This window comes from Sorex fumeus, unplaced genomic scaffold (assembly GCF_029834395.1).
Source record: "Sorex fumeus unplaced genomic scaffold, SorFum_2.1 ptg000036l, whole genome shotgun sequence".
Lineage (NCBI taxonomy): Eukaryota > Metazoa > Chordata > Mammalia > Eulipotyphla > Soricidae > Sorex > Sorex fumeus.
The window spans coordinates 14,469,863-14,968,358 of NW_026606093.1; the positions used below are offsets into that span (position 1 = coordinate 14,469,863).

General features: G+C 40.7%; 3 protein-coding genes and 1 pseudogene across 4 annotated transcripts; 1 reads left to right on the forward strand and 3 right to left on the reverse strand.

Annotated features, from left to right (window-relative positions):
* The first annotated feature begins 16,322 nt into the window (after window positions 1-16,322).
* On the forward strand, window positions 16,323-104,712 carry GLP2R (glucagon like peptide 2 receptor). The gene is made up of 13 exons (XM_056117778.1): window positions 16,323-16,367; window positions 26,223-26,310; window positions 28,173-28,277; window positions 31,931-32,052; window positions 45,410-45,516; window positions 48,824-48,977; window positions 54,081-54,240; window positions 55,050-55,110; window positions 56,528-56,597; window positions 67,863-67,951; window positions 77,284-77,422; window positions 103,092-103,133; window positions 104,413-104,712. Exons 1-13 carry the CDS (start codon window positions 16,323-16,325, stop codon window positions 104,710-104,712), a joined length of 1,482 nt encoding a protein of 493 aa, XP_055973753.1.
* A 3,858-nt stretch (window positions 104,713-108,570) lies between these two features.
* RCVRN (recoverin) lies at window positions 108,571-115,007 on the reverse strand. Its single transcript, XM_056117904.1, has 3 exons — window positions 114,592-115,007; window positions 111,369-111,480; window positions 108,571-108,686 (listed from the first exon to the last, which is right to left on the reverse strand). Exons 1-3 carry the CDS (start codon window positions 114,970-114,972, stop codon window positions 108,571-108,573), a joined length of 609 nt encoding a protein of 202 aa, XP_055973879.1. The 5' UTR covers window positions 114,973-115,007.
* An 11,629-nt stretch (window positions 115,008-126,636) lies between these two features.
* GAS7 (growth arrest specific 7) lies at window positions 126,637-413,872 on the reverse strand. Of its 2 annotated transcripts, XM_056117932.1 has the most exons (15): window positions 413,628-413,871; window positions 365,997-366,144; window positions 238,039-238,156; window positions 191,585-191,665; window positions 178,110-178,195; window positions 167,504-167,557; window positions 156,151-156,240; window positions 147,854-147,969; window positions 145,261-145,335; window positions 141,426-141,504; window positions 134,346-134,474; window positions 132,629-132,752; window positions 129,524-129,603; window positions 127,704-127,802; window positions 126,637-126,828 (listed from the first exon to the last, which is right to left on the reverse strand). In XM_056117932.1, the coding sequence occupies exons 3-15, from the start codon at window positions 238,145-238,147 to the stop codon at window positions 126,715-126,717; spliced, it is 1,236 nt and encodes a 411-aa protein (XP_055973907.1). In that variant the 5' UTR covers window positions 238,148-238,156; window positions 365,997-366,144; window positions 413,628-413,871; the 3' UTR covers window positions 126,637-126,714. The 2 variants fall into 2 exon arrangements, with proteins under 2 accessions (XP_055973907.1, XP_055973906.1); XM_056117931.1 differs by lacking the exon at window positions 365,997-366,144 and having other exon boundaries at window positions 413,628-413,872.
* A 41,476-nt stretch (window positions 413,873-455,348) lies between these two features.
* On the reverse strand, window positions 455,349-455,977 carry LOC130027137 (protein FAM118A-like; annotated as a pseudogene).
* Window positions 455,978-498,496: the final 42,519 nt, after the last annotated feature.

Genomic DNA, 498,496 nt, shown 5'->3' on the forward strand with positions numbered 1-498,496 from the left:
ATGAGTTTTGGAAGATGGTGACCTCCGGGCTTCTCAGGGAATAGGCAGAGGGATGACACGTTTTTCCATCTGAGATGGCCCGGTGAAGGTGGCCTAATGCAAATCTGCCAAGAGCCGCTCAGTTCTGAGATTTGTGTGTCTCTGGGATCATGATGGTTATGTTGCTTAATAAGTAGCTGGAGGCAGTTTGTGGGCAGCATCTCAGGGTCCCTTTGGGATGGGGGAGCAGGAGTGGCTCTTCCCCTATCCCAAGAGGCCTGGCATGATTGTCACTGCTGACCCATATCTGGATTTTCCAATAAATCTTGGAAAATGGCGGCCGCCAGGCTTTCTGGGGAATAGGCATAGAAACGACACCTTTTCCCATCTGGGGTGGCCCAGTGAATGTGGCCTAATGCAAAGTCTGGTGGCATTTCTGCCAAGAAGGACCAGCAAATTTAACAAAGCTATGCTCACAAGTCTAAAGAAGCAGATTCATGGACACACAATATTCGTGGAAGCCCTCAATAGTCCACTTTCACTTTCATCGCTAGATAGATCAAGCAGACAAAATATCAGCAACGATGCAAGAATTAGAACTTTGTGTCATTTCAGGAGATTAGTTCTATTGAGCATGTGTCACTATTCTACACACCTATAGACACACAAGATCTCTCACATATCTGGGATATAAAGGAAACATAGTGGGATCAGAGGGATAGGACAATGGATTGGGTTTTTGCCTTATGTGCAGCCATATCAACATCACTCCTTGCATTCCCGATGGCCACCTGAGCATGGCCAGGAGTGACCCCTGAGCACAGAGACAGAAGTAAACACTGATCAAAGCCAGATGTCCACCCCAAACAACAAAAGACAAAACAAACTTTTTTGTTGTTGTTTTGAGGACACTACTGGCTGTTATCAGGGCTGACTCCTCACGCTGTGCTCAAGGATCACTCCTGGCAGCATCAGGATTGATGCTTATGGGGTGCCAGGGATTGAACTTGTGTCTGTCACATGTAAGGCAAGCTCCCTACTGCTGTACTATCCCTCTAGTTTCAAAATAAGTATAATAGGGGAAAATTGATAAATTTATCAGAACTGTAATCCTGTGTAATCCCTTCAATGGCCAAGACACAGAGACTATAAAACCCAGCTCCCGGAAGAGAACAGTGCAGAGTCTCCTGCCCCCGCGCCTGGCTGTCCTTGCAGGGGCCCCTTGGAGGGAGCAGGTTGAGTTTCCCTCCCCACCCCAACCAGGGGTCCTGCAACCGAAGACCTCCAGAACCAGCCACCACCATGCTGAGACCACTCTCCACACTCATGAAGGTACTGGCAGAGGAACAAAGGCATGAGGGTCCCAGGGCTGAGATCTCCAAGCCTGTTCGGATCGGGGCTGAGCATCCTCCACCCAGATCCTCCATATTCCAGTAGGCAGGGGTCATACCCACCAACTGGCCCCCTGGCGCCATGTAATCCCATCAACGGCCAAGACCCAGAGACTATAAAACCCTTCTCCTGGAAGCGCACGGCCGCAGACTCTGGGCAAACTCCCCGTGGCGTACCCAATATGCCAAATACCAGTAACAATGATGGGTCTCATTCTCCTAACCCTGAATAGGCTTTGATATGGCACTTAAAAAAAAAACTCAGGGCTAGGAAGAAGGAGACGTAACTGGGGCCTGCTTGAGGCAATCGATAAACAACAGGATGGTCGTGATCGTGATCGTGATCAGAACTGAAGATTTTATCTACAGAACTGAGCCTACATGGAAGAAGGGGTTGTAAAAAGTCACTGGGACCCTGATGTAGGGCAATAATCTCTCTTGTGATGGGTGTGGTATTAGAATAATTTATGCTAAAAAGTATAATTAAAAGTATTTTAAACCCTGGTAACTCAATAAAAATGATTTTAAAATAAAATAAAATGTCTGTTATGCTAAGACAGTCTCTGTTAACACAATCAGCCCTGCCCAGAACACTCTATAGGCCTTACAGCTGTACCACTCAGTACAGCTGCTCAATTTGTAAAACTGGCCCAACAATACTCTTCCTGTCATTGGCTTAAAATATTTAATATATATCTCATTCCCTCCATATTATTATCTCAGAACATCTTATTGATAATTTACTCCCTTCATGTAATTGGCTACAAATCTCCAGTTCACTCACTTTGAGGAATTTGTTAATTTATAAATATCCCAGAGAAACATAATACAAAACTCCCCCAAACTGTGTTAATGTCCATCTCCTTCCAGAGGTCTTCATTGTACCAGTCTGGTGTGTGTTCTTTATCACTGTCACTTTCCTCCCGTTGTTCATTGATTTGCTCGAGTGGGCCCAGTAATTGTGCGACTTGTTGTTACTGTGTTTGGAATACCGAATATGCCACAGGGAGCTTGCCAGGCTCTGCTGTGTATGCAAGATACTGTTGGTAGCTTGCCAGGCTCTCCGAGAGGGGTGGAGGAATCAAACTCAGGTGAGCCAGGTTGGCTGTATGCAAGGCAAATGCCTTACCCGCTGAGCTATCACTCTAGCCCCGTGTTCTTTATAAATAAACTTATTTTAAACTATCTTGATGTCTTGGTAATTTATTTTACTAGCCCACTTCTTGGACCCAGAAAGGTCTGGGTAAAGTTCCGCACTATATGTTTTCCACTGAACTACAAAAGAACATTGTGGCATTAACACTATATAATTCATAATCTCTAATGGGTATTCCTTTTCAAGACCCCATTTTGTCTTCACATCAATTGTGATTCACTAGGATACCTGACAAATCCAATCTTGGGTATTGTGAAAGCATTGGTCCCATCTCTATTTATTCATTCATTCCAACACCAATCTCTTCCCCATATTCTCTACCTTCCCCACCCCCCACTGTCTCTGTGGCAAGTTTCTCTCTCTCTCTCTCTCTCTCTCTCTCTCTCTCTCTCTCTCTCTCCTGCTCTTTCTACTGTCCTCTTTCTTTTCTTATGTTCAAGTATTCCAAGATTTGGGATTAACTGTGAGAGGTTATTGGAATCCAGGAATATATCCATTTCTTCGAGGTTCTTGGCATAAAGATTCTTACTTCTTGGCATTAAGATTCTCAAAGTAATCTCTGATGATCCTTTGAATTTCTATAGTTTCTGCTGTGATGTTCCTTTCTGATTTTTGTTTCATTTCTGATTCGATTTAGTAGGGTTCTCTATCTCTTTTCTTTGTGGGTCTTGCTACTTGTTACTTGGTTTATTGTCTTGTTTATTTTTCAATGAACCAGATCCTGCTTTCATTGATCATTTGAATTGTTTTTTTTTTGTTCCAACTCATTAATTTCTGTTTTGTTTTATTACTTTCTTCTTTATGCCTTGGACTCCTTTAGTTGGTCATTTTCTAAGACCTTAAGCTTTGAAGTCAAGTTGGCCCTTTTTTATTTCCATAAAATATGATGTACGCTTGCAAGCTATAGACTTTTCTCCTGGTCTTCATTACTTTTGTCATTTAGTTGTTTTCTCATACAACTTTTATATTCCACAAATAAGTGCAATCATTATATGCCTATACCTCTGTGGCTGACTGATTTAAATCAACATGAGCCTCTGTATAACCATGTATCAAACAAGTTTCATGGCATCCTTTTCCTGGTGGCTGTATAGTATTCCATTCTATACCATAGGTATATTCATTAGGTTCTTTAGCCATTGGGCACTTCAGTGCTTTCCAGATTCTGGCTATTGTGAACAGTGCTTCAATGAACATAAGAATTCAAATGCCATTTCTGCACTGTGTTTTCAGAACCTTAGAGTGTATTGCTGTGTCATATGGAATATTGAGGTATGCCCGTGTTGTTTTTTTCAAAGACTGGACCAGTTGACATTCCAACAAGCAGTAAATGAGGTTTCATTTTTCCCTGCATCCGAATCAGCACTGGTTTTTGCTATTCTTTGTGATGTGTCCATCTCTTTGGTGTGAGGTGTTTCTTCTTTTGATTTGCAGTTCGCTGATGATTTGTATGTAGATAATTTCTCTATATGCATTTTTGAGGCTATACCCAGTGGTGCTCAGAAATTATTCCTGTAGGTTCTTGGGGCCCCATGTGGGGTGCTGGATATCACATGAGTCAGTCATGTGCATAACAAATGCTCTCCTCATGGCACTATTTCTTTCTTTCTTTCTTTCTTTCTTTCTTTCTTTCTTTCTTTCTTTCCTTTTTTTTTTTTTTTTGCTTTTTTTGGGTCACACCTGTCTATGCTCAGGGATTACTCCTGGCGGTGTTCAGGGGACCGTATGGCATGCTGGGAATCAAACCCGGGTTGGCCGTATGCAAGGCAAACACCCTACCCGCTGTGCTATCACTCTAGCCCCCTCATGGCACTGTTACTCTGGCCGCCTCTTTATATGCTTTTTGTTCATTTTAGTTTCTACTTTGAGGAAGAAATTTTTCTTCCACAAGTAGAAATTCCTTTTTTCCCCAAATTCTACCATTTTGGATATCATTTCTGATTCTGTTAATTATCATCAGAAACAGTCTTTCTTTCTTCATGGTTCTTGCTTGTGGGTTTATCAATCTTGTTCATAATTTGAAAGAATAAACAATGATTTTGTTAATCTTTTGATTGATTTTTTTGGATTCCTATTCATTAATTTCTTCCCTAAGTTTTATTATTTCCTTCTTCCTCACTTCTTTGGGTCAATCTTGTTGTTAGTTTTCCAGTTTTTTGAAAACTGTGTCACATTATTTATGTGGAGCATTTTTTTTCCTGAGGAGTGCTTGCACAGTTAAGAACTACCTCTACTTTTCTGTTTTTATTAAATCAAAGAATGTTCCAGCTCTCCTATCATCCTGAATATCATTTTACATCCTTTCAATATCTAGTTCTTGTTCAGACTGATAAATTCCAACTGTCATTGTCAGTGGTTCTCTGTCCTAACTACACTCTCCCTACCCCACTGTTGGCAAGCTCCCAACCATGGACTAGTCCTCCTCATTTCTACTGTCTTTGGGTATTAGTCTCATACTATTTTTTATGTCCTGTAAATGAGTACAGTTATTCTTTATCTCCTTCTGACTCATCTCTTTCTTTTTTTTGTAGGAATATTGCTATTTATTCAGCTATTGATTAGGCTGATTGAATTGGGCATGAATTCCACCTTACTTTTTTTCCCTTTTTATAATTTTAATTATTGAATCACCATGAGAACAGTTACAAAGCTTTCTGGTTTAAGTCTCGGTTATACAATGAAACACCATCCCTTCACCAGTGCCCATTTTCCACCACCAAAAACCCCAGTATACCCTCCATCCCACACCCTCCCCCTACCTGTGGGGCAGATGATTTCCACATTACTCTCTCTACTTTGACTACATTCAATATTTTGACACCAGACCTACCATTATTATTTGGGATTTTACCCCAACACTCAGATCTGCTGAAAGGCAACAGTAGACAATTTGTTTTCTATTGCTGGTTATGAATAACATACAATGTTACACAGCCACAGTAGTGGCCACACGATTTTGGAATTCAGAAATTTATTTTTCTATTTATATTTATTTATTGAATCACTGTGGGAAAAGTTACTAAGCTTTCAGGTTTAAGTCTTGGTCACACAATGATCAAACACCTCTCCCTTCACCAGTACTCATTTTTCACCACCAAGAACCCCAATATACCCCCTCCCACCCCTCCCAATGCCTGTGAGGCAGATGATTTCCACTTAACTCTTCTCTACATTGATTACATTCATTATTTTGACAAAAGATGCACCATTATTGTTTAGAATCCGCTCCCCCCCCCAACAATCAGAGTTGCTGAAAAGGCATTGTGAAATACTTTGTTTTCTATAGCTGGTTATGAGAATCATATAATATTTTTGGATTTCTGCAAAGAGCCAGATAATTACAAGATTGGTTTCTGTAAGTCTGGTGTTATGGCTGTACCAGAGCCATGTTCGTGGGGGCAACTCTTGACCTTGGTAGGGTGTGAAGGACGAGCCAGTACCGTCCCCCTTCCCATGAGACTGCAGTTGCTCCATCACCACTGGCTCATACCTGGCTTTCCTATAAGCTCTGAGGCTGTGGCTACCCTGCTGCGGGGTGGGGGGGAGAAGGCAGAAGGGAGCAACACCCTTTTCCTCCCGGGGAGGGATGGCGCCGTAGTTTAATGCATGGTCCATTCACCGTTCTGCCACAAGCTGCCAGGCTCTGGATTAAGTCCTTTTACCTCTGGAGTCATGGCTGTGCCAGAGAGCTGCTTGTGGAGGGCAATTTGTGACCTCGTTAGGGCGTGAAGGATGGGCCGGTACCACCCCCCTTCCCATGAGACTGCAGTTGCCCCATCACCACCGGCTCATACCTAGCTTTCCAATAAGCTCTGAGGTGGCGGCCATCTTCTATGCGGTCCAGATGCATTTCTGCCAAAAGCCGCTGGGTTTCGAGATTTGTTTCTGAGTCTCTGGGTTCGTGGCCCTTAAGCAGATTGATCAGGAGCCAGAGAGGCCATTTGTAGGCAGCAACTCAGGGTCTCTCTGGGATGGGGAGGAAAGGGCTGGTTCCACCCCCATCTGGTGAGGCCCTGTGTGTCTCGTCACTGCAGGCCCAAACCTGACTGTCCAGTGGCCTCTGGAGGATGGTGGTCACCAGGCCACCAAGGGGAACAGGCCAAGGCATGAAACATATTCCCACCTGGAGTGGCCCAGCCCCAGTAACCTACTGTAGGAACAGGATGCGTTTCTGCCAAAAGCCTTTGGGTTCTGAGATTCCTTTCTGAGTCTCTGGGATCATGGCCGTTAAGCAGTTCAATCAGGATCCAGAGAGGCCATGCCTCCAATTATATAGCTGAGCTGGAGGTGGTTTGTGGGTGTATCTCCCACATACCTAACTTTTGGCCATTTACTTTCTTGGTAAACTTTGCCCCAAGTTTTTGGGGTCTGGCCAAAGGCACAGCAGCAATTTTGGGGTATCTAAAAGTCTGACGGTGCCATAAGGCTGCTGATGCACTTACCTCACAGGTACAGATTGACCTGCTGGTGGCACCATACCCCCAGAATTCCAAAATTTTAGCAATTAAATCTGGATGGATTTCTGCCCAAACCTGCTGGGTTCTGAGATTTGTTCCTGAGTCTCTGGGATCACGGCTGTTAAGCAGCTTGATCAGGAGCCAGAGAGGCCATTTGTGAGCGGCGACTCAGAATCTCGTTGTGGCGGAGAGGAAAGGGCCAGCTCCACCCCCCCTCCCATCCCGCGAGGCCCCATGTGTCTCATCACTGCGGACCCAAATCTGACCATCCAATGGCCTCTGGAAGATGGCGGCCACCGAGCTGCCAAGGGGGAGCAGGCAGAGGGACAACACCCTGTACCCTCCTGGGGTGGCCCGGTGACAGTAACCCATTGCAGGGACCAGACACATTTCTGCCAAAGGCTGCTGGGTTTCGAGATTTGTTTCTGAGTCTCTGGGATCATGGCCATTAAGCAGCTTCATGGGCGGTGACTCAGGGCCTCTTTGGGGTGTGGAGGAATGGGCCGGCTCCACCCCCATCCTATGAGACCCCGCGTGTTTCTTCACTGTGGGCCCAAACCTGACTGTCCAGTGACCTCTGGAGGATGGCGACCACTGAGACACCAGGGGGAATAGGCCAAGGCATGAAACCTACTCCTACCTGGGGTGGCCCAGCACCGGTAACCTACTGCGGGGACCAGACACATCTCTGCCAAAAGCAGCCACTGGGTTCTGAGAATTGTTTCTGAGTCTCTGGGATCATGGTCGTTAAGCAGCTTGATCAGGAGCCCCTCCAACCCATTTCACTCAGAATGATATTCTCCATGTTCATCCATGTTAAGTATATTTTATATCTTCTTTTTTACTGGCACTGCATAGTATTCCATTGCATACTGTAGTTTCTTTATCTAATCATCTTGGGCACTTTGGGATGTTTCCAGATTCTCACTATTGTAAATAGTGCTGCAATGAACAAAGAAATGCTGATGGCTTTTTCTTCATTGTATTTTGAGTTCTCTTGGGTATATTCCCAGGAGTGGTATTGCTTGGTCCTATGGAAACATAATTTCTAGTTTTTTGACGAATACCCACATTGTTTTCCACCAGAAGTGAATGAAAGTCCCTCTGTAAACAACATAAAGAACAAGAACAAACAGTGCTGGTGTTCTTTATGTTGTGTACCAATCTCTGTCGAATGAGATGATATATCAATGTATTTTGATCTGTGTGTTCCAGATGATTAGAACATTTTTTCACGTAGCTTTTGGCCATTTGTATTTCTTTTTTGGGAAAGTTTCTGTTCATCTCTTCTTTCCATTTCTTTGATGAGGTTGAATTTTTTTCTTGTAAAGTTCTCCCAGTGCTTTATAGACCTATGATATTAACCCCTAAATAGATGGGTGTTGGACAAACAGTTTTTCTCATTCCATATCTTTATCTTCTGGTCATCATTTTCTTTGAGGTACAAGACTCCTAGTTTAATGTGATCACATTTGCATATTTTTACTTTTGTTTGCTTGATCAGTGGTGTTTCATCATTGAATGTGCCTTTATCTTCAATGTAATGGAGAGTTCTGCTTACATTTTACTGTATGTGCATTTCAAATTCAAATCTGAATTTAGGTTCTTTAATTTATTTAGATCTGATTTTTGTGCATGGCATTAGAAGGAAGGCTGAGCTCTTTTTTTTACAAGTAGCTGCCCAGTTTTCCTAGCACCATTTGTTGAAGAGGCATTCCTTGCTCCATTTAATATTTCTTGATCATTATTAAAGATTAAAGGGACATATATACATATATATACACATATACATATATATGTGTCAGTGTCTGGATATACAACTCTGTGACATTAATCTGTGGTTTGTCTTTATTCCAATACTTGTCACTGTCACTGTCACTGTCCTCCTGTTGTTCATCAATTTGCTTGAGTGGGCCCAGTAACATTGAGAGACTTGTCGTTACTTTGTTTGGCATATTGAATATGTCACAGGTAGCTTTGCCATGTGGGCAAGATTCTCTCGTTAGCTGTTTTATTTATTTATTTTTGCTTTTTGGGTCACTCTTTCATTTCTTGATGTAGTGTTTTGTAGTTTTATTTATATAGGTCTTTCATCTCCTGCATAAGCTGATTCTGACATACTGGTTATCTGTGGCAGAATCATGAACAGAATTAAAAAATATCTCTTTCTTCTCTTGAATTATTTGCATATAGGAAAGTCATAGACTTTGTTGTATTGATTTTGTCTACCAATTTACAAATTTGTGTCTCTTGCAACTTTTTGATAGAGCCTTTAGAATACTATAAATATAGTTTTATGTCATTTGAATATAGTAAAAGAATATCTTCTTCCTTTCCTATCTGTATGCACTTTTGATATCTTAATTTTTTGGTCTAATTTTTATGGCAAGTACTTAAATATATTGACTAGAAGTGGAAAGAATGGGTAATGTTTTCTTGTGCCTGATCTTACAGGGAAGACATTTAAGTTATCCCCATTAACTACAATGTCTGCTGTGAAATTGTGGTAAATGGCTCTGATGATGTTGTCTTGTCAAATGCTATCTCTGCATCTATTGATATTATCATATGGTTTATCACTTGTATCACTTGTATCACCTGTTATCCCATTGCTCATTGATTTGCTCAAGCGGGTACCAGTAACATCTCCATTCGTACCTGTCACATGCTAGTGTAGCCCAGTGGAGTCTGCTCACTCCAGGAACATGAAGAACTTCAAACTGTTCATTCAGGTTCTTGACAAAGAAGTCTGACCATCTTGTAGGTGGGTGGCCAGGCGTTCTTTTGATGTCCCGTGGAATCCAGTCGGTAACAGCTCTAGTCCAGCAGTCTTATCCAAATTGCATTATGTGTCCAGCCCACCCATCTGATTTTTGATGCCTTGGCAAATGAGACAATGCCCCTGATTCTCCATTGTCAATGGAGGTCAGAACTCCAGATTTCTTCTCTCACTTGAGTGAGATGTGATACTCCAAGCATAGCTCTTTCGATTCCTTTTTGGGAGATCTGAACAGTGTTCTTATCCTCAGGGCCAGGTCTCTGAGGTGTATGTTAGTGCAGGAAGAACGGTGGAGTTGAAAAGATGTGCCCGGAGCCGGTGGTTCTTCGTCCTTTTAACTATTTCTTCAACACTCTTGAAGGATATAGGAATACAGGAATTTATACATTTCTTCAGTTTATCTTATTTCATGGCAAAAAGATTCCAACATTATCAAAAGATAATAGGAAATGAACAAAATCTTCCTCAAAGAGGAAATACAAATGGCAAAAAAGCACATGAAAAAAATGCTCTACATCACTAATTATCAGAAGATGCATATCAAAACAATGAAGTATCATCTCACACCACAGAGAAAGACACTCAACAATGGACAAGAACAACCAACCTGATGGGGATTCAGGGAGAAAAGAACTCTTTTTCATGGTGGGAATACTGACTGGTCCAGACTTTGTGGAGAACAATATGGACATTACTCAAAGTAGAAATTGATCTTCCATATAACCCAGAAATGATACTTCTGGGAATATGCCCCAGGAGCCCAAAACCACACTATAGATAAAAAATCTGCACTTCTCTGTTCATTGCAGCTCTATTCACATTAGCCAGTATCTAGAAACAACCTGACTGCCTGTGAACAGATGCATGGATAAAAACCATAGTCTACACAGTGGAATACTCAGCAGCCACCAGTAAAAATGCTTGAGCAGGCCCAGTAACGTCTCCATTACGAGATTTGTTGTTACTGTGTTTGGCATATGGAATACGTCATGGGTAGTTTGCCAGGCTTTGCCGTGCAGGCAAGATACTCTTGGTAGCTTGCCAGGCTCTCCAAGAGGGGTTGAGGAATTGAACCTAGGTCACCCCGGTTGGCCATGTGCAAGGCAAATAAATGCCCTATCCGCTAAGTCATGAAATTCCCTGATAAATGGATGGATATGAAGAATATCTTGCTGAGTGAAATGAGTCAGAAGTAGAGGGAAAGACAGAATTATCGCACTCATTTGTGGCATACGAAGAAACATTGTATGAGACTAATAATTAAGTATAGTAGAAATAGGGTCAAGGATGACTTTTCCACAGTTGGAAGCTTGCCACAAGTCATAGGAGGGTCAGTTAGGATTGACCACTATGAAAATGATAGTTGCAAATGAAAACTCTGGAAAAGAACCGAGTGTTAAATGAACAAAAATGTTAACCTTTCAGTACCTGTATTGCAAACCACAATGCCTGAAAAGAGAGAGCAAAAGACAGAAAGAGAGAGGGAGAGAGAGAGGAGAAGAGAGGAGAGGAGAGAGAGAGAAAGAGAGAGAGAGAGAGAGAGAGAGAGAGAGAGAGAGAGAGAGAGAGAGAGAGGACAAGTGCCTGCTTAGAGGCAGGCTTGGTGGAAGGTGATGGGAGGAAAACTGGGAACAGGGATGGTGGGAAAAGTACAATGGTGAAGGGGACAGTTGTTGGAACATTTTATGACTGAAACCCAGTCATTAAAAACTTTGTAACAGTGTATGACACAGTGATTCAGTTTTTTTAAAAAGGCTGAGGGTAGGTAAGATAGAGAAGAGACTAGTATGACAATAATAGCTGGAAACTATCACCCTGGACAAGATCTGAGTGTTAAAAGTAGGTAAAGGGATATTCTTGATCAATTTTTTATTGCTATCAATAGGAGCGATAGCACAGCGGTAGGGCGTTTGCCTTGCATGCAGCCAGCCTGGCCGAGCCCGGTTCAATTCCTCCCTCTCAGAGAGCCCGGCAAGCTACTGAGAGTATCTCGCCTTCACAGCAAAGCCTGGCAAGCTACCCGTGATATATTCAATATGCCAAACACAGTAACAACAAGTCTCAAAATGGAGACGTTACTGGGGCCACTCGAGCAAATCGATGAACAACGGGAGGACAGTGACAGTAACAGTATCAATATTATAAACCACAATGCCAAAAAAGAGAGATAGAGAGTGACTCAGTAAAAAAGCAAAAGTAAAAAAGATTAAAAATTAATGGGCTCTGCACTCAGTGATTACTCCTGACAAATTCAGGGGACCATATCAGTTGCCATGGACTGAACCCTTCTTGGCTACATGCAAAGCAAGAACTTTATCTGATTTTCTATTTCTCCATTGCCTGGATACAGGTTAAGGGATTGGTGTTGCAAAATATACTCCTGAAAATCAACCATAAATATATTTGTAACTTATTCATGGTGAGTTTTTTAAAAGAATAAATGATCATTGGGGCCAGAGTGATAGTACAGCAGGTTGGACATTTGCCTTGCATGCAGCCAACCCAGGTTCGATCCCTGGCATCCCATATGGTCCCCCAGCACTGCCAGGAGTGATGCCTGAGTGTAGAGCCAGGAGTAACCACTGAGCATCACTGAGTGTGACCTAAAAAGCAACAACAAACAAACAAACAAAAACAGAATAAATGACTGTTGACTTTTTCAGAATGTTATTTTTCTATTATAAAGACAGAAGTCCGGCCATCTTTGAAGCCTTAAGCACAAGAGAAAGAACACATGGAGGGTGCGGGATCCCGGAGGAAAAAAAAAAAGAAAAAACAGGTTCCAAAAAGAGCCGAGTTCACCCGCAAGTTCCAGATGGAGTAGGTGCTGCATCCCGCCTCCCCCAGATGGAACCCCGGTGACCAGAAGCCTCTACAAACACAGCTCGAGTATGCGGGAACGAGGACTTTTTCTCAAATCTGCCGGACTACACCTCCCAGGTAACCTCTGATTCTGGAAGTCATGCCCACAGCCCGCCCCCCAGCGCCATCTTTGAAGCCTTAAGCATAAGAGAAAGAACACATGGAGGGTGCGGGATCCCGGAGGGAAAAAAAAAAAAGAAAAAACAGGTTCCAAAAAGAGCCGAGTTCACCCGCAAGTTCCAGATGGAGTAGGTGCCGCATCCCGCCTCCCCCAGATGGAACCCCGGTGACCAGAAGCCTCTACAAACACAGCTCGAGTATGCGGGAACGAGGACTTTTTCTCAAAACCGCGCGGCCGCGTAAGACATCTCTCTATATACAAAGTGATCAATGAGAAGTAAACCACCCAATCTTTCTCCCTGAAAGTCAGAGTTAAGTTTGGAGCACGGCCACAGCCCCAGAAACACAAGGACTTAATGCAGAACCCAGCAGCTTAGAGCAGAAAAGTGAAAGGACTATGCGTTAATCCAGGCCATCAAGTCTGCCGGAGGGGAAAGGGTGTTGCCCCATTCGCCCTCTCTTCTCTGGAAAGAAGGATGGCGGCCGCATGGGAGCCTTGTGGACAGCAGGTATGAGCCGGGGGTGTGGGGGCGACTAAAACCTCATGGGAAGGGGGGCGTTCCGGTCAGTCCTTCACGCCCTACCGAGGTCACCAGTTGCCCCCCACGAGCGGCTCTCCAGCACAGCCACGGCCCCAGAAGCACAAGGGCTTAATGCAGAACCCAGCAGCTTGGAGCAGAAAAGTGAAAGGACTATGCGTTAATCCAGGCAATCATTTCTGCCCAGAGGGGAAAGGGTGTTGCTCCCTTCCGCCCTCCTCCCTCTGGAAAGAAAGATGGCGGCCACATGGGAGCCTTGTGGACAGCAGGTATGAGCCGGGGGTGTGGGGGCGACTAAAACCTCATGGGAAGGGGGGCGTTCCAGTCCGTCCTTCACGCCCTACCGAGGTCACCAGTCACCCCCCACGAGCGGCTCTCCAGCACAGCCACGGCCCCAGAAGCACAAGGACTTAATGCAGAACCCAGCAGCTTGGAGCAGAAAAGTGAACGGACTATGCATTGACCCAGGCCATCAAGTCTGCCGGAGGGGAAAGGGTGTTGCCCCATTCGCCCTCTCCTCTCTGGAAAGAAAGATGGCGGCCACATGGGAGCCTTGTGGACAGCAGGTATGAGCCGGGGGTGTGGGGGCGACTAAAACTTCATGGGAAGGGGGGCGTTCCGGTCCGTCCTTCACGCCCTACCGAGGTCACCAGTTGCCCCCCACGAGCGGCTCTCCAGCACGGCCACAGCCCCAGAAGCACAAGGGCTTAATGCAGAACCCAGCAGCTTGGAGCAGAAAAGTGAAAGGACTATGCATTAATCCAGACAATCATTTCTGCCCAGAGGGGAAAGGGTGTTGCTCCCTTCCGCCCTCCTCCCTCTGGAAAGAAAGATGGCGGCCACATGGGAGCCTTGTGGACAGCAGGTATGAGCCGGGGGTGTGGGGGCGACTAAAACTTCATGGGAAGGGGGGCGTTCCGGTCCGTCCTTCACGCCCTACCAAGGTCACCAGTTGCCCCCCACGAGCGGCTCTCCAGCACAGCCACGGCCCCAGAAGCACAAGGACTTAATGCAGAACCCAGCAGCTTGGAGCAGAAAAGTGAACGGACTATGCATTGATCCAGGCCATCAAGTCTGCCGGAGGGGAAAGGGTGTTGCCCCATTCGCCCTCTCCTCTCTGGAAAGAAAGATGGCGGCCACATGGGAGCCTTGTGGACAGCAGGTATGAGCCGGGGGAGTGGGGGCGACTAAAACCTCATGGGTCGGGGGGCGTTCCGGTCCGTCCTTCACACCCTACCGAGGTCACCAGTCGCCCCCCGCGAGCGGCTCTCCAGCACGGCCATGGCCCCAGAAGCACAAGGACTTAATGCAGAACCCAGCAGCTTGGAGCAGAAAAGTGAACGGACTATGCGTTGATCCAGCCCATCAAGTCTGCCGGAGGGGAAAGGGTGTTGCCCCATTCGCCCTCTCCTCTCTGGAAAGAAAGATGGCGGCCACATGGGAGCCTTGTGGACAGCAGGTATGAGCCGGGAGTGTGGGGGCGACTAAAACCTCATGGGAAGGGGGGCGTTTCGCTCCGCCCTTCACGCCCTACCGAGGCCACCAGTTGCCCCCCACGAGCGGCTCTCCAGCACGGCCACGACTCCAGAACACAGAAACCAATTTCTTAACTATCTGACTTTCAGTAGAAATACTTCCAGGGTCAATAGGTAAAATAGCAGAAATCCAAAACCAACATTTAATTCTTGAACCCAGCTGTAGAAAGCAAATCACTTCACAATGCTTTTTCAGCATGTCTGATTGGGGGGGGGGGGTAAACTCTAAATAATAGTGGTGAATCTTTTATTGAAACAATCTAATCAAAGCGGATAGAGTGTTAACTAGAATTCATCTGCCTCACAGGGACGGGGAGGGGTGGGGGGTGGGGTTTTATTGGGGTTCTTCATGGGAAAAAATAAGTATTGGTAAAGGGAAATGTGTTTGATATTTGCATGACTGAGACATAAACCTGAAAGCTTTGTAACCTTTCCCACAGTGATTCAATAAAAAAAAAAAAAAAAAAAGACAGAAGTCCATGCAGACTGGTGTTTTGTTAGAGCTGATCTCTCTGGTTTTGAGCAATTGTTGATATCTTAGTCCAGGGATAGTTTATGTCTCATCTCAGTTCAGCCTAGACAATCTCAAAGATTTTAACTCTTATGAAGAAGGCATATTCGATATGCCAAACACAGTAAAAACAAAGTCTCCAATGAAGACGTTGCTGGGTCTGCTCGAGCAAATCGATGAACAACGGGAGGACAGTGATGTTGATGAAGAAGCCCAACTTAGAACTGGTTCTAGGTCAGTCTCTCCTTATGTCTGAATATCAGCAACTCGAACACCTGCCAATGGGATTCTGACCCTATGCATAGAGCAAGGCCTTGGGGTAGAAACTAACAACACTTCTTTGTGAAGAGGGGGTTTGGGCCACACCCCACCTATACTCAGGGTTACTTCTGGCTATGCACTCAGAAGTTACTCCTAGTGGTGCTCAAGGTTCCATATGGGATGCTGAGGATCAACCCTGATTAGTCAGGCAAATGCCCTACCCACTGTACTATCACTCCAGCTTCACTAGCCCTTGATTTTTCTTCCCGGCAGCCTCCGTTGAGGAAGTTCCAAGAAGCACAGATGACTTAAGGAAGGTCTGGGAAATCTCTCCCTGCCTTTCGTGTGTGTTTGTATTTGTTTCATGTGTGTGTGTTAGGGGGAGGGCGGAGGGAGGTTATTAGGATGAAATACCGCGGGTGAAAGTTTTCGAGATTCAGAGCATACTAGACTGGCTCTCAGTGCAGCATGGAGATTTGTGCAAATATTTTTTGGCTATACAAAGAGGAATGCAGTGGGAGCCTGCTTGTGGTACATCTTGGACTGTGAGAGAAATGTGCCCATACTTGTGAAAGAGGAGCAGGGAAGATGAGGCTCGAACTGAGCAGTTCAGGACCTGGGAGAAGAAAAGTGGGACCCCTGTCTGGAATTCCTGTGCAGTCCATGGGCAGCAGGGATGCCTGGTGGGCCAGCCCCATCTGCTTTCCCCCGAGTCTCACCGTCTGTACCCCCATGAGGTCCGTCTTCACCCTGCTGCTTCTGGTTTCTATCAAGCATGTAAGAGCCGTTTTATTATTCTTTCTGTTATTGTTATTGCTAACTATTTTTTATTTTTATGATTGCTGTTATTATAAGGTTCACATATTTTATAGAAAATTTTGCTATGTTTATAAAACATCTGTAAGCTGATTTCCCCTTCACATATTATTATGAGCATTTTCACTTGTCAGTGTGAAATCTGTAAGGGGCATTTATAATTCTGCCCATATCTTTCTGTCTGTTTATATCATTCTCTTAGGTTTGTGTTTTTAGGTTGCATGAAGAGTAGATTTTCTTCCCAACCCCACCCTTCTTTCCATCTTTCTTTCTCTTCTTATAAAAATGTAGAATGCTATTGGTTTTTAAAATAAAAATATATTTCAAAGGATAAATAAAAATTGCTGTAATACCACCCTGAGAGTACCCTTCTTTTAGTTCTAGACATTTGCATTTATTTATGTGCGATTTTTGAAACAGTTCCAAAATACAAACACTATCTTGTAAAATGTGAAAGAGAAACTGAAGAGAAACTAGATTATCATAAATATTTTCATTAGAAAAATACACTTAACATAAGCTTACATTTTTAGTCAAACACTGAGCTCTAGGTCTTGTTTCAGGGAGTCATGTTAATATTAATTCAATCCTTACTAACCCTGCAAAGACTTTCTTCTGCTTTCACGTTTGATGATAGAGAGTAGAAAATTAACACCCAGTTTGGTTGTGTGATTTTTTTTTTATGTCAGTAAAATGTAGATCCTTTGCACAATGTTAAGAAATTTCAGAGATGAGTACAATGTGCAAGTATCCTTGTTAGTTTGTAGTCTTATTGTTATCAAAGACACCCCGCTTCCTTTTGAAAAAAAAAAAGTTCCATTTTTTTTTGCATCAACTTTAAAGCTCTCCAAACTCTCCAAACTTGGTCCGATCATTTGAAAATAGAGATACAAAATGCAAATATTACGCTTGGACATGATGTGAATGAAGTCTAGGTCTGCACATGTAAATTAAGAAAGAAAGTCTTTGAGGAATGACGGATTTATTTCTTGGGTCCATGGTAGACTAATTTCTGTTTTTAGCCTTCAAATTTTAAATCCTTTTGACCCCATATATATATAGAGAGGATCAGGAAAACAGTACTCATCTGGATTTCTTTGATGCCAACCTAAAGTTAACAAGTAGAAACTCCTACCAAATTCTCTGTATTCAATTTCTCTCAGGGACAACATTATTTTACTCTGCTACTTTGGGAACAAATAATTAGCCTGTTAGTGGTGACCCTTCCTCTCAGTCACTAAAATCTTTTTTCAGAACCTCTTTGTTCTGTCTCTTCAAAAGTGTATTTAAAATTCTGATGATGGGCATATTATTCTCTATCTTAAGCCCCGTTCTCTTTATTTGGATGCTTATATTACAAAACAGTACAAACTTTAATGATAAATTTTGCTCATATTTGCTTTCTTTGAATATAATATAAATAAATATTGTGTGTCCTATGACATGAAGTCTTAATAAAAAACAAACTTATAAGTTATTCTCAGGATAGTTTATTTTCTAAATCAAACATAGAAATAGTGCTCTCTCCTCTCCTCATATCAGTTAAGTTAATTAAAAGTTAATTTCGGTGTAAAAAACAATTTTCTACAGTTCTTTGGGAAGTGAGTTTTTGTTTTTATTCATAATTTCTGATAGGACTATATAAAGATATATAACTTTTCAATTTTAATGGCAAGGAAAATTGTTTTGGTAGTACATTTTAAAAATGATTACCCTCTATGATCCAGAAATTCCAATTCAAAGAATTTCTCCAAGTAAAAATATGCTTCAATATTTAGCTATAAATATTTTACCTTAAAGTGTGATTCATACCAGAACACATCTAATAGAACTTTAAAAATTCAAATATAAAATATTATAAAATAATTTACATACATCACAAAAATCTACCAAAAATTATGTAATGGTGTTATAACACTTCTGGAGTTAAATATACATATGTTTCTTTAATTATATTTGGATCTCTCTGTAACTGAACCTGTATTTCTCTCTTGTATTTTTGTGTCTTTAGGACAAGTACCTGGGAAAAAGTTTGTGTTTCTCCAGCTCTCGTAATCTGACAAAAGTCAGCTTTTCTTACACTACTTTTTTCTTAATTTAAAAAAATAATTTTGTTTATTTCTAAGAACCATAGTTTATTATGCTGTTAATTGTAGGTTTCAAGATTGCAATAGTCCAGAATCAAACCCTTCACCAGAGTGTCCATTGGCCACCACGTTATCCAAGTGACCTCCTTCTGCCATACCCATACTACCCACTATCACTGTCCCTCTAGCCATGTTAAGATCACTTTTGTAGACTCAGGTTTTGTCTCCTTTATTTATTTTCTTATATGAATAACATACATAAGAAAGACATTTTGTATTTGTTTCTGTACTTTAAAAATATTTTATTAAAGAATTGTGATTTAAAATTTTATTCATAGTTAAGCTTTATACATATAATGCTCCAGCACCAATTCCATCACCAGTGTCAACCTCCCTCCACAAATGTTCCCAAGTGTGCTCCCATATCTCCCTACCCAAGCCTGCCCTCTTGACAGGCAACTTTTCATGTTCAGTGGTTAAAGTTTGGGTCTCATTATTTCAATGTTGTTGACTATGTGTTTAGATATTTAGCTCTATTGTTTCTTAACACCACCAATATACATGAATCCCCTTGACCCCTGCCATATGTAGGAGCATTCCTTCATTCAAATCATTGTGTTTCCTCCTCAGGTTCTTGTAAATGCCACATATAAGTGAAATTATCCTATGTTTATCCTTCTACCTTTCTTCATTTACTGTATCTTTCAATTCCATTCACATTGCTGCAAATTATGTGATTTCATCCTTCTTTTACACCTGTGTAGTATTTCACTGCATATATGTCACTCTCTCTCTTTCTCTTTCTTTCTTTCTCTCTCTCTCTCACTTGCTGGCGCTCTCTCTCTCTGTGGTATATACACATTGTGTATATATAGTCCACATCTTTATGAGTTAGTTCTCTGTCCTTGAACATCTAGGTGGATTCCAAATCTTAGCAATTGTACTGAATGCTGCAATGAATAGTGGGGTGCACAAATATTTTTGAATGAATGTCTTTCTGTATTGGGGATAGATACCCAAAAAGTGGAATTGAGGGTTCAATGGCAGTTCAATTATGAGTTGATTGAGAAACCACCATATGTTTTTCCCGTAGGGGTTGGATTGTACAACATACTCTAAACAGTGGATGAACAGCACCCAAAAAGAGAGATAGAACAAAAGGGAGTGCCCTGCCACAGAGGCAGGGTGGGATGGGGGATGGGATGGGTGGGAGGGATACTGGGATTGGTGGGGGTGGAGAATGGGCACTGGTGGTGGAATGGGTACTCGATCATTGTATAACTGAAACCCAAGCACAACAACTTGTAAGTCTACAACTGTACCTCATGGTGTTTCACTAATAAAAAAAATAAAATAAAAAATAAACAGTGGATGAGAGTAAGGTAAAGGTAAGGTAAAGGCCCTCCCGTTGTTCATCGATTTGCTCGAGCGGGCCCAGTAACGTCTCCATTGGAGACTTTGTTGTTACTGAGTTTGGCATATTGAATACGTCACAGGGAGCTTGCCAGGCTCTGCCATGCGGGTGAGATCCTCTCGGTAGCTTGCCAGGCTCTCCGAGAGGGGCGGAGTAATCGAACTCGGGTCGGCCATGTTGGCCGCGTGCAAGGCAAACGCCCTACCACTGTGAGAGTAGCTTTCCCTAATAATTTTTATCTACCTATTGGATATCCATTGGTATTTCTCAGATAAATGTTTGTTTCCTCTTCCTATTTACTGTGGTGCTTTTAGATTATTTTTGTGAATATTTGTGCGTGCTATATATGTCCTGGATATTAATCTTTTATCTGATTGTTGAATAAAAATATTTTCTTCCATTCTGATATTTTTTATATTTAGCCCATACTTTTCTTTTTGCTAAACAGAAACTTTTTAGTTTAATGTAGTCACATTTTTTAGGTTCTCTAGCCACTGCCATGGCTAGAGAAACCCCATTCTAAGTGGGGTTTTGACCCACTTACAATTCACTCTTTTGTAAGGTGTGAGCTCTGATTCAACTTTAATATTTTGCACGTGGTTATTCAATTATCCCAATACATTTGTAAAAGAGACTGTTTATGTTTCATTTAGGGCTGGAGCGATAGCACAGCGGGTAGGGCGTTCGCCTTACAAGCGGCCAACATGGCCGACCCGAGTTCGATTCCTCCGCCCCTCTCGGAGAGCCCGGCAAGCTACCGAGAGTATTCGATATGCCAAACACAGTAACAACAAAGTCTCCAATGGAGACGTTACTGGGCCCGCTCGAGCAAATCGACGATCAACGGGAGGGCCTTTACCTTTACCTTTACCTTATATGTTTCATTTAATAATCTCAGATCATTTTTAAAATATTAGCTGAACATATACATGAGGATTTTGGTATATTCTACAGTGACCCATTGGTCAGAGAGTCTTTCTTTGTTCCAGTACCCTGATTTTGTATCACTATGGCTTTATAGAATAGCTTTAAGCTTAGGTACATCAAGTAATGAGATGCATCTAAGTTTTTTATTTTTCATTATGGTTTTGGTTATATGTTTTTATTATTCCACATAAATTTTATAATCGACTATTTAATTGTTTTAAAGTTGTTGTGGTATAGGTCTCTCATCTCTTCTGTTGTTTTGATTCCTCCCTACTAATTGCTTTAGATACTCTTCAAAAATGACATAGACTCTTTGATTTCTTTCTTCTCTGATTCATCATTTGTATATAGGAATACAACCAATTTTTGTGTATTGGTTTTGTAGCCACCAAATTTGTGTATTGGTTTACTGTTTTTAGGAGGACTCTAGGGTATTCAATTTATATCATCATGCCAACTGCAAATAGAGATAATTTTGCTTCCTCCTATCCAATTTGTATTCCTGCATTCCTTTCATTTCTTTTCTTCTCTGATTGATTCTAGGACTTCCACTGAAATGTTAAATGAGAGCAGAGACAGTGGACATCATTGCCTGATGTCTGCAAGAATGCTTTTAATTTTTTACTAATAAAAACTCTACTGTCTATGGGTTGCATAGAAATAGTGTTATTTTATATAGGAAAGTTCCTTATTCTATTAGGATTTTTCCCCATGAGTTGGTGTGTAACTTATCATATGGGTTTTTTCAATCTTTTTTTTTTACTGATTTTCTGTATTATATTAATTGATTTGCATGTGTTGAACCATCTTTAAATTCATAGGATGAGTCCCACTTGGTGGTGTATGTTTTAATTACATTTTGATTTTTGCAATATTTTATTGAGGATTTTGCATCAAGGCGATTGGTCTAAAATTTTGCTTTGTTGCTCTGCAATTGGCTTTTAGTTTATAAGTGACCTTTCAGGAGTTCATTGAGTGCTGGTTTGCTTATCACAAATGCTATTAACTCTTGTTTGTCTGAATGCTTTCATATTGGGTGAATGTTCGTTCAGTTGGAGGCAGAGCTGAGACAATGAACTCAAGAGAAAGTATTTTCTTGGAGGATCACTGGACTCTCTCTGATCCTGTGACAAAAGGCAGACTGTCCTGAAGTCTCCTTTTATTGATCATCATTCCTTTAAAGGGCGCAATACAGTGACATCATCAAAAGAAGTTACCAAAGAACATTGAGGCAGGCGTGGCATGTATTGTTTCCTTGTGAAGCTGGAACCTTTCTTGAGCTAAAAGCATTTGCGTTTGCATCCCAAAGACTAGTCTGGGCCTGACCCGGAATCTACATGTCAAAGATCAGGCTGGGCTTCCATGTGAAAAGGAGAACTGCCCTTTCAATATACTGAAATCTATGAAATTAATACTGAAGGCAGCTTAAAGGAAAAAGATGTTCAGCTTCATCCAAACTGGTCAGGACACACAAAAAATCTTGCCCATTTTCATGGGTCTCTTTTTCCTGCCTGTGCAGTGCAGTCTACATGGGCTCATCCTGACGGCTCAGTCCAGCCCCAACACTTTTATGCCTTCCTCCCATCTGAATGAGAGCTCTGCAGGGCAGTGGACTCTAGGTACAAAGTTTATAAAATTCAATATTCGAGTACGTCATTCCACTCTTTTCTCAACTGTGCCATTTCATATGCAAGATTTGTTGTGATTCTTATGTTATTTTCTTTATTTTCAAGGCTTTCCTCCTCCTATACTGCATTAATGCATAGCAGAGCCTGGCAAGCTCCCCGTGACGTATTCGATATGCCAAACACAGTAACAACAAGTCTCATGATGGAGACGTTACTGGGCCCGCTCGAGCCAATCGATGAACAATGGGAGGACCGTGACCGTTTATGCTGCATTAATATGTTCTTCTATTTTTTCAAAATTTTAATTACTATGTGTCATTGTGTTGTTCTATTTTAGTCTATTTTGTTTGATAATCTTTTGCCCCCTTGAATTTGTGCAATTGTCTCCCTCCAGAGAATGGGGATGTTCTCAGCTTTTACCTTTTCTACCACTTGTTCTTTCCCCTCCCATTTTACTTTACCTTTAAAGCTCCCCATGACGTATTCGATATGCCAGACACAGTAACAACAAAGTCTCCAATGGAGACGTTACTGGGCCCGCTCGAGCAAAACGATGATCAACGGGAGGGCCTTTAAGTAGCACTGTAGCACTGTCCTCCCATTGTTCATTGATTTGCTAGAGTGGGCACCAGTAACGTCTCCATTGTGAAACTTGTTGTTATTATTTTTGGCATATCAAATATGGCATGGGTAGCTTGTCAGGCTCTGTTGTGTAGGTGGGACTCTCGGTAGCTTGCCGGGCTCTCCGAGAGGGACAGAGGAATCAAACCTGGCTAGGCCGCATGCAAGGCAAATGCCCTACCCGCTGTGCTATCACTCCAGCCTTCCTGTATACCTATAATTTGGGGATTCACATTTTTATTTAATCACCATGAGATACACAAAGCTGTTCGTGATTCAGTTTCAGTCATACAATCTCCTGTCACCAATCCCTCCACCTGTATACTATTTCCAGCACCAGTGACCAATATCTCCACTATCCCACCTACCACCCTGCCCCCTTCACCCTTCCAGCCTTTTCCTCACTCTCTCTCTCTCTCTCATTCTCTCTCCATCATATTGGGCATAATGATTTGCAACAGAGTACTGAGATTATCATGTCTGATCCTCAACCTATTTTAAGTAGGAAGTTCTTATTCTGAGTGATCATTTACAACTATCAAAGTCTTATGGGTTCCCTTCCCTACCCCAACTGCCTTCTCTCCCAGCACAGGAGGCAGACTCCCAACTGTGAACCAATCCTACTGGCCCTTGTTTCTAATGTCATTGGGTATTTGTCTCATACTATGTTTTTAATTATATCCTACAAATGAATGCAGTCATTTTGTGTCCCTCTACTTCTGACTCATTTCGCTCATCATGATATTCTACATGTCCATTCATTTACAAGCAAATTTCATGACGTTTTTCCTAAGAGCTGTGTCGCAGTCCACCGTGTAGTTTTTTTAACCAGTCATCTGTTCTCAGGTATTCTGGTTGTTTTCTATTTTGGCTATTGTGAATAGTACTGCAATGAACATAGAAGTCTAGATGACATTTCTGCTGTGTGTCTTTGCGCCTCTGGTGAATATTCCCCAAAGTGGTATTACTGGGTCATATGGAAGCTAGATTTTGAGTTTTTTGAGGACTGCACATCTTGTTTTCCAAAGAGGCTGGGCCAGTTGGCATTTCCACCAACAATGAATGAAAGTACCTTTCTATCTGCATCTCTCCCAGCACTGACTGTTCTTGTTCTTTTAGATGCATGCCATTCTCTGTGGTGTAGCACTGAGGCACTGTCCTTCCATTGTTCATCGATTTGCTCAAGTGGGCCCAGTAACATCTCCATTGTGAGACTTGTTACTGTGTTTGGCATGTCCAATAAGTCACGAGTAGCTTGCCAGGCTTTCCTGTGTGGGCAAGGTATTCTTGGTAGCTTGCCAGGCTCTCCAAGAGAGGTGGAGGAATCGAACCTGGGTCGGCCATGTGCAAGGTAAATGCCCTACTCGCTGTTCAACTGCTCCAGATTTCTTATTGTTGCGATTTGCATTTCACCATGACCTGAGTTCAATTCCTCTTCCACTCTCGGAGAGCCTGGCAAGTTACTGAGAGTGTCTCACCCACACAGCAAAGCCTGGCAAGCTCCCCGTGACGTATTTGATATGCCAAACACAGTAACAACAAGTTTCACAGTGGAGACGTTACTGGGCCCACTCGATCAAATTGATGAACAACGGGAGGACAGAGCTACAGTGCTACAGAGATGTAGAACATTTTTTCATGTGCCTTTTGACCATTTGTATTTTCTTTGAGGATGTTTCTGTTCATTTCTTCTCCCCATTTTTGATGGGGTTGGATTTTTTATATTATAAAGTTCTACCAGAGACTTAGCTTTTTTATATATTAACCCCTTATTTGATGGTATTTTCCCCATACTTTGGGTCATCTCTATAACTTGGTAACTGTTTCTTTTCAGGTTCAGAAGCTTTTTTATTTTAATTTTTTAATTGGATAACAGTGATAAACGCACTTACAAAGTTGTTCATGATTGGATTTATGTAATATAATGTTCCAATGTCCATCCCTTCAATAGTGTACTTCCCCCCTCACTAATGGCCCCAGTTTCAGGTTCAGAAACTTTTTAGTTCAATGTATTCCATTTTTTTTATCATTTCTTCCACCTGCTTGGTTAGTGGTATCACTATAAGATAGTTATAAGGCTGTTCATGATCTAGTTTCAGTCACTAGTGCATATTTCCCACCACCAATGCCCTCTGTTTTCCTCCTACAACACCCCCAGAAACAGGCTGTCCAACGTGATCATTTCCAGCTATTATTGTCGTACTGGTCCCATCTCGATCCTAACTGCCATATGCCCCCACTCACTGTAACCATTGAACAGTCCTCCTGGCCCCTATTTTTCCCTGGCATTTGGATGTTAGCCTCATATTTTTTTTATATTTGACAAATAGTTGCAGTCATTTCAAGTCTACCTCTTTCCTTCTGACTCATTTAACTCAGCATGATACTCTCAATGTCCATCTATTTATAAGCAAATTTCAGGACTTTGCTTTTCCTAAAAGCCATGAAGTGTTCCTCTGTGTAGATGTACCATAGTTTCTTTATCCACTCATTTCTTCATTTGTACTTGGGTTGCTTACAGATCATGGCTATTGTGAATAAAATGCTACGGAATATAGAACTGCAGATGGTATTTCTGCTGTTTTTTTGGCCCTAAGGGTATATTCCCCAAAATAGTATTGCTAGGTCAAATGGGAGCTCAATTTGTAATTTTTTTTTATTATTATTCATACTGTTTTTCAAGAAGGCTGAACCAGTCAGCATTTCCACCAGCAATGAAAGAGAGTCCCTTTCTTGCCGTATCTGTGCTAGCACTAGTTGTTATTGTTCCTTTGGATTTGTGCCAGTCTCTATTTCATTGTTGTTTTAATTTATATATTTCTTATTATTAGCTATGCAGAACAATTTTTCATGTATCATGTTATGAATACAAACTTTTAAAGATAGACACAATGATTAGATGAAAAATCTTGTTTCTTGTTTCAGTTCATATTAGGTATTTGCCTTGCACACAGCCAACCTTGGTTCTACCCCTAGCACAGCCTATGATCCCCTGAACCCCACCAGTAGTGATTCCTGATTACAGATTCTGGAGTAAGTCCTGAGCAAAGCTTGGTGGGGCCCCTGAACAAAAGCAAATAAAACCCATTCCTATGTTTTCAGCAATTTAGGGAATAGACACCATGCTATTTCTGCTTAGGTTACAGGATCTCTTCTTGAGAAGACAACCCAGCGGTGGGCTCAGTATAAAGAAAAGTGTCTAAGAGACTTACGTAAGGAACCTTCTGGTAAGTGCATGTATTAATTATTCATGCATGTGTAACAATTTGCCCCACACTTTCCTGCCTTGAAATAACAAAATGTTATATTTTACCATTTCTGTGAGTAAGAGATTCATACAGGGCCAATCTAAGGTGGCTAGTTTTTTCCTTTACCATATTTGGTTATTTTCACTGCAGACTCAAAAGCTGAGGCTAGAGTCACCTGAAGACTTGTTCACATACACTTGCTTGCTCACACACAATTCCCAGTTGAGAACTGAGCAAGCAATTTTACACATGACCATTTGACATGGTCTGAGTTTTCTTAAAACATGGTTTCTGGGAACTAAGGGGAAGCACAATGAGATCTTCTGTTGTCTTTATGACCTAATCCTAGAAAACATTTTTGTCAATGCTCACTTGGATCAGACATTTATAATGATCTACTCAAGTTTAAGGGGAAAAGTTAATGACTGTTCCCCTTTGTGTATGTGAAATGTGAGAGATTCAGCTATATTTGGCAAGCCAACCTGACATTTAACACTTACCAGTAATTGATCACATGACATAAACAATTGTCATGGATTAACCTGGTACTTAGTGAATAGTTGGGATTTTTAATGCCAAAAGAATTAGCTAAATTTTAGTAATTTCACTTCTCTGTGTTAGACTGAGTTTAGAACCTTCTAGCAAATATATGTATAATTTCAACATTTCATGAGAGGTGCTTAATATATTGCAAATCTCCTATCCAAAATACGACTCTTGGAGGCATCCAAATTTGCTGTTTACTATGTAAATATAAAAAGAAGGATCTGTTATATTGCCCTTAAGTATGGTAGACCCAAGATGAAGCTTTCCTAATTTATTTTAGATCCTTTCTTTCACAGATCTGGACATTTGACAGAACACTATAAAACTTCCATTTTTATGACTCCTAAAACTATACAGTATTCAAGCACTTAACAAAGTAACGTTTATTTTTGGTCAAAGTAGCATAGCTTCTCTTTAGAAATGCACTGTGAGCATTGCTGATTACACGTACATAGACCAGGAAGATGATTATATCTGACAGAATCTACTGTTCAGATACTTCAAGAGAGTTCATAACATAGCAGAGCTACATCTATTATGCCCTAGAATCATTGATTTAATTATTTCCATGGAGTGGCACTAATAGACCTAGACAGTCCATTTAAACATTTGTATATATTTAGTTTACAAAAGCAAGTAAATTGAGTTTAGAAGTTGAGATTCAGCCTGTAACACTTCTCTTTGATTCCAGGAGGTATATAGGTTTACTTAGAGTTTCTTCTTGACAGATTATGGAGCATATATTACTCATGAGCTAGGTACCATTCAGAAAATTCAGAACAATTATTAGATTAGTTTTCATACAGAGACATGATTGTACAATATTTGTGTCATTTACATGTGACCAAGAATCTCAGATCTTCAGATATATTATATTGACTGGTTTAATTTGTGCATCTGATTATGGGTGTTGGAGATAAAATTAGTGATGATTTAACAAATTAATTATAAAATATAAGGAGTAAGTAGAACCTCCAGCGTGTTCCTGATTTTGGGTTTTTGTAAGATTTCAGCTGTTGTGAAATCAAACCAAAAAAAGCAGGACAAACACACTGACAAAATGAACCACTGACAGAGGTCATTTGGTGGACAAAGCTACAACATTTGAGGCTGCATTATGTACATTATGCATAATTTTTCCTCATCTTGAACCATCTAGATATCTGGATGTCTATGCTCTTCTCCTAACAGGTCTCAGTTTCTGCAGCCAGGAAGTCTTGGCTCTTGTTGTATCTCCCTCCGTAAGTGAACAACAGGCTCCAACTTTATTTATTGATACATTCTTCTCTTTGCAGGCATATTTTGCAATGGTACCTTTGATCAGTATGTGTGCTGGCCTCATTCCTTCCCAGGAAACGTCTCTGTTCCCTGCCCATTTTATTTACCTTGGTGGAATGAAGGTAATAAGTTTTACTTTCACCAATTTATAGCAGTTCCTTAAAAAGTAGGTCCTCCAAGGAAGAAACTAGGAAGCAAAGAATTGTACTTTCCTTCTACCTCCACAGGTACCCATCTAAACTGTTACTTAAAAATAAATAAACTGTTACTTAGATATCTCAATTTCTCTACTTCTTCAGTTTATTTCTGAAATACTTCTGTGATTGGTTGTTCCACTAGCACTGTAGTCCTATATTCTTTGAAGATTATAGAATCAAATACTGCTGCACTCTCACAGAATTTTCTGTAATGGCAGAAGTCTTTCCATCGTCATAAAGGAGGATGACATGAGGCAGAAAGATTGGGATAATCACAACCACAAAACTCTTGGTTTGTCAGACAGAAATAAGGCCAAAAATATTCTTGAAATATGTGGTAGTATGGAACTGGTGTCATTAGGCCTGTGAAATTCTGGTATAGAGAATTTCACAAATAAACACTTGGTGTGTTCTGCTGATACTTTAAGGGTATGACTGTTACTCAGGAACCATGGCTATGTCCCAGCTCCAACTTTTCTTGAAATCCAACCTCTTAATTTATTCTGGAAAAGGGAGACAAACAATCACAGACTAGAACTATTTCGACTTTTACTAAAGATAAAGGTTAACTCTAAGGACCTTTAGAAGCTTTTTAAAGAAACATAAGCAGTTATTAAGTTCCAAGCAATACAGTAGATGTTTTGGATATGGGAACTAAGATTGAGGATAAGGTTGACATTACCACCTAGAGCCACCTATTATTTCTCATAACTAAATATCCAGGTATATTACGTGACAGAGAAAAAATAATAATAAAATAATAAAAAAATAATTCAATTTTCATAAAAGTTGAATAGAAGATTTACTACTATTGAAATGGTACCTACCTTCCTGAAGTTTACTAAAGAGAATGCATTTTAAAAATGTGGAAAACTACTCTTTTAAACATTTTGTGTATTAAATATTTGACATTCTATATGATCCTACAGAAAAAAAGAGAATATAAAGACAATGGCATTTGGGGTGGTTTGGGAAAAAAAAGGATGGAGAATTTTTTTGAGATAAAATTATAGGACAAAACAAAATAATATTGCAAGGGAGTGAGTATAATAGTGAATCTAGGCTGGCAAGATTGCTAAAGAAAGCTACATGTTTCCATGGTCCTTTTGAATCTTGAGAAGGATATAGCACAATTTGTGGTCTGAGGAATAACATTCTGAACAACTTATGGTTGTTATGCTGAGATGTAGGGAAACCAAGGAGGCAAATAAGGAATCTATTTCCAGAAATAAAATGAGTGATGAGATTATGTTTCAGAAAGAGGCAATGAACGGGAAAGGGAGTAAAAAACTGTCTTGGTGTTGGATAATACTTCTTAATCATCAGGAGTAATGGGAATCATGAAACAGGAGTAGAAAAATGAAGAAAAAATACTTCACATCCCCCCGACCCACATATCTCTCATCCAGTTTATATGAAGTTACCTAGTGCTTTCTCCCCTCCTCCCTCACTGCTCATATTTGCTGTCTGATGCTTTGTCACCTAATCCCCTGCTTCAACTCTGGACCCTTCTAATCATCATTCACCGAGCTCTCCATCAGATTTTATACTGGTCGATCACCAACAATTCCAAATGGCACTGCATAACTTCCATCATGTGAACCTATCAACCTTTCTGGTATTTTTGCCCACCTCCATCCCAGTGAAAAGAGCAAGCACAGACTCCTTTCTCTGAAAGCTACTGCTTCCCAGTTTCTCTCACAATTCTTACCATAATCCTTTAAAGCTTCTACCCACACTTTTATGTATACTTAATTCTTAATATGATAGGTAAATTTTTAGAATATATTCCAGACTACTACACTCAAGCAAGGGTTCTGTCTCCCAATGTCTTCTCTGTAGCTTTCCCGTCTTCAACGTTTGTATGTCTAATATCATATGGCATTTTTATTTGCATATATTTCCACACTATGCTTGGAGATCAGCCTCCTTCTTCTCTACATCCCCAGATTTATGGCTGCCATAAGAGCACAGATATTAAAAAACATAGTTGCATTTCTAATTTAAAAATGTTAACACTTACTTGTGTAAGTGTGATTTAATAACACCAAGTGTGATTTAGATGCTCAGTATATTTTAGTGACCAAAACAATAAATCCCATTTTGTTATGGGGATCACAATCCAATAGGATAGAAAAATTGTTATTCAAGACACATATAAGAAAAGTTCAAAATACTTTTGAATGTGAAGTATTTTAAACAATATAGGATAGGTGGATTAAGGCATAGGAGAGTTGGAATTGGGGCAATAAAATGGCTATTATAAATTGTCTGGTCAGGGCCAGCTTTGTAACAAAGAGATGTTTTTAAGAAAATTTAAAAGAGATAAGGAATTTATGTCCACTTGTGGAAAAATTTGCAGGAGAGAATGAAATAATGAATGTAAACAACTGTCTAGCAGGTCAAAAGGAAAACAACGTGAGGCAAAGTCTAAGCATTTGGGGACCAAACTTTATAAGTATTTCCGAAGGTCACAAAAAGAATCTAGCTTTTTATTTCAGACAAGAGAACATTTATATAATTTTCAGCACATTTTTGGCATTAAGTAACTTATATTTTAATAATTTTATTAAGACTACCAAGTCTCAGAATAACATGGTCTCCATATCAGAATAATCGAAGTTGAAGATATTTGTGAGTTTCATTAGAGGATGTCAGGGCTGAAAAATGATAGTTAAATATCTCAAATACATGAAAACAAGACAGAATTACCTGATGGAGAAAATAAGGGATAATAAAAGCCTAAATAATGAAAGGAAGGCCTCAATTACAGAAGACTGGAAAGATCAATTTGCTATCCAGTAATATGGAGCAGTTTGAGAAGATAAAGAATTTATCTTTATCTGTTTCTCTAAGAAAACAGTGTTGTATCATGTAGATAAGTTGGTGTAATATGTAGCTATTCACCCATTAATTTAGCAAATAGGAATTGCTGGTCTATACTAAAGGATAGGACTAATAATTCCAAAAGTTCTTACTTTTAATTTACAAGTCTGATTCTCCAGGTTGAAGAACATTTGAGTGAGCAATGGCCCCTGGAGTAGATGTAATAAAGACACAAAAGCCAATATCATTGGTATAATATTCTACCCATCACCGTGCATTTTAATTTAACCCACCATCAAACTTCAATTCCTCAAGAAGAAACAATTAAGCCATAAGTAGAAGGACCTGGCCCAAAGTCTGTAGGGGACAAAGCAGCCATTAAAATTTCTTCATGGAACCCTGTCTTGGACATCAGAAATAACCTGGGAGCCTCCAACTGGCATCTCCCAGCTGGAATGAATTTTGGAGGGCTTCCAGGTGTCAGTATCACCAGGGACTAGCTCCAGGGACTTTGGGTAAACATAGAAGACACTATCAGATCATAATTTGTTAGGAAATGTAGAGACATCTGTGTTTTGCTTTCCATCCCAAATAAACAGTAAGGAAGCTAATGAGCCCCTAAAGGGAAGTTTAAAAAATTCCCTTTCCCTGGGATTTTCCACAGATTTGCTACAAGGGTGAGTCCTTTACCAAGTGTTTGGGGGCTGGGTTGTGTATTTTGACCTTTTCTCTAGAGCTGTGTTTCATTTCAGAGAGATCAGGAATGGCCCACAGATACTGTTTGGCTCAAGGGACTTGGCAGATGCGGGAGAACTCCACAGATATTTGGCAGGATGATTCTGAATGTTCTGAAGAACACAGCTTCAAAAAAAACGTGAGTCTGCTGAGCTCAGAGACAACATTTCTCTGGACACAAACCACTTTCAGTGGGCACCAAGCTAGCTGGTCTGCATTATGAGCCACACAGAGAGCTTTCCTCAGACTGTTGTCCCAGACTCACCTGGGGAATGTCAGGTGTCAAATAAAATAGGAGCCACTGTATTTCTTTTTGGTTTGTTTTTAATTTTTATTAGTGAAACACCTTGAACTCCCGAGATACCTCAATGAGCTTGGTTATTGTGTGGATATGGTCGATGGTACTGAATCCTTTTCGGAATCCAGCTTGTTCACATGGTTGTCCTTCATCTAGTGTTCTGCTAATCCTATTCAGGATGACTCGAGTGAATAGTTTGTAGATGACAGACAATAGGCAGATTGGGCGATAGTTGCCAATGTCCTGGATGTCTCCTTTCTTGTATAGTAGTACAGTCTTGCTGGTTTTCCATTGGGATGGAACCTTGCATTCAGACAGGTAGCGTGTGAAGAGTCGAGCTAATGTATTGATGAGTACTGATGGTAAGTTCTTCAGGTGTTCAGGTCTGATCTTGTCTGGGCCAGGTGCTTTTTGTTTCTTTACCGACGAGATGGCATGTTGGATTTCGGAAGGGAGAACATTGGGAACGACATATCCATCATGTGGTATGTGGTATGTGGGCAAGTGGATGTGGCTATTAAAGAGATCTGAGTAGAATTCATGAATAATCTTCTCCATTGCCCTTCTGGAAGATGTGATAGATCCATCATGATGTCGGAGGGCAGTCATCTTGGTTTTGTAGTTGGTGAAGGACAGGCGGGCATTACGAATGTTTTTCCCAGCTTCTGCTGCATCTACCAGTACTGCTGCTCTCCTGTTTTTGAGGTCATCCTTGATGGCTTTTCTGCACTGTTTTGCCAGTTCGGACGTTTGCTTGTGGTTGCCTGAGGCACGTGCCACGCCACGTTGGCGAATAAGCTCAAGAGTGTTCGAAGAAAGACGGTTTTTTGTGGTTATCTCTCTCTTGGCATTCCTTGCACAATCATGGAGGTGCTGAATCATTCGATCGTATTCCTCATCAATGTTGTCAATGACGGCATCTTCCCAAGTTGCTGCAACAGAGCCAAAGAGTTCCCAGTTGGTGGTTGTTCTGGGAGTCTTCTTCTTCTTGCCTCTCTGTCTAACGTTCATTGATTTAAAGAAGGCCTTTGATTCTGTTGAGACGGAAGCGGTCATGGAAGCCCTAGCCAATCAGGGCGTACAAACTCAATACATCAGGATCCTTCGTGAGCTCTATTGCGGATTCACTACCAAGATCTCACCATTCTACAAAGAAGTAATCATCCATATCAAGAGAGGGGTTCGGCAGGGTGATACCATTTCACCAAAACTCTTCAGTGCCACCCTCGAGAACATCATGCGACAACTAGAATGGGAAAACATGGGAGTGAAGATAGATGGTCGGCAACTACACCACCTCCGCTTTGCTGATGACATAGTTCTAATAACACCAAACATCAGCCAAGCAGCACAAATGCTTGCGGACTTTGACTGTGAGTGTGGAAAGGTTGGACTACAGCTGAATCTTACGAAGACAATGTTTATGAGAAACAGCCTTGTTCCTGACGCTCCATTCGCTCTCAACGGAACCACCATCTCCGAATGCAACAGTTATATATACTTAGGTCGAGAAATCAACATGATGAATGACCTGGCACCTGAGTTACGCAGGAGGAAGAGAGCAGCTTGGAATGCCTTCAAGAGCATTGAAGAAATAACTAAAAGGACAAAGAACCTCCAACTACGAGCACATCTCTTTGATTCCACTATTCTTCCTGCATTAACATATGCCTCAGAGACCTGGACCCTACGAAAACAGGATGAGAACACTATTCGGGTCTCTCAAAGAGGAATCGAAAGAACTATGCTTGGAATATCACGATTCACTCAAATGAGAGATAGAATCCGGAGTTCTGATCTTCGTCAACGCTCAAGAATCAGAGACGCTGTCTCATTTGCCAAGACATCAAAAATCAGATGGGCTGGACATGTAATGAGGTTTACAGACAACCGCTGGACTAGAGCCATTACTGATTGGATTCCACGAGACATCAAAAGATCACGTGGACGCCCACCTATAAGATGGTCAGACTTCTTCGTCAAGACCCTAAATGATCGGTTTGAGGCTCTACATGTTCCTAAAACGAACAGATACCATTGGGCTACGCTAGCACGCAACCGTGAGGAATGGAGACGTTACTGGCACCCGCTCGAATAAATCGATGAATAACGGGGATTAAGTGATTAAGTGATTAAGTGATTAGTGAAACACCATGAGGTACAGTTGTAGATTTACAGATTTTTGTGCTTGGGTTTCAGTTATACAATGATTGAGTACCCATCCCTCCACCAGTGCCCATTCTTCACCACCACTGATCCCAGTACCTCTCCCACCTCCCATCCCCCCATCCCACCCTGCCTCTGTGGCAGGGCATTCCTTTTTTTTTTTTTAAATTTTTATTAGTGAGACACCATGAGGTACAGTTGTAGACTTACAAATTTTTGTGCTTGGGTTTCAAGTATACAATGATCAAATACCAATCCCTCCACCAGTGCCCATTTTCCACCACTATGGATCCCAATATCCCTCCTACCCCCCATCCCTCTCATCCCACCCTGTCTCTGTGACTGGGCATTCCCTCCTGTTTTCTCTCTCTCCTTTTGGGTGCTGTGGTTTGCAAAAGAGGCATTTAGTGGCAATCATGTTCTATAGTCTATAGTCGGTTTATAGTGTACTTTCAGTATGCTTCTCCCATCCTAGTGGGATCCTCCCAACACCCTTTACTTGGTGCTCCCTTCTCTATCTGAGTTGCCTTTTCCCCTAGCATGTCCGGCTGGTCTCCAAGTCATGGAGTAAACCTCCTGATACTTATCTTGGCTATTCTTGGGTGTTAGTCTTCTATTTTGTTACTTTATATTCCCAAGATGAATGCAATCTTTCTATGTCTGTCCTTCTCTTTCTGACTCATTTCACTTAGCATGATACTTTCCATGTAGTATCATTTGTATGTAAATTTCATGACTTCATCTTTTCTAACAACTACATAGTACTCCACTGTGTAGATGTACCAAAGTTTCTTTAATCAGTCATCTGTTCTTGGGCACTCAGGTTTTTTCCAGATTCTAACTATTGTAAAGAGTGCTGCATTGAACAAACAAGTGCAGATGTCACTTCAATTATACTTTTTTTCCTCTCTGGGATATATCCCCAGGAGTGATATTTCTGGGTCAAATGGAAGCTCAATTTCTAATTTTTGGAGAATCGTCCGTACTGTTTTCCAAAAGGGCTGAACCAGTCGGCATTACCACCAGCAGTGGGAGAAGGAGGGTCCCTTTCTCGCCACATCCGCGCCAACACTGTTTGCTTTTGTTCTTTTGGATGTGGGCCAGTCTCTGAGGTGTGAGATGGTATCTCATTGTGGTTTTGGTATGCATCTCCCTGATAATTAATGATGTAGAGCATTTTCTAATGTGCCTTTTAGCCATTTGGATTTATTCTTTGAGAAAGTTTCTGTTCATTTTGTTGCCCCATTTTTTGGTGGGGTTGGATGTTTTCTTCTTGTGGAGTTCAACCAGTACTTTGTTGATATCCTTGATATCAACCCCTGTCAGATGTGTATTGGGCAAATATCCTTTCCCATTCTGTAGACTGTCTTTGTATTTTGGTCACTGTTTTTTTTTTTTTTTGAGTTGCAGAAGCTTCTTAGTTTAAGATGGTCCCATTTGTCTGTCTCTGTTTTCACTTGCTTGGCCAGGGAACCACTATATTTCTTAAACTATGTAATGCAATATAAACCCCAAAGGTAAGTCAGCCCAGTCTGTCTAGGCTTTTTGTTTTTATTTTCTTGATATTTTGGGGTCACACCCGGTGATGCACAGGGGTTACTCCTGGATCTGCACTTAGGAATTACTCCTGGCAGTGCTCATGGGACCACAGGGGATTCTGGGAATCGAACCCAGGTCAGCTGTCTTCAAGGCAAACGCACTGCCTGCCATGCTTATTGCTCCATCCCTGGTCTAGACTTTTCATTTGTTGCTCCCGCTTCTTTCTTCCAGCTTGTTTTTTGTTTCCTCCTTTTCATTATTAGATTTAATTCCAATGTCTTCAAATGGAAGTCCTCAATGGCCATCCTGCATCAACAGTAGCCCAAGTAGTTACTATCACATCTACCATTCTCAGTACCACCCTGACTTAGTACATTTATGACTGCCAGGGTAATTCCTGAGTGGAAAGCCAAAAACAATCTCTAAACATCACAACGTGTAGTTCCCGTATCAAACAAAATAATAGACACAGGTACTATCTTCAGAGAATTTTTTTATTCCCGTGAATTTTGATTCTCACGAATAGCAGGGACAAGTGTAGTAACTAATCTGACAAGAGGACCAGAATATACCCATAAAAACAAAAAACAAGATTACAGATGAACCACTCCAACATTTCTGGTCACTAGAGGAGGACTCAAAGAGCAGAGGGAGGTTAATAGATAATGGTGGATGCATGTGGCATAGTGTTGTGACAACTTTTATTTATTTATTTATTTATTTATTTATTTATTGGTTCGGGGACACACCAAGCAGGGTTTAGGAGCCATTCTTGGTGGTGATAAAGGGGACTATATGCAATATTAATGAAATTTGAACCAATACCATGGCTACCACATGGCAGAGCCTGGCAAGCTCTCCCCAGCATATTCGATATGCCAAAAACTGTAGCAACAAGTCTCACAATTTGTTGTGAAATGTTACTGGTGCCTGCTTGAGCAAATCAATGAAAACAGGAGGACAGTGCTACAGTGCTACCATGGCTACAGCTGCATGCAAGGCGAGCACCTTAACCTTTAAATTATTTCTCCAGGAACAAATTAAGTCACTCTTTGCTTGGGCAGTGAGGGGTGGGGATTTGACCACACCTGGCTCTAGGCTTAATTCTGGTTCTCAGGTATCTCTTTTGGCATCCTTGTGGTTTGGGGGGCATATATAGTATCTGAGATTAAACCTGATTTGACTGCATACACTGCAAATACCTTACTTTTTGTATTATGTCTTCAGCCCCAGGGTGACAGCTTTAAATAAACTCTAAAAAAGTACTTCTGAAATTATGTAAACCAGTTACCTCCATTAAAAATAAGTAAAATGTTAAAAGGAAAAAGTAAGCTAAATCCAGAGTAAGCATAAGAAAAATAGAAAAGAAACATAAATTAATGAAGAGGTCAATAGACAAAAATAGGGAGTGTGGGAGAGAAATCAGTTAAACTCAAGTTCTTTAAAAACAATAAATTTGACAAACTTCGAAATACTGTGGGTTAGGGGAGAGAGACAGAGAGATGATTGGAGCTAGAAAAGTTAATTAGCTACTGATCCTACAGACATAAAAAGATAAGGAATTATTAGAATGCCTCTAAGCCAAGCCTGATAAAATTAACACTTTTCTCTTAAAAATGGAAAACTAACAAATGTGCAAAAGATCTATATTAGACAATCTGAGTAGCCCTATATCTATTAATAAAATTGTGTCATAGTTAAAAACTTTGACACAGAGTTGACTTCAATGATTGATTTTAGAAAATATTTAAGAATAAAATAAGGACTCCACAACACTGAAAACTTGAGATCAAAGCTGTGAGCACTAAACTTTGTAATGTGCCTGTCAAGGTGGCAGGTGCATAGGAAAGCATGGAGTGTGAGAACACTGATGGAGGGAAGCTGACACAGGTGATGAAGATGTTGAATATAGTGTTGAAGCATCATGATCACAATTACGATCATTCTGTTGTTCATTGATTGCCTCAAGCAGGCACCAGTAACGTCTTCTTCTTGAGATTTTAAAGTGCCATATTCAAGGCTCTTTCAGGGTAAGTACAATGAGACCCAACATTGTTACTGGTATTTGGCATATTGGGTACACCATGGGGAGTTTGCCATGAAGCATCATATCCTAAAATGCAACTATCAATAACTTCGTAAAACATGATTGTTTGATTAATATTTTGAATGTAACAACCCCAAGAATTACATAAAAATTGTCCCCCAAATTAAAAGACTTCCAAATTCTATTAGTTTGTTAGTTTACAAATACCCAAATTTAACAAGACCATTACAAGAAAATAAAAATCTAACACAACTAATGAACAAAAAGCAAAAATGACTTTTAAAAATCAAATTAATTGATATTTGTAAGTTTGTAAGTTTCAAGTATAAAATTTCATAGCTACACACAGGTATATATTATGATCACTTTATAATTGACTCCTTTTCCTATTTTGCCCAATTTCTCACCCTTTTCTTCTCTTCTAAAGTTCTAGTTATTCTCTGTATCTATTATTTTGCGTTCTTTTATTTTTCTTATATGTGTAGTGATTGAAATGTTTTCTTTCTCTATCTTACTTCATTTAGCATAATGCCCTTACCCTCTATCTATGTGTCGTAGTGGTTTCATTTGTAGGACAAAAATTCTTAGCAAAACATTTCAAACATCGATTGCAAATATGTGACTAAGCCAAGAACGCAATGTAGGCAAATCATCTAAAAGTGAAAAGTGTATTTCCACACATTAGCAGGCTAAAGAAGTCACAAATGTGATTTTCTCAATCAGAAAATATGAATCATTTGAGAAAAATCAACCTCTAAACCACATGACCCAAACTATAATTAATTTTTTATAAAGGTCAACTTCAATTCATACTTAAAATTCTGAGCTTGTAGAAACAGAAGAAAATTTCTTCAATCTAACAAAGGTAGATTGAGTATGACTCCCTACAGTTTCTATGTACCTATCCCAAAACACATTAAAATGTTTCTTTACATAACAAAAGTAAAGATGCATTTGTTATTGAGTTGAACTCTTGGATGGAGAGAATACCTTGATACATCCAGGAATTCCAGATGTCCTCATTCTTATAAGAAGGATACCAAGTAGTCAGGGTCAGAAAGAGAAGATATAAGAATGGTATTTTAGAAGTTAGAGAGAAAAGAATATTATACACTATTGAAAGAACAGGCCTTGGGCTGGAGCGATAGCACAGCGGATAGGGCATTTGCTTTGCACGTGGCCGACCTGGGTTCGATTCCCAGTATCCCATATGGTCTCCTGAGCACCGCCAGGGGTGATTCCTAGTGCAGAGTCAGGAGTAATCCCTGAGCATCGCCAGGTGTGACACAAAATAAATAAATAAATAAATAAATAAATAAAAATAAAGAACAGGCCTTATGTGAAGACATCAAAGTTTGAAAATATCACAAACACACAAACAAACACTGTCCTTCTGTTGTTCATCAATTTGCTCGAGCAGATCCAGTAACATCTCCATTTTGAAATTTGTTGTTACTGTGTTTGGCATATTGAATACGTCATGGGTAGCTTGCCAGGCTGGCGAGGTACTCTCGGTAGCTTGCCGGGCTCTCCTAGAGGGGTGGAGAAATCGAACCTGGCTCGGCTGCGCTGGCTGTGCACAAGGCAAACGCCTTACCTCTGTGCTATCACTCCAGCTGAAAAGACCACAAAACAATAAAAAACAAATAAAAGCAATAAAAAACAAAAAAAGAGCTGGAGCCTTCATAAGGAATGCTTGCCAGCTGAAACATTTATTTTTTCCAATCTTAACTGATTTTTGACTTTTAATCTCCATGATTGTAAATCATGTTGATGCTGCTTTCAGTCACCAGTTGTAGTTGAGGGCAGTTTGACAGTCAAAGGGATTTATTTCTTTAATTATTTTTTTTATTAAAGTACTGTGATTTACAAAGTTATTCATAATTGAGTTTTATACATGAAATGTTGCAACACTGATCCTATCACCAGTGTCAATTTCCCTCCACCTGTGTTCGCAGGTTCCCTCTTAAATCCCCCTCTTCTTCTAGCTGCTTCCTTGACAGGACCCAGAAGGAAATTTAACAGGAAGAATATATAAAGATCTACAGTTAACACCATTATAATTAGAAAAAAACAACTGTTTTTGCTCTAAAACTTTTAATAAGATAATAAATATACACTCTAGCTCATATCAAAATTTTACTGGCTATGCTAGCCAGAGCAATATTGCAAGAAGAATAACATTTAAAATATTTGAGAAAGAAAATGAAGTTTTTTAGTAAACACAAGTAACTACAAAAAAAATCCAAAGGAATCAACACAAAATACTAATATATCAACTTGTCAAGGTTGCAGTATATAAATATATTTTAAAATGATTTATCTATACTAACAACAAATGTATAATCAAAAGTTAAAATTAAAAACAATGATTTCTAAAATTATTGTATAGAAAATATAACAGCATTAAAAGTATGTAGGAATAAAATGGACAAAATATGACCAGTACCATTATATTGAAAACTACAAAGCCTTGTGGAGATAAACTAAAGATTGTCACTGTCACTGTCACTGTCCTCCCATTGTTCATCAGTTTGTTCGAGTGGGCCCAGTAACGTCTCCATTATGAGACTTGTTACTGTGTTTGGCATGTTGAATATGTCATGGGTAGCTTGCCAGGCTTTTGCTGTGCGGGCGAGATACTCTGGGTAGCTCCGAGAGGAACAGAGGAATCAAACTCAGGTCAGCCAAGTCAGCCGCGTGCAAGGCAAACACCCTACCCGCTGTGCTATCGGGTAGCTCCAACCAATCTAACTAAATGAAGAAATCCTACTATATTCATCAACTATATAAATATATTTATAAACATAGTTTCAGCATAGCACTGTAGCACTGGCCTCCCATAGTTCATTGATTTGCTCGAGTGGGCACCAGTAGTGCCTTCATTGTGAGATTTGTTGTTACTCTTTTTGGCATATCGAATACATCACAGGGAGCTTGCGAGGCTTTGCCGTGATATTTGTAAGTACTTAATATTATTTTTAATTTTTATAAAAATACAACGTCGGTAACCAGGGAAGTAATACAGGGAATAGAGGTGCATTCTTATTGTGTGGTACCCTCAATTTGTTCCCTGGCATAATAGTTTCAGCATAATCCAAATAAAAAGACCAGAATATTTGTGTGGAAATTGGCAAACTGATTCAATAATTCAAAAATTTAATTGATAATGCAAAAGACAAAGGGTCAAAAGAACTTTGAGAAGGAGCAAAAGTTGAGCTGGAGAGAAAGTGCAGTGAGTTGGGCACCTGCTCTGTGCTCAGCTGATCCAGGTTTGATTGCCAGCACTACATAAGTTCCCTGGAACACGTCAAGAGTGACCCCTGTGCGCAAAGGCAGGAATAAGCCATGGGCACCACCTAGTGTGGCCAAAACAAACATAGACAAAAAGAAAGGTGAAAGACACACTCTAAAGCTATTACAATCATTAAGTAGCATTGGCGTAAAATAGGTACACAGAATTATGGAAATCAAGTATTCTTAGAGAACCACACCTGGCATTATTGGGAGTATAAGAGATCCTCTGGTGCCAGTGATTCAACCAGTGTTGACTGCATGCAAGGCAGTCCTGTAACAACTCACCACTCCCAGGGCAATTTACTTTTTTTTTTACTAACATTTTACATTTATTTACTTTTGATTTTTATTTTATTAAAGAGCTGTAACAAAGTTATTGATAGTTGAGTGTTAATGCATATTAAGTTTCAACACCAATCCCAACACCAGTGTCAACTTTCTTCAACTGGTGCTCTCATACTCTGTACTACCACCAACCATCATCACCCTGACTCTGCCTGACACCTTGACTGGCACATTACAATGTTTGGTGCTTGCAGCTTAACTTTCATATTTTCAATGTTGTTGAGTCTGTGCTTTTGATATATGTTTCACTTGATGAAAGCACCAACTAAATGGAAACAAATGTCACTGTCACTGTCACTGTCCTCCTGTTGTTCATCGATTTTCTCGAGCAGGCCCAGTAACGTCTCCATTTTTTTTTTTGAGACTTGTTACTGTGTTTGGCATATCAGATACTCTATGGGTAGCTTGCCAGGCTTTGCCATGCAGGCGAGATTCTCTCGGTAGCTTGCCAGGCTCTCCGAGAGGGGTGGAGGAATCGAACTCAGGCCAGCCATGTTGGCTGTGTATAAGGCAAACACCCTACCCGAAAACAAATAGTGTCAGAAAAACTGGATACCCAACCCTTGCACTTTAACCTTTGTCTCACATAAGGTATGAAACTGAAAAATATAGAGTATAGACATAAATATAAAATCAAAATATATTACACCGGTAGGGCAAAACCTAAGACTTTTGAGCCAGATAAAGATTTTTAAAATAAGACATAAAGTGGGAAACCATCCTGTCCTCTCGTAGGCAGAGGGGGAATGTCTTCTTAGGGCTTTTTCACGTTAAAGAACTGTGATTCACAAATTTATTGATATTTGAGTTTTAGGCATGTAATGTTTCAACACCGATCCCAGAACCAGTATCACCGGTGTTCCCATACTACTTCCCTAAACCAACCGCCACTCTATTTCCACCTATCACTTGACAGGCACATTATAGAGGTCAGTGATTATAGCTTGGATCTCATTTTTCAGTTTTGTTGAGTCTGTGGTTTGGATATGTCGCTATACCACTCACCAATGTCACCAGTATAACTTGGAGCCTGATGCCTGTTCACCCATTTCTTCTCGTTCTTTTGTTCCTTCTTGATTTCTTTCCTTCTCTGTTCTTCTTTCTGAACACTGGGGCTAAGATTAAGTTCCCCAGTTCTAGTCATACTCTTACCTCTTTTCAGAATTCATACTGACAACTCCAAAACCCAGTGAATCATTGCTTGGGCCCCATTAAAGCTAATGTTCACTCCTTATGCAGGCAGGGTCTACAGCCCTTTTTGTCAGCATGAAGACGATCCAGAAGATGAACCTTCACCCACTTTTCTCTTAAAGATTTAAGATGATGAAATCTCTAGGGTGTGATATGAAGCAGGCAAATAGGAACTCCCCTCCCCCTGCCCATCAAGACAATGAATTTTGGGGAAGTCAAAACACCAATTAATCCTAAGACCCACCATGTGGACATCAGAACTAATAAGGCCTTATAAGACCTTCACCTAGTGCCAATACAGACCTAGAGAAGACTGGACATCCCCCTAAAGAAGCTCCAGAAGGAACAAAGACCAGGAAAAGGATACGAAAGAAGGCCATCAGCTAATCCAAACTCTTCACTTTGGCAATCACCTTAGCAATTAATCTTACCTAGGTGGAGAGCTCCATGAAGGGAAAGTTGGGAGAAACCCAATTAAAAACAAACTTGAGCAAAGAAAACATATACATATAATGCCCAAGTGCATGTGCTTTCTCTGTCCAAATGTTGCTGAGCACATATGGTGCCTGAGCACATGTGCCATGTGCAACTCCTTTCTTGTGATGTGTACTTTCATATATATATATATTGTTGGGATGAGTACTGAAGCTCTTTCTCCACTCTAGAGAAACTCTCATTATCTTGTGAGGACATATTTCTATCTTTTCCTACACTCTCTCTCACTCTCCATCCCACTTCCTCAGAACTTCTGAATGAAACCTGTTTTTACTTAAAAAAAGACAAAGCACAAATTATAAAATAAAAAAATTAATAATTTGAATTTCATCAAAGTTAAAACACTTTTGCTTCTCTAAAGACACTGTTGAAAAAACAGAGAACCAAGCCATGACTTACAAAATATGTATAAGATATTTATGCCTGGGATATATAAAAAAACATTTCAAATTTGCAAGTTGTCAAGATTGCTAATTTAAAAGAAGGCCAAAGGTTTAAAAGACAGTTTGCAAAAAACAGATGGCAAGTAAGCTCATTAAACAGCTCTCAACATGAATACTTACCAGAGTGGCCAAAATTCTAAATTTTAAAAACTGATGATATGAAGTGTTAGATCTAGAGCAGCTGGAAATCATGTAATGGTGGGAATGTAAGTGGATTCAAATTACTTGTAAGAAAGTCTTGAAGTTTTTCTAAAAGTTAAAACATGCACTATTTTATCCTCAACATTGTATTTCTAGAAATTTATATGACATAAAAATTCATATCCATAAAATTGTAGAAGGAATTTTCATAGAACGTTCATGTGTGAAAGAAAAAAATCTAAAAAAATACAAATAAGTAAAGGGGAAAAAGTGGCATATTCACAGTGGAAAACTACTCAGCAATAAAAACGAACTACTGGTAGCATATAGTTCATAGAGTGAAATATAAGGTAACATACATGAATCTCAGTATAATTCTTCTGAAGAAAGTAAGACAATACAGAAAGAGAGGGACAGATACAGAAAGATTGCAATCATCTATGGAATATAAAGTAACAGAATAGGAGACTAACTCTCTTGGGTTGGTGTGCCAAATGTAGACTATAGATCAAACACAATGGCCACTCAGTGCCTCTATTGCAAATTACAACACCCAAAAGGAAAGAGAGAACAAAAGGGAATGCCCTTCCATAGAGTAGGTGTGGGGAAAGGGGTGGGGTGGGGCTGTTGGGAGGGCTACTGGGATCATTGGTAGTGGAGAATGGGCATTGGTTGAGGGATGGGTACTCGATCATTGTATAACTGAAATGCAAGCATAAAAGTTTGTAAGTATGTAACTGTACCTCAAGGTGATACACTAATAAAAAAATTTAAACAAAGTAAGACAAAAAGAAAACACATGTCACAGGATTTCATTTATATACAGTTTTAGAAAATGCAAATTTATATGTTATGTCAGAAAGAAATCTGGTGTTTTCGTTTTGGAAAGGAGATAGATCACAGAAGGTTACATGAAAATTTTTGAGAAATTTTGAGGTATTCACTATCTTTAATACAATGAAATAAAAATATTAAATCTATTTAGATATATAATATTGATAGTAACATGCACTATGTATGCTTAATGGGGCAAAACTTCTTTGGATTATCACAATTGATGTAGAATTTCCAAATAGTTACCTTTCTGGGACTCAGATAAAATATTCTTTTTAACTATATTTGTTTAAGTAGTTATGGCTAAAAAGTTATTTTAGGAGGGAGACCACATTTTCCAGACCTAGACCTGTGTATTCTAAGAACAGAACTCCAAGGAGGAAAGAAACTACCCGCATTTTCAAGACACTCTCTTGTCCTACGCACCATTCTTTGATGTCATGAACCTTGGTGCATCAACAATTAACCGTGGGACAAGTCAGAGAGGTGAGATCCTTAGTGGGCTCTTCATTCATTGAGGTCCTTTGGTCTCTGAGATGTGCTAAAAAGTCAACTAAGCTACCCTACTTGGGTATCAACAAGTGAATTGAATCCATGTGGAGACTAATTGTGTTCTGGACATTAGTTGGACATAGAAAGTCCAAGTTGGAGACTGGATCCTCTTAGCTTGGTGATCATATCTAATTTCTTTTGGATTTAGGAGAAGCACCATGACTTGCTATTGAACTTGCAGCTGTTGTACACCGTGGGTTACTCTGTCTCCATTGCTTCCCTCTGCCTGGCTCTCAGTCTTCTCTTATTTCTTCGGTGAGTGAATTATCTCAGTACTTGTTCAGGCACATAATTGAAATTTGTTCATTGACTACCATACAATGCAATAGAAGATCTGAAGGGTTAAAATAGATCTGAGTCTTCATCTATCCATTCCATTATTCAAGTGAAGAAGAAAAGTATAACATGAAACTATTAAGAGTCCCAGTGTCACTCAAAGTCACTAAGTTCACATCTAGAACTGCCTAACTTACTTTGCCTCTTTTGGATTTGGTAACCTCCTCTTTAATCACAAGCATACCATCACTTTCTGTTCTCATTACAGTTCTACATGACAATCTTTTTGTTTCAATTTTATTTTGTAGTTGCACTCAGCAGTGTTTGGAAGCTGTCCTGAGTTTGTACTCAAGAGAAGTTTAATATTGTTACAGAAGATATTAAAAAGCTTTACTAAGGAAAATTAATGAGTAATAGTTTTTAATCCAGGGCCCTTTATTTTCGATTAGTTATCAATCATTTGAGAGTTTTCTAGTGCCAGCCATGGTTAAAAACAAATTCGATGAATAAGTTATTTAAATCTCATCCTAATCTTGGGGGCCAGAGTGATAGTACAGTAGTTAATGCATTTACCTTGCAAATGGCAGACCCACGTTTAATCCCTGATATTCCATATGGTCTGCCACGCCTCATCAGGAGCGACCACTGAGTGCAGAGTCAGGAGTAAGCCCTAAGTTTCACTGGGTATGACCCTAAACACAAACGAAAAAACATCTCTGCGCACTTCCCAGAGCTACTGCCATAGTTTCTGACCCACCAGACTTGCTCGATGCATGATTAAGACCCAAGCCAAGCTGCAAAAATTCATGGGTTCATCAATTTCCGCAGCTGAAAACTCTGGGAGGTTTTCAGCTGCCCACTTCAGGAGGTGGGCAAGACTATGATCTGCCCTGCCAAAGCTGCAGCTGTGCCCATACCTCACTGCTGAAGCAGCTTCAACGGCTCAACTCGACCACTTCACTCGCATTCTCTGCAGAGACACCCAACTGTAAATAATTTCAGGTACCCTGGTGCAAATTCTGAGAACCCTAGGATCTTCTCAGAGTGGGAAAGGAACTCCCCCAAGCCCCATACTTCCTGAAACCTAGGCAGCCATGCCCACCTGCCCACAGTTGCCTCCACGTCAACTCATTGGTTCACACCACAGATATTGAAGTTTCTTTACTGTATAGCTACATAAGCAGCTGCATGACACCCTCTTAAATCTTCAATACTGAAATTCCACTAAGAGCACAGCAAATTACATGGAAACTAGCTAAACTCAACAAACAAAAGCAATAACATCGATGGCTCAATTAGCAACAAAGAGCTTAGTAAATTCTGAAATAAGGATTTAACAATTCTGTGGTAAGATTACCAATTTTCACATAAAATTAATATTTTTATGCTTTAATTAATATTAGACATTTGTTATCTAATCAATTTCAATCTCGAATTGTATCAACAGTAGTGGCTAGGGGGCCAGAGCCATAGTAGGGCATTTGCCTTGCAAACAGCTGACCCGGGTTCGATCCCTGACATTCTATATGGTCACCTGAGCATCTCCAGGAGTAATTCCTGTGTTCAAAGCTAAAACTAATTCCTGGTCATGGCTGTGTGTGATTTATAAAAATATTGTGTCTTTTGTCTACACTAAAATAATTTTTAAAAAAATTAAAAAATATTTCATCTTAATCAAATTTGAGATGAGGTCTAATTCTAAGATACTATTATTATTACCCACATTTTACAGGAAAGTTAACTGAAATAGTAAACTGATAAAGTAATTTACCAAGGTAGCATACCTTGAAAGTGTTGGAATTCAAATTTAAAATCCACCTATTTATAACCTATATATGTTTTGTTCCTTATACTGTGTTTCAAAATCCAAAGCCTGAGTGCATTTTACTGAATTGTGATTTCAGAAATCACCAATTTGTGGATATACTAGGGAGTCCTCCAAGGTCATCTGTAAGTCTTGGCTTCTGAGTACAATAAGCATTCAGTCTGGGGAAAACCATGAGATCTGTATGAGGACACTGGAGACTTGACTGCTAGTGCCAGGTCAACTAACCTCCAAGTCCTCATTTCTACCCCCTCCAACTCCTCAACTGGAGAATGTTCTATGGTTTCTAGACATAGTCAGGACTATTGTCACATTGGAAGGGTGGTTCATCATCTTCTGTTTTGTTTTGTTTAGGGCCTATATCTGGTGGAGCACAGGGATTCCTTATAGGTCCGTGTTCAGGGAATCATTCCTGGAAATGCTTATGTGACCATATGTGGTGCCAGCACAGGCAAGGCAAACATCTTGCCCTCTGAACTAACTTTCTGACCCTGGGATGGTGATTCTTAAGCATTAGCTATACATTTATTGTCTATCCATTGCTATTATCACCTCCATTCACTTATCTAATGTCCCAAAACCAAGCCAGTACCAACTAACTGTCTGGTCCTGTATAAAGTATTTTAAGCTCACCCTGAATTGATAACTATGGTATTTATTTTGCAATAGGTGATGAGAACACCCAGTTCATGCTCTTGAATAGTCCTCAGTATAGTTCAGGAGGATGATATATAAATTAATTAATAACCAGGACTTGTATCAATTCCTTTTTGGATATAAAAAAAACGTTGTAATAATTCTAAGGTCAACCAGGACTGGAGCTGTGAGTGAACAGTGATGAAAAGGACACCTTCAGCTGAAGAGATCAAAGATAAACCACATTATATCAGTTGGTACAAAAAAATAAAATAAAGCTCACAGAAGGCTCTAAGTACAAGAGGGAAAGATAACAAAAACTGACATTTTCTAGGCACATGTGTTTTATGTAGTAGCAGTTTCCTCCCTGATTTAATACTTATAATGCTTTGAAGTAAGCTCTCCTTAAAAAAAAAAAAAGAAACAGACCTTCCTTGAGTTATACTTTGGCTGACCTCAGAGTTCAGGTCTGGATCTCAGGATTACAATTTATAGCTCTGAATTTAAAACATTCATTTCTGCCTCACTTCCATCCTTTATTGAATGAAGACAAAATAGTATCCATTCCTCTAGTGTTCGCAAGGTGTAAGGATACTCATAAATAAAACATGTGTAAATGACATGGGGCTTTTATTAGCAAGTTGAAAATATATACAGATTTTAGTTAATAATTCCATTTTTCAGATTATGAAATTGAGACACAGAAAATGCCCTAGTCATCAATCTCTGGAGCCTACATTGAAAATGTCTGTTATTTGGTGATACACACATTTCTGTTGGTATCGTTATTTCCTGAACAGAGGCTTTTGCTCTCTCCTTGCACAGAAAACTCCACTGCACACGCAATTACATCCACATGAACTTGTTTGCGTCTTTCATTTTGAAAGCCATAGCAGTTCTGGTGAAGGATGTTGTCATCCATAAATCTTACTCGAAGAGGCCCAACAATGAGGAAGAGTGGCTGTCCTACATGTCAGAGGTATGTCTTTATTACCGTTGGCCTTCTACTTAGAGGGCCAATGAAGCCATTAGGACCCAGAATTTTCTTTAAGGTATGGGTTTTAATTATATAATGTAATTATTTTGATATTTTAATATTAATTATCATAATCAGATTTTGTGTTTTTTTTTTTCTGACAGAAATTGTAACATTTTTTCTAGGAATTGTCCACTTTAAATTTATTGCATAAGATTGTCCATAAGTTCTTATATTTTCAGTCAAATGTATTTATAGTTGCATTTCTTTTTTCTTTCTGATTTGATTTGTATGTTCACTCACTTTTTGCCATTTGATCATTATTTCTAGAAGTTTCTCAATTTTATTGCATTGGAAAAAATGCACGCACACTAAGTGGGTCAGAAAGGGGTGAACAACATTCTGCTGCCTGCAAGAAACGCATCTCAATAGTCAAAGCAAACACAGACTCAGAGTCAAAGGCTGGAAAACAATCCTACAGGCAAACAGCTCCCATAAAAAAGCTGGGGTAGCCATCCTTATATCAGACCACATTGATTTCAGAGTGAGGAAGGCCATAAGAGACAGTGAAGGCCATTACTTATTGATCAGAGGATCTGTACAACAGGAAGAACTTACAATAATAAATGTATATGCACCTAATGAGAGACCAGCAAAGTACTTAAAACAACTACTCATAGATTTGGAAAAAGACATCAATAGCAACACAATACTAGTGGGAGACTTCAACACTGCTTTGTCACCTCTTGATAGATCAACCAGACTCAAGCTTAGCAAGGACATACTTCATTTGAGGGAAACAATGGAAGAAAGGGACTTAGTAGATATATACAGGACACTTCATCCACAAAAAGCTGAATACACATTCTTCTCAAGCGTACATGGAACATTCTCCAAGATAGACCACATGCTGAGCCACAAAACATGCCTCCATAAAATTAAGAAGGTACAGATTGTATCAACAATCTTCTCAGACCATAATGCGCTGAAATTAGAAGTAAATCACACACAAAAACAGAAAACTAAATCAAACACCTGGAAATTAAACAGTGCACTATTGAACAACGAGTGGATTAGACAGGAAATCAAAGAGGAAATCAAAAGATTCCTAGAAACGAATGAAAATGAGAACACGAGTTACCAAAACTTATGGGACACAGCAAAGGCTGTGTTAAGAGGAAAGTTTATAGCTCTACAAGCATTCCTCAGGAAGGAGGAGCGAGCACACATAAGTAACCTAACCTCACAGCTTAAGAGCTTGGAGAAGGACCAAAAAAAGGAGCACAACCCGAACAGGAGAAAGGAAATAATAAAACTCAGAGCAGAGATTAACGAGATGGAAACCCAAAAAACAATCCGAAAGATCAATGAAACCAAGAGCTGGTTCTTTGAGAAAATTAACAAGATCGATAAGCCTCTAGCAAAACTCACAAAGAAAGGGAGAGAGAAAACCCTAATAAACCGAATCAGAAATGAAAAGGGGGTCATTACAACAGAAACCACAGAAATTCAGAGGATCCTCAGGGAGTACTTTGAGAAGCTTTATGCCACGGAACATCAAAACCTCGAGGAAATGGATAAATTCCTAGACTCCTACAGACTCCCAAGGCTGAACCAAGAAGACCTGGAATACCTGAACAGACCTATCACCATCAAGGAAATTGAAATGGTAATAAAAAGTCTCCCCAAGCACAAAAGTCCTGGCCCGGATGGATTCACTAGTGAATTCTTCCAAATCTTTAAAGAGGATTTACTCCCAATACTCTTTAAGCTTTTCCACGAAATTGAAATATCAAAAACACTTCCAAACAGTTTCTACGAAGCAAATATCACACTGATACCAAAAGCAGACAGAGATACCACAAAGAAAGAGAATTACAGGCCGATATCCCTGATGAACACAGATGCAAAGATCCTCAACAAACTACTAGCAAATAGAATCCAACTACTCATCAAAAAGATCATACACCATGACCAAGTAGGATTCATCCCAGGGATGCAAGGATGGTTCAACATTCGGAAATCAATCAACATAATCCACCATATCAACAAAAGAAAAGATAAAAAGCATATGATCATATCAATAGATGCAGAGAAAGCATTTGATAAGATCCAGCACCCCTTTATGATGAAAACCCTAGCCAAAATGGGTATAGAGGGGACCTTCCTCAACATAATTAAAGCCATCTACCACAAGCCTACAGCAAGCATCATCCTCAATGGGGAAAAACTGAGAGCCTTCCCTCTAAGATCAGGGACGAGACAGGGATGCCCACTCTCTCCACTGCTGTTCAATATAGTACTGGAAGTACTTGCAATAGCGATTAGGCAGGAAAAAGATATTAAGGGCATTCAGGTAGGAAAGGAAGAAATCAAGCTCTCACTATTCGCAGATGATATGATACTCTACTTAGAGAACCCAATAACTTCCACCAAAAAACTCTTAGAAACAATAGACTCGTATAGTAAAGTTGCAGGTTATAAAATCAATACCCAAAAGTCCATGGCTTTCCTATACGCAAACAGTGAGAGAGAAGAAAGCAACATGAAAAAAACAATCCCATTCACAATTGTGCCCCAGAAAATCAAGTACCTAGGAATCAGCTTAACTAAGGAAGTAAAGGACCTGTACAAAGAAAACTACAAAACGCTACTTCAGGAAATAAAAGAGGACATGAGGAAATGGAAAGATATCCCCTGCTCATGGGTCGGGAGACTTAACATTGTCAAAATGGCAATACTACCGAAAGCATTGTATAAATTCAATGCAATCCCTATAAGGATACCCATGACATTCTTCAAAGAAATGGAGCAAACACTCTTGAAATTTATATGGAACAATAAGCCCCCACGAATAGCTAAAGCAATTCTTGGGAAAAAGAAAATGGGAGGAATCAACCTCCCGAACTTCAAACTGTACTACAAAGCAGTAATAATTAAAACAGCATGGTACTGGAACAAAGGCAGAACTGCAGACCAATGGAACAGGGTTGAATACACTGACATCTCTCCTCAATCATATGCTCATCTAATCTTTGATAAAGGTGCAAGTAATGTGAAGTGGAGTAAGGAAAGCCTCTTTAATAAATTGTGTTGGCATCACTGGATGGCTACATGCAAAAAAATAGGCTCAGAACTCTGCCTAACACCATGTACAAAAGTAAGATCAAAATGGATTAAAGACCTCAACATCAGACCAGAAACCATAAGGTACATTGAAGATAAAGTTGGCAAAACCCTCCATGACATTGAAGCTAATGGTATCTTCAAAGATGCCACGCCACTGGCCGAGCAAGTGAAAACAGAGATAGATAAATGGGACTATCTTAAACTAAGAAGCTTCTGCACCTCCAAAGAAACAGTGACCAAAATACAAAGACAGTCTACAGAATGGGAAAGGATATTCACCGAATACACATCTGACAAGGGGTTGATATCCAGGATATACAAAATACTGGTTAAACTCCACAAGAAGAAAACATCCAACCCCATCCAAAAATGGGGCAATGAAATGAACAGAAACTTTCTCAAAGAAGAAATCCGAATGGCAAAAAAGCACATGAGAAAATGCTCTACATCATTAATCATCAGGGAGATGCAGATCAAAACCACAATGAGATACCATCTCACACCTCAGAGACTGGCCCACATTCAAAAGAACAAAAGCAACCGATGCTGGCGTGGATGTGGCGAGAAAGGGACACTCCTTCACTGTTGGTGGGAATGTCCACTGGTTCAGCCCTTCTGGAAAACAGTATGGACGATTCTCAAAAAATTAGAAATTGAGCTCCCATTTGACCCAGCAATACCACTCCTGGGAATATATCCCAGAGAGGCAAAAATGTATAGTCGAAGTGACATCTGCACTTGTTTGTTCATTGCAGCCCTCTTTACAATAGCCAGAAACTGGAAGAAACCTGAATGCCCAAGAACAGATGACTGGTTAAAGAAACTTTGGTACATCTACACAATGGAGTACTATGTAGCTCTTAGAAAAGATGAAGTCATGAAATTTACATACAAGTGGTACAATATGGAAAGTATCATGCTAAGCGAAATGAGTCAGAAAGAGAGGGATAGACATAGAAAGATTGCATTCATCTGGGGGATATAAAGTAACAAAGTATGAGATTAATACCCAAGAATAGCTGAGATCAGCACCAGGAGGATTACTCCATATCTTAGAGGCCAGCCGGGTATCCTAGAGGAAAGGGCTATTCAGATAGAGAAGGGAGCACCAAATAAAGGATGTTTGGAGGATCCTCCCAGGAGGGGAGATGCATGTCGAAAGTAGACTATGGACTGAACATGTTTGCCACTCAAAGCCTCTTTTGCAGACCACAACACCCAAAAGGAGAGAGAGAACACAGGGGATTGCCCTGCCACAGAGACGGGGGGATGGGGGGATGGGGGTGGGAGGGATATTATCCATGGTGGTGGAAAATGGGCACTGGTGGAGGGATGGGTATCTGATCATTGTATAATTGAAACCAAAGCACAAAAAATTGTAAATCTACAACTTTAAAAAAAATAAAATAAAATAAAGGGGAAAAAAAAAAAAAAAAAAAAAAAAGAAAGGGGTGAAGGCATTGGATAGTCAATTTGAAATACTTTTTCTAACATTTTTTTACACAACACATATGATAATTGTTTTTTAGCCTATTTGTTTCATAATGAATGTGTGTAATTTCTATTTGGACAAAGTATTAGCTTCAATTACTACAGCACAATTCAGTTATTTTTCTTACATTTGGTTTGGAAATCAATTCTTATTTGTTATCTTGTTTGATTTATCTGTTGTTTAGAAATTTTGTTGCTAATTTCCTGAGATATGAAGACATTTTTAGTTATTTCTAGATTACTTGAATTAATATTAGTGTTTCCTGGATGATGATTTGGACATTTTACCTAAAAATGCATACCATGTCAAAGACAATTGGGACTTTATACCTGCACAAAACTTGCCTGTTTTTGATACTATTGATAACCTCTCTGAAATAGGCTGTAGGAGAGAGTGGATAAGAGGGAGAAAGGCTCTTATCAATACTTGGGGGTTCAAATAGTGTGAAAACTTAAACTCACCCACGGGTTTTTTGTATGCGGCAGGTATCCGTCTCCTGCCGTTCAGTCCAGATTCTCCTGCACTACTTTGTGGGCACCAATTACTCATGGCTGCTTGTTGAAGGACTTTACCTCCACTGGCTACTTGAACCCATTGTGCATTTTGAAAAGTGGCTTTGGCCCAGATACTTTCTGGTGGGATGGGGTGAGTGATCTGAATTTTCATTTTCTTCTGAAGCTCTACCAGAATGGAGTTAGAGACTACACACACACACACACACACACACACACACACACACACACACTCACTCACACATACCATACTCTAGATTTGAAGCATATATCTAAATATTGAGAATGTTTATAAGATTATTTTCCTTTTCTCTAAGCACATGTATATTGATCTACTGGGGATGATGACATGTTTGGGAAGTTTAAGACCAGCATGTAGGTCATGGTAGAATTCTGGAAAAGGTCCTCTTCCTGGCTTTCTGACTTGCAGCTTTCTTGCTGCTGCCTTAGTCTGAACTCTTCATCTAAGGATATTAACCTCAAATAATGACTCCCCCCCACCAACATACACACACACACACCACCATTTTCCACATCTAGGTACCTCAAACTTACTAGATATAATAATTACTTTGGAGTCTGAGCCAAGTAAAGACTCAGGATGAGGTTTGAAATCCCTGTTGTAACAAAGTCTTGTGGAAAAACTGAGTCTACAGGATTCACAGGAAATAACCATATTCTTCAATTCAAATTTTTTGTAATATCTTTGGAGCTACTTTAAACAGTTCTGTGAAGTGTGAGATAGCCAATTTTCTTTTTGGTTCCAGTTTTTCTAAGAGTAAAATAATGTATTAAGACATCTCTAGCTTTTACAGTTAACAATTCCATAAGTTAGAGTTTTTCTAAGTTTTAAACATATGATTCTGGCTATTCAAATAGGACTAATGAAGTAGACATGATTGAACAATTATCGTCTAACTACATTTTCCTGGTTTTCCCCAGCTTTCCCAGTGCTTTTTGTTGCACCATGGGGTATTGTCCGTGCAAAATTGGAGAACACAGGGTAGGTAATTCACCTATATTTTACAATTCCACGAATCAGTGATTCCATGTATTCCATAATCTAAAGAAATATTTTATTTTTATCCATCACATTTTGCTCTAATGCCTCCAGTGGTACAGGGCCAAAGTAACATCTTATAGCCAGTCCCAAGCATTTAACCACTAGTCTCACAGAGCTAGGCTGAGTAGCACTAAGAATTACCCCAGATCCTTGAGCAATACTTGAAATATTGACCCCCATCCCCACTGAAAAATAATCAAAGATTTTTTTAAATGATAGCTTGTTAATTAAGTCATATACAATAATATGCATATTGGCATAAAATTAGCACAAGAATTAGTGACATAGACTAGAGCAACCCTAGTGTTATAAAATTATGTTTATTGTGGGGCCAGATATATAGTAAAGTGGCTACAGCATTTGCCTCTCATGGTCTGACCCAAGTTTAATCCATGGTACCTAATATTGTCCCTGAGCCCTCTAGCAATGATCCCTGAGCACAGAGTCAGAAGAAAGCCCTGAGCACTATGTAGCAAAATATCCAAAAAGAAAAGTATATTTATTGTATGCGTAGGGGAGGTTTGGAACTAAATAAAATGTTGAAGTTTCAAAAGATTAAAACTTCAAGTTATCAGATGGCATGAATGTGATACACATGTTAATAAATATGAAATACATAGTTATACTGTTTTATATTAAAAATTCTAAAATACTAAAAGTTCTCATCATGAAAAATTATAAATATTGTTGGTGATTGATGTGAAGTAGACTCATTGTGATCATCATTTCACAACATAAAATTCAATATACATATTGAATCATTATATTGCATATTGAAAATCAATAATGTTACACGTAGCATCTCAAATTAAAAATAAAAAACAGGAAGTTCAATCATGAACAACCTTGTAACTGTGTATCTCATGGTGATTCAATAAAATAAATAAATAAAATAAAAACCCAAGTAAGTTTTAAAAAATGTTGACCACAAAATAACATTGAACAAAGTGTATCTTTTGTGTATTGTGGAATATCATGAAACTACTAAAACTATTTCTATATATTTTGGTCTCTAAGGACAGGATATAATCAGCATGTTATTAGGCATATATAGGTTATGTGAGCTCATATTTTTCCCTTAATAGTAACTACAAAAACTAATTCCCTAATCAGTAGGTTAGGTTTGTATGAAAATGGAGAGAGATGTAGAAGGACACTACCAACCTATTGAAATTAAGAATACTTTAATGGTTAAGAAAAGTCAATTGACTATATGAAAAGAAAGGGATTTTAGTCCTCCTCCTCTCCCCATCCCTCAATATGATGATGGGTGGAATAAAACTAAAGGAAAATTGAGCTTTCACACTCAATCTTGTCTCAATTAAAAGAATCTTCTTTTGCTTTCTCTATATCTTAGATGCTGGGGAAACAACAATAATATGAAAATATGGTGGATCATTCGAGGACCTATGATGTTTTGTGTAGCGGTAAGGACCTCCAAACCACCCTCTATCCTCTCTGAACACAGAACTTATCATGAACCCTGACCCCCTCGAGGATATCCCATGTACACCCTACACCCAAATCTCTAGCTCAGGAGAGCCTAGGTGAGATTTCTTGAAAGGGAGAAGCTGAGCTATATTTAGGATCTGTCAAAGCAAAGAAAAAAAATAAACTTGGAAACACCTTCTCTAGTTAAGAATCAAATTTGGTGTTATTACAAACAATCTTCTGTCTGGGTCTTCAAATTTTATGAATCTCTGAAAGATATTTCATTTTAAAAAGAATTTACTGTGACTAGAGAGATAGTACAGAAGGTAAGGTCCTTGCCCTATGCAAGGTTAACCCAGGTTCAATCCCTGGCATCCTACGTGGTCCTTGGAATACACAGAAGTGATTCCTGAGTGGGAAACTGAGAGTAACCTCTGAGTATTGCCAAACAAATAAAAAAATTTAAAAAATTCAAGACACTAAGGATACAGGAGCCTTTTATTCCTGAATGAAGTTGGGGATCACAGAATTATTGGCTCCTATTTTGACACTATGAAGCAATAAAGGAAGACCTCAAAGAGAGAAGAGCAGCAGTGCTGGCAGATGTGGCAGAAGCAGAGAAAAGCATTCGCAAGGCCCACCAACTACAAGACCAAGATGACTGCCCTCCAAAGTCCTGATGGATCTATCACATCTTCCAGAAGGGCAATGGAGAAGATTATCCATGACTTCTACTCGGATCTCTTTGAAGGCCATGTCCGCTTGCCCACATACCAAATTTTACAGGATGGATATGTCGTTCCCAACGTTCTCCCTTCCAAAATCTAACACACCATTTCATCAGTAAAGAAGCAAGCAGCACCCGGCCCAGGCAAGGTCAGATTCGAACACCCAAAGAACCTGCCATCAGTACTCATCAATACCCTGACTTGGCTCTTCACACGCTACCTGTCTGAATGCAAGGTTCCATCCAAATGGAAAACCAGCATGACTGTACTACTGTACAAGAAGAGAGACATCCAGGACATTGGCATCTATCACCCTATCTGCCTGTTGTCTGTCGTCTACAAGCTGTTCACTCAAGTCATCCTGAATAGGATTGGCAGAACACTAGATGAAGGATAACCATGAGAGCAATCTGGGTTCTGGAAAGAATTCAGCACAATCTACCATATCTACATGATAACAAAGCTCATTGAGGTTTCTCAGGAGTTCAAGATGCTGATCTGTCTAACATTCCTTGATTTAAAGAAGGCCTTTGATTCTGTTGAGATGGAAGTGGTCATTGAAGCCCTAGACAAACAGTGCATTCAAACTCAATACATCAGGATCCTCCGTGAACTGTATCTCACCAATCTACAAGGAAGTGATCATTCATGTCAAGAAAGGGGTTTGGCAGGGTGATACCATTTCACCGAACTCTTCAGTGCCACCCTCAAGAACGTCATACAACGACTGGAATGGGAAGGAATGGGAGTGAAGATAGACGGTCGGCAACTACACCACCTCCGCTTCGCTGATGACATCATTATCATAACACCAAACATTAGCCAAACAGCACAAATGCTGGCTGACTTCAACTGTGAATGTGGAAAGGTCAGACTACAGCTGAATCTCATGAAGACAATGTTTATGAGAAACGGTCTTGTTCCTAACATTCCATTTGCTCTCAATGGAACGAACATCTCCAAATGCAACAGTTATGTGTACCTCAGTCGAGAAGTCAACATGCAAAGACCTGCACCTGACTTGCACAGAAGGAAGAGAGCAGCTTGGAATGCCTTCAAGAGCATCGAAGAAATAACTAACAGGATGAAGAACCTCCAGCTCTGGGCACATCTCTTAGATTCCACTGTTCTTCCTGAATTAACATATGCCTCAGAGACCTGAGCCCTACGAAAACAGGATGAGAATGCTATTCAGGTCTCCCAAAGAGGAATCGAAAGAGCTATGCTTGGAGTATCACGCTTCACTCAAGTGAGAGAAGGAATTCGGAGTTCTGACCTCCATCGAAGATCAAGAATCAGGGATGCTGTCTTGTTTGCCAAGGCATCAAAAATCAGATGGACTGGACACATAATGAGATTTGGAGATGACTGCTGGACTAGAGCCATTACTGACTGGATTCCATGGGATGCCAAAAGATCATGTGGCCGCCCACCTACAAGATGGTCAGACTTCTTCATCAAGACCCTGAATGATCAGTTTGAAGCTGTTCATGTACCTAGAATGAGCAGATGCCATTGGGCTACACTAGCGTGCAACTGGGACGAATGGAGACGTTACTGGCACCTGCTCATGCAAATCAATGAGTAATGGATGTCAAGTGATCAAGTGATCAAGTGATTTTGACACTATTAATTCCAGGGAAGAGAGATGAAGAAAGCTGCCTTTTGTGGAAGAAAACACACAATAACTAATACAAAACTGTGTTGGGAGTTAGAGAGGCAATGAATGGATGCTGCTATAAGACTTTGAGACTTTTTTTTGTTTGTAGCCAAAAATGTAGCCAGTCTTAAAGTTCCTCCAATATAAGAATGAAATTTTCCAAAAAAGTATTTAGAGGTCCATAGTGTTTTAAAACATTTAAAAGGCTAGTGAACACTGCTAAAGGACAAGGAAAGATTTCCTGCCCAAACAAACACAAGATATGTTCTTGGGGTACCCACCCATTAGGCACTGTCTTGTTAGCCATCCTCTTCTTGAAAGGGTTGCTAGAAATTCTGATTTGTGATTCTATGTTTTTACCATTGATCCTGGAACAGCATGGAAGTTAGGGATGTGATCCATCTCTCAGTAAAAACTGTATTTATTTTGATTTGAAGACCATACCTGGCAATGCTTAGGCTTTTTCCCCCCTCTTTTAAAAATTTTTACAAACTGCCTGTTACTGACAAAAACTATTGATCAACATATCCTGCATGTTGTGTATATACCATATTATAGTAATAATAATTTTTAGAGAGTGTCTTGGTTATGAAAACTCCTGGGTTCAACTTCTAGGATGGTGGTATGCTTGCCACCTCACCTTCAAATAAAATAAGAAAGCAAACTATAAGCAAGAGAAAATATATCTATAGTACTGTACAAGAGTTATATAAAAGTTTACACCATCTTCTTATAAAAAACCTGTAAGTGGACCTGTGTATCAAACCCAAGTTATTTAAGGTTTCAATAAAAATCTTACATTTGAGTTTTATGAAATAAAGATTTTTTTCCCTGTCAAATATATCACGTATTTCTTAATGAGGCAGACCTCTGCTTATTACAGGTAGAACTGGAGAAAATGTTCATAGAAATGATGTGAAAAGATGAGTATGAAGAGAACTTGATAATTTCAATGTTTTTTCACACCTAGCCCAAGATGGTTTTGTCCATTTTCTCCACCTCCATCATTTCCTAGCTGAGAGCAAAAGCTTAAAATAATTTCAACTATACAAATTCTAAAGGTGATGTGAGCTCCACATTCCCCCTATATATTTCTTGTTTCTCCATAGTCATTTTTTCAGCCATACTGCTCACTGGGGTTTTAGAACCCATTCTAAGCAAATACCTCTACTGTCTAGTAACATTTAGTGAGCACTTTCTACATGTCAACATCATTTTAACTATCCTGTGTAATGTGTAATGTAACTCACAAAATCTTCCTCCAAACCTATTAGTAGATTCTGCCCTTCAGTTGCTGTTATTGGTGAAGACACCCAAAGATAAGTTAATTGTCTAAAATAAGGCTGTGGTCTCAGCTCAAAGGTTCTGACTGGGTGATAACATACACCTCTGACCACAACCGCATATTCCTGCCATGAAATATTTCTTGCTTTCTGCTCAAGTTCATGAATTACTGATTTTACTCAGTCAGGCATTAGTAACTTGGCTCAGACTCTTTTCGGGTTTGATCTCCTTTTATTCTTCAGCTATACCGGAAACCCACCTCACAGAGTAGAAATGATCACCCCCTTAATTGTGTCTTTCCAAGATCCTCTACAAACTTCTGCTACAGGCACCAGTGATGCTAGTTTTTAAGTATTTGTCTAAAATTTGTCTGCTGCCCATGTTCTTTTTATCCGGGTATTAGGTCCAATATGGAACACACATATGGAAGGACTCCTATGAATCTCTCTTGTGAACACTCGTGATCTACCTCCCAGGACTCGAAAGTTCTCACTAACTAATAAAATAAAGCAAAATACCAACCAGCTGGTCCCCCCTAGGATGAAACTGAACCCCAGTCAACCTGATTTTCTAGAGTTTACGGTGTTGTTTTCTAAAGGTGACATCAATGATACTCAATGATCTTGACTGCTCTTGAAACCATCTGTGTGCCTTTGAAAATTGTTTTTAAAATAAGTCTTGAGGCTGGAGAGATAGCACAGCGGGTAGGGCGTTTGGCTTGCATGCAGCCGACCCAAGTTCGATTCCCAGCATCCCATATGGTCCCCTGAGCACCGCCAGGAGTGATTTATGAGTGCAGAGCCAGAAGTAACCCCTCTGCATCCCTGGGTGTGATCCAGAAAGCAAAAAAAAAAAAATTAATTAATTAATTAAATAAGTCTTATTCCTGAAGATCTGTGATTGGTTGACACAGGTGATCATAGGGATTCTTTTTTTTTTAATTTTATTGAATCACCGTGAGATAATTACAAGCTAGAGATTCTAATGTGCAGTTAGGGTTGAAAATTTTTTGTACTTTCTTCCTGGTCAGAGTATGGTCACCTGAGGACTTGTTATGAGTTGGCATTCTCAGTCTCTGCTCCAGAACTTACAAAATAATCTCTAGAGTTGGGAAAATAGCACAGCATGCATGTAATGCTGTTTTGATCCCTTGGTACCAAAGCACATATCCTATGACTGATCACCTACAAGGCCTCTGAGCATAGACAGAGTAGTCCTGGTTAGGCCCAGTTTTATGAGGATTTCTGAAATTGACCCACAGGCCACTTCTCACTGCATGGAAAGCCTCTAAAACTAAAACTAAAAAAATAGAATATGAATTGCTACAAGATTCCCAACATTGGGTGATCTTTAAAGTTTGTGAAGTTATTTTATCATTTATTTGAATCTGGCTGTACTTTTGCAGGACCACCATAGTGGTTTGTTTACACACCTGAGACTCACTCACATCAGGAATGGTCTGTGTAGTCTTCATTTTAGAACTTCTCAAGTGATTCTAAATTTTCAAGTGCTCTAGACTTTGTTGCATGATCACACACACCTGGCTGACCTTTGTACTAATTTTTCCAAGTGCATTCTAGCTCCTGGAATAAATTCTGTTTTACTTGGACAAGAGAACAGGTTCTATTGTCTCATTTTGGATAAAATGGACTTTTTATGCTTTTGCTTATACAACTTTACCCATGCCTAGTTTTATGTGTCAACAGTCACCTTAGCTCACAAAAGCTTCTTATCATCTTATCCACATTTTAAAATTTCCCGTTTCTTCTGACCAGATAATGATACAATTTTTATATATTTTTTTCTCTTAATGATCTATCTCTCTTAGTTGTTTTCTCATTAGTTCTACCATTATTTGTATTCTTCAGACTCTTGAGTTTCTTGTATATGCTTTGTCAATGCTGCAGATTTGGTTTTCTTTCTTCATTCTTGCTTTTAGCATTCTCTGCATTGCAATCAAGGCTTTCTTGGGGTAGAGGGAGGGGATATCTGGTGATGTGTAGAGGGAATATCGGATATTGGTGATCAAAACCAGGGTCTCATAGTTGAAAAGAAATTCCCTACTACTCAACTACACCCTTTTTCTCGATCTGTCTTTCTGGAGCACAATTTGATCCCCATTCTTTGTGTAACATTTTGACGACTCACTATTGTCATCAGGTTGGGCTCCAAACATTTTAGTGTATAAATACTGTCATTACCAGGCTATCTCTAACCTGAAGCATTACACAGTCCTATGGAGAAACTCATAGTTTCTCAGTTCTATCATGGTGTTTCACTCTTTCCATGTATTTGCACTCTCTGTGTCAAAAATGCTCATCCAATTGACCATGTTTGTCTGGTGCTATCTCCTCCTCCTCCTAGTATACTTGCCCTTACACCCCTGTAGAGAATCCATAAATATTGATGATTCAATGATAATCCTCTCAATGAATATACTATATCAGATGTTTGGGATTGATTATAATATTTAGATATTACAATAGAATTATGGTATAGCTATTTTTAAATTTTTTATTTCAGGTACCAAGATTTATAATATTGATAGTATCAGTGTTTCATGGGGCCAGAGAGATAAAACAGAGAATAAGACACTTGTCATGCATGAAGCTGACCTGAGTTTGATCCACAGCATCCCATATATTTCCCCAAGTGCTGCCAGCAATAATTACTGAGTGCAGAAGTAAACCCTGAGCTTACTCATGTAGTGACTGGAGGATAGAATCTGGACCTGCATGCAAACGTTGTACATAGCTCATTGAGCTATCTTTCTGACCCTAATTACCGATATGTGTCCCAAACACAAAACTTCCAAGATCACATCCTCCACTAGAGAATCAACTTCCCTCCACCATTGTTCCAGTGCCCCCCCATCCTGCTTATACTCCCCCACTCAACCCTGACCTGTGTAAACACACAAAAAACGATGGGTAAAGGGATGGCAGCAGCCTAACTCTCCTGCTGCCCGCGTTTGGTAGTCTCAGGCTGTTTTCCCACTCCAAGGAGGTCGATGACAATGGTTAGGCGAAGAAAGGAAATGAGGGCCAAGCTGGTTGGTCTTAGTAGCAGTTTATTACATGGAAGAAATGTATGTCATGGAGGCCTCAGGAGTTCTCAAGCACGTGCTCTCTTGTTCTCTCAACTTCTGTTCTCAGCCCCATCTTCCCAGGTTCTCTAACGCACATGTCCCCCAGAGAGTACCTGAAATCTCCCTTATATAGATCATGGTAGCTCTAAAGGGCGCAATATAGTGATGTCATCAAAAGGAGTTACAGAAAGAACAATGAGATGGCAGAACATACATTGTTTCTTTACATACACCTAATCTTGGCCTCACCTTTTACAAGCTACAAGCATGTGGATTAGCACCTCAAAGACCAGTCTGCTAGAGCTTGGAATCTACATCTCAAAGATTAGCCTGCCTGGAGTTAGGCATCTACATCCCCCAAGATCAGACCTGATTTAGCACCTGGGATCTGCATATCTAAGACCAGCTAGGTTCCTGTGAGATAAGGGAAACTGCCTCTTACAATATACTGAATTTACTGAAGCAGTTTGAAGGGGAGAAATGTTCAGTCTCATCCAAGCTAGTCAGGACACACGGGAAAGCTGCTTCTGAGACAGATTCTCATTTAGCAGATCAACCCACCCTAGAACAGATTTCCCTGGATGTGTTTCTCCTTTCCTTGTTCAACCAACATATAAGCATACATAATATAAATCATTTTGTATGGACACAGTAAGAAATACTTTAAGTTCATAGAATTGCTCTCCGAGGGCCTTCTTGATCTCGGACTGCAGTGCTCAGGTCAGATATCTTTCCTATTCTTAGCAGCAGGGTCCTGGTTTCGTTGTTACTTTTGGATCATGACAGCATTTGCCTATGATCAAATTCTTAACCTATAGTTAAGAATCGTGGCACTTTGGCCTGGCCCATTGCAGAGATGCCAGGGTAGCACATTACTTACCAGCTTGCCCTGGTTCCATTCAGTCCCACGTCGGGACCCTGCTTTGGGGGTGCTAGGAAGTGAGGGCAACTGAGGCTTAAGTTGAGAAAGCAGATGCCCAGGAGTGAATAATATTCAAGGCCAATTAAATCCTAAGTTATAAAGCATAATATTAATTGTCTTCCTGTATCTATACAAAAAGGACATTGCATTAAAGTAAACTGCTCAAAAGACATAAGGAGAGGAGAAAGGCAATATTAACTTGCAGTACAAGTTCAGTGTCCTAAAAGGATGAGACCTTACAAATTGGTTGGGGAAGAGAGCATAGAAGTGGTTTCAGACAAATAACTTGGGGACACTGTGATGGGTGCAACCTGATAAACCTGAGCTCCTTGTACTCCAACACTGACCCCAGAATGATATCCTTCCTACTAAAGACAAGTTCAAAATGTCTTATGCATTTGTTGTTTCCTTACTATGTTTCTTTATATACCACATCTAGGGGAGATTATCCTGCATCTGTCCTCTCCTCTGATTTCGCTAAGTATGATACTCTCTAGATTCATGTAGCAGCAAATTGCATTGTTGCATTTTTTCTTATAGTCAAATAGTATTCAATTATGTATATGTTCCAAAATTTCTCTGTCTTGGACACTTGAGTTGTTTCCAGATTTTGGCTATTGTGAATGGAGCTTCAAACAGTGCAAAAATCTTCTGAATAAAGTTTTTGGACCCTTGGGGAAAATGTCAGGAAATGGAATTGCTGGATCATATGGGAGCTCAATTTCTAGTTTGTCAGAAGTATGCATATTGATTTCAAAAAAGGCTGGATGAGTTGAGATTCTCATCAGCAGTGGATGAGGGTTCCCTTTTCCAGCATCACTACTAATACTGTTTTTGTTTTTTGTGGTATGTGCCAATCTCACTTATGCAAGACGGTAGTTATTAAATAATTCATTGATGTAAAACTCTTGCATTATCCTCTCATCAAAATCTGCCTTTGCCATATCTTTTGCTTTTCTTGGTGAATTTAAGATGATAGTTATTAAATTAATCTCTAACCTTTTATTCCTTCCAAGCTCTGGAGCATGAGCTCAACTGGGTCAAACAGAGCAGCATAACTGTTTTTTCCACTTATCAAGATGTGATGTTTGCCAGGCTTTGCCATGCAGGCGAGATACACTCGGTAGCTTGCCAGGCTCTCCGAGAGGGGTGAAGGAATCAAAACCGGGTTGGCCATGTGCAAGGCAAACACCCTACCTCCTGTGCTATCGCTCTAGCCCTTTTTAGTTATAATAAACTATATAAAATAAATTATTGTGTTTCTGTTAAGGGAGCAGGCTTGGGGGGATGTTTGGGTAAATGGGGACAAAGGTAGGAGTAGGTCTTTCTTGTGGTGGAATTGATGTTGGGATAACAAAAGCCCATAACAAACATATTATGAACAACTTTGTAAACCATAGTGTTTAAATAAAGTATATTTTTTCCCTTCAAGATAAAAAAGACAGGGCTGGAAAAATATTATATCATAGTTAACTTGCTTTCCTTGCCGAGTTATATCCTTTCCTGAGTTATATCCCCTGAGTACCACCCAGAGTGATCCCTGAGTATAGACAAGAGTAAGCCATGAACACTGCCAGAGGTGTGTCCCCCAAAGAACCCCAGATAACCTATGAATATAATTATGACAAGATTACTTGCTTCCTGAAAAATAATTACCATCTATTGTTTTCATAAAGAATTTTAGACTTCTCAGTGTGGCTATGAGAGATTGGTAGGAAGCGGCCTTCTCTTCAGTCTCTCATCTCACAGAACTTATCCTCATTCCAAATCCTAGATCCCACTTGGTCTGCATTTATTGGATGACCATTATCTCTCAATAAATTTCTGTGGGGAGATGGTTTTCTGTTGATTTCCATTACTGCAATAGGACCTCAGTTTAAACAGTATTAAAACTAGTTTATATATATATATATATATATGACAATATACTCTACCAAAGAAAAAATAAACTTGGATTAAACTACTACCGAACTCATCGTGCACCCAATGGAATTGTATTTATATGTATTACACCTCTATTTTCTTGTCACTTTTAAAAATAAATAATTTCTTTGACCACCATGGTTTATAGCGTTGTTCATAAAGCAGTTGTTATGAACTTTCTTAACTGTCCCCAACTTTCCAAAAATCCCTCCGCAGGTACACAAAAATTCATTTTATATTGCTTGTTACAACTAAATAAAAAGTAAAGGCCCTCCCGTTGATCATCGATTTGCTCGAGCGGGCCCAGTAACGTCTCCATTGAGACTTTGTTGTTACTGTGTTTGGCATATCGAATACGTCACGGGGAGCTTGCCAGGCTCTGCCGTGCGGGCGAGATACTCTCGGAAGCTTGCCGGGCTCTCCGAGAGGGGCGGAGGAATCGAACTCGGGTTGGCAATGTTGGCTGCGTGCAAGGCAAACGCCCTACCATTGTGCTATCGCTCCAGCCCTACAACTAAATGACTTATAAAATTATCAAAAAATAATTCACTAACAGAAAACTTGTGAAAATTGTTCGCCACAGGGTTGTTAATTCCTTGCTGAGGATTTACTAAGTTTTTTTGCTGCTCACTGAACCTCTATGTCATTGTTTTTATTTGTTGAGTTTAGTTGGCTTCTATGTTAGTTTCCCATCTAATTTGGTGTGCTCCAACTTGAATTTCAGTATTGTGGCATTTTGGGGTAGAAAACATACATAGCCATAAATTCCAGAAACTCCAGGCTCTGAGCCAATGAGTTGACATGGTGGTGACTGTGGAAGGAAGGTGTGACTTCCAGGGCTTATGGGTAGTGGGAAGACTGGCCACCCCAACCCTGAGAAGACCCCAGAGTTCTTAGACTGAACACTGGATACCTGGAATTTTCAGTTTGGTGTCTCTGCATAGATTATTAGTGGAGTAGTCGAGTTAGTCTATTGACATGGTGGCAACAGTGGGATATTGGTACAGCTGTGAAGGTTTCATCAGGTGGGAATTCAATCTGCCCACCTCTAAAGACACCCCAGAGTTTTCAGCTATGAGATCAATGTTTCCATGAATTTTTACCTGCCTGGATTGCATCTCCTCAGAGATTTTAGCCATTAATCTGAAGAGCAGGCCTGGTGGGTAACTCAACATGGCAGTGTTTTCAGAAGATTTTGTATCACTTTTATGGCATAAAAGTAGCATACTTTCTTTAGAGTATTGTTGTGGGAATTAAATGAGATAATATGTGAAACTTAGCCAAATTCTAATAATAATTATAATTTAAATGTCCATATGCCAGACACAGTAACAACAAAGTCTCCAATGGAGACGTTACTGGGTCCGCTCGAGCAAATCGATGATCAGTGGGAGGGCCTTTAATCTTAATTTAATCTTAATCCTCATATGACTGGAGTAATGGACCTCTCAGAAGAAATTAAATAGCCTCAAGTTCCTTTCTATAATTTTAATTGATATGACTCTAGGGAGAAAGATGACTGCAAAGGCCACCTGACTGCTGACTGTTTACACGGCCAAGCATGGCCAAGCATCTGATAGTCAGACCCAGGGTCACCTTGACATACAGAGCCATATTGAGCCCATCATTCACTTACCAATATTTCTTTTTTCAAAGGTCAATTTCTTCATCTTCATGAAAATTCTCAAGCTTCTCATTTCTAAGCTGAAAGCTCGTCAAATGTGCTTCAAAGATTATAAATACAGGTGAGTAGCTTTAGGTCAATTTATTTTGCACCCCTGTCTGTAGTGGCATACGCAGAAGTCACTTTAGTATATTATCTCCTAAAAGAAGGAGATAAGAGACAGACTCTCTGAACAAGTTTACAGAGACCATGTAGGCTTTTAGAAAATGATAAAGATTGGGCCGGAGAGACAGTGCAGTAGGTATGGAATTTTCTTTGTACATGGCTGATCCAGATTCAATCCTCAGCATCCCATAAGGTTTCCTGAGTACTGCCAGAAGTAATTCATAAACACAGAGCCAAGAATAACAAACCCAAAACAACACAAACATACAGAAGATAAAACGATGTGCATCTTCTGATGTTATAGAAATTAAGTTGGGAAATAGTCAAAATATATACAACTAAAAGACAACTGATAAAATGCCTGTAAGTACATTGAAGAAAACGTTAAAGAGTCATATCAAGGCAGTTTGGCAATAGCCTTTCCTTGAGAAGAATTTGATTGGGCAGAATTAGTGGCATAGTCAAAACTCAGAAGAGAATACTTGTTATTTTTAAGACATGAAGAAATAAGACAACCAGTTTTACAGTCAACGGAAATAAATTCTTTACACAGTCACCTTTTCTTTGTGACTTGATTTGGCCAAATCCCATTTTTCCCACTATGAGATTGTTGTTATTAATCGAGATATACTTTGGTATAGATAACTTGATCACTTGACAACCCGTTACTCATCGATTTGCTCAAGCAGGCACCAGTAACATCTCCATTCGTCCCTGTCACGTGCTAGTGTAGCCCAATGGCATCTGCTCACTCCAGGAATGCAAAGAGCCTCAAACCTAGTATTCAGGGTCTTAACGAAGAAGTCATCTTGTGGGTGGGTGGCCACATGATCTTTTGACTTCCCATGGAATCCAGTCAGTAATGGCTCTAGTCCAGCGGTCGTCTCTAAATCTCATTACGTGTCCAGCCCATCTGATTTTTGATGACTTGGCAAACGAGACAGCATCCCTGATTCTTGACCATTGATGGAGATCAGAACTCCGGATTCTTTCTCTAATTTGAGTGAAGTGTGATACTCCAAGCATAGCTCTTTCGATTCCTCTTTGGGAGACCCGAATGGCATTCTCATCCTGTTTTTAAAGGGCCCAGGTCTCTGAGGCGTATGTTAATGCAGGAAGAACTGTGGAGTCGAAGAGGTGTGCCCGGAGCCTTAGGTTCTTCTTCCTCTTAGCTATTTCTTTGACACTCTTGAAGGTGTTCCTTGCCACTCTCTTGGTATAGATACAAATAAATAAATGATAAAGGAACTTTCTTTTTCATTATTTTTAAACGTTAATTTAGTTTTTGTTTTATTTTGCTTTTTTGGCCACATTTGGCAGTGCTCAGAGTTTTGTACTCAGGGCTCGCTCCTGGCAGGCTCAGGCAACCATATGGGGTTCCAGGGATTGAACCTGGGTGAACCAAGAGCAAGGCAAATGCTCTACCTGCTATACTATTGATCTGACCCCTAATTTTCATGCGTTATATGCAATTTATCAGTGCTCTGAAGGAGCGGGTGTTTTAATACAAAGGAGAAACTCTTAGAAAAGGGATTTTACTTCGTATGGTCAGGTGGACTTGTGGATTAGAATGATTACTATCCTGTCTCCTACTCTCTGTAAATCTAGAATGGAATCAGATTCAGGACTAATGGTAAGCGAGCACCCAAGTCCTACCCCGTGCCTTTAGCTGACATTTAATGACATCTTACAATGCAACTGACTTTGTGCTTGAAACAAAATGTAAATATGATGTGGATCCCATCACAGGAACATGACTTTTAATACAGAAAAGACTTATTGGAGTGAAATGTTTCTGGCCATAACCCACAAGTTACCAATTGAACTTGGGAAAGTTACTTGGCTTCTCTGGCACTTATTTCTGTGTGTAAAATAAAGATATCACACCAAACTTATCTCCTTGTTTGTGCGGTTTAAGGAGAAATATACATATACATATACATATACATATACATATACATATACATATGTGTGTGTATGTATGTATGTTCTCAATATAATCACATATGCCCATAGTCCAAATTCCAAATATTGTATACTATAACCCTTTACATACATATGTAGTTTTGTGGGCAAACAAAAACTATCGTTGGCTAAATTGTTTTTGAATACTCCTGTACTAGAGCACTAGGACTTGCCTGGCACCTCTAGCTGAGCCTCCAAGTGGCTTCCTGTCTTCCCTGGAGCCTTTAGCTGAGCCTTCAAGAGGATTTCCCCTTTCCCAGCTTCATCTCCTACACCATTCTTTGATATGTGGGCTGAATCTGCTCTGTTTATTCTGTCCTGCGTGAATCCATTATGGAAAACAGTGCACTGAGCAGACAGGGTGTCCCAGAAAGCCAACGGAAATTGGCTTTCTACCCAGAAATGGAGAAAGGGGCTGATATATGATGAGGCACTGCTTTCCACATAAAATGAGAGCTAGTACCTCCTATTGTATGTCTCTAAAATCCTCCATTAAGAGATTTTCCCATACATTTCCTGTGTTTTATCCTCACAGTTGAATGGGTTAATTAACAAATTAACTCATAGTTGAATGTGAGTTAATTAACAAATTGAAGCAGTGGCATCAATGTTTGTGCCTTGCCAACTAAACAAGATGCTCAGAACTAGAGAACTATACAGTCTCAGGCTTCCACTGTTCAAGGGGCATAAACAGTAGCCCATTGTATTTACAATCACTTTGTCACACGTTATTATAATGACATTCTTCTAAGTTAAATATTTTATATTACTGTATTATAAAAATAATCTTTTAAAAAGATAAATTATATTATATTCCCAAAACTACATTGCTAGTAATTAGCATTTCTAGAATTTGAAGATCTCAGGTATTTTGCCTGTGCTCTACTGCCTTTGACACAGAGCAGAGGCTTAATAAATATTTATTAAATAGCTAAATTTGTGCATTAAACTAAGCCAGTTAAATAAACAAATGATAACAGATGACAAATACACATAAACAGTTTGTAAGAGTAAACTGCTACCATTATTTATGTAATTTTGTCTGAACAGGATGACCTATAGTACTTTGTATATGGAGAAATTTGAATAAGATGAGGGGAGGGGAACCCCTTTTGATATCCACCACAGAACTGATTGTTACTAAAATTACCCAAAGCTTAATTAAAACTATTATCATCTTTTAAATAGCATTGCGTGCTAAATATGAGATTTTGGATTGATGCTTGAAGTGTGCAAAGGACAGAAGTAGAAAAACTGGTGAAATCCAAGCAAATTCTGGAACATGTTCATTAGTAATGTGCCAAGGTTAGTTTCTGAATTTTGAAAAACGTACTGTGTTTATGTTAGATTTTAACATATGTTACAATGGACTGAAAGGTGTGTAGAGACTCATCCTATTATTTGTTACTTTTTCAGAGATCAAAATTATTCCAAAGTAAAATCTGCTCATTTTTTGAAAAACACTATACAAGATCCAAGGAGATAGCCCAAAGTACTAGTTAGTGTGCACACTTTGCACAGGTTTGATCTCTCATGATCCAGGAATCTCCAGTGTGCCCTTAACATCATTGCCCTTAACCATTGAGTTCTAAGTCAGAAGTAATTCCTGAGAACCATAATGCATAATCTTAAAAATAAAATAAAATCACGATCACGATCACGACCATCCTGTTGTTCATCAATTGCCTCGAGCAGGCCCCAGTAACGTCTCCTTCATCCTAGCCCTGAGATTTTTTTTTTTAAATGCCATATTCAAGGCTCTTTCAGGGTTAGGAGAATGAGACCCATCATTGTTACTGGTATTTGGCATATTGGGTATACCATGGGAAGTTTGCCAGACTCTGCCGTGTGGGCAGGTTACATTTGGTAGCCTGCCAGTTTGTCCAAAGTAGGAATGAGATGATAAGCTTCCGGGAGCTGAGTGTGATAATCTCTGGATCCTGGCCGTTGTTGGGGTTACACAGCAGTTGGTGGGTGTAACTGTCTAGCTTCTGGCAGGTCCAGTCCCAAACCGTGCAGGCTTGGAGATCTCAGCCCCAGGTCCCACACAGCTGGGTTCCTCTGCCAGTTCTTTTATGCGTGAGGCTCATCCAAGTGTGTGGAGAGTGGTCCCAGCATGGCCTTGGCTGGGGCCCGGAGGTCTCCAGCTGTTGAGCCCTGGTGCAGACAGTCAGGCACAGGGTAGGAGACTCTATAAAATAAGAATAAAAATTCTATTACAAATTTCCAAGATTGAGTTGAAGATAGGAAGTATGTTTACAGGAGGGTATGTATCATTGCAACCCAGATTACCCAGATCAAGGTTTGAAAACTCGAGTGTTAGCTAGATAGGGGCTTAGAGTGCATGTTCCCTAGGAGCTGAGAACAAGAATGGTCAAGGAAAAAATTTATCTATCCAACATTGACAGATCTTCCAAGTTTTTCTTTTCTTTTTCTTTTTTTAATTTTAGTGCCATATGCAGCAGTTCTCAGGGGTTACTCATGACTCTGCACTCAGGGATCACTCCAAGCAGCTTCAAGGGATCACGTAGGGCGCTAGGAATCAAACCTGGGTCAGCCATGTGAAAGACAAATGTCCTACCCCTGTACTATAGCTCTGCCCCCTCTCAATTTTTTGGTAAAGAAACTCTTTCTCTGGCATTTTTGTTCAAAAATTTCTTATTTGAAAGTGACTACAATAAAAAAATCATTACCTGGAATAAATGAAAACTGTTTGCAGGATAAACACAATTTATAGAGAATCATAGGATTAAAAGAGTAACATTTGTCATTTTTCTCTTGACTTATTTTGTTAAATATGATACATGAGAGAAGGTCCATACAAGTTGCACAAAACTGAAGATTTCACCTTTTCTTATTGTTGCATATTGTTTCATTTTGTATACATGCCACAGCTTTGATGCTCATTTGTCATGGGACAAAGGTTTTTTTCCATATTCTACTTACTGTACTGACCACTGAAATGAGTATTAGTGTTCATACAGATTTTTTGATAATTTACTTTGTTCGGATTTGTATTCAAATTTGTTGAATACTTTGTTCTGAGTGTATTCGTGCATCTTTTTGCTATGTTTCGCTTTGTTTGGTGGGTAGATGCCCCAAAAATGACTAGGCCATATAGAAGCTCTCTTTTACTCTGTTGAGAAATCTGTACAGAGAATTAACCACTCAACATTCCCACCACACTACAACTACACTGACACTAGCTGTTTTTTTAGTCTTTTGATATAGTCATTATCTTTGGTGTGAGATATTTCATTGCCACTGAGTTTTATTTTCCTGATAGTAAGTGATGATGAAAACTTTTTCATACTGCCCATTCGTATGCCCTCCTGTGCATACTGGATGATCTTAATTATCTGTAATATACAGGGAAAAAATGTAATAGACAAACACTTGGATTATCATCCAATAGGATTACAAGATGAGATTTCAAAGCAGAAGGGACATTTGGAAGAGACAGACTGGTAAGGTGTAATTAAAAGTACATCAAGCACAGTGGGTAGGGTGTTTGCCTCACATGCGGCTTACCCAGTTTGATTTCTAGCATCCCATATGGTCCCGAGCACTTCCAGGAATAATTCCTGAGTGCATGAGCCAGGAGTAACCCCTGTGCATTTCTGGGTGTAATCCAAAAAGAAAAAAAAGTACATCAAAACAATAAACATTATACCATTGTAAACATGTTATCTAAAGTAAAATAACAAAATTTAAAAAATAGAAATTGTTTTAATTATATGACTCACCAGAATAAAGGAGACAAGGCCTCCTGATATTTGTGTGAAGTAAGTAGGAAACAACAAACAAAAATATTAAGTAAATTACTTTATTCAAAAACAAAATAAGTGTTCTTGGTGGGCCAGTGAGATAGTACAAATGGTTAGAGTGCATGCCTAGCATACAATAATCTTGAATATCCGTAGAAGTGTATGGACCCCTGAGTGCTGCTAAGGTGGCCCTTATGGCCGTTAGCACTGGTGGGTCAGAGAAACATCATCTCATCAGATCTGAACACTGGACCATATACACAACTCACACAGTCATATCTGAGCATCATCAGGAGTGGCCCCCTAGAACTACTTGGAAGACTTCCTAAGACATTTTTTTATGTCATCTGGTTCAGCCTTTATGAAAAGCAATGTGGAGATCTATCTAAAACATAGGAATAGAATTAGCATATGACCCATTGATATAACTTATTGACATCTATCCAAACACAGAATCATTAATTCGAATGGATATATTCATGCCTATGTCTGTCGCTGTACTAAGTGTAATAGCCATGATATGGAAACAAGAAATTGCACGATGAAATATTATGCAGCTATAAGAAAATTATGAAATTTTCAGCTAATGGATATAACTATAGAATATTATGCTAGTGAAGTTCAGTAGAAGAAAAGGGATAGATACAGAAATATTTTTCTCATATGTAGAAATCAAAGATACAAAAACTGATCCACAAAAATTAAGTTGGGTGGCAGTAAGGGAGAGATGTTGGGTTCTTTGTGGAGGGGGGACACCACTTGTGATGGGTGTGGTGTTGGAATTATGTGCATGAGAAACCATTCATAATAACATTGTAAACTAAAGGATATAATACAAAAATTAAATATTTTTAAATGGAATATATAAAAAATTTTTTAAATTCTTGAAATTAAAAAAAAATTCTTAAATATTTTCTCCATGTGATTTTATCACCTAAATTCGGCTTAAGGCAAAGAAGGCAAAGCTCAATCTTCACTTCCTGTCCTTTCCTTTAATAATCAAAGTCTTGGTATCTGCAGTTTATGTGCCAGGTGCAATTCCAGTTTCATGGTAACTTATCTCTCAGTGACTTTAGGTCCTTTTATCTGCAAAAATGAGGTATTTTTCAAAGTTATTAATAATATGGAATTTATATGGTTATCCCAGATACAGACTTCATAGTATGCTTTCTGTTTGGATACAGCTACAACTTCTTGAGAAAGTTGTCAATGAGCTGAGTGTTACATTTTTAACTCCACAAGACATTAGTATTAACTTATTTTAGTCTGGCTATTTAAGAAAGATTACTAAAAAGGCTTATAAGTTAGTTTTGAAAATGATAGTAAACTGTATACTTTGTTGCATAACAGCGTATGTATTTCTATTTGGAGCAAGAGCACAGTTAGTAGAACACTTGCCTTGCATGTGACAAATCTGGGCTCGATTCTTGGTACCACATATAGTCCCCTGAGCCCTGCAAGGAGTGATCCCTGAGCACTGAGCTAGAGAGTATGCCCTGATTATCACTGAATGTGTCCCCACACCTAAAAAAGTATATGTCTTTGTGTCATGAAAGTAAAACTGTCAACTTTGGGGTGTGATTCATCTTCACTAAATTAATTATATTTATTTGTTATTTATTTTGTTTTTGTACCACCCGAAGTTGGTCTACTCCAGGAACAAAGCTCAGGGATCTCTTCTGGTAGTGCTTGGGGATTGATGATGAGCTAGGCATCAAACCTGACTCTGGCAGGCAAAGCATGTATTTTAGCCCTTAAGCCATCTCCCCAGTTGCCCATAGATTTAAATCAAGAAGCAGCTCACAGTAAGGAGAAGTCATTTTCCAAGGTGCCTGTTTATTGGAATTCCATGGATATTTCTTAAAATTTCACAGCTCCAAGAGCCCACTGCCAGAAATTTTCGTTCAGGGGACAGTAAGTACATCCTTCCATAGCTTCAGTAAACTAAAACCTATGTCTTTTAAAGTATACATCACAAATATTTACATGCATGTATGTGTGTTTGAAAGTTCTGTCCAGATATCTTAATCGTCACTATGTTGAGAACCACTGGTATGTAGTGTGGAATGTTTGGGCCTCAGCTATCCACTTTCCACATGGGTGGTAGAAAGGAATGTTTGTCTTTTTAGCAGGAGTATATACAACGTCATTTTTACTGAGAATAACTCCCTCATTTCCAAAGTTCTCACTGCCCTAGGCATGGAGAGACAACAGAGAGGTTTCTAGTGAAGCCTGCATGATGTGTGTACGGCCTCAATAGGAAGTCCAAAGTGTAGTTTCTAGTCTAACCACATCGGTTCTATGTGACAAAATCTGCTTTTCTTTCTCAAGCTCAGCAAAATATTGGCATTCAAAGTTCTGATAAGAAAAAGAGATAGAGGTCTAGGTTGATAGAATAATAATTATGGTGCATATCATAAATGCACTCAGGGTCATGTTTGATCCTCATAACACATGGCCATCTAAGTGGTGATAGGTGTGGTCCTGATGTCCCAAGCACAACTCAGGCTGCCCTGGTGGTTCCCAGTACTTGAGGGCCTGAGCAGCACCATATATTTAGTTCTAGCACTAAACTACCTGCCTGGTTGGCCAAGTACAATCTAGAGTGGCTCCAAGACCCCTAAGAAATGCTTGAGAAGCCCTCAAACTGAGAGGGCTTACTTATTTATGTTAAATAAAAGAAAAATAATCAGGTAACTTATATGTAATAGGAAACTGATCCAGTATTGTAGGGGTGCACTTTGGAATCAAAGTGATAGTCACATTTATGGAAATCTAACAATGAGACAAATGTTGAGATGTGTAGGTACATTCTAATCTTTATAGATGAAGTCATTAATTCATTCATATTTTTTTCTGACCATATATCTAGATTCAGGTGTAAAAAAGCACTGTAGCACTGTCCTCCCGTTGTTCATCGATTTGTTCAAGCAGGCACCAGTAATGTCTCTATTGTGAGACTTGCTACTGTTTTTGGCATATCAAATACCCCACAGGGAGCTTGCCAGCTTCTGGCGTGCAGGCCGGATATTCTCGGTAGCTTGCTGGGCTCTATAGAGAGGTACGGAGGATTAAAACCTGGGTCGGCCTCGTGCAAGGCAAACACCCTAGCCACTGTGCTATCACTCCAGCCCACCTAATGATAGTAGCAACATAAAAAACTAATCCTTCCTTCCATGCCCTATCGGACATGGATAAATACCTAGCTTTTGGCTGTACAGCCAAATCACCTATGGGACATTAATCTGGGCTATCTGGATGCGCTTAGTACAAAATGAAGCTAGGTATGTGTAGTTTGACTTTTGAGCCATCCCCAGTGGGGTTTAGGAGCTATCCCTGTCTCTGTGCTCAAGGGATCACACGTGGTGCTGGAGATTCTACCAGAGAAGCATCAGTGAAAAATACCACACTGGATTTTAAGATATTCAATATGTAGAATACAAAGTGAAATGTAGTAAATCAGTAAAAGAGCCAAAATAAAGTCATAAATAGAAGAATAGGAAATATTGTCTATTCGCAATGTGTCACTTATGGAAATTCTACTCGTTGGTCACAGGTTAGCAAAATCAACGCTGGTCCTCATTCCTTTATTGGGTGTTCATGAGATAATCTTCACTTTCATCACTGATGATCACATTACTGGATTTCCAAGACATCTCCGACTCATCTTTCAGTTGACTCTGAGCTCCTTCCATGTAAGTAAAAACTAGGATGCCTGATTTGAAGAGATAATACAGTAGGTATGGTACTTTGCTTGCATGTGGCTCATTTAAATTCAATCTCTGGCATCCCAAAGATGTGCTGTGTACTTTCGGGGTAAATCCTGAACACAGAGCCAGGAGTAACACTGGAGCGTCGCTGGTGTGGCTAAGAAACAAGGCAAAGACAGGGTTTCTTGACTTTAGTTTTTTTTTTTTAATTTTTATTAGTGAATCACCATGAGGTACAGTTGTGGACTTAAAAGTTTTTGTGATTGGGTTTCAGTTATACAATGATCGAGTACCCATTCCTCCACCAGTGCCCATTTTCATCACCAATGGTCCCAGTATCCCTCCCATCCCTTCAACCCCCCATCCCACCCCACCTCTGTGGCAGGGCATTCCCTTTTGTTCTCTCTCTCCTTTTGGGTGTTGTGGTTTGCAAAAGAGGCATTGAGTGACAATCATGTTTGGTCTATAGTCTACTTTCAGCATGCATCTCCCATCCTGGGAGGATCCTCCAACACCCTTGATTTGGTGCTTCCTTCTCTGAGCTGCCTTTTCCTCTAGTTTGTGCAGCTGGCCTCCAAGTCATGGAGTGAACCTCCTGGTATTTATCTCGGCTATTCTTGGGTATTAATCTCCTATTTTATTACTTTATATTCCTCAGATGAATGCAATCTTTCTATGTCTGTCCCTCTCTTTCTGACTCTTTTCACTTAGCATGATTTATTCCATGTAGTACCACTTGTATGTAAATTTCATGACTTCATCTTTTCTAACAGCCACATAGTACTCCACTGTGTAGATGTACCAAAATTTCTGGAACCAGTCATCTGTTCTCGGGCACTCAGGTTTTTTTCCAGATTCTAGCTATTGTAAAGAGTGTTGCAATGAACAAGCAAGTGCAGATGTCACTTCAACTATACTTTTTTGCCTCTCTTGGATATATTCCCAGGAGTGGTATTGCTGGGTCAAATGGTAGCTCAATTTCTAATTTTTGGAGAATCGTCCATACTGTTTTCCAAAAGGGCTGAACCAGTCAGCATTCCCACCAGCAGTGAAGGAGAGTCCCTATCTTGCCACATCCGCGCCAACACTGGTTGCTTTTGTTCTTTTGGATGCGGGCCAGTCTCTGTGGTGTGAGATGATATCTCATTATTGTTTTGATCTGCATCTCCCTGATGATTAGTGATGTAGAGCATTTTCTCATGTGCCTTTTTACCATTCAGATTTCTTCTTTGAGAAAGTTTCTGTTCATTTCGTTGCCCCATTTTTTGATGGAGTTGGATGCTTTCTTCTTGTGGAGTTCAACTTTGTATATCCTTGATATCAACACCTTGTCGGATGAGTATTGGGCTAATATCCTTTCCCATCTGCAGACTGTCATTGTATTTTGGTCACTGTTTCTTTTGAGGTGCAGAAGCTTCTTAGTTTAAGATAGTCCCATTTGTCTATCTCTGTTTCCACATGGTTGACCAGTGGAGTGCCATCTTTGTAGATACCGTTAGCTTCAATGTCATGGAGGGTTTTGCCAACTTTGTGTTCAATGTACCTACCTTATGGATCCCAGTCTGATGTCAAGGTCTTTAATCTATTTTTTTTAATAATTTATTTATTTATTTATTGAATCACTGTGGGAAAAGTTACAGAGCTTTCAGGCTTAGGTCTCAGTCATGTAGATACCGAACACATTTCCCTTTACCAATACTCATTTTTAACCCCGAACCCCAATAGACCCCCACCTCTCACCCCTCCCAATTCTTGTGAGGCAGATGAGTTCTAGTTAATACTCTATCTACTTTGACTAGATAGATTATTTCGATAGAAGATGCACAATTATTGTTTAGAGTTTACGACCCACCCCCCCCCCCCCCCAATCAGACATGCTGAAACAGCGTTGTGAAATGATTTGCTTTCTACAACTTGGTTTAAGAATAAAATGCTATCACGGCCGCGCGGTTTTGAATTTCTGCTATTTTACTTATTGACCCTGGAAGAATTTCTATTAAAAGTTAGCTAGTTAAGAGATTGGTTTCTGTGCCCTGGAGTCGTGGCCGTGCCGGAGAGCCGCTCGTGGGGGGCAGCTGGCGACCTCGGTGGGGCGTGGGGGACGGCCCACAAAGCCCCCCTTCCCATGAGGTCCCCGCCGCTCCCCCGAGCCCAGCTCAAACCTGCTTTCCACAAGGCTCCCGTGCGGCCGCCATCTTTCTTTCCAGAGAGGAGCGGGCGGGCTGGTCAACGCCCTTCCCCCTCCGGGCAGGCTTGGTGGCACGGATCAACACAAGTCCATTTGCTTTTCTGCTCCAAGCGGCTGGTTCTCTGTGCTAAGTCCTTGTGCCTCCGGGGCCGTGGCCGTGCCGGAGAGCCGCTCGTGGGGGGCAGCTGGCGACCTCGGTGGGGCGTGGGGGACGGCCCACAAAGCCCCCCTTCCCATGAGGTCCCCGCCGCTCCCCCGAGCCCGGCTCAAACCTGCTTTCCACAAGGCTCCCGTGCGGCCGCCATCTTTCTTTCTCTTTAATCTATTTTGATCTTACTTTTGTACGTAGTGTTAGGCAGAGATCTGAGCCCTCTTTTTTTTTGCATGTAGCTGTCCAGTTTTGTCAGCACAATTTGTTACAGAGTCTTTCCTTGCTCCACTTCACATTTCTTGCTCCCTTATCAAAGATTAGATGACAATATGTTTGGGGGGAGATGTCAGTCTATTCAACCCTGTTCCATTGGTCTGCAGCTATGCCTTTGTTCCAGTACCATTCTCTTTTAATTATTACTGCTTTGTAATAGAGTTTGAAGTTAGGGAGGCTGATTCCTTTCATTTTCTTTTCCCCAAGAATTGCTTTAGCTATTTGTGGGTGCATATTGTTCCATATGAATTTCAGGAGTGCTTGCTCCATTTCTTTGAAGAATGTCATGGGTATCGTTATAGGGAACACATTGAATTTGTGCAATGCTTTGGGGAGTATTGCCGTATTAACAATGTTAATTTCCCAATCCATGAGCAGGGGATATCTCCATTTTCTCGTGTACTCTTTATTTTCTGAAGTAGCGTTTTGTACTTTCCTTTCTACAGGTATTTTAATTCCTTTGTTAAGCTCATTCTTAGGTAGTTGATTTTCTGGGGTACAATTGTGAATGGGGTTTTTATTTATGTCACTTTCTTCTCTCTCACTATTTGGGTATAGGAAAGCCATGGACTTTTGGATATTGATTTTATAGCCTGCAACTTTACTATACAAGTCTATTGTTTCTGAAAGTTTTTTGGTAGAGGTTTTAGGGTTATCTAAGTATAGTTTCATGTCATCCATGAATACTGAGAGCTTGATTTCTTCCTTTCCTACCTGAATGCCCTTAATATGTTTTTCTTGCCTAACTGTTATTGCAAGTACTTCCAGCACTATAATTAACAGTAGTGAAGAGAGTGGGCATCCTTGTCTCATCCCTGATCTTAGAGGGAAGGCTCTCAGTTTTACCCCATTGAGGATAATGCTTGCTGTAGGCTTGTGGTACATGGCTTTAACTATATTGAGGAAAGTCTCCTCTATCCCCATTTTGGCGAGTGTTTTCATCATAAATGGGTAATGGATCTTGTCAAATGCTTTCTCTGCATCTATTGATATGATCATATGGTTTTTATCTTTTCTTTTATTGTTATGATGGATTATGTTGATTGACTTCCAAATGTTAAACCATCCTTGCATTCCCGGGATGAATCCCACTTGGTCATGGTGTATGATCTTTTTGATAAGTTGTTGAATACTATTTGCTAGTATTTTGTTGCGAATCTTCATATCTGTGTTCATCAAGGATATCTGTAGTTTTCTTTTCCTGTGGTGTCCTTTTTCCTTTTGGTATTAGAGAGATATGGTCTTCATAGAAACTGTTTGGGAGAGTTTCTAATTCTTCAATTTCCTGGAAAAGCTTGAGAAGAACTGGCAATAGGTCCTTTTTAAATCTTTGGAAAAATTAGCTAGTGAGTCCTCCTGTACCTGGGCTTTTGTTTTGGGGAAGACTTTTGATTACAGTTTCAATTTCCTTACTGTTAATAGGACTATTCAGGTACTCTAGATCTTCTTGATTCAGCCTTGGGAGATTACAGGAATCTAGGAATTTATCCATTTCTCCTAGGTTCTCTTGTTTCACGGCATATAGACTTTCAAAGTAGTCTCTGATGATATTTTGAATTTCTTTGGTTTCTGTTGTGATATCCCCCTTCACATTTCTGCTTTGGTTCAGTAGGGTTCTCTCTCTCTTTCTTTGTGAGTTTTTATCTATCTTGTCTATTTTCTCAAAGAACCAGCTCTTGATTTCATTGATCTTTCAGATTTTTTTTTTTTGGTTTCCATGTCTTTGATTTCTGCTCTAACTTTTATGATCTATTTCCTTCTGCCTGGTTTGGCCTCCTTTTTTGTTCCTTTTTTAAGATCTTAAGTTGTGAAGTCAAGTTGTTTATATGGGCCCTTTCTTCCTTCCTGAGAAATGCTTGCAGAGCTGTAAATTTTCCTCTTAACACAGCTTTAGCTACATCCCATAGGTTCTGGTAGCTCGTGTCTTCATTCTCATTTGTTTCCAGGTATCATTTGATTTTGTCCTTGACTTCCTTCCTGACCCACTCATTGTTCAACATTGAGTTGTTTAATTTCCGGGTGTTTGATTTGGTTTTCTGTGTCTGTGTGTGATTCACTTCTATTCTCAGTGTATCATGGTCTGAAAAGATTGTTGATACTATTTCTATCTTCCTGATTCTTTTGAGGTATGTTTTGTGGCCTAGCACATGGTCTATTTGGAAAATGTTATGTGTAAACTGGAGAAGAATGTGTATTCTTTCTTTTGGGGGTATAAAGCCCTGTATAGGTCTATAAGCCCTCTCTCTTCTATTTTTTCCTTCAAAGCCAATGTTTCCTTGCTGAGTTTTGTTCTTGTTGATCTATCCAGAGGTAATAAGGCAATGTTGAAATCTCTGGCTACTATTGTGTTGCTAGCAATGTTCTCCTTAAAATCTGTTAGCAGTTGTTTTAAATATTTAGCTGTTCCCTCATTAGGTGCATATACATTTAAGAGTGTGATTTCTTCCTGTTGTATGTATCCCTTGATGAATAGAAAATAGCTTTCGCTGTCCCTTCTAATCTTTTTCAACCTGAAATTTATGTTGTTGGATACTAGTATGGCAACGCCAGTTGTTTTTTTTTTTGTGGAATAATTTGTTTTCTACAGCTGGTTACAAGAATCAAATGATGTTGTGCAGCCGCAATAGCAGCTGCGCGATTTTGGATTTCAGGTATTTTACTTATTAGGCCTGAAGTATTTCTACTGAGAGTCAGATAATTATGAGATTGGTTTCTGTGGCTCTGGAGCCATGGCTGTGCAAGAGAGCCACTCATGGGGGGGCAACTCATGACCTCAGTAGGGTGTGAAGGACGAGCCAGGAATGCCTCCCTTCCCATGAGGTTTCAGTCACCCCTTCACGACTGTCTCATACCTGGCTTTCCATAAAGCTCCGAAGCGGCTGCCATCTTTCTTTCCAGAGGGAAAAAGGCAGAAGGGAGCAACACCCTTTCCCCTCTGGGAAAGCATGGTGGCATGGATTAATACATAGTCCATTCACTTTTCTGCCGCAAGCTGCCAGGCTCTTCATTAAGTCCTTGTGCTTCTGGAGCCATGGCCGTGCCCACACCAGCTGTGGCTATTCTACTGTTGAGAGCACAGACTGAGTTATTTATTTCATCTGCGGAATCTTTGATTCGTGACATTTCTGTGTGTAGCTTACCAATTTCTGCTTTCATTTCTTCCTGGATTTCCTCAATTCTCCGATCCATTGTTTCTTTCATGTCCTCCTTTAATTTACTGGATATCTGTCTCACTGTTTCACTGAGTTCATTGAACATCTTCATTACTTCATATCTGAATTCTTTCTAAGAGCGGTCACTTAGGTGAGCAGTATCTAGTAAGGCTTCTGGACTCTTTTCATCATCCTCCCCTCGTGGTGGTGATTTGCATTGTTTCTTCATGAGGGTTTGGAGACAGGCTGTTACAAGAGATTGCTGGGTATGGGCTAACTACCTGCGGCCTAGAGGACACCTGGGGTGCATTTCCAGGGAAAGCCAAATACCGGGTTTGAGTCACTGACCTGGGAGTGGAAAAAGACGGGGCACAGCATTGGGGACAAACAGGAAGAGGCTCAGGGATGAGAGCGTCCCAGGGTCATAGAAGATGCCTGGGGTGCGTTTGCAGGGAAAGTCAAGTTGTTTCTTGATTTTAGAGAATACAAATGTCTGTAATTCAAACCAGCTCAAAATTAAGAGAATCCAGAGCTGAAAATAAACTTTTTCTACCAGCAGACTTTAACAGCTTTGTCATTGAAGAGTGTATAGACAGAAATTTTTTGTTGCCTCTCACCTCCTGCCTGAATGACTCAATAACTAAAATGGGAAAAGTGGTTTGTTCCCTGAGCTGTAAACAGCTGGTGTGACTCATGATCATACTGTGAGTGCTAACATGAAGCCGTTTAGTAAGTCTGATTTTCCGGAGTTTTCAGAATATTTTGTTAAATGTACATTGTCTATGCTTAGGTGGCATACTGAGAACACAACAAAACTTGGCCAGAGTCAGTGAGAAGATCAGGGGACTCTGAAACTCGAAACACATCGAAAGACATTCAGCAATATGTGGGTTAAATTTCTATGGCAGCTTTATTTCTTATTTCAAAATAAAGTCTGGAATGACTTTATTTTAGTTAAATTATTCTTTCATTCCTTCTTTTCCTTTATTTTGGAGGTGGGTGCCACCCCTGGCAGTGTTCAAGGCCTAAACCTAGTTCTGCACTCAGGGATCACTCCTAGTGGACTGGAGCATCATAGGGAGTGCCAGCTATCAAATCTGCGTTGACTGCATGCAAGACAAGATCCCTACCCACTGTGCTATTGCTCTGACTCCATATTCTGGTTAAAGTTCTGTAGCAGCTTAATATCTCATCTCAACCTCACTTTTCAGGTTCTTATTGCTTTTGATCCTTCAAACACTGACTGAGGTAAATCTGGTCTTATCATTGGCCTTGTCTCGTTTTCCTCATCAGAGTCTCAATGAATTCACGAGGTAGTTTAACATGGCAATTTAGGACTCCAGTAACACAACCGAAGTCATTCCCATGACTTTTAAATGCCATAGCCTAAAAATCACACAGTTCTACTGCATTCTAGTATTGAAAACAAGTCTCAAGTGTCTAGGGTAGCTAGAAGCAAAAGCGTCTGCCTTGCAAGCATAGGGTCATGAATTCAATCCATGGTACTACGTACATGTGCTAAGAATGGTCCCAATAGCTCTGCTCTCTGCGACTCTGAGGGCTGCAATAGAATGTATACAATCTCTGGAGCACTAGAACCAGACATATGTAAGCTCTGCAGCCAAAGATACTTGGCACTAGAACCAACAATGTGCCCCCCAAAGTCCCTAAATCCTACAACCAAATGTGTATGATCCTGATTATTCCAACAGTAGCACATAGAAGGAGAGAGGAGAGGAGAAGTGAGGAGAGAAGGGAGGTAAGGGGAGGGGTAGGGAAGAGATAGGAGGGGAGGGGAGGGGAGACAATTCTCAGATTCAGTCTTGGTTAAAGTGGCTGTACAGAGAGAGTCCACTGAATGGGAAAATTATTTACCTGATATCCATCAGATAAGGGGCTACTATTTAGGATATACAAGACATTGGTGGAACTGTAGCACTGTCTGTAGCACTGTCCTCCAGTTGTTCATTGCTCGAGCAGGCACCAGTAACATCTCACAACAAATTGTGAGACTTGTTGTTGCTGTTTTTAGCATATCGAATACGTCACGGGTAGCTTTCCAGGCTTTGCAGTGCATGCAAGATACTCTTGGTAGCTTTCCAGGCTCTTCAAGAGGGGCAGAGGAATCAAACCTGGGTCGGCAGCATGCGAGGCAAACGCCCTCCCCACTGTAATATCACTCCAGAAAAAACCTTCAACCCCATAAAAAATGGGGAGTAGAAATGAACAGAAACTTCCTAAAATAGATACAAATGGCCAAAAGGCACATGAAAGTCTCTACACTACTAATCATCAGGGAGATACAAATCAAAACAACAATGAGATATCATCTTACACTGCAGAGACTAGCACACATTGAAAAGAACAAGAATGCCAGCAATAATGTGGGGAGAAAGGGACTCTCTTTCATTGCTGGTAGGAACGTTGACTGGTTCAGATTTTCTAGAAAACAATATGGGCATTCCTCAAAAACTTAGAAATTGAGTTTCCATATGACCCAACAATACTACTTCTGGGAATATATCTTAGGGTGCAAAAATGACAGTCGAAGTGACATCCGCACCTGTATGTTCATTGCAGCACTGTTTACAATAGGCAGAACCTGGAAACAATCCCAGTGACTGAAAACTAATGACTGGTTAAAGAAACTTTGGTACATCTACACAGTGGAATACTATGAAGCTGTTAGGAAAGATAAAATCATAAAATTTGCTTCTAAGTAGATGGTCATGGAGAGTATCATACTAAGTGAACCAAGTCAGAAAGAGAGAGACAGACACAGAATGACTGCACTCATTTGTGAAATATAAAATAGCATAATATGAGACTGACACCCAAGGATAATAGAGGTAAGAGCCAGGAAGATTGCTCCATGGTTGGAAGCCTGCCTCAGGAGCTGGGGGAGAAGGCAGCTGGGATAGAGAAGGGATCACTAAGTCAATGATGGATGGAGAGATCGCTTGGGATGGGAGATGTGTGTTGAAAGTAGATAAAGGACCAAACATGATGGTCTCTCAGTATCTGTATTGCAAACCATAGTGCCCAAAAGCAGAAAGAGAGAGACTAAGAAGAAAATTGTCTACCATAGAGGCAGGGGTTGGGTGGGTTGGAGGTGGCGGAAGAGATATTAGGGACATTAGGGGTGGGAAATGTGCACTGGTGAATGGATGGGTGTTCAATCATTTTATGACTTAAACTCAATCATGAAAGCTTTGTAACTATCTCACAGTGATTCAGTTAGCAAAATAAAAATAATAAAATGATTGTAAAAAATGAATAAGGATGGTGAGGATGACTTATTACTGAAAGCCAATGATGCTAAAGTTGACTGTAAACAGAGTAAACACAGCAGAGATCCCATACTTTAGAACCAACCATATAAAAGCAGTAGTACAAGGCAGGAATTATGGAATAGAGAAGGGAAGAATATGAAATTCTACCCCCCAAGAGCAACAATAAAAATTGCAAGATGGGACAAAGCTGCCTAAAAACAATAATCTTATCCTGGAAAATAAGAAAAAACATACTATACACTGAGAATTTATTTCACCTGCATAGGAATGGTGTCTGTGATTTCTCTTTCTTCCATTTCCCCATCTATGAGGAAATACTAGTGAAAATCAGCAGCTATGTGAAGGGTTGACTTGATACAGATCAGAGAACAGAAAGAGACCCTGCTTCAGGCTTTATGTCATTTTAAGGATGAAAGACATGAATTTGTTTTTTTCAAAATGACTTTTTTTTTATGTAGGAGTACCGCTATTTATTCAGCCACTGGTTAGCTGATTGAATTGTGCGTGAACTCCACCTAACTTTTTCTTTATTTTTTTTTATAATTTTATTTATTGAATCACCACGAGAGCAGCCACAAAGCTCTTGGGCCTAAGTCCCGGTCACACAATGAAACACCCATACCTTCACCAGTGCCCACTCTCCACCCCCAACAACCCCAGTACACCCCCATCCCACACCCTGCCACCTGTGGGGCAGACAATCTCCACATCACTCTCTCTCCACTTTGATCACACCCAATATTTTGACACCAGACCCACCATTACCATTTGAGATCCTACCCCAACACTCAGATCCGCTGAAAAGGCAACAGTAGACAACCTGCTTTCCATTGCTGGCCATGAATAACACATGATGTCGCATGGCTGCAGTAGTGGCTGCGCGATCTTGAAATTCCAAAACTCCAACACTTAAATCTGGAGGGATCTCTGCCAAAACCTGCTGGTTTCAAAGGTTTGCTCCTGAGTCTCTGGGATCATGGCCATCAAGCAGCTTGATCAGGAGCCAGAAAGGCTGTTCGTGAACGATGACCTGGGGTCTCGTTGGGGTGGGGAGGACAGGACCAGCTCCACCCCATCCCACGAGGCCCAAAATGTCTCGTCACTGTGGGCCCAAACCTGACTGTCCAATGGCCTCTAAACGATGATGGTCACCGAGCCGCCAGGGGGAAGCAGGCAGAGGGACAACACTCCTTCCCCCCTGGGGTGGCCCAGCAACAGTAACCTACTGCGGGGTCCAGATGCATTTCTGCCAAAAGCCGCTGGGTTTCAAGATTTGTTTCTGAGTCTCTGGGATCATGGCCGTTAAGCAGCTAGATCAGGAGCCAGAGAGGCCGTTTGTGGACGATAACTTGGGGTCTCGTTGGGACAGGGAGAACAGGACTGGCTCCACCCCCATCCCATGAGGCCCAACAAGTTTTGTCACTGTGGGCTCAAGCCTGACTGTCCAATGACCTCTGGAGGATGACAGCCACCAAGCCGCCAAGGGGGAGCAGGTGGAGTAACAAAACCCTTTCCCCCCTGGGGTGGCCCGGCAACAGTAACCTTCTGTGGGGTTCGACGCATTTCTGCAAAAAGCCACTGGGTTTCGAGATTTGTTTCTGAGTCTCTGAGATCATGGCCATTAAGCAGCTTGATCAGGAGCCAGAGAGGCCATTCGTGGGCGATGACTTGGGGTCTCGTTGGGGTGGGGAGGACAGGACCAGCTCCACCTCCATCCCGTGAGGCCCTGCGTGTCTTGTCACTACGGGCCCAAACCTGACTGTCCAGTGGCCTCTGGAGGATGGTGGCCACCAGGCCACCAGGGGGAACAGGCCAAGGCACGAAACCTATTCCCACCTGGGTTGGCCCAGCACCGGTAACCTCCTGCAGGGACCGGACGCATTTCTGCCAAAAGCTGCTGGGTTTTGAGATTTGTTTCTGAGTCTTTGGGATCATGGCCATTAAGCTGTTCAATCAGGAACCAGAGAGGCCATGCCTCCAATTATATAGCTGAGCCAGAGGTGGTTTGTGGGTGTGTTTCCCACATACCTAACTTTTGGCCGTTTACTTTCTTGGTAAACTTTGCCCCAAGTTTTTGGGGTCTGGCCAAAGGCACAGCAGCAATTTGGGGGTATCTGGAAGTCTAAAGGTGCCATCAGGCTGCTAATGCACTCACCTTACAGGTATAGATTGACCTGCTGGCGGCACCATACCCCCCACATGAGGTTTTTGAATTAAAGAAAAACTTAAACAGGTTCATACACAGAGATAAGATTTTCTTGCTGAGGTTCAATCTTTGAGTGTGATCTCTATGCACAAGTACCCTGCAAGGTTCAGAACTAGGTGATTCTAGGTTCTCTTCGTCAGAGGAGGGAAGCCACTGGCTTCTGACAGTGTCAGGGACTATGATTCTATGGATAAAGCATAGAAAAAGTGTTCACCTATTGTCCACTCACCAGCAGCCAAGGGTATCAAGTCTGTGGTCTGAGAAATTGGACAGTAGTTTTTTCTCCTCATTGAGTGTGTGATGATGTGCATTGGCGTTTATTTAAGATAGAATTGTCTTTATTTTGAAACCATGATTAATTTATTTCAATTGTTTGAAAGATTTCAAAAACTAACGTTTATTTATTTGTACTGCCTATGTTATTTTGTCCAAACCTTTTTATATAAAACAAAGCTAGAAAAACAAAGCAAAAAGACACAGATGTTTTGTCAGTGTTTGGTAGTAGATGGTGTCTTGTTGACTAAAGTCAGCCTAGAAGGGGAAAAATAGAGAATGATCTCTTTTTAGGAGTGTGACTGATCTTGTGAACACTTAATCAGCTTATCTCCAACACTCAAGATTATCAGTGGAACAAAAACTCATGTGACACTATGTGGGACATATTTCTGCGAAAGAAACCTAGCCTATTATTACACTTATTTCATGGGAACATGATTTAGTCACTTATTGTCATTGTTACAAATTACTGCTATCATTTATTTTATTAATATGATGAATTATGTTGATTAACTTGTGAATGTTAAACTATCCTTGTATCTCCGGGATAAATCCCACTTGGTAATGGTATATGATCTTTTTGATGAGTAGTTGGGCTCTATTTGCTAAAATTTTTGTTGAGGATTTTTGCATGTGTATTAATCAGGAATATCAGCATGTCATTTTCTTTTTTGTAGTGTCTCTGTCTGCTTTTGGTATCAGGTTCATATGTGCTTCATAGAAACCGTTTGGAAGTGTTTCTGTGTCTTTAATTTCCTGGAAAAAATTGAAAAGGACCAGCAATAGGTCCTCTTTAAAGATTTGGAAAAAATCACCACCTGGACCTGGGCTTTTGGTTTTTGGAAGAATTTTGATCTCCAGTTCAATTTCCTGAGAGTGTTAGGTCTATTCAGGCATTCCAAGCCTTCTTGGTTCAGATATGGAAGGTTATAGGAATCCAGGAATTTATCCATTTCTTCTAGGTTCTTTTGTTTTATGGTATACAGACTCTCAAAGTAATCTCTGATGATCTTTTGAATTTCTGTGGTTTCTGTTGTGATGTCCCCCCTTTTGCGACAAAAGAGGCATTGGTGGTGTCAGTGTCCTTGTCAACATGAACTTAGCCATGAGCATTGATTCATGCAAATGTCTAACAACCCGAATTGGATGATTACACTTGAATAGAAGTGGCTCATTGCCAACAGTTTCTATCTTCGTTGTCTATGCACCAACATCCAATTGTGATGAAGGAGAAATTGAAAAGTTCTACATGGAGCTGGAAAAGTTTTATAAAGAAGACCACACCTTCTACAAGATCAGTGATCTACAAGATCAATGATTTTAATACCAAGATTGGACTGAGAAGTTCAACTGAAGAACTCCACATGGGGACCCATGGCCTGTAATGGAACGAGCAGGGTGAGAGACTGTTTGAGTTTATCATGTCGACCAAAACCATCCATGGTAACTCAGTTTCAGAAGGCCGAATCTAAACCTTGGACATGGGAGTCTCCCAGTGGATGGTTCCACAACGAAATTGACCACATCATATTCAATTGACAGTTTTGCCTGACCGATGGCACTGTTGTCCCAAAATTCCAAATGGGATCGGACCACTGCCTCCTTCGTGCAAAATTCTACTTCACAGAGCAGGGAGAAAGGACTGCAAAGTTTAAGAAGAGAATTCCCAGTACGTCCACCAACTGGGAGCTCTTTGGCTCTGTTGCGGCAACATGGGAAGATGCTGTTGTTGAAACATTGACGAGGAATATGATCGAGTGTTTCAGCACCTCCATGATTGTGCGAGGAATGCCAAGAGAGAGATAACCACAAAAAAAGAGATGCCTGTCTTCGAACACTCTTGAGCTTATTTGCCAACATGGCTTGGCGCATGCTTCAGGCAACTGCAAGTGAATGTCTGAGCTCACAAAGCAGTGCAGAGAAGCAATCAAGGAAGACCTCAAAGAGAGAAGAGCAGCAGTGCTGATAGATGCAGCAGAAGCTGGGAAAAGAATTCTCAACGCCCGCCTGTCCTTCACCAACTACAAGACCAAGATGACTGCCCTCTGACGTCCTTATGGATCTATCACATATTCCAGAAGGGCAATGGAGAAAATAATTCATGACTTCTACTCAGATCTCTTTGATAGCCATGTCCACCTGCCCACAAATTCCGCAGGATGGATATGTCGTTCCCAACGTTCTCCCTTCCAAAATCCGACACACCATCTCATCGGTAAAGAAACAAAGAGCACCCGACCCAGACAAGGTCAGACCTGAACACCTGAAGAACCTACCATCAGTACTCATCAATACACTGGCTCGGCTCTTCACACGCTACCTGTCTGAATGCAAGGTTCTGTCCCAATGGAAAACCAGTAGGACTGTACTATTGTACAAAAAGGGAGACATCCACAGCATTGGCAACTATTGCCCGATCTGCCTATTGTCTGTCATCTACAAGCTGTTCACTCAAGTCATCCTGGATAGGATTGGCAGAACACTAGATGAAGGACAACCATGTGAGCAAGCCGGGTTCCACAAAGGATTCAGCACAATTGACCATATCCTCACAATAAACAAGCTCATTGAGGTTTCTCGGGAGTTCAAGATGCTGCTCTGTCTCACATTCATTGATTTAAATAAGGCCTTTGATTCTGTTGAGATGGAAGTGGTCATCGAAGCCCTAGCCAATCAGGGTGTTCAAACTCAATACATCAGGATCCTCTGTGAGCTGTATTACGAATTCAATACCAGGATCTCACCATTCTACAAAGAAGTGATCATCGATGTCAAGAGAGGGGTTTGGCAGGATGATACTATTTCACCAAAACTCTTCAGTGCCACCCTAGAGAACGTCATGTGATGACTGGAATGGGAAGGAAAGGGAGTGAATCGAAAGAGCTATGCTTGGAGTATCACGTTTCACTCAAATGAGAGAAAGAACCTGGAGTTCCAACCTCCATCAATGCTCAAGAATCAGGGATGCTGTCTCGTTTGCCAAGGCATCAAAAATCAGATGGGCTGAACGCGTAATGAGATTTAGAGATGACCACTAGACTAGAGCCATTACTGACTGGATTCCATGGGACGTCAAAAGGTTGCGTGGCCACCCACCTATGAGATGGTCAGACTTCTTCGTCAAGACACTTAACAATTGGTTTGAGGCTCTTTGTGTTCCTAGAATGAGCAGATGCCATTGGGCTACACTAGCACGTGACAGGGATGAATGGAGATGTTACTGGTGCCCGCTCGAGCAAATCGATAAGTAACGGGATATCAAGTGATCAAGTCATCAAGTCCCCCCTTTCATTTCTGATTTGATTTATTAGATTTCTCTGTGTGTGTGTGTGTTTCTCTCTCTCTTTCTTTGTGAGTCTTGCTAGTAGTTTATTGAGCTTGTTTATTTTTTCAAAGAACCAGCTCTTGGTTTCAATGATCTTTTGCATTGTTTTTATGGGAATCTAGCTTGTTGATTTCTGCTCTAAGTTTTATTATTTCTTTCTACCTGCCTGGGTGGTCTCCTTTTGATACTCATTTTCTGAGATCTTAAGCTGTTAAGTCAAGTTATTTATGTGTACCCTTTATTTACAAATGCTTGCAGATCTATAAACTTTCCTCTTAATTCTGCTTTAGCTGTGTCCCACAAGTTCTGGTAGCTCGTATCCTCATTTTCATTTGTTTCCAGAATTTTTTTGATTTTTTCTTTAATTTCCTCTCTATCCCAGTGGTTGTTCTGCAATGAGCTGTTTTATTTCCAGGTGCTTGGCTTGTTTCTACATTTCTGTGTGTGGTTAACTTCTATTTTCAGTGCATCATGGTCTGAAAAGATAATTGATACAATCTTCTTAATTTTACTTAATCTTCTTAATTTTACTAAGGTGTGTTTTCTGGCCCAGCATCTGGTCCACCTTGTAAAATATTCCACGTGCATTGGAGGAGAGTGTGTATTCAGATTTTGGGGAATAAAAAGACCTGTATATATCTACTAGCCCTTTTTCTTCCATTTTTTCCTTCAGAGCCTTGTTGAGTTTTAGTCTCCTTGATCTATCAAATGGAGACAAGAAGGTGTTGAATTTTCCGACTACTATTGTGTTGCTACCAATGTCCTCCTTGAAGTCTATTAGCAGAACACGGAACATGGTCCTCCCATTGTTCATCGATTTGCTCGAGTGGGCTCAGTAACATCTCCATCATGAGACTTGTTGTTACTGTGTTTGGCATATCGAAACATGTCACGAGTAGCTTGCCAGGCTCTGCCATGAGGGCGAGATACTCTTCGGTAGCTTGCTGGGCTCTCCGAGATGGGAGTGGAGGAATCGAATTCGGGTCGGCCATATTGGCTGCATGCAAGGCAAATGCCCTACCGTTGTGCTATATTAGCAGATACTTTAATTATTTTCCTGGCTCCTCATTTTATATATATATACATATATATATATATGTTTAGGAGTTTAATTTCTTCCCGATGTACATATTCTTTGATTATTAATAAATGGTTTCACTGTCCTTTCTAATATTTTCCAGCCTGAAATTTATGTTGACAGATACTAGTATGACCACCACAGCTGTTTCAAAGGAATTGTTCTCTTGAAAAATTGTTTTTCATCCTTTGACTTGAGTGTATTTTCTCCACTGTTCAAATGTGTTTCTTGTAAGCAGCAGAATATTGGATTTGATTTTTAAATCCATTTTGCCACTCTGTGTCTCTTAATTGGTGCATTTAGACCATTGGCATTGAGAGAGATTATTGTCATGGGGTTCTGTGCCATCTTTCTATGGAAGGTTGTTATGCTTGTGGGGTTTTACTTGTCTTAGAGTAACCCCTTCAGTCTTTCTTTTAAAGTTGATTTTGAGTCTATGAAGTTCCTGAACTGTTTTTTATCCATGACTAGTATATTTTCCCTTCAGATCTGAACGGGATTCTAGCTGGATGAAATATTCTTGGTGAGATGTTCATGTCAGTGAATTTTTTTCACTATATCCCACTACTGTCTTTTGGCCCAGAGGGTTTCATTTGTTAAGTCTGCTGTAAATCTAAGGGATGCACCTTTATATGTGATTTTGTTCTTTGATCTTGCTACTTGCAGTATTGTGTCTCTATCTACGGTACTCATCGTTCTGATTATGGTATATTGTGGAGTCTTTATTAGGGTCTCTCTTAGCTGGTATCGTTTGGGCTTCTTGAATCTGTATGTTGGCATTCTCCAGCTCTGGGAACTCTTCAGCAATGATGTCTTTAGCTGTTACTATCTCATTGGATTTGCTTCCCTGTCCCTCTGGGACTCCAGTAAATCTTATGTTGTTCCTTCTGAATTCATCCCACATATCTCTTACCTGCCCTTGAGCTATTTTGAGGTCTTTTTTTCATATTCTGTTGTTGCCTGGATGCTTTCTACAGGCTTATCTTTATGCTCATTGATTCTTTGGCTGTTGTCATTCTACTGTTGAGGGTACCCACTGAGTTGTTTTTCTTTTTACTTCATATACCAAATTTTTTATTAGTGACACTTATGTTTATAGTTTTCTATTTATACTATCATTTCCTCTTGTGTTTTATTGACTCTGCATTACACTGTTACTATCATATATCCTGTATTTTATTGGATATCGGTTCCACTGTTTCTTTGAGCTCACTGAACTTCCTCACCATTTCATCTCTGAATTCTTTATCAGAGAGATTATGTAAGTGGGTATTCTCTGTTGAGACTTCAGGGCTCTTTTCTTCATCCACTCCTCATGGTGGGGATCTACACTGTTTTCTCATGTTGCTGTAGTAGTCGGAGGGTAGATCCTTCCAGTTCACTATTGGTGTTCCCCTCTCTCTGCCAGGGAGAACTCTGGGGGAGCTTGGTAGATGGTGTTCTCCTCTTTCTCCTTCAAAGATATTACCTCCCTCTTTGTTGCTCCTATGTGACAATGTTGGGACTCTGGCATTGATTCAGGGTATCTGTTCTAGATTGGGGTTGTGTAGATTCTTGTGTTCACCTTTATTTTGGTGAGCTTGGAGCTATTTTGATTGGGATGGGCTAGTGGACTATTGGCCTAATGTAGTTGCAGTAGTCAGACTGCCTTTGAATTTGGCGTAGAACACTGAGATAAGTGTTCATGCACTATGAAAGAATAAATTAACTGGTGGCCCCACCAATGATGCCACCTTGGAGGCCTCAACCCCTGCTGCTGGTGTGCCTGCAGGATGAGCAGCCATAACAGAGTGTGGGTTACAGTTAAAGTCTCACTGCTTGCTTCCTTTTAAAGACACAAATCCAGGGCTGGAGAGATAGCATGGCAGGTAGGGCGTTTGCCTTGCACGCGGCCGACCTGGGTTCTATTCCCAGCATCCCATATGGTCCCCTGAGCACCTCCAGGAGTAACTCCTGAGTACAGATCCAGGAGTAACCCCTGTTCATTGCCAGGTGTGACCCAAAAAAGCAAAAAAAAAAAAGATACAAGTCCTTTCTCTCCTAGGTGCTCAGCTGGCATCTGTGACTGTAGAGGGGGGTCCTTTCTGTTCGCTGTAGCCTCTCACCACACCTACCCTGCTGCCGATGTACTAGAAGGAGGAGAAGCCATGTGTTGGCCAGATCCTGAACAAACTACCTCCAAACATAAACTAATAATCAACAATTATCTCATGATTTTATGAGAGTGAAAACTTATAGCAAAAATAGGCACTTAGTTAAAAGCTTCATGTTAACACTCTGCTCTCAGAATTGTGGTCCTCTTTATAGATATAAATTGGGGAAGAGATGATGGAGCAATAGTACTGCAGCAAGTAGGGTGCTTGCCTTGCACGTGGCTAGCCTAGATTTGATTCCCAGCATCCCATATGGTCTCCCAAGCCTGCCAGGAGTGATCCCTGAGTGCAGAACCAGGAGTAAGACCTGAGCACTTCCAGGTGTGGTTCAAAAACCAAAATAAATGTGAGAAATATCTGAAGGCTTGTTGGGACTGGAACACCCAAGATGGGTCATTCATGTGACTGCTGTCCAAATGATTGATGGACAATAGAAAACTTCTCCTCCATATAGCCGGCCTCTATCTCTGTCTTAGATGTCTCACAGAATGGTGGTTGACATCTCAGAGCATTCTAAGAGCAAATGTTCTTAGGAAACACTTACCCTCCTAAAGCAGTGGCTAGGAGATCTCAGAAAGTCTCTTACACTGGATTATGTTGGTAGAAGGGGTTGTAACTTCATCTCAGGTTTAAACAGGGAAACATTAAGGTCAATTTATGTATTTGAGTAGTATAGTAGTACATGCATTAAGGAAGGGAAGGAATCTAGAGAACAGTCTTTTTTGACCTAGTGGGCCATTTGGTTTTGTGGCTGGCTAGAAGTCATCTTAGCACTATATGCTGCTAAGGATATGAAGGCTCAGAGGAGGTTTTGTGCTAGCTCTGAATAAGAGGACATACTTAAAGTGAGCACTTTCTAAATATCCTTGTACAGTTCCCCTCCCTCCCAACAGGCAGAGAAAATATACATTCGAGGATACGTTTATGAGACAGATCATAGTGATTTGATGAAGAAAATGAAAGAGAACAGCTTAGACCCTCACAACTTCTTTTTCTTGCTGTTTTAGAGGGAGCTTCACTCTTACAAGGACTTATTTCCCTTCCTTCCTTCCTTCCTTCCTTCCTTCCTTCCTTCCTTCCTCCCTCCCTTCCTCCCTCCCTCCCTCCCTCCCTCCCTCTTTCTTTCTTTCTTTCTTTCTTTCTTTCTTTCTTTCTTTCTTTCTTTCTTTCTTTCGTTATTTTTTATTATATATTTTTTTTAATAGTGAGGCGCCATGAGGTACAGTTGTAGACTTACACATTTTTGTGCTTGGGTTTCGATTATACAATGATCAAACACCCATCCCTCCACCAATGCGCATTTCCCACCACCACGGATCCCAGCATCCCCTCCCCGCCCCAGCCCCGATCCCACCCTGCCTCTGTGGCAGGGCATTTCCCTCTCTCTCCTTTTGAGTGCCATGGTCTGCAAAAGAGGCATTGAGTGGCAATCATGCTGGTCGACAGTCTACCCTCAGCATGCTCTCCCATCGTGGGCGGATCCTCCCAACACCCTTTATTTGGTGTTCCCTTCTCTTTCTGAGCTCCCCCTTCCCCTAACATGTGTGATTGTCCTCCGGGTCATTGAGTAAAATTCCTGGTACTAATCTCTGCCATACTTGGGTGTTAGTTTCCTATTTTGTTACTTTATGTTCCCCAGATGAATGCAATATTTCTATGTCTATCCCTTCTTTCTGAGTCATTTCGCTTAACATGATACTTTCCATGTAGTACCACTTGTATGTAAACTTCATGACTTCGTCTTTTCTAACAGCTACATAGTACTCCATCGTGTAAATGTGCCAGAGTTTCTTCAACCAGTCATCTGTTCTCGGGCACTCAGGTTTTTTCCAGATTCTGGATATTGTAAAGAGTGCTGCAATAAACAGACAATTGCAGATGTCACTTCGGCTATACTTTTTTGCCTCTCTGGGATATATTCCCAGGAGTGGTATTGCTGGGTCAAATGGTAGCTCAATTTCTAGTTTTTTGAGAATCATCCATACTGTTTTCCAGAAGGGCTGAACCAGTCGGCATTCCCACCAACAGTGAAGGAGTGTCCCTTTCTCACCACATCCGCGCCAGCACCCGTTGCTTTTGTTCTTGTGGATATGGGCCAGTCTCTGTGGTGTGAGGTGATACCTCATTGTGGTTTTGATCTGCATCTCCCTGATGATTAATGATGTGGAACATTTTCTCATGTGTCTTTTAGCCATTCGGATTTCTTCTTTGTCAAAATTTCTATTTATTTCATCTCCCCATTTTTTGATGGGGTTGAATGTTTTCTTTTTGTGGAGTTGAACCAGTATTTTGTATATCCTTGAAATTAACCCCTTATCAGATGTGTAGTTGGCGAATATCCTTTCCCATTCAGTTGACTGTCTTTGTATTTTGGTCACTGTTTCTTTTGAGGTGCAGAAGCTTCTTAGTTTAAGATAGTCCCATTTATCTATCTCTGTTTTCAAAGTCTGTATGCCACGAAACAAAAGAACCTAGAAGAAATGGACAAATTCCTGGACTCCTATAATCTCCCAAAGCTGAATCAAGAAGACCTGGAGTATCTGAATAGACCTATTAATATCAACGAAATAGAAACTGCAATCAAAAGCCTTCCCAAAAACAAAAGCCCGGGCCCAGATGGAATCACTAGCGAATTTTTCCAAACATTTAAAGAGGACCTGCTGCCAGTTCTTCTCAAGCTCTTTCAGGAAATTGAAAAAACTGAAACTCTCCCAAACAGTTTCTATGAAGCCCATATCTCTCTAATACCAAAAGGAAACAAAGATACCATGAGAAAAGAAAACTACAGGCCGTTATCCCTGATGAACACGGATGCGAAGATTCTCAACAAAATACTAGCAAATAGAATTCAACTACTCATCAAAAAGATCATACACCATGACCAAGTAGGATTCATCCTGGGGATGCACGGCTGGTTTAACACTAGGAAATCAATCAACATAATCCACCACATCAACAAAAGAAAAGATAAAAATCATATGATCATATCAATAGATGCAGAGAAAGCATTTGACAAGATCCAGCACCCATTTATGATGAAAACCCTAGCCAAAATGGGGATAAAGGGGACTTTTCTCAATATAGTTAAAGCCATCTACCACAAGCCTACAGCAAGCATCATCCTCAATGACGAAAAACTGAGAGCCTTCCCTCTAAGATCAGGGACGAGACAAGGATGCCCACTCTCTCCACTGCTGTTCAATATAGTATTGGAAGTACTTGCAATAGCGATTAGGCAAGAAAAGGGTATTAGGGGCATCCAGGTAGGAAAGGAAGAAATCAAGCTCTCACTATTCGCAGATGATATGATACTATACTTAGAAAACCCTAAAACCTCTATCAAGAAACTTCTAGAAACAATAGGCTTGTATAGTAAAGTGGCAGGTTATAAAATCAATGCCCAAAAGTCCATGGCTTTCCTATATGCAAATAGTGAAAGAGAAGAAAAAGACATGAAGAAAACAATCCCATTCACAATTGTGCCCCAGAAAATCAAGTACCTAGGAATCACCTTAACTAAGGAAGTAAAGGACCTGTACAAAGAAAACTACAAAACTCTACTTCAGGAAATAAAAGAGGATACGAGGAAATGGAAAAATATCCCCTGTTCATGGATCGGGAGAATTAACATTGTCAAAATGGCAATACTTCCCAAAGCACTGTATAAATTCAACGCAATCCCTATTAGGATACCCATGACATTCTTCAAAGAATTGGAGCAAACACTCCTGAAATTCATATGGAACAATAAGCCCCCACGAATAGCTAAAGCAATTCTTGGGAAAAAGAAAATGGGAGGAATCAACCTCCCTAACTTCAAACTCTACTATAAGGCAGTAATAATTAAAACAGCATGGTACTGGAACAAAGGCAGAGCTGTAGACCAATGGAACAGGGTTGAATATACTGATGTCCCCCCCCCAAGCATACGAGCATCTAATCTTCGATAAGGGGGCAAGAAAAGTGAAGCGGAGCAGGGAAAGCCTCTTTAACAAATTGTGCTGGCAAAACTGGACGGCTATATGCAAAAAAATGGGCTCAGATCTCTGCCTAACTCCATGTACAAAAGTAAGATCTAAGTGGATTAAAGACCTCAACATCAGACCGGAATCTATATGATACATTGAGGAAAATGTTGGCAAAACCCTTCATGACATAGAAGCTAATAGTGTCTTCAAAGATGTCACAGCGCTGGTCTTTCTTTCTTTCTTTCTTTCTTTCTTTCTTTCTTTCTTTCTTTCTTTCTTTCTTTCTTTCTCTTTTGTCACAACTGGTCATGCTCAGGAGGAATTCCTTTTATACACTCAGAAATTACTTCTGGCAATGCTCAGGGGACCATATGGGATGCCAGGGATCAAAGTTGGCTTAGCTGTGTGCAAGGCAAGTGACCTACTTGCTGTACTATTGCTCCAGCCCCACCAAGGACTTATTTCTTAGAGAGTTAACCAACCTCCTGCTATCATACAGTCTTTGGGGAGATTTCCAAGTAGTGGTAAAATAGGAAGTAAAAGCTGTATGTTCTGTAGGACCACTCTTTTCCATGCTTTATTTAGAATAATACAAAACTTCCCCAAATCCCTAAAACAGTAAATCAATAACTTGAAGAAATGAAAGGGGTATTTTTGATGTGGATCCCTGCTTTTATGATCTCATTTGTGAGACTTCTGGCATGCTTAAATCCACTCTCTGCCCTACTGCCCTACCAGAGCAGCTGTGGACCTCCAAATTACATACATAAAAATGAACCTAACTGAAGCTATAAGTCGCACTAGCTAGGTTGGTTGTGGTTTTGTGCTTGGGACACATGTGGTAATGCTCAGGGACTTTTCCTGGATCTGCTTAGGCGTTATTTCCGGCCATGCTTAAAACATGTAGTGTCAGGATTTGAACCAGGATTATGGCATCTATAGCAGCATGAAAAGCAAGTGACTTACCTCCTGTATTTATCTCTCTGGCTCCCGGGGATAACTAGTTTTATAGCTAGTTTTATGTAGAAGGAAAATTCCATACTTGACCAAATCCAGGTATTTATGACCATCAGAATGAAAATCTCCGGTTTCCATAAGGAAGAACATGCAAATATTCCTCCAGAGCATTGTTGTCATTGTTGTTGGAGAAACAACAGCAACCATCAATTTTTTTTTAAACTACAACACCTTTTCCAGCACAAGCATCCTTACCAGTATTAGGGGTAAGATTAATATTATAAGGTAAAAAGAAGAGTCAACCTGTTATGGTGATCATCACCATTTAGTTGAAAGAAGACAATAGAAACAAATATTAACTAAAGTGTCTTTGATTTTAAACTTCTAATATTTAAGCAATGATTCTATAAAAATTTGTCAATAATATTTTCTTTTTGACTTGACATTCTAAAAACTAAAAACAGAATACATAGGAAACTGTCCTGTTATGTTTTAGAAGTGGTCTGGCATTGTACATAGCAAGACTTTCAATTGTAAGACACAAAAAGCCAACTCACTTACTCACTTAATTATTTAACAAATATTATTAAATTCCTATGCCAGCCATTGTTTTCAGATGTGACAGATGTGGTAGTAGAAGGCAGATAATAAGCAAGTTGAAAATAAGAATTTATGGGGCTGGAGCGATAGCATAGTGGGTAGGGTGTTTGCCTTGCACGAGGCCGACCCAGGTTCAATTCCCAGCATCCCATATGGTCCCCCAAGCACCGCCAGGAGTTATTCCTGAGTGTATGAGCCAGTAGTAAGCCCTGAGCATCACCGGGTGTGACCCAAAAAGGAAAAAAAAGAATTTATTCTTTTGCTGTAAAATATATAAAATATAATATTCTGATGGTGACTAAATGGCTGCTAAAAGTTGGGGTGGTTGAACCAAACTCTCTTGGGTGACATTTGAAATAATATCTGAATTTTGAGACGCCAGTTAGGCATATATATGAGGGTAAAATATTTCAGAAAATAGGAAGTGTGAAGGAACTTGGTCATGCAGTCATTATCCATTATGTCCTCAAATAATCTTCATCTTAGACATAACCTTGAGGTACTTCCTCCAATTAAATAGTTTATCTGTCTGGTTAATAAGGTATTGTGGTTATTAAAGTGTGTGACTTGTGAGATGAAGTCATAAGAGATTGCTATCTTAGAAGCCAAACCAAACCTTCAAATTATGTGTAGTTCCAGTTTTGGCCAACATCTTAACCATAAGAGTGACTGTAGTCTAGAACTGATATTCCCAGATTCTTGGCCAGAAAGTTTGTGAGTTGATAAATATTTATTAATTTGATATACTAAGTTACAGAGCAAGAGATAATAAATGAACAAGAATTCTAAACAAAGTCAGATCTTTGTGGTTGGAAACATGGTATAAAATGAAGCAAAAAATAATACATACAGAGCACAGATCACCTTCGTGCCCTCCATGGATGGGAAATTGTATCTCACTCTATGTGTAATAGAAAACCATTGGCATGTTATGATGTATCTTTTCAAAATAAATAAAGGGGTGGTGGGGTATGGGAGATAGTGGGAGGAAATGGGGAACATTGGTAGTGGGAAATGTACACTGATGGAGAGATGGGTGTTGGATCACTGTATGACTGAAACCCAATCATAAACAGATTTGTAATGGTCTATCTCACAGATATTCAATACAAAATTAAAAAAAATAATGTGGAGTTCATGCCTGCTTCAGTCCGCTTAATAAGTGGTTGAATAAATACCTTTCTACATAGAAAGGAAAGAAGAAAGAAGGAATCTTTTTTTTTTTTTGCTTTTTGGGTCACAGCCAGCGATGCTCAGGGGTTACTCCTGGTTCTGAACTCAGGAATTACTCCTTGCGGTACTTGGGGGACTATATGGGATGCTGGGAGTTGAACCTGGTTGGCTGTGTGAAGGCAAATGCCCTACCTGCTATACTATAGCTCTGGCCATAAAAGAAGGAAAATTTGAGGATTAGCCTTAGCTGAATACTCACAGATCATTGAAATATGTCCCTTCATTCTCTTTCTGCTTTTCCCTATGTTGGTTTCTTCTTCAGATGGGCTCCCTCGATCATTATAAAGATGTTCATGGGATTACTTTCAGGTTGATATCAACTATGTGGCTAATCACAGTGAAAAAGAATGCACTCCTCCTTCTCCCCTGAGATGTTGTAAACAACTTAAATCTTTTGACCATTTGTGCTAACTATTGTAGTGATGACCATTCAAGAGCAAGAAGGCCATATTACTGACAGCCTTAACAGAAAGTCAAATGAAAAAATAAAAAAGGGTCTCAGTACTCACTCCAGAGAAGCAGAAATGGGAGAGTGACCTTATTTGTGTGGTCGAACAAATGATGCCACGTCTATGGGATTTTATTATTTATTAGCAGTAAGCAAACAGGGCTGATATGGGTGGTAGTTGTAAAAGTATTGAATTTCCTCATGGAAATACAAGCTAATGTAATCACTATGGCTAATTCTAGTTTATGCAGGTAATATAGTTGCCTGCCTCTTCTGAAGACTCTGCTGACTTGGGCAGGCCTTTGTAATTTTTCAACTTCAGACCATCACGCTATCTCTTCCTTCTGTTTCAGGGATTTCTTGTTGCCTTGCTGTATTGCTTTGCCAATGGAGAGGTATGTTTTCCAGGCTGTCATCCTAGCTTCATATGAAGTTGGATTGGCATCCTACTATCCCTAGCAGTTTCTGTGTAGATGATGGTATGTGGAGAAATGTGCAGTGATGAGCATATACCTGGATAAAGTCATACTGAAATTCTCCAGTGAAGAGAAAGGGGAAGCAGTTTGGACGAAAGGTATTGAGGTATTGGAATGAATATAAATAAGATCCATATTCACCTGTGACCCTGCTGGAGACGTTCTAGGAGTATTAAGGTGAGAATGTAGGGACCAATTTTAAGTTTGGCATCCAAAAATCTGAATTCAAGTTTGGCTCATTCAGTAAGTATTATGTAAATTGTCAGGTCACTATGCCTCTTTGAGTCTCAGCTTCCTCATCTATAAAATGGGAATAATAATCAACTCTGTCATATAGACTTGTCTTGATCACGCTGAGTTCAAAGTAAAAGCCCCAAACTTACTAATGACTAGTAAGTTTTGATGACTAGTTTTATCATTACTATCATTGTGTTTACCCGACTAGCTCTCTGCTCAAAAATCTTTGGCACAACAAAGACCAGAGCTGTCTCCGAATGTGATCTGGAGGTCATCATGGTTTTATACCCCATTTATCCTCTGCACTCCTTTAATTTATTTCTGTCTCCTGCTGAAGTGTAAGTTTCATTAAGAGTGAAATGATCGTCCATCTCGAACACTACTACCTTTCTCTATATTTCCCAGATGCCTCATTCATTACAGAGATCTCAGATATCACTCTGGCATTCCCTCCCTGGAACATGAGATCTGAGGTTTTTGCCTTGTTACCTCATTGTTCTGCTTAATGGCCTCACTGTGTCTTTCCTATCTACTGTGTTGCAAGTACTTATTTGCTTTTCTTTATTCCTTTCCCGGGCTGGGGCGATAGCACAGTGGGTAAGGTGTTTTCCTTATATGCACCCAAGCCGACCTGAGTTCGATTCCTCCGCCCCTCTCGGAGGGCGCAGCAAGCTACCGAGAGTATCTTACCCCCCACGGCAAAGCCTGGCAAGCTCCCCGTGACATATTCGATATGCCAAACATAGTAACAATGAGTCTCACAATGGAGACGTTACTGGGCCCGCTCGAACAAATCGATGAACAATGGGAGGACAGTGACTTACATTCCTTTCCCATCATGGAAATGACTTTATACTTCCTAAGGTGACATAAAGAAGTCATTCAATAAATTCTTGCTGAGTGGACACAATACTGCTCAATGAATCCAAGATAGTAACGTTGCCTTCCTCTCACTTGACAGGTGAAGACTGAGCTGCGGAAGCACTGGGTTCGCTTTCTGCTAGCCCGCGAGTCTGGTTGTAGAGCCTGGATCCTAGAGAAGAACTTCCGATTCCTGGGCAAATGTCCTAAGAAGTTCTCCGAGGGAGACAATTCACTGCAGCCCTCACCTGGCAGGGGTCAGATACTACACCTGACCCTACAGAGTTCTGGGACTCTGGGAGCCCGGGTGCCCCGGGGTAGCAGTCTGTCAGAGAGCAGTGACGGGGACATCACCCTCACTCACACTATGGAGGAGATTCTTGAGGAGAGTGAGATATAGGAGGAAGATCGATGCTCTGGCTTTGTTTCTTGGGGACCCCTGGCAAGGCCGAGTGGAGGGAAGAGAGACTCAATTGTGGCAGTTTGCTGGTGTGCCTAGTATTCTATTGTGTGCACTACATTCACTTGACTTGAACTCTACTTACAGTCCCCCATGTTCTGCATGAAAGTGACCATGTAAATACACTGCCTGTCCTGGTCACCTAAGTTATCCAATTATCCACACATGTTTTATTATTTTTTTTCCTCCAGAATGAACAACAGTCTCTTGAGCTCACCCTAAATTCAAGTGAATGGAATCCTGAGCTGTAGAGAAACGCTTTCTGTAAATTAGAGGTCAGAGAGTATCTCTTACTTTACCTCCTCCTAGTAAAAGGTTTCCATCTGGAGTAATTTGAGGGTGTTTAAGGACCACCTGGGAAATGTTCTACATCCAAAGTCCAACTCATAGTAGAGATTCTAAGAGAGGTTGTGAGATAATGACAAGCAATGTAAAATTAGCAACAAGCACGCCAGGTAATTCTCAAGTAATACTAAGCTGAAAACAATGTGTGGAATGTGCAGCAACTAGAAGGCTCCTGAGCTGACTGGTAGATGAATCCAGTGCTGCTTTGCCTCTAGAAGCTCATCTGTGAAATGCTTTCCCTTATCAATTACTGTAGAACTTCCCATCACCACTCCACCACTCCAGTCCACTCTACCATCACCCTACTCCTCTTTCTTTTCTTTTTTTGTGGAGAGTCAGAGGCTCCTAAGCAGTACTACAGGGGGCTCCAGAACTATACCTGGAAGTGCTGGGGAATAAATTCAAGAGGTTTTTTTTTTGCCACCTATAAGGCATGTGTGGTTGGCCCTGGAATTATTCTTCTGACCTCCTTCTTCCACTTTTCTCTTTTTCTCGGTCTCAATGGTTCATGCAAGTTTTATTGGTAACTTCCACCCTCTCCATGAGAGTTGGTCCCACTTCAGGCACCACTTACAGAACTGCATTGAACCTGATATCCCCTTGGGCCCCACGTGCCTCTCTGGCTTTGTCGTCTACGAGCCTTACCTACTTTACCATCCTCTTGGGGTGAGGTATGTTCTTATCAGTTTGTACCTATGACTGATACACTGGTGGCCATATTTCATACTCCAGGAAGTTTGTCCCTAATTATTAAGAATTCTACTCATACATAAATGGACTCAGAAAGTTGGAAAAGGCATGCATAAAGTGATAGTTCTGTAGATGATGTGGAAATGCAAAGGTGGCACTAAGAGAGATGGATTGGTGGGACTGCACTTCTGATGAGGATACTGAAGGGCAGTCCAGGATCTGAGTGGAGGCACTGTACGATTAGGGTCAGTATCTTGAGTGAGTGTCTAAGGCAAGAGGCTGAGGAAAGTTCAATGGAGGAACTTCTTGTTGGCAACAGGATGTTAGTACCCTATAAAAGTGACATCATTTTTATATAGTGCAAGATGTACTTACTGTGATGGGTTATGTTTTCCTGGGACTATACCCAGTATTATACTAAAGGGCATTTTTAAACTTCCCAGGGAGCACTGCCAGATTTAGCAAGTAAAAATACTAGAAGTTCAATTAAATTGAACACTTTAAAGAGAAACACAGTTCTTTCAAAAGCATATCCCATGCTTTTCTCAGAATGCATCATAAATTCAAACTTAATTGAGCATGTATGTTTTACTCTAATGATGTTTTGCAGTAGGGTCTAGCTGGTGATTTCTTTTGTTGATAGGTCAAGGAAAATGAAGAACTCATTTTAGGTGGAAAATTTAAGACAGTAGTAGAAAGCCTCTACTGTCAATATAAAGCATATTTTAGTATAATATTTTATAAATAAAATCCAATACTCTATAATCTGTGGGTAATTTTTAAAAATATTGTTTGGATGAGGGTGATACAAGTGGTACCACCTGATATAAACAGCTGATATAAAATTAGAATTTTAATTTTATTTAAATTCTAATTTTATTTAAAAGTTGATACACCAAAAAAACTAATTTTGTTAGAACTTTATTTAAATTCTAACTTTATTTAAACATTTGAAATTTTGCCCATCGTGAATGTTTTTTTGTATGCATGCCAGGAATTGCACACACGCAAAATATGTTACTCTACCACTGAGCTACATCTTCAGCTCTAAACTATTTTAATACTTCAATTAATTAATTAATTTTTGCTTTTTGGGTTACACCTGGCGATGCACAAGGATTACTCCTGGCTCTGCACTCAGGAATTACTCCTGGCGGTGCTCAGGGGACCATATGAGATGCTGGGAATCAAACCTGGGTCAGCTGTGTGCAAGGCGAACGTCCTATTCGCTGTACTATCACTCCAGCCCCTTAATACTTTAATTTTAAGCTATTACATTAGAATATTTCCTGATTACTAAATTTTTGCGACTCTTTACATTTTGTATGTCTTTCTTGCCCTCTCCCTAGTCCCTGCTTTGCTTTATCAAAGGGGAAGCTCAAGCAAGGGCATCAGGTGGGTTCATAATAAAGCAGAGGTTAATTTTTTTTGGTGTATCAATTATTCACTGTTCAGTAGTTTGAAACTGCATGCTAATTTTTCATTTCTTCAAATATATCCACCCTTTATCAAAATCTGGGGCACATTATATTCTCAGTCTGAAATCAGAACAACTGTTTAGAGTGGTACCTGGTATACATTCACTGAATAATGTGAGATATACTTATTTCTTGGTGGCATCAGATGCTATCTGGGCCCAATTGTTTGAGGCCTTACCACTAACTAGAAATTGCACCCCACTCTACAAATTGATTAGAATTATACACTACTTGCCTTTGTCCCACTCATGATTAAATTAACAAGCTTATTTCATTGATATGTTTTTAAAAATTCTTTCATTTTCTTTTTTTCTTTAGCACTAAATTAAAAATAGATTTTCCCCTGGAGAGAAAAGGGTAGTGGCATTTAGCCTGGAGACCTGGATGGTCAATTTTCTCAGGAACCAAGAGGAATGTACAGAAGTGTAGGGACAAGACTAGACATTGGCAGTCTAATATAAGAAGGCAAATATTTCCTTTCTCATAGACTGGCCTGAGATTCTTCACTGTCTCTTGCTTTGAAATTCCAACCTAGTGAATCTCAATTCCAGAACTATAATCATGGGGAAACTTATTAGAAGTATTGATTGATGTATGGACCTTACTCAGAGATTCTGACTGATTAGATCTGAATAAACCTGGCATTGATACTTTTAGGAATGGTTCAGTGACATTTTATTGTGGCAAAAAGCATCATTTAAACCATATTCAGTGACATAAATGAGTTATTCTTCTTTAGAAATGAAATTCTAGTCCCACTGAACACTTAACTTACTATCATACCCTTCTTCCACCCATGATAAGCAAGTTCAAGACTAGATAGCTCTGAGTCCAGCAACTCTTGCATTTATTAGAACCTGCTTACCAAGCAGTCTACAAAGGAGCTTACAAGAAGGTCACATTTAGGCTTCTGTGACTTAATCCTGAGATTATCACTAAAGTAGGACTGGCAGAAAGTGGTAGAGGAGGGGGTAAGTTATCACAGGAAGGCTCTAAACACAAAAGAAAGAACCTGTGGCCCAATAAACACATTTCCATGTATCAGGAAACTGGGCTGTGGGTTTGATGTGCTGTGAGTGTGGAGGCACACATTTTAGCCCCTGTGTGTTTAAGTGTGTGTGTGTGTGTGTGTGTGTGTGTGTGTGTGAGAGAGAGAGAGAGAGAGAGAGAGAGAGAGAGAAAGTAGAGTGAGGGAGAGCGAGAGGAGGGAGAAGGCAAGAGGGACAGAGAGAGTTGGTTTGAATATTGTTGTGTGTGTGATGAGGAGGAAAGCTGAGTAGTTGCATCAGGGTTTCTTTTCCTTCACTTTTTCCTTCACTTTTTGAGGCTCAAATTGAATCAGTCGCAGAATTTCCTTATTGGCCATGGTTCCTTCGATGAATTCTTCTTCTGTAAGTTTATCTGTACGTAATACAATAGTGGGGAATAGTCAGAAAGAATGCTGACACGTGGCTAGTACGTCTGAAAAGATATAGCTATTATGAAAACATAGAATACTCAGTGTCCCTGAGGATGCTGCAAACTTGTCCCAAATAACCAAATAGGGGAAATTCTTCAATATAAATGAAAGAGGTCTCAATGAACTTATCTGTGAAACAAGGTGATTATGCCTATTAAGTATTTTGACTACTAGTACTGGTTTCAAGCCTCAGCTTTTAGGGAAATTTATAAGGGACTGCACACAGCAGCATCTCACGTGAGAAGTAAGAAAGGTCGAGTAGAGCACAGAGAGTATAATGCTATACAGACCTGGGGTGTATTATGGTGTCAGAGAAATTCTGACTTGTGGAGAGGTCACTTAGTCCACCCAATATACAGACAGTCCCTTGAATCCCAGGTGACAACTCCACTATTCTCTTTCTTAGACATTTCTGCATCCCTGCTCTGCCTCTACATTTGGGACCCACAGAGAGCTTTGCCTTCAATCTCTATATTATGTTTCCATCTAGTGAGCCATAAGCCAGAGACCCTCTTCTATGCCAGAGTCACCTTGCTTGCTGCTAAGAATATTGCAGGGGTAGGGGTAAGGAATCAATACATGGGAGAGATAAAGAACTTTGTTTTAGGAATCTCTTGGTATTTGGTATTCTACATGAATACAGTTCATGTAGAAATCACAAGCATGACCCAAATGCTCTGCTCATGGTTTTTATCATGGTGCCTGTGTGAAGCAGGTGACAACAAAGCCTGGTCAGATTGAATTGCTTTTCCACTGACTTATATTTCAGACCACTGGAGGATTTTCAATCCCTCCTGAGTTAAGATAAAGTTTTGGTTTTAAAGTTCCAGTTGCCCTAAGAGTCTCCTGCAGAGCATGAAGTCCCCACTGTGAGAGCCCAATTCCAGAGAGAGGAACTACCTCCAAGGAAACTATGTTAAAATACATATGTCACCCTGGTAGGAGTGATAGTTGCACTCTACCCATGGCACTCACATGGATAAGTTTTCAGATCATCAATTAGCCAAAATAGGGGAGTCAGCCCACGGACAGGCTGAAGGGAGTCATGAGGACAAAGGGAGTGTATTTATCTACGGAATCTACGAAAATAACAAGATGAAGGAATTCAAGTGGGGAGGTGCCACTAGCAAGCCAGTGAAGTACTTATCTTGCAAAACTGGAGATACTCATTTGTATAGCTGTGAGAACAGAGGATTAGCACCTCAGAGCTTTTTTTAATTTAAATTTTGTGTCTGGCATCCCTACTTCCCACATCACCTCATGCTGGTCTCAGTCTAGTGCCAATGGTTTTTCTCCTGTCTCCAATTTCTTCCTAAACTATAGATTAGTAGGACTACTGTTATCTCTCATATCTCTTGTTTCCTGGCAAGAAACAACCCCTAGAACCAAAAAAGGGCCAACTACCTCCTCAGCTGTATCTGGGTTCTGCAGTATTTTACCATTCAATACAGTAAAGATTTAAAATAATCTGAATTCTGGCTTCTCTGTTAAAAATTAGACAACATGAAAAGTGACATGACAAAAATCAACTAGAAAGCACAAGACAGATATCCTTTTCCTACTTATCTCTACCACTTAGTAGGGCTGCTATCTATGTCTTTCAATTTTATCAACCTGGTCCCTGTGACTAGTTTATCATCCTGTCTTCAACCATATCCTGGCATTGACCAGGTGCATCACACCCCAACTACACAATTCTAGAATCCACAAGCAATTTCATTGCCAGGGTGTGCTTCCTGCAGGTTGTTTCTAAGGACTGTGCAGGATTGGCAATAGCAACTGAAATTAGGGATTAAAGAATAGTCCTTCAGTCTAAGACTTTTCTCACCCAAACTTTCTTCTTTACCTCTCTGTTGCCAGGAGTACCATCTGCCTTGCATTATGATAGCTTTCCCAGCATCCTTTAGAGTTCCTCTCCTTTTGCCATCATAGGCCGTTCCCCTGGAAATTTTTTTCAATCTAATTATAATCTAATCCTAGCTAGTGTTTCTCAGAGGAACTAAATTAACTTTCCAAAAGTCAATTCATGTAAATTAGACCCTGATTGATAACTTAATCTCAGATAGAACTGAAAATTTCCCCAAACTGCAGAAATCACCTTTTTCTGTTTTTTTTTTTTTTTAAGGAAAAATTGGCAGAGCACATGCTTTGCAGGTGAGTCCTGGTAGCTCTAAGTACTGTTAGGAATAGAAACTAAACGAACCAACAACATAACAAATACAAGTAAATTGTCCACAAATGGGTAACTCTAAAAAAGATTTTAAAAATTATCTAAATTCATACTAGCAAACAAACCACTAATGAGCTATTGCCTTCAGTTTTTAATATTCCTTCCAATGTGGGCTAAGCCTGATAAAATAAAGGTTGACTTTCTTTAAAAGCACCCATCATCTAGAGCTTCCTCTTTCTCAGAGAATCTCAGACTGCATCTGAATGTGCTGCCATTTCCCTAGCGGGGAATCAGTTTCAGAGAGGCAGCAGAATTGGACTCTGCTCATCATTCAGACAACCCTGTAGACATGTGTTCTATCCTGCCTGGATGCTGTGATACAGAGGCTAAATCTTGAGGCCTTCAGCAAAACAGCTCGTAGCTGTTCAAGTGCTATAAAGAAAAAAGAATTCACCATTATCTTTCTTTCCAAAGAATGCCCAGATCTTCTCAGCTCGCTTTTCTGGGGTGTTTTCATCATCAGGAAGGTTCTTCACATCTTCAGGGCTGATCATTTTGAAAATAGCCTGCACCAAATGAAGAGAAAGAGCTCTTCAGATACAACTACAGAGGCTGGTAGACCTGAGCACTGATCTGGGGTATTCATTATAGTTTCCCTCTCCCAGAGTCCAAAATAGTTGAATAACCAGGCATCCTCCAAGGTGGAAATTAAGACGCAGATGCCCAGTCTCCAGTCATCCTTTTTCAATTTCATTTTCTGAGGGTATGTCATGGAATCTTTTTAAAATTAAAGCATCATGATTTATAAAATTATTCATAGCTGACTTTCAGGCATACAACATTTCATCATCAATCCCACCACCAGTATCAACCATGAGAACGTGTTTTTGATCCATGTTATAACTTGGTTGCCTAGGGATAGCTAGTGCAAAAGACCAACATGTGTTGTGCACATAACATGGAGAAATTGTCTAAGCATTTTTTAAACCCATCCCCCAAAACATTATGAGATAGAGATTCACTGGTCCTATTTTTAAAGATGAAGAAAGAGACAACTAACAAAAATTCCAATGCCTGCATTGGAATTTACCACTCATCTCCACAACCCTAACAAGCCTTGGAGATAATTTCAGGGCTGCGGAAAGGAGGTAAGTTTTGCCAACAATAACTTTTGCAAAGGTTTCACCAAAAAACAACACTAAAAAAATCTCTCAGTTATCCTTATGGTTAGGAAAGTATAAAGAAAAAGTTTAGTTTTTAGCTTTAAGATTCTTTCACCCTCTTTGCTCTGGCTAGAAAAAAGTTAGATGGGTTATGTGAGTATAGCCCAAAGCTGGAAGTATGACTTCCAACTCTCTGTTCACCTACGCCAGGGTAAATGGACAAAGGAGACTCAATGCGCCCTTCTCCGGGTTACTGGAAGTCTATAAGGTCCAGAGTAGACAGCCAAGACCATGGCTCTTTGAGCCTATTCTGACATCACCTTTAGTACAGGCAGGTGTGCTGGGTGGGGGCTTGGAGGACACTCTGCAGATGCCTGGGAGCATGGCCAGGCTGGGGAAGCGATTCTGAGATCATCTCCAGGGAAGGTGACCAGTATCATGAAGCTCACTTTCAATATGTCATACTTTCATAAGAAAAGCAAGGAATAAAATCCAGTTTCTTAGGGCAGCAGTCTGAGCTGGCATGTCTCAGAGCACCCAGGTCACCCAGCAATTGGATCCCAATTCTTTTCTTTGTTATGGGTTATGGGATTTATAGATAATTAACCCTTAACTGACTCTCACCAAAGGCAGTTTGTCAGTCTGAGAGAACCCAAGGCAAAAACCATAAAATTTCCAGCTGGGTTCAGGGAGGTTATATGATCTTTGCAAAGCCATGCAGCTAGTTGACAACCAGCTAGCTGAGAGTTGGACTATTATCCGTTGTTTCCAACTTTGTGATCTTGAGACTGGCAGAACCTTGAGTCTGTGTTTCCCTCTACTGCCCAACCCACTCCTTCCTGTTTCCTTTCCCTACTTCCTTTTTCTCTTTTGTCCTCAAGGACCATCAACTTGTGGCTTCTGCTGGACCCAAGATCCTTTAGGTAGTTATGGTAACACAATACCTGTTTTAGACTAACTTTGAATAGGGGGTGGGGGTGGGGTGGGGGAGATTGCACTCAGATGCAAATGAGGTTTCCCCATGTGTGCCCAGCGGAGCTCACTACTCTCATGTTGTATTCATGGCTGCTCTATTTATTTTTTTTCCTAATAAGGTGTGCATATAAAAGCATTATTACAAATGCACCCAAATTTACATAAGATATAAAAACATTTCTCCACTTTAACAGTGATGAGAGGAAATGATGAGAGAAACAAATAGCATGGGATAGAAAACTGAAAAATAATTATATGATTTTATATAGTAGATAATAGACTGGTTTCAAAAATATACCTATGGGTGAATTATTTGATGAAATTTCATTTTTAGCCGCTATTTCAAAAATATATATTGATATGGAAAATACTGATAATGAGATCATTATAAAAAGTATAATAAAGGTTTATATTTTCACGATAAAAATTATATTTGAATATATACTACATTAAACTTACTTACAATTACATAGGCAAAAGATTGGAAAGATATTATTTCTTTCCAACATATATCAATATATTGATATATAGGTTTTTTTTACTATTTAAAAGGCCCTCCCGTTGATCGTCGATTTGCTCGAGCGGGCCCAGTAACGTCTCCATTGGAGACTTTGTTGTTACTGTGTCTGGCATATCGAATACTCTCAGTAGCTTGCCGGGCTCTCCGAGAGGGGTGGAGGAATCGAACTCGGGTCGGCCATGTTGGCCGCTTGTAAGGCGAACGCCCTACCCGCTGTGCTATCGCTCCAGCCTTAAATCAAAGACAATTTTAATTTTCTTTTGCATTATTGAAAGATTACTTGTATGTTAAATAAAATTATTTCAAGATACCTAAGATCTTTACAATCAGTGATCTGATATGGAGCCAACAAGGACAAAGAGGACATCAGTGTGCTGGGAGGGTCTGGGTCTAGACCATGTGACAGACGAGCATGCTGAGAAACCTGGAGAGACAGGTCGAAGGAATCTGCCCCAGGTTGGGAAGACTCAGAGATTTCATGTATCTTTGTCCTTTTTCTATTGCCTATTAAAAACATGTGTCTAAAGTTATGATTAGATTACTTATGTCTAAAATTGTGATTAGACCAAGAATGTGTACTATTTAGAAGGATGGAAGGAGGGAGAAGTGAAAACGGGAGGAAGAGGAGAGAAGCAAAAATGTAAATAGAGGAAAATACCCAGACTAATAATCTTCAGAAGGTCCTTTACAACCCATCCCAAAGTATAGTATTTCTATTTGTTGATTTGGTGGGTTACTTTTGAGTCAAAGAATACTGTCACCATTAATTTACAAATAACTTTTAAACATCCCAAGAAACCACAAGTTAACTGCCAAACCATACCAAATAAAAATGTTCTACCTTGGGGTTGGATCGGGTGAGAGTGCACTGGTATACTCTCAGAGCTCCCGAGATGCAAAACCCAGATCCCAGCTCCGCCCTTACCTCACTTGCTTAGCCCTGTCCCAGACCGGCAGCCAGAGAGTCCCGACCCTGGTGACCCCATTACATACTCTGAAGAGGGAATGGGAAAACTGACCATGACGATCTCCAGCACCTCGCCCTTGCTGATGGCTCCATTGCCGTCCACGTCATAGAGCGAGAAGGCCCACTCGAGCTTCTGGCTGGTCTTGCCTACCGTGGTCATATGCAGGGCCACCACGTACTCCTTGAAGTCCAGGGTGCCATCACTGTTGGCATCAAAGCTACGGAACACATGCTGGGCGTAAGCTTTCGGGTCAGCGTCAGGGAAGAACTTTGCATAGATGCTGGCAAACTCTTGCTGAGTGATTCGGCCAGTGGGGCACTCCTTCAGGAAGGACTGGTACCAGGCACAGAGCTCCTCCTGTGTGAACTTGGTGTTCAGCTGCAGCTCCTCTAGGATTTCCTTGGAGAGGGCTCCGCTTTTGCTGTTTCCCATGAGTGAAGGACTATGGGCCAAATCAGGCAGTTGTGGCTGGGGTATAGTGCAAGCAACGTGGTCTCCTGACTGTCCACACTCAATACCTCTAAGAGCAGTGCTGAAATGCTACTGGATTAGAAGGATTTGTGGCCAGTACTCAGAGGAGGACTGGCCTGGAAGCTGGGAGGTATGGGTGGGGCTAGGTGGGGGGAGGGGAGGAAGAGAAACCCTGCTGAGATTAAAATATAGAGTTGACAGCAGGCAGTCAATCCAACTTGGCCTTCGGAGAGGACAAGACGGGAGGTCAGGGCCTTGTGAGTCAAAGCCGTGTTCCAGAGCCTCCCCTAACTGCCCTCTTTATCCCCCTAACTCCCCTAAGTCTAGCCCTCTCAGGAAAGTGGTGTTTCGCACTGACATTGAAGGTCTTTGGGCTAGGGACATGGCATCTCTCAAGGAATCGTAAATGCAGTATATAGGAACCAGGATTTCTCCAGCTCTCAGTTCAAATCACAGCTTTGCACATTATTAGTTATGTGAATCTGGGAAGATTTCATACACTCTCTGCCTTGAATGCTTTTAATTCTTCACTTCCTTTATGTATTTTCTTAATTTTCAACCTCTCAGCAAGGCCTATCTGATCTTGAGACTTGCAATAGCAATCTGACCCCTGACAACATGGCCCAAACTTTTCCTTCATCCTAAAACATTTTCCTACCTAAGAGAATATCAAGGAGCGAATAGGCCTAATAATAGTGTTGCCCTTCTTGTTATGGTGAAGATGGAATAACTTAATGTGCAGCATACTTAGAATAGAGTTTATCACATAGTAAATAATTTCATTTTTATAATTATTCACCTGTGACAGGGATTATAAAATACCTATAGGGTTCAGCAGGCAGAGTGGGTAAGTGAAATAGGAGAATCAGGCCTAGTTTCATACAGAAGGGGGCTTAATTCTATTTCAATGTGGTCAAATATTATTATGGCCTAGATTTCCTAGAATTTTCAAGTATCCAAGAAAAGAAAATCCATAAACCTGATTTTTAGAATTAAAGATGTCTGAAAATCGTTCCAAATTTTTAAATGCTGGCAGTTAATTAAAAATTTTCAGACATGGGTCTGGAGCAATAGTACAGGGTAGGGCATTTGCCTTGTACGCGGTTGACCCAGGTTCAAGTCCCAGCATCCTATAAGGTCCACGGAGCACCGCCAGGAGTGATTCCTGAGTGCATGAACCAGGAGTAACTCCTGTGCATCACCGGGTGTGACCCCCAAAAAAACAAAAAAAAATTTTTTTTCAGACATGCTGAAGGTCAACTACAATTGAACTCTGACTAGGTTTCATCCTGCAAGTGCTCAGGTATTTAGAAACCTTTATTTTATTTTATTTTATTTTATTTTATTTTTTGAGTAAGCAGTTAGCACATCACTGGAGATGGGGGCGTGACCCCGCTCGGCACCATTACTGAGTTGATAAAACATAAGCAAGAACTCTAGGAACTAGATTTTGAACAATGAATTCTCATTTCCTTCCTCACTAAAAGTGAAGGTTGGAGGTGCAGGGCATAATGATGGAGAGGAATGTGCTGGGAAGAATTTCCAAACTAGAATGGAAGCACGATATCTTTTCTTGGACCAGGGGATGTCACTAGAAAGAATAAACTCCTTAATCTCCAAATAGGTGAGTTGGGTTTTCCCCTATTTCATAACAGAAAAATGGCAGGGGACAGTGTCTCCCCACCGTTGAGAGAAAGCCACCTGCCTGCCCAATCCTGGCCTGAAATATCACTCAGGAAAGACCAAGGAGTTAGATTCACTCTTCCCGACTGGCTACACCTCTTGTAGGTCGAGCTTCTAAAGCAGTTCTCAGAAGCTGTTGGTGTATATGTGTCTATGTGTTTATTTATGTACACTGACTATTTTTCTCAATGATTTGTGAGAGAATATTCTTTTTCATAGGAATCTTTCTCATTTTTCATACTTAAATTTTCCTTTAACAAGGAATTTTTCTCAAGGGCACTTAGACACAGTCACTGAACTAGAAAACAAACAAATTGTGAAAGTGATGCCAGAGGCCTTTGCCCCTTGCCCTGATCCAGGAATGGAAAGTGTTTAGAACAGTTTCCTAGGTGCCAGGTCCAGCCACTCCACGCCTGCAGAGTAAGATGAGGTCAGTCCCACCAGGAAGACATGACGCTCTGAGAGGGCATGTCGACAGCCCGAGGCACATGGCTGCTATAAACGGCAAAGCCAAGGGGAATATTTGGGACTGAGAGGCTCCAATTCTAGATCTCTCACACTAGAGCAGCATCCTTTATCCAGACCTCAATCTGGAGAAAAGAGGGGAAGAAACTTAAGTCAAAATTGAGGTACTTGGACTGCCATATCACTGGCCAGGAGGCAGACTCTGGAAATACAGAGGCAAACCCCCACCTCACATACAGGACTCTGGAAAGAGAGAGGCAAATCCTCAACCTCTCTCAGTCTTTTCTGTCTAATCCAAAGGCAAGAAGGATGGAACCAGAAGCAGGAAGCAGTCTAAAACAGTCTAAAACAGACCTAAAACTCTTTAGGTCACTGTGCTAAAGGGAGGTCAACCGTGGGAGGGGACCACAGGCGGTTGTGTTGATGCTGCTGAGAGGTTGTGGCCTGAAGTTTTGTTTGAAAACCTGAATAAACATCTCTATCAGAGGAAGAGTTTGCATTCCTAAGCCAAACAACTTGTTGGAGATGATGTATGTGAATGGATTTGTTAAGTCTGAACTGGGACTGTAAACTATCCTCTAGCCCCCAAAGACTTCTGAGTGCTGCTTCTGGGGAGAAGACCTCCTCTCAAACTGGAAAATCTTTGTGTCCCACCACCCCGTGGCCCTCTCTCCTAGCCACGCCCTGGCTGAAAGAAGCAGGATTACCCCAAAGGTGGGCCAGTTTACACCTCAAGCCAGGAACTCTAGGCCAGAGCACAGCCCCTGACCTTCAACTAAAGTTCTCTACTATAAGTTAAGGATAAGATGAGCTTTTCCCCTTTGGTGTGAAGCTTGGAAAAATGTCTATAGTGAGAGAAAATGGGTTCTCCCCGAGAGGGACGATGGGAGAGTGAGAATGGGAATGGTACATTTCCTTCCAGTAGTCACTGAACAACCATCCTTTTGTTTGCTCGGACCCAAGTCCTTGAGGTCATCCTTAGCACTTCTGTTTCTGTTAGACTCTATTCCAGTCTGTCAAGAAATCATTTTGGTTCCGCCTTCAAAATGCATCCCAATCCTGACCACTTTTCTAACACTATGACTTCTTCCCTCCCACATTACTGCTTTCATGCCTCCTTGCCTACCTTCTCCCAGTAATACAGTGATCCCCAGATCAACAAAGGAAGGGCATGCATACCTTATTCTGGAGCCCTATAGCTTTGCCTATTTTCCTTTGCGTGAAAGCAAAGGCTTTTGATAGCTACCAGGTCCTGCAGATGCTAACTAATCAAACTAATCTTTGTTCCAGCCACACTGATATGTAAGTCATTTATCTTGACAACCTCTACTACCTAGAATATGTTCCCTCAGTTACATGCAGCACTGCTTTCTCAGTATCTTTGTCTTTGATCAAAGGCCAGCTTCTCCTTGAGGTCACTCTCAGTGACCTCCTTACTTTCTAATGCAATGTGTCTACACTCACTGCTAGGATAATTGATCCCCTTGACCCTTTTATGTTTCTTCTAGATGCTTTCTGTTCTAGACATACATGTCTTATGTCTCTTATTCTTCCCTGTCTATCCTGAAAGAAAGTAAGTGTTGTGAAGCAGACGTAGTTATCTGTTTCTTTCTGTGAGTGTTCCCATTACCTAGTATCTGGCATAAGGTAACTATTCTCAGTAACTCCCGAATGAATGATCAGAATGAATCATGAAAGACACAATACCCAGGATCTCCAAAGCAGAAAAGGGATAGGGCTGGAACCCGAAGGGGAGTCTGGCAGCATGGTATCTGTGATAACACAGAGGATAACACACAGGAACCCGGTGTTCCTCTGCTAACTCATCAAAATAAAATAACCACCATCAATGAGAGCATGGGTAGAATACTGAAACTGTTTTTACAGAGGAGTGTGGCAGCCCTGCAGGAAGTAGGGCCACCCAACGGGATCCAGTTTCTCTGCAGTTTATTTTAAATGAGATGAATCTAAGCATTTCAAGTACACACACAAAGCCAAAAAAATAAAGAGAGAGCATTTCACTTCCTGAAAATGCTTTATAATGCAGAACAATTATTTATAGTAAATGCCTTCAAAATTTAAACTCTTTAAACACTTAATTCTTCATATTAATATACACAAATTCTATTACCATGGGTGGGAATGGGTGGATTACAGCTTCCATAAGGATTAGAATTTCAACAGTGTTACCTATAAATTATAATACATATATTTTATTTTTTTATCTAGGCAGCCAGGGATGAAAGTATATATAATGGTGTGGAGTAAACACATTCTTACCAGGATGAGGAATGCTGGCAGGACACATAGTTTTTGAACATTAAAAATATATAAAGTATTTAGCAAAAGTTACAGAAAACAAACCAATCAAGCAGTTTATTTGTTAGAAAATTCTACTTTCATAGGACCTGGTGATGTAGAGTTTGTGGAAGGGCTACTATAAATTACTTCCTCCAAAAAGGAGGTGGAAGTTTGAACAGAATGGAAAGGAATGAAAATTTGGGGTGTATGTTACCCAGGGTTCTCTCATAAGTGTCTGTCGCTGGCTCACAGCTACTGAGATATGTCTGCTCATGAAATGCTGGAAGGAGGTGTGTCTTCACTGGACAGTTGGTAGAGAGGCTCCAGGAGAGGCTATAATTTATCTTTAGGTCACAGCACAAATGAAACAATGAAACAAAGCCAGTGCAATGCTCTTACCCTGATACCATCTGCGTTTTCTTTCTGTCCCATATCATAATGTCCCCGTTAGAGCACCCATACACACTGAGTCTTTGCAATCTATCTTTGCAATCCCACTGAGAATTTTCCTCAAACATACATGTTACTATCCCCTGAACAGCATACAAAGATGCCAGCACCGTGGCCCTTCTTTCTCAGAGCACCTACCACAAAAGGCTCTAGTGTTGAGGTTTAATGAAAATAGAACACTGGGATTTGTTTCCTGCATTATTCTTACCCAAGCTTGTTACAAGAGTTATAGCCTTCATTTTTAGGAAAGGAATCAAAAAAACCCAATACTTTAGGAAGGAGCTTTGGACAGAAGTCTCTGGCAACAGTTAACTCTAAAGTGTCCCAGCAACATGAATTTTCACTAGCCATCACTGGATCCCATGAACTTAGCCTCTATATCTTAACTTTTACTCATCTTACCTGGATCCAGGGATGCTTTCAGGTTTCTGGAAGAGCTGCCTGTTGCCTTCCAGGCTAAGTTTTCACTGGGAGAATGATTTGACACATAATCTAGAGGAGTAGTTACTTTAGGGGTCACAACCCTAGTCTACTGGCATTCTTTGGGTTTTATTTTATCTCTGTCACCATCTGCAACCACCTTTGTGGTGTAGCTTAGGCCACTCTCACTGCCAGGTGAGCACAGATCCAGAATAATAAAAACATCCATTCTTCTTGGAAGTAGATGTAAATCCCTTGCAAGTGTTTTTTAAATTTTATTATTTTACTTTCTGAGTCACACCTGGCGGTGCACAGAGGTTACTCCTGGCTCTGCACTCAGAAATTACTCCTGGCAATGCTCGGGGGATCATATGGGATGTGGACGATTGAACCTGGGTCGGCCGTGTGCAAGGCAAATACCCTACCTGCTGTACTACTGTTCCAGCCCCATCCCTTGCAAGTTTTTAATGAATTCTAAAAAGATACCTCACTCTTAACAACTCAGAAATTCAATGTTTGGGCAATGCACAAAAACTGTCCTGATGGGACCCAGATTAGGAATGCCCAAAGGCATAGGAACACAAAACTGGAAAAGAGAAGAGGAAATATGTCATAATAACTGGAGGCTTAGAACAAACAGAACAAACATTTTTACTCTGCAGATGAAACAGAGACATAAGAAAGGGTGGTGATGAATCCAAAGTCAGCCCCTGCCTCATCCATGACACATCCATGTGCCTTCCTTACTTCCTAATGTTCACCAAATGCTGAAGACTGTCAGTGTTGAAAAAAGAAAACCCTAGAAGTGAAAGGCAACTAAAAGTCTGTCAGCACCTCTCCCAATCCCTGTCAAAAAACTAAAATCAACTCTAAAGGCAAGTGTGAGGCCCAAGAGCTACTTGTAAACACAGCTGGCATTTGAAGACAGAGCCTTGGGAAATATGAGAAGCTACAGACTGATCCTGGGTTAGGAACTGCCAGTGTAAACCACTCATTTGAAAGCAAGGAAGCAGGGTGCTGTATCTGAACAGAACAGAATGTGGTGATTCAAGGATTAAGCTAATTCTCTGCTGACACACAAAATCCAGATGACTCAAAAGCATTACACATAGTGAAAGAAACCAGATCCAAAAGGCTACTTCAAAGTAACTCCATTTTAGGCATTATAGAAAAGGTCTAAGTATAGGATTGGATTATGATTTTTTAGAAGCTTGTTAAAATCCATTGACACATATACTTCAAATGGAAAGTATTTTTCTATAGGTAAATACACCCCAACACTGTCTATCAAATAGCTTAACAATCTTAGAAGGTAAGGCTGGAAAGATAGCTCACAGGTCAGTAGTGCATGGATTTCATGCCCAAGGACCCAAGTTCTATCCCCAACACATCAAAGCTCCCTGAGCTCCACCCTAGAAGACTTTGATCATGACCAGATGGTCCTGCTAGTCCCCGGAACTTTCGGGGAGCAGTGCCATACTGTTTAGAATTGAACCATATAGCTTGATTAACTTAGTTTCATTGGTCCCTAGATACTTGGGAGATCATCTGCACCCCTCCATCCCCACCAGGAAACAATGCAAAAAGAAGAGGATATTGTAGAAGTTGGAGGATTTGTGAGAAAAAGATGGTTTCCTGGTTAAGTAAGCATGTATCCCACTTAATATTTGTAAAGTGATTTTTCCACCTATAAAATCATGTGCAGACAGCACCCAAAAGGAGATAGAGAACAAAAGGGAATGCCCTGCCACAGGGGTGTGGTGGGATGAGGGGGGTTGGGGGGTGGGAGGGATAAGGGAAGCATTAGAGGTGGAGAATGGGCACTGGTGGAGGGATGGGTACTCAATCATTGTATAACTGAAACCCAAGCACAAAAATTTCTACAACTGTACCTCATGGTGTTTCACTAATAAAAATTAAAAAAAATCATGTGCAGATCTGTTGACTCCTGTTTAAAATGCTTTGTCAAGGTCACTCAGGTTTGGAAGACAAATACAAGATCAAGCCAAAGTCTTTGACACTCTATGGCTTGAATTTTAAGAAGGGGCTTTACTAATAACTGATTTGTCTTCACAAAGGAAGGTTTATCAACACAGAGTTAATAAACGTTTATGCTGTTTCTATTTGTTCCAGTCATTAATCAGCCCAAATAATTGGAGAAGTATCTCCCACTGAAGAATTCTTCCCTGACCAATAGGCAGTGGTGAAGGTAGAGACCCAGGGACTCAACTGGGAGAACTTCAGAACTGTCAACTCAATGGCTCAGGTAGTTATGTTTCATAACACTGACTAAATGCAGTATGAAAAATGGAGAGGAAGAAGTGAGGAGGTTGTCATGGTCACTAACTCATTTATTTGCCTTAGCAATTTATCTTTTAATCAGGTTTTCACAGCCAAAACTAAGTGCTGCAGTGTTTCCCAGGGGAGGACATGCTCAATATGCTCAGTTGTTCTCAGAAATAGAACAATAAATATTCTTAAGAAATCCCACATTCACCTATTCTGAATAAACCTATCCAAATCTCCCTTTTTAATCTTAACATGAGCAAAACAGCATCTAAAAACTAGCTTGCTACTCCGTGGTGCTATATCAGATGACCGTGGCTTCTTACATGGTGGGTAATAATCCCACATAGAGTAAAGTCACCGTCACTGTGCTCCCATTGTTCACTGATTTGCTCGAGTGGGCCGAGTAACGTCTCCATTGAGACTTGCTGTTACTGTGTTTGGCGTATCAAATACATCACGGGTAGCTTTCCAGGCTTTGCCATGTGGATGAGATACTCTTGGTAGCTTGCCAGGCTTTCCAAGAGGGGCGGGGGAATCGAATCCAGGTTAGCTGGTGGGCTGTGTGCAAGGCAAACGCCCTACCCGCTATGCTATTGCTCCAGACCATTGAGCCATGCAACATGTAAAAAATTGTTTTAAACTTTTAAATTATTAAAAGTCAATATGTTATTTGATAAAATATTTTGTCTATTGATTTACTTGGGTCAGGTAAAAAATTCTCAGGCAAAAAAGGTCTGGTAAGTGGGAAAAGTTTAAGAAGACTTGTTCTAGACTTCAACTAAATTTTAGCTGTCCTCAAATGGAGACACCTGCTAAAAAAAGTCGGCGGGGGGGGGGTGGTCTGTGGTCTGGATTCTTAACTCAAGTACTATCTGTGATTCATTGTCAGTTGACGGCACTGAATGTCCTCCCTTGGACTTCATTCTTCCTGAGGTAAAGCAGAGATATTTATTTTAAAAGAACACGAGGCTAGGGAAGTAATAGCTCAAAGGGCTTAAGCACATATTTTGCATGCAGGAAGTCCCAGTTCAATCCCTGGCACCACATGGTCACAAGATCACAGACTCTGAGCATCTAGCCGGGAATAATCGTAGGATATTGTTTGGTGTGGTGCAATCAAATAAAAAGTTCTGAAATACACATTAGGCCCTGAATGTATAGCAAACTAGGTAATTTAATATTTGTTCTTGTCTACCTTCCATTCTGTGGTGCCTTATGTTGGTAGTGTATATTATAATCCTAGATTCCCCATAGGTTCATTAGGGAAGGGGTACAATATTCTCACTCTCCAGAGAGGTCTTCTACTCATATACATGGATAGGATGGGGACAGATGGATTACCTGATGGATTATGTCAACTCTGTCTCTAGTATTCCACAAATTGCCTAGCATGTCCCAGGCATCCACTTAATAAATGAATGAATGAGTTCAGTGGATGAATATATATCAATTGACATAAGATAGGCTTTTTTTTTTTTTGCTTTTTGGGTCACACCCAGAAGTGCACAGAGATTACTCCTAACTCATGCACTCAGGAAATACTCCTGGCGGTGCTCAGGGGACCATATGGGATGACGAGAATTGAACCCAGGTCAGCCACATGCAAGGCAAACTCCCTACCCACTGTGCTATCGCTGCAGTCCTGACAGTACTTCTAAAGTCTGAAGAGAATCTGTTTATGAAAGCTAAGGGAATGATTTCTGTTGGAAAGATAAGTCTACAAAGTAAGAAGTGATGATCTATCCTTATGGCAGGCTCTATCTTGTACCCACGTCCTAGCACACTGCTCTTTCTTAGCTAAGTGCTTGGAAAATTAATAAAGGAGGGAAGGAAAAAATTGTGGTGAGGAAATGAGAGGAAAGAATGACTTTGGCAACAAACTGGCCTATCCTCAGTTACCTGGAGCATCTTAAAAGAAGCAAAAGAGTACCATTTGTCATAATGAGGTACAGGGAACTGAAATTATTGGGTGGAAATTAATAGACAATCTCAATGAGACCTCTCGTATTTCAAATACCTAGGGTCAGGAAGATGGCTCAAAAGCCACATGCTTTGCATGAGAGAGCTCCACATTCAATCGCAGCACCATCTAGTACCTGAAGCACTGCCGGGAAGTCGCTCAAAAGTACTGAGTGAAGAGTATTCCCTGAGCGTTGCCAAGTATGGCCCAGAAAACAATAATAAAAAGACAAATAAAAATTTATGCTATTGACAATACTATTGGCTTTAAATGTTTGACTATCATTCATAAATCAAGTTGCTCATCAGGCTACCAGGTTACATATTTTAAAGAAAGAAATCAAGAAATAATATCCTAAAATTGGTAGACAGTTTTATTACCCAGGAATAGGCCTATCCTGATGGGTTTCATGACAGTGAATCCCTTCACAATCACATTTCTGGGTGGGATATTTCAGTAAGAAGGGGAAAGTGGCACATTTTGACTTGCTTTAGGATATTTGTTATCTTTCTACTATAAATTATGGTAAAGTACTTCTGAGTCAATGAAAGAAGTGCTGTAAAATTCAAGTAACCAGCATGGGAGATTTAGAGAAAGGTCAGTGGGTAGTGCTCTTAGAATACTGTTCTCATGGGAGACCTCAAGGTCCAATGCAATCAGTGAGAAAAATGAAGAAAGATGGATTATGAACTGGACAGAGAGCTCAATGAGATAAGCACATGTATGCATACAGGAGACCACGGTTTTACAGCACCACACGATGTTCTCAGCACTTTCTGGGCCAAGCCCCATGTACAAAACTGGGAGTAGCTACTGATTATTGCCAGTTGTGGTGCAAAATCTCCTATACCACAAAACAAGAATGATGGGCTCTCAGACTGAGAAAATGGACTCTTGGAATCTATTTCTTTTTCCAGTCCCCTCAAACTGATTCTCAATAACAACTTGAAAGAGAGCATGCTTACTGTGATACAGAAAGAGGTGATAAGCTAGGACCCAATAACAGTGCTGAAAACATTCCAGGTCATACGCAGATCAGGCTCTTCCAGTAATTGGGATGCAAAGCAAGAGGAAGGTAATATACCAACACCAAACAGGGCTTGGTGCAGGTCTCTTAAACACACAGAAGTAGCTGAAAGGTCTGACTGCTACAACACTCCCTGGCAGGTGGTACCTGATAGTGACCATGAATCTGTGATGCCTGCACAGTACTTGACAGTAAAAGAAAACCCTACCAAGGAGAGCAGTCCCATAATGTCAGCAGGCAGAGTCATCTGGGAGTTGACTTGTTCCAATTCCCCTCCTGCAGGAGGCTGATCTGGTACTACTGAGAGCCTGGGAGTGGGAGAATGGAGCTTCCCTGAAGAACCAACAAAGTACTGAAATGCACAGAAAGTAGTTATCACAGAAAACACAAGCTCTGATAAGCTGATTCAATACTCGGACTTGGGTAAATTTGCTGAAAAAGATAGTTCTATCCTGACCTCTCTGGGCAGGGTCCCTCTAGGAAGACAGTGAATAAGACTGCTTCCCAAGACCCCAGTGATGGAAAGTGGCAGATAGAGATAAGATGTGGATTACCAGAATGCTTGGGATAAAATGAAGAGAAAGAACTGCAAAGAATCTGGGTGTAAACTGAGTGGCACCTCCTATCCATTATTCTGATACTGAGACTGGACTTGGAGACAGAGCCCTTCCTCCAGTGACCGTCAAAAGCTATGGAGACAAAAGGACCTGCTAGAGGTGGTGTCTTGGGTCTTTTAAGGGCACAGGCCTGTGACACAGCTGGTTCTTGCGTGGGAGGAGACCCCTGCATTTCTTGGCAAAGACTCTAAAGTTTCATTCTCAGTGTTGTTAGAGGGGCAAGGACAGCACAGGAGTTAGGGGGTTTCAGTCTTGGAGATAAGGGCAAAGCTATGGATCCATCTTCTTGGTCTGGGAACACTGGGGACCCCACAGTGGGTCTATGTAGGTGGCAGTTTTAAAATCACCAGTTGGAACCTATGCTTTCCTCTTCTCAGTAGACCAGGAGAGAGGGTAGGAGCGAACTTCACTCAACGGCAGGTCCCAAGTGGAAGCCATTGCCTCTCTGTAGGGACTGCCAAGCCCAGTATCCCTGGGACCACATATGATGTTTAGATCTCCATGTCCACGGGACGGATGTTGCCTGTCTTGTGCTCTCTGACCCACAGCTCCCTGTCTTTGGCGGGGTCCACTTTTCGAAGCAGTTGATCAACAGGCTCAACTGTCTACAAGAGATGGAAAAGAGAGGACACTGTCAAAGATGTTAGTCAAGCCAGAGATACTTCCTTCTGAGCCATGTTGCTAGCTGCTGCACTCTCAGCCTGACTAGAGAATTGTGGGGAACCCAGAAGAGGCCTGTCTGAGGCCTGCGACAGTGTGAAGCTCAGAACTGTCATCCCTCCCCTGATTCTTCTTTGATGCACCTTACTCCACAGAACTCAGTGCTTGGTGAAAGGCAAGGTGTCTCAAAGATTTGAGATTTATGAACTCTTTCTTCATCTGTCCCTACATTTACACCTGAGAATAGATCATGTGGAACTATAAATTTAGATATTTAAATATTTTTACAGATATTTTGTGTTTTTTGTTTTCTTTTTGGGTCATACCTGGTGATTCACAGGAGTTACTTCTGGCTCATGCATTCAGGAATTATTCCTGGCGGTGCTCTGGGGATCATATGGGATGCTGGGAATCGAAACTGGGTCGGCTGCATGCAAGGCAAACACCCTACCCGCTGTGCTATTGCTCCAGACCCTACAGATATTTTGTGAAGGGGTAGAATAGAAATTCTCAAAGGGGCTCAATTATATCTGCAGATGTTTTAACTATAATAAACTTCTTTCTCCTTAGGACACTCCATCATGTATATAATTCATGTACTTGGGATATATTCACGTGGATCTCCAAGACACTATCCATGAGTAAGGACAACTCAATTCTAAAATGTTTCCTCATGGGCTCAAGCTTATGCCCACTGCCCATGTCCAGTATAAAGTTCCTTCAAGAGGCTCTTTATCTGCCATGGTGTCGTGTAGGGGGCTTGCCCATGGTCCTGCTGTTTCCTAGGAGTTTTGCTGGTCCAAGGCAGGAGGCAACTTACACTTTGGTTGAACATGTCTGTCTCGTGCCGTAGTTGTGTATACTGGCAGAGGTGTTGCCGAATCATCTCTACCCGCTCCACCTCCAGTCGTTCCAGTTCCTGCCAAGGAGGAAAGAACAGATGTCCACATGCATGTCCCTTCAATTTGGGACCTTCTCACAATGGATATAATATATAAAGCACAAAGTTTATCTCTGCTTGTGCCCCATCCAATATGATCCCCTGGGGTCTGGAAACAAATTCTTCCTATGTGTAAGGGTGAAGGTAAAGATGGTGATACAACAGCTATTATTTCTTGACCTGTTCTGTCATGCTTACTGGGTGCTAAGAGCTTCATCAACATCACTAAATTGTTCTAATAATTTTAAAGACAGAGGTTCCATCTGTAATCCACATTTTCTAAGCCAGGGAATGAAATGAACATCTACAAGACAATGTGCTTTGTCTAAAATGACAAAGAGTTGGATTTGAACCAGAGCTCATTGTGCCCTTAATTCTGCCCCAATGAAGACAATCTCGAGTTCCCTGACAGGGCAGAGAAATAGGATCCACTTGAGAACTTTGTGCTTTGAACAAACCTCTCCCGAGGTTTTGTTCCTGAGCCATTAGTGAACAGTTTCCTGTCCTCTGTCTACTCCAGGTGCTGTGGGAAATACTAGGTACAGGGAAGGTGAGGGGAGCTAAAGTTGGGTGATCACTATCAAAGGGTGGAGTGGAAAAGTTGTCTTTTGGTTTCTAGAGGGTGCTGCATTTTTGCAATTTAGGGGATCAGGCTGTTATTTTGTACACAACTAGGCCACTGTCTAAGTGATTAAGAGGGGAGGGGGATTAAACCAGGGGGCTTAATTAGGAGATTAGCTAGGAGGAAAACCAGGTCACCCAAGCTACAAGAGGTCTTTAATCTGCTCTGGTACACTGTCACCTGCAGAGACAGAGGAGGGATTTTACATGGGACAAACAGGTAGCTCTGGGCTAGGGAACAATGAGTTAAGCCCCTGACTATGCAGTCTTCTTTCTCATCTGCTCCAACTGCCCAAATGCAAACAACACTTCACTGTCCCACAGTGAACGTACTGAGTGAATAGGAGAAAAGCTTTGGAGAGTAAAAAGAGGGCTTTAAAGCTGTTCACCCTGTACTCTGGTGAGAAGACTCCTCCACACCTCTGCCATTTAGGTATTCCAACAGTATTCAATTATTCACTTGAAAAGATGTCCTATTTAAAACCTGTAACTTGATTTTTTAATAAAACAGTTTATAGTTTACTTTAAGTGTATTATATTTCAAGATCTACTGGGTGAGAGGAAACAGAACTAGAAGGGAGATAGCTATGAGTACACATATCAAATTGAAATTCAGGTGCCCCCAAGACAGAGCATGCACCTTAAAGGAAACAAAAGAATTACACTGTTGGTTGAGATGTGGGTGATCCCCAAGATGGATGGATAATGTGCCAGGGTGTAGGTCTTCTGCAAGTGAAGAGGCTCACTATTCACACAAGTTGCTATTTATTCTAAAGGGGCCACTATCTATTTGGATAGGGACATCCTCAGTGGACACAGAATTGTCAGGAGTTAGGCTAAGAGAAGAGAGCATAACCTGATCCTTGCTCATTTTCATACAGCTAGGATGAATCAGAGTAATGATCTGATTTGCATAGACTCATCTCTCTGAGGTGAGATTTTGAGCCAAACACTCAAGATTTAATGATCTTCCAGAATCAACTCTTCTCTTCTATATGCCTTCCAGTTTCCCCCTAAGCATTAAACTCTGAAAGAGCATCAAATTCTGCATAACACTGTTACACATGCTGATTACTCACCAATGTAGTCGTTACCATCTCCTCAAACCACTTGGACTGGGACTGATTGTAGAGGTCCACACAGCGCATGAGGTCATCTCCTAGAAAAGGCCAATATCACCATTATGTGCCATTCTGTCCTCACTATTGTTGCCCTCTTCCATCTTCACGCAAGAGCTATGCCTCCCTTACTGTGAAGTCATGGAGACAGAGAGTAGTTGTGATGAGGAGAATGGCAGGTGAAGATAGTGTCATAAAAGAAAATCCAGCACCATGAGACCAATTTCAGGTACATATCTAACTTTAACTAAATTTAACTCCAGACATTAATCACTCAGGAAAGACTGTGTATATAGGTATACGTGGGAGAGGTGTATCACAAACCCAGGAGGTAATATCCTTTCTAAAACTGGCAGTTTCATTTCACACTTGGAGGGTCTAGCATGGTTAACATATGTGTCACAAATCAATTTGTACAGATTGGATTTAAAGAGAAGTTTGAAAATTATATGTATGTGTTTATCCACATAGGTAGCAAGACATCATTTTGAAATACAAAATAGTGTATCTAATGGGTCATTCATAAGAAGTAATGGCATGAAAACATATTCTGAACTACCACATACTAATTCCAGGATAGTGATTACATCGAGAAAGAAAGAAAACATGGGTAGTTAATAACATTTATTTAGAGAGTAATCTGAAATAAAATGGTACACCATGGCTAGTGTTCTATTTTTTGTATATTGGTTTGAAAGAGTTTGTAATTAGAAAGAAAACAAACTTTAAAGTAATTTCTAAGTAACAGCACCCAGGACTTTTTTTTTCTTAAAATCTTTATTTGTAGGTAGAAACTATGCATTAAGATAGCACAGCGGGTAGGGCGTTTGCCTTGCACATGGCTGACCCAGGCAAGCTACCGAGAGTATCCCAATCACATGGCAGAGCCTGGTAAGCTCCGCACAGCCTATTCAATATGCCAAACACAGTAACAAGTCTCAAAATGGAGACGTTATTGGTGCCCACTTGAGCAAATTGATGAACAACGGGAGGACAGTGCTACAGTTATATTATACACCAGAGACTCTTGATTCTATGCTCCTGGGTGTGCTCAGGAGTGGTAGGGATCAAAAATGGAGTGGCTGCATGCAGGGCAAGAACTCTAACCCTTATGCTATCTCTGTGGCCCCAGATATACAGAATCTCCACATCAATCTTCTATCTATATGTATACAATATTCCAGTGTTGCTAGTACAGGCAAATACTCTGACACAATCTGAAAGGCCCACAAAAATCAATTAGGGAATTACAAAATTAATTTAAATAGTCATACGCTTGCATGTATTTATCCATTAAAAAAGGTTTCCAGTATCCCTCTCCCCGCCAATCTCCCCCATCCCCCGCCCCATCCCACCCTGTCTCTGTGGCAGGGCATTTCCTTTTGTTCTCTCTCTCTTATTGGGTATTGTGGTTTGAAAAAGAGGCAATGGGTGACAATCATGTTTGGTCTATAGTCTACTTTCAGCATGCTTCTCCCATCCTGGGAGGATCCTCCTCCTGGGAGGATCTTCCCTAAAAAAGTTTTGATGCATATTATGAACGGTCAAATAAATTAAGTGATGAAGTAGAACAATTCCTAGGATAAATTACATATAAGTTTAGAATATCAAGTATAATATGATCTCATGTATATACATATTTAGCACTGTCCTCCCATTGTTCATCGATTTGCTTGAGCGGGCACCAGAAACGTCTCCATTGTGAGACTTGTTGTTACTGTTTTTGGAATATCGAATACGTCATGGTGAGCTTGCCATGCTATGCCGTGCAGGTGGAATACTCTCAGTAGCTTGCTGGGCTCTCTGAGAGGGTATATACATATTAATTTGCCCCGACCCGTGGGACTAGTCAACGTGGATAACCAGGAGAGGGTTTGCGAGTAGGGAAAAAGAGAGAGACAGAAGAATGGGAGCAAGTCAAGACTCTGATCAAGCTCCAAATTTATTTCTCCCAAGCTAGCCTTTTACAATTGATTACATGAGGAAGTGGGCAAAATGGAAAATTAGCAAAGCATGCAGATTTTCAATAAATCATGGTGTGAGCCCTAGCGGTGGGCTCATGGCACTTATCCTGGGCATAGCTCAGAAACTTACACAATGTATTTTAACATTTTTTCAAGAAGAGATTAGTCTTAAATCGCAGGTCAGGCTGTAGTGACATTTTGGCCCCAGGCATTAATTTTTTAAATTAAAAATTTAGATTTAAGTTGTGGTGAATGTATAGGATAAATAAGATATTCTTATGTGCTGATTAATTTTTGTGCCAGGTAGTGGCAATATAATTTTTAATAGTTTAGTAAATTAAGATATTTGAAATGGTCTTGCCTCTGTTCTGCTTTTATTCCCAATTACGATAAGTATATCATACCTTCTATTTCTAGGACCACTTATTTATTACTCTGCATTAGATATTCTAATATTAAATACAATATTTCTATTACATTATTTAGATACTGATTTATTTTTATACTAAAAATCCATATGATTAAATGGCTTATTCTATCAAGAATTAATTATATAAGGTTTACCACATGTGGAAGTGCAAGTACAGAGAGACCTTCTGAGGCAAACCTAAACCAATAGCACAAACTATAATCCCAGGAAACAATATATTCTTTCATGCAGTGAAACCTTGAGTTTTAAGCCAATTTTTACCACTAAGTAGACCAAGAAATGAACTACCAAAAACATCCTTCAGAGAAAATCTGCAATTTTCATTAAGAAAGAGGATTAGGAGAAGTCCATCACTATGGAGCCTTTCAAACATTAGTCCCCAATGCAATGAGGGCTGGTACTTGTGCTCTTACTGGCTTCATCTGGAGCTTGTCCACTCCTAGGACTGAGATCTCGGGTTCGGAAAGAAAGAGTTTACTGAGGTGAACGTGAGGAGCCCAGTGTGCATCAAAGCGTGGCACATTCTAGCCTGCTCTTCACTGTACCATCCACACCCAGTCTCCTCTTGTGGGATGTATACCTCCTGGGGAACCCTGTCTCTCATCCTGTCCTTTCTGATTCTCTGATCAGTGATGACAGAGTGCAGCAAATGAACAATGTGCTTGTACTCACCTGCCTGTGTGGACTTCCTTCGTGCCTTTTTAATATCCTCTTCTGTCTTGTTGCTCAATTTGATTTCCAGCTGCTGGGTTTTCATCTCTAGGTCTTTCTGACGCTCCGTGAGGGCTTTTCGGGCCTGAAGTCCAAAAGAGAAAGATGTTAAAAAACTCAGTCAGGAAGATCCACAGGTCATAGGGCTGGGTACCTCTTATTTAGATTAGAGTATTTTTTCCCCTTGTTTTTATCAGATTTTACCACAAGCAACTTTGAGGATAACTGGCTAGATTAGGATCACCTGGACCAGCAGTGCGCAAGTGGGAAGGCCCATCTCTTCCTGCAATTCTCTAACTTGCCTGTAGGGCACGCACCTTCCTTCTTTCCCTCCTCCCTCCCTCACCCCCTCTCTCCCTCTCCCTCTCCCTCTTCCTCTCTCTCTCTCTCTCCCCCCCCCCCCCGTCGTCCCTCTCTTCCTTCTCTCTCCTCCCTCCCTCCCTCCATTCTCTTCCTTCCTTCCTTCCTTCCTTCCTTCCTTCCTTCCTTCCTTCCTTCCTTCCTTCCTTCCTTCTTTCTTGTAAAAAATAGGTTTTATTTGGAAGTTCTGAGCAATACAGTGGGAGAAGAGAGAAAAAGTACATGCTCAAGAAAGAATACAGGCTTATCCAGAATGGAGAGAGCCTAAGTCCACACCCCAGCATTAGATATGAAAGTACGTATCTCAAGAGAAAAGATGTGGGCAATACATGTGCTTGGGCACCACATGCTCATGGCAGAACACATGGGCACAGGCAGCGTATGAGTTTTTCAGGTCACATTTTCATTGAAATATGACATGAATGGAGGATCCAAACATCCCAAAGCACAGCCCTACTAGGGTATAAGGAGCCAAAAAGAACATTCGTGTCACTTGTAGCAGTGCTAAACAAATACAGAACTTTCTGGAGCAGGCTAAAAGCAGCTTGCTTTCTGCACTGTGGTTCCAATATCGGCAATTCCACAGCCCTTTGGTGGCAGCAACTGGCATGGTTTAAGGTGGCCACAGTTCCGTATGCTCTCCTTATCCTTCGACCTCTCCCAAAGGAGTCAGAGTTATCTTTACTCCAGTACTGGCCACTTGCTTCTTTCCCCACTGTGGACTTCAGGAAGAGTATGACTGGCTTAAGAAGGAACAGAATAGGGGCTGGAGCGATAGCACAGTGGGTAGGGCAATTTGCCTTGCACGCAGCCTACCTGGTTTGATTTCCAGCATCCCATATGGTCCCCTGAGCACTGACAGGAGTAATTCCTGAGTGCAGAGCCAGGAGTAACCCCTGTGCATTGCCAGGTGTGACCCAAAAAGCAAAACAAAAACAAAAACAAAACAAAACAATAAGAAGAAGGAACAGAACAGATGAGTCCCAGACATGGGAAGCTACATGAAGCCCAGCACCATGCCCAGGAACAGCAGCACCACCCAAAGCATAATTTACCCTACCTCACACATGTGGCTGATTCACCATAACCCCGTTAATAAGTTTAGCCTCTCTTGTCCCCCCAGCCACTGCCAGCTTTTGCTGGGTTCAGAAACTTCCGGAGCATCCATATGAGGCTCATATACCTCTGTTATACCCCCAATTCCAATTCCATGTCATAGAGAGCAAAGATCTCTGTTTCGACACTTGGAGTTGTGGCTGGTTCCCATCCCTTTCAGTGGGTTTTCACCCTGACCAAGCCCCATGTCCGGCACCCTCACCTTCTCCACTGATGCATAACGACTAGCAAGCTGCTTGCGAAGGTCAGCAATGTGGTGGTCACACTTTTTCATGTCTTTCTTGAAGTTCTCACGGAAGTTCATTAGGGGTTTTTCTACTTCACTGTGGAGCTGTCAAGGAGAGAAGTGTGTATGGGTGTGGGGGACACTCCAAATGCAGAACATCAGCAAGCAAGCAAAGCAGGAAGCAGCGATCCTCTTACTCCTGTAAGGTGAGAGTGGGTTCTAACACATTTCACTGGCATTTCACTGAATCAATTTAGCTGAATTGATCGGGCTAAGCTAGTTTGTCTCCAAAACTCACATGATGTACAGATGGATGAATAGACTTATGATGGATAAATAGTCATGTTAGCTAACATCTTCCTCCTAAAATCACAGTACTTGCATGGATTTTCGTGGGAGTACATCACCCTTAGGATCCCAACATGGAGCTTTGAGGGGCAGAAACCAAACTGCCATCTTTGTTTCCTCAAGCATGTAGCACAGTGCTTTGTCTCGTACATGCACTAAATTAGACGAATTTCCATCAGTACTTTTACTGACTGCCTACCTGCCAGGTGCTGAAACTACTAAAGTGATGTGAACATTGTCCCAAATTTAGAGAACCCTTGGTGGGAGCACACAGACTGAGCTGTACCTAGTACCTAGAAAGAGTTTTCTCACTGACTGTTCAGCATGGATGTAAGCTATTTTCCACCACCAGAGGAGTTAGCCTAATGTTCTGAATGAGGTGGTTGTTCAGGGAGGTGCTTGTTTTACAAGTTATTTCCTTATTTTATATTCTTTCTCTCTTTCTCTACATTCTTTATTACATATGAATACAAGGTGTATCTGATAAGAATATTGATTAGTGTGAACCTGCTGTGGTCTCAGTCTGATGAGTAGTCTAAGGCCCTGGACTCAGATTTTCAGCGTACTTGGCTATAGATCCAGCTCCTAAGATCCCCTAACTTAGATTTTCAAAATTCTCAACCTAGCTCCTTATGACCCCCTTGACTTTAAAGCCTTCCTATTTAGTATTCCAATTCCTTCCAATTTATCCTATACTTACCTCGACTTCCTACAGCCTGATGATGTGGTGGCGCAGAGTCCCTTAGATACCAGCTATACCAGCTACCCCCCTCTGGGAAGCACAGGTGTCTTTGGACAGGTTAACTCTCAACTCTGGAATTCTGTGATTTCTCTATTTCTCTCTCATTGCTCAACATGGTCTTGGAACATAGCTTTTACTCTGAAGATTAAGTTGTTCCTAGTTCTAAATAACCAATTACATTTGATTATAAATTCCAGAGGGCAGGGATCATGCTGGTTTGGGCACTGTTGTACACATGTAGTGTTTGGCAAAGCTGGTATAGAATGTCACCGCTTAGAAAAGTGACTGAATCTTCAATGCTCAATGGGCTGCTTGTAAAAATAACTTTGGATGTCCTCCAAAGACTAACAGAGAACAGGTCACCAGAATGTTCCTCTCCTCTAAGTTAATTGTAAATGTCTATCTTCTCCTTTTTTCCCTGAGGTACAGGAAATGGCCTTGTATAAGTAAATATCCCCATCTGGTGGTAGTTTGTAACTTGACAGCTAACAAGAACAATTGAACGCTTTTACTATTAACATGAGGCTTGTGCTGAGGAGAATCTGTGTAAGTTAGCTGCTATATGAATCTGCTCTCATCTGGGTGTTAACTCAACCTCATAACTCAGGAACCCTGAGGTCTCTGAGGACCTGAAAAGCCAGTTGATTTATAGTCTTAAAAATGTCTCAGAATGACCCACATTCTGAGCATTTAGGATTTAGGATTCCTGGGACAGAATAATAGCCTCTGACAAAAGATCCACAAACCTCCAACACCTCAAAGTGTCATGCCCATATTCCAAAAGACATTCTGGAAACACAACGTTACCAGTTGTCAAAGTGATTCAATCCCACAAATATTTCCTATTTTAAACATTTTTCAAAGATGCATTTAAAAAAATAAAGTTGCCTAGGTGTCTTTTTATCCCCATTCTTTACTTTTAAGCCTATTCCTTTAAATAAAGGCAGTAATGTTCCCTGGAAGCTGGTCCTCATGCTCTCATGAAGTCTCTCGGGGAAAAGTCTGTTTTTCAGAACTCTTATTTTCTTACTCTTCTTCTCTTCCAACTCATCAGGAGGAATAAGATCCACTTGAAGCTGGAAGGAATATGGGAGGCTATCAGGTCCAACTGGTGGGTTGCTGAGAATTATAAAATTTGTTCAGTGGGTTTGGTAAGCTTTTTGTTTGTTTGTTGCCTATGCTCATCTGTACTCAGAAACTGCTTCCAGCTTGATGCTCCGGGATTGCTCTCTGTAGTGGCTGGAGGACCTCATGGAAAACTGGAGCTGGAACCTGGGCCTAACACATATAAAGGCCAGTGCTTTAACACTGAACCACATCCCTGAACCTGGCCAGCTTTTTAATGAAATAGATCAAAATTAAATAGTAAGTATTTTAGGTAGGATGATAAGCTGGGTATTGATAGTGTGTGTTCTGAGTACTTTGTGAAATCAATTATTTTGTGTAATGGCCAAATATGTTTCAAGTCACTGCTCAAGCGCAAGTTCATTATTTCCAACATGAAAACAATGGAAGTGCAAAAGGTCTAAGTAACTTACCTAATGTCACAAAGGCTGTCAAAATCTATCCTCATAATTCCCACTGCTCCATTATCTTCTGACTTGAGTGTGTGGTCTATACTCAGGATTTGTTTTTCTCCCACCAAGAGGAATGTTTCCATTCTCCCTTCTTAGCTTCAGCCTATATAACTTCTTTTGTATATAGCAATTTTATTTCTTTAATAGCCTGTTGCTATTAATAGTGGGTTGTCTAATAGACTAGAAAAGCCTGAAAGATTGCCATAATAAAATTGCATTTCTTATGTTGCTCTTGCTTCCAACAAAGAACATTAAAAATAGAGTCTCAAGAACCCTTTGCAGAAGATATAAAAATGGATTTCATGCATATGAAGTCATATTAATCATGGCAGACAAGTTTTTGGACACACCCACCCTCCATCAAGTAGTTAACCACTGAGCTGCCTCAAGTATTGACTATAGTCACCAGCACTGACTCACAGACAGCATATGTCAGTGCATGACACTCTTCAGATATTGCTCTTAATGTGATTGGTAGAGTGGGATGTGAGGTAACCTACACTATCCCAGATAGGTGAAATACTCCCCAGAACAACTTTGGGTGTTTTCAATTACCCTGATCTCCTAGGTCTAGGTATTCTTTCCAAGTGCTTAGTTCTCTCCTTTGCTCCCTTTATAGCTCAGCCTACTTGGCTGTGTGACTATGGATTTCAATTTAACCTCTCGGTCCTAACTCATTTATGAAATACAAATGCTATCTAGCAAGTTATTTGATAAATTGAAGAAAATGAAGTGAGACTATAAATAATGATAAGCACAGAACACATAATTATGATACAGTCATACAATCACAAATATATCTTTTTTGTCTTCACTCTTAGGTCCTGGCCAGAATTCCTGAAACTTCCTAAGTGATACAGGTATCAGGAGATCTTTGTATACAGCAATCTTCAGTTCTATTATCTGGTCTTTGACCCTGATTCTTGACACTAAGCTACCGAAATCTTTGGAATTTCCTGAAGGACAGGGTAATATCTTCTTTTAATAAGGCTCCTAAATAGCATGAGGAGTAGTTGTTGGATGCCAGAAGGTTGTTTCATGATTAGAAGTTTGGAACTTCACCCTCATACTTATCCTTTGGGGAGGGAAGAGAACCTAGAGATCTAGTTAATAATAGATTATGACTATATGATGAAACCACTATCAAAAAGCATAAACTATAGTAGTTTGGAGAGTTCCTTGATTGGTGAATCAGGAGGATGGTGGAGTCAAACTCGAGGGAGACAGAAGATACGGTGTTTACAATCCTTCTGGACTTCAAACTATGTACCTCTTTATCTGACTAGTCAGATGCATCCTTTATTATATAATAACTGGTAAGCCTAATGCTTTCCTTAGTTTTGTGAGCCATTCCAGCAAACTATGAAACATGAATAAGGTTGAAAGTTTCCATTTTCAGGAATGTAGGTAATCTGAGGAACCACTATGTACAGTTAGTATTTGAAGTGACTTTCTTATTCTTCATTACTCTCTGAGATTTGATTTCAGGTAGTTAATGTCATAACTGTCTAATCCAATTGGATTAGACACCGAGCTGCATTGGTCAATGCAGGAGAAACCCACGTAGTTGGTAGGAACATGTATTAGTGCCAGGAACAGTAGTAAAAGGAAATAGTAGTAAAATATTCCATTTTTTTCCATCTGAGTATTCCACAAACCATTGAGAAACCACAGGTCCTGCTGATGGGGAGTAAGTGCCACCAGGGTTCCTAGAAATCTAGCAAGAAACCTTTCAGAAGCTCATAGATTTGGCTCTCCCCCAAGCTATTCTTCCATTGATTCCACCAGTCAGTGGTGAATTCTATTTGCATAGACGAGATGTTGGAAGCTGAGATGATAAAAGGAAATTTGAAGGAACCTACCCATGTTAACCAAACTTAAAAATAATGTATTGATTTATACATATGGAAGATAAAGATGTGCAAAGGGGTTTGCTCCCAACCTTGAATGGCAATTTTTTGTGTCCTGCTTTGTGTATAATTATGCCATTATTAGTTCAAGAATTCTCACTGTGATCTGGCAGTCAATCCACTTTTGGAAACACTAACATACTTTAGGAACAGGGAACTGATAACTTTGCTGCTTCTTCCTCCCACCCCAGCTCATTATAAAGAAACTTCCTATGTCTCAGTAATTTGGAGAGGCTCCAGGTTGGTTTTCAGATCTGTTACATGAAGAACCATAATAAGATGAGGTAGAGAGAGGTGGGTACAAAGCCAGATTCCTATTCTTCGACAGTGCACATCTCACTGGAATCATAAAGCCTGGAACTGCTGTGGGGAAAGTGCTAGGTAAGACACAAGGCATGTAACGACTGAGAGAGCCCCAGGAAAAATTGGCTGTCTTTGGAAGATGCGGCCTTTAGGAAGTAGGGGCAGTAAACTTTTCCCAGTTTAAAAAAGGAGGCTCAAAGAGTTTTAGCACTTTATATGAAGGTCCTTTTGGGTTTCTCTGTCTCACTGTGGGAAGACAGAGGAAACAGTGTGAACCCTAGGAGATTACTGAGAATGGTGCCCCTCTAGAGGGCATTCTTTAGTGGCAAGCAGGGATATACAGCCCACCTACTAAAGTGGTTGTGTCACTTTATCATGCACTATGGCACGTAGACACCTGACTTGCCTTCCCCATGAAATGGTTGCTGAGACTCTGAAAAGGACTTTGGGAATATGAGCCAGAGATGAAAGATGAGGGTTGTGTGGAAACATGGATAAATCTTGAATCAAAGTAAACTTCAAGACTAGGAATCTGAGAATTATTCAGGAAATCCCATTCAGGGGCTGGAGAGACAGTAGGATGAACGAGCCAACCCAGCATCCCAAATGGCCACCCAGGCACCACCAGGAGTAATTCCTAAGTGCAGAGCCAGAAATAACCCTCAAAACATTCCTTGGTGTGGCCCCAAAAAACAGAGAAAGAAAGTAAAAACATAAAGTCCCATTCATTCTTCAGAAAAAGATTTATTAAACATATATTTTGTACTGGCTACTACCCTGAGTACTGAAGCAGAGTGAACAGGACAGAAATACCACCCTCAAGCATGTTACGACACTAGAGTCTTTTGAACCAAATGAAAAATTATCATTTACCTATTCCGCAATTTTGCAATAACATGTAACAAAAGAGTTCTCCCTTCAATACAGCTGTGTCTCCTAACATCAAGAAGACTTGGCATATACCAACACATTTTACAGTAGACTCAGCAACCAACTGAGGGGCCACTCTGAGCCCACCCAACCAAATATTGAAAATTGAATGATCAAAACCTTATTAAAATCAATGAATTCAATTAAAATGAAATTCAATTAAAACAAAGGTAATATTGACTTAGCACATATCACTTCCTAACTACACCTTATTCTGATTTTGATGGTTACTTATAGTTATTGATACAACTGTATGTTATTGCTTCAGTATGATGGAAACATTAAAAATGTGCTAATTTATGTTTCCCTTCCCAGCTCTTTTCATTTCTTTCTGGATTTGAGGCTACACTCCAATATACTCAGGGCTTACTCTTGACTGCTCAGGGATCAATCCTGGTGGAATTCAGGGACCATATGCTGTGTCAAGAGATCTAACTGGGGTCTGTCACATGTAAGGAAAGCACTGTAGCACTGTCCTCCTGTTGTTCAATTTCCTCAAGTGGGCCCAGTAACGTCTCCATTGCGAGACTTGTTGTTACTGTGTTTGATATATTGAATATGTTACGGGGAGCTTGCCAGGCTTTGCCGTGGGTGAGATACTCTCGGTAGCTTGTCAGGCTCTCTGAGAGGGGCGGAGGAATCGAACCCAGCTTAGCTGGGCTGGCTGCATGCAAGGCAACCACCTTACCCACTGTGCTATCGCTCCAGCCCAAGGAAAGCACCTTAACCTTATATTATCTTTTTGGCCCTTCTCTTTTCAACTCTTAAAAAGTTACATTCAGGGGTCAGAGAGATAGTATCATAGGGAGGGTGCTTGCTTTGCAGATGGCCAGCCCAGGTTTTGTGCCCAGCCCCCCAGTGGTCCCCCAGTCCCAGCAGGAGTCGTAACTGAGCATAAACCAAAGAGTACTCCCTGAGTACCACCAGGTATGCTGTCTTTCCCAAAAAACATTACATCCAGCGGCTGCAGAAGTGGTATTGAGGCTAAGGCACTTTCCGTGCATGTGGCTGGCTCAATCCCAGCACCACATATTTGAATCCCAGAACCACATGTGGTCCCCTGAATATTATCAGGAGTGATCCCTAAGCACAGAACCAGGACTAAATCCTGAGTGTCACTGGATGTGACCTCAAAACAAACAAAACCCAAACAACAAAAAATTACACCCAGGAAATTGGTAAGTACTTTTAGCTAGAAATAAATATTTAGCAACACAGGACTATGTAAAACCTATAATCCAGTTACCTTGGCAGAGAACTTGAGGTGAACTTCGGCTTCATCTGCAAGGCTCTTCTTCACTTGTGCCCATGCTTCTCCCAAGGAGCTAAAAATGAAGAACAGAATCAGAGTTGCAGTGTTACTAGGACCTCAGTCATAGAGCACAACTCTTCCTGTGGTGGGAAAGAGAGTTCAGATCCATCTTGGAGTAGCCTATAATGTACACGATAAGGCATGAGGGGCAGAGACTAAGCACAAACAGACACAAGCATCACATTCAGTCCAAAACGATAGAGCTACCCAAGGGCATTTTCTGGAGACAGACTGGTTGTAGACAGGAACAGAGAAATACAGCAAAACCCTGACAACTGGAAGAGATGCAAGAAGATGATAAACTACAGCTTCAGTGAGGGCTTCGATACCCAGCCCATACTGTCCCCCATGTCTCTCACCACCCTACATGAGAGATGTAAGTACCGGGTGGTAAATTAAGAGATTAATAGGAGTCCTTTCCCAAAGGGAAGGAACAAACTTTCTGAGTTTCAGGAGAAGAGGAACCTTCTAGGAATGGATAATTCTCTTGACTTGTGAGCCCTACTGCTGCCAGAGTTTAATAGAAAAATCATCTAAGTTAAACCACTTTCCTCCTCTATTTCAAATAGAAGTGATCATCTGAAGTTCCCAAGAGTTTTAACTGTAGTCTCTTTCCCTGCTTTCACTGATACATTTTTCTTTTTAGGAACACTTGAACTCCAAAGACTTTGTGAATGATATTCTGGCTTCTTAGCTACAGAACTCTCCAACATAGTAAATGTTCAGGCAACTGAATGTTCAGCTGACTCTATTTCATCAAAAACTATTTACCCCAGGGAATTCATTAAACTTGAATGGAAAAGTTGATTGTATTTATTTTAAAGAGAAAAATTAGTGGTGCTTAGTATATTTGCCTTGTTGTGAAACTATTACCTGTAGTTTTAAAATGTTTTATATTAACTGTTTATGAACCAGGTGTTCTTCTCCCAATAAATTCATATGTTGAAACCCTGAGGCTCAGTGTAGCTGTTAGTTGGAGAGGGACATTTAACCTAAATTAGGTTAAATGAGGTCTTAGGGTAGGGCTCTGATCTTCTGGTGCCCTCAGAAGAAGAGACACCAGAAAATTCATTCCATCTCCTCTAGGAAAAGGCAGTATCTATCTGCAAAATACAGGGAGAGGTCTCCTTTGCTTTGCTTTTCACTTTACACTTAGAGTGTGTTTAAGTTTTATTCATGTAGTAACACGAATAACATTATTCCCCATTATAACAATATTATAACATTATTCAACAACAATAACAATAACAATAATATTATATTATTATAACATTATAACAATAATATAACATTATTCCCCATTATAACAAAATTCCCCATTCACCTGGTCCCTGGCCAGTCACTCCATTCTTTTTCTGTGACTGAAAATATCACTCCTCTAATAACTATGGACATCCAAGATGAACAATGCACAGTTTCCTTTGATGAACATTCAGGTAATTCCCATGTCTGGAATTGTGCTGCTCTGAATATGTGTGTGCTTAAGATATTGGTTTCCAACATTTGGGATTTAAAACTAAGGTTCCCGAAAGATGGCGGCCGCACGGGAGCCTTGTGGAAAGCAGGTTTGAGCCGGGGCTGGCGGGAGCGGCAGGGACCTCATGGGAAGGGGGGCTTTGTGGGCCGTCCCCCACGCCCCACCGAGGTCCCCAGCTGCCCCCCACGAGCGGCTCTCCGGCATGGCCACGGCCCCGGAGGCACAAGGACTTAGCACAGAGAACCAGCCGCTTGGAGCAGAAAAGCAAATGGACTTGTGTTAAACCGCGCGCCACCAAGCCTGCCCGGAGGGGAAAGGGCGTTGACCGGCCCGCCCGCTCCTCTCTGGAAAGAAAGATGGCGGCCGCACGGGAGCCTTGTGGAAAGCAGGTTTGAGCCGGGGCTGGCGGGAGTGGCAGGGACCTCATGGGAAGGGGGGCTTTGTGGGCCGTCCCCCACGCCCCACCGAGGTCCCCAGCTGCCCCCCACGAGCGGCTCTCCGGCACGGCCACGACTCCAGGGCACACAAACCAATCTCTTAACTAGCTAACTTTTAATAGAAATTCTTCCAGGGTCAATAAGTAAAATAGCAGAAATTCAAAACCGCGCGGCCGCGATAGCATCATTTTATTCTTAAACCAAATTGTAGAAAGCAAATCATTTCACAACGCTGTTTCAGCATGTCTGATTGTGGGGGGTGGGTCGTAAACTCTAAACAATAATTGTGCATCTTCTATCGAAATAATCTATCTAGTCAAAGTAGATAGAGTATTAACTAGAACTCATCTGCCTCACAAGAACTGGGAGGGGTGGGAGGTGGGGGTCTATTGGGGTTCGGGGTTAAAAATGAGTATTGGTAAAGGGAAATATGTTTGGTATCTACATGACTGAGACCTAAACCCAAAAGCTCTGTAACTTTTCCCACAGTGATCCAATAAATAAATAAATTATAAAAAAAAAAAAGATCCTGAAAAAAAAAATAAATAAAACTAAGGTTCCCTAACTTATTTGGCTAAAACCAACTCTTTTCAGAAAAAAAAATTACTCAGTGACACTTCTCCCCCATGATGTCTACCTTCTCCTTAAGGGAACAAACAGAATGTATCCCTTCCCCCTCCTCCTCCTCCCACAATTGCATCCATGCCTAATACTATCCTCTGTATTGGCCCACTAACCCCCCAACTGAGGACCAGTAACTCTCACTTTGGGAAAAACTGAATAAAGGAGTGGAACTCTAAGTTACATGTTAAGTTTAGCTTTTTGAGGAACTACCAAATTGTTTTCTACTACTCTGGCACCATTTTGGAATCATCTGCAAGCTAATACTTTTTGTTTATAGAGCTAAAGAAAGCTGAAGTTTTTCTCTCGATACGCTGGAGCGATAGCATAGCTGCAGGGCGTTTGCCTTGCAATGCAGCCAGGCTGGCTGAGCCGGTTTCAATTCCTCCATACCTATCGGAGAGTCTGGCAAGCTACTGAGAGTATCACGCCTGCACGGCAAAGCCTGGAAAGCTACTCGTGACATATTCAATATGCCAAACATAGTAACAACTGTCACTGTCACTGTCGTCCCATTGTTCATTGATTTTCTCGAGCGGGCCCAGTAACGTCTCCATCGTGAGACTTTGTTGTTACTGTGTTTGGCATATTGAATACATTACGGGTAGCTTGCCAGGCTTTGCCCTGTGGGCGAGATACTCTCGGTAGCTGGTAGCTTGCCGGGCTCTCCGAGAGGGGTGGAGGAATCGAACTCGGGTGGCCATGTTGGCTGCATGCAAGGCAAATGCCCTATGGAGACGTTACTGGGCCCGCTCGAGCAAATCAGTGAACAATGGGAGGACAGTGTTTGTTTTTTATTTTAGGCTTCTTCCCTCTCTCTAGGGGTACAAGTAAAAGTAGAGCTGAGCCTCTTCCAGTCTAGGTCTCTAGGGAAGGTCTGGATAGTGATATAGCAAGGGAGTTGGGCCTTGGGTCTCCATAGAATTTTTTCACACTAGTATAACCTCAGAAAATAGAGCCTGGATAAGCATCTGAATGTTAGTGCCCTAGCAATCAGAGCAGAGAAAGTTCTAAGATACACCAGCATATGCCATAATACCCTCTGCCACTAGAGAGAATAATCTGTTAACACTGAGTGTGGATGTCTACCTGAAACCAAAGTGTCCATCTTGTGCTAAGCTACAAAAAATTCCCCATTCACTTGGTCCCAGGCCAATCATCAGAGAAAGGTGAAAAGATATCCCCTTCCTCAGTGTTCCCTTTCCCTCCCTACTTCACTGGCCTCCTCACTCACCCTTCCTCCTGTGCAGCCAAGGAGTTCTGAGAGAGCTTGGCTAAGTTCTTTGCATATTCTTCTTCAATCTTTATCCTGCAAAGGAAAAAAACCCAATATTTGTTTTCTGGCGTTAGACGATGGGTTTAACTTGTAACTGTCACTTATTAACCATACAAAGGAACAAACTAAACCATAAATTCAAAAAGCAATTAGTACATGTCTACCCGATGCTTAATATTTGTTGAATAAATAAAAGAATGAATGAAAGCAATTTTCCGAGTCTCCATCTCTGTCTCCAAAATGAGATGTTCCTGTCTTCTAGGCGATGGGGATGTAGAGCTGTCACTTATATAACTCCTATTTCACACAGAGTAGGGCCCATCTGCAAGCTGATACTTTTTGTTAACAGAGCTAAAAGGAATGAAAGAATGGGCATGCAGTTCATTAATGATGGACTTCAGGAATGCCGTATTTCCTTCTTCTCCTTGCTGTTTTCTTCCATCAGAACTCCGCATTTAGGCTCTATCAGAACAGTGAAGAGCAGAAATAGAGAAGGAAAGGAGGCAGGAATAGAGTCTCTCCCTACTGTCTCCCAGCCCGGAGTGCTTCTTACTATCAAGGCAGCCTCCTGGTTGCATGTCCATGGAAACCAGGACATGTCCAGAGATTCCACTGATTCCATTTCTGTGGAGAGGGAGTTGTCTTCGATTTCACTTTCAGCAAGCAGGCCCTTGACATACTTTCAAGGCAATTCTCTGGGGACTGCTCTATATTATCTGATATAACTATACTAACTATGTTGTCAAAGGCAATACTCATTGCTTAGAGATTTTTCAGGCTATGTGGGAAATAGAAGAGTTGAGAGTGGGACCATCTGAGTCCCTGGAGGGTCATAGTTCTCCAGACCTCAGAGAGCACTGACTCACACTTGGTAAATACTACAAAGACTCTAGCAGGTGCTACCCAGCCCTGAAAAGTTGATGCTTGAAGTGTGCCCAAACATAGCAAAGGCAACTAATGAAGACATACAGCGTTTTGAGTTATTTCACCATTTGTCACTGAGAGACCCTTCTGATTCCTTCTGACACTTTGCTTTCACCCTTACCACATCCAGAACTAGCTCCATTTGAGACTAACCAATTTATCTCCTACCTCCACGGTTTCCTTTATGCTCATTCTGCCTTTTACTCTAGCCCTTCCTGGGATGCCAACCTGATATCTTGCCTGAGCTATCTTACATTAACTATATCACATTTCTGACCCAAATCTCCAAAGACAACTCAATGCCAACACCTTACACTGGCCAACTTACACTTGTGCTTCTCAAGCCGAGTCTCCCAAGCCTTCAGCTCATTCAGCTTTCCTGTGCCACGGCACTGTACAAACCTGACCTCTGCCACTTGACTCACATGTGTTCACCTGTGCCTCAACTCTGGCCTCTCAAGACTCTAAAGTTCCTCTCCACCATATCACACAAGGAGAGAAAATCTGTACGATTCTACATTTCACGGTCTCAAATAATGGATTTTCCTTATTTACAAACTGGGCACTTTTATGAAAGTACCAACCATAAGAGTATTCAAATTTTAAAGACGTTTCCTGTTTTTATATTACCATCTTCTCACACCTGAGACATGTACCTTCTCAATTTCCTACTAGTTTTACTGGCCATACAGCATAGATTTGGTTATACAAATAAATATAGATTCCCAAGGAAAAGAGATATTTTAAAAAGCCAAAGAACTTGAATATTACTATTATAATTCAACAATAAGTTTTTTAAATGTGCTCTGGATACAATGCATGAGCATGTGTCTGTGTTTGTGAAATGGTGTATATGTGTGTGTGTGTGTGTGTGTGTGTTTGTGTGCACATAAGTCTTGTATTCTTAATAGCCTCACAAAACTTGGAGAGGACAAATAGGAAGGAACAGATTAATAGAATCTGTTAATAGTTCTTAATATTTCTGTGAGGCATGACCAACTGTCTCCATCTACATTCAAATAATTTGTTCAAAACACTACTGTGATGCCTGGACTAATCATCATAACTTTATCTAACTCTCTCTTCCAAATCGAACTCCCTGAATACAGGAATGGGAAAGCAAAAGTTTCTCTATTTCCAGACCTAGTCACAATTTTGGTTCAAAGATTAATAAAAGGTTTCCTTTTTTGTTATGATGAGAATGGTGCTTCGAATGGAGGCAATGTAGGTATGCACAGGAGACCAGCAATGTGGAGATAGAGTAGGGAACAGTGCAGACTGAGGCACACTTAAAAGTACACATTCCCTCTAGATGGACAGCTGTTTCAAGCCCCTCTCACTGTTCAAAGAATGTGGAGACACTGCTGCTAAATTTGCTGTTTTCTCAAGAGATATTAGATACCTAAAAGTGAATGTAAAACCTACCAATTAAAATCAGAAAGTTGGTTCAGATCTTTCCACTGCGCAAGTGGAAGCACATCATCTTTTGGCTATATCTCACCAAAGGCAACAAGCTGTACTTCTCTTACATTCTGTTAGCTCTGCCTAGTGCTTGGCACTTCCCTTTAGCTAAGTGGACACAGTGGGTGCTATCCCCAGTCCCCAGAGTCGGAAGGTCCCAGTTTACCTTTCTCGAATGAATTCTGACATTTCCTTCTGCATCTGTTTGCCTTTGAGTTGCTTCTGAAGCAGCAGTTCAAACCCAGCAACAGTGCCATTACCTTGGGGGTCCTTCTTATCAGCCTAGAATGTAAACAAAGCATGAGAGCTTAGGTTACATTTTAAGTAGACTGATGTCTGGGGCCAGTGAAAATGGGGTGCTGTGTAGGAGAGAGGGACCCCAAAATGGATCCAGATGTCATTTTCTACACCCAACAGCTCAAACACAAATGTCCTCATGATGCTCCCCAACTACCCTACCTCATCTCAGGGTTCCTGGATCCCTCTGCAGGTGTGTAAGGCCCCAACAACTGGCCCCTACCCTCGTCACCAGGTCTTTGAGCTGTAGCACTCTCTATACCAGCCATATCACTTTCAAGCAAAGAGTCTAACAGCTTTGCTCCTCACGGATCACTCAGCCCAACACATCTGTGCTGTAACCACTGTGCATTCCCTTGCTCAACTCTCACAGCAGCTCTGTTCTTCGGTTTTACACTTGATGAGCTGTGTTGGAAATCCATGAAGGCTTGTTTAGTCACTGCGTACCCTCATGAATCCTTTCTATTAAACAAGGGACTGAGTTTTAAGAAGCATGCTGTGCTGAAATATCCTCACAAGTCACTGGGCACGTCCAGAAAGCAATAGGAAGATAAGTAGCAATTTGTTATGTTGACCAGCATGTCTGATCTCCGTGGTTTACATCTGACGTTTCAATATGAAACACTAACAACAATGTAAAAAATCAAATCAGCTTTTAAATCATCATGAGACTGAATTCAGGGGAGTACTCAAGCTCATCAAAAATCTTAGATGCCATTGAGGAAGACCTCAAAACAGTCTTTACTGTAGTAGAACAAATGAAGGAACATCTGGAAGAGAAATTCAATTAACTCAAAGAAAAACTGATGCAAAATCTTACAGAATTAATTAAAAGTTAAGTAGATTAAAAATACAATAGCAAGTAAGTCACAGTAACAGAATGCTGAATCACTGGTCTTTAAGACAAAACGTAAATTAGCACCACAACAGGAGAGATAATAGAAAAGCAACTATATTAGATAAGAGCAAAAGGAATAATCTCCAAATCATGGCAATACTCTAAGAAGAGGAGAATTAGAGTGGAAACATGAGTGGAAGATATAATAGTTGGAAACTTCCCCAATCACTGGAGGGGAGCCTATATTCAGATTAAGAGGTCAAAGGAGTACCTAACAAATTATAACCAAAGAGAAATATATATTGTAATCAAAATGACAAGCACAAAGAGAAAGATGATTTTAAAGAAGCAAGAGAGGGGAAACACTTGAAATATAAAGAAAAAACAAAGAATTCATAACAGATCATGAAATAATAAAACCAAAAAAACAAATGGAGTAGAATATTTTGAAGAAATGAGTGAGAAAAATCTTCAATCTAGGATTCTCTACTCTACAAGATTTGAGGGAAAGATAAAAACTCAGACAAGAGTGTGAGAAATCTGCTCATCTAATTCATCTCTGCAATGAATACTAAATGAACTCCACAAAAATAAAATATCTAAAGGCAAGAAAAACCAAAATATCCATTAAAAAGATGGTAAATCCATTTGTATCAATGGACTAAACTTTCCCACCAAAAGGCACAGTGTGGCTGGATGAACCAGAAAATGTAATCCAACTACCAACTATTTTCTGCTTATAAGAAACACCTGATAAATATATACTCAGAGTGAAAGGACAGAAAACAATCATACAAGCCAATGGTGAAAACCAAATGGAAAAAAGATGATCTGGGGGGAAGCTGGAGAGTGCCTTCTAAGGTAAAATTTGTCTGTATCTTCTTAGGAGCAAGCCCGAGATCATCTGGGCCAGTCCACTGGCCCTGATCCCAGCCTGTGTGCTTACCTATTGTAAAATAACTGTACTCCATCCTCTTCACGTATTCAAAGTGCTCTTGTAAATCTTTGAATTTTTTTAGCCACACAATATTCCAGCACCCATCCCTCCACCAGTGTACATTTCCCAGCATTATTTTTAGACTTAGCAGCACCAAAAATAAAACAAAACAAAAACAAACAAAAATAACCAAGAAAAACAGCAATTGAGCTTACCTATGACCCTGCAATTCCACTCATGGGAATATATCCCAAGGGCCCCAAAGCACCAACCATAAAAGACATCTGCGGGGTATGGTGCCACCAGCAGGTCAATCTGTACCTGTGAGGTGAGTGAATCAGCAGCCTGATGGCACCATCAGACTTTCAGATACCCCAAAATTGCTGCTGTGCCTTTGGCCAGACCCCAAAAACTTGGGGCAAAGTTTGCGAAGAAAGTAAACTGCCAAAAGTTAGGTATGTGGAACACACACCCACAAACCACCTCTGGCTCAGCTATATAATTGGAGGCATGGCCTCTCTGGTTCCTGATCAAACTGCTTAACGGCCATGATCACAGAGACTCAGAAACGAATCTTGGAACCCAAAGGCTTTTGGCAGAAATGCATCCTGTTCCTGCAGTAGGTTACTGGTGCTGGGCCACTCCAGGTGGGAATATGTTTCGTGCCTTGGCCTGTTCCCCTTGGCGGCCCGGTGACTGCCATCGTCCAGAGGGCACTGGACAGTCAGGTTTGGGCCTGCAGTGATGAGACATGTGGGCCTCACCAGATGGGGGTGGAACTGGCCCTTTCCTCCCCATCCCAGCTAGACCCCGAGTTGCTGCCTACAAATGGCCTCTCTAGCTCCTGATCAAGCTAATTAACGGCCATAATCCCAGAGACTCAGAAATAAATCTCAAAACCCAGTGGCTTTTGGCAGAAATGCATCTGGACCACATACAAGGTGGCCGCTGCCTCAGAGCTTATTGGAAAGCCAGGTATGAGCCAGCAGTGATGGGGCAACTGCAGTCCCATGGGAAAGGAGGTGGTACCAGCTTGTCCTTCACGCCCTACCAAGGTCATGAGTTGCCCCCCACAAGTGGCTCTCCACCACGACCATGGCTCCAGAGGCAAAAGGACTTAGTCCAGAGCCCAGCTGCTTGCGGCAGAAAAGTGAATGGACCATGTGTTAAACTACGGCCCCATGCCTCCCCAGGAGGGAAAGGGTGTTGCTCCCTTCTGCCTCCCCCCTCCCTCCCCAGCAGCAAGGTGGCTGCCGCCTCAGAGCTTATAGGAAAGCCAGGTATGAGCCGGTGGTGATGGGGAAACTGCACTCTCATGGGAAGGGGGGCAGTACCGGCTCGTCCTTCACACCCTACTGAGGTCACAAGTTGCCCCCCACAAGCAGCTCTCCAGCACAGCCATGGTTCCAGAGACAAAAGGACTTAATAGAGAATGAGGCAGCTTGCGGCAGAAAAGTGAATGGACCATGCGTTAAACTACGGCGCCATGCCTCCCGGGGAGGGAAAGAGTGTTGCTCCCTTCTGCCTTTCTCCCACCCAGCAGCAAGGTGGCCGCCGCCTCAGAGTTTATTGGAAAGCCAGGTATGAGCCAGCAGTGACGGGGCAACTGCAGTCTCATGGGAAGGGGGGTAGTACTGGCTCATCCTTCACACCCTACTGAGGTCACGAGCTGCTCCCCACCCACCCCCCGAGTAGCTATCTGGCACAGCCATAACACCAGACGCACAGAAACCAATCTCGTAATTATCTGGCTCTTTGAAGAATCCAAAATCGCGAGGCCGCTATTGGGGGCACACGAGATTATATGATTCTCATAACCAGCTATAGAAAACAAAGTATTTCACAATGCCTTTTCAGAAATTCTGATTGTTGGGGGTAAATTCTAAACAATAATGGTACATCTTTTGTCGAAATAATGTAATCAATGTAGAGAAGAGTTAAGTGGAAATCATCTGCCTCACTGGCATTGGGAGGGTTGGGAGGGGGTATATTGGGGTTCTTGGTGATGAATAATGAGTACTGGTGAAGGGAGAGGTGCTTGATCATTGTATGACCGAGACTTAAACCTGAAAGCTTAGTAACTTTTCCCACAGTGATTCAATAAATAAATATAAGAAAAATATAAATAAATAAAATTATGAAAAAAAAGTAAGGTGGAGTTCATGCCCAATTCAATCAGCTAATCAGTGGCTGAATAAATAGCAGTACTCCTACATTAAAAAAAAGACATCTGCACTCCTATGTGCATTGCAACACTATATACAATAGTCAAGATAAAGTTATGGAAAAAGATAAAGTCATGCAATTTGCTGTACATGCATGGAACTGCAGAGAAACATGTTGAGTAAAATTAGTCAAAGGGAGAGGAACAGACTCAGAATGAGCTCTCATATGTGGGATATAAAGAAACTTGGTAGGGGAATATCAAATGTCCAAAGGCAATAGAAACAAAGTGTAGGAGAACTGGTCTTTAGTAAGAAGCTTGCCACTAGGGCAGGGTTGGGGAGATAAGTTAGGAAGGGGAACACTAAGAAAATGGGTCCAGGGAGAGGGGAGAAGTGCCTGCCATGGAGGAGGGTGGGTGGGGCAGAGGAAAATTAGGGACACTGGTGAAGGATTTGGTGTTGAAAGAATGTATGCACAATGGAATACTATGTAGCCAGAAAGAATGATGAAATCAGCAATTTGCTGCAATCTGGATGGAACTAGTAGATAGTAAAACAATCAGAATAAGAAGGTGAATAATGGATGATTTCACTTCTCTGTGGTGTATATGACAAGAATAATTTGACAAGGAATGCAAGTTACTAAAGTCATGCAAACTTTTGTCACTGTATTTTAGAAATGTAAAGGTAAGGAAAGTAGAGAAATGGAGAGGTGGGTGAGGTAAGAAAGCAAGAAATAACAAGGGCTTGGATCAGGGGACTTAGATACATCAGTGGTGTTGGTTTGTAAAAATATGTATATCTAAACCACACAGCCATCCATAATGTAAACTGGGGGTCCAAACTACAACAACTGAACTTTAAAATGTACATTTGAACTTCTATTTACAATAGCCAAAATCTAGAAACAACACGTGTCAAGATCAAATGACTCAAAAAAGAAACAATGTTACATACACAAAATGGAACACCACTCATCTATAAGAAAAGATGAAATCAAGCAATTTGTTGCTACATGGATGGGCCTGGAGAATATGTTATTTAGGAGGAGAGGGACATATATAGTATGATCTCATATGCAAAGAAACATAGTAAGGAAATACGTTTCCAAATGTAACAGAAACTTAAAACTGTTTTAAAGTAGGAAACTTAAAAATCTTTTAAATGCATCTAACAGGAGGCAATCGGAGACTCGGAGGGATCCTGACGTCATTGGTGGAACACTGATACTGGTGATGGGATTGGTGTTAGAACACTGTTTGCCTGAAACTATTAGGGATGTGTTTGTAAAGAATGGCCCCTAAATAAAAACATTTATTTGTAAAAATATAATACGCTGTCATGTTTAACTAAATTTTGATAAAAAAAATCAAACAAACACAGGACCTGTATGCACCAGTATCCCTATCTTCAGCCCAAAAGTGAGAATGAGAAGAGGAGTCTTGGCCACCCCAAGTTTTCTTTTCATTTTTTTTAAGACTAAATAATTAAAAAAAATTCTTTTTATTAGTGAGACATCAGGAGGTACACTTGCAGACTTACAAATTTTTGTGCTTGGGTTTCAATTATACAATGATCAAATACCCATCCCTCCACCAGTGCCCATTTCCCACCACCACGGCCAAGTTTTCTTTATTTCTGGAATGTGGACGGGTGCTAAGCTGCTGCCTTCCCACATTCATTCCCATGTCCCTGAAACTCCCAATCTTGGAAAGAAGAGAAAGAACATGTTTTGGGGGCACAGCTATAATATCTTTCCACATTTACTTCCAACCAGGCAGTTGCTGTGATGACTGACCAGAGAGGAAGCTTGGAATCCAGACTCTTATGCTGAGACAGTATGTGGCTAGGCAGCAGATGCCCCTAACCAGAAACCATCCCATCTCCCATCAAGGGTAAAAAACTTGACAGAAAGGGCTGCCCTTCAGCAAACATTCAGGAAAGCTCATAGTGGCTTCTGTGGAAAAACCCAACTGATAGGAAGTAAAAAACCCAACAAAAGGGAAGGATGCCAGGGTCAATGCTCACTGCAGCATTCAGTAGATATTCATTAGATTATCTTTATTAATAGTACTTTCAAATGAAAGTCAAAATTTAGGGAAGCTGAACATGTTCAACAATGTTCCCACACTACGAAAATAAGTCTAAAGAAATGGACTTTAATTACTGCGACAAAGGAAACAACTTCTACAAAGAAAGAATTTAATGGTCAAGAAAGTCTCAGAATCCCAGAACTTGAATTAAGATGAGAACTCACAACATCTGTCTAAGGTGCTGTTTACCAAGAGGTAGACTTACTAACAAAATAGGAGACTAACACCCAAGAATAACCGAGATAAGTACCAGGCGGATTACTCCATGGCTTTGAGGACAACCACACACACTAGGGGAAAAGGCAGCTCAGACAGAGAAGGGAGCACCAAATAAAGGGTGTTGGGAGGTTCCTCTCAGGATGGGAAATGTGTGATGAGAGTAGACTATAGTCTGAACAAGATTGCCACTCAATATCTTTTTCGCAAACCACAGCATTCAAAAGGAGAGAGATAACAAAAGGGAATGCCCTGCCACAGTGGTAGGGTGGGATGGGGGATGGGGGGAAGGGGGGTGGGAGGGATACTGGGACTGGTGGTGGTGGAGAATGGGCACTGGTGGAGGGATGGGTATTCAATCATTGTATAACTGAAACCCAAGCACAAAAATTTGTAAGTCTACAAATGTACCTCATGGTGTTTCACTAATAAAAATTGAAGGAAAAAAAAGGAAGAAAAAAAAGAGATAGACTTACTATATTTCTCTGGTTTTGCAACATTCCTTTATAGCCGCACATGGCAACCCAGCGCCTTCCCCTGCTCTTACAATGCCCATTTCTGTGTTTTGATTTAGTCTCCCCGAAACACTGCCATTTCATTTGCTTCTTTCTGGGGAGACTATCTCCAACTCCACCTCACTTCATCTCCCATGCTGCCACAGTCTCTCCCTGGCCTCCTAGATAGTCCTTTGAAGTACCATTCCTGAATTTCCATCATTCTTCCACTATCGGCTGCATATATATCAAATTATATCATATTTCTACTTAAAATATTTCAACAGCTTCCTATTGCACAGAAAATCAAGCCTCCAATAGGCTGATGGGGCTATGAGGTAATGCACACATGGATCCTTACTGCCTTTGACTGGGGCTGTCTGACACCAAAGCTAAAACTCTTTGTACTCTCTCAGAGCATATTTAAGCTCTGGAAGAAGCACAGCAAGGGAAATAAGGATTATCCCTGGGTAGGCCTGGGGGGGTTAAGGAATTGATGATTATCCTCTAAAATGCAAGTGATTTGGTAGAAAGGAAAGAACACTTTTGTCTAATGCTGTTAGTAAATCTATATAAATAGTCCATTCTGTAAAGAAGTGAAATAAAGTTTTCAGAGTCTAAAAATTTTCTAAAGCATATAGTCCAATAAATTTTACTATATTCACCGTATTGTACAAACATTGTCACTCTCAGATTGGAGGGTGGGTTGATCTCAATTCAGAAGTCATTTGCTGACTTTAAACGTCCAGGACTATTTTCAGAAATTTTGAGAAGACTCCACATTTGTTAAAAATTAAATTATGAAAATCCATAAGTAATAAAATATCCCCAAGTCAATCATTTTCAAGTTACACTTTAATAGCATTAAGTACATCCATATTATTGTGAAATCATAACCGCTACCATCATCCATCTAATGGGCGAAACTTTACAAGCATCAAACAATATACAAAAGTACTAAAATGACAGAATTATTAATGCTGGAGCTCTCTGAAAATCATTGCAACTCACATGTTAGTGACATTGACGGTAACTTCTTGTGGGGGAGGGGTTCATAGGACATGAGTCCTTGTCCAAGGTTCCCAACATTAAAGACAGCATACACCTGCAGTTGAGCTTCAGTAAAAAAATTGATTTTCATCTTCTGCCTTCACTGTGCAGGCAAGAAAATGATCTCCAGTTTACCTGCAACCTAGCTGGGTCTTTAATATTTCTGTGATTAAAACCCTGTTGGTTGTGAGGTTTATGGAATGATGTGGACTCCAACAGTATCTTCAGTTCCTATCTCAGATGTTGAACTGCCACTTCTTTAGGATTCAACAGGAGAGGCCCCTCTGACTTGAAATCAAGGCCCCTCCTATTCATCTTGGATGTCTACTTGTGACCTTAGCCAGTGTATGGGGGAAACTGAGGTACGACTTACCCAGAAATAGTCACAGTAGCTCCACTCTGTGGGTTTTAGCAGCTGCTGCTCTGGCATTGTGTCTGGGTGAGGGAATGTCACACAGTTTATCTGCAGAACACCGAGCAAGAAAGAAGAAAATTAGTTTTCTGGAAAGTAGGGAGACTCTGACAGGTCTTTGCTCCAAGGACATAGATGTAAAGATAACCTGTTCAGGGACAGGTTTGTTATGTATGAGCTGTTGAAATGCTCTAGAGGCTGGCATTTCACATTAGAGGTAATTAGCATTCATACCCACTTCAGAGGGACTTGGAATCAGAAGAGTCTCAGGCAGACTAAATGACTATCAAATTTACAATTGTTCAGAATCTTCAATTCAGAGTCACACATCTACGCACCATAATTCTACACACAATGTGAGGTACATATGTGTCCAATTTGCACCAAAACACTCTTTGCAGTAGTAAAAGACTGAAATACAAGTCCATGATTAAACAAAATACATTTTCAGAAATCTATGAGAATCTGAGAAGGGAGAAAGAACAGCAAATATCTTACGTTTTGATGTGGAAGACGCAACTATCCCGTATTAAAATAGGGGGAGGGGCATATTTAATCATTTAGTTATTTATGTGTAGAATACTGCTGGGGACTAATGAGCACACTTGGGGACTAATGAGCACACTTGGGGACTAATGAGCACACTGGCGACTAATTACACACACTTGATTCCAGGGAAATGGCTTTTATGTGGTCAAGAGTGAGTGATGAGAAGCTACCATGAGAAATTTATCTTGAGATGCATATTCTAGGAACCAAGAGAGCTTAAAATGGGAATCTAGGAGGATTCCAAGTTGGTCATGGCCCAGAAGATCATCGTGCAGAAATTTGTGAGGCTGTCTCATACTACTCTGCTGGAGCATTTTCTTGGTACCACTGATTTTCCTGGGCAAGTAGCTTTATTATTTTCTCCTACTGATGTTGTTCCAACCCACTCTCAGCTACTCCATTTTATTTCTAGTAGGCATAGAACCTCAGGGAAGCAAGACCTGAGCCTTATTGCTATTAGACTTTGAAAGTAGTCCCAGCATCTCCTGAGTGTGTCAGAAAATGTTGGAGGGACAGTTCAGAAACTCCTTGAACACAAGTCACATATACCAAAGGCAGGCCATCCATGAAAACAAGATGTCCGCATTTCATAGAAATTGTAGATCAGGAGAAGGTGGGTAAATCTGTAAAGATGCTCTCAGTTACTGCCAACTGTGTTCTGTCAATTCATTCATGAAGTCAGAAGGCATTCATTGAAGGGGGTGGAGAGATAGTAGAGTGTGTAGGGATTTTACCCTGCATGCTGCCACCCTGAGTTTGATCCCCAGCACCTCATATGACCCCTCAAGCTTGTTGGGAGTGATCCGCAAGTGCAAAGCCAAGAGCAAACCATGAACACTGCTAGGTGTGCCCCCCAAACAAACAAAAACAAATAGACAAAAAAAAAGAGTTCAATGTTATATAAATGATTTTAGAGGTGAAAATTAGGATCCTCATGTTAATTCTTAAAAATTGGTGATAAAGGTTATTTAGTAATAAATAATGAGGCTAGACAAATGAATCTCAGAAGAGAGCAGCTCACTAAAGAGATGTCTCCCATTCCCACACCAGGCTGATTTCACTGGGCACCTTGGAGGAGGGCAGATGTGTCCCTTCACTTGTCCCAAAAGAACCCTGGAAGCTGCAAACCTCCAGAACCTAATCACCACACTCAGAGCTGACCTTTCAGACTCGCCCTGAGCCCCCTATGGATGAGAGAAAATCGGCTGAAAAATCCAGATATGCAGGACCTGTGACTGAAATCTCCAGGATTCTGGAGTTGCAAACGGGCACTCCTCAACCCATCTCCCTGCTTCTGCTTTCCTGACAGTCATGCCCATGAATTGCCTCTGGGCACATTAAGCACAATAATAGCCAGATCCAGACTCACTAATGAATCTCAGAAGAGAGCAGCATGCTGCAGAGATTCCTCAGGACCCCCAAATCACCATCCAATTAAAATAACTCCTGTTCTAACACCCTATAAAAATTATAGAATTTCGGGAGCACAGGGTTACATTTCATATAATTATGCCACTGATATACCAAGAGCAGCACACCAGATTTGATGGGGTGTAAGGTAGAAGACAATCAATCTTTTTTTTTCTTTTTGGGTCACACCTGGCGATGCACAGGGGTTACTCCTGGCTATGAACTCAGGAATTACTCCTGGAGGTGCTCGGGGGACCATATGGGATGCTGGGAATCTAATCCAGGTCGGCCACATGCAAGGCATATGCCCTACCCGCTGTGTTATCGCTCCAGCCCCAGAAGACAACCAATCTTGATAAAATATAAATATATATACATATATAAACATATATATATGCTTATATATATATATATATATATATATACTAGCACAGAAGACTCAAACTCTAACAACATGTCAATAATCTCTAATTCAGGGTCTTAGTGGCTCCAAGATGAGATGAAACAATTTTCACTCTAAGTAAACCTTTTTGACCATTTTTAGTCAATTATTCATAACAAGCATGTTCACGGTCATGGTTCTCCCGTTGTTCATCGATTTGCTTGAGCGGGCCCAGTAACGTCTCTATCGTGAGACTTATTGTTACTGTGTTTGGCATATCAATTACATCGCGGGTAGCTTGCCAGGCTCTGCCGTGCAGGCGAGATACTCTCGGTAGCTTGCCAGGCTCTCCGAGAGGGGCGGAGGAATCGAACTCGGGTCGGCCATGTTGGCTGCGTGCAAGGCAAACACCCTAAATTATTTAGCATCTGCCTTTGGGTTGGGCTTGGGGGGTGGTAGGAAAATTCAAAACAAAGTTGGTAGCAGGGTGCAATGATGGTGGGACTGGTGCTGAAATATTGAATGTAATAAATTACTGTGAACAACTCTTTGAAAATAAAAAAAATTAAAATTTAAAAAGAAAAAAAGAGGATAATGATGATGATTATAATGATTATGATCAATACAATGAAAACCAAACTAACTCTTCTAACTGTTGTATCAGTTTATGTTGCAAAATCATTCTGAGGGGCCATTGAAACTAAATATAGAATCTCTGTTGCAAAGGTCATAGAACTCACTTGCAGCCCTGAGCGAAAGCCATGACATGTCCTACTTGGACAGGAGCATAATGCAGTAGGAAGGGTCTGAGGCAGGAACAAACCAGAGAACCCTGGAGGTGGGTTCTCTAGACCAAGAAGGAAGTCTAAAGGATCCTCTGAGGTATGTCAGTTTCTCCCAAACTGTGCCCATAGCTACCCAAGGTGTCCCCTGGTCTACAGGAGCCTACTGGGACAGAGCCAACTCCTCAAGGACCAGCACCAGGAGAGTTCTTCCCAAACCCTCTTTGAGCTTACATCACAAGGGGCGTGCAAGAGGGGGCTCTCTTTTAGGAATCTGAAGGATCCACTTCTGTGTGGATCTCACTTGCAGTCAACATTGGAAAAGAATAGCCATTTTCCAGGTTATTTATTTATTTGATTTTTGCTTTTTGGGTCACACCCGGCAATGCTCAAGGGTGTGACTCCTGGCTCTGCACTCAGGAACTATTCCTGGCAGTGCTCAGGGGACCATATGGGATGCTGGGAATCGAACCCAGGTCAGCTGCGAGCAAGGCAAACAGCCTACCCGCTGTGCTACTGCTCCAGCCCCTAGGTTAATATTATTGACAATGTAATACAGTAACTTTATTGACCATGCAATGCAGTACAACTAGATAGCTCTAATACTTTACATGCACGCACGTGTGCATGTGCATGTCCCCCCCCACATATACACACACTGTAATTTTATTCTTCCTATTCAACATGTCTGATCTTTATCAGACTTCTGAACTGTATAAAGAAGACCTGGCATAGCACAGGTCCCTAGTGACACCCAATAAATGCTTCTTGGTGCAATAATTTTAGGTTGGAGTTGGAAGAGACAGTCTCTGCACTGAAAGGTTTTCTAGACCTTGATGAATGAAATAAACAATTATTTTTTTATTATTACTTATTATAGTAAATAAGCAATTAGAATATTGTAGGATAAATTAACTGCTGGGGTAAGAAAAGAGCACTAGATTACTGGAAGGATCAGGGATTCTTTTTTTTTTAATTTTTATTAGTGAGACACCATGAGGTACAGTTGTAGACTTAGAAACTTTTGTGCTTGGGTTTCAACTATACAATGATCAAATACCCATCCCTCCACAAGTGCCCATTTCCCACCACCATGGATCCCAGTATCCCTCCCCCCCCCCTCCTACCCTGCCTCTGTGGCAGGGCATTCCCCTCTGTTCTCTCTCTCCTTTTGGGTGTTGTGGTTTGCAAAAGAGTCATTGAGTGGCAATCATGATGGATCAGGGATTCTTAGAGCAATACTTAGGTAGCAAAAGAAAGACACAGACTGGGGCTGGGAATTTCGAAGAGGAAAGGGCGAGGGTCTGAGGATGCAACACATGGTAGGGAGCATATTTCTCTGCATGGCTCAGAATCAAGGAGCAGATAAAATTGAAGTTAGCTGGGAAGTTGGGACAAGAGCAACTGAGCTATGGAAGGAAGAATCTGGCAAAGGAGTGAGAAGACTGGTTCCTTCGGGGGGGGGGGTAAGCTTTCCCACAGCAGTGTGGCTGTCTTAGGGGAGAATTCCCCTTGACCTGGCTTGTGAAGGTTGTTTAGAGCAGCATAATAAAGCAGGCAAGCGGAAGTACTGGGGTACTTCACTGAGAAATTTTACAGTACTATAAAGCTAACTCAGTGAGTCCACCGAGGGCAATTTCCTGGGAGGATATTTACATAATGCAGGTAGACACATATTTGTTTCTTACAACTAGGTGTGTGCGTGTGTGTGTGTGTGTGTGTGTGTGTGTGTGTGTGTGTGTAGGGTGGGGTGGTAGTGACTGAAGGTAAGGTGCTACTAAGATTGTTAAGAAGGGGCCATGCAGGGAGGGGTAGCTGATCCACATCCTAAAAATGCCTCCACCACAATATCTAACTTGAAATGTCAATAGTGCAGAGGTTGTAGTGCTAAGACTACAGTATCAACACTGAGAACCATAGTGACTGAGTGACTGGGCCAGATGGGCAAGGGTGTTGCATCCACTGGGATGGGAAGTCAGAGTTGGAAGTAGTAGTGATTCTGGAGAAAAGGAAGCAGAGCCCAGACACAGATGAGGTAGATTCTGAAAGGTATAGGGCATGCTAGTAACTGAACCTTGTTAGTTCCAACACACATCCAGATGGAGAAACTGAGGTACGGAGGCACTGAGGCTCTTGCTCACTAAAATACAGCTCAGAAGTGTAGGATGCTGGCCACATGACTGTCCTATGACCCCAAGCCTCAAAGTCAAGATGTATTCCTGGACTTAGAAAGCTAAAACTAAATGCAATCCTGTGCTCCATCTAGCTGGGCTCCAAAGTTCAGTGAGAGAAGAGATGGTAGAAGAAGCCTTTCCTCATGGCAACCTTCACATGTGAATTTCTTTTCCCATCCAAGTAATATTTCCCCAGTAGATAATACCACATCTATTTCTGGGACAGATCCCTGTTCCCACATCTGGGCATAGCAAGCCTCAGTTCTATCCTCTACCCAGCAAACCACAGGGGGAATCCTAAGGAACATTTTCTGCTCTGAAAGTAACTAATATTTCTCAGCCACTGTTCTAAGGACTTTACATGGATTCCTTCGTTTAATGCTCAAAAACAATCCTAAGTAATGTAGTGTTATGGCACAGAGAAATTCAGTAACTCACACAAAACCACTGATTTTATGTATATGTTGAGTCAGAGCCAGAAGCCAGGCAATCTGGCTTTGAAATCTGCTCTTCACCCAAGTCAAGCTAGTTTTCCAACACACCGAGGAATAAACATATTACCCCTCTAAGAAAGGATCTCAGGTAAGAAAAGCTTCTTAGCAGAAACAGGAGAGGAAATGACTCTGTGACACTGCAATTTTATATGTATATATAAATATATATATATACATGTGCATATATATATATATATATATATACATGTACAGTTTGTGATTGTCACATGAAGTGTGAGGGGGATTCTTAGGTTAAGGCTGATGCTCTCAAAAGCAGACGCCTCCAAGGGGGCAACCTGCACATACCATTCACAGCTAATCCCTGAGACTTTCATATGTTGCTGCCCTTCTCTGGACATCCCTAATTTAATATATACTGTTTTTTTCCATTCTGGAGAAGCCTGCTTCTCTCTTGAGCATATACCTTTATCTACCTCTCTCCTTCCCTTCATTCCCCAATATATGTATTTTACTTCAAATAAATAATGAGGAAACCTCAGTTTCTCCTTGATAGCTTCTGCAATCAACTACATTTTAGCTATCTTTGTTACACAAATTTACACATTCCTGTAAATTCCTGGGCTCTTTCTCAGAAGGGAATTAACAATTTCCCAAGATCACAGATTCTGCCCCAGACATTGGGCTCACAGGAAGATAAGAAATAATGGTCAAATAGTCAAATAGACAAGTGAAAAAGCTCTAACCTAGACAGACCACTGTGAAAAATCCTGCAATTTTCTGTAACATTCCTGTCACTTGACAAGTAACACAAAGACCCCATAAAAATGAGCCATACTTAAGCTTAGTCCGATACTAAGTTCCTCCCTGCCTAGGGGATTTCTTTCTCTACTACTTTCCAATAAACTTTTCTACTTTCTAACTCTGAAACTCTGAGTATCTTTACTATTCAATATTTTCATTCTTGAAATATTGGATGAACACAGAGACTTGCCATCATGGTCCTGTATCACTTTTAGAAAAGGCAAGTGTGAGAGTGGCTTCTGGAACTTCTCCAAAATATTACACAATGAGTTTCCACAAGTGACAGGCCCCTGAACTATTTTCTAGAGAGAAGCTGATGTGAGAAAATGGAAAAGAGGAAAACAACAGAGTTCTAAGGAAGCAAAAAAACAACATCAAGGGGCTATAAGCTCTCAGGATTCAAGAATTCCCAAGTTGGCAATGTTAGGAGACACAGACTCTGTAGCATAGAATTTTCCAGAGACCATTCCCCCAGAGACAAAGGTGGGTATGTAGCTTTGTTTCTATGTTTTCTGAAAATTCTATAGATTTTAATACTTTGAGCTGCTAATAGTGCATCATTCCCCATCTAGCAGTCTCTAGACTGCTAGACTGTTTACGCTGCCTAAGAATACAGAATACTGCACCTAGTCAAACCTTGTGCAGGGGACCAGAGCGATACAGTGTGTAGGACACTTACCATGCATGTGGCCCACCCATGTTTGATCCCCAGCATCCCATATGATCCTTTCAGGAGTGATCCCCAAGTGAAGAGGCAGGAGTATCCCCTGGGCACTGCTTGTTGTTTTCTCCCACAAAACAAATTAATTTATTCAGAACCAAGTACAGAAACAGCTTCAGAAACAAGTTTAACCCTACTCTTTCGCCTCAATGAGATCCAGACTCAGACATGAAGGATGTCTCACTCCTTGCTGCCGATGACAGAAATCTGCTTGCCCTGTCCTGACAATCCAGAGAGGGAGGTTTGCCTTCCTTCCTCTATTCTGATTTTTATGTGGTATCTTGAGAAACCAGGGGCAGTGGAGGGTTAGGACCCAAAGAAAAGGGCTGGCATGAGGATTACAAGGCTATTTGAAAAACAGCTCAGAGATCTCTAGCCTAGAGATGTATGAACCAAGACTGGCAGACCCAAGTTCAAGTTCAGGCCCCTACTCCTCACTTCATCTTTAACTAGTTCTACTCCCTGCTTATTTTCTTCCCCCAAGAATCTTCCTTTTTTTCGTTGGTGCATTTTTGGGCCATGCCCAGCTGTAGTCAGGGCTTACTCCTAGTGGGTTTGGGGGTGCAATATATGGTACTTGGGATCAAATTTTGTTGGAAACATGCAAGGCAAGTGCCCTACCAATTGTACTATCTCACCAGTACCCAAGACAAATGTTTTCTTAAAATCTTTGGGGATTGTTAGTTAAAATGAGAACATTCTAGTCTGATCTTAGAGAGGTTAATGGAGAGTTAAGGGTCTCATCAAGGCATCCACATTTAAACAGGTATCCCAGAGATTTCAGATGTCAATTACACTCCATATCAGTATATGAGCAGCACAATGGATCATTAGGAAACAAGAGAAACAGAGGCGATGTGGGTCAGCAGAGGAGGGAGAAAAGTGCTCTCTCCAACCAAGGTCAACAAGATGTAAGGTGGGAGCTACTCAGGCCATACTTAGCCCACTGTGACAAAACCAAAATTCCAGGTGGAGGACAGGGCAGAGCAAGTGACTCATCTCCCAGCCTGATGGATAGCATTGGGTTATCCTCCTCCCGCAAGGAGTTTAAGGTTTATTGAGCCACTCCCACAACAGTGCGACTGAGGCTCACCCAATTCCATCAAGCACAAATAATCCTATATTGCTTTTCTCTTTTCTTTATGTCATTTGCATGATTTATTTAGCAATATTCCTTTTGTATAGACACAGGAAGACAGTTTATGCTATGCTGTGTAACATGGGAGTTAATTGACTCAAAAATAATATTTATTCCTGGGCCTCCATATTTACTTGACTTAAGCCTCAGTTGCCCTTACTTCCTAGCACTCCAAGAGCAGGGTCCTCACAAGGGACTGGATGGACCCAGGACAAGCTCTGAGCTACCCTGGCATCAAAATGGCCAGGCCAAGTGCCATAATACTTAACTATAATTTAAGAGCCCGGGCATGGAAAAACTGTCATGACCCATAAAGAAGTAATTGAATACGGACCCTGCTGGGATTAGGAAAGACTAACCTGCTTGAAAACTGTGGTCTGGAATATATAGCGAGATGCCCCCAGGAAAAGTCAACCTTTAAGCTTAATATATCTCTTACTGTGTTCATACAAAATGGCATTGCTTAGAAATATTATAAGAAGCAAATTTACTATTTAAATAGACTGTTTAAATAGATTAATAGCTGAGGAAAGGAAAAAAAATATACCCTAGACGGAATCCCACCGTAGAGCAGATCTAGTAATCTGGAGTAATCTCCTCAGATGAGATTTTGTCCTTGATTTAATCTCCTGAAGGAGTGGCTTCACATCTCTTTGTTGTTATGACAATGTTCAATCCCACCTTTGTATCCCCACCCTTCATAATTTGTATATAACTATGCTATAAGGGGTAAGAGGGCACAAAACGGGGAGGAGATATTGAAGACGTTGGGGACTAGACACTGGGGACTAAAAAGTTGATGATGAGAAATTGAAGACTGGAGGAGAAGAACTAAGACTTTGGGACTTAGGGAGTAGAAGGAGAACCAGATGACGACAATGACTGGAAGTAGAGGACTTTGAGATCTACTAGGAAACTAGGATGATGGAACTCTGATGACTGGGACTAGGACTATGACTATGACTGTGCCTTAAGGGGAGAGATCGGACTATACCAGGGAGGAGAAACAAACAGACTACCAACCAGCCTGGGGCCTAGTTCCTATTTCTCTATTACCCCAGTCCTTTGCTCATCCATCCAGCCTGGGGAGGTGGCTTTCGGCCACCAAATGCTCTCATCCCTGTTTGGCCCTGCACATCTTTTTCTGTTTGGAAATGTACACCAGCACATCCTCCAGTTTGTGCCTCACCCATCACCACAGGTCCCTCAGGAAACTCTGAGTCTAACATACTCCACCCTTTACTATTAATTTATTTTTTCTCATATTCTTCTACAAGTCTAACATTCCCCACCCCTTTGTGCTTTTTTCTCCTCATGTTTTCCTGTTTTAGGGAAGTTTGGAGAATGAGGTATTTTGTGAAATTTGAAGATAAGAACTATGCCTCTGGGAAGTCTGCCCAGCTCCCTAAGTCCCAGCAAGAAGGAAACTACATACCCCGGCCACCTCGGCAGAGCTGCCCCTTTCTGTTCTTGGCTCTTTCCAACAAGCAGGCTAGCATACTTAGCCCCAGGAAACCGAGACTGGTCTGTAGGAAACTGCTAGCAGAATTGGAACCCACTATTCCCGACTGCTAGCCTCAAATAGGGTGCCCTACTTTTTGGGTTTTTGCCTCATAAAAAGGATAAGGATATCAGTGTGTATTGAACACTTACTATTTGACAAGCTCTGTTTTATTTTTAAAGTTAAAGAACTTTGATTTATGAAGATATTGATAGTTGCGCTTGAGGTTTAACCCACTACATGATAGCATCGGCATCAACAGATCTTAAGAGTTTCTAACAGGTTGTAGCAAATTGCATGCATTCATCATTCCTTTCAGCTGCATAGTATTCCACCGTGCATATATTTCACATCTTCCTAATCAATTCATCTGTGATATGATCTGTTCTAAGTACTTCTGTATATACTCATTTAGTTTTTAATGCCACATCTATGGAACATTTTACAGACATGGACACATACAAGGAGGTCCTGAAACAACTATTCAGTTGCTGCCAGGCTAGAAAATGCTGCAGCTGACACTTCAGGTCAGCGTCACTATGCTACACTCTCCTATTACCTACTTAGCGAAGGGAAATATAAATTACCTGGATACATTTGTGCATAACAAATGCACACAAAAGTGGCAGAAATTATTGTTGCATTGGTTGCCTCACTTATTTTGTCTTCCAAATCAGGATTTTCAGCCTGAATGAGCTAGGGAAATACAGTGACTCTTGATCACAATGTCGTTCTCAAAACTGGCCTGGGGCTGAGCCTGAGACTAGGTCCCCAGCTTTCTTCTACTTGCATCAAAATATTAAACTCAGGATTACAGTTCTCATATGTCTGAATGCTTGACTGTTTGCTCTGAGTACATGTTGGTGGGGTTGCCTCTCCGCAGTCTCCAGGCGGGGGGCATGGCTTTTGGAAAGAACCCTGGGAATTGGCCACTCTAGGCAGAAGCTGTCTGCCTCCCATCAGAACACCAAGGAGCTCTATATTTAGTGTGCTTTCTCTCGCTTTTAACCTTGACATCTTCTAGAAGTTACCCTGTATAAAAGCAACCCTGCTATGGCTATAATTTACACATCATGTCACTTGCATAGAGCACAGTCCACCCCCTTCAACCCACTCCTGCAGAAGTACCTTGTGCCAGTCCTGGCAAAGGAGAGAAAATGGCTCCTGTTTCATTCTGACCACCATCCTTCCATCATTCATTCACCAGAAGAGAAAAGGTAAAATGCCCAATTGAGGAATGAAGGGGAGCGACTGAAGGAAACTTTAGCTAAATCCAAGCTGGGAACTTCCTGGATTCCAGGCTGAGTCTGGCTTTGCTTCTGTCTCCACATTGCCATGGCAACAGCTGCTGAAAGCCTTAGCTACTGGCCACCCAGTGAGAGCTTTGTGGGTGCCACTTACCGTGATGGTGCTTTCCTTGCTCTGCCTTTTGCTTGGTGATGACGTTCCCAGGTTCTGAGAAGAGAAGCAAGAAACATCATCAAAGCTGTTCTCCATATTGGACATATTTTCATTCGGATTCCCTGGAGGTGGGGGGAGTGGTTAGAATCCTGAGGCTGGGAAGTTCAGAGATGCTCAGGCTGCCTTTAACTCTTAAGTTACCATATTGTAAGAGAGGGCAGGCAGGAGTACCCCTAACTTTTGGCTGCTCCCAGGACTGAAGCCTGGACTAAATACTGGCTTGAAAGAAACAGCAGCCATGCCTGTCTCCAACTCTTCCTGCCTGGGATTTGGGAAGTTAACTCCTTAGCTGCTGGTAAAGGGATCTGAATTCTGCTTGCTGCCTGAATTTACACAATCTACCCAGAAACAGAGAGTTACATTTGATTACAGACTGCTCCCTGGAACTGAGAGTTCAGAACATGACATTTTATTCTAAATTCCCAGTGACTAAAATATCAAACCCTAAATGTGTGTGTGCATTCTGTGCTGGGGCACTTGACCACCTCTGTCACTTGCTGAACCATGAAAACTGAAGGGCATCCTCAGTCAGCTGTGTTCCAGCTTTCAAGCAGTTTTAGGAATGCCCCTTTATGTCTTCTTGATTCTGGCAAGAACAGAAAATTAAATTTTCTTACTGAAAATGAACTATTTGTTATTAAGAGCTAGGCAGGGTAGTTTCTTCTAGGTCACTGCAGTCCCACTGTTAGCACTTACAGGGAGATTCAATACCAAAGGCTCATGTAGAATGCACCATGTGACTCTTGTCTTCATCACACATGGCTGTGAAGCAGGCTCATCCTAGGGTGTTGTGGTGGTGATCTGGATATGTCCTGTGCCTATGGATTATTGTTTCCCTAGAGGAATGTAAAAGTGGCTTTGGTGCAGGCCGTGTGAAATCACTGAGAGGTTTCTCTAATGAGGCTCAAGGACATAAACAACTAGAAAAAAGAATGAAATGTCGATATATGCCACAACACGAATGGACCTTGAAACATTACTCAAATGAAGAAATCATACACAAAATACCATAAATATCTTGGTACCATCTAAATGTCAGAACTACAGGTACTGAAACTTAGTAGTTAAAGGAGAGCAACATACCACAGAGATATATCATCCCCCTGCATCAGGCTTTCTCATCACAGTCAGAAGTGGGGGCGGGGGTGAGTCCCTCTGCCTGCCCCAACAGAGCCCTGGAAGCTAGCTGATGTCCACAGGCTAAGAACGAGCCTCATCCATGAGATTGAATCTGCTGAAAAACTCAGGTATGCAGGGCATGTGACCAAAATCTTCAGATTTTCATGGAATCAGGAAGGGGTGACCTCCCCGCATCTCCCTGTTCTTCCAGGAGCCTGGGAGTCATGTCCACAAACTGCCTCTGGTGCCATATAAGCTCACTAACGGCCATGATCTAGAGACTCACAAATAAGTTTTGCGAGGGAAAGAGAGCAACATGGCATAGAGATGCCTCCATACCACAAAGTCACCATCCAGTTAAAATTTTAGGTCTAGGTATATCACCATATTTAAAATTTAGAATTCCTAGAGTGACATCTCATAATCTATCTCACTGGTGTACCAAGAGTAGCATACCACATTTGATGGGGTGTAGTGTAGAAGGCAACCTATTTCAATCAACAACAACAACAAACACACACATATACCTATATATCTCCACATATATGTATGGAGATATATAGACATATAGCTATATATCTCCATATATATATGCATCTATATTAGCACACAAGGGGCAACCTGTAACAACATGCTAATAATCTCTTATACAAGAGATTAATGGCTCCAGGGTGAGATACAACAATCTTCACACACTTTCCTCTAAGGAAACTATGGGATCATTTCTAGTGGATTATTCTTAACAAGCAGTACAAAATAACTTATTTAGTACATGCTTTTAGGGGAGGTTTGGGTGGTGGTGGGAAAATTCGCAATGATGGTGGTGGGATAGTTTAATGGTATTAGGATTGGTGTTGGAATATTGAATGTAATAAACTATTGTGAACAACTTTAAAAATAAAATGTATTCCAGATGGAGCAGGTACGCTCTCCCTGCCTACTCCAGATGGAATCCTGGTAACCAAGAGCTTCCACAAGTGAGGCCCAGGTATGCAGGTTCCAGGACTAAATCTCCAGGTTGCATGGTGGCAGAGGAGCTGGGCTGTCTCTCCCCAGATCCCTACCCGCTCATCAGCCTTGCTGGCATGCCCACAATCTGCCTTGGGGCGCCATCTTAGTGCACCAACAACCCTGGTCCAGAGACACCCGATTGAATTCCAAAATGGATTAGTGCCCCACAGAGATGTCTCTGGAACCCAACCATTTACAATCTAGAGTTCCAGAAGTGTGTGGCCATTTTTGCAGCCATGCGAGCTCTCATGATATTCAAAATGAGTAAAGGAAAATAAATTATCTGGCATCTGTCCCTGGCATGTAGGCTTGAATGATGGTGGGAAAATTCAAGCAAAACATAATACCCCAAAGTAGAGAGAGAGTATTGGGGAAACTGCCTATCATAAAGGCAGGTTGAGGACTGGGATGGGGGTGGAGTACTGAGGACACTGGAGGTGGAAAATGTGCACTGGTGAAGGGATGGGTGTTAGCTCATTGTATGGCTAAATTTCAAACATGAAAGCTCTATAACGCTATTTCACAGTGATTCAATGAAATAAAAAAAACATATTATAAAGAATATAGGTTAAAATTATTTCAGTGACATTTGTAGTAACTATCTGGAAGGAAAAAAAGTATATTCGTTATATATCTTAATTTGAAAAGATGGAGACTTGGAATTTTAATGGTTAGTTTTTCTTCACATTTATGATTAAAGTTCAGTGGTCTTGAATCATCTGTTATGTTATCAAAGAGACAGTGTTGAATTTTCCGAGGGGACAAGAAAAAAAGAGAAAAAAGAAACTTAGTAGTTACCTAAGACTGAGGGAGATTCTTTTTAGGTGATGAAAATGTTATGAAATTAATATCAATGATGATTTCATGACTCGGTGACTATACTAAAAATCAGTACCTTAAGCATTACGAATAGATGAATTATACACTGTGTGAATTGTTTCTTAATAAGGACGTCTAATAAGGATCCCAGAGAAAAACTAAAAATAAAGGTAACAACCAAAGTGTGAAACCTGAATAGATCCTGAACTGGAAATAATGATTTGGATATTGATAATATAATAACAAATATAATAAACTATATTATTTTATTAGCATTTTAGTCTTCTAATAGGATTCTTATTAGATATAGTGTGTGATGTCTTTCCCCCTTGAGATATGTTCCAAAATATTCAGCTAAAACAATGTGTCATGAACTTGTTTTAAAATCATCTAGTGATTAGCACTAAATTATTTACAACATTATTTTTTAAATTTATATACCTGTAAAAAGAATATAACTTTTGAAAAAAGTTTTTTCATGTGCAATTTTACGGAATGCTAGATTAGATCTACTAAAGACAAAAATGCATTCCATCACTAATAATCAGGGATATGCAAAATAAAGCAACAATGAGATATCATCTCATACCACAGGAACTGGCTCACAGGCACATGAGAAAATGCACTACATCATTAATCATCAGGGAGATGCAGATCAAAACAACAATGAGATATCATTTCATACCGTAAGACTGGCCCACATCCAAATGAACAAAAGCAACCAGTGTTGGCACAGATGTGACGAGAAAGGGACTCTCTTTCACTGCTGGTGGGAAGGCCGACTGGTTTAGCCCTTTTGGAAAATAGTGTGGACGATCCTCAAAAAATTAGAAATTGAGCTCCCATTTGACCCAGCAATACCACTCCTGGGAATATATCCCAGAGGGGCAAAAAAGTATAGTCGAAGTGACATCTGCACTTGTTTGTTCATTGCAGCACTCTTTACAATAGCCCCAATCTGGAAAAAACCTGAGTGCCCGAGAACAGATGACTGGTTAAAGAAACTTTGGTACATCTACACAATGGAGTACTACATAGCTGTTAGAAAGGATGAAGTCATGAAATTTACATACAACTGGTACTACATAGAAAGTATCATGCTAAGTGAAATGAGTCAGAAAGAGAGGGACAGACATAGAAAGATTGCATTCATCTGGGGAACATAAAGTAACAAAATTGGAGACTAACACCCAAGAATAGCCGAGATAAGTACCAAGAGGATTACTCCATGGCTTTGAGGACAGTCACACAGGCTAGGGGAAAGGGCAACTCAGATAGAGAAGGGAGCACCAAATAAAGGGTGTTGGGAGGTTCCTCTCAGGATGAGAAATGCATGATGAGAGTAGACTATAGACCAAACAAGATTGCCACTCAATGTCTCTTGCAAACCACAGCACTCAAAAGGAGAGATAACAAAAGGGAATGCCCTGCCACAGAGGTAGGGTGGGATGGGGATGGGGGAAGGGGGGTGGGAGGGATACTGGGACTGGTGGTGGTGGAGAATGGGCACTGGTGGAAGGATGGGTATTCGATCATTGTATAACTGAAACACAAGCACAAAAATTTGTAAGTCTAAAAAAAAAGAATAATAACAAGAACAACCAGTGCTGGTACAGTTGTGGGAAGAAAGGGACTCTCATTCATTTTTGGTGGGAATGCTGACTGGTCCAACCCTTTTGGAAAACAATATGGCCATTCTTCAAAAAACTAAAATTGAATTTCCATATGACCCAGTAATACCACTTCTGGGAATATACCTAGGGGCCTGAAAACACACAGAAGAAACATTATCTGCCCTTCTATGTTCATTGCAGCACGATTCACAATAGCCAGAATCTGGAAACAACATGAGTGCCTGAGAATGAATGATTGGATAAAGAAACTATGGTACATCTATACAATGGAATACCATGCAGTCACCAGTAAAAATGTAGACATAAAATTCTTATTAATGGATGGACATGGAAAGTATCACGCTGAGTAAAATGAGTTAGAAGGAGAGGGACAGACATAAATGACTACACTAATTTGTGGGATATAAAAAAAAAAACAGCACGAGACTAATAACCAATGACAGTAGAAACAAGGGCCAGGGATTGGTCCAAGGTTGGAAACTTGCCTCAAGTAGCAGGGGAAGAAGGCAGCTGGAATATAGAAGGGACTACGATGATAATGATGGTTGGAATTGATCACTCTGGATAAGAACTGCATGCTGAAAATAGGTAAAGGAACTAACATGATAGTCTCTTAGTATATGCATTGCAAACCATATTGTGCAAAAGGAGAGAGAGAGAGAAAGAAAAAAGGAAAATGCCTACCACAGAGGCAGGCTGGAACAGGGGTTGCAGGATGGGGTGTGAGAAAAGGGAAACTGGAAATACTGGTCATTAGAAATGTGCACTGGTGGAGCGATGGATGTTGGAACGTTGTATGACTGAAAACCAATCATGAATAACTTCATAACTCTCATGGTGATCCAATTAATAATTTAGAAAAGGAGAAAGACATCTCTCCCATGTGCGGGACAAAAAGGAAAGAGTAGGGGAACAACAAATTGTCAAATTCATTGGAACTGAAGATTTTGCCTAAAGAAATGAGTTATAAAGGCTGGTTGGGTGGTTGGAGGAGGTCGTTGGACACTGGTGGGGAGAAGTCGGCTCTCTGGTGGGGGTCGCACAGGAATGATGTATGTGTGAAAAGCATGATTAACAGTATTGTAAATCATGGTATCTCAATAAAATTAGTAATTTAAAAAATTTGGTGGAGGGGAAAGGGTGGATATACAAATATAAATTAAACAAGACTGCTGAGTCAATAATTGTTAAATGTAGTAAGTGTCATAATAATGGCACTCTATTTCAGTATCCTTAATGCCTTTAGAAATGTTTGCAATACCCCAAACAGATGTCTTCCATTTGCATTTCCTCTACTTATGATTCAGTACAGTGGGATTCAGTAAGAAGTCCCTCAGTGGCTTCTCTTCACTGTGAGACTAAAAGTACTATGTGAACTCCTCCAGCCTCACCTTCACCCTCTGAGCTGCCAAGTTAGGAAACTAGGTCTTTACAGTTTCTTTAACATCACTTTCTTTCCTCTTCATATCACGTTTGCTGTTCTCTCCACCTATTTGTCATACTAAATCCTTGCTCTCATCATTTTAATATTCACTATTTTTTCTTAAGGAGTTCAACCTGGTATTTCCACCTCTTCTCTCCAGACCCTACACACACACACACACACACACACACACACACACACACACACACACACCTGTGAGGTCATCCTATAAGCACAAATCCTCCAGTCCTCTTTGCTGCTAAAATGAAACATTATCTGATGTTTTAGCAAGCACTACTTATAAACCTTCATTATCAAGGCAGACTGCAACTGTGTCTGAGAAAGAAGTCCATGCTCAATAGAGTATGTGTTACTGAATTAAGTGAAGATGCAGAGAAAAGGAGAAATACTGCTCCACTAACTAAATGACTTCTTAATATCTCATGTCATTTTACACAGCAAACTCAATGGGCCCCTCAAGTTTCCAAGTCCTCAGTCCCACTCCCTTTTACTTTCCTATGTGCAAAGATTGTCTTCCAAAAGAGAAGTTCAAGGGATTCCAGAACAACTAAAAGGCAGATCACACAAATGGTGCTGCTCAGGGCTCACAGCACCCCTACCATCACAGCATGAGCAGGTAGGCAAGCAGAGGACATATCAGGAGAAAAAGTAGTGTGAAAAACATAAAATTTATCAATGATTTCCTGACCTCTCAATCAGGAAAACCTATATCCAGGCAGATCACCTTAGGGCTGCAGACTTGAAAGTGTCCAGTGGGTGGTAGCAGATTGCTACTAGACATCCAGTCTCTGAGGACCCAGAGAGAATAGAGTTGGACAGAGGGCCCAGCACTTCAAGGACTGTTTTTATTTTTTGTTTGTGTGTATGTGAGTGTGTGTGTGTTCTATGTTTTTTTTTTGTTTGCTTGGTTGTTTTTTTGCATAAGGGACCATGCATTCAACCTGGAGCTCCTGGTGTGAGAGAGAGAGTGTGTGTGTGTGTGTGTGTGTGTGTGTGTGTGTGTGTGTGTGTGTGTGTGTTGTATGTTTTTTTTTGTTTGCTTGGTTGCTTTTTGCATAAGGGATCATGCATTCAACTTGGGATTCCTGAATATAAAGCATATGATCCAGTATTTTGAGCCATTAACCTGACTTTCAAATATATACACTTTCTGAAGAAGTAAATTATTATGAAATTTGAAAAGCACTTTAAAGCTTAAAGAAAATAAAATTACATAGTTTTAGATCCAGATCTCTAAACCTCAGCATTACTCACATTTTTTTAACTTGATACTTTTTTGTTATGGACTGACCTGTAAAGTTATCAGGTGGTTAGCAGTAATCCTTCCATTCTATAACTGAAGTGTTTACAATTTCAGAACCATAGCCTTGTCCAAAAACAGAACCACTAACAATGTTCTTACTTGTCTTTCTTCTGGTCTTTTGACTTCACATAGGTACATATTATATTTTCTCAAATGAAACTAAATATATATACACCATCTGCATTCTGTTTTTCAACTGATCAATAATAGATATTTCTCCAAATCATATTTTCTTCAAAAGAATATATTTTAACAAGAGCACTGGTATCACTGGTTCAACAGGTGGTCAGAGGAACACATTATTTACCCATCCCCTATTTTAGAAACATCTAGTCAATGTTGTAGTAAATAATGCTTGCACAAACAATCTCATGAATATTTCAGAACTCTTGAATATAACCCAAGAGAAGACTCGGAGGAAAAGGTTGATGGCACACATGATCAAATCGCATCTGAGAAAGGTGCTTCACTATTTATTTTGTTGTAAATAAGCTGAGCAACAACTTCATAGTACTTGCAAGGTAGAGGCAGAGAGAGTTATCTTCTTTATATTCAGGACGGAAGAAAAATATCTGGAGATCAGGTTTGTTTTATTCTCAATACTCTTCCTAATGACTCCCAGGCAAGCACCAGCTTTTAGACATATGAAATCAGAGCAGAATTTAGGCTATTTTCTTTGGAAAGTCCAGTGGCTAATAAGTTTCATTTCAAATAGAGGCTATTTTTAGTTATCTGTGGGAATACATAGACACACACAATGCCACAGCTGAGATGTGTGCCAGTACAGGGCCTGAAGAGGTAGCATTCATATCCTGACTGGACCTACATCTCTGCTGCTCAAGGTGTTGGTCCCTTAACTCATCTCAAGCTGATTAAAAACAAAAAACTTCAGACCCCTCCTTGGACCTCTTGAATACAAATCACTTATTAACAAGAAGCACAGATGATTCATCCACTGTCCACTGTCCACTGTCCTCCCATTGTTCATCAGTTTGCTCGAGTAGGCCCAGTAATGTCTCCATTCTGAGACTTGTTGTTATTGTTTTTGGCATATAGAATACGTCACGGGTAGCTTGCCAGGCTTTGCCGTGAGGGCGATATACTCTCAGTAGCTTGCTGGGCTCTCTGAGAGGGGTGGAGGAATCAAACCTGGGTCAGCCCAGTCTGCGCAATGCAAGGCAAATGCCTTACCCGCTGTGCTATCGCTCCAGCCCATGGATGACTCATAAATCCATCAAATGTAATAAGTCTGATGCCAACAGAAATCCGAATTATTTTCCAATGTTTGCACTGAATATGAGCACAATGTTAAGGCTAAATACATTTGCAAAAATTACACTCTTGACAGCATGCAAGCTGAGTATTATGGTTTAGCCACTATAGTACAGATCACAAGGTATGTCAGCAACTGGAACCTAGTATCCATTGCTGTTAATAAAAAGCAACAACTGCTATTATCAGCATCAACTAAAGTATCACCCTCAGCATCATCCTGGGACCTAACTTCTAGATTCCTGGAAGAATTTTGGGGCTTCAGGAAGAAAATCTTGATAATTTATTAATAGATTAAATTAGACTGGTCTTCAGTTTTTTACAGTTTAATATGGTTCTTAAAACAACTGGTTGTCACTTGGTAATTGAGTCAATCTGCACAAGTCACTTCACACCACTTCAAGGTTTGTCTGTAACACAGGAATGATACATTTGCATAAGTGTCACCTGAGATGACAAGGCACTTGGGAATGTTAAAACATACCTCAGATAGACATAAAAAGATCGCATTCATCTGGGGGACATAAAGTAACAAAATAGGAGATTAATACCTAAGAATAGCCGAGATCAGTACCAGGAGGATTACTCCATAGCTTAGAGGCCAGCCGGGCATTCTAGGGGAAAGAGCAGCTCAGATAGAGAAGGGAGCACCAAATAAAGGGTGTTTGGAGGATACTCCCAGGATGGGAGATGCATGTTGAAAGTAGACTATGGACAGAACATGATTGGCACTCAATGCCTCTTTTGCAGACCACAACACCCTAAAGGAGAGAGAAAACAAAACGGAATGCCCTGCCACAGAGGCAGGGTGGGATGGGGGGGATGGGGGTGGGAGGGATACTGGGATCCATGGTGGTGGAAAATGAGCACTGGTGGAGGGATGGGTATTTGATCGTTCTATAATCGTAATCCAAGCACAAAAATTTGTAAGTCTACACCTGTACCTCATGGTGTTTCACTAATAAAAATATAAAAATAAAAAATACCTCAATTTCTTTCCATGTCTCTGCTATCTCTACACTTGATTATTAAATTTGGTTTAATATTTTACAAAATTCCATGTAGGATCAAGTCTAGGGATAGGAAATAAGGGAAACATAGGCAAAAAAAAAAGTGTGTCTGTGTGTGTGTGTGCACGCGTGCATGTGCATATGTGTGTGTGTGTGTGTGTGTGTGTGTGTGTGTATTTTCTCTTTATTGGGCTGAGTAAATTTTAAGATATTTTTCAACAGAGAAGTTCTGGGGATGTCTAAGCCACTTCTGATGATGTTTGGGCAACCAAGTTTGGCAGCACAGTGCTACTTTTGTGCTCAGCAGTGCCCAAGAATCAGTCTGGCTATATTTGGCAGTATTTAGGGAATCAATGCAGTGCCAGGCATTTTAAATTGGGGACTGAATATAACCAAGAGACTTTATTACAGTACAGTAGTAAAGTACTCATTCAGGTACTTAGAAGATTTCTTTTTTTAATAATTAAAAATAGTTATCATGTGTTTGAGATTAGATGAAAATGAGAGTCACACCTCTCTTTTTACGTTCATGCTCCACCATTCCTCAGTGAAATGGTAGGTTTCTCTGAAAAGAAAGGCCTCTTTGCCACTCATTTGTGGGAATTTTGTAAACTTATATAATATATTCTTAAAGTAACAGGAAATATGGACTTTATATATCAAGAATCCAAATGGCAAGATCTAACTTTCTGCCCTAACAATGAAAACACCATCACTTTGAACCAACTTGAAATCATCTTAAACTCTTAGTCTTACAACATAGACTATGATCGCCTGTTTCTCAAATTACAATGCATTGAAATAACCCAGATAAACTAGTAACTTTTAATTCAAGTCTACAGGCACCTGGACCCGGGTGTACCCACCTGTCTACGGACACCGCCCTAGCTATGCAAAAATGGCTATCCTTAACTCCCCTGATATGATCCCTTACCTGAGAATCAACGGTGGATTTTCGGACACTCATGTGGGCAGTCTCTGGAGGGTGTGCTGGGTTCCCTGATGCATGGTATCCATTCACTGCAGGGACAAAAACACTGCTCAGATGCTGTGCCAATGCCAGGCACCTGCAACCTCTTGCAATTACAGTTCCTTTTCCCAATTCAACGCCTAGTTCATAATCCTGTATAGTTAGGGCAATTCTATTATTTTGCAGAGCCTGAAATATGTTCAAAGCATTTTTTTAACTCCAAGCACCTAATTGTTGCACTCTTGGGTGTGGGAAGGGGTTGTCTGTGATCTTTTGAGACAGAGAAGAAAGAGATTATATTTAACAGAAGGTAAGGTCATGTTAATCTACCTGCTGCTCCAAAAAGGGTTGTCTAAGTGTCTAATCTTCCTATAGTCAGGTAATACTATCACCACCCTCAAGTACCCCAACTAACATCTCTGAGTAACATCTCCACTCTAACCCTTTTGTGATAAGGACTGAAGATTAGTGATGAGGAATGAGGATTAACTTTATTAGTTTCCATGAAATTTTGTTTTTGAGAAAAAAATGGCCAGGTGATCATATCTCAAGTCATTGTTTTTAAGATTAGAAAAAAACTGAAGATGAAAATTTCTAATCACAACAAGGCTAATGTGCCCAGATGTATTGATTAAACTTTCTCCCCGTGGATTAGTTTGTAATATTTGCCAATTGTTGTAGTATAAATACTCCCACTAGTGCTGATTTGAAAGCCCTATTTCTGTTCCCACTGCTGTGTGTTCCTGGTGTCACAGATACATGCTGGGGCACATTCACCTCCTGCAGGATATGATACTCTCATAGAGAGTTAGACAAGCTTATGAGCAACCTCAGCTTTATGTATCAGAATAATTTGATCCAGTCACAAACCGGTTTTCTAGTTTTTTGTTTTGTTGTGTTTTTTATAGTTTTAGAGGACATGCATAACTGTGATCAAGCCTTACTACTGGTTCTCCACTCAGGGATCACTCCTGGTGGTGCTCAATTGCCCTTATTGGTTATTAGAGATAGAAACCAGAATGGTTATGTGCAAGGCAAGCACCTTACTCAATACACAATCTCTCCAGTCCCCCCAACTTTTTTCTAGGTGTGAAAATCAAATGAGACAATATTTGTAAAAACAAAATTCTAGCTATAAATTACTTCATGAAAATAACAGGAAGGTATGAGAGAAAGTGGGGTATCATGAATTTTGTTGCTAAACTCATCTCCTTGAGCCCCAAAGTCTCAATTTCTGGATACCAGGAAAGAATGTCTCCTTTATGTCTCAGGTTTAGAAAAATTTCTACAACATTCATATTGGTACAGTATCAAACATTCTCATTGTCCTTCCCCTCCTCCAAGCTTCCCACTAAAGACAAGAAACTTTCTCAAAGAAGAAATTCGAATGGACAAAAGGCACATGAAACAATGCTCCTCATTACTAATCATCAGGGAGATGCAGATCAAAACAACAATGAGATGTCATCTCATGCCACAGAGATTGGGCACACATCCAAAAGAAAAAAAGCAACCAGTGTTGGCATGGATGTGAGGAGAAAGGGACTCTCCTTCACTGTTGGTGGGAATGCTGACTAGTCAAGCCTTTTTGGAAAACAATATGGATGTTTCTCAAAACTAGAAACTGAGCTCCCATTTAACACAGTCCACCTCTGGGACTGTTCCCTGGGGCCCTAAAAACACCATCTGCATTCCTATGTTCATTGCAGCACTATTAATCATAGCCAGAATCCGAAAACAACCTGAGTGCCTAAGTACAGATATATGGATAAAGAAACTATGGCACACCAACACAATGGAATACTATGCAGCTGTCAGAAAAAAATGAAGCCATGAAATCTGCCAAAAAATGGACATGGAGAGTACCATGCTGAGCGAAATGAGTCAGAAGGAAAGGGACAGATATAGAATGACTGTGTCCATTTGTGGTATATAAAAACATATATATATCCATATGTATATAAGATATACATCCATGGTCAGAGAAAAGAGGGATTAGGAAGACTGGTCAATGGTTGAAACTACCCACAAGTGTGCGGGAGGCTGAGGGTAGATACGATAGAGAGTGCTATGATAATAATAGCTGGTAATGATAATGCTGAACAAGAGCTGAGGGTTAAAAGTAGGTAAGGGATATTCTGGATAACCTTTCAGTATCAATATTGCAAATCACAGTGCTCAAAAGGGGAGAGAGAGAGAGAGAGAGAGAGAGAGAGAGAGAGAGAGAGAGAGAGAGAGAGAGAGAGAGAAAAGGAAAGCACCTGCCATAGAGACAGGCAGGGAAAGGGTGTGGAGGGTGATGAGAGGGAATCTGGGGACACTGGTGCTGGGAAATGTACCCTGTAGCGGGATGGGTGTTGGAATACTGTATGACTGAAATCCAGTTATGAACAGATTTGTAAAAAAATTTTTAAAAAAGGACCAGTTTTCAGTTTATGTTCACTTTGGACATTTGTAATTTCATTAGCATGATACTTTATACTTCATATATGAGAGAGATCATTCTATATCTGTCCTTCCTCTTCTAAGAACACTTAGCATGATATTCTCCATATTTATCTACGTAGCAGCAAATTGCATGATTTCATAGTTTCTTATAGTCAAGCAGTAGTCCAGTTCATTGTGTAGAGTTTCTTTGAGTCATCTCTTCTTGGACACTTTGGTTGTTTCCAGATTTTGAATATATGAATAGTGCGGCAATAAACATAGAGCAAAAACATCTTTTCTAAACAGAGTCACGGGATCTTTTGGAAAATGTAATCAATAGTCTCCTCACCCTTCTATAAAAAGCAAGGTTCAGATGGGTTTACTAATGAGTTCTTCCATAATTTTAAAGAAGACCTACTCCCACTTCTTTTTTGTGCTATTTCAGAAAGTTGAAGAAACCGAAATTCTCCCAGTTTCTGTGAGGCAATCATTACCTTGATATCAAAGTCAGACCAAGGCATCCCTATAAAATAAAACTATAATCTGTTGCAGGCAGGTAGATGGGGGTCCTGGGAATGCGTGTTGAGGAAAACAGCACCTGAAATATGAGCCAGTCTGAGGGAACAGAGATCTCTGACACAGATGCCTTTGACACTAAGGACCCATTTCAGAAGTCCAGAAAACTACTGATCTACAGAATTCCAGGTCAAATACAAGGATGCTTCCTGAAAGAAGAGGCAGCTAGATGCTCTGGGTCTGGGAACAGAGACTCACTGTTAGAACAAAGCCAAAAAAGAACATCAAAAGAAGACCATCAACTGCCCCAATTCCCCATTGGCAACCACCCTAGTAATTGACTGGAGGGCGGTAGTTTGGGAAAATTGTATATAAACTAATTTGGATACAAGCACATGGGTGTGTCTGGTGCTCAAGCACATGTGTTGCCAGCCTCCGTGCCTCCTTTGTACATGGTACATGCTGCAGCATCTCTCCTCTTGAGATGATACCTTCGTACTTTTAACATGGGATGTGCACTGGTTCTTTCCATTGTGGAGAAACCTGTGTTCTCTCCTGAGCACATATCTTAATTTACCTCTTCTTATCTCCCTTTATTTCCCAATACACATTATATTTCACTGCTCATCTCCTACTGAAATTCTTTTCTGTGAGGGAAAGCCAACAAAGCCAAAAGGTATGGGTAAGATCACGACTGACTTTCCTTTCTTGCAAAAAAATTTCTTTGTTCCTGTCTGAGTTTATGACTCCCTGAGAAATTGGTTGGCAGGGATCAACTCCCATACTATGTAGGACAAGTAGGCAACAGGTGTAGCTTAATGGCTAAACTCTTGGGCTGGCGGGATGTGAACATCCATACTGTGCAGGGATCATAGCAGACCTTCCTCAGTACTAAATATTCTAGTTCATTCCCTGGGTGACAGAGGTGGGAAGAGGAAAAACAGACTTCCTTCTTGAAGCTGTTACCTCCATCTTCCCATTCACATAAGCCCCTTAGGGAACCTCCACCAGCAACTGATACGAACCCCTGACAAATATAGATGCAGATTCTCAACAAACTATTAGCAAACCATATACAACAATATATAAAATAGGTTATGTATCAAAGGAGGATTCATGTCTGGGGTGAATATACACAAGTCAATTAACATGATACATTATATAAGTAGTGGAAAAATAAAGTTCAAATGATCATATTAACAGATAAAGAGAAAGCATTTGACAAGATCAGTCCCCATTTGTTGTAAAAATTCTCAATAAAAGGTATTGAAGTATCTTTCCTAAACATAGTTTAAGACATTTACCATGAATCCATAGCAAATGTCATGCTAAATGATATGGAAACTGAATGTTAGCATTCCAGTATCAGGAACAAGACAAAGTTTCCCACTTTCACCATTACTATCCAATATATTAAACTATACTTCCTACTTGTGCAGTCCTCATATAGAAATTCTGGAATAAAATAAATATTGTAAAGCTGCCAAACACAGTTCCCATAAATTTGGTGATGTTACAGAAGTAATTCTGGGAAAGTTTTCAGTGCAGTGCTGAAACTGAGTGGACAACATACAAAAAGCAGGATCCAATTTGTAAGAGGCACTGCACACATTTCCAAATCTTTTTCCCTTAGCCTGGATCCTTCTAACACCTGACAAACTGACACTACGAAAAAAGAAGCAGTTCTGTGTTTATGTGCTCTTCAAGTACTTATTAAAAGCTCAGAGCTTACAAGTCACAAGTCAGAAGTAAAATTGACTTCTACAGCTTCTCCCACACCCTCACTCTTGCATCCATAAAGTGTATGTGTGTGTGGGGGGGAGGGGGTAGGCGCTCCCTTACTTTGACAAGGCTAAGTTAATTTGTAGTTCCATCAAACTCTGACTAAGTTTTCTACCCTCATATAAATGTTCTCACACGCATCATCACAAACACCACCACTACCATCTTCCCTCCGGCAGTTCCAATCTCTCCAATGTCCACAATGATAGTCAAAATGATAATCAAGGGACTGGAGCAATAGCACAGTGGGTCGGGCATTTGCCCTGCATGTGGCCAACCTGGGTTCGATTCTCAGCACCCTTATGGTCCCCCAAGCACTGCCAGGTGTAATTCTTGAGTGCAGAGCTAGGAGTAATCCTTGAGCATCATCGGGTGTTACCCGAAAAGCAAAAAAAAAAAAAGAGAGATAATCAAGAGATATCCTGATAGTGAAGTTAAGGATATGTATTTCAACATGACATATATCACAAAGACAATACCGACCACTGCATTGTCTTTGCTCTTACCCATCATGTTCAGAATGAAACACCATCCTTTGACAAGGGGAGCCCCAGAGGTCCCATACCTACCACTTCCCTCTCCTTATCTTATGCAACGATCCCTTTTATTTCACCCCCTATGGTCATGCTGGTTTCCTTTCTGATTATTTGTTTCTATTTCTTTCAATTTTTACTGAGACACCATGATTTTCAATACTGTTAGATTGTCATATATGCAGTTTTCTAACTGCACACTGTTACAATAGTGTCAGTTTCCTTCTGTTAGTGACCTATGGACTTCTCTCATCCACCTCCCATTCCCTCATCCCCTTGGCAAACTTGTACCAGTCTTTGGATTCTATTGGTTTTGGCCACTCGGTATTGCCTTATTAAATTTCTTTATATCCCACATATGAGAAAAACAACTTTGTATTGGCCCTTGTTCTACCTGACTTCATTCAGCATAATACCCTCTAGTTCTATCCATGTTGTAGCAAATTTTATGATTTAATTTTTATTTATAGCTTAATCGTATTCTACTGTTGAATGAATATTCATTCAGTATAGGGTTTGGGCATATCTGTTTGAATATACATCACTTTCTTGCAATAATCACTTGTTTTCGGATACTCATACGTTTCTAGAACTTGGATATTGAAAATAGGGTTACAATGAAAATAGGAGCACAACATAATTTTTAATGGTAAAAAAAATCTTACCTCTAATATTAGGTACAAGACAAGGTTGCCCACTCTCAGCATTATTATTCAACATGATACTGGAAGGACTTGCCATTGCAATCAGACGAAAAAGAGATATTAAGGGAATCCAGATAGAAAAAAGTAGTCATCAAACTATCCTTATTTGCAACTGACATTATACTACACTTAGAAAATCCTAAAAACTATATAAAAATGCCTCATAAAATCCACTTGTACAATAAAGTGGCAGACTAGAGAATAAACACACATAAAGGGTATTACTATATGCAAACAATGAAGTAGATGAGGGAGATATGGAAAACAAAATCCATTCAGTATTGTGCTACAAAAACATAAGGTACTTGGGAATCAGCTCCTTTACCAAAAGAGGTAAAAGACTTATACAAATAAAACTCTGCCGTTACTAAAAAAAAATTGTAGAGGACACAAGGAAATAGAAGCAATTCCACTGCTCATGGATTAGAAGAATTAATATTGTTAAAATGACCATCCTATCCAAAGTACTATACAGACTTAATGAAGACTGTATAAAATACCCAAGAAATTTTTCATAAATATAGATAAAATGCTGTTAAAATTTATACAGAGTAATAAAATCAGAATAGCCAAAGCACCCTTAGCCAAAATAATATAAAAGAATTTTCTTTCTTTCTACAACCTTAAATTATATTAAAATGTTACAGTAATCAAGATATTGTGGTACTGGTGTTTAGGAGCGATAGCACAGCGGTAGGGCGTTCGCCTTACAAGCGGCCAACATGGCCGACCCGAGTTCGATTCCTCCACCCCTCTCAGAGAGCCCGGCAAGCTACTGAGAGTATTCGATATGCCAAATACAGTAACAACGAAGTCTCCAATGGAGACGTTACTGGGCCCGCTCGAGCAAATTGACGATCAACGGGAGGGCCTTTACCTTTACCTTTTACCTTTTAATATACAGTATTTATTACAATTATAATAAACAATATTTATTAGTGTTACTATAAATAGCAATTAAGATAGTGTGGCATTGGTATAGATTCTTAGACAAACAGAATACAACTCAGAGTTCAGAGACAGACCCTCAAGTAAATGGACAGAAAATTTTCAATAAAGGATATAGTTAGATGAAGTGGAGCAAGGAAAGATTATTGAGCAAAGTATTCTGGAAATTATAGCCAGTCACATGTAAAAAAATAAAATAATAAATAAAGAACTTATACTCTTATCTCACACCATATAAAAAGTATCAGTTCAAAATGAATTAGAGAACTTGGTATCAACCTAATACCATACATTATATTAAGGTGAACATAGATAGAACCATTCCTGACACTAAATCTAGAAGAATTTTCAATAGTTCAATGCCATTAGCCAAGCAAACAGAAGCAAAAATAAATAGGACTACCTAAAATTAAAAGGCTTCTATATTGCAAAAATAAAAGATGATTAAAATGAAAAGAAATCCTATACAGAAACATTTTTTCACCACACATTTGACAGAGTAAATATCCAAAATGCTAACTTATTTTAACTTACTTTGACCTATAAAACAATAAAAAAGCAAACGTATTAAATAATGGAAGAAATCTGCCCAAAGAAAATTTACAGATGACTGATAGTTGAAAAGTGCTCTTCATGAGTTATTATCAGGGCAAGTCAAATCAAAACAATAATGAGTTTTACTTCATAACAGCGAGACTGTCATACATCAAAAAAGAATAAAATCAACCAGTGCTCGCAGGAATTTGGGGAAAGAAAAACCCTCATCTACTATCTAGTATTGGTGGGAATGCTGACTGGCTCTTGTCCAGTGACCCTTAGGCAGTGCTCAACAGAGATGTTATGAGTTACCCTAGAACAGTGCTTCTTCACTCTGCACTTGGCATTCAGGGCTATTGTAATTTTCATGCTGATATCTTGGGGTTCTGTGCTTTGAAGATGTATAGAAACATCTTTGGCTTCAAGCAATTGAAGGCAATGGTGACAGTAAAAAAAAAGTCTCCAGATACTGTCAATGTCCCCTAGTAGGCAAAAGTTACCCTAGAGCTGAGAATTTGTGTGCACTACTGCCAAAGAAGCTTAATATGTATGAACATGTGTTAGAAATACACGCATAAAAGTGCTTTGGTCTAAGAAGCTTCTGCACCTCAAAAGAATCAGTGACCAAAATGCAAAGAGTCTACAGAATGGGAAAGGATATTCACTGAATACACATCTGACAAGGGGTTGATATCAAGGATACATAAAGTACTGGTTGAACTCCTCAAGAAGAAAACATCCAACCCCACAGAAAAAATGGGGCAATGAAATGAACAGAAACTTTCTCAAAGAAGAAATCTGAATGGCAAAAAAGCACATGAGAAAATGCTCTACGTCATTAATCATCAGGGAGATGCAGATCAAAACCACAATGAGATACCATCTCACACCTCAGAGACTGGCCCACATCCAAAAGAACAAAAGCAACCGATGCTGGCGCAGATGTGGCAAGAAAGGAACACGCCTTCACTGATGGTGGGAATGCCGACTGGTTCAGACCTTTTGGCAAACAGTATGGACGATTCTCAAAAAATTAGAAATTGAGCTCCCATTTGACCCAGCAATACCACTCCTGGGAATATATCCCAGAGAGGCAAAAATGTATAGTTGAAGTGACATCTGCACTTGTTTGTTCATTGCAGCATTCTTTACAATAGCCAGAATCTGGAAAAAACTTGAGTGCCCAAGAACAGATGATTACTTAAAGAAACTTTGGTACATCTACACAATGGAGTTCTATGTAGCTGTTAGAAAAGATGAAGTCATGAAATTTACATACAAGTGGTACTACATGGAAAGTATCATGCTAAGCAAAATGAGTCAGAAAGAGAGGGATAGACATAAAAAGATCACATTCATCTGGGGGACATAAAGTAACAAAATAGGAGATTAATACCCAAGAATAGCCGAGATCAGTACCAGGAGGAGTACTCCATGGCTTAGAGGTCAGCTGGGCATTCTAGGGGAAAGGGCAGCTCAGATAGAGAAGGGAGCACCAAATAAAGGGTGTTTGGAGGATACTCCCAGGATGGGAGATGCATGTTGAAAGTAGACTATGGACAGAACATGATTGGCACTCAATGCCTCTTTTGCAGACCACCACATCCAAAAGGAGAGAGAAAACAAAAGGGAATGCCCTGCCACAGAGGCAGGGTGGGATGGGAGGGTGGATGGGGGTGGGAGGGATACTGGGATCCATGGTGGTGGAAAATGGGCACTGGTGGAGGGATGGGTATTTGATCGTTGTATAATCGAAACCCAAGCACAAAAATTTCTAAGCCTACAACTGTACCTCATGGTGTTTCACTAATAAAAATTAAAAAAATGAAAGTGCTTTGGCTTAGGCCATTTTGGAATGCTTAAGTGCACACTGAGTTTTCATAGAGAAGTAGAGTAGACAGGGTTACTAAATGCAGTTGACTACAGAGCCCTTTTGGCAGAGGACTTGACAGGCCTAAGATCCCTGAGACTTACTTCCCTTTGGGAAGCATCAGGTCCCTCAGAGTAAAAGCTGAAGCAGAAAGCCATTGTCCACACAGTCTGCCCACTTGCCCAACCACCAAATTAATTATCATCACTGATTTAAGCTGGAGCGATAGCACAGCGGTAGGGCGTTCGCCTTACAAGCGGCCAACATGGCCGACCCGAGTTCGATTCCTCCGCCCCTCTCGGAGAGCCCGGCAAGCCACCGAGAGTATTCCATATGCCAAACACAGTAACAACAAAGTCTCCAATGGAGACATTACTGGGCCCGCTCGAGCAAATCGACGATCAACGGGAGGGCCTTTACCTTTACCTTTTACCTTTACCTACCTCCCAGTCTGTTTTGGTCCCCTGGAAATCTGGATCCCCAGTGCTGGGGAGACTGAGGTCTCATTATGATAACTTAAAGAAAGAAAGCAGGTATTTGTCACGCCAAGGCCTCTTGGTCAGAATACTTGAGCCAGCTTCTTCCAGCCCCTCTTCTGGGAGCAAGCCCCACAAAAAAAAAATGTAGAGGGGACAGGATGCTGCTGGGGTTAATGCCCAAAAGAGCAGGATAACTCACTCAAAGGGGAATTCCTGACTAGCTCTGCCATCATAACCAGCTCTGTCACTGTGTTCTCCCCTGCGCCACCCCCTCACTGTGTGTGTGTGTGTGTGTGTGTGTACGTGCGCATGCGTGCATAATTGCATGCTCGAGAATCACTCCTGGTGGGGCGTGGGGGCACATATGTGGTACAGGGGAACAAAGCCAGGTGGCTGCATGCAAGGCAAGTGCCCTAACCACTGTACTATCTCTCCAGCCTGAGTGTCATCTGCCCTTCCATATGTCAAAACCCCAATTTGCCTACCCCATCCTGTTCTGCTCTATAGTCACACGATAGCTGAGTTTTTCTAGTGACTGGCTGGTCTAAAGCCAAACAGACATAAGGAAGAAACCCAGCACTGTTGTTACTATTATTACAAAAACACAACAAAAGAGAGGTAGTATATAAGAATTGTCTATTCTCAAACAACAGCTGAGAAGGCCAAATGGGTCCATTTCTGGCGATCTGGTCCAATAATTGGTATTCATACAACCCCTAGGAAGTCAATCATAAATGTCTACTACTTTCCTTGGGAGGTGGGGTGCTTTTTAAAAATCTTTTGAAAATTTAAGTTAAAAATGTGTATTTGTTTTACATATAATTTCAAAAATTAGAAAATTTGTAAAGATGTCTACCAGGAAGTTTCTACACATTTATAGTTCTCCCACACCTCATTTGATTTACTGTTTTATTTCTCCACCACATCAATTTCAAATTCAATTCGTTAGACAATTTATATAACTGTGAATAATACATTTTGATAGAAGTGTGGAAAGTACAGCTCTGGAACACTCTCACTGTGGTCTCCCTCCCCCAGATCCAGGATGGAAGTGTATTATGTTTTTAATTGTTTTATTAATTGAGGTTCTATGATTTACAATACTGTAATGGTGGTTTCCCATCCACACAATTCCAGCACTATACTCATCACTAGAGTACCAACCTCCCTCCGACAAAGGACCCCAAGATCCCTCCCTTTCAAGCTCCCTCCCCACAAACTCAGTTTTGTGGTTTAATTCTCTGGAGTTGTGATAATTTTTTGGTTTTGGGCCATACCCGGTGGTGCTCAGAGATCACTTCTAGCAGGCTCGGGGATCACATGGAGTGCTGGGGATAGAACCTAGGTCTGCTGCATAAAAGGCAAGTACTGTACTTGCTATACTATCACTCAGCCCCTGTCCTTTTATGTTCATCTGTTGCATCATCATGGCCTATGGTGCTCTCCTTAACCCTCTAGTGCTCCACAAGGGATATGAAGGCTCCCAGCTTCCCACCTGATCAACTGATGAAATCCCTGCTACTGCTGCTCTACTCTCCTGTTCAGTTACAAACATCTGTCACATTTTCAAAGAAATTAAGTTTTAAATCCTGAATTGGAACCACAACTACCACTTCCAGACTTTGACTCTAGGATGATACCTCTTACCAAAAACTAATAAATCAAGTTTAAACACCAATAATTAGGGAAGAGAGGTAGCTCAGCAAACAGGTACTTGTCTTACACACAGACAGTCCAGGTTCGATTCCTAGAGCCACACTTGGTCGCTCAGCTCCAGCTCACACCAGAAGTGATCCTTTAGGGTTGACCCTGGAGTAATCTCGGGAGCACTGCTGGATGTAGTCCCAAAACAAACAAACAAAAACCCTCATAGCATGATTGTGTCTACATTTACAGTTCCCTCACAGGCTTTCCTTGAGACTTGGGGGGATCAATGAAAGGAACAGAAAGATGAAGTTCCCTCCTTCCTTAGGAGCTGAGCATGGAGTGTGGGAAGTGTGCTGAGGGCAATGAAATAGCACAGGGGTTGAATTCAAAGTGACGGGTGAGGCCTCTAAAGTGAGATGTTAGGGAAGGCTTTTTGAAGGGGGTGACGCTGAAAATAGGGTTAAAAAATAAATTTAAAATATAAGATCTATGGGGCTGGAGTGATAGCACAGTGGGTAGGGTGTTTGCCTTGCACGCAGCCAACATGACTGATACAGGTTCCATTCCCAGAACCCCATATGGTCCCCTGAGCACCGCCAGGAGCAATTCCTGAGTGCACGAGCCAGGAGTAACCCCTGAGCATCGCCGGGTGTGACCCAAAGAAAAGCAAAAAAAAGCAAAAAAAAAAAAGGATCTAAACCATGAGAAGCCCAAAGCTATGCCCTCCTTTGCATGTCCTCCGACCTGCCTGGGGGTGGGGGAGTCTTATAATTAGCTGTCTTGTAAAAGGAAAAAATATCCCACCTATTAAAGGAATGCCTCCATTAAATATCTGCTATTCTTTACCTTTGCAGACAGAACTCAACACTTTCAGAAGAAATCACATTTTCTTTCCAGAAATGTTTGAATGTTCAGTTCTGTTTGATTGTCAGCTCATAAATATCTTTCTCCTTTTGACGTCTTCACATATGGGATATAAAGGAACACAGTAGGTGTATAATAAACACCAAAGGCAACAGAAAACTGAGAAATGGTCTTCCATAGGGAGCTACCACAGGAGAAGGATGGGGGAGGGACAGTGAAGGTGAGGGGAGACACTAAGACAGTGGTATAGGGAAGTACACAGTCTGGAAAAGGGTCTGGTGAGGAACTGTGTTACATGTGAGATCTACATGAATAGCATTATAAACCATGGGGCCTGAAGAATTTTTATTTTAGATATGCTCCTCAATGGCTCCCCAGGTACCCCAGGAGTGTGCGCTGGGTTCATAGATGGCCACTCACTGAAGCCAGGGCCTGTTGGCTTTGCTGGCTGTGGACATCCAGAGGGGTGCCCCTGATGACCTGGGCACAAGTGGGACTCATGGAGATGCCAGGAACAGAAATTTCAATCTTGACTAACTATAGACTGAATGATGGTCACTCAATACCTCTATTGCAAACCACAGCACCCATAAGGAGAGAGAGAGCAAAAGGGAATGCCCTGCCACAGAGGTAGGGTTGGGGTGGTAGGAGGGATGCTGGGATCATTGGTGGTAGAGAATGGGTAGTGGTGAAGGGATGGGTACTTGATCATTGTATGACTGAAATGTAAGCACAAAAGTTTGTAAGTCTGTAACTGCACCTCGCAGTGATTCATTAAAAATAAATAAATAATTTTTATAAATTTTAAAAAAAGAATTTTTCTTTTAAATCTTTTTTTCTTTAGTCCTAGACTTTAATGCCTTTGGGAATGCTATGGAACAGTTCTGTCTCAGCTTCAAAACCACCAGCAGCCTTCTCGATGTAAACACTCGATAGGACAGAGGGAAGAAAACCACCAGAGATGCAGCTAACTGCCAGGGAGACGCCATTCTGCAGGAAGGAGCCCTGTCAGCACCCTTGTTCCCAAGACCCCATCCTGGGCTCAGTCTCTGAGCTTTCCATGTGGAATGAAGGTGGGCATGTGCTTACCAACAATCATCCCCTACTGTCTAAAGTAATGGGCACACAATACCTGTTGGAGGCAGAGAGCTCCTGTGAGGACCAGGGCTGGCTGGAATCCCAGAAGAACCGCTGGGACGCTCCCAGGTGGTCTCTGTTTGAAAAAATGACAAAAAGCACATTACTTTGAGAGTTTCCCCAGGAGAAGTCTCCAATGTCACAGGGCTGCAAAAACAAACACTGGGTGTTTTGTGACATGTATTTTTCAAGTACTTCTGAAATGAGAAAACCTTGAAAATTATACACCCTGATAATTTATTTTACAATTCATAAACTTTTACCAGGAGAATCAGATATTCATTTCTGTGTTGAGCCACATCCAGCAGTGCTCAGGGACTACTTTTGGCTTTGTACTCAGGGATCACTACTGGCAGACTTGGGGACCATATGTGATGCCTGAGAAAGAACCAGGGTGGGCTGTAAGCAAGACAAGTGCCCTGCCCACTGCTTTCTTGCTTTGGCCAAGAATAAGATAATTTTATTTATAGCTGGAGCCATAGCACAGCAGTACGGCGTTTGCCTTGCATGCAGCCAACATGGCCGACCCGAGTTCGATTCCTCTGACCCTCTCGGAGAGCCTGGCAAGCTACTGAGAGTATCTCGCCCGCACGGCAGAGCCTGGCAAGCTCCCCGTGACGTATTCGATATGGCAGACACAGTAACAACAAAGTCTCCAATGGAGACGTTACTGGGCCCACTCGAGCAAATCGATGATCAACGGGAGGGTCTTTACTTTACTTACATTATATTTATACTTTTGGAGTACACTGAACGTCTATGGATTTTTCACTTTCTAGCACATAAGCTTATATTTGAGAAGTTAGCAATTTGGTATGACTGGTATTACAAAGCAGGATTATAACAAAATAGGCTATGTTGTATTGAAGTGGTATCAAATTCTAACATCTAATCCCTGTCCCTGTCCTCCCGTTGTTCATCGATTTGCTCAAGCGGGCCCAGTAAAGTCTCCATTGTGACAATTGTTACTGTGTTTGGCATATCGAATACGTCATGGGGAGCTTGTCAGGCTTTGCTGTGCGGGCGAGATACTCTCAGAGGCTTGCCAGGCTCTCCGAGAGGGGTGGAAGAATCTAACTCAGGTCAGCCATGTTTACAGGATAGAAATTCATGTAAATTGATTTTATATATTAAAGTATGTAAATTCTGTATTAAAACATGGAATTTCATATTGAAGCAGGTAGGCCAATATGTAAAGGTAGCCCTTTACATATGGCAATGATAAATAATACATCACTGACCCTAAGGCTGCCAGAACCCACCTTGTGGACACAGGAACTAAGGGCTAATACTTTTACCTTGGGTCAGCACAGACCCAGAGAAGGTTGGCTCCCCCTCCTTGAGAAACTCTAGTAGTCACAAAGGCAAGGAAAGGAAAAGCAAAGAAGACCATTAACTACTGCCAACTCTACCCCTTGGAAACCATCCTAGTAATGGACTCTTACCTAGGTAGAGAGCCCTATAAAAGCCAACTTGAGGGGCTGAAGCAATAGCACAGTGGGTAGGATATTTGCCTTGCATGCGGCTGACCTAGGTTAGATTCCCAGCATCCCATATGGTCCCCTGAGCACCACCAGGGGTAAGACCCTGAGTACTGAGTCAGGATTAATCCCTGAGCATCTCTGGGTGTGACTCAAAAAAAGCAAAAAAAAAAAAAAAAGCCAACTTGAACAAAAGAAGTGTCTGCATATGCTGTCCAAGCCTATGTATGTGTGTGTTGCCTGTATCTACGTGTTGCTGCTGAGTGCATGTGGTACCTGGGCACATGTGTTGTCTGCATCTCCCTTTTTGAGATTAAATACTTTCATATTTAATGCTGGAATGTGTATTTGGGCTCCCTCTCAACTTTGAAGAAGTCCACGTTCTCTCTTGAGTATATTACTCTCTCTCTCTCTCTTTCTCTCTCTCTTCACCCTGAACTGGGGAATTCTGTGTTTTCTCTTGAGCACACTTTCTTTCTTTCTTTCTTTCTTTCTTTCTTTCTTTCTTTCTTTCTTTTTCTTTCTTTTTTCTTTTTCTTCCTTTTCTCTCCCTCCCTCCCTCCCTCCCTCCCTCCCTCCCTCCCTCCTTGCTTCCTACTTCCTTCCTTCCTCTCTGTTTTTCACTCTCTCCTTCCTCAGAACTTCCAAATAAAATGAATTTTATTTCACTGTTCATTTTCTGAAATTCTTTTCTGACAGAAAGGCAAGAACTCAAAAAGGTTTGGGTAAGGTCTAAGACTGACTTTCCTTTCCTGAAAGGAGCAAAGCTCACAGCAAACTAAATCAGTTTTAGATTTCCCCTCCCCAGCTGTTCCCTTACAGAGGTGGATAAAAAGAAAAGAGCAGATTCCCATCCCTTCCAGAATCTGACAAGTCTCTCCTTCCTGATGTATAGACAGGAAGGGCCCCTTTGGCAATGGAATTCCTAGGATGTAATAAAATCAATAGCCCAAGGCTGCAAAGAGCCTACCTTATGAACTCAGGTGAAAACCAGGCACCTGACAACAGACCCAGAGCAGGCTGGACCCCTCACCAGCTCCAAAACAAGCTCCAGCAGGAACAAAGGCCAGGAAAGGAATTTCAAAGAAGACAATGGACCATTCCCAACTCTACCGCCTTGGCAATTACCCTAGCAACAGACTCTTACCTAGCTAAGAGCCCCACATGGGGCACCTTGGGAAAAAACTATAAAAGCCACCTTGAACAAATGATGGGAGAGCATATGCTGCCTAAGCATATGAGCCCATGTGACTGAGCACATGTGTCACCCACATCTCCCCTCTTGAGATGTGTACTGGGGTTTTCTCTACCTCTGGAGGAGCCAGCACTTTCCCTTACGTGTATTACTTTCTCTTTGCTCTTCCTCCTTCCCTTTCCTAAAAGCTTCCAAATAAAATCTGTTTTTATTTAACTGCTTATTTACTCCTGAAATTCCTTTGTAAGAAAGACAAGGACTCAGAAACCTTGGGTAAGGCCTAGGACTGACCTTTCCAGCAAAGAGCATTTTCTCACTATAGTCTGAGTCCGTTGCTCCCTGATATTTTGGGTGGAGGGGGTCAAATCCCATGACAACAAGACCAGGTGGGATGCCAGGTGTGGCTTGAAAAACGGCTGGCAGGACTTGAGATCCAATGCTGTGCAGGGGCTCACTGCAGACTTTATCAGTTCTAGCATTTCCAGCTGGTCACGTGGTGGCAGTGGGGGATGGGAGAAAATTATCATCTCTCTCTGCCCCACCTCACTCACATAAGCCACCAGTGTAGCCACCAACTTCTCCTTTAGCATGTTTTTAATGTTTCATGGAACTGTGTTGGTTTGCATAGAACCAGAAAAAAAGTCTTTCTTCTCTGTAGTAGGAGCAATCCCTCATACAGATAGGAAATCTCAAAGCCAAATACAGTACTCCAGAACCCTTTGGCAGAGTGTTAAGAGTTTGAAGTCGACCACCCCTCAAAGACAGAGAACAGAGCTGATATAATGCAAATCACATAGCAAGGTTTATTGTTCCAACTAGCTGGGGTCCAAGTATCTGCCTGATGCAGCGGGCTTTAACAAAGACCTTGAGCACTAAATTCAACAAGTTCTTATACTTCTCATTTATTCAACAACTTCATTCTAGTGTTAGAGTGCAATACTAAACTATTTTCACTTGTGCATTCCTCAACTATTTTCACTATCTAGGTCCTAATCTTTGATGATCATCTGATCTTCTGCTTAAAAGGGAATGAGATTAAACTAGCAGGTACTGTTATAACTCTACCAACTTTAGGACTGGAAGCTAGTTAGCTGGCTTATGAACGAACTGGAAATTGTCTCTGCTATGGCAAACAAGGAATGACCATAGCATAGCGGTAGGGCATTTGCCTTACAAGCGGCCAACATGGCCGACCCGAGTTCGATTCCTCCGCCCCTCTCGGGGAGCCCGGCAAGCTACCCAGAGTATTCGATATGCCAAACACAGTAACAACAAAGTCTCCAATGGAGACGTTACTGGGCCCGCTTGAGCAAATCAACGATCAATGGGAGGGCCTTTACCTTTACCTTTATAATGACTGACCTCTGGGCCCTGTCCTCAGCATCAAGAAAAAGTCCTGAAAACCAGTATCTTTCCCAGACCTGGATGGATCTCTTTCTGCTAGATCACTCCTACAGGAGGTGAGAATTCTGAGGCCATCTCCAGCTAATCATGCTGAACTCCGAATCTTCTGATCTTTACATTAGGTAACTCAGACATAATGGATAAAATTATTAATGAATTTATTAATATAAGACACTTATAATAAGTCACCCCAAATGGATCTCCAATCTTGCTGTTATTATGCAAAAGGACAAGTCTAGCTTATTAAGTCTCCTGGCAAATTTAAAGTGAAGATGGAGAGAAAACTGTGTTTCTGTAATTTGCCTTTTGTAGAAATTAGATTCCAGTTCTACAGAGGTGAATGAACAAAATATATTCTAGTAGGCTGAATTTAAAAGGTACCTCCTTGGGTAATTCTGATGAAACGTGGTTTCCTTGTAGAAGTAGATTAGTCATGGAGGGACTTAATGAACATTGCACATGCTGTTACTAATCCAACCAGGATAGTAGAAGCTAGAGCTTTACCAGAGAGAACTTCAATTGAAAAGGCAGACATGCTAGTTTTTGAGCTTGCAATAGGCTAAAAGACTTACAAGTAAACATCTATAGCACTGTAGCACTGTCCTCCCGTTGTTCATTGATTTGTTTAAGCAGGCACCAGTAATGTCTCACAACAAACTGTGAGACTTGTTGTTACTGTTTTTGGCATATCGAATACGTCACAGGTAGTTTGCCAGGCTTTGCCACGCGGGCAAGATACTCTCTGTAGCTTGCTGGGCTTTCTGAGAGGGGCGGAGGAATTGAACCTGAGTCGGCTGCGTGCAAGGCAAATGCCCTACCCACTGTGTTATCACTCCATCCCAAACATCTATACTGATTCTAAATATTATTTCTTAGTTCTATATGAAAATGGAGTCATTTGGAAAGAACAAGGATTTTTAACAGCTAAAAATAGTCCAACAAAGCTTGGGAAAGAAATTCTATAACTATTGGGGGCAGTGCAGGCCCTCAAGGAAATAGCTGTTATGCACTGCAGTGGTTGAAAAAGAAAAGAATAGTGAGATAATTAATGGAATCATCAGGCAGATACTGTAGCTAGAAAAACAGTCCATCCTGTTCCATCATGGGATTTATACTCATCCAGAGATGATTATAAGCTTGAATACTTTGCAGAAGAGAAATAATGGGCATGGCAACAAGGTTTTCAAAGGGAAACTAACGGATGGTTTATTAAAGAAGAAAAACTGCTTATTCTTGAGCTGATGCAGTGGAAAATTACTAAAAGATTACATGAGGAAGAGATTCTTTAACAACTTGAGTGAAAACTCTCTTTCATGGGAAGAGGCTGACAGTAAGAGAAGTAACTCAAAGCTCTGCTTTATGTGCCATCTTCAAACACAGTAAGAATCCTGGTCTCCCTCTCCTGGCACCATATGTTGAACATTGAGGAACTTATCCAGGGAGACTGGAAGCTTGACTTTACATATCCTGAATGTGTCTAAACGTTCAGGGTATAACTATCGGTTTTTATGACACTTTCCCTTGGTTGCCAGAAGCCTTTCCAACCTGAATTGAGAAAGTTAGGGAGTACTTAAGGTGTAACTTAAAGAAATAATCTTCAGATTTGGCTTACCCAGGTCATAACAGAGTGACAATGGGACTTCTTTTACTTCTAAAGTCACCTAGGATTTAACCTCTGTCCTAAAGATTAGTTATCAATTCCACAGGGTGTGGCATCATCAATTATCAAGAAACTTGTGAAAATTCAATCATACCCTTAAAAGGATATTAGAGAAGTAATGTCAAGAAACCTATGAGTAGTGACTTTCCCTTTTAGCTATAGCCCTTCTTAGATATAGAATAGTTCCAAAAGCAAAGCTTCAACTGAGTTCCTTTTGAACTGCTAATATGGCAGGCTATTTTTTTAAAAATTTTTATTAGTGAGACATCATGAGGTACAGTTGTAGACTTACAAATTTTTGTGCTTGGGTTTTAATTATACAATGATAAAATACCTATCCCTCCACTAGTGCCCATTTCCCACCATCACGGATCCCAGTATCCCTTCCACCCCCCTCCCCCGCATCCCACCCTGCCTCTGTGGCAGGGCATTTCCTTTTGTTCTCTCTCTCTTATTGGGTGTTGTGGTTTGCAAAAGAGGCGATGGGTGACAATCATGTTTGGTCTATAGTCTACTTTCAGCATGCTTGTTCCATCCTGGGAGGATCCTCCGAACACCATTTATTTGGTGCTCCCTTCTCTGTCTGAGCTCCCTTTTCCCCTAGCATGTGTGGCTGGCCTCCAAGCCATGGAGTGAACCTCATTGTACATATCTCGGCTATTCTTGGGTGTTAGTCTCCCATTTTCTTATTTTAGTTCCCCAGATGAAAGCAATCTTTCTATGTCTGTCCCTCTCTATCTGACTCATTTCACTTAGCATGATACTTTCCATGTAGTACCACTTGTATGTAAATTTCATGACTTCGTCTTTTCTAACAGCTACATAGTACTCCACTGTGTAAATGTACCAAAGTTTCTTTAACCAGTCATCTGTTCTCAGGCACTCAGGTTTTTTCCAGATTCTGGCTATTATAAAGAGTGCATGGCAGGCTATTTTTATCCACAGATTTCTTATTGAATTCAAGGTTTAGAAATATGTTGTTAATCTTGGACAATTGCTACAGGAAATTCAGGAATATGAAAATGCTGTTTTACCTTACCCAAACAAAGAATTACCTCCAAACAAAATTCAGCCTAGCTTTACGAAACTCCCATGTTTCTTAAGACTTGGCAAAGAAAACCATCAACTCCTCCCAACTTACCCCTTGGCCACCACCCTAACAACTGACTCTCACCTAAGTAGACAGCCCCAGGGACAAGTTGGGAAAAGCCTGTAAAAGCCACCTTGGAGTGAAGGAAGTCTGGATCCCCTTCAGATCAACTATCGCCTAAGTGGAAGGGATATTACCAAGTTATCCTGAGCACTCCCAGAGCTGTGAAACTTAGCTGAATTTCTAGTTAGGTTCATATTCCCAGGATAAAATCAGTTACATCTATTCCAAGCAGTGATGTGACTATGACAGATGTCAGCCTACTCCTATGATCCCAATGATGACTGAAAACTTCTTTTTAAAGAAAAACTAGAGAATACTGCTCTGATCTAAAAGCTAAGATGCTACATGATATTCTTTATATTTAAAATTGCTCCTAATAATATTTATCGGCATGCAGCTGATAGAAACAGAGACATATTTCTGTAGTGAACCCACCAGAATGCAAAAGAAATAAATCAAAGTACATGTTGGGTATGTAGGCTTATGACCCTATCTAGTACCTCAGAGTTGCCCTTTTCAAGAAAAAGATTGGCCAGCCTTCTAGAGCTCGTAAGTCTGTAAAATAAACTCTTTCTTTCTTTAAATATCTTTATTACGAGGTCTAATATAGATGAATGGCCTGTGTTTCCATATCCATAAGAGAACCTGAATACATGAGTCCTTGCCTATCAAACAAACTCATGGTTCAGAATTATTTTTCATTCTTATAATCTTATTGATAGATATAATGCTATGCTGCTTGAGATTTTTGTTGTTTTAAGTTCTGTTGTTATCATTCCAGAGACAGTATTTTCTTTTTTTTTTCCCTTTATTTTATTTTATTTTTTTAAAGTTGTAGATTTACAATTTTTTGTGCTTTGGTTTCAATTATACAATGATCAGATACCCATCCCTCCACCAGTGCCCATTTTCCACCACCATGGATAATATCCCTCCCACCCCCATCCCCCCATCCCCCCTGGAGAGACAGTATTTTCTAAAACAGCAAAACACTCACTCAAGGACAGAGAAAAGGCTATCTACTGCTTAAATTCTAATCATGTCCTTTCTTTTCAGGTGTTGAGACTGACAACTCTGAAGTCCAATAAATCACTGCCTGTTCTCCATTAAAATTTAAGTAGCATGATGTTTCACCCCTTACACAGGCGGAGTCTACAGTTCTTTTGTCAGAAGCTCCAGAAGTCTGGACCTTCAACCATTTTCCCCTTAAAGATTTAAGATAGTGAAATCTCAGGAGGGTGGGGGTGGGGAATATGAAGCAGACGGGTGAAAAGGGAAAGAGCCCCTGCCTCTCATAGCAATGAGTTCTTGGGAAGTAATAAAACCAACTTAGCCTAAGGTCCCCAGGACCCACCTTGAGGACACAGGAAGTGAGGCCTGTCACAACTGCAGGCCCAGATAAAGCTAGACCCCCACTTCCAAGGAAACCCCAGTAGGTAGAAACCAAGAAAGAAATGGCAAAGAAATCCATCAACTCCTCCCAACTTACCCCTTGGCCACCACCCTAAAAACTGACTCTCACCTAAGTAGACAGCCCCAGGGACAAGTTGGGAAAAGCCTGTAAAAGCCACCTTGGAGTGAAGGAGGCAGAAGCACATGCTGCTGGCATATACATGGGCCTTCCGACGTTCATATCTAATGCTGGGATGTGTCCTGGGGCTCTCTCTCCACTCTGGAGAAGCCCATGCTTTCTCTTGAGCATGGATCTTACCTTACCCCTCTTTACCTCCCTTTATTTTTCAAATAACTTGTTATCCTTCCTGGTTCTTCTCCTCCTGGAATTCTGTTTTCTTTTTGTTTTTTTTTTTGAGAAACCCCTGGTGATGATCACAAGTTACTCCTGAGTGTTCAGGGGACCGTATGGGATGTTGCAGATCAAATTCAGTTTAGTTATGTGCAAAACTTGCTATCTTTCTGTGCTATCTTTCTGACCCCTCATCTGATGTTTTTTTTTTCCCCCTGAGAGGAAAAGGCAATGGACCTGAAAGGCCTGGGTAATTCCCAGGACTGACTTTTAATTCTTGTAAAGAGCAAGGCTCACAGCAAACTATTATCAGCCCTAGATTTCCCAGTCCCTGAGTGGTGGAGGTGGATATAGAGAAAGTTGCAGATTCCCTTATAGAGAAAGTTGCAGATTCCCTTCTCTTCTGCTGCTTCTCTCCTCCCCACTTCATGTAACTCACTTGGGGACCTCCACCAACATCACTTTCTATTTTCAATGACTTCTTTCAACTAGAATTCAAGAGGACCAGAGAGATTCATTTTTGTCTAAGCTCTGCCTCTAATCTGTTGTATGGCCCTGGACAAGTTACACTGCCTCTCTGGTCTTTAAATTCTCAATCACATAAGAAGTGATTAGGCCAACAGGTCTCCTGGGAGGCTAATCTGTAACTGATCCTCCCTTTCAAAGAAAACCCCTGCCTCTGAAGGATGCCTAAGCAGACAGGCAGAGGACAGAAAGAGCATTTTGATGGCACACTGTTGATTTCCATCTAATGGGTAGTTCCATTCTCTAGGGACAGAGTTCCCTGACAGGAGGAAAGATCCCTGAGGATAACATTCTCTGTGCTGCTCTCTCTTCCCCATTGGCAGCCAATGCTACAATCAAATTCCAAAGAAAACCAGAAGCTCTCCTACCATATTAGTCTGTGGAGTCCTGCCAGTATTACTAATTTTTTTAAATTATTGAATCACAATAAATTATCAAGTTACAAAGTTACCCATGATGGAGTTTCAGGCATACACTGTTCCAACACCAATCCCTTCACTAGTGTCACCTTCCCTCAACCAATGTTCCTAATTTCCCTCCCACCCACCACCCACCCACCCTCCCGTCTGCCTCAATGGAATGCGCTGTTCCCTTTCTCTTCTTTATCCCTTTAAAGCACTGTGGGTTGCAGTGCTGTTACTGAAAGCATATCATGCATACCACTTTATGTCCTTTCAACACTGAGTTCTCATCAAAATTGTCTATCTCCCCCTATCATTGTTATAGTGGTCCCTTCCCTGGCGTAACCCCCTCACCCCTACTATTACAGGCTTCCTAAAAAGGACAAGTTTTCCATCTCTTTGTCTCTGTTGTCATTGGGCATTATTCTCCTGCAATGCATCTTTATGTTCTGCAAAGGAATGAGATCATTGTGTATCTCCATCCCTGTGATTTATTTCACTCATCATGATATTCTATAGGATATTCTACAGATTCGTCATGTTTCACCAAATTTCATGACTTCATCTTTTCTAATGGCTGTCTAGTATTCCATTGTGTATATATAACATAGCTTAAGTCATTGGTTCTTGGGCACTTGGGTTGTTTCCAGATTTGGGCAATTGTAAACACAGCTGCAATGAACACAGGCTGGCAATAAACTGAACAAATACCAAAAGGAGTATGGAGAGAGATAACCTGTGCCCATAAAGTTAGTGACAAGTCTTGAGCCAGATTCAGTTTACAGAATCTGCAATGCTGTACTGCTGGGAGACTGATGGGAGACTGATATGTATTACAAAATAAACAAAGTGTGAATTTATTCAAAAGGAATGAAGGAAGGAAGGAAGGAAGGAAGGAAGGAAGGAAGGAAGGAAGGAAGGAAGGGAGGGAGGGAGGGAGGGAGGGAGGGAGGGAGGGAAGAGAGCATGCCTGTTGCTGTTGTGAGGACTCTGCTGTTTTTATCTCCTGGCAATAAGGAGGTCCTAATTAGTGAACTGAGTTATCCTCCTTACTATGTAACCCAGGCTGGGGCGATAGCACAGAAGGTAGGGCTTTTGCCTTGCACGCGGCCTACCTGGGTTCTATTCCTCCATCCCTCTCTTGAGAGTCTGGCAAGCTACCGAGAGTATCCTGCTGGCACAGCAGAGCCTGGCAAGCTCTGTGTGGTGTATTTGATATGCCAAAAACAATAATGACAAGTCTCACAATGGAGACATTACTGGTGCCTGCTTGAGCAAATCGATGAACAACAGTACAGTACTACAGGGCTACTATGTAACCAGCCAGTCAGCCCTGTGTGCTATAACATGCAAAAAACAGAGCCTAACTTTAAGATACTTTAGTGGAGAAGCTACTATTCCTGGTTCTTCCTCTCCACAGCCTCTCATTTGTAGGGATCTAAGAGCAGGAAAGTCCTCAGGAACAAATGCCTGAATCAAGAACTGGTCCTGTTGCCTATGTGTTTTCACAGTGGAACTCTAATTACCGAACCCAGAGACTGGCATGGCATCATGAGCTGAGGGTGGGCTGGTGGAGGCTCTGACATCACAGGCTACTGAGTCCCAGTAGGGAGGTCTTGCCCTGTATTCAATATCCAGGGTTGTTCTTGGGACAAAATCACCCATAGGAAGGACGTCATTTCAAGGTTTTTTCAATAAATGACTCCCTTAAACAATTTACAGCACATTGGGTTCCTTGACAAAAGCAAACCAAAACTGATAGGTTAGTTTTCCTCATTACCCTAGATTGATGGATGTACTTTACATTTCCTAGGGTTCCACTCCATATTTCAGGACACTAGTTCATTCCAGAGCATTAAAACCCTTCTAGATGAGCTCTGCCATGCAGGCTTCAAAGGTTCTGGGGGTACAAAAGCCGAGGAAGAAATAAAACAAGTTCTCACAAGTTTTAGAGATTGCTGAGTCACCAATTCACAATGAACATTTTTTGTATAAGAGGAAATCTTTCTTTTTTTTTTTCTTTTGTTTCTTGGGAAACACCTGGACTACTACTACCCTCAGGGATTACTCCTGGTTTTACATTTAGGGGTCATTCCTAGTAGTGTCCAGGGCACTAGGGATTGAACCAAGATTAACCAAGCATAAGGCAAATGTCCTACACACCCAAATGTCTCTCAAACCTAGAGTGACTTTAAATTGTTAGAGTCCAGAATGTTAGAGTCTGGAGTCGACCACCCCTCAAGGACAGAGAACAGAGCTGATAATGCAAATAACATAGCAAGGTTTATTGTTCAAGCTAGCTGGGGTCCAAGTATCCACCCGATGCAGTGGGTTTCAACAAGGACCCCGAGCACTAAATTCAGCAGGTTCTTATACTTTCATTTTGACAAGTAAGCATTTCTCAATAATTTTCATTCTAGCAGGTGTGCATTTCTCAGTTACTTTCATTTCAGCATATGTGCGTTACTCAACTATTTTCATGTGTGTATTACCTAACTACTTTCACTATTTATAAGGTCCTGTCCTGTCCTGTCCTCCCATACTTCCTCAATTTGTTTGAGCGGGCACCAGTAACGTCTCACAACAAATTGTGAGATTTGTTGTTACTGTTTTTGGCATATTGAATGCCAGGCTTTGCCATGAAGGTGAGATACTCCCAGTAGCTTGCCAGGCTCTCTGAGAGGTGCAGAGGAATCGAACCCAGGTCGGAGGCATGAAAGGCAAACATCCTACCATACATCACTTGATCACTTGACATCCCGTTACTCATCGATTTTCTTGAGTGGGCGCCAGTAACATCTCCATTCGTCCCTGTCGCATGTAGCCCAGTGGTGTCTGCTCGCTCCAGGAACACAAAGAGCCTCAAACTGATCGTTCAGGGTGTTGACAAAGAAGTCTAACCACCTAGTAGATGGGCGGACAAGCAATCTTTTGATGTCCCGTGGAATTCAGTAGGTAATGACTCTAGTCCAGCGGTCATCTCCAAATCGCATTTCGTGTCCAGCCTATCTGATTTTCGATGCCTTGGCAAATGAGACAGCGTCCCTGATTCTTAATCGTCAATGGAGGTCAGAACTATGGATTCTTTCTCTCATTTGAGTGAAGCGTGATACTCCAAGCATAGCATTTTCAATTCCTCTTTGGGAGACCTAAATAGCGTTCTCATCCTGTTTTCATAGGGCCCAGGTCTCTGAGGCATATGTTAATGCAGGAAGAATAGTGGAATCAAAGAGATGTGCCCAGAGCCGGAGGTTCTTCATCCTCTTAGCTATTTCTTTGATGCTCTTGAAGGCGTTCCAAGCAGCTCTCTTCCTCTTGTGCAACTCAGGTGCCAGGTCATTCGTCATGTTGACTTTTTGACCTAGGTACATATAACTGTTGTATTCGGAGATGGTTGTTCCATTAAGAGTGAATGGAACATCAGGAATGAGACCGTTTCTCATGAACATTGTCTTCATGAGATTCAGCTCATGGTTGAAGTCGGCCATCATTTGTGCCGCTTGGCTAATGTTTGGTGTCATTAGAATGATGTAATCAGCGAAGCAGAGGTGGTGTAGTTGCTGACCATCTATCTTCACTCCCATTCCTTCTCATTCCAGTCATCGCATGATGTTCTCAAGGGTGGCACTGAAGAGTTTTGGTGAAATGGTTATCACCCTGCCAAACCCCTCTCTTGACATGGATGATCACTTCCTTGTAGAGTGGCGAGATCCTGATAGTGAATTTGTAATACAGCTCATGGAGGATCCTGATGTATTGAGTTGGAACACCCTGTTTGGCCAGGGCTTGGATGACTGCTTCAGTCTCAACAGAATCAAAGGCCTTCTTTAAATCAATGAATGTTAGATAGAGTGGCATCTTGAACTCCTGAGAAACCTCAATGAGCTTGGTTATGTGTGGATATGGTCAATTGTGCTGAATCCTTTCCGGAACCCAGCTTGCTCGCGTGGTTGTCCTTCATCTAGTGTTCTGCCAATCTTCTTCAGGATGACCAAGTGAACAGCTTGTAGAGGACAGACAATAGGCAGATCAGGCGATGGTTGCCAATGTTGTGGATGTCTCCCTTCTTGTACTGTAGAACAGTCTTGCTGGCTTTCCATTGGGATGGAACCCTGCATTCAGATGGTAGTGTGTGAAGAGCAGAGCCATACATATGTATTTTTTTCTTTATCTTCTCTTGGCCTGCATCATCTGGCTCACCTCCTGGCAATTACATTCGGAGGTCTAACCTCATTCCAGGGACCTAATCTTTGATGATTATCGCGTTTTGCAACCCCCACCCCTACTTACCAGGAATGAACTAGTTCCTCATTCCTGGAAGAGGCCCAGACTGCTCAAAGGTCACAAAGCCTATCATGGTAGTTCTTTGGCTGAACTGGCCCAACAAAATCAATTCAAAATTCTGCTAAAATCATGGGAGCTACACATAAAAGAAATAATAGTGAATCAAAACGGTCCTAGAGAGTCACTATTCTAGACATCTATACTCAAGCCACATCTTTTAATTTCACTATCAGTGGATGACAGTGGCTCCCTGTGTACAACAAAACAATTTTTGAAAAGGAGTATAGACTGAAGATAAAAAGTGATGTAAATCGAGGTGCAATGTACAGATGTACCCTCTTTAAAATAAAACAGTAATACTAATGCTAATAGCACAAGGTCCGAGATGCTAGTTTTAATGGTCAATTGTGTTCTATAGGATATTAACCCCAAGCGTTTTAGGCTTTATTAGTGAACTGCTCCTTTTCCTCCCCCCAGAGAAGCTTATAGTGCTCTTACAAGCACCCTTAATTTCTGAGTCTATCTTCAACCTTTCCTTTGTGCTTTACCCCTCACCTTTAGCTACTAAATCCCCCAAGTTAGGCTTGATTACTTATAAAGTCAAACCTTCTAGTGACTCTGAACTTTATATCCGTAGGGAATTCGTTGCTTTCCTCTTTTCCCTATAACTTTTTCATGTTTTACTACATAATGATATTCTTCATATAAACACAGAAAGACCATTGCTCCTAATATTTGGGAGTTAGTTGACTGTGAAATATATCTATTCTTGGGCATCTGTTATAATTACCTGACTCAGGCGTCAGTCCCTATAGTTACTATCACCCCCAAAATCTGGGTCCCATTGAGAGATCTCTGGATGGACCTGGAGCAAGCAGCAAAGCTGATGTAGGCAGGCAGGCAGACAGGGAAGGCCCCCTCCCCAGGCGATGGCAGTACATTTCCTAGGAACTAATAGCTCTGAAGTTATAAAAACTAACCTTGCAGGAAAACAGGAACTAAGGCCTGGTGCCATACCCAGAAAAGCTCCTGCAGAAATAAAAGGCCAGGAAAGGAATTTCAAAGAAGACCATCACCATGCCCAAGCCCCCTGGTAACCTCCTCAGCAAATGACTTTGACCTAGGTAGAAGTCCCACAATAGGGGCAAGTTGGAGAACTCCTATAAAGGCCACCTTGAACAAAGAAAGGGCATGCACATGCTGCCCGAGCCCATGTGCTGCTTGCGCCCACGTGGCGCCCAAGCACATGTGGCACCCGAGCACATGTGTCGCCTACATCTCCCCTTTTGAGACGTGTACTTTCAGGCTTTCCTGTTTAATTCTTGGATGTGTGTAGGGGCTCTCTCTGCCCTTGGAAAAGCCCGGGTTCTCTCTTTTTTGTTGTTGTTGTTGCTTTTTGGGTCACACTCAGAGATGCTCTGGGGTTACTCCTGGATTTGCACTCAGGAATTACTCCTGGTGATGCTTGGGGGACCATATGGGATTATGGGATGCCGGGGATCGAACCTGGGTCAGCCACATGCAAGGCAAATGTCCTATCACTCCAGAACACCCCCCCATCCCCGCCACCCCAGGTTCTCTCTTGAGCATGTTACTCTCTACACTTTCTACCACTTTCTCTCCCTCCTCCCCTTCAAATCCTCCAAATAAAAACTGTGTAATTTCACTGCTCGTCTATTCCTGAAATTTCTTTCCATGAGGCAAGACAGGAACCCAGTAACCCTGGATCCCAGGTGGCAGATTGGGAGAAAGTGACCGTCTTTCTCCTCCCTGCTTCACATAAGTAACCCATGGGGCCCACTGACATCAAAGCTACCCTGGCTTTGAAATGGGACAATCTCGAAATCATAAAGCATGCTCTTTACCATGATGACCTAAAAGACAGGTCTCCAAGGGGGTATAAAAAGTTAAACTAGCCTGAGGACTTAAGTTTGGGATTTATGGTAAAAGTCAAGGCAGCATTTACCCCTGGAGACCAAAGAACTGTTTTGGAATCTGTATCTCTTTCTGTGTTTATCCAAATAATTGCAAGTATTAATAAAAAGTAACATTAATTGTTTAATATGTACTAATAGCAAGAGAAAGAGAAAAGCAATATAGATACTTGCCCTCCCTGGGTGAAATTCTCAGTATAGCCTGCTGAGACAGAGTGTCTCCTTGAGTTGATTCTCTCTCTCAAAAGAATTGCCTCTGTCAAAGTACTTTATCTCTGTAAGTGATCAATCACACTTATGTGCAGTCCTATATCTCAACCCCCTCAGATGTTCTATAAGTATGCTAAACAGCTCTGAAATAAACAGGCCATTGTGACCATCAATTCGTTTCCATCTCTTTGTTTCTCTACTGTGGAGGCAGCTCTCTGGCTACCAAAAGTTTGTTTTTGAAAGTTTGACAAGTTAAGGACATGTTTGACAAGTTAAGGTCAATGTCTACAGGATCCAAGGAGGGGACTTGGATCCTCAGAAAATCTGGATTACACTGGAGATTGTTGATTCTATTACTCAGTTTTTGGGAAGTACAGTTGAGAAGGAGGAGAATATTAGGTATGAGATGGGAGATTCCCCCCCCCCCCCCACACACACAGGAATTTAGCAAACAGACATTTAAGAGGATTAAAGATGAGACAAAGAAAGTCCCCTCAGCTGAGAAAGCTACACTCTTGGTTCCCCACCAAAAACTCTAAAGAAGATAAGACTTTTCCAGAGAAATTGCGCTCTCAGGACAGGAATTCTTCTGATGATGTGGATTTAACATTCCCTACTGGCATAAAACCAGAGACACCTCCATCTCCTCCATATGATTAAACTTTCAGTACAACAGATGAAAGTGATGTAGATAATGCACTGGCTTTCACTTCCTCAGACTCAAAGTCTAACAGCGGCATGACAGAATAGACCCCTAACCTACCTCCCCCAAAATCAAGTGGTCTCCAGGACTCCTGGGATGTGTTCCCAATAGAAGTTTACAATTAAGATCTTTATCTTTATCTTTAAGAGCATAAGTGGTCAATTCCACCAGCTGCCTTCGGTTCCCTCCCCTGTCCTCCCCCCTGCCTCCCAAACCCATCCAGCTAGAGGAAAATCAGCCCCCATCTTATGAAAGGTTAAGAATGGACTCTCATTTTGGGGCTCAAGCAATAGCACAGCAGGGAGGCCGTTTGCCCAGGTTCGGCTGACCCGGGTTTGATTCCCAGCATCCCATATGGTCACCCCGAGCGCTGCTAGGAGTAATTCCTGAGTGCAAAGCCAGGAGTGACCCCTGTGCATCACCGGGTATGACTCAAAAAGGAAAAAAAAATGGACTCAGTCATTTTTAATAATACCTTGTAACTACATCTCTCCACTGAAAGTAAATACTTTACAGGCTGGAATGAAGGCATTTATTCAGTGCAAATTAATGCCCCAGGTCATTCTGGGCAGAGATTTTTTAAGAATCAAATTAGCTTATGAAATGTTAGTAGGTAAATGGAAGTAGATAGGTCAGAAGAGCAAGCTCCCTTGCCCCATGCTGGTTTTGCTCATGAATGCAAAGTGGCATGATGGGCTTGGGAGGAGATCAATATAGACACTGAATTTCAATATTTGAATTTGTTTGATTTTGTTTTTGTGCCTGAATCATGCTCAGTTTACTCTGGCTTATGTTATATGGATAATATCTTACTTGCATGTAAATTAATAATAGAGGGCTTCAGAAATTGTATGAAAACTTCAAAGCTCTTAATGATTTTCAATTACTGCTAGGGGTTGGATCCAAGCCTCTCAGCATTTCCAATTCAGGTCTTAGTAACACATGTCTCACCTTTGAGGAAGACTCTGCCCTCAATGGCCCAAGGCAGTTAGGACCTGATGCTCAGAAGGAGTTGGAGTTTTCATTTATTTATTTATTTATTTATTTATTTCGAATACCCATCCCTCCACCAGTGCCTATTTCCCACCACCACGGATCCCAGTATCCCTCCCATCCCCCATCCCCCCCATCCTACCCCGCCTCTGTGGCAGGGCATTCCCTTCTGTTCTCTCTCTCCCCCTGGGTGTCGCGGTTTGCAAAAGAGTTAAGTCTGATTTTCAGGGAGAAACGCTGTATGATTTACTTTCCATTGATCACTTTGTATATAAGGAGATGTTTGGAAAAGATGTCCTGGTGCCTGCCTGCAGGTTCAAAGTCATCAGGGTTCCATCTGGAGAAGGCGGGATGCAGCACCTACCCCATCTGGGACCTCCTGGTGATATTGGCTCTGTTTGGGACCTGGAGTATTCTCCGGGAGCTGTAGGCCCCCCAGCCAGTTTTCTTCTTTGTTGCTGTGTGCTGTAAGATGGCACTGGGGGGTGGGTTGGAGTTTTTTTAGACTGGCTCCAGAAATTCTATCTTTCTCAATTTCCTCCTGAAGAAAAAGTATGGCTTTTACTACAGTTATTGGAAAACAGAAAAGGGGTATGCCCCTGCTTGACTTGTCCTTGAGATTATTTTCTTTAAACTTTTAAAATCTCAAGGAGAGTCTCTTAATGATTTTTCACATTAATTGGGTCCACCCCTCTCTTGGCATTCCCAGCTCAGAGGGGTCTGCCTCAGGGAAAAGCAGTATTGTGGAACCTCCTTAATCATACTTCTGCCCAGCAGATACAACTTGCTACATTGGTTTATTTACCCTCCCAGGTATCAGACTCTTGTAACTTTGTAAAAGAAAAACCAGGTATAATACCCCACTCCCTCAGGAAACAATTTATTGCCCTATTTGGGTTAATATCGAAAAAGATGAGGGACCTCCTTATAAAAGGAAAAAGCTATGCTTGTATTTTAACAGACAGCAGACCTACGAAGAAACTCTGGGTCTTGTTACTTTCATCTGGAGTCTAATATCTGCCCAGCTCCGCCCTCAGATGGCCAGAGATACCATAACCCTCCAAACTCCAGTCCAGCCATTGCTAAACCAATCTCCTCTGGGAATCACAAGGAAATCAAAGAAGCCAGAGATAAAGGACCCCCAGATAAAAGCCTCTAGATCCCTTTAACATCATGAGGTCATACTAAGAACATTCCTTATATCCCTTTTGGGACAATGCCAGGACTCCATGTTTGGACTAACAATTTCTTCCTTTGACCCCATTCTTGGAATTCACAGATGTCTCAGTTTCCTGAATGAGGAAGGGGCACTTTTTAAAAATACTGAATGGGGCCGGAGTGATAGCACAGTGGGGAGGGTGTTTGCCTTTCATGCAGCCAACTGTAGTTCAATCCCCGGCATCCCATATGGTTCCCTGAGCACCGCCAGAAGTAATTCCTGAGTGCAGAGCCAGGAGTAACCCCTGAGCATCGCAGAGTGTGACCCAAAAAGCAAATTAAATAAAATAAAATACTGAATGTGCGATAGACTGTGAGATAGAGTCTTAAAAAGCTGTTCGTGATTGGGTTTCAGTCATACAGTGTTCCAACATCCATCCCTCCCTCGACCAGCACACATTTCCCAGCACCAATGTCCCCAATTCCCCTCCCGCACCCCAAGTCTCCCTCTATGGCAAGCATGTTTTCTCTCTTTTTGTCTCTCTGTCTCTGTCCATCCCTTCCCCTCTCTCCCCTCCACTCCCCGCCTCTTTAGGCATTGTGGTTTGCAGAACAGATGCTGACAGGTTATCATGTATATCCCTTCATTATTCTTCAAAGGTGTACTTAACTGAAACACCTTTTCATTTCTCTCTAGGATACTCCCTCGATCCTGTTCACATTGGAACTTCCCCCCCACCACCCTCTCTGCCCCCATACATAGATTTGTACCATGACTCTGATACTCAAAGCCAAAAGTAGAATAAACTTTGTTCTCCAGTGCACAGAGGACAATCTTTAAGAGACACCACATACTGGAACACAAAACATATCTCTATTAAACCAAAAAGAGAAAGTGAATCAGGCTGACCCAAGTTCAATTCCTCCGCCCTTCTCGGAGAGCCCAGCAAGCTACTGGGAGTATCTCGCCCTCACGGCAAAGCCTGGCAAGCTACCCGTGATTTATTCGATATGCCAAACACAGTAACAAATCTCACAATGTTACTGGGCCCACTCGAGCAAATCAATGAACAACGGGTGGACAGTGACAGTGACAATCCTCTCAGACCATGATACTTTAAAAATAGAAATTAATCACAAACAAATAGGAGAAAATTGAAATGCGTGGAAATCAAACAAAAATAATTTTCTGAGTCAAAAACCCCACATTATGATTATACACATAAAAAAAGAGAAAAAAGAAACACATTAAAGAGCAAGAAATGGCCAAAAGCAACAGGACTGGAGAGTTGGTCAACAAAACTGAGTTTATATCCAAGTAGAGGGAGGGGTGTTTGGGAGGGCTCCACAAACCCTGATGGAAGGAAGCAGGCACTCTTGGTGGTGGGTGTGGTGCTGGGAAGTTATATGCATAAAAATATCATTTATAACAGTGCTATAAATCATGGTGCTGCAATAAAAAATAAGGAAAAGATAAACAAGATGAGTCAGGAAAAACTGAGAAAGTACCAATTACCTTCTAGAGTACAAATTAAAACGCAGAGTACAAACTATAAACCAAGCAAGCAGCCCGGTCTAAAAAGTATGGAAACAGGCCAGGGAGCTGGCTCAACAGGATAAGCACATGCTTTGCATACAGGAAGCCTTCGATCCCAGAACCACATACTCTCCCAATTATTGCCAGAGCAATCTCTGAGCACAAAACTCGGAATAACCCCTAGCACTGTAAGGTGTGATCCCCAAACCAAATTAAATGCACAAAAGAGTGAAAACATATCTGCATGTGCCACAGAAAAACAATGCCCAATAACAAAGAAAATGTTACTGGGGCCTCGAAGATATCTAAAATGGCTGAAATACATGCCATGCGAAGCATGGCCTTTAGCGCTGCATGGTTCCCTAACATCACTGGGTGCACCCCTGGTGACCCCCCAGCACTATCAGGCCAAGCAGAACTGCACTGCAGGCACTGAACCAGAACACTTCAGGCCACTATCACTGGGCTGAGAATAAACAGGAACAGCCCTGGAGCCCCTGAGCAAGCTCCCCTACCACAAAAAGGAAGCAGAAGCAAATATGTTCCTTCTCACTCAAAATTGATAAAATATAAACAAAAGAGAGCAGTTTTCCACCCAGTGGATATATATGTCTATCTTTCATGAATGATAATCCCTAGTTCACAGGAATCTGGAAGAACAGGTTGGGGATGCCTTTCTTTGAAAATCAACCTGGCCTGTTTCCATACTTTTTAGATGATAAATAGCTATCAAAATTCCACAGGAATGTGTTCTAGGACCTAAAGGCAATTGCAGATATGCAATGATATGCTGATGAAGATATGTCTGAGACATTTTCTACTGAAGAACAACAATCCTAAAATGAGATTACTTTTGTGTTGACAAAAATGTCTCTCTCTATGAAGCTGTTCCAGGGAATGAGGTAGTCTCAGATTGCTGACATGCCTCCAAATCACAGGGCTAAAAGACAAGTGGCAGAGAACTCCTATCTTTTTTGGGGGGGCACACCAACCGATGCTCAGGGGTTACTCCTGGCTCTGCTCACAGGAATTATTCCTGGAAGTGTTCAGGGACCATGTGGGATGCCACAGATTGAACTCTGTGCAAGCAAGCACACTACCCACTGCATTATCTTTCCAGTCCCTTGTACTCCTGATTATATTACTATTTATATAACTGACTTGAAAACTTAGGTTCATACAAAATCTCTTTGCAAATGTTTATAGTCGGAGAGCCCGGCAAGCTACCGAGAGTATTCGATATGCCAGACACAGTAACAACAAAGTCTCCAATGGAGACGTTACTGGGCCCGCTCGAGCAAATAGTTGGTATATTTATCATCACCTAAAATAAAAGAGAAACAATGAAGAAGTTCATCAGTAAATGAATGGGTAAATAAAACACAGTATATTCATACAATGGAATATGTCAGTTGTATAAAGGAATACATTATTATTTCATGTAAATTATGGATTTCTATCAAATGCATATTACTAAGCAAAAGAAGCCAGTCTTGAAAATCTATGTTCAGAATGCATGATTCTGTTTAGATGATATTCATGAAAGGCCAAAGCTATAGAGATAGTGAAAAAAATAAGTGGTTGCCAAAAATTGGAGGTAAAGAAGAGAGGGATTAAATAAAGCATTTATTAAATAAAATATTTGTATTGTGAAGACAAGGGGGAGGAGAGGGGCTGATGAGAGAGGGAGAGAGAGAAGGAGGAAGGGAGGAGGAGGAGGAGAGGGAGAGGGAGAAGGAGAGGGAGAGGGAGAAGAGAGGAGAGGAGAGGAGAGGAGAGGAGAGGAGAGGAGAGGAGAGGAGAGGAGAGGAGAGAGTGAGGAAGACAAAATATAAAAGAATCAATTGATGCTGTTTAATTTCGGGAAATAAAACCAAAGTAAGAAGAAAGAAGATTGCATTTTTACAGAATATTCCATTTTAATGTTTTTCCAAGTACATAAGGGTTTCCTATTAAAAAGATAAAACTACTTTTAATGGCGATAGTGCATGAATAAAATATAAAACCAGAAACATTCAAATGGGCGAGGTTGATATATGGAAAAAAGGTGCCTCTTAAGAATGGGAAATAATAGGTAAACAAGCATCAAGGCTTCAGTTATACTAGTGATATGGGTGAGTGGTGTAGCAATATATTCAATACACAAACCCAACAAAACTGTAAACATGAGATCTAAGCTATAACCACTGGAACTCTGTAAATGGCCTGTCAAGTTGGGAGTTGGGGGTGAGGAGGGAATATGGAACACTGGTGGAGGGAATTTGACACTGGTGGTGTGGAAATATTATGTGCCTAAAACTCAACTATCAACAACTTTGTAAATACATTCTTTAAAGGTACCTCTTAAAAATTAATGTTATATAAAAAAATGCTCCACATTACTAGTCATCAGGGAGAAGCAAATCAAAACAACAATGAGATATCATCTCACACCACAGAGACTGGCACACATTCAAAAGAACAAAAGCAACCACGGCTGGTGTGGATGTGGGGGAAAATGGACGCTCTTTCACTGTTGTTGGGAATGCCCACTAATTCAGCCTTTCTGGAAAACAATATGGACAGTCATTCAAAAACTAGAAATTGAGCTTTCATATGACCCCCTGCAATATCACTTCTTGGAATATATTCCAAGGATAAAAAAAAGCACAGTGGAAATGGCATCTGGACCTATATGTTCACTGCAGCTGTGTTCACAATAGCCAAAATCTGGAAACAACCAAGTGCTCTAGAACAGATGACTGATTAAAGAAACTTTGGTATAGCTATACAATGGAATACTATGCAGCTGTTAGGAGAGATGAAGTCATGAAATTTGCTTATAAATGGATAGACATGGAGAGTATCATGCTAAGTGAAATGAGTCAGAAAGAAGAGACAGACACAGAAGGACTGCACTCATTTGTGGAGTATAAAACAACATAACATGAGGCTGACATTTAAGTATAGTAGATACACGGGACAGGAAGATTACTCTATAGCTGGAATCCTGCCTCATAAGCAAAGGGGAGAAGGCAGCTGGAATAGAGAAGGGATCACTAAGAAAATGATGGCTTGAAGAACTGGTTGGGATGGGAGATGTATGCTGAAAATAGATAATGGAACCAAACATGATAACCTCTCAGTATTTGCATTGCAAACCATAATTCCCAAAAGTATAGAGAGTATGGGAAATATTGTCTGCCATGAAGGCAGGGGGAGGGTGGGAAAGGGGGGTATACCAGGGATATTGGTGGTGGGGAATGTGCACTGGTGGAGGGATGGGTGTTTGATCATTGTGTGATTGTAACCCAAACATGAAAGCTTGTAACTATCTCACGGTGATTCGATAAATTAAATAAATTAATTAATACATAAATAAAATAAAATCAAAAGTTCTCAAAGGCCCGAGAACTATAACAAAAAAATTAATGTTATAAAAATGTAAGCACTATGAGTTATAATACTGATAATGATAGAGTCTTATGCATAAAAAACATCCTCCAACATAATGTACACTTGGTCTACCACTGTCTCAGTTATCCCTCATCCTACCTCCTTCCACCATATCAAGATCCTGGCCTGTTCAGCATGGCTGGACTTCTTGGGGAGTAGAGGCTCCACTGCTGGAACAAAGGTTATACCAAGAATATCAAAGGGAGACCATCAACAGCTCAAAGCTCAAACCCTTAGGAACTACACTAGCAATGAGCTTTGGGAGAGAGCAGTTTTGTAGAACTTTTTATAAGCAACAGGACAAAGAAGAGGACCATATTTGCCTGCATCATCCGAGATGTGCACTTTCTTAGTTTAGGGCACATTTCCCATCCCTGCTTGGGATGTTTCCTGTTCTCACCCTGAAGAACCCTGTGTTCTCTCTTAATCATGCAGGTATCTCTTTCTTTCTCTCCCTTTATTGTCATAAAAAACTTGTCTTACTTCATTACTCATCTCCTCTTGATTTTTATTTTTATTTTTATTTTTTTTGGGGGGCACCAGTGTGGGGTTAGGGGCAGTGATGCAAATGCTTACTCCTGGGTCTGCACACAGGATCACTCCTGGTGGGATCACCTACTGTACAATTACTATGATCCTTGAAATTCTTTCTCGCGAGACAAAGGAAAATCGGAGTATAACTGAGGACTGGCTTTCACTTTCTGAAAATGGTAATTCCTTGCTCCATTCTAAATTCCCTGGCTTCCCAAGAGGAAAGTGAGTAACAGAGACAATTTTCAATGATGAAGAGGACAGGTACAATTTGATGAGTGCCTCACTCTGGTGAACAGTAAGATCTGTACAGTGTAGGTGCTCATAGCAGACTCGCATCAGACTTAGCCTTCGGCAGGAAATTTCCTGGGTGAGTGAAGCAGGTACAGACTGAACCAGTAGGCTCCATTTTGGAGGCTACCATCACTTTGACCCCTCTTCTCATAAGCAATGTAGGCAATCCTACTCCCTTATTAGTGGCAGTCATTTCTTCACCAGCAACATTTTTTATAATATTACTTCTGATTCATGAGCAGAGTGTGTGTTTCTGTTTCCTTGTATCCTAGAAAAGAGGTGCTTTTAAGGGTAATGATGAAAGGCAGAATCTTTCAATAATAAGTGTTGTTATAACAAGTAGTGATGAGGAAAAAACTAGCTTGATTTTCTCACATATTTTCTGAATTGAAATTCCATTTGGTCTGAAAACTAAAGGGGATGAAGGGTAACAACCCATAAAAGTGCTGGAAGAAGAGCCAGGAATGTAGCTCAGTGGTAGAGTTCATGCTTGAGGCACTGGCACCTCAAAAAAAGTGCTAGAAAAAATTTACTTCCCTACGAGTATACTATTGGATATTGGACTTAAGTGCTTTAGGATTCATGAGTGGATTGCTCCTTTTCTTCCTCCCAGAGAAACTCAGAGTGCTCTTGCTAGCATTCCTAATTTAGTTTAATTTTAGCTTTAGCTTTCCTTTGCTTTTTTACCGCTCATTGTCATAGTTCCCGAAGTCAGTCTTATAAACCAAAACCTTCTGGTAATTTTGGATTTTGTATTTGGATTGCTTTGTATTTGAAGTGCTGTGTATTTGTATCTGCTTTTCTATTTCCCCTATAAGGTAAGGTAAGGTAAAGGCCCTCCCGTTGATCGTCGATTTGCTCGAGCGGGCCCAGTAACGTCTCCATTGGAGACTTTGTTGTTACTGTGTCTGGCATATCGAATACTCTCGGTAGCTTGCCGGGCTCTCCGAGAGGGGCGGAGGAATCGAACTCGGGTCGGCCATGTTGGCCGCATGTAAGGCGAACGCCCTACCCGCTGTGCTATCGCTCCAGCCCTATAGCCTTTTTATATTTTACTATAATGTTCTTTGCTTAAACACAGAAAGACCATTAATGCTATGCTTCTAATGTTTGGGAGTTGACTGACTCTGAAATATATCTACTCCTGGGCATTTGTCTCAATTACTTGACTTTGGCTGCTTTGGCTATTGTTCATAAGACCCCAAAAGGGAAGTACTGCCATGGGACTGGGATGCATTCGGGGTGAGTGGCGAACTACCCTGGCATTGATATAGGACTCTCTGGAAGGCATAAATGCATGGTCTTTATGCAAGCTGTTATAATTTAAGAGACAGGACCCTCATGGGGAAGGACAACCTGAATTGGCCCGAGGAGACTTAGATTGGGATTTAGGGTAAAATCCTTGCTTGCTCTCAGTGCTGACAGAACTAAGTTTTGGGATCTTTGTCTCTTACTGTGTTTTTTCAGACTTCAAGTATTAATAAGAAGTAAACTTAACTGTATAACTGTATAACATACAACATGTTATACTTAACATGTATAACATATACAACTAAATAGGAGGAAAGGCAAAAGCAATATAGATGTCCCTAGGAGACAGTGTCTCCTTGAGTTAATCTGTCTAAGAGAATTGCTTCTGCCGAATATTTGTAAATCTCTGTAAATGATCAATCACACCTATGTCCTAAACCTCAACCCCCCCTCAGATATTCTATACATATACTAGCAGATTCTGCATTAAAATGGGTCATTTTCACCATCAGGCTGTGGTCCCCTGTCTCTTTATCTCTCTGCTGGGGGACTGGAATTGGCTCCAACCTAACACATGCAAGCGTCGCACTGCAGCACCCAGGTTTTGTAAACTCACAGTAGCACTGTCCACTGTACTGTCTTCCTGTTGTTCATCGATTTGCTCGAGCAGGCTCCATTAACGTCTCCATTGTGAGATTTGTTGTTACTGTGTTTGGCATATCGAATATGCCACAGGGAGCTTGTCAGGCTCTGCCGTGTGGGATACGCTTGGTAGCTTGCTGGGTTCTCCAAGAGGGACAGAGGAATCAAACCTGGGTAGGCCACATGCAAGGCAAATGCCCTATCTGCTGTGCTATTGCTCCACATTTATTTTAATTGTAATAAAAAACAGAGATTACAAAAAGAAAAGACTGTTTAAATTATCTACAGAAAATTGGAGCTTAGGGGCCAGAGCGACAGTACAGCAGGTAGGGCATTTGCCTTGAATGTAGCTGACCAGAGTTCAATCCCATCATCCCATAAAGTACCCTGAGCAACACCAGGAGTAATTCCCGAATGCAGAGCCAGGAGTAACCTGAGCATCAGTAGCTGTGACCCCAAAAGACTCCCTCCCCCAAAAAAACGAAAGAAGGAAGGAAGAAAGAGCCAGAATTATAAAATATTAAAATATTATAACTCTTTGCTACACATGATCAAGATTTTCCTAAAGAAACTAAGGCTGTCCTGGAACCACACACTCTTCCTGGAACCACATAGCTGGACAAATTTACCGAGCTATTGCTCTTTGGACCAATGAATATTATATAGAGCAGATTGGGATGGGTCTCTCTTTCATCATCATGTATTGGTCTCTGCTAACTAGCTGCGCAAAAAAAAGACAAGACAGCAGAAAAAAATATGTATAAAGCAAACCCAAGGAATGAAGTCATCATAAGACATGGCAAGGTCCCACAGATAGGATAAGTTACCTTCATCTGATTTCCCAGTCCTTAAGGAGGAATTACCATGTGACCAACTATATCCTTTGATCAGACATTTTCCCCCTAATTAGTTCCCTAATAAACTAATGTAAGTGTGCTTCTATTCCTACAGCACGGCAGATTCTACCCATGGATAGCCACCAACTTACACAACTTTATAAATGACCAGTGGGGTCCCTGAGATATCAAGATTGTTCTCCTATGATCCTAGAGAACTATGGCTTCTTACTGTACCCTTAGCAGGTAATGAAAACTCATTCTTTTAAATTTATTTTTATTGAATCACCATGAGATAGAGCATTACAAAATTGTTCATGATTGTATTTCAGTCATACGATGTTCCAACCCCCATCCCTCCACCAGTGTAATTTTCCAGCACCAGTATCCCCAGGTTCCCTCCCACCCTTTCAAGCCACCCCCCTACACACACCCCAATCTGCCTCTATGGCAGGCACCTCTATTATATCTCTCTCTTTTTACCATCTCTCATTTTAGGCATTATGGTTTTCGATACAGATGCTGAAAGGTTATCACGTACATCCCTTTACCTGCTTTCAAGACTGGGTTCTTGTCTAGAGTGATTATTTCAAACTAGTATTATCATGATAGGTCCTCCTCTATCTTAAGCACTATTCATCTCCCACACCACTGACTAACCACTGACTAGTCCACCTGGTCCGTTTTCCCTGGCATTGGATATTCATATCATACTGTTATCATGCTGACTGAAATGCATCAGAAGGAGAGGGACAGATATAGAATAACTGCATTTATTTATGGGATATGAAAACTTATTCTTATTGTGGAAGAGCTAAGCTGAGCATTTTTGTAATGTCTTTATTTAGAGATGGGGAACTAAAACTTCAGAATGGTGGGAATGTGGTATTCCCAAAAAATTGTGTTCCTTGATCCTTACTGTTACTGCTTCTCACAGTTTTACCCATGCTCATCTTGATCATTACCCTGTTCTATGGTACCCTTTTACCCATGAAAAGGGGGAAACGATGAAATCATCATTTTTTATATTCTAGCAGTACAAATCAAGTGAAAGTTTTAATTGGCGTAGGGGTGAAAAAAGAGAAAGAAATCTCCTTATGTGGTGACCAGGTCCTATATTCATCCTTCTGTAACAGAAAGCATGCTTGGATGTTTCTGAGATAAATATAAAAGATTATGACTCCTTCAGGATTTTGGGTTGTTCAGTTCAGCTTTGAGACAAACTACAGAAAAAAAAATTACTTTTTAGGATTAGCAGTGCTCAGCAATAACAAGAGAGGATGCAAGCAAAGAAGAATGATGGTAAGTATTAAATAGAAGTGTGAGAACACAGAAAATGAACAGAGATGATAGAACCCTTTATTCCGGGAAATGGCAAACAAATAGACTCGAGCAGAGACCCAGTCCTCTTTCTCATTTCAGATAAATTCTTTTAATCCAACTTGTAAAAGTAATAAAGGTCCAGGGAGAAGACAATAGAATGTAGAGACATATAAATATTGAGGTTGGTTCCTTTTGAGGGCTGTGCAGGAAAATCTGTTCCAGGCATTCTTAGGACCCACTTAGCAAGAGAACTGCCATGACAGATTCTGAGTAACTTAGGCCTCTTCCAGGAACAAGAAAAGCAGAAAAACCAGATGCTTTTGTCAAAGATTACATCCCCAGAATCAGATTAGATCTCCAGTATGTTACTGTTAGGGAGGGGACTGGATGTCGAGGGCCAAAAAAAAGGTATAAGAACCTGCTGAATTTAGTGCTCGGGGTCCTTGTTGAAACCTGCTACAGTGGGCGGATACTTGGACCCCAGCTAGCTAGAACAAGAAATTCCACTATTATCAGCTCTGTTCTCTGTACTTGAGGGGTGGTCGACTCCGTACTCTAACAGCCTCTCTCTCTTTGCCATTCCTGTGCTGAACAATGACATTCTCCCTATATATTCACATCCTCTTCCTTCTACGTGTTTCTGACTCTATGTACAAACTCTTTCTTTAGAAAGGATCCACATACTCAAGTATAACCTCACTTTAACTTGACTCATGGATACTGATACTTCACCATCTTTTGTTGGTGACATAGTTCAACTCCTATCAAGGAAGTAAAAGGTTGGCACCTGGGGCTGGAGTGATAGCACAGAGGGTAGGACATGTGGCTGACCCAGGTTCGATTCCGAGCATCCCATATGGTCCCCCAAGCACCACCAGGAGTAATTCCTGAGTGCAGAGCAAGGACTAACACCCGTGTATAACCAGATGTGATCCAAAAAGAGAAAAAAAAGGTTGGCAATATCAGGAACAGACCAGGATGGTGAGACAGTGGGGATGAATATAGAGCTGATCTTGTGGATGAAGGAAGTCTGAAAAATATCAATGGCAATCAGGAGTTTCAACAACAGAAAGTCTAGATCTAAGGCATGGGCCAGAAAAATAGCAAGGAAACTAAAACCCATGGTCTAGAGAATAACTAATATTTGCTTCCAGGGTAGATTTAAACTGTAATCTGGTCAGAGCACATGCCTATAGTTAAATAGGTCAAAAAGAAAAGTTTCCATTCCTATTGGAAAGTTCCCAATCAGTAATGTTTCCAGTTATGAGGTCCCTACTACAGTTATTAAAGGGTCAGTGCTAGAATTGGAGTGGAAGAAAGACCCTATACTTCAGCATCTTTCTCACAGTACCACCTATACCACAAAGTATCTTCCTTCACATCTTCCCCACTTATTCTTATGCTAAGGGCATCTTTGAGCATATAGGTAATTAGCTACAGCTCTCAGGACAGGAATACCACTAAACAGCCATATCCAGAAGACCTCTTATGATCAAGGTCCAGCTTATGATCTGTCCAAAGATGACAGAATCCTCAGGGTCTTGGTGTTCTTGAGAGCAGTCCAGCATACTGCTCCCTAGGGCGGGCAGGCAGTAAATACATGTGTCTTCTCTGACTAACTTCTCACCATGTTCTCCTCTCCCACACCTCTTGGATGAGCCCTGCCTACTCTGGAATTCAACTCAATTGAAATAACAAAAAACTACAAGATCCTTTTCTAGTCATAAAAGTTGGGTGGATGCAAAATCATGCCAGCTTTACATACAGCAGCGTGTTTCCAGACAACTATGTGTGATGAGCATGATAGTGTTGCAATTCCTAACCTTACAGAATTTTCAAGCTGGAAAAGACCTTCACAGATCTATTCAGGCAGTAAAGAAAACTGACTCCAACCAAGAGGGAAAGGCCTACTTAACAATCTCCTTTTCACTTTAGGAAGCTTTCAGTCTTTGCAAACACAACCATTTGCATTGTGTTCGCCCACTCCACCCCTGCAAGAGTCCATCCAAGTGGATAATTAGAGCCCAGTACAGAGAAGGCATTTAGCAAACACTTGTTGCTTGATAATCAATTCACATGATGCAAGCCCACTCATTTACTATAATATAGCCTGCAGATAATTTCCATTGTTCTCTAGGAGTTTCACTGACTCCACTCTATCTATGCTCCCCAAAGACCCCAAATCCTGTTGCAGCCATATGTTTCCACTACTCCCCACCAGCACACACTAGGCTTACATCAATACTTCCTACTGTACTGGCATGCCAGAATGTTACATCTAATGTACTTGCATATTTGTGGCATAGCTCACTAGGATGCAGAGACCTGGAAGTCACACTACTGAACTCATCACAGGCCAATTCCTTAATCAAGAGAGTTTAAACTCAACCAACTGTCATTCCTTATGTGTAAACAACTCTCAGTATTGACCTATATTCAAACAGAGCTTTATGGTTCTACACTGGGTATTAAAGGGGAGAATGATGACTATAGACACAAAGTAGAGAAGTTGTCTTAGAAATGTGCTTAGAAATCAGAACTATAAAAGATGAGCAGGTGAGAGATAAGGATATAGGGAGAACTAATTGGTTAACAGTTGTGAAGCATCATCTTCAATAATATCTGCAGAGCCCTCCCACCCTACCTATTCCTGGAATGTCTAATTGCATCTGGCACACCAGTGCACTGGGAAGTATTGATGTAAGGTCTGAGCATTTACTGATGTTTATCTTGGACACATCTAATCACTATAAATATTCTGTCATTTGATACTATTAGTCATTTGAAATAATCAGCTTCCACTGGTCCCCAGAGTGAAGTGAGAGGATGATCACTATATAATGGCAAACATTTCCTAACTAAAGTAGGAGCGATGTAAGAAGCCATTATCTAAAAATTTTCTAAAGTTGTTAGATAGATATTACAGGAGGTATGGTACTTGCCTGCAGGTTGCACTTTACAACTCTGAGTTGCACTAAACTCCAACCAGGAATGATACCTGAAGACAAAGTGAGGAGCTGCGCCTGAATACCACACTCAAAGCTTCTCCAGAGAAGAGACATATGGAAGAAATACTTCTCCAAGAACTGAACTGATTGATTCACTAAACTAAATTTCTTGAAGTTAAGAACAGTGTCAATCCATGCTGCAAATACTTATATTAGTATACGCATTAAAATACCATGCCAAATGAGAAAGAAGGTAAAAATAGTATGTGTCCAATTCTATATTTAAGTCTTAATTAGAAACAAACTTAAAACTTGAATACTTGCTTTCTTTAAGAGAAAAATTCTTTAACTAAAAATATTGGGAGGGCGGCAGAGCGATAGCGTTGTAGGCAGGGCATTTGCCTTGCATGTGGCTAACTTGGTTCAGTCCCAGGCATCACATATGATCCCCTGAGCATTACCAGGACACAGGACCATTGAAATGGTTAGCCCTGCCTTTATATTGTTATATGCATAAGCATTAGAAAATATACATAAATCAGTTGCAATAAGAATATAAACATTTGTCAGATGAAGGCTTTCCTTAACAGTTTTAAACTCATTCTACATTTTGCAACTATTAACTGTAGTCTTCAAGTAAATTCCATCAGAGTTCATTTTTATTTCAAGAGTTTATGGGACTATAATGTTTGAAGAAACTGCATTTTCTTGTATTTCTATTTTTAAAATCCGGCTCAAATTTACTGTTCAACATTCTAATACTTGATCTTTGATTAGCTCTGTTGCTATAAAGGCTCCTTGAATTAAAAATATTTTGACAATATTAGGAAATACTTTTGAAAGGGCCTGAAGAGATAGTGTAGTGTGTTAGATGCCTACCTTGCACATGGGCTACCTGGATTAAATCCCCACTAAAACCACATATTGGTCCCTCAAGCCCATCAGGATTTCAGATATGGTTCCAATTTTACTATATTTTGCTGCCAAAGCGCGCACAGGAGTTCAGATATGGAAGTAAAACAAGAACGTGTGCAATCTGACCCAGTAATTCCCCTCCTGAATACATACCCAAGAAAAGTGAAAACACATGCACCTAAAACCCAAAGATTCACAGCAGCATGATTTACTGTGGAGCACAGCAACAGGCACCATAGCAGGTAAGACCTGTCCCTGTATAAGCAGGTAAGACCTGTCCCAGTAGGGAGTGTCTGGGCGTATTTTACAAACACCAGGTATCTGGCCTTGAGTCTCATCCAACCCTTCCAGATTTGTCACCTACGCATAGCAAGTCATTCCTAACTGCAGCATCTAGCCCTAATCGGGATGGGGCCAAGGCAAAGCAGAGTTGAAAAGGTGGATAGGTCAGTAATGATAAACTTTGTGTGATTGGACCATCGTCTTAAGCTGAGACCCTCTATAAAATATGTGTGTATTTGGAGATAAAGTGAATGGCCATCAGCTGTCTCCCGGAGTGGGATTGGAGAGATCATCCTTTGCCCCACATCTGCCCGGAGGCGGTGTGTAACATGTCTGGGCATGTGGGGAAAAACTGTTCCTCTACAATTTATACTGGCCAGAAACAATTTAAGTATGAATTAATGATAAAGGTTGTACAAAATGTGGTATAACATGCAATGAAATACGAATTGTTCATCCATTAAAAATGATTGCATGATACAATATGAATGAACCTTAAAAATGTCATGCTATGAAATTCAGACACAGAAAGACTATAATGTTTGTGATTCTATTTATATGAACTATATAGGAAAAAAAAAGAAAACCCATAGACAAAGAAAGTAAATTAGTGATTTCCTGGAATTTGGGAAAGATTGGAGGATGAATGAGAATTATTTCTTACAGGTGAAATTAAATTTTATGATATTGGAAATAGTGGCAAAGATGATAGTTGCATAGGTCTGTAAATATCCTGAAAACTGGCCATAGTCATACACTTTTAGAATGAATTGTATTGGCATTAAATAGTTATTAGAAATGGGCCTATCAGAAACACTGGACAGGTGATTTTCTCGGTGTCCTTCAGAAACAATTCTTAGATGCCTCAGTTGGGAATTTCTTTTTTGTAATTCTCAGGCTTAGGTGGGCATTAGAAACACCAGGAAACTTGTTTTAAAATACCAATATATGGGACCCATTACAGACCTACTGAATCACAATCTTCTCTTTGAAAAATGTAAAATTTCTGTTTTATATTTTTGGGGAGCCACACCCAGGGGGAAAATGTACCTGGGGTTCGAATCCAGTGTTCTCAAATTCAAAGCATACACTCCAGCCTTTTAGTTCTCTCCCTATTTTTTTCATTCAGATTTTAAAGTGTTTTTCTTTTTATTTGGAGGGGTGGTAGTTGGGCCACACTTGGCTATCCTCAGGGCTTTCTCTTGGCTCTGTGCTGAGGGATTACTCCTGGCAGGGTTTATGGGATTAGACCCAAATCTGCTGCATACAAGACAAGCATATTACCAGCTATGCTGCGGACCCTACAAATTCTTTTTCATGATAACTTATCTTCCTAGAAGATAGTAAACAAAAAACCCTTTGTCTCAGTTGTCTTTTGAAATTTAAGGTCTTCAACTTACTGGCAGTGTGAATGACTCTCAAACCTACTTGACATAATGACAAAATTCAAAGAGACTATTGGTCTTACAAACAAGTGAGAATTGAGAATGTGTTGGGCACTTGAAAGAAAGAATTCAAAATCCATACAGATACCTTCTACTAAGAATTCATTAAATAAAAGTAATAAAATGAAAGCATGCTTGCGTACACACACTCAACACACACACACACACACAAACACACACACACACTCAAATTCAACTTAATGTGTCAAATAAAAACATCTCTCTCCAAAACATATGGACACAAGAAAACGAATAGATGCTTTTGGTATAGAAGTTTAAAAGAGAAACTTTTATTAACATGAAACTCATAGGACTGTTCCAGCTGTGAAGCTAGAAAAGTATTCATTTCTCTGATATAAAGAAGGCTCAAATGCTTCTTGAAGATTTCTAGTAAACTTACCCAGAAACTCACAGTAGCTCCTTGCATAAGAAAAAACAAATGGAAATCCATTCATTTAAAGAAAATATTCAAACAAATAAACCACAGACTATTTGGAAAATGGAAACAAACGCTGAATCCTAAACAGCTGCCACCATGCCTCGGGCTGGACTCTAGCACCACACAAATGAGCTTCACAGAGACGCCAAACTACCATAAATTTCATAACCAGATTTTTTGTTTTGGCTGAGAAAAATTTTCATATAATTTAAATTATTTCTGAGCCTTCTCAGAGTTTCCCTTATGGGGGTGACCTCCCTTCACCCTGTACTTCTGGAAACCCCTGTAGCCACACCTACATTCCACCACTGCCACCAGGTAAGCTCACTGCCCAGTTAAATATTCTGTATTTTCTGGAGTGATATCTCCAAAGTCTACAATACTAACATCCCAGTGAAAGTGTACCAGATTTGCCAGATTAGATGGGAATGTAACATAGCAGCCAACCTAAACTCAATTAACAAAAACATCAATTAGAAAAACAACTAAGTAAACCCTTCAGACTAGGTTAATACCCCTATCCCCATGGTGAGATACAATTTTCACAAATTTTGCTTTCTGAAATATTTTTTAAAATTTCATTAGCCACTTGATCATTTGATCACTTGACTTCCCGTTAATCGTCGATTTGCTTGAGCGGGCACCAGTAACGTCTCCATTTGTCCCTGTCACGTGCTAGTGTAGCCCAATGGGTCTGTTCACTCTAGGAACACGAAGAGCCTCAAACCGATCGTTCATGATCTTGATGAAGAAGTCTGACCATCGGGTAGGTGGGCGGCCACGTGGTCTTTTGACATCTCGTGGAATCCAGTCGGTAACAGCTCTAGTCCAGTGGTCGTCTCTAAATCTCATTACGTGACCAGCCCATCTGATTTTTGACACCTTGGCAAACAAGACAGCGTCCCTGATTCTTGATCGTGGACGGATGTCGGAACTCCGGATTCTTTCTCTCATTTGAGTGAAACATGATATTCCAAGCATAGCTCTCACCCACCCCCCCACGCCCCTTAGCCACTTAGTGGTAACAATATAAAATATTTTTGGGCCTGTTTTGGGGACAGGTTTGAGGGGTGGTTGGAACAAAGGGGACATTGTTGAAGCGAAGGTCACAGTGGTAGTGGGAATGGAGTTGGAATATTAAATCCCTGTAACAAATGCATCATGAACAACTTTGTAAACCATGGTGTTAAGTGGGAAGAATTTGTTTTTAAGTTGAAGCCTGGCTTAATTATCCGCATTTCACTTATAAACACAATAAAGCATTTATAAATATATATATTATTTTATATATCTACAAAAGATCTTAAAAACAATTCCCAGATGTCCCAGGTTTTCAGCTGACATTCTAAACAAGATTCAGTAAAATAAAATAAGAATAAAAATAAAATAAAAATATTTTAAAAATAAAAATTAAATTAAGAAAATTGTAAACTCTCCCAGTAGACATCTTTATCTTGTTGTTGACCACAGAAGCAACACTTTAAGCTTAGGCATTTCTGTATTGAATGTGATGTTATGTTGTGTTAAGAAATATTTTGCAAATATTTACCAAGGATTATTATTAATGACTTAAAAGTTTGGAATACTAATGTTGTATTGTCCTGAACTTTTTTGGGAGACTTTGTTTACTGAGTGAATCTTCTTATTCAGTCTGTTTGCATTTTCTATTTTTTGTGACTTTGTCTCTTTTATATAGATTTCTAGGAATTCATCAGTATCTTCTAGATTCCCCAATTTGCTAATGGTCACAATAGTTTTTTGTTATCTTTTGCATTGTGCATTATGATTTGAAAGATCTCCTCTTTCACCTGGTTTTACTTGAGATTTATCTCTTATTTCCCTAGTGAATCTAGCTAAATATTTTTCAACTTTGTTCATCGTTCTAAATAAAATCAACTTTTAGTTGTATTGATTTCTTAAATTATATTTCAGTCTTTGTTCAATTTATTTAAACAATAATTTATTTATTTGTTTATTTCAGCTCTGATCTTTGTTATTTCTTCCCTTCTTTTAATATTGACTTCTTCTTTTTCCATTTTCTGAATGGAAAGAATTACGATTATTTGTTTCCTGAAGTGTCACTTACTGGTATGATTACCATCAGAATTTTTTAAGCTACAAACCATGAGTTTTGGTGTATTTCCAATATAAATTGTCTAAAAAAATTTTCTAACTTCTCTTTTAATCTGTTAACATATTGGTTATTAGTAACAAAGTCCAAGTCTGTGAAATTTTCAATTTAATTCTTTCTAAATATAATTGTCAGAAAAGATGTTTTGTAGAAATTCTTAAATTTATGAAAACATATTTTGTGACCTAACATATGATTTTTTTATGGTGAATGCTTCATATATGCTTGAGATTTATTATGGTGAATGCTTCATATATACTTCATATATGTATGTTATTGCTTTATAATTAATTGTTCTGTTCAAGCACATCTCAGATATATAGCAGGTTGAGTTCCAGATCACCACAATAAAGTGAATATTACGATAAAAAATAAATAAAAGTTGAATCCTAGTTTAGTTCTTCATATTTCACTTATAAACATAATAAGACATTTATATATATATATGTTTTATGCATTTGCCAAAAGAGCTTAAAAACAATTCCAAGCTCTCCTAAGTTTCAGCTAATATTCTAACATTATTTTTTGTTATTATGACATTATTTCTTAATGTGACATTTTATTCATTAAAAATAATGTTAATGTGTTCCATAACAGCTTTGTAAAGGTCTATCTCACAATAATTTAATAAAAAAATCTTGGGGACAAAAAAGAAAACATAAAGAAAGGAAAAAGAATGCTAACGTTATCTTTTTCTACTAATAGATGAACTCAGTTGTCCTTACTGCAAATCGAGTCAGCAGAACTCCTGACCATTTATTTTTCTGGTTACTCAGGTAAAAAAAGAAGATTAAAAGATCCTGATATAGCCTGGCATATAAATAAAAAAAAGTAATTTTGAGCAAACCTCTATGCCACTTGGAGGAATTCTGTGTTCTCATGTATAAGATAACTATTGAATCTTCTCTTTAAGGAGCCAGAGAGCAAATAGTTTTGGTGTTGAGTTCAAATGACCTCTACCCAATTTTGCCATTGTTACACAAAATCAGCATTAGATAATATGTGAATAAAAGAGCACAGATAGATTCCTACAAAACTTTACCAAAGTATAAGCTGAATTTGACCCATAGGCTGTGATTTCACAACCCATGCTATAACATTTGGGAGTCCCTAATTGCCCCTGCCTACGATATGTGAAAGACATTCACCAAAGGAGCCCTAGGATCTCAATCTAGTTATCAAAGGTTGAGAATGGACAGAAGTAACCACTACCAGTTCACAGGAGTCTTTCGTATTGGAAGATAGGTATTGAACTCTTCCTCACTTTCTCATAAAATAACTACTCCTGCTTGGGCTGACATCTCATTCATGCTACGACCATCAACATTGGTCTTGGGTGCAACATTATACAAGCTTTCTGAAAAGACACTGAAGGGGTCAAATGACACAACTCAATAATGTGGGGAAACTTGACCAATTTGAAATAGAAGATAAGATAAAGATGAGCGAATAAAAAAAATTTCTCCTATGGTTCCTCTTTGCAACCATCCAACAACATACCGGCTGAGTGATCTAAGCACGGTCCTCCCGTTGTTCATCGATTTGTTCGAGCGGGCCCAGTAACGTCTCCATTGTGAGACTTCTTGTTACTGTGTTTGGCATATCGAATACGTCATGGGGAGCTTGCCAGGCTTTGCTGTGCGGGCGAGATACTCTCAGTAGCTTGCCAGCCTCTCTGAGAGGGGCGGAGGAATGGAACTCGGGTCGGCCATGTTGGCTGCGTGCAAGGCAAACGCCCTACTGCAGTGCTATCGCTCCAGCCCCTGCTGAGTGATCTAAAAGACCAGTATATGTAGTAACTTCCTTAGTCTCCCCTCTTTCTCTCATCCACTCTCATTGCTCAGGGTCTGTAACTATAAATAAGTCATTGACATTTAATCCTTGCCTTAAGTTATGTTTTCTAGAGAACCAGGGTTATGCCTCATCAAAAAGATGGTTTTCTTTCTTTAGAAATAAGTGACAAATAAATTTAATGAAATTAGCATTTAAAGTGATTCAAAGACATGGCAGGTAGAATCTAACATATTGATTAGAAAAAACTAACCCTGGCCTTCATTGTTGTTTGAAATATGCTGGTAATATTCAAATGGTAAACACATATCATTAACAATATTAAAAAGTCAGCATTTTTCCTAAAGGGGACCTGAATCCCTGTATCACTGCTAAACAATTAAATCCAGCCTTATAATTATAAATATAACCAACAATATTGTATTCTATCTTTTGAAATACAACTCTTATGCAAATAAGAGGCCCTTGCTAACAGGCCAGGTCCCTGAACATGACAGAATATTGGTTAACAGTTCAACATTAAGCAGGACCAGAAAGAGAGTACTGAGGGTAGGGCGCTTGCCTTGCATGTGGTCAACCTGGCTTTAATCCACAACACACAATAAGGTCCCCTGAGCCCACCAGGAGTAGGCCCTGAGCACTGCTGGGTGTAGCCCCAAAACAACAATTTTTCTTAATTTAAAAATTTTTAAAAATCACACAAAACAATAAAAATTTTCCCTTCTGCTACCAAGGAATCATGCTATAATATTTCTAATCATATCTTTCCATTTCTCTTAATTCTTCCATAATTTCCAATATCCAGAAGGCAAGGTCCCCGTTTCTCAAAGTACTTCATGGAATCTGCTGTGGGTCAAATTCCTTTTCCATTCTTATCTTCCTGTTCCTTATCCATGCTCAGTACATCAGTGACTATGTTTCTTCTTTTCATGCACTCACATCATTTGGAGATATCTAAGTTCAGGCTTTCCTATTTAGAGATTTGTTTTATATTCTGATAATGTTTGACTGACTCAGATTGCAATGTTAATACCCAGCACTTAATATTTTTTGTTTCTCTGGTTCAATAAAATCTGCAGCATTTTAATGGGCAATTGAGAGCAGTGCCATGTCCAGTAATGCTTAGAGGACCATGCCTGTGCCTAAGATCAAATTTGAGGGCCCTTGAACACCAAACATGTGCTCCATTATTTTGAGCTATCTCCTAGGCTCTAGACTGCAGCTTCTGAGGAGGTAACTTGCTTGGTTGTCGATCCCCACAACCCAGCTTAGTCTAGCCCAGCATCTAGCACTGTGATAATTAACCCCCATCTATAAAAAACTAAATGGATTTGAAAACAAGCAGATTAGCCACAGCAAGGTAATGAAAGTGTAAATTGGGCTTTAAACTATATTTCTATGTGTTATAAAAATGGGGACAGCATGCCTATTGTGCAGTCTCTGTGAAAGATTATGGACAAGTTTTTGGGACTAGGGTAGCCACACAAAGAAAGAAAGAAACAACCAATGGTGGCAAGAAGCAGGGACACTTGCTTTCCTGGTAGTGATACGTGGCTCTGGTAGAAATCGTAAGACATAAAGAGACCCAAGAGTTGGTATTAAACTGCAGTGAGACATAGTTCTCCTAGGATTCGGGTCAGATAAAAGGACAGAAGTGCGAAGAATGAGCAGCATTCTGTGAGAAACTTTCCTGGAGAAAGGGCAACCAACTTTAAAATCTTTTTTTAAACATCTCAACTAAACAAAACTGATCTAAGAAAGAATTCCAAAGAAGAATTAATAGGTGCAGGGCTACCAACTCCCTTTGACAACAGTGTGACAGCCTCAACATGAGTTCAGGATCAGCACAATTCCTCCTAACATCACTAAGTCTCTATTATGAAATTTTCCACCTCCCATTATTCACTAATCTTCCCATCTCAGTTGAAGAGTAGCTTCTCTTCCAGGAAGGTTCTCCTCTTCTCTCATGATCTCTAGTGCTTTTTTCAGGGTCTCAAAGGACTCCAAATTTCCCCTTCACAGTCATATTTAAGATCTGCTTCTTATAATATCATAGATTTGAGGGCAGGAGTTCTTTTTAATCATTCTATCTCTAGCATACAACACTCTGCAGAGAATATTTTTGAGGTTTATTAAATTTTTATTGAATGAATGAGTGAATTAAACATGAAAATAATGCTTTATATATTTCTTATTCTTCATGGAAGCATGCATTAGCAATAGACGATCACATAACTGTTAAAGTGGGTCAGAATAAACTGTATAGATGCCCTCTATATACTGTCAAAATATTTTTCATAACAATATAAATACAATTTTTCAATTTATTAAAGTAATATGCATTAAAGGATTTGTATGCTAATAGCTCTAGGGGATGGAACTAAGGATATTTTCTTCCTCCCACACCCTTCCCTTCAGCTTCTGTGGTTGTGGCATTAAGGACTGTAAGCACTTTATTTTAATATGCCCTGGCTTTTGCATCTGTAGCAATGGCTATCATACCAGGAGTGCTGGGAATCAAATTCTCAGTCTCACATCTGAAAGGCAGGTGCTTTACTAACTGAGCCACATTCTCAAGCCTCAAATTTTTAATTTTTAAATGATTTTTCACACACTGATTTTATTAAAGGCTGGCGTGACAGCATAGTAGTAGGGCGTTTGCCATGCATGTGGCCAACTTGGCCAACCTGAGTTCGAATCCTCCGTCCCTCTAGGAGAGCTCAGCAAGCTACCGAGAGTATCTCGCCCACATGGCAAAGCCTGGCAAGCTACCCATGACGTATTCCATATGCCAAACACAGTAACAAGTCTCACAATAGAGACATCACTGGGCCCACTGAGCAAATCGATGAACAACAGGAGGACAGTGCTACAGTGCTACAGATTTTGTTAAGAATATGGTATTCTCAGGGCTGGCGCAATAGCACAGTGGGTAGGGTGTTTGCCTTGCATGCGGCTGACCTGGGTTCAATCCCCAGCATCCCATATGGTCTCCCGAGCATCACCAGGAGTGATTCCTAAGTGCATGACCCAGGAGTAACCTCGTGCATTGCCAGTTGTGACCAAAAAGAAAAAAAAGAATATAGTATTATTTAATTATATATACATACATACATATATGATGATCTTAATTTTATATATTCATTTTTATTCCATGCCTCTTTGTAAGAAAGTTAATTCAGGACAAGAAGCAGATCCAAATACTTGATGACTTCAGAATGATAGGGTTCAATTTCTGCATTTTATAGATAGTAGCTACACAGAAACACACTTTCCTCTAAAACTTCAAAATCTGATAAGTTCAAAGCTATTCATGAGTTTGTTTTGAAGAACCCTATGACTAAATGGTTAGAAGCAGTACAACTTCCCTTTTCTGAAGAATCATGGTTACCTCTTTAACTATAACATCCCTAGAAATATCTAGAAACCCTTCCCCAGAGTAGGATAATGTTGGTTGACCCTTCCTCCCTGGCAGCTGGGAACTTGTATTTGTTGATTGACCCCCAACCTGTCAATTACCTTTGTCCCCCTGATTTGACTCTGACTTGTAAATATTGTCTTTCTCTTCTCCTTAATGTCCTTTGCATGGTTATTATTTCAGAGCAGTTGTTTTTTGTATGGACACAGGAAGACAATTAAAAAGACAAGCCTGTGGCTTGGGAGTTGATTGACTCTAGATAATATATCTCCTGGACATCTGCTCTCTTGACTTACTACCTAGATCCCCAAAAGCAGGGTCTTGATGAGGGACTGATGGACTCAGGACAAACAGTGAGCTATGAGCTACCCTGGCATAGAAATGGGCCTGGTTAAAGGGCCCTGATGCTTAACTATAAGTTAAGAGCTTGGTCATGGACAAATTATGACATGATGCAAAAGTAATAACTAGATTTGGACCCTGCTGGAATTAGGAATGATTGATCTAGTCTGAGCACTGTAGTCTGAGTCTGTGGTGAGATGTCCCCAGGAGAGTTACCCTACACGCCTAAAAGTGTCTATTACTGTGTCCATACAAAATGATAAATTTTAGGAAGGAGAATTAAAGATACTAATTAAGTTTGCAGTTCTAAGAAGAAGAGAAACACATCTTAAGGGCTATTTTGCCCTTGTAGGCTGCAGGTGGTCGGGAAGACTGGAAAAACATTTTTGATCACGTTTCCCATGGGAAGGCATGGTTAGGGAGGTGTGGTGAGAGAATAAAAAAAAGAGCGGCTGCAGGGAGAAGAGGGGGGAATTGTTGGTTGTTGGATTGTTGGATGGATTGTTTGAAGGAGAAGGGATTGAAGTAGAGATAGTTACGGAGATAGCAGAGAGACAGGAAAGAGAGAGATAGAGGAGACATATACAGAGGGAAGAAAGAATTGCATGGTGAGACAGAGACACAGGGCGGGTGGAGGGAGCTGGGAGAGATGAGAAACCGAATAAATGACAACTAATCAGCAACCATCTTGACCCTCATTCTTCCCTTGTCTGTTCAAGGCAACAGCCATGAACATCTTTTCACATGTAATCCCTGCGGGCTTACACAGACTGAGAGGAGGTTTACATAGCTCCCCGTGAGAGCATAAATACACAACCCAGCAAACAGACTGAAACCCACAATGATCACCTTGTCACAACATCTAACATAGTCCCTTCTATGAATCTTCCCGAGTTTTCCTGCTCTTGGGATTCTAGAGTTGCTGTGAAGGCCCAAGAAGTCCATAATAATTTGGAACATGGAGGCGAGTTCCCGTATAACTCCAAAATGCACATGGAATCTATGTTATCTGTTAGAAAAATAATCCATAAATAATCCCAGAATTTAGAATCAAAGAATTTTCCAAGAAATATCAGTATGAAGGGAGAGAAGAATGTAGTGATGAAATTGGGCAGACGACTTGTTTGTTCATTGCAGCACTCTTTACAATAGCCAGAATCTGGAAAAAACCTGAGTGCCCAAGAACAGATGACTGGTTAAAGAAACTTTGGTACATTTACACAATGGAGTACTATGAAGGTGTTAGAAAAGATTAAGTCATGAAATTTACATACAAGTGGTACTACATGAAAAGTATCATGCTAAGCAAAATGAGTCAGAAAGAAAGGGATAGACATAGAAAGATTGCATTCATCTGGGGAACATAAAGTAACAAAATAGGAGACTAACACCCAAGAATGGCCGAAATTAGTAGCAGGAATTTTGCTCCATGGCTTGGAGGCCAGCCACACATGCTAGGGGAAAAGGGAGCTCAGATAGAGAAGGGAGCACCAAATAAAGGGTGTTGGGAGGATCCTCCTAGGATGGGAGAAGCATGTTGAAAGTAGACTATAGACCAAAAATGATTGCCACTCAATGCCTCTTTTGCAGACCACAACATCCAAAAGGAGTGAAAGAACAAAAGGGTATGCCCTGCCACAGAGGCAGGGTGGGATAAGGGGGATAGGAGGTGGGAGGAATACTGGGATCCGTGGTGGTGGAAAATGGGCATTGGTGGAGGGGTGGGTATTTGATCATTGTATAATTGAAACCCAAGCACAAAAATTTGTAAGTCTACAACTGTACCTCATGGCGTCACTAATAAAAAATAAATAAATAAATAAATAAATAAAAGAAATTGGGCAGACGGTCACGCTTGCACCCAGCTGTGCCTTCCAAATCCAAGAAATCATGCATATTAAAGCCAGTTGCTACTTCCCAAAGCACTATACAAATTCAATGCAATCCCTATAAGGATACCCATGACATTCTTCAAAGAAATGGAGCAAACACTCCTGAAATTTATATGGAACAATAAGCCCCCACGAATAGCTAAAGCAATTCTTGGGAAAAAGAAAATGGGAGGAATCAACCTCCCTAACTTCAAACTCTACTACAAGGCAGTAATAATTAAAACAGCATGGTACTGGAACAAAAGCAGAGCTGCAGACCAATGGAACAGAGTTGAATATACTGACATTTCCTCCCAAACATATAATCATCTAATTTTTGATAAGGGGGCAAGAAAAGTGAAATGGAGCAGGGAAAGCCTCTTCAACAAACTGTGCTGGCAAAATTGGACGGCTACATGCAAAAAAGTGGGCTCAGATCTCTGCCTAACACCATGCACAAAAGTAAGATCAAAATGGATTTATGACCTCAACATCAGACCAGAATCCATAATGTTTATTGAAGACAAAGTCGGCAAAACTCTCCATGATATTGAAGCTAATGGTATCTTCAAAGATGTCACGCCACTGGCTGAGCAAGTGAAAACAGAGATAGACAAATGGGACTATCTTAAACTAAGAAGCTTCTGCACCTCCAAAGAAACAGTGACCAAAATACAAAGACAGCCTACAGAATGGGAAAGGATATTCACCAAGTATACATCCGACAAGGGGTTGATATCAAGGATATACAAGGTACTGGTTAAACTCCACAAGAAGAAATCACCCAACCCCATCAAAAAATGGGGTGAGGAAATGAACAGAAACTTTCGCAAAGAAGAAATTCGAATGGCAAAAAGGCACATGAGAAAATGCTCTACATCACTAATCATCAGAGAGATGCAGATCAAAACCACAATGAGATATCATTTCACACCACAGAGACTGGCCCACATCCACAAGAACAAAAGCAACCGGTGCTGGCGCGGATGTGGCGAGAAAGGGACCCTCCTTCACTGCTGGTGGGAATGCCGGCTGGTCCAACCCTTTTGGAAAACAGTATGGACGACTCTCAAAAAATTAGAATTTGATCTGCCATTTGACCCAGCTATAGCACTCCTGGGAATATATCCCAGAGAGGCAAAAAGGTATAGTCAAAGTGACATCTGCAATTGTTTGTTCATTGCAGCACTCTTTACAATAGCCAGAATCTGGAAAAAACCTGAGTGCCCAAGAACAGATGACTGGTTAAAGAAACTTTGGTACATTTACACAATGGAGTACTATGTAGCTGTTAGAAAAGATGAAGTTATGAAATTTACATACAAGTGGTACTACATGGAAAGTATCATGTTAAGCGAAATGAGTCAGAAAGAGCGGGATAGACACAGAAAGATTGCATTCATCTGGGGAACATAAAGCAACAAAAAGGGAGAGTGACACACAGGAATGGCTGAGATTAGTACCAGGAATTTTGCTCCATGAATGGAAGGCCAGCCACAGGCTCTAGGTGAAAAGGAAGCTCAGATAGAGAAGAGAGTACCAAATGAAGGGTGTTGTGAGGGCCCTCCCAGGGTGGGAGAAGCATGCTAAAAGTAGTCGATAGACCAAACATGATTGCCACTCAAAGCCTCTCTTGCAAAACACAGTACCCAAAAGAAGAGAGAGAGAACAAGGGGGAATACCCTGCCACAGAGGCAGGATGGGACGGGGGGGGGCGATGAGGGGGGGGGATGCTGGGACCCATGGGGATGGATGACGGGCACTGGTGGAGGTATGGGGACTTGATCATTGTATAACTGAAACCCAAGCACAAAATTTGTAAGCCTATAACTGTACCTCATGGTTTTTCACTAATAAAAAAAAAAGAAAAAAATAAATAAAAAGTAAAAAAAAAAAAAAAAAGCCAGTTGCTGATGATAATCCCCAGACCATGAAGTTAGTTTCAACAACAACAACAAAAATTCTGGTTTTGAGGTCCATGTAACATTCTCAACCTTGAAGAGCAAACTGCCCACCCCAGGGTCAGAACCCTCCAATCCAGAACTGTGGAGAAATCAAGATGTCATTGAAGTCTCTAGGAGAAATTTCTAAAAGGAAATTCTACAAACTGAGACGGAGGAATCTTATACAGAACCAGAAACAGCTGCAGGACACTCTGCAGAGTAGAACTCACCATTGGTGGTTGTGTTGACATAATAACGCCGACCCTGAGGAGACAAGTAGCTTTGCCAGCCAGGTGGAAGAATAACCTGGCTTTCCTCTCCAGGCGGAGGGGGAACCATCCCAGGCTTCTGTAAAGGAGAAAAAAGAAAAGGTCATACACCTTAAGCATCACTGTAATTGTTGTTCAACCAGAAAGTTGGAAGCACTTAAAGTGACCTGGGATAACTGAACTGGAGAGTGCATGGCTCCCAGACCTCCTTTAGGGAGGACCCAGGGCACACAAACTTAGTTTCAGAGATATGACCTCTGAGAAGTGCTTTTTCTGGGCTACCACAGAAGGGACCTTTCCCATAGAAGACAGAGGGAAATTCCAGTTACTTAACAGAGCTGAGCTTTCTCCTTACCAGTTACAAAGGAAATTTCAAACAATGAAATAACCCTCTTGCATGACAGCTGAGAGAAACAACAAATGTGATAGTTCTGATTTACCAAATGTTGATAATACCATGCCTGGAATAACCACTTAATTTTAAACATTCATTCTTTGGACATTCCTCAAAAAGCTAGAAATTGAGATCCCATTTTACACAGCAATACCACTACTGGGAATACACCCTGGGGGTCCAAAAACACACAGCAGAAACCCATCTGCATTTCTATGTTCATTGTATCACTACTCACAATGGCCAGAATCTGGAAACAACCTGAGTGCTGAGAACAGATGAACTGATAAAGAAACTATGGTAAATCTACACTATGGAATACTAGAAAGCTGTCGGAAAAATGAGGCATGAAATTTGCCTATAAATGGAGAGACTTGGCAAGTACCATGCTAAGTGAAATGAGTCAGAAGGAAAGGGACAGATCTAGAATGACTGCATTTATTTGTGGGATATAAAATAAAAGTATGGACCTAATATCCAAGGCCAGGAAAATGGGCCAGGAGGACTGGTCAATGGTTGGTAATTGTATGGGAGATGGAGGGTAGTTAAGATAGAGGAGGACCCATTATGACAACACTAGTTGGAAATGATTCTGGACAAGAACTGAGTGTTGAAAGCAGATAAAGAGATACCTATGATAACCATTCAGCATCTATATCCTAAATCATAATGCCTAAAATGAGAGGGATAGAGAGAGAGAGAGAGAGAGAGAGAGAGAGAGAGAGAGAGAGAGAGAGAGAGAGAGAAAAGAGAGGTGTCTACCATAGAGGCAGGTTGTGGTGGGCTTTGGCTTGAAAAAGTGGGAGGGAAACTTGGGACACTGGTGCTGGAAAATTACACTGGTAGAGGGATGAGCATTGGAACACTGTATGACTGAAATGCAATCATGAACAAACCTGATATCTCTTGGAACCCCAAGTACAGAAAATGATAATGTTCATGGCTTGCAGTGCAAATCTACCCGAAATAATTAGTACAAGTCTTAAATGAGTGAGATATAATAAATCAAATCAGAAATGAAAAGGGGGCCATCACAAAAGAAACCAAAGAAATTCAAAAAATCATCAGAGATTACTTTGAAAATCTGTATGCCACGAAACAAGAGAACCAAAAGAAATGGATAAATTCCTGGATTCCTATAACCTCCCAAGGCTGAAGCAAGAAGATTTGGAATACCTGAATAGATCTATTACTATTAAAGAAATTGAAACTGTAATCAAAAGTCTTCCCCAAAACAAAAGCCCAGGTCCATATGGATTCACTAGAAAATTCTTCCAAACATTTAAAGAGGACCTATTGCCAGTTCTTTTCAAGCTTTTCCAGGAAATTGAGAAAACAGAAAAACTTCCAAACAGTATATATGAGGCACATATCTCCCAAACAGTATCTATAAGGCACATATGAGGCACATAAAAGCAAACTGAGACATCACAAAAAAAAAAGAAAATTACAGGCCGATAACCCTGATGAACACAGATGCAAAGATGGTCAATAAAATATTCACAAATAGAATCCAACAACTCATCAAAAAGATCATACACTATGACCAAGTGGGATGCATCCCAGGGATGCAAGGATGGTTTACAAGTGGAAGTCAATCAACATAATTCATCATATCAATAAAAGAAAAGTTAAAAACCATGTGATCACATCAGTAGATGCAGAGAAAGCATTTGACAAGATCCAGCACCCCTTTATGTTGAAAACTCTCATCAAAATAGATATTGAAGGAACTTTCCTCAATATAGTCAAAGTCATCTACCACAAATCTATGGCAAGCATTACCCTCAATGGGGAAAAATTATGAGGCTTCCCTCTAAGATAAGGGACAAGACAAGTATGCCCACTCTCACCACTCCTATTCAATATAGTACTGGAAGTACCTGCAGTAGTGTTTAGGCAAGAAAAAGATAATAAGGGCATCCCCAGATAGGAAAGGAAGCAATCAAGATCTCACTATTTGCAGATGATATGATACTATATTTAGAGAACCCTAAAGCCTTTACCAAGGAGCTCCTAGAAACAATAGACTTGGATAGTAAAGTCACAGGCTATAAAATCAATACCCCCAAATAGACTTTACTATACACAAATAATGAGAGAGAAAAAAACTATATGAAAAAAGCAATCCTGTTCACAATCATGCCTCAGAAAATCAAATACCTCAGATTCAGCCTAACTAGGAGGTAAAGAACCTGTACAAAGAAAACTACAAAATGTTACTTCAAGAAATAAAAGAGGACAAGAGGAAATGGAAAAAATCTCCTGCTCATGGATTGGGAGGATTAATATTGTCAAAATGGCAATACTCCCCAATGTGATCCCTATGAGAATACCCATGAAATTCTTCAAAAAAATTGATCAAACACTCCTGAAATTTATCTGGAACAACAAACCCTCATGAATAGCTAAAGCGATTCTTGGGGGAAAAAAGATGGAAGGCATCACCTTCCCCAACCTCAAACTACTACAAAGTGGTAATAATTAAAATAGCATGGTATTGGAACAAAGGCAAAGTCGCAAACCAATGGAACAGGGTTGAATATATTTAAACACACCCTCAAATTTATGATCATCTAATCTTTGATAAGGGAGCAAGAAATGTGAAGTGGAGTAAGGAAAGCCTCTTTAATAAATTGTGCAGGCAAAACTGGACAGTTACATGCAAAAAAATGGGCTCAGACCTCTACCTAACACCATGCACAAAAGTCAGATCAAAGTGGATTAAAAACCTCAGACCAGAATCCACAAGGTACACTGAAGAAAAGGTGGGGAAAACCCTCTACAACATTGAAGCTAAAGATATCTTCAAAGATAACACTCCACTGACCAAGTAAGTGGAGACAGAGATAAAGAAGTGGAAGTATCTTAAACTAAGAAGCTTCTGCATCTCAAAAGAAACAGTGACTGGAATACAAAGACAGTCTACAGAATGGGAAAGGATATTCACCCAATAGCCAGTGATAAGGAGTTGATATCAAGGATATACAAGGCACTGATTGAACTTCTAATAGAAGAAAACATCCAATCCCATCAGAAAATGGGGTGATGAAATGAACAGAAACTTTCTCAAAGAAGAGAAATTCATGCCAAAAGGTGCATGAAAAAATGCTCTTCATCACTAATCATCAGGGAGATGCAGATCAAAAGAACAATGAAATATCATCTCACACCATAGAGACTGGCACACATCCAAAAGAACAAAAGCAACTGGTGTTGGCGTAAATGTGGAGAGAAGAAGACTGGCCTTCACTGCTGGTGGGAATGCCGACTGTTTCAGCCCTTTTGGAAAATAATATGGATCTTTCTTAAAAAATTAGAAATTGAGCTCCCATTTGACAAAGCAATAAACTTCTGGGAATATATCCCGAGAGGACAAAAATTGCAATAGAAAGGATATCTGCACTTGTATGTTTATTGCAGCACTATTTACAATTAGCCAGAACCTGTTAAAAACCTGGGTGTTCAATAACAGACTGGTTAAAGAAACTTGGGTACATCTATACAATGGAATACTATGCAGCAATACTAGAAAAGATGAAGTCATAAAATTTGCATATAAGTGGATCAACTTGGAGAGTATCATGCTAAGTGAAATGAGTAAGAGAGAGAGGCACAGACATAGAATTACTTCCCTCATTTGTGGGACATATAATATTATAATGGGAGACTAACACTCAAGGATAATAGAGATAAGGGCCAGGAGGATTGCTCCATGGCTTAAAATCCGGCCTCACATGCTGAGGGAAAAGGCAGCTGAGCTAGAGAAGGGACCACCAAGTAAAGAATGCTTGGAGGGCTCGCTCAGGATGGGAGATGTGTGCTGGAAGTATGGACCAAACATTGTGGTCACTTAATACCAGTATTGAAAACTATAACACACAAAAGGACAGAGAGAAAAAGGGAATGTGCATGCCACAGAATCAGGGGCGGATGAGAGGGGTGATGGGAGGGATACTGGGAACACTGGTGGTGGCGAATGAGCACTGGTGGAGGGATGGGTACTCGATAATTATATGACTGAAACGTAATCACGAAAGTTTGTAAGTCTGTAACTGTATCTCATGGTGATTCATTAAAAAAATTTAAAAAATAAAATAGGATAAAATTAAATTTTTTTTTAAAGTGAGGTAAAAAGTATTCTAAAGTAACTATAAATTAATGAGCTACTAGGGCTTTTCTCAAATGTTCAAATCAATCTGGCAAAGAACCTTGGAATCTTAGTACCAATGGAGACTTATTTTTTTGTGTCTATGCATATTAACGAGCTGTTAATTCCTTTAGCAAGGCACAGTAATACTTTCTTTAAAATAGAATTCAGAGAAAAATATATGCAACATACAGAAACCAAGTACAGACACAAATGTTAAAATAGGTAATTTCTAGATATGAAAATATGGTCAATTTTATATTATTTTGACTTATTTATTTCATCTAAATCAAATATTTCCAAGCTTCTTTTGCTTATCTCCTCCCTCTTCAGAAAAAAAATTATTCTGTGCCCCCCTGGGAGTCTACTGTATTTAAGTATAACCATAAAGTGCTGTCAAAGTACTCAAAACTACTAGCTTTGCTTCCAGCGGTACTTTATGGTTCATTTTAGGAAAGAATGAGTCTTCTTCAATAAACACACAAAAGTAATTAGCTAAATAATACTTATAATAAGAAAATAGCATCCAAATTAGCTCATATAACTGATGTGCCTTATAAAAGAAGTAAACTAACTAAAATAAGAATTCTAAATACACAATGAATGGGGGCATAACTTTCTTGGTTAAGCTAAATTTACTCAGAAATGTTAAAACCAGTCAGAGACTAAGGATGTCACACACATTCCTTGCATGCGGAAGCCCTGGTTTTGATCACTGTTTCTGTCTGGACCCCTGAACACTATCAGGAGAAAGCACTTGATCCCCTGAACATCACAGGTGTAAGGTTCCCCAACACCCAGCACAACAATCTCCACCATAATATCCATCTTAACCTATAAAACCCAATGTCCTCCATGTCCATCTCTCCTTTTAAATTCTTTCTGAGGGAGTGCTGATGGGTTGAGTCAGACCCAGCAGTCCCCAAAAGTGAGTACTGACTTAGTGCTCAGGAATGACCCTTGTGCTCCAGGGACCATATGTGCTGCTATGGATTGAACTGAGGTCAGATTAGTGGAATTAGTACAAGTCACGTGTAATGAACATGGGGTTTGGTCACTGAGGCTCACTGCTTAGGAAAATGAGAAAATAGACTGAAAACAAACCACAGAGACATACAACTTTCAGACTTCTCTAGACTTCATATGCTCCTGTGTCTGCAAAGCCCTGCATGCCCTCAGCAATAATCAGGTCAATCCTAGCTGATCCTGGGACATCAAGTAAACATGGATTCCCCTTGACTCTCTGTGTAGCTCTACCGTGCCATTATGAATTTTCCCCAATTTACAACAAAGCCTCCCCCAATACCCTAAATACTTCTCTCTCTTTCTCTCTCCCTTTCAGTAAGTCGACCTCAGGACTGTCAAGTACTAGTGAGCTGGACGGCGGGTTGGCAGCTTTCCAAAGCACACCGAGTTTCAGGACACCCGGGAGATGTCTATCTGGCCTCAAGACACTTGCTTTGGACCGTGTAATGACAAGTGGTCAAAACATGTGCAAGATAAATAGTTCTATGATCCTTATGATAAGTGTGTGTGTGTGTAGGCATGTATGTCTATGTACAATTTGACATTTTGACTCAGATGGCTTAAGAAAAAAATTGGAGTAAGGAAGGAAGGCTTAAAAATGTTTATGGAAAAAAAACTATTCTAGAAGCAGAAGGATATGGTGTTAAGATGCTAATTTATCAACTGTGGTGTCATGTTTGATTGCTATTATGGATACTGAAGAACAAGGAGGTACAGTGATTGCTTTGAAGTCGTTCACATCTCAGAGAAGCAGAGCACCAGCTTGATTATCATGAAAGAAGCTTAATGGACGTACTCCCATCCTAAACCTCATAGAGATGGAAGAGGCTAGCAGTGGAGACCAATCAGGCCTATTGCCTAATTTACCCAATGAGTAAAAGGTCTCCATATCCCTCTCCTGGGTAGGGGCGATAGACTCTGTGTCTGCTTGACTGTTCTGCTCGACATCTAGGCAGCCAGTCTCCTTGCTTTTCCTCTCTTGCAGGAAGACAGGTCTCCAATGGACTGGTTTGAAATAGGTCAAGAATGAAAAGATGTGCAGACAACTGGGCACATATCTACCAGATGTGAAACACTGTAAGCATTGGGGATGGAGAAATAGAACAGTAAGTGGGATGCCTGCCTTGCATGTAGCTAACCATGGTTCGATTCTTTGTCCCTTGAGCCCACTGCAAATGATATCTGACTGCAGACACAGATGTAATCCCTGAGCACCACCAATTGTGTCTCCCAAGCCAATAACTAAGTAAATAAGTAAATAAAACAAAAAAGGAAACACCATACACACATGTTCACAACAGCATAATCCACAATAGCAGAAAACAATGGAAACAACTCGAGTCCTTCAACTGATGAAAATATAAGTAAATGTACACATACAAAGAAATATTCACTCACCACAAAGAATGAAGTACTGATTATCGCTACAACATGGATGAATTTTGACATCATCCTGAAATAGCTGGGCATAAAAGGCCTCATATTGTATTACTTCATTCATATGAAATTCCTCAAACAGTAATAACCATAGAGACAGAAAGTAGATTCATGGTTACCAGGGGCTGGGGGGTGGGGTGGAGAAAATGAAAGTAGGGCTTCCTTTTAAGTATGATAAAAATGTTTTAAAATTAGAGTGCTGATTGTTGCACAAAACTGTGAATGTATAAATGCCACTGATAATGTTTCTAACCAAAAACTTGTTTTTAAATGTAGAGAAGGCAAAAATTAAGACCTCCTACCTCCAAACCCTCATATGAGAAAGAAGTCCAAATCACCAACATTAGAAAGAGGCAGAACCCCTGGGAGAGCTCTCCCAGGGACGCCAGTGGGGACAGTGATAACTACCTCCTTAAAAATATTTTATAGAGTTATTTTCCTAATGAGTTTCCTTCCAAGTTAAATCCTTCTCTCCCCTAGTCCCGTGGCTTCTCTTCACTCTGTCATTTATTTCCTGTGGGAACAGATCAGTGAGGTGATGGAGCCCGAAGCTTGGGGCCATGCCCATGAGGAATAAGGTCAGAGATAGTGGGAGCAGTGGGAAATCAAGTTTCTAAACTTAATGCGCAGATGGCCTTGTGGGAATTATGAAACACTATTTCTTCCCCCAGATGAGCCATGTCCCAGAGTGGCAGAATCTCAGCCTTCCATTGCCCCTTTTGTACAAGTCCCTTCATTCAGCACTTAAAAAACAAACAGGCAAAACCCTCAACTGTATATGAAGGTTCCTTCTCTGAGAACCAGAGGAAAACTATGAACTTTCAATCACTCAAAACAAAGGCAAGTGTGGTCCATTGGCACTCCAAACTTTAAGACACCAGCTTTGCTATAGAGACAACTAACCAATCATTTGACTCGGTACTACTTTCAGTCTTCCTTTCTCAAATTACCTATTATCAGCTCTCTTTCTTTACCTGAATCATCTGACATTCTAAATCTCACCCAAGGAGGAAGACAACTCAAGATGATTCTCACAGACTCCAAAGGAGCATATGCCTTCCAAGGAGATGTGCAGAAATATCACCACCCACATCCAAGCAGTCAGTCACGTTCTCTGCTGTTGTATGACTTCCTCCTCTCTTTAAAACAACACAATCAAAGAAATTTTCCTCTTAACAATCATTAATGACTCCCCACCCCTCTACCCATCTCCCCATGACTGGGAGGAGGGTGATGTAGATCAGGCAAACAAAGAGAAGTTACCTAGAGAATGAAAAATCTCCCAACCAGCAGTGGTTTTCAAAGTGTTGACCCTGGAACACCACCATCTCCAACACGACAACCCAGTCAACTGAGGTGTAGGTTAAAAGGCAGGTTCAGATGTTCTTCTCCAAGCACCAAATCAAGCCACATTTAAACACAAAGCCAACCTACAGCTTACACTTTTGAACTCAGAGAGACAGGTTTATAGTTTTAGAGAGAATTGAGAGAAAATATATTTTCTGAAATTAAAACCGAGAATACATATTTTTAAGAAGCATAGTTAAGAAAAATACAAGTGTTTAGCATTATAGTTACTTATAAAAGAAAAGGCTATTTCCCCCCTAGATCAAACCTTTCCAATGATTAAAAGAGATTTTATCCAGCCTCTGCAGTCTTCAGGCACTTCAACCCCACGCTTAGCTGCCCACAGCATCCGCCTCTGTTCAGTTTCAACCAGGGATTCCACTTTATACCACCCAGAAACTCAGATGCCCCTCAGAAGGCACCTGATTCTTACCTTCTGTGGGTGTGAGCAAATGCACCTTGCTGTTACCAGGTGGTCTTTCAGAAGCTTGATTTCGCAGCCAGATCTGACAGTTTTAAGATTTTCCCATTCCTATCTCTGCACAATTCAAACTCAGAAGCAATAGGAGCTCTAAAGAAAAGCATATCCACAGGGCTCCACCCCACACCCCACTTCCCCCACACCCAGATCTATATATAACATCTCTGAAGTTGTCAGCCTAACTAGCTACTTTCTGGCAGCCTGTTTCCATGGCAATGACTGCATAATGAGCCCACTGCAGTGACTGGCAGTAGTGAAGGCTCCTCCAAAACCAAAACAAAACAAAAACCTCTCCAGTAAGTTCTCCCTTCCCCAGCTACATAGTCAGTTAGGACACCAACAGGCCCAAAGTCTCCCAGATCCATCAACCAGAAATGCTCCCCACCCCACCTTCATCAGCTCTGTACTCAGGATGGAGAAACCAATTAGTGATAGGAGCTACAAGAATGCCACCAAGAACAGCAATCCTGAGCTATGTTGGAGACTGGAGAAACACTTCTACACCACACCGGTCTCCAGGACTCATGGTGAGGGTAGAGAAACTCCTACATAAAGCTGGGAACAAACAGCTTCCCAACAGTAGTTTATCTACTTGGACCACACATCAAACATGAATTGTGAAGCAGGGTCCCCGCCCCTGCCCATCCCACTCCACTTTCCAGACTTATAGTTGCCAACCTCAGAATCTGTATCTACAAGAATAATAGGCACCTTTCTTCTATACTACCAATGCAAGCATTGTTCTCTCCAGCTCTGGCTGTCCTTTAATCTATCCAGATAACTACTCTGAAAATAGCTAAGCAGGATGCAAGGGATTCTTGTAAAGTTTGGTGCATTATGGGAAGTGTAGTTGTCATGAGTAGTATTGTAGGCTAGATAATAAGGGATCCTGACAGCCACTTTATGCTTTTATTAGAGTGAGAGATTTGTTCTGTTTTGTTTTTAGGTTGCAGGGTGTGTGTGTGTAAGGGGGAGGGCAACCTGGCTTGCCTTGAGATTACTCCTGGCTCTGCACAGAACTCCCTGCTGGCAGAGCTTGGGGATCATCTGAGACACCAGGGATGGTACTCAGGTTGGTCATATGCAAGGCAACCACTGTACCTGCTGCACTGTAATTCTGACTCCTAGAGTGAGAGATTTTGAGACATGTCTAACGGTGGACATGACCTTAAAATTCAGGAAGGCAGTGGCCTTTGGGGTAGCATACCAACTGGTAAAAGCAAACAGAAAGGCCCCCCTATGGCCACAGGTGCCCAATCCCAAATGAGCATTAGTCTAGAGGGGATGCATACATTTTCAGAAGTGCATTGGAAGTGGGACTCAAACAGTAACCCAAGATCTGTACCAACCCACGGCCCCTCCCTCAATAGGTACACTGGAGGCGGTGGAAGTAGGGAGCATGGCCTTTGGGACAGCTCGTACTGAATTAGACCCATATTTCAGCCTCGGATACAGAACTCTTACAAGGCTGCCTGGTTATCCCAACCACAAGGGCCAATAGTTTACTAGCCACTCCCAATCACAACACCCCCAAAACTCACCATAATAATGAACACAAGAATTTGTACAACCCCAATCTAAAAGAAAACATCCCCTGAAGTTGTGCTAGAGTAGAAATAAGAAAATGACAAACAGAGGTGTCATAATAAAAAATTGGTAGATGAAATTCAAAACTCAGTGGGTGCCCTCAACAGTCAAATGAAAACAGCCAAAGACAGAATCAATGAGCATGAAGATGAGCTGCAGAAAGCACCTAGGCAACAACAGAAGATGGAAAAAAACTCAAAATAGTTCAGGGGCAGGTAAGAGACATATGGGATGAATTTGAAAGGAACAACAGAAGAATCATTAGAATACCAGAGGGACAGGGAGGCAACCCCAATGAGGTAGTAACAATTAAATACATCATTGCTGAAAAGTTCCCAGAGCTGGAGAATGCAGGCATCCAGATCCAAGAAGTCCAATGGGAACCAGCAAAAAGATATCTTAATAAAAAGACTCCAAGAAATATCATAATCAGAACGATGAATAACATATGTATAGAGACACAATACTGCAAACAACATGGTCAAAGAAGGAAATCACATACAAAGGGGCATTCATTAGATTTACAGCAGACATAAAAGATAAAACCCTACATACCCAAAGACAGTGGTAGGATATAGTTTTAAAAAAATCAATGAATTGAAAACCTCACCAAAAATACTTTAACCAACTAGACTCTCATTCAGATGTGTAGGAATGATATACTTCTTCATAGATAAACAAAAGATAAAGAACTTCATAGACTCAAAACTAACTTTAAAAGAGGGACTGAAAGGGCTACTGTAAGACAAGAAAAACCCCACAAACACAACAGACTTCTAAAGAAAATATGGCACAAAACCCCATGACAATAATCTCTTAACATTAATGGTCTGTCACTGTCATTGTCACTGTCACTGCCACTGTCACTGTCCTCCGTTCATCGATTTGTTTGAGTGGGCCCAGTAATGACTCCATAGTGAGACTTGTTGTTACTGTGTTTGGCATATTGAATACGTCACGGGTAGCTTGCCAGGCTTTGCCATGCAGGCGAGATACTCTTGGTAGCTTGCTGGGCTCTCCAAGGGGGTGGAAGAATCAAACCTGGGCCGATCAATGATCTAAACACACATAATTAAGAGGCACAGAGTAGCAAAATGAATTAAAAAATGGAATCCAACATTCTGCTGCCTTCAAGAAACACACTTGAACAGTCAGAGCAAACACAGATTCTAAGTTAAAGGCTGGAAAACAATTCTTCAAGCAAACAACTCTAAAAAAGCCATGGTGGCCATACTCGTATCCAATCTAGATTTCAGGCTGAAAAAGATTAGACGGGACATGTCCCTTGATTTCTAATAATTAAAGGACATGTACACCAGTAAGATGACACTCTTAAAACATACATGAACCCAAAGAGATGCCAACAAAATAATTTTTAAAAACTGCTAATAAACTTCAAGGAAGACATTGGTAGTGATACAATATTATTTGGAGACTTCAACACCACCTTGTCTAGATCATTTTGTCTAGAACACCTCTTGAAATATCAAAAAGATTAAGATTCAACAAGGAAATACTGGCTCTGAAGGAAGACGTACCAGAAAGGAAAGGGTAAAGGTAAGGTAAAGGCCCTCCCGTTGATCGTCGATTTGCTCGAGCGGGCCCAGTAACGTCTCCATTGGAGACTTTGTTGTTACTGTGTCTGGCATATCCAATACTCTCGGTAGCTTGCCAGGCTCTCCGAGAGGGGCGGAGGAATCGAACTCGGGTCGGCCATGTTGGCCGCTTGTAAGGCAAACGCCATACCCGCTGTGCTATTGCTCAAATAAAAAATCAGAATATTCCTGGAAATGAGAATGAGGACACGATCTATCTTGTGGTATGCAGCTAAAGTAGTGTTAAGAGGAAAGTTTATAGCTCAGCAAGGTATCATCAGGAAAGATTTCCAAACAGTTTCAATGAGGCACATATTACCCAGATACTCAAAGCAGAGACAACACAAAAAATGAAAATTACAGGCTGATATCCCTGATGAACACAGATGCAAAAATCTTCAAAGAAATTGATTAATATTCCTGAAATTCATATGGAACAATAATCCCTCATAAATAGCTAAAACTACTCTTAGAAAAAAGAGGATGGGAGACAACATTTTCCCGAACTTCAAACTGTATTACAAATGACAGTAATAAAATAGCATGGTACTGGAATAAAGACAGACTCACAAACAAATGGAAAAGAGTTGACTACCCTGCCACATAACCTTAAATATATGATAATTTAATCATTAATAAGGGAGTAAGAAATATGAAGTGTAGCCAGGAAAGCCTCTTTAACAAGTGGTGTTCATAATACTGGGCAGCTACAAGCAAAATAATAATAATAATAATTTGTCACTGTCACTGTCCTCCCATTGTTCATCAATTTGCTCGAGCGGGCCCAGTATATAAAAACAATCATTAAAAAATGAGTTAATATTTTAACATGTAGATTACTTAGAAAATAACACTTACAACACCAATAACTGAAAATTTCCTACAGCCTACTTTTGTTTGAAAGTCAACTGCTAATTATGACTGTATCTGAAAATCAGAGTAGAATAGAAAATATAAGCATTCTTTTGAATAATAATAATAGTAATAATAATAACAACAATAATAATAATAATGGACTCAGACCTCTATCGAACGCCAAAAAGTCAGATGAAAATGGAACCTCAACATCAGACCTGATTCCATAAGGTACATGGAAGAAATTATAGGCAAAACCCTCCACAATGGGGGTATGGTGCCACCAGCAGGTCAACCTGTGTCTGTGGGGCGAGGGCATCAGCAACCTGATGGTGCCTTCAGGATTCCTGATACCCCCAAATTGCCACTGTGCCGTTGGCCAGACCCAACAACTTGGGGCCAAGTTTTCCAAGAAATTAAGTGTCCAAAAGTTGGGTATGTGGGAACCATGCCCACAAACCACTTCTGGCTCAGTTATACAAGCTCATTTATTGGCCTTATTTCAGAGACCTACAAATTTTTAAAGAGATCAAAAGCAGCAGTAAATCTTGGACCCACACATGGCTGAAAAGACCAGGGTAAATCGGAGTGGGGAGAGTCAGCCTGGAGCCTGCCACAGCAGAGCCCCTGGCAGCCGCCTGCTTCCACAGTTCAAAATTGCTGTTATACCTCCGGCCTGACTCCAATGTCTCAGGGTGGGCCTTACCAAGATATGATTTGCTGAAAACTCAGGTATACAAATTTTGTGACTGAAATCTTCAGGCTTTCTTGGAAATGGGATGGACTACCCCCACCCGCTTCCCAATATTCCTGGAAGCACTGGCAGTCACCCCCACGAACAACTCTAGTGCCACCACGTAAACTCTAGTACTGCTTTGCTTCAGAGATTCATAAATAAATCTCAAAAGAGATAAAAAACTGAAGTTAATCTCGGACTCGTGCATGGCTGAACAGACTAGGGTAAACTGGAGGGCGGAGGGTTGGCCAGGGGCCTGCCTAAGCAGAATCCCCAGCAGCCACTTGCTTCCACATTCCAAAATCACCGCCATACCCCAAGTCTGACTCCACCATCTCATCAAGATATAATCTGCTGAAAATTCGAGCATGCGGGCTCTATGACTGAAATATCCAGGTTTTCTTGAGATCGGGATGGGCTATTTCCCCCTACCACCCTGTATTTCCAGAAGCTTGGTAGTCACATCCACATCCAAAGCAGCCACACAATTGATAGCTACTCCAGTCTACTTTACTGTTCCGATAAAAATACTGAATGCCCTGAACAAATGCCATGACCTCTTAGCACCTGTTTTGCAAACCATAATGCACAAAAGTAAAAGGAGAGAGAGAGAGAACAAGAAGGAAAGTGCCTCCCATAGATGGAGGCTGGGTGTGGGGGGTTGGGGTATTGGGGGATGCTGGTAGGGAAACAGGGGACATTGGCGTTTGGAAATTTTCACTGGTGGAAGAATGGGTACTGGTCACTGTATGACTGAAACACAATTATAAACAGCTTTGTTATGGTCTTCTCATGGATATTCAATTAAAAGTTTTTTTAAATGTAATGTGGAGTTCATGCCCAATTCAATCAGCTTAATCAACAGCTGAATAAGTAGCGGTACTCCTAAATTAAAAAATAAACTCCACAATATTGAAGCTAAAAGGTATCTTCAAAGATGAAACACCACTGACCAAGCAAGTGGAAGCAAAGATAAGCGAATGGGACTACTTTAAACTAAGAAGCTTCTGCACCTCAAAAGAAACAGTGACCAAGATACAAAGACAGCCTATGGAATGGGAAAGGCTATTCACCCAATACACTTCTGATAAGGGGTAAATATAAAATATATACAAGGCACTGGTAAAAGTTTACAACAACAACAAAAATCCAAACCCATTAAAAAATGGGGAAAAGAAATGAACAGAAACTTTCTCCAAGAGGAAATTTGAATGGCCAAAAGGCAAATGAAAAAATATTTTTCATCACTAATTTTCAGAGAGATGCAGATCAAAACAACGAGATTGTTTTACACCATAGAGACTGGCACACACCCAAATAAACAAGAACCACCAGTGCTGGCACAGACGCAAGGAGAAAGGGACTCTCCTTCACTGTTGGTGGGAATGCTGACTAGTCCATCCTTTTTGGAAAACAATGTCGACATTCCTCAAAAAGCTAGAAATTGAGCTCCCGTTTGACACAGCAATACCACTTCTGAGTATATACCCGGGAGACCCAAAAACACATAGCAGAAACAACATCTGCTCCTATGTTCACTGCAGCAATACTCACAATAGCTGGAATATGGAAACAACCTGAATGCCTAAGAACAGACAAATGGATAAAGAAAGTATGGTACATCAATACAATGGAATAGTACACATTGGCTAGGAAAAATAAAGTCATGAAATTTACTTATAAATGAATGGGCATGGAAAGTATCATGCTGAGTGAAATGAGTCAGAAGGAAAGAAACAGACATGGAATGACTGTACTCATTTGTGGGATTTTTTTTTTAAACAAACATAGTATGAGACTAATCCCCAAGAACAGGAGAAGTAAGGGCCAGGAGGACTGGTCCATGGCTGAATGCTTCCTCCAAGTGCTGGTAGGGGAGGGCATTTGGGATAGAGAAGGAACCACTATAACAAAGATAGCAGGAAATGATCACTCTGGATAAGAACTGCGTGCTGAAAATGGGTAAAGGAACAAACATGATAGGTTCTCAGTATCTGTGTTGCAAACCATAATGCTCAAAAGTAGGGGGGTGGAGGAGACGGAGAGAGAGATAGGGAGGGAGAGGGACAGAGAGAGATAGAGAAAAAGATAGAGATAGAGAGAGAGGAAGAGAGGAAGAAAAAGAGAGAGAGAGAGAAATGTCTGTCATAGAGATAGGCAGGAGGTGGGTGGGAGGTAAATTGAGAATATGGGTGGTGGGGAATATATACTGGTGGAGGGATGAGTGTTGGAACATTTTATGACTGAAACCCAACCATTAACAGCCCTATAACTGTATCTAACAGTGATTCACTTTTTTTCAAAAGAGTTTTAAATTTAGAAAAAGAAAAAAAGAAACTTTCCAAACCAGGTTTTAATTGCATAACTATAAATATCCGCAGGACTCTACCAAACCTCGTATAATTAAAATTTTATTTCATAGGGTAAATGCACAATTGCATTACATTCATAGTAATCTATATCTTGAATTTCCCTCTCCCTCACCACTTATTCATGCTTAGACCCCTGAGACACCTTCACATGTAGGAATCAAATGCCCAATGTTATCTCATCCCCCTGAAAGTATCTTGCCAAGCCATTCCTTGCCTGCATCAGCCTCTGTCCCCAGACATATCCCTACATCCACCCACTCCCTCCGGGCGACACACATTCAGTTCTCAGTACCACATATGGTCCGCAGAGCACAAAAACAGGAGTAAGTCAGGGCACTGCTGAGTATGACATCTCAAAACAAATAAAATAATAAATAAAATCTGTCACTGTCCTTTCATTGTTCATCGATTTGCTCAAGCGGGCCCAGTAAGTCTCCATTGTGACACTTGTTACTGGTTTGGCATATCAAATATGTCACGGGTAGCTTGTCAGGCTTTGCCGGGCGAGCGAGATATTCTCTATAGCTTGCTGGGCTCTCTGAGAGAAGCAGAGGAATCAAACCTGGGTTGGCCAGGTCTGCTGCATAAAAGGCAAACACCCTACCCACTATATATTATTTATTATCACTATTTGGTTGGTGCTGGAGCGATAGCACAGCGGGTAGGGCGTTTGCCTTGCACTCAGCCAACATGGCCGACCCGAGTTCGATTCCTCCGCCCCTCACGGAGAGCCCGGCAAGCTACCGAGAGTATTCGATATGCCAGACACAGTAACAACAAGTCTCCAATGGAGACGTTACTGGGCCCGCTCAAGCAAATCGATGATCAACGGGAGGGCCTTTACCTTTACCTTTTACTATTTGGTTGCACCAGGTTTAGTGCAAGGAGAATAAAGAGAAGAAGAAGGAGGAGAACCAGCAATTCCTTCTGAGTACCATGTGAAAATGTGAAAGACTGAAAACCACAACAAATTATTCTGGAAACATTTCCCTTCATAGAGGAGAAAATCATGGTCCAAGGTCATGGTAAGTGAAGAGGAGGAAAAAAAATATCTAGCTGTCTGTTGAAGAACATAAGTTTTAACTGTAGAGTTTCACTTACATCCGACCATCTTATTTTCTATTTGTAGGTTCTATATTAGGGGTTGGGCTGGAGTGATAGCACAGCGCGTAGGGCTGTGCTATTATTTGCCTTGAACACAGCCAACATGGCCAACCCGAGTTCGATTCTTCTGCCTCTCTCGGAGAGCCCGGCAACCTACCGAGAGTATCTCACCTGCACGGCAAAGCCTGGCAAGCTCCTCGTTATGTATTCGATATGCCAAACACAGTAACAACAAAGTCTGATGATGGAGACGTTACTGGGCCCACTTGAGCAAATCGATAAGCAACGGGAGGACAGTGACAGTGATATTAGTGGTCACTACATTTGTGAGACCAGTACCTGCATATATGGAGGGAAAACTGTAAGTTCCATGCAGATTTTTTACTTTATGGACCAGTTCAGCACCCCTTAATACCTGAGCTGTCCGACAAGGGTAAATTGTGCCAGTGAAACACCTTCCTCACTCTTCCTTCAGTATACAAAGCTTCTGTATGTTTTATACCACCATTAATGATACTTTAGAGACTGCTGCACCTCTGGTGGGGTGGGAGGAACATAATTAATTTACCAAGTATTCTGTCATTATAATCAGATTTAGGTTCAGAAGTGGGTCAGAAAGATGATTCAAAGAACTAGATAGAATCCAAATGATTTGAAAGACTCAGAGATGCATTGGCTTCCAGTGAACCATAAGAACTGGAGGGAGATCAAAGCTAAAGGGTTATACAAATTTTCCATGAGATTCTTTTGCTGTTTGCTTTTTTGGCTTTTTTGGGTCATTATCCTTCAATACTCAGGAGTTACTCCTGACTGTGCATTCAGGAATTACTGTTGGTGGTGCTCAGGGGACCATATGGGATGCCAGAGATTGAAACCAGGTCAGCTGTGTGCAAGGCAAATGCTCTACCCTCTGTACTGTTGCTCTGGCCCCTGCACAAGATTCTTGGGAGCTTCCTACAGTTCCCTACTCTACAAACTGAGCTATAGATTCCGGAAGCACATCCATGATATACTATCCAATTCAGCTGTCATTTTGAGTCTCTGCTACTGGTGCATATAAAATTAGACAAAGGGTGATAGCTGAAGTCATTGTTGCTGAAGTCTGAGAGCTACTATGGTTAAAAGCATTTAGGAGATCTGATTGCCAGGCCATAACTGCAGCTGTCTTGTGAGATCTTGAGCAACCCACTGCATCACTGTTGGTCAGCCACAGTTTCCTCATCTTGAAATCAAGGAAGTTGGACCAGATGTTCTACAAGGGTTGTCTGTTTTGTTTCTGTTAGCAGATAGTTTTTGTCCACAACTCACAACTCATCCTTAATATACCAATCACATCCACTTCAGCTTAGGCACACACTATGGACTGCCACTTGCCACATATATCAGTCTCATATATCAGCCTAAGTCATACTTTCAAGAGCTTTCCATGGAAAAGCTCTTGGAGGAGCTAGAAAGAAAGCTCTTTCCTTTCCTAGTCCCCAGAATACCCATTAGTGTTACTGTCTCCCAGGGAATCTCCTCACTATAAACTACAGTCTCAACCTCAGCTTTCTATAGTTGGGTCCTAAGTAACCGAACTTCAGAGCTGACAGGTCTAGGTTCTATACAGCAACTGCTCTCCACTTGACCTGAACCAGGTCATTAGAAATGCAGAGACCTGGGTGTGGCCTTGCAGCCAGGCTCTAAATTTTAAAGAGCCCTTAAGCAATTTAGGTACAACTTGGAGAAGCCTTGTTGTAAATTTCCTAGGCAATCAACTGGATTAGTAGAGGGTAGCACTGCACTATCCTCCCTCCTGTTCATTGATTTGCTCAAGCGAGCACCAGTAATGTCTCCATTGTGAGACTTGTTGTTATTGTTTTTGGCATATCCAATACACCACAGGGAGCTTGCCAGACTCTGCCATGCAGGCGGGATACTCTCGGTAGCTTGTCAAGCTCTCCGAGAGGGACAGAGGAATCAAACCCAGGTTGGCCACGTGCAAGGCAAACGTCCTACCTGCTGTGCTATCACTCCAGCCCTAGATAATAAGCACCAGCTCTTTCCCCAGCTCACCAGACCCACACTGGAAACCACGCCAAACCTGAGAAGCTAACCAAAACTGTGGGAGAGAGAATGTATTGAATGTCACATGCAAAGATACCAAACCTCTCTCTGCTATACAAACTCTGAAGATGATGAGCATTAACAACTGGAGTAATGAGATATGAGTCTTCCTCAGATCAAAAACACAGAAGTTGTTTTATGCTGAGAGTAATACTGTACTTGGCCTTTCCAAAAGAATAAAAGGGATTTAATTTTCAGAGGTTGAGAAGTGGGTAACACAGAAGTGTTCTTCCCCTAACTCTCAGGAGACTATCTCCATGATCTTTATAGCTGCCCTACCAAAGTGGACAAAATCATCCTGTCCAGTCCAAGAGAACCACTGTGCGGACATGGAATCCCTGTGTAGACATTTAACATCTTCTGGGAATCTGTGTCCCTAATGAGCTTGCCTTTTTCAGTACTGAGCTAGAACTGGACCATGCGGTAGAAGAAGTGGCAGCAGAGCTTAAAAAATGGGAGAGAGATTCCAGATTTGGACTTACCTTCCCATTTAAGAAATCCATGTCCCTACTGTTTTTTTTTTTTTTACTCCAAATATTCCCCCTGGTAACTAGGGGAGGGAGCCAAGACAATTTCCTTCCACAGTCATTTCTTTTTAAAGTTTTCTCTCTCCTCTTTGGATTTCTTGCACAAAGACCAATATCATCTTTCCTTTTTTGTTTATGCCTTGGGTCATTCGTTCTCCCAAGCATGCAAGATTCCCACACCTAAGCCGGCAGTTTAAGCCCAGATCACAAAGGGGTCTCAGAAATACCACTTTAAATTGTCTAAATCATTTTAGAAACATGCAGAGAAAAGCAAATTTATCACCCACCTGCAGGTGAGTGGAATTCTTACCATCAGAGATCTGTGGGGCTGCAGACGCACAGAGGGAGAGCCTTGGGTTCTCTCTGAAGTCCCCAAACTCAAGGCAAGTCCCCTGCCCACTTCCTTTCCATGACAGCTTCTGTGAGAAATGAAGCTGAGGCAAGCAGCTCCCAGGTCAGGGCCCCAGGCACCCCAGAGAATGTCACCCCAGAGGATGTTCCTGTGACTCTACTCATTGCCATTCTTTCACAAAGAAACCACTACATTGCACAGTTCCTCCAAATCTGCTCTCACCCCGTGGGGTAATCAACAATGCATTCTGGACTTTCCAGATGCAAAGTTTCTGAAGGCTTTCATTTTTCCCTCCCAACTTTCTTTTTATTCCCCTTTCTCAGCTAAAAAAAATGCTGGCTGGGTCACAACATACAATAGCCAGGCCTGTGTCACTGACCAGATGCATCCCACCCCCAGGCCTGTGGACAAGAGTTCCTTTGTCCACTGTACTTTAGGCGGAACTCCTTGGGCTTGCCGGAGGACTGCTTGGGAATGTTCTGCCAATCGCTTCCCAACCCCAAGTCACAGCATTGGCCTCTCCCCGAGTCCCAGCTGGGTGAACCCAAGGCCAGAGAAATAGCAACATAAAGCGAAAGGAGAATGCGCCCCCAAAGAATCATTGTGTTCAGACTGATCCCAGTGAAGAGAGGAGGGTCATCTGTCTGCACCTCCACCAATCTTGGACCAACAGTAGGTGAAAGAAAGGGGAGTGTTGGGCATCTTCAGCAGAGAAAGTTATGAGGATCATAAAGCTCCTAGTTATGAACTGTTTACTTAGAAGAGGTTTCAATGCCAGGTATTTTGGAGGCTAGGGAATCAGTACTATCATGAGGGACAGAGGCAGACATTGTTTCAAATGGTCTTCCTTGTTTCAGCATTCACTACTGTGATGCTGACTTGCAAGGCACAAAACTTCACTTTCTTTAAGTATAAATTAAGGATGATCACAATATCTATTTCAAAAGGATGCTGTGAAATCTAAAAGGAGAAAATTTCCAATATATAGCATATTGTTTAGGTAATATAAGTGCTCAATAAAAGTCAACTTTTGCTGATAATGACATGAGATGAAAGAGAAGGATAATGACACAAAAGGTTTTGGATAGCACAGCGGTAGGGCGTTTGCCTTGCATGCAGCCAACATGGCCGACCCGAGTTCAATTCCTCTGCCCCTCTCGGAGAGCCCGGCAAGCTACCGAGAGTATCTTGCCCGCACGGCAGAGCCTGGCAAGCTCCCCGTGATGTATTCGATATGCCAAACACAGTAACAATAAAGTCTCCAATGGAGACGTCACTGGGCCCGCTCGAGCAAACAACAAAAATAATCTAATAAAAATACAGGAGGCATTATTTCTCAAAAAATAATGTACAAGTGGCTAACAGACAAACATAAAGAAAGATATTCCATATTATTAATTATAATTATTAGGAAAATGCAAACCCAGGTCAGCCAGGTGCAAGAGAAATGCCCTACCCGCTGTGCCATTGCTCCAGCCCAGGGAAATGCAAATCAAAACTACAAAGAGATACCATAACCTAATACCACTGGGACTGTTACTTAAAAAACAAAACCAAACCAATGTTGGGTTCTAGTGTGGAAAAATTAGAAATAATGGGAATGGCTTGTGAAACTGTAAAACAGTGTAGCCAGTAAGCATAAAATTAGCATGATTGGGGAAAAAGAAATAGTACAGAAGGTAGGACACTTGCTTTGCATGAGGCTGACCCAGTTCAATCCTTGGTCCCTGAGCACCACTAGGAGTGGTCCCAGAGCACAGAGGCAGAAGCCCTGGAGCACCACCATGTGTAACAAAAAAAACCAAAACATAAAAAAGATGAAAAAATTTGAATACTAAGTGAAATGAAAAATAATTTTAAAGACATTAAAGCAGAGTTCAAACAAATATTTGTACAACTAAGAGCAACATTTATTCATAATAGCCAAAATATAAATAATGTGCCAAATGACACAGATAACAAAGAGATAAACAAAATGCAGTATACACATGTAATAAGAAAAAGGTAGTGAGAGTTTTTTTCCACTTATATTTATAATTTTAGTTAGAAGTTTATATTCTGGGGGGAAATTGTGATTACCACCATCAAAGTGCCAATTATCTTTTACCAGTTGTTAAGATTGTTCCCTTCCACTATCTTGACTTGGCCTCAGTATCTAAGAGTTTGTTTCCATTGGACAATATATATCTCCTTACTTTATTTTTTAATATACGACCTACGAATGAGATTATCTGATACCTGTCTTTCTCTTTCTGACTTGACTTTGCTTAGCATGATAAACATGAGCTCCATTAAAATGTTAGCAAAAGACAGTATTTCCTCTTTTCTTATACCTGAGAAGTGTTACACTGCGTATATGTCACAAGTTCTTTATCCACTTACCTTGGGCATTTGATGTTTCTTTACTCTTATAAATAGTGATTTAATGCACATATAAAATATGTCATTAAATTAGTGTTCTTGTGATATATACCTAGGAACAGAATTGCCAGCTCATAGGGTAGTTTTATTTTTATATATTTGAGAAATCTCTACACTGAGATTTCTACACTCATTCATTTCTCTACACGTATTCAAAGGTGAATGAATATACTATTTTCTCCACATCCCCATCAGGACTTGTTATTGGTCTTTCTGATACATATTTTTGGGAAACTGAAGACAACTAGCATCCTTAATGTCAATCATCAATTTCCTTATTTAGGAAGGAGTATCGAATGTAGCCTGCCCACAGGGCAGAGTCTGGCAAACTCCCCGTGGCCTACCAAATATGCCAAATACCAGTAACAATGATGGGTCTCATTCTCCTAAAGAGCCGTGAATATAATCTCAGGGCTAGGATGAAAGAGACTTTACTGGGGCCTGCTCGAGGCAATCGACGATTAACAGGATGATGAAATGAAAATGAAATGAAATGATAGCAATATGCCTCTCCCTTAACACATGATTAACTCCCTACTTTCTACATCTACATTTCACCTTTCTAGTCTTTTCCATTCCACCACACAGAGCCATGGCTTGTCGCTTACTTTTCAAAGTCAATGGTACGTCTGACTTTAGGACTCTATTTCCCTTCTTTGGGCTCTGATCAGCTGCAGAAACTAGAAACAATCATGTTCTCTTACTGAGTTCTTGCTCTGAGCTAGGCACTACTGTGAATACTTCACATTTTATCTCGTATACATCTTGTTAGATTAACAAACACATATAGATATGTGCCAGAAGGAAAAAGAAACTATTGGGATATAGATCAGAAATAAAGGACAGGAGAGGCCAGCCAAGTGTCCAGTTTTATGGTCAGCACATACAAAGACCCAGATGGGAGTGTGGCAATGTGGGAGATGGAAGTGTGAGAGAGTCTGAAGAGAGATGAGTTGACTGTTTCCATCAGCAGAGTTGTGGAACATACAATCCATAGGTCATTTAAGACCTGTTTCCAGGGTCATGAAGTCTGACCATGGTACAGGATGGGACAGACACAGGCTGCCAGCAGCCTGTCTGTCTATATTGTATGGAGCGCAAATGAGGTTATAAATACTAAAAAGGCCCTTGGCATACCAAAGAAACCCCATCCCTGCTTAAAACTTAGAATGTGGAAGAATGAGTTGCTAGGAATAGATGTTGAGGGTCATGAGCACACCAAGACTAAAAATCTGGTCTTTGTGTTATAAAGAGAAACCAATGAAAGGATTTGAGCAAAGGAGAAAACACAACCAGTATCGTGATTTGGAGAAATGATTGGAACATTAAGGTGTAAAAAGATCAACTAAGATCAGAAATTAGAGCAAAAGTTAAGGCATAAGCTTTGCATATTGCCTACCCTGGTTTAATCCTCAGCATTGCATACTGAATGCTCTGAGTACCACAGAATGACCCAGGTCATCTGTACCACATCGTAAGGCCCTCACATTACACCACAGCCCATTGTTGAGAACCACAGGGAGGGGTGCCCTGGCCTCCTGAGTACTCCTTGGGAGCCTCTCCCTCAGAAGATCAAATGTAACCTTAGAAGTAAAATCTAGGTCATAGGATCCACCTACATTTCCCCATCTTAAAAATAAAAAAAATGCAATGCTTGCATATGTGTTATTAAATAATCCCAACCTAACCATTCCTTTTTATTTATTCTTTCGTATTTTGAGCCACACCCAGCCATACTCAGGGTTTACTCCTAGCTTCTGCTCTCAGGGATCACTCCCAGTGGGCTCAGGGGACCATAATGGGGTACTAGGAATCAAACCCAGAACAGTTGCATGCAATGCAAGCTCCCTACCCACTGTACTATTGGTTGATCCCTAAAGTCACTCTTTTTGAAAATAAAAAAGTGAGTTTCCTAAGCAGATGTGAGTAGTCCTTCTCTCATTTGGGAAATTAAGTTGGATGGCACTGAATCCATACTCCTGTCTTTGAAGTCAGATGGTTCACTGATAAATATTTGACATTCACAATAAATACATTTCCAGAAATTTCTCTATGTGATCCAACTCATAAGTAGACAAAAGTAAAATTTCCTATGAATATTAAAGATTTTCAGCTTCAGGTTTAGTGGGATTAAAATGGCCATGAAAAGCTTTCATGATTTGCAACAGTAAATAGGAACTATGATAAAGACATTTAGCTTTGACACCAACAAAGCATTGCATGACACCAACAATGAACAACATGATAAACAAATATAATCACAGGCATTGCTACATTGCATTACAACATAAGTTACACCAACATTTCATTACAATATGATCAATAAATATGCATCGCTACAAGAAATGCTAAGAAATCATCTCAGTTTCCAGTATGGCCTCCAGGTCAAGGAACCTTTCTGAGCCATTGGAAACCTAGAAGCTAACCTGAACTAGGCAGAATGAACCAGTACTGCAGATATTTTAGTCTTAGTATTCACCAAAATTAACTTATCAGTATTCAAGTCCTGTGAATATAGGCCAAAAGACTTATTGTTTGTGGTTATCCAAGCCCCAAGGTCCAGAAGTCATTCTAGTTTTGCTTGATTAGTAGTCTTCTATAATTAGAGCCTGTGAAAGTTACAAGTTCTTTTCCCCATTTTGGTCTCTGCTAATAGTTAAAGGCTCTAAGAGATAGTAGGAAATTCCATGGCACAAAAGCAAGAACAGCAGAAAATTATTTCCAGCAAGCTGTATTTTTCCAAGTTGAATAGAGTCAGGCAACCAACCCTCTTATTATTATTCTTTGGTTTTGGTTGGGTCTTAATTAGTCAATTAAATAGTTCATAGTCACTGTAGGTCCTTATCCTCTAAAGGACAAACTGTGTTGTCCAATACTGATAATAAGAGAGAACAACCGGGTACTATATCTCAATTTTCCTAAGTACTTCACAATCATGAAGAGAAAATTCATCACCAGGATAAAGGGTCTCAAAGATACTCCCATCTATAAAATATACAGCCCTTAGCTATGTGTTCAATTAAGCAACTAATAGTTTCACTTTCCTGAATGTTGAGGAAAATTCAAGCAAGTATAACACATGAACTATATCTTAAAATTTGGAAGATTAGGTGCAAACACTAATAAAAATAAGAATCACCACTGAAAGATTATTTTCTTTGGTACAATAATTATCAAAGAAAAATCAGCAAATAGACATTTCAAAACCAGACGTGGACAAGATCCCTTGCAGATATGGGAGGTTTCTCATAAGACCAGGATTTATTTGTCAAAAATAAAGGGCTTGACTAGAAAAGAAAAGCATTAGGGGAAAAAAACAGTGGGCTAAACCTGATTGTGTTAATTAATTGATAAGATGTGAGAAAAGGTAGAGAAAAAAAGCTGACTCCAAAGAGCAAAATTAGAACCAGAGAGAAGATGGCCAGCAGAACAAAGTAGAGTTTATGAATTAGATATAGAATTTTAACATGATTTATAACTGGGGGATATAGAACCTTTTGTACTTAGAACTATCATATCTGCTTAGAGATAAAAATGAATCCTACAGATGAACTCAAGAGTTCAGGGTGCAGCATGTAGAGCAAGAAGCGACAATGAACTGGAAGATCCCACTTCGACAAAGGTGCTCACATGAGCACTAGGGGAGAGTGGACAACTGTGGTTTTATAAGAGCACCGGATGACTTTGTTTATAAGTGGATGGACATGGAGAGTATCATGCTAAGGGAAATGAGTCAGAAAGAGAGATAAAGACATAGAAGGACTGCACTAATTTGTGGAATATAAAATAATATAGTATGAGACTCACACCCAAGGACGGTAGAGACACGGGCCCAAAGGATTGCTCCATGTTTGGAAGCCTACCTCATGAGCTGGGGGAAAAGGCAGGTGTGATAGAGAAGGGACCACTAAGTCAATGATGGCTGTGGGGATCCCTCGGGATGGGAGATGTGTGCTGAAAGGAGACAAAGAACCAAACATGATGGCCGCTTAGTATATGTACTGCAAAGTATAATTCCCAGAAGTGGAGACAGAGTAAGAAGGAAATTATCTACCACAGAGGCAGGGGATGGGGTGGGGTTGGGGTGGTAGGAAGGATACTGGTAACATTGGTGATAGAAAATGTAAACTGGAGGTGGGATGGGCATTCGATCATTATATGACTGAAAACTCAATCATAAAAGCTTTGAAACTGTATCTCACGGTAATTCAATTAAAAAAAATGCACCAGAAGTAGAAGTGTAACCCAGGACAGACATATATGCAGAGCCCCTTCCCCACAGCTATATCTCCACAGCTGTATCTCAACAGCTGTATCTAAAGCTGCTCTGGTTGGGGGACATGGCCTCTGGGGCAGCAGCAACACTGAGCGGCCACAGTTAAAGTCCCATTTCATGGTGCACTGGAATCTTATCTTATCTCAGCCTCCATTACCTAACTCTTACAAGGGTAGCCTGACTATCCCAAACCATACTAGACCAATAGTCCACTAGCTTACTCCCAAAACTCACCAAAATAATGATGAAAACAATAATCCTGACAAATATCATATAAAAGAATATGTCCCCTGAAGCTGCGCTAGAGGCCCCACATAAGTTACACAGGAGCAACAAACAGAAATGTAATATCATCGAAGGGGAAAGAGGAGACCACCATACACCTCCAGCGTCTCTGGCAGTGAGAGGGGGACACTGATAATGAACTGGAGGGATCCACCTCCATACTACTACAGCAATATGAGAAAACAGTGTAAATCCCCACCATGACGAGTGTATGAAGAAAAGAGCCCCTGAAGCCTCAACAGGGAATACTCAATTACATAAGCTCTCTGATAAAGAATTCAGAGATGAAATGGTGAGGCAGTACAATGAGCTCAAAGAATCAGTGGAACACATATCCAGTACAATACAGAAGAATATGAAAGAAACAGTGGAAGAGAAGCCAATAAAATACAAAATGAAATGAGAGCAGAAACAATAAAGCTACAAACAGAAGTATCACTAATAAAAAGTTCAGTAGATTAAATTCAAAACTCAATGGGTCGGGGGTATGGTGCCATCAGCAGGTCAATCTGTACCTGTGAGGCAAGTGCATCAGCAGCCTGATGGCGCCTTCAGACTTCCAGATACCCCCAAATTGCTGCTGTGCCTTTGGCCAGACCCCAAAAACTTTAAAGTTTACCAAGAAAGTAAACTGCCAAAAGTTAGGTATGTGGGAGACACACCCATATGTGGGAGACACACCCACAAACCACCTCCAACTCAGCTATATAATTGGAGGCATAGCCTCACTGGTTCCTGATTAAACTGCTTGACAGCCATGATTCCAGAAACTCAGAAACAAATCTCGAAACCCAATGGTTTTTGGCAGAAATGTGTCTGGTCCCTGCAGTAGATTACTGGTGCCGGGCCACCCCAGGTGGGAATAGGTTTCGTGACTTGGCCTGTTCCTCCTGGCAGTTGGGTGGCCACCATCCTCCAGAGGCTACTGGACAGTCAGGTTTGGGTCCGCAGTGACAAGACACATGGGGCCTCATGGGATAGGGGTGGAGCTGGCCATTTCCTTCCCACCCTAACGAGACCCCAAGTCACCACCAATGAACATCCTCTCTGGCTCCTGATCAAGCTGCTTAACCGCCATGATTCAAGAGACTCAGGAACAAATCTCGGAACCCAACAGGTTTTGGCAGAAATCCCTCCAGATTTAATTGTTAAAACTTCAGAATTTCAAAATCGTGTAGCCACTACTGCAGATGTGTGACATCATATGTTATTCATAACCAGCAATAGAAAACAAAATGTCTACTGTTGCCTTTTGGCAGATCTGAGTGTTGGGGTAAAATCCCAAATAATAATGGTGGGTCTGGTGTCAAAATATTGAATGTAATCAAAGTAGAGAGAGAGTAATGTAGAAATCATCTGCCCTGCAGGCAGTAGGAAGGTGTGGGATGGGGGTATACTGGGGTGTTTGGTGGTGGACAATGGGCACTGGTGAAGGTACAGGTGTTTCATTGTATGTCCGATACTTAAACCTGAAAGCTTTGTAACTGCTCTCACGATGATTCGATAAATAAAATTATAAAAAATGAAAAAAAAACCCTCAGTAGGTACCTCAACAGTAGAATGACAACAGCCAAAAACAGTATCAATGTGTTTAAAGATGAGCTGTAGAAAGCATACACTCTACAACAGAATATGAAAAAAGACCTCAAAATAGCTCAAGATGAACAAGAGATGTATGAGATGAACTCAAGAGGAACAATATAAGAATCATCAGAGTAACAGAAGGACAGGGAAGTAAACCCAATGAAGTAGTAGCAATTAAAGACATTATTGCTAATGAGTTCCCAGAGCTAGAGAATGTAGCCATTTAGATCCACAAAGCCTGAAGGGTTCTAGCTTAAAAGAGGGATGGGTATTTGATCATTGTATAATTGAAACCCAAGCACAAAAATTTGTAAGTCTACAACTGTATCTCATGGAGTCTCACTAATAAAAAATTTTAAAAAAAGCAAGATGAAAAAAAATTTTTAAAAAAGACTCCAAGACATATCTTAATCAGAATGACAAAGACCATAGACAGAGACATAATACTGCAAGCAGAAAGGTCAAAGACGGAAGTCACATACATAGGAGCATTCTTAGATTCATAGCATATTTATCAGATGAAACCATCTGAGCCCAAAGACAGTGGTGGGATACAATGAAAAAACTCAATGAAATGAACTCTTCACCAAGAATACTTAATCCAGCTAGACTCTCACTCAGACTCAAAATAATGATACACTACTTTGGGGATAAACAATAGCTAAGGATTTAAAAGGTCTGAAGGGGCTACAGTAAGACAAGAAAACCCCTACAAGCACAAAAACTTTCTACAGAAAGACTGCACCAAATCCCAGGACAATAATCTCTCTCAATGTCAATGGTCTAAATGCACCAATTAAGAGACACAGAGTGGCAAAATGGATTAAAAAGCTAAATCCAACATTCTGCTGCCTACAATAAACAAATCTGAAAAGTCACAGCAAACACAGACTCAAAGGCTGGAAAACAATCATTCAAGCAAACAACTCCTTCTTAAAAGCCAGGGTGGCTATTCTAGTCTCTGACAATATAAATTTCAGGCTGAAAAAGACTAGCAGGGAAAGCAAAGCCCATTTATCAATAATCAAGGGATATGTACATCAGGAAGATATTACATTCCTAAACATAAATGCACCCAATGATGAATCAGCAAAATAAAGGTAAAGCCCCTCCCGTTGTTCATCAATTTGCTCGAGCGGGCCCAGTAACGTCTCCATTGGAGACTTTGTTGTTATTGTGTCTGGCATATCGAATACGTCACGGGGAGCTTGCCAGGCTCTGCCATGCAGGTGAGATACTCTCGGTAGCTTGCCGGGCTCTCCAAGAGGGGCGGAGGAATCAAACTCAGGTCGACCATGTTGGCTGCATGCAAGGCAAACGCCCTACCGCTGTGCTATCGCTCCAATTGCTAATAGACTACATGGAGGACATTGGTAGCAACATAATAGTAGTTGGAGATGTCAGCACTGCCTTATCACCTCTTGATAAATCAACGAGACTAAAACTCACCAAGGAAGAACTGACTCTGAAAGAAGAAAGGGAAGAGAGAGCTAATTGATGTATTTTATCCCCCCAAAGCTGAATACACATTCTTTTCCAGTGCACATGGAAAATTTTACAAGACAGATTATATACTGGGCCACAAAACAGATCTCAATACTATCAAGAAGATAGAAATTATATCAACTATGTTTTCAGAGCAGGACGCACTGAAAATAGAAATTTATCACACACTTTAGAAAGAATAAAACCAAACACCTGGAAATTAAATAGCTCAATTCTAAGCAACCAGTGGATTAAAGAGGAAATCAAGAAAGAAATCCGAAGATTCCTGGAAACAACTGAGGCTGAGGACAAGATCTACCAGAATTTATGGGATACAGCTAAAGCAGTGTTAAGAAGGAAGTTTATAGATCTGCAAGCATTCATCTGGAAGGAAGAAAGGGACCACATCAATAACTTGACTTTACAGCTTAAGATTTTAGAAAATGACCAACAAAAGGAGACCAAACCATGCAGGTAGAAAGAAATACTAAAAATTATAGCAGAAATCAATAAGTTGAATTCCACAAAAAATCAATCCAAAAGATCAATGAAACCAAGAGATGGTTCTTAGGAAAAAAACAAACAAACAAGGAAAACTACCAGCAAAACTAACAGAAAGAGAGAGAGATAGAGATAGAGATAGAGAGAGAGAGAGAGAGAGAGAGAGAGAGAGAGAGAGAGAGAGAACCCTAATAAACCAAATCAGAAATGAAAAGAATTTCTGTTTGTAACAGAAACCTCAGAAATTCAAAAGATCATCAGAGATTACTTTGAGAGTCTGTATGCCACACAGCAAAAGAACCTAAAAAAATGCATAAATTCGTGGAATCCTATAACCTCTCAAGGCTGAAGCAAAAAGACCTGGAATACCTGAATAGACCCGTAACTATCAAGGAATTGAAACAGAAATCAAAAGTTTTCCTAAAAACAAAAGCCCAGGTCCAGATGGATTCACTAGTGAATTCTTCTAAACATTTAAAAAGGAACTATTGCCAGTCCTTTTCAAGTATTTCCAGGAAACGGAAGAAACAGAAAGACTCCTAAAATGTTTCTATGATGCACATATCACCCTGATACTAAAAGCAGGCAGAGACATCATAAAATATGAGAATTATAGACCAATATCCCTAATGAACATAGATGTGAAGATTCTCAACAAAATATTAGCAAATAGAATCAAACGACTCATCAAAAAGATCATACACCATGACCAAGAGAGATTCATTCCATGGGTGCAAGGATGGTTTAACATTCTTAAGTCAATCAACATAATTCATCATATCAATAAAAGAAAAGATAAAACCACATGACCATATCCATATCAATAGTTGCAACCACTGGAACTTTGTATTGTGTCTGTCATGTTGATAGGCAAGGATGGGTCAGTGGTCGGGGGTCAGAAGGGAATATGAATATGGGAACACTGGTGGAGGTAGGCGGGAATGGTGTTAAAATATTATATGCCTAAAACTCAGCTATCAATAACTTTGTAAAGTACAGTTCTTTAATTTTTTTTAAATAAGGGAATCAGAAAGCGATTTAGAAGAAAATGTAAGGAAACTGCTAAAATGCAAAGAGTCGAGAATACTTGGAAATAGGAATAGAAAATCTCAATAGAGGAATTACCAACAAAAATAGAATAATAACATGGAGACAAAAAGATTAGGTAGGGATTATATGAAAATTTCTCATTTTAACTCACACTAGAAGTTATGGACAAATATAAAAGCAAAATTAATAAAGTACAAAGGGCAAAACCTAAAGTGGCTGTTCTAAAAAGCCAAAGTGAAATAAAAAAAAAGGGAACAAAACAATCAATAAGAAATTTCTGTAAGAAAAAAAAGCAACAAAACAAATAGATTAAAATTAATAATCAACTTCAAAAATAAGCAAAGATAATTTTAAGGATCAAGAATGCAGGCATGAGAAACAGAGAAATTACCTAGGAAATAAATTTTTCCTCAAACTATTCATGTTCTCAGGATTCCTTGTAAAGTACATTCTTAGGAGACAGGGATCTTTTTCGCTCCTGCTTATTGCTTTCAAACAGTGCCTACATCTGGGCTTGGCCCTGCCCCCAGACTGTGCTAGAGGACAAATGCCACTATCAGAGTTTGACTCATTGTCTTTGTTTTGCTTGAACTGTGGTGAATCAAACTGAAATATGAATCTGAATTTCTGTTTTACTATTATTAATAATTTTTATCATTATTATTTTGCACTTTGGGGCACATCCAGCATGCTCAGGGATCACTCCTGTATCTTTGTGCTCAGGGATCACACATGGAGTGCCAGCAACTGAAGCCATGTCAGCCGCATTAAAGGCAAATGCCCCACTGACTGTGCCATCGTTTCAGTTCCTGAGTTTCTAATCTAAAAGTATGTGTTCAAAGAATATCTACCTAAATCTTACATAATATTAATACATATTTCAATAATTTAAAGGAATTGGGGTCAGTGATGTAGATTAATAGTAGAACACTTTCCTGGCATGTGTGAGGCCCCAAATTCCAACCAGGCACCTCATTAAAAAAAGAAAGAAGTGGGGTGGGGGGAGAGAGAGACAGACAGACAGAGGAGAGAGAGAGATAGAGAGACAGAGAGAGAGAGAGAGAGAGAGAGAGAGAGTTAGAGTTTGATTCTTTCTGGCAGACAAATCAAGATTCCACTCACAAATACCCCAAACAAGAGGAGATACATCAAAATCAGAAAGATGGCAACTGGTCGTGGAAGGCTAAAGTCGCCCTATGAATGCATCTGAGAGCCATTTGTTATTCTGTGCATCCGCCCCTCACTCCAAGTTTCAGATCCACTGTGTGGATTAGTGTGATGGATTTTCTAGCTTGGGGGTAAATCTAGTGGTTTAGGATTTCCCTCGGTGCTTCTCTCTACTTCTCTTCCATTTCGGAACCAGGGCACATCTTTTCTCAGTCACACTGTTACAGGCTGGTACAAGCACTTGAAGCTTCTAGTCATGTCTAGTGAGCATTTGGAACAGACTCTGTCTTTTCTCTCCAAGCACAGGCTGACAATGGGGGAACTATTCGAGCTCTGGAACGCTGTGCTGGGAGGCTATCAAACAAGAAGTCTCCATTTCCTCCCTCCGCCCAAGAATTTTATGTTGTACAAAACATCAGTGTCCACTTTCTTTACCAAGGGGCTAGAGTAATGACTTTCTACATATTTAAAGCCCGTACTGAATGAAATAAGTCATACTCTGCCCCTTAAATCAAGGACTAATTAACTACCCAGTAGACAATGGATTCTAGCATCAAAACTTCCTTGATATCATCTTCTCCTTAAGAGTTGTCCCTTAACTTTTAAATATTAACTCAAATCACAGTCTGAGGCAAGTTCTCACTATGGGAAATAACACTAAGGAAAAACATACAAAAATTCTAATAAGGATGGTATCTGTATTCTGAGTTTCCTCTGGTAGTCTTATTGCTATCTGCCATATTTTTCTTTTTTGTAATTATAAAAATAAACATTTTAATTCATCCTTATTTTTAATTTTTAATTTTGCTTATAAAATTATGTTTTCAATAAAAAATATTACCTTCCCCTAATCAGCATATAAAATATGACCCAAATTATGTAAAAAAAATAAACACAGAAAAAATGAGGAAAAGGGTGTAAAATATGTATTGTTCTATATATTTTTTCAAGTTTTTATAATAAACATATTAATTTTAACATAGATTTAAAAGTTAATCTCTTGTGAGTTAATGCAAGAACATAGTCTTATATAAAATATTTAGAAGATATTTGCTATTACACTTCCCTTAACATATTCCATGTTATCAGGCCCCCAAATGAACAATACCAGATTAGGGTTCTCTGTATTATCTTTTAAATGATGGGGAGTCCAAAATAGTAAAGAACCTTCTGAGCTCATGCAAGACTGAAACAGAACTATATATGTAGGGGGCTTTAGTGCACACTTAATTCCATGTAGCAAATACAATCTCTGATTTTATATCCTTTGGATGCTCTAAACCTAATGTGATGTTGCCATCATGCCTGGAGAATTAGGTAAAGGTAAAAGGTAAAGGCCCTCCCGTTGATCGTCGATTTGCTCGAGCGGGCCCAGTAACATCTCCATTGGAGACTTTGTTGTTACTGTGTCTGGCATATCGAATACTCTCGGTAGCTTGCCGGGCTCTCCAAGAGGGGCGGAGGAATTGAACTCGGGTCGGCCATGTTGGCCGCGTGTAAGGCGAACGCCCTACCCGCTGTGCTATCGCTCCAGCCCTTGCTACGCCTGGAGAATTAGTTTTCGTTAATTGGAATGGCAGAAGCCCATACCCTATCTAGGATTCTTCCCGGCTTAACCCTAATGATGTTTCTTTTATCACAGCTTTCTCTATAAAGTTAGTTCTCTGTTCAAATACTCCTTATCTGTTTGGTTGGTTTGTGCTCCAACCATCTGGTGGTGCTTAGAGCTAACACCTGGCTCTATGCTCAGGGATCACTCCTGGATGGCTCAAGGTGCGAGAGATAGAACTCAGGTCAGCCATGTGTAAGGCAAGTGCCCTATCCTCTGTACTACGTCTCTGGGCCATTGTTTGTAGCATGTGAACCCCCATGAATGGAGGGTGCTCATGGAAGAAACATCTGTGTATAAACAGTAATGAAGCCATAAATGAACTGAATTTTCCCTTTTTGAAAATGTTCTTTTACCACTAAGAATCTGGAAGATTCCAGAGTCTTCTAAAAATCACGAAGGATTCCCAAAGCAAGGTGTGCTGAGATATACTGAGGGCTGGGTGAGTTAACAGCAGAAGATACAATCTCTACATAATATTTTGTTGCATGTAGATATCCAAACCCCCCAGCCTGTCTCTAAATCTAAATTTTACCTTAAAAAGATTAGCGAAAGCTTAAGGACAGACTGGTTCAATCTTAGTAGCCACATAGCTGTGGACAGGTCACTTTAACACTGGAGCTCCTCTTTTCACTGTTCCACAGGTGAAAATGGAATTACTAGATCTTAGTCCACAGAATTCTTCTAGAGATTACAAGGGCTAAAATGATGGTAGATAGTCTGTAAAACATTTCCTTGACACATACCTACCCAGTGCTAAAATGTAAAGCAAATTTTTTAAGGAAATTTATCAAAATCTCATGTAGTAATATTTGCTTTACCATTGAAATGCACTGATTTTTCCCCATCCTATATTTTAGGCTGGTTAAGATAGATTATATACATATAATTTATAATTTATATATACACACATACACACACACACACACACACACATATATATATATATATATATATATACATATATATATATATAGTCATGGCTTGTGATTTACAGCTCACAAAATACTACTTTATTTGGTTCCAACTTCCTTTCTTAGAATTCCTTCCTTTCCCTTCAGAGGAAATGAAAAATTACTAACAAAGTTCCCTTTACCCCTCTTTTCCTGACACACTCAGACAAAGATGTATGCTCCCAAGTCTAACTCTCCCAGCATCCAAAGATTAGAATCCACTTAAAGTGATTCTGATTACAATCTTAAAAGATTTTCTTTTTTCACAATAAATACTCAAAATTTAAGATTAAGTGCACTAAAAATATTTGACAAAAGTACCTTAAAAGTTTTTGTTAAACCTTCTGCTATAAAGACTTTTGATTGAATAAAATTACACTGTATTTCTGAATGTGCCAGAAACCCATTCTTCAGAGAACTCTGTTGCTGGGGACATCCTCTCCCTGAATGGGCGATGGCTTATGCTTTCCGAATCACTCTGCTCTCAGATCCATCATGACCTCACTGGGGGCAGAATGCTGTCCATACAGATTCACACTGTCAGTTACCTTACTTTTCACAATGTTGGGGGGAAAAATCAGTATATCCATCAGTGGGAGAGAGGAGAGGAATCATGTCTATGAAAATGCAAATGCCATACAGAAAGTGACTAAAATTACACAAACCCAACTTTTCTCAACTCTGACTTCTGTGTTCTTTCTAGAAATCTGACTTCCAATACCATTACACAATTTAGTTTTCATTTAGTTTTCACACAACTCGAGAAATGAAAACCCCTAGGGTAGCCACCCTTCATTCACTTGCCAGTCCAATGCAGGGGCTCATGAGCATCCTCAACCCCATGACAATGTGCCACAAGTGTGTACCACAAGTGGGAGAGTCAGGCTCCAGATCTCCTCTCTGCATGAAGAGCGTTGTGGCATCAGGCAGGGTGGCACTGCCCTGGTCTTCCCCATCATCTCGGGAGGGGAAACTCTGACTCCAAAAGTCCCTTCCAAGCTTCTCCTGAGAACTCTAATTCTAATATGATTTAGATTCACATAGGGCCCACCATTGAAAACTACAAAAACAACAAGAAGACAGGAGAGATTAGATCTAGGACAAGGTATCAGAATAAAAGGAACTCAGACAATATCTCTTCCCACAAAGCTCATTTCACATACCACATCTGCCTGAGGGGCTTGCTCTTCTGGTAGCGTTGGATTCTCTAAACCCAGAATCACTAAAGTTATAAGATAGAGCAACGTTTGTGTACTGGGGGGAGGATAGAAAAAAAAATCATCTAAATTCCTTTCAAAGCAAAATCAAGCCTCAAGCAACAAGTCTATCCAAGATGTCTCGCCCTCACCTGTCCCAGCAAGTATCTAGCACTTGTACTGTGAAGGACTAGTGGTGACCCTGAATTCCAACTCATCTCAGTCCTATAGTCCATCTTCTGAGAAATCTGCCATATTGGTCATTTTCTGCGAGTAATTCCACATTCCTTGCTTCCCCACAGCATTTACTAATTCACTGTGTAAAGCGGCATTTATATACATAGAAAGTTGCAGCCACGCAGGTTAGCCTTAAAATAGATTTGGTGTTGCTGTAGCAACGAAACAAATGATATTCAAAATGATATAGAAAGTATTATGCAATTGAGAAAACATGTCCATCGCCTTCCAGGGCAGCTGTGCTACTCCCCTGGGGAGTGGGCGGTCTAGCTTCCAGAGAAGGCCTGATCCTCTGTGACCCTCCTCCTCCCAATTAGCTCACCAGCTCCAGCTTCAGCTGTGGCTATGACCCTTGGCACAGGCAACTTCTCCTGCTGGAGCAGATCTGAGTCCAAGACTCTGAGAGAATATTAGGTTATTAACTGGTCTGTCAATTTGCAAAGTGTTCTACTCATCTATCAGTGCAAGAGGAAACAACCCATAGTTCTGGTGCTAAAGATATATCTGGAGGAAAAGGTGAATTCTGTCCCTGCTCATGACAGTGAAAGATTTCAGAGGCATAGGTGTGCCCTCTGAGACTCAGCCCAAAAACAAGGTGAATTAAGGATGCTGGAAAACATTTTCTCCATTTGTTACCTCTTTTTTTTTTTTTTTTTTTTTTTACTTTTCTCATTTTCCTATCCCTGGGCCTTAGTCCTGCCAAGCACGTCCTGGATCTTGCTGCCATATTTGAGAACAGAGGATTCTAGAACCTTAAATGAAATTTAAGAACCTTAAAATGAAAGGAAGGAACCTTCTCTATTCACTCTTGTTTTATCAATCTTGTTCAATAGAGCTACCAGCATATTCACAACCTAAAGGCAGCAATTCTAATATGCAAGGAACCTCCAAAATACTGGAATTTTCTGAACCACTAAGTCTTTCAAATATTCATTTACACATTTCAAAATCAGGCACAATCCAGAATGAATAAAATGAGAAATACAGACAATGCCAAGTACCAACAAGGGCACAAAACAATTAGAAGTCTCTGGGAATGCAAAATAACAGCTTTGAAGAACAGTTTGGGAGTTAAAGTGATATAGTCGTGTGTCATGGTCAACAATGGACAACCTATGGTGCAGCACAATAGATAATTAGGCTGTACCATACACCCCAGATGTATACTATACCATCAAGATTTATGTAATTATAATCTATAATTCTTTCACAATAAAATTGGCCAGTGATATATTTCTCAGGACACAGCCTTATTAAGAGAAAAGTGACTCTCCAGACCCCAAAGTCACCATCCAGTTAAAATGTAACTCCAGCTTTATCACCCTGTTTAAAATTTTAGAATTTCTAGAACATCTCATTCTCTATGACACTGATGTACCAAGAGTAGCACACCACAGTTGATAGGATGTAAAGCAGAACGCAACCAATCTTGATAAATACGTGTGTGTGTGTATGTGTGTATATGTGTGTATACATATTAGCACACAAGGCTCAACATATTAGTAATCTCTTATACAAGGGCTTAATAGCTCCAAGGTAAGATACAACAATTTTCACACACTTTGCTCTAAGAAAACCTTTTCTGGGTCATTTTTAGCTGACTATTCATAACAAGCAATACAAAAAAAGTATTTCGTACCTGGTTTTGGGGCAAGCTTGGTTGGTGGGGGGAAAATTCAAAATAATTGTGGTGGAAAGGTATAATGATGGTGGAATTGGTGTTGGAATATTGAATGTAATAAATCATTATGAACAACTTCATAAAAATAAAATTAAAAAAACTTAAGAGAAAGAGAAAATTCACTATATACCTTGGAGATTTCCCAGAAATCCTACTCCTAAGTATTGAGAAATGAAAATATATGTCTATATTGACATAGCAGCTTTATTCATAAAACCCTCAAGCTATAAAGAACCCCCAAATTCTCAATGGATTTACCACGGTAAATAGTATTTACCAATGAAAAAATGTGCAATAATCTGGATCTATATCATAAGTAATAGTTGGGAAGCCAGTCACAAAAGGTTATATGCCATATGTTTCTTTTTATACAGCTTTCTCAAAAAGAAAACTAGTGGGTAGACAACACTATTTGAGGTTTAATTTGGGAGGCTAGAAGGCAGAGAGAGAATATGAGGGAGGTTGTTAGAAGCAATGGAACTGTCCTCTATCCAGCTTAGCACTGTAGCACTGTCCTCCCATTGTTCATGGATTGGCTCAAGTGGGCACCAGTAACGTCTCCATTGTGAGACTTGTTTGTTACTGTTTTTGGCATATTGAATACGCCATGGGGAGCTTGGCAGGCTCTGCCGTGCGGGAGGGATACTCTCAGTAGCTTGCCAGGCTCTCGGAGTGGTTGTGGAGGAATCGAACCCGGGTTGGCTGCATGCAAGGCAAAAGCCCTACCAGCTGTGCTATCGCTCCAGCCTAAATTACAAATACTGGGGTGGCTCCTTAAGACAATTTCAGTAGTCCTTTGGTTGAGAGTCAAACACATACTAACATTTGGTAACAAATGGCCTCCATGTACCAGTGGAGATCAGAAGGACCTCACCTCATTTTTCAAATCAAGAATTCATGGATATATAAGGTAAAGGTAAGGTAAAGGTCCTCCCGTTGATCATCGATTTGCTCGAGCGGGCCCAGCAACGTCTCCATTGGAGACTTTGTTGTTACTGTGTCTGGCATATCGAATACGTCATGGGGAGCTTGCCCAGGCTCTGCCGTGCAGGCGAAATACTCTCGGTAGCTTGCCAGGCTCTCCGAGAGGGGTGGAGGAATCGAACTCGGGTCGGCCATGTTGGCTGCATGCATGGCAAACGCCCTACCACTGTGCTATCGCTCCAGCCCATGGATATATGCATTATCTTTTTGCATATCCCAGTTATTTACTAATTTTTCTTTTTCTTCTTTTATCCACCTACCTCTGCCTTTAGTCTGACCCCAGCATGGCCATTTCTCGGCAGAAAGAAGCACCAAAGTTCAATAATGACTACCCTAAGGCAGCAGGTAACATGAAACTGATTACTGTTGGGATGCCTAGAAGGAAAGTCACTTTGACCTAAAGCAAAGACTCAAAGGAGTCTTCTCTTATGCATACCCACCTCCAACTCTGTTGACCAAGCCAAGCTCTGAGGCCAGCACCAGAAATCTTAATTCACAGAACATTTCTCAAAGGAACTGCATGGTTCTCTTAATTCACAGAACATTTCTTAAAGGAACTGATGAAAAAAAACACAACTTCCTACTTAATCCTGAACAACAACTTCAAAGCTATTTTGCATGTTTCTTGGCTCCACAGTCACGCGGAGATGATAGATCAGAAAGAAGAAATCAAAACCACATGAATTTCACATTCAGCAAAACAAAGAGAATGACCACATTAGAGTTGGATCCAGAAAATCTGCGACCTATTTTTTTTTCTTTTTTTTGGCTCAGAACCCACGTTTGGTGGCCCCCAGAATAGCCTCTCCTCCCTGCCCATAAACAGTGCTAGGGATTTTCAGCATGCTCCTTGGCAAGACTTCTGTTAACAAGTAATGATACTTATGCTCACATCTCAGTGTTTTATCAATTTTTTAAAAATATTAATTTTTATAGTCAAGTTGAAGATAGTTAGGTTTCTTTTCTAGTTTTATGTACAAGCACGAGCAGGACTACAGTGCATAACAGCTCCAGGGGACTCTACCTATTGCTGCTGTAACCAATGATTGCAAACTTAGATACACAAGACTATGCGAATTTATTGTCTTAGTTCTGCAGTTCATTGAGGGTAAAATCAAGGTGTTGATAGTTCTGTGTTTCTCCTACTAGGAAAGTATCCACTTCCTTGTCCTTTTCAACATCTACAAGATCTCTGAATTCATTTCTTGGTCCATGCCCTTTCCTCCCTCTTCAAAACAAGCAATGGTGGGTTGACGCTTGACACATCTATCTTGCTGAATCTCTCTTATGTGCCTCTTTTCCACTAATAAATTTATTTCTTAATGATTATATTGGACCTACTTGGATAACCTCCAAATCCCAAAGTCTTAATAATTTGTAACTAAACTTTAACTGCAACTTTAATCCTCCTTTAGTCTTATAATCTAACATACTCATACTCCAGTGATGAGGACATGGGCATCATTAGGAAGGATATATTTATATACCTTGGGGTATACTGGTATTTAATCAGTAGGAAAGGGATGCTGTTTAATATTGCATATGCAAGGATCACCCATTTACAGCAAGGGATTATCTGGCCCCAAATGTCAATAGTGCCATAGCTGAGGAACTCAGCTACAGTCTAATACCTATAAGAATTTAGTTATTTCTTAGTGTCTCTAGCAAGTCTATTTCTACAGAGGTCAAATGTAGAACTTTTAGAGATTACAAACAGATTCTGACCTACAATTAAGAAGGACTGTCTTGCCATTGCCTTAAATAAATCACCCTATTGATTCTCATTTAATTTGCAAAAAATATATACATGTTTAAAAATATTGTAAATGAATCTTGTCTATTGAAGGCATATGAATACAGCGAAAATCAGATCATTTTTTATGGTGACTTCAAATAACTTAGCTGATTTTGATTCACTACTACATTGCTGTTTTGTCCCAGAAATCCCTTATTTAGCACACCCAAAGCTGCTAATTCCCACACCATTTCTTCCCTCCTCTGAAAGAACTTAGCTATCATTAGTTGCTAATAATTACTAACAGCCCTGTAGATCTCAGTCCCCACACAAATTGTCTTCTTGGTCCCCTCTCCGCCTGTCCCCACATTCCTGTAGGTATTCAAAGAAGTCATGCTCTCTGTGGATAAGGCTTGCAGTATCTAGGGCAGCCAGGAAAGGAAAGGGTTACACAGAAGACCCTGCTCAGCTCATATAAAGAATAAAAGCTACCCCATCCCCTGTAAAGGATGATTCCCACTAAAAGCAACTCCCTCCCTACCCAAGGTCCTATTTTCTTATATCGTAGTGGCTCTAATCATTTTGTGGGTATTCCTCTGCGGAGATAAGCAGGCAAGGCCTGTTTATATCACTTCTTTCATGCCGACAAAAGGAATCTCTGTTCCCTCCCTTCTCTACCTAAATGATGAACAGAAGCACTGTATTACCTGGTGCATGTAAGTTTGCACCAGACATCCATGTGTCACTATGAGTTACACTCTTGTCAAATGCTTGTTATTCTTTACTCAATGCTTATGTAATATCTCTGGGCAATTGCCCAGCATATTCATTCAAATATACCATCTCTGCCCCAAAACACTGAAAGAATGTCTCTAGTGAAGCCCTGACACAATGTCTGAGATATTTTGCATCAGAAACAAGATTACCTGGGTCAATGCTGTCCACAGATCACACTATGCTTTTTCACTTTGTGCACCTACAATAGCACTGCACTGTCCTCCCACTGTTCATGGATTTGCCCAAGTGGGCACCAGTAAGGTCTCCATTGTGTGACTTGTTGTTACTATTTTCGGCACATCCAATACGCCACGAGGAGCCTTCCAGGCTTTGCCATGTAGGCGGGATACTCTCAGTAGCTTGCCGGGCTCTCTGAGAGGGACGGAGGAATCAAACCCAGGTTTGCTGCATGCAATGCAAAAGCCCTACCCACTGTGCTATCACTCCAGCCTGTGCATCTACAGTAGGCTAGATAATTCTTTTAGATCCTTAAACCATAGTGCCAAGCAAGACAGAAAGCTTGCGCACAGAGAGCTCAAATCCAATGAGTCCCTCATGGTCATATTATCTCATTCAGTAATCATACCAATTCATTTTCAGATAATTCACAGCAATAAACACATGATATTTATAATTTGTTTGACTCTTCAACTAAGCTCAACCAAGTCTCTCATTAATATTTTAGCACACGCCTATAAAGTAGGTTCTGTAATAATAAAGTAGGTCCACACAGAGGAAGCAAAGAGAGTATGTGTGTCTACATTTACATCGTTAGCAGCAGCATTAGGACTGGACCCTTTGGACTCCACAAACTGTGTCAGGATGACATACCCAAGTCTATGCTATTAACTGAAGGAAAGCTTATCTCATATATTCAACATGACAGCTTCCTGACCACCAACGAGCACTGCTCAAGAACTGGTGTCTGGGGCTGGAGCAATAGCACAGCGGATAGGGTGTTTGCCTTGCATGTGGCCAACCTGGGTTCGATTCCCAGCATCCCATATGGTCCCCTGAGCACCGCCAGAGGTAATTCCTGAGTGCAGAGCTAGGAGTGACCCCTGTGCATCGCCGGGTGTGACCCAAAAAGCCAAAAAAAAAAAAAACTGGTGTCTAAGGTCAAATGCTTCCTGAAAAAAAGTAAGCCCAGATCTCTCACTTAAGGGGGTGGAAAGGGGGCAGAAGTAACCACTTCCACCAGTCACAACAGGTCCTCTAGTGAGTCAACTCCCTAGTGATGTGTCCTATAGAGTGGGAATGCTTACCCTCACTTCCCTTTTACATTTCCCAAACTCAGCTTTCCCCATATTCAACATGAGTAATCATGAGTTCAAAGATGCTTTGATGATGATATTTTGAAATAAAGATGACCCTTGAACAACATGAGTTTGAACCGCTGAGTCCACTTATAAGTGAGTTCTTTCCATTAGTGGGTTCCTGAACTAGCTGCAGATGTCAATTAGTTAAATCTTCAGATACAAGAGGACCACTTATAAGGTATTTGAGCATCTATGGGTTTTTGTACCTTTAGTGTTCCTGACCAATTCCCTTGCAGATGTGAAGAGACAATTACAGTTAAGTTTTGGGGGAATCACCAATTATACTCAGATTTTCAAATGCAGAGAGGTCCCCAGAGAGTTGGTGTTACAAACTTCACCCCTTCTTTCATTGTCAAGTGTCAATTGTACAATGGCTACTGCTACCACAACAATAGCTTTACAGCTCTGTTAACTCCCTTAACTCATTGTGTACTTCCTTCAACCACTCAAATGTAGGGCTGGTGAGTCTAATTTTCACACTCAGACTTTGTTTTAATTAACGAATCACCATGATGTACAGTTACAGACTTACAAACTTTAGTGCTTACGTTTTAGTCATACAATGATTCAGCACCTATCCCCCCACCAGTGCTCATTTACCACCAATATTCCCAGTATCTCTCCAACCACCCCCACCTAATCCTCCCCCTACCTCCAGCCTTTGTGGCAGATACATTGCTTTTCTCTCTCTCTCTCTCTCTCTCTCTCTCTCTCTCTCTCTCTCTCTCTCCTTTTGGGTGTTGTGGATTGCAATACAGGTATTAAATGGCCATTATGTTTGGTCTATAGTTTATTTTCAGCACACATCTCCCATCCAAGCATCCTTTACTTGTTGGTCCCTTCTCTATCTCAGATGCCTTTACTGCCCCTGCATGTGAAGCAGACTTCCAAGCCGTGGAGCAATCCATCTTATCTCTACTATCCTTGGGTGTTAGTCTCCCATTCTGTTACTTTATATTCTACAAATGAGTGCAGTCCTTCTATGTCTGTCCCTCCCTTTCTGACTCATTTCACTTAGCATGATACTCTCCATGTTGATCCATTTATATGCATATTTCATGACTTCATCTTTTCTAACAGCTGCGTAGTATCCATTGTGCAGATGTAACAAAGTTTCTTTAACCAGTTATCTGTTCACGAACACTGTTCACATTGGTTTTTTTCCAGATTCTGGCTATTTGTAAACAGTGCTGCAATGAACATACAAGTGCAGATGTCATTTCTACTGTACTTTTTGGCATCTCCAAGATATATTTCCAGAAGTGGTATTGCTGGGTCAAATGGGAGATCAATTTCTAATTTTTTGAGAAATGCCCATACTGTTTTCTGAAAGCGCTAAACCAGTCATCATTCCCACCAGCAGTGAAGGAGATTCCCCTTCTCCCCACATCCATGCCAACACGGGTTGCTTTTGTTCTTTTGGATGTATGACAGTTTCTGTGGTGTGAGATGATACCTCATTGTTGTTTTGATCTGCATCTCCCTGATGATGAGTGATGAAGAGCATTTTTTTCACAAGCCTTTTGGCATTTGTATTTATTCTTTGAGAAAGTTTCGGTTCATTTCATCACCCCAATTTCTGATGGGATTGGATGTTCTCTTCTAGTAGAGTTCAGTCAGTGCCTTGTATATCCTTGATATCAACCCTTATCAGATGGGCATTGGGTGAATAACCTTTCCCATTCTGTAGACTGTCTTTGCATTCTGGTCACTCTTTCTTTTGAGGTGCAGAAGCTTCTTAGTTTAAGATACTCCCATTTGTTTATCTCTGTCTCCACTTGCTTGGTCAGTGGTGTGTCATCTTTGAAGATATCTTTAGCTTTAATGTCGTGGAGGGTTTTGCTGACTTTTCTTCAATGTACCTTATGGATTCTGGTCTGATGTTGAGGTCTTTAATCCATTTTGATCTGACTTTTGTGCATGGTGTTAGGTGAGGTCTGAGCCCATTTTTTTCATGTAACTGTTCAGTTTTGCCAGCACCATTTGTGAAAAAGGCTTTCCTTGCTCCACTTCACATTTCTTGCTCCCTTATCAAAGATTAAATGATCATATATTTAAGGCTCACTCAGATTTTTAAAAATTATTTGGCCACTGTGAATTTACAAAATTAATCATGACAGGGTTTTAGGTACTGAGTTTGAGACAGGGAGAAATGACAAACTAATGTTATTCTACAACCAATGTCTTCTTCCCCAACCAATGCCCACAACCCCATCCTCATTTGCCTCCCACCCACTACTCTGCTTCTAAGAGAGTTGTTTTTAATAATAATAATAATAATAATAATGAAATTTTTGCACTGTAGCTTATAGAACTGTTGCTCTGTTGCTAACAGGGATTCATAAATAACACTTTATCACCTTTTAACACTACCTCCTACTCTCAGTAGAACACTTCCCTCCACCATAGACATTAATTTCCTCCCTGTCCTATTCCCCATGCCCCCTGAAGTGGCATATTTCCACCTGAACACTCGTTCTCATGTTCTGTGTGCCCACTGTCTTTGTGTATTCATTATTCTACCATTATGTTTCTTTATATCCCATACATGTAAAGAGCTCATTCTGTGTCAGCCTCTTTCCCTCTAACTTCACTTAACCTGATATTCTACACTTCCCTCCATGTAGCAGCAAAGTTCATCTTTTCTTATTACTGTATCATTGTCACTGTCATCCAGTTGTTTATCAATTTACTTGAGCGGGCGCCAGTAATGTCTCCATTCGTACTAGCCCTGAGATTTTAGCAGCCTCTCCTTACTCGTCTTTCCCAATGCTCTTTGGAGGCTCTTTCAGGGTCTGGGGAATGAGACCCATTATTGTTACTGTTTTTGGTATATCTGATACACCACAGGTAGCTTGCCAGGCTCTGCTGTGCAAGCAGGATGCTCTCAGTAGCTTGCTGGGCTCTCCGATATATATATATATATATATATATATATATACATATATATGTATATATATATATTTCCTCACTGTTATGATGAGTAATAGTCCATTATGTATATATGCCACAGTTTCTAATACACTTGGGTTGTTTCCAGGTTTAGCTATTGTGGATAGTGAGATAAAGAACATAGGGGTGCAAATATCTCTTCTCCATTTTGTTTTGGGGCCCTTGGGCATATTGGGCCAATGAGTATATTCCAAGAAGTTGAGTTGCTGGGTCAAATGGAATTGTAATTCCTAGATGATTTGGGAACGCTCACATTGTTTTCCAGAAAGGCAGACCAGTGGACAATCCCACCAGCACACTTGAGATTCTTAAGACAGATGGAAAGCCTTGATATTTTGAAGCATGCTATGGGTAAGATACTGGCCTGAAAGTCATCATAGTCTCTAAAGGCAGCAAACCAGGCTCAGGAATTGTCCAACTTGAAGCCATTTATAGCTACTGTCTGCTATATGTGTTCATCTCACAAACTTACACACTCACACTCCTATTCTGGTGATAGCACCCCTTCTTCTCCACTCTCGACCATTATGGATTGTGGAGGCAGGTACCTGCACCTTCCCATTGAGCATATTCAGGCCACCTGATCCACCATAGTTATTAGTTATGTGTGCAAGGATATATTGCCTGCATCAGTCATCTAAGACCCAATGTCTGGATATTCACTGGTATTATTAGGAAAAGAAAGAAGTATTATGCTAGGATATAAGCATGAAGCTGCAGATGGTCACCTTAAAAATCTCCCTGAGAATAGAAGCAATGTAGAGAATGAGTTGGTGAGGAAGAGTTGGAGGTGTGGGGGAAGATCAGGGGAGAAATAAGACTATGCTGACTTTGTGGCGTTTCTTCATAGAAACATGGGTGAAGCTTAAATCCCAAACCTGGGGAATGTTTTATGATAGCAACCTTCAATTCTTTTGTTTTACATCAATATAAGTGAAATTTCTGGAACACACAATATAAGTATTTCTTTGTAATATTCCCTTTGTAAAGACAAGGGTTATGACACTGATAACAATATTAGAGTTTTAGAGATTATAAAGGATAAAGTATTAGAGACTCAGCCTATTTCTTCCACCTGCATTTGCCAGTGAGTTCCTCTTCCAAAGATGTTTTGTGTTTCCAGATACCCTATAAGTTGCTTCTAAATATCTGCTATATTACTGCAAAACCAAAACAAAACAAAACAAAAGTAGAGCTACCAAGCATAAACAAAAATATTCTCTCACAACTTTAGTGTCCAGAGTTCAAAATCTTTATTAGTTAACCTAAATAAAGGTGTTAGCAAGGCCATATTTTCTCTGGGGACCTGAGGGGAGAATGTGTTCTTTCACCTACTAGACGCTGCTGGAATTCTTTGGTTTGTGGCCAGATTACTCCAATATCTGCTCTCCAGCTCCATGCCATCTTCCTTGTGCAGTAAACTCTCCCTTTTCCTCACAGTGGAAACAATTCTAACTGCATTTAAATCCATCTGGATAATACGGGATTCTCTCACCTCAAAATTCTTAACATATATCTGGAAAGGCATATTTTTTAAAGATATCATTCCCAGGTTCTAGAGATCAGAATGTAAATATAGCCTTTGGTACCATTATCATTTGTCTTCCCATTGCTTCCAAATCTAGCCAAGACAGACTATTGAAGAGACAAGTTTCTGTTTATTTCTTTAATGCATCACAATGCTAGAACATAAGAGAGCCCTGCTGAACAACTGTCAAAGTTATATAAAACTAGGAGAAAAAAATTAAAATAATCAGAGCATCAGGAAAAAACGGGTTCAGAGTAGAAGTCTGCTAGATTTCAGAATCCAAGCATACCTGATCTAGGCTAGCTGTCCTACAGGAAAGTTCAGGAACTCTATGGAGGCTATAGCAAGGTATCTTTATAATAAGGCAAAGGCTGGAGTGATAGCACAGTGGGTTGGGCATTTGCCTTGCACGTGGCCAACCTGGGTTCTATTCCTTCATCCCTTTCAGGGAGCCCAGTAAGCTACTGAGAGTATCCCACCTGCATGGCAGTGCCTGGAAAGCTTCATGTGACGTATTCAATATGCCAAAAACAGTAACAAGTCTCACAATGGAGACGTTACTGGTGCCCACTGAAGCAAATTGATGAACAATGAGAGGACAGTGCTACTATAGTAAGGTATCAAATACCAGTTTGACCTCTGAATAAAAGTAGGATAATTAGAACAAATCCCAGTCCTCATTTCCTAACTGACCAAGAAGGACTGAAAGGATAGGCGTGGCATAGGAATAGTGTAACATTTCCCAAAGTAGCATATAAAGAGAGCTCTAGGTGGTCAATGGAAAATGCTTTTATTATCACTGAATTATAAAAAGGGAAGTACTTTTTGCAATTAGCTCTCCTCTCAATGCTTCCTGTTCTACTGAGAGAAGTTTGGATGGTACTGGGTGAGACAGACCTCATCAGACAGCAGTGCCAATTGAATTGAATAGTGTCACTTGCATTTTCATTGCAGTTATTTTTGTGATTTCTGTCACATTTCTAAGGTAAAGGTAAAGGCCCTCCCATTGATCATCGATTTGCTCAAGCGGACCCAGTAACGTCTCCATTGGAGACTTTGCTGTTACTGTGTTTGGCATATTGAATACGTCACGGGGAGCTTGCCAGGCTCTGCCGTTCGGGCGAGATACTCTCGGTAGCTTGCTGGGCTCTCCGAGAGGGGCGGAGGAATCGAACTCGGGTCGGCCATGTTGGCTGCATGCAAGGCAAACGCCCTACCGCTGTGCTATCGCTCCAGCCACATTTCTAACAAATATTATAATAAATTTTTCAGATACATTTCTTTAAAAGTAAAAATTAAATAAATTAAAGGTCTTAAATAAGCAAAATTAAAAAGTAGTATATTAAGTTTACAGCGGTACCTAGTATTGTGAAAGACAGGGTTCCAAGAGAAGCTGGATGCAGGGATTCTAAGTCCTTGACTGCTGGGTTATATAAACCAGAGGTCACACCCTTTAAAATAGGACATTCAGTTTGTGCCTATAAACTCCATTCCTATGCCAGGTGCTGGCTCCATATTACATCACTCTAACTTCTAACCTAGGTGTGTGCTCTGTGTATCCAGAATTGTACCCTTCCCAGACTGAAACCCCGCATACTCACACAAACTAAAGCTCTTGTACCCTATACTGTGGTCTTGGTCAGTCCCTACACCAGGCCCTGGCCCCACATAACATCATTCTAACCTCTAAACTCCAAACCATTCAGATACTAGCTGTGTAAAAAAAATTACTTCTTATGAACATTATATTGGGGGTATGTGGGGTGGGGCATTCCTATTTCACAAAATCTACACTGACTTACATGTCAGTTAACACAAGCCAAAAACTTTTGGGGAGAATACTCAAAACAATATTGTACCATAAAGGAAAATAAACTGAATAGTAGATGTAGTATTGGTAGTCGTTTGGTATTAACAACCTAACATATCTGTTTCCAAGTAACTGGGCATCTGAACCACCATGATTAATACCCACAAAACTAGAAGAACTATAAGGAAACTAAGGAACTCAATTGTAGTTGCAGATAGTGGTAGGAATCCAGACAAGTCCCCAAGAATAACAAAACACCTGAGCACGGTGGATGAAAACTTAAAATCAACACTTACTGCACCGACAACAGAGATTAAGCAGGCAAAGGCAATTGCCTGTGAAATTAAGCACTCATTAGATGAGAAATCGAACAAACTTTTTCAGAAGACGAGGGATTCCATACAAACAGAAATGAAGGATCTAAAGAGCATAATAGCTATACAGGTTCTGAGGGGTTACGTTATTTGGTTACCTACATTCAGCACATAGTTATTATTCAGAATAATGATCACTTCCGAGTCCATTGTCATAATTGCCCCTTCTCTATTTCAACTACCTTCTTTCTCAGCATGGGAGTCAGGCTTCCAACCATGGCTCAATCCTGCTGGCCCTTGTTTCTACTGTCCTTGAGTATTAGTCTCATAATATGTTTTTTTATATCACACAAATGAGTGCAGACATGCTATGTCTTTTCCTCTTTCTGACTCATTTCACTGAGCAAGATACTCTCCACATCTGTCCATATATAAACGAATTTCATCACTTCATTCTTCCTGATGGCTACGTAGTATTTCATTAGTGTAGATGCACCATAGTTACTTTAAGCAGTTGTCTGTTCTCAGACACTTGGGTTGTTTCCACATTCTGGCTATTGGGAACAGTGCTGCAATGAACATTTAAGTGCAGATAGAATTTTTGCCCTGGGGTATATTCCCAGAACTGGTATTGCTGGGTCAAATGGGAACTCAATTTCTAGTTTTTTGAGGAATGTCTATATGTTTTCTTAAAAGGCTGGGCCAGTGGGCATTCCCATCAACAATGAATGAGAGTCCCTTTCTTCATGCATCTGCACCAGCACTCATTGTTTTTGTTCTTTTTGAAGTCTGCCAGTCTCTGTCATATGAGATGATATCTCACTGTTGTTTTCATTTGCATCTCTAAAATGATTAGCAATGTAGAGCATTTTTTCATGTTCCTTTTGGCCATTTGTATTTCTTCTTTGAGGAAGTTTCTGCTCATTGCCTCTCCCCATTTTTTGATGGGGTTGGATTTTTTTTAATGTAAACGTCTACCAGTGCCTTATATATCCTAGATGGTATCCTCTTACCTGATGTTTATAGGGTAAATAATTTTTCCCATTCCATGGATTGTCTCTGTATCTTGGCCACTGTTTGTTTTGAGGTGCAGAAACTTCTTAGTTTAATGTTGTCCCATTTGTTTACCTTTGCTTCCACTTGCTTGGTCAATGGTGTTTCTTTTTCTTTTCTCTCTCTCTTTCTTTTTTGGTCACTGGTGTTTCATCCTTGAAGATGCCTTTAGCTTCAATGTCATAGAAGGTTCTGCTTACATCTTCCCCCATGTACTTTATGGATTTAGGTCTGACATTGAGGTCTTTAATGCATTTTGATCTGACTTTTGTGCCTGGCATTAGAGATGTTTGAGTTCAAACAATAATGCCCAAAAGGTGAGAGAGAGAAAGAGAGAGAGAGAGAGAGAGAGAGAGAGAGAGAGAGAGAGAGAGAGAGAGAACAGTGTCTGTAATAGAGACAGGCTCGGGAGGTGTGGGAGGTGGTGGGAGAGTAACTGGAGATATTGGTGGTAGGAAATACACTGGTAGAGGGATGGGTGTTAGAATATTGTATGACTGAAACCCAACCATAAACACCTTTGTAACTGTGTATTTCATGCTAATTTGATTTAAAAAAAATTTAAAAAGAACACATGTGCAAGTCATAATAACAGAATCCCACAGAGGGAGAACCATTTAGACAAATTTGAAGACAAAATACAGGCCAGAATTCATTAAAGAAAAGTAAAAAAAAAAAAAAAGAAAAAAAAAGAGAAACAAAAAATGGAGGAAAATTTAAGTTACTTAATGATCAAAGAAAAAGGACAAAATCATCGAATTATAGGAGTACCAGAAAGTGAGGAAAAAAGGAAGGTGTAAGAAAGATTAGTGGGAGAGATAATCTGCAGTGAGGCAGCTGTGCAGACTCAAGAGGCCAAAAGAGTACCAAAAAAAATAGATCCAAACAGAACAAAACTAAGACATACAGTAATCAAACTGCTAAAAACCAAGGAGAGAGACAAACTTCTTAAAGCAGCAAGAAAGAAGAGAAACCTTACATATAAGGGAAATACAATAAGAATCACAACAGATCTCCCACACGAAATACTATAGGCAAGAAAAGAGTGGAATGGCATGTTCAAATTACTGAATTTCAACCTAGAGTACAATATCCAGAAAAACTTTCATTTGGATGAAAGGGAGGGATAAAAACAAAAAAACAAGAGCTGTTAAAAATTGTCACCAAATGAACCACTGAAAGTCCCATTATATAAACCAAATATCTAATTGTAGAAGCCACAATCCTACATCATAAAACCTCAACACAAACCTTTAAATCAATAATATCCCTGAATGTCAATGGACTAAACTATCCCATTCAAAGGCACAGAGGAGCGGGTTTGCTGTTTAGAGGAAACATATCTAAAATTACAGGTACAGGTTCAGAGTAAAAGGATGGAAAACAATTATACAAGCCAAACAAAAGCCCAAAAGAAGTGGAGAATACTATACTTATATCAGACCAAACTGCATTCAATCTAAAGAAAGCAATTAAGAGACAGAGATGAACACTTCTTATTAAGGGTAAAATAGACTAAGAAATATTAACGAATCAAAATATATATATATACATATATATCTGGATACATATAAATACGTATATCAGGGCTGGAGCAATAGCATAGTTGGTAGAGCGTTTGCCTTGCATGCAGCCGACCCGGGGTTTGGTTCCTCTATCCCTCTCAGAGAGCCCAGCAAGCTACCAAGACTATCCTGCATGCAGGGCAAAGCCTGTCAAGGTCCCTGTGGTGTATTCGATATGCCAAAACCAATAACAAGTCTCACAATGGAGACATTACTGGTTCCCATTCAAGCAAACTGATGAACAATGGGAGGACAATATATATATATATGTATATATATATATATATATATATATATATATCAAATATTGGGTCAGTGAAGTTTGTAAAGGTTTTGCTCACAAACCTAGAGAAACATCTGAATGGAAACATACTAATAGTGGGAGACTTCAGCAAACCATTGTCACCACCAGAGAGACCCACTGGACAGGATATCAATAAAGACACAACACAACTGCCCTAAATGAGAAACTAGAATTGCTGAGACTAACAGATTTTATACAGGGTCTTCTCTTCTCATAAAGTCAAATGCACATTCTTCTCTAGTGCCCAGGGAACAGTCTCCAGGATAATCACATTTGAAGACAAAAGTCTAACTTATTTAAGTTCACAAACATAAGTATCATAACAAGTATCCTATCAGATCACAGTGCACAGGGATTGAAAATAACCGTTAGAGAATAAATAAATAAATGAAGATAGGAGAAACTATAACACCTGTAGACAAAATAATATGCTGCTAAAGAACAGCTGGACTAAGGAGGAAATCAAGGAAGAAATAAAAGTTTCCTTTAGACCAATGATAATGAAGAAACAAGTTACCAAAATATATGGGATGCAGCAAAAGCAGTACTTAGGGGGAAACTCATAGTAAAATAGGCCTACATAAAAAAAGAAGAAAAGATAAAATCATCAACCTAAAGGCAAACTTTAAATGTCTGGAGATCCATAAACAAATAAATCCAAAGATTAGAAGTATTATTCTTATATTATATTCTTCTTAATGGTGAAAACTTAAAGCATCCACTCTAAGACCAGGCACAAGACAAAGATGTCCACTCTCCCCACTGCTTTTCGACACTGTATCAGAAGTCTTGGCAACAGCAATCAGGCAGGAATAGTATGTGAAAATAATAATTAGAAAAGAGGAAGTCAAATTAACTCTATTTGCAAATGATATGATGATATACATTGAAGACCTTAAAGAGTCCACTGAAAAGCTCCTGGAGCGATAGCACAGTGGGTAGGGCGTCTGCCTTGCACGCAGCCAACATGGCCGACCCGAGTTTGATTCCTCCGCCCCTCTCGGAGAGCCAGGCAAGCTACCGAGAGTATTCGATATGCCAGACACAGTAACAACAAAGTCTCCAATGGAGACGTTACTGGGCCTGCTCGAGCAAATCGACGATCAATGGGAGGGCCTTTACCTTTACCTTTACCTTTTTATAGAACACTGGCCGGCTACAAAGCCCTATACAAAATTCTGTTGAATTCCTATATACAAATAACAAATCAGTGAAGAAAGAGATCAAAAAGTCTATCCCATTTAAAATAGTGTCCAAAAACACTATTCAAATACCTAGCAAACTTAACAAAAGAGGTGTGAGACCTACACCATTATAACTTCAAAACACTCAAGAAAGAAATTGAAGATCTTAGGAAAAGGAGACAGTCCAATGCTCATGGATTGGAAAAATCAACACTTGTATAAATGACTTTTTTACCTAAACTACTATATAGATTCAATGAAATCTCTCTCCAAATGCAGAAAACATTCTTTAAGGACTTAGAGTAATCAATTATAAAGTTTTTTGTGGATGGGGCAAGAAACAGATGAGAAGCAATAGTGGCCATGTCAGGGGATAAGGGAACAAAGGTGGTGTTAAGGAGTGAGAGATACAGATACCTAAACCAAGCTCAACAACAGTGAAATCAAGAGCCCCTCACTTTAACAACAGAACTTAGAAAGGCGCCTGGCAAGAGAGGAGGCTGCATGAAAGGGTAACCTGGGAACACGGGTGGAGTGAAGTTGACACAGGTAGTGGGACTGGTCTGCAATATTGTATGTCTAAAGCTCAACTATTAATCAGTTTGAAAATCACAGTGCTTAATTAAAAAAAGAAAGGAAAAATAAAATAAAATGGGATGTTGGGATAGGCAGGGAGGAATAAAATAAATTGGGCAAGCCATTTCATCCTTCTAAGTCAAAATGTAAATATTAAGTGATCTCAGAGATATTACATACTTGGTCCAATGCCTGAAATAGAGTAATAATAAGTGGCAGCTATTATTATATGAAATGCTAATCTGCATAAAATATTGTCCTTGGAGAGTGATGATTCTAGGGAAAAAATTTTGTGCTAATAATGAAAACTGGCCAGACACAAGATTTTTGAAGTGCTGAGCTCTCAGTCAATACAAGTGCTTTGAATTTTGTCACCTGCTTAGAGATTGGTGGTAGAGATCTGACACTGAATAGGCCAGATAGCAGGGGAACTCTCTCTTAAGGAACATTTTTATAGCCAGCGTGCAAAGGCAATTAATGAAGTCCAGGACTACTCTCCTATCATAGACTCACTTACAATATTAGTCCTTGGCTAGCATCTGGTGGAACTTGGATTTCAGAAGGGTTCTCACCATTGCCTTAATGGTAATGATGGCTCCTAATTAAACTGTTTGTATAAACAATAACTGTGATTTATGATGAACACTGGCTTCCTCCGGGATCCTCTGGGAGTCTGAAAGTATCAGGTACTTCTGGGATTAGGCCGCAACAGACCCACTGGGTACTGGGCCTATAGGAGCTGCCCACTATTGTCAACTGAGATTAAAAGAATATGAGCATGCTATGTAACTGCAGCAGAAGTGGTCTGCCTGGAGCAATCTGGTGAAATTTTGCAATAGGCCAGCAGGACATGATGCAGGTATGGCAATTAGGTGCTTGAGAACTTGGATGCAAACAGACTTGGATTTGACTCCTGGCTCTAGCATTCTCTCCGCCAAGTATCTTTTCACATCTAAGAAAATGGGTTAAAAAAATCTTGTTATGAGATAATGTGAATCACCCACGATCTGTGCTGAGGAACATTTTTTATAGAGCTGGGCTCTAATTCTGATGCCAAGAACATGAAAAGGACTATAGGCGGAGTATGTGAAGGTGGATTTATTCAGAGAACTAGAAAAATGGAGCCCTGCCCAACCAGAGAATGTGTAAAAAAGACAAACCTTATCCTGCAGTCTGGGGACCAATCCACCCACTGGCTTTGATAGTCCATAAACATGTGAAATAAAACTTGACTATGTTGCCAACATAGAAAGACCAGAAAATATTCCATTAGAAAATAAAGACTCAAATCAACTCTTGAAAAATCAAGAAGGTTGCACTGAAGTTGCTAGTGACGGGACTGAAAGAAAGGCTACCACTTTTCTGGCCTCCTCTAAAACAGAGGTCAGAAAGAGAGGGATAGACATAGAAAGACTGCATTCACCTGGGGAACATAAAGTAACAGGAGACTAACACCCAAGAATGGCTGAGATTAGTACCGGGAATTTTGTTCCATGGCTTAGAGGCCAGCCACACATGCTAGGGGAAAAGGGAGCTAGGGAGCACCAAATAAAGAGAGTTAGGGAGCAACAAATAAAGGGGGTTGGGAGGATCCTCCAAGGATGGGAGAAGCAAGCTGAAAGTAGACTATAGACCAAACATGATTGCCTCTCAATGCCTCTTTTGCAAACCACAACACCCGAAAGGAGAGAGAGAACAAAGAGGAATGCCCTGCCACAGAGGCAGGGTGATATGGGGGGTGGGAGGGATACTGGGATCTGTGGTGGTGGGAAATAGGCACTGGTGGAGGGATGGCTATTTGATCATTGTATAATTGAAACCCAAGCACAAAATTTGTAAGTCTACAACTGTACCTCATGGTGTCTTACTAATAAAAATTAAAAAAAAAAATAAAACAGAGGTTTACAATTCTTGCTGCCATGGAGAATCACCTGGGAGCTTGAAAATTCTCTGGTACCCAGGTATCCCCTGACTTATTAAACAACACCTCTTGCATTGAGGCTCCCTTTCAAGCTTGCCCAGTGATTTCACTGGGAATCCAGTGGGGGCAGTTCTTATTTCTTCATGGCCTGAGGAAAGCACCTCCACCTACCACCCACCTGATACTGAGCCTGTAATAGATCACCTGGCCCAAATACTTTCTCAACCAAGATTCAGAAATGAGGAAAGCTGAGGTCCTAGAACACAAAGCTGACAAGCTGAATCTGTTTTTAACCGCAATTCATTCCACCAGAGATGAAGAGCTTGCATGTTGTCCTGAGCCTTTCTTTTAGAGGACTGCATAGGATTGCTTTACAGAGGAAAAGCAAGAGAAGAAGCTGGCTAAAGTCCAGGAGTGCACTGGAGAAGTACTTGGACAGCTTTCCCTGACCAAAGTTTGGGGTAAGCAAGCCCCCCAAAACACTCTAGTTTCAGATTTTCTGACAGTAAAAAATTCTTCCGACTTAAAATACACTTTCTGAAAATGCAGAACGCAACCATATAAACTCGGTCCATTACTACTAATAGAAAGATCTTTCTATCCAAAAGTTTTCCCCAATACACAGTGGTTAGATAATGACCATAAGGTAAAGACTAGACCAGGCCACTTGCCAACAAACGAATTCCTAGACAAAATTCCTAGAAAGAGACTGAGAGATAGGCTTGCAACTATGGTCTGTGTGGTCCCATGATTAACGCAGCAGAAATTATCTAAAATCTGAGGTAGTCCTTATTATTTTTGTGATCTTTCTTTAAATACGGGGTGTTAAGGAGGAAATTTGGGGGTGTCACCATAAGTTTTCACATGATGTTCAGGTTCAGACTCTTCAGATTTAGACTGTTTATTCCTCCTGAGACAGTTATCATAATGTAGGTGCAAAGGCCCCCTTGCCCAAGCTGATAACAGAAATGAGGCAAGGAAATGGACTTTCAGTTGCAAAAAGTATGCTGGGGTCCAAGAACAGTGACGCATTACATGTGAATCAATCACAAAATCAAGGGCTTTCCAGGATGATATTTTGGCTCAGCTTGAGAAACAGGAAAATGAATGTGATCACTGTTCAGATGGTTCAATGAAATAACCACATTATAGGAGCTTCTACAAAGCTGGAGGTGAGTCTGCCAGTTTTAGAACAAGGAGTACCGCTCCCCTGTCCTCTATGAGATCTTTTATGCTCATTTGTATATTCTTTCCTGGAAGTCAGAAGAATTTCTTTGGAGAAATAAACCCCAGTGCAGGTCACCTTGCTCTCTGAGAAATTATGAGACAGTCTCAGTGTAAATGAAAGTCAGAATTCTTGTTACATACAGCACAGTCTATATAACAGCAGAACTGAGCTTGTTAGAAACACAGCATCCAGCCTTCTTGCAGCTGCCTGTAAATGCATTCTGACAAGTGCCTTAGATGGCTCGCCAAATGTTAATGCTTGAGAAGCCCTCATTTCCAGCATCAGGCTTTACTTATTTCTATATCGGGGAATCTCAGAATCACCGTCATGTACTTTTCACTAGAAACTTTGGTACATATATACAACGGAATTCTATGCAGCTATTAGAAAATATGAAATTATGAAATTTTCATATAAATGGATCCATATGGAGAGTATCATGCTAAGTGAAATGAGTCTGAAAAAGAGGGACAGACATAGAATGATTGCACTCATCTGTGGAATATAAAGTAACAGTATGGGAGACTAACACCCAAAGATAATAGAGATAAGGGACGGGAGGATTGCTCCATGGCTTAGAAGCCAGCCTCACATGCTGGGGAAAAGGCAGCTGGGATAGAGCAGGAACCAGTAAGTGAACGGTGCTCGGAGGGCTTGCTCGGGATGGGAGATGCGTGCTGAAATGTAGACTACAGACCAAACATGATGGCCACTTACTACCTGTATTGAAAACCATAACACCCAAAAGGAAAGAAAGAGTAAAAGCGAATGTGCCTGCCTCAGAAGCGGGGGAGGAAGGGTTGAGTGTGGATAGCGGGAAGGATGCTGGGAACATTAGTGATGGAGAATGGGCACTGGTGGAGGGATGGGTATTCAGTCATTGTATGGCTAAAATATAATTACAAAAGTTTGTAAGTCTGTAACTGTATCTCACTGTGATTCATAAAAAAATATAAATAAATAAATAATGATGGTCCAGAAAGACAGGTGTGTGCAGTGGCAAGAGCGTAAAATGAAATCGGAGGTCCAAAAAGGGAGATACGGCTAGAGAGAATCATAACATGCTTTCTCTTTCTTGGTCATCTCTGGTACTCACTTCTGCTTTGCTTTCTCTTGGAATGATTGCAATTCCTTTATTTTCCCTCCCAGTCACTCATACTTGTACTGACAGTCTGGTTTGGGGAGGGCAGGGGTGCTACAAAGTGCTCAGAGCTCACTTCTAGCTCCGATTCTCAAGGATTACCCCTCACAGATCTCAAAGGACCATATGAGTGCCAGGGATCAAACCACGTGCAAGGTAAACACTTTAATCCCTATATTTTGAACATGAGCACATGAATTCACGAATAAAGTTAATGGATATTTTCCTTATGAATAATATAAAACCCAGAAATTCTTTAACTTTCATCTCCCCCCTCCTTTTTGAGATTTTGACATCCTGAACAGCTCAAGATGTAATTTTCCATCTTAACAACTAGACTGCTTGCTATCTTTTGTATGGAGCATTTTCCAGAAAAAATTATAGCATTTAAAACAAACTAAAAAACAAATGGAAAACCTACAGCTATCTGTAAACTTCAAGGCAATTATTTAAGAAGTTTTTTTAAAATTTATTTTAAAAGACTATGTGTAAACTATACGTAGAAAACAAAACAAAACAAAACAAAAACAACAAAAACCTGACAAAATGTTTTAGAATTTAGGGCTCAAAGAAAATTTTCTTAATTTGGTGAACTGCAGCTATAAAAATTAAAATAAACTCTATACTTATATGGAGCGATAGCACAGCGGGTAGGGCGTTCGCCTTGCACGCGGCCAACATGGCCGACCCGAGTTCGATTCCTCCGCCCCTCTCGGAGAACCCGGCAAGCTACCGAGAGTATTCAATATGCCAGACACAGTAACAACAAAGTCTCCAATGGAGACGTTACTGGGCCCGCTCGAGCAAATCAGAAATAATTGAGAATTTTCTTTTAAAGTCAGGAATAAGACAAGGTTGTTACATACAATAGATTCTTTTAAAAATTTACTAAATACTCCACAATAAGGCAATAAAAAGAAATGGGAAATATAAAGATTATAAAAAAATGCTGACATTCTCATATATATGTATATATATTTCTATATACATATATATATATATCTGATCCCAAATCCAGGAATTCTACAAGCCATCATAACTAGTAAGACAATTTGAAATGTATTCATAAAAACTAACAGTTAATCCTATGAGCAACAATAATATGGAGAGTGACTTAATGCTGCATTGGGAGTGAGTCTTGAGTACCAGTGGGTGTGGCTCAATAATAATACAAAATTTTGATTACTGAAAAAATAAAAGTACAAAACCACAAAGAAAAAACATTAGATAGGAATTGACAATGACAATAAGACACAGAAAGAAAATTTTAGACAAGTGAATACATAGTAATGACTTAAAGAAAACAGAAACTTTTTTTCTTTCAGAGTGAGATATCAATGAGTCCATGTATAATTCAGATTTTCAGAAAAACCCAGAAAGACACATGGCTACAAGCTATCAAAAACTAGATATTTAAAAGGGCATGAGAGGAAAGCTTGGTGGACCTATTCTTGATGTACAGTGATACCCGAACTCTCTATGCTTGGTAACATCAAACCAACTAACAAGGGGAACAAGCTCCTGGACTAAGGACAAAATGCTCAGTTCTACTGAATACAGAGCAAGTAGGCAAACATTCACAATATATCTTTTGGGGTTTTGGGTTTTTTTGGCTTTTTGGGTCACACCTGGCAATGCACAGGGGTTACCCCTGGCTCTGCACTCATGAAGTACCTCTTGCAGTGCTCAGGGGACCATATAGAATGCTGGAAATCGAACCCGGGTTGGCTGCATGCAAGGCAAATGCCCTACCCACTGTGTTATTGCTCCAGCCCCTAAAATATATTGTAAGTTTAGAATCAGATCTCTTTTTTTATTTTGTCTAGCAAGGAGAATTTTTACTAACAACAAAACAAGAAAACCTGAAATCCAAGAAATGGCCAAAAGCAGAAGCGAAGAAAAATGAAGTTATAGGATGATAATGAAGTAATATACCAAGATGGCAGATTTTATTGACCAAACTAGAACAAGAAGATTCTCCTACTGCTGGTGAAAAGAAATACCTGACAAATTATTTTACATTTTTAAGGGAATTTTATAGGTCTGGTGAAGAGTCTGAGGGCAGAGAAGTGGTTCAAGTAACAGAGAATACCAAGAAAATTTAAAACAATAATAATAAATAAATTTTAATTAAAATGTAAAAAAATAATAAAAAGATCATTCTAATTTTTATTGCATTTTTAACAAGCTAGAAAACCTAGGAATGTGTTGCATTACAGAAGCCAAAAACCAGATGCATGCTGAAAGTAGCCTATAGACAGAACATGATTGCCACCCAATGTCTCTTCTGCAGACCACAGCAGTCAAAAGGAGAGATAGAACAAAGGGGAGTGCCCTGCCACAGAGGCAGGGTGGGATGGGGGATGGGAGGGTTGGGCGGGATACTGGGATTGGTGGGGGTGGAGAATGGGCACTGGTGAAGGGATGGGTACTCAATCATTGTATAACTGAAACCCAAGCACAACAACTTGTATCTCTACAACTGTACCTCATGGTGTTTCACTAATAATAAAAAATATTATATCATGGTACTGAAAAAAAACGAAGCCAAAAACTAATACCATAGAATATTGTTTTTTTCTCCTTCCTGTTGCTGCATTCACCCAATTATTCACGTTATCAATCCAACTTCTTCTGAAAATAATCATATTTCACTGCATAATCATTGCCAGTGTATCATTGCCACAACTACTTTAAGTAATAGCAGCAATTTTTTGAACTTCACATATGGTAACTTCGTTGTTACTGTGTTTGGCATGTTGAATATGTCATGGGTAGCTTGCCAGGCTTTACTGTGCAGGTGAGATACTCTCAGTAGCTTGCCGGGCTCTCTGAGAGGGGTGGAGGAATCGAACCTGGGTCGGCCAGGCTGGCTGCATGCAAGGCAAATGCCCCGCCCCTGTGTGGAGACGTTACTGGGCCCGCTTGAGCAATCGACGAACAACAGGAGGACAGTGATTGATTGACTGATTGCATAATGGTAACATTCCATTTTTATGCCAGAATATTTTATGCCAATAATTATATCATGATGTGTGGTAGTCCTAGCTTTCCTTCCGTTACTTTGCATCTCATACCCATGTGCATCACTGATTCTCAGGAAAATATAAGTTCAAAACACAATAAGAATGGTCGGAGAGATAGCTCAAAGGGCTGAGTGCATGGTTTAAATGTGAGATGCCCAGGTTTGATCCCTAGCACCATAAACATAGTTTTCCCAAATACCACTGGGAATAAATCCAAAGTATCAGAATTAGCCCCTAAGCAGTGCTTGATGTGGCCCATCCCCAAAAGCCCCAAATTCAAAGCACAATGAAAAATTACTTCACACTCACTAGCCTGGCTAAAACTAAAAGAAAACAAAACAGAATGTTGGCAAAAAACTACTGGAAGCTCTTTTACTGTTGAGTGATGAGGAAAGTGGAGTAACTGGTTCAGGAGACTCTTTTGCTGTTTCTTATAAACATACACGAACCATATGATCCAACAATTTCACTCTAAGGCAAGAGAAATGAAAACATCTCTAAAAGATTTGCATATAAATATATACTAGAACATTCTGCATAATATCTAAGAACTGAAAATGACTAAAATGATCAAGATGTTCATGAGTTGACAAGCATATAGAGAGATAATAGTATACCCAACTTACAGAAGTATATTTAACAATAAAAGAAAACACACTTCAGAATCTATTTTTATGAAATCCTAAAACAGGGTAACTAATCAATAATACAGAAATGAGTGAATTGTAAAGACTAGTGGAAGCCGGAGAAAAACTGATTCAAAAGAGAGAAGTGATAACTGGAAAGATATTATATACCATGATTAGAGTGATATGTACATGGGCATAAACATTGCTCGAGTCAGTGACCTACACAATTGAAATGGGTAAGTGATCTACACACTTAAAGTATAAATAACAGCCCAATAAAGTTACTCTGAAATCACTATCACTATCACTATCATCCCGTTGTTCATTGATTTGCTTGAGTGGGTGCCAGTAATGTCTCCATTCGCCCCTGTCACGTGCTAGTGTAGCCTGATGGCATATTGGGGGCTCTTTCAGGGTCAGGGGAATGAGGACCATCATTGTTACTGTTTCTGGCATATCGAGTACGCTATGGGTAGCTTGACAGGCTCTGCCATGTCAAGATACTCTTGGTAGCTTGCCGGGCTCTCCGAGAGGAATGGAGGCTTTTGGGGCAGCATCTAATCACCTTAACAGGTGTTCCCATTCAGGCATATATGTGAGCAAGATACTCTCGGTAGCCTACCAGGTTCTCTGAGAGTGACAACTAGACAATAAGAGGTCGGGTGGTTGCATTCGCTTCTGGGAGCTTGGTTGGTTTTACAGTCTCTGGATCTTGGCTGTTGATGGGGTTACATGGCGGGGTAGTTGGTGGGTGTAACTGTCTAGCTACTGGAAGATGGGGGATCTGGGCATACGAGACCCAGTCCCGAACCAAGCAGGCTGGAGATCTCAGCCCCGGGTCCTGAACACCTAGGTTCCTCTGCTGGTTCCTTCATGCATGAGGCTCATCCGAGCGTGCAGAGAGCAGTCTTAGCATGGCCGTGGCTGGGTCCTGGAGGTCTTCAGCTGCTGGAGCTCTGCTCAGGGCAGAGAGGGAAACTCACCACCCCCTCCAAGGGGCCCCAATGAGGACAGCTAGGCACGGGGGCAGGAGACTCTGCATTGTTCTCTTCCAGGAGCTTGGTTTTACAGTCTCTGGATCTTGGCCGTTGATGAAATTACATGGTGGGGGCAGTTGGCGGGTGTCTGTCTAATTACTGGAAGATGGGGGATCTGGGTGGAGGAGGCCCAGTCCTGAACTGAGCAGGCTTGGAGATCTCAGCCTCGGGTCCCGCACATCTGGCTTCCTCTACTTGTTCCTTCACACATGAGGCTCATCCTAGCATGTGGAGAATGGTCTCAGCATGGCTGTATCTGGTTCCCAGAGGTCTTCAACTGCCGGGGCTCTGCTCAGGACAGAGAGGAAAACCCAACCCACCTCCCCTCTAAGAGGCCCCCATGAGGACAGTCAGGTGCAGGGTTCATATTACTCTGAAATATGATGGGTAATATACAAATACATTAAAACATGACTTTTAAATACTTAAATATTTTACAATATGGGGGGGGGCAGGAGTAATAGTGCAATGGGTAGGGCACTTGCCTTGCATGGAGCTGACATGGGTTCAAACTTCCATGCCCCATATGAACCCCAAGTCCCACCAGGAGTGATCCAGGAGTGTAGAACCAGGAGTAAACCCTGAGCACATGTGGGTATGACTAAAATGCACCCCCCTCCCCAAATGAGGCCAAAGAGACAGTACATGATTAAGTACCTGATTCCCCAGCATACTGCCTGAGTTCAGAGACAGGAGTAAGTCCTGAGCACTGCTCGGTGTGACTCAAGTCAGTCGCCCTTAAAATTAAATGATCTGTCCGAACACATTGATCAAAGTATTTGCCTTGCGTATATAAAGTCCTAGGTTCAAATATCAGCACCATCAAATAAAATAATATAAAAAGATCATTTAAAATATTGATTATTAATCATGTCTCTTGGGAAACAGATTTTAGGAGAATGAAAACTTAAAAAGGTTAATAAAGCTCATACATATTCTTTCCAGGAGAATTGTCTATTTATTTTATTTATTTACTTACTTATTGTTGGTTTGGGGGTCATACCAGGTGGTGCTCAGGGCTTACTCCTGGCTTTGCACTCAGGAGTGACTCCTGCAGGCTAAGGGAACCATTTATGGTGTGAGGGATCAAATGTGGTTAGCCACATGCAAGGCACATGCCCTACTCAGAGTGCTATCACTCCGGCCCAGAATTGTCTCTTTATATTCAGAATAGTCATGTTGGAAACTCCAGGATCCTTTGAGATCATCTAGCTCAAGTATCTGATTTTCAGAAAAGGAGCCTTTAGTGAAATATGTCCCAGGTCATAGCAGTTGACAGTCATGGTACCTTGTATACTACCCCCTGTAACTTTATGGTGTTAGCCTGAAAGTGGATTTTCCTGTGCTGGTGGATTCTTGAGAATTGTAGGGAAAAAAACTGTATGCAAAACTAGTAATATTAAAAGTTAGAGTAAAGTTTAAGTAGATGGGTCCAAGTCTCTCCCGAAATATTCAGGACTCTCCTTTACCTGTGAATGACATCACTCATTCTATCCCTCCTGCCTGTGTAAAACATCCCAGTCCTATCCCATGCAGGCTACTTATCTCCAGTGTCCTATAGCCAGATCCTGTCCCTGCTTCGCTCTATATCCTGTGGACACTTTTCCTAGTCAGGAATCATTTCCCTGGGTCTTTCCCAGACTGTTTCCCAGTGTTCTTCTGAATCATGACTGAGCTTTTCTTAGCCTCAGGCCAGCCCCCCTGTGCTTGTAGCCAAGACCCTGTACTCTGTAGCTGACACTGGGCCTCTCAACTGTACTTCATCAATTGCTGTCACCCAGTCTTGTCTTTCCTGGTCTCTAGCCACAGCCCTGGTGGATGCAGCTGAGATATATGTACTTAGTGTCTGTCCCTGCCTGGACATCCAAGCCCTGCCTAAGCCTGATCTCCCTGGGCATCTGAGCCCTGCCTGTATTTGGTCCCTGCCTATACTCAATCATCTGTCTGGGCCTGACTGATCCAGCAGTCTGTATGGGTGCTTGGAGAAAGAGAGATTGGGGCTCAGGGCCACCTTTTATAAGCTACCATAACCCACCCCCAGACATCCCATTATCTACTTTGATTGGCAATCTGTTTCATGGCACCATTTAAAGTGACCCACTAAGTTCACCTATCCCTCCGCCCTTCCATTTATTAATAGTACCCTACTCTATTTTTAGACAATTTCTCTTTTTTCTCTGCCTGACAATTAATCTAGGTAATCAGATATCACATTATAAGCACACAGGGGCTCCTTTTCTCTTTAGCAGGGTGAAACTATATGATTCCTGCTTACCTCCAAATGCCCTCTGATGACACTGAGAACATGCAAGAGAAGAGAGGGGAGAAGAATGTCCTCAAAGAAGCAAAGCTGTCTACACTATTTTTATTCTAAATCATTACCCCATTGAGCAATGTGCCCAGATATGTCACTGAGGGCAATAAGTTATCCTCACTTCCTGGCCTCAAACAGTCTAACCACCTAGGTTTGAATTTCTGATTGTCAGATGTAGCTTCCTGTCCACTCACAGGCCTCTCCTTTACCTGTGAATGACAGCACTCATTCTATCCCTCCCGCCTTGTGTAAAACATCCCAGTCTTGTTCCACGTGGGCTACTCACCTCCAGTGTACTATAGCCAGGTCCTGCCCCTGCTTCACTCTCTATGCTGTGGACACTTTTCCTAGTCAGGAAGCTTTTTCCCCATAGTTTTGCAATAAATTCCACTTCGCTAACAATAGGCAGGCAAAATTTCTGATGTTTACAACCTAAGAACTATGAGAGAGAGACATCACCATGCTTGGCTCAGAGCCCAGTGTTGTAATTGTAGATAACTATCCCTAGCTAGCTTCTGAAATAGCTTCATTTCCTTACCTCAACACCAACACCTGGGGCGGGGGGGGGGGGGGGGGAGAGGGGGGGAATGCTGCTGGGAGACAGAATGAGAGAAAAAGGCACACTTACTGAGTGATATGCTAAGTACTTTGACATGCTGGAATTTTAAATCCACCCCCACCCCAATTCATACTCCAGTGAAGTAAAATTAACCACAATTTACCTAGGAGTAGACCCCAAGAAAAAAGGAAGCTATTTTCTGAAGGTTACAAGTTCAAACAAAAAGTAACAGTCATTCTTGAGCCAAATTGGTTCAACTTCAAAACCAAATTCTTGCCACCTCAATGCTTCAAAAAATATGCAAGGAACTGAAAGATAATTCAAAGGAATGCTTTGCATGCAGGAATCCAAGGTTCAACCCCCAGCATCATATAGTCCCCAGAGCACCACCAGGAGCAACCCTCCTCCTCCAACCCCCAACTCCCTCACAGCAACATACCAGAAATATTCCCTTAGCATCAACACATGTGGGGGATAAAAGAAGGAAGGAAGAAGGAAGAAGAAAGAAGGGAGGGAGGGAGGGAGGGAGGGAGAGGGAAAAAAGGAGGGAGGGGTGAGGGAGAGTGGAAGTGGAGGAGGAGAAGAAGAAAGAAGGAAAACACTCGATCTTCTCCTTTCCCCTGCTTTGCATCAGTAAGTCACTAGGACTTCTGATTAGGAGTAATCGGCAAAGCTGGGTATTAACTATGCCTATAAAATAGAGAAGAGTCAAGTGCTCACAGCAGGCAAGGACTCTTAGTCAAGAGAGAAAGAATGGAGGAGTGGCAGAGCATTGGGGTAAGCAGCCCCTTTTCTGAATCTGTAGAGATAACAGTGTGGGAAATCCTCATCCCAGAGGAATGGAAGTGACTTTGTTCTGCTTTGAGATGAATAAAGCATTTCATGTTCCCATAGAAACAGAGCATGCTCATTATTGTCTATACCTGTAACCGAGTGACTCATGGTTTTGGCATTGCACTAGCCCAGTCCAAGTTATTAGCTAATCAGCCTAGAATGTGCGCACACTCACGCTGATTGTATCTTGGGAGATAAACATGGTTTGTAAGGTTCTGAGAGCAGAGATTCCATCTCCTTTGTTTCGACACTGATTCACTCCCTGCTACCGAACCATTGCAAAGAACTTAAGTTTGTTCTGGATTTTCTAAACAGAGGGAGAGACACAGACTGGTAACAGTTTGAGTTAATGCCAAGGGTACTGAACTAAACAACACAAAAATGGGAATAAACTTTGATTATTCAAGCTGTTGCAGTCAATAAGAACTACTATGGAAGACTGGAATTCTGACTTCAAAACAAAGCTTGTTAATAAATCCTGATGGGTGGCATGGGGAGAAATAGTGCGTATATATCCTGCTATGAGCAGAGTATCTCAAGTATGATTAGCTCAAAGGAACATATCATACCTATTTAAAGAACCATTAAAATGTTATAGGACAGGGTGAATAGGCAGAAAGCTGTGGGATAATAGGCAGAAAGGTTCTACTACCAGTGCCCTCGCAGAAACATGTCATTAAGAAGCAAGATGATCCAATCAGGCAACTTGGAAAACCCCGAGTGGCTCCCATATTACTGATTGATTCTTTTGATTAAATAAATACCTCTCTAGGGCTCCAAGCTGAGACAGCTAAGGTCTACAAAATTCAGTGCTTATAGGAAAGGATTTCCCTCCAAACAAAAGAGAAACCTGTGATTCAATATAATTTCTTAAAAATTAGCTAAGGGACAAAAGAAATAGTATAGCAGTGCTTGTCTTGTACCCAACCTATCTGGGTTCTATCCCCGGAATCCCATATCACCAGGAGTAATTCCTGAGTGCAAAATCAGGAGTAACCCTTGAGCACCACAGAGTATAACTTCTTCCCCCAAAACAAAACAAAACAGTTAAGAGGATTCACTCTGAAGGGGAAATTCATTTAAAAAAAAAAAAAACAAGGTAGAACAGCACCCAAAAGGAGAAAGAGAACAAAAGGGAATGCCCTGCCATGGGGGTGGGGTGGGGAGGGATACTGGGATCATTGGTGGTGGACAATGGGCACTGGTGGAGGGATGGGTACTCAATCATTGTTTAACTGAATCCCAAGCACAAACATTTGTAAGATCAATAACTGTACCACATGGAGTTTCACTAATAAAAAATTTTTTAAAAAAGGTAAAAATTCATCAGAAATTTACCAACACCTTCCACACAACGAAGGTTGTACACAAAAAACTCAACAGCACCATGTGGATTTGGCTGCCCCCATTTTATACGAAGTAGGCAGCTCTCTCTGATGAGATTAGGGGTGAGGAAAAGGACTGAGATGTTCTCTTCAATGTACTAACCAAAACCACCTCAGCAGCCTTCTCATTAAAAACGTTTTCTGCTGGAGTATGGTTTGTGCTTCAACAATAAGCTCAGGCACTCCCAGAGTCATGCATCTATACCAACTTATCTACATTTCCACAGCTATACTTTACACACCATGGGGATCTAATAAAGGCTCACTCAATTGTATGAATGAGCAAAAAAACTAATGAATCAATGACTAGGGCTTTTGGAACAGTTTCATTAGACCTTTCTAAGTCTCTGTCATTGTATTTTTTTCTGATAGTTCTTTAATCAATTAATTTTTATAGTAGAACCAATATTGTTTTAATATATTGTTTTAATATATTAAATATTATTTTAATATATCACCTTAAAGACATGACATGAAGTTATCTGGGTATGATCAGTATAAAATACAAAGTAAAGGGGACAGAGAGAACATTGGATAGGGCACTTGCCTTGCACGTGGTCAAGCTGGGTTCAATTCCTGGCATCCCATATTCCCTTCAGCACTGCCAGGAATAATTCCTGAGTGCAAAGCCAGGAGGAACCCCTGAGCACTACCAGGTATGCCAATAATTAATTAATTAATTAAGATAAAATACAAAATGTATATATAACATAAATAGTATAATTATAGAAGTGAGCAAACAATGGTGAGATAGCAGATAATTCTGGTTTATCACTTTCATTTTCAATATTCAAGAAATAATTATAAGTATTTGAAAACAAAAAAGAAAACAATCTTTTTAAAAGTTTTAAATAGGGAAGCTAATGGTTCTCAAAGAATTTTTGTTCATTTGTTTTTATTTACACCCTGACTTTCAAAGTTATTCATATTTAGGTTTTAGATTTAGTATGTTCCAGAACCAATCCCACCACCGGTATCTCGTTCCTTCTCCCAGTGTTCCCATATCTACCCCCAGTCTGCCACCCTGAGAGGCATACTTTTTACTTAGGTTTTGATGTTTGGGTCTCTTGTTTTTAGTGTTGTTGACTCTGCGGCTTGGACTTTTAGCTATATCACACCTTTACAGCACCAACTGCCAGTTACTTGGGTCTCCTTTACCCCTGCTGCTGGCTGCTCTTCTTACCTCCTCAATTTTTTTTAACAATATTATTGTTATAAGGTAAGGTAAGGTAAAGGCCCTCCCGTTGATCGTCGATTTGCTCGAGCGGGCCCAGTAACGTCTCCATTGGAGACTTTGTTGTTACTGTGTCTGGCATATCGAATACTCTCGGTAGCTTGCCGGGCTCTCCGAGAGGGGCGGAGGAATCGAACTCGGGTCGGCCATGTTGGCCGCTTGTAAGGTGAACGCCCTACCACTGTGCTATCTCTTATTATTGTTATATTAAACACTAACTCACCAAGTTAAAGTCCCAGAACAAAGAAAATCCTTCCATGACTTGGGAAAGATTGACATATTTGCCCTTTTATTACAGATAAATAAAACTGATTTTTCACCAAATAAAACTGATTTGGTGGGGGGTGGGGGTGGAGTGTCACACCCAACAATGTTCAGGAGTTACTTCTGGCTCTATACTCAGAAATTACTCCTGGTGGTGTTCAGGGGACCACATAGGTTGCCAGGCATGGAAGGCAAATGCTATACTATTGCTCTGGCTCCTGGAGGCAATATTGAATTTGAAGGCCCTTTTCAGTTCTGAAATCAATAAGTTTCCTACCAAATACCTCATAACTGATAAAGGTACAGTACATTACACCACCACAATAAGGAGCATCCTTGGACTCTCGGATAAGGGAAAGAATGGTCAAGCACAACTCAGGGAAATTAAATTTGCTCATAATAAAGTTCATTTTCCAGCTCCATCGTGTCAACATCATTTATAGCTATTTTTCTGGAGCTTTTTAGAGCATAGTGTGGAGAAAAACGGGAGTGTTGACAATGATACTACTTCCCCAGGTTCAGTAACACTTTTATGTATGTGATAGCTTTATAAAATACCACCAAAAAAAAAAAACACTGAAATGTGTATCTCAAAACTTGTTTATGCCCTCATTTTCTAGAAGAATATGAAGAGCACTTAGATGTCACAGGACCAGTATCTTAACACTTCTGAGGTGGCAACTTCAGAAGTCAGTTCTTGACTTAGCAATGCCATCTAGTTTTCTTTCACAAAATTGTACGTTCTTAAGCTCTTCAATATGTAGAATACTACTTGGCCAATAAAGGAGTGTCACTCTTCCCTACTAAATGGTATAAAGTATTTGAATACAACACATTAGGTAAAGCAATAATTTCCAAGATGTATAATAGACTCACAAACTCAACAACAAAAATAATTCAATAACCCCCATCCACAGATGGGGCAAGGAGACGATCAGATACTTTCCCAAAGAAGATGTATGAAACAAGCAAACAAGCATATGAAAAAGTACTCATTGTTATTCATGATTAGGGAAATTCAAATCAAAATAATGTTGAGATATCATCTCATGTTAATGAGTATAGCACAAATAAAAAAATATGGAACAGCCATCATTCACAACATTATGGTGAGATAGGAACCCTCTCCACTTTGGGGAATGCTGTGTAGTTCACTCTCTATGAAAAGCAATATGAATATCTTTCTCTAAGATAAAAACAAAACAACAACAACAACAACAAAACAGAAAAGAACTCCCATACCACCCAGTGAAAAAGTTTAAGCATCCGTTCCCAAACACAGAAACATTAATTTGAAAGGATGTATGCACACATGCACACATATGTTTATTGCTACACTTAAACAATGGACAAGATATAGAAACAACCCAAATATTGAACTATGGATGACTAGACCAAGAAGTTGTGGTATATATACACAATGGAGTACTATGCAGCTCTAAGAAAGAAGAAAAAATCATGCAATTTACCACACCCTAGATGGATCTAGAGGATATCATGCAGAATGAAGTTAGTCAGATGGAAAGGGACAGATAAAGAATGATCGTTCTCATATGTGGGATTCAAAGACATACAGAAAGGTAGTAATAAAGAGCCAAAGTCAAGACAATGGGAGTACCAATCCATAAAACTGAGTTGGATTGAGAGAGGTTGGGAGGGAGAAGTCCTTGGAAGAGAGAGGTGGGCACACTGGTGATGGGTGTGGTGCTGGAATGATGTGAATCGGAGACCATTACTAACAATAATCAAAGAAACCCAATCAATTTAAAAAGTTTTTTAAAAAAACTCAAGGAATTGTCACTTTCAAATGTCTATTAAACCAATACTTAGAAGTTTTATACAATGAATAGTTGTAAAATACTCCAAACCCTATTCTCAACCTTCTCCCATGGGCAACTCACAGGATGATAACCATATCTCTTCTGGAACAGCAAGAAAGTGTTTCCTTCTTTTTTGTTGGCCATTCTCTCACCATTTGTTCTCCAGAAACAAGAGCAATTCCTCTAAAACAGCCATCAAAGAATATCTCACATTAAGTAAATATATAAAAATAGAGAACATATTGATAGGTGTCAAGAGGCTTGGGAATAAAGGAACAAGCAGTGAATGAGCATGATATGACCTCTGGGGATAATGAAATATCTGGAAACTAGGTAAAGGTAGTGGTCATACACAACATACAAATGAATTTTATCTCAAAAAATTATTTATTTCAAATGGTTCATTTTGGAGGCCAGAGGGTGGGTGGATGGCTAAAAATACCTTCTTTACCAATTCCCAGTGCTACTCACATGTGCCAAATGCCCCAGCACTAGAAAGGAGTGCACAATTGAGTGGTCTGAGTATACTGATGTAGGCAGGCAGGTAGACAGGAAGGCCACCATCCTCAAGGCAATGGCAATGAATTTCCAGGGAAATAATGATATCAGTACCTCTGAAGTTGCAAGAAGTCAACCTTTCAGAAAACAGGAACTAAGGCCTGACAAGACTTTCACCTGGGCAGCAACAGACCCAGAGAAGGCTGGACCCCACTCCAAGGGAATCTTCAGCAGAACCAAAAGACCAGGAAAGGAATTTCAACCAAGACCATTGCCACTCCCAACCCAACCTCCCCTTTGCAACCTCCTTACCAACAGATTTTACCTAGGCAGAAGTCCCATGTGGGGGCAGTTGGAAAAACTCTCTAAAGGCCACCTTGAATAAAGAAAGGGTTCCCAGTTGCTGCCAGAGCCCAAGTGCTGCTTGTACCAATGTGGCCCAGCACAAGTGGTGGCCAAACACATCTGTTGTCTGCATCTCCCCTCTTGAGATGTGTGCTTTCATGTCTAATGCTGGGATGTGTGTAGAGGCTTCTCTGTCTTTGGGGAAGCCCGCACTCTTTCTTTCCCTCCTTCCTCCCATTCAAAAACCTCCAAATGAAATATGTTTAAGTTCACTGCTTGTCTACTCCTGAAATTCTTTTCTGTGAGATAAGACAAGAACCCCGAGACTCTGGGTAAGGCCTGAGATTAGCTTCTCCTTTCCTGCAAAGTGCAGATCCTCGCTCCAACCTGAGTCCGTGGTTCTCTGAAAAATTGGGTGGCAGGGATCAACTCCCATGCCTAGAAGACCAAGTGGACGTCAGGTGTGGCTTGGTGGCCACCTGATGGAGCTGGTGGGGCTCAGGCCTGTGCCGAGAAGGGTTCATGGCAGACTTTATCAGTCCTAGTCTTCCCAGCAGTTCCTAGGGTGGCAGAGGCAGAGAGAAAGTGACTGGGAAGAAAGTGACTCTCCTTTCCACCTCACATAAGTCACCCATGGGGCCCATCGACATCAACATTACACCACCAGAATCAATATCAATATCACAATTAAGTGTATGATTCTAAAACAGCATTTAAACGATACACAAATATCACGCCAGGTGAATGTGAGCACCATAATGACCCCCCAAACACCACAACCAGAACAGTCTGAATTAAATGAGTGTGACTTCAGCAGGCATGTGTACAAGCACTATAACTAAGGTGTGCACCTCTCAGCACATACTGCAATCAAGTACACAAGCACTGTGCCCAAGTGTGTATGTGAGTCCCAGTCATCACAGCATCTGAGAAAAGGGAAGGGAAAATAAATAAAAAATTTTTTTAAATATGTAAGATAAATAACAGCATAGTGATTCATTTTGGACAGGGATTGAGCACAATGATAGAGTACTTGCTTCACAGCTATAACTTCCTGAGCTAAGTGCTCAGAATAGACATATATCCCCCTTTTTTATTTGTGTGAACATGGAAGAAAGGTCCATATTCATAGAAGCTTGAGGAAAATTCCCTTTGTTCTCTATATTCCAGAGAGGAGAACTTTTCAAAGTCTCCAAAGGTCAACTAAATGCACATCTACCTGTCAACCTTTGTGAATTTACTCTTCACACTTTTTAGAACACTATCCTAGGGCACCAACAAGATTTCATCCCCCTCACATTCATTTTTGTCACCTTTCACTCTTTCGGGGCTCCCTTCTCACTAACACACTTCCTTCTAACCTCATTAAAACACAGCTACATTCTGCTCTCCAAGAGAAAAAGAGAGGATCATTAGGATGACAGCACATCATAAAGTTATTTGTTTTTCACCGTCAGATTCCCGGTAGAATCTAAGAAGCAAGGGCTTTATTATAAATGCCAGAACTTAGACCAGTTTCCAAAGTGTACAGGTGCTCCATAAAAATCTGTTGAATGAATGAATGTTCACATGAAAGTTTATTTGTTCAACATTCAAAGTTATTGGACTGGGTATCACTACTGCCACCTCCCAGCACTGCTCCATCAAGAGTCTAACAGTAAGACACTGACCAATGCTCAGTGTGGTCTCCATGGCAGCTCTAAACCATCACAAACTTGGTGGTGTAAACCAACACTAATTTAATTTTCTTACAATCCTAGAAATCCAGAAGTCTGAAACCAATTTCACTAAATCTAAATCAAAGTATCTAAATCAAAGTATCAGAAAGGCTATTCTCACTTTTTGCTCATTCAGAGTGAAAAGCCTTTCACAGCCTTTTCGAGGTCCTGCAGTAGCTGGAGAAATTCCTTGATTTGGAGTCCCAATATTCTTCTCTCTCACTCTCACTCCAGAGAAATGGGAACACACCCTTTCCCCATACACTGAGTTTGGGTGTGGAGCTCATCCAACAAACTTACAAATGTAGAATGACTATTTTCTTATTATCTCTTGTCAATGGGGACAGAAGGGTCTAACAGGAGCAGCCGTCATAAATCAAGTAGAAAATCACCCATGAGCTGCTAACCACTAACTAAAGACAATGATCCCATTATGAATCTGTAGTGCCTCAGTTTCATCTCTGGAGATTACTCGCACCTGAACCCCAGCTCATGTGATGAACTTATTTTTCTGAGAGACACGGGCCACTAGTGTCTTAAATTCTAGTTGTCGCAAATCAAAGTTAATTCCTAATCATTGTAAGACCATTTTCTGCCATGCACATAAGATTTAAATTCCTAACCACAAGGCCAAATATTAAATCAAATATTTTTTTATCTTTTCTAAAATCAAACACTTTTTATCTTTCCTTTTATCAAATCCCCCACTCCAAAAGTAGTCTTTAAAGACTTTTTTTTCTTTTCTTTTTTTGGGGGGGGCTGAGGGGTCACACCTGGCAGTGCTCAGAGCTTACTCCTGGCTCTGTGCTCAGACGTCACTCCTGGCAGTGTTCAGGGAACCTTATGGCATGCTAGGGATGAACACAGCTCAGCCACATGCATGACAAACTGAGTGCAAGCCCTGACTGCTGTACTACATTTCTGGTCCCCCAAATCATATCTTTCACAGAACTATTTACTTCAAACTTCACTTTCAACCAACTCCTTAAGAAGCAAATTTAGGGTTTGGGTTTCCAGCTGCAGTTTCTACCACCCAGTTGTTAGTGAAGAGAAAACTAGAAGAAGTACTAACAATAGGAAGAGAATGATCACTTTGGGGGAGAAGAAAAATAAGGTGGGGGCTTTCCAAATCCTATCTTCCCACCCAAAATCTCCAAACTGTTACCACCATTCAGTCTAGCTTCTGTCTGCCATCTTGTGCCCAGTTACTATTCTGAGAGCCTGCATAAAGAAATGAACAAATCCTTCAGAGATCTTTGGTACTGGTAAAAACCTGTTGATTCCCCACAACCTCCCCCTCAGGCTCCTTCATAGATAAGTTGCTCTGTTGGGAGTTTTACCTTATCCCATCTAACATTCTTTCCTATTCACAGCCAGCCTCAGGCTAGGGCCAATCACCTGGTCAATCAGCACACAGTACGCCCTCATTGGTGGGTGAGGAGAGGAATAAAAATGTACATTTTCTTTTTTTTTAATCAAATCACCATGAGATACAGTTACAAAGCTTTCAGGTTTGAGTTTCAGTCATATAATGATCGAACATCATCCTTCTACCAGTGCACTTATTTGACCACCAATGTCCCCAGTATCTCCCCAACCGACCCCTCTCCCTGCTGCTGTGGCAGACAATTTCCCCCATACTCTCTCTCTATTTGGGGGCATGACGGTTTGCAATACAGATACTGGAGGCTATCATGTTTGGTACTTTATCTACTTTCAGCACGTATCTCCCATCCTGAACTATCCCTCTAACGATCATTAACTTAGTGGTCTCTTCTCTATTCCAGCTACCTTCTCCCCTAACTCATGAGGCTACAAACCATGAAGTAAAATTCTAACAGCAAAATGCCCTGTCTCTACTGTCCTTGGGTGTCAGTCTCATATTATGTTATTTTATATTCCGCAAATGAGTGCAATCATTCTATGTCTGTCTCTCTCTTTCTGACTCATTTCACTTAGCATGACTATACACTGATAAGCTAAGTTCATGACTTCATCTTTCCTAACAGCTGCGTAGTATTCCATTGTGTAGATGTAACAGAATGCTAACTGGTCCAGCCTTTGTGGAAAATGTACATACACTTTCACCACTGTCTTTCCTCCATGATACCTGAGTGCTGTGAATTCCCGTTAGGTTCCAATGATAATACTATCTGCCTCCAACTCCAGGAAGTAGAAATGATATAAAGGAGTCAAAGTCCTTTCCACCAGGACAGTCTTGCCATAAATTCAGAAGATTCTTCAGCAGTTGCTGGAAGGCTATGAAACATAACTTCCCGTCCACCCATGCAGGAAGGGCTACATTTTAGGGCTTGAGGTTTAGAGTTACCCTTTATCCTTTTTCATGATTTTTTTAGGCCCCCAGTGACTATTTAATAGTCATTTTTATAAATAAAATGACTATGTATTTTTAATTTTGTTTTATTTTTATAAAGTTAGTGCCACCCTCGAGAACATCATGCTATGACTGGAATGGAAAGGAATGGGAGTGAAGATAGATGGTTGGCAATTACACCACCTCCGCTTTGCTGATGACATTGTTTTAATGACACCAAACATCAGCCAAGCGGCACAAATGCTGGCCGACTTTGACCGTGAGTGTGGAAAGGTAGGACTACAGCTGAATCTTACGAAGACAATGTTTATGAGAAACAGCCTCGTTCTTGACACCCCATTCGCTCTCAACGGAATGACCATCTCCGAATGCAACAGCTATGTGTACCTAGGTCGAGAAGTCAACATGATAAATGACCTGGCACCCGAGCTGCGCAGGAGGAAGAGAGCGGCTTGGAACGCCTTCAAGAACGTCGAAGAAATAGCTAAGAGGACGAAGAACCTCTGGCTCCGGGCACATCTCTTTGATTCCACTGTTCTTCCTGCATTAACATATGCCTCAGAGACCTGGGCCCTACGCAAACAGGATGAGAACGCTATTCAGGTCTCCCAAAGAAGAATAGAAAGAGCTATGCTTGGAATATCACATTTCACTCAAATGAGAGAAAAAATCCGGAGTTCCGACATCCGTCGACGATCAAGAATCAGGGACGTTGTCTCATTTGCCAAGGTGTCAAAAATCAGATGGGCTGGTCACGTAATGAGATTTAAAGACGACTGCTGGACTAGAGCTGTTACTGACTGGATTCCACGGGATGTCAAAAGACCACATGGCCGCCCACCTACCAGATGGTCAGACTTCTTCGTGAAGATCATGAACGATCGGTTTGAGGCTCTTCATGATCCCAGAGTGAACAGATGCCATTGGGCTACACTAGCACGCGACAGGGACAGATGGAGATGTTACTGGTGCCCGCTCGAGCAAATCGACGACTAACGGGAAGTTAAGTGATTAAGTGATTAAGTGATTTATAAAGTTGTTCACAATAATTACATTTAATATTTGAACACCAAACATTAAATGATTACATTTAATATTTGAACACCAATCCCAAAACCATCATGATCACTATTTATTAAAGGTTCACTGAAAAGCTGAATCTAACTGTGGGACATGGTTATCAGGAGGTTCAACACAAAGAAGAAAGTGTTTATATTTGCAAAACATGGGCTAGGCCTTCTTTATCCCAGTGAAAGGACAGAGGTATAGTTTAAGGTGGGACCAAAGGTATTGTATCCTAGAAGTTCATCTCAAGACTGTCATAATCACAGGCATCTCCCATGCCAGGAACTCACCTCTTCCTGAACAGAAATTACCAAAAAATGTTTAACTGAAGGATACAGTTGAAGTCGTGCATATGAAAGCATACCGTCCACCTTTTCATTCACTGCTCCAGAACCTCGGCTGGAGCGATAGCACAGCGGGTAGGGCGTTTGCCTTGCACGCAGCCAACATGGCCGACCAGAGTTCGATTCCTTCTCTAAACACACTCCTCTGTGAAATAAACTTCCTGGATTTGATGATACATCCCCAACCTCTTCCAGTCTCAGTCTATGAGTCATCTGAAAATGCAGAAGAACTGGGGCTACAAGCTGCCATGCCCCTGTTTACCAAATAGCGTCTGTTCCACCCACAGCCCACTGCACAGCCATGATGCAGTTCTCCAGTTCATTCTCCATGAGGAATGAAAACAGGTTCTACATGGAGTAACAGGTTGCACATGGTCTAGCAATGCTGAAAACCTTGCTGGGTTCCCACCATAAATGCATAAGTTTGCATGCTGAACTGGCAAGAACTTTGTAAATCTGCACAGTCAAAAGGTTAAATGTTACCACAGAGATAATTGATCTGAAAGGACACTTTCAGTGCCCTGATGTAGATGTATCTACTTACTGTCAATACCCTGAGAGTCAACCTCTCAGTGCATGCTCTCCGTGCATTTGTTGAACTCTATTTCATCTCTCCTCTGTTACAGTCACATTCATCACTACCAGTATTATTACTAAGGCAACCATACTGGATGGTGAAGCACAATCTGAATCTCTAATTCCCTGCAAACCCACTAAGATAGAAATATCCATGAACTGGAAAACTAGTAGATGGTTCCAAATATGCAAAGGTACCTACATACATGTTTTGCTCTGAAAAAAAGAAGCTGTGTGTGTATCTGACATTTTTACAAGATTAGTTACCTATGATTCCCCAATTCACTGGAAATTGTAAACTCCTATTTCATACAAAAAAAGGCATGTAATAAAGATAGTAAAGAGCCAGAAGTATTTATTCTCTTGTTCTCTCTTTTTCAGTCTGAGATATATTCATTACTTTATTTAGTTAACAAGAAAAGGAGGGGGAACTACATTTGGATTTATCTATTCTCCTAATTAAGAAGAATAATAAGGGCACAGAAGAGGAAAACAGAAACTTTCAGACAAAAGACATGTTGTTATTATTCAAGTTTCATGGAGAGCTGAAATGATGGGCTTAAATGGTTCCTTGTAGTTTTGCTTTTCTGTGATTAATGCCATTATATTTCTAGTCTGACCTGTAATCTCATAATTTTGTTAGCATAGATTATCATAACCTTGCAAATAGACTGCTCAAAAAAATGATCTGCTTTTTCTTGTCTTGATGTCTTCTGTGTTATATTCTTAATGCCTTTGAATTGATACGGGAACACACATATTTAAAATAGAAAGCATTACTTCCCATTCATTGGCATTTCTGTCCTGTTTTCCTTGCATCCTTTACCTTTTCACACTTTTTTCCACTAGGAACCACTTTTTTTTACTCTTTCAGCCCTTACGTTTAAATGAACCAACCTAACTTCCAACCATACCATCTCAGGATCCAAGGAATAGGTGGCCACCGATTTTTCTTTTAATTTTTTTCCTTTCTGAATTACCGACCATTTTTTTGAGTCTTTATGAAGAGGTTGCTAAAGTAAAAAAAGGAACCCAACTTAGAAATATCATCTTTGAGATTTTCTAAAAGGTTTGGAATAAACAGGCATTGGCAAAATCATCTGAGAAAACCCTTTTGCAAACTAGAATTTGCCTATTTCCTCACCCCTACCCCACCTCACACGCACTGAGTCCCATACAAAAGCAGCTCAGGTGCCCCAAAGGCCTCTGGAATGGTTCTTCTACGGTTATGTTAGGAACCTGGTAAGATACCAGAAGGGCACCCAAGATAGCAGACTGTGATTTGACTAGCATGGTCTTCGCTTTTAGTGGAACTTTCTAAGACTCAACAGGTAGAATGGCAGTGGCATGCTAAGTTAGGGTATCTCAAATTTTTTTTTTTTAGTCAAAAGCTATTCTCCTGATCTGACACTTAAATCAGTGTTTCTTAAGGGCCAGGGATATGTTTCAAGTGATAGAACACAGATCTCGCATTTGCAAAACACTGGGCTGGATATCCAGTGTGATGAGGTTTCCCAAGCATGATTATTATGATTAACATAGTGTTGGTGCCTCTAAATACCACTGGTAGTGATCCCACACTATAAAAAAATAATGAATTAAAAAATAATAAATCTGTGTTTCTTAGACCTGGATGAACATTAGAAAATAATTTCATGTTTCTATGGGCCATACCTGGTGCTCAGGAACTACTCCCATAAATGTGCTCATGAATTGCTCCACATAGGCTCAGGGGACCACGCAGTGCCAGAAATTAAATCTGGGTCTCCAACATGCAAGGCGCACACAATGATTTTATTATTAAACCATCATGAGATACATAGTTACAGCATTGTTCATGATTGGGTTTCAATCATACAGTGTTCGTTGGAACCAGTCCCTTCATCAGTGTACATTTTCCACCACCAATCACACAAGACTTCTGAACTAGTAGCCTGAGGTAAAAGATATAATACCTAGAAAAGTTTTTTTTTTGTTGTTTGGCTTTTTGGGTCACACCCGGCGATGCTCAGGGGTTACTCCTGGCTGTGCACTCAGAAATTACTCCTGGCGGTGCTCAGGGGGGCCATATGGGATGCTGAGAATCGAACCTGAGTCAGCTGAGTGCAAAGCAAATGCCCTACCTGCTGTGCTATCTCTCCAGCCCCGAGGAGATATTTTATTTTAAATAAGCTGCCTGGAAAAAAATTATGAAACAGAAACTGTATAGATTCTCTGAAAGGCCCAGATGAGAAGGTAAAACAAGCAACACTCAGATGAATCCCTCAGAGAGCTCATGTAGGGGAAAACTATGAAGATTCATGCTGAGGCCACAGAAGACACATGGAGAAGCAGTCCAGAAGGCCATCAAGCTTAATGAGTTCAGCAATGAAAGACTGACTAGTATCCATCAGTTTTATAACTTCTCAAGCAAAAACTGAAGAATTAACAGAACTGAATAGTATAGTCTCCTCTGGCCCTCTTAGAGAGCCCGGCAAGCTACCGAGAGTATAGCACCTGTAAGGCAGAGCCCGGCAAGCTTCCCGTGACATATTGAATATGCCAAAAACAGTAACAACAAGTTTCACAATGGAGATATTACTGGTGCCCACTCGAGCAAATCGATGAACAATAGGAGGACAGTGCTACAGTGCTACAGAATAGTATAGTAAACTAAATTAAATTAAACAATGTAGAAGCCAGAAAGATAGTACAGTAGGTAGGGCACTTGATTGCCTTGCACTCTACAAACCTAGATTTGATCCTTGGCATGGCATATGAGTAATTCCAGAGCACAGAGCCAGGAGTAAGCCCTGAGTACAGTCAGGTATGTCATCTACCCCTTCACTCCCATGGCAAAAAAGCTCAATGGAAGTCATAATCAGTAAAGTAAGCAGTGTATTTTTGAACATGAGATGCAAGAGGCTTCTAGGAAACAAACTGAATGGGGGAAGTCTGAAAATAAATAAAAAATTTTATTAATTAAAATAAAATAGCATGCCACAGAACCATGGAGCAACATAATTATAGTCCCTCAGAAACTGTAAGCGGAGATCAAAAAAGACCTACTAGTCAAATGCATCACACCAAAATATTCCAGACTTTGAGTAGTGGATACACCCAGATTCTGGAAGCTCAAAGTATATCAACAAAAATACCAGGAAAATTCCAAGGCATATGGTAACAGACCAATAAAATGCAAAGGTAGATACAGGGCACTGAAATCAGCAAAGGAAGTCCCATACAAAGTATCTCCGTTAAGCTTCACAGGAAAAGTGAGGGCTAGAAATGGGTGTGGTGGCATGAATGAAAATATATCAGAAACAGTACTTTAAACCAGAGTACCTAAAAGAAAATATTGCCTGCCTTAGAAGCACACTGGGGGCAGTAGGGAAACTGGGCATATTGGTGGAGGAGAATAAACACTGTGAAGGGACTGATGTTGGAATATTATAGGCTTGAAATTAAATTACAAATAACTTTGTAAATCACAGTGCCTCAATATTTTTTTCAAAAGATGGGAGGAGGAGTAGGGGGATGGGAAGCAGGAAGAGAAGGAGGAGGAGGAGGAGGAGGAGGAGGAGGAGGAGGAGGAGGAGGAGGAGGAGGAGGAGGAGGAGGAGAAAGTAAACCTCACCAAGAATATTCTATCTGGCTAGGTCATCATTCAGCTAACCTTTATAGACAAGAAACAACTTGAAAAGCTAATACTTTTGAAACCAGTTTTTCAAGAAGCATTTAAGAGTCTTCTATAAAAGACAAAACAAACTCCAAGAATACATGTAACTTCTACAAAATGACAAGAATAAAATACTTCATCTCAATAATCTCACTCAATGTAAATGGCCTGAACTCACCAATAAAGAAAAATAAACTGGTAGGATGAATCAGAAAATTGAACACAACTTTTTGTTAACTTCAAAGACACAAGTGAACAGTCATAGTAAATACCAGTTAAAAGTAAAATACTAGAAAACAATTTCCGTAAAAATGCTGGAGTATATTTATATCAAACATAGACTTCAAACTTTAAAAAGCTCTAAGTCAGGGGTCATCCTTAATCATACAGCAAGTACTTTCTCTGCTAAATATATGTGAATTTAATTAGGGACCATCGAAATATGTAAAAGTGCCAATATAACATAAAAAAGTCATTGATGGCTCACATGCTGGGGGGGGGGGGGGGTGTGAGGAAGGCAGCTCAGATAGAGAAGGGAACACCAAGTAAAGGATGTTTGGAAGACTCGCTCAGGATGCAAAATGCGTGCTGAAAGTAGACTATAGACCAAACACGATGGCCACTCAAAACCTCTATTACAAACTACAACACCCTAAAGGAAAGAGTGAGCAAAAGGGAATGCCCTGCCACAGAGGTGGGGTGCAATGGGGGAGTATGGTATGGGATGTGAGAGTGGGAGGCCACTAGGATCATTGGTGGTGGAGAATGGGCACTGGTGGTGGGATGGGTACTCGATCATTGTATAACTGAAACCCAAGCACGAAAGTTTGTAAGTCTACAACTGTACCTCATGGTGTTGTACTATTTTTTTAAAAGATACATTTTAACACTCTTGTAGCACAGTGAGACAGAACACTTAGGTAAAAATGCAACAAGGAAACAATGGCTTTCAAGGAAGGAATGGAAAAGATGGGCTTAACTGATATACTTTAGAAAATACATATTCCTATCCAGGGCATATGGGACATTTTCCAACAGATACCACATTCTGGGCCACAAAACATATCTCCATAAAATCCAGAAGATAGAAATTATATCAACTATTCTCTCAGATCATGATGCTCTGAAGTAGGAATGAATCACAAATAGAAATTGGGAAAAACTCAAAACACTTGGAAATTTAATATACTACTACTGTCCAACTAGTTAATGGATCAAACAGGAAATCAAAGAAAAAATGCAAAGTTTTCTGAAAACTAATAAGAATCAATACATAAGTTATCAGACATATGGGTCACAGAAAAAAGCAGTATTAAGATGGAAGTTCATAGCAATTTAAGTGCTCATTAGGGAAAAAGAAAGGACCCAAAGAAATAGCCTAATAGATCACTTTATACTTCTAAGAAAAGACCAACAAAGAGAACAAAAATAAACAGAAGGATAAAATTATAAACTGAGAGCATAAATTATGAAATTGAAACTGAAAAAAAATTCAAAAGATTAAGAAAATCAAAAGCTGTATTTCTGAAAGAATAAACATGATTGACAAACAAGAAAGGAAAGGAAAAAAGGAATAGAGAAAGAAATAAAGAAAGGAAGAAAGGGAGAGAGACTTCTATAAATTAAATCAGAAATAAAATATGGGACACTGTAAGAGATAAGTACTTTTCCTTTTTTTAAAAAATTTTTATTAGTGAGACATCATGAGGTACAGTTGTAGACTTACAAATTTTTGTGCTTGGGTTTCAATTATTCAATGATCAAATACCCATCCCTCCACCAGTGCCCATTTCCCACCACCACGGATCCCAGTATCCCTCCCACGCCCCATCCCCCCAATCCCACCCTGCCTCTGTGGCAGGGCATTCCCTTTGTTCTCTCTCTCTTATTGGGTGTTGTGGTTTGCAAAAGAGGCAAATACACATAGCAGAAATGCCATCTGCAATTTTATATTTTATTCACATATGATTTATTCACAGCATTATTCACAGAAACCAAGATCTGGAAATGACCTGAGTGCCCCAGAACAGATGACTGGATAAAAAAAAAATTTAAAAAAAAAACCCTATGGTACAATATAGCTGTTAGGAAAAATTAAGTCATGAAATTTACTTATAAATCGATGGACACGGAGAGCAGAATGCTGAATGAAACAAGTCAGAAGGAGAAGGACAGACATAGAATGATTGCACTTATTCGTGGGACATTAAAAAATGTGATATTATGGGGGTATGGTGCCGTCAGGAGGTCAATCTGTACCTTTGAGTTGAGTGCATCAGCAGCCTGATGGTGCCCTTCAGACTTCCAGATACCCCAAAATTGCTGCTGTGCATTTGGCCAGACCCAAAAAACTTGGGGAAAAGTTTACCAAGAAAGTAAACTGCCAAAAGTTAGGTATGCGGGAGACACACCCACAAACCACCTCCGGCTCAGCTACATAATTGGAGGCACGGCCTCTTTGGATCCTGATTGAACTGCTTAATGGCCATGATCCCAGAAACTCAGAAACAAATCTCAAAACCCAGCGGCTTTTGGCAGAAATGCGCCTGGACCCCACAGTATGTTACTATGGCTGGGCCACCCCAGGGGGGAAATGGTGTTGTCACTCTGCCTGCTTCCCCTTAGCAGCTCAGTGGCCATCATCCTCCAGAGGCCATTGGACTGTCAGGCTTGGGCCTGCATGACAAGACTTGTTGGGCCTCAATGAAATGGGGGTGGAGCCAGTCATGTCCTCCCCACCCCAACGAGACCCAAGTCATCGCCCACAAAAGGCCTCTCTGGCCCCTGATCAAGCTGCTTAATGGCCATGATCCCAGAGATTCAGAAAAAAATCTCAAAACCCAGCAGCTTTGGGCAGAAATGCGCCCGGACCATGCAGTAGGTTACTGTTGCTGGGCCACCCCAGGGGGAAAAGGGTGCTGTCTCTCCGCCTTCTTCCACCTGGCGGCTCGGTGGCCATCATCCTCCAGAGGCCATTGGACTGTCAGGAGCAAATCTCAGAACCCAGCAGATTTTGGCAGAAATCCCTCCAGATTTAAGTGTTAAAATTTCGGAATTTCAAAATCGCACGGCCACCACTGCAGTCATGTGACATCATATGTTATTCACAACCAGCAATAGAAAACAAATTGTCTATGGTTGCCTTTTCAGCAGATGTGAGTATTGGGGTAAAATCTCAAATAATAATGGTGGGTCTGATGTCAAAATATTGAATGTAATCAAAGTAGAGGGAGAGTAATGTGGAAATCATCTGTGCCACAGGTAGGGGGAGGGTGTGGAATGGGGGTATACTGGGTTTTTGGGGGGTGGAGAATGGGCACTGGTGAAGGTATGGGTGTTTCATTGTATGACCGAGACTTAGATCCGGAAGCTTTGAAATTGCTCTCACGGTGATTCAATGAATAAAATTATAAAAAATGGAAAAAAAGTAAGATGAAGTCCATGCCTAATTCAATCAGCTAATCAGTGGCTGAATAAATAGCAGTACTCCTACATAAAAAATTTTTTAAAAATGTGATGATTAATGTGATAATTAATATGATACTAATACCCAAGGAGAGTAGAAACACAGGCAAGGAGAACTGGATCACAGGTGCTGGAGGAGATAGCAGTTGGAACAGAGAAGGGTCCATTATGGCAAAGACAGTTGAAAACTCTGAATAAGAACTGTGTGCTGAAAGTAGGTAAAGGAACAAACATGATAACCTCTTAGGATCCATATTGAAAAGTATAATGCACAAAAGTAGAAGGAGGGAGAGAGAGAGCAAGTGAACAAGAGAGAGAGAGAGAGAGAGAGAGAGAGAGAGAGAGAACATGGGAGAAAATATGAGAGAGAGAAAATACAAGAGAGTAAGAGTGAGAGAGAGAACATAAGAGGGAACAGGAAAGAACAAGAGAGAAAGAAGAAAAGTGTCTGCCACAGAGGCAGGCTGTGGGGTAGGGAGGTTGGGAATGGAGGGTGGCAGGAGGGAAACTGGGGTCATTGGTGGTAGGAAACATACTCTGGTGGAGGGACGGGTGTTGGAAAATTGTATGACTTAAACCAATCATAAACAGCTTTCTGTGTATCTCAAGGTGACTCAATTAAAAATTAAAAGAAAAAGAAAAGGTAGAATTATACAATCTGCTGCTATACAGATGGGTCTGGAGATTATCATGCTGATGAAGTTAGTCAGAAGGAGAATAGGCACAGAAATTATCTCCCTCACATGGGGATATAAAGAAATTTAGTGGGGGAATAGCAAATAGCCAAAGTCAACAGAAACTGAGAACTTGATCAGCAGTAGGAAGCTTACTAAGGGGAGGTGGGTAGGGAGGGACACTGGCACAGTTATAGAGGGAAAAGGACACTCCAGTGGAGGGTGTGGTGTTGAAATGCTTTATGCATAAAACCCTCATTAACATATTTGTCACGGTCACGGTCACGGTCTCGGTCCTCCTGTTGTTCATCGATTTGCTCGAGCGGGCCCAGTAACGTCTCTATCATGAGACTTGTTGTTACTGTGTTTGGCATATCGAATACATCACGGGTAGCTTGCCAGGCTCTGCCGTGAGGGCGAGATACTCTCGGTAGCTTGCCGGGCTCTCCAAGAGGGGCGGAAGAATCAAACTCGCGTTGACCATGTTGGCTGCGTGCAAGGCAAACGCCCTACCTGCTGTGCTATCGCTCCAGCCCAACATATTTGTAAACCTAAAAAATTGATTTTGAAAAATGGAGAAAAGAGAGGAAAAGAAGAAGATATACAGATGGTCAATAAGTATATGGGGAAAAGGCTCCGAGTCACTTATTATTGAGGGAATGCAAATAAAAATAACAATGAGATATCACCTCACCTCACATCACTGAAATTGATAAACCTCAGAAAGGTAAAAAACAGTGCTGGTGTGGAGGGGGGCTATAGGGAGAGGGAAGCAACTCACATTCACTATTATTCGGGAAGTTTACTGATTCAATCAACCTCTTTAGAAAACAATATGGACACTTCAAAAAAAAAAAAGGTTGAGTTTCCACATGAACCAACAATTGCACTATTGGGTATCTACCCCAAGGGCCCAAAATACTACTTTTGAAAAGACATTTTCATTCTATGTTAATTGTAGCACTACTCACAGTAGCCAATGTCTGTCAACAAACCATATCTCTAAGATGTTTCTAGGAAGAGATGATTAGGTAAAGAAATTGTGATATATACTTAGTGAACACTTCTTGGCTATAAGAAAAAATTGAAACCATGTGGATGAACTAGAAGGTAACATGCTGCATGAAGTTAGTTAAAAGGAGAGAGATGGCTGCAGAATGATCTCTCTCCTATGTGGGATATAAAGAAACAGTATGGTAACAGATTGTCAAAGGCAATGGAACCTGATAACTGGTGTACAGAAATGAGCTTGCCAAGGGAGGGGGCAGGGGGCAAGGAGAGGTTGGTTGTGAGTGGTCCCTGAGACAATGGTGGAGGGAGGGAGGCACTCTGAGGGTGAGATGTGGAATGTCTATCCTATCATGGACACTTTTTTAAATTATAGTGCTTCAAATTAAAAAATTAATTAAATAGTTTTTGTGTTCATTCAAAAAATATATACAGGATCCACCCCGCAGCAATTAATTCAGGATCTTATTAAAACTTTAAAAACCAAGGCTATTTTGTTCCAATGTTTTTATTCTCCAGATAATTTTATTAGTGAGAAGATCTGATTTGAATGGATCACACAACTCCACAGAAACTCTACTCTTGCTATTTTGTCCAAAATGTTCAACTGGCAAATAATCTATATTTTTTAATTTAATTTTTAGAGTTTTTTACAATAATTCATTGCATTTAATATTCAAACACCAATCCCGCCACCTTCCCACCACCATATTTCGAATGTTTCCACCCCAAATCCCAAATTGTAATCCCAAAGCAGAACCAAAGAATTAATGCTTGTTATGAATAATTTACTAAAAATGGTCCCAAAAAGTTTCCTTAGAGGGAAGTGTATGAAGATTGTTGTAATTCACCCTGAAGCCATTTAAGCCCTTGTATAAGAAATTACTAAAATGTTTGTTAAAGATTGAGCCTGGTGTGCTTATATATATATGCATATATATGTGTATATATATGTATATATGTATATATATATATATATATATTCCCCCCGCCCGAGATTGGTTGCCTTCTACTTTAAACCCCATCAAATGTGGTGTGCTACTCTTGGTACATCAGTGGTGTAGAGTATGAGATGTCACTCCAGGAATTCTAAAATTTTAAATACAGCAGATTCATTCATGGGTGAGATTCATCTGAGCATGTGGAAAGTGGCTGTGAGCATGGTGGTGATTGAGTTCTGGAATTTTTTGGGTGTGGGGGTCTGTTGGGGTAGGGAGGGGAACTCACCCCTCCAAGTTGCCCCAGATGAGACAGCCTGTAGCAGGGTCTGGAGGCATCTCTAACAATTAGCAAATAATTTAGACTTTTTCCTGGGCACATCAGGAGAGTACACATCTCAGCTTCCTACTGCAGAAATGCCAGAGTCTTCCAAGAACATGACAATTGACATTTCAACAAATCCCTTAGTGATTTATTTGCACATTCAAATTTAAGGAGCACAATTCTAGCTATCCAGCAACTTAACTATAAGTTAATAAACAAATACATTAGTTTCATAAGCTTTCTCAGTTAATAATGGCTTTGTCTCACAAAGCTATGAGTTCTATAAAAATAAGAAATCTCTTTCTAGTGACAAAATTCCAAGATAGAGTGTTATTACGAGTTTGTTGTTTTGAATTTTGTTTTTGTTTTTGGAACACACCCAGAGGAGTGTTACCTCTCATTTTCTGATTCTGGATTCTTCACTGGTTAAAGCCATTACCACTTCATACCACTGCAAGATGTGTGTCCTTCACAGGAAACAGATGTCCTTCATGAGTATGCCCGGCTCAGTGCTCCGGAGTACTTAAGATTCAAACCTAAGGCAAGGGTTCTACCACTGAGCCACATCTCTTGTCTCTATTATTATGGTTAAAAAATAAAAACAGTATCAAACACAGGTCAAGGGTATAGCACAGTAAATAAAAAGTACAAGCCTTCATGCTCTGTATGTATGAAATTCTGGGTTTTATCATCATCACCATCATCTTGCCCTCACCCCCAACCCTGGGCTCTGCACAAACAATCGATTTGCTGAGCGGGCCCAGTAACATCTCCATTGGAGATTTTATTGTTACTGTGTTTGGCATATCGAATACATCACGGGTGGCTTGCCAGGCTCTGCCGTGCGGGCGAGATACTCTCGGTAGCTTGCTGGGCTCTCCGAGAGGGGCGGAGGAATCGAACTCGGGTCAGCCATGTTGGCTGTGTGCAAGGCAAACGCCCTACCGCTGTGCTATCGCTTCAGCCCAGAATATTAACAACAATCAGCAGTAACCTTAGAGGGAGGTCTCACTTGTGGGGAAAATCAAGGCACAAATATTTCCAGCAATGCCTACAGTGTTTATCTTGCACCTATAAGAAACTGGTCACTTGTCTCGCTCTGGAAAAGGACCTGACATCAGGAGGGAGGCTGACTATATTTTAATACCAAATAAGACATCTTCTGTTTATTGCCTTCTCAGTACGGGTAAAATTAATTGAGATACGATTCTTGGCATGAATAGTCAACAAGAATTTTTAAGACACATTCCCATGTTTCTTCTCCATTGATGTTACAATCCACTAAAGGATAGCACCAGCGTGTGGATAAGTGAGCCCAAGGTATCTGTTGTTACTCTGGGACTTAGGAGCCTGGATCCCTTGTTCCAGTTATGGACAACCTTTCCCTCTGGTTGCTGGGAAGAGTTCCTGAAAGGTTCGTCCTCAGGTGCGTCTAGGCTGCAAACAGGGCCTAAATCCCAATTTCACACTCCAAGTTCCACCAGAGGGCCACCATATGCCAGAATCCTCAAGAGGGTATAGTGAATTCAGATACTGCCAAAAGAGTCCCTGCCAGCACCTTACTCTAGGGAAGAATATTCAAGCAAATTCTGTGACTCCCATCTGATAATCACTATGGACACAGGATACAAGCCTATATGATGTCTGTGTCAAATTAGCCACACCCACAACACCATAGCAACAAAGGTAATATTATTGTTCCAGAAAGAAAAAAAAAAGGAAAAAAATAGACACAGTACAGTGTGACAGCATTTTAAATTTACAGAAATAACATTTTCCATATCCTGCATATGTCTTTCACTTCCTGATTCTGGATTCTTCATTGGTGAAAGTCAATTACCATTTCACACCACTGCAAGATGTGTGTCCTTCACAGTAAACAGGCACAGCAAGCCCAAGTCAACTAAGAGTGGGAGTTAAGCTACTCTTTCGATTTCCTTCTTGGAGGCAGAGAAATCAGCAGATCATAAAGACAGAAAAGGCAACAAGCTTCATGCTTATGTCCTTCTATCTGTATGGCAGTCCGGCTGATTGGCTGTTTTCTCCACGCCAGACCCAAGCTGAGCACGGAGGTTTTGGTGGCTTTAGTTATAAGCCACACCTAATCTTCAGGACTACATGTGGATAGCATTAACTAAATGAAAAATCAAATCAAGAGGGGAGTTTATGATTCAGAGGAAAATGATTCTTCTCAGAGAGCTAGAGGTGGGGATACTATACAAGAAACTGAATGAGTCACCAACCAGAAGAGGGGACAAATAGGGAGAAAACCCTCAGTGGGAATGGCGGCTGCACAGGGTGGAGAGGGGGTCAGGGTACAAACATAGCTGTAGGGTCTTAACTAACCACTTCACCAACAGTAAGGAGTAAGGAGGCCAAATGCTACCTCTCTTACCCAACTCAGGAAGTATTTCAAAAAATGTGTACATTCCAGAAAACATAGCAAGAAAGAGACTAACAGTCACACTTGCAGGTTTGTCCTGGGGAAGCAGACCTTAGGTTCTTTACAAAGATGCCCTCCCTTGGGGGCTTGAGAGATGCTACAGTAGGGAGAATGCTTGCCTTGCATGCAGCCAATCCAGATTTGATCTTCAGCATTTCATATGGATACGGCCCCCTGAGCATTGCCAGTAGTAACTCCTGAGTGCAGAGCCCTGAGCATCATCAGTGTGGCCCCCAAACAGGAGATTAGTAACTAGAGAAGGGAGCTGAGGGGTTTTTCTTGTTGTCAGTATCACCTTATGAGGAGAATGGGGTGCTTGGAAGAAGAAAGTCAAAGATAATAGATGATAATGAGGATGAAGGCTTGACCTCACCCACCACTTTTAAATTACCAACACTAGTTCTAAGCACCTCCAAGGATGCTGTCCTTGGGTGTGGCAGTGTGAGAGACCCCAGAAAAAAGCACCCAGGGAGTAGGTGAGCCAGGAGGTCTTTGTTCTAGGGACACTAGAAAGAACAGCAGCAAAGTAAACACTACTGACTTTCACCAGGACCTATACCTGCCCAGGCCATTTCCATCTGACTCAGGATATAACAGCTTGAGTTTAAAGAGCAATTGGTCTTCTAGATGTTGATAATGCTGCATAGGAAACAAGAAACAAAACTGATTGCTTCCCTACAGAACTTCATGTCTGTGGAGTTCACCTCAGGAAATTCCATCTGAGAGGGAGTATCCTAGGTACAATCAGGGTTGACCAGTAGAGGCAACTAATGATAACTTGGTGCTACATGTTAAAATGTTAAAAATTAAGTTCATCCACATTCTGTAAACAGTCTTTATGGAAGAATCTTTCTGAAAAGGAAAGAGTGGATTAGATTTAGTTAGGTAGAAAGCAGAGAATGGACAGAGAGGACATTCCCAGGTAGGTACCATTCAGTTACTCAGTAAATAATAGAGAACTTTCACAACCAGTTTTTAATGCTGAGGCACAATACCAGATAAAACAAAGATCTGAGTCCTCGTGAAAATTTCAGTCTTGAGAGTACCCACAAGCCCAATAAACAGTTTTGTTAAAAGGTCAATAATCCAGTTTTGTTAAAAGGTCATAAATTGATAGATCACAGAAAGAGTAGATCAGGATAAAGAACTGGATAAGTTAGCAGAGATGAAGCAGTGGATTCATTTTCAATGAGTGCTATAGTAAATTAATACAAACTGAAGGGTGAAAAACAACACTTTTTTTCCTCTCAGTTCTAGAGACCAATATGTCACTCAAGTGGTAAAGAAACACCATATATGTACATGAAATATCTGCCTCCTCTGATTCAATGAGTATAGACCAAGTCCATGAGCACTGCTAACAGTGGTCCCCACAACAACAACCACAGCAACAACATGAGTCTGAAATGGGTCTTACTGGGCTAACATCAAGATATTGGCAGGTCTAATAAGAAAATAATTAAAATAAAATGCATATACTTGTAAATAACTCCCTAACCAGTGGGTAGAAGAGGAAATAAAAATATTCCTGGAAACAGAAAAGAATGAAGATATAAACTACCACAACATATGTAAGACAGAAAAAGTGGACTCAAGAAAAAAGTTCACAGCATTGTGAGGATTAATTAGGAAACATAAGCAGTGGATAAAAGAAGAAATCAAAAGATTCCTGAAAACAGAACAGAATGAAGGTAAGAGCTATCAGAACAAATGAAACACAGCCAAAACAGCATTAATATGAAAGTTCATAGCAATGCAAGCAATAATTAGGAAGTAAAAAATGGTCCACATAAACAACCTAACTATACAGCTTAAGGACCTGGTGCGGGGGAAAATCAACAAAAGGAACTCAAAGCAAATAGAGGAAGGAAATAATAAAACAGAGCAAAAATGAATAAAATGAATAAAATAAAACATCCAAAAGACTGAGAAAACAACAACAAAAAGAAGTGATTCTTTAACAGAATATACAACATTGACAAGTTTTTGGCAAGACTTGCAAAGAAAGTGAGAAAACCTATCAAACTGAATCAGAAATGAAAGGAGAGATGACACAGACATTCAAAGGCTCATCACTGAAAATCTTTATGCCATGGGGGCTTCAGTGATAGTACAGCAGGTAGGGCATTTGCCTTGCACATGGCCAACCTGGGTTCAATCTCTGGCATCCCATATCGTTTCCTGAGCATGGCCAGGAGTAATTCCTGCGTGCAGAGCCAAGAGTAACCCCTGAGCATTGCCAAGTGTGACCCAAAAAAAAATAAAAAGCAAAAAAAAAATAAGGAAAAGAAAATCTTTCTGCCATGAAATTGGATAATTAGGTAAAAATGGATAAATGTTTGGACTCCTATGTCCTCCCAATGCTGAACCAAAAGGAAACAAAGAACCTTAACAGGCCAATTATTATCAAAGTAATCAAAATGGTAATCAAAAGCCTTCCCCAAAACAAAAGTACAGATCCAGATGGTATTACTAGTGAGTTCTTCCAAACATGTTAAAAAGACCTATCCCCAATTCTTTTCAGGCACTTTCAGAAAGTTTAAGAAGCAGAAATCCTCCAGAATACTTTGTATGAGGCAAACATTTTCCTGATATCAAAAGCTGACAGAAACATCACAAATAAGTACAATGGGGCTAGGAAGATAGTACAGCAGATAAAGCATTTCCTTTGTACGTAGCCAACATGATTCAAATCTCCAGCATACCATATGGTTCCTTGAGGCTTATAAGGAGTTGTTGCTGATCACAGAGTCAGAAGTAAGTTCTGAGGACTTCTGGGTGTGGCTCAAAACCAACTAGCACTGTAGCACTGTCCTCCCGTTGTTCATTAATTTGCTCAAGCAGGCCCAGTAACATCTCCATTGTGAGACTTGTTCTTACTGTGTTTGGCATACTGAATATGCCACTGGTAGCTTGCCAGGCTTTGCTGTGTAGGCAAGATACTCTCGGTACCTTGCCAGCTCTCCGAAAGGGGTGGAGGAATCAAACCTGGGTCAGCCAGGCAGGCTGCATCCAAGGCAAATGCCCTACTGCTAGAAATGAATACATGATAAATACCTCCCTCTACCAGCATGGATGTGGTACAGCGGGAACCCATTGTCCAATTTTTTTTTAATTTCCTTTTTTTTTTATTAGTGAGAAATCATGAGGTACAGTTGTAGACTTACAAATTTTTGTGCTTGGGTTTCAGTTATACAGTGATCAAGTACCCATTCCTCCACCAGTGCCCATTCTCCACCACCAGTATCCCTCTAATACTGGTATCCCTAATCCCAGTATCCCTCCCACCCACCCCCATTCCCCCCATCCCACCCTGCCTCTGTAGCAGGGCATTCCCTTTCGTTCTCTCTCTCCTTTTGGGTGCTGTGGTTTGTAAAAGAGGCTTTGAATGGCAATCATGTTCAGTCTATAGTCTACTTTCAGCATGCATCTCTCATCCTGGGAGGATCTTCCCAACACCTTTTACTTGGTGCTCCCCTCTCTATCTGATCTGCCTTCTCCCCCAGGATGAGATCTTTGTCTTAGAAGAGCGATTCCTAAAGGAAGGACTTTATATATGTTGATTGTGCTATGGGACCTATGAGTAATTGCTACCCCCAACCCTTGGTGATTGTTCTCTATAACTAAGGCTGTGAGAGTGGGCACAGAGGACTAGCATGAGGGTCAGCAGGAGACTGGAATGAGGGGCAGGGGGAAACTGGGGTTGGGGTGCTCAGTGAGACTGGAATAGGTGTGTGGGGAGAATGGAATAAATGGCGGGACTGAGGCTGAAATAAATGGCAACCAGTTTGGTAGCCCTGTACCCTCCTTTATGTTTCTTTTGGCAGCTGCACCTGACCTGGTTGGGGAAGCAGCTCATGGCCACCAAACACATGTGGTGAGTGCCCACATCTTTTGAAACATACATCTGCCTTTTAGAACACACACAAAAACTGGACAGTTACATGCAAAAATTGAACTCTGACCTCTATCTAACACAAAGCACAAGTCAGATCATACCTGAATCCATAAGGTTAAAGGAGAAAAACGGAGGCAGAACTCTCCATGATATTGAAGCTATAAGCATTTTTAAGGATATAACACCACTGACCAAGCAAGTGGAAACAAACATAAACAAATGGGACTATGTTAAACTAAGATGCTTCTGCAACTCAAAAGAAACACTGACCAAAATATAGAGAGAGCCCACTGAATGTGAAAAATTATTTATCAATAGCTATCAGATAGGGGATTAATTTCAAGGATATACAAGACACTGGTAGAAGTTTACAAGAAAAAAAACCTCCAACCCCATCAAAAAATGGAGCAAAGAAATGAACAGAAACTTGCTCAAAAAGAATACAAATGGCCAAAAGGCACATGAAAAAATATTCAACATCGCTAATCATCAGGGAGATGAAAATCAAAATAATAATGAGATATCATCTTACACCACAGAGACTGGCACACATCCAAAATAACAAAAGCAACCAGTGCTGGCATGGATGTAGGGACAAAGGGACTTTCATTCATCGTTGGTGGGAATGCTGACTGGTCCAGCCTTTTTGCAAAACAATATGGACATTCCTCAGAAAGCTAAAAATTGAGCTTCCATATTACCCAGCAATACCACTTCTGGGAATATATCCCAGGAATGCAAAAAATCACAGTAGAAATGACAACACATTTCATGTTTATTGATTTGATTAATACTGTCAAAATGATAATCTTGCATTACTTATAAAAATCATACTTATTAAAAGACAAAAATTAAAAGACATTAAGACTTATATGATGTAATAACTCTCCTGAAATAGCCATAGAAATTCTAGGAATTATAAAAATGAGAGACTTCTCTCTCTCTCTTCGGTGTCAAACTATACTATAAAGCCGTGATAATCATAACAGTGTGGTTGGTATTGGAATAAACATAGAGTTTCAGACTAATGGAGTTGAGAACCAAAAGACAGACACATATACACACAGTTAATCTTTGATAAATGAGCAAAATATATTAAGCAGATGAAGGAAATCCTCTTTATCAAATAGTGATGGAAAAATAGTCACTTACATGCAAAAAAAAAAAAGGAATTCAGATCCCTTTCTAACACCATGCACAAAAGTCAAATAAAAACCAATTAAAGAGGGCTGGAGTGATAGCCCAGCGGGTAGAGTATTTGCCTTGCCCAAGTCGGAACTGGGTTCGATTCACAGAATCCCATATGGTTCCCCGAGCACAGCCAGGAGTAATTCCTGAGTGCATGAACCAGGAGTAACCCCTGTGCACCATTGGGTGTGACCCAAAAAACAAAAAAAGAAAAAAAATTAAAGCCCTCAAATCAGATCTTAATGCAAACATATTATTGAGAGAACATAAGTAGAACCCTTCATCACATTAAAGCTAGAAGTATCTTTAATGATTTAATTCAACTGATCAAGCAAACAAATACAAGGATTTTTTTTTAAATGAAACTACATCAAACTAAGAAGTTTCTGCATGGGTAAAGGAAAGGACTAGAATAAAAAGATACCTCACAAACTGAAGAACATTTTCCTACCATTTATCTGATAAAGGGTTAATACTGAAGATAATATAAAGCAGTGGTAGAACATCACAAGAGAAAAGCAATCATATAAAAAATGGGCTGACATTTGAGCATAAACTATCCTATAGAAGACATAAGGATGGCCAAAAGGTACATAAAAAAGTTCTGCATCACTTATCACCACAGAAATTTATTTACCAAAGATATGATAAATTTTATATTTGTTTTACAAATCAAAACAACAATGAAGTATCACTTCACACTAGAGAGACTGGCACAGATCAAAGAGAACAAAATCAAACAGTAGTGGCTGGATATGGGGGAAAAGGAACCCTCATTCACTCTTGCTGGTAATGTTGACAGGTCTAGTGTTTTAGGAAAATAGCATGTATGGACACATCTAAAGAAAACCAGAAACTGAGCTTCCATAGGACCTAGAAATCCCACTTCTTGGCATCTATCCCAAGGGTCTAAAAACCATTCAAAAAGACATTTGCACTTCTATGTTCATTGTGACACTATTCACAATAGCTACTATCTAGAAATAGCCCGAATGTTCAAGAACACAGGAGTGGATTAAAAAAAAAAACATTGGTACATACACACAATGGAATAAAACTCAGCATTAAGAAAAGATAAAATCATGCAATTTGCAGCTATGTGGATGGGTCTGGAGAGTATCATGCTGAGTGAAGTTAGTCAGAAGAAGGACAATCACAAAATGATTTCTCTCATATGTGGAATATAAAGAAACATAATGAGGGAATAACAAATTCCCAAAGCGCCAGAAACTGAGAATTGGTCTTTGGGAAGCTTACCACAGTTGGAGGGTAAGAAAGAAGCAAACTGGGATAATGGTTGAGGGAAGATGGTGGGGAAGGATGTGGTACTGGAATGTTATGAGTAAGAGACCATACCATTAACAGTTTTGCAAAACAGTATGTAAAATAAAAGTTTACAAATTAAAAATTAGAATTCAAAAGATATAAGACGGCTATTGCTTACATCGAAGGCTGTGGAGGTCATGGCTGAGGTCTGACCAAGTTGGGTCTGGTTTTATTCTGATAGTAATAGGAAGCAAGGTGTCCCTGTTGTTGCCCAGGGTGTGGAGCTGGCACTGCTGATGTCAGATTAAATGTGTAAGTAACTCTAGTTGCAAGACAAGGTAGCAGAGGGTGAGTAAACAGGGATTTCGCATTAGCCCTGAATTGCTCAACCAGGCATTTTTCCAATTACACAGACCAGGGTGGGAACTGAGTGTGGGGAAGGGAGGGGAACAGGGCAGGATTCAGGAATGCAGTCTTACCACAGCGCCAAAATCTTCAGATGCTACAGCTCTACTTACTTTCTGTCCAGCTAACCCCTATGGAAACCCTTGGAAACCTCCTAGCCCAATGGTGTCTGACACTCCCTTTTCTCTTTGAGCTGCCCTGCAGAATCAATTGTGGTCATACTTCAGAGTTGCAGTTAATCATGAGAAGGCAGAGGCCAAGGGCAGGTGGAAAAACTGTAGTGATAGCTCTCAAGCGATGTAGGTCTCCTCAACCTCTAGACAGAAGGCACAACATGTGCAAACAGTGATGACTCCTACCAGAGACAGCCAACACAAGTTCCATGCTGCTTGGCACTTTCATCCACTTGTTCACTTGACAAACATTTAGTGGCAAAATTTAGGTATTGATTCTAGATGTTTGGGTCACACCAGTGGAAAAAACCATAAAAATTCCCCTGCCTTCACAGATCATTCATTTCCGCAAGAGACAGGAGGAGGCAGTAGACATGAAAAACAATAACTATGGGGAATAGTATATGTTCTGGAGAGGAAAAAAAATAGAACAAGGTTGGGGAATCTCTACAGGATAGACTTAGAAGTGGATAACAATTTTAAAGAGTTTATTATGTTGCAATTTTTTTCTCAGGAAGAGTCAATCCTAATAATGAGTAGGCCCTTCAAGCTACCATTTCCTACAGAATATCTCAGAGGAAGGCTCCACAAGAGACAAAATCTGTTTGGCAGTCCCACTTTCTATTGGGGACTAGGGAGTAACACTGAACAATGCACCGGGGTTACTCCTGGCAGTGCTCAGGGGACCATATGGATGCTGAGAATCAAACCTGGGTCAGCTTCATGCAAGGCAAACACCCTACGCACTGCACTATCGCTCAAACCCCTTGATAAAAATCAAAAAGAAAAAGAAAAAGGAAAAAAAAAGAAAAAAGAACAGCCACTGGGAACTAGTCCAAAGATCAGCCATCTCCCACTTGCCTGACACAGAGCACTTTTTATAAATTTTTATTAGTGAAACACCATGAGGTACAGTTATAGACTTACAAATTTTTGTGCTTGGGTTTCAGTTATACAATGATCCAGTACCCATACCTCCACCAATGGCCATTCTCCATCATTTACATTTTTCTTTTAAATTTTTGTTAGTGAAACACCATGAGGTACAGTTGTAGATTTACAAATTTTTGTGCTTGGGTTTCAATTGTACAATGATCAAACACCCATTCCTCCACCAGGACACAGAGCACTTTAACCCTCATCTTCTTCCCTCCAAGGTCACTGAAAGTTCAGAAGCTGGGGTTCCATTACTTTTCCTTCCCATCCCGCTACTGTCTCCCAAAATGCCTCAAGTAGAGCAGATCTAACTCATAAGACTATAAGCAGAAGGCCTCTTCCTAAATGGACAGTGATAGTTTCCAGCCAGGCTTCTCCTGGTTCCCAGATTCACACCTCACCAAATTCACAGGTCAGCAGCTAAGGGATGGAAGGAGGAAGAATGGAGAGAAAGAGTACTATGGCCCTCTGTCACCAGCCCTCCTTCCATTCTCATTCTTTCTCACCATTCCTCTCCTTAGTATTAGCACATGTTGGAGGGCCAAGCTAAATGTGCAGATATGTTTAGGATGGGTTAGAGGAAGGAGCTGTGGATTGTCCACTCGCCAATATGGGAGGTTCTAGAGGGAGGAGTATTCAGTGACTAAAATTATAAATTCAAGAAAGAGATTGCCCAGGATAAAGCCTGTCATTTGTTAGGTGACACTGAAGAATTATTTAACTTACTCTGTGACTCAGGTTTTTCCACATTTAATATAGATTGGGTGATATTCCTAGGCTTGTTATGAAAATTAAATGAATTAATGGAGGAAAAAGTGACTATCTCCTATTATCTAAAAGTGTAGCATTTTTATGAAACCATTCTTTCATAAACCAAACAATCATAAAGATAATAAATCATTAATTTAACAGAAAATGATTTGAGCACTCTCGGACCCCCCAAAATTTCCTGCCAAATCACACCAAGTAACACATAAAAATCAAAATTACATACAAATCTGGTTAAAGCAGAAATCACATGATAAATAGACTGTAGCACTGTAGCACTGTCCTCCCATTGTTCATTGATTTGTTCGAGCGGCAACAGTAACGTCTCCATTGTGAGACTTGTTGTAACAATTTTTGGCATACTGAATAAATATACAGACCACATAAAATAGTTCCCAGGGAAGAGGTTTGACAGGAGCATCCTCACTACCTGAAGTGAACTCTGTCTTTTTAAAAGCTGCTGAAAGGCCAGAGAGATAGTGCTGGATAAGGTGCTTGCCTTGCAAGCAACCAACCCTGATTTGATCCCAGTCATCCCATATGGTCCTTCATGCACCACCAAGAGTAATTCCTGAATGCAGAGTTGAGACTAAGCCCTGAGCATTGCTGGGTGTGGCCCAAAAAAACCAAACCAAAAACAAAAAAAATGTTGCTGCAAAATTAGTGCACACATGTTCATCCCATTCAGATCTTTTGACGTAAAGAATTAAATTAGTCTTTGGACCTTTCTTCCATTTAGTGTAAACAGACAATAATATAGTTTTATTTCTTTTTTCATAAATGAAAAGTGCTACAATAAAATTTTTAAAGTGAGGGCTGTAGGCCTCTGGTACAATACCCAGTATCACTGAAACAAATACAACAAATAGAAAAGGAGGATCAGGAGATAGCTCAGAGGGCTGGAGAACATGCTTTGCATGCAGGAGGTACAAGTTTTAGCCTCTGCACTGATGATTCCCAAGTACTACTAGGAATGAGCCCTATGCAGGGCCAGGAGTAGCCTCAGAGTGGAAACAAGTGTCACTGGTACTCAAAATCACATTCATTCTCTTAGACAAGATGCGTAGCTTAGACAAGATGTGTCCCAACAAGAAGGAACAGTTTTAACAGTTAGGAATAATTTTCAGTTTAGTGAAAAGACCTGAGTTCTTAATGAAAAAAATGTGACTCCAAATTCAAACTCTGAAAGGTCAAGCTGTTTTCTACCATGAACTTCTGGTTTTACCAACAGACCCTATATGGCCTTGTAGAATTAACCAAAATATGTGAAAATGTGCATGTTGAAAGTTTTTGATCACTTTCAGTGCATATGGGAGACTTCCTGTTCAAACAAGAAAATATTCTTTTCTACCTCTTTAATTGACTACTTTTAGATCAGTGTTGCCCAAAGTGGGGAACACCACAACTGCCCCACAGAAATGTGAACTGTATGTGTGTGTGTGTGTGTGTGTGTGTGTGTGTGTGTGTTGGGGGGTGGGGGACAGGGTAGAAGCCTTCGGTGTAAGTGGGGAGTACTTTCTCTTTTTTTCTTTTTGGGTCACACCCAGCAAAGAACAGGGGTTACTCCTGGCTCATGCACTCAGGAATTACTCCTGGCAGTGCTCGGGGGATCATATGGGATGATGGGAACTGAACCCGGGTCAGCCGCATGCAAAGCAAACGCCCTACCCGCTGTGCTGTAACTCCAACCGAGGGAGTACTTTCTTAAGTACTGGGGAGAAACTTCTGTATGCTTAAAGGAGGCAAATTTCCAGGGTGTACCACCAAGTAATTTTTTTCTGAAAAGAGGAATAGGAGACACAATAATTCTGAGCACCTCTGCTTTAGATAGACATTTGCCCTATCTATGACCCACAATGACTCTACCAATCATTGTGGTCTTGGCATTCACTTGAGTTACCTAGGAGCCCTGGGAAAACCCTGCGAGCTGATTAGAGTAATGATCCTAGAGCTTCCCCACGCATCAACATTCTCTGAAGCGCTCTCAGCAGAGTTCAGGCCTCACTCTTGGTTTCCAATTGAACCAGGATGAAGTGGGGGCTGAGTATGCCGCCAAAAATCTTCCAGGTGATGCGCTCCAGGAGTCACAGTTTGATTAGTTTCTCTTAAGAATTTGTTTTTTTTTTAAATAATTTATTTCTTTATTGAATCACTGTGGGAAAAGTTACAAAGCTTTCAGGTTTAAGTCCCGGTCATGCAATCATCAAACACATTTTCCTTCACCAGTACTTATTTTCCACCACCAAGAACCCCAATATACCCCCCTTCCCAACCCTCCCAGTGCCTGTGAGGCAGATGAATTCTAGTTAACACTCTATCTACTTTGATTAGATTCACTGTTTTGACAAAAGATGCACCATTATTATTTAGAGTTTACACCCCCAAATCAGACCTGCTAAAAAGGTATTGTGAAATAATTTGTTTTCTACAGCTGGTTACAAGAACCAAATGATTTTGATTTCTGGTATTTTACTTATTAAGCCTGGAAGTATTTCTGCCGAGAGTCAGATAATTATGAGATTGGTGTCTGTGGCTCTAGAGCCATGGCATTGCCAGAGAGCCGCTCGTGGGGGGCAACTCGTGGCCTCGGTAGGGCATGAAGGACGAGCCAGGAATGCCCCCCTTCTCATGAGGTTTCAGTCACCCCGTCACGACCGGCTCATACCTGGCTTTCCATAAAGCTCCGAGGCGGCCACCATCTTGCTTTCCAGAGGGAAAAACTCTCTTAAGAATTTGAAGGCTAAAAAAAATTTAGAAATTACCCATGATCACAATAGTTCTTCACCCAGACCCACTGTTGAACAGACTCAGCTATTTTATCTGCAACTCAGAAACAAGGGAAGCCCTGACCTTTGTTCATACCTATGTGGTCTCTGTGCCCAGGGAGAACAATGGGTACAGCAGAGCCCTGAGGCAGCTGATTTAGAGCCAAACCCCTCCATCCTGAGAGACAATGGTCTCTGGAGGGTCCAGAGCAGGCCCCTGCATACACTTCACTCAGTGTTCCAGTCACACAATACACAAGAGGCCAGCAGGGCAGGCAGCCAGGGCTGACTCAGGCCAGTACCATCTGGGGGCCCTTTTTTAGGCCTTGGAGGTCTCGTTGAAGAAGCTGGACTCTGTCCTGGGACACAATTGGGCTCTATTCTTATCTCAAGGGGGAAAGTATGACTCTGTGCAGTGCATGGAGGCCCCTGGTGAGGCGGAGGAGGAAACAGAAGCCTCACTGTGCTTGGGAGGCTCCAAGCTACTCCCAGCCTCGACCAGTCCCTCCTGACGGGGCCTTGTACAGGCCTTACACGAGGAAAGACAGTCAAGAGGATGGACAGTCCACAAAAAAGTGATCTTACTCACAAATGCAGGACACACTGGCTGTAAATGAGACTACCAGAAGTGGTCCTAGAAACACATTTCCATGACAACATCATTTGCAGGTGGCAAAAAAATCTTACTGAAAGACCCATTAGACAGGAAAAATGACTAGAGATGCTGAGATAACTTTGACTCTGTGTCCACTCATCCAGCACTTTTAGTTGTCTCAGAGCCCATCCTGATTGGCAGATACATACGCAAAGATTCAACTCGCTCATCTCTTAAATCTACAAGTAGTCTGTGGTGGATTAGGTGACAGTTGCACAAGCTAGAATAATTAGGGAAGATGTTAAAATAAATATTTATTCATCACCCACTATGTGCCAAGTATATAATTCTTAGGCAAGTATTACAGGTCACATTTTAGAGCTTAGAAAACAGAATCCCTGAAAAGGCAAGAAATTTTGCCCTACGCAACTAAGTAACAAAGCCAAGATTTAGACCTCACTTTCAAGTACTACACTTCTTCTGATATACCATCTCCTTACTCCAATCCACACCTTGGTCAAAAAGGGTGCTGAGTGAATACAGTGCCCCTAGTTTTTCTACACATTTTTTTCTCTATGAAAAAGAAAAAAATCTGTAGAACTGAAAACCCCATTCTTTCTTGGCCACAGAAGACATTATCAGGGGCAGTAAATTGGTACAGACTTTCTTAAGTATGATCGTTTGGATCAGAATGTTCATTATAACAGAACACATTATCTGCAGTAGTCCTTTCCAGGGAACTAATTTATCTCAATGCAAAATAATGCCATCCCAGGGAATGTCAGTTTCAGGAATTTTAATAGTCACTGTCACTGTCCTCCCATTGTTCATCGATTTGCTCGAGAGGCCCCAGTAACGTCTCCATTGTGACACTTGTTATTGTGTTTGGCATATCGACTACGTCACGAGGAGCTTGCCACTTTGCCGTGCGGGCGAGATACTCTCGGTAGCTTGCCCACCTCTCTGAGAGGGGCGGAGGAATCAAACTCGGGTTGGCCGTGTTGGCCTCATGCAAGGCAAACGCCCTACCTGCTGTGGTATCGCTCCAGCCCGAGGAATTTTAATTAAAAAAATAAATAAAAGAGGAAGCAACCTCGGTACCCATCACCAGGATATTATAAATAATAGCCCTCTATATTTATAGAAACACATTCTAAGACTCCAGTCTACCTGAAACCTCAAATAGTACCAAACCCTAATACACTAATTTTTCCTACCCACACCTGTGATAAAGTTTAGTTTATAAAGTTTATAAAGGCTAGGGAGACAGTGCAGGGTTACTAATATGTATCTCTTCTGGTTTCAGTTCTGGTAAGCATACGGCTTTCCAAGCATCAGCAGGTCTCGCATTGGAGACCTCAGAGAACCCCCAGGTTGACCCTGATGTTCCCTGATATGAGAAAGTCAAACATTATCACATTCTCAAGCTCCTGAATAGATCTTTCAATCTGGATGACAATGGTGCTCCAGGAGTAGTCCTCAGATCCTCTGAGTACCACTTGGAGACCCCAAAAATAAAGCAAGATATTAACAATAATCACTGATAATAAAACAAATCAATTATACTATCTTTGTGTGAATATTGGCTCATACAAAATGTTTTGCACAATGATTAACTGTGGGTAACTGAAACTTCACAAAATGAATCTAAGAGCAAGTAAGGGTATTGCAGTTCATCAAAACAAAGAACAACACTAAAAACAATAGATTATTTAGATATATTTATTGACATGGAAAGATATTCAACAAATACTAAGTTTAAAGAAAATAATAGGTTGCACAACCGCATTGTAAGTTGGATGTTGGGAGTGGAGGTAGAATTTTTCTTCCTCTCCCAGCAGGCTTAAAGACAAGTAAAAAGAGAAAAGGAGATAGACAGTGTGGATAAGAACAAAGGGTTGGGGGCTAGAGCAATAGCACAGTGGGTAGGGCATTTGCCTTGCACGCAGCCAACCCAGTTCAATTCCCAGCATCCTATATGGTCCCCTGGGAACCGCCAGGAGTAATTCCTTAGTGCAGAGACTCCTGTGCATCACCAGGTGTTACCCAAAAAGCAAAAAATAAATAAATAAATAAAGGGCTGGTGGCTGAGAATGGTCCCTGGTATAAGAAGCTTACTGAGAGCAGAAGTCACTGGATCAGTTAGACTAAGACCTATTTAGCTTGCCTTTGGCTCAGCCGTAAAGGACTATGAAAACATCCAGAAAACATTAGCTTGTAAATATGTTTAGAAGCCCCATTCTCCTTGCCTTACTCATTATTTCCTTCCCACTACCCCACCCTGATGATTTCACAGACACAGGGGGCCCAGACAAGGGAGCCTCCATGGATGCAACTCCTCTGCACTCACGTGGCCTGGTTCACCACGTCGGATTAGCCCCCTGATCTGAAGGGGTCACACAGAGGCACTTGGCTCTAACAACATTGTTCTGAGTCTCTAAACACTGAACCCACTGTCAGTTACTGAACCAGCGACTCCTCACAGAGAGAGAACATAGATCAAATAGGCTTTGTCTTTTTGTTATGTTTTTTTTTCAAAGAATGGGCTACTTCTTCATGGAAAAGTATTTACACCAACACCCTTCCTAGTCATGATCTCCTAGAAATTTCCTTAGAGGATATTTCAAGGCAAGTGTGAAAAATAAATGGGTTAGACATTGCCTCTTTTGCAAACCACAACACCCAATAAGAGAGAGAGAACAAAAGGGAATGCCCTGCCACAGAGGCCGAGTGGGATGGGGGGGATGGGGGGTGGAAGGGATACTGGGATCCGTGGTGGTGGGAAATGGGCACTGGTGGAGGGATGGGTATTTGATCATTGTATAATCGAAACCCAAGCACAAAAATGTGTAAGTCTGCAACTGTACCTCATGATGTCTCACTATTAAAATTTTTTAATAAAAAATAAATAAAAAGAAGAAAAATAAATGGGTTTGAGAGAATAGGGAAAGAGAGAACACACATGTGTGACCCTGAACATACAAAGGCACATCTCTTGAGAGCTTTTGTTCTTGAAAAGCCCATAAAATTTTGAGAAACAGAACATGGACCAGGTAACAGATTTATATGTTTATAAGGCTAGAAAGTCAATCCCAGTATAAAGAATGGAGATTCCCATCTCAGGAATAGCAAAACATGGATTCAAATCCCAGCTGTCCCCCTTAACTAGTTTGGATTCTGGGTGCATTATCTTCTTTAATCTTTCTTGGACTGGAAAGTCTTGGTAAGGCTGACCAGATACAGAGAAGGTAGAGAGAAAGGGTGCTGTGCAGGCTGTTTACTGAGCTAGCAACAGCAAGCAAGTCAACTGCTGTCTCTAAGCAGAAACAGAGTTGCAAATGGAAGGCTATTTAAGTCATGGGGTAGGTTTTGGCCAGCTCATTTCACTGTTTTCTGTTATTTCTAATTTAAATCAACTACCAACATTACAAGACGGGCATATTTAAGATTTCCAATGGGGCGGGACATTAACCTAGGATTTGCTGAGGCTATCAATTTCCAATGACATACAATTCCGCAGATCCTAGTAACCTGCCTGAGCTCCAATAACAGTGACCACCAATTGGAAAGGATCCCACATTCCCTCGTATGAGTAGTGGCTTCCTTATGAATGCTGGGATTAATAGGCCATGAGTCAGGGAGTCCTGGGAGGAGTACCAGCTCCACAAGTTCCTCCCTGGACTCAGCTCTGGTTAGCATCAGGATTTTCGGGATCAATTAAATCCTTCTCCTGATAGGCACCCTGCAACATAAAGGTGGTCAGCAGGGCATTCGCAGGAAAGAATCTGGGTTTGTGCTAACTGGCTCAGTGGAACGGAGAACTGGGCTAAGGAACTACAAGGAATACTCACTTTTTCTTTGATCCAGAACCCCCTTAAACAACAGCCTCACCCAGTTGTCCTGAAAGCACTTCAGTCATCCACCCACATAGGAAGAGACTCAGGACTGAAGAACATAACTCTTACTTGAGATATTTTATTTTAAAGGTTGGAAACCAAGGAAACGCCGGGCATGGACAGCATCCTCAAAGAAAGACAGGGTCACTGACTGTTTTTTTTTTCCCTCCAATATTTGAGTTTTCCTTTATCTCAACTAAGACTTTAAAATTGAGTAAGTTCCACCAGGCTAAATGAAACAGGGCAAAAAGTCCTGAGTAAATCCTGGACCCCCATACTTTCTCCTGGAAGTGCTGAGAGAATCATCACCAGATCCACGAAAAAATAAACAAAACAAACTCTTATTCTCTTCCAGGACTACCTCTGGGGCCACATTAAGCTCCCAGGAAAGCAAAGCAAACACTGACTCAGACTTCTAACCAGCTGGGGGCTTAGAAAATCCACTGCTCTGAAGTATTGTAGGAGGATGAGGATTAGCAGTCTGGGTGAGGGATCTGGGTCTAGTTTCCAGGGTGTGCCATGACCCCCACTGAGGCCAATTGTGCACTCCTGGCCCACACCCACAGCTCTGGGTGGTTCCATCACCCAATACACATGTGTGGGAGGCAGAGCTTCCAGGATTCCAATCTGTGGAGGAGGCTGCAAGAGGAAACAATTCCCTAATCCTCTTCCTAATCAAGACCCAGAAGCAGTTTGTGAGAGCCCTGTGGTCTATGCTCAGACCACCTGCTGCAGAGGGGCTCTGAGGACCACTGGAGGGAGCATGTGGTGGGAAGGTATGGTGGGAGGAGTGAAAAGGAGGGCAGGGTGGGAAATGGAAATTATTCTTCCCACAGTCCCACAGCCCAGGCTTTCTCACTTGATACAATCAGCTCTGATTTTTCTGATTTTCTTATTTTTTCAGAGGGTTTTTTTTTGGGGGGCGTGGGGGGCGTGGGGGGCGGCCTCTTAATCAGTGCTCAAGAGGCCCAGGGTCCTTTCCTAATGATTCTCAGCCAACCGGGCTTGTTTCAAAGGCCCATGGATATAGTGTTGTTTGAGTCCTATAGTGTCAGGAATTACCTGGGCTACTGTGAACTCAAGGGTCACCAGGGCTGCACCCAGAGATATTCAGGGAACAAAGAAGTGCTGGTAATTGAATCAAAGTGGGTGACATGCAAGCATGCATCTTAACACCTGTATTATTCCCTCAGACCACCTCAGCTCTGGCAGTCAATTCACAGAGTTTCAGAGCAGGCTAAAGTCAAGGGACTCCCCCAAATCACCCTTAACCGGGACAAAATATGAAATATAAAAGTTTTTTAACTTACACATATTAAAAAGTATTATTCACTGCCTATTTTTGTTTTCAGTAAAAATATTTTAATAGAATCTTGTTTAAAATCCCAAACATGGAACCGGAGAGATAGTGGTTATGGTGCTTGCCTTGCAAGTGGCTCATCCAGGTTAGATTCCTGGCATCCCATATGGCTCCTCAAGCCCACCAGGAGTGACTCCTTAGTGCAGAGCTAGAGGTAACCCCTGAGCACTGCTGGATGTGGACCCCCTAAAGAAAGAAGAAGAAGAAACTCCAAACAGATCAGTTAATACAACTCAGGTTTGGTTCCCAGCACCACAAGGTAGTCAGACATCACTGGATATGACTCTGGAGGTCCCGAGACTCCAGAAATAGACTGGCTAATCACGGCAATGCAGGGCTAGACAGCATTGCACCATCCCTCAAGCACCTGATCTAAAATGCCAACTTGACTGCCCAAGAATCACTGGTGAGTGCCCTGGGCTCCTGAGCTGGTGCTTGGGATGATTTGCTCCCCAAATGAAAACAAAATATAATTCCAAACAAGGTAAGAGGTACAGTACATGGCATTAGGTGCTCGTCTTGCATGCAGCAGACTCTATTTGATCCCAAACACATCACAATCCACAAGCACCACTGGGAGAACAAAGCTAGGTATAGTCTCTAACTCTAAGTGAGTACTGAGGCAGACAGGTTGACATGGAAGGGCCTCCATGACAGTGGATTTCCTGGAAAGTAATAACCAGCTAGCCCTAAGTCTGTCAGGACTCACCTTGTGGACGCAGGAACTAAGACCTGATAAGATCTTTACCTGGTGTCAGCACAGACCTGAGAAGACTGGAACCCCATCTCTTCTGGAAAGAGCTCTAGCAGGAACAAAGATCAAGAAAGCAATTTCAAAGAAGACTACCTACTGATTCCAACTCTACTCCCCTTGGCACCTACTCTAGCAACAGACACATGGGTATCTTGGGAGAAACCCTATAGAGTCAACTTGAACAAAGGAAGAACAAGCATGTGCTTCCCGAGGCCATGTGCTGCTCGTGTTCACGTGCCCTAGCCAAGCACATGCAGTGCCCTAGCACATGTGTCTCCCTCATCTCCCTCTTGAGATGTGTACTTTTAAAAGTAAGTAAAAAAGTAAAGGCCCTCCCGTTGATCATCGATTTGCTCGAGCGGGCCCAGTAATGTCTCCATTGGAGACTTTGTTGTTACTGTGTTTGGCATATCGAATACAACACAGGTGGCTTGCCAGGCTCTGCCATGCGGGCGAGATACTCTCGGTAGCTTGCCGGGCTCTCCGAGAGGGGCGGAGGAATCAAACTCGGGTCAGCCATGTTGGCTGCATGCAAGGCAAATGCCCTACCGCGTGTACTTTTATGTCTTTTGGAATCTGTACTGGGGCTCTCGCCTCCTTTGGAGTAGCATATATTCTCTCTTGAGTACGTTACTCTCTTTCTCTTCTTTCTCTCCTTTCCCTTCCTCAAAAAAAAAGCTCCAAATAAAATCTCTGAAATTCCTTTCTGTGAGAAGGCAAGGACCCAAAGGCCTGGTTAAGGCTAGCACTGGCTTTACTGCAAAGAGCAATTCCTTGCTCCAGTCTCAGTTCACAGGTTCCCAAGAAATCAGTTGGTGGGGATCAGTTCCCGTGCTCCACAGAACATGTGCACATCAGGTGTGGCTTGATGACTACCTAGTGGGTTGGCAGGAATCAAGGTCTATGCCTTGTAGTAGGGGCTCACTGCAGACTTTATCAGTACTGGACTTTCAGACAGTCCAGGGTGACAGAGGTGGATCAGGAAAAAGTAGACATCTCTCTCCTCTCCACTCCACATAAGTCACTTGGGGGCCCACTAGCATCATGATCATTGAATTAAAAATGATCCTTTAATTTCTCCCTTTGAGAAAAGAAATACCTGAGATGTTTCTTCAACTATTTTTGACTAAACAAAACAGTTATTCAAAGAAACTTGACCACAAAAGTCTCAAATTCATTAAATGGGGAGGCTTTTCAACAAATAGTACTGACATATCTATACATAAAAGAATGACTCTAAATCTTTTTCTCATACTACTTATAAAATTAACCTCAAACAAATCAAATAAATACAATAGCTGCTAGGATAACATTGGTTTGCCCTTCAGATCTAAAACTATTAAACTCTTCAAAGAAAATATAGGTTACAGTTCTTCAGAATCTTGTATTGGGCAATGATTTCTTGACTTTAACAACAAAAGTAGAAAAAATCAAACTATAAAATTTTCAGGTTTGAACATAAAAGTGAAAGAGAAAGCACACAGAATGGGAGAAAATTTTCCAAATGATATTGTGAAGGTTTCTTCTGCTATGAAAGTAGGAAATTCCTTTGAAGCCTTTCACATACCAATATAGCATAAAATGAAAAATTACCTTTGATTTACATGTTTTGAATTCTTATACCCAAATAGGAACCCACAAAATCATACCAAATAACACATAAAACCTAAAATAACATATAACACAGTATACAATAAAAGCAGAAATGATCCAATAAACCTGGAGATAAATATGATAAACTCTTAAAGGAATCCCTAGAAAAGCATCTTGGCAGGCCAGTCTAGGTATTCTTAAGGTGCTCTAAAACAGCTGCTAACCAAAATCTGGAAACAACCCAACTGCCCTAGAACAGATGACTGGTTAAAGAAACTTTGGTACATTTAGACAATGGAATACTATGCAGCTGTTAGGAGAGATGAAGTCATGAATTTTGCTTATAAATGGATAGACACAGAGAGTATCATGCTAAATGAAATGAGTCAGAAAGAGAGGGAAAGATATAGAAGGATTACACTCATTTGTGAAATATAAAATAACATAACATGAGGCTCACACCTAAGGACAGTAGATACATGGAAGCCTGCCTCACAAGTGGAGGAGAGAAGGCAGCTGGAATAGAGAAGGGATCACTAAGAAAATGATGGTTGGAGGAACCGGTCGGGATGGGAGATGTGTGCTGAAAGTAGATAATGGACCAAACATGATAACCTCTCAGTATCCTTATTGCAAATCATAATGCCCAAAAGTAGAGAGAGAGTATGGGGAATATTGTCTGCCATGGAGGCAGGGGGAGGGTGGGAAAGGGGGGTATTCCGGGGATACTGGTGGTGGGGAATGTGCACTGATGGAGGGATGGGTATTTGATCATTGTGTGACTGTAACCCAAACATGAAAGCTTGTAACTATCTCACAGTGATTCAATAAAAGAAATAAATACAAAAAAAGTAAATAAATAAATAAAACCGCTGCCGAGAAATCGGGTACCCTTTTCACTTTTAGTTTGTGAAACAGATCTTTGAAAAAATAAAAGTTTTATAATTTAAAGGATCATTGTGGTTTGTCAAGAGATTCTGTAATCTGTAGTATACAAAGGATTGTTGCTGTTCACTACTACGGTATTTTTATTTATTCCAAGTTTCTTTAAAAATACCCTTTTTCCAAAGATATAAGAACAGGCCAATAAGTACATATAAAAAGATAACATTTCATCAGGTGGGGTGCTTCCCTTACATGTGGCCAACCCAGATTCAATCCTTGGACCAAATAATATTCCCTGGTCCCCACTAGGAGTAATCTGAGCACAGAACCAGGAGTAAGTTCTGAGTATAGCTGGCTGTTACCCCAAAACAAAACAAAACAAAATCATGTGCTTCAACATCAATATCATTACTCTTCAAGAAAATGTAATAAAAATTCAAGGAGATATAATTTCATATTCACTAGAATAGATGTATTAAAAAATACATGGGACAGGGTGATAGTTTAGGAAACAAACACATGACTTGCAGATAAAAGAACTGAAGTTCCATCACTAGCAAGACATCCCTCCTTGCCACGCACAAGCACTGCAGGATGTGGGCCTGGTGAACTCAAGGACCATGAACCCTGAGCCATGCTATATCACACTGAGCCTTCCACTGGGTTGGCTGAGTATCCAGATGGATGGCACCTGGGCCTCTTAACACTACTTGGGAATCGCAGCCACCAAAATGATAGATTTTAAAGTGATTCTTAAGAAGCATTGCTGAGAAACAGATCCTTCTACAGGTAGGAAAATAAAACTAGCAGTTAACTTGTAAAATTTTGAGACAATTATCAGCTTAAATATAGTAACTGACCTAGTAATTTTGAATTTCTGCTCTCCAACTCCACTGCATGCTGAATAAATCAAGTTATACGTACAACTGACTGCCATTAATCTTCCAAATCTTTGTCTACGTTGCCCGCGTTATGTCTATATGGAATAGCATTCAAAGACAATCTCATTTAGGCAGCCACAAAAGTATCTTAAAAGCAATTAAAGTACTTTGGGGTGAGATTTTATTCTGAACACTCTATTCTACCAGAATGAAAAATCCTCTTCCCCGACTCAATCTGACTTAGCATCACAGCAGCTACTTGGACCCTTTCCCCCACTATCTTCATTCCTTTCTCCAAAGGACTGTAAACTTTATCACAGTCTTTGACTTGCATCATCAGAGGTAGCTTCCAATGGCAGACAAAAAGATCCTCATACACACATACACAGTCTCAGTTCTTTGTCTTCCCTGAAGCTAGCCTTCCAGAACTTTCCAATTTCTATTCCAGATTAGTTCACCAAACAAATGCCAGGTACTGAGTAGAGCAGGGAGAGTTCTCCTAAACCAATAAAGACTGGGGAGATGCTATAAATGGCCCATTGTGATGATCTGCTGGTTTATATTTGTTTATGTGTCTGATTTCTCCTTTTGATATTATTTCTAACATGTGCTTTCCTGCCTTCATAATGAGGGAATAACTAGAAGGTGCAAACATAATGCTTTATTTTTTCCTTACTATTTACACACAGCTCTGTACAACCTCACTGAAGATGAAAGATAAAATTTGGTCTCAGAACTGGTGGGATGGTAGTGATGGGAGTATTGATCAAAATCAGGGAGGGAGGATTGTCTGCATTGCTTAGAGATGGATGCCAGAGCTCTGCAAAGATTACTCTTCAGAAAAGATAAAAGATAGAACACTAGCAGAAAAGAATGGGGGAAACTTGAAGTTGTAATATTTATGGGGAGATGAGACATTTTCACGTTTAAAGTTGAGGAGTCAACTGATAATGCAAATATGTAAATTAGAACCTAACAGATAGTACAGGGTTTAAGGCACTCACTCTGCATTCTCCAGACCTTGGTTCAAATTCCCAGTACCACCTAAGGTCTTCAAGCAATGGTAAAGACTATTCCTAAGGACAGAGCCAAGAATAGCCCCTAAGCACAGACCAGTGTGCCCCTACAAAAAAAAGTAAATTAACAGCTTGACCCACCTCCTCCAGAGCCCCATGGTGTGTATAGTCTGTTACTGCACAATAAAATGCTATTTGACTATCACTTAATCACTTAATCACTTAATCCCCGTTATTCACCGATTTATTCGAGCGGGTGCCAGTAACATCTCCATTCATCCCGGTTGCGTGCTAGCGTAGCCCAATGGTATCTGTTCGTTCTAGGAACATGCAGAGCCTCAAACCGATCATTTAGGGTCTTGACGAAGAAGTCTGACCATCTTATAGGTGGGCGTCCACGTGATCTTTTGATGTCCCGTGGAATCCAATCAGTAATGGCTCTAGTCCAGCGGTTGTCTGTAAACCTCATTACGTGTCCAGCCCATCTGATTTTTGATGTCTTGGCAAATGAGATAGCGTCCCTGATTCTTGAGCGTTGACGAAGATCAGAACTCCGGATTCTATCTCTCATTTGAGTGAATCGTGATATTCCAAGCATAGTTCTTTCGATTCCTCTTTGAGAGACCCGAATAGCGTTCTCATCCTGTTTTCGTAGGGTCCAGGTCTCTGAGGCATATGTTAATGCAGGAAGAATAGTGGAATCAAAGAGATGTGCTCGTAGCTGGAGGTTCTTTGTCCTTTAGTTATTTCTTCAATGCTCTTGAAGGCATTCCAAGCCACTCTCTTCCTCCTGCGCAACTCAGGTGCCAGGTCATTCATCATGTTGATTTCTCGACCTAGGTATATATAACTGTTGCATTCGGAGATGGTGGTTCCGTTGAGAGCGAATGGAGCGTCAGGAATAAGGCTGTTTCTCATAAACATTGTCTTCGTAAGATTCAGCTGTAGTCCGACCTTTCCACATTCACGGTCAAAGTCGTTCAGCATTTGTGCCGCTTGGCTGATGTTTGGTGTTATTAGAACGATGTCATCAGCAAAGCGGAGGTGGTGTAGTTGCCGACCATCTATCTTCACTCCCATGTTTTCCCATTCCAGTCGTTGCATGATGTTTTCGAGGGTGGCACTGAAGAGTTTTGGTGAAATGGTATCACCCTGCCGAACCCCTCTCTTGATATGGATGATTACTTCTTTGTAGAATGGTGAGATTTTGGTAGTGAATCCGCAATAGAGCTCACGAAGGATCCTGATGTATTGAGTTTGTACGCCCTGACTGGCTAGGGCTTCCATGACCGCTTCCGTCTCAACAGAATCAAAGGCCTTCTTTAAATCAATGAACGTTAGACAGAGCGGCATCTTGAACTCCCGAGATACCTCAATGAGCTTGGTTATTGTGTGGATATGGTCGATGGTACTGAATCCTTTTCGGAATCCAGCTTGTTCACATGGTTGTCCTTCATCTAGTGTTCTGCTAATCCTATTCAGGATGACTCGAGTGAATAGTTTGTAGATGACAGACAATAGGCAGATTGGGCGATAGTTGCCAATGTCGTGGATGTCTCCTTTCTTGTATAGTAGTACAGTCCTGCTGGTTTTCCATTGGGATGGAACCTTGCATTCAGACAGGTAGCGTGTGAATTTGACTATTTGACTATACCATGAACTAAAATAAATACCTCACTAAATGCTGTTTTTATTAATTAATCACAATATGATGACTCATATTTTATGACTAATGGCAACTGTAACTGGTTAGTAAGAGGTCAACATGACCATCTTTTTTCCACCAAACAGCTAAAGGGGACTAAGGCTATTTATAGGAAGTAGTTTCTTTTTGTGGATCAGATCAAACCATGTAACCCAACATGAGAATAGGATTTCTTCTAGAAACATTCAATCCCCTCCATTTTTCTCTCTCTCACACAGAGGTTAGGAAAGTGGTAGTTGTCTTTGATATCAGTACAATGGTGAATTGGAAAAATTAGGCCAAATTTCCTAGGCCCACAGAAGGATGACTCGCAGGAAAAGAAAAGTGGCTGTATCTAAGATAATTTGAATTCATTGGAAAATCCTGATAGTGCCTCTTCCCAAGTAGAAACCCAACTCCAATATTGCTTAAAACATCTCCACATATGAATCTCCAGCCTCTTAGGTCTGCTTGTGTTAACTCTGACGTAACTTCAATCCTTTATCCACAGGTAATCAGAGTGATCCTTTGGAATGGAAAGCTGATCACATCGCTTTTCTTTTTTTTAACTTTTTGGGCCACACCTAGCAATGCTCAGGAGTTACTCTTGGCTCTACACTCAGGAATTACTTTTGGCGGTGCTTGAGAGACTATATGGGATGCCAGGGACTGAATCTGGGTTGGCCGTGTGCAAGGCAAACTCCTTACCTGCTCTACTATCTATCGCTCCGGCCTCAAAATTTACACTTTTCGTTGGTTACATTCCACACTTCAAAAACAGAGGGTTATGGGACCACATACCAACACTGAACTGCTTCACCCTTTCAATATTCAAATCCTTTTCCTTCCTGCCTGCTTCTCAGCTCCAGCAGAATTAGCTTTGGAATAATATCTGAGGGCCTTTACACTTGCTATTTCCCTGTTTGGAACATTCAAGCCCAGATCTTCATAGGGTTCATTCCCTGTCTTCATTTATTTTCCTGCTCAAAGGTCTTACCTACCAAAAGCTCCTACAACCTGCCACAATCTCTAAGACTCCCCTGTCCATGATTTGTAAATCTTCATATTATATATATTTTTAATTTTTATTAGTGAAACACCATGAGGTACGATTGTAGACTTACAATTTTTTGTGCTTGGGTGTCAGTTATACAGTGATCGAGTACCCATCCCTCCACCAGTGCCCATTCTCCACCACCATTGATCCTAGTATCTCTCCCACCCCCCATTCCTCCCATCCCACCCTGCCTCTGTGGCAGGGCATTCCCTTTTGTTCTCTCTCTCTCATTTTGGGTGCTGTGGTTTGCAAGAGGCATTGAGTGGCAATCATGTTCGTTCTATAGCTTACTTTCAGCATGCATCTTCCATCCTGGAAGGATCCTCCCAAACACCCTTTGTTTGGTGCTCCCTTCTCTATCTGAGCTGCCTTTTCCCCTAGCAAGTGTGGCTGGCCTCCAAGCCATGGAGTAAACCTCCTGGTACTTATCTCAGCTATTCTTGGGTGTTAGTCTCCTATTTTGTTACTTTATGTTCCCCAGATGAATGCAATCTTTCTATGTCTGTCCCTTTCTTTCTGACTCAGTAAATGTTCATATTAGTTACCATTTAACTGTCATATGCATATTTTCCCCCATCATAAAATTAGAGCATTCCTCTAAAAACTTCAAGTTGATGTTACAAAAAGTGAAGAAGCAATTACCATCCATTTAGACAGAAAAAAATTTTTGAGCAGACCCAAACAAAAAATATAAAGACCTATCAAAGCATACCAAATAGGTTATAAAAATCTAAAATTATTCAAAATCTAGTAAAACAGAAATGGCATAAAAACATACACAGCCAAGGGCTGAACAAATACCTCAATGTTAGCATGTTTTCCATGTGAGAGACCTGCATTTGATCCCTTTGCACTTCATGGTCCCCCAAACACCACGATGAGTGACCGCTTCAGAGCCAGGTGTTTCCAACTCCCAAAAAAAGTAACCTACCAAAATAAACTAAAAACACAGGCTGTGCAGAAAATTTTCTGGAAAAGGACCTTGCCCGGTCACTATCACTGCCTCTAGAATGGCTGCTGTAATAAAAATTTTAGCTTTTACAATACAAATTTTATTACAATTAAAATTACAAATTTTAGTACACTATTAAATGTTATTACAATCGTATTAAATTGTAGTTATTTGCATCTGATATACAAATTTTAGCTTTTCATCTTTTATAATAAAGATGAAATTCTTTTCTGATTTCAGAAAAGGAATTCTTAGCATAAATAGAAACTAATGCAGGGCTTTTTGATAAAAGCAAAGTAGTATATGTTACCTTTCAAAACTCAGGGATACCTATACAGGAAAGTGTTTGTTCATTGTTCATTATCTCAACATGGAGGGATTGGTCAATTTTGCTTCTGCTTTTCAATATGTAGAACAATTACTACGGAGTTGCTCAATAAAAATTACTTGGGGCCAAAGATGTGACTCAGCAGCATGGCACTTGCCTTGCAATTGTGGGACCTAGCACTACACATAGATGCAAATTTTTGTTGGAAAAACAAATGAACAAATGGATTGCTGGTATAATCATCATATACCACACCCCACTTGACTTTTTTTCATGGTTCTTTTACAGATTAAATAGAAGTTAAATATGGGGGGGGGGTGGGATTACACAGTTTATTTGGCATGCTCCAGTTCTGTGAGCCATCTCTTCAGTCCAGAAACTACTCAGTGTTACCTTCTCAGGCCACTAGTAAGAAAGGAGAAAAATAAGAACCCGTATCAACTTTACAGAAAAGGAAACGTGGATGTTGGATAATTATTGAAGTGAATAACAGAACATAACTGCTTAGCCCAAGATCAATCATATAATCAGAAACCTAACAGAACTCAGTGCCAGGTTTCTAGACATTATATTGTGCTCTACATTGAGTTGCCTCTGATTTCAACTTGCTGTCCTGACAGAAACCATATTAATTGTTAACCACGTTAATATTTCAAAAATAAAAAAATAGATAATCTTGAAAGTTGCTTATTAGGCATATCTAATTTGATAAAATGCATACCAAATTCGGCTGGAGCAATAGCACAGCAGGTAGGGCGTTTGCCTTGCATGCAGCCAACATGGCCGACCTGAGTTCAATTCCTCCTCCCCTCTCAGAGAGCTCGGCAAGCTACCAAGAGTATATTTCACCCACACGACAAAGCCTGGCAAGCTACATGTGATGTATTCGATATGCCAAAAACAGTAACAAGTCTCACAATTTGTTGTGAGACGTTACTGGTGCCCACTTGAGCAAAACGATGAACAACGGGAGGACAGTTCTACAGTTCTACAGCATACCAAATTGTGCAAAAAATAACTATTCCTGGTTTCAGGACCAGATTGACCTTATGCTCTCCCTATACATAAAGCAAAATATATAATAAAAGCATATTAAAATGATAAATACAAATACTATTTTAAAACCAATAGTATCAGAATGAAGAGATACTCAAGGAATTCCCATTAAGGAATAAATTTTACTATTTATGAACACCTTTCTGGAACCATATATCATCCGCAACAATTTTAAAACAACATTAAATCTCATTCACAATAAGATGAAATAAAAGTCTCCTTGGAATGAATTTAATTCAGAAATACACAGTTCTTTGTGAAAGTACCGTTAATTGAGAGGTCAGAGTAAAACTTAATTATGTGAATATATTATGTTCAGAAACAGTTCCAGCACTTGTTTAAGAGCTGAGATTTCTAACCTAAATTCTAGAATCAAAGTGAGACATAATAATCTTGGTTCAATTTAATCCTTTCAATTAATATTCCACTGTATAGAATTTTTGAGTGCTTTATTCTCTCTTCATAGAAGAGGCAGAAATCAAATAATTTCCCTAAATTTTTATCCTCCTGATGCTCAAGTCTACTGCTGTGTGTTCAAAAAGCATGGGCACATGCCATGTGCATTTGGTGGCCATAAGCTGCTTCCCCACCCTGGCCTGCTGCTGTCAAATGAGACATGGAGGGAACAGGCCACCAGGCTAGATGGTATCAGTCGCCATTTATTCCATTCTCCACCTCCCTTCCAGAATCACACTCTGCCCATCCCAGTCTCACACTGCCACTCCAGCTTCACTCTCTCCATCCAGTTTCACTCTCTCCATCCAGTCCTATGCTCTCCATCCAGTTCCACTCTCTCCCCCATTCCAGTCTTATTCTGCCTCCCATTCCCTTCTCCTAGCATTAGTTAAGAGCAAAACACCAAAGGTTGGGGATAGCAATCACACATAGGTGAGGTAGAACAATCAACATATATAAAGCCTGGAAAGTTCTTCTAGGACAATATCTCATCCTGCTAGGAGATCTACCCAAGGGTAGAATTCCATCTAAGGTGTATTACTTTCTCCTTTCCTTAGCCAGTATTCATTTAAACAGACATCTTAAATTTACTTCTTAATAATATTTCTAGTCATTTTTATAGCTTCCAAGCTTGAAGAATGACTCTCCTGTGGAAATCTTGCTACATATCCCAGACCACAGTCTTCAAGCCAGATTGGTCCTTCCTAGCCCCAGCAGGATCCTTGTCTAGTTACTTCTTTTTGGATTATGACAGAGTTTACTCTGACCATGCTCTTAACTTATTATAAGTTTTGTGGTGCTTGGCCTGTTTGTTTTTGATGCCAGGGTAGTTTACAACTAGCTCTGGGTCCACACAATTCCCTTCTTCGGGACCATCATTTTGGGGTGCTAGGAACTAAGGGCAACTCAGGCTTAAGTTGAGTAAACAGAGATAAAGGAGAGAGAAAAAGCAATATTTCACTTACAAATACAAAATCCAGAATCCTCTGAAGAATATGACTTTACAAGTCACATGGTCTGATTAGGGGAAATGAGTGATTAACAAATAGGGGAAGCAGAGCACAAAGGAGGAGTTAAAAGTGAGTACCGAGGAAATGGGCGTGCTTTGGGAGTATTGTGATGGGTGTTACTCAATAAACCTAACCTCCTTGGAGCAGAGCAGAAAAGACTGACCAATGTTACCAACAATTGTCTTCCCAATAGTTCACCCAACCTTCTAGGTGTATGATGGATTTCTCATAAATCAACCTGGTTAGTCTTAGCCTCAGCTCCCAAAATTCATTTTCTTGTATGCTCTTGTTAGTGCAAAACATCAAAAGAGGAGTCTTAGGAAGTTGAAGGGCTTACAGGAAAGCACAGACCACCTCAGGGCACAGAACAGTAACTACAGCAACTTGCTGTTCAACCCCTGGGTCAGGTGTATGTGGTTTGCTTCCTGACAAAGGGCCCAGCTTCTACAGAACACCCACACCACAAGATCTAGAAAAACTTCAGTCCATTTTCATGATATTCCTTTCCCTACTGCCTGACACTGCTCAAACTTCAGCATTGGATATGGAAATGACAACCTGAGAGATTGCTTAGTCAGACCTACAATGGCATTAAGGCCAATTTCCTATAAAACAAAATGTCTCCTAAAATGACTATATTTGTGATGTATGTGTTTCTATGCATATATAAGTATACATGTACATGCTATGCCTTTTTTCACATGGCAGCACTACGTGTACATGTCTATGCATGTGTCATATGTATGCATGTCAATGGGTGCTTATGATGTGTCTACAAGAAGATATGCTCACACATATGTCCATGTGTGTTTATATGTGTATGTGTTCTACATGTATGTATATTCATGTGTTTATATATATGTATATACATATATATGTATATATACATACAAGAGTACCTATACATATATCTCAGATGGTCTATTTCTCTGGTAGAACTCTGACACATGCCAAGGAACTTTTCAGAAGTTCCCCAGATTATCACGGAGTGGAACCATCATTTGAGAAGCTGAAGACGGAATGTAAGACACGTCTAAGTCTGGCACTGTGCCCCCTCTATGCTACCATATCATAGTGAAAAAAATGACTTATTCCTTTCTATGTCCATGGCACTGCTGAAACCATAAATAAATAAATAAATAAATAAATAAAGGGACTCACACTGATTACTACTCCATTGTTTTTTTGCTAGTCCCCGTAGCAGGGGTTAAATATACAAAGGAATCTTTATTTATTTCTGCTATTGGGTTAACACATGTGAGGCTGCACCCCAGCTAAGCTTGGAGAGTCAAGTTCTGGAAACCTAGGGAGAGTCAGGGAGCTGACACACCTGACCCACCTTTCAAATTTCCAGCCTCTGTAAAATAGTTCAAAGGCCACATCATGGGGATATTAGAATCACTCTTTGAAAGACAGAGTTTCTGCAGATATTCTACTGCATGTCCAAGCCTTAAGTTCTACAGCTTAGACAATTTCTACAGTTTATAACAGTGTACTCTCTAAGAGTCCAGGCCAGGTCCAAAGAAATTAAAGAGAGGGAGAAGGTAAGAGTAAAAAATTAACTAATACCCTTAGGGGCATTCGAATCACAGACACCAAAACAAATTATAAAATTGTAAAGATCTGCGCAATAGAAACCTTAAAATGCAGCACTGAGAAGATAGTTATAATTTTTAATATTTTCATAAAAATAAAATAAAAGTTATTTTGTGAGGATGATCATTATTCAAATACCTTGCCATAGCACACAGCAGTGAACTTCTTGTCTAATAATAAGGGGGGTCTCTGTTTTGGCTCAATGGATCTGACTGTATGCTTTGCATGTTGAAGGTCTGTGTCTGATCCCTGGTATTGTATGGTCTCCTAAGCATAATTGTGTATGACTTCCAAGTACAAAACCAAGAGTAACCCCCAAGCATCACCTGATAATAGCCCCCAAAATAAAAACAAAAAAGAGAAAACAATGAAAACAGGAGGTGGAGACATAACGGTTTAGTGTAGCTACCAAGATAACTGAACTAAAAGCACATTTCAAGTTTCTGAAGAAATGCACACACTAAATGAAGTCAATAAAACAAACTAGAGCCTCTGCCATATCAACCAGTTCTGTGGTCATATGAAAGCTCCTACAAATTTCACACTACTCACAGTATAATAGGAGCACAGTAAACCTAATGGGGAAGACAGTTAGAAACCCACCAAAGCTAAGTGAGCTGGGAATGGATGAAGGAGACCACAAGAGAGCTCAAACAGCACCAAATCGCTCAGTAAATTCTCAATGACTTTAATGACACCAATCTGAGGATACTGAATGAGATAAAAGAAACATGGCACAGGTAGCCCAGGTAGTTATGAAAGCCAGTAGTGCAGAAGAAAGAGTGCCAAAATGAGAAAACTACAAGCAAAAATGACAAGTATGGTAGATGATGTTAAAAATTTAAAAAAATAAAAAGATGGGGTGGGAGTGATATTACAGCAGATAGGGCATTTGCTTTACACATGCCAATGTGGGTACAATCCCTGGCATCCCATATGATCGCCAAACCACCACCAGGAGTGATTCTTGAGTATTCCCTACCAACATCACCCATGGAAGCAGGGGACCTCAACAGAAACTCTGAACAGCATCTGAGCAAAATCTCAAGAGGTGAGTAAATTCAAGATGAGATGAAGGAAAATCGTTAGTAAACAACAGAAGGTAGAAAATAGGCTAAAAATTAAATAAAAGAAATGGCATACCAGAGAATTATTGATGAGTTTTTAAAGGAACAAACAAAACAAAGTTTTAAACAAACAAAACAAAGTTTTAAAGTTTTTAAAGGATCATCAGAGTCCCTGAAAAATAGGAAAGCAAATCTAGTGAAGAAACAATATTTTAAAAAAATCACTTAATCACTTGATCACTTGACATCCTGTTATTCATCGATTCGCTCAAGTGAGCGCCAGTAACGTCTCCATTCATCCTTGTTGCATGCCAATGCAACCCAATGGCATTTGCTCATTCCAGGAACACGAAGAGCCTCAACTTGATCGTTCAAGGTCTTGACAAAAAAGTCTGACCATCTCATAGGTGGGCAGCCATGTGATCTTTTGACGTCCCATGGAATCCAGTCGGTACTGGCTCTAGTCCAGCGGTCATCTCCAAATCTCATTACGTGTCCAGCCCATCTGATTTTCGACGCCTTGGCAAATTAGACAGCGTCCCTGATTCTTGACCATAGACGAAGGTCAGAACTTCGGATTCTTTCTCTCATTTGAGTGAAGCATGATACTCCAGGCATAGCTCTTTCGATTCCTCTTTGGGAGACCCGAACAGCGTTCTCATCATGTTTGTGTAGGGCCCAGGTCTCTGAGAAATTTCCCAGAGTTGAGGAATACAGGCATCAAGATCCAAGAGAACTGAGGGTCCAGGCAAAATTAGATCCAACTAGAAAAACTTTAAGACATTGTATTCAAAATGACATATTCCAAAGATGAAAAGAGAATATTGAAAGCAGCAGGACCAAAAAAGAAAGTTAAATACAAAAGAATGCCATAAGATTTATCAAATTATTTATCAAATCACAGTAGATCTATCAAATGAGACTCTACAAGCCAGAAGAGAATTGAGGATATAATACAAAGTTTCAGCGAAATGAACACCTCACCAAGAATTTTTCTACCCAGCTAGGTTATCATTCAGATTTAAAAAAATGATGCAGAGCTTCATGAACAGGCAACAGATTAGAAAATTCATATCCTTGAAACTAGTTTTCAAGAAGCATTAAAAGAACTTCTTTAAAAGACAGAACACACTTTCCAACATGTGACCTGGTGTGTGCACTCACTAAATAGTGCATATGGTTGTCTGCTACTAGATTTAAAAGATATATTTACTTCTAACTTGCTAAGGGATTTAATACATTTTAATTTTTTTAATTTTTAATTTGATTTTATAAAGTTGTTCACAATAATTTATTACATTTGACATTCCAACGCTAATCCCACCACCATCACACCAATTTCACCACCATTATTTAGAGTATTCCCAACCACTACCCAAGCCAGCCTTAATAGCAAATTCTAAATAATTTATCTTGTATTGTTTGTTATGAATAATTCTCTAAAAATGATCATAAAATGATAACCTTAGAAGAAAGTGTGTGAAGATTGTTGTATTTCACTCTGGAGCCATTGAACCCTTGTATAAGAGATTACTAACATGTTGTGACAGGTTGAGTCTTGTGTGCTTATATATTTTAATTGAGATTGGTTGCCTTCTACTTTGCATCCTATCCAATATGTGTTGCTCCTGGCATATCACTGGTATAAAGTATGAGACATCCTGTGGCCACAAATGCAGTCACATGCTCCAGCAATTTTAAAATTTTAAATAATACAGTTGGAGTTAAATTTTTAATGGGATGGTGACTTTGGGGCCTGGAGGCATTTCTGAAGCTTGTTGATCTTTTAAAAGATTTATTTGTGAATCTCTGGATCATGTCTGGTTGACGAGCTTTTATGATGCCAGAGACATTTACTAGGCATGACTGCCAGGTTCCAGGAAGTACAGGAGGATGGAGAGAAGTCACCCCTTCTGACTCCATGAGAGCCTGGAGATTTCAGTCACAAAAACTGCATACTTGAGTTGTTCAACAGATTCATTTATGGATGAGGCCCATCCGAACCTGTGGACATGGACTATGAGCATGGCTGCGATTGGATTCTGGAAGTTTTGGGCTGCCGGGAATTGATTTGGGTGCTTGGAGCACTCACTTGCCCCAGCTCCAGGGTACCCCAGCACGGCACAGATTCTGGAGGTATCTCTGGAGCTTGTTGATCTCTTCTGATATCTATTTGTGAATCTGGATCATTGCCAGTTACTATATGTTTTCAATAATGAAGTAATATCTCATTTACACCAATTATTCTAAGCTTGATTAGGTTTTTTTTACATCCAAAGTTGAATTTCTTTATTTGCATGGTTAAAATCATATGGCAATCAAGCATTACAAATTGAATTTTACTGATTTATTTTTTGAAAATTTGATGAATTAATTTCATTCTTTAAGTTCTATTGGAACAATTAATTTGAAATAAATTTTTATATACCTACCAAGGAGGCAGGTTGGGGTGGAAAGGAACCTGAGGACTTTAGTGTGCAGAGGGGGACACTGGTGGTGGGATTGATGTTGAAATATTGTATTCCTAAAACACCTCTATTTTGAACATTGTTGTAAATCACGATTATCTTAATTAAAAATAAAAATTTAAAAAAGAAATACTAATGACCAACAGGCACATGAAGAAATCCACTATATTACTAATCATCTGGAAAATGAAAGTAAGTAAGGTATCGCCTCACACCAGAGAGACTGGTACTTATCAAAAAGAATAACAGCAACCAGTTTTAGCATAGATGCGGGGGAAAAGGGAACCCTTATTCACTGGTGGTGGGAATAATCCTACCCTTCTGGAAGACAATATAGTCATGCCTAAGAAACAAACAAAAAAACCCAGGAATTGTGCTTCAAAACAACCCAGCAATACCAATCCTGAAGTGTATCCTTAATGACCAAAAAATCATTGCATATAAGACCTCTGTACTCCTATGTTCACTCACAATAGCCAAATTCAGGGGAGGGGAACCCAACACCCAAAATTGTGTTCCCAAACAGATGATGGATAAGGAAGCTATGATACACATATAGACATCAGAATCTTCTCAGCTCTAAGGAAGGATGAAATCATGCCATTTATTGGTACGTGAATGGATCTGAAATATGTCATGCTGGGTGAAATGAGTCAGAGGACAAGGAATTGACAGAATAATCTCACTAATATGCAGGATGTAAGGAAACACAGTAGGGGAACAACTAATGCCCAAATAAAAATAGAAGTAAAGAGAAGAATTTTTCCTTAGAGGAAAGTTTCCCACCACAGGGGTGGGGATAGGTCAGGGAAGAGACCACTATGATAGAAGGAAGTGATCACTCTGGATGGGGACTGGGTGCTGAAAGGAGGTAAACTGATATGCATTATATTTTATCAGTAACATTACTATGAAACAGTACCCCCCCCCCAAAAAAAAACCAAGTGCTTTCCATGGAGGCATGCACCCAGGTGGGCTAGAGGGAAATTGGGGACACTGATGGAGGGAAGTGGACACTGGTAAAGGGGTTAATGTTGGAATATCAAACATCTAAACAAAGTCATAAATAATTTTGTAACTTTGTAATTCATAGTCATTCAGTTAGAAGACAAACAAGTCTGCAAAAACCAGTACACAAAAATTCACTGAAAACCCAACTGCCCATCAACTATGATTGTATAAATAGAATATTCTGTCCATGCAATGGAACATTATTAATTCATATGAAGAAATAAAGTTCTGATGCATTCTACAATATGAATGAACCTTGAAGACTTCACAGTAAAAAAATAAAAAGGCATATTATAGCATATATTATAATTTTATTTTTATGAAATCCCTTTTAGGGAGATTCATTGAGACAGACAGTAAATTCAGGATTTTCTGGAGTAAGAGAAGGGGTAAACGAATTACAAAGATGTTCAGGGTACTAAAAAGCACAAAATATTGAATTATAGAGAAAGCTTATCCAATAATAGTGTGAATTCTAGACTGGGAAGACAGCTCAAAAGGGTAGAGTGCAATGCCTTGAATGTGTAAGGCTACGGGTGGTCACTGAGCACTTCCTGAGCACTGATAGTCAAGCACTGTTCTGTCAGGTCTGTAACAATGCCAGGTAGAATAGTGGTAGAAGTGGCTTCTCATCCTTCAATCACTGCTTAAAGATCCCCATAAAAAAATTAGGAGCACTGGGGCTGAAGCGATAGCACAGCAGGTAGGGCATTTGCCTTGCACACAGCCGACCCAGGTTCTATTCCCATATGGTCTCACGAGCACCGCCAGGAGTAATTCCTGAGTGCATGAGCCAGGAGTAAGCCCTGTGCATTGCCGGGTGTGAACCAAAAAGAAGTTCAAGGCATGCTTTGAATGTTTGGTTTCCTGAGTTCCATATTTTTTAATATAGAAATAATCTACATAACAAAGAATCTAATTTTTGTGCCAGAGATTAAGAGAACAGCTTATTGTTCAGGAGTACGAGTCTGGCAAACTAAGACCCAAAATCTAATCCTAGAATGATATGATCCCCTGAGCAAAAACTGGGTTGTCCTACTGGACTCCAGTACTGCCAGGCTGAGTAGCACTATATCATTGGTCCAATCACTGAATCGCCTGGCCTGGTTGGCAAAATATCACCATGAATGGCCCCCAAACCTCTAAGCTTTGGGGCTCCCCCTCAAAAATATGAAAAACAAACAACTAGAAATAATGATCAACCAACAAATAGGCAGGCCAGAAGAAGTCATTCACTCCAAAGAGAAAATCAGGGTACAACATATATTGTTAATTTTATCATACCTTCAGTCTTAAAATCCCATGCACCTTGTTTTGGTTTGGTATTTGGACCACATCAAGCAGTTCTCAGGGCTTAATGCTGGCTTTGTTCAGATTAGTCCTGGTGGTGCTTGAAAACCATATACAGAGCTAGGTATCAAACCTGAATCAACCACATGCAAGGCGTGTGCCTTACCCACTGTACTAGCTCTCTGGTCCCCCAAATCCAATGCACTCTTATTGCAGCTTTTAAATTTTCCTTTCCTTTCTCTCTCCCACTCCTTCTTGCCTCTGTCCATTCTGTTTTTCTTCTCTTTTCTTTCTCTTTCTTAACTGGTTGAGTCCTAAAAGGGGGAAAAACAATACAAAGTTCTATACATTATCCAAAAGTAAAACAATAAGACCTGTCTTAAGCTGAAATGGTATAAAGCAAAAAATAATTACTATTCATTCATTATTCAACGTGGAAAAATTTTAGTACTACCAGACTCACAAACAAACCTACCAAATTACATAAAACTCACGTCAAACCAAGAATAACACATTGCTAGTAAAAGCAAAAAATATTTTGATTAAAAACACAACCTATAAAAAAATAATTCCCTGGGAAGGAGCTTGGTGGGGCCACTCTCACTGCCACAGGTGCTACTGTCACTAGAATGCCTACTGCAAAATACATATTAGATGCTTTTGCTACCTCGTGTCTTTTTTATTTTATTTAAAAAATTACTTCTTTCATTCCTCTTTTTATTAAAACACCGTGATTTACAAAGTTGTTCATAATAGAGTTGTTTCAGGCATGTAATGTTTCAACACCAATTGCACCATCAACGTTCCCTTCCCTTTACCAATGTTCCCAGGTTCCCTGACACCCCACAGCCTGCCCGCTTGGCAGACATGTAACAAATTTATTTCATATTCCTTGCTCCAACAAAAATTAACGACTCTAAATAATAATGGTACATCTTTTGTCGAAACAATGAACCTAATCAAAGTAGATAGAATGCTAACTAGAATTCATCTGCCTCACAGGCATTAAGAGGGTTGGGAGAGGGCGTTTATCGGGGTTCTTGGTGGTGAAAAATAAGTACTGGTGAAGGGAAATGTGTTTGATAATTGCATGACCGAGACTTAAACCTGAAAGCTTTGTAACTTTTCCCACAGTGATTCAATAAATTAAAAAAAAATATATATATATATATATATATATACTGTCACCCAATATTAGTGACATATTGAGAACCCATCGTTTAATAACTGCACTGATTAAATCTTTATGAATAGAAAAAAACTTAACAAAATGGCAAATGGAATTATCAGAAAGTGAATCGAAAGTCAATTTTCGGTGATTGATTGCTATGTGATCTTAGCCTATGTAGAGAGAGAAATCCCAAATATTTAATACAATATAATATACTGCCTATTCTCATTTACAAAACTAAGTTTTCAAATCTGGAATCTAAAATATATTGCATTAAATTTTATTTTGTTCTTGGATCACTTTGTGGTAATCATCATGCCCTCCAAGTCACAAATGAAGCTTTTTCTTTTTACCTCGTAGATAGGCATATAACAATTTTGTATTACTTGGTCCAAAAAAAAATTTTAAAGAATGGCAAATAGAATTACTAGAAAATAAATCAATAAAAGTCAAGCTGTGATGATTGCTATATGTTTTAACGATTCTTAATCCAGAAGAAGACAATCATATGCTCCATTAGTGAGTGCCATACTCAATGCCACATGATGGGAAGTTTCTCCTATCTTTTAAAGAAGCATTTTTAATGCTTCTTGAAAAGCTGATTTCAAGGCTATGAATTCCCCAAGCTGTTGCCTATCCATAAAGCTCTATACAGTACTTTCAAATCTGAATGGTAATCCATTTTGATAGAGCATTCTTGGTAAGGCATTCATTTCACTGAGTTTTTATATGCGACCATCAGCTAGCACTACTGCTAACCGCACAAGCACCATAGGTCTCACAGCAACTCCTGGTCATTGCAACAGGAGGAGCAGCAACAATAATGAAGGGTAGAAGGAGGAAGGAGGATCTTAAATAATATCATTCCATATTATTCTAACAGTAGGCGGGGGTCACACCCACCAACTGGCCCCCTGGCGCCGTGTAATCCCATCAACGGCCAAGACTCAGAGACTATAAAAACCAGCTCCCGGAACCACACGGCCGCATTCGCGGCTGCGCGACATCTTATTATGACATCTTATTATCTCATTCCTACTTTGGACAAACTGGCAGGCTATCGAATGTAGCCTGCCCACACGGGAGAGTCTGGCAAACTCCCCGTGGCGTACCCAATATGCCAAATACCAGTAACAATGATGGGTCTCATTCTCCTAAAGAGCCTTGAATATAATCTCAGGGCTAGGATGAAAGAGACGTTACTGGGGCCTGCTCGAGGCAATCGACGAGTAACAGGATGATTTGTGATTTGTGTGTGATTTGTAGAAGTCTCATTTGATAGATCTGCTGTATATCTTATGGGCTTTCTTTTGTATTAAGTTCCCTTCTTTCTCTAGCCACTTTCAATATTCAATCTTTGGATTTTGTAATTTTGAATATGACTCCTGGGGTTTTTCTAATTGGGTCTATTTTCAATCGGACCCTTCAGGCTTCTTGGATCTCAGGGACTGTAATCCTTAACTCTAGTAAGTCCTTATTGATCATTTCCTGACTATTGTTTCTTCATCACATTTGCATTCCTCTCCTTCAGGGACTCCAATGATTCTTACATGGGACATATTGAGAACCCATCGTTTAATAACTGCACTGATTAAATCTTTATGAATAGAAAAAAATGTTGTTCCTCTTGAACTCATCCCATAGTTCTCTGGTGTGCTTTCCACTTCTTTTAGACTATTTTCCACTTTCTGCTAATTCCTAGCACTATTCTCCTCCTCTTGGAGCTTCTCAATCTTTTGCTAATCTTCTGTTATTCTGCCGTTCAGAGCTTTAATTGACCTTTTTATGTCACCCATCATCTTCTTCACTTCTATCATTTCTGACTGTAGTAGATTTTTCATTTCAACTCTCAACTTGTTTTTGTTTTGTTGATCACAGGTGTTATCATTTATTTGAACATCCTTATTGTACTGTCACTAATAACACTGTCTGAGGATTTACTGATGTTTATATTTTCATTGATATTTTTTTCACTCACTGAGCTTGTTGGCATCAGAGCCTGGAAGATTGTATGTCTCAACCAAGGAAAAGTGTGGATTCTAGTGAATATGTACATAAGAAATACAACTACAGGACTGAAAATCTCAGTAACCAGAGCAATGAGTATGAGAATACCACAACCTGATAGGACCTCTAGCAAGCACGACTATTAAAAGTTCAAGCACCATGGTCTGACTGCAACTTCTGATCATTACAGTAACTTCAGTAGCAACAACAACAATGAAGGGAAGAGGGAGGAAGAAGGGATCTTAAATAAATAAATCCAGTTGCCATCCCTATGGTCACGGTCCTCCCATTGTTCATCGATTTGCTCAAGCGGGCCCAGTAACATCTCCATCAAGAGACTTGTTGTTACTGTGTTTGGCATATTCAATACGGTCATGGGAAGCTTGCCAGGCTTTGCCATGCGGGCAAGATACTCTCGGGTAGCTTGCCGGGCTCTCCAAGAGGGGCAGAGGTATCGAACTCGGGTTGGCCATGTTGGCTGCGAGCAAGGCAAACGCCCTACCTGCTGTGATATCGCTCCAGCCCTACTGTGGAAAAATCCTTTATTTCAATTTTTTCACCTGTCAAGCAGAAGAACAGCAAAACTTATATCATGAAGTTCCCCAGTGCACAACAAGAACTTAGTAAGTGTCTGACAAATAAAAAGAAAGAAACCTATGGTCTCTGACTAGGTATAAGGCTCTCCAGAACTTGCCTGTAGTTAATAATACACTTAGTTTGATACAGTTAGATAATTAATATTCCTTATATTGTCTTATAATTACAAATAAACACATGTTCATTGTTCCTTGGTGATATTTAAATTGATTACATAATCTTGTACATCATTTAAAAGCATTTGACTATAGGACAATACTGAAACTACATTTTTGTAGATACAGTAAATATTCCAATTTGACTATTTTCTTGCAATACTCTTTGCCTTTTGCTAAAGGAATAAGGGAAATTATCATTCTCATTTTGAGGGATAGAAAAGAGGGCTAGGACTTTTGGTTGCAGATGGCAAGTATCCCATCCAAAAATTTAAGTTAAGAGAAGGGAAAGTACACTTCTGAGGTCAAATTCCTGGGAGGATCTCCAGAATAATTGGTTTCACGGATTCACAGGACAACAGAGTGCCTGTGTCTCTCAATGGCAGGTGGCCTCTTCCCAGGTCAGAGGCATTTGCTGACCTCCTAGTTTAGCAATCCATCTTGGCTGGCAAGTCTCATCAGGATCACATGGCAGAGGGAAAGTGAGGTTTCCCCAAAAGATGAAATACAGGACATGAGGACTGGCAGATGAAAAATGAGCACATATGCTGCCTAAGCCCATGTGCTGCCTGTGCCCCATGTGTTACTACTAAATGCATGTGGTGCCCAAGCACATGTGTTGCCTGCATCTTTCAAACTTGAATGTTGGAATGTATACTGGGGCATTCTCTCCACTCTGGAGAAGAACTTGTTCTCTCTTGAGTGGGTTATTCTCTCTCCAAATAAAATTTGTACATCTCTTTCTGAAATTCTTTTCTGAGCAGGAAAGGCAAAGGATCAGAAAGAACTGGGTAAGGCCTAGGACTGACTTTTCTTTCCTGAAGAAGGAAGGCTCACAGTCCTAGATTTCTCCTGCTTTTCCTAGGTGACAGAGACACTCCCCTTTGCTACTTACAAGTCACCCTGGGGATCCCACTGGCATCATTATGTGGTGACCAGGAAGAGAAGGCCATGATGCAGTGAAGATCTTCAAAAGGAAGGATGAACATCTCCTGTGAAGGTATGCTTTTTGGAAGAAAACTCTGGTGAGAGGATTGTACTGTTTAATCCCTGTGTGAAAGTGTTTTCAGGAGGCACTTCCCTTCTTCCTTATACTTCTCTAGCATCACCAACCTCAGTGGGAAGGACACTAGAGAAATCCACTAGTGTTTAAGAACTTCAAGCTTGGGGGATTATGTCATAAAATCAGCCCCCAGGCAGAAACCCTTTCTCCTACCTCTGCTCTTTGTTCAACAAAGGGAGTTGGCTAGAGATCACCAGAAGGAAACTGAGATGTAATTCAATTCAATTTAATTCAGGAGGACCAGCAAGCAGGTTCAGGAAACAGCAAACTAAAGGCAGGCAGAAATAACCAGTGAAAAGATGCTGTAAGTTTGCAAGACAGAACTTTTTTCTTTCCCAATCAGGAAGCAATTTCTTCCAAAGCCACAGTACTCTAGGTTAGGATCAGCATGCAGCTGTGATCTTGTCTCATGCCAGGTCAGACCCTGGAGATGGTTGGGGTAGAGTAAAGAGGTCACTGATGGTCACATCCAATCTGATGACTCTCTGACAAGTTTTAGGGACCCTTGTCAGGGCCTAGTGAAGTGTCCCCTTCAACTTTTAGGGTTTCTTTGCCCTGGAATCCCCTCCTGCAACTTTTAGAGATTTCTTTTTGGCCAAGAAATGGGGCAACATCCCATCTTGCAAACTTTAAGAGATTAAAGCTCCTCATTGCAGAAGTTATGGCAAATAATGGAAAATTACATTGGAGATGTAAGCCAGAAGGGGTTAAAATCCCCTCAGTAGAAAAAATAAAGATTCTGAGAAAGAGAATACCAAAGCTATTCCTTTCTATAGGTTGTACTATTCATAATTATGGGAAGTTAGGCCTCAATTCCTAAATACTCCACTTTTAGGGGTTTAGGGGAAGGCCCTGGCAATTTCACAGGCTCAAATATCTCTAAGAACTGCTCTAATATTCCATTTCTTACCCTTCCCCTCCAGGAGAAATCCAAAGAACTTATTGTCTGTTTGTTAATGAGTCAGTTACTGATAACAGACTGAAGGGGAAAAAAGAGCCTTTTTATTTTAACACTTCAGCCACCCTTTTGGGGGGATGGGACTTGGCCACATTCAGCAGTGGACTTTTTAAAAATAGCCTTGGCTACAATGAGCTGCTTTGACTGTAGTGGTTTCTAAGAATGGAGAATTTGGTGAAAAAATGTGGAAAATAACTGTAGCTGGCTTTTTCAGACTATGTTAGTAATATTCTCTCTAGTACATGAAATGCATGCCATGATTAAGATAAGTTTATTTCATGTCAGCTTTTTCACCAGGTCACTGTCACTGTCACCATCCTCCCATCGATCATCGATTTGCTCGAGTGGGCCCAGTAACATTGTGAGACGTGTTACTGTGTTGGCATATCGAATACATCATGGGTAGCTTGCCAGGCTTTGCAGTGCAGACGAGATACTCTCGGTAGCTTGCCAGGCTCTCCGAGAGGGATGGAGGAATTGAACTCAGGTCAGCCGTATCAAATCTAACCTTGACCTTAAGATAGCTGAATCCACAAGTGTGAAATCCTTGCCATTCCATGGTAATTTATTTGAGTATTTAACCTGGTAATATGTATTTTTCCTAAAACCAATGTTCTAAGAATAAAATTCTTAAAGACAAGTATGTTTTTAAATTATTCATAAAATGGGACAAACTTTTTGCCAAGTGTAATATGTGTTATAAGATCTTTAATTGTGAGCATACGAAAGCCCTTTGGACATCTATAGATCTGCTGTAATGCTTTATTCAGAAAAGTCTGCAACACAACCTCAATAAGTATTGTAGCACTATAGCACTGTCCTCCCATTGTTCATTGATTTGCTCTAGTGGGTACCAGTAACGTCTCTATTGTGAGTCTTGTTGTTACTGTTTTTGGCATATCGAATATGTCATGGGGAGCTTGTCAGGCTCTGCCATGCAGGCGGGATACTTTCAGTAGCTTGCTGGGCTCTCCGAGAAGGACAGAGGAATCGAACCTGGGTCGGCTGCGTGCAAGGCAGCCTACCTGCTGTGTTAAGTACTATAGAGTAAAATTTTGTTATGATAAATGAGATAATGGTTAGCAACTTGATTCCAAATTTCTTGATATCCCAACTTGGGATATCAAGTTGTACTAAATACAGCAAGAAAAGAGAGTAAAACCTGTAAGACATGTCAAAGAGTATAAGTGAATATTTTAAATAAGAAAAATAATGGATGGAGGTATCTTCTTTGGGAAAAAGAAAGGAATCCTGTTAAAGTAGAGCTGGTTAGTTCTGAAAAGAAAAGAAGAAAAGTTATATGACAGACTGAATGTAAAAGGATGTGCAAAGGTTTGTGGTTGTGCTTTAAATAAGGAAACTATATGGTGAAACTGGATCAGGAGATTTTTAAACTATATTTGCAGAATTGTTTTAATACCTTTTTGACAAGGTCTATAGAATAAGATACTAGACAGATGGTTCAGACTCGTGTTACAGTGACTGGACACTTTAAAAAGTTACAGGAAATCAAGATTTCAATATGGAACTAAGTGGATTAAACATAATGTTGTTAAACTGTATGTTTTACCGCTATAGATTTTAACAAGCTTCTTTTGATTAGGACCCAAAATAAAATTCACTTCTTCCCCTACCTTCTCTATTCTCTATGTGCTCAACAGCAGAATCAAAGACAGAGGAAATTTCTACTGCTTACAAATAATGACCCACAAAGATCTAAGACGCAAAAAAGAATGGGTCCATTTTTTGTCCACTCTTTCAATTTCCCAGAGAACATCCATATTTGCTGTTGCATCTCCTTTCAGTACAAATCCAAGTGTGATTGAACGTGGGGAACTTGGTCACACTTCCTCTGGCAGCTCCTAATCAATTCTCTTTATAAATCTGCTAATGCCTTTTTCTAAACTGGCACTCACTAAAAAGGAAGTTACATAACTAGAAATGATTAGAAGATAAGAATTCAAGAGACTGGCTTTAAAATTTCACTGCTCTACCTAGTTTTTTTTTAATTAGGATATTTTCTACATCTCCTGCCTTCTCTTCTGCTGGGACTGTTTATAAACATACCTGTGGCTGCAAAGCTGTCATAGACATACCTTCAGATTTGGCTGTAGTGCTCACTTAGAGTTGTATTTCCTGGCTACTGTGCTCACACACCTGTTGTGATACTCACACATACCTGTTGTTGGATCTGAGACACAAGGTTTGAACTCATGTGAAATCATACTGTCCCATTCTTACAAGACAGTAACTTCCATTAGTGAGCCATTCATGAGCCATTCTATTTTACAAATCAGCATCTTCTGGGGGGGAATCCTTCTGGGTATGAGAATGCAATTGGTTTCCCCCAAATTCAACACCCCCCCAACACACACATCAATTGGCTTTTCTCATTCTCTCCCTTACCCCCAATTTCTGTGGGAGGGTTGGTTTATGGGCCATACCTGGCAATGTTCAGGGCTTATTCCTGGCTCTGCATTCAGGGATCACTCCAGCAGTGCTTGGGGAACCATATGGGGAGCCAGAGATTAAACCGTGGTTGGCCTCATGAAAGGCAAGCAACCCACCTGTATTCTCTGGCCTCCCGCCCCAAAATTTTGAAGTCACCCTCATAAGAAATGAAACCAAACACTCAAGAAATATATCAAAGCATTATACATCAGAATAATAGAAATTTAAAAATCCGTATGAATCTTGAGTGGGAAATAAAAAGTGACAGTTGCTTCTGGTGGGGCTGGAATAGGAAAGAGCTTTGAGGTTACATGGGTGTAATCAAGGCACAATACAGGAGTCTGAAGGTATGTGCATTCGATAGGGCATCTGCCTTGCACGCAGCCAACATGGCCGACCTGAGTTCGATTCCTCCGCCCCTCTCGGAGAGCCCGGCAAGCTACCGAGAGTATTCGATATGCCAGACACAGTAACAACAAAGTCTCCAATGGAGACGTTACTGGGCCCGCTTGAGCAAATCGACGATCAACGGGAGGGCCTTTACTTTACTTTTTAAAGCTCAGAGAATAAGCTAGGGCTACAGAGATAACCAATAAGGTTTACACACATGCTTTGGGACATCAAGTTTGAGCCCTGACACCATAAAGTCCCTCAATTCAACCAGGAGCAATCCCCAAGTTTAGAGATTAGAGTATGCCCCAGCACCAGCAGGTATAGTCCCCAAATTGAAAAGGAATGGAAGAATCTTACACAGTGTACTGCAATTAATACTAAGTATGCAAAAGTATTTAGGGTAAAGCTTACCGATGTTCTCACTTTGAGTTTACTTTGAAATGCCCCAAGATGATTGGATTTTTTCATAGATAGGACAGAAAGATAATGTGATAAAAACAAGTTTAATCAAGTGGTAATAGGAGAATCTTTTGGTGAATCAGATGGTGACACAGGAGTGGTCACTATAAAATTCTTATAATTTTTCTATATATTAACTACATTTCATTTTTTCATTTTTCATTTTTTAAATTCAAAAATAATTAAATTGTAAAGATAAAACACTTTGTAATTCACACTGATTCAATTAAAACAATTTAAAGAAAATAAAACATATACAACTACTGCACACTCACCCAAATGATTAAAAATTTAAATGCTCAACAACTATGGCAAGCACAGATGATGCAAACATAGAAGAACTATGCTAGAGTTCTCTCATTTAGCTGGTAGAAGTAGAAAAGGAAATAACTACCATTGAAAATGATTAAACATTACTAAGCATAATTACTAAGCATAGCTGTACCATGTATGCATGCATACTCGAACAGAAATGAGAGGGAGTTTGAAAAGGGGAGGATTCTGAAGTGGTGCTGAGGCGACCTACAGGGCCCTCTTGGCAATTCTGTCAAAGGGACCAGTGATTAGATGAGAGAACCTAGGGATATAGGGCTGCTCAGGCTCTGTTGTGGCAGGCATTACCAGTAACTCTGGCAGGTGCTTTGGCGCTTCCAGGGACACCTCTCTCAGTCAGCAAAGGTTAAGGGACCATGTAATGTTAGGGATCAAATCTGTCCCTGAATGCAAAGTATTGGCTCTAACCTGTTGAACTTTGCCAATGCAAAGTTTTGGCTCTAACCTGTTCACCCCAAAACCATCTGATTTTTAAAGAACCCACTGTGGACTAGAGAAATAATGCAGGAAGTAAAATGTCTGTTTGCATGTGGCTGGCTGACCAGGTTCACTTTGTTCACCAGGTTTGTCGTCATCCCAAACACAGCTAAAAGTGACACCTGAGCACAAAACCAGTAGTAATCCTTAATAGTACAGGAGGTTGTGGCCTAAATCCATCCCCACCCCACAAAGCAAAGGATGGGGGTGGGGGGAATTCACTGTGACTTCCTTTATCCAAAGAAACCTTGAGGTGCAGAGCAAAAAAATAAGAACCAACAAACACCAGATAGCTACCAGAGTCAAGTCAATCTTCTCCCATAGGTGAGCGTTATAACAGAATGCTGCCATGTCACCAACTTGAAACTTCAGCTTCCTGAAAGCGCACATCCCACAGGTTTCAACTGGCCAGTCAGCAGTTACTCTCCACAGACCTCATTTATTCCGCTCATTGAGTTAGTACATGTAAATCAAATATGCCCCTCACTAGCCATAAACATCCAATAATATCCAAGGAGGGGAAAAGACAAAATGTTAATTTGCCAATTTGCCTCAAAAAATACTGTCTTGGATTTTTAGCAGAATTCATCCTCCTCAGGTCTCAACCTCAGGCTACCTACCCTAGGAACATGCTGGGCCCCTTGCAGGGAGTCCAAGCAGTGACTTGTCCAAGGACCACTTCTGCTGTGGAAGCAACCCTATGGAAGGAAAGCTGTGCAGTTTCTCTGGAGCCCGAGCTCAGTGGCAGTCAGAGTTGTTTCAGGGGAGGAAAGTCAGGAATCCTATCTGTCTGTGTTTGTCCGTCTGCCTGCCTCTCTGCCTGCCATCTGTCTGTCTATCTGTCTGTCTGCCTGCCTGTCCCTCTATCTGTCTGCCTCCCCGCCTCTGCATTTTTTTGTTTTGCTTCTTGGGTCACATCCAGTGGTGTTCAGGGCTTACTCCTCCTGGCTCTGCATCACGGATCACTCCTGGCAGACTTAGGGGGACCATATGCAGTGCTAGAAATCAAACCCAGGTCAGTAATGTACAAGGCAAGCACTCTGCCAGTTGTATAATCTCCTCAGCCCCAGAGGGCTGTACATTTTTAAATGGTATGAACCATGCCTGGGTGTCATTCCTGAATTTATTTGAAAGACTTATTTTATCCTTCAAGTTTTTCAAGGTTCCCCTCTCACTCATTCTTGACAACCACTTGGGGGAGCTCAGATCTTCAGATATTTTTAAAAAAGCAAGAGGACCAGGGAGATGTTTCATTCTTTACATGAGCAAACTCCATGTTTGATCCTAATACTACCTGGTTTCCCAAGCACTATCAGGTAGACACCCCCCACAGAAATGACAGTGAAGAATAAAGTACTCAATATAAAAAGATATAAATTTAATCCATTGGTCTTTTTCTTTTCCAAGTTCAATATTTTCATGTCCTTACCCATTGCTTGTCCAGATATAAAATTAAACAAAGAAAACAAAACAAAATAGAGCTATCTTATACTCTTCTACAGATTCATGACTTGTTACAAGAGACTATTGGAGAGCTGGAAAGTCAGTATAACAGATAAGGCATTTGCCTTGCAGGTAGCTAATCTGGATTCAATCCCTGGCACCCTATATGGTCTCCCATGCTTGAGTGCAAAGTCAGGAGTATTCTCTAAGTACCATCAGATGTGGCCCCAAAGCAGAGAGAGAGAAAGTGCAAGAGAGAAAGAGAGAGAGTAATATAAATTATTTGCCTATTAAAATGTTTTATACTTCCACGAAATAAGGCCCTCATAAAAAAAAAAAGTATGATTCCACTTTATGATATACTGAGAGTGACCAAATTCACAAAGACAAAAGTAGTAAGGTCACTTCTAGCTAGGGAAGTTGGGAAAAGGAGGAAGAATGAGTTAATATTTAATATGGGCAGAATTTCAGCTTAGTAAGATGAAACTGTTCTGAAGATGGATGGTGGTGACAGTAGTACCACAGCATGAATGTACTTAATGCCACTGGAACTATATATTTTAAGAGGCTAAAATTGAAAATTTTGCTTTGAGTGTATTCTTATCATGATTTTTAAATTAATTTGAAAAATAGGCCAGGAAAAAGTATGAGAACAAAGTTTTAGTAAATAAAAAAGATTAGGTACACTCTATGGGAAAAAAACAGATATTGGAAGGAAGTTGAAAGAACGGAGAGATATACTTCTGGGTTAGAAGGAGAGTACAGGGGTTAAGGCACTTAGACCAATTCAATCATGGAACTACATTGGGTCCCTGAGCACAGTTAGCTCTGAGCACCAGTAAGTGTGGCTCCAAATCAAAACAAAACAAAAAAGACATTTTACTTAGCACTTAATAAATGCCTATTGTTCTTTAGCACTCCTGCCTTTATCTCAGGCTGCTGGCTCAGTTTAGTCATTCAGCTGTGCTGAGTGCTGACAAGCTATCTTCTCTGTGCCATCCACATTCCCATTCCTTTAGCAAGATCTTTCAACTTTTCCCATATCTTTTCTCAGGTCACTGCTTTGCAATTATGCTGTCTCACAGATAGGAGACCCCACTTTATAGTTCTGTGCCATTATGCAGGTGACTCCAATCCACTTCCAACAAATTAGCAAATTAGAAGCACTTGTCTTGGCCCCCACACCCAACTGCCAGCTAGCAAGGGGCCCACCTCCACAAACTCCTGAACACTGCATGCAGCTGAACCACTTCACATAGATCCACAGCCCAGATAACAACTCAGAGACCTTTTCTGAACAGGGGCAGGCAGATTCCCCTCTTTCCAGCTAGGAAACACACTTGAACTACACTGTACCAAGGGGCCCAGATCCACAAGTTCCTTAAGTATGCAGCTGTTAAGATAGCTCTACCAAATTTCACACTACTCACAGCATAGTAGGCATACAGCAAACCCAATGGGAAAGACACTTAAAAGCCCACCGTGCTCAGTGAGCAGAATAAAGAACTTGAGGGCTCAAACAGCACCGAACTAGCTTAGTAAATCCTCAATGACTTTAGTAGCACCACTGTGAGGATGTCAAATGATATCAAAGAAACAATAATACAGGTAGTCAGCAAATCCAACAGGATAGAAGAAAGAATAAGTGTTGGAATGAGAAAACTAAGAAGAAGAAATGAACTATAAGAAGAAATGAAGAGTATTGTAGATGACATTTAAAAGAAAATTCAACAGAAACTCTGGACAGTAGATTAACAGCAGCTGAACAAACAGTTCAAGGAGCCCCACGACGAAATGGAGGAAACAAAAGAAGATGGAAAAAAATCTGAAAAGAAATTAACAGACTGCCAGAGAACTATGGGATGAGCTCTGAGGAGCAATATAAGAATCATCAGAGTCCCTAAAGAAAAGGAAGGCAAATTTGATGACAAAAAAATATTTAAAGAAATCACAAACAGAAATTTCCTAGACTTGAGGATTACAGGCATTGATATTCAAGAGGCCTGATAATGTGTCCTAGTGAAAATAAACTCAACTAGAGAAACTCAAGACACACTGTATTCAAAATAACAAATTCCAAAGATAAAGACAGAATACTGAAAGCAGCAAGATTAATAAAGCAACTAACACACAAAGGAAAGCCCATAAGATTCAAATGAGACAGACTTCACAAGGCATATGGGAATGGAGGGATATAATACAAAAAACCCAGGGAACTCACTGAGAATACTCTATCCAGCTAGAATATCATTCAAATTTGAAGAAACAATATGAGAATAGGCAACAGCTTAAGAAATTCATAGCCTTGAAACCAGTTTTACAAGAAGCATTAAAGAAGCTTCTTTATAGGATTAGACCAACTTCTCAGCATGTGGTATTGATACAGTACTTACTCATGGTGTTTATGATTGTCCTCTACTAGATTAAGGAGATTGTTTTTATTCATAGCTGACTAAGGGATTTTAAACATTTTCAATAATGAATTAACATCTCATCTATACTGAATGTTCTGTCTTATCCATCAGTTTTTACATCTATAAGGATTTTTTATCTGGTGTCTGCAGGGTGTGGCTTATGGGTGTGATCCCTGGGTCACTAGAGGCTGGGTGAAGCAGGCAGAGGATCTCTGTTCCCGGGTCCCGTTCAATCCGGATTCCAAGGTCACAAAGTTCCACACTACCTGAGGCCTAGTGTGTGGCGGCAGTTGGGTAGTGGAGGTTGGCTGCCAGGGCTGGGTCCCTTAGGGTGGGGAGGGCCCCACTCTGGGGTGTCCAGAGTGAAAACAGCCTGGCACAAAGTCTGGTGGCATGGTTATGGGGGCCTCATTTTATATTCCCGTCTAGGAGGAGCAGCCGTGAATTCTGGAAGGTGGCTGATGATGAGATTACTTTGTGACCTTGGAATCTGGACTCAGTGGGACCCAGGAGCAAAGATCCTCTGCCTGCTTTGCTTCACCCAGTCTCCAGTGACCCAGGGATCACACCCATAAGCCACAACCTGCCAGCACCAGATAATCTCCTCATTGGCCACCCTCCAGAACTCAGGATGCTCCTCCCAGACAAGGGTACAAAATGAAGCTCCCAGAACCATGCCATCAGACTTTCCAGGCTGTGGGGCAGATAAGAGTCCTCCCACACCAAGAGACCCAGCCCAAGCAGCCAACCTCCTCACCCAACCACCACCAAGCTCCAGGCCACTTTCCACGAAGTGGCCGCATGACACATTATAAGACACTTCCTACCCATTTTCCACAATTACTACACCATATATGATGGGGTTCAGACAATAGGCAACAAATCATAGAGAAAAATATATAAATATATGCCTCTAGGAGAGCCTGGCAAGCTACCAAGAGTATCCACCTGCACAGGCAGAGCATGGCAAGCTCCCTGTGGCATATTCAATATGCCAAATACAGTAATGACAACAGGTGTCATTCCCCTGACCTAAAGGATTCTCCAATCACTGGGAAAAGACAATTAAGAAGAGGCTGCTAAAATATCAGGGCTGGAAGGAATAGAGTCATTACTGGCATCCACTCGAGTAAATTCACTAACAATTGGATGACAGTGATATAGGGACTGGGCGTCCTCCACCCAGAACCCCCAACTTCCAGTAGCGAGGCATTACACCCACCAACTGCCCCCAGTGCTGTGTAACCCCATCAACGGCCAAGACCCAGAGACTATAAAACCAAACTCCTGGAACCTCTTATTGCCTAGTTTTTGCTCTCAGAGAACCCAGCAGGCTACCAAGAGTATCCTGCCTGCACAGCTGAGTCTGGCAAGCTCCCTGTGGCGTATATGATATGCCAAAACCCAGTAACAATGATGGGTCTCATTCCCCTGACCCTGAAAGAGCCTCCAATGTGGCACTTGCTAAAATCTCAGGGCTAGGACGAATGGAGACATTACTGGTGGCTGCTTGAGGAAATCGATGGACAATGGGATGACAATGATACAGTGATGTGCCTATTGAGGGGGCAGACTGGGGATGGGAGGGAAACTGAGGACAATGGTGGAGGGAAAATCACATTGGTTGGGGGCTGATATTGGAATATCATATGCCTGAAACAACTGTTAATAAAAATCTTTCTAGACAGTTAAAATAAAAGCACTTGTCTTACAGCATTCAGATTAAATCATCAAGGTGAAGTGCATCAAGTAGGCTACTATTCACTGCAAAGCAGTTATTGGGATATGGTGGATGTCTTTATAATGATTCCTGGCCCCCTTACATTGCTCATTTTTGGTTACTCATGGAATGGTCTGCTTTAGCTGTCATTAGCCTGGTATCGCCTACAGTCAGGATTAGACTCATGACTCTTGCTGGTCTTCTCTTGAAAAAAAAATCATCAAAAGAAAGGAATAGCTCATCTTTTCCTGTGAAAGTACCACTGCTTCTACAACACAAATGAAGGATAGACTAGACAGCAGCAGTCCTTGGCTGGGAGTCTGTGAGAGCCAATATTCTTACCCCAGTGAAATTCTAATGCACCAACTTTATAATTTTTGCTTTGAATGCAGATCTCCCCTAACCCATTTTCCTAGATATTAGGAATTTCTCTCCAATTTTATTTTTATTAAAGCACCGATTTTATTTTATTAAAGCACTCTGAGTTACAATGTTATTCATATTAAAAGATTTTTGACATAATATGTTGCATCACTGATCCAACCACCAGTGTCGACTTCCCTCCACCAGTGTTCCCAGGTTCCTTCTTCTACCTCCCACCCTAGCCCCGACCTCAGGCTTTCATCTTGACAGGCATCTTTTACCTTTGGTTATTAAAGTTTGGGTCTCATGATTTCAGTGTTGTTGACTCTGTGGTTTGGATATTTAGCTCTACCATTCCTTAACACCACTGATGTACCCGTGCTGACCTCTTTAAACTCCTCTCTAACAAATGTCTAACTCTGCCATTAAATTCTACTGATTGTTCATCAGTACAACAGGGGCTGGAGCGATAGCACAGAGGGCAGAATGTTTGCCTTGCACGAGGCCAACCCGGATTAAATTTCTCCATTCCTCTCAAAAAGCTGGCAAGCTTCCAAGAGTATCCTGCCTGCATGGCAGAGCCTGGCAAGCTCCCCGTGGTGTATTCGATATACCAAAAACAGTAACAACCAGTCTCACAATGGAGACGTCACTGGTGCCTGCTTGAGCAAATCAATGAACAACGGGATAACAGTGCTACAGTGCTACAGATTGTTTATCATGTAGGCAAGCTTTCTCTACCAGTCTGTAGATGACAACTTTTTGTCAAGATTGCCTTTGAAGTGTCAAAGCATTGGACATATTAAAATAGAAGTATACCCTCAGAAATAAATATAACCAGAGTCTCTTTTTATAGATTTGTTTTTAGACGACACCAATAAGTACTCATAGATACTCCTAGCAAGGTGTCTGTGGGAGTCACGCCTGACAGTACTTAAAAGAACGCGTGGTGCTGGGGTTTGAACCTGGCCTTCCTGCACCAGTTCAGCCCTTTGAGCTATCTCTCCAGACACTGCTCACATCTTGATACCATATTTATTCTTCCCACAAGAAGCACCTCAGACTAGAATTCTTCCCAACTGCAGTCCACAGAGAGTGATTTTGAGACTTTTCTGTGGCTCTCCAGACCTGGACACAGGACTCATGCATGGAGGTCAGCCATCTTCACTCTGTGGCTCCATTATGCAGGTCACCCCATGGCCAACCTTACAGAGCCCAGAAGCAAAGGGCACTTAGGAATCAAGGATCAATGACTCCTTTTCAGACACTGAAGTTCTTAAGAAACCCCTTCATCTCACTCCAGTTCAAAAAGGACCACGAGAGTAATGCATCCAGTTTGAGAAGCCTTTTCTTTCTCAAGTTTTCTTCTTTTTGTTTTATAAACAAACATTCATTGATGTTTCTCTTTTAGAACGTCTTGTGCTGCAACTACAATATCCATACATGGCACTGGAAGGAATCGGGATTGGGGAAAGCTGCTCAGAAAAGCAGCTGATATTCTGCTTGCTGCTCCCCCACCCCATGTGAGGCATGTCTTCTGGCTGGTATCACTGGACCTCTTCCAGAACAGAAGGCAGAACCCCTTCCTATAGGTGGGTCCCAGCAGCCTCCATATTAAAGCCCACACCGCAACTCCTTTCTGACCTTCTTCTTGCTGCTCCACCATTTTAGGTGAGGCTTGCCTCCAGCTGACATCTGGAATGACAAATATACTCAACAAATTGCATGCTGCTCACAGTTATTCTTTCTGGCATTCCTTGAGGAGGGGGCAGAGCATCTTCCAGGAGGTTTAACTACAGCGACTCACCCCAGCATAGCAAGAATGCTCAAAAACTAATGGGGAAAACATGGAGACTCCACCAAGCTCAATGAGTGAAAACATCATTGAATACATAAAATGCCATAAATCCTCAGTGTCTTTAGCGGCACTATGATGAAGATGTTCAATGAGTTCAAAGAAATGGTAGTACAGGTAATTAGCAATGTATAAGAATTGAAATAAAAAAATACTACAGTAAAAAAATAACAAAAATAAACATGTTAGATGATTTTTTAAAAAAGTCAATAGAAGCTCTGAACAACAGAATAACAGAAGCTGAGCAAAAGAATGAGAAGCTCCAAGGTGAGAAAGAGGAAACTACTAGGAATCAGCTGAAAGTGGAAAATAGTCTAAAAAGAAGTGACCAGCACACTAGAGAACTATAGAGTAGAGTACTAAGAGATCAATGTAAGAACAATATAAGAACCATCCGAGTTCCTGAAGAAGAGGAAGGCAAATGTGATGAAGAAACAATAAAATCATCAATCAAAACTTTGGAAAGTTAAAGATTATGGGCACTGAGAACCAAGAGTGACCAAGGTTTCAGCGAAAACAGAAACCCAATAGGGAAAATCCCAAGAGATATTGTACTCAAAATGACAAAATTAAAAATAGAGACAGAATATTAAATGCAGCAAGATCATATAAAGAACTTTTATACAAAGGAAAGCCCTTAAGATGCATAGCAGATCTGAAACTGTGAATCAGAAGAATATGGGAAGATACTGTACAGACATTCAATGAAATGAACACCTAACCAAGAACACTCTACCCAGATAGATTATCACTCAGATTTGAAGAAACTGTACAGAGCTTAATGGATAGGCAACATCTTGAGGAATTCATAGTCTTGAAACCAGCTTTGCAAAAAGCATTAAAAGAATTCCATGAAAGGACAGGAAAAACTTCCAATCATGTGACACTGAATATGACACTCAGTAATGATTCATAAGGCTGTCCCGTGCAAGATTTAAAAAGTTGTTACTGTGTGTTTGGCATATCGAATACTCTCGGTAGCTTGCTGGGCTCTCCGAGAGGGGTGGAGGAATCGAACTCGGGTTGGCCATGTTGGCCGCTTGTAAGGCGAACACCCTACCGCTGTGCTATCGCTCCAGCTTAAGCCCTTCTAAAATGTTCAAACATGCGTACCTGAGAAGATGCTGGCAAAATGAAAAGATACATAGCAGTGCTTGGAGATGTACTGAGTGTCCCTTAGTGCTTTCTACTTCTTGAGAAGACAGAACTCTGGCTGTCTTCTCAGATCTGAGGAGAGACTATTTTGATCTAATTTTCCTCCTATCCCTTGATATGCTTCCAACCTCCATACTATTGAAAATTATCAACATCATAATGATTTTAAAGTTATAACAGTATCCCAAATTTCTCTCCTGGCCCCCAACATAATTCCATATCTGGGGCTTATTTGATAACATTACTTGAGTATCTGTAGGAATCTCAAACTTAATGTGTCCAAAATCAGTTCCTGATCTTCTCCCAGATACTACTTCTTTCATGAATTTTTCCCTCTTGCCTCCCTCCGCTGATGCTTCTGTGGTTCGTACATGTTTGGCTGTGCTGCTTCAGCATTTTAGTTGTGAGCTTTCTGGGAGTTCCCCAACAGATTGTTGTCTTCACACACTCAGTTAAAACACTCACTAGGTCACAATCTTAAGTTATGGTGCTCAAGAGCATTCTGGTTGTAGTGTTCAACTGTAGATTACTGCATTGTTCACACACAAGCTCACTCACTAGGGTCACACTCCTGACCCTAGTTTGCATGCCATTTTAGTTGTGGTGCTCACTAAAAGCTATGGTCTTTCGTTGGAGGAGTTGAAACCTTTTAATTTTGACACTTTGACACGCCTAGCTGAAGTATGGCCAGAAATATCTTGTGGCACTGGGAATAACAGACAGCAAAGCAGACAGACACAAAGACCAGAGCTGTCAAGACTATGTTCAGTAAAGGTGTCAGCATGGGAATCAAATTTTGAGTCACCCTTGCAGTGCATACCCACTGTGTCATCTTCTAGCCCCCTTACCCTGTTGTTTAATATCAATTATTTCCTTCAAGTTGCTTAAACCAAAAGCAATCTTGAAGTTCTCTAATAAAATTTTATACACCTTATACACTTAGTTTATCATCATATGCTGTTGGTTTTATTTTCAAAATACAGCTAAAATAAAACTTTCATCCATGTCAACACATACTATCTGCTGAAGATCAGAAGTCATTTGTACTAGTTCACTAACCTCTTTTTAAAAACTTCATTTTATTGTGTGTTTGTTTGTTTGGGGGCAATACTTGATAATGCTCAGGGATTACTCCTGACTCTGAACCCAGGAATTATTTACTCAGAAATTACTCCTGACAGATTCAGGGAACAATATGGGGTATAGGAGATTGAATGCTGGGTAACTGCATGCAAGGCAAGTGCTATTTCTGTACTATTTTACCACTGTACTATTTCTCCAGCACCCCCAAAATTCATTTTATTTGTCAAAATTTTTTATTAAATCACCATGAGATAAACAGTTACAAAGTTGTCCATGACTGGGTTTCAGTCACACGATGTTCCAACACCCATCCCTTCACCAGTGTACTTTTCCCATTTCATTTTATTTCTTATTCTTCCTTTCTCTATATTGCGATGATCAGCAGCTGCACACACCTGACTGCAGTGCCCAGGCCTATTTTAGTCTCTGTGTACATGCTTATACAGGCTGTTTTTGGTGTGCCAGTAATCACATGCTCTGTTTTAGTGCCAGGGATCCCAGAATGCTGGGATCATTCATGGCGCTAGTGGAGTAGTGGTGAGAATAAAACTTGTGACCTCATGCTTACAAAACGAGGGTTCTACCTTGAATTATCTCCAGACTCAGTGAAGCAAATAATCTCTTAACTCCTTTATTCACCCTTGCATCCTACTCCAAATACATCCCACCTATCCATTCTTTTGCAGAGTGGTCACACCTGGTAGTACTTGGGGAATCCCCCCAGAGAACAGGAAACCATGTGGTGGCAGGGATAGACCCAGAGCTTCCACATTCAAAGCACGTGCTCCATCCCTTTGAGTCATCTCCAAGGAGTGACACATCTGTTTTTTTTTTAATTGAATCACTGTCACCAGGAGATACAGTTATAAAGCCATCATGACAGGGTTTCAGTCATACAATGTATCAACACCCATCCCTTCACCAGTGTGTATTTCCCTCTGCCAATATCCCAATTCCCTCCACTAATGTCCCGATCCAGTATTCCTCCCACCACCAACTCTTACCTCTAGGCAGGCACTGGTGCTCTCTCTCTCTCTCTCTCTCTCTCTCTCTTTCTCTCTCTGTCTCTCTCTCTCTCTCTCTCTCTCTCTCTCTCTCTGTCTCCTCTCTCTCTCTCCCTCCCTCTCTCCCTTACTCCCCCGCCCCCCTCTCCCTCTCTCTCTCTTCCCCCACCCCCTTTCCTTTTGAGCATTATGGTTTGCAATAGAGATACTGAAAAAAGGAAAAAGAGTGATCCTTACAAATATAAAGTCCAAGAGCCAGAGAAATATTATGAGGTCTAAGACACTTGCTTTCCATGAGGTTGACCCCGGTTAGATCCCTGACACTTAATGCGCTTCCCAAATACCACCAAGAATAATCCTGAGCACTACCAGGTATGACTCACATGCCTCCCCTATCCCTACCAAAAAGAAATTTAAGCTCATACACAGGAATCCCCTGCTCCCACTAAAATGTAAAGTATGAAGTCTTCAACCAGGACTCCAATCCTCATGCCTTGAGTAACCCAGCTCTCACTCAGTCACCTCTAAGAATTACCACCCTGTATATACTCTCTTTGTCCAAGCTGCACTAAATATCCCCAGTATGTTCAGGCCTGAATACCTTTGCCCTTGCATTCTGGTTAGAATGCTTTTTCCCTAGGAACCTACCTACACATTTGTTCCCGCATGTCTTTTAAAACTTTCTTATATTTCCCTCTCTATTAAGACCTTCCATGATTATTTAATTTAAAATTGGGACTCCTCTAAAATTACTGCATATTTAATTTAGTTCTAGTTATGTGTGTCAACCTCAACTAGAGTGTAAATTCTATGAGAGCATAGTCGGCTATCTTTGCTGATTATTATATCTCCAGGTTTACCATTATAGGTTGCTCATACATGAATAAAATTCGTATATTATTAATATGCTAAAGGGATCTGATTTGAAGGAAGTGCCCTTTAAATTTTATACAACAGCAGTGCATCCTGGAGAAGATTTCCAAGCTTTGAAACATCATCACCTTATAATACACAATGAGTCCCTGAACAACTCAAAGGCTGTAGGCACTTATTATGGCTAAGTCAGCAAACATCAGAGATGTCATCAACTTTTTAATCTCAGATCTTGCCTAGGGTCCAATGAAGGACAAAAGTTCCTCTAAATCACTGGAACCAATTTCTATCTATATCTGAAACACAGAATCTAGGCTCTAATGAGCCATGAACACCACTTAAGAAAAAAACATAAAACTTCCTTCATCCCTTAAGTCAGAATCTTTCCCTATTCTGATTTGGAAGAAAACCAGAGGTATTAAAACTGAACATCTTGACTGAATTTCCTCCAGGCAACTTTCCCTCTACTAACTCACTCCAACAGTACTGACCCTCCCACAATTCAGTTAGAGGCTGACTTCTCAGTGATTTGGTCCAATGCAGAGCTCTGCCAGTGGAGCCAAAAACTAATTTCAAACTGCAACATCATTTCGAGCTGGCTCTGTGCCTGTTACCAAGAATGACAACAGTTCTTTAAATCACACCCACTGGTAGCAAATGAGGAACACACCAATTTAGAAGGAAATCCACTTTCCTTAAAGCTTAAGTTTGACAGAAAAGAAATCAATACTGACTGGAACAAAGCAAAATTCACCAGCAACTTCTCTAGAACTACTTTTGGAAACAAAAATTCTAAGATGCTAAAAAAAGAAAAAACTCCCAAGGGAATGAGATCCAACAACACAAGGATTCATTTCCTATCTTCTCGAATCAGTACCACCACCTGGTTCTTATTTGGTGTAAAGGCCAGGCGGGGTGGGGGCGGAGAGGGTGGGGAGCGGAGAACTGGGTTCCAAGCAGGAATCCCAGCTGCTCCTCTGGCTAGCTGAGTATCCTGGGGAAGTTCCTTAAGCTCTCTGAGTCTGGGATAGAATTCAATGGGATAGAGTACATACTCTAAACACTGACTTCGATTTCCAGTATCACATGGCCCCTGAACACTGCCCAGTACGTGCCATGTGTTCCACTTGGCACAGCATGCCAGAGCAGTCCTGCATTGCCAAGCCCAAGCATAAAACTATCAGATACATACCTCAAGGTTTAGAGTAACCAGTAATGGCATCATACCAGCCAGACCCTTCTTATAAAAGAAAACAGAAGTCTCCAGGACCAGGGATACAGTTCAGTGGTAGAGGAACCTCCTTGCCATGTGAGAGGCCCTGGGCTTTATCCCAAAAATCATACACACAAAAATCTTAATTCTTACACTTATCTGAAAAAAAGGAATATACCTAGCCAGGCTGTTAAACTAAATTAAAAAGTCTGTGTTAAAGTGCTTTGTAATTATTATAAGGGACTAAACAAAGTTATCACATATATTCAACACCATTTATGTTAACAAGATTCTATGAACAACATGAACAAGTGCCACAGAGAGAAATAAAATACAGTCATTGCCCTTGTATTCAAGAATCTTCAACTTCAGCTAGGAAAACAACAGGTGCAGTACTGTGAAAAAATATATAGCGTTTTAAAAAGCATCATCCCAAGAAAAAAGCACACCTCCATCAACTGCTTTCATCCAAGTGCCTTTGGGTCTGCTTTTTGGACTCTAGTATCTGCCTACATATCCAGTAAAATGGCTACTTTATGGACTATAAAGGGTCTCATATATTTATATATGAGTATACAATGTAAATTTATATTATATAAAATAATATAAGTGTATTTAGGTATGTAAATTCATACCAGAAGGGATAACAGACTCAGTGCAGAACACATCCTTCTCTACAAAGGTCTATCCAGGCTGACTGATCCCTAACACCCAACCAATGCTGCCAGACACCCTCCTCCACAACTTGCCCTACTTTTCTCAAGCATGCCTGACATGACATTCCATCACTGTCCATTTCAGTATGGCATCCTACTGAATGAGGAAATGAGAAGGAAAAAAAGGAATTAAAATACCGTAATTAGCAAATGAGAAAAGAGGAATCAGAGGAAATAAATCAGAAAGCTAAAAAAATCAAAGGAAAAGTAAGGAACACACATAACAATCATTTAATATCACACTTCTGAAGAGCCTGAGCTCTCTTCTGATTTATACCCCATAAAACACCCCGCAAGGTTGAGTGTAAAGAAGACAGAGAATGTTATACCAATTTAGGGTATGAGCAAAAAGATTAGCAGAATCTTACTGACAGAACAAAATGTAGAAATATAATCCTGCCTTTGAATTTCATATCAAGTGTTTTTCACAACACTCCAACATAAATCAGTATTTGGAGGCTCAACAGAAAAAAAAAATAGGTGCATAGTACCAGTTATAACAGCCGGAATGTGGAGATAAAGAAAATAACCATGAACTGATAAATGGATGTTCATGTATATTTTCCATGTAATAAAATCTTACTTTTCTGACAAAAAAATTAAACCCTGATATATGATACCGGGTGCACGAACTGTGACTGTATCATGCTAAGTGAAAGAAACTAGACACACACACACACAAATGAGTTCCCCCCCCCACAGTATAATTTAATTTCTGTCAAATGCATAGAGCAGACAACTTACAAAAACAGAAAATATTAGTAATTGTTATATACTGGGCAGAGGAATGGAAAAGATAGCTGAATGGGTACAAGGTTTCTTTTTGAGATAGTGTAATTTCCTGGAATAGGTTTGTGGGTGTATAATACAGTAAAGGTACTAAATGTCACAGAATGACAATTTCAAAATTATAAATTTTAAGTTATGTGAGTTTATAAATTTTGAAAGTGCAATGGAGGGGATGAACAGAAAGATTATAAAATAAAGTTGAATGCTGAGTAGGAGGAGTGGAAACAAATCAAAGATTCTTCGGCAATTCATAAGTTTCCCCAAATCAGGGACTCTTCTCTACACTGCACATGAGACCAAGGACAATATAACAAAAGATTTCTCCTCTTACACTGAAAAAAAGTAATAAAATGCCATAATAAGGACTCACAACCCAAAAATAAATAAACAATCAGCAGCCTGGACAGGAAAATACAAGTTAAAGCTTGGGGTTCACATCATGTAGAACAAGCCACTAACAATCCCACTGGGAAGTGTTCAATAATTACTTGTCCTTTCTAGTGACAAAATAATCATTCATTTCTCAAAATAATCATTCATTTCTCAAATATGAGTAACTCTGAGCCAGTCACTGTCATCAATGTGATACTGCAGTGACCTCTGAGTTAATTAACCCTGTCGAAGAGGAGCACTTTATTTAATATAACTTGTGGTTCCATTCTCTAAATATAAGCAAAAATCTAAATCTTTTTTTTTTTTGGCTCAAGAACATTTCTTCTCTAACTTCTAACTCAATTTAATCACATCTGGGAGCTGAGAGATTAGAAACCTATAAGAAAACACAGAAACTACAGGAAGTCATCCCACAGAATGAACTCTAAAAAGAACCTGTGGAAATAGAGAAAATCATGTATTTTCATTAGAAGTTTCTGGATTTAGTACTAGAATGAGTACTTTTTCCTCAGGCTATTATTTCAGTTGAATTTATCCATTCACAACAATCCTGTACAGGTCTCAATCCTGGCAAGTTTCAGTTATCCACCAGACGGAAATCTTAAAAGGAGACATATACATTCTACTGGTGACATATACAGTGTATAGCTAGAGGCAGTATTAAGAAGAACATAGTATAAGAGGAGGGCCAAGAACGTATCACAGGAGTAGAATACCTGCCCTGCATGTGGAGGGCCCCTGGGTCCCTTTCCCAGTACAAAAATGAAGGAAAGAAGAGAAGACGGGAGGGAAGGCAGAGTTTTGCTCATTTTTTGTTTGGGGGTCACACCCAGCAGTGCTCAGGGCTCACTCCTGGATCTGACTCAGGGTTCACTCCTGGTTGACTTGCGGGACCATATCATGTACCGGGCATCAACCTGGGCCAACTGTGTTCAAGGTAAATGCCCTACTTGTTGTACTCCAACCCCAATTTTGATGATTTTGTTTTAAGCCTATATAAATTACATAGATAAGTCTCCTACTAAGATCCAATTGAAAGGGGGCACATGGAGAGAGTTAAACAGTCCAGGCATGCTTTGTGTATAAAAAAGCCCAGGTTTTGTTCCCTTGCATTGCATGGTCTCCTAAGCATGTTCAGGACCCACTCTCAATCAGTGACCCTATGCACCTCCAGGTATCTCTGCAAACCAAACCAAACAAGCAAAAGGTCCAGCAGAAATCCTTGTATAAGTGTTCCTGGCTAGCCAAAATTAAGGCTGCAGGATAATACACAAAAATGCATTGCCTCACTATTTTAGGGGCTGAAGTCCAATTCTGTGGGATCAACAGTGTTAGCTTCTTCTGAAGTCTCTTTTCTTGGCTTGTAAACAATCAATGTTCTTTCTCTTCACAGGGCCTTCCTTCTGAGTGTTTCCTCTTCTTTTTAGGACACCAGTCATATTGGAAAAGGGCCCACTTTAGTGACTTTATTTTAACTTAATTACTTCATTAAAAACCCTATATTCAAAAAATTAAAAAAACACAAGTCCTCTCCTTATCTTTCATAATTCATCCAAGTCATCAGTCACCAATATAATCAAGCATGATTTAATGACACTTTAGTCAATAGACCATAATAAGATGGTAGTCCTAAGAAGCTCTACCCTCTGGTAAAGATGTAGAGAAGTGTACAACATCTGGGATTGTGTGATTACATTTCGTGGACAATAATAATATAATGATACTATTCTCTGAATATATCTCCTTCATTAATGAAGGCATGACTATATTCACTTTAATACATTTTTACACTCGAAATAATCTTGTTCACCCCATCCTTCCCTGGACCCCAACTGCAATCAGACTCTAACTTATACAGTTCTTTAGTGGGTGTTAAAGGGTGTGCTTTCATGTTTAGTTGTCTATTTCCTTTCTTAGTTTCCCATAGATGTCGAATCAGACAATAGTCCTAACAACAGGGAGTGAGGGTTCCTTTTTCACTGTTGCTTCCTGCGTGCACTAGTTATTTTACCCCAGCTAGTACTGTTTGGTTCTCAGTCTTTAGATTAGGGCTATTCCTACTGATATGAGATAAAATCTCATAAATTTTCTGATTTACATTTTCCTAATAGTCATAATGAACCCTTTTCATCTGACTAATTGCTGTATGTCTTCATTCGTGTGTGTTCAGTGCCCTTCTGCAAATTTTTGATAGAACTGTTTATTTTATTGTTGTTGAATTTAGTGAGTGGTTTATAGATCTTGAATATTAGCTTGTTTTGAGATGCATGGTTGGTCAGAAAACATTTAAGTTTTAATTTCTTTCTAAATTACTGTACCTTTTGAGTCAAAAGTCATAGATACCCTGGTAAAATATACCAGGGTAGTTACTGGAATTTAAAAGACATTTCTTTCTCTGGAGGAGTACAGGGTGCACAGAGAAGAATGAGGGGCACATATCAGACAAATAAGTCACTTTAATTCAACTTGGTGAGTTTCATTTCAGTAAGAAGTTCTGTGGAAGTCCCTGGGGAGGATAACTGACTCAGCTGGGAAGGAATCAAGAGCCACACTTGAACTGGGTGTGGATAACTGAGGTAGGCAAAGATTAAAGGATAGGATTATGAGAAGGGACTCCAGAAGCTGCAGCTGCACAAATGCACAAGAGTAAAAAGATGAATGCAGAAGAGGGTAGATGAAGAGCCAGCATGGGTGACCAAGTAGAGTGGTCACAGTACATGCTCACCCCACAATCAGCACCTTGAAAATAATTGTGGAACCAATGGGGATTAGTCTATTGAACTCAGCTGAGTTCAGCATGAATGACAGTATGAATGACCATAAGAAGAAACAATGAACATGGCAACATTAGCCCTGTATCTAGGACTCCTGGCTCAATTGGAAATAAATATTTACTGAGGATCAGGTTAATGGAAAACTTCAGTCCAGGGATATGTCTCTTGTCTGCAGGAGGCATCCCAGCTTTTTTTTTACTAGAGGCTCAGCCATCTAAGAACAGCCACAATCACCATCATTCCTCCTCTCTTCAACAAATCAGAAGAAACTCCTTAAAAAGACTCTATGGTTACCAATCATCCCAGCTGCATGGCCCATTGTAGCCCTTTCCAACTTGCCTGAATTTCACATCAGTCTTCATTTGAAAGACACTTGCAGCTGTAGCTAAGTGTGTGTATATATATAGTCCTGATGATTTACAGTGAAGCATTAATTTATACCTCATACTGCTTCTCAGAGAAATCACGTCTCCAATAAAGCAGACCAATCACTCAGGAACAAAGCACCCCAACCAATCTTACAGGATTCAAAAGCAAACTGGAATGACACCCACATTTGGCACCCCCTTGAGTAATGCTGACAGGCAGACAGCAATGTTGGCATTTAACATTCCCTAACACTGAGTTTTTCAAACTGTGTACCACAGAACCATAAAGTTTCTGGGAGGAGCCCTTTGGAGATGGTACAAAAGAAAAGGGTGCAATACAATGTGTATACCACCATCTATCAGTGAGGTGAGCAGCTGACAATTTGAGTGAAAACCTCCCTGGGAGGTTAGCACCTGTGAGCACAAGGTCTGGGAGACTGCAAACTATCAGACTAAGTTCAGGTCCCCAACTCTCTCCACATTTCAGCATCACTGTATTCCTGTTTGGGGGGCCATAATCAGGCACACCTGTTTTTACAGTCTTCCCGGAGTACTTGGAAATGCCTGGGACAAGTCCAATACCCAAATTTTCCCCATCAGGAGGGTTACCTTCTCACAAAATATGCTGAGGGAGGATTCCAAATACTACTGACTATATTTTCATGCTATTTTCTCCTGTGTGAGGCAAAGGCAGTCCATCTGAACTTCTTAACTGTATCAGGATTTCCCTGGTCACATCCACCACTGAGCTCCTTAAGAACATACGTACATGTCTCTTGATGATTTTCTCCTTACCCACAAAACCCAGTTCACAATTTATGGTATAATGCTCACAGAGTTTCACTGTTGTGTTCACACATGAGTTGTCAGAGGTCGCACTTCCTGGCTATGACACTCACACATCTTTTTCAGTTACATTATTCTCTGCAGTGTCACACCTCTTTTGTGGTACTTACATTCCTAGCCGTGGTGCAGCTTGAAATCACTCGTGGTGCCAGGAACTGAAGACAGCAGAGTAGCAGGCTGAAATAGAAGACCTGTTAGGATCATGCTGAAAACCTGTGGGACATGAGGAATTTGAACTCAAGACAGGTGCAGGCCTGAGAAAACCATTTTTGGAAATGGTACAGTGGTTGGAAACTCCTATCAGAATCTCCTATGAGTTAATAAGGCTCCCTGAGTATGAACAGATTAGAATCTTAACTCCAGAACAGTAAGAGGAATATTAGAGACTATGGCAGATAAGCCAGTCAGTAAAAATATTTGTGCAAAATTTTATCTAGTGGCCTCTGAACAAGACACTGGTCAGTGCAAGGGTAAATGCACTCCTCCATTTTAGGATCACAGGCCCCCCAAAATTGTGTATCTCAACTAATAGTGTTTGTTCCAGTGAGCACATATGCAAGCACGACAGGGAAAGGAGTGCAGACCTTAGTAAGCACCACGGTTAAGTGTGAGCAATACAGCCAGATGCGCAAAAAATTCTGTCAATTCCATAGCTAATATTGTGTGAGCACCACAGCCATGGCTAACATTGTGTGAGCATCACAGTGAGACATGACACCAACTGCAACAACAATGAAGGGAGGGGGGGAGAGAATAAAATTAATATATCTTTTTAAAAATAGGCCAATTAAAATATAATTTCGAGTGTGTGTATTGCACTAAGATGAAGATGCACTAAGACAAAAATAAGGCAATGACTTCCTTGCTCAAACACAAGTCTTCAATGATGATATTGTACAGTTGGTAAAGATGGACATGGAAGAACAAAGCTAGAAGGTAACAGTGGCCAAGAGATATGAAAGCATCTCCACCAGAGATGATAACCAAGAGGTATGGAGTGACTCTGGGAAACAGGCATCTTGAACTAAGAAAAAGCAAATAATGGCTCACACTGAGTGAAGGAGAGAATAAAGAATGTGTGCACCTCACCCAAATATAGTGAGCATAAACACCAAGATCTCTGAAGAACAATTGTTAAAGGAGATAATTCTAACTTTCACAATGATCCTCTGATGCAGAACTTAACATGCCCACTTCATTTTCTTAACTTATTAACTAATTTACTCTATCAAGAAGAAAGTAGAGGTAAATTTCATATTTAAGCCAAAAGCTAAACTCTTCCTTTGTATTATGAAAAGTATTTTCCACCTAAAATATTATAGAAATAAAGTGACTGAGACAGTTGACTGTAAAATATCTCCGGGGGGCAGCCAAGGAGAGGCCCCAAAGGCTCTTCCCCTAGCCACCCGCATTTGGGGTGGGCCCAGGGCTGCTCCCCCAGCCAGGGTGGCAAGGGTCATGGGGCAGACGGAGGGCCAAGCCAGTTGATTGATCAGTTGCCCTTTATTCCATTCTCCCCATGCGCCTGCCCCAGTCTCTCTGAGCCTCTCATTCTAGTCTCACACTCCCCTAATTCCAGTTTCCTTCTGTTTTTCCCGCTCATTTCTCCATTCTCCATCTCGCAGCCTGGGCTCTCCCTCTCCACGCACCTGCTCCAGTTTTCTTCTTCTACATTCTTCTCTCTCTGTTCCCCTTGCTAGCCCCTTGCTAACCATGGGTCCATCTTGCTGCCCTGGTCTCTCATCCCTCCAACCCTCTAGTCTCCCCAACTCTCCAGCACTCTGGGCCAACACTGCCCCCAGTCAGGTAGCAAAATCAACATAAGAAAGCCCTTCCTGAGAGCCCACCAGGCTCCAAGGAAACACCACCCAAGAGGTATTCCAAAACCCTTTCTGACTGCCCAAGGGCAAAATACCTCTTAAGGTGTTTTTCTCCTTTCCTCAGTCCAATAACTATCAACCTCTTAATACTAGCTATTTTTGTATGGACACAGTAAGAGATAACATTGAGGCTTGTGGGGCAGTTCTCCTGGGAACATCTTGCCACAGACTCAAACTACAGCGCTCAGGCCAGATTAATCATTCCTAACCCTAGCAGGGTCCACTATGCCCATTTTAAAGATAAGAAAACTAATTTCCAAGGTGAGATAGACAATGTACCTAAAGTTGCATACAGTGAACAATCAGGTCTGATCTGTTCTTAATATTATTATATCAGAAGGCCTCCCACAATGCCACCAAGTGAGAATACTACCATTCTAGGAATACAGGGATGATCCTCTAACCAATTTACTGCAGAGAGAATGCTTGCTTATTTTTAATCAACAGAGGAGAGAAAACAATAATTTGTTCTCCTCTGTATACACGGTTGCAATCAGAGAAAGTTTGCTCCCACAGCAATAATGTTCTAAGAATGTTCTGTTCTGATAGTGCAAACTCTCTTTCCCAATGTATCTTATTACTTACAGTCCATGTAAGTACGATGCCTGGATGGGTAACACTTTGCAGGGATAGAGGGATTGCACAGTGCATAGGAGCTTGCTTCACAAGCAACTGACCCCAGTTTCTCCGTACCAGATATGGTTTCCTGAGTACGCGTATGGTTTCAGAGTGATTTCTGAACACAAAAGGAGTAAGCCCTGAGCAATGCAGGGTGTGGCCCCCAAACCAAAATAACAATAATAATAATAATAATGCCATTTTTGCAAATTGTGTACTCATTTATATATAAGTTATTAAATGTCATCCCTAAAAAATTTTAACAGCCTAATTAGATTTTGCTAACTTATGCTGGAGTTCTTCAAACACATGACAAGCAAACGGGAATAAAAGAGGTAAGAAAGTATCTAGCGGAGCCCTCTGGCTACTGAACAAGCTGCTTAAGCCATGATCCCAGAGACTCAGAAACAAATCTCAGAACCCAGCAGCTTTTGGCAGAAATACCTATGGACTCTGCATTAGGTTACCAGCCCCAGGCCTCCCCAGGTGGGAAAAGGTGCCAACCCACCGCCTGTTCCCCCTGGCAGCTCAGGGTCTGCCATCTTCCAGAGGCCAATGGACAGCCAGGTAGGGGCCCCGCAGTGACAAGACATGCAGGGCCTCACAGGATGGGCGTGGAGCTGGCCCTTTCCTCCTCTGTCCCAACAAAGACCCCAAGTTGAGGCCCACAAACGGGCTCTCAGGCTACTAAACAAGCTGCTTAAACCATGATCTCAAAGTCTCAGAAACAAATTTGGAACCCAGCAGCTTTTGGCAGAAATTCCTCCAGATTTAATTATTAGAATTTCAGAATTTCAAAACTGCGCAGGCACAGTATATACTATTCATAATCAGCAATAGAAAACAAATTGTCTAATGTTGCCTTTTTGGAAGATCTGAGTGTTGGGGTAAAATCCCAAATAATAATGGTGGGTCTGATGAAAGAGGAAAGTGGTCACTTTGGACCAGGACTAGGTGTTGAAAGGAAGTAAAACAACATGTACAATAACCTACCCATAACAGTATTGTAAATGATAGTGCCCAAAAGGGAGGTTGGAGGGAAAAGGCAAAGGTGCCACTCATAGAAGTAGACTGTGGGACAGGAGGGAAACTAGACATTGGTGAAGGGAAATGGATACTGTTAAAGGAACTGGTGCTGGAACACTGGATGCCAGAAACTCAATCATGAATAACTTTGTAACTTAATAATTCACAGTTATTTTTTTAAAATGTGGTTTTTTAAAGAATATACATTTTAGTAGAATTTATAAGCAAACATATTTTGGAACTTTTGTGTGTTCATTATATTTTGCAATAAACAAATTTGAGTACTATAAAAAATAATGGCGGGTCTGGTGTCAAAATATTGAATGTAATCAAAGTAGAGAGACAGTAATGTGGAAATCATCTGCCCAACAGCTAGGAGGAGGGTGTGGGATGGGGGGTATACTGGGGTTTTTGGTGATGGAAATTGTCCACTGGTGAAGGGACAGGTGTTTCATCATTGTACGACCAAGACTTAAACCCAAAAGCTCTGTAACTGCTCTCACGGTGATTCAATAAATAATTTTATAAAATTAAAAAAATTAAAAAGAAAACAAAAGAAACTATGTAGAAAAAAACTAGGATGTTAAATATCTGGAAAGGCTTTCATTCCAACAAAAAAAATGGCATCTCTTAAGAGAGGTCAACTTCAAGTCATGTTAGAGGAGCTAACATACCCCTAAAAGTTCTAGAGGATTGACTGTTTAATTCATTTCCATGTTTTCTCTATATTTCTAGCCCTGAAAAAAAATTCTTAATTCCTTTAGAAGCCACGTGCCTTTTGAATCTTGGACAAGAAGCCTTTTCTTCATTATATAAAGATCTTCTTTTGGGTACATCTGAATAGCCAGAAGATGAATAGACTCAGGTAAAAAGCTATTAAGCAACCTGAGAAATAGAGATAAGTTCAAAAAAAAATAAAATAAAAGTGTCCAGCAGCAGTTTTCCTAGCTTTACATGGTAGGACCTGTGTTCTGAAAATTACCCTCATCTAATCACTGTATCACTGTCATCCTGTTGTTCGTCGATTGCCTCGCACAGGCCCCAGTAACGTCTCCTTCATCCTAGCCCTGAGATTTTAAAAAGTGCCTCATTCAAGGCTCTTTCAGGGTCAAGAAAATGAGACCCATCATTGTTACTGGTTCTTGGCATACTGAACACACCACGGGGAGTTTGCCAGACTCTGCCATGTGAGCAGGATACTTTTGGTAGCCTGCCACATTCTCCAGAGTAAGAACTAGATAATAAGAAGTCGCTTCCTAGAGCAGGGTTTTATAGTCTCTGGGTCTTGGTCGTTGATGGGATTACACGACACCAGGGGCAATTTGTGGGTATAATGCCTACATACTGGAAGGTGGAGGATCTGGGTGGAGGAGGCCCCAGTCCCAATCCGAGCAGGCTTGGAGATCTACTCACTGGGTCCCACACACCTGGGTTCCTCTGCTGGTTCTTTCATGCATGAAGCTCATCCGAACGTGTGGAAAGTGGTCTTAAGCATGGCTGTGGCTGGAACCAGAGGACTTCAGCTGCCAGGGCTCTGCTTGGGTGGGGAGGGAAACTCAACCCACCCTCCTCCAAGGGGCCCCAGTGAGGACAGCCAGGCGCAGGGGGAGGAGACTCCTCATCTGGTACCCCAAGCATTGCCAGGAGCCATTTCAGAGTGCAGAACTCTTGAGCATCTCTGGATGTGACCCCAAAACAAAAACAACAACAAAATTGTAGATGTAGGGGTTGGAGCATAGTACAGCAGGTAGGATGTTTGTCATGCACGAAGCCGACCTGGTTCTATCCCTGGCATCCCATATGGTCCCCCAAGCACCATCAGGAGTAATTCCTGAGTATAGAGCCAGAAGTAACCCCTGAGCATCACTGGAAACGATCAAAAAAGAAAAAAAATGCAGATGTAGATATCACCCCAGACCTTCTGAATCTAACTCTGTATTTAATAAAAAGCCCAAGTGATTTGTGCCCGCCCAAGCAACAGAAGGCTGCTTCTGCAACCAGAGTCTTGCACTATGACCTCAAGGGACTCAAGGAGAAAAGTTTCCTGGTTAACTGGAAGCTCTTAGCATTCAACTTGGTATGATAAGAGTACCTTTAAGAGAGTATAAAATGTAACTAAGTTTTCTCTTTTCCCCACAGATCCTGACAAAAGGAAGATTCTATAGCTGGCTTAAGGGACTCAAAGACAGCAGGGCATGCGCCAGGATTTATACACAGAGTCATCACATTTCTGCACTGTACTCTCACTCATTACTCTGATCCATCACTATATTTTTCGTCCATAGCTAACTCCTGGTCTTGGCTTTTGCTTTTACCCCATGACTGAGTAACACCAGACACCCCATTCATTCTCCATCCTGTCTTCTTTACCATCTCCACTGTCCTCAGATTAAATGAATGCAAAGGGGAGCTATGAAGTAGTGCTGCATGTAGGGTGCTTACCTTTCATGTGCCTTGAGCAGGCCCCAGTAACCTCTCCTTCGTCCCAGCCCTGAGATTTTTAAAAAAGTGCCATATTCAAGGCTCTTTCAGAGTTAGGAGAATGAGACCCTTCATTGTTACTGGTATTTGGCATATTGGGTACGCCACAGGGAGTTTGCCAGACTCTGCCATGTGGGCAGGTTACATTCGGTAGCCTGCCAGGTTGTCCAAAGTAAGAATGAGATAATAAGATGTCTTCCGGGACTGGGTTTTATAGTCTCTGACTCTTGACCATTGATGGGATTACACAGCGCCAGGGGGCAGTTGGCAGGTGTGACCCCCGCCTACTGGAATTTGGAGGATCTGGGTAGAGGATGCTCATCCCCAATCTGAGTAGGCTTGGAGATCTCAGCCCCGGGACCTGCGTGGCTTTGTTCCCCTGCGGGTACCTTCATGTGTGTGGAGAGTGGTCTCAGCATGGTGGTGGCTGGTTCTGGAGATGTTCGGCTGCCGGAGCCCTGATTGGGGAGGGGAGGAAAACTCAACCCGCTCCCCTCCAAGGGGCCCCGGCGAGGACAGCCAGGCACGGGGTCAGGAGACTCTGTGCTGTTCTCTTCCAGGAGCTAGGTTTTATAGTCTCTGAGTCTTGGCTGTTGATGGGATTACACGGCGCCAGGGGGCCAGTTGGTGGGTGTGACCCCTGCCTATTGGAATTTGGAGGATCTGGGTGGAGGATGCTCAGCCCCTATCCGAGTAGGCTTGGAGATCTCAGCCCCGGGACCCGCGTGCCTTTGTTCCCCTGCCGGTACCTTCATGTGTGCGGAGAGTGGTCTCAGCATGTGACTTTTCATGTGGCAGATCTGATTTTATCTGTGGATCAAATTGCTTCAGAATATGAAAGCTATTTAACCATTGCATGTTTCCCTAACATTGATGGTATCTAGCAAGACCACATGAGCTCTCACTGCCATCATGGTTAACACTGTCACTCATTACTCTGCCCCCCCCCCCACATTATATAGGGATTACCCCAAATAGTCCTCTAAGCATAATCAGAAATGATCGCTGAGCTCAGAACTAGGAGTAAGTCCTGTGCAATGTTGGGTGTGGCTCAAAAACCCAAAAGAAAAAAAATAGATGCAAGGAGAGGTCTAATTCCAAAACTTGTTCTTTCTGTGACCCTGTACAGCTTCAAATAAGCTGCCTATTTAAAAAAAGTAAAATAAATATAATCTAATTATAAGATTTAATCATAGTTTGCAAACTTGTTTCCTTAGGATACTCAAATGTTCTGTTATTCAAACTGTAATTCACAGAGCAGCAGCAGCTGAAGTACATAGGAATTTGTTAAAAAATGCATGTTCTTGGGCTGCAACCTAGACTTAATGAACCTGAATCCTAATACAATCGCAAATGATACACATGCACACTATTCAAGAGATACTACTCTTGAACACAGTCTATGCTGTGTGAATTCTGGTGAATTCTGGTGTGACCAGACAGAGGTGAGAATCCAGTTATTTGAAAACATCTTCATGATTTGAAAATAATGGACTACATATTAAACTAGTAGGTTTAATTTTAAATATATACTTGATCATTTCAAAGTCAACAGTTTTATTTTTAATTTCAAGGACAAGGGCTTATCTATCAATGAAACACTTGATATTTTAATTTCAATGACAAGGCTTATCAATGAAACACTTGCTAGGTAAAAACAGTAGACTCAAACCTCTTATTTCTGTTTCTAAATTATATGACCAATAGAAAGCAGTTACATTCTTCCATAAGCCACTGCTAAAATAAGAATCCTCATGGTGTCTCACTAATAAAAATTAAAAAATAAATAAATCATGGTCATGGTCATGGTCCTCCCGTTATTCATCGATTTGCTCGAGCGGACCCAGTAACATCTCTATCATGAGACTTGTTGTTACTGTGTTTGGCATATCGAATACATCATGGGTAGCTTGCCAGGCTTTGCCATGCGGGCGAGATACTCTCGGTAGCTTGCCGGGCTCTCCAAGAGGGGCGGAAGAATCGAACTCGGGTCAGCCATGTTGGCTGCGTGCAAGGCAAACACCTTACCCACTGTGCTATTGCTCCAGCCCAGATAAATAAATAAATAATATAAAATAAAAATAAAAAAATAAAATAAGAATCCTGTGCTGTGATTAAATTAGTACTCATTTCTATGTAAATTTAAAATATTAATGAGAATGAGAAAAGTAAGAAAATACCTGAGAAACAACAATGGATGCTTAATGTCTGGAAATACCTTTATTTGAACAAAAGTATGTAACACAGGCATCATTTAGAGAGGTCACCTTTAAAGTAGGTATATCCTCAGAGTACTTTATAGTAGGTATATCCTTTATAGTAGGTATATCCTCAGAGCTACCAGAGGATTTACTGTTAACCTCAGTTCCATGTCTTTACCATATCCACAACTTTTGCCCTGTTCCTGGCACACAGAGGGTGTACAAACAAAAGTATTTGCTTTTTGTTGAACTAAAAGTTGTGACAAAAGTCACTGTCACTGTCCTCCCGTTGTTCATCTATTTGCTTGAGCAGGCCCAGTAACAATGGAGATTGTAACACTTGTTACTGTGTTCAGCATATCAAATACATCACAGGTAGCTTGCCAGGCTTTGCTGTGTGGGTGAGATACTCTCAGTAGCTTGCCAGGCTCTCCAAGAGGAGCGGAGGAATCAAACCTGGGTTAGCAGTGTTGGCATGCAAGGCAAATGCCCTACCCGCTGTGTTATCGCTCCAAATCAAATAGCATAGGAAGTCTGAGAGAAACGTCCACATCTGTTCAAAATGTAAGTAAAAATAAACTAATGTGTCCAGCATTTCCTAGATATCAAATAACTTGAAGAGGAGAAAACAGACCTGAAATGACAATGTGAGATGCACCTGATTCTGAGGAGCTAACGGCAACTGCTGAGGGCTATAGTTTGTCTGAAATACTTACAGCTGAGGGAGCTGTCATATATGCACAATTTCAGACTTCTTCTCAGACCTACTGAGTCAGAATCTTTAGTCAACAGTTTCGGGAATTCATGTTGTGAAGTGTTAAACAAATCAGTTTGAGAGGCACTATTCCAAAGCTGGCCATAAAATAACTGTGCTCAAAATGCATGCTTAGCATGTGGGAACCTCCAGATTCAACCCCAACACCACCAAGAGTCAACCCAGACACCATACCATGTAGCAGCCCTGACTACTGCTGGGTTTGGTTCATAAGTCCAAAATAGAAAAAATTGTGACTAAAAAATGGAACATGCCCACAACAGACTGCACATGCAGTGGTTGACAGAGCCAACCATTTATGTGGCTCCCTCCTCTTCTTGGCACGTGATAGGATTTTCACTTTCCCATTCACTTAAAGAGAGTTGTGGCTATGCTTTCAACACTAAAATATCAGTGTAACTGTCACTAGTCACCTCCAAGAGAAGCTTTCAGGACCACATGCTATTTGACATGGTTATCAACAAGATATTGGGTAAGTGAATGCTCTATTTCTCTTACATCCAGGAGAGTCTTGAAGTCCCAATCCAATTTGCAACTGAAGATTTTCAGCTGAAGAAGTGAACAGACATTGTTTTAGAAACTAAAATTTGGAGATATGCCAAACACAGTAACAACAAAGTCTCCAATGGAGACGTTACTGGGCCCGCTCAAGCAAATCGACGATCAACGGGAGGGCCTTTACCTTTACCTTTACCTTTACCTTACCTTTGATGGCAGCATGTCCTTACCCATCCTAACTAAATTAACATGTATGCCCAGATTGTCACTATTTTTATAACATTTCTGTTTCTCTGCATTGAGATTATTCAAGTATTATTGTACCACTGTCCTCCTCTTGTTCATCGTTTTGCTCGAGCGGGCCCAGTAACATTTCCATTGTGAGACTTGTTATTACTGTGTTTGGCATATTCAATATGTCACGGGTAATTTGCCAGGCATTGCCGTACAGGCAAGATACTCTCAGTAGCTTGCTGGACTCTCTGGTGGGCAGAGGAATCGAACTCAGGTCAGCCTGGTCAGCCTCGTGCAAGGCAAATGCCCTACCTGCTGTGCTATTGCTCCAGCCCAAGTATTATTACCCAAGGATAAAATATTTTTTGGAGAAGGTTGTTGGACCTCACATGGCTACTTTTGGATGTGTTCAAGAGTCACTCCTATTGTTGCGAGGGATAAAACAGGAGCTGACTGCATGCAAAGTAGTGTTAAATGTCTTAACCCCTATACTAGCCTTTGGCCCTAAAAATCCCTTTCTAAAAATAGTAAATAGCATTATTTAACTCAATTATCCTCTTCAATAATAACACTTTAGTACAAAATTCAGCTTATCATCTCCTTTCCCCAGATTTCCTCAAGCATTTATACTTTTATTCTAACATATGCTTTTTAGTAAAATGCTTTAAAAAAATTTTTTTCCAGCAAGGTGATAGACTGAGTGTCACACTAGACTTGGCTGCACACGAATTTTGGCTGTTTCCAAATCTACCTCTTAAAAGAAAGATTTGCTCTCACTGAGGATAGACATACATACATATACACATATATACATATATATATATTTTAAATGTGGCTCTGGACCACCAATTCCTTCAGCCAATTCTTTCCGTAGAATACTTGCATAATGCATTCAATCTTTACTTTTATAAAAGAAACTTATTCCTGAAAACAACATCTCTTTTCACTTTGCACAGGGAAAATATAAATTATGTAAAGTCCATGAAAAGATTTAGAATCATGAGCTGGAGAGGCAGTGCAGTGTTTAAGATGCATTCTTTACATGTGGCTGAACCTATTTTGAATCCCAGTATTGCATATCCCAGAGCATAACCAAGAGTGATCCCTAGGCACAGAGCCAGAAGTAAGCCCTGAGTACCATTAGGTGTGGCCCCCAGAAAACAAAACAAAACAAAACAAACAAAATTTAGTACAATGGGTCAAATGTTTTGTTTTGATTGTTTTAGGGGCTTTGGGGTCAAAACCAATAGGGCGCAGACTTATAGGTTAGTGCAAGAAACTGAACACAAGACCTCACCAGTCTCACACAAGCAAAGCTATTTCCTTACTGCTGAGCTATTCCCCTGGTCCAGAGGGTAACTTGCTTTTCTGGGGTAGGAATATAGTTCAAAGGATACTGTACATGTTTCACATGACAGAGGCTCCGGTTTAGTGCCCAGTATTCCATCATCCCCAAAACATCTCTAGGAATGAGCCCAAGTCAATACATCCAGAATAGCACCTGATCATAATGGGTATTTGCAGCAAAACAAACCAAAAGTGTTGCAATTTTTGATTACTGATGAAACTGAAGATGTTTATGATTTTGTATATGGTCTCTATCCAAGGTATTTTCCTATTCTTATATGACTGTGATCCTTTTAAAATATTTTATAAGCACTTTCTGTGGGAAAGAGGGTCTTACAATAGGTAAGGTGCTCGCTTTGCATATTGCTTACCTGAGTTCAGTCTCTGGCACTATATAGTGTCCCCTGAGCACATAGTCAGGATTAACATCTGAGGCTGTGTGGTCTTGCCAAAAAAAAAAATCAATCAACTACCCTCCCCCCCAAAAAAAACAATAACAAAAAGCACTTTCTACATTAAGTACATTAACCTTTTCATAATTTCCATTTTCTTCTACCCCATTTTTAAAGAAGAGAGGTTTCTAGTGGCAGAATTAAGAATTAACAGATGGGAAACAAAACACAGTACAAATAGTGGGCAACAGCCAGCTGTGCACAGGCTTACTCCTGGCTCTACACTTAGGGATCACTTTTGATGGTGCTCTTAGAACCGTATGAGATACCAGAGACTAAAACTGGGTCAACTGATTGTAAGGTAAGTGCTGTAATATCACTCAGGTCCCTATTTCTACCTCACTTTCTTCAAAACTCGAGTTATGTCACTTTGCTTTTATTAAAGATCTACATTTGTACAAATTTTTGGTAATCAGAAAGAAATGCACAGAGGATTTCTACTTTTATGATGTCACTGTCCTCCCGTTGTTCATCAATTTTCTTGAGCGGGCCCAGTAATGTCTCCATTTTGAGACTTTGTTGTTACTGTGTTTGGCATATCGAATACATCACAGGTAGCTTGCCAGGCTTTGCCGTATGGACGAGATACTCTCAGTAGCTTGCCGGGCTCTCTGAGAGGGGCGGAGAAATCGAACTCGGGTTGGCCATGTTGGCTGCGTGCAAGGCAAACGCCCTACTCACTGTGCTATCACTCCAGCCAACATGGCCGACTTTTATGATAAAAGACAAAAACCAAATAGTGCCTAGCATGTATTTTCCAACAACCCCTCTGGAGGCAGTGGTATTATGAGAAGAATGGTTTGCCCTACCATGCCTCTTCAAGGTAATTACTTTACACAGGTTGTGTTTTTACCAAATTATTTCTTCTTTTAGTAGTATAACTGTTAATGTTGATTTTAAGTGTTGCTTTCCATAATTTGGTAGATTATTTTGAGGATCTAGGAATATTTTAAAAATTCCAAGAAATGGATGATGAGAATTGTTTCTTTACTTGACATTACAGGAATGCTCTGCTTTTAGATAGTGAGGAATACCTATACAGTGATCCAGGAAGTTAAACTAATTAAAAAAATCATTATCCAATGATAGGAAAGAAGTGAAATGTGAAGGAGGAAGTGGGTGAACTCTCTTAAGATTCTATAAAAAGCTGACAATTCATTCAACTACTCAACCAAACCCCAAACCTGTAGAATATCTCCCATGCTCTGCTTACTAAAGGGTAAAGTGACTGACCTTTCTACTACTCTCCACAGGCATAAACACAATCCCACAGGCATTACTGTTGCAGGAAGAGAAGAATATACTAATTTTGCAATTAAGTCCAAGGGATCAGTCTTCACAGTCTTTAAAAAAGAAAACCCAACTTATCATTTATAGCCAAGCTACTGTGAAAAATAAGAGTAAAATAAGAAAGAACAATGACCCCAGAAGTTTGATAAAAACCCTAATACATAACATCCTAATATGTATATAAGACTTTTTGGTTTACACACACACACACACACACACACACACACACACATACCAGCAAATAATGGACTATGCTCACATATGAGGCCATCAGAAAAAATCTGGGCCCATATATGCTGAGTTCAAGCAGGTCAAGCATCTCATTCATGAGTCTAAGTAGGTAGCAGGCAGCATGGATTCACGAAGCAGTTAACAGATGTTGGGGATTTCTGCCAAATTGTTGCTAAGGGAACATGTGTGAAGATGCCCTGAATCTAAAAAAAAAAATTGCTTGCTTTGAAGATCCTGTGGGTTGGCCACTTGACCAGACTAGCACACAACCTTACTAAAGAGGAGGGGTGTGAGGGGAAGTGGTCTAGATGATGGACTAAAGATAATAGGTTTGCAAGCAGCAGGAAATACAAATACAGCCCCTACATGAAAGGGAAAGACAACTTAGTGAAGATATCAGAAAACACCTTTGTCTTTTTGGTCACAATAACACCATTCGTAATTATATCTTGAGTGAATAGAGTTGATGGTTACCTTAAAAAAAGGGCAAGAGGGAAAAAGTCACACCATTTTAGGTAATTTTCACATTGCAGAGAAAAGGCCTTATATAAAATCAATATATTGTATCAAGCATCTAGAAGATGTCAGGCAGTTCAGATGAGCCATTCCTATTAATATCAGCACCAAATAGCACTGACCTGAAATGGCTATACTGGTATGTCAGTGTCCCAGAGGAACAGGAACAGGAAAAACTGGTTTTAAATCCAGTAGCATCATATCATTTATCATATAGCCTGTATAAAAATATCTCTGGCACCTTTAAAAAATATGGAGAAATGCCAAGTCCCCTGCACTTTTATTTCCTCTGTGGCTTTCATCAGTCTAGTCAGGTATTGTTTCCCTCTAATAGATTATACCCACCCACCTCTTTCCTGGGTGTCTTTCTCTACCCATCTGAAGTACATTCTGCAAAAAAGGCCCTTGTGAGTTTTGCCTCCCTGAATCAAACTTTTACGCACTTTCATCCCCATGAATCTATAATGGCCCTGCATATCACTTCACCAATAAAAGATAGAAGAAACTAAGCTTTTAAGAAGACATGGAAATTTGTATTTGGTGATACTGGAATTTAGCCAACATGTAAAAATTCTAACCACCCTGCAGAAGAAAAAGAACATTTGGAAATGCCCTGGAGGACAAGCTACCAAGCAGAGAAAACGGTAACACAGAATGCCAAAACAACAAATATATGAGTGAAGATGCCATTTTGGAAGTTCCAGTCCACCTGAGTTTTTAGTACTCCAACCCCAGACATCATCTCATTGCAACTGCATAAGAAACACCAAGGCCGTCAGACATAAAAATCATCTATCTGAGCTTCATCAGCCCACAGAAATGTGTAAGATAATAATAAAAGGGTTTGGGATGAACTGCAATAAAAAAATCTTCTTTCCCTATTATAAGCATACTTGAGAATTTTATTAGCATGACATGATCACAGGTACTCCAGCAGAAAATCAGAGGGTGGAAAGAAGACCCAGTTCAAGGGAGACACATTGCAGTCAGAAAATACTATGTCTCTTACTACTTCTTATCTTTTAGACTTATCTTAGTACTTAGTACTTGTCTTTTAGTACTTCTTACCTCTGGATCATCCTGCCAGAGCTTGGATTCTAAGAACAGCAAGTGAGGTCAAGAAAGTTCTGCTGTATGCTGAAAGTAGACTATAGACCAAACATGACTGCCACTCAGTGCCTCTTTTGCAAACCACAAAACCCAAAAGAAGAGAGAGAACAAAAGGGAATGCCCTGCCATAGACGCAGGGTGTGATGGGGGAGATGGGGGGTTGGGAGGGATGCTGGGATCCATGGTGGTGGAAAGTGGGCACTTGTGGAAGGACGGGTATTTGATTATTGTATAATTGAAATCCAAGCACAAAAATTTGTAAGTCTACAACTGTACCTCATGGTGTTTCACTAATCACTGTCACTGTCACTTGTCCTCCCATTGTTCATCGTTTTGCTCGAGCAGGCCCAGTAACATCTCCATTGTGACAATTGTTACTGTGTTTGGCATATCGAATACAACACGGGTAGCTTGCCAGGCTTTGCCGTGCGGGCGATATACTCTCAGTATCTTGCCGGGCTCTCCAAGAGGGGCACAGGAATCGAACTCAGGTTGGCCATATTGGCTGCTTGCAGGGCAAACGCCTTACCCACTATGGTATCGCTTCAGCCCGTTTCACTAATAAAAATTATTCTCCTAAAGAGCCTTGAATATAATCTCAGGGCTAGGATGAAGGAGACGTTACTGGGGCCTGCTCAAGGCAATTGACAAATAAAAATTTAAAAAAAAAAAAGTTCTGCAATTATATTCCAGCCTTCTTAATTCACCCATTCCACCTCCCAGATTTCCCAAATGCTCTGAAATTTATTTTCCAATGAACTATCTTCCAATTAACTAATTTCTGCTCTTAGCTCAAAGCAAGAGTAGCTAATAAGAAATTCAATGGCCAGGGTCAGCTCTTCAGCTACTGGGTCTTTCCAGGTATTGAAAATGATGTCTGACACTCCAGCTTTTCCCTGGGAAGGAAGATCAGGGCTTTTTCTTTCAGCTATAATACTTTTCTCACTAGCTGCTTCTCAGTCTTCCTATATCCCAAAAGTCTGGTGGGAACTCCGCTAAAGGGCCTCCATATCTATGAGGTAAACTCAGGCATAACTTGATAGTGGCAAAATATGTCTCTAAAACCTCCACTCATTGCCCATCCCACATTTCTTAAATAATAGAAGCGTTCTCAGCTTCTCTCCTTGTTCATTGTTAAACTAACTCTTAAGAAAAAAATTTTCACTGTTTATATGTTAGAGTCCATCTCATGGCAGCTGTGGATCTTACCTATCAGGTCTCCTCCCTTTTCTAGAAGGAACATGTTGCCAGATACTTGATTACCAGAATGCTTGTGACTAGTCCTTGACCACCAGAGCCACCATATGCCTCCATGTGAGCCAAGGATTCCCTAAAGGCCACCACATTTCCTTGGAGTCTTGATCAAAGAAATTTCTCCAGTAACTGGGATAAGAATCCAAAAATGCTATTTCTCTCCTGGGTTGCTGGCCACAAGAGCAGATCTTTCAGCTTCTTAGAACTAGTTTCTAACTACCCCCTATGTGGTGTATTTCCTGCAAAAGCCCAAACCTATTAGTTTCTCCCTACTCTTTCTTCATATGAGTTAAGAAGTCCGCGAATGTCATTTTTGTCTCTTCAGCTATGCAGTCTCTTCCCAACCCTCCCACAGAAGTTCAGTGGAGACTATTTTCTCTATATTTGCCTCCCCAACTACTCCCTTGAACCTCTGAACTCCATGTCCCAAGCAAGATCAGTGTTCAGGAACCCTGGATATTCTGTGAAACTTTCCACCTTCAGTCAACATCTGTGGACCCTTTTCCTGGCCTCTGGCTTCTACATTAATACCTAGGCTTGATAAATACCTAGTAGGTATTTCTCCACTCTCTAATTTCAATCGCTGGCCAGTCAACCATCAGCAGCCACCAAAAACAACATAAGAACTCTGTATGCCTGTCTTTGATCACATACCATTCCTAAGAACTCTGGCTGCTTATCCTCCAGCCCTTCAGATCAAATCTGCTTAAGCACAAAGTTTCAAGATGGAAAGACCTATTAGCTTCCTATCAACTGCTCTACTGGAACTGTATTACCTGGCCCAGAAGCATCCCAGGCCTCAGGGCTCAGGTTTACCACTGTCATTCACCAGTGGAAAAGCCAGCAGTCACCAAATGCAATGAAATTGCCTGGTTACCAGTAGACATGCTCCAAGTAAGGAGCAGCACCAGCAGTTTAGTCTGTAATTATGGGATGTCATCACCAGTTGACCTCAGGGGTCATACTGACCCTTTTCAAAAGAATCTAGGCTTCCCCTCATAGTCTTTTAGCTCTGAAAAGCAGACTACCCTTACTCAGTCATCTGACCTGTTAACCAAATATACAAGCATTATCCTCTGGGCAATTTCCTTTACCTTTCTCATATGCATTTTTTGTGTCTATAAAATAAAGATTGTTCCTCCCTCTTCGCAGAGTTTCCAAGAGAACTGGTAACAATGCAGAATAGTAGTATTTGTTATACTACAGCAGAATAGAACAAATGGAACTCCCTCTCATGGATACCATTCACTGATGGACACTTCAGCCCCATCTTACCATAAGGAAGAAATCTAAAAAGTCCTTAGGAACCAGAGATTTTCTAAGTATGTTTATGGCATGAGAAACAGCTGACCCACTCAAGACTGCCTGGGTTCATCATTCAACTTGTTCCCTGGATCAATTCCATCCTCCCTTTCCTCAAGGAAGAAAAAAGAAGAGCCATTACACTGTCAAAAGGATCACTAGCATTACCATCACCCTGAATCTGAGTGTATCCAGGCTGAGACTACCTAGGATATACACCCCACAGGTCAGACATTCAACAGCTGAATTTTCCACACAAGTATTTCTTGGAAATGAATGGATACCAAAAGAATCCTATAACTGAAGTGTATTTCTGTGGGGCTTGACTTATCAACGACTCAGAGCTTTATAAAAAGGATTGACTTGCTTTCTCTCACATCTGAATTCCCAAATGGAGCTAGGAATGCTGAGGAACATACCTGTGTCTCTGCTATATGTACAGGTTCTCAAAATACTGAAGGAGAGCGTTTCAGAACATGGACTTTGAAACCTTTTAGTGAAAGGTCCATGGAGCATAACCTTGGGTTAAATGCGACTAATTTAAAGAAAGAATTTTGTTGCTCTCTGATTCTGAAAGAAACATAATGTACCTCACTGAGGTCAGGCTCTATTTTTAATAATAGAGTCTATTTCCAAAGGATACTTCTCCAGCAAACTTACTCTCAAATCATTTCACCCCTATCTTTTTTTGTACTGCACAGACCATTCTCGGTAGAATCTGCTACTTTGTTGTTTGCGAAGTAGGTGCAGTGTTCAATTCTAAATGAAGTCCATCTCCACGACCTGGGCTGTGTTTTACCAGAGCATTTCTGCAGACTTACACGCTCACAGGTAACCACTCATTTGGTCTTTATAACAATACCAGGCCATGAAAGCTTTTACTAAAGGCAGTGTCCTAAAGGGCATTCCTCCCCTCTCACCCCGCCCAAAGGACTTTAGAAACTTCGATTCCACTCAGCATATGACCATGAGCTCAGCGATTAGCACAAGGCCTCCCAACTGTCACTCGGACAAAAAACAGCCAGCCGACTTGGCTCAGCCCTGGGACCCGGCCAGAAGAAGCCCAGAACACAGTCACACCCAAGTTCGGAACTGAGATTTGGGCCAGCAGAGAGGGCACTCACTTGGGCCTCAGCACCACCACATGTCCGGGCAGGCTGGGCTGCACAGTGAGCAGCGCCGGCAGCAGCCCGTGGTCCCTGGGTGGGCAGGCCGTGCCGCTGACCCGGGGCCACCTCCGAGCATCTCTCCTGCAGCGTCCACCCAGGAGCCCTTCGCAGGCCCCGCGGCCAGTCCCCGAATCCACACACGCAACAAGTCGCCGCTCCCCCAGGCCCTCCCGCCTGCCCTGACAGCCCGGCCCGGGGCGCCCGCCTCGCGCTGCCCACGCCTGGGAGCCGGGGCCGAGGCGCTGCTGGCACTCGCACCCCGGACCCGCGCTGCCCCCGCGCCGCCCCCCGCGCTGCCCGCAACAGGTCGGCGCGCCGCGCCCCGCGCCCGCCCGCTCACCTCCAGCAGCTGCACGTAGCTCGCGGGAAACCAGCCGCGGCCGCCGTCGTCCTTCTCGCCCTCCCACCAGCCGCCGTCCGGGACCTGCAGCAGCGTGAGCAGCTCGCCCTCGGCGAAACGCAGCCCCTGGCCGTGCCGCTCCCCGGAGAAGGGGTACAGGGTCCGGCAGCGCGCGCCGGACATGGCTCCGCGCCGCTCACCACACGGCCGGCATCCCCGCCGCGCCCCCCTCCCGCCACGGGAGACGCGCGCGGGGCGCGGGGCCGGCGCGGGCTGAGGAGACGGGCGGCCGCGGCGCGGGCTGAGGAGATCGGCTGCCCCGGTTCGGGCTGAGGAGACCGGCGACCCCGGCGCGGGCTGAGGAGACGGGCGGCCCCGGAGCGGGCTGAAGAGACCGGCGGACCGGCTCCGGGCTGAGGAGATCCGCGGCCGGGGTTCGGGCTGAAGAGACCGGCCACCCCGGCTCGGGGCTGAAGAGACCCGCGGCCCCGGTGCGGGCTGAGGCGATCAGCGGCCCCGGTTCGGGCTGAGGAGACCGGCGACCCCGGCTCGGGGCTGAGGAAACCCGCGGCCCCGGCGCGGGCTGAGGAGATCGGCGGCCCGGGTTCGGGCTGAGGAGACCGGCGGCCGCGGCTCGCCTGGGGGCGGGGCCCGGGGGGGAGGAGACCGAGGCGCCGCGGGCTCCAAGGCAACTTCCCGGGAGCACCGAGAGCGCCAGGCGAGCCGGGGGCTGGCCACGTGCGAGCGCCGCTGCCCAGGGCGTCCGGCGCCGCGCCCCCGCGACCAGGTTTCTCCGCTGGTGGGTGGCCTGGCGCGGTACGGCTGAGGAGGCGGTGGCCTGGATGGGAACTCCCCGCTCACAGCCGCACCACAGAAACCCCTGAGTAGAAACCTCTGTTGGCCTCGCTAAGTGGTCTGTGAGGGAATGCGTTTGTGGCCCTCACTATCGAGGTAGGACCTGGGGATGAGCTTGCCTCAGCAGAAGCTAAACAGTGGGTGAAAGACAGGTTTGGAGGCTTATGTCTCAGCTGTGGAGTCTGGCATCAGGCAGTGTGTTCGCCCAGAAAGACCAAGCAAAGAAGCGGTGGAGTCGGAGTTGAGAGAATTGGAAGCCGACCAATGTGGATAAAATGGAAGAAAAGAGAAAAGAGGTTGAAGAGGTAATATAGGGCGCTCCTTGCACTCAGCCAACCCAAGTTCCATCCCAGCACCCCATATGGTCTCTTGAGCTCTGCAAGGTGTGATTCCTGAGCTCAGAGCCAGGAGTAAGATCTGAGTACAGCCTGGTGTGAGAAAGGGAGGAAGGGAGGGAGTGTCTCCAACTTCTTTGCCAGGGAAGGTAGGCTCACCCAAGGTACCTACTGTTCTGAAGTTGACCTTGAACAAGAGTTTAGAAGTAAAAGAAATCTGAGTTTGCTAACTTACTCTCTGGTAAAACAAATTCATTTTCTTAAGTTGTAAAATATCTGAACCCTTTTAGTTCTCTCTATGCTTCTAATACCTTACTTTACATCCTGGTTATTAACCTTCCGTAACTTCTAATAGTTCATTAAATCTAAATTTCTCAGGCTATGAATTTCTGTTTCTCCACAAAACCTACCTAGATGCCTTTTATGTAAAAATACAGTCCAGCTTGTCCTGAAAAGAATACAACTGGTAGGGCACTTGCCTTGCTGATGCCTGACAAGTGGGTTCAATCTCCAATATCCCATATGGTCTCCCAAGCTCCACCATAAGTGATCCCAAGCACAGAATCAGGAGTAAGCCTTGAGCACAGCTGGGTGTGGCCCCTCTCCAAAAAAATAAAAAACCCAAAAAACAGCCTGGCCAGACTATAAGATCTTTAAAGTCTTGCACATTTTATTAATGCATTGAGTCAAATTCCAGCACAATCTATCCTTTAATAGAACAGCTCTATTGCAACTCAGAATCCTCTAAGGTTCTAATGAGCTAGGTAGTTGTGGTGCACTTTAAATTAATCCTGCACAACTTCCCATATAGTTTAGCTCCAAATGATTCAACAGAGCAGTTCCTGCAGCACCAAACTTGATAATGTGTATCACTTAATCACTTAATCACTTAATCCCCGTTATTCATCGATTTATTCGAGCGGGTGCCAGTAACGTCTCCATTCATCCCGGTTGTGTGCTAGCATAGCACAATGGTATCTGTTCGTTCTAGGAACATGCAGAGCCTCAAACCAATCATTTAGGGTCTTGACGAAGAAGTCTGACCATCTTATAGGTGGGCGTCCACGTGATCTTTTGATGTCCCGTGGAATCCAATCAGTAATGGCTCTAGTCCAGCGGTTGTCTGTAAACCTCATTACGTGTCCAGCCCATCTGATTTTTGATGTCTTGGCAAATGAGACAGCGTCCCTGATTCTTGAGCGTTGACGAAGATCAGAACTCCGGATTCTATCCCTCATTTGAGTGAATCGTGATATTCCAAGCATAGCTCTTTCGATTCCTCTTTGAGAGACCCGAATAGCGTTCTCATCCTGTTTTCGTAGGGTCCAGGTCTCTGAGGCATATGTTAATGCAGGAAGAATAGTGGAATCAAAGAGATGTGCTCATAGCTGGAGGTTCTTTGTCCTTTTAGTTATTTCTTCAATGCTCTTGAAGGCATTCCAATGTGTAATTGTAACAATTGTGTAACAATTTATTTATTTTTATTTCTCTAATCTTATAGGCTGTTTTGGTTTTTGCTCCCAATTTATACGTAGAGAAAATAGACTCAACAAATATGACTTGTCCACCATGAGACAGCTAGTCAAGGACATGACCAGGTTCTGGTATCAGACCTGGCACATTGAGTGCTGCTTCCTCTAGTCAAAGTCAGAAAATATATCTTTGTGGTTCATTCCCAAATACAAATTAAGAAAGCACCCTCTGGTTCCTAATAACAATGGATACCTAATAACAGTGTAATAAAAGTAAGAATGAACTAACCAGCAGTGCTGTCCTTGACCTCAAGTGACCTCAGATAAGTCTTCTAACAACTTTGGGCCTGGTCCCCATCTGTGATTGGATGTTGAATCCTGTAACTGGAACATAGGACTTAAGATAGTTAAATTTAATTACGAGTTGAATGTATGGGCAGGCTCTGGATTCCCTATGTTCAATCCTCAGCTCTACTGCTTCGTAGCTGTGTAACTGCTCTTTGAAAATTTCTTGAATCTCTTGAAGTTCTGCTTTTCTTCATCATTAGAAAATGATAGTAATATTTAAATCATAGATATTAGGTCAAGTAATCATAAAAAGAGTGCCAGGTGGTCCATCTAACATCTTAAACTCACTTGTGTGGACCGAAGCAGGCTCTTCAGCCTCGCCCAGTCTAAAGTTTGACACCCACACAAAGGGAAGGCTGGACCCTCAGCTTTTTGCGCCCAGAATTACCCCTCATGGCATCACTTTAAAATCTGTAACCCAAAAAGCGTGCCAACCCTAGTGTGTCTGCATGAAGAAGTTACTTCATCTATGTCTTATATTAGAGTTACCAGTAACCCCAGGCCTTGAGTTTTTCACCTCTCCATAACTCACTGTAACAGCCAAAGACAGAACAACTATAGGGTTCTAAGCACAAGAAACAACACCAAACCACAAAGGTCACAATGGAAAAACATTGCAGAAACTCACCACGCCTAATGAGTGAAATAGCCACCCCCGATGAACTAAATATTAATAATGAACTAAATATTAATATATAACCTCTCAGATAAGAAATTTAGAATGGAGCTGTTAAGAATGCATAAGGAGCTCAAAGAAGAAATGGAATGTACTGTCGTTAAAATACAAGAGGATTTAAGAACAGAAATGAGGAAAATACAAACTGAAATATAAGCAGAAATGATAGACCTGAAAAACTTGATAGGTGAAGTAAATAACTCACTGGAAGGTCTCATCAGCAGAATAAAAACTGCTAAGAACAGAATCCAAGATGTCCAAACAACAGCAGAAGATGAAAAAGAATGTAAAAGTAAACTCACAGATATCAAGAAGAAAATGGGATGGAGTCAATAGGAATAACATAAAGATAATTGTAGTCCCAGAGGAACAGGAAGAAAACCCTGATGAAGAAGCAACTAGCAAAGCCATCATTGCTGGGATGTTCCCAGAGCAGATGAGCTCATGCACCCAAATTCAGGAGGCCTGAAGGGTACCAACTAAAAGAAACCCAAATAAACATACTCCAAGACACATACAACCTAATCAGAATGAGGAAAATTAGAGATAGAGATAGAGATAGAATAATGAAAGCAGCAAGATCAAAGAAGGAAATTACTTAAAAGGAACATCCTTAAGATTTATCTGGTGAAACTCTCTGGGCCTGAAGACATTGTGGGATATAGTGAAAAATCTCAATGAAATGACTACCTCAACAAGAATATTTTACCTAACTAGACTCTCATTCATACTTGAAGGAACAATACACAGATTCACAGACAACTCAGGAATTTCATAGACTCACAACCATGATTATTATAGGAAAAATGAAATGGGATACTTTACAACAAGAAGAGCTCCTTTCAAACACACAAAACTTTTGCAGAAATATGGAACAAAACTCCATAACAATGATATCTCTGAGTGTCAGTGGGCTAAACACACCAATTAAAAGACACAGAGTGGCAGGATAGATCTGAAAATTGGGCCCAATATTCTGCTGCCTGCAAGAAACACACCTGACAAGTCAAAGCAAACACAGACTCAAAGTCAAGGCTGGAAAACAATCAAAAAAGTTTTACAATAAAAAAAATGCCCTCAAAACAACTGGGGTGGCCATACCACATAGACTCCAGACTGAAGAAGGATATGAGACAGTAAAGATCATTTCTTAATGATCAAGGGATCTGTACACAAGAAGAATTCACTTTACTTAATGTATATGCACCTAATGAGGGACCAGAAAAATACTTAAGGCAATTGCTCATAGACTTGAAGAAAGTCACTGATAGCAACTAAGTAGTTGGAAATTTCAACATCACTTTATCACCTTGGGATAGATCAACCAGACTAAGTTCAGGAAAGACATACTTTATTTGAGGGAAAAAAATGGAAAGGAGGTAATTAGCATATGTATATATACTAATATATTTAGTGTATATATGTGTGTGTGTGTGTATACACACACACACACACAACGTTTTATCCCCAGAAAGCTAAATAAGCATTCTTCTCCAGAGATTATGGGACGTTCTCCAAAAATAGACCACATACTGGGCCACAAATCACACCTCCATAAAATTAAGACGATAAAAATTATATCAACTAGCTTTTCAGACCATGAGGCACTGAAAATACAAGTTAATCACACATAGAAACAGATAATCAAATCAAACACCTGGAAATGGATACACACACAAATCTTGCAACTGAGCAGCTTGCTGCAGAGATGTCTGGAGATTTTGCAATAGGTTGCTTTTACCAGGCCACTCCAGATGGGAGCAGGTGCCAAGTAAGTCATGATAAATGAGACTACATTAAGCTAAGAAGCTTTTGCATCTCAAAAGAAGCAGTGACCAACGTACAGAGAGTTCACGGAATGGGAAAATTATTTACCCAATACCCATCAGATAAGGGGTTAATATCCAAGATTTATAGGACACTTGTAGAACTTTATAAGAAAAAAAAAACCCAACCCCATCAAAAAATGGGGAGAAGAAATGAACAGAAACTTCCTCAAAGAATGTTGCCAAACGACACATGAAAAAAATCCTCTACATAAGGGAGATGCGAATTAAAACAACAGTGAAATATTACCTTACATCACAGAGACTAGAACACATCACAAAGAGTAAGAACAACCAGTGCTAACATGGATGTGAGGAGAAAGGGACTTTCCTTCATTGTTGGTGGGAATGCTGAGTGGTCCAGCCTTTTTGGAAAACATTATGGACATTCCACCAACAACTAGAAATTGAGCCTCCATATAACCAAGCAACATCACTTCTGGGAATATACCCCAGGGTGCAAAAACACACAGTAGAAATGACATTTACATTTGTGTGTTCACTGTAGTACTGTTCACAATAGCCAGAATCTAGAAAAAACCTGAGTGCCCAAGATCAAATGACTAGTTGAATAAACAATGGTACATCTACACAATACTAAACAGATGTTTGAAAAAGTGAAGTCATGAAATTTGCTTATAAATGATGGACATGGAGAGTATCATGCTGAGAGAAATAAGTCAGAGATGGACAGAAATAGAATGATTGCACAAATTTGTGGGATATGGAAAAAAACAAACATGATATGAACCAATACCCAAGGACAGTAGAAACAATGGTCAGAAGGATTGGTCCTAGGTTGGAAGGGACCATTATGACAATGATGGTTGAAGGGATTGCTCTCGATTGGAGATGTGTGCTGAAAATGGATAAAGGACCAAACATTATGGGCTCTCAGTGTCTGCATTGCAAACCATAATGCCCCAAAGGGGAGGAAGAGAGAGACAGACAGACACACAGACAGAGACAGAGAGAAAGACAGAGACACAGAGACACAGAGAGTCAGAGGGACAGAGAGAGAGAGGAGGGATCGGGATATATTTGTGGAAGGAAATAGATGGATGTTGAAACATTGTATGACTGAAACCCAATCATGAAAGCTTTGTAACTGTATCTCATGGTGATTCAATTAAAAAAATGAAAAATTAAAAAAACAAAACAGTGCTATGCACCTTAGCATACTAATTTCAGCAAATTAATTTTAACTACATAGAAGGGTCCTGGATTTGAATTATCTAAAATTTATTATTATTATTACTGTTATTGTTATTATTACTGTTTTCTCCTTTTCCTTCATACTTATTTTTGGTTTTGTTAGTGTTTCAATGATGTAGGCCATGGATACCTGGCTACTGTGCTCTCACATTCAGTTGTGGTGCTTGCCAAGGTTCACACATGCAGTTGCAGTTCTCATACAATAGGTCTAATTATATGAGTAGATGTACAAACCTCCTTTAGTTGTGTTGCTTGCACACACACTTGTTTTTCATAGTCACACTTGTTTTTGGCTATGCTTTTGTTTTTTTGTTTGTTTCTTTGGGACCATACTTGGATGTGCTCAGGGCTCGCCCCTGACTCTGCTCTCATGGATTACTCCGGAAAAGGTTTTGGGGACCAAATATGGTGCTTGAGGTTGAACTTGGGTCAGCTGTGGTGTGCAAGACAAGCACCTTCCCTGCTGTACTATCACACTGAACTCTAGGGTCACATTTTTTCATTGTGCTGACAGATATTCCCCAGGGGTTATAGCTCCTAGCTGTGGTGTTCATGCATCTTTTACTTTTAGTGCTCACCAGGGTTCATGCTCTCACACATACTCCTCTAAAGTGTGGGGCATCCAGATATTACTATGGTACCACAAATAACAGGCATTATAGCTGCCATGTTCAAATAGGAGAGCTGCCAGGTTCATACTTGGATAGAATATCAAGGATAGAACTCCCACCTAACCTCTCGACTGAGCTATTTCCTGGTATCCCCAAAACTTCCTTTTCAGAACAGTAGTAGAAGTGAAAAGTTTTACAGCTCTAGGATGCTGAAAAGATAGAAGGAATCTAGATTTCTGTTTTCTTGCAAGATCTTAACAAAAAATTAGTTTCTCCTTCTGGTCTTTTATTGCTATCTTGAGATTTTACTTGAAACTTTAATTATTTAACTTTGTTGAGAACTAAGACTTATTTTACTTACTCAGAAGAGAGATAAAATACTTGCTTTAAAGTTGCTTCTTTTTCATAATGCTGAAGTGCATGTTTTGCATGCAGGAGGCTCAGATTTAATCCCCAGCACTTTATGGTCTCCCAAGCACACTTGGAAACAACCCTCAAGAAATGAGCAAGACTTAAATCCAAACACTACTGGGTGTGGCGCCAAAAGAGAAAGAATTGGAAAAATAGATTTATTTCTACATTCCACTAGACTGGGGAAATTGGGGGATTTTGCTGTGGTTGTGGTTTGGGTTTTGGTTTTTAAACCACACCAGGTGGTACTCAGGGATTACTTCCTGCTCATTACTAATTGGGATTCATTAGTAGCAGTGCTGGGGCACCATTCAATGCCAGAGATCCCACTAGGGTCGCTTGCATTCAAAACCTGCACTCTAAACCCTTGATCTATTTCTCCAGCTTGAAAATTTGAGTTTTGTTTTTAAAGCTGCTGTCCCTCCCCCTCCTCTCCTTAATTTCCCCAAGCACAGAAAGAAAAAATTTCCTACATCCCCTCCCTGTGGAGAAATCCAGGCAGTTTAAAAAGCCTGTGAATTCCAATTTTGTATGTCAGAATGGGGCTACAGAGTAGTGTTCGAGAATTGTCATGGCAACATGTTCCCTGGTGGGTCCTGGGCTGCACTCCCAGGCAGAGGAAACTCCCAAGTGGATTTCTGACCCAGAGCGGGAATCAGAGGGAAAGACTGCACTGAATACTAAAGGATCTATGACAGCAAGACTTACACACTAACTTATCATATGGTCCATTTCTAGAAGTTGAATGCCAAGCAGGCAAAGTCAGTCTAGCAGAAGAGAGGGATAAACTTTACTACCCCTTAGAGTTCCCTATGTTGATAGATTATTGTTTCCCTGTGTACTTTATTATTATTGTTATTATTTTTGTGTGTGTGTGGTGGTGGTGGCGGCGGTGGTGGTGGTGGTGGTGGTGGTGGTGGTGGTGGTGGTGAGAGGATTGGGCGACACCCAGTATTTTTCAGAGTTTACTCCTGGTTTCATGACAGAGATTCACTTCTGGTAGGGCTTCAGGGTCATATGTTATGCTGGAAATTGAACCTGGGTCAGTCATATGCAAGGCAATTGCATCTGTCCCTCCTCGTTTTATTTTTACTCCCTGATGATGGTGTCCATTTTGAGATACAGGTAACTTCTGTCTGTGAACATGAAGTAAAGCAATATCTATCATTCTCTATAATAGGGTTCTAAATATGGCTATTTATAAGTGACATCAACCTGGAGATTTTTCAAAAATATTGATGTCTGGTTCCACCCTCAGATATTCTTCATCATATATGGAGTATAGCTTGTCCATCAGGAAATATTTTATCACCAGTGATTCTATGTACAGCAAAGTGTAGGAAGTATAACACTACCCCATGTATTCTTTACACCCATGGATCTCAGTCAGGTATGTACACAAGAACCACATACCTATATGTACATACTCCAGGCTTCCTTAACTGAAAGTTCTAAAGTTGAGCTCAAATATATAAATCAGTCACATTCCCAGAGATTCTAGTATAAAACCCACTGGGGTTTTATGTTAATAATCCAAGGCTTTGTTGAATTACTACAAGGCTATATTCAGTATAAGGTCATACTTTATAGACTGATGATCCAAAAGGAATTTAGGAGTAACAGGATGCATTTGTTCTTTCCATTAACTTCACTCTATCTCTTAGGGAAAGTTTTAGATAGGGTATTTTTCATTGAAACCATAAAGTTAAAATTATATGGAATCATTATTTTTAAATAGAATTTTATTGAAATCTTGGGGATAGAGTTTCAGACCACTCTGTTATGTAGGTCTTACAGAATCCACCATCAAAGTCCTAGTGTCATCACTATATGAAAATAACTTCCTTTAGGGTTAAGGCATTTGCATGTTACATGATACAGGGGAAGTCCTTGAGCACCTCTGGCTGTGGCCCCTCGAATAGCTCCCCACTCCAAAATGACTCATTGTACTATTCATCCATCCCACTTTCCCTTTGATAACCACTGTAGAGAATTCGAAGTGGTTTGGTTACATTTTTCCCAGTTTGTTTGTTTTATTTATTTATATACCATGTATGGAAATTTTCTTCCACTTTCTGACTTATTTCACTTAGCATAATCACCTGAAGTTCCATACCTATTGTTGCTAAGGTCAACTTCATCTTTTTAAATGGCTGTTTATTAGGGCAATGGTGATGCCAGCAGGTCAACCTGTACCTGCGAGGCAAGTGAATTAGCAGCCTGACGGTTCCTTCAGACTTCCTGATACCCCCAAATTGCTACTGTGCCTTGGGCCAGACCCAAACAACATGGGGCCAAGTTTACCAAGAAATTAAACAAAGGGCCAAAAGTTAGGTATGTGGTAGCCACACCCACACCTCCGGCTAGGCTATACAAGCTCATTTGTTGGCCTTATTTCAGAGACCCATAAATCTCAAAAGAGATCAAAAGATGCAGTTAGGGCTGAGGGTGCAGAGCAATGTGGGTGAGTGGACACACCCTGCAGGGCATATGCCAATAGTTTATTTCTCAGGAAAAGATGGGGGAAAAAAGACACACAAAAAAAATCTCTGAACCAAGCAGGTCACTGCAGAGATGCCTCCGGATTTTAAGCCAGACCAACTTCACTGGGGCACCTCAGGCGGGGACAGGCATTGTCCCTCTACCTGTTTCCTAAAAAAAAAAAAAAAACCAACGGCCGCCAACTTGCAGAACCCAGTGAGAAGTGCAGGTGCACAGGTTCAGTGACGGCAAACTCCAGGTCTCAAGGGATAGGGGATGGGCTGGTCCCTCTCAATTCCCCACCTTCTGTGCCCATGGAACTCTGGAAATCATGCCCACAACCTGCCTCTGGCTGCTACTTAAGCTCCTTAACAGCCATGATCCAGAGACACACAGAAAAATCTCTGAACCAAGCAGCTTGCTGCAGAGATGCCTCCGAACCAAGCCAACTTCAGCAGGGTGCCTCAGACAGGGGCAGTGGTAGTCCCTTCACCTGTCCCCTAAAAATCCCAGTGGCCACCAGCTTCCAGAACCCAGTGAGAAGTGCAGGCTGTCTTCAACAGGGATCTTGGAGGGGTCCAGGTTGAGTTTCCCTCCCTGCCCCAAGCAGAACCCCAGCAGCTGAAAACCTCTAGAACCCAGCCACCACCATGCCCAAGGCCATTCTCCACACACTGGGATGAGCCTCACCTAAGAGGATATGAGCCTCACCCAAGATGGGATGAACCTCACCCAAGAATGGATAGGCAGAAAATCCCAGGTAAGCGGGAACCTGTGACTGAGATCTCCAAGCCCACTTGGATAGGGACTGGGCCTCCTCCCCCCAATGTTCCCAGTTTTCCAGTAGCTTGGCAGTCACACCCACAAACTGCCACTGGTGCCATGTAATCTCATCAATGAGAGACCAAGATACTATAAACTAAAGCTCTCAGAAGAGAATGACACAAAATTTCCTGGACATTATATTCTATCCATAACAAGCAATAGGAAAGAAATCATCTAGCATTGCCTTTTCAGCAGATTTGAGTGGTGGTAGGACTGGTTTTGAAATATTGAATGTAACCAAAGTAGAGAGAGAGTATGGGGCAAATTGCCTGCCACACAAGCAGGGGAAGGGTTGGAACAGGGTGTTGGGGAGAGGGAGAGGGAGAGGAGATACTGGGGATTTGGTGGTGGAAAATGTGCACTGGTGAAGGTGTTTGTCGATTTTATGACCGAAACTCAAACATAAAAGCTTTGTAACTCTATCTCATGGTGAATCAATAAAAGGGAGGAAAAGATCATAAAAATAAGATAAAATTAATATTCTGAATTAAAAAATAATGATCCAGAGAGTTCATGCCCAATTCAATCAGCTTAATCAATAAATAGCTGAATAAATAGCAGTGCCCCTACATTAAAAAATTTTAAAAATATATCTGTTTATTATTCTGTATCACTGTAGCACTGTCTTCCCGTTGTTCATCCATTTGCTTGAGTGGGCCCAGTAATGTCTCCATTGTGAGACTTGTTGTTACTGTGTTTGGCATATCGAATACATCACAGGGAGCTTGCCAAGCTTTGCCGCACAGGCAAAATACTCTTGGTAGCTTGCCAGGTTCTCTGAGTGAGGCAGAGTAATCGACCTCAGGTCGGCCGTGTAGGCTGCGTGCAAGGCAAATGCCCTACCCGCTGTGCTATTGCTCCAGCTATTGAACATATACATCACAACCTCCTTAACCTTCATGGGTATTTACATTGATTGTATTTTGGCTATTGAAAATAGTGCATCTGTGGAAGCGCTTTTCAGTGGTTTACTATAATAGTAACTCACTGGGGAAACAATTATTTCAAGAAACTTTTTAAGATATTCACAAAAGCATGAGAATAGGGAAAGGGATGGTCAGAGTTCAAGGATCCTTGTAGTTTTATCAGGATATGTACTGTGATAGCAACAATTAAAGCACATATTACAGCTATCTTCCTATTGTTAATATTTCACTCCATCTGTGGAGTACAGATATTGATTCTTTGACATATTCCACATGCCAAACACAGTAACAATTGTCACAATTGGAGACGTTACTGGGCCCGCTTGAGCAAATCGATGAACAACGGGAGGACAGTGACAGTGACAGATTGATGTAGGCACTGACCACCTTTTGTTGAGAATTCCCAACTCTGTACTTACGTGATGGGCTGGAGCCATAGCACAGTGGGTAAGCATTTGCCTTGCAAGTGGCCAACAAGGCTGACCCGAGTTCGATTCCTCCGTCCCTCTCAGAGAGCCTGGCAAGCTACTGAGAGTATATGCCAAACACAGTAACAATTGTCACAATGCAGATGTTACTGGGTTCACTTGAGCAAATCGATGAACAACTGGAGGACAGTGATCAGTATTTAGGTGAGCTACAGGTTCAGCCCCTATGAGAGTGTTGGTGTCTGAATCTCCTGATTTACTAAAGGACAGTATATAAAATTTTATGTTCATTTCTTTCTTGATTACTATTAGTTAATACTCTTTCTGAATATTTTTTGAATAATAGAAGTTATATGACCTCATTGTAATTACTGAAATGAGATTTGTAAAGAAAAGTAAATTTGGGGTCAGAGTGATTATACAGTAGGTAAGGCATGTGCCTTGCATACTGCCAACCTGAGTTCAGTCCGCAAATCCCATGCCTCCCCAAGGCCACCAGGAGTGATCCCTGTGTACAGATCTAGGACTAAGTTCTGAGCACTGCTGGGTGTGACCTAAAAGCTGAGAGAAAGAAGAGAGAAAGAAAGAAAGAAAGAAAGAAAGAAAGAAAGAAAGAAAGAAAGAAAGAAGGAAGGAAGGAAGGAAGGAAGGAAGGAAGGAAGGAAGAAAGGAAATGTTTGTCTCCTATTTTATGTTCTCCCTTCTATTCCCAGAAATTTTGCCAAATAACAACTGTTAGCAGGAACTTTAATTTCAGTTTAATTTTTGTTCAGAAGTAAATTTTTCTTGGTAAATAAATTTACCCAATAATAAAAACTATTCCTTTTATTTACCAATACTGGATAAAACTTGAAGAAGTTTATTTGTGATGGATAAAGACTGCTATTGATTCTGTCCCTGCAAAATTCCTTCGGAAACCTAATTCTCAATGATAGTATAAAGAGGTGGAGCCCTTGGGGCGGGAGTGATAGCACAGCAGGTAGGGTATTTGCCTTGCATGTGGCCAACCCAGGTTCAATTCCCAGCATCCCATATGGTCCCCTGAGCACCGCCAGGAGTAATTCCTGAGTGCAGAGCCAGGAGTAACCGCTGAGCATCGCTGGGTGTGAAGAGGTGGAGTCCTTACGAGGTAATTAAGACATAAGGGTGCAGTCCCCGTGAGTGGGATTAGTGATCTTATAGAAGAGAATTCAGGAAGTTCTCTAGTCCTTTTGTGACATAGGAACACAGAGAAAGGGGTTGGGAGATACTTTAAAAGGATAGTACATTTGCTTTTCCATGTGGGATGCTTGAGCTTAAACCCAGGACACAAGCAATCCACAGCACCTCAGCAACACTAGATATGCCCTCCTCACCATCAAAATAAAAAATACCAAGACAGACTGCTTGCTCACCAGGAGGGTGTTTTCCAGACACCAAATCTATTAACATCTTGATCTTAGACCTTATCCTCTGTATCAGAGCTACTAGAGATATAAATTTCTGTTTATAAGCTGCCTTTTCTATGATATTCTATTATAGCTACCCAAGCTTATTAAGACAATGGTCATTCAAAAAACATGTCGCAGTTACTAAAAATTGAGAGACTCAGGAGTTTTGTCAATCTTATTATACTTTATCTTTGAGATATTTATAGTTCTTTTTTTTTTTTTTTTGCTTTTTGGGTCACAGCTGGCGACGCTCAGGGGTTACTCCTGGCTTTGCACTCAGGAATCACTCCTGGCGGTGCTCGGGGGACCATATGGGATGCTGGGAATCAAACCTGGGTCGGCCGTGTGCAAGGCAAACACCCTACCCGCTGAACTATTGCTCCAGCCCCAATATTTATAGTTCTTAAGTCACAGATTACTGCATTTTCTGCTTTGGCTTTTCTGGTGGGCCTGTAAGAGAACCGGGACAGACTTTCTGTTGTACAGTTGAGAAAACTGACTATAAGGGGAAGATCCATGCTGTCTTCTACATCAGCTTAGTTCTCATTGTATTTTGCCTCTACTGCGTATGTGACTATAAGTTGATGAACATCCATTCAAAATATTCTAGGTGCTCTTGGAATGACTCTGGGATAAAATCCATTTTATATTTTTCAGGTTTTTAAAAAAATTAATTCTCCCTAATCCTTCCACCACTAATGTCAGTCTTACACATGTCAAACTGAGTCAGTGTTTTCTCCTACTTTTAAAAAGTATACTTTACATACTATAGATCAGAAGACTAGATTAAAAATTTAGTTTGTAAGTGCTGTTTGAAAATGGCAAAACCTCAGAGATTCTGATGGGGCTTTTTTAATTGTTATATGGAGTAGGTGTTATCAGTTGCTATTTTTCTTTAGTGAATATCCACTTGGCATATTTGCTTCCAGAATGCAGAAAATTATGTGACATTTGTATAAAATGTGAAATAATCACCAAGGCATTTTCCAGGTATTCTTGGATCTTCGTTTTCTCTATGTAAACACCATGGTTTACAGAGTTCTTTATAATACAGTGGTTATGGGATTCAATGTTCCATTTCAATCCCATCTCCAGTGTGACCTTCCCTCCACCATTGTTCCCAGCTTACCACCCCCTCTCCAAGCTGACCATTCAATCAGACTCACAATAATTTATATTGTTTGTTACAAATAAATTGTTATGGGATTTAAAAAATACTCCAATAAAAGAAAATTTGTGAAAATTATTATATCTCACCATTGTGTCATTTAGTCCTTGTCTGAGGGTTAACTGAGCTGTTTGTTGCTAGCTAAGACTTCTGTGTTATTGTTTTGGTTTATTGAGCTTAGTAAGATTCTATGTTACTTTCCTATCTAATTTGGTGGGCTTCTACTGGAATGTCAGTATTGTGGAATTTGGAGATACTAGAAACTCCAGGATCTATAGAATTTGTCCAATGAGTTTACATGGCAGTGGCTGTGGGATGTGGGTGCTGCTGCCAGGGCTTTGGCAGGACAGGAACTCTGCCTGCCTCCCTTCTGAGGGTGCCCCACAGTTTTTAGCAAAAGGCCAGTGTACCCATAAATTTTAGCAGTTTGGCTTGTGTCTCTTCTGAGATTAGCAATAAATCAATAGAGATATCACTGTACTAAGATAGAAGGCCAAATCTGTCATTCTGTATGCTGGTTGGCTCTAATACATAAGGAACAACTATGTACTTCTTCATTAATATTGTATGGATCTCAAGCAGAAAAGGCAGAGAAGTTACATCATAGCTATGTTTTCCCACCAAAGTTTGTAACATCCCTTCCAGGATGGCATATGTAGTGTAAGGTCTGCTATTGCTAATGCCAGCTGTGTTACAATGACAGGTGACAAATCTTTCAAGTTCTGGATGTGAGTTAATAATGAGTCCTATAAAGAGGCATGAAAGTCTATGAGGAACTCATAAAATGACATATGAATCTTCGCTTGTATGATCTGGATAGCAAAATAGTATGATTCCACACCCTCTGTAATAACTGGTCTGAAACCATCCATGCATAAATGAATGCTGTAGTTCCCTAAGACAAAATGAGAAGCACACCTCTCTGCTGAGATCTGGGTCATGGTAAAGCACCTGCACTGCCTGGTACCCGAGATGCAATGTCAGCTTTGCCCCTACCATGTTCATGGCAGTGGTGATGACAATGAGGACTCTAGCACTCGTCCAGAGAATTATCAGGTAGTCCTGCCTCTGTGCTTCCTCATGTGTCAGCCACAGCCTCTCTAAATGGCATCATCTCCTTTTTCTATCTTTTGCAATTTTTTAAATTTCTAAAGCAATCTTTTCCCTAATCACCTTCTCTTATTATCAAATTTTTCAAATTAATATAAGTGTACAGTAATGAACCCCTATTATTAAAATATCCCAATTAAGAGTTAACAATATCACACACATTATTTGCCTCCTTATTTCAAGTTCTAGTCGGAGTCTGGATTTCTTTTCTTTCTTTTTTTTCTTTTTGGGTCACACCCAGCAATGCACAGGGGTTAGTCCAGGCTCATGCACTCAGGAATTACTCCTGGCAATGTGCAGGGGACCATATGGGATGCTGGGAATCAAACCCAGGTTGGCCACAAGCAAGGCAAATGCCGTACCCGCTGTGCTGTCACTCCAGCCCCTGGATTTCTTAAGTATCTGGATATTTATAGGTTTTGTGTTATTCCCCAAAGTGAATGTGGTGTCAGATATGGCACTTAGCACCTTAACATGCAAAGCAAGTGCTCTACCACTGAGCTGGATCAGCTCACTAGATGAGTATTTCTATTCACTAGCTGAGTATAGCTGTTTCGTTATCAAGTTTGAATGCCCTATCATGTGTCCTTTAGTTTCTAGATGTTGCTGGCATGGGAAGCTTTGAGGAAAATTTATTAGAAAATTTGTATCAAGCATGTTCTGCCTGATGTCTAGGCTGGCACTCAGGTCCACATGCTTTTCAGGCTCTGATCCTCAGGTGGCTATGTGAGCACCTTCACTGTCTGACTTAGTGACCCTGCTGGAGAAGAGGAATTTCAACCTGGATCCTAGTTCCTTACCAAAATGTTCCAGAATGCTCTGAAAGGAGTTCTTAATAGTCTAGAGTTGAATAAGCATTATTTTAAAGACTTCATTTGGCCCCAGATCTGGAACTTTCCATAGACCACATTTGGCTTCTCAAATTCAGGAACTAAGTTAATTCCCGATATTTGATAGGAGTGGACTCAAGACTAATACCAGACCCAGATTTCCTGCAATCCTTTCCGTGGTCTCATGAAATAGGCATTACCACTCTTTTTCTGGAGATGAGGAAATGAGGATTTATTAGAGGTGAAGCCACTTGTCTCAGGCCTGTAATTAGTAAGCAAAAAAGTTGGGATTCAGATGAGCATAATAATTTGAGTCTTAACTAATAAACGAAAAGCTAATTATAGTCATTTGAAGAGACTGTTCCTTTTCTATTGTGATTAATTCTAAATTTATTTTTAGTTCAGAAGAATGGAGGCTGTGGTGGGGTTTTATTCTGAGCAAGAAACAAGCTATTCCTCATGGACTTCTTCCCAACAAGAAAAGCAGCATCCAGCAGTCAGATCATTTGAGTGTATTTTTAAAAATGTTGAGAGTCTAGAGGTTTTGTGCCAATCTAAGCTCTTCTTATTGAACATTTAAGAACGACTTTTTCTATTTTTATACCTGCAATTTAAAACTCCAACTTCAACCATGCTCTTGAGGTTTGTCTTTGGTGCAAGAGTAGCAGATTGGGAGAAATCATCAGACGACAGTTGTGTATGTGTGAAATTCAGCCCACTTTGGAAGGATTTTTCTGCAATTTGGAGTGGTTAATGGTGACCATATAGTTGGAGTAAGATATGGGACCTAGAAGCTTACTGCCTCTTTAAAGTTATTTTGCATATCTCTCCTGTGTTCTTTGTTGGCTATTTTGTGGTTATTACTCCCAAAGGGTAATTTGAATTCTATACTTCCGTTTCATAGCCTCAGGCAGTAGGAATAGGGCAAATTATGTGGGAATGGCAACACCCTTTGCTACCCACCATTCAAGACCAGTGAAAAAGTACAATTCTTTCTTTCCTTCAAAGCTGTTCTTTCTCCTTATCTTCTTGCTCTCTCTTTTCCCTTTCATCATATATATTTATGTGTTAGTGTACCTCTTGGAGAGCCTGGCAAGCTACCAAGAGTATCCTGCTTGCACTGCAGAGCCCTGAAAGCTACCCGTGATGTATTCGATATGCCAAAAACAGTAACAATAATGGGTCTCATTCCCCTGACCCTGAAAGAGCCCCCAATACGCCATTGGGCTACACTAGCACGGAAACGTTGGAGACGTTACTGGTGCCCGCTTGAGCAAATCAATGAACAATGGGACAATAAGTGATACAAGTGATACACACACATATGTATGTGTATATATAGGATGTTTTTTTGCAAAGGACATCTCTAGCTTTTACCAGGGAAGTATGGTGAAGCCAGTGTCTCCCGGGCTGGAGACTAGGAGTGAATGATTGGTAAGGTGAAGGACACATGTAAATGGTAGTAGTGCAAATTTTGGGAATAGATATAGCTGGTAGAAAAGTGGGCTTGTTTTCTTCTACTCCTAATTTCTCACCAACCCTTTACTTCTATTTTTCACTTAAAAAAAACCTCTATATTCTATCTCTTCTATTTATCATAATTGTTTTCTCTTTTTTATTTGTGTGTTGGGGGTCCTAACTTCCTGCCTGTTTCTGGCTCTGAGGTCACATTTTATTTAACTTTTTTTTTTATAAATTTTTATTAGTGAAACACCATGAGGTACAGTTGTAGACTTACAAATTTTTGTGCTTGGGTTTCGATTATACAATGATCAAATACTCATCCCTCCACCAGTGCCCATTTTCCACCACCATGGATCCCAGTATCCCTCCCACCCCCATCCCCCATCCCACCCTGCCTTTGTGGCAGGGCATTACCTTTTATTCTCTTTCTCCTTTTGGGTCTTGTGGTCTGCAAAAGAGGCATTGAGTGGCAATCATGTTCGGTCCATAGTCTACTTTCAACATACATCTCCCATCCTGGAAGGATACTCCAAACACCCTTTATTTGGTGCTCCCTTCTCTATCTGCGCTGCCCTTTCCCCTGGAATGCCCGCTTGGCCTCTAAGCCAAGGAGTAATCCTGTTGGTACTGATCTTCACTATTCTTGGGTATTAATCTCCTATTTTGTTACTTTATGTCCCCCCAGATGAATGTAATCTTTTTATGTCTATCCCTCTCTTTCTGACTCATTTCGCTTAGCATGATACTTTCCATGTAGTACCACTTGTATGTAAATTTTATGACTTCATCTTCTCTAACAGCTACATAGCACTCCATTGTGTAGATATACCAAAGTTTCTTTAACCAGTCATCTGTTCTTGAGCACTCAGGTTTTTTCCAGATTCTTCTGGCTATTGTGAAGAGTGCTGCAATGAACAAGTGCAGACATCACTTCGAATATACATTTTTGCCTCTCTGGGATATATTTCCAGGAGTGATATTGCTGGGTCAAATGGGAGCTCAAATTCTAATTTTTTAAGAATCATCCACACTGTTTTCCAAAAGGGCTGAACCAGTCGGCATTCCCACCAACAGTGAAGGAGTGTCCCTTTCTCACCACATCTGTGCCAGCATCGGTTGCTTTTGTTCTTTTGAATGTGGGCCGGTCTCTGAGTGTGAGATGGCATCTCATTGTGGTTTTTATCTGCATTTCCCTGATGATTACTGATGTAGAGCATTTTCTCATGTGCCTTTTTGCCATTCGGATTTCTTCTTTGAGAAAAAATTTTTTTTTGGTCATACTCAGCAATAATCATGAACTACTCTTGATTAGGTAGATGAGGATAGAACCATGTGGTTCTTGGGGGACCTGTAGTAACGGGGATAGAACCGGGGTCTTCCATATGCAAAACCTGTGTTCCAGCCCATTGAGCTTCCTCTCTGGTCCCTGGGGCTGCTTTGTAAATGTTGGTCTGTCTGGTACAATATCGATGCATTATTATTTTATTTAATGGTGTCAGAAATACCTGAGGACACACCAATGAGATTCCTCCAGACCTTGTGTCAGACTTTCTTCACTGGGGCAACTCAGAGAGGGGCAGGTGAGTTTCCCTCTCTGTTCCAACAGAACCCAAAACCTCCAGAACTTAATTGCTGTCATGCTCATGGCCTCTTTCCACAGGCTTGGACAAGCCTCAACCATAAATCTGCTGTATAATCATTCTAAATTTTAGAATTCTTGGAGCGGCAGTCACATGACCTCTCATACTGTACACCACTAATGTACCAAGAATAACACACAACATTTGATGGGGAGTAATTAACATGTTAGCAATCTTTTATACAAGGGCTTAATGGCTCCAGGATGAAATAGAACAATCTTCACACACTTTCCTCTAAGAAAAATTTATTGGACTATTTCTAGCAGATAGTACATAACAAGCAACACAAAATTATTTGTTTTGGTTCTGCTTTGGGAGCACAGTTTGGGATTTCAGGTGTAAATATTCTAAATATGGTTGTGGTAAGGTGCAATGGTGGTGAATTGGTGTTTGAATATTAAATGTAATGAATTATTGTTAACAACTTTAAAAAATGAAATAAAATTTAAATAAATTAACAGGACTAATAATAAAACAGAAGCATTATGCCATGCAGGTGTGATACTCTCGGTAGCTTGCTGGGCTCTCCAAGAGGGGCAAGGAAATCGAACCCGGGTCTGCTCGGGTCGGCTGCGTGCAAGGCAAGCACCCTACCCGCTTTGCTATTGCTCCAGCCCAATACATGCAAGATAAGTGTCTTAATGCTTATACTATCTCTGGTCCCAGAAATCACTTTATTTATTTATTTTAGGTTTTTGGTTACAACAGGTGGTTCTCAGAGATTACTCCTGGCTCTGAAGTCCTAGCAGGGATTAGGGAATACTCCTAGGAGGGATTAGGAAGCAATATGAGATGCTAGAGATTCAACCTGGCTTGACCATGTGCAAAACAAGTACCCTTCCTGCTGTACTATCTCTCCAGTCTCCACACCAACACACACACACACACACACACACACAAACACACACTTCAATTTCTTATGTCAAGAATTATTACTCATAATTGTTGTCATAATATTCCCAGAGATAAATGGTTGAAGATGGATGAAGGAGATAGAAGAGAAAGGCAGGGATAAGAAGAAATAAGAGAGGACCTACCTGAAAGTTTGCACCAGAGTGATTCTTAGGGGAAAGTGAAACTGAAGGAAGAGGATCATATCAAAGAACTGCATGGCACAAGACATGGGTAGTCTAAAAAAAGAAATTAGAGAATTTAGCTGAGAGGAAGACACAAGGTAAAATATCACTGATACAGAAGAGTATGCTAATGCCTATTGGTGTCATTATTGCAAAATTTAGTGGCAAACAAAATATGTATTTATTATGTACAACTTCTAGGATAAAGAATTCAGGAGAAACTTAAATGAAAGGTTTTCTGGGGGGCGAGGTTAGGATGTTGCAGGACCTACGTCATCTGAAGTCTTCTGTGGGGGCTGGAACTCCTGCTTCTAAAATGGTGCATTTATATGACTGTGAGCTAGTGATGGCTGTAGGCAGGATGCTCTATCTTTTCAACATGAAGTGCTCTCCATAAGGTTCCATAAGTCATATCATCATGGCATAGCAACTTTCTTCCCCCAGAGCAAGTGAGTAGAGATCCAATAAGATAGTTATGATATCTTTTATTACCTTGTGTCAGAAGTTCCATGTCTTATTTCTAAAGTATCTTATTAGTTATATGGTCAGTCTTACTCAGGACTTGGAGGAACTCATACACAAATGTGACTATCAGGAGGTAATAATAATTGGGGACTTACTACTACAAGGGAATTTTTTTTCTGAGTTATGGGACTGCTAAGTATAGGTATACAGAATAATCCCTATGCAAGGTGGAACAAGTAGAAACTTATTGTAATTCGGGTTGAGCACTAATAGTCTAGCAGGACTGACTATAGTCTAGTAGGGACTGATAATAATTTGGATTGAGCTAATCACCTAGCATATTCCAACAAGAAAAACACCCCTTTTGGTAATATGCCTTCTTGGAAAAGGTACATGCACTATTTTGATAAATATTCAGCTTACCCTTCAGCAAGAAACTTTTTAAATGTAAGCAAAAGAAAAGTCAACTTAAAAAAAGAATATACTGATTCACATAAATGCAAGGTGCTTGAGTATGAATCATGAGGCATGACCATATAAAGGTTTTTAAATGATCTTAGGACCTTATATTCTTCTTTTTTCTGACTCACTATACTTCTGTGTCATCTTTCTTGTCAAAAAGCTCTTTCATTGCTATTCCACAGAGTAACCCCAGTCTTACCTACTCTCATGTTCAGACTAGATATGGAGAGTCTTTCCTACATTTCAAATAAAAGCTCTGACTCTTGGGAGACATGGGGTGAGCCCCTGTTTTGCATGTTGGAGACTGGGTTTGATCCCCAGGATACCATGATCTCCTGACAATCTAGGGGAATGAGCCCCTATGCCCCTAAAACACAGAGTCAGAAGTTTGCCTCCAAGCATCACTGGATTCAACTCAAAACAAACAGAAAAAAAGTTTGACTCACTTTGACCCCTTCTACTGAACATTCACTGTGGTCAGGGAGAAGGCATAATGCAGATTTGCTTTATTTGCAACATATGGCCACACGAGAAATTGAAAAGTTTAGCTTCACTCCATGCAATATTTTCATTTTTCTAAAAGAAGTTCTTGGACTCCAAAAAAGAGAGAATTCTGGGAAGGTAAAAATCAGAGCAATCGACTGCAGTCCTGAGTCAGCATTTCGCTAACTCTGGAAAGAGTCCCTCTTGAAATTTGGGATTGGCACTAGCCTTCAAACCACAAGCCAGATGTACCGAAGCTTCAATAACTACTCATCTGTTTTCGGGCACTTGGGTTGTTTCCAGATTCTGACTATTGTGAATAATGCTGCAATAAACATACAAGTACAGATGTCATTCCTACTGTGCTTTTTATGCATCCCCAGGATATATCCCCAGAAGTGGTATTGCTGGGTCATATGGAAGCTTAATTTCTAATTTTTGGAGGAATGTCCATTTTGTTTTCCAAAAAGTCTGGACCAGTTGACATTCCCACCAACAATGAATAAGAGCTGGTTCATCTACACAATGAAATATTATGCAGCTGTTAGGAAAGAAGAAGTCATGAAATTTGCTCATAAATGAGTGTACATGGAGAATATCATGCTAGGTGAAATGAATAAGAAAGAGAGGGACAGACATAGAATCATTTCACTCATTTGTGGAATATAAAATAATATGAGACTAATACCTAAGGACAGTAGAGACAAGGGCCAGGAGTATTGATCTGTGTTTTGGAAGCCTGCCTCATGTGCTGGGGAGAAGTTAGTTCGGATGGAGAAGGAACCACTAAGTCAATGATAGTTGGAAGGATCGCTCGGGAATGGAGAGTGTGCTGAAAGTAGATTAAGGACCAAACATAATGGCCTCTCAGTATCTGTATTGCAAAGCATGATGCTCAAAAGTAGAGAGTAAGAAAGAAGGTGTCTGCCACCAAGTCAGGAGGTGTTATGGGGTGGGGGTGGTGGGAGAGATATTGGGACATTGGTGGTGGGAAATGTACACTGGTGGTGGGATAGATGTTTGATATTGTATGACTGAAAATCAATCATGAAAGCTTTGTAATAGTATCTTACCGAGACTCAAAAAAAAAAATCAAAAAACAAACCTAAGCCAGATTAGCACCCAAGGTCAAAGATGAAAGAGAGTACATGTGACCCTTCACTTATATGAGGTCAGAGGTATTGCTTCTCCCTAAGTTTCTCTGATGAAGATTTCTTCATATTTAATATTAGCATTTTAGTATCAAATTAATTTTCTCAAGAGTAGAACAATGTGAAGGTATGGTACTGCCAGCTGGTCAACCTGTACCTACAGGGCAAGTGCATCAGCAGCCTGATCATGCCTTCAGGCTTCCTGATAACCCAAAATTGCCCCTGTGCCTATGACCAGATCCCAACAACTTGGGATCAAGTTTACCAAGAAATTAAATAGCCAAAAGTAAGGTATGTGGGAACCATGCCACACCCACAAACCACCTCTGGCTCAGCTATACAAGCTCATTTATTGGCCTTATCTCAGAAACCCATAGACAAATCTCGAAAGAGATCAAAAGCCACAGTTAATATCAGACCCACCCATGGCTGAACAGACTGGAGTAAATTAGAGGGGCAGGGAGCAGGTTGGCCTGGTGCCACCCAAGCAGAGAGCCCCAGCAGCCACTTGCTTCCACAATCCAAAATCTCTGCTTGATTCCACCATCTGAGGACAGATCTCACCAAGATACAATCTGCTGAAAGTTTGGGTATGCAGATTTTGTGACTGAAATCTCCAGGTTTTCTCAGAGTTGGGGTGGGTTACCTCCCTCCACTTCCCAATACACATGGAAGCACTGATAGTCACCCCCACGAACCAACTCCAGCACGACCCTGTAAACTCTATTACTGGCTTTGCTTCAGAGACCCTTAAATAAATCTCAAAAGAGATCAAAAGCTTCAGAAAAGCTCTGACCCATGCATGCCTGAACAGACCAGGGTAAATTGGAGGGGGGCAGGTTGATCTGTGCCCGCCCAAGCAGAGCCCCTGGCAGCCACTTATTTCCACAATCCAAAATCGCCACCATATCCCCAATCTGACTCCACCATCTCAGGATGGACTTCACCAAGATATAATTTGCTGAAAATTTTGTAATGTGGATCTTAGTGCACCAATAGTCCTGAGCCCTGACCCAGAGACACAACAGCAGGTCCTAGAAGACACCAAAGTGCTGGGGATCTCTCCGGGTTCCATACCAGGCCAATTTCACTGGGGCACCCCAGATGGAGTAGGTACAGTCTCCCCGCCTACTCCAGATGGAATCCTGGTGACCAAGAGCTTCCATGAGCAAGGTCCAGGTATGTGAGTTTCAAGTCTGAATCTCCAGGCTGCATGGCAGCAGAGGACCCAGGCTATCCTTCTCTGGGTTCCCGCCCACCCAGCAGACTGGCTGTCATGCCCAGGTGTTATAGTATCTTCCGATCTTAATTTTATGGTTAATTTCTATCTGCATGGCATTGTGGTCCAATAGAATGCTTGGTATGATTCTTATGCTTATGAATTTATGTAAGTTAGACTTATGAATTTATGCTAGGCAGATGTGCTAAAAAACCTAAAATTCAGCTTTTTGAAGACCAAAGACCCTGTATTAATTCCTTAATTCCAGCTCATCTAGTTCTCACGTAGGGCTTTTGTCTCTCTACTGATAACTTGTCTAGTGGAGCCAATGGTGACACTGGTTTGAAGTTTCCCACTACCAATATGTTTCCATCCAGGTATTTCTCTAGGTTTTTAAGCAAAAGCTTTACAAACTTTGCTGATACAATAATTGGTGTGTATATCTTGATTAGAGATAGTATTTCTTGGTCTGTTTTTCCTTTAATCAATAAGTAATGGCTCTTCCTGCCTATAATTACTTTCTTTAGATTGAATGTAATTTGTTCTTATACAAATATGGCTGTCCTAGCTTTTTATCTTTCTATTGTCTTGTTTAATTGTTTTTCATCCTTTTGCTTTGAACTTTTGCATAACTTGTGATTTTTAGATATGTTTCCTGTAAACAGCAAATAGATGGTGTTTGTCTCCTGATCCAATCCACTACTCTGTCTTTTGATGGGAGAGTTTATTCCATGACATTCAGGGATATAATTGATATAAAGGTCTCTGTTGCCATTTTACCATGTAGGGTTGTGACTTCTACAGTTGGCTATTTGGTTTATATAAGTGGCCTTTCAATGTTCATTCAGGGTCAGTTTGGTTATCACAAATGTTGCCTGCTCTTGTTTGTCTGAGAATGTTTTCCTCCCTTCCATCTAAATGAGACCTTTCCTGGGTAGTGGACTCTAGGTTGAAAGTTCCTTTCATTCAGTAATTTGAATATGTCATTCCATTCTTTTCTTGCCTGTACCATTATGTATGGGAGATCTGTTGTGGGCTTATGTTATTCTCTTACACTTAAGACTTTTCCTCTTTCTTGCTGTTTTAAGAAGTTCATTCTCTCTCTTTGGTTTTTCCAGTTTGATTACTATGTGTCTCGGTGTTGTTCAGTTTGGGATTATTTTGCTTTGTACTCTTTTGGCCTCTTGAATCTGTACAACTGCCGTCCTGCAGAAAGTGGGGAAATTTTCAGCTACTATTCATCCCCCCATTCTTTCTTTCCTTTCCCTTTTGTTTGCCTTCTGGTATTCCTATCATTCAGAGATTAAATTTCCTATCTTTGTTTATAAAGTTCTTTGGATTTTCTTCCATTCTTTTATTCCTCTTTTGCTTTTCACTGCTTTATCAATGCTGTCCTATCAAATGCTGTCTTCAAGTTCGTCTAAACTGTTCTCCACTGTGAGAATCTATTACTATGGTTTTCTAGTGTTTTTTTTTAGCTACTTCAGTTCCATTTTTATGAAATCTGTGATCTGAAAAAGTTCATTAAAAGTTCATTAAAAGTTTATTAAGGGACCTTAATAAAAATAAAATTAAGAATAAAAGAGTAGAGCAATATTTAAAGTAAAACAAGAATCTATTTCTTAGTCTCTCTTATCAAATTTGAAACTGTCTGCATGACTCAGTGATCTATGCTAAAACAATGTCAAAGAAATGGAAAAATATACAGCAAATCCAGGATTTGTTCCCTTTACTAGGCCTGCTCATTGCTGCTATCATGGGGATCATTGCAGTGACACTGACAACTGCCATGGCAGACTTAGCTCTAAAGCAAGGAACATAGACTGTGGAATCCCTTTAGAAATGGCGTGAGAACTTTGGGAAATTATGGACTATTCAAAGACAAATTGACTCTAAACTGCAGTCTGAATTGGCTGATGTGCCCTGAAATGGTACTTTGATTGGTGAATAGTCAGCTAGTCTCCGCTGTCAGATGTCTTTAAAATGTGATTGGAATACTGCTTTATTCTGTATAACACCAGTTCTGTGTAATGTGACTGAGTTCTCATGGAATAAGTTTAAAAAACATCTCTTAATGCATAAGGAAATAATAACTAGAATACTGGATTTGTAAATTCATGGTACCTGTAATAACTTTCTTGCTGGTATTGGGTTTTCAGAAATATGGCAAGGCATTTCTGATTATTTAAATTCTTTAAATTTAAGGGACTGCTGGGAAGATCTGTGAGAATGGCGTTCTGCTCTTGTTATTGGCCATTTTGTGCCTAACATTTTATTTTAAGGTTAAGGGATTCAAAGTTAAAACCCAATAAGGAAAGGCAGTTTGAATTGTTATGATGGTTAAAATCCATCATAAACAAAAAGGGGGAGATATTGGGGCTGGACTGAGCTATTAGGTTGAGCCCATGTAGATTGCACTGCACATCGGGCAGGTACATAGGGACCCATGAAAATGGGCGAGATTTCTCCGGTGTCCTGAGTAGTTTGGATGAGGCTGAACATTTTTCCCCTTCAAACTGCCTTCAGTAAATAATTTCAGTATATTGTAAGGGGCTATAAAATCCAGCTCCTGGACGAGAACAGTGCAGTCTTCTGCCCCCGCGCCTGGCTGTTCCTCACCGGGGCCCCTTGGAGGGGAGCGGGTTGAGCTTTCCTCCCCGCCCCGACCAGGGCTCCGGCAGCCGAAGACCTCCAGGACCAGCCACCACCATGCTGAGACCACTCTCCGCACACATGAAGGTACTGGCAGAGGGACAAATCCACGTGGGTTCCGGGGCCAAGATCTCCCAGCCTACTCGGATTGGAGTCGAGCATCCTCCACCCAGATCTTCCAAATTCCAGTAGGCGGGGGTCACACCTGCCAACTGCCCCCTGGCGCCGTGTAATCCTATCAATGGCCAAGACTCAGAGACTATAAAATCCAGCTTCCGGAACCACGTGGCCGCGAATGTGGCCGCACGACATCTTATCAGGACATCTTTTTATGACATCTTATTATCTCATTCCTACTTTGGACAAACTTGCAGGCTATCGAATGTAGCCTGCCCACAGGGCAGAGTCTGGCAAACTCCCTGTGGCGTACCAAATATGCCAAATACCAGTAATAATGAAGGGTCTCATTCTTCCAAAGAGCCTTGAATATAATCTCAGGGCTAGGATGAAAGAGACGTTACTAGGGCCTGCTCTAGGCAATCGACGAATAACAGGATGATGAATGAATGAATGAATGAATATTGTAAAGGGCAGTTTTCCTTTTCTCACAGAAACATGGCTGGTCTTTGACATGCAGATCTCAGGTGCTAGCCAGGCCTGGTCTTTATTTTGTAGATTCCAGGCTCTAGCTAGACTAGTTTTGGGGTGCAAATTCAAGTGCTTGTAGCCCAAGAAAGTTTTCAGTTTTGGTTTTGTATCTTCTTTCCTGAGGCCAAAATTACTGGCCTGCAGATGCAAAGAAACAATGTATGTTTTCTGCCTCAATGTTCTTTCTGTAACTTCTTTTGATGATGTCACTGCATTGTGCCCTTTAGAGGTACTATGATGATTAAAAGGAGATTTGGGGGCTCTCTACCTTTGTCACAGGTTTGAGGGAACCTGGGTCCTCTGTGACAAAAATTTCTTTTGCATTCCTTGTCTCAGCGCCTCCGACTGAACGAACGTTCATGCAACAGACAAGTACTCAGTTACCATAGTGGTACAATAGTTTGGAAAGTCCAGAGCAAAAAATAAACTTTGTACAGCTGCATCTACATACTCCAGAGCTTTCATTGAATGGATGTTGTTTTCTGTTCTCACCTCCCAATCACTGAAGACACTGGGTGAGGGGGATATAGCAGGAAATTCAATTGATTTCAGGCTTTTACTTTTTTTGAAGAAGACACAATGCAAGCCTGTTAGGGCACGGATCAAAATATCCCTTTAACGAATAAGAGACTCCAGAGACTGCAAATAGCAAGCAGGGTTTATTGTAAGACTGTCTAGCCAGAGTAGAGCCACCTACGTGGACATGAAGGTCCAGCAGGTTGGGCAAGACCCTGAACTTCTCCAAAGGAGATCTTATATAGGCCTTTACCAGCTGTTACAGCAGAGCCCACGCATTTCATATCAGTAGATTTGTAATAACACATACATTCCTAACCAATCCATTTAAAACTACATTACTCCTTAGCCTACAGTTTAAAGATCAGCATTTGCGTCAGTGCTTAGGAATGTCCTGGTTTTTAGGACAGTCCTGGGTCTTGTGAGAGACATCTGGTTATCTGGTCTGATCCCCACCCTTCCCGTGACTTACAGCTCGGGGCACCTGTATCCGAGTTCCTTGCTCAGGGGCAGAAAAACAAGTTACAAGTTACAAGAAAAACAAGTTACCATAGTTTTGCAATGCTGGTTCCTGTAAAGGATCTGAAAAAGCTATCTAGACCTATTCCTCACATTCTTAATCTAGAAAAGACAAGTTGGTCAGTGTTCATCTGGTTCAGGGCCTCATTCCTCACAAAGCCCTTACATTCATCATAACCTCAGAGTCTTGGATATGGTTTAATTTACTGGTGCATAGGTTGATGATAAACTGCTACCTAAAAAACCTCAAATTTTAAATTGCCCAAGTTCAAATGAACATTGTTTTACTTCACACCTTCGGGTCTCCTCTCAGATTTGCAGTTATTTAAATTGCGTTTGAAACATTAATCACTAAATGTTAATAAACAATATAATCAGACTTTATTTTATACATGGATTTTATTTATTAAAGGGAACTGATAATATTCAGGATTCCAGGAGGAAGCAAGGGAGTTACAAGAAGTTACTTTCCTTTATGAAATTAACAAAAGCTTGTTCTTATTGCAAAACCAGTAAATTAGAAACAGGATTATCACATTTCAGGGAAAGGTGCTGTAACAACTTTCTCACTTGATCTGATTCATGCAGTCACAGTGTGGGAATGCACTTGGGAACCTTTATGGAAGTTTTTTTTTCAACTGAACTTGCATAATTTAGCAAGTTGAATTAAAGTATGTAAGAGAAGAGAGTGGTAGAGGGAGGAGTAGTATATTTCAGTTATCTTTATAAGAGCTGGCAGGGCCCATCCTCTGTACATCTGCATAGGACTATATTTGCTCTGACTCTAGTGGCACCATAAGAGAGAATCAGTCACATCTCTCTTGATCAAGCAGACAAAAACAAGCCAGAAAGCTGTGGAAGAGAGGCATGACTGTCTGAAGCTAATACTATCTGCAATCTATTGTCTAATGAGTAGAAGAAGCCAAAATATCAGTTAGCTTTTTCTCTAGAACTTAGGCAGAGAATCTTTTTCAGGAATGCCCCAAAGTGTGTTCTGACAATTATTGGACACTACTCCTTTGGGAGTTAATTAGGGTGAGTGATTAATGCTGGCTCAGATCCACAACAAAGGACTGTTATCATTTTTAAATTTAGCTTCTGCTTTTCCTGATTTTGGTCTAAATCCCAGTGTAGGGTATTTACCTTTCTGTAAATGGAATATACAGTGTTTAAAAATAGAAGGTCTTTGTTGTTGTGATGGGGTCTTCAAACACAGACCAGACCTCTCAAAGAAAAAGGATGCAGTTGTTCAAAGACTTAGGTTATGGAGAAACAGAACTCTACTCAAAGCTGCTCATGACACAACAGTAAGAACACTTAGCTGGCATTACCCACAGACTTTTTCACCCATTACCAGTGAATAAAATAGAAAATGACTTTCTTTGTGTTTTGTTTGTTTGTTTTTGTTCTGGGGAATGCCAGAAGTTCTCAAGGATTATTTCTGGTTCTGTGCAAAAGGATCATTCCTGGTGGTGTTCAGAGGGTAAATGAGCTCAGTAACCCTAAGGAATCCTTTCCTCAAATCTGACCTGTAATTATTTCACCCAAACATTTCTTATGCTCAGAGCCCTGTATCCAAATCAAGTCTCAGCACTCAAAGTTGTGTGGCCTTGGATCTGTCACTTCTCTTAGTCTCTTGTCTAAGACTCCAGATTCTTTTGTGATATGGTCAGTAATTATGAGAACTAAGAACATTGGGCCAGGTTTCCAAGTTTAGCTATTCCATGTTGGTTTACAAATCAGTTATTTAGTATTCCCTGTGTGATTATGTATGAAAGCTTCTAGTCCAAAATCCAGTTTTGATTTTTCCCCTTTCTTCCTGATATTCCTTATCTCACCTCCTACTTTATAGATGGACACTACTCAGGCACAACTGGAATTTGAGAGGCAGAAATCCAACAAAAGGAGCAAGAAAATTCCAATGCATGCTCAATAAATGTCTGAGTAGTCACAGGGATTCTAGATACTGAGGCAGTTTTTGCTTATAATACAATTTTTTTTATCTCCCCAGAAGTGTCTTTGCTTCCTTCAGTGCTTCCTCTTTTGGGGGGGGGGGGTTACCTGCTGTGACACCTACTGGCCATCTATAAGCGTGTCAACAGGTAGATGTTCCGCGAGGGTAAAGGGGCTATCTTCACAGCACATGACCTCAGGCATGGCCTAATTTTTTCTTAGCATGGTTTACAAACTTGACTACTGCAATTTTACACAAAAGAAGAGACCATGAATTAGAAATCAGTGACCTCTAGCTTCTTCAGTCAATTTATGTCAAATGATTTTTTGTTTTGATTTTTGAGCCATACCCAGCGATGTTCAGGGATTACTTCCTGGCTCTACATTCAGTAATTACTCCTGGTGGTTCACAGGGGATCATATACAATGCCAGCAATCAAACCTATGTTGGCTGAGTCAAAGGCAAGTGGAATCTTCAGCCTCAAAGAAAAGTTTCATTAAGTGCCAATACTTAAGTATGAAATTTGACATAAAAATAGATATAAAGGTAAAAAGGTAAAGGCCCTCCCGTTGATCGTCGATTTGCTCGAGCGGGCCCAGTAACGTCTCCATTGGAGACTTTGTTGTTACTGTGTCTGGCATATCGAATACTCTCGGTAGCTTGCCGGGCTCTCCGAGAGGGGCGGAGGAATCGAACTCGGGTCGGCCATGTTGGCCGCGTGTAAGGCAAATGCCCTACCCGCTCGGGGAAATATTATGCAGGTAGGGTTTTTGCCTTGCATGCTTTCTAACACAGGTTTGATCTTTGGTGTCATATATGATTTCCTGAGTCCCATCAAAAGTGATCCCTGAGCACAGAGCTAGGAATTAACACTGAGTACCAACAGGTATTACTCCACCCCCTCCCACCACACCCCCCAAAACCCACCCAGATACAGGATTTCTTTTGAAATTAACACCTACCCTCTCCCATCTCAGCAGCTCTACTAATACATCTCAGATGCTCAGACCATACATCCATCCTTCCAGGTAGGTTAACCTCCCAATTTACATCCCTGGGAACTTTTTGGGTCTAGAAAAAGATTTCCCTCCAGATTAGGAGCCGTCTCCTTGAATCAGAAAATGGCTTCAAATCCACATTATTTAAAACTGGTAACTAGGGTACGAAGTAAGTGATCTAATCTCAATTTATTAGGCAAGAGTCAGCAGCAGCCTCTTGTCTAATAAAGACTCAAACTGTAGTGTCCTTTCTATATAGATACTGTGCATGTACTTACTATTGCACCCTCATCTTTCCTCTCCCATTTCTATCAGTGTCCCCTTCCTGAGGTCCAAATCTTAATTGAACCTCCATATCCTTGATTTATATATTTGAAAATTATCCTTGGGCTAACATTTTCTTAAATACTAGATTTTTAAGTACTCTAAATTAATAAGCTAACTGGTCTCTGCAATTTCACATTGATCATTGTGCAGAGTGTGGTGTCAAGGAAATTTAGACTATAAATTCCAGGTTCTGGCTCCTGGTTTTTGGCAATTTCAACTATCCTCACATAAATATTCTAACAAGAGATTTGTTATCTTAATTAAGCAAAATATATTAAAGACCAAGTCACATGCAATCAGGACAGACCTGCAGAAAGGCTACTATTCATCAAAACCTCATCAAAAATCCAAGTTGAAGGACTGAAAGCAAATGGGTATTTTACAAACTCAGCAGCTGAATCTTTCACCGAAATCCTAAAATTATTACTGCTCAATTCAACATCTGGGAGAGAATGACAAATATTAATAAAGATTTTTTTAAAAGAACAGATGCTGGGCAATTACCAATTTAAATATGGATGGGGAATATAAATTCTTTGAGAGTTGAAAGACAAAAATATACATGAACTCATAGTTTTAGGACTATATATTTCATCCAGCTGTATCCACCATTGTTTTAGTTAGAAAATGTACTGTATAACCAATGAACACAGTTGTGTACAGGTTAATGTGGCATTATGGTTTTTGAATTCTTACACTTCCATTTTTTATTTTGGTGCCAGGAATTTAATCTGGGGCATCACACATGCAAATTATGTGTAATATCACTGAGCTATATCAGTTAAAGTTACCAAATTTCACTGAACATTGATGATGAAATAAAATTTCTGAAAGAAATATGGTGCTTACACTTGCTTACTGGTCTCACTCTTTAGTTGAGACTTGCATATTTTAGTTGCAGTGTTTGCTGGGAACAGTCATGGTGCTTTTCACATGAGTGCTTTTCATGTGAAAAGGGGTGCTTTTCACCCCTTTGTGGTGTTTATACATCTGACTCTGCTGTAAAGAATTATAGAGAACAGAACGTTTAGTCTCAAACAGCAGAGCTGCCAGGATTGAGCTTAGTGCACGCATGTGGCAGCACCAAGGATTTGACCTTGTGATCACATATTTGTAAGGCAGACATTCTAAGATATTGCATTAGTCCTTATGTTTCCATCACAGAGTTTTTATGTACATTAAATTAGTTCCTACTCTCAGCTTCTTTAACTTCTTTAACTGAAAAGGGAATAATACCCACATCACTGATTTATGGTATATTGTTAGGATATTACTATTTAAAAAATATTTATGTTATTGATTGTAATAGAAAACAAGATTTAGCTTTAAAATGTAAGATATTGATTGTTTTTTGTTTGTTTGTTTGTTTGTTTGTTTTGGGTCACATCCGGAAATGCACAGGGGTTACTCCTGGCTCTACACTCAGGAATCACTCCTGGCGGTGCTCAGGGGACAATATGGGGTGCTGGGAATCGAACCTGGGTCGGCCACATGCAAGACAAATGCCCTACCCGCTGTGCTATCACTCCAGCCCCTAAAATATAAGATATTGAATTGTCTTTGTTAATGAGGAAGTAGTAAGTAGATGGTTCCAACATTGGAGCAATGCAAATGATCAGATCAAGAACTTTGAAGTTTGCAATTTGTATGACTCTTCTCTCTAGTAGCAAAATAGCTACTGTGTCGAGCATTTTCAGGAAAGAGCACCCAAAACATGAAAGGAGAGGAATCTTCACACATTGCTTATCAGTTGAAAACATTTCTTAGACATCTGTATAGTTGCCTTTACATCTTATTGGCCATAAATGGCCCCTTGCTGCGAGGCAGGCTGAAAAAGTGGATATCTAGCATTTCCCAAAACAACGTGGAATCACTTTTATCAGTTAAGAGGGAAAGAAAGAAGAATTATGAATGTAGGAAAGAAAACACACTGGACCACCACTGTGACATATGTGAGAGTACTAGATTACAGGTGATATTAGTCAATGGAGATAACTCTATTGAGCACTTACTGTGTGCCAGACATCGCAATAAATATTTTCCATGTATTATGTATTATAGTACCCTTTCAATACCCTACAAAGATGTTATGTACGTAGAAAATTAGACATGGAGAAGATGATATTATTGCCTACACTACAAGTGAGTATTGAGACCAAGATTATTTATTTATTTACTTTTAGGCTTTAGGGTCATACATCTGGTTCTCTGGGGCTATATTAATGACTCTTGTGCTTTTGGATCTCTCCCTTCAAGTGCTCTATGTGCTTTGGGCTTGGATATTTGATCCGAGTCATAACAGACTTAATATCCATACTCAATATGCTCAGCTCACTTGTAAGATCTCTCTTTTCCTGATTATCACCTCAAGATCGAGTGAATTTGAATTGCAATGTGGTTATTTGATTACCTAGCTATCTACCTTAGAGATTAGTACCCTAAAATAACAAAATATTTTATTTAAATTTATTATAGTTTAGTTGATAGAATTACATTAGTGTTCAAGTTTATGATATTGAATACAAAGTTACTGCCTATCCCCACTATTGTCCATACCCAGCCAGGACCCTCCTCTCCACCCCTATGTCCACTCTGGTCCACATTCCTTTCCTTCCACTCATGCTAACAATTATTTAGTTGATAGTTATGGTTTTGATACATATTGTTACCTCCTTCAGCACCACCCAAGTGCTTGAGACATTCTACTTCTGTTCCTGTGTTTTCTTTCTGGCAGCTTATTTGTTTCCCTTAATTCTTCCCCCTAATCTGGTGCTCTTAGATCTGTACCCTAGTATCAAAAGTTTGTTATCTATTGATATTATCCATTATCGTGATTTGTTTGGTTAGCATGATACTCTCCAATTCTATCCAAGTTACCACGACTTCATGACTTATTTTTTTTCTTGTGACTGTATGGTATTTCACTGTGTGTATATATGTTCCACAACATCTTTTCATCTATTGTTGGACATTTGTATCAATTCCATATCCTGGCTATTATATTTAGAGCTATAATGAATATAGATGTACAAACATTTTCTTGAATTAATGATTTTATATTTGAGGGATAGATAACTAGAAGTGGGATATCTGGGTAAGATGAGCGCTCCATTCCTACATTTTTTTTTTTAGGAACTCCATATCGTTTGCATAGAGATTAGACCGGATGAAATTTCCATCAGCAGCAAATGAGATTTCCTTTACACCATAGCACTGCACTGTAGCACTGTCCTCCCGTTCATCGATTTGCTCGAGCAGGCACCAGTAACATCTCACAACAAATTGTGAGACTTATTGTTACTGTGTTTGGAATATTGAATACGTCACGGGTAGCTTGCCAGTCTCTGCCATGTGGGCAGGATACTCTCAGTAGCTTGCCGGGCTCTCCAAGAGGAGTGGAGGAATCGAACCTGGGTCGGCCGGGTCGGCTAGGTCTGCCGCATGCAAGAAAAACACTCTACCCGCTGGGCTATCGCTCCAGCCCCTTTACACCATATTTCCGCTAATACTTGTTGTTCTCAGCACTTTGTATGAATGCCATTCTCACCGGTGTGACTTTGTTTTCATTTTGTGTTTCATGATACTAAGGGTAATGAACACTTTTTCATGTACTTATTGATATTTGTCTTCTTTATGGAAGTGACCATTTGTATAACCAATAATTAAGTGAGAGGTGTGGTGCTCCCCCTCCATGTGTGTTCGGTGGTCAGGCCATATTCCCACCCCTTATGGACAATGGCGATGGGTGAAAGAAGGAGAAAACAGGGGTCAGGCTGATTGGTGATCAATTGCCATTTATTCTTCCTCTGCCTTCTTTCAGTCTCACTCACTGACCATATTCCTCCTCCTCCTCCTGTCCCTCATGTCCTCTCCTCTTCTGAGCCCAGTCTCACAGCCTTAGTCTAGAGCCCAATCGCCAAGCATTAGGCAGAGCAATTCCACACAGGTCAGATAGCACAATCAACATATGTAAAGCCCTTCTCTTCCTCTGGGGAAGCTCTTTTAAGACAAAGATCTCCTGCTAGGAGATCCGACTCAAGGATGGAATATCATCAAAGGACATACCCTCTTTTTCTTAGTCCCTAAACAATCATCTTAGATTTACTTCTTAATAATCTTTCTAGTCATTTTGTATGGACACAATCAGAGATATATTAAGCTTATAGAGTGGCTTTCCTGGAGGTATCTTGCTATAGATCTCAGACCACAGTCCTCAGGCCAGATTAGTCCTTCCTAACCCTAGCAGGTCCTTGTCCAGGTTCATGATAGAAATCGTCCATGACTTGGCCCTTGGTCTGTCCCTATTCAATGCGAGGGTAGCTTACAGCTTGCTCTGGGTCCATCCAGTCCCTTCGTTGGGACCCTGCTTTTGGGGTGCTAGGAACTAAGGGAAACTGAGGCTTAAGTTGAGTAAATATGACAGATGCTCAGGAGTAAATAATATTTGGAATCAATTAACTCCCAAGTCACAAATGCATAGCATTAACTATTTTCCTGTGTCTACACAAAAAAGAAATTGCTCTAAAGTAAACTATGCAAAGAACATCTGGGAAAGAGAAAAGCAACATTTCACTTACAAATGAAAAATCCAGAGTTCTTAGAAGGATCTGACCTTACAAGTCACAGGGCCTGATTTAGGGATATAGGTAATTAACAGATAGGGGAGGCAGAGCACAGAGAAGAGGTTAAAGATGAACAGAGAGTTTATATAGGGAGATAAACAGGGATTATATATATATATATATATATATATATATATATAGAAAGAGAGAGAGAGAGAGAGAGAGAGAGAGAGAGAGATTAACAGGGAGTGTCTCAGGAGCACTGTGATGGGTGTAACCCAATAAACCTAGGCTCCCTACAGCAAGGGAGAAAGGACAAACCAATGTTATCCTGCACCACTGATCATCTCTTCTTCTCATATTTTTATGGGTTATTGAGGTTTTTGTTGAACTTGGAGTGCTTTGTTGAGTTTGGATTTTAGTCCTTCAAATGAAGTATTTTATAAAGACATTTTATCCTAGTCAGTTGAGTATCTTTTAATTTCAGCCTGATTTTCTTTTGCCATGCAGAAACTTTTAAATTCCATAAAGTTCACTTGCTTTTTTTGTTTTCATTATTTTTGCCAGTGGAACAAAGTCACTTGAAGTCCCCTTTGATGTCCAGATCCTGGAGAGTTTTGTTTATGCTTTCCTCAATATATTTTATTTTATTTCATTGAAGTTATGGTATACCCAGATATATTCAAGCTTACTCCTGAATTTGGGCTAAGAACTAACCCCTGTGGTGCTAGGATTGACCCCTGTAAACCAGGATCAACCACATTCAAGACAAGGGACTTACCCACTGCACCAATAAAATAACAAGTACAAATAAAATAAAATATTTTATTATTTATTATTTATTTATTTTAATGTAGGAGTACTGCTATTGGACATGAACTCCACCTTACTTTTTAATTCATTTCATTTCATTTCATCATCCTGTTAATCGTCGATTGCCTCGAGCAGGCCCCAGTAACGTCTCTTTCATCCTAGCCCTGAGATTATATTTAGGGCTCTTTAGGAGATTATATTTAGGGCTCTCCTAAAGAGCCCTACTTTTTAAAAATTTTTTATAATTTTATTTGTTGAATCGAGAGTATACTGCCCTCACGGAAGAGCCTGGCAAGCTCCCTGTAGTGTATTTGATATGACAAAAACAGTAACAACAAGTATCACAATGAAGACGTTACTCATGCTCATTCGAGCAAATCGATTGACAATGAGAGAGAGAGAGAGAGAGAGAGAGAGAGAGAGAGAGAATATGCCTGACACAGATGCGGGGGTCATGTGTTGGGGGTGGCAGGAGGAATACTGGGAACATTGGTGGTGGAGAATGGACACTGGTAGAGGTATGGGTACCTGTTCATTATATGACTGAAATGTAATCACGAAAGTTTCTAAATCTGTAACTGTATCTCATCGTGATTGATTTTTTAAAAAAGGTCAGTATCAATTGGGAATAAAATAGTTCACAAACTTCGCTGCAAAAAAATGTCTCGGCAAAAGGAATTGTACAAGAAGTTATGATGTATGCAGCATGTCCAAGAAGGCTAGAAAGTCAAGTTTGGGTGCTGCACCATCAGGAACAACATAATCATAATATAGGACTTTTCTAGTTTTGAATTATGAATGAAAAGATATTTAGACTGTTTGAAGACTGCATGGGAGGTAAAAAAAAAACAATTAGGTACAGATGAAAAGAAACTTACCTCAAATTATAACTGTTTAGACTGGAATAAGTAAATGGGGATTCAGTTTATAATTGTTCCTACTTTTCAAAACATTTGTTGAAAGTCAGGGATGTGATTTGCAAGGTAAAGGATATGATTTCCTGGGTGAGACTGTGGGTTTGATTCTGGCACTCTTTGCTTGTGCCAAGCAAGCACTGCCAGGCCTGTGCCAGGCCTGCCTTGCCTGTGAAGTACTGCTGGCCCACAGAATAACTTACAGCATTTATTGAAATATACTTTACTCACCATAAAATTTACATATTTAAAGAGAAAAATAGTATGATCTTTTCTGGTCATTGTTTATGGCATTGAATAACCATTACTACAACCTAAATTTAGAACGTTTTGGATGCTGGAAAGATAGTAGATCAGATAAGGTGCTCACCTTGCATGCAACCAACCTGGATTTGATCACCAGCACTTCATATGATCTTCTATCTCATATGAGCACCACCAGAAGTAATCCATGAACACAGAGTCAGGAGCAACCTCTAAGCACAGCTAGGTGTGTCTCTGAAGTAAACCAAAATTTTAACTTAGACCATTTTTATCAACTATGAAAGAAATCTCATATCCACTAGTAAGGACTAGCCTTTTTTCTTCTTTGAAACTCTTGATAATTAGTAACCTTTGTAGTTTACTTGCACAGCAGAGCCTGGAAGCTACCTGTGGCATATTTGATATGCCAAAAACAGTAACAATAACAGGTCTCATTTCCCTGACCCTGAAAGAGCCTCCAATCACTGGGAAAGACGAGTAAGGAGAAGCTGCTAAAATCTCAGGGCTGGGACGAATAGAGACATAACTGGCGCCCACTTGAGTAAATCGATGAATAACAGGATGACAGTGATACAGTGTTTTACTTATAGATTTTGCTTTCCTGGGTATTTAATATAAATTAAATCATGTAATATATTGTCTTTTGTGACGTGCTTCTTGCACTAAACAATGTTTTTCAGGTTATTCTTGTAGTGCATTTATCAGTACTTCATTTTTTATTGTTGAGTAATATTCAATAATAATAAAATAATGTTTAATGAATATATCACATTTTGTTTATCCACTCATTTGTTGATGGTTCTGAGGTTGCTCTTTTTTACCTCTTGATTATTTTGAATAACATAACTATGAATATTTGTCAAGAAAATAGCCTTTTTGGGCACATGAAAAAATGCTCTATGTCACTAATCATCAGGGAGATGAAAATAAAAAAAAAATGAGGTATCATCTTACACCACAGAGACTGACACACATCAATACCACTCCTGGGAAAATATGCCATAGATGCAAAAAAAAAACACAGTAGAAATGACATCTGCACTTGTGTGTTTATTGCAGCACTGTTCACAATAACCAGAATCTGGAAAAAATAATGAGTGCCCAAGAACAGATGATTGGTTAAAGAAACAATGGTATACACAATGGAATACCATGAAGCTATTCTGTCACTGTCACTGTCCTCCCGTTGTTCATCGATTTACTCAAGCAGGCAACAGTAACATCTCACAACAAATTGTGAGACTTGTTGTTACTGTTTTTGTCATATTGAATACGTCAAGGGTAGTTTGCCATGCTTTGCCATGCAGGTGTGATACTCTCGGTAGCTTGCCAGGCTCTCCAAGAGGGGTGGAGGAATCAAACCCTAGTCGGCTGCATGCAAGGAAGATGCCCTCCCCGCTGTGCTATCACTGTAGCTATTAGAAGAGATAAAATCATGAAATTTTCATATAAGTGGATGGTCATGGATAGTATAATGCTAAGTGAAATTAGTCAGAAAGAGAAGGACAGACATAGAATGACTACACTCATTTGTGAAATATAAAGTAGCATAGTATGAAACTAACACCGAAGGGCAGTAGAGAAAAGAGCCAGGAGGATCACGCCATGGTTTGGAAGCCGGCCATACATGTTGGGGGAAAGGGCAATTGGGATGGAGAAGTTTTAGAGTCTTAAATTCTTTAATATAGAATTTATATATTCCAATGTTGACAATAAAAGAAACTAGCCTTCCCTGGACCAAATAGAAAATGATTGTGGTCCATGGCCCATTTTTATTTTATTTTACGTTTTGCCTTGAATCAACATTGCTGACCCGGGTTCGATTCCTCCGTCCATCTTGGAGATCCAGGCAAGCTACCGAGAATATCTCACCTGCACGGCAAAGCCTGGCAAACTCCCCATGACGTATTCGATATGCCAAAAACAGTAACAACAAGTCTCACGATTTGTTGTGAGACATTACTGGTGCCCGCGTGAGTAAAGATGAACAATCGGAGGAAGTGCTACAGGGCTTATTTTTGCTGTTCATTGACAATCTCCACTTCCAGGTGAACAGCAGTCTTAGAAACATCTGAAAGTTAGTTGATGTTTCAATTCCACTGTGTGCTTCTGACTCTGGGTGGAAAAGAAGAGAAAGATGGTTTAGGCAAAACTTTAGGAATTACTTTATTTGCAGAACTGTCAAAACCAGAAAGAGCTGGCTGGCGATGTAGAAAGATTCACTTCATTGGAGGATTTTCAGCGGATGCTGGAGAACTTCTTGGAAACAACTTCTAGGCTTTCCTAAGCCCAGGATGTCAGAAAACTGGGACTGTAAGAAAACGATTATACTCACTGATTCTGTGATAAATTGCTGAAAGAGACCTTGTAGGAGGTGAGAAGGAGGGAAGACACAGAGCATCTGGTTTGTTAGAGAACTAGTAACCCTCCAGTTGCTGTGTGCCCATCTCATTTAAAATAGATAGTGGGAAAGGGAAATATCAGTACCTTTGAGATGACCTCCATGCAGTTAACATGTAGGAACAGCAAGATTAACTTCCTAAATTTCTCTTTATTCATTGTATGAGTATACAAAGTATGTGGCCCCTTTTTCTCTTGATTTCAAAATTATACACTCATATTTGAAACAGCATGATTTACAATATTGTTAATGATTGAGTTTCATGCATACATTTTTCCAAAACCAAACCCACATCTGAAGAACTCCATAGCGGATGTGCCTGCGTGCCCACTGCAGGACCTTGGTCTTGTCCTTGAGGTCCAGGGACTGCATGGGCCAGTTCTGCTGCTGCCCGAAGAGCTCCAGCAGGTTGTCATAGTTGGTGGTGAGCACCAGCGTGCTGCGCTCCATCAGGCTCAGGGTGAACTGCAGCACCAGCGGGTTCTGGCTGTGCTGCTCCAGGCTGTCGAACACCTCCATCAGGCAGTCCTGGAAGAAGTTCGGCTTGGTGTCGGCTTGGTGCCGCCCGTGCGAGGGGACATCTTCCGGATGAGGTTGTGGGCCACCACCAGCAGGTCCCTGTCCTTGGTCACCTTCCTGCGAACTCCGCGATGTCCCCGGGGTGCAGCACCTCCAGCTGCTCTGCCGCCTTGATGACTGCCTCAATGCAGCTACGCCAGGAGCACAGGGCGGGGATCCCGGGGGCCACCGCCGTGCTCACTCCCAGTCTCAATGACCAGCAGCAGCTCCTGTGGCTGCTTCCGAATGAGACTTTTTAAAAACTTTATTGATTTCTGTTCACTTCAATTTGCTGTCTTTTCCACAGAATCCATCTGGGAATCCTGCGGGCCTCAGCGCCTCGGTGGGCTGAGGGGAGCAGGTTGAGAGCCCAGGGGGACACAGCAGCCTCAGGAGCCGCTTCAGTCGCTGCCTCAGTCGCCTCAGTCACCTCAGACTCAGCCTCAGGAGCGTCAGGAGCCGCCTCAGTCGCCTCAGCTGAGTTTATCATGTCTGAGTTCATCATGTTGACCAAGACCATCGATGGTAACTCACAGTTCCAGAAGGCAGAATCTAAACGTTGGACATGGGAGTCTCTGGGTGGATGATTCCACAACGAAATAGACCACATCATATTCAATCTATGGTTTTGCCTGAATGATGTCACTGTTGTCCCAAAATTCCGAACGGGATCGGACCACCGTATCCTTCATGCAAAATTCTACTTCACAGAGCGGGGAGAAAGGGCTGCAACGTTTAAAAAGAGAACTCCCAGAATGACCACCAACTGGGAGCTCTTTGGCACTATTGCGGCAACATGGGAAGATGCCATTGTTGACAACATTGACGAGGAATACGATCGACTGGTTCAGCACCTCCATGATTGTGCGAGGAATGCCAAAAAGAGAGATAGCCACAAAAAAACGCCTGTCTTCCAAAACTCTTGAGCTTATTCGCCAGCGTGGTTTGGTGCATTCTTCAGGCAACCGCAAGCTAATGTCCGAGCTCGCAAAGCAGTGCAGAGATGCGATCAAGGAAGACCTCAAAGAGAGAAGAGCAGAAGTGCTGGTAGATGCGGCAGAAGCCAGGAAAAGTATTTGTAACGCCCGCCTATCCTTCGCCAGCTACAAGACCAAGATGACTGCCCTCCGACGTCCTGATGTATCTATCACATCCTCCAGAATGGCAACGGAGAAGATTATCCATGACTTCTACTCAAACCTCTTCGATAGCCATGTCCACTTGTTGACATACCAAATTCCACAGGATGGATATGTTGTTCCCAATGTTCTCCCTTCCAAAATCCTACATGCCATTTCATCGGTAAAGAAACGAACAGCACCCGGCCCAGACAAGGTCAGACCTGAACACCTGAAGAACCTGCCGTCAGTACTCATCAATACACTGGCTCGGCACTTCACTCGCTACCTGTCTGAATGCAAGGTTCCGTCCCAATGGAAAACCAGCAGGACCGTACTACTGTTCAAGAAGGGAGACATCCATGACATTGGCAACTATCGCCCAATCTGCCAACGTCTATCATCTACAAGTTCACTCGAGTCATCCTAAATAGGATTGGCAGAACACTAGATGAAGGACAACCATGCGAGCAAGCCGGGTTCTGCAGAGGATTCAGCACTATCGACCATATCCACATGATAACCAAGGGAGTTCAAGATGCCGCTCTGTTTAACGTTCATTGATTTAAAGAAGGCCTTTGATTCTGTTGAGATGGAAGCGATCATTGAAGCCCTAGTCAGTCAGGGCACTCAAGCCCAATACATCAAGATCCTCCATGAGCTGTATTGCGGATTCACTACCAGTATCTCACCATTCTACAAAGAAGTAATCATCCATGTCAAGAGAGGGGTTCGACAGGGTGATACCATTTCACCGAAACTCTTCAGTGCCACCCTCGAGAACATGCGATGACTGGAATGGGAAGGAATGGGAGTGAAGATAGATGGTCGGCAACTACACCACCTCCGCTTTGCTGATGACATTGTTTTAATAACACCAAACATCAGCCAAGCGGCACAAATGCTGACCGACTTTGAATGTGAGCGTGGAAAGGTAGGACTACAGCTGAATCTTACGAAGACAATGTTTATGAGAAACAGCCTCGTTCTTGATGCCCCATTCACTCTCAACGGAACGACCATCTCCAAAAGCAACAGCTATGTGTACCTAGGTCGAGAAGTCAACATGACAAATGATCTGGCACCCGAGCTGAGCAGGAGGAAGAGAGCGGCTTGGAACGCCTTCAAGAGCGTCGAAGAAATAGCTAAGAGGATGAAGAACCTCCAGCTCCAGGCACATCTCTTTGATTCCACTGTTCTTCCTGCATTAACATATGCCTCAGAGACCTGGGCACTACGCAAACAGGATGAGAACGCTATTCAGGTCTCTCAAAGAAGAATTGAAAGAGCTATGCTTGGAATATCACGTTTCACTCAAATGAGAGAAAGAATCCAGAGTTCCGACATCCGTCGAAGATCAGGAATCAGGGACGCTGTCTCATTTGCCAAGGTGTCAAAAATCAGATGGGCTGGTCATGTAATGAGATTTAAAGATGACAGCTGGACTAGAGCTGTTACTGACTGGATTGCATGGGATGTCAAAAGACCGCATGGCCGCCCACCTACCAGATGGTCAGACTTCTTCATCAAGATCATGAACAATTGGTTTGAGGCTCTTCATGTTCCTAGAGCGAACAGACGCCATTGGGCTACACTAGAACGCGACAGGGACAGATGGAGATGTTACTGGTGCCCGCTTGAGCAAATCGACGACTAACGGGAAGTTAAGTGATTAAGTGATTATATGACACCCACATCTAGCATGCCCACTTTCCTCCAACAATGCCCCCAGGACCACTCCTATTCCCAGGTAAACTCAGCTTGTAGACTAATTGTCCACTTCTGTTGACATTGGTAACTTGTTTCTCCATTATTATTTTTATTTCTACTCTACACAGGAGGGAGATCATTCTGTATCTATACTTTTCCAGTTGAATTACTTCACTCAATATGTTCTCTTCTAGTGCTATCTATGTAGCAGAAAATTGTAAAAGTTTATTCTTCTTATCATCAAATATATTATGTATGTATATTTTTATATGTGTATGCATATATATATATATGCACACACACAACAGTTTCTCTATCCAGTCATCTGTTCTTGGAGAGTTGGGTTGTCCTAGATCCTGAATATAGTGCATATTAAATTCATTATAGTGAATGCTATATTCATAGTGAATATAATATTTTCTATATTTACAATATTCACTACATTTGTTCATAGTAAATGTTATAGTAAGTCTGATGAATATAGGTACACAAATATCTTTTTGGAATAGAATTTTGGTCTCTTGGGATAGATGCCAAGAAGTGGAATTGCTGGCTCACATGAAAGTTTGATTCCAAGTTTTTTGAGAAGTGTAAATAAATATTGTTTTCCAAAAAGCTAAATTGGTAGATATTCCCATTAGCAATGAGTGAGTGTCCCTTTACTTGATTAAGTATCTAAACTTTTAAAAAAGTTGATTCCCAAGTGCTTGCTTTTATGAAGCACAGTTGTTAATGGTGAAACTGTTTCTATTTTATCTATCTTCTACTGCATTGGTTGCATAGGGAAAAGCCATAAATTTCTTATATTTTAATTTTTCTGCCTTATACTTTACTGTACAAGTTTGATTCTATTTTCTGTGGAATCTTTGGAATTCTGGTATTGTGTAACCTGAAAATAATTTGACTTCATTTTTTAAATATGGATACCCTTAATATATTTTTCTTATCTAATTGCTGTGGCAAGGATTTCCAATACTTTGTTAAATTATAGTGGAAAGTGGGCAGCCTTGTCTTGTGCCCGACCTTAGAGCAAGGTTTTCAATTATTCACCATTACATATGATGTTATCTGTGGTTTTGTGGTATATGGCTTTAATTATATTGACAAAAGCTTCTCTTTCCATTTTACTACGAATTTTTATTATAAGTGCATGTTTGGTCTTGTCAAATATGGTTTCTGCACCTATTGTTATGATTATGATGTACTTTTCATATTTACTTATATTGATAGAGTGTATTCTTTTATTGACTTGATTGACTGTTGTATATATTAAAGCTACCTTTTTAATCCCTGGTATAAGTGCTGCTTGATCATGGTGTATGATTTTTTGATGTATTGTTGAATTTAGTATGCTATTATTTTCATAAGGATGTTTGTGTCTAAATTGATCAGTCTACAGTTTTCTTTTTGTGTGGTGTCTCTGATTTTGGTATCAGGGTAATGTTTGCCTTATAGCAATTATTCATGAGGATCCCTGTTTCTTCAATCTTCTAGAATAGCCTGAGAAGGATTGGAAATCTTTCTTTAAAAGTTTAAAAGAATTAGCAGTAAATCTATCGGTGTCTGGGCTTTTGTTTAGGGGGAGGCTTTTGTTTATTATCAACATTCTTTCTTATAATTGGTCTATTAGGCACTATGTTTCCTTTTGCTTAAGACTTGGAAGGTAAGAAAAGTTTTAAAACTTATTTCTTCTAAGTTCTCCAATTATGTGGTATAAAGGTTTTCGTGAAAAGCATCTTGAATGTAATTAATAGTAATCCTTTGAATGTCTGTGGTATCTGTTGTAATTACTTTAATTCTGGTTCAGATCATAAGAGTTTCATCTCTTCCTTTATGCATCTAGCTAATGGTTCGCCAATCTTGCCAATTTTGTTTATTCTTTCAATACACAAATTCTTTTTTACTTTGGTTTTTGGGTCACACCCGGCGATGCACAGGGATCACTCCTGGGGTCACTCCTGGCTCTGCACTCAAGAATTACCCCTGACGGTGCTCAGGGCACCATATGGGATTCTGGGAATAGAACCTGGGTTGGCTGCATGCAAGGCAAATGCCCTACCCGCTGTGCTATCTCTCCAGCTCCTCAAAACACCAATTCTTGGTTTTGTTAATATTTTGAATTTTTGAGTATCCGTTTCATTAATTTATGCTCCCGGCTTTATTATTTACTTCCTTCTGATTACTTTGGATTCTATTTGTTGGTGTTTTTGTAGTAAATTAAGCTGTCGTTAGATTATATTTTTGGGCAATGTCTTGTTTTCTGATGAATTCTTGTGTTGCCATGAACATCCCTCGTAACATCATTTTTGCTGTATCCCATATATTTTGATAATTTGTGCCTTATTATTGTTTCCAGAAAAATTTTGATTTCTTTTTTAATTTCCTGTTAAATCTACTAGTGATCTTTCTAATAAAGGGCAATTTTGATGATTCAATTCAATTTATTTATTCATCCCTCAAGGTCTCACTTTATGATAACACAAAGCCCTCCCCATTTCATACACAAGGAATCCATGTTTGGTTTAAACTTTTTTATGTTTTTTTTTAACAGTCTTAGATATGCCAGACACAGTAACAACAAAAGTCTCCAATGGAGATGTTACTGGGCCCGCTCGAGCAAATCGACGATCAACGGGAGGGCCTTTACCTTTACCTTAGTGTTGAAAGGGAACTCCCAGGTAAAGTCTGCAAGACAAGGGGCCCCTTCTAATGATTCTTAAACAAGTGTGCCTACAGTTCAATGTAAAGGCTCCAAGATACAATACCACTTTGACTTTGCTGTGGCAGAGATTATCCATGCAACCCCAGGCATACAAAGGGAGCTTTTACTTTCCTCCCCAACCAACAAGACCAAGAGTCCCTGCCCACGAATGGCCTCTCTGGCTCCTGATCAAGCTGCTTAATGGCCATGATCCCAGAGACTCAGGAACAGATCTCAGAACCTAGCAGGTTTTGGCAGGAAATCTCTCCAGATTTAATTGTTAAAATTTCGGAATTTCAAAATTGCACAGCCACTACTGCAACCACATGACGTCATATATTATTCAAGACCAGCAATAAAAAACAAATGGTCTACTGTTGCCTTTTCGGCAGATCTGAGTGTTGGGGTAAAATCCCAAATAATAATGGTGGGTGTGGTGTCGAAATGTTGAATGTGACCAAAGTATAGAGAGAGTGATTTGGAAATCATCTGCCCCACACATAGGGGGAGGGTGTGGGATGGGGGTCTACTGGGGTTTTTGGAGGTGGAGAATGTGCACTCGTAAAAGTACAGGTGTTTCATTGTATTACCGAGACTTAAACCCGAAAGCTTTGTAACTGCTCTCACGGTGATTTAATAAATAAAATTATAAAAAATGGGGAAAAAAATAAGGTGGAGTTCATGCAAAATCCAATCGGCCTAATCAGTGGCTGAATAAATAGCAGTACTCCTACATAAAAAATAAACAAACAAACAAGGGGGGGCCTTTAAACCTGGGATTCAAGTAGAGTCAGTTGCGCACAAAGCATTCACCTTAAACACTGTACTGACTCTCCAGCCCCATTAATTGTTTATGAGCACAGAAATGTATATCTTCATTTGTTCATTGGGTCCTAAAATTATGTAGTTTGTCCTCCATATTTTTTTACTCAAGATGTATTCAATGTCTTTTAAGTATATTGTATTAAGGACAGAGTCATATCCATATCTGGAAAAAACCAAATACTATAATATTTTCTATGTCTTACATATAATCTTGACAGTGAAATCAGTGGGAAAAGAAGACTATTAATAATGTGAGAAATTATCTGCACATAATTCATCAGATAAAGGATTGAAATCTCAGATCTATAGAACACAGACAAAACTCACAACAAAATGTCTGGTAATTTTGTATCAATATTGCAAAGTATCAATATTACAAACCACAATGACCAGAGAGATAGAGACACAGAGAGAGAAGAAAAGTATCTGCCATAAAAAGGCAGGCAGGGGGTGGGGGGTGATGGGAGGGAGGGAGAGAGGGAGGGAACCTAGGGACGTTGGTGCTGGGAAATGTACACTGAATGGAGGGATGGGTGTTGTAATACTGAATGGAATGACTGAAATCTAATCATGAACAGTTTTGTAATAGTCTATCTCACCATGATTAAATGAAAATTTTTTTCCTTTTTGGGTCACACCTGGCGATGCACAGGGGTTACTCCTGGCTCTGCACTCAGGAATTATCCCTGGCGGTGCTCAGGGGACCATATGGGATGCTGGGAATCGAACCTGGGTTGGCCGTGTGCAAGGCAAACGCCCTACCCGCTGTGCTATCGCTCCAGCCTCAAAATGAAAAATTTTTTTAAAAAAGAAAATATAAGAAATTAATGGTTGAAAAATGCCCAGTGACCCATATATATATGTACATACATATATATTTATATATGTGATAAGGGAATGAACAGATGCTTCCCTTAAGGCTGGTCAACAGGCATATGAAAAAGTGTTAATTGTAACTCACAATTAGGAAAATGCAAATCATAACAACACTGACGTATCATGTCTCATCTGTGAAAATGTCACATATCAAAAAGTCTGGAAACAGCCAATGTCAGTGGGATTATGGTGAGAAAGAAACCTCATCCGCTGTTAGTGGGAATGTGGTCTGATTCAGCCTTTGTGGAAAGCAATATTGAGCTTTATACAAAAATAGGAGTAGAACTACCATACAATCCATAGATACAACATCTTGACATTTGTCCCCAAAATACAAAGCATAAATTAATATTTATTAAAATAATTTGTATTACAAATTATAATGGACATGTGAATACCTAGATCCATCGCCACACTAAGTACAATAGCCACGAAATGGAAATAACTCAGATGTCCTACTGTAGGATAACACTCTTTTGTCCTTCCTCAGGTAGCTTAGGTTTGTCAGGCCACACCCATCTAAGGACACTGAACTTGTATTGTAAGCAATGTCCTTTCTGTGTGGACACAGGAAGACAGTTAATATTATGCTTTGTAACTTGGGAGTTGATTGACTCCGAATAATATTTACTCCTGGGCATCTGATTTCTTGACTCAGTTGCCCTTAGTTCTTAGCACCCCAAAAGCAGGGTCCCGATGAGGGACTGAATGGACCCAGGGCAAGCAGTGAGCTACCCTGGCATAGAAATGGGCCAGGCCAAAGAGCCACGATACTCAACTATAAGTTGAGGGCATGATCATGGACAAATGTTGTCATGATCCAAAAGTAAGTAACGATGAGACTAGGACCCTGCTGGAGCTAGGAAGATTAACCTGGCCTGAGGACTGCGAAATGTATGGTGAGATGTTCTCAGGAAGAACCAAACTAAATTTATATCTCTTACTGTGCTCATACAGAATGACATTGCTAGAAATATTAGAAGTAGATTTATTACAACTATTTAAGTAGATTACTAACTGAGGGAAGAACACACCCTTGTTGGATCCCACCCTTGGGTGGATCTCCTAGTAATCTGAAGTAATCTCTGTAGATGAGATTTTATCCTTAAATTAATCTCCTGGAGGAGTGGTTTTACCTCTCTTTGTTGATTTGTCAGTATTCAATCCACCTTTATGTCACCACCTTATGTGACTGCTATATAAACTAAGACGTAAGCTCGGAGAGGGAGTCAGAAGCGAGAGAGCTTGGGCTCCAGAGATCCACAGTCAGAGCCAGAAGGAGAGAGGTTCCAAGATTGGGGCCCAGGAGAGAAGGAGGCAGAAAAAGACAGGAGTGAAGAGGATTGGAATAAACTACTATTGATATAGACCGGCCTGGCCCTCGTTTCTTCTTCCATTTGCCCTTGGCCAACAGCCGTTCCGATCCAGGCCACACACAGTGGCTCAAGAGCACCGAACGCAGGCAGTGAGACAGTGCCATCCAGTGAGCCCGTGAACACACAACCTTCGGTGTGATAAGATTTTACATCCTACTATGATTAATAGTTCAAGAAGTTGTGCTATGTATGCACAAAACAATACTATAAAGCTCTAAGAAAAAACAAAATCATGCAATTTGCAGCAACAGGGATGAAACTAGAGGATAACTGATGAGTGAAGTCAGTTAGATGGAAAGGGATAAATAATGATCTCTCTCATATGTGGAACTTAAAGATACATAGCAAAATAATAGAAAAGGTCTGAAGGTAACAAAAAAGGGAGAATTGAATCACACAACTGTGTTGTAGGGAGATTGAGAAGGAGATGTATTAGTGTCTTTGGGAGAGGGAGGTGAGTACACTGCTAATGAGTGTGGTGTTTGAATTATGTGCATAAAACACATTATTAATAATATTGTAAACCATAATCTCAATCAATAAAAAAGGGAGAATTGAATCACACAACTGTGTTGTAGGGAGATTGAGAAGGAGATGTATTAGTGTCTTTGGGAGAGGGAGGTGAGTACACTGCTAATGAGTGTGGTGTTTGAATTATGTGCATAAAACACATTATTAATAATATTGTAAACCATAATCTCAATCAATAAAAAACATTTTGGGTATTTTTTTAACATAAGAGATAGGTACAGTTACAAAACTTTCATGATAGAGTTTCAGTCAATGTTCAAACCCATGTATCCCTCCTGACAAAGCACCGCCCCCACCCCTCTTCTCATCCAGCCTGCCTCTCTGGCAGGCACTCTCCTCCTCCTCCTCCTCCTCCTCCTCCTCCTCCTCCTCCTCCTCTTCCTCCTCCTCTTCTTCCTCCTCCTCCTCCTCCTCCTCTTCTTCCTTCTGCCTCTTCCTCTTCTTCCTTCTTCCTCTTCCTCTTCTTCCTTCTTCCTTCTTCTATTCTCTTCACCTTCTCCTTCTCTTCCTCCTCCTCCTCCTTCTCTTCCTCCTCCTCCTCCTCCTCCTCCTCCTCCTCCTCCTCCTCCTCCTCTTTCTTCTTATGCACACACACTTTCTTCTCCATTTGGGCATTATAGTGTTTGGTCCTTTACCCATTTTAAGCATACATCTCCAATCCAGAGCAATCCCTTCAACCATCATTATCATAATGGTTCATTCTCTATCCCAACTGCTCTCTTCCGCAGCCCTTAAACCAGGTTCCCATCTTGGGCCACTTGTTCTGATCTTTATTTCTACTGTTCTTGGGTGTTAGTCTCATACTATTTTTTTATATCCCACAAATGAGTTGCAGTCATTCTATTTTCCTTGTTCCACTTCATATTTTTTGCTTCTTTATCTTTCTCCTTTTGGCTTCTTTCATTTAGCACAATACCCTCCATGTCCATCCATTTATAAGAGAATTACATGATTTAATTTTTTCTAGCAGCTGCATAGTAAATCATTGTGTAGACGTACCATTGTTTATTTAATCAGTCATCTGATCTTGGGCACTCAGGTTGTTTCCAAATTCTCTGACTATTGTGAACAGTGCTGCAATGAACACACAGTGCAAATGTCATTTCTGTTGTGTGTTTTTGCACCTGGGGCTATATTCCCAGAAGTGATGTTGTTTAGTTATATGGAAACTCAATTCCTAGTTTTTGGAGGAATGTCCATATTGTTTTCCAAAAAGGCTGGACCACTCAGCATTCCCACCAATAATGAAAGAGAGTCCCTTTCTCCTCACACCCATGTCAACTCTGGTTGTTCTTATTCTTTGTGATGTGTTCTAGGCTCTGTGATATAAAGTGATAATTTCATTGTTGTTTTGATTTGCATATTCCTGATGATTATGAGACAATCATCGGAGCTGGAGCGATAGCACAGCGGGTAGGGTGTCTGCCTTGCATGCGGCCAACATGGCCGACCCGAGTTCGATTCCTCCGCCCCTCTCGGAGAGCCCGGCAAGCTACCGAGAGTATTCGATATGCCAGACACAGTAACAACAAAGTCTCCAATGGAGACGTTACTGGGCCCGCTCGAGCAAATCGACGATCAACGGGAGGGCCTTTACTTTTTTACTTTTATTCCTGATGATTAGTGGTGTAGAGCATTTTTTCATGTGTCTTTTGGCCACATTCTTTGAGGAAGATTTGTTCATTTCTTCTCCCCAATTTTTGATGGGGTTGGAGGTTTCTTTCTTACAAAATTCTACAAGTGTCCTATAGATCTTGGATATTAATTTCTTCTCTGATGGGTATTGGGTAAATCATTTTTCTCATTCCGTGAGCTGTCTCTGTATCTTGGTCACTGCTTCTTTGGAGGTGTAAAAGCTTCTTAGCTTAATATAGTCCCATTTGTTTATCATAGTTTACATATATAATAAAAATATATATAAAATGAAACCCTCTCTTCTATTTCTTCCCTCTAATAAAGTATGCCCTGCTGAACTTTAGTCCGGTTGATTTATTGAGAGGTGATAAAATTATGTTGAAATCTCCAACTATCAGCATGTTTCTTCATTATGTCTTTCTTCAAGTGTATGAGCAGTTGTTTTAAGTATTTCGTTATTCTCTATTTAGTTGCATACACATTTAGGAGTGTGAGTTCTTCCTGATGCACAATCTCTTGATCATTAGGTAATGATCTTCACTGGGTCTTATAACTTCTTCAGTCTTAGGTCTGTCTGGCATGACCACTACAGATTTTTTAAAGGAGTTGACTTGTAGAATTTTTTTTCAGTCTTTTCCTTTGATTTTGTGTTTGTGTTTACTCTGACTGTTCAGATGTATTTCTTGCAGGCAGCAGTGTGTTAAGTTCAGTTTTCAGATCCATTCTCCATTTTATGTCTTTTAGCTAGCCCAGTGACAATGAGAGAGACATTGTTATAGAGTTTTGTCCCACATTTCTGCAAAAGTTTAGTGTATTTGAAAGGCTTGTCTTATTTTAACATATCCCCTTTAGCTTTCCCTGTAACCCTAGTTTTGACTCTATGAATTTCTTGGGTTTATCAATTTTTTTCCCTTTTTTCTGTCACACTCATCCGATGCTCAGGGGTTACTCCTGGCTCTGTACTCAGGAATCACTCCTGGTGGTGCTTGGGGGACCATATGGGATGCTGGGAATTGAACCCAGTCGGTCGCGTGCAAGACAAATGCCCTACCCGCTATGCTATTGCTTCAGCCCCTTGAGTTTGTCTTTGAAGCTCTGTATTGTTCATTTAAGTGCGAATGAGTGTCTAGTTGGATACAGTAATCTTGGTGAGGTATTCATTTGAGTTTTTTGACTATATCCCCCAGTGTTTTCAGGCCTGAAGAGTTTCATGAGATAAGTTTGCTATAAAACTTAAGGATACTTCTTTTTAAGCAATTTCCTCTTTGATCTTGCTGCTTTCAGTATTTTATCTCTATGGTTTTCCTTATTATGATTAGGATGTATCTTGGAGTATTTTTCATTTGGGTTTCTTTTAGCTGGTACTCTTCAGGCCTCCTGAATCTGGGTGCAAACGCTCATCAGTTCTGGGATTGTCTTAGCAGTGGTGGCTTTGACAGTTTTGTTTCTTCATCAGTGTTTTCTTCCTCTTCCTCCAGGACTCCAATGATTCTTATATTATTCCTCTTGGCTTCATCCAGATTTTCTCTTGATATCTCGTAGTTTATTTTGAGGCTCTTTTCATCTTCTGTTGTTGTCTGATGTTTCTCTGCATCTCACTGGAGCTCCCTGATTATGTGCTCCACAGCTGTTACTCTGATGCTGTGGCCTTCCAGTTTTTTGCTTCACCTACCACGTTTTTTATGTCTGTCATTTCTGCTTGTATTTTTGTTTGTATTTTCCTCATTTCTGCTCCTATATTCCTCTTGTACTTTATTGGCAATGCATTACATTGCTTCTCCGAGCTTCTTATGTATCCTTAACAGCTCCATTCTAAATTCCTTATCTGAGAGATTATATAGTTCATTATTAATGTTTGGTTCATCTGGGCTAGCGACTTCACTCACTGAGACTGCTTACTTTCTGCATTGTTTTAACATTGTGATTTGGAGTTATTTACTGTGTGTTGTTGTATGGTTAATACCCTGCAGTTGCTCTGTCCTTATATGTTACAGTGAGTTATGGAAAGGTGAAGATATGTGAGGACGGGATTCACTGGTACTTCTAATATCAGATATAGATGAAATAACCTTTTCACTCAGACACACTAGCTTCTGTGTGGTTTTTTGGGTTGAAGATTTTAAAGGAATGTTATAAGGGGTAGTTCCCATTCATTCGACTCTGTCTCAGAACTGCTCCACAAAACTTAAACTACTGGGTTCACGGGTCTTTTTCATAACTTATTCTACCAAATACAATGAGTAAATGGGAGAAAGACATGTGATTAAAGGAAAGAAGATAGATTTCAAAGAAGTCAGGTGAATGTTAGCTCGGTAAAGGAATTGTAAGTGGTGACTATAATGTTACTGGGGCATGCAATCAACGAACAACAGGATGATCGTGATCGTGATCATGACTATAATGCTGAACCAAAGGGAGGAGGTTGGTGTCTTAGCAGCACTGGCTTCAATAGTAAAATACTTCAGAATGGTGACTTAAACAATAGAGATTTATTTTTTTATAGTTTGAAGACTATAAAGTCCAGAATCAAGTTACCTAAAGACAGTTTCTGGTGAGATTCTCTACCTGAGTTCTAGACCTTCTCTTTGGATTGGAGAGAGAAAGCTTTAGTTTTCCTTCTAAAAAGGTTTCTACCCATTCCATCAAACATAGCCCTAATTATCTCTCTTTTTTTTAATTTATTTATTGAATCACTGTGGGAAAGGTTACAAAGCTTTCAGGTTTATGTCTCAGTCATGCAAATATCAAACACATTTCCCTTTACCAATACTTATTTTTTACCCTGAAGAACCCCAATAAAACCCCACCCACCCCCCCGTCCCTGTGAGGCAGATGAATTCTAGTTAACACTCTATCTGCTTTGATTAGATTCATTGTTTCAATAAGATTCACCACTATTATTTAGAGTTTACCCCCCCCCCCCAATCAGACATGCTGAAAAAGCATTGTGAAGTGATTTGCTTTCTACAGCTGGGTTCAAGAATTAAATGTTGGTTTTGGATTTCTGTTATTTTACCTATTGACACTGGAAGTATTTCTACTGAAAGTCAGATAGTTAAGAAATTGGTTTCTGTGTTCTGGAGTCGTGGCCGTGCTGGAGAGCCGCTCGCGGGGGGCAACCGGTGGCCTCGGTAGGGCGTGAAGGGCGGAGCGAAACGCCCCCCTTCCCATGAGGTTTTAGTCACCCCCACACTCCCGGCTCATACCTGCTGTCCACAAGGCTCCCATGTGGCCGCCATCTTTCTTTCCAGAGAGGAGAGGGTGAATGGGGCAACACCCTTTCCCCTCCGGCAGACTTGATGGGCTGGATCAACGCATAGTCCGTTCACTTTTCTGCTCCAAGCTGCTGGGTTCTGCATTAAGTCCTTGTGCTTCTGGGGCCATGGCCGTGCTGGAAAGCCGCTCACGGGGGGTGACTGGTGACCTCGGTAGGGCGTGAAGGACGGACCGGAACGCCCCCCGACCCATGAGGTTTTAGTCGCCCCCACTCCCCCGGCTCATACCTGCTGTCCACAAGGCTCCCATGTGACCGCCATCTTTCTTTCCAGAGAGGAGAGGGTGAATGGGGCAACACCCTTTCCCCTCCGGCAGACTTGATGGGCTGGATCAACGCATAGTCCTTTCACTTTTCTGCTCCAAGCTGCTGGGTTCTGCATTAGGTCATTGTGCTTCTGGGGCTGTGGCCGTGCTGGAGAGCCGCTCGTGGGGGCAACTGGTGGCCTCGGTAGGGCGTGAAGGGCGGACCGAAACGCCCCCCTTCCCATGAGGTTTTAGTCGCCCCCACACTCCCGGCTCATACCTGCTGTCCACAAGGCTCCCATGTGGCCGCCATCTTTCTTTCCAGAGAGGAGAAGGCGAATGGGGCAACACCCTTTCCCCTCCGGCAGACTTGATGGCCTGGATTAACGCATAGTCCTTTCACTTTTCTGCTCCAAGCTGCCGGGTTCTGCATTAAGTCCTTGTGCTTCTGGGACTGTGGCCGTGCTGGGGAGCCGCTCGTGGGGGGCAACTGTTGACCTCGGTAGGGCGTGAAGGACGGACCGGAACGCCCCCCTTCTAGTGAGGTTTTAGTCGCCCCCCACACCCCCGGCTCATACCTGCTGTCCACAAGGCTCCCATGCGGCCGCCATCCTTCTTTCCAGAGAAGAGAGGGTGAATGGGGCAACACCCTTTCCCCTCTGGGCAGAAATGATGGCCTGGGTTAACTCATCGTCCGTTCACTTTTCTGCTCTAAGCTGCTGGGTTCTGCATTAAGTCCTTGTGTTTCTGGGGCTGTGGCCGTGCTCCAAACTTAACTCTGATTTTCAGGGAGAAAGATTGGGTGGTTTACTTCTCATTGATCACTTTGTATATACGCGGCCGCGCGGTTTTGAGAAAAAGTCCTCGTTCCCGCATACTCGAGCTGTGTTTGTAGAGGCTTCTGGTCACCGGGGTTCCATCTGGGGGAGGCGGGATGCGGCACCTACTCCATCTGGAACTTGCTGGTGATCTCGGCTCTTTTTGGAACCTGTTTTTTCTTTTTTTTTTCCTCCGGGATCCCGCACCCTCCATGTGTTCCTTCTCTTATGCTGAACGCTTCAAAGATGGCGCTGGGGGGCGGGCTGTGGGCGTGACTTCCGGAATCAGAGGTTACCTGGGAGGTGTAGTCCGGCAGATTTGAGAAAAAGTCCTCGTTCCCGCATACTCGAGCTGTGTTTGTAGAGGCTTCTGGTCACCGGGGTTCCATCTGGGGGAGGCGGGATGCGGCACCTACTCCATCTGGGTGTTCCTTCTCTTATGCTGAACGCCTAATTATCTCTTTTAGAACTCATTTACAACCTTAATATTATAGGGAGTTACGGATTCAACATATGAATTTTGGATGAGTGGGAAGGGGGAAAGATTCAGTCTATCACAGATGGGAAGAAGGAAGATTAGTTTACACCTTAGATCTATGTGCCAGAACCTTAATTTCCAGGCAAGGAGATACTTTGGATGCATACTTTGAATTTCTTTGAATTGTTGAAAACTGAACTAGGAAGCTCAGGAGGTGAGATTTTTAAAAACACCCTTTTTTGTTTTTTTTCAGATTGAGTTTCAGCCTGGTTATTTTTTTGCCACTCTGTTATATATTTTACTTTATATTCTTTTATTTGATTTTTAATTTTTTAGAGCATTATAAAACCATTCATGATTGAATTTCAGTCATACAGTATTCCAACACCTATCCCTCCACCAGTGTACATTTCCAAGCACCAGTATCCTTAAGATCCCTCCCATCACCCCCATCCCCCACCCCTGCCTGCCTCTTCGGCAGATGCCCCTTCCCCTCATTTTGGACTTGGGCATTGTGGTTTGCAATATTGATACTGAATGGTTATCAAGAATATCCCTTACCTATTTTTAACCCTCAGATCTCATCCAGCATGATCATTCCCAGCTATTATTGTCATATTTGGTCTCTTTTTCTTACCTATCCTCAGCCCCACACATGCTTGTGGTTAAATCCAACCTTTGACTAGTCTTCCTTAACCCCTGTTTACCTTGGTCATGGGTATTCTTCTATCACTTGATCACTTAATCTCTTGATATCTCATTACTCATCGATTTTCTCGAGTGGGCACCAGTAACGTCTCCATTTGTTCCTTTTGCATGCTAGTGTAGCCCAATGGCATCTGCTTGGTACAGGAACACGAAGAGCCTCAGCAGTTTGTTCAGGGTCTTGACAAAGAAGTCTGACCATCTCGTAGGTGGGCGGCTACGCATTCTTTTGGCGTCATGTGGAATCCAGTCATTAACAGCTCTAATCCAGTGGTCATCTTCAAATCTCATTACATGTCCAGCCCATCTGATTTTCGATGCCTTGGCAAATGAGGTAGCATCCCTGATTCTCCATCGTAGATGGAGGTCAGACCTCTGGATTTCTTCTCTAAATAGAGTGAAGCCTGATACTCCAGACATAGCTCTTTTGATTCCTCTTTGAGTGACCCTAATAGCGGTCTCATCCTGGTTTCATAGGGCCCAGGTCTCTTAGGTATATGTTAGTGCAGGGAGAAAGGTGGAGTTGAAGAGATGTGCTTGGAGCTGTAGGTTCTTCGTCCTCTTAGCTATTTCTTCAATGCTCTTAAAGGCGTTCCATGCTGCTCTCTTCTTCCTGTGCAGCTCAGGTGCCAGGTCGTTCATCATGTTGAGTTCTCGACCTAGATACACATAACTGCTGCATTCAGAGATGCCCATTCCATTGAAAGCAAATGGAACATCAGGAACTAGTCTGTTTTTCATAAACATTGTCTTTGTGAGATTCAGCTGTAGTTCGATCTTTCCACACATATCACATATCATACTTCAACACATGGTTGAATTTGGCCAGCATTTGTGCTGCTTGACTAATGTTTGGGTTATTAGAATGATGTCATCAGTGAAGCAGAGGTGATGTAGTTGCCGAATGTCTATCTTCACTCCCATTCCTTCTCATTCCAATCGTCGCATGATGTTCTCAAGGATGGTACTGAAGAGTTTCTTTTCCTATATATATTCTTATATACCACAAATGAATGCAGTCATTCTATATCTGTCCCTTTCTTTCTTACTCATTTCACTTATCATGATACTCTTTGTGTTCATCCAATAATAGGGAAATTTCATGACTTCATTATTCCTGACAGCTGCATAGGATTTCATTGTGTATGTATGCCAAGGTTTCTTTATCCACTCATCTGTTCTTGGGCACTCAGGTTGTTTCCAGATTCTGGCTGTGGTGAATAGTGCTGCAATGAACATAGGGGTGCAGATGGTGTTTCTGCTATATGTTTTTGGGCCCCCAGGGTATATTACCAGAACTGATATTTCTGGGTCAAACAGAGCTCAATTTCTAGGTTTTTGAGAAATGTTCACATTGTTTTCCAAAAATCAGCCTTGTTATTTTTTTTAATTTATGAGATAGTTTAGAAAAATAGGCCATAATACAAAAACAGTTATAATCCACCACCTAGTTAAAAATACACTATGAAGTCCTAGTTGTTCCTTTACTGATCATAACTTCAGCTTAGGTTTTATTGATTGATCTTAAGGTATTCGAATAGCACAAGAATAAAGAGAGGAAAAAACATTATTGAACACCCTGCATGTCTTACTTAGTCCTCTGCTATGTATTTTAGAGTGCGTATACTGAAGAAGCAGCCATGTGTGGAAAAGATACACAGAATTTATACATTCCTAGGAAGTGACTTCATTCTAGATAAGTTATGGCATGCATGGAGTAGTATCTAGACAGATTTGTATAGAACCCCCAGTCACTGATTATTTTTTTTTCCTGATTCAGGTTTAAATAAATGTGCAGTCAAAAGACACCTAAACTGCCTCCTGAAGTTTTAAAGTTCTTGTGTGTGGGGATCGGGTTAAGGACTTGGGCCAGTAAGTTCAGGGCTTACTCCTGACTCTGTGCTCTGGGATCACTCTGATGATATTTAGGAGAATCTATGTGGTGCCAGGGATCAAACCAGAGTCAGAATGTGCAAGCAAGGGCCTTAATCTCTGCACTATCTTTCTGGTCCAAGTTAAAGTCTTGAGAAGGACTTTGAAAAGTTTTGAGAGGATTTGGAAACACAGGTGGTGTTCCATATTTTCATCCAGCTGATGGCTGTGTGTTTGAAAGAGAAAGTAGAGAATATTGGGAGTGAACAGCTGGCAGTGATGATGGTGTTGAAGAGGATTTTATTTCCTGGGCAAAAGCCCAAGCTGATAGCATCCAAGACTTCTGGCAAGGAATGAAGAGTTCCACAAAGACAGGGAAGAATGTGTTTGGCAAGATATTTTACAACGGCATCAAGGGCATTTAATAAGATCGCATAGTAGGTAGATGTTTTTTAAATCTGCTTTGCATTCACATATCATCTTAAAAATCTTTATTTTTGAAGGAATCTATATCTTCTATTAATAACCATCTTATACTCATAATCAAAGAGAGTTGATCTAATCCTTTAGTACCAAGGGTAAATATTTAAACAACCAATAAAAATGTTTATCAAAATCCATTACTATTTTTTTTTGAAGTGTTTGTGTTAAGATTCAGTATACTAAGAACTGTCTCTGGGACTTTAATTTAATGAGTGAGAATAAAGTATGATTTATTTCTTTTTTAGAAGTGCTAAGACCCTAGACAGTTGATAGAATTCTTTTCACTGGACTAAGAATGAGTTAACAGCAGAAAGTTGAGCCCAATAGTAGAAATTTCTGATAACACCAGAGCACATTGATATCGCCATGTCTGAAGTTAAGCTAGCCCCTTCCAGTGGTGTTAGTCAGTATATTACCTGATCTTCTGGTTTAAAGTAATTTCAGCTGTCTTATTTGATAGTTATGGAGAAAATAGAAAACAACTTTAGCTAAAATAAGACAACAGGGACAGAAATATAATTTCCGAAGAAAAATGAAGACAAATGAACCAGAATTTTCTTTATGACCTTATATAAATGTAATTCTCCCAAAGCAAAAGAAATAGACTTTGCAAAGCATGATTTTTCATATTACTAAAAGAAGAAAAATGTAATTTTTAAAGTATCACTAATATGAGGGAGTTTATAACAGGAAGATAGTAATGGAAGGGTATAGGCTATTTCAAGGATGCAAATCTACTAGAAAAAAATGTATAGCATCCTTTGAAAAGAATGTTTGTCCATAAAGTAGAAATCTTTAGAGTAAGCTATATAAAAGAGAAACAAAAGTCTACTCCATCTCCAGGCCAGAGGAAATATTCTAGAGGAAGCTTTCCTTATCACATATCACAAAGGCCACAAGAGAGAGTTTTCATGGAGAATTCCACTTATTAAGATATAAGATAAATTTCTTCTTTTGCTCAAGTTTAGACTATCTTCTAAACTTTTACCTAGTCATTGACAATTTCTCAGAATAAAGCATTGGAAGATGTTATTTAAATGTTTATTGAAGCTCCAGCATAAAGTTGAGACTAATAAAATTAATTTATGATTGATAAAGTCATTCATAGTTGAGTTTTACGTGTACAATATTTCATCACTGATCCCATCACCAGTGTCAACTTCCTGCCAACAATGTTCTCAGGTTCCTTCCACTCCTCGTCCACCCACAATCTTCCATCTTGATATGCACCTTTTTAAGTTCTGTTGTTAAAGTTTGGGTCTCATGATGGATTCAAGTACAGAAAGGTGTTAAGGAATCATAGAGCTAAATATCCAAACCACACAGTCAACAAGAATTCCTTTAGAAAGTTGTTTTACTAAAAGACTGACTTGAGAGATATTTCAGTGAGTAGGGTGCTTGCCTTGCATGTTGTCTACCCGGATTTGATCCCCAGCACCCCATATAGTCCCCCAAGTGCCACTAGGAGAGATCCCTGAGCATAGAGCCAGGAGTATGCTCTGAGAATCATCTTTTGTAAAGCCCAAACCCCTCACAGTTCATTTTCTTTCTTGAATGTTGAAAGAATACAAAGTCCCCTTTGGAGAAAATTGGATAATTGGTTGTAAACTAACATAAATATTTTCTCCAGATACAATTGATGGGATTTGTTTTGTGCGACAGATATTAAATACTTCAGACATAGGCTCATTTAAGTATTCTTAGTGATTTTAAGAGTTCTAGTGTAATTCTCATTTTGAAGGTAAGCAAACTGTTTCAGCACAGCTAAAAAAAATTCTCTAAGAGCTTGTAGATGTCTGCTATGTCCAGAATTTGACTGTAGTCACGTAGCTCACCATTCACTACACTACATTTTGTATTTCTTTGCACCAATATACATTTTTCACTTTTTGAATATTTTTTATTTTGTAGCTCGATTTCCTCCCTTTACCTAATATTCTAATACAAGCACTTATTTTATTCAAAGTATTGTCTTTAGGGGCTGAAAAGATAGTGCAGTGTGAAGGTGCTTGCTATACACTAAGGAATCACTAAGGGATCAAACCAGGGATCAAATATGGGTCAGTTGCATGCAAAGCAAGCATGCTATCTGCTGTACTATTTCTTTGACCCCCCAATTTTTCTTTGTTAGGGGGACATACCTCGTAGTTTTCAGGGCTTTCTCCTGACTCTATGCTCAACATCATGCCTGGTGGTGTTCAGGGAACCATAAAACTAAAACAAACAAGCAAACAAAACCAACCTTATGAATTTAGAAAAAAATAGGAAAATTCCCCCAAATTGTTTTGAATCATTTGTACATAAAAAATCACTACACATTTGTATAATTTAATTTACTTTATCTTATTATTATTATTGTATCTTGGGCCATACCTGGTAATACTCAGGACTTACTCCTGGCTCTGCACTCAGTAATCACTCCTGGTGGTGGTCAAGGGAACATATGAGATGCTGGGGATTGAACACAGGTCGACCATTATAAGGCGAGAGCTTTACCCACTGTACATACTCTGCAACCCCAAATCTTAAAGACAGCATTTATAATCTCATCAGGGTCAGATATTAAGGAGTTATTTAGTTGCATAGTTTAAGCATATCTCGTTAGATTTCACTCAAGTTGTTGCAGAAATCTTTAGTCATTCTCAAGTTCATTCATTCAGTCATTTTCTGGAGGGTTTAGTTTTATTCAGGCTTTGGGCAGGAGACCTCAGCTCCTAGTTTTGTAGGTCTCCCTACTGCTCATAAGGTAACATCTGTCTTCTCCAAGGTCAAATAATAAAAAAAAAGAATAAAAGAAGCTTCAGTATCTTTCATTATTTAATCTCAAAGTCACAGATCATCTCTTATGCCATATACCATCTCACATACCATCTCTATGCATGCAGCAGGTAGGGATTATCAGGGTCATAGTGAAAGTAAGTTAACACAGTTATGAACTGATGAAACTCTTTTTAAAAATGCTTTTTTATAACAATACTTTATTATTATTTTTATTTATTTATTTATTTATTTTTTATTATTTGATTGAATCACTGTGAGATAGTTAGAAGCTTTCATGTATGGGTTACAATCACACAATGATCAAACACCCATCCCTCCATCAGTGCACATTCCCCACCACCAATATCTCTGATATACCCTCCCTTTGCCTCCATGGCAGACATGATGCCCCATCATCTCTTTCTACTTTTGGGCATTCTGGTTTGCAATACAGATTCTGAGAGGTTATCATGTTTGGTTCTTTATCTACTTTCTGCACATATCTCCCATCCCGACCAATTCCTCTAGTCATCATTTTTTTAGTGATCCCTTCTCTCTTCCAGCAGCCTTCTCCCCTTTGCTCATGAGGCAGGCTTCCAGCTATGGAGCAATCAATCTAAAACTGACGAAACTCTTGCTGAGTTTTATTCTTGTTGATCTATCTTGAGGCAATAAGGCATGAACTAATGAAACTCAACAATAAAGTCCCTAATATTTGATTAAATAAAAATTAAGGTAATCAAAAAATGATTTCATACCCCAAAGGTTAGAAGGCTGGAAACTATTAGTTGGTACAAGAACACCAAATGTTTGTAACAGTGCCGGAAAAGGAAACTTGTGGTGCTGATAGGAGCACAATGGCACTACATGCATTGTTGACAAACCAACTTGTCTACCTTGCGGCTATAGAAGCAAACTCAGAATGGAAAAGTAACTGCCTTGTTGAATAACATATAGTAGAAGACAGTCATCAATTTCACTTCATGTCGCTTTTAGAAGAACACTTGAATTGTTCTCATGGAATTTTATCAGTCAGAATAGACACCAAATGTCAAACTATAACCTCATCCTGCAGTATCTCTTCTGATATGTAGCACTGCAGCAATGTCGTCCCATTGTTGATCGATATGCTTGAGCAGGCACCAGTAATGTCTCCATATATAAAGGATCAGGAAGACCATTCTGCGTACTCTAAATGATAGTACAGTGGGTAGGGTGTTTGCCTTGCATGTGCCCGACCCAGGTTCGATTCCTCTGTTCCTCTCAGAGAGCCTGGAAAGCTACCAAGAGTATTTTGCCCACACAGCGAAGCCTGGCAAGCTACCCGTGGTGTATTCGATATGACAAAAAAAGTAACAACAAGTCTCACAGTGGAGATGTTACTGGTGCCCACTCTTATGATATACCGATTTGAAACAGTGAGATGTAAACTGCCACTAACGAGGGTAGTTGGACTTGCAGATTGTCTCTCAGTCTGAAGACATATGGGGCCAATCTTTGGCTGCATTCCATTTACCAATGTTATCTATAACTAGGAAGAAAATATAGATAGGACATTACTCAGATTTGCAGGTGAAGAAGCAAACTCAGAATTGGAAAGTAACTCTATATATGCCTTACTGTCAAGATTCTCAATCTCATACTTGACTCTTAAGAGTTCCAGTTATAAGATAAATAAGTTTGGGGGAATCTAACATATAGCATGTTGATTACATTTAATATATCTGAAAGTTTCTAAGAGAGTAGATCGTAAATGATTTCATCTTTTTAAAAATGTAATTTTATTATTGGAAGTGAGTATTAGATTTCAATAGTGGTAATCATTTTGTTGTATACAATTGTATCAAATCAACCTTCTCACTTTAAATATGTATTCCAATTTTATCTCAAAATATCTGAAAAAATAAAACATAAATATATAAAGAAAGATCTGTATGAATATGTATCAAATAATTATTTATAACAGTAAAAACTATAATTAAAAATGACAGTGTATGGCAAATATATAATATATACAAGAATATATATCACATAGAAGATATTATGTGATAGACATAAAAATAGTCTAGATGATTTTGTAGAAATATATTAATAATAATAATCACTATGTAGTGAAATGTGAGCGTTTTAGAATTTTTTGTTTGTTTTAACTTACGTATTCAAAGACTGAGTTATTAATATTATGAATCAGTGAGATAAAGTTAATTTTAGTTCATCATGCATCTAATATAATCCGACAATGATCACTAAAAAAAGTGATCATTTTATTGAATTAGGGCAACAGCAGTCAAATGCTCTACCACTGAGCTACACCCCCTCTGCTGGTGGGCTAGAGCGATAGCACAGCGGTTAGGGTGTGTTTGCCTTGCACGCGGCTGACCCGGATTCAATTCCTCCATCCCTTTTGGAGAGCCCAGCAAGCTACTGAGAGTACCCCGCCCGCACAGCAGAGCCTGGCAAGCTCCCAGTGGCATATTGAATATGCCAAAAACAGTAACAAGTGTCACAATGGAGGTGTTACTGGTGCCTGCTCAAACAAAGTGATGAACAACGGGAGGAGAGTGCACAGTGCAGGGCAGGGCAACAACAGAAATAACGATCCCATTGTACTCCTCATGTTTCTCTACTTTTGTAATTTTTATTTTTTTATTGAGTCACCACGAGATATGCAGTTGCAAAGGTGTTCATGATCAGGCTTCAGTCATAAAATAATCCAACACTTCATCAGTGTCCATTTCGCACCACCAATGACCTCAGTTTCCCTCCCTCCATTCCCCTCCCTCAGCCTGCCTCTATGGCTCTATAGCAGGCACTTTTCCTTCTCTCCCTCCCTCTCTCCCTCCCTCCCTCCCTTTTTCCCTCCCTTCCTTCCTCCCTCCCTCTCTGTTTTTCATTCTCTCTATGTCATTTCTGTCTCTGTCTCTGTCTGTCTCTCTGTCTCTCTGTCTCTCTGTCTCTCTGTCTCTGTCTCTCTCTCTCTCTCTCTCACACACACACACACACATACACACACTCATGTTTCTCTTATGGATTGGGGTATCACATTTAAGGCATCAGAAAGTGGTACTAGTATATAGATGAATTAGAAAATCATGTTCCATAAAGAAATGCTGAAAAATCAAGTCAAGTTTTCCTAGAAAATAAATGACTAAGGAAAAGTATAATGTCTTCAAGAGTGTGAAGATCTGCCATATGGAGAATATTGGTTAGAGTTTCTCCAGAAAACAGAAACTAGTTTCTCAAAAAGCACAGACTCAAAAGCACTGAGATCATGAGATCTAAACTATAAGCAACAAAGTTTGAAATGTGCCTGTCAAGGTGGAGATGAGGGTGGGGGTGGAGGGGCCTTGAGGGAGCACGGAAACTCTGGTAGAGGGAAGTTGACACTGGTGGTGGGATTGGTGTTCAAATATTATATGCCTAAGATTCATCTACCAATAACTTTGTGAATCATGGCTCTTATATTAAAAATAATTAAAAAATGTTTTTTAAAAGTAGAGGCCTCAGAAATCTAGAATTATAAACCACATGGAGGAAGAGTTCTATGTGCTATGAGGAAGAACAACTAGGAATTGTTTCAATTACCATTTGAATTAATTTAGTATTTTAAACAGAAGCAAAAGATATCTAAGATTCTACATAAAAATCTCTTAGAATCTTATATTAGAATAATTTAGTACCCTTCTCACTACATACTGTTTTGGTTTAGTGAAACAAAAACTTTGTGAAGTAAAACTGGTTTTATTTGGAAGTTGAGAGAGAGAGAGAATGAGAGTGAATGATAGAGAGAATAAGAGAGAGAGAGAGAGAGAGAGAGAGAGAGAGAGAGAGAGAGAGAGAAAGAGATGGGAGAGGGAAAATAACACACTCAGGAAAGAACACAGATTTCTCCAGGGTGGAAAGAGAACCCCAATATACCATCCCAGTGTTAAAGTATTTAGTTATGAAAGTACACATCTTGGGCAGGGGAGGGCAGGGTGAACATGTGCTTGGGCACCACATGCATTCTACAGCAGCACATGGGCTGGCACAGGCAGCACATGTGCTCGAGCAGCATATGCGTACCAACAACATTTTTTTATTAGAATAAATTTATTTAAAGAAGTGTAAGAGGGACGAAATAGAGAAATGCTGTTTAAGAGAGAACAAGGGCTTGGAGAAAAGTCCCTCTTGATTTATTTATTTGTTTAATGATGCTGGGGATTGGATTTAAGTCTCCTGAATGCAAGGCATACTTTATCATTGATTCACTCCTCATCTTTGGCATCAATGTCACATCTGAAGTTCCTGGAAAAAAAGTTAATAAATATGCCTTGATCAAGAGAATGAAGAAAAATCTTAACAGACTTAAGATATCATAATGGAAGAGGGAGAATAAAAGACAGAGATAGACAAAGAAAAGACAGAGTAACCAGAGGCATAGACTTAGAGAAACAGGGACAAAAAGAGAGAAGGAAGAAAAGAAAGAAGAGGGAAAAAAGGAGTGTGTGAGAGAGAATACAGGTAAGTTGCTTTATTAAGAAATAAGGGGGCGGGAGCAATAGCACAACGGGTAGGGCATTTGCCTTGCATGCGGCCCGACTTGGGTTTGATTCCCAGCATCCCATATGGTCCCCTAAGCACCACCGGGGGTAATTCCTGAGTGCAGAGCCAGAAGTAACTCCCGTGCATCGCCGGGTGTGATCCCCCAAAAAATGCAAAAAAAGAAAGAATACATTCTGGGGACAAATCAACTGAAGTTGAAAGACAACATGATTCTTTGGGTTTCATCAAAACACAGGTCAAGTGACTAACCGAATAATGATAACTATTTACTTGGACTGTTGTGAAGGATATGCATATTGGATTGGTTGGGGAAATAGTGTGTACTAAATGAGATCTGTGGTCCCATAGTAACCTGGTCAACACATTAGTCTCTCTCTTAGTCATATTTACTTTAATTCAAAAATATTAAGGACACACATCTTAAAATGTCGTTTCCTCTTTATTATTGATAAAGATCCTTTATCTATTAATTCAACACTTAATGAGCCCATATGTATTTGTTATATATTTGTTATGCTCTAGCTACTCTGGGTAGCAAATTAGGTTATCAATTTATGGCATATAAAAATACTTCTGTTTCTTAGTCCCCCAAATTCTGCTTTCTAGCATTCATAGACATCCTCCGTTGTCATATTTTGGGTTTTGGTAAATAAGTTTATATTTTTCCCAAAATTTCTTTTATCTTAAAAATGAACTGAAACAAAAGAAAATAACCTGATTTTCACTCCCTCCACATCAGATGTGCTACCTGTGATTTTAGCATGTGGTAGATCGATATTTTCTTTAAAAGGGTGATGTTTTTTCTACCATAGATCATAGCATCAGGCAGTTAAAATAAAACGTGGGTGGATAGAAAGAAGCTGAAAATAAGGAATGAAGAGAGAAATGAACCAGTCTGAAATTCCCATTCAATATCAGGCAGAGGTGAAGCATTTGTTAGGGTTCTTAATTACAAGCACCAAAAATTACTGAAGCAGAAAAAATTCATAATTTGAAGACTACTGAATTAGTCCACAGAACACCTCCCACCAAAAAAAAATCAGACAACCAATCAGAGAAAATAGGCTGAAACGAGTTTTAAATCAAAGGACAACTGATTTAAGAATCTCAAGAATTTAATTGTGTTGGTAGCACAGGCTTGTCGTGTTGGGGTGTGATTGGTGCTGGACCATTATATACCTGAAAATCTTTTATAAACAACTTTGTAAATCACAGTGCCTTAATAAAAATAAAAATAGGGTCTAGAGTAATAATATCATGGGTAGGCCATTTGCCTTGCACACAGGTGACCCAGGTTCAGTTCATAACATATGCACCCCATATGGTGCCGCTAGTCGACCAGTAATCCCTGAGTAGATAGCTGGTACCACAGAGCACCACAGGGTAGATACCAAAGCTATATATATATATATATATATATATATATATATATATATGCATACATTCTGCATTATGTCCATAAAATAAGGTTTTACAGAGTAAAATGATTTTTATAAGATAAAACCAAATTTTAAGAGTGGTGGTGAGTTATTGTCACTCTAGTGGTAGAGATAATAATGTATCGTAAGTACAGAACAATATGGAAATTTTTAAATCATCACATATCAATAAAAATTAGAATTTCAGTGTATACAAACTAAAATACTACCATCCCCACTGGTGAAAACCAACCTTCTCTGGCTCACTATGGTCAATGCTTCAACCATGATACAAATTGTCTCTCCTTTTTCTCATTAAAAATAAGTTTTGTTTCATTTTTTTTACATTACTGCTAATACTATTGCTCTTTACTTATGGTGCTCCTACATCATCTTCCACCACTATCTCTCCACCATTATCCTAAATTCCTTGTTTTCATGGCTCTGGCACTCTCTGATCACTGTTCTGTTGACTATAACTTGGAGATGTTTCCATTGGAGATGACCTGATTCTTGTTTTTTATTTTATTTCTCACCTGAGTGAGATCATTTAGTATTTGCCATTTTCTTTCTGAATCACGTCAGTTAGTATGCCACCATACAATTCTATCCAGAACCCAGAAAATTGAAAAATTTTACTATTTTTTTCATATAGCTAAATAGTATTCCACTATATATGTTCCTCAAATTCTTTATCCACTCATCTGTTGTTGGCTTTTTGGATTGTTCCAAGATCTTTTTTATTTTAATGCTTTTTGAGTCACACCCAGCGATGCACAGGGGTTACTCCTGGCTCTGACTCAGGAGTTACTCCTGGCGGTGCTCAGGGGACCATATGGGATGCTGGGAATCGAACCCAGGTCAGCTGGGTGCAAGGCAAATGCCCTACCCACTGTGCTATCTCTCCAGCCCCTGTTCCAAGATCTTGACTATTTTATTTTTTTATTTTTTTATGTATGAGTACTGCTATTTATCCAGCCACTGATTAGCTGATTGAATTGGGCATGAAATCCACAATCTTTTTTTTTTTCCCCCTTTATTTTATTTTATTTTTTTTAAAGTTGTAGATTTACAATTTTTTGTGCTTTGGTTTCAATTATACAATGATCAGATACCCATCCCTCCACCAGTGCCCATTTTCCACCACCATGGATAATATCCCTCCCACCCCCATCCCCCCATCCCCCCTGTCTCTGTGGCAGGGCAATCCCCTGTGTTCTCTCTCTCCTTTTGGGTGTTGTGGTCTGCAAAAGAGGCATTGAGTGGCAAACTTGTTCAGTCCATAGTCTACTTTCGACATGCATCTCCCCTCCTGGGAGGATCCTCCAAACATACTTTATTTGGTGCTCCCTTCTCTATCTGAACTGCCCTTTCCTCTAGGATACCTGGCTGGCCTCTAAGTTATGGAGTAATCCTCCTGGTGCTGATCTCAGCTATTCTTGGGTATTAATCTCATACTTTGTTACTTTATATCCCCCAGATGAATGCAATCTTTCTATGTCTATCCCTCTCTTTCTGACTCATTTCGCTTAGCATGATACTTTCCATATTGTACCACTTGTATGTAAATTTCATGACTTCATCTTTTCTAAGAGCTACATAGTACTCCATTGTGTAGATGTACCAAAGTTTCTTTAACCAGTCATCTGTTCTTGGGCATTCAGGTTTCTTCCAGTTTCTGGCTATTGTAAAGAGTGCTGCAATGAACAAACAAGTGCAGATGTCACTTCGACTATACATTTTTGCCTCTCTGGGATATATTCCCAGGAGTGGTATTGCTGGGTCAAATGGGAGCTCAATTACTAATTTTTTGAGAATCGTCCATACTGTTTTCCAGAAGGGCTGAACCAGTGGACATTCCCACCAACAGTGAAGGAGTGTCCCTTTCTCGCCACATCCACGCCAGCATCGGTTGCTTTTGTTCTTTTGGATGTGGGCCAGTCTCTGAGGTGTGAGATGGTATCTCATTGTGGTTTTGATCTGCATCTCCCTGATGATTAATGATGTAGAGCATTTTCTCATGTGCTTTTTTGCCATTCGGATTTCTTCTTTGAGAAAGTTTCTGTTCATTTCATTGCCCCATTTTTGGATGGGGTTGGATGTTTTCTTCTTGTGGAGTTTAACCAGTATTCTGTATATCCTGGATATCAACCCCTTGTCAGATGTGTATTCGGTGAATATCCTTTCCCATTCTGTAGACTGTCTTTGTATTTTGGTTACTGTTTCTTTGGAGGTGCAGAAGCTTCTTAGTTTAAGATAGTCCCATTTATCTATCTCTGTTTTCACTTGCTCGGCCAGTGGCGTGGCATCTTTGAAGATACCATTAGCTTCAATGTCATGGAGGGTTTTGCCAACTTTATCTTCAATGTACCTTATGGTTTCTGGTCTGATGTTGAGGTCTTTAATCCATTTTGATCTTACTTTTGTACATGGTGTTAGGCAGAGTTCTGAGCCTATTTTTTTGCATGTAGCCGTCCAGTGATGCCAACACAATTTATTAAAGAGGCTTTCCTTACTCCACTTCACATTACTTGCACCTTTATCAAAGATTAGATGAGCATATGATTGAGGAGAGATGTCAGTGTATTCAACCCTGTTCCATTGGTCTGCAGTTCTGCCTTTGTTCCAGTACCATGCTGTTTTAATTATTACTGCTTTGTAGTACAGTTTGAAGTTCGGGAGGTTGATTCCTCCCATTTTCTTTTTCCCAAGAATTGCTTTAGCTATTCGTGGGGGCTTATTGTTCCATATAAATTTCAAGAGTGTTTGCTCCATTTCTTTGAAGAATGTCATGGGTATCCTTATAGGGATTGCATTGAATTTATACAATGCTTTCGGTAGTATTGCCATTTTGACAATGTTAAGTCTCCCGACCCATGAGCAGGGGATAAAATCCACAATCTTGACTATTTTAAATAGCACATTGATGACTAGAGCTGTGCATATATCCCTTCAGATGAGCATTTCTGCATTCTTGGGGGATACTTCCAGGAGTAAAATTTCAGGGTCATATGGAAGTTTTATTCTTAATTAACTGAAAAGTCTAAAAGTATTTTGGAATTGATCTTATTGCTCTGAGCCCATGTCTTTGACTCTTGTTATTTTAATCACAGTGTGGTTTTGATGTCTCTCTCTTTGGGTTTATGTGATTGGGATTTTTTGTGCTTCCTTATCTGGAAGTCCTTCACTTGCCTTGCTTCCTGGATTTGGAAGTTCATCTGCATATTAGGGAAGTTTCAGTAGTTTTCTAGCCCAGTTTTCCCCCCAAGCTCTTTACTCTCCTTCTAGGGTCCCTATAATTCTGGTATTATTTTTCATAAGGCTTCACATGGATATATTACATTTTATCCACTTTTACTTATTCATTTACCTTTGTCTTGGGGTAGTTTAAAGAATATTGTCTTCTAATAAGGTGAATCCTCCCTCTGCTTTTGTCATTTTTGTTGCTAACTACCTCTATTATGTATTTTAAAGTTATTCAATATTCTTCAGATTAGAGTTTTCTGAGGAAGTAATCTCATATTTTCCCTTTCCTGCTGTAAGTATTTTCAAATATTATATTAAATTCATAGGTTAATAATTGTGCTCATTTTGAAATCCTGACCTAATCTAGTAGACTGAAGAGGTCTCTGAGTTTTGCCTCTTTGGATCATTGTCATTGTCAGTTAGTACAGATGGAATCCTCTACTTCATTATATCTGTTGTTTCAGCTTCTTTCCCCAGTGAGGGTTGTGTGGAGGTCTTTGATGGATTTTGGTAGCAATCTCTTTGTTTGAGGCACAGATCTTTGCGGGGTTTGCCTGGGAGGAAGTAGCAGAGGGTGAAGTAGAGAGTTGGGCCTGTGTTATTTCTTTAGTTGACTTTCAGCATGCATCTCCTATCCTGGGAGGATCTTCCCAACACCCTTTACTTGGTATTCCCTTCTCTATCTAAGCCGCTTTTTCCCCTAGCATGTGCAGCTGGCCTCCAAGCCATGGAGTGAACCACCTTGTACTTATCTTGGCTATTCTTGGGTGTTAGTCTCCTATTTTGTTACTTTATATTCCCCAGATGAAGGCAATCTTTCTATGTCTGTCCTCTCTTTCTGACTCATTTCACTTAGCATGATACTTTCCATGTAGTACCACTTGTATGTAAATTTCATGACTTCATCTTTTATAACAGCTGCATAGTACTCCATCATGTAGATATACCAAAGTTTCTTTAACCAGTCATCTGTTCTCGGGCACTCGGGTTTTTTTGAGATTTTGGTTATTGTGAATAGTGCAGCAATGTACACAGAAGTGCAAATGTCACTCCTGGGAATGTATCCCGTAGAGGCAATAAAGGGCCTGTGTTTCTAAGTGAGGGTGGGTGACAGTCAGGGACTGTCTAAGTGAGGGACAGTCAGGGAGGTTTCATATGACTCACTTACACTGAATCTTGAAAGTCAAAGTGATATATTGAGTGAATCCTCATTCATGCTTTCAGTCTTTGTTGAGCAGCTATGGAGAGGGCACATTCCAATAAGGTGATTCTCCTGTATCTTTCCATTTCAGATGATTTATCTAAACTGTTTCTCTTTCAGGGGCTGGAACAATAGCACAGCGGGAAGAGCATTTGCCTTTCTTGAGGCGAACCTGGGTTTGATTCCAAGCATCCCCTGAGCACCGCCAGGGGTAATTCTTGAGTGCAGAGCCAGGAGTGACCCCTGTGCACTGCCAGGTGTGACCCAAAAAGCCAAAAATAAATAAATAAATAAATAATAAACTGTTTCTCTTTCAGCAGATTCATGGATCCTAATGAAATATGAAGAGAGAATATGAGGAGGATGCTTTAGGACTTGGTTGTATCAGAATATGTTATTGAACTGCCATTTTTCAACCTTTTCAAGAGTACAATAACATATTTGTATAATGCAATCTGTGACATAGGACATCATAGATCTTTGAGAATCTGATTATACTATGCCTGGAGCCTAACTACTCCTTAGTAGCCACTTAGGTGAGATAATAGGTGACTTATTGTGTAAGTCCATTTTAACTGGGTCTCTACTCTTTGCAGGAGAAATCATTTTTACTTATTGTCCAGTTAGCTAAAATGCAAATATAATAAATTTTTCCTCTGTAATTTTTATAGCCATTAAAATCAGTTTGACATAGTTCATACATTGCTTACTAGTTCATGTAACAGTACCTAATTCTCAAAATCTATCTTTCATTTTTGCCTGATGTTCTTAGGTTGTAATCAGACAATTCTATTTTCCCCTTGAAATTTTGCTGTTTTTACCACTATAATGTTCTTTTCTCTTTTCTAGCTTCTGTATGTCTCATAGATTTTGACAACTTGTTTCTTTATTATTATTAATCTCAAGGAGTTTTTAACCTCTTCCTTGATTTCAGTCTCTAGGTGTTAGAGTTTCTCCACATCTATTTGTGATTAATTTCTATCTCTGTGATATTGTGATCTATAGGATACTTGGTTAGATTTCTGTATTTGTGAATTTATGTTGGTTTATCTTATTCCCTAATGTATGATCTATCCTGGAAAATGTTCCGTGTGCAGTAGAGAAGAATTTGTACTTGATTTTTTTGAGGATGTAAGGCCCTATATACAGCCACTAGTCTCAGCTCTTTTAGTTTTTCACTTTGTTCTTCATTATGTATTTATTGACATTCTGTCTAGTTTATCTATTTAGTGTGGAAAGCAGCATGTTGAAGTCCTCATACATATTTTTCTAAAACATATTTTTCTAATCATATGTTTCTTCAGCTTTCTGAGCAAATGCCTATCAAACATTGCTGACCCTACCGCTTTGTGTGTATGTTAATTAAAGTTAGTACTTCTTGATCTATTGTTCCCTTAACCACTAAGTAGTGTCAATCCATATCTCTCATTACTTTCCTTAGATTGAATATATTTGGTCTGATACAAGTACGACTGTCCCAGATTTCTTTTTGTTTTCCATTAGCTTATATAATTGTTTTCCATCCCTTTACCTCTGTCTATCTTGTGACTTTACATGTGTTTCCTGTAAACAGCAAATGGTTAGATTTTGTTTCCTGGTCCATCCCACCACTTTGTGCCTTTTGATGGGAGATTTTAGTCCATTGACATTCACACTATTGACATTGACACTATTGACGTAAAAGAATGTGTTTCCATTTTACCATGTAGAGTTGTGACTTCTACAGTTGGCTATTTGGTTTTTGTAAGTGGCTTTTCAGAGCTCGTTCAGTGTTAGTTTGGTTGTCACAAATTTTGCCTTTACTTGTTTGTCTGAGAATATTTTTATTCCTCCCTTCCATGTAAGCGAGAGCTTTTCTGGGTAGTAGTCTCTAGGTTGAAAGTCACTTTTGTTCAGTAATTTGATATGTCAATCCACTCTTTTCTGGACTACCATTATGTTTGGGAGATCTGTTGTGGGTTCTTATGCTATTTTCCTTACACTTAAGACTTTTCTTCTCTCTTGCTGCTTTAAGAAGTTCATCTCTCTCTCTCTCTCTCTCTCTCTCTCTCTCTCTCTCTCTCTCTGGTTTTTCTAGTTTGGTTACTATATGTCTTTTTGGTGTTTCATTAATCAGGCTCAAGTGTTTTGATGGGCTTGGTGACTTGCCTGGGTTTCTGTTCCTATATGCGATTGTAGCTGATCCTTGGTTTTCCATTGTTCTTCAAGTTTTGTCAGTATTAATGGTGGAATTTAGATGCCCAATTACTTGATAACTGATCTGTTGAGTTGTTTGTACTAGACTGCTACTTCTGTTGTTCAGGTTATTTTTTCTTAATATGCTGTTGAGTATGCTCTGAAAATTGTGGTACTGAGTTGACTTACCTGTGACTTAAGGCTGTTTACTCTCTGGGAAATAGGAATTTCATACCTTCCTTCCTTTAATATAAGAGATGTATGTAATAATGTCTTTGCCTGGATGTGGGAGGGATCCTGTGGTAGGCTCTGAAGGCACAGGACAAGGAATAGGGTCCAGAAGCTTCCTGGGCATACAGCTATGCTACCCTGGATGTCAGGGCAGGAAGAACCTCCTCTTCTCATACTACTACCCCTAATATGTGCAAGGTTTGTAGAATAGATAAGGACGGCTCTGGTGGCAAGTTTTTACCATACTATTTTCATTACAATTCAAGATGCTTAAGACTGACTCACTTTTCCAAAAATCTTGAAGTGTTATAATCCAGTTTTACAAATGAGGAAATTAAACACAGGGGAGCTAAGTGTCTTGTCTGAGATCATCCAACTTTTTGCATGATCTTTTCTGAATTTTGTTAGACTTTTCCTCATGAATGCATATATAGGGGATATGACTATGAAGAATTATGACTGATATATTTAACACATTCTGAAGATTTTTTACTGAGCCTCTGTGGTGTGGTAGCTACTGGTTCAGGTACTAGGAACATTATATTAAGCCATTCTGGAAAGCTATCTGTCCTTCTGCAACTGGTCCTAGTGAAGTGAAATTCCACAAATAATTGAAAAAAATCAATGGATGAATATTTACAGAAGTTAGGCATACTTTGAAGCATCAGAAAGAAACTTCCTAGGACTGAGGAGTGAGAAACTTATGGACTTAATTGCAGATGCTACCATTAATAGCAGAGCTGCAGGACAAAAATGAAGGAATCGTTACTACAATTGTGCCCCAAATTAGTTCTATTGAAAACTTCACAACAGATTTAAGATAGAGATGGATCTTAATCATGCAAGGAGAGGGAAAGAAGGAGAGTCTGGGGAGCGGAGACCCTAAGCTGCTGGGGAGAACAAAAAAGGATAGAAAAAGACTTTAAGGTATTGTTAAGGAAGAAAGAGGAACTTGTGATAATGAAAGGAATTCTTGCAAGTGCCTGTAAATACACTGGTAATAATTTCAGGCTAAGGCTTAAAAAAGACTTTGTTCTTCTGCCAACAGAAGAAGGAAACCATTATGAGCTGTAGGGAATAGAAAGGCTTAAGCGTGTGTGTGTGTGTGTGTGAGAGAGAGAGAGAGAGAGAGAGAGAGAGAGAGAAAGAGAGAGAGAGAGAGAGAGAGAGAGAGAGAGAACCACAGTCACACTATATCAGCAACGGGGTCTTGAAGCCCAGTTTTGAGCCCAATATCTAGAGAGTATACATAATACATGTGAGAGGGAGAAGGGGTAAACTTCAACCCTGAGAATTACCATAGATTTTAGAAAGACAGAAACAAGGAGCACTATTCCGCAGATGCATTGAGAGAGTTCCTTGATGCCAAAGTCTGTGTGCATCTGATTCAAGCCAAGTCTATATAAAGTACAGAAAGCCTCATGCTAGAACGTTATGTTTCCTTTTATTAATGGAGTACACTTAAGTGCTGTAGAGTGCCTGCTCTGAAGTCACCTGTACTGCCAAACCTTTCTACTTTATTCAATATTATTATTTAAAGCTTTTAAAAAATTAGACACCATGATTTACAAATTTGTAATTTTTAGTAGAATTTCACCATTAGGGACTATATTCCTCCACCAGTGATACCAGGTTCTCTCCCATCTTCAAAATTGTCTCCTTAACAGACACCTTTTGCAGCAGAGTTTGAGCCACATCTAGCGATGCTCAGCAGTTATTCCTTGATCTGCACTCAGAAATTACTGCTGATGGTGCTTTGAGATACCAGGGATTGAACATGGGTCGTCCATGTGAAAGGCAAGCACCATTCTTACTGCACTATCTCTACAGCTCCTGACAGAGACATTTTTAAGTTTAATCATGTAGCTTGAACCCCGTGATTACAGAAGTATTGGGCCTATACACACATACAGATATCTTGCATCAACATTATAAGGGGAGCCAAATACCCCTGCCCTTTGCCCTTATGGTAATCCCAGATGGAATTTTTCCTGTCTCCCTCTATTTCTCTCCTTCCCTTGCATTTATGTTTTTGTAATATTGAGCCAATAATTCGCCCAGTTTTGATATCTATCATTCCTTGACATAGATTAGTGAAAACACCTGGTATGTGTCTTATCCTTCTGATTTACTTCACTTTGTTAGGACACACTTAGCTGATGAATCTCAGACAGGAGTACCAGAAGCTCCCAAACCCTGGGAGCCTACACTTGAGTGGTCAGAATAAGGAAGATTCCTCATTATAAATAACTAAAGGGGACAATGTTAGGACCCACTTAGCCAGAGAATTGTCATGACAGGCTTTGTGGCCTTCTGAGTGACCTCGGCTTCTTCCAGGAACAAGAAAAGCAGAAAAACCAGATGCTTTTGTCAAAGATTATATCCTCGGAATACGATTAGATCTCCAGAATGTAACTGTCAGGGAGGTGGGCTGGAAGTTGTGGGCCAAAACAACAACAACAATATATATGTGTACTCTGTAGGTAAAAGAAAATTGCTGAGTAATGCTTACTTGCCAAAATGAAATACAAGAACTTGCTGAACCTAGTGCTCCGGGTCCTTGTTGAAGCCCGCTGCGTCGGGCAGATACTTGGACCCCAGCTAGCTGGAACAATAAACCTCGCTATGTGATTTTCATTATTGCCTTTGCTCTCTGTCCTTGAGGAGTGGCCAACTCCCCGCTCTAAAAACTTACCATGATATTTCCAATTACATCCAAATTGCAGTGAATAGCATGATTTTTATTAATCTTTCTGACTACACGGCATAAAAACATATGCCACAACTTCTTTATCCTCTCTTCAGTTGTTGTTTCTATATCTTGACTATTATGCTAAAAGCTGCATTGCACATAGATGTGTGTATATATATGCATATATAAATATACATATTTCCCTAATGAATGCTTTTTGTGCCTTGAGAAACCATGATAGTGGAATCACTGGGTCATATGGGAGTTCTATTACTGGTTTTATTTTAAGTAATCTCCACATTGGTTTCTACAAAAACTGAACCAGATAGCACCACCACGGGCAGTGCATAAAAATTCCATTTTTTCACCACATCCCTGACAACACATGTCATTTTAGTCCTTATTATATAAGCCATTCTCACAGTGTGAGATAATCTCGTATTATTGTCTTTACATTTTTCTGATAATGATAAACATTTTAATATGCCTACCGCCCATCCATTTGTCTTTTTCAGAGAAGTGTCTGTTCATTTTCTTTCCACATTTTTTTGGGCTAAATGAATATTTTAGTGTTGTTGAATGTTTTTTGTAGGATTACATTGGTTAACAAATTATTGTGAGGCTCTATTCCTGCATAGCCTCAGGTAATTTAGGTTTATTGGGTTGCTCCCATCACAGTGCTCCCATTCCCTGTGTTTATTTGTAACTTTTTTCTTTGTATTCCGTTAACTTGTAAATACTACTTTCTCTTCGCCTTAAGTTCTTTGCATAGTTTATTCAGAGAAATGTCCTTTTAGTATGAACACAAGAAGACAGTAAATGCTATGTTTTTGTAATGTGGGAGTTTATTGTCTCTCAATAATATTTTCCTCCTGGGCATTTGTTCACTTGATCTAAGACTCAGCTGCCCTTACTTCCTAGCACCCCCAAAGGTAGGGTCCCGATGAGGGACTGGATGGACCCAGGACAAGCTGTAAGCTATGTGCATCGAGATGGGCCTGGCCCATGTTTAACTGAGCTTGGTCGTGGACAAATGCCGTCACAATCCAAAAAGCAGTAACTAGGTTCGGACCCTGGTAGGGTTAGGAAAGATTAATCTGGCCTGAGCATTTGACTCTGTGGCAAGATGTTCCCAAGAGAGCTACCCTACAAGCCTCAATGTATCTTTTACTGTGTCCATAAAAAAAAAACAAAACCTAATATTAAGATGTTGATTGAGTTATTGGACTCGGAAGAGGAGAACACCTCAAGAGGTATTTTAGAAGAAGCCTAAGTCACTCAGAAGGCCACAAAGCTTGTCAAGGCAGTTCTCCAGCTAAGTGGGTCCTAAAAGAGAGAGCCCAGGCTGCGATACGGAGCTCAGAGAGATGAGCGGGAGAAACAGAAGGAGACAGGAATGAGGGGCAGTGTAAGACTAGAATGGGAGGGGGGGCTCAGAGAGACTGGAACAAGCATGTGGGGAGAAAGGAATAAAGGGCAACTGATCAATCAACCGTCCTGGCCCTCGTTTCCTCTTCCATTTGCCCCATGGCCCGGGCCACCTTGGCTGGGGGAGCAGCCCGGGCCTGTGGTGGGGGGGAGAGTGACCGGGGCTCTCCCCCGCCATCCCTGGGAGATTATACAGGTTCTGTTATTTTTTGCAAGGGTCTTATAATTTATCTTGGGTCTTAGTTTTATATCTAAATGTACTGTGTGCATTATCCATTCATTCAGTAGCACTGTAGCACTGAAACTGTTCATCAATTTGCTTGAGCGGACCCAGTAATGTCTCCAATGTGAAACTTGTTGTTACTATGTTTGGCATATTTAATATGTCACGGGTAGCTTGCCAGGCTCTGCTGTGTGGGTGAGATACTTTCAGTAGCTTGCCGGGCTCTTTGAGAGGGGTGGAGGAATTGATCCTGGGTTGGCCAGGTTGGCCATGTGCAAGGCAAAGGCCCTACCCACTGTGCTAGCCATTCAGTAGAGTCTATTAATTTTAGCCTCTTTTCCCCATGTAGTTGTTAATTTACTATTTTCTTTATTTGCTTATTTTATTTGTTAACATTAACAATGAAATAACATCATTAAAAATGCCTTCAAGATCCAAATCCTGGAGCATTCTGCTTATATTTTTCTCAGTTTATTTTATCGATTCTCGTATAATCTCAATGTCTTTGAATTGATTTTTGTGTAAAGTTGAGATACATATCCAGGTTCAATATGCTTTTTCTATTTTATTTTTAAAATTAAATCACTGTGATATATGTAGTTACAAAGTTGGGTTTTAGTCATGTAATATTCCAATAATTCCATTCCTTTTTACTTTGTCTTAAAATCCCTGTTTGTTGTATTTTGTCATATGTTTTGTTTGAATTGGTTAACATAATGATATGATTTTTGGAGAAATTTTTTTTGTTTTATTAAACAAAAATTAGCTGTCCATATATCTGAAGACTTATCATTGGGTTTTCATTTCTAATCTACTAATTCTAAAATTTATCCTTATTTCAGTATTATGCCATTTTTGTTGCTATAGCTTTATGGAATAGTTTCAAGTCTATTTGGTGATATGTTATAACCATTACTCATAATTTCATATTTTTCAGAATAACTATTCATTGTGTTGTTTTTGATTCTATACAAATTTTATTAGTAATTATTCTAAGTCCTTGAAAAATGTTATTGGGATTTTAATGAGGATTGCATTGTATCTATAGAATAATTTTGAGTATAACGGTTATTTTGATAACATTCATGCTTCTAATCTATGAGCATGGAATATTGTTTTATTTTCCTAAGCTCTATTCTATTTCTTTACTCAATGACTTCAGATAAAGGTCTCTTTTGTTGATTCCTATATACTTGATATTTTTAATACTATTGTAAATGGAATAGACATTTTAATTTTTATTTCTCTTCTAGTTCACTGTTTGCATTAAGGAATGCAACAGATTTTTGTGTATTGATTTTGAAGGCTGATTATTTTCTGTACTTGTTTATTGTCTCTAAAAGTTGTTTTTAGCGAGTTTCTTAGTCTTTTATATATAATAGTGTTATTTACAAATAGTGATTATTTTACTTTTTCTTTTCTAAGATAGATCCCTTTGATTTATTTTTCTTGTCTTATTATTACAGCTAGAACTTCTAGTAATATATTTAATAATATGAGAGAAAGTAGACATCTTTATCTTGCTCCTGATCTCAGAAAGATTTTGTTTGTCACTATTGAGTATAATGCTGGCTGTGGGTTTGTTGTAAACATCCATTTATATCATGAGACTGTTCAAACAAACATTGTTCTCCTATTGTTCATCGATCTGCTCGAGCGGCCCCAGTAATGTCTCAATTTTGAGACTTGCTGTTACTGTGTTTGGCATATTAAATACGTCACGGGTAGCTTGCCAGGCTTTGCCACGCGGGCCAGATACTCTCGGTAGCTTGCTGGGCTGTCTGAGAGGGGTGGAGGAATCGAACCCGGCTCGGCCAGGGTGGCTGTGTGCAAGGCAAACGCCCTACCGCTGTGCTATCGCTCTAGCCATGTCATGAGACAAGTCCCTTAAATCCCTGTTTGTTGTATTTTGTCAAATGTTTTGTTTGAATTGGTTGACATAATGATATGATTTTTGGAGAATTTTTTTTGTTTTATTAAAACACCATGTTTTACAAAGTTATTTATAGTTGAGTTTTAGACATAAAATATTGCAGTACTGATCTCAACACCAGGGCCTACTTTATTCCCACAATGTTCTCAGCTTCACTCGATAAACGTCCTGACATTGCCCCATTCATTCTGACCTCTTGACAGGCACCTTTTGAAGCTCAGCTATCCAAGTTTGAGTCTCTTGATTTCAGTTCTGTTGACTCTGTGGTTTGCATATTTGGCTCTATTATTCCTTAATACCACCTTTGTACCTCAGTCTCCTGATCCCATTTGCTTCTCATCTGTCTCTTCTCTTCCCGCAGCTCTTTTTTTCCTTCTTGCACTTTGGGGCCAAGGTTGATCTTCTCATCCCCCCTTTAAAACGCTGTATTTTCTCACCCAGTTATTCTAAATACATATAATTGGTATCGTTGTGTTTATCCTTGTTCTTCTGACTTACTTCATTCAACATAATGTCTATCCTCAGTTTCTCTCCTACCTACCCCCAGCATACATTTTTAGCAGGCACATACCAAATTTATTTTATATTACTTGCTCCAAGAAAACTTAAAATAGTGGCAAATGCAGGTATAAACAAATAAAAGTAAATTTGTGATGATTGATTGCTATATAATTTTAACCTATGTAAATAAAGACATTGAAATACTTTAATACAATATAATATAATGCCTGCTCACATTTATATAAGTTTCCAATTCTGGTACTGAAAATATTCTGCAGTAACTTTTATTTTCTACTTGGGTCTCAATTATGGTATTAATCATGTCTTCCCTGCCATCAATAAAAAGTAAGTAAAGTAAAGTAAAGGCCCTCCCGTTGATCATCGATTTGCTCGAGCGGGCCCAGTAACGTCTCCATTGGAGACTTTGTTGTTACTGTGTCTGGCATATCGAATACGTCACAGGGAGCTTGCCAGGCTCTGCTGTGTGGGCGAGATACTCTCGGTAGCTTGCCGGGCTCTCCGAGAGAGGCGGAGGAATCGAACTCCGGTCGGCCATGTTGGCCGCTTGTAAGGCAAACGCCCTGCACAGCGGTAGGGCGTTTGCCTTGCACGCAGCCATCAATAAAACGATTTAAAAATTATTTGCTTATATATTTTGAAGTTTGCATGAAATTGGTATGGCCTACAAATGTAAATTTTATTAAGAGTAAAAGGAATTAAGAAAATTTAAAGGGGAAAAATCTGTAATGGCCTATAAAAGTACAAAGTGTCTTATCCTGTAACACTGTAGCACTGTTCTATTGTTATATCGATTTGTTCAAGCGGGCCCAGTAACATCTACAATGTGAGACTTATTGTTACTGTGTTTGGCCTATCAAATACCTCACGGGTAGCTTGCCAGGCTTTGCCGTGCAAGCAGGATACTCTTGGTAGCTTGCCGAGCTCTCTGAGAGGGGTGGAGGAATGGAATGCTTGTCAACTGGGTCAGCTGTGTGCAAGGCAAACGCCCTATCCGCTGTCTTATCCTAAGAAAAGGAATATTAAGAGATAATATTAATATTTATATTAAGAGAAAAAGAGAGGAGGTGCCTGCCATAGAGGCAGACTGGGATAGGGGATGACTTGAAGGGGTGAGAGGGAAACTGGGGACATTGGTGCTGGGAAATTACACTGGTGGAGAGATGGGTGTTGGAACATTATATGGCTGAAATGCATCATGAACAATTTTGTAATGCTCTATCTCAAGGTGATTCTATTAAGTAATTTTCAAAAAGAAAAAATAGAAAAGGAAAATTGATTTTATATTAGAAAATATTATAGACACTATTTAAGTGTCTGCTAACGCAAAGAAAAATTTCATTAAAAACTATAAAATTTAAAATAAAAGACTAATAATACAAATAGTTTATGGGGTAAGCAGAACACAGTAGGCACTCAAGTTTTTTGTTATTTGTTATAGGCCACATCTGGTGGTGATTAGAGACGATTCTTAGTGGACTTAGGGAACCATGTGGGCCTGGGGATTTAACCTGGACTCTGCATACAAAGCGTGTGCTCTAGCCCACTGAGCTCTCTGTCCAGTGCAGAGTCTTTAAGGTCAAGTCCCAGACCTCTTAGTTTCCTCTTTATTTCTCTTTGTTCTAGGTAGTAATATAGGCTCTCTGCAAGCAAGTCCAGCATGTCATTCCCTTCAGAAAAAAAATCTAATAACTGGGTGACATTCACCAAGTGATTTGGGCAGCAGCTACTCCCTGGACCCTAGGAGTATACTATATTGTAGAAAACATTTTAATATTTATAATAGTTATAATCCCTCTCAGAGAGCCCGGCAAGCTA

Coding starts and splice junctions, on each gene's coding strand:
- GLP2R (XM_056117778.1), top strand. CDS start 16,323: ATGAGGTCCGTCTTCACCCTGCTGCTTCTGGTTTCTATCAAGCAT. Junction 56,598..67,862: donor CTATGATGTTTTGTGTAGCG/GTAAGGACCTCC, acceptor CTTTTTTCAAAG/GTCAATTTCTTCATCTTCAT. Junction 103,134..104,412: donor ATTGCTTTGCCAATGGAGAG/GTATGTTTTCCA, acceptor CTCACTTGACAG/GTGAAGACTGAGCTGCGGAA.
- RCVRN (XM_056117904.1), bottom strand. CDS start 114,972: ATGGGAAACAGCAAAAGCGGAGCCCTCTCCAAGGAAATCCTAGAGGAG. Junction 111,481..114,591: donor AGGTGCTGGAGATCGTCATG/GTCAGTTTTCCC, acceptor CATTTGGTGCAG/GCTATTTTCAAAATGATCAG. Junction 108,687..111,368: donor CTTTGGAAAGAAAGATAATG/GTGAATTCTTTT, acceptor TATTACGTACAG/ATAAACTTACAGAAGAAGAA.
- GAS7 (XM_056117931.1), bottom strand. CDS start 413,810: ATGTCCGGCGCGCGCTGCCGGACCCTGTACCCCTTCTCCGGGGAGCGG. Junction 156,241..167,503: donor GCAAGGAAAGCACCATCACG/GTAAGTGGCACC, acceptor GGTGTTCTGCAG/ATAAACTGTGTGACATTCCC. Junction 132,753..134,345: donor GTTATGCATCAGTGGAGAAG/GTGAGGGTGCCG, acceptor TTTGGACTTCAG/GCCCGAAAAGCCCTCACGGA.